Below are 455,612 nucleotides of genomic sequence, written 5' to 3' on the forward strand. Positions count from 1 at the left end.
CACAGCAGACCATGAGGTGGCTATAAATAGAAGAAAAATTGTTCCTTAGATTATTCCCTCCTCTTTCTGTTCTTAATTCAAACTCAGCCAAATCAATCTTTAGTGCAGAATGGATTTGCTTCTCCTTGGCCTGATCTTCTTCCAAAGATTTTCAAGGCTTCGGGGGCAGGTAGGCTCTTTCATTGGACTGTATACGTGGAAAGCACAGATATTTATGAAGCTATGAACTCTGAAATTGGAACCCCACCTCCCTTTTCCAGCTGTTTCATTCAAAGATACCCTCCCTCCAAGCCATGCTTCTTTCATGTCCTTAGCTCATCCTGGCTACAACTCAAAGATTTCAGTCTGTCTTTCTATGAAAAACAGCAATGCTACGGAAGTCCAAGCAAAAAGCATCTTTCAATCTACCAGCAGGGCAGGGTTGGATTTTTCCAAAGGAGCTCCCTCCCTTGGATGCAAAGAAAGAGGCCATGCCCTGTGGAAGTCACCAAGCATAAGAACAAATGTGGTCGTGGCCATTTATACTGAGCTCGACTCCAGACAGATGCCTGGGTTATACTATGCCTGGGGATCCTTGGGACACGGTGGCTTGTGCCAGTCGTGGTGGTGGGGAAGTAAGCCTCCAGTTCTGGGTGTGTCTGTGGTACAGAAATTAGGGGTCTTTGGGCAACCTCATCTGATGGGTGGCAAGGGGTGGAACTAGGTTGTCAAGGTCCCTTCTAACCCAAGTCATTCTATGATCCTCTGATTTTGTGATTCTATGGTTCTACGATTCTATGACTGCAAAGAGCTTTTGGGACCCAAGTAATTGAATTCATAGAGTCATTTGAGTTGGAAGAGGCCCTTGAAGGTTATCTAGTCCAACTCCCTGCAAAGCACAGAGACAACCACAGCTCCATCAAGTGCTCAGAGCCCCATCCCCTGGCCTTGGATGTGTCTGCAGAGATGGGGCACAACTGCCACTCTGAGCAATGTCTGCAAGTCCCATTTGTGAGCACTGAGGTATTCCTGTTGTATCCACCAACTGTACTGAGATGCTTCTATTTCCCTTAGGAACACCAGTCCAGCACCACTGTCCCGCTGGCATCTAGGAGCAGCGGGCACCCCAGTCCCTGCTGAGAACTGCTTTTGACACAAAAGTAAATTTGCTTTAGGAATCTGGGTTCGCAGGATTTTAACCTTTCAGAGAGAAACGTTTGATCTGCTGTTGCCAAAATATCTACAGCCACTGTGAGCAAAACCAGGGAGAGTTAAGGATCAGCCTCTCCCCACCCATCCCATTCATTTAGGGATCAGAAGGCTGAGAACAGCTGTGCAGCGGCTGCCACTGCCCACAGCTGGAAGCAGTTTGCTACAGAGCCCAAATGCAGCCCCCAAACCCTGGGCTTCCACCCCAGGATACTGCAGGGGATCCAGGCAAGGCAGGGGAAGGGAGGGAGGTACGTGGCTGTAATGAAGTGCACACATGTTTTTGTGTGAAGGAATGACCTGACACGCGAGATGTGTGCCGGCAACGATTTTAAAAGAGCATCCTGATGCTTTTCTGCTCATGTCACATGAGCAGGGCTGACCTCAAATGCCTTCTGTCTGGCATCACCACGCTCCCAGAGCTGGGGGATACATCGGTCTGTGGTCGTCTCTGCTCAAGTTCATCAGTGGAGCACCTTATCTGTAGAGTCCAAAAGGAGGGACACTAAGTTCAAATAGGCTCATCCCGAGAGCTCTCTGCTGGGCAGCAATGCCTGCACCTGGACCTGCCTAATTTACACCACAGGAACAAGGTATTCAGCTCATCCTCATCCCTCCAGACTAGGGAAGCACCTCTTGAAGAGGGTAGGAGGCTCCCATGGCATTTGTATTTGCCAAAGGGACAGTGTGGCCAATCTTTGTCCATCTCAGTAGAGCCTGGCACTGAGCATGCAGATAACATGGGTTGTCCTCTACACATAGCACCTAAGAACATTGTCAGTACCCAGTAGCTGCCTGCTAATAAAGGCCAAGTGCTTGGTGAAGGACTCTGCTTGAGCAAAGCCATGGTTTTCCCTTCATTTCTCAGTCCTGATGTGTTTTAAAGTTACATCTCTGCCCTGCACTCATATCTACCGATACACACAAACCCTTCTCAGCCCCATCCAGCATCACCCCATTTCCACAGCCTGCAGTAGGACACCCTCCCCCCAGAACACATCTGCATGTCATTAGAGGCAATGCCAGACACTGGCTGCCCTTGCTGTGTAAATACTGCAGAGGTACTCAAGATAGCATCATATGATTTCCCAAAGTTACATCTTTTCTTCTACACAGAGGCTAGAAAATGGCAAACAGGACACAGGATTTGGCTCCACTGTATTCGCTGTTGTCATGACTCATGACTTATTTTTGTCTTTTTCGTAAGAGAACAAATGGCCACGATAATTAATCTCTGTCTGTTTTGACAATGGTCTGGCCAAAATACATCATGTTCTTGCAGGCAGTCAAAGTAAGGAGAGAAGTGCAACAACATCATGTGTGCATGGTTATATTTTTAATCTTTGTTTAAAATGTTTCCTATTTTACATGTCTTTAAGATATGCTTATGTATTTATACACTGTCCTTAAAACATTAAATTAAGTTAAAAGGAGCAACAAATGCAATTTCGCAGGTTAGCTGCTCAGATATAAATCTCTGTGCTGAAGCTCAACCACATTTAGAATCATAGAATTATGGAATCCTTAGAATTGGAAGGGATATCTGAAGGCCATCCAGTCCAACTGCCTGCCATGCACAGGGACACCACAGCTAGATCAAAAGAGGGGAAGCCATCAGGGACAGGGAGGTGATTGTCCCCCTCTACTCTGCTCTTCTGAGGCCCCATCTGGAATACTGCATCCAAGTGTGGAGCCTCCAGTACAAAAAAGACAGGGAGCTGTTGGAGAGGGTCCAGAGGAGCCACAAAGATGATCAGGGGACTGGAGCACCTCCACTATGAAGACAGGCTGAGGGAGCTGGGCTTGTTCAGCCTGGAGAAGAGAAGCTGCAGGGTGACCTCAGTGCAGCCTTCAGTACCTAAAGGGAGCCTACAGACAGGAGGGGAGTCAGCTCTTGGAACGGGGAGATAACAGCAGGACAAGGGAAATGGTTGGAAGTTGAGGCAGGGCAGATTTCAGTTGGATGTCAGGGGAAGTTGTTTGCTGTGAGAGTGGTGAGGTGCTGGAACAGCTGCCCAGAGAGGCTGTGGATGCCCCGTCCATCCCTGGAGGTGTTCAAGGCCAGGTTGGATGGGGCCCTGGGCAGCCTGGGCTGCTGTGAAATGTGGAGGTTGGTGGCCCTGCATGCAGTGAAGAGGTTGGAGCTTCGTCATCCTTGAGGTCCCTTCCAACCCTGGCCATTCTGTGATTCTGTGATCAGGTTGCCCAGGGCCTGATCCAGTCTGGCCTTGAAAAGTCTCCAGGGATGGGGCATCAACCACACCTCCGGGCAACCTGTGCCAGTGCCTCATCACCTGCCTGTAACAGACTTTTTCCTCATATCCAAACTAAATCTACCCTCTTTGACCTTGAAGCCATTTCCCCTTGTTCTGTCACCACAGACCCTGATAAAGAATCTGTCCCTTCTTTCCTGTAGCTCCCCTTTAGATACTGACAGGCGGCCCTCAGCTCACCTCACAGCCTTCTTCATCTGCACAGCCCCAGCTCTCTCAGCCTGTCCTCACAGGAGATGTGCTCCATCTCTGGGATCATTTTTGTGGCCCTTCTGTGGACACAATCCAACAGCTCCATGTCTCTCCTGTGCTGAGGACTCCACATCTGGGCACAGTGCTCCAGGTGAGGTCTCACCATTGCAGAACAGAGGGACAGGATCACCTCTCTTATCCTGCTGGCCACTTTCTTTTGGTGCAGCACAGGACATGGTTGGCTTTCTGGACTGCAAGGGCACATTGCTGACTCACACTCAGCTTGCCATGCACCCCCAGGGCTTTTTCAGCAGGGCTTTGCTCAATCCTTTCATCCTCCAGCTTGTATTGGTAGTGGGGGTTGCCTTGACCCTGGGCTTGCATTTAGACTTGTTGAATCTCATGACGTTCACCTGGGCCCACCGCTCAAGCCTATCTAGGTTTTGAAACAAGAGCTAATCAAATAATGGCAAAAGCAAAAATAATTCAAATCTTTTCAAGAGGATCTAATGAGGGAGCACCCACTCCCAGTGTTTAACTCTGCCAACTTTATTGTCTAATAATCATTTTTCACAGAAAAAATGTTGCAATCAAACACTCCCCCGGCAGTCTCTACAGAGCTGGTTGAGCAATGAAAAGATTTATTAGTGCAGAATATGCTAATGACAAATTCGAGGAGGAACAACCAGGAAGTTGGTGAGCATGACATTCCCATGAAATCTCTCCAAGGTTATGAGCTTGCCCTGCACACAGCTTGCAGATGTCTGTTGCTCCCTATGGGGTAACAACCATCACCCACACTCTGGCAACTCATGTGTTTGTCACCGAACATGCGTAAAGGGAAATAACGATGGACAGCAGTGCAGACCTGCTGATAAAAACTCATCCACAAGCTCCAAGGAGCAAATACTTGAGAGTTTAAGCAACGCCTGATTGTTGGCTTAACAAAATGCTTCTGCACAGTACTGCTCATCCTATAAGTATAAATTATGGTTTCTTGTCCCTTCCTATGATACATCATGTTCTCATGGTCTAGAGGATATGAGCTAGACAAGCCTGTCTAGTAAACTTGCCATAAAATGACAGTCCCTCATAGGATTTGCACATCCTAAAATAAGAAACATCTATTTTGGTACCCACTTGTCAGTATTAGCACACCATCCAAACTATCCCATGTAATAGCTTTTCTTGCAATGACCTTAAGACACAATGGGACATCCTCCAGGTCTGCTGTAGCAATAAAAGCAATCCTTTTTCTTTCTCCAGAAAAGTGAGAGAAAAACTAGTTTGCTGCACTATCTGACTTTTTTTTTTTTTTTTAATCCAAACAAAGAATATATTTTGGAGTTGCCTTTTTCTCTCCACCTACAGGAGAAATTTGCAGGCTACGTACTCCTTCAGTGCTGGGATATCTGTATTTGTATTGAAGATAAACAGTGACAAGTTTCTCTTACTTCCAATTTACAGAGGGTTTTGACTGATGTATTTCCTAGAGTTTCATGGAACTGATGTGTTTGATAGGAAAAAAAAAAAAAAAAGATATTTTAAAAACCAGTAAGGTTAAAATACACAAATATTTCCTGAATTTGTTTCTTATCCAATAGTTTACAAGAACTGCTCAGCAAAGGGAAGCAAAAGCTGAGTTTCAACCAAACCCAGACCAATACAGAGCTTCTGGTGGAAACCATGTTGGGATTAAATGATTTCCTTTGGTTTTTATCCAAAACCGAACTGAACGTGGATTTCTGGGTTGAGTTTCAGTTTGAATTTTTGGTTTTATTCTGTTATGAAGAATTAAGTGAAACTTGGGAGGTTCAAACCGTCATTGAATGATCCTGAAAAACGATCTGCAAAACCCCTTGCTCTGGAGTCCTGTTTCGTGCCTTTGATCTTGGCAGATGCTGGGAGCAGCTCTCATGTCTCTTCCAACCTACAAAACAACAACAAAACAAACAAAGAAAAAACAGCAGGCCAGTAAAGCCACTACGAAGCCATACATTTTTATGCAAAGACTCTCATGTCCCAGAAACACCATCCAATCCCAGTCACTACCCTGGGGTCAGCTGGAAAGTAGGAAAACCCAGAGTCCAGCAAAGGGAGCAGGTACCACCCTGAGCAACAAGAGAGCCTACTGGGACAGGCAGAGAGCTGGGAATCCTACTGCCTCCCTCTGAAAAGAGGAAAACATTTACTTTCCTCAGCTGAGATAACAGGCAGTGCTCTTGAGTCTTCAGTATGGTCCATGAGACCCTGATTATGGGATACAGCTGTCCCTGAGCAGCCCAGCCCAGTCGATGGATGCGATGGGGTGAGCGTGGACCTGCCTAGCCATCCAACCAATGAGCATTTTACTTTTGCTTACCTACACATCTAACTCAGGCTGTAGTCCTGAGCTGTGTTAGCTTTGGTAGGAGAGGAGCTGCAAGACTTTCTTGCCCAACCATCCTTGTTCTTCACAGCTTCCCTCCACCTTTCCACGATCCAGCTTAAAGTCTGGCCCACAGAAGAAGGCGGGATGACGAAAGTGGGGAGGGGGCTGCATCATGGGTTGAAAAACTTTGGGGCAGGAGGAGCTTATGAAGCTATTACCTCTCCAAAAACATCCTTAAGTTCTCCCATTGAACCCTTTTCTGTGGGTTCAATGTGTGGATGTGGGATGTCTCCCAGTCTACCCATCTTTATGGAGCACGTATTCCCTGCACTACTATGCTTTTATTTCTTGTCCCCCTTCAAATGCTCCCTGCATCCAGTTGCCCATGGTTGAATTCCAAGGAGTTTAAATAGTCTGGCAGTCCTTCCACTTTTATAACTTGATTTTGCTTACATTCAGAAGAAAGTTTGATTCCAGTCCCCCCCAAAAAAGATGGGAAGAGGGAGAAGGAAAAACAGGAAAAATCTCATTCACCCACCAGCAAAGAAGTGAGATGCAAAAAGACAAGATAATTCCCATCTAGCTATTCATAGCACTGCAGTGCATTTCGTTTCAGTGTCTGCACAGCCCTTTGTAGCAGCCATCTGATTGAAGATTATTTATACTGCATGTTATGTGCACTAATGAGAAAATGATTCTAAATTGCCCCTGGGGATGGTTATGATTAAACTATTTGCCTTCACTTCCTCCAGAAAATTAAAGCAACCAAAAGAAGGAGAGAGAATAAAAAAATATATATTTGTAAGGGAAAAAAAAAAAAGGAGAATCTGTAAAGCGGTCAGAATAACAGTTTGGTAACGTTTGTGAATTCCTAGGAACATTTTTATTCATAAACCTGGTGACTGGCCCAATATTTCACGCTGCAATTTGAAGCTGAAGCAGTTACAAATCCGTGGAGTGGAGAAGCACTTTGGAGGGCTGTGCTGGGCATGATTTGCTGTGTTGTCAACCAGTCCGAAGCCCTGATCAGCTTTAATTGCACACGACTGAAGCCGCCAGAGCCTTCTGTGCCACTGACAAGCTGCTCCGAGGCGTCAGACGTCTGTCTCTTAAAAAGAGCATTTCAGAGGCTCCCATTCAAGGAGCCTCATTCAGACATTTTATTTAAACTCTTAAATCTTTTGAGCTTGGGATGAATAAACAAGTCCCTGAAATGCAATCCATTCTTGCCGGTCAGAGTTTGCAAGTGTTTTTTGCAGAGAAGAAACAAAATGTCATTTGTGCTTCCTTTGGCCCTTTTAAATAGAGCAGGATTTGGGGAGCCAGGAGCAACACTGCATGAAAAGCCCGTGTGCCCGCCGTTGTGCACATCAGTGCAAGCCCTGTGTGTGACCATCCATGGCTGCTGAATTACCTCATTAACCTCCATTAACCGTGTGCAAACAACGTGGGGGCAGTTTGCCAGCTCACACAGCCTCGGAATTAAAAAATGAAGTATTTAAAGTTATCTGAAGTCCATGGTTCCCAGAGGGGAGCCCACATTTCTCCAGTGGTCCCAAGTCTCCGTAAGTCCCACAGTGGTTTGGTGGTTAGATAACTAGCCACAGACTGGAGACCCAGTGGAGCAACCAAAAGCTGCACGATGGAGTCTTTCTATAGAGGTCTTAATGATGCTATGACAAAGTTTTCAGCATGTCCCTTACTGAGTTTTATTCTATATCTATCACAGGGACAATGGCTGTTCACAAGGGTGGATAGTGATAGGATAAGGGGGAATGGTTTTAAAGTGAGACGGGAGGTTTAGGTTGGATGTGAGGAGGAAGTTTTTCCCCCAGAGGGTGGTGAGGCAGTGGAACAGGTTGCCCAAGGATGCCCCATCCCTGCAGGCATTCAAGGCCAGGCTGGATGTGGCTCTGGGCAGCCTGGGCTGCTGGTTGGCGACCTGCACACAGCAGAGGGTTGGGACTGGGTGAGCGCTGTGGGCCTTTGCAACCCAGGCCATTCTATGATTCTATGATTCTGTGATAACTTAAAAAATAATTTATTGTGAGCCTATCTGTACAATTCCAAAGAGATGGACAGCCATTTTATGTGGAGCTTCATCTTTCCTTATTTGGGATGAGAGGAACAAGCCCTTCCTTTCTTCTGGCTCTTATAAATGAGTAGTTTGGATGCGGATGTCGGCACTGGAGATATCTGAAGCTGGGGAAGTTTTGTGGGAAATGCTGTTTTTCTGGGGTAACAGAGAAAACTGCAGTCTCAAAATGAGATGTTAGGGAAGATGTTGGCCCAATATTTGCATTAAAGTAGAGGTAAGGTGGCTTATAGACGTAGAATTGCCTGGGTTGGAAGGGACCTCACAGATCATTCATTTCCAATTCCCTGCCACAGGCAGGGATGCTGGCCATTAAATCAGGCACCAGATCATGCTGCCTATGGTCCCATCCAACCTGGCCTTAAACACCTCCTGGGGTAGGGCACCCACATTTTGACCTGAGGGACTACATAAAGGAGCTGAAGTCCACATCACTGGGACTCCAGTCTATGCCAAGGCTGTAGATGTTTAGTGTCTCAATGCCTCCCTATACTAGGAAAGGAATGCCTGGATCCCTGGGAATTTAGTCATGCATGTTTCAATGCATGGGTATACATACACATGTGCATAGGATATGGAGGAGGCATACTCTCCTGCACATGTGCGTTGCAACTGAGAAACTATCCCTTAAGTCTTCTCTAATCTCATGCAGAAGGATTTTGGCTTTGCTGGCAAGAATGAATATTAAATTAACCCTACACTTAAATCCAAAGGCAGTCTTCTTTGTTTCCCCCACCACTGCCCCCCGATAACTGGAAGGTTATGTGTGCTTTAGCTACTGGTCAGACTGATGGTGCCTGCCAAAAAGCTTTCAGGGAATTTCCTCACGATGTAACAAATTTATGAGTCATATGAAAATCTGGGAAATGATTCAACCAGCTGTCTTTCGTTGACTCAAAGATTTTTACAACACCTCCGTGCCTCATCTTTGATTTGAGCCAGCAGAATGGTTTATTGTAACATCAAATGATCTTATGTTCGCTCAAAGGATGCTTCCTACTACTACCAAAAAAAAAAAAAACCAACCAAAAAACCTGTAAAACTTTGGAAAAGAGTCTGGCCCTAGGTGAGCAATGCACAGAGCTGCTATATTTTTCCACCAGAAGCTGATGAAGCAGCTGGATTGCTGCTTCCCTCCAGGATGGCTGTAGAGTTGGCTCTCTGTGTGTGGTGGCTCAGCCACTGCAGGTATGGCCTTCACACATGGCATGAGTCAGCCTTGCAAATGCTTTCAGTCAGTTTCTGGACTTATTTGGGGTGAACAGAATACTTTGAAGAGTTTGAGCAGGATCCAGGTGAGCAGCAACTCAGTAAAAGCCATGGAATGTCATTAACAGTTGTATTTTTATCCTGCTGTCTCTGGCACTGCCTCCAGAATTTTGGTCAACAGATAGAGATCTCAACCCAATGACTGCTGAGCAGCCTTCGGGGTGAGCTTCACATAGCAATCATACTCACATCGGATTTTGGACACCTCTGCAATGATTGCAGGAGGCAATCCTACCCTTCAAACCACATCCTCAAAATAAATTTATTTTACAACCAAGAGGTGCCACTTGCAGTGCCTAATCTGCCCAGGCTGCAGAGACTTTGGGTGCCTCCGTCCCAGCTTAGGGGGCAAAAATAAAGGCATTCTTATGCCTGTTTTCCTCATTTGTGTGAATATCTTGTCATCCTCCTTGCATCTTGGGACCAGAAAGAGTCTTATTCTGTAGTTTGTCCAGATGGGAGAGAGGTTACCTCCCTTCGGACAGAAGGAACTAAACCATGTGCCTCCATCACCACTGGAAATATTCAGTGTAGGAGACAGTCATAAAGAACATTGCTTCTATCATCCTTTCTGAGTAAAACCATTCACAGAAGGTCTTTACAAGGCTGAAATCACTGACGTGCAGGAGAAGTACTTGCAGATGGTGTTGGCCAAGCAGCAGCAGGGAGCCCCATCCAGCTTCCTTGGTATGGTCCTGAGTATGGGAAGCACCTGGAGAACAGACCTTCAGCTAGAGGAGAGCTACTCCAAGGAGCAAGGACTTACATTTGAATGAGTTCCTTCTAGTAAGAGAGCCAGCTTTGCTCTCCCTTCATCTTCCCAGGAGAAATCTTAGTACCAAAATATCCATATGAATTGCCACAGGTGTGGGATGTTCCCTCAGAGCCTCTCTGGGCATGCCAACAGTGTACCAGCAGAGCCAAAGGCCAGCATGTGTCCCTACAGTGGGGTAGGTTTCAGTTCTCTCCTTCCTCTCCCATGGCACCATATGGGAAAGTATTCCCTCGAATGGTTTTAATCCCCTTCCTCCTCCAATTTCCATCGTTATTCTCCTAACAGAGCAAAAGTTGAATAAAGGTCACTGGATTCAGGCCTAGAGTAATATTCTTGTAGGCACAGAAAGTGCTTCCTCAGCATGGAAACGTGGCCTCATCGAGGCCATGTGAGCCTCACCAGCAGCCTCCTGCCCAGCAGGCAGGGGAGAGGAAAGCTCAGAAATCCCAACCAGGAGCCTATGGGCAAAAGCCATCCTCTGCAACAAGCATCACCAGCATGGCCAGTGCTCAAACCCAGCAAACATTCCCATTTAAAGACAGGACGGAGGTCCAGCCTGAATCACCAGCCTACCTGAAGTGCCAGAGCACAACAAGGGTGTCATTAAGCAACTTCAGGAATAGTTTAATCACTTAGGATTCACGGATTCATTGTTGCTCATTTAATGTATTTAAAAATATACAGGAACCACAGGGATCCTTTTCATTTTGTAGATGGCAATAGAGCTAACAAGAGAGTGGAAAGCAGAAGAGAAATGCTTCTTCCAGTAAGAGTTAACTTACTGCAAACAGATTAGAAGAAATACTGGAATTAATTTATTATTACAGAACTCCACCAACACTCCATATTAAATATCCAAATGAATTTAATTATTAGAATCATGTTTCCAGCGTGAATTCCCTTGGCTATGAAAGCAATCAGCTGCACAAATAATGGCCCACAGTAGCCCCAAATGGTTTGTTCTGGCCTCTGGATTTCACTGCCAAAATGCGCAAGCGGTGAGCAGCAGAGCTGAGATGAACCCACCTCTTGCAGGGTTCACCCAGCACACTGCAGGTGTAGTGTGGCTTGCAGATCTCAAAGTGCTTTATGTCAGCATCAGGGGAATCCTCTGCATGCCGTAGTAAAGGCAAATAAAATGCACTCTAAAAAGACAGGAGCAGCAAGGGTTCAGAGGACAGGGAGTTGCTTTGATTTATGGAGTCATAGCCTGTACTCGCTGAGTTGAGTCACCCCCTTCTGCCCAAGGATCCAGAGCAGCTGTACTGTTAACACAAGTGCTCAGGCAAGCAGTATAAATCCATGCCAAAGGTTTAGCCCAGACCCCAAGCACACATTGACCAGCCTGCACGTAGCTCCATTTCCAAAGGATACAAACCTGGGCACAGTGGAGAATGAGAAGCAGATAGTCAGGTCAAACAACAAAAGACCTAAATAGAGATCTTTTCTTGCGACTGTTTTCTAGCTGATAGTTGCCCTTTTGTCCTTCTGTCCCCCTCCTTTTGAGCAGTGACGTGGCTACAATTTGTGATGTGCACAGAGCACAGTGATGTCTGACTTTCAGAGACTGGGCAAAACCCCTGGGCTGGAACATCACAGCAGAAGCAGAGCACTTGTAACATCCAAAGAAGGCCCTCTCTTTCTTGACCTCTGTGATTTTTATTGCTTATCTGGGTATACATGATGTCTTGCCCTACTTACCATAAAATAACCATGAATTATTTTTAAAAAGGTAAATAATAAACTTCAGAATAACTCTTAAACGTACCCAAGCAGTCAGAGAAGGATATAAAGTTACTGTCATGAAGGATAGGTTTTGGCAACTGATCTGAGAGTGCTGCTAATGATTTTAATTAGCTCTTGGAAGCACGATCCACACATTCTGAAGATGGTGCCCTGCTGCCAGTGAGGAGGCTTTGGAAGATCGGCAGCGTAAAATACTTTCTGTATTTGGACTACGTACAATTCTATGCATCATGCAATAGGAAATCTGTAGCTGGAAGGTTTTCCATACCCTGAACATCCAGCAGGTAACTCACGTGGTCCCCAGGGCAAGCAAAGATTTGTGACTGGGCACCAAGATGCAGAGAGGTCAGGTGAAAACCAGGAGATGACAGTTTTCCTCCTGGCTTGGCAGGACTTCCCTTGGCTGCATGGCAAATCATTACATCTCTTTATTTCCTCTCTTCAGATTATGGGCTTTTCAGAGGGATGTTAGCCTGCTTGTACAGCTTAATACGTAGTGATGACTCAATCACAGCTGAGGCTATTGGTCCACAGCACTAGGAACAATGAAATAGCAGTAAAGTGTGCAGCACATTGGAGTGATTGCAGGGTGGTTGAGATGAGGTCCTCCACAGGAGGACCAAAGTTTGATTACAGTTCTGCAGGAAACAGGCAGATCTATTCTAAGGAAACTGCAATAGGAAAAGACATATGAACTATAAAAAGAAAGGAGATCTTATTGATGCTTGTCAGTATCTAAAGGGCAGGAGTCAAGTGGATGTGGCCAGGCTCTTTTCAGCAATGCCCAGCAACAGAACAATGGTCAAGGGCACAAACTGCAACACTAGAAGTTCAGTTTGAACATGAGGAAAACTCTTTTGGTTTGAAGGTAGCACAGCAATGGAACAGTCTGTGCAGTCTCCTTCTCTGGAGATATTCAAGACCCGCCTGGACGCTTTCCTTTGCGACCTGATGTAGGGAGCTGCTCTAGCAGGGGATTGGATCAGATGACCATCAGACATCTCTTCCAACCCCTATGATTCTTTGGTTCTGTGAAAAGAAAAAGAAAAAGGGAAAGGGAAAAAGAAAGGGAGAGAAAAGGGGAAAGAAAAAGGAAGAGAAAGAGAAAAGAGAAAGGGAAAGAGAAAAGGGAGAGAAAAAGAGAAAGGGAGAGAAAAAGAGAAAGGGAGAGAAAAAGAGAAAGGGAAAAGGAAAGAGAAAGGGAAAAGGAAAGGGAAAAGGAAAGAGAAAGGGAAAAGGAAAGGGAAAGGGAAAGGGAAAAGGGAAAGGGAAAGGGAAAGGGAAAGGGAAAGGGAAAAGGAGAGCGAGTGGGAGAGAGAGAGAGAGGAAGGGAGAGGAGGGAGAGGGAGAGGGAGAGGGAGAGGAGAGAGGAGAGGGAGAGGAGAGAGGAGAGGAGAGGAGAGGAGAGGGAGAGGGAGAGGAGGGAGAGGAGAGAGAGGAGAGAGGAGAGGAGAGAGGAGAGGAGAGGAGAGGAGAGGAGAGGAGAGGAGAGGAGAGGAGAGAGGAGAGGAGAGGAAGAAGGAGAGGAGGAGAAGAGGAGAGGAGAGGAGAGAAGGAGAGGAGAGGAGAGGAGAGGAGAGAGAGAGGGAGAGGAGAGGAAGGAAGGAGAGGAAGAAGAGAAAGAAGAGAGAAAGAAGAAGAAAAAGAAAAGAGAAAGAAAAAGGAAAAGAGAAAGAAGAGAAAAAGGCAAGATAAAAATGAAAAGAGAAAAAAGAAAAAAAGAACAAAGCTCCATGAAAAACCTTTATGGGTGTTCTTAGGAGTTTGGTGTACGTGCCAATAGATTGCATACTGCCATGCCTGTGCTGGCCAGAGCTGGGAGCGGTGCTGCTGTTATTCAGCGTCTGGATGGCCTCATGGGTAGGATGGACTGTATGTCCTGCATGTCCTGCAGTCTGCCCCACTGAGGAACCATCCCCCAGACCTGAGAGCTCAGAAGGGGTGAGATGTTCATATTTAGAAAAATGAACAGTGACTGGTTTGGTCACCTGATGTCATAACATACCGTATGACTTGGGGAAGTTCAGAAGGACCTAACTTAACACTCATTAGTGGGCAAGGCAACCCAGGATGAAGACAGAGATGTCCTTGTGCACAACATGCAGGAGCTGCTATCCTTCCAGCCTGCAATACTCAATTGAAATATTCCAGAGGAGACAAGTAGGAATCAGCAGGTGTAGATGTGGAATCACCAATGTTGCGAAGTGTGACATGACCTTATGCCAACTTCTGGAATAACAGACAGACAGACAAATGTTATTGCATAAAAGATGAAGTAAAAAAAAGGAGAGGCTTTGACAGAATTTTCACTAAAAATGCAATATTAAACGTTAAGTTTACTATTATCTAAAATGTAGAACAAGTTTGGGTGACTTTTATACTCCCTATATAAATCCTTGGGCCCAAAGCACATGTTTAAGTACTTTGCTGAATCAAAGCCATTATGAGCAAGAGCCTGGCAATGCTCCCCTCTTAATGAGCTTCCAGGAAATGTACAAATGTTTTTAGAAGAAGTCTAATGAAGACAGATTTGTATAAGATCTCTCATTTGATGCAGCCAGAAAACCCAAACTCATCAACCAAACAAAAGCATGGGAGTCGTCGGTTTTTTTTTCTTTTCAGAGCCTGATTATACTTCCAGGAGTGCTGGTGTGTAATGCTTTCAAACTTTCATTGAACTTTACTCTCTCACTCCAAGCGATTATTTTTCCTTGATGTCTGATGGTGAATGATATACATGCACCTGTGTGATAATGGCTGCTTAGATATATCTTTACTGAGCTGGGAAAACCCAGAACGTCACCTCTACACTTAACCATTTTATTTCTTTTATGGCTCTGCTATGAAGCCCTTCTCTAAAAGCTACCAGTGGAGCTTACATTTGTCAGGGGAAATGTGGCTGTTTTATCATGCCAGCTGTTTAAAGTCTCTTACAACCTTGCAAACTGCTGTAAGAGTCCTTGCTTTTATCACTGCTCAAACTTCCAAGCAGTCACCAGAACAAAGGAGAGAACAGCTGGGAAGTTTTAGAAGCGGCAACATTTGCCATTGCACTCAGGTTTAAGCACAATAATTAATAAAACTTCCCCTCCTCTTTCACTCCATCTTGGTGAGCACTCACTTTGGAAGAGGATTTCTTCCTTCCAAAAAAGCAGTTGTTATATTTTTACATAGCCATACTGTGCTAGCATCCCAGCATCAACCTGCAGCATGCTCAGTGCAGCTTTTTATTGAGTGTCAGCAAAACGTCCAGCATTTCATCCATCTGAAGATGAAATCCTGCAGGGAAGAACAACCAAGGGAGATGAGAGGCTCCCTGCTTCATGTTGGTTATATAAAAGTTAAACAGCTCACACAAGCAAATCATAGGGACTCCACCTACAGCCAATACAGAGATGTTGATTTATTTCAGCTGTGTGTGACACCTATCTTAGCATGGGGTGAGCATCTGCTCCTCCATTGGCTAGAGAAGGATATCTGACATCAGCCACATTTCAGACAGTTGCAGTAGGGTCAGGCAAATCCCACCTGGACAGTGCAGTGGTCTGTCCAGCCTGCCTTTCTGTCAGGCTTTCTATCAGCAGCTGGTGACAGATGCTCCTCAAGGAAGCCAACAAAGAGCAGCACCCAGATCTGCAGTATACGTGGCTCTGCTGTAATAAAGTGTGAAGAAAATTGCTTCCTTCCCCTCTGTGGTGATTAGCTTGTGCTCTGAAGTATCAGGGCGAGATTGATGGCCACTGTAATTTTATTCCAACTGAAGGTAGATTTGAGGGGCGGAAACAGCATGATGGATGCCTGGAAGATGAAGCTATGAAAGGACACAGAGGCTTAAAACACTGCATGTAAACGAAGAAAAATAATAATAATAATAATTGTGGGCTTTCAAAAGGGACATTGCAGTGATCATGGTCTTGTACATGAGAAATATCCTCAGCAGGCACAACTGTGAGAATTCCCGTGGGTGTCTGCGCTGACTGCTTCTCCTGGTGGTCTTTCCTCCTACAAAATGTATATTTAGAATTTGAGATAACCAATTTCAATCTGACAATTGTCTCTGACAATTTGGGCAACTTGTGGTTTTGGCCCTTGTGTTTTATGCAAGGAATCCCCATAGCCACTGTTCTCCATCCCATAAGGACTCTTTCTATGCCATGTATTGCGTCCTTCCTCTGAGAGATGTGCCTTCAGCACAGAATCGTGGAACACATTGAATTGGATGGGGTCTACAAGGATCACAGAACAATAGAACGGCTTGGATTGGAAGGGACCTCAAGGATCATCAAACTCCCACCCTCCTCCTGCAGGCAGAGCCACCAACCTCCGTAAGGATCACTGAATCCACCTCCTGGCTCCACACCAAATTTCAGACCATATTTCTGAGGATGTTGTCCAAACTTGCACCATCCCACCATTGTTCCAGCAAGGTCCACCAAAAAGGAGACACCTTCACTGAAGAATGACCCAGTGAGCTCCCCAGCTCCCAGGCTGGCACCATCTGCTCCCCTTGGTGGCCTCCTCCACGTCCCTGGAAGAAGGATGGCCAAACCTACCCTGAGCCCGTGGTCACCCAGCAGAGCATGGCTTTTCCCTGGCAGCTGTTGCCACAAAGGCTCCTAGCACTAACAGGCATTCCTGTAATGGAAAATTCTTGAAGCACGTGCATAACACAAGGTACCTGTGTTTCCCAGCTGAGACTTTTCCAAGAGAGTGGCAGCGACACTTCCGACAGACAGCGTTTACAAATCATTATTAACCCAACAAAGTGCTTTAAAGAGAGTCACCCTGGGGCACTCTGGCCTCTGTTGAAACAGACTTTTCAAACGCATTTATGGACTTAAATAAAACTCATTTTGGAACACTGCTGAAATTACCTCCAGGTTTCACTCTGGCTTTGCTGCTCGTCTAATCCTTAAAATTACTCACCGGGAAAGTTTTTTGTTTTTTTTCTTTTTTTCCCCAGCTAAAGGGTTCCTGTGTGTGCAGAGCTCAGCTATGCAAGCCCTGCCAGCACACAGCCGGCCAGATGCGGGTGGCTGAGATTTGATGCACTGTACATACCAGATTGTCGTTATTGTTATTATCATTGCTGTTATTACGTGTATTACAGCCTTCCCCAAAATCTTGCCCAGATGAACAAAGGATAGGAGTAAGGAATTCCTTAGCAGAGGAACCAAAGCACAGCGAGATCAAATGATTTGCCCCAGGACACACAGGAGGTCGGTGGCAGAGATGGGAAATGAGCTCAGCTCTCCAGAGACCCAAGCCAGACTCTTTAAAACAGGTCTAGCTACAGAGTTTTGAAGGTGTCCGTCACACTGTCATCCAAGCTTGACCAAGAGCCTGACCTGCATGTAAACCACTGTGCTCTGGAAGCAATTCTTTATCCTTCTGCCAACAAATGCAAAAACCTCATTAATAAGAGTGGGAGGAATGGTTGCAGAAATGCGTTTGCTGGTAACTTTCGCTCTCATATTGTTAACACACACAGCTCCAAATTCTGGGTGGCAGATGGAAGTACTCATTGCCCTGATGGATTTATGGATGTCTGAATCCTTGTAGTAGTACATATTGCCTTCAGAACAACATTTTCTTCACAGTGAGCCAAGTCCTGGTTCAGCTGAAGTTATTGGAAGTTTTGCCACTAATGGGATCAGGATTTGGATTTGTGTCTGCAGATGTAAAATAACTCACTATTGCAAATTTGGAAAGCAAGAGTTGAATTAAATGGGGTGAGACAGAAAAAAAGCAAGAGAAAAATCAAAGCTCTTGTAAGATTAAGGATCAAGTTTTCCTTATCACCATGCCTCCTTGTTCTGAAGGAAGCAGTCCCATGGCCATGCAGAAGCAGATCAGCATTAGTTTTTTCATCTCCAAGCAATTAGCTGTAGCCATAAACCCATATGATAGGTGAGCAAAAGCTTGGGTGGCTGTCACTTGCCAAGTGCCCTGCATGAAGCCAAGCATTGGTTTCTGCCTTGTTTCCAGTAGATAATTGTCTATACCACATAGAAAGTCTTAATTCCAAGCATAAGATGCACATGTTACAACTGGGGGCTTTGTCCAGTGAACAGTCCGCACGCTTTCTTTGAAACAAATCTATAAAAGAAAGATAGAAGAAGACCGATAGAAGAGATAGGTGCAAAGACAAAACTTCAAAGAGTTTCATGTAAGACAAGGTCGAACTTGAACATCCATGTGACACTCACACCAGGACATCTCATCACCTTTTTTCTTGGTGCCTCCTCTCTCCGAGAGTTGGACAGGGAAGCATTGCTTCCAGCAGGCACTTCTGGTAGGGAAAATAACAAGCAGCAAAAGACATTTCACAAAACTGACACTTCTGGAATGATATCTAACATATTTGATATAGAAGTGTGGTTAGGAAACTATTTATGATGTAAATTAATAACTTGGTGGCAGCTGGGAGGAGAGGATAATGCTCTTGTGTATGGTCACACTACATAAAATTGCACCTCTAGCACGACAAGCAGAGGCTGCAGATGTCCAACAGCTCTCAGGGTTCTGCATTCAGTTGGTGTGAGTGACATTATTTTCATGCTAAGAGTAGAAAGAATTTGTGTGATAAACTGGCCTTTTGTGAGATTTACTGCTCCTTTTAGTCCTTTGGCAGGTGATGGACAATGACTGGGAAGAAATTCTTTCCTGTGAAGGTGGTGAGACACTGGAACAGGTTGCCCAGTGAGGCTGTGGATGCTCCCAGGCTGGAAGCACTCAAGGCCAGGCTGGATGGGGCTGTGAGCAACCTGGTCTAGAGGGAAGTGTCCCTGCCTATAACAAGGTGTTGGAACTGGGTCATCTTAAAGGTCCCTTCCAACCCAAACCATTCTATGATTCTGATAGGTGATGAACGTTGATGTTAAGAGATAACAGCAGGTGGAAGTGGGATTCACACTCAGAACAAGCCATAACATTTGGCATTGCCTTGGTGGTTTTGAGGCTGCTCTGAAACCAACAGGAAAGCCATGGATGTGCTTGGTGAGGTAAGGGTGGTGTCCTGACCATGTGCCACCTCCTACAAGTCACTGCCAGCCCCTCAGAGGGAAGGAGAGAACATTTTGGAAGCTGGAGACCGTTTGCTAAGCTCTTTCAGTGCCTTCAGTCCAGACTGAGAGGGAAACCTGATGGGCTCAAGTCTCTTCATAGCCCTGCCTTGAATGTGGGAGATGAACTCCTTCCTCCTGAGCTGCTTGCTTGGCCAGCTCCAGCAGTTAGCTTACAGCATCTCTCCTCCCAGGGCAGGGGGAGATAGCAACATGGAAATCCCGCCCGTGGCTGATTACACAAGGCAGGTGTGATGCCAAGAGCATCGTCACCCTCTTCATGTGCCAAGTACCTGAATGCAGCACATCCTGCAGATAGCTCTGTCAGCCGATGAGCACATTCCCCTCAGAGACAAGATGACTGAACATGCAAACTAATGATCTTGTGAGCCTTTCATGTGCAGAGCTGTAACAGATGTTTAAAGATCATCCTTTGGCACTGGGAAAGTGCTTAGGAGGCCCTAGATAGGAGTTTTCTTGGCACACTTTTTTTCTCTCTTTTTTTTTCTGTTGTTTTTTTTTTTTCTTTTTCTTTTTTTTTCTTTCTTTCCATAGGAGTTGAAAGAGGCAGGTTCCTGTTATTCATTATTTTATGTCTGTGAACTAAAGGCTTATGGATTGTGCACTGGCTCATGCATCAGGAAATGCCAACCATATAAATGCAGCTCTCATCTTCTCTTTGGGTCCCTATCTCTCAGCAAGCCTTACAAAAATCCATCCGACCTCCTGTTTGTTTACAGCAGTAATTAAGAACCTGCAGCTTGAAGCACATTGCACTTGACAGTTCTCCATGCAAACATGAATTGCAGGTGATGCCCATAAGATGATCAGCCAACAATAATAGGGATTTCTGCAGAAATCATGCTGACTTAGACTAAAAACCACTGGCGTGAGTGTGTTTTTCAAGGAATACCCCAGACAGCCCTCACTTGAGGAAAACACCTCAGATAGTAGCATTGTGAGCCTCATTGCATTCGCTGTCCCTTCAGTAAGACTTCACTAGCTTTACTTCTTCCTTATCCCTGTAGTACTGAGGGACATGGTTTAGTGGGAAATACTGGTGAAAGGTGAACAGTTGGACTGGATGATCTTGGAGGTCTTTTCCAACCTTGGTGATTCTACAACTTTATGATTCTATGATTCTACCTGCCTGCAGACCTCCTGATGCAAATTAATAGGCCCTCCCAACACCACATGAAGAAAAAGCTTTGCAGTATGCCCTGCAATTCCCCTGCCAGCAGACTGAATTTATTTTGGGATGCAGCAACACCAGAGGGACAGAACGCCATCCAAAGGGACCTAGACAGGCTTGAGCAGTGGGTCAAAGTGAACAACATGAGGTTCAGCAAATCCAAATGCAAGGACTTTCAACTAGATCAATGCAACATCCACTACCAATTAAGCTGGGGGATGAAAAGATTGAGCCAAAAAAGCCTTGGGGGTGCATGGCAAGCTGAGTGTGAGTCAGCAATGTGCCCTTGCAGTCCAGAAAGCCAACAATGTCTTGTGCTGCACCAAAAGAAAGTGGCCAGCAGGATAAGAGAGGTGATCCTGTCCCTCTGTTCTGCAATGGTGAGACCTCACCTGGAGCACTGTGCCCAGATGTGGAGTCCTCAGCACAGGAGAGACATGGAGCTGTTGAAATGCACCCAGAAAAGGGCCACAAAAATGATCCCAGAGATGGAGCACATCTCCTATGAGGACAGGCTGAGAGAGCTGGGGCTGTGCAGATGAAGAAGGCTGTGAGGTGAGCTGAGGGCCGCCTGTCAGTATCTAAAGGGGAGCTACAGGAAAGAAGGGACAGACTCTTTATCGGGGTCTGTGGTGACAGAACAAGGGGAAATGGCTTCAAGGTCAAAGAGGGTAGATTTAGTTTGGATATGAGGAAAAAGTCTGTTACAGTGCAGGTGATGAGGCACTGGCACAGGTTGCCCGGAGGTGTGGTTGATGCCCTATCCCTGGAGACCTTCAAGGCCAGGCTGGATCAGGCCCTGGGCAACCTGATCTAGCTGTGGTGTCCCTGTACATTGCAGAGTGTTGGACTGGATGGCCTTCAGAGCTCCCTTCTAACTCTAAGGATTCTATGATTCTGTGATTCTAACAGTGGGCATGGGTACAGGTGGCTCAGCACAACAATGGCCTTTGGGGAATGACCAGAGGATTCAACTCCACTGTGCTCCAGTGCTGCATTTGACAGGACCCATTCCCAGAGCACACCAAGAGAGCACAACACCTGCCTGATGTATAAATGAGGGCAGAGAATATAAGAACCACTGTGATGTGATGCTGGTGGCCAGAGATGACAACTGCAGGTAACCCAAGCTCCAGAAACCATTGCCACTTACTTGGGCACCTAAAAGGTGAGTCACTGATGCTGGATTAGAAACTTCTAAGAGAAGCCTTATTCCTGCTAGGAAGACCCATAATTAAAGAGTTTTACCAAGAACTGCCCATCATGCCATGAAATAATCCTGCTGGGCACCAGCACACACTGCCAAACCTACTGGAGCAGATCTGTTTAAACAGTATTATTTTTTCCTGTAGGGCAGTTAAAACCTCTCTGACACACTGGGCTTGTGGGCCTGATTTGACTAATTTACCATGAGGCTCTCCAGCTTTGAATGAGGAAGAAGCATTTATCTGATCCAGAGTTACCACAAAACACCACGATCCTTTCAGAGCTGGGAACAGACTGCTACTCACTGCTGCTGAAATGTACGTCTTCTTCACACTGATGCTGAGTACAGACAGGGAAGATGCAGACACAGATAAATAGGGTGTACAAACATTTTTCTAGTCTAGACTGGAACATGGTGGGAAAATCTCACCTGCTCCTTCTTCCTAATTTATCAGTGGTGCATTCTTATCACTGGTTTTGGTAAAGGTATATTTCACTATGAAGTCATTATGGGAAACCTGTTGTTGAACGGCCAAAGTTAAAGGAAGTTCTGACCCAGGTGTCAAAAGAAGGACAGAGCCTCAAAATAGATTTACTGCAACTAGTAATAAAAAATGGAGGCTGTTGATCTCAGTTCAGAAACAGCGATTTCTCTCCCAAGTGTGTGGATTTTGTTCTTAGTAATGAGGCTGTAACACTGCAAATCTGTTTGTAGCCTCATTGAACACTGAATTTAATTCATCAGTGTTTAAAGAGTGCTTTAAGATTTGCAGCTGGATAAGTGCTAAGTAGTCTTATTGCTATAGTACAGATGAATTTGCTTATCTCTCATGTAAATCAGCTCAAAACATTAGTCTGAAATTAACAGCTCTGAGGTTAACAATGGGCTCAACCACACACTAAACTGCAGCACTTATCATATCACAACATTACCCTTATTAATTACATGCCCTGCTGTGGTTTTTGGACAGAAATCAGCTACACTTCAGATACGGGCAGCCGGACAGCGCTGGGAGGGAAGCGTTTGTAACTGCACGACACATATGTTAATCGTGAAATTAAACAGATGGCCCAGTCACTCATCAGTGAAAGTCCACCAGGGGCTGTAAGAAAGAAGGAGATTTCCTATGCAACATAACAATTTGGACATCAGAAGGTTTCGAGTTACAAGATTATTCTTTATCCCCCACCTGAAACTTTTAAGGGATAACGTCAGGGAATTTCATCTGGACTTCAGATACTAATCTCGTTTTCTGCTGGTTTGATCTGTCTGCTGAGAGCTGGCAGCCAGCTCCGCCAGCTCCACGTAAATGCACACCGCGGAGCAGATGGGCTGGCCCCGTGTGGCTGCAGCATGCAAATCTCCCGTCTCCAGAATGCACATTGCATGTGATGAGTTTGTCCCAGCGCTCAGCACGGTGCTCACTGCACCATGCATCAGCAGAATGGTAATAGGGGCTAGGATGTGGGGAGTGGGATCAAGTGGCCACCTGTGGCTCATCCATGCACAGACCTAATGCTGAGGATGGGCTACCATGAAGCTCATTTCTACAAGTTTTATTTTCTCTAGACAGCATGTGTGCTATCTCCTGCAATACTGCCGGGTGCCAGCCTTGTAAAAATAGGATAATGGGTCCAAGGAAGATCAAAGTTATTTTGTGTCTGAATTCTACATGCTTCTTCATTTATAAATATGAAAGGGACGGTCCATTAAGATGATTACTAAGATGATCAGAGGGCTGGAGCAGCTCTCCTGTGAGGAAAGGTTGAGGGAACTGGGCTTGTTCAGCTTGGAGGAGAGAAGGCTGCAGGGAGACCTCATTGTGGCCTTCCAGTACTTGAAGGGAGCGGATAAACAGGAGGGGGAACGGCTGTTTGTGAGGGTGGGTGGTGATAGGACAAGGGGAATGGTTTTAAAGTGAGCCAGGGGAGGTTTAGGTTAGATATGAGGAGGAAGTTTTTCCCCCAGAGGGTGGTGAGGCACTGGAACAGGTTGCCCAAGGAGGCTGTGGATGCCCCATCCCTGCAGGCATTCAAGGCCAGGCTGGATGTGGCTCTGGGCAGCCTGGGCTGCTGGTTGGCGACCTGCACACAGCAGGGGGTTGGGACTGGATGAGCACTGTGGGCCTTTGCAACCCAGGCCATTCTGGGATTCTATGATTATCAATATTTTTTACACCTATTTCTAGCAGTGGTTAGCAGTTCTAAGCAAAGGCAGGGCTCTGATGCACAGCAGAGACAGATTTACACAGAGAGATTTACAATCTAAGAAAATACCAAAGAAAGACCAGAGGAAGGGAAGAAATGCCTACTGGAGTTTCCAAAACTTGACATCTAATTCCCTTTGAAAACCTGGTTCAGATTTACAGGATTGGTCAGCTTTCCTAACTGGAGATACGTTTTCAAAAGGGCTCAGCACCCAATTAGGCAACGGGCAGGTTTTCAGACGTTCCCAGTGTGGGGCTTTGAGATGTTTTGGAAAAATGGGAAGAAGAAGCAAAATCCAGGTTTACACAGCCTCTATCAGTTGCAGCTTGAGCTGTTTGGACTGAATCAAAACCCATTTGTAAAGAAACTATTATTTTTTTGTGACTTCAGCAAGCGTCTGTAGTCTTCCATTTCTGCACCACAGAAAACCAGGGACAGTCTTTTCTTCTGATCACATCAAGTTTTCTACACAAAACAGTCTGGAGCAATTTTCTCGTATTCAACAGAGAAAGGAGGTTTCTATTATATTTTATTCCCATGTCATCTTGAAATCTTGAGTTTCTTTCTGAATCCTGAATCTTTTCATTTGCCTGTGTTCCTTCTGAAATTGACTTTGGGGTCTGATGGAAGCCTGAGAGTTTTTAATTCAAAAAATAGTTGTGAAATGCATACAGAAATGCTAATTTTCTATATACTTTCCACTTGTGATAAAGAATTTCACTGTTGCCCCAAATCAGAGAGCAGGTGAGGAAAAGGGAGCTAAGAAATTCAGGACAAGGAGACATCTGTACAATCTTTTTTTCCAAACACTGACCAAAGGTACAATATTGATTTGAATTTCTGCCAGTTTTCTTTCAAATATTAGCAGAACAAAAACATTCTGGGCCTGCTATATATATATATAGCCCAGAAAAGACCACAAAGCAGATTTGTCCAAGGATTATATCAGCTCACAGGAGTGCTGGGCTGTTCGGTCCTTTGTGGGTGCTCTCCTAAGTGGCCTAATGTTTCAAACTGCGGTCCCAGGGACCACGAAATCCCAAATAGAGAACATTTTAATTTTCTTAAAGATTGATCTGAGGAGCCTCAAGCTTTACCAGATGAAGAAGCATGCTATGCTAGGTTACAGCAAGGAATTCAGGTGCACTCCTTGCTAATTGTGTCCAGCAGAGTTCCTGACAAGTGCAATGCACTGGGCTCATTTATTTCTGTGCTTTGCATCCAGCACAGGGAGCACTCAGAGCAGTAAGCAACAAAAGACAGCCAAAACTTGGTGAGCTGGTCACACAGATCTATTGTACTTGGGCCAGGTACCCAGGGAATACTCCAAAAGAATCTCTTTACAACAGGGATAAAGCACTCTGAAATCCTACTGCCTCTTCTACTGCTTATCTGGATGCATGACAATGGACTGCAGTGACCTTTCACACTGGTTTTGGAGGGGAGGAGGTGAGGGACACACAGTGTCAAATCACATTTTGGGTCTGGCTTAAACTGTAAAGGGAAGTAAGGCATCTCCCTGCTCTGATCACCACCATACAAAAAGGCTGGCTGCAAGTGCATGAATGCAGTCATGTGTCCAACTGCAATCGAGAGGGTGTAACAACAGAGAAAGGCATTAAGTGAAGAACAGTACAGTTCCTGTTTAATGTTTGTCTTTCTTTTCATCTTCTCCATCCTTACTGCTCCATTTTTCAGCTTGCAAGGCCACAGACACTAGAACATGGGCTCTCTGATATGATATTGCAGGAGGTCAGACAAGATATCACAAGCCTGCCCCCATTCCTCTATTCTCCAGTTCCATTATGTTATATTATATGATTAAATTTCCTGTGAATTAATGACCAGGTGGAATTAATGGTGCTCAGCTGCTCCCTCATGGCCAGCGTTTATCCCTGCACATCATTCAAGTCTGCTACCTTCTGGGTTTCAGAGATCTAAAAAAGCCATCAAGTTTTTCCATAGTTTGTAAAGCACACCATCCTTTCCCAGAAAAGTGATAAGAACAAATCCCAGAAGGAAATGCTCATCTTTGGAGACAATTGCTTCTGTGTATGGGGCCTTGAAATTTTGCCCTGCTAAGCATGTTGTCATTCATAGCCAAAAAGCACATAGTGAATGACTTCTCATTTGTTAGAAGGGTCTTTTGCTTATGCCTGGGATGTGCTGTAGGAAGTAACCAAACTGTTCTTTATCTTCACGGGGAACTTTACCTAACTTCTCACAGTCTGCTGAAGGCAAGGTTTGGCTTTCTTTACCTGCCTGACCCCTGCCATGCCCTTGCCATCACCAGAGCCTGGTGCCAGGACAGGCAAGAGAGGAATGAAACACCTACATCTGCCACTTTGTTGCTGCATGGGGATGTAGGAGGTTGTTATGGCAGAACTGGGATCCTGGGATGGAGAATGCGAGCTGCTCTCCCACTCATCAGGATCCCAGAATGGAATGTTGGGCAGGGAGGAATGTGATAAGGTTTAACAAGAGCAAGTGTAGAGCCTTGCACCAGGGGAGGAATAACCACATGGATCACTACAGGCTAGGGGCTGACCTGCTGGAGAGGAGCTCAGTGGAGAAGGACGTAGGGGACCTGGTGGACAACAGGTTGTCCGTGAGCCAGCAGTGTGCTCTATGGCCAAGAAGGCAATGGTATCCTGGGGTGCAGTGAACAGAATGTGGCCAGCAGGTCGAGGGAGGTGATTTTCCCCCTCTGCTCTGCCCTGGAGAGGCCACATTACTGTGCCCAGTTCTGGGCTCTCTAGTTCCAAAAAGACAGGGATCTCCTAGAAGGAGTCCAGCGGAGGGCCACAAAGATGATGGAGGGCCCGGAGCATCTCCTGTATGAGGAAAGGCTGAGTAACATGGGGCTGTTCAGCCTGGGGAAAAGAAAATGGAGGAGGGATCTGATCAATGTTTATAAATATCTAAAGGGAGGTGGAAGGCAAATGGATGAGGCCAGGCTCTTCCCAGTGTTGCGTAGCAAAAGGACAAGGAGTAATGGCCTAAAAATTGAACATGGGAAGTTCTGTACTAACACGTGGATGAACTTTACGGTAAAGGTAATAGAGCACTGGCAAAGGCTGCCCAAAGAGGTGGGGGAGTCTCCTTCTGTGGAGGTATTAAAGACCCATCTGGTTGCCAATCTGTGGAACCCATTGTAGGGAACTGCTTTAGCAGACAGTTGAACTCAATGATCACTTGAGGTCCCTTCCAACCCTGCAATTCTGTGCTTCTGTGATCCTGCACAATGGAAGTTTAGGTCTGAAAGGTCTCCAAAATTTGCCTCAGCTCATCACATTCACCCAAGCACACCATTGGGAACATGAGGCATTGCAGCCTAAAGGATGCCCTGGCCCACTGTTATCTGCAAGGAGCTGCAGCCACCATGAGGCCTCCCCTCAGCCTGCTCTGCTCTGGGCCCACCAGCCAAAGGGCCTCAGCCACCCTTCACACCCCTTGTCCTCCAGGTCCTTTCCCATCTCTGCAGCCCTCCTTTGGATGTTCTCTAACACTTCTATGTCCTTCCCTCGCCCACTGGCAGTGCTGGGCCCAGGTCACCCTGGGGCACTTCTGTCCCTGTTAGCCAGCTGACCAGCACTGAAGGACTTTGTAGCATCCCACTCACCGCTGCCAAGTGAGTTGATCCAAGCAGGAGAGTGGAGCTGAATGGGGAAGGGCTGTTCTCACAGCAGCAGCAGAGCAGGGAAGCTAAAGCAAAGTTTGTCTCAGCCCTCAGATAGCCAAAGGCATCAGTTCAGATCTCCATGAAATCATCAACTCGCTGTTCTGGGATTATGGGCTCACATAAACCACCCAGAGGACCTGTTGTGCAAACAATTGGGAGAGGGAGGCTTCTTTCCCTTAGCTCACAAATTATATACTCAGGAAGAAAGTTTATTTACTTATAGGGCCTTAGCTGGTTCAAATCTTGAGATCTGGAGCATGGAGCCCTGTCTCCCTGCAGCCAGGCAGGGGGCATGGGCAGAGGCACTCCCTGCCAGCTACCATGGCTCCTGCGAGGCAGGACAGCTGTGAAGAAATGTGCAACTCATAAAGCTGAAGGGACTCTGCAAGCTATTAGGTAATTAAGCAAAGTGAGGGCTTGGAGCACCCGGCTGCTGCTTCCAGCCCATGGCTGTGCTCCCTTTAGAGTCTGATTGGATCAAGGATTTTTATTAACTTCATATTTTTGCTTCTAATTTTCCTCCCTTTGCCTTTCATATTGCAAGCCCTGTGCTCCTCTGGTCTTGTGGTGATGTTTATTGGCGCTGGCAGGTTGCAACACCCCTGCAGGCTTCCCACAGACAAACCCCAGTGTGCAGACCACGAACCAAAGCAACTTCATACGCTGTCTGTGCTGTGAAATCGCTCAGGCACTTCCCTCCTGGTTTTCCTTTTGCCCACTCCACGTTCCCAGTTGGAGCCTCCCTCCTCTGCTGCACCTCTTGTTTTCCAACAGAAGAGGCTGAAAGCCCAGAAAAGCAGCTGGTTTGCAGGGCATGGCCAAATTCATCCCTTCACTGTGCCTTGAGGCTGTGGTTCGAGGTAGGGAACAAGTCCCAGTGGGCTGCAGCCACTGCCATTACTGTGTGGTATAAGAGAGATACCAGACAGGGAGAGGGATGGTGAGATGGAGGGAGGATGGTCTTAAAGTGGTGGCAAAGACCCTGGGAGTTTGCTCTTTGCTTCACCACAGACCATTTTTTCCTTCAAGGTCATGTGAGCCAACCCCATCCAGCCTGGACACCTGGAAACCTGAACTTTGACACCTTGAGTACACTTTTCACTGTTAATATCTTCAAAGTGGGTGCCTCAAATTGTGGATACCTGATTTTGGGTACCTATCATTTGTTCGAGAGCTTCCAAAACTTTCTGTACAGCAAGAAGCACAAGGGAGCCCCATGCACCTTTCTGGAAGCTGTCCACAGCTTGCAGAAACTAATGGAATACACAGTGGGATTTATTTAGCCTCTGCAGATGCTTGTGCACATGCTGACAATGGACCTTGGTTTGCAAGCAGACTGGGTTGGTTAAATTGTCCTGTTCTTTGCCATGCTCACAAGCAAATGTGCTAACAGCTGGCTGTGAGCCTAGCCTCTCATTTTAATATCACTTCGGGGTTTTACTTGTGCTTCTGGGCAGTATGAGGCGAGGAAAGAAGTGGCAAACGCCCAGCATGCCAGCAGTGAACCAAAATAAAAGAGGAGCAGGAAAGCGCCTGCTTGACCAGCAGCGGTGCCTGGTTTTGGTGGCCTTTCAGCTGCCTATTATAATAGCAGGGGAGTGGCTGACTCACTCGAAGTTTTCTTTCAACTCCTTGTCCTGACTGGAAGGAAGTACAAAAGATGCTTTGTTTCCACAGGGGGGACACAGAAGGCTCCAAATCTCCTGCTTGCTGATGGAGCCTGATGCTCAACCCCATGTGGGATGCATTTGAGTCTGAAAACTTGACGAGAAATGTCAGAGCAACACCAGAATGTTCCCCATCCCAGCACAGCAGCAGCAGCTTATTTGTTCAGCTCTCAGCTGCTGCACACGATCAGTGCAACATGTAACGTGCAATGGGGTTTGAAGACATATGGGTAATCTCTGGCAGTGTTGAAAAGATGTTTTGTCCACAGAGTTCTTTTTGAGCTGCACTCATCATTGTTTTAGCTTCCAGGTGTCTTGCCTGGCTCTTACAATCCCTTGTCTCTCAAGCACTTGTAAAGTTTTTGAGTGGGGACATTTTTAACCTTTTGAGTACTGCTGCTTATTCAGTGTCAGTGTCCCAGACCAGATTCAGCAGAGTTCAGGTTTCTGCCTTCTCAATGAACTGAAAAGGGCCTGGGGAGTCCTGGTGGACACCAAGTTGAACACGAGTCAGCAGTGTGTCCTTGCTGCTAAGAAGGCCAATGTCATTCCTGCTTGCATTAGGAAAAGTATTAGCACCAATAGAGGTAATCCTTCCCATCTACTTTGCACTGGTGAGTCTGCATCTCATCAATTCTGGAGTTCTGGTTCCAGTTCTGGGCCCTATAGTGCAAAAGAGACATTGCTAGAGAACCCAGGGTAGCGCTGCCAAGATCATCAAGAAATTGGAGCAACTCCAGGAGGGGAGGCTAAGAGATCTGGGACTGATCAGCCCTCACAAGTCTCAGGAAGATTCCATGTATGTCCATATGTACCTGAGGATGCTCAGTGGTGCTCAGTGCCTGGCTCTGAAGCACTGGGAGCACGCTGGAATACAAAGGTTCCTTCTGACCATCAGGAAGCCCTTCTGTGCTGTGCAGGTGAAGGAACATCTATGATTACCAACAGTGGTATTGTTCTATCTGCTCTGCCAATTGCTTCCACAGGGACATCTTCTGCCATTGGTGAATCTACCTGACATTGCTACCCTTACTTTACACATTAGAAAGCCCAGGCAGGTTAAAGAACTGACTGATGAAGAATTAAAAGCTAAATTTCAACTCCTAGAGTGAAGTGAAAAAAAGGAATAAAGATACATCAAAAGACTCATTGGTGTAATTAGCAGCATTTTTTGGTTTTTTTTTTGGCCATTCATTCATTTGTCTCAGCCATACTGAGAATTCCTGCAGTGAGTTTCTCTTATCTGCTAGAAGTAACTGTTCTGGCAAAAGAGAAAATACCTTTTTGTGTCATATGGTAGCCCTTAAGGTAACAGACAAGAGAATCATTTGGCAAACAAAATGCTCTGCTCAGAAATGACTCCGACTCGGCTGGTTAAATCAACACAGCCTGAGTGACTGCTGTGTAATCTCATTTGTCTTGGGATGTCATTTATCAGCCCAATGAGAGCCCATAGACATCTAAATTCTTCCTTTGTCCTCTCTACCAGGTCAGAGCCAGACTCTGATGGGAAGGACCACCCAGAGGGATCTCAGGCTTCCAGGACTTTGCTTATTGATGAGAAAGCAGCAGCTGTGTTCCCATAGAATCAGTATCCATGGCTGCCACAGGTGGTCTCAGTAGTGCTGATATCTCAGAGGGACTCTTGTCGATGTGACTTCCTGAGTCAACATTTGTTTCTTCTCTGCTGGTCTCCTTGTCCACAGCCTCTGACACTGTCACTGAGCTTCATCACACAAGGAGTGATTTTTCTTGCCCAGGCTTTAGCCAAATCCTTGCTGCTTTTGCTATTCACTACACCTGGAGAGGGCAAAGCCCCATCTCCACCTGACTTCCCCATGCTCAGCTGTCTCAGCCTGCTGCTTGCTTCTTCATGAGTCTTTTCACCTCTGAGAAACTGCATACTACCATCTGACAATGGCTTCTGTGAGTTTAATGACAAGAAAAACAGAATAAAAAATGGAAAAAAAAACAAACAAACACCCCAACATCTTTTAAAATCCCTTTTTTATTTTTGCTCTTTTCTTTATTGTCTGTGTGTTCCATCTCTTACAGGCCGAGGATGCTGTGTGGCTGCCTGAGAAGTGCTTAGCTTTCTGGAAGCACTGCCATTAATAACTAATAAATCACAAAATCATTGAATCACTGAGGTTGGAAAAGACCTCCAAGATAACCCAGTCCAACCGTGCACCTACCATTGATATAATCACCAAATTACTGCATCCAGACCTGAAAGTTCCCTGGGTTATTTTATCTCTAAGCAAAACCAGCACCTCACTAGGCTGACCAGAAGGCACCATGAGATTTGTGACGGCCCTGAGGGACAGATTTCAGGCAAAGAGCATCTAATATCAACAGCTTGCTGGGAAGTGGAAAGCAGCTGAGTGCAGGGTTCAGATGTACATACAGCAGTCCCAATGTGTTCCTATGAGCTGCCCATGTTCAGCCATGAGCTGATAGTCTCCATAAGGTGACCTTGTCATCTTAGTCACCTGCTGGTCCAATTCAATTGTGGACATCTGCAAAATATAAGCCAAAAGACTCCCTGGGTCCTTGCGGTGCCTGAGTTGTATTTTATAATGATTCCAAAACAGCCCTAAGTGAAAATAAGCCATCGTGCACACGAGCTAACGCAGGCAGGGTGCAAAGCTGAAAAAGAACTGGAAAAAATTAACTTCTGGTATATATTTCCTATGGCTCCTTTCAGTTAACTCACTGCAAGGCTTAAAACACTTCCTTGCCATATGAATCTGCTGTGATGTATTTAACACATTACCGGTATAAAATGATTCATGCACAAACTTCTTTTATCAGCGAAGTCCAAACTACTTTTCCTCCCTCTAAATTGGTGGTGGAGCTGAACCAAAACCACAGATCTGATCACTCCCTGAGCTTGTGGGCAAATCTGGATCTTCAACCCAGCATCATGCACAGTCCTAATTTGTTAATAGGCCCACACCTAAAATACCAAATCCCAATGTTGTTGGGTTTGGAAAATGTTCTTTATAACAAAGGTCTCCAAAAACCAATTTCTAGGAGACTTAGGCTTTGAGGAAGTTTGTTTCTAACAAGAAGCAACCACTCGTGGCCTTTCTCTATGCAAAACAGAAAGGAGAAACTGGAATTTTACCCCTCTTAGGTTTGGAGAAAATTTCATTTTGTTCCAGATTTCTCCTGGCAAACACAATGGCTCAGGGCAAAGCAGGGACATTTTACAGGGTGAGGAAATTATATATGTCTTTGAGGATTTGTCCTAAAGGGATTTGGGATTTTTTTTAAAGAAAGAATACAATTTATTTTTTTTTTCTCCTGCCATATATAACAATTTCTCTGCTAGTTTTCATATCAGCTATCGAGAACCAATGGAGAGAGGTGAGCAACTGAAGAAGGGGTTCCTTTCTTCCTCATTAGGAGGCAGTAGTTCCAGGGGTTCCTTTCTTCCTCATTAGGAAGCAATAGTTTCTTGGGCAGACCTGGCTGATGCTACCTGCTGTCACATTGTCCTTGCTAGGCTGCTCCCAGGGATGGTGCAGGAACAGGAACAAGCCTGGAACTTATTCTGTTAGATGTCTGGGTATGGTCACACTGTTTGGAATCTAAGAGAGTTTAATAGCACGGATGCAACTATTAGTTCCCATGCCAAACAATGACTCCTGGCAACGTTTGACTTGTTAATTTGCAGATTTGAGGTCAATGAGACAAACTGGAAAGAGGCACACATTTAAGTGTTCTGAGAGATGAAGGCTGAAAAAAGATAAGAGTCTGGTCTATCAGTTCTCCTCTTTTTCACTAGATGGGAATAATGTATGCAGCAACACTCAGTGCTACATCACTAACCCAAAGCCACAATTCTCTGCTCTCCCTCTGAGAGCATCTCAAGCCTCCCAGACCCATCTAGACCTTAGCTCATTTTACCAGTATTGCCAAGGAGACTTCTATAATCCTCATGAAAATTGTCTCGGAAGTGGACCAAGTCAACTAAACACATGCCATAGACTCAGCCAAAAGAGACACAGATCATTACTGTCTCTACCATAATCTGTAATGGTGACCATCAGCAATACTTTTGAGATCCAGTTCTCTGACTTTTTGTGCCCTATTATGATTGCTTTCCCAGCAGAAAGATCAAAAAGGAAGCCCTCAGATGACTCTGCCCTATAAATACTCTTCAGAGGATGTCACAATCCAAATGACCCCATGCCCAGAATGTCCTTGCTCTTCCAGCACATGTTCCACAGGGCAGCACACAAAGCCAGCATCACTCCATGTGAAATCACATTTCTGAGCCTCTTCAAAGCTTTCCAATCTGATCTTCTGTACCGCAGACAAATGCCATGCCAGACTCTCACCACTGATGGGACCACAATCAAAGCCAGATTGCTTCACCATCAAAACAATGCCTTGAGAGCCCATGTATGCTACTCATGGGCTTGCTTCCCTTTCAGTGTCATACCAGCCTCCCTGTGTGCTCCTGATGCTCTGCCTGTTCCCACACAGCTAGATGGATGCATCCAGGGAAGCTTTCCTTGGATGTTTTCACACTCTATCACTCCTATTCTGCTGGCTTAGCTATACCATAGCAAGGGAGACAGAGAAAATATTTACCTACTCACTCTGGGATATTAGCTTTAATTAGTAAAGAAGGTCAGTTTGTACTAACTCCCACAAACTGAGCTTTCTGAGGAGGAGAACAGGCAGCTGACAGAACAAATTTCCCAAAATATCCTTGTAGGAGTCTAAAATGTTTGAGTTTTGCTGCTTCTTTAAAACCTTTTGGATATTTGTGCAAAACACATTGAGTTTAATTATGGATCACATAATGACACACAAGATAGAAAACAATAGTTGGGATTGAGAGACTAACTAAACTACACACAAGCTGTCCGAGATCTTCCTTCAGAGATAAATTTGTAAATTACTCTATAAAAGCAGCAAGAAAATATACAAAATACACACAGATTTGGTGTGTGGGTTCATAATCACCAGATACTCTGCTCACCATGCTCAGGCTGCCCTTGATTTAGACAGAGAGAGACGCCTCTTTTTTACTTGAATGGATTTGGCAGTAGGCAATGCAAGCAGTCATTGAGAACCACAGAGTAATTTATGTTGGAAGAGGTGCCAGGCAGTTGCCTGATAGATCTCTGGCTCAAAGCAGAGATAACTTCTTTAGGTGGTGCTGCTCAGGACCTGAAACTCATGGCAGCTTGAGGAAACCAACAGAGCTGGGAGTAAAGTTTCTCACCGAGTAACAGTTGTAACAGCAAGGCTAAAATGCCTCTGAGCTACAAAAATATTTGACTGAAAATGCCCACAAAGCATTATGAGATGCCTGTTTTATCAGCATCAACTTGCAGAAGCTGCTTCGTATCAGAGGATCTTCTCCATATGGTTGCTCTGCTCTGAACAACTATGATTTCCACAAACACTCCAGAGACGATCTAAAGAGCAGGTTTTTACAATGGCACGTTATTTATATGCATCTATTCAGCAGAAAGGACACCTTCCTACACGCTGCCCAACTAAGGATTGGAAATCATGATTTTGCAAATCTACCTTCAAGAACGTGGGAGGTATTATGTGCACCTGCAGCCCATGGGAGAGCCTGCTGAGCTGCTGCTGGGGGACCAGGCTCCCATGAGATGTGAAGCCAGAATGGGGAATGGTTTTAAAGTGAGACAGGGGAGGTTTGGGTTGGATCTGAGGAGGAAGTTTTTCATGCAGAGGGTGGTGAGGCACTGGAACAGGTTGCCCAAGGAGGCTGTGGATGCCCCATCCCTGCAGGCATTCAAGGCCAGGCTGGATGTGGCTCTGGGCAGCCTGGGCTGCTGGTTGGCGACCTGCACACAGCAGGGGGTTGGGACTGGATGAGCGCTGGGGGCCTTTGCAACCCAGAACAGTCTGTGATCCTATGATTCTATGATTCTATGACCTCAGATGGGTATCCTAACATGGCTTCAGGGATCCTTCCCACCCACTCCATCTTGGATGTGCCTGACTCAGGAAGCAGAGTTGCAAACAGAGGAGATGTTATAAATAATCCTGAGTACAACATGTTCATCTTTCAGGTTGTTCAGTCTGCTTCTCGATGGAAAATTCATTTATGCGGATAAAATGCCACCAGCTTGTCCAGGGCTGGTACAAGCAGAGGCATCTCAATACATGAAGATTACCAAGGGATAGGCTGCCAGTATTTTCAGTTGTTTTTGTTATTGTTTTTCCTTTTTTTTTTTTAAACTCCATTTCCTCCTTGTTTTAGACAATTCCAATTCATTCTGTCTCTTGAGCACTGTCTCATTTTGCATCTGTTTTCCCTTTGCATATTTTCCCTTCTCCTCGTGTTTACTTTTGTAAGCAGTCTGTTGTTTTTATTCAATTCCCTATGGTTTTCTTTGTTTTTTTTTCCAGTTTTTCTAATCTTCTCTACAGCTCTTCCATTTTCCCTTCTTACCTTCTATTCCAGAGTGCTGCTAAAGCACTGTTTCCAATTAGGTCTGTTTTGTCTTGTTTACTGTTCTTTTCCTCTCCCTTGTGTTTTACAGCAACCACCTTTTCTTTTCCTTTTCCTTTTTTTCCCCCTTGCTGATCAGAAGCCAGGAAGCTTCTACTTCTTCACTACTGTTGGTTTTAGTCATTTAGGTATTTTTCTTTCCCCAGGAAGTAGAGCGGATGGCTGTTTCAAAGAGTCTGCACTGCAATTGTAGCAATTGCTGTGGAAATTGCATCCATGCACATTAAACTGTAGCAAGAAAAAAAGACCATCATAATATCTTCTCTACTCTTTTTGCAATTAACTATTTTACTTGTTCATCCCAAAGCACTCCATCGGGTGTGGATGCAATTTAACTGCCATATTTCCTTACGGAAAGACTAACAGACACAGGATATTGTGCTCACAGGTGCTCATCAAGACTTCCTAAAGACTTCCATTGCAAAGAAGTTAGAAGCACTGCTCTGAGCCAACAGAGAATAACACAGATCTCAGACAGATTTCAGTGTCACATCTTGCTTATGTCCCCTAAAACATTTGCCAGAATCCAAGCAGTTCCAAGAAACATTCAAATAGTAGCAAACCTGGCAGGAAAGTGATCTGAGGAGAGAAATTCTCACTAGATCTGGTTCTAATTCAGTGTTACCTTGTCCTGTCATATCTGGGTAGTACAACAGGGAAAAGTTTAGAGGAGCAGGGAAGGCAAGTGTTATTAACAAGGAAAAGAGCTCAGGTGGGCTTCATCTGCTTGTCTCTATTTCTTTATTTATTTAGGAAAAGGAAACAAACTAAGAGTTAGTTTCTCCAGTTGGCAATTTTCTGTGTCCTCAAAACTTCAGGGCCCTGTTCAGTCTCTGGGGAAAATACAGGGCCAACCAAGATGGGTAAGAATGAGATTCCACAGTAACAAAATTTATGTGGAAAATCATCCAGCTTTGGGAATTTCAGCAATGCTCAAAGCCATAAGTGTTCGGCTCCATGAGACATCCAAGAAATCTGAACGGATGGTGTTGGTTTTGTGCCTTTGAAAGCTTTCCTTCTGACTCCCTTTTGTTACGCTTTCTTTTCTTCCTCTTTTTTTCCCAGCATTTGACTCACGAGCACAACTGATTAACTCAGGACTTCATGAAACAAGAAACTTGGCTTCCTTTCTTGGCTCTTGCATTCAATTTCTGCCTGCTCTCAGAGAAGTCTGAGGGAAATTGGCTTTTTACGTGGGTAGATGGTGATAAGACAGGGAGGAATGGTTTCAAACTAAGGGAGGGAAGATTTAAGAAATATATCAGGGGAAAGTTTTTCTCTGAGAGGATAATGAGGCTGCCCAGAGAGGCTGTGGTGCCCCGTCCATCCCTGGAGGTGTTCAAGGCCAGGTTGGATGGGGCCCTGGGCAGCCTGGGCTGGTATTAAACCCCTGCTTGTGGCGGGGGTTGGAACATGATGATCCTTAAGGTCTCTTCCAATCCAAGTCATTCTATGATTCTATGATTCTAGGATTCTAGGATTCTAGGATTCTAGGATTCTAGGGTTCTATGTCACTTAAAACTAGGTCTGTAAGATGAGTTGGGTTGTTTCACACATTGTGCACTCAGTATCCCTGTTTGTAGAGTAGGCGAATGAATGGGATCACTCAAAGCCAAAGGGCAGACTGTAAAGCTACCTAGGGCAACCCATAGAAAAAAGAAAGATGGGCTAGACTGAGGGTTTCTAAATGCTTGGTCCTTGATGAAGAAATATGCAGCTATCAGAGAATCTCTAGATGAGATTTTCAGATGTGAATTTTTTTCAAGATTAAATACCTAAATCACACTATCTCAATTTTATGCAAACTTGCAGAAAGATGCATCACTCCTTAACAATGAAACAGGGAAGTGTTTCAAATCCATTCTACACTTTCTTGAAGCAAGGTTTACAGACCTTGATATTTGGTGTCTTTTTTTGGGCTTCTCCTCAGCAATGTATGCAAGCTAGCGGGAGACCAGTTAAGTACAGTCACTGGGCTATGGGATATGATGGGATGCACATGGCAGCATTAGCAGGCTTCATTGCCACCACTAATTGGTACAAAGCCAGATGTAATAGCAGTGTTCACAGAACCAGACATCCTGAAACAAGTTGTCAGGGAAGGACCATGGAGCAAGCAGGCAGCCTGAGACCTCTGCCTTGCTTCTGATGTGACACAGAGCTCTGAGCAGGGTGACAGTTTCAAGACTTTACCAGAAATAATGTGAATGTGTATAGCCCTCAGCCACGGGGAATTTGAAGGATCCCTGTAATATCCTGTGTTGAAAGTATTGCTTAAGTCCATTTGTAGCTTTAGCTCAGAAGCGTGATTCTGTGACCTGTGTGCACCTAGGAGTGCTGGATTTCCTTGTGAAAGACACATGAATATTCCTGCAATCCAGTTGTGCTGAAGGGGTAAGCCAACTGAGTCAGCCAATTGCATAGCATGCATGTGTTTAAATGCTTTATTAGAAGTATGTTTTGGAAAGCCAAAAAAGAGCAGAACTGTTTTAATGAGTAAATCCTGTCAAATATTTATGATTCCAAAGCCATAATGTAAGTCAATATATTTAGATTTAGTGTAATAAATATATATAAAACAAATGATCAGAAAATAATTTCCTTACTCACCTACCTGCCATTTTTTCTGTGCAAACGCCTCTGCTTCTCCAGCTACTCCTGATAACATCACCGTCATTTGAAACAGTGCTCATAGAAAACCTCAAAAGCAATCCAGATCTCACAAATCATAGAGACACACAGACACAGTGAGAAAGAGACCTTCTAAAAAAGGCTGACTAATGACAATCATTATTATTTATAACAAATTAGGGAACAGGGACATATATGTAGCGCATAGTCTGGCTGATGAGCACAAGATCTCAGCCACAAGCAGTACAAAAGTGAATTTATTCCATTTGATACCTACAGTGTGAAAAGGAAAACATAGAAGAAGCAAATTAAAGGCTTCAATCAAAGTCAGAATTTGTATGGTGATAGGACAAGGGGGAATGGTCTTAAAGTGAGCCAGGGGAGGTTTAGGTTGGATCTGAGGAGGAAGATTTTCCCCCAGAGGGTGGTGAGGCAGTGGAACAGGTTGCCCAAGGAGGCTGTGGATGCCCCATCCCTGCAGGCATTCAAGGCCAGGCTGGATGTGGCTCTGGGCAGCCTGGGCTGCTGGTTGGCGACCTGCACACAGCAGGGGGTTGGGACTGGATGAGCGCTGGGGGCCTTTGCAACCCAGGCCAGTCTGCGATTCTATAATGTCAACAGTAAGGACAAGGCATGGGTCTTGGTGTTAGCCAGCCACTTTCTTAGATGCTCAGCTTTTGTTCCTGGGTACAGACTTATGGCTACTTGGCACCTACTGCCAAAACTGCTCCCAGGGCAAATCCTGGGTGCACTTGCATCTGACTTGGACCCTCTGAGCAGCTTTGGGGATCCATGAGAAGACAACCGCAGAACTCAATTTTGTGAGGAAATCTTCCCTAATTGTATTTTTCTGTGCCCCATACCTCAATCCTGTCACTAAGCATGATATTCATCATAAAGTTTCTTTCAATTGTTTTTGCACTGATCTCTGATTACTTTGACTGGAAAACTATGCCTTCTTTTCTGAAGGACTCTTACTTTTCAAGGACAAGAAGCAGATGAGGTCTTAATATCTTAAAATACCATGTTTGTTGTTTTTTTTTTATTTACCATTTGTAAAAAAAAAGTGCATCTAAAAGGCAGATATTTTGTCCATTGTATATTTGAGCTACTGGCAAATGTTTCCAGGCATGTTGGAGGGCCAGCCGTATCCCTCCCAAGCTTCCACTTTGGATGAAAAAAGTCACTAGCAAAAACATTCTGGAATGGATTTGTTGATAGAAGATGACTGCTGTGCTTTCAGAAGGAAAATTAAACTAAAGAACAAGTATATTTAAGCATAATTGCTTTAAAAACAGAACACATGCTGTAGTATAATCTATTGTTCCCTGGAAAATGGAATAATCCAGAAGGCTGAGTTCAGTGCAGTGTAGTAGAAAAAAACAAGTTAATTTGCAATGCAGAGTCCTGCTTGCAGCTTTCTGCCTGACTGCATGTAAGGTGCCTTGGTGCCACTGGAAATTAGCTCATTTTGGATTCTGGGAGGACAGTTCAACAAGTGTCAGATGAGGTTTTCAGGAAGACCATTATCAGATTGAGATAACCCTACTGAAAACTGACTTTTACACAGGACCCAGTTCCCTCTGGAGGGTGGCTCACCTCAATGCCATGGGGTCCACCTGTGCTCTAGACTCACTCCTGCCTCTGGTTTTATGCAGAGTCTCCCATTGGTTTCTGTGAACCATGACACAGTATTACAGCACTAGTAGTACCTGAGCCATATTCTGATTTTGAGTTTGGAAAACTGGAGTCTCCCCAAAGTCCACTTGTCCAGAGGGCCTGAAGCTCTGAATAATGGCTCAGAGACAGCCATGAGCCTAAATATTAGGTCAATCTCCAAAATGATGATTGATTTCCTAGCTCAGACTTTTTTTTTTTTTTAAATCCAAATTATAAACTATTTCACACCACCGGAGAGGTTTTTTTGTTTGCCTTTTCTACTAGCTTACTCTTTTCTCTTAATTTGTATTGTCTATCACATGCTTCTTTTTGGAGAATATTCCTCACAGCAACAGACATTATAGAAATGCTTCTAATTACTGTCAGTAAGTCAAAACAACCAATTTCTGAACAGCAGAATCAGGTACAAGGCATGATGGCAACAGCAAGTCCCACTGTAGATTGGAATATTGGAGATGCCAGCATGCAAACAGGTCTGTGTTGTCAGACTTTGCTACACTGAAGTCTTACTATGTTAAGAAAGAAAGCTTTTCCAATGATATGCCAAAAGATATTCAACCATGAGCAACACCAGCAATCTTGTAGCTCTGAAGGAAGGAAATAATCCATCTCAAGATGCCTTGAGCTTGTTTCTGTATAGTAATCTATGTCAAGTTTCTTCAGAGCTGGTAAACCAAGTAAGAATAATAAACACATGAAAGCTGCAAGGAGTTGGAGGGAGTCTGGTGAATGTTACAGGAATTCAGCTTTGCTGCCACCAGGATTTCAGCAGGCCTTCCCATGACAGCCTTACACCATTCCCTTTCCCGTTCAGCAACGTTCAGCAAAGTGAAACCAATTTCCCCAAATTCTTAAAAATTTGGTTTCCTGGTTTTTGAAGGGAAAATTTCAATACAACTTGTAGCACACTTCTACCCTTCAGGCTGTCTTCTGGAGATAAGCCATGCTCCTTTTGGACCACAGTGGCTTGGGGGTCGGCCCTGAGCCCTATGGCTCAGCCCTATGGATCTGCATGCTTCATAGCTTTCCCTTGCTTTAGATGTAGATGTGATCACATTCCATGGCATCACATTAATAAAATCCCTTTCAATGCAAACCTGTGAGGCTGTATTACATGTATGTGTTGTCATCACATTAGAGTGATGGGTAAACTGAGTCTCAGAACAGTGACTTGGCTTGCTGTGTCACCTAGGAGGATAGATCAGCACCAGAATCATCTTTGCAGTCTACCAGTGCTGCCTGGCCCTACAGGCTGCAGTAGGGAAAATACATATTGCCAGCAGTAAATATCCCCAGAGTGATGAGATTATTAATGTGAGACATCTCTTACACATCGCATGTATAGAACCACTGTCCAGTAAGACCAAGGATTATTTTGATAAGCAGTTGGCCTTGAGCAGCATTAGTTTGTGGGAAAGTTTCTTGGATGTAGCTAGTCTGCTCTACAAGGCTCATTAAATCGCATTTTGCTACATTTACTGCACGTGGCTCACTTCCCTCATATGGATTGTCTGTTTACGCTTATTCCTCAGCTGTGTTTATTGGTAAAGTTTCATGGCCTTAATCACAAATGCATAACAGCCCTAACCAATGCAGAGCATCCACCATTTCTAATAACATATGGTCTGACCGCCCAATAGTTTCGAGGCTACAGTTCATTAATTCTCCACGGGAATAATAAGCATGTAGTATTGTCTTATTTTTTAAGCCAATATTGTTCCATGGAGATAAAAAAAAAAAAATGGACCCAGTATAATCTGAGTTTAAACAGACCCTTGTTTAGTTTATGCAGAACTGTGCTGCTGCGTGACAACGAAATCAAAGCCACAGGATTTCTGTCTTGGTTAAATAAATGTCACACCCAATTGATTGGAAGCCTTCAGAGGCAAAACTTCAAGTTCATATCTAAAGTCATTTTGACATGCTTCTTTCCTTCGTCATATTTTGGAGAATACCCATCCTTAACATCAGGACATGAGAAAGAGAGCAGTAAATGTAATGACAAGTACAGTTAAGACGTGCATTTAGAACACATACAGTTAGGGTTCTGCAGCACATCTGAAATGGTTGTTTACCAGTGCACACAATATGAGGAACAAACAGGATGAACTCGAAGCTTTGATCCTTTCCCAGAGTTATGATGTCATTGATACTAGCTGGATGCGATGGAATGAATGCTGGGAAGGACAGATACTGGCTGTCAAAGAATCACAGAATCGCTGAATCACAGAAACACCAAGGTTGAAAAAGACCTATAAGATCATCCAGTCCAACCATCCACCCATCACCAATAGTTCTACTAAACCACGTCCCTCAACACAAAATCCAACCGTTCCTTGAACACCTCCATGGTCGGTGACTCCACACCTCCCTGGGCAGCCCATTCTGTGATTCTGTGATTCTGTGATTCTGTCCAGGAGGGATAGGCAGGGCAGGCAGAGTGGAGGTGTTGCTCGGTAGATAGTGTTCTCCTATCAACTTGTTGGATGAAGGGAAAGTGGTGGATGTAATTTTTCTGGATTTCAGTAAAACCTTTGCTATTTTTCCTCATGGCATCCTTCTGGACAAAAAAAAAAATCTTTTACAGTGAGTATGGTGAGGCACTGGTACTGGTTGCCTAGAGTTGTGGTGGATGCCCTGTCCCTGGACAGCGAGGCTGGATCAGGCCCCAGGCCACCTCTGTTCATTGCGGAGAGTTGGACTAGATGGCCTTCAGAGGTCCCTTCCAACTCTAAGGACTCTGATTCTATGATTCTATGAAATTCTCCACCTGTGAGTTGAACAGGTTCATGCTGTTTTTCGTGATGAACTGTCTCAATGGCAGAACTCACTGGGTCACAGTGAATTGGCTCCATCTGGCTGGCAGCCAGTCAGTAGGAGTGTTCCTCAGGGCTCAGTTCGAGGGCCAGTCCTCTTCAACATTTTTGCTAATGACCTGGATGCAGGAGTGGAATGCACTCAGTAAATGCCAAGTGCTGCACGTCTCCTATATTTAGTGTTCATTGTTTAGTTTCACCACTGATATTGCATGGGCTCCAGAATGTGTGAGTAAGATGTCAAGGTCCTTGAAAGCACCCAGATGAGGGCAACAAAGCTGATGAAAAAGCTGGAAATCACGTCCTATGAGCAGAGACTGATCACATTTGGGTTATCTAATTTGGAAAACGGATATGTGAAAAGTCATGGCAGTCTGGTGATGTTCCTGATGACTGGAAAAAAGGCAGCATTGCGCTCATTTCTAAGAAGGTTACAAAAGATGACTGAGGTAACTACCAAACCCTCAGACTCACTTTTGTGCTGGGAAAGATCATGGAGCAGATCCTCCTGGAAGCTATGCTAAGGCACATGGAAGACAGGGAGGTGGTAGAGAAGAAGCAGCATGACTGACCCCCCTTGTGGCCTTCTATGGTATGCTTCTATAATTGCATCAATGAACTAGGGAAGAGCCACTGATGTCATCTGTCTGGACTTCAGCAAAGCCTTTGACATGGTCACCCACAACATTCTTCTCTAAATTGGAAAGATACGGATTTGATGGATGGATATGGATCTGCAGCGTTGTGCAGATGACAGTTGTGCAGATGACACCAAGCTGTGTGGTGTGGCCACCACTTCTGAGGGACAGGATGCCATTCAGAGAGACCAAGACAGGAAAAGTAGTGGGCCCAGGTGAACCTTGTGAAGAAGTCCTCAGCACAGGAGAGACATGGAGCTGTTGGAGCGCATCCAGAGGAGGGCCACAAAAATGATCCAAGGGATGGAACACCTCTCCTACAAGGACAGGATGAGAGAGCGGAGGCTGTGCAGCATGGAGTACAAAGCTCCAGAGAAACCTGAGAAAGACCTTTCAATATCTAAAGGGGCTGTAAGAAAGAGAGGGACAGACTCTTTAGCAGGATCTGCTGCAATAGGACAAGGGTAAATGGTTTCAAACTAAAGGAGGGGAGATTTAGAATGAATATAAGGATTTTTTTTTTTATTAAGGTAGTGAAGCACTTGCATAGGTAGCCAATTATTTATTATTTTGTTACAGAACAACAAGGCAAGTGAGAAAAGTTAAGATTCAAACTTTAGGAAAATAATTCAGCACTGTGAATTCTGATATACTTTGAGGTAACTGTCTGGTAGCATCATTGTACCACTATAAAGCAGAGTTAAGCTTGTTTTTCCCCAAACTGTATGTTTCCAGCTATTATTATACTTTGATTTGGCTTGTGATTCTTTTCCAAACAGGTGCATCATGAAATATACTGTAGAGATGGTTACCTTTTTATAGAATCATAGAATCGTAGAATGGGTTGGGTTGGAAGGGACCTTTAAGATCGCTCATTTATGGCCATAGTTTTTACATGGTAGGCATGTATTTTAATCTCTGTGATACTTGACTCATCCTCTTGTCCAGGGAGACGAAGTAAACAGTATGTATTCCTTGTTCATATAAACATCCAAGCCTTCAAAAATATCTCTCTGACCTTCTTCAACTCTTTGCCTCAATGATTTCCTGTGGCAGGGAATTCCTCAGGATGATTATAGTTTTAAACAGAAGTATTTCCTTGCATCCATTTTAACTTTGTTGCCTGTGAAACTGATGCAGCAACCCCCTATGTTTTTTGCTCTGGATACAGAGGAGCTTCCAGATGGCTTTTCTGCAAACCAGTCATTATTTTGTATTCCAGCATTATGTAAGTATAAATACATATACAAAAAAGAAGCACACAACAACAACCCGCTTAAATAAACAGGAAAAATCTAAAAGTTTTTCCAGAATCTCTAAATTCTTGCATGCTAATAAAAAAAAAAAGAGAAATCATCATGAAAATGACCTTTTAAAGTCAGCTGCATCCAGTATACACAGTAAATGGAAAAAAAAAACAAAAAAACAAGATGGCCTTTTCCTCCTTTTTCCTTCCTATAGACTGAAAATAGATTTCTGTAGGCACCCACCTCTTCAAGTTAGAGAACTGGATCTTAATGCTTTCTTGTCCTCTGCAGATCTGTCCTGAACTTTGTCACCACCACCAGTAAGTTTCCATTGGCAATAACAAATCACTGCAGCCCAGTTCTTCATGGTGCACTCTCTGGCTGGGAACACTTGTCCCATCTCTGAGGGTTCACCAGAGTAATCCCAAGCATTGGGACAATAGCTCACACTCGAGAACACCAAGACCCACAGCTCCTGGCAGATTCTGGGTAGCCTTTCCAACCCAGCAGTACCCCTCTTTCCATTTTCTCCAACCACACTGACAGCTGGTTGAAAATCATAGACTTCAGTCTATGGTGTTTTCATGTAAAGATAGGCAAACAGGTTAATAAATTCACTCAAGGTTACTGAGATCTCAGCTGCACTGTCACAGACAGAGTCGAATACCTCCACCTCCAATGACTCACTTTGTAACCCTGGTTACTAATTGTGTGCATGATGAATTTTACTTCTCCAAGGGCCATATTATGTTCAGGAGGTGGGTGGGACAGGACCTGTGCAAAACAAGTCCACTTTAGCTTTCCTTCTTAACCATTCAGACTTCATAAAATAAATAGTGGAATCTACTGAGAAGTTAGAAATTATAAAGCAGGAACGTCTGATGTCCTCATCAAAGAACATAAAATACAGCCTTTCCATGGTGCCACTCTGGCATGTCCATGGAGTTATGCTGGAGATAACTTGCCTGTTGTGCTCAGCAGAAACCGGAAACACACACATACATACTTTGGATGGATTTAATGTTGTCTGTTTTTCAGTAAAGGAATTCTATCTCCCAAATCAGTTTTCTTGAAGAAAAACATCTATCATCCCAAATCAGGGATCTCAAGAGGCTTACCAACTGGGAAGTCTTTCTTTACAGTCTCTTCCAACCTAGCCCCAAAGGTTTTGTGCTTGAAAACCAGAGTCTTTACAGAAAAAGAACATTTTCAGCCTCATTCAGTAGCTCAGCTGAACAAGAATCCATTGGTTCTCTCAAGACCTTGGAGTTCAGGATCAGCTTGGTGTAACCCTTGGGGTACAGAAGCTTCCCAAAGGCCATCATACTCTGCTTGCCATCAGCATATATGTGTTTAATTAGGCTCTTGACAGGTAAAGACTGTGAAAAGAGGACAGTTTGTTCTCCCAAGCTGTTCACTCTCTAAGCCCCCTGTTTATTTTGGAAGTGAATGAATAACATTGTGCTGGGAAAGGAAATTAAAAAAGCAGGGTTGTAATTTACAGTAGAGAAGAGAACAGATTTAGGGGCCTTTTTTTTTTCCTTTCCTTCTCCCTCCTCTTTTCCCCCTCTTTTCACTGCTCTGGTTCCAAACATCCAAACGTGCTACAGCTAAAAAGAGGACTTCAAGCCTTCCTTACTGCTGGCAACAACAAGTGAGTTACAATTGCCAGTCTCTGTATTCTTGCCAAGAGAACAAAATGCTTCAAGGCAAAGGAAAAGGAAAAAAAAAAAAAAGAGGTTTATCAAAACCAAATGCCATTGGAAATCCTAACGCTGTGAAGCCCAGTTCAAGATGTACATTGAAACCTATCCCCATCCATTTAAGGATAGAGAAGAAAATGGATTCTTTAATAGAATATTTAAAATATAACAATTGCTTTGGAGTGAGGAATTTTACTCTCTCTGGTTCTTATAAAAGTTCTGATTTTTTTTTCCTTCATCTCTAAGTAAACTCCCAGCAGTTTTCTTTGAAAGAGGATCCTAGGCAGGCACCTCTTTTCCAAAGCGCTCAACATTGTTCTAATGAGATGTGATAGGTGGTTTGGAGTAGGAACTGGTCCAAGCAGTGGAGGTATCGCTTTATTGTGTGTTTGTTTTTCTTTTAAAATTCAGCAATCTGGACACTCTTCATTTTCACTTTAATGCTTCTTATTATTTTGTTTCTAACCTGTCTCCTAAATCCAAATCAGATCCAGCCTCCTTCCCCTTCCAAGTGCTCACTGCAGAATGGGAGAGGGGGAAGCTGAAAGTTTTTATTTTTAGAGTAGTCACAGTTCTGCAGGCCAGGAGGAATGAAATACTTGGACCATCTAGTCTCATTGTTGGACACCACGGGCCATAGAATTTCAGCCAGTGATTTCTGCATTTGTGCTGGAGCTGGATGACACTTTCTGGGCAGCTACCCAACACCAAGTCTTGCAGTAGACATCAAAACCTTGCGAATAGAAACTTAATGGGTAACTCTCACCCCTACAGGTTGTGTCCAGTTTTTGTCTTGAACACTTGTAGATACCAGCTCAAAACATACAAGCTTGCTGTAACTTTACAAGGCACACCATCTTCTGCAAACCCTGGTTAGGGCTGTGGTTCCTAAGATTCATCTGAGCAATTAGCTGGCCTGCATACTGAAGCCCAAATGGACAAGAATCATCTGAGAAGCCAGTGGCACTGGCTGATGGTGACATAGCAACCATCATTCTTTACTAAGAGAGTGGTGAGATGCTGGAACAGCTGTCCAGAGAGGTTGTGGATGCCTCATCCCTGGAGGTATTCAAACTCAGGTTGGATGGGGCCCTGGGCAGCCTGTTCTGGTATTAGAAGATATGGAGGTTGGTAGCCCTGCCTGTGGTAGGGGGTTGGAACCTGATGACCCTTGAGGTCCTTCCAACCCAAGCCATTCTATGATTCTATGATTCTATGATTCTATGATTCTATGATTCTATGATTCTATGATTCTATGATCAGCAAATGGTACCTTTAAGCTGCAACCAAAGCCTGCAACCAAACCAACTGACAGAAGTATTCTAAAATAATGGGTGGAAGGAGAAGCTCTGGTTTCAGCTGAGAGATGGACAAGTTCCTGGCACCTCTCTATTTGAAATATTTTTTCTCTTTACTTCTGCACTTAGGAGGCGTTTGTGATTGCATCCCACCCTCATCCAGCAGACAGTGCTATTAACCATCACTAACCATTAGCTTGATCTGGTGGGTGTCAGCCTTGCCCATGGCAGGGGGTTGGAACTGGTTGATCCCTTCCAACACAAGCCATTCTATGATTCTATGATTCTGCTATCATCCTAAGGCCTGACTTGATAGTGCTCAACATCAGGACCAAGAAGGGGGAAAAAAGGAGGCAAAGCCATCAGAGATAATGTCCCAGACTGGATGTGATCTCAGAAGCCATCATCCATGCTGTTCACCAGAGCTCAGGATAGCAGACTGAACCATTTCTGCTGCACAGATCTCAGAGGACTTTCCAGCTGTAGCTACAGCCTTGGCATAGAATTTTAATGGAGTACACTGCAGGCAGTGCATGCCAAAATATTAGGATGAGGCCAGACCAACTCCACCTTGCAGACCCAGATTAAACCACTTTCTAATTGCCCCTTGGAAAAACTCGACAGTTTCATTAGCAGATGTATTTTCCAGGTCAGGAATTGCTTTACTTTAAATCTTTCCTGAACTTTTCCCATTTGTCCTACGTCTTTGTTGAAGTTCACCAAATGTGCAACCCAATAACAGACTCACCAATGCAATACAGACACAGTGCCAAGTCCTACACTTCGTTTTCCTGCTTATTCTTGGCAAACAGCCTTGATGGATGCAATTACATTGTTTGGCTGGTTTGTTCTTTTTGATTACATCAGGGGAAGACTCTGTTTCACTATTACAAATTATATCCACCATCCATGCAACGTCTGCAATGTGTAGATGTGCTTGTTTTCCTGTTGTCCTCTTGGGGTTAATTGAATATCAGATTTCAAAGCTTCTTTGATGGATTTACCAAAGTATAATACAATAAAACTATCACAATGTTTTTCCACACAATGAAGTAAATGCAGTTCAGACCCAGAGAAGAGAAAGGTGAAGGAAATAGGCTCTGGTTGCAATCTTGGTGCCTTGTAGGTTGAGGTGAGTTCCAAGTTTTGTTTCCTTCAGTGAAGAGCCTCAGTAAATGTTACCCTGATAGTCATGTTTTTACTTATTAAACCTGTGTCACAAAATTAAATTTGCTATAAATGAAAGACTGAGTAGAGCATTCTCATCTGCTCTCTGCTCCTTGTCAGCCTCAGGATGTTGTGTTACAGAGCCATTCCTGGTTCACCAAGCCTCCTCCTCCATTATGTCAAAAGAGAAACCGGTGAAATATTCCCTTGTTACTAACTGTTAATATCTGTGTTTTTTATTATTATTTTTTTTAACACACAATGCTCTGAAATTGAAGCTGTAGCTGCAGCACATTAGCAGCTGTTAACACATCTCTGTTGGTTTGTCCTCCAGCCATGGAACACAGATCTTTCTGCTCAGCAGCTGAGCTCCCCAGCTCTGCTTCAAATGAAAGCGAAGAACAGCTTCAAAGACTGCATCCACAGCAAAGTTTCCCCAGCATCAAAGGTGTAGACAGGCCCTTACCAAGATGCACATCAGTCTTGACATCCAGATTGCAGTGAGGCTTTCCTGGGATCTAATCAGGATATGCATGAAAGAAAGAAATGAAGCAGAAGTCTTGCCAAAAGTCTTGCCAGGATTTAGATGCTGGATTGGGGGCTTTCAGTTCCTGCAGGAAATTCAAGATGGAAGTAAATATTATAGGATAGCCTTGGTGATATCTTTCAGTACCTAAAGGGGAGCTACAAGAAATAAAGGGATCTTTAGAAGGGTCTGTGTTGATAGGACAAGGAAGAATGGTTTCAAACTTAAAGAGGGGATATTTAGATTGGATAGAAGGAGTCTTTTGCAGTGAGGGTGATGAGGCACTGGCACAGGTTGACAAGAGATGTGGTTGATGCCCTGTCCCTGGACACTTTCAAGGCAAGGCTGGATCATAGAATCATAGAATCATAGAATCATAGAATCATAGAATCATAGAATCATAGAATCATAGAATCATAGAATGGCCTGGTTGAAAAGGACCATAATGACCATCTAGTTTCAACCCCCTGCTGTGTGCAGGGTCACCAACCACTAGAACCACTGGATCAGGCCCTGGGCAACCTGATCAAGCTGTGGTGTCCCTGTGCATTGCAGGGGAGTAGGACTAGGTGACTTTTAAAGGTCCTTTCCAACTTTAAGGAATCTATGATTCTGTGACTTTATGATATTTCACTGAATATATTTTTTATATGCTCAAACTATATGACAAGCCTGCTCCCAAATTCAGGTATGAGATCTAATGAGGTGTTTAAAGGTGGCCCATGCTGCAATAGCTCCTTATCCAGACTGTTAACTCCTTGCTTCTGGTTTAAAGAAGTGATGCAGCTGAGAGGAGCTTGGGAAGCTGCTATTAATAATTTCTTTGCTGCTGACTTTCTTGCTTTCTTAGCAAGTGATTATCTGAATGGATCCTCAGGATAAGTAAAGTTGACTGAAAGACAATGTATGTCTTCTCCTCTGCAGTTATAATTTGACAATTTTTATGATGGTCCCATGATCATCTTTTCCTTTCATATTTTCAGAGACCTAGTGAGGCAAGTGAGCCTGCAACGATGTGGAGAAGCATGAGTGAAATGGATCAGTGAATTTCACCCATGCACTCTATGTATGCCAGCTCTCCTCTTTATCTTGAGAAATGTAGCATATGAATATCTCCAAAAGTGACAGAGCACATCACCTAGGACATCTTGGTTACCATCACAAGTTGAGAATGGGAGAAATGAAGCACTGACCTAAGAGAGAATGGAAGTGAAAGCATCAATGTGATGAGGTGCACAGCATACATCCAGATAGCCCTTCGTGCTGCCCTGCTGTCCCATGGTGCAGAAATATGCATAGTGAAAACCAGTGTTCCAATGGCATCACTAGAGTATTTGCCACATGCCAACAAAAGGGCCACAGGGCCAAACATTAACTCTTGTAATCAATTGCTTGTGCAATAGGCAGGACATTATTTTCTTTCCCATTCCTGCAAGCAGAGCCACAGACCTGACATGCAGGGTGTCAATTCCTTTCCTGTAGTGTTCTTTTAATGTGGTCCTAGAGAATAGATGATAGCCACATACCTTACACACTCAATGTGATATTCAGGGATGTGTGTCCAGCCCATTAAACCCAATGGATTTAAGTAGAAACAATGGAAAGGGAAAATAAGCGTTTTCTTGACTGTGTGAGGAGCAAAAAGCAGCTGACAACTATACTTGCTCTGCAAGTCTGGTAAGAGCAAAAGCCAGTGGCTCTGAATGGGTACAGAAATAGGCATGGAGGTTAAGACAATCCCTTTTCCTATCAGCTTTTCTAGAAGTTACATAAAGGAACAAAAATAGCTGCCTCTGAATCAGCAGAAAGAATGCAATTGTAGCTCCTAATGCAAGCAAGGGGATACTGCATCCCCAGGATGTTAGATATGCAGGAAGAACAGGCTATACAGGAATTTATGCTTAACATGGAGGCAGTGAGGTGGACATTACCATGGTATCTCTGCATCTGGCCAGTGATCAGGAATATGGTTTTAATATGGATGAATATGGTTTTCAAGAATGTTCATCAGGTACATCTGTAATCAGTGTCTAATTGGAAGCACCGTCATATTTATGTACAGCAGAAGTGTGGTGTTTCCAGGTAAAGCTTAGTGAAATCAATAAGAACATGAAACAAAATTGGTTTAAGTGAGGCAAATAGAGACAACAGAAGCAAGGAGGTTAAAGGCTTTTTCTTTGTTTTCCAGTTCTTTTTGGTGCATTATTCTACAACCATAAAATATAAAAGGGAAATTCCTGCTCCTGATTTTTTATAGAGAAATGTAAATGTAGTCTTGAAAGAAAATCCAAGTTTCAAGCAAAAGAAAAAAAAAAAGAGGAAAAAGAAAAAGAATTATAGAGAAACCTGAGAAATTCAAGTGCAGTAGGAGCTGATGATCTTCACCCATGGGCATGGAAGGGAATGAAGTGTGAAACAGATCTGAGTTTATGCAATCAAGGACCATTCCAAGAGCCATTACAATCAATGGAAAGATTCTCTAAAAACTGGATCAGGCCTTCCCAAATTAATTCAGAAAAACAACGAGTACCCAGAGGAAGGTGTCCATCACCCTTTCAGGTCGGATGTGGGAAATGCAGTGGGGTGAGGAGAGCTGCACCAATAGGACCAGCCAGACTGGGAGCAACCCATGCTGTATGGAAAGCTCTCTCTAATTACAGTGCTCCATATAGGACGGTGAAGCACAGCTCTGCAGGAGTTGGCCCCATAGCATTGGAAATAGCATGCGACATGATTGACATCAAGCCAGGTCCTGCCACCCACGTGGCGAGGGGAATGCTCTCAGGATCTGGCCCATTGCAGTGGCACTGCTGTGTTTACATGGCTGCAGGCTCTTGCTGCTCAGCTCAGCTCGCTGGCTTGCAAGATGCTCTACATCTGAAAGCTGCTCTTTCTTCCCCGAAATCACTGCTGGCAATCATTTGTCACTGCTAAGGACAACATCTCCCGCTGCTTGGCGATAGGGCTTCTGCATAGACGATGCCTTATGGACAACTTCAAGTTTCCAAAACAGCATGAGCGCAGAGCACGAGCCAGGCTTCCCTTTTCAGTCACTGAGAAGCAAACACTCACAGCTGCCAAGGATTTTACTTTATTGTCATTTAAGTTGGCTCTTTCTGCACCAGTCGCTGGCGGTCTCACAGTAGCAGGAGTTGAGTAATAATAGTATTTCCAGTCCGTTCACCTCCAAGCAGTGCTTTACAGGAGAGACTGCTGGGAGAACAGGATGAAGATGGTTTGTATTGGCTGTTCCTTCTCTCTTTCTCATCAGACTGTGATTCAAGCTAACATCAGGCTACAAACTCCATCACACGTCCCCCCCCGTGAATTTTCCATATTCACTCCTCAGCAAGCGGGTCTGCACTGCCATCCATCAGTTCTCAGAGGTGCAGAGCAGGTCCTCTCTTCTTGGAAATTCTGAACCAAACTCATCCACCGTCTTTTCAGCAGTGCCATGGCTTGACTACACAGAGGCTTGGGGCTATATTTTAACCTGAGAAGGTTTCTTTGGGAAGTTTGCAAAACCTGGGCTCACCAGACTTGCCCAGCTAAATACGGGACACTCGCGTTTCCCAAAACTTTCCTCATATTCACAGAAACAGAAAACAAATCAAGGAAAGTGCCTGGAAGCAGGCTAATGTCACAAAGCTCCTAAATCAGCCCCAAAGTCATGGATACACCACCTCAAACAACCTCTAATTGCAATTTTAATACATCTTCAGACCACAGACAACTAGTACTCTTTGCTGTTGGCTTCTTTAAGAATGCAAAGAAATTATAACTTCCATTTTCTTCTTTAACGTTGGTCTCCAAATTTCTTAAATATTCTTTTTTTTTTGCTAAGTTAGAGACAAAGTCACACCGTAGTGGAGGAGGAGCACCTCTGCTTTGTCTGTTGTTCGAGACAACAAGCTGGAGACTGTCATATTTTGCAGAATCCTTTGGAAGTAGGTCTCCATTCATGGTAGTCTCTTGACTTTGTTTCCTTGGCTTCAGGAGAGCACTCTGGTTTCTTGCCAGCTGCGATCAGCCCTATTAAAAAGAAACCCAGCCTGGTCCATCTGCAATTCAACAGAGCAAGAAAGGGATTGACCAAGTAAATTAATTCTCTGTTGAATGTCTCATTGATTGGAGATGCTCAGGGTCAGGCTGGAGGGAGCTCTGAGCACCCAATGAAGCTGTGAGAGTCCCTGTTCATTGTAGAAGATTTGGGCCAGATGGCCTTTAGTGTTCCCTTCCAACTGCAACAGTTGTATGCTTCTGTGAATTTCATATAGAAACAAAGCCACAGGTGAAGAGGAGCGATGGTTGGAAGGGACCATGCTAACATATGGCTCACTAAAGGAAATAAAGGTTAACAATACCATACTACCTGGAAGTAAAGGATACTTTGAGGATTGTCAGGGGATGTCTGAATGAGACCATGACTTGGGAGCAGCTGATTGCAGCTCTTCAGAGCTGTAATATTGCATTCAGCAGTGCAATCTTACAGCAGATAGCAACTTATTGCATCTGTTTTCTTACTTTCCAGACGGCAGAGTGACTGTGTTTCAAATTAATGGCATGGTGTCTTCTGTTTGATTTCATAAACTGTTGCAAAAGTAAACATCTTACAGTAAACATCACTTCAATCAAAATCTGAGTAGTCCTGACTAGACTTGGAAGGTCACAACAAACTTAAAGAAGACACAGAAAGAAGAAAGGACTTACCACTTTTTTCTTTAGTGGTTGTAAATGATTTGTGAGAAAAAGGAATGAAAGATCGTCCATTGTATTATTAGTTTAATGGTGATTTTCTGCCTCATAATAAAAGTATCAACAAGATTTTACATCAGTAGACAGTTTTACAGCTTCCAGAACTTTTTTGAACTGAATTGCTGGGCTTGTGTGATTAAGGAGAAGTCTCTCGTGAAATCCATTGGGAATTAAGGTATCTTACCTATTTTCCACACAAAACCCCTGTGTGAGATCTGTAAGCTGAATCCCAGCAGTGCCAGAGCCAAACTTCCATCTCACCTCCCAGAGGAAAGCCCTGACCAACGGGTGATTGTGTCAACTCTGCAATGGAGAACATCGGGCAAGAGACAGAGAGGAAGATCTGTCCTCTGTGCTTCCTTGCAAGAGACAGCTCAGAATTTCTTTGACTAGCTCTTCTTGCACTAAAGAGTTATTCAAACACATATAAATAGCTTTCCAGGTGCAACAGCCCCTGTGTAGACTCTCCAAGATCAAATACACACAGAGAGCTTTCCAAGCAGGACAGCCCCTGGATAGACCCTCCAAGAAGCCAAGGTCTTTAGCATTGCGGGGTCTGTAGCTGTAGGGCAGGGAATGATGCCAGAAGTTCCAGACAGCCTCTCTTGGAGCCAAGAGCCTGGAAGAACAGATCTAATCTGGGCACAGCTCCCAGTTCTACAGCAGGGAGCCTGGAAGATTGGAGAAGCCAGGCCAGAGCCAGAGGTCTCAAAGCACGCCAGTTCCCTGCTGCAGAGCTGGGACTCGGAGATGGGCAATGTGGACATCTGCTGAGAGTGGGAAACCAAGTCCACATGCAGGACCTCCTCTTCTGGAGATAGCTGGAGTTAGGGAGCAGTGTGCCAGCACGAGTGCCACAGCAAGGCGCTCAGAGCTTGCTGGAACAAGGCAAGTCCCAGTGTTGAAAGAGCCCGTTTCTTTTCAGAGCTGTCGTGATTTGGGAATTCTGAAAGTGGAAGTTTATTGGCAATTCAAAACACTTTTTTTTTTTTTTTTTGGTTTATATCCAAGATAGACAGAAATCAAATGTGAAAGATAAATAAGTAAAAGGTGGATACTAAAAAAAAAAAAGAAGAAGAAAGAAAGAAAGAAAATCCCTAAAAAATTGAAATATTGCCTTTTGCCAGAGCAGTGTGTGTATGTTCAAAGAATGGGTGGAAGGAATCGACTAATTTGAACAAACTGTGTTTTTCCTAAATGCTTCTACCTGAACTGATAAAATGCTCCAAAGACAGAAAAGTGGGCTCTGTTCCTCACCGGTGTGTGTGCAGCTACACTGACTTCTGGCAGAATTTCCCCAGAGCAAATGATTCAAAAAACGAGTGCAAAACTCATCAGTTAAATTATTCACAGCTACAGTCCCTGCTTTATTAGGCTGCTTTAAAAAAAAAAAAAAAAAAATTATTTTAACTAATCACAAATTCAAATCACTTTGCTGGAAAACGATATGCAAACAGCTCCAGTCAGCCTTAATAGGGCTTGGGAGGAAAGCCAGGCATTGACTTGGCCTCTCGGAGCTCCGATATCACGCTGGCCGCTGGGCAATGGTTACACAAGTCAGAGATGCAGCATGCTGCTTCTGTCAGAAGTCTCTGCCAGCAGAGGAGACAGATGCCTTTGGAGCAGCACCCACTGACCTCCAACACGCACGCACGGAGCGGTGTTTATTCACTTGTCGCTAAGTGGACGTGTTCACACTCTCTCCGTTTGTTTTATTAAGTCTGACGCATTGTTGTGACGAGGCGGTGCTCAGCAAGCTGCAGAAAAAGGCCTTTCTGATAAGGTGATCCCGTCGTCCCACTGAGCTCTGCATGAATTCGGTAACTCTTCATTCACTCAGCAAGGAGGGACAAACGGTGGTGACTAACACAGAGGACAACCTGGCTGCTGTGCAGGCTGCCTTCACGCCTTATTGCATTTGCCTCCTTCCTTGCTTTCTCTTCATAAGTTTCCCATTCTTCAACAGATCTCAACTGCGATGAAAAATTGCATCTTTAACTGACACCTGGTGATCCTGCAGGTCACTTCCAACTCAAGTCATTCAATGATTCCATGATTCAGTGATTCAATGTACTGGGGGCTCTTCAGCATGGAGAAGAGAAGGTTCTGGAGGGACCTTATAGCGGCCTTCAAGTACCTGAAGAGGTCCTCCAAGAAAGCTAGGGAAGGACTTTTTATAAGGGCAGGTGGCAACAGGATGAGGGAAAATGGCTTTAAATTGAAAGAGTAGATTTAAACTAAAGGTTAGGAAGAAATTCTTTCCTGTGGACGTGGTGAGACACTGGAACAGGTTGCCCAGTGAGGCTGTGGATGCCCCCTACCTGGAAGCACTCAAGGCCAGGCTGGATGGGGCTGTGAGCAACCTGGTCTAGAGGGAAGTGTCCCTGCCTACAGTAGGGGTTGGAACTGGGTCATCTTAAAGGTCCCTTCCAACCCAACCATTCAAGGATCAAATGACTCAAGGATTCAACGATTCTATGACTCTATGATTCTATCACTCAATGATGGCAGGCTGCACCAGCAGAAAAGAAAGGAGATCCAGCGGGACAAATACAACTCTAGGACTTGCCCAGAGAAGTGGCCATGGATGGGCCTCGGGCAGCCTGAGCTGCTGGGGGGCACCCAGCCCACAGCCAGCAAGAGTTGGGGCTAGGTGGGCTTTAAGATCCCTTCCAGTCCATTCTGTGATTCTATGGTTCTATGACACAAGAGATGCTGGTTTGGGTTCTGGTTGTCCCACAGCATGCTGGTATGATGCCCAATGACTGATCTGATACCTCTGTGCTGGTGTTGTCCTTTTAAATGAGAAAAACAAATGGCTGATTTTCTTCCTCTCTCAAAGTCAAAGAGCGTGCAAGACCCTTAGTGTGTCCTATTACACACAGGTCCATGGCCATCTCTGACAGGTTGCAAACTGCCTCCTGAGTGCTGCTGTAATGATGAGTCAATTATCCTAAAACTCCCCTGTTAGGTTATTGTAGAGAATAAATAAGGGCAAGCCTTACCTTTACTGTAAGCTGAAAACTATTGAATATTTAAAGATCAGAGCACGATAAGGCCAAAATATCAGTTCTGCTCCCTGTAGAAAGAAATACAGTTATCATCAATTTAGAGACAGAAAAAAGATAGGAAGAATAATGTGTAGTTTCAGGGTTCCAAATTCCCTGTGGAGCTGCTGGGAATTAAATGCAAATCTCTATTATAGATCTATCAACTCCCTTTTTCGAAACAAAAAAAGCCCAACAAACATTTTTCCCAAGGCCTCAGAAAAGTCAGAATGAGAAAAGGAAGCATTTTTCTAGTGCTCCCATTATTTTGTATGTGTGAGAGAGAAATATTTATAAATTCCAAATTCAGTCAATATTTCAGGTTTGGGTTTTTTTGTTTGTTTGTTTAGAAAATGCGTATGTATGAATCACAGGGCTACTCTTCCCTTATTACTAAGTAAGATTTCAATTAAAAGACTGTGGATTTGCAGTCCCAAATATCTTATTTCATAACAGAATATGTATATATCTCAATGCATGTATGTACATGTCCATAAACATGTATATATATTCTCTAACTTTGTACTGCAAATATTTATCAAGCACACTAAATATTGTAAATGAGTACAGCTCCAGCACTCTTTCCAAAGACATGAATAATCCTTACAGAATAATATACACGAGTCTTGCCTGTGTGTTTAGACTTCTCCTGTATATTAATTTCCTGAATAGGGCATCATCTCTGTCAGAGTCACAAAGCATCTTTTACACTGCAAGGTTCCACCATGCTCGTTGCTATAATGTGGTCAGGGACTATGAATTTTTTAGGTTCCATTTGGGGGCATTTTATATGCATATTTCATGAGAGCAGGGGGTGGGTATAATATTTTTGGCAGACACTTGCCAGGATATGGATGGGAGTCAGGAGAAGATGGCTTTTCATATAAGTAGTCAACTCCACTCAATTTAAACCATGGCTCTTGGGAAGCATTTAAAACACAGAACTTAAATGAAGCTGCACTGTAAGCAGTACAGGCAAACCGTCTGGAGTGTATAAATATATATATATTTATATATAGCCAGATGCTCAAGGTCAAATGCACAGAGCTAGCCATTGGGGATGGAAGGCATGAAGCAGCTTGCTGGAGACAACTCCCTCTTCAGAGCTGCTCAGCCCTGAGAGTCTGCTTGATGCCAAAAGTCGTCCTTGGGGTGAACCACGGGGTCCGAGTCACTGCAATGTCTCCAGTGACAAGAGAATCATAGCAGTGCAAGCAGCAGACGCAGAGAAAACTACAGTGCCAGTTGCTTCAGGAGGCTGCAGGCCTGCAGGGATCCTCATAATCAGATCCACCCAGGCTCCATCAGGTTCCTATCCAGACATCTTCCTATCCTGCTGCAGGCACTTGACGGACTTCTGGATTGGCCCCAAATGCAGACGAATCCATTATTTTTAGACGACTTACTATACATTCAAAGGAGAGAAGCAGATGAAAAGTATGGTAGTCTGAATATGTTGCAAAGAGATTTCGGAAACAAGTAATCCTAATGTGATTCCAAAGCCCATATTCATCCTGCCTAACTTGAGGTACACAGCAGAGCTGCTATAATTAGTAACATAATCGCCATTGGCTCTTCTATAATCAGGGTAAAGTGATGTAGCTCCTAGCTGTGCTGGAAAGTTTCTTTCTCTTCATCAGCTGCAGCAAAACATGCCTATCTTTCTGTGATCATTCCTGATTTCAGCCTTTGTGAACATCCCTATTCCTGTCCAAAGGACTCTTGGATTCTCTGGGCTATTTCTCTTGAGATTTTCTATGAAGTCACTGGTGACTGGAAAAACATCACACCCATTTTTAAGAAGGGTAAAAAGGATGACCCCAGGAACTACCAACCTGTCAGCCTCACCACTGTGCCAGGACAGGTCACATCCTAGAAGCTGTTCTAAGGCACATGGAAGGGAGGGGGGTGATATGGGAGAACCAGCAAGGCTTCACCAAGGGGAAATCCTGTTTGACCAACCTGGTAGCCTTCCATGATGGTGTCACTGAATCAATGGACAAGGGAAGAGCCACTGATGCAATCTACCTGGACTTCAGTAAAGCCTTTGACATGGTACCTCACAACATCTTTCTCTCCAAATTGGAAAGATACAGATTTGATAGGTGGACTGTTCAAAGACTGAACAAAGAACTGGCTGCAGGATCAAGTCCAGAGTGTGGTGGTGAATGACTCGGTGTCTGGATGGAGATCGGTGATGAGTGGTGTCCCCCAGGGGTCAGTGCTGGGACCAATACTCTTTAATATCTTCATCAGTGACATCAACAGTGGGGTTGAGTGCACCCTCAGCAAGTTTGCTGATGACACCAAGTGTGGGGTGCAATCAACAGAGCAGAGGGATGGGATGCCATTCAAAGGGACGTAGATAGCCTGAGCAGGGGGCCCAGGTAAACCTCTCGAGGTTCAACAAATCCAAATGCAAGGTCTTGCACCTGGGTCAAGGCAACATCCACTAACAGTACAAGCTGGGGGATGAAAGGATTGAGAGCAGCCCTGCCGAAAATGACCTGGGGGTGCTGGTGGATGGCAGCTGGACATGAGCCAGCAATGTGCCCTTGCAGCCATAAAGACAACCATATCCTGGGCTGCATCCAAAGCAGTGTGACCGGCAAGATGAGGAAGGTAATTCTACCCCTCTGCTTTGTGCTGGAGCCTGCTTTGGCAGGGGGGGTTGGACTAGATGATTTCTAGAAGTCCATTCCTGCCCCTACAATTCTGTGATTCTGTGATGCACCTGGAATACTGTGTCCAGATGCGGAGTCCTCAGTACAAGAGAGACATCGACCTGTTGGATCATGTCCAGAGAAGGACCACCACAGTGATCCAAGGGATGGAACACCTCTGTAATGAGAGGCTGAGAGAGCTGGGATTCTGCAGATGGAGAAGGTTGCAAGGTGACCAGAGAGCAGCATTTCAGCATCTAAAGGGGAGCTACAGGAAAGAAGGGGGCAGACTCTTTATCAGGATCTGTGGTGATAGAACAAGGGGAAATGGCTTCCAGCTTAAAGAGGGGAGATTGAAGTTGGATATAAGGATTAAGTCATTTACAGTGAGGATGGTAAGGAATTGGCATAGGTTTCCTAGAGATGTGGTTGGTGCCCTGACCCCAGAGACTTAAAGGCAATCAGGACCTGGGCAACCTGATCAAGCTGTGGTGTCCCTGTGCACTGCAGGGAGTTGGACTGTATGGCCTTTAAAGGTCCCTTCCAACTTTAAGGCTCCTACGATTCTATGATTCTCTCTCAAATACTTGGATTTGTTTTTAGCTTCTCTCCAGTCATCAGATTCATTCATCAGTGGTCTTTACCTACCAGTCATCTTCTAACTCCACTTGGCCAAACTCCGTTTAACCCTTGCTATAAAATTCAATGACAGCTTTTGTGGGGAATTAGTAATGGTTTAGCAAATCTTCTTCATGGTTCATTTGCCAGAAGGAACTCAGAATTTAAGGCCAAGTAAACTGCAGTTCATCTACCTATTCTTATTTTGTGAGGCTGTTTTCCACAAATTCAGTTTTTAAAATGACGAAAGCAAGTCCATGATCAGGGAACAGTGAAACGCACTATTACAGTGAGCTGCTAATAGTCCTGCACCATCTCAGGTTGCTGGTGAGTCACTCCAACAGCCTCTTCCAGCAGCATTCAGAAACCAGCAAGCATCTGCCTTGGGACCAGTCAGTCATGTCTGCATCCAACCCTGGCGCCCGTCCTGCTGAGAGAGGAGGCTTGTCTTCACTAATTTCATGATGTCACCTCTAGAAGAGTGGGAAGCACTATTTCCATGAATAATAATGTACCTTGAAGGGCAATCAGTGCTCAAGAACAATGTCCTTGATCGTTGGCCAGCTTGGCAACCTAAGGAGCCCTCCTCCTCCTAGCATAGAGAAACACGTTATTGATTTGCACATTGTTACAGAGGGCAGTTCTTAATCACAATTAGGCCACTGTGAAAAGTCAAAGCATTCAAATCAGATGAGGGCTTTCACCATCGCAATCTGGCATCCATATGTTCAATGGCAACTCAAGCAGACGGCTTTAATTTTTCTGTAGTTTTTCTCTGAAGACTCAATATCATTTACCCCCTTAAATATGTCAGTTCTGTGTTTCTGGATACACAGCCTCATATTGTCTTTCAGAGGGCTAAGTTGAAACACAGTACTCTATTTTGATATAGTACACAATAAAAAGTCCTCTCTTCAAGAAAAATAAAACATGACAACCACCATTGTATCATGAGATATTCCCAGAAACTTCAATATTTTGATCTAAGTAAAGATAACATCAGAACTGAACCGAATTTCTTAAGTAAGTTCTGAATAAAAGAGTGGCCAGAAATAATTTTAGTTGATTGCTAATCTAGGGTAATGAATACATCTTTCATATATCTCCAGACTCAAATATTTCTACCTGAAAGGTTTAGTGTTCAGGTCATGTTCAGTGAAAGGTCATGTTCATCTTGAGTTTGATTAAGAAAATTTGAAAAAGATCTCTAACTAAATTTTTTTTTACAGAAAGCAGTCTAAAATCCATTGACTTTAGTCTACCACAGTGGAGATTTGTATTTATTCTCTCAAATTGAGGAGAAAGAGCTATATGAGTGAAAGAGTGATGGAAACTCAAGTGCAAGTGGACTCCTAATCGATCACTGGGAGTACACTGACAATGAAATTTATATGAAGTTTTCAAATTTTCAGAAGACCAAAGTCTGAAACCACTGTACAGAGGTAATAGTGGCAAACATCAACGTGGTTTTAAGAGAAGGCATAATCATTTTGTAAGAGGTTTGGATGAAAGGATAGGATTCCTCAAACCCTGCCACGCAGGTGGTGGTTGCCTCCTGATTTTTGGCATGGAAATGGACTGGTTCCTCCAAGGCATGGGTCATCTCGTCCTAAAGTAACACAAAACAGGCTTCAAAAATCACTTCCTAGACATACCACTTTCTTTCCACTGCCTATGAGATGAGCCTAGGATGACTAGGCTAGATAGACAGAGCTACACTACAGGAATGAGTACTTTGATTATATGAACCCTATTAATTGGATACTGTGGTTAATTTCTGTGAGTTGCACGTCAGCTTTCTATCTAAATCTAAAGATCTAAAGAAAAATTGTTTTATCTGAGATCTGGAGTAGAAAGTAGATCTGAGGATGATGACATCACGTATTGCAACAAAAGATGAATCTTAGCATCTCTGAAGATTCTTGGAAAACATCAGATTCATCAGTTCTGCTTCGAGTTTTTCTGTCTTGAGTTCCTTCAGCTTTCCACTACCTCCCCAGTTGTTCTGTAGTGCATGTATCAGAGGTCTGTTGCTTATAGAGTTGGCCAGCCTTTCTTCAGCAGCACATCACCCAGTAAACCCAGTAGGAAGAAAGAAAGCCAACATCTTTTTTCTTTTTTTCTTAGTGTTTTTTGTTTTTTTTTGAAAAACTTTTGAATAACATCCCAATGAGGATCTTCTATTTGCATCAAAGAAATATGAGCAGGGCTGAGATAAGGTCATTGGGAGCCCAGGAGTATATAGGTTATAAATTGATGCCAGTCTAAAAGCCCCGGTAATTTCATCATGTAAGAAGTTAAAATGGTATGAGATCAGAATATCTACTTGCAACATGAGAGATTTTTCTACGGATCCAAATCCTTATTTAATAATAAACTGTGGGGCCTAAAGCCATCTCAGACTTAATTTGAGTGGACAAAATACTGAAAACTTTCCACATCCCCTATCACTTCCTTAGAACTAGAGTGGGAAGTATGAGCAGCATGGGAGCTTAGTACTGCTGAAGGATAGAGGCATCCTGCCCAGGTCCCCAAACCTCAATTTCTACACTTGAACTCCAGGCAGAGTCTATTTAGAGAGTTGTGTCACATTGATTACCTTCAAGACATGATAGTTTCTCTTTGACACTGAGAAGGAGATAACTCTCAGTATAATCATATGAATATATTTATAGTGATGACATAGATTATGTCTTCACGGCTCTTGAGCAGGTGATGGATGATGTGTTTTACCACAAGAGGCTATTTACAGCAGTATATTGACAAGCTAGGGATTTTTTTAAACGCAAATTGGAAGTGCTGTCTTTTTCATAAGGCCTTGGCCTTGCAAATAGTGAAAAGACAAAGCTGAAAATACCTTATTCTCCTGAAATTTATAATCATATAACAATATGCTCTATTTCACTGTAATTACCATAATCAAATCCCATTCCTGACTGCTCATATGAAGCCTAAGCAACCCACAGAGATAGAAGAGCCTGATCTGGCATTATACTAATGACTTACATTTTTAAAGCTTGTTTTAGCAAATTAATTGTTTAGATATTATTTAGGAGGATTAAATTCTCCATTTTCTCTTGGCATTTTACCTCAGTGCTGCCACATCCAAAAGATCTTCAGAGAGATGTTAAAATGAGGGAAAATGGAATGTTATTCTCCTCTTGCTCCCCATTCCTCTGCAAAACCAAGAGCCATTCTGCATGGCAGCGTCCCCTCTCCAACCCCCAGTCCAGAATACTATGAATAAGGAGCACAGTTCTCTGTTCACTCAGGAATGCCAGATATGAAACCACAATCAAGCTTCGATCTCTTCAGCACAGCATGCTCCACATGCCAATCTACATGTTTGTTGAAAAAAAGTGATTCTGCTGGAATAAGTTTCTATTATAAGCTCTCACTGTATACATTTTTGAGAGTTCGTATATAATTCCTGCACCAGAACCCAATATCTTTTCTGTTTTACAACTCCACATAAATACAACTGCCTTACATCTAAAGAAAATAAATTCACAATGTCTGTTCAGTTCGCCTTCTAGCAGCATCTCTCTCCCTCTGCCCAAATATAATCTCACTTTCTAATCCCAATCACTCATGGCAGGGGGGGAGAGGCAAACAAATCTTACATTCATAAACTCAGATGACAGCCACTCTGAGCCATAGGAATAGCACTGAATTTATTGGAGCACAGCACAAAGCAACCGGAGTAAACAGCGACTTCCAAGAGAGGCAAAGTTATCTGGAGCATCTCCAGTATGCGAAAGGCAGACACACTGATAGTGGTAGCAATTATTATTTCCTTTCCCCACACCCTTTTTCTTTGTGCTGTTCAGCCAAAATAGTTTCACTATGGACACTGCAGCACTGGACCCTGCTGGAACTGGTGGCAATTTCTATGGCCACCCTCTGGTTTTCAGCGCAAGAGCTGGTAAAATGATTTCTAGGTTACCTGTCAGCGTGAACGCATGGAGGAAATATTGTTTGGCCCAATAACACACTCAGTGATTTTGTTTCTCCTTGGACCTCATCAAGCAGGTTGGCTGACTGAGAGATTTGTGAACTAATCACTGTCTACACAAAGCAAATTGGAAAAGGGCCAATTTGCCTGGAATTCTGTTGCTTTGTGTTTGTTTGTTTGTTTTAATATTATTATTATTAAAATAATTGAGCTTTCGCAAATACTAGCTGAGCCCTGAAACATGGCCTCAAGGTTAAAATACAAAATGGGAAAATGAGATAATTGCTACTATGAGGAGCAGCATTACTGCTTCTAGCAGCCTCACATCTAAAGCACAGAGCTGTCATGACAAGAGCTGGGCAGACACCGACCAGAAAAATACTCTTTGCCCCAAATTATATCAACTGAGGCAGAGAGACTGGCAAGGAAGGCACAGGGACACAGTGTGTGAGGAATAATTTGCACGAGAGGAAATGTGTGAGACTCCTGCTTTACCTTTTTCCCCTTTTGTCTGGTTTCTTGATGCTTAGCAGTCCTTTGTGTTACGATCCCTCTCTTCCAATGCACGTATGCAGTTCCAAGCATCTTCTCTGTTCTGGCAGAACATTTGGGGAAGCTTTCAGCAAGTTTCTAAGTGAAAGGTATGCAAGTGGATACGACAGTCAGTTTGGCTTTGTTCGTGATCTTTATTCTTGTGGTAAACGCATACGTACATAGGATTGTTGCATATGTTTCCAGTCTGCCCTTGAGCATGGGATTTCTTACAAGCAGTGAAGACAAGCTGAGAGGAGAAGGAGTTTTCAGCAGCAAAGGATGCTGCATCTGATGCTTTTTGGCTTAACTGCTGACATTGTTAGGGTTTTTACATGATGACAAGATGAGAATGTTGGCCTCGTGTGACAAGCTGAACGATTCTTTAGTTGGATGTTTTGGACACAAATTTAAGTGGGCTAAGCACTGAACCGAGACCTAGCTGATATCGATGCTATGTTGCTGGCTCTTCTTGTTGTCTTTGAGGAGATTTGGCAGTGCACACACACATTCCCATAGCGTTTTGCCCTGCTCAGTACCTCTGCATGACACTCCTGTTTATAGGCTCCCTTCAAGTACTGGAAGGCCACAATGAGGTCTTCCTGGAGTCTTCTCTTCTCCAAGCACACAGTGTTTCTCCATACCTAACAACTCTTGTACATACCTGCTTTTCATCTTTTCAGTCAGTCACAGTTTATGTTATCTTGTCAGTGTTCTGTGCTCACCTATTTGCTGAGCCTGAATTTCACACAGAGAAAGCATCAATTTCTGCCTTTCCTGCTGTCTCTCCTCCCTTCTCCCATCCCCAGTTTTGCCCTCAGAAATAATGGTATTATTTTTGTTAAAGTTTGAAAAAGAAATGCCAAGACTGTTATTCCAACAGGTGAAGTATGACAGTATTAGAAGCACCAAAATGCAAAGCCTTAAGGATCAGCCAACAAAGAAGGTGGTGCTAGGCATCCTAACTAATGCATCCATAAACATTGCTGGTACACACACACAGATATACAGAGAATGGTTTTGCCAAGAGACTGGGAAAGGCAGCTGAAAACACTGACTGGCTCTAGACCTTCAAGATTAAGGCAGTCTGACGAACATGGCAGGACACATGAGAAGAAATTTGGATCAGCAGAAGGCAGGTCTTCAAACTGAATGTAAGAAGAGATTTCCACCAACAGTTCTGCTCTCCATATTCATATTCCCCACGTGCTGTCGCTCCATTCACAAGTATATTATATTCTTCACTCCTAAAAAAAAATAAATGTAACTTTACCACCAGCAGTGTTTTAAATATTACTACACACTGGAGAGCACAACTTTTATTGCCTAATTCCTGTTGCTAAACTCCACATACCTCAGAAAAGTCTGTAAAATATATCAATTCATGCTCATTTCAAGGGAAAAATCTCGCAAACAGAAGGAGAAAGAATGAGTAGCAATTGTTTGAGGGTTCGTTTTTACACTGGACTGCTCTGAAGAAACTTTGGTTTGGTTGACCACAGACTCTGTCATTCCCTCTTCCCCATTTCAGGAGTTCAGTCACTCCCAGTGACTCCCAGTCACAAACATTTTGATTCATTGCAGGAATAACTACACAAGTCCTGAAAATCCCTTTATGTGAGCAGATCATTTATACTGAGCTGTTCTTCAAGATTTCTGCAGAGAAGAGACAGTGTGGAACAGAGGTGCTCCCCTCCCTTTGATTCAAAGTATATTTGAAGCCAAACTTTCAGGACAATATAAATTACTTCCCAAACCTTTCTGAAAGTTGATTCCATGAAAAAAGCTTTCCCCTATAATTTGTTATCCATTATCTTGCCGTGGTGCTCTCTGTCCCATCATCAGTCATTAAGTTCAATGCTATTAGTCCCAATAAAACTGCTAGCTGGTCACATGTTGTAGTTCCAGCTGATGACCATTGCTCCATGAACTCAGAGCTCCTGCCAATTTTCCTCCTACTCTGTATTCTATCCACCCAATCCAGATCTTTCTGAATCTGCCGTCATCTCATCAGTGTCACCGCTTTCTTTCGCTCCTGATCTCGCTCCATCTTCGCCTGCAAGTAAATGAGTTTTCTGCAGAATGCTCAGTCCTTGTGTTCCAGGTTTGAAATTTCTGAACTGCTGAGTATTTGCGTGCTCGGATATGGACAGCCCATGACAGGTAAGTGAGAGCTCTGGGTAGCACTGAAGGAAGAAGTCACCCCAGGATTCCTCTGGCTGGAGTAGTCGATGCTCATTGGATGCTCCAGGTCCAATATGCATTTTGAAGTAACACTTTGTGTAGCCAAAACGAAACATCAAACCTTTAATGTACCCCTATTGTTCTGCAACAGTAAAAGCCTGAACCCACATTGCCTCCTGACTAGTAGCACATCTATATCCATAACCTAAATACTGCTAAGGCACAGACATTAACTCAGATTAACTGGAACACCCTGGTCATACACATATAATGAAATTCTCAAGCTTTACAAATCAAGGTGGCTGCATCATCTTCCTTATAGGAAATGGACAACGAATACAAATGTCCTATGTCCAGATAAGTAAAATGCATAAATTTTGATTTTTGTTGTGATATATATATATCTGTACATATTGTATACTTTTAAAAACTCCAAAATCAAAAGTGAAGCCTTTGAGTGCACGCAGCATTGCTGATGATGCAGCTGATGCAGCAAGGCCATTAAGTTAATGCTGAGCACTCTTGCTTCAAATAGAACAGTTCAATACAACTATTTTGGGAAAAAAATGCAGGCATTGGTCTCAAGCACTTTGAGAGCCTATTCTGGGCTTCATCTCTTCCTGTGAGAAGGGACATGTCCGATTACGATTTGATAATGCTACATTTTCACCTAGCAAGCAATTTTAAGATAAAAACCTACTAAAATATGAAGTATGTGAGGAGCAGAAAGCTTTGGGAATTTTATCTGTTGCTGCCATTTTTGTTTTATTAATTTTGTATATGGTACCCAAGAGATGAAATTTAAGCACAGGTATAATAGGTGAGAAAATCTGCCCAGTTCAGTCCAGAATAGTCAAAATTAGCAAAGTGTATGATGACAACTATAGCAGTTATCTGCAATAACTCCTGAAACAATGCTGAAATTACAGACAAATAGACCAAACTCCGTGCCTATCTTGGAAAAAAAAAGGAGGAAAAAGAAGTCTTCAACACTTTTCTCAACTGCCCAAAATCAATTCTCAGGAAAATTCCTGGAATATGAATACTTTTTGTTAAAATGAAGACTAAAGACAATTGTGTCTCAATCTGTAAATATGATTATCTGGAAAAAAAAAGACTGAGATGGGATCTGATCAACGTTTATAAATATCTAAAGGGAGATGGGAGGCAAATGGATGAGGCCAGACTCTTCTCAGTGGTGTGCAGCAATAAGACAAGGAGCAATGGCCTAAAACTTGAACCTAAAAAGTCCTGTGCTAACATGTGGATGAACTTCTTTATGGTAAGGATGACAGGCTGCCCAGAGAAGTGCTGGAATCTCCTTCTGTGGAGATATTCAAGACTCATCTGGACACTCACCTGTGTGTCCTACTGTAGGGAACTGCTTTAGCAGAGGATTGGACACCATGATCTCTTGAGTTCCCTTCCAACTCCTGCAATTCTGTGGTTCTGTGATCTGTGTTTTACTTATCTGTATGCATGCAACAGCTTTGTCAGCTCTAGTAAATAAAGCAAAGCAAAGCAAAACAAAAGCCACTCTTCCCAGTACTGAAGACCTGAGCTGCCAAGTCGGGGCACTTTTGAAGATGTGAAGATGGAAGCTGAGAAAACTGCAGCCCTGCATGGCAGATTCAGGACATACTGAGATGCCATTCCTTTGCTTTGTGCCACATGAAGTTGTAAGACATGTATCACGTTACCTTCCTATCCCATGTGCTAAAAAGTGAGAGGTTCAACAATAGCAGCTCTCACTTCCATTTATATTCTCATCGTAAAAGCTGAGAAGATAACACAGAAGCAGTGGGAACTTTTTGTATTTAGAGTAGCCTTTATTATTAGGTTAGAGAGCAGAATTTTTGATGAGTCAAGGTGAAGAGCAGCCCACAGTAAAAGAAATCTCCATTACTTTTTGGCAGGGTCAGCCCAGGGGAGCTCAGGTGCAAGCAACGTACCAGAGTGACCAGAAGGGCTGGAGCCAGGATCCACCCCTTCCCAGATCCCATTTAAGGGTTGGCAGTGGAGGTAAGTGTATCTCTCTGGAGATCCTTGTGTATTTGAGGCTTTTTGAAGGTAAGTAGCTTCTTTCCTTTATTTCTGTGCCTACTGCTATTGTGTTTGAGTGAATCTTCCCTTATTGTAGCATGGGATCTTGCTTCTCTGCTGTCATTGTTGTACTTTCCAATGCGTTGCACCCTGGTATGAGGGACCTTTGTTTTCAAGAATAGATTAAAGATGCCTTGACCCTTCGCCAGCTTTTATTTTCATGTCTGTTGTTAATTGGTTTAGTTTCTTTCTTTCCTGAAAAGTTTGATATGCAAAGCCCATAGCCTCTATCCCAAAGGATAAGTGTGAACTCTGCCCCATTTGATTACTCTTGCTTCTTTGGAGTTTGCATGCTGCACCCTGGCATACAGTGCAATGCAAAACAGCAAACTTCCTGTAATAACACCAGAGCACTTTCTTGGAAGATATTGATTTCTTCCTCCTCTGTTTTCTTTCCAGACTCAAACAAGGATCTGCAAAAACATAGAAAATGTGGAAGTTAGACTATCTTGTTGTAGATATGTGCTCAGGACTGCTATGGCTTAAGGTAAAATGCTTGTTTGTGCCTTTCTGAAGCCATAAGATCTCTTCAGTTACTGTGAGATGTGCTTGGACTACAGAGCTTTAATTCAGAGTAGAATTCAGATGCAATCCAGTAACATGCTTCACATGCAGTTCTATCTTAAGATAGGATATGGTCTCTCCTCAAGAAAAAAACAAGGAGAAAAATACAACCAAATATCTTCAGTTTTCCAGAGTTTCAGGTTCAGCTCAAGGCTACAGCAAAGACTTTGGGTCATTTTATCCAAATCTATCTGCCCAGCCCTAATTGCAACAGCACATCTGGATATGCTAGGTGAAGTCCTTGCCAGCACTTTCATTATAAACCCTCCTGGTTTGAGTGTTTTGTAACTCTTTCTGAAAATAATAATAATAATAATAATAATGCAACAGAGAAAGGGATGAAACTTGATATAAAAGGTTTTCAGCTGGGGAGCATTTTTTTGTGTTGCAATATTTCAAGGAAATCTAATTAAAGCGTTTTGAAAATCAGAAAAGAAATTGGAGGAAAAAAAAATGAGGGGTGGGAACACAGAATATTTGTTTTATTTTTCTTATTTCATTGTTTGTTTGAAGCATGCAGGAAAAAATATTGCAGATCTAAACAACTTCTCGACTCTGAACTGTGGCTTGACATGGATTAAAGGTTTTGAATGATTCTGTCAAAGGATTGCAGTAGTACCAAAGGAAAAGCATATTTGTCCATGACGCCTGTTTGGAAACTGCTATGAAAGACAAGAAATATCTGCAAGGTAGTGAAAGAATACCAGGAAACTCTAGATACATTTGGTCCTGTACTGCTTAATGAGGTATATGGGTTTGCATGGAAGCAACACATGACAGAGCAATCCCTCCTCAGATTATTCTCTTTTTGGTTTTGAAGAGAATTGCACAGGTCTCATCCTTCTTGAGTTTCATTCCATAGCTTCTGGCAGAGTGTAGCTCCCAGTCATTCACATGAAAGCAAAGCAAAACTTGCTTAGGATTGGTGTGCATAGTTTGGGACTGATGTTGAAGTTAAGGTAAACACAGCCATCTACCAGTAGGTCTGTAAGGTTATGTGATAGATAATGGAGGCCTACCCCACAGGAAAGACTTGGCTAGCCAATTTGCATCTAGGGGCTGCTAAACAGGATGCAGGATTTCTGGACAAACAGCATGACTGAGATATTTTAGAATATACCTTAGGTGATGCTGAGAAGCTGAATCCTATAAAACATATAGACATAGGAGCTGAAGAACCTACCTGATTCCATTGGATGTGCTGTCCACATCAACTCAGTGTCCTATAACTACAGAGAGAATTCAGACATCTATGTCTAGACAGCTCAAAGTATCAACAGTCCCGATCCAGTGCGTTGCACCAGTAGCCATGTAGTCTAGGAACATTTTTCATCTTCTGATCTCAAAAGCGTTAGAAAGGAATGAGGTATCTTGCTTGTAGTCATGATCCAAGCACAGTACGCATTAAACGTACTTTAGAAAAGTTATTACTGCAGCTGGCCCTTAAAACAGTAATCAGTTGGAACTCTATTCAAAACACTTGGACATATATCTGAATTGCTGCCCTGTACCAAGTTATAGGGCGCAATCTAACTCAGTGTCTGAAGGTAAGTGACATCAGATCTTATCTGCAAGTGACCCTCTCAATCAATTTTGAAGAGTCTCAGGAGATGGACTCCACCAGGAATTCAACTTGATCATCCTTGTGGGCCCCTTCCAACTCAGGGTATTTTATGATGATTTGAAGACATCTGACAGTGGGCCCATTACAAACATTCCCTATTTCTTCTCTCTATGGTTGACTGGATGCACATGGACTGTAATAGAAGTTTGGATGAACGTAATCACTAAATCTGGGTGTCTTAGTCTGGAGCTTATTAAAGTCAGTCGTCCTGTGGAGATGACTTCCAATCCTCACCAACAGTATCCAACAGTTTATGCCGAATGTCTTCATCCTCTTTGACTGCGAGCTGAACTGTGTTGCATTATATCACATTTGCAACAAATACAGACAACTGTGACAGCTCAGCTGGCACACAGCAGCTTGCAAAAGCATGGTAACTTGTTTGTGTCCCTGAGCTATAACTCTGAAATAGTTCAGATGCAAACATGCAGTTTGCATTCTAGCTAAATCAAGGACAAAGGCACTTAAATCCTAATGTAGATTGATGCGAATTTGATGGAAGAGGATAGCTTTTATTACAGCTCCTTAAGCCTGTCTCTCATCTAGATGGAGTTAAACGCATTGTGGGAACATGCTGGGACTTGTTTTCATTACAAATAAAGCCTGGCTAAAATCAGAATCTTTTTCACACGTTTTTACTTGTTTGAACTGAAATGGAAACTGTAGATTTGATGAGTACAACTGCACAGGTGCAACATTATTCCCTTCTGGAATACTAGTCACCTTTGTCCAAGAAAATAAGCATGATGCAGAGAAGAGCAACTGAGACCATCTTAGGAATGTGGAAATTCATAGATGAGACAAGAGGCTTGTTTTAACTATCAGAACAGAAGCTGAAAGATGATATGGCTATTGAAACTACAGGACGTTTTTGGCATAAGGACAAATGTGTATTAACTGGTCATGAATAAATTTTGAAGAGACATTAGAAGATGGTTTCAAACTGTCAGAAGAGTGAGGTTTTGAAGTCAGCTTTCCCATAGGAGTAGTTATGGCAAGAAACCTAACCACTTTTATGAAGGAGCACACTAAATTTATGAACAGATTATGTTACGTGGGAGGCTGAGGTAGCATGTGGCTGGATTTGATGATCCACAAGATTCCTTTCAGGCTACTTAAGAGAAAATCTTAGAGTTTAATTTTCAACTGCCCTTCATGCTTTCTCTGTATAGCCGTAAAGGCAGAAATATTCTTACTTTGCACCTACAACTTTTGTGCTATTACCACCTTAAATAAACAATAAAGTGATTGGAAAACTATGGAAATAGTTGAAGTTGTGATATTACAGGCTCAGAAGTGAGCAGATACAGAAAAAGAAGTCTTATAAAGTAAGTGTCTTCACAAAGTGCTTAACATCCTTTGTAAGATTTCTGTATTAGAATTTGATGAATGTCTATTTTAATTTTTTCTTACTAGAAACCTATGTGCCACACTTACGTGAAATATGTGAAGAAAGAGTACAAGAATTAATGCACAACTCAAGGCATGTCTGTGATATGCAAAGCAGCACAGAGGAGTAACATCTGGGAAAGAATCAAACGAACTCGTTCCAGAAATGAAGCTGTTACAGCTGTATTAGCCCAGGGTTGAGCCCAGGACAGCTGGCTAGCTGAGAGGCAGAGCTAGTCATCCTGGGATGAAATCCAGTCCACTGAAATCCCACTTTTTTCACAGACAGCAAATCAGTCTACATATTTTTCTGAACTGCTCATTATAAATCTCTCTAAATTCATTAAAGATGCCTTTATTTCATGGGAGGTATTTTCCAGGTTTTTCCCTTAAATGTGTGAGTCAAAGTTCTAATCCAGATCCTGTACCATTTTGTCTCTGCTTAATTCTTCTAGAAAGGTCTTTAAAGTTAGAGTTAGTGAGAACAAGAATGTGGCTCTAGTCATTTCCTTCCTAGGAGCTCAAAAGCTATAGAAACTGGAAGATACTGTCTGCAAGGAAAGTGGCTCAGATTTTACACAGTGCTTGTATTGGAACACCACATTGATTTTGTCTGGTCAGTTCTGGATCCAAGCGTACAGGAGATAGAAAAGTCAAAAAAAGATAAGAATCTAGAGAGGAAGAACAGGACCATTGGATCCTGCTCCTTGTAACATCATGTGTCTGGCGTATTCCTGAAAGCGTGTAGTTTATCTTCACGGGGGAAAGAGAGCCCACCATATGCTTGATATTGACTTTATGTTCGGAGAACTCCTGTAGGCAAAAGAGAACGAAACTCCCTTTAGATTGTGTAGAACCCAGGACCAGGATTCTGGGGAGACCCTCAGATATGAGGTCATTATTACATAAAATCTGATTTCGTGACTCCTCCTCATTTCATATTTTGTGTTCACCATGATAGCAGGGGTCTGGATTCCACACTGGTGTCATCACCTACAGTTTGCTTCTACTTTGCACTCTCAGGGTAAGATACACAGTTAAGAAAAGTGGATCTTTAGAAGTATTTATCTCTCTCCAATAGCTGTGCATTGACCACTCTAACTAAGTGGTCTCCAGTTACAGGTTCCCCACTCTGAGTTACAACTTCGAGAGACCTCCGCTTAGAGAAACAGACTATACCAGGTCTGAGTAACAAGAATGTTTACATCTGTTAAAAATTTGTTACCTAGTGAATTTGAAAGTGTGAATATTAAAAATAGAACAGAAAAGACCTTTCTGTTATTTCTTATGGTTGCTTCTGAGTTTTTAGTTTGTTATCTTTGCTACCTGAGCTTCATTCAGGAACAAGATACAGGAAACAGTATAATCAAACTCACTGCTTTCATAAACACTTTTTTCTTCTATCACTTTTGTTGTTTTGATCTATGTGTGAGACACAGGCAGTGTTCAGTGCAGGTGCAACAACTGGCTGGTGAAATGCTAAGGACCTTCATGGAATGCAAAGCAGCTAAAACACCGTGTCACCTCTCATCTGCACTTCTTTTTTCTCAAGAAATTCCACCAGGTTTGTCAGACATTATTTTTCACCCCAGAAACTATCCTAATTCCTTTATATCAGCTCGTATTTTTCCAGATGTTTTGTGATCTCATCCTATACTGATGTCTGCAAGACCTTGCCTACAGTCAGAATCAAACTTTATGAGAATCTGTAAGTCTCTGACTTCACCTTAGTCCTCTTCTTATGGAATGGTTTAATATTCATTTTAGTTTAGTCCCTCAGTACTCCTTCCTGTTACAATAAGCTAGTATGTGTTCCGCAGTTGACTGGTATCCTTTTCCATCATCCCTTTCATGAGATTCAGGTGTGACCAGCTGAGCCCTACAGCTGTCTCCTCTTTCCAGTGAATTTTTTTGAAGACTGGTCCTCAAATTGCTTTGGCTTTCAGAATCTTCTGTTTTAATTTCTGGCACAGTATTTTGTTTCTTCCTTGAAACCTACTTATCACAGATAGTAGAGGACTAACACTGAAGTAATGATGATACATTAGCTAAGACAATCCAGAGGCTGACTGTTTATAGAGCTTTTTATGTCCAGATCGTACCTGGTAGTGATAAAAGATAATGAACATCAGGTGTCTTCATACTGCTATATATACCAGTGAACAACTGAAATCTTTACCTGGATCTTCAGATTTAGCAAACTGTTCAGAAGTTCTGTGGGTCATATCATGAAGAAGGAATATGTTCATACTGATGACATGGTTATAACTATAAGGGGTACAGTAACTGCAAAACAGCTTGTTTGAACTCTATGGATGTGTGCAGAGCCAAAAGGAAAGATTATAGAATAACAAATTTTAGTTGTGACGTTCCATCTTCCCATCCTACTGTTAAGAAACCTTGGGCCAGTCCATGGGCTAGATGGGTAACGTGAGTCCAAGCATCTTATAGTCCCACAGCCTCTCCACAAGATGTCCTTAATTTGCAGAGTTCTTATGGAAAACATTAGTAACTGAAATGAATGAATGACCTCAAGGATCACGAAGCTCCAACCCCCCGCCTGGATGCAGTGCCGCTCTGGTATGTAGGAAATTTCCAGAAGGATTTGTGCAAGTGGTTTTTTTTTGTTGCTGTTGTTGTTATATATATAAACAACACATAAATTATGTTCTTCATTTCACCCAACATGGATGAGATTCCTAATATAATTTTGAGTTTCTTAATACATCCAACTCTCCCAGCTTCAAATTCCACCTGTAAAAGGGGAATAAAAGCACTTTCTTTATAGGTGGGATGAAGAAAATAAATTGTGCTCAGGTGTGTATGCTGATGCCTAAGATATTGGGGGATGATGGCAGTTTGGTACCAACAGACATAGCTAGACAGGGTCTCACAGAACTTAAAGTAGTGGAAGTTATCTGGACGGTCTAGATTACCACTCAGATTAGTGACAAAATTTCCTCAGTTGGCAGTGGATAAGAACTGTGTTACAGATAAGTGTCTTTGAACAAAATCCCTATATAACTCCAAACATTGGGCACTTTTAGAAAGTGATCTATACAAAGTCTTGAAGCAACAGCATCTCTTCTTGCTGACTTTGTGCAAACACTTCCTGAAGGTTTCTATTTTACCACAGTAAAAGCCTTTCAAAGGTCATATAGGGATAACTTGAATTATTAACATCTATCAATCCCCTAGCCCAACCACAAGCATGTCTGAAGCAACTCTTGCTGATAACAATTACAACTATATTTTCCTCACTTGCGTCCACAAAATGAGCTGATACTCATGACTACTGCTGAGCAAGAAATCACTGGGTTGCTGGGAATATCGCACCCCAATAACCTTTCAGTTTCTTCCCTGACATTTTTTGCCTGACAGTTTAAATGTACAACTCAATTTCTCAGTCCCCAGGTCAGATGCTTCGGTAACAGGTATCAACAGCAGCGAACTGAAGTCAGTGGCTCCATGCAATGCAAAACAACAGGAGGTTTGGTCCTTTGAGTCTTGGCTTCAGGTGCAAGGATTTCCTCCTATTAACTCTTGGCTTGCAAGAATTACTTTGAAAGCTAACCCATTTGTTTCACCTCTACCTTCAGCACCATGCAGTCACAGGGACTGTAACACTACAGGAGCACAGATTATAAAATAAAGACCATATTTCCTTCCATACATAAGCAGAGCTATGCAGCATTCCAGCCTAGCACCATATTTATAACTCAGTGAACTTTATATTTCCTTACATGCTACTGGCAGCATTGACAAAATGCACCTTTAAATGCCAACATTCTTCTTGCTATAACTGATTGACAGTCCTTGGTCACACCAAGAGTAACTACAAGTGTTGCTCTTCCTTCTTCCTTCCTTCTCCACTGGAAAGTCTGCTGCTTTCCGTAGAGCTCATATTAGCAGGTGATCCTGTATTTCGTAATCCTAGCTGATTTTTTTTTATTCCAATCTACCTTCACACTGACTGATCCACAGTTTCTATCGGCGACCACTTGTGTCTTTCTCCTCACATCTGTATGCAGGTCATAAAGAAATATTTACTAACTTTTAAGGCACTCCAGTGTTAAACACCATCTCAGACCAACTGTTCCCTTTTTGCTGCTCTGTCCTGTCCCCTTCACTTTTTCTGTCCAAATTGCTATCTTCTCCGCCTCAGAAGGTGTTCATGAAGATGGGGCATATTTCTTAGTCTAAGCTTGAGTTAAGGATAGGCAGTCAAGGGTCCAGCCCTCGTTCCTTGTGGATTTGTATGCATCTGTACATCTACACAGCCAAGGACATCAGGACAATCTGATAGCCACATTTATCACCCATCTTTAATCCACCTTGTTCCACAGAGGTTTCCAAATATTGTAGATTTGCCACAACTTGGAAACCAAACTCCTGCATGCACAGCTCTAACTTTGTTAGTGATTGATTTTATTAGTCTTTTCCATTAACAATGTAGTCAACAATACAGCAACCCATCAGACCTCATTATAGATTTCATACTTGCAGCTAGCTACCTCCAGTGGCCTTATAACAAAGAGGCACTGGAATGTACTGCCCAGAGAGGTGGTGGGGTGACTGTCCCTAGAGGTGTTTAGGAAATGTTCAGATGTTGTAGTAAGGGACACGGTTTAGTGGGGAAATATTGGTGGTAGATGGATGGCTGGACTGGATCATCTTGGAAGTCTTTTTCAAACTTGGTGGGTCTGTGATTTTATGATTCTATGAGATAAATGTCGTTTATGGGTGATCTCTGTGAAAAATGATGAGGAATGAAGCACTGAGCACCCAAGGTGAAGAGTCTGTGCTTCAGCTATGCAAACTCAAAGCTAGGAAGATCCCAACCCTGCTCATAGATGGCACCTTCCAATAAACATTTATCCACCTCCTTTACTTTCACTATGACTCTGAAGCTTTGTATTTGAAGGGGGAAGACTTACAAACAATTCACGCTTACATTTTCAGGATATTTTAGTGACTTTTCTCGCCTGGGTTTGAACAGAGCTGGTAAGAGTGACTCTTTGACATGCTGTACCAAGTTCAGCTCTTACTGTAGCAATGAGGTCACCTTGCTAAACCTTTTGCGGTTGTGTGCAAAGAGTAACTAATAGAGACTGCAGGAAACTCACTCATTTCTACAAGATTAAGCCTCATTAAATGATTAATGGCTACTCTTGGGGATTCCTAATTAGCTACTTACATCTTTCTCTAGAGCTCTGCAAGGAGCTGGGATTTTGATAACCTACAGAACATTCTTTAAAAAAGCATGTGGAAGACTTCACTCTCATTTCCAAACTACATGAGCAATCCTAACAACCCAAATTCTTAGACCCTCAAGGAGAGCAAAGTGGCGCTGACTTTGTTGTCCAGTCTTGTTAAGTAAGTTTTCAAAGGCAAAGAAAACAAGCCCTTTGGAAAGTGTTTCTTTCTCTTTTTGTCCATTATGGAATGGGAAAGTTGTCTTTCATTTCATCTGAGAAGAGTAAAAAACAGTTTTCTAATTTTAATGTTTTGCCCTCTATTGATGTGCTCATCTTTTCTTGTACTACTTCAGAGAGAAAAAAAAAAAGCAAACAAAACAAACAAACAAAAAAAAAAGAGGTATTTTTCAGTCAGTTAATTCCTTCTAAAAAGGAGTTTTTCTCAAGAAGATCTTCTCAGTATCATCTCTAATGTTAGCATCTCCTTCCTACCCTAAAGAACAATGAAAAATATTGCACTATGAGCTGTTACCAAAACAAGGGTGTTGATTGGAAGAGCTGAATGGATTTACTTAAGTCTCAGCAGTACATAGCATCCGTAATGCAAACAAACAAACAAACAAACAAACAAACAAACAAAACCAAACATAAAACCAACCCACAAAACAACAGTGGAAGAGGTACCTAGCACTATCATATTTAACTTTTAGAACAGAAGTTTTTTTTAAAAAAAGAAATGTGAAGTCCAAGCAAAAGGGTCTGGATGACTGCAGTGGTCATGGATGCGTTTAATGAAGAGATACTCTGATGATACTGATGTTGATCAATGAAAAATTTTCCCAAAATTTCCTCCAGTTTTAATTCCTTAAAAAGCGAACAGAAGGTGTATGTAAAGAAAGGAAAAAAAGAACACCCTATGTTAAGTTAAATGTGGAACATTAAGAAAACAGGTTAAGAAATGGAAGACCCTATGTACAAACCATTAACAGTACCTCAGCAGAAACTTTTGAAATACTTTTCTTTGTAAAACATCTTACCAGAAAAATAACAGTTGATACAAAGGAGAAAAAAAAAGTTCTTAGGCAAGATAAAAACAAAGCAGAAATGCTAAATATATATATATTTTAGCAGTGGTGAGAGATCCTTGCAACACAACTTTCCTCTGTGGCATATTAAGCTCAAGAACTGTGTCAAAATGAAGTGTAATTAGCAGACGTTTTAGAGTAACCCAATAACATTCAACATTTAAGTAAGGGCCACGATCAGATGTCGTTCACTCAAGAGTTCTGAAGCAATTCACTCACAAAGCAGTGAACCCTCTAATTGTGGTGTGCCTTACCACTTAAATACGACCCTGTACTACTTGAGAGGAAGACTGCAGATATAAAATCTCTTTTTTTTCTATAAAGCTCCAAACAGCATCTTGGAAACATCAGATAATATCCAAAGTCCTCTTTAATACATGCTAGTGTACATTAATAAACTAGTAGAGTTAGTAGAGAAATACACTCGATATAAGGAAGGCGGCATGACAATTCTTAAAAATCAGGAGTAGTAAATTTATTAGAAGTTTATTAGGAGTAAAAGGGGATGTGGAATACTGAAATCCAATTGGAAGACTTGGACTTTCTAAAAGCTGTCAGCAAAATTCCCCAGTGAAGTATTTTTAAAAAATCAGTCTTTCATGGTGTAAGGAGTATCCTGACTTGGATTATTATCAAAATTCAAAGACTTTCAGGACTGAAAGAAATGGCTGGCTTTAATAATGATACCCAACAGGGAGAAGGGTTGAGACCTGCTCTATTCAATTTACTTGCAAATGATCTAGGTGACTGGGTTGAGGTGACCAAATAATGATAGATGTGATCATCAAAACTGGATTGTATCCATGAAACAGAGTGACCAGATAATAAAGCGAGGAAGGTATTTCAATATAAATTAAGAAAATAGAGCACACATAGAGAAACATGATCTGAACTATATCCAACAATGGAGTATACATTAATTCTTATTAGGAATGATACCTGAGTCACTGTGGCTTTGAAAATCAGGTCTACACTCTGTGAAGGAAATGAAAATGCCTATTAGTACCTATTAGGAAGAAAAGTGACAAAACAAGAAGAACAGCAAAAAGCCAACAACTCCACAAGAAACAAATAAAAAAACCCACACAAGCAGAAAGGTTACATGACTGCAAATACCTGAGTGTGGCAATATGCTGAATGGGCTGATATTGACTTACTTGTTTCATTGGTGAATCTCTTTAAGCAAGATGATTGGTGATGAATTTTTGTTACATTTGGGCACAGGGGATAGATGTCCAACAGGCACAAAACAGCAGTGCTGATCTTTTCTCTATGGACTTAAGCAAACTGGGAAATGCCAAGGGAAATGCCAGATAAGGAGGTGTTCCTTTTCCATCCTACCTGGATGAAGGCAGTTATTAATTCATGAGGAAGGAATTCTGTCACGTGGTTCAAGTAAGAAGCCATCTAAGTCTTGCTCCTTCTTTAGCCTCTCCTTTAACTTCAGATTTTGCTTAAATTTCTCTGTGCCTCAGATTCAGGGTTCAAAAGAGAGAGAACATTTTTTCCTTCTTCTACGGGGCTCCTGGGATGCTTATCTAATTGCTGTTTGCAAAGCTGCTGGAAACTTGAAGATTAAAAGTGCAAAAAATTAGTGGTCATGAATGTTAGCTAAAGCTGCCCTTGCTCCACATAACAATTTAACTGTGGAAAGTAAAGTCTCCCTAAAAGAGAAACCCTTCTTTGTACGTGGTGGGGATGGATTATGATCATTCTAGGTCTCTAGCTATGTTTGTTGGCATAAACTTAGAAAAGTTTCAAACAGCCAAATGAAAAATAAATCTTATTATTGTCCATTTATTCCAAGCAGGGTTCACAGTTTCCTCTTTATTTTTTTTAGATTGCTATTTTGATTTTTCTTCCCCTGAAAAACTAATACTGGAATATAATGTTATTTTAACTTTGAAATTTATGGTCTTCCTGACAACAGGTAGTCACAGTTGCATTCTTGCAAAAGAAAACAAAATTAAAAATATAGACACAGGAAATAAAATTAATTTTAAAATATATGAAAATATTTATTCTGTGCATCAGCCCAAGCGAACAGACAAGTCTCTGACTGATACCCACCACAGACTGCAGTTTCTTGAATTGATTGATTAATAGGACAGAAATGAGGAGGTGTGAATTTATTTTGGACTTCGACAGGGTTGAAAAAGGTTTGGCACAGTTCTGCTGGGCTTAATCTGCATTTTAAAGTCTATGAACAGTGACCACCTACTGGCACCCTTCAATGTGTTAGGTCCCATAGAAAGGAAACATTTTGCACTAGACTTCATTTCAGCTAATGTTCCTGGATTTATAAAGGCACTAAAAAGGCAACAGCAATCCGATTTCAAACTAACAAAACACCCCTTTTCCCCCAGTGGGATCGAAACTCTACAGAAGAGTCGGGAAGGAGGAGGGTCAGTGGGACAGGAGGAACAATTTCTCATTGTTCGGAAGGAGATCGTTCGTGAGGACGATGTTACCCTTCAAAATAAAATGAAATTCCTACGGGATGTTTCCACCAGTAAGCGTCGAGATTCATTTAGCTGTGTGAAAGGTAGTAAAGGCGTAGTAAATAACAGCACAAATGAGAAAAAGATGTGGAGGAGGAAAAAATTGCTGAAATGCCGAGAATTTTATCTGAGCTGGAAAAAAAATGGAAGCAGAAAGATCTCGCTGTATTCTGCAGCAAGGATAATTAAAAACAAAGCCGTCTTCCAAGGCAGAGCAAACATTCCCCACCATCTCCTTTTTCTGGCAAAGCCAAGGAACGCCCTCTGAAGTGAAGTAACTGTAACAAGAAAAGACGTCTTCTTGAAGAAATTTTGGCTTGGAGTTGGATGCTTTATAAGCAGTTCAATAGCAAGATGTTCCACGCCAAGGCAACAAATCAAGAATCCACATTTTTAATGCTAGTTTAGTCTTCTATGTGATTATTTTTACAACTTTGCCAATTAAAGACAGATATTTCAGCTCCCTGATTGTGACAGGAGAGAAAAGGGTTTGATGTGCACACACACACAGTGGGAATGAAAACACCACCTCTGCCTGTAATGGTCTTCATTAAAAACAGCTTTGCCCAGCTTCTGTTTTATTTCATTGTGATGATTGAATCGTCTGGTGGTAGGCGGTGTTTTTAATTCCTCACACTTCGCTGGTCCAAAAGAAAAACCTGGAAGTCCAGACTCCATGGGTTTCAGTCATTGGCTCAGAAAGGGACTGTCTTATTTCACAGGAAGGACTCACCTGCGATGGGAAAGGAGAGAAACAAAAAAATCTCTGCTGAAACCCCAGGTCATTGAACCTGCCCTCGTACAAAGAAAAATGTGGGGATTATTTTGTCAGTTCTCTGTAGCACTTTTATAAGCACTGACTCAGTCCCAGATAAAATATGATCCTGCAAGAAATTATCTTTATTATTAAACCGTTCTCCAGGTCAAACTTTCTGCAGATCAGAAAGCAGGCTCTGGAGATCAATTTGTTTCTCTAGGGTCTCTGGGCCCCGTAAAAAACGTGTAGCACTGAAGGCAAATGTTCTTTCTTCCATTTCCCTTCCTGGAAGAACTGGACTCCATTCAAGAGATGCACCAAGCAGGAATGCCCGCCCGCACGGCCCTTCATCTTCGGGATGGGTTTGGTTTTATAAGCTGCTGAAGCGTGTCCCATGCTTGTGTGTGCGTGCGTGTGAGCACGTAGGGCTCTCCAGGACTCTTCGGAGGGAAATACAGTCCTGGAAACAAAAAAGAAGGTAGCATTCATGGCCAAACGCACAGTGGCGTAAACATATTTTGTAAATGGAAGTTTGTTTTTCACATTGTACGAGGGGAGTTGGCTGTTTACCCACCGCGGGTTGGATTCCACGGTTGCCAGAGGCTGAGCCATTCAGCGGCGATCGCTTATAAATAGTGCTGACCAGAAACGCCAACACTGAAGAGTTTTCATTAAAAAAAAAAAAAAAAAAAAGTCTTGAATATTATTTTTTGTTTTATTTTAAGGGTAGGAAGGAGTTAAGGTGTTATAACCCTCTTCTATTTTATTTTTTAACTCTTATGTATACATATAATTGTATTTTTATTTATTTTTGGTTTTGCTTCGTTTTGTTTTCCAAACAAACAGGATACATTAGGAAGGAAAAGAGTAAAAAAAAAAAAAAAAAGCAAGAAAGAAATGCGGGAAAATCCTCGTATTTGGACATATGCTGAAACCCTAACCCCCATTTCTAATAAATATAGATTCTAAAAGAAAACTCCGATTTTGATAGTTCTTCTTATTAAATAAACTGCTTCTAAAATCCCTGGTAATCATCATTTAGCATCGTTTGGGGCCCATAGGTAGATAAATGCTCTTTGCCTCAGGGAGATGGACGAGCTCAGGAAAGCTAAAACTCTCCAGAAAAGGTAGGGTCATCTCTCTGTGCTGTGAACCGTTTCTGAGAGTCCCTTCACTTCCCCTTAGCCCTGGGCACTACTAAGAGAAGGAAAGAAACAGCAAAGATGTCAGGAGTTTGGGTTTTGCTCTTTGGCCAGCAGGAGAGTGCAGGACCGATGTACGTCCTCCTGCTGAACGCAGTCCCATATCTGCAGTGGGCAGTTCCAAGCTGAAGTGAAATATTGCAAATTCCAGGTCAGGCACTCAGTTTTTTGAAAGCTAAAGTGATCGTTTCCCGGTGCCCAGTTTTGATTTCCCGAGCATAAAAGTAATGTGTGTTCTCCCAAACATTGGCCCACACAAGTTGGGCATGTACCCACAGGTTTTGAAGGTTTCTTTTATGAATCTCGTGGAAAAGCATGGCTTAGGAAACCAGACAAAAATCTGCCCTAAGTCAACAAGAGCATTGCTTGTGCAAGGACTGCAGTCCACAAAATCTAGGTGATATTTCTGCTGTTCTTTTGAGGACAATAATCCATAGGAGGATTTTCTTGCACCAGGCTCTCAGAAGAAAATATGCAATGTGTAGAGAGGATGAGAAATAAAAAAAGGAACATTTGATTTTAAGACACACTTAATTTTGAGATTAAGCAGCAGAGGCATGAGCACAGCTCCTTCTGCCCACGAACCAGGCTTCTTCCCAGCACACGGACTTTTCTTTCAGATTTAACACAACATGAGGAATGAAAGGCAGTTTTTTCTTTCTTTCAATGAACATTGTTGATTTCTGTTCCACAAGGTGGCAACATCGCTTCAGAGCTCACTGGGTCCCGCAAGGCTCCAAGAGGATTCAAAACTTCCTATCACCTTTTAAGCAATTTCAAACATGCTTTTTTGGACGACTTCAAATGAAGAGGGTGGGAAAAGACCATTGTTCCCATTTTCAGCGTTGTTGAGTTTTCACAATATGTCATTTAGCACAACATTTGCCAGCTTCTGAACTTTTTGCTGTGCAAACTCATGTGATCCCATTTGCTCCAGCTCTTTCTGAGCAACTCAGCGCAGGGAGGATGGCTTAGCAGCCAGCAGGTTTGAACTGAGCTGGTGATCACATCCCAAGTCAGAGTGGCTGAAATTACGAGATGGAGCCAAAGGTAAGCTTGGGTCTTAAGGGATGATCAGAACCCAAATATTGATTTAGAGTTTCTAGCCAGAGCCTGACTTCACATCTACAAACTCTCTGCCTACCAAGACTGTCTTTTTATACCTCTGTTGTCTGCACTCCTAACTTCTGTTTATTTCTCTAAACAATTGTGCAGTCATTCCGATCTCCTAAACAACATCTCTGCTTTTCACCAATGGCTACACGGCTATTGCTTCCGTGCAAACTGAAAGGAAATGAAGGACTCAACCTTCCTAAAAACCCTAACTCAGCCACTCTGCTTGGCCTGCAAAGTACCGAGGAAGTAGAAGATAGGAAATATAACCACCTTCAGAAAATAATACATGTGTTTTGAAATTAGAGGCACATACACGTCCCTATATTTGTACTCTGGACAGTGCAGGCTCTGGTGTTGCAAAGGCTGTAAATAACACGGCATGCACACATACACCCCTCTAGATTGGAATGGATTCTCTTCATGGCCATGCTGGGCAACATCAGGGTCCAACGAGCAGGAGAATCAGCCCAAGAATCCCACCATCATGAAAGGCTTCACCGAGCTGTATTTGAACTGTGAATTCAAGCAACATCCCTGTAACACTACAGCAACACACACTCCACTGTATCAGCAGCCTTCTCTTCTGAGAGCTCTTTGATCTTATCATGTACACCAGCACTGAAGCAGCCCCAGGGATGGCCCAACATCTTGCTAACCTGCTGTGGATACTCCGTCCCCTCAAGGCATCATCATAGCCAGCTTTGGACTACTTATAGAGGCAGATGAACATGTTTTGCAATTTTCGTGCAAGCTGCTTTTCTCCCAGCTGCCCTTGCAGTGATGGTATCAGGAAGAGATATGCATATTCTTTTGTCAAAATGCCACGGTCCTCTGCTACAAAGGTACGAAGTGAAATCAAAACTCAGGCTTCCTTCAGGCTGCCCATGAGGGAAGTATGGTGCTTGGTACTGGCTCTTCAAATCAGTGGGGCAAATCAGCTGCATTATGCAAAACATACTCATAATGCGTACCGTGATGAGGTTTATTGTGGATGCAGGCAATGTGTCTAGGACCAACCCTTCCAGAGCACACAGGCATGTTTCAGATGTCTGTTGGCAATGTCACGTCCAGTGCTGTTGAAAAATTTCTAGCTCTGTGTGGATCAGTGCTCACTGGAGCAGATTCACTGCTGATATATCCTAAAGATAAGAGCTGAGCACAGGCAATGTCTTTCATCAATCCCTCTGCAATCACCAGTTCTCCTGCTGCTCTGAAATGAATGGGCATGTGGAGGCTTTCCATGGGCTCTTTCTCTTTCTGCCCAAGCCAAGATATTCCTTGTGGATAACAACCATATGTTTGCTTTTAAAGGGCCCACAGGTACCCACTGTCTAGAGAGGACAGCTCAGCTCCTTTTTTCTATAACCTGAACCTTCTTAGGCACTGCTCTTGGTACACAGCTCAGAGTGAGAGAGCATAGACTCCTAGAACAAGCTAGGAGTGAAGAAAAGGAAAGTACTCCCATGTTAGCAGCTGAGCAGGCTTTAACTTTTCCTTCTCTCTGTTTTATCCATTGTAACTCAGAGCAATTTTTTGCAAGATATCCCTGAAATTACTATTACTACATCACAATATTAGATCAGTGCGGTGGTAACACACTCCAGATTGTTATGGCATTCGCATCTTGATGCCTTCCATACTGTCTTGTGGAATCTAACCTAATACCATGATTAAAATGCCTTTTCCATTTCCCTTAAGAACAGTGCCTGCTGCCATTACATAAATGTCTGCCTATCCAGGGTTTTATACTGGCACCCATCACTGGGGTATTTGAGAGCCCAATGAAAAGGACCTCCGTTCATTAAAGGCAGATGAACATTCTTGCCAAAGCCTGGGATTAAATTAGAGTCCGTTAGGTTTCTCTCCTCACTGACATCATTATGAATCAGGAAAAACGCTCCATTCAACAGAGCTGCATTGCAGCAGTGTAAAGCCAGAGTGAGTTCAGAATCGAGCCCTTTCATTTTAACACCAGCCTAACTCCATCTTCTCTGGCAGCTCTTTCCTACTCTGCAACTGCTGAAAATAGCAGCCCTCAGCACAGCACACCTCCTTTCCATGGACAAGTTCTGAGATTCAGAAGGATGGGTGAAGGTTACCCTTGAAGACCACCCAATTGATTCTTAATTCATCTCCCATAAACGTGCAGCTGCTGGTTTTGGTGCAATCCATACCTGACCAGTGGTGATGAGGATAGAGGCCAGTGAAACAGAAGTGACATATTTACCCTATGACACAGCTGACGTTTAACTGTGATGTCTGTGTGGGGTTTATGAATTCAAAGTATCCTACATTAGTAGGAAAAAAAGAAAGATACTTTTAAGGGGCAGTTTGCATCCCAGGCAGGAAAGATGGGATGTTTCAGAGGGGTGGGATGAATTTGGGCCAAGGAGAACAAGCCACTTGAGGCCGAATTTAGAAGAGCTGTCCGTTAGCATACACATGTGTTTATCCACAGATGTGGACAAAGTCCTGCCAAAGAGTCAGGCTGTCACTCCACACAGCATCACAACAGAGACCCTGTTCCATTTTCAGTTCAAGGATGAAAAGCACACCTGATTTTCAGGATTCCCTCTAGGATCGTTCCTGTTCTTCTGGACATATTAAACCCAATCAGATCTTTTCTTGACAATGGGAGAGTTTTCATTTTGAGGAATGTTTGCTTGGTACATTTGTTACTTACAGCTTGTGAAAACCTGAAGTGCTGATTAAATCACAGACCGGTTTCCCAGGTGGTGGTTTGTGCTAAGGTAGCTAATACTGTTCTCCAAGTCTAGCTAAAAGGAATGAGCACCAGAGTTATTCGTGCAGACATTGCTCGCAGATGGGCACTAGTGATGAGCTCTGCAAGTCGTACTGCTCTGTGCCTTAACATCCCTGTCCACAGGGTGGGCATCAATACCAGCCTCTCTTGTAGAGCCACATGAAAAGACACGAGATCCCATATGAAAAGCTGGAGATAGGAGGGGAAGAAAAAGCAATGCTGCCATCTTTGTAATTATTACTATTAGTAGCTATGGATTGCAATTAATACAGCACTTTAAAATGAAATAATTTCATAAAATAGGTCGGGGAAGGCAATGTGCAAGCACTACGATGTCTCTTTTTTTGCAATAAGATGGTTTTATTAATTAGGAGACTTAACTGAGTGCTGTTATAGCCACGGTAATAATAATGTCAATGACAATAATAGTAATAATAACAATAATAACAATAATTTTAGTCTCTTTACCCTTGATATTAAGAAAGTCTGTAACAGGCAACTGGTCAAATTGTCATCAACTTCTCACTGAAAATCTGTGAGGAAATCTGCCAGCCAAAGTCCTAGTGGAATTAAATAGTGGTCACCTTGAGTCACTATGGGATGCCAACATATTGTCCTTTATAATTATGAATGTGAGCAGCTACTCCTGACAACACCCATAGGATGCATAAAAGAACTTGGACAAGCCACAGAGTCGAGGGCAGCACAAGCCTGAGATACAGGCCCCACACTACAAGAAAGACATGGAGGACCTGGAACATGTCCAGAGAAGGGCAATAAAGCTGTTAGAGGTCTGGAGCGCAAGTGTTGTGGGGAGTGGCTGAAGGAACTGGCATTGTCCATCCCAGAATAGGTATAGATGTGGCACAGCCTTTCAGATGTTCCATTTCATCCATAAAGGCAAGACAAAGAATATTGAAATTATTTTTTTTTGTCCTTTTGATTAACGTACTTTTATCTGTGTTTCAGTATTTTACCACATATTTAAATGAAATCCTTCTTCCTGCTCTTTTTCTTGGTCTCTCCCAGACTTCCACTCATGCCAGATAACCCCAAGAAACTTGTTCACAGTACCATCCTCATCCGTGCATCCCCAGAGCTATTCTTACTCAGGTTTCAGGACCTATTCTTACGCAGGTTTCTCTTGAGTGTTTCTTGGTCATCTCAAAGAGGAACAGAAGCTCCTCCTTTAAACAGCCCCGAGATGACCCCCAAGCTGCTCAGTGAGTCCAGGAGTGTTAGAAAACATGTACAAAAGGCAAGCCCAAACATAACCATGCCATGGCCATTTTTCCCTTTGGGAAAGTGGAATGAGTCGCAGTGACGATGCTCAGTTCTCTTGACTAGCACTCAGGATTGCGGTTTCCAGTGATAAATTCAGCCTCTGAGCAATTTACTGAGGAATTACATAGTGTGGTATAGGCATTCTTCCACCAGTATTCAAACCCCAGGATCTGATGAGGTTCAGTGCAGAGCATACAGATTTGGTTTCTTTTTAATAACACTTACTGAATGTGGACGACTTTAATAATACCCAGCAGCCATTAAAAACTTTTCATCTTCAAAGTGCTCTACATACGCTAATTAATGCTCACAACCATCCTGTAATGATATTATTATCACCACGTGGCAGCAAGGGAAATGGAAGCAATGAGGTTAAGTAAGTTGCCCGAGGTCAGAGGGAGCTGATGACGAAGCCACAAGCAGAATGTCTTATTCTCTGCTCCACCATGCATCTTCCTCCCTCAGCACTGTCATCTGCTGTCCAAAGCCCACTGCACAAACAAAAGATGGGTTTTGTCTTTTGTGAGCACAGGACGTGAACTGAAAAAGGGGTAAAAAATCATATTTTGCCTTGCATCCCACTGTGGCTGTGGCACTAATCCTGTATATGTGCCAACCTACATTACCCATGCACAAAAAGCAGAATTGTCCAATCTTCAGGATAAAGATTCTGCTGTAGCTCTGCACTACAGCGCAGGTCTAAGTCTTTACTCCACATCCTCTGGACCTAGCAGTTGTAACCCTGAGAAGCACACAGCTCACTGTACCAATAAACAATCTGCCTTCTTCTTTCTAACCAGTCTACAGACATTTTGGCTATGTTGGTTCAACAGCTGAGTATGGCTAAGGCCCATTCCCCACCACTGAGACCAGCTAGGATGGTGTTGCCTTGCTTTTGCTTCAGCTCTCAACAGAGTAAGTCTCAAACAAGGAGACCATATCCAAAATGCCTATGGTGAACAGCCCCTGGCCTGGGCTAAATCCTTGATTATGACTGAACAATGATAGCAGAACTTTTGTTCTGGGCCAAATATATGCCAGGGACACTTTTAGCAATTTATTGGCACAGACAACTGACTCCCAGTGCTCAGGCCAAGCCTTGACACCATTTGATGTTTTAGTCAAGATTTAGCCCCACTGACCCATCAACAACTAGAGCAAACAACGTGAATACTTTGATGTTCCCAAGAATTTTGCAAAGACAGATATCTCTCTTTCTCAGCCTGTATCATATAGACAAAAGCAAGATCGAAAGCTGCAACTCAGTTGGGATCAGTCACTACACCAGTGCTACAAACAAGTGCATCACTTTGGTCCTGTGGCTCCCAATACTTTGCCATACTTCTAGGTCAGCTTTACCTTCTCAAAATGCAGATACCTGAGCATTAACCCAACCACATTGGCTTTTCCACAGCTAGTCCCTTTATATCGGGTTCAGCTGTCAAGGATTCACTTTTATCCCACATAACTGGGAACTGATGAAATTATTTTTCTATTTTCTAGTGAACGCCGAGTTGTGTCTTATTTTTAAAATAAGCCAGGGCAGGATGGACTGAAAACATGATAGGAATGGCCCTAATTCTGTTTTTGGCTGATCTGCCACTCGTAGAAGGTTGTACTACACTTATAGGGAGAAATGATTTATTACTATTAGAGTAATAAACTCCTTCCTTTATACTTCAAATCAAACTGCAATCTGGTCTGCACAGAACACATTTCCCACTCCTCCTCCTCATTTTCCTCTTCCTCTACCATGGTCTTCAAACACAGAATCCAGATGCAAGCTATTTTTCCCCAGCTGAAGGATCTGACTTTCTGGCAAGCTGTGCAAGCTGTTGTGTGGGTGGTTTAAAACTTCCCTCTGGGCCTGTCATGTGGTTAGGGCTGTCTGGGTTACACTGAACTTCTGGACACCATTTTCCTTTGACTCCCCTTTTATTCCAGCAGAAGGCAGGACCAAGTGTGTCTAACAAATAGGACTATGCAGCACTGCACGTTGGAGCCAGGACTGTGATAACTTTTTTTACCCACTCATGTGAAGTCCTTTGGATAGGTTGAGTAGACAATACTGTCAGAAGGCAATAGCTGTCTTCTTGACTTTACCTTGAGCTGATTCTTACTAATGAGCAGCAATTCCATGAAAATTCAAGCTCTGCCATCTGTTGCCAGTTAAATCTATTCTGAGCCCGTTAGGAAGGTCTAATCCTAATCTGTCTGCAGCACTGCCTTTCCTCTGCTGCCAGGCCATCTTCCTTTGGATAACATGCTATCAGTGTTTTGATTCTGCATCCTGAAGTGCATGGAGATGTGTCCCCAGTGTTTCCAGAGTGCCATGAGTCAGGTAGCAGTACCAGTTTTCCATCTTCTATTTATTTATTTACTTTTGTTTAAATGAGAATGGTGTTTTGCATTTTCCTGGTGAAGAGAAGACAGAGACAGGTGATCAGGTTGGATGTCAGGAGAAGGTTCTTCACCAAGAGGATGCCTGGGCACTGAAACACGTTCCCCAGGGAAGTGGTCACGGCACCAAGCCTGATAGAGTTCAAGAGGTGTCTTGACAACACTCTCAGTCATATGGTCTGATTTTGGGTGGTCCTGTGTGGAGCCAGGAGTTGAACTTGGTGATTCTCATGGGTCCCTTCCTACTCAGGATATTCTGTGATTCTGTGATTCTTAGATTCTTTAGCTGCTGCCTTCTGTATCACAGCATTACAAAGACAAGATCTACAAAAAAAAAAAAAAAAAAAAACTCTCTATGCCTGAGAGTAAAAAGAGTGGTATTGTGAGAGTAAAAGCTTTGGTATTGTGATGACAGAAACCACAATGACTTAGAATTTGAAGAGATTATTTCCTTTGCTACTTCCACCCAGAAGAAAAGAAAAACCTCTGAGTTAACCAAGATTGAGCTGGGTGGATGAATGGCACTGCCCAAGGAGTGCCCTGTGTCAGGGAGGGAAATTTGGATCCAAAATAGGGCTGCAAGTGCTATGCATAATATATTGATGACTTCACAGTGAGGTGTTTTATAGACAGAAGAAAGTAAGCAGGGGTTTTATTTAACGTCATACCTCTTCCCAAGTAGTATCTTGCCACTAGACCCTAGCAGAGTTCTTCAGAAGTAAGACTAAACTCTTTTGAGGCATTTTAAGTTATCAATCATTTTGGCTCCAAAATGATCAGAGCTGGTCCTTGTGTTGCTTCTTATGGGGAAAAAGCTTGTTCTAAAATCTTGAAACCCAAACCACAAACGTCATATACCAATGAGGGAGAAACATCTACCTGAGCCTGCAAGCAGCATGGTTGGGTAGAGTGTCCAATCCACACATTCGAAATTCATTAAGTACAATTTTGCCTGGCAGCTTCACAAAAGAGCTAAGAGAGGCACCATAAATATGACAATAGTAAAACCTCTAATTCCTTGGAATGGATTAGTCCCTTCATATGGAGACAGCTGATTTTCTTAGAGAGGCTAACAACAAGCCCATAGAAATGAATCAGATTTACCAGATCACACTATCATTATAATATGCAGAAATGTAAACACTGGCAAACAGGCCATGACAAGTTATTCTTGCAACATGCAGGAGCAGGAAAAGTTGTTAAGCTTTGGAGTATCTCAGAAATCAAGGAGGTCAGCTCAGGACATGAAATAGAGAAATGAGGAGCTTCAACTCAAGTCATGTTTGAGTGAAGTAGATAATTAACTTCAAATCTTTGCCCAGGTGCCAAAACTGGTTTTTAGAGTTCTGAAAATGTTTTGTTTAGCACATTTTGGTCTTCTGAAAATACACCATACCCTGCCTGTCCACAAGCTTTGGAGTTCCAGGAAGATGGCTCTTCCCAGTATATCTTCAAACTGCTCAGAAGTAAGCTGTGCTTTCAGGGGAATTTTCATTACAATGAAGAGTTTCACATGGCTTGGAGGACATTCAAGCGCACACCTGGTTGTTAGCATTCAACTGTTTTGAGACTACTGCTCATCTCCACTGACTGCATAGCTTGTATCTAAGAGTCCAGATCAAAGTTTTCATAAATAGGTTGCTCAACAAGGAGCCTGGGTTTGGATAGCGTAAAGCACAGAGGTGTTCCTTTCCTATCAGCATGACCTGGTAGACTCTCAGTGCTTATTTCATTGCCTTGTTTTGGATTTAAAGCCTAACTGGAGGTATTCAGGTTTGAAACGTGGCCTCAGTTCCCTCAGTACTTCCATTTCATCACTTATAAAATGGCGGATGCCATTTACCTGCAGTTGTTTTATAAGGCTTAACTCATTCATGTGTGCAAAGTGTTGAGATACTTGAATGAGCAGCACCGTACTAGAACAATGTCTTGTTTTGTGAGCATAACCTCCAAAATTTTTCACACCCTCTTAGGCCTTCCAATACTTCCTGCTTCCAGCCAGGCTGGGGCAACTCCTTTCAGAACATTTCTCTGCCCTAGCATGGCTGTGGAAACAGCAGGTGGTGAAAGGAACAAAAATGAATAGAGGTGAGAGGAAAAGTTATCCAAATACAGTGGAACTTCAGGAAAAGTTTCAGCGAGCAGTGGAGCAAAATTGCAGAAGTTTTTCTTTCCCCTTCAGAGCAGCTTAGCAGTTCCCGCTGATAACTGTGGCATCTCATTTCCTATTGACTGTGCCATTTTACAGCATGCCTCCGCGTCATCAGAGAGTGCCACCATCATCTTGGAGCATCCTTGGAAGAGGTGCTGCAGAGCTGCCAAGGTGATGCTGTAGCTCTGCTCCCTCCTTGGTGCACTGGGGGAAGAGTGCTGCTGCTGGCTGAGGTGCTTCTGCAGCTCTTCCTAGCTATTTGCAATCTGTGTTAGCTGGGGAGGGCTTAAGCAGATGAAGGACAGATGGGGAATTTGTGAGGCAATAAACGTGGCTTCAGTCTGGTTCGTCTTTTTCACTCATCCTGTGCTGAATGATCCGGGCACTACAGAGGCATCCCCCAAACACCTCCTCTCTCTCAAACAACTTCTGTTCCTTCCTGCTCTCTTGAACAATGTAAGAGCAAGTCCAGAGCAGGAGACAGTGAGTGAATATAAGTACTTTCCCTCACCCCCCTTCCTAGCCCTGACATAATAACAAACAGCTCTCCAAAAAGCACTTAAATTTACGAACAGTTTATAAATTCACAGACGTTGATTTATAGATGTTGGCTTGACCCAATATTAGACACTTTGGTTTCTTTTCTGTTTTCAAAGTGCTGCTGTTATGGCTTGCGTTCTGAGTGCCGTCACACACCAAAAACAACCTCCGGCCCTCCCTGTGGGCTCACTTCACCCACAAGGACTGGCCAGGGCTGGGGCTGGGTTCCTGTTCTTCGAGGGGTGGCTCTTCCCCTTGCTTGGAGGGATGGCTTCCAGCTGTTGAGAGAGCTGCGATGACAGGCTTTCTAGGCAGCTTCATTTCGGCTTCCTTGTCTGCAGGAGTGGTGGCTGCAACATGGGGCTCAAGGAGGAGCCCGTGCCTGTGTGTGTGTGTGTGGCATTCCCTGCCTACCAGCCCGCAGTAGGAGTATGGAATTAACAAGGAGGAAGAAAAAAAAAAAAAAGAAAAAAAGAAAAAGAAAAACCCCAAATCCTGCCTGGAGCCAGCATTAATTGGCCAAAAGGAATACAAAAGAGCAAATTCAAACTCAAGAAATGCTGAAGAATTCCACTCTGCGAAAACTGTGTGGCTGATGTGCCCAGGCTTGTCATCCGGTGGCCACCCAGAGCGAACAGAAAACCCCACGTGCAGATTGTGCCAGCAGGTGAGGCGAGGGCTAGGAACAACCGCTTTCCACCCTGTGGAACTTCACAGCCACGTCTGGCTTGGAAACCCCAAATTTGTGGTAACACACGGAGCTGTGGGCTTTGATGGGAGCCATGAGAGCCGCGCTGGGGGATCGTAACATGTTAAAAGGCAACCACGAGCAATTCCTCCCCACGCTCTCTGCATACGCATGCACAAACAAACGAAAGATAATTTATCTACCAACTGCTTCCATTCGCTCTTTTTCTGCCTCTGGGCAAGTCACCCAAGTTTCTCCAGCTGTGAGAAAAGAAGTGATAGTTCAACTTGTATCTTGATTTTGCAGCTACTGAAACACCAGAAAGGACCGCTTGCTTTGGAGAGGGCAACAGGGCTGGTGGGAAACCCCAAGGTTTGAATAAACTGACTGCTCAGGTTAGACAAAGCAGTAGTTCATTGGTTTTGGTCCCTGAGATAAATAGATGAAGCAGTGTCTCAGTGAATACTGCTTGGGTTCCCCATTAAGATTTCATAAACATCAGCCCTTTGTGCTTCCATGTGCTGGTAAGTCCCTGTTCTAAGGCTGAACCATTCCACTGCAGAAGGTATTGCAGATACTTTCATCTTTGGGTACTGTGTTCTTATTTACATATTGTGATCTTTTTACTCTCCTACAGATCTTCCATAAAATGCTTCCACTAATAGTAATTACATATGTAAAAGCCAAGAATTTGCCATCAAAATAAAATACTGCCAATAAAATGAAATCAAAATTAAGAAAACGTAATTTTTATTTCTGTAATGCCCGTGTTTTCTATAAATGGAAAAAAAAAAAAGAAGAAGAAAGAAGAAAGAACACCTAAGAACCAGTGGCCTGGAGCTGGCAGTATAAAAGGACGATAGCCTAGTCCTGATGATTGGATTATTATTAGAGGAACATGAGGTCCAGCTGCTTTGTTTTCTTTGTTGAGTCCATGCATACAGATATACACATGGGAAGCAGTGCTCTGTCCCACAAACACCTCCCAATCTCTTATTAGAGCCACTGGAGCAGGGGTCTACGATCTCCTGGATGTTCTTGGAAAAACATTATTGAGTGGGAAATTGTGCTCTGGAGCCAGGAGCACTGAAGTTCCCTGCTCATCCTGTAGGCCATAATCTAGAACACTCAAGACAGTCATCGTCCTACCTTAGCATGGATGCTCCTTATCTCGTGTCCTCATAGGACACAGCTCAGTTTCTTTACCCACCAGACTGCACAGCCATAGCAAAGCTAGTAAAGATGGGGTCACATAGGGTCATCACCCTGACTGTGCCAACAGACAGGGCAGGTCCAGTCCGATGCACCTCCATTACCCTGGGCTGTCTGGTGGGCTGGGGAGCACCAATGTCGAGAAGCTTCTCCCAGAACTGGTGCTTGGGGATGTGTGGGATGAGTCCCGCAGCACAACCCAACCATACCCTTATTCAGGTCTCACAGCTTTGCCCAACTGTAGGCCAGGCACGAGTCCTTGCTGCACTCTGCCAGTGCCAAAATTTACGCAACGAGGGTCAGCGAAGTTGCAGCCATTTCTTGCTGATGTCACAACCCCATGGTTGGTGACCTCACAGCCCATGGCTGCATGTATGCAGGCAACAGTCTGGGCCTCCATCACCCCCTATCATTCAGTGATTATCCTTTGTAATGGCAATACATGTGGGAAAATGAAAAATGCACGCATTTACTAACCACAATAATTCATCTTCTATGAACTGTTTACACTTTCTGAAACTAAGAGAAGCACTTGTTTCCCTGTTCTGGTTTGGACACAATACAAATGGATGGCAATCTCGACGTCAGGCTTGCTTTTTACACCAAGTGCTCACAGCAGGTTTTTTGCTCACACTTTCCTGTGCAACCTACTGTATGGGACCCCTTTTAGCAGGGGGTTGGACTGGGTGATCTCCAGACATGCCTTCCAATCTTTCTGCAGTGCTGTGAACATTTCATAATAAAACAGAAGACCAGTGCTCATAACTTGTACTATTTCTTAGTGGCCTTTCTTTCCTCAAAAGAGGTTGTGGAAAGCAGCAATCTAAGAATGCCTGAGAAGTTGGCCCTGCACAGGCACGTGCTGTCTGTAGGCAATTTTACCTGTGTAAAGTCCATCTGCAAGTCCAGCCCAAAGAAGTCTGCCATCATGCTGTGGTTTCTGTCTGTTGAACTAGAGAGTGGGCACTGGCCAGTCAGTGCATTTCAATTTGTGCTTTAATACAGAATTTGAACTCCTAGCCACAGTTTCCTTGAGTGTTAACAGGCTTGAAACACTGACATTCATGGTCTTTGCCAACCAGCAAAAATGAAATACCACTTAACCCACTTCAGGAGGAAGAGGATGGATCTGTAGCCAAGACAATGACTTGGGGTCCAAAAGACCAGGTACGATAGACTTAAATTTAGACCTAGTTGTGCTCTTAGGAAGCACCCACTGGGAAGCTCTGTTCTGCTCTAATGTTTATTCAGTGTGAGGAAAAGTCTGGATTCGCTACCAAGAGCAAGCAGACCCCAACAAAGGGACTAAGGCACCAGCAGGCAGGGGCAGAATATTCAGGTGGGGTGCACCCATGAACCTTCCAGAAGGAAAAAGAAAACAACGAGAATCCTCGTGAAAAAGTACGCGTAAAACAAATTACAGCAGCCCCTGCTCCTAATTGAAATAACTCAGCTCTTCTTTTCGTGTGTGCCTGGGTTTAAAGAGAAACCTGAAAGGCACAATTTCACATTATGGACTAATAGCCTGGAAAATTTCAGTTTAAAAAACAAAGCTGGCTTTGAGTTACACAGGAGAGGCCTGAAAAAAAGCATCTGAAACCACTAACTTCTATTTTTTCCTGCACTTTTTACAACATAATATGGCTGAACAGATTTTATTTTATTTTATTTTATTTTAAAAACTCGCTTTAAAAAAATAATCAACACAAAAATCCTCTCTCTGGCCTTCATGTGCCAAGTTTCAGCCCAGGGCAAATTTTTTACAGCTGAATTATACACCCTGAAAAATAAGGGGCTTATAATGACAACATTGAGAGTCCCCTAACTATAGTGGTATGAATGAGGAGGGAGGTATAATAAGAATGGTCCATAGTGTGTAGCAGCAGCAATAAGTGAAGGAGCCCTTACTCAGCATGAGGAATTCTATATATCTTGGAAGGCTTTCATGAACCTAAACATTATTGCTAAGAAAGGAATAAACAGTTTGAACTGCTGTTGCCATTCATCCAGCGCTCACACACTGAGGAATACACAGAGTTGTTCTCTCAAAGCTGGAGTGAAATATTCCAGACATAACTCTTTCTTACTCGGGGCTGGAGAGGGGTTTGAGCTGCTATTTGAAGGCAAGCTGGAGAAACACTCCTGCTCTGGGAGAATTTTATATATATATATATATATATATATATACACCAATGATGATAATTGACTGTGTGCCTACAGCTCCTGGAGCCGAGCTCATGCTTGTCAGCATCGCCCAAGGACACAAAGGAACATTATTGGCTGGGGGTATCTGTAGGCAAAGTGAAACCAAAATGAGGAGGTTAGCAAAATGACTGTGTTTTTGGAGTGATTCGGTTCCGAAGGTGTACCAGACCCTGCATCCCAGACAAGGCATGAAAAACAGTGTGGTTTTTAAGCATGCTGCTTCTAAATACAGATTTTCCAGAAAGATGGTGGCAGAAGTGGGATTTGGGCCCATGTGGGAAGTTGGTTGGGTGCCTGTCCCGTCAGAGCCTGGGCATCTCCTTACAAACCAAGATAGAAAGTCACAGTTTTCACAGGAAACAAATCTCTCTCTGCACTGCTGTCTTTCCTTCTCCGTTCTACATGCATAGGGCCAACAAAAGCACTGGGTTCCATTTTCATTTCAGCACATTGTGCACTTCAAGCAGCTGTATCTACATGTATCTATATATATGAATCTCCCTACTGTACTTTTATCTCACATTAACTCTACTAACGCATATTTGATATGCAGAGAATCACATCAACATAATTTACAGAAATTTCCAACTTTTTAAACATTCAGATGAAACAATCAGAAGTTGTTGGGTTTTTTTTTGTTCGTTTGTTTTTTGTCAAGTGAAGAAATCATTCTATTTTAACCAAGCAGAATGTTCTGACAGGAAAGGGTGGCAGAAGGATGTACAACCATCTCAGGGCCTATGAGCCACAAAGACATGACTTCAGTTCATGATTCTCATCCTAAAGTGTACATCTAAAACATATTGGAGGAATCACGTCCTGAAAAAGCACTTCCAGCTCTTCCAGCTTCCCAAGAGCCCATGTGTTGCTCACTCAGCTCTACAAGTCTACCTGATATTAAATAAGGAAATCTCCACTCTAGAAAACCTTGCTATAGTGCCAGTACCTCCACTCTGCCCCACGCATTCCCCTCTCCCTCATTCACAGCCACAATTATCAGTAATTGCTGGATCAAAGGATGGATCTGGATTTCACAACATTTTAAGGCCAGTACAATGCAACTTCAGAGTTGTCAAAAGTGTAGTTTAGATTAATCTTGTGTCTGTTAGCACGGAAATTAAGATTACATAAATGCTAATCCACCTCTAACATACTTCTTTCCACCTTAGCTAATGAACTGTTTCTTTTTAAATTACTTCTGCCGTATATCATGCCCATGAGCATAAATTGGACTTGCAAATAAGAATTATAAAAGAGAAAGTAGTTCTTAGTCTTGAATTCACACTACTCAAGCAAACTCAGTCTTTAATCTCTGGAACCCATCTTGGACAAACGTTTCTAGAGTAAGTGTCAAGTTTCTGGCAGTAAATTTGGAATAACAAACAAAAACCTCAGGTGAAGAAACTTTCTAAGTCCCAAAACTGCAGGAGTTACAAAGTTAATGTTATTAGGAAGAATTCCTGAGCATGATATTTTTTCCGTACCTGTGAAAGGGCTGAAGTGTAATGAGTTTGCAAAAAGTTTGGACATGGAAATTAGTAAGAATTACACGTGTGTAATCCTAAAAGTTTGCACATGGAAATTACTAAAAATGACATATGTGAATAATCCTAAAAGTAATTTCCTTGAAAGAGTAATGAAAGTGTAGCCAAGTATTTCATTCTTAATTTTGAGATTTAATGAGACCCTGGAAACCTAAAAAGCAACGCACCTCCCTCAAAAGTCTACATTTTCCCTTTGTGTCTTTTGTCTCCCCACAGGACTTTTAAAAGGGAACAAGAATGAGAGGAAGAGGAGAAGAACTTTATGCACCAGCAAAGTCTTTAATACAGACAAGTAACTCCTTTTTCACACAGCAAATTGGAAGTGTTCACTACTTCATTACTTTAGTACTTGAGTATCAATGGCACTTGTGCTCTTCCCTCGTCCATATATGCAGATACACCACCACAGAAGGCCACCAGGTTGGTTAGGCAGGATCCGCTCTTGGTGAAGCCATGCTGGTTGTCCAGTATCACCTCCCTCTCTTCCACGTGCCTTAGCACAGCTTCCAGGTGCATCTACTGAAGGCTCCATGATCTTTCCTCACACAGAGGTGAGGCACAGAAGTCAGAGGTTCCTTGGATCATTCTTTCTGCCCTTTTTAGAAATGAGTGCAACCTTGCCTTTTTACCAAGTCTTGGGACATACTTATGATGGGGAGGAAAAATGGTAGGTGAAACCCTGAAAAATGCTTAGAATAAATTTAATGTGCCATGTCCATTTGAAGACAAATTTATTTGTGGAAGCCGGAGTGGGCCCCTCCACTGGGTGCAGGAACAGCAAAGATGAAAGATCATTTTGTTAAAGGCATCAATCAGGTCTTTGCGTTGCTAATATTTATTCTGATTGCCCACCTTGACCAGCTTTTCACACAGTGCTGAATATCCAACTCCTCAAAATCACGTCTTCTTCAATTTGTGGCAAGCCAACCATGCAAAACCACTGATCATTTGTCAATGTCTTGTCCTCATTTTGTAGCAGTGTGTGTCAACAAGAGCTCACAGGAGTAACTCGATTTTGTTTGACTTCTTTACATAGGAACTTTGACTAATTTCCTTCCTCTGCTTCACAAGAAAAGTGATTTTCCTAATGACACAATCTAGATGGATGACAGATTGTCAGGATGCACAGTAGATATTTTCTTTCAGTAAGCTTTTTATTTGTTATTTTAAGGTTATTTCCAGATCTCTGACACTTATTCCAGAAACTCAGGTAACCAAGGCACAACTCAGAAGCTGAAGTTATTCTTAGCCCAATCAGCCAGTAATCTAAATCCCCAGCACTAATCTCATAATTTAGCATCACAAAGCTTAACCAGTCACATCTGGCTAAGGTACTCCATTTATCCTGTTGTTTTCAATCTGTTTCTTCTGGGAAGTAAAGTACTCCAGCTGATTTAGTTTGAGCTCATAGTAGTGAGACCTACTTGGGTAGAGAGAAAGATCCTCAATGAAATAGGGCTTAAGCCACAGCTGCCCTAAAAGCCCACAGCTCCATATTATTTTGTGGCTCTACACTAATTTTTAGGATTTTGTAGACTATATTTGTCTCTTAGAACCTGAGATATATAATAAATAAATACAAGGTGTTAAAAGGTATGACTAATATCCCACAGCCTCTCTTGGGTTCTCAACTTCAGGAGCGCTGAGCATGATAGTGACACCGATGGACAGAAGACAGGAAACTCCTGCCCTAGCTATCACACTGAAGTCCCTAAAAGAAACCCCTTCATCTCACCAATTTCATTCTTTCAATGAATGCATCATCTTGAGGGAAAATGTTATTCCTGTTACAGTTACCATTACAGTAGAGCAAGAGGGCAGTGCCGAGACCAGGTCCCAGTTGTGCTATGTGCTTTACAAATAAACACGTGGTGCATTCATGCTCTAGGCAGCATGAGAGACAAAGGCAACATTATTAGCATGCCCGTGAGCTGAGGCATGCCGAGATTATCCGACTTGCCCAAGGTCACACAGGAAGTAAGTGGCAGAACTGGAAATTGAACCCAGATTTCTTGAATTGCAGGCCAAGGTTTTAACCACAAGGCCATCTCTCGTCTCTCTTTCTTTTTCCCCTCCAATCTTTCTATTTTAGCACACTTTTGAAAAAAAAAATAAAAAATTGCACTTAAAAATCCATTCGGCAATACTTTAGGTATGCCGTGGCCTCCACAACCATATTTAACACAATTATAGGCTAAAAGGAACTCCTGCAAATTATGTGCAAATAGATACGTCTTTATGTAAATGCAAGTTCTTGGAATGTAAACCTACAGCCAAAAAAATACAAAGATTAAAGCCAGGGAGGAACTGAGTTCCAAATATTTCCTACTTCGAAGGCTGGCAACTGAGGTACCACACTCCAGCTACAGAAAGGAGAATACAGACTGGATGCTTGGGGACCAGCTATGCCAGCTTTAATTAACCTATGATTTCACCTGTACGAACATAAAGCCAAGAGATGCTTGATCACTGTTTTAGAGGATGCTGTCCTATTTGATTGGTTTTGTATGGCACACACACAGACACACACACACATATTTTGCAAAGCACTTATAGTACCATACCTGCAAGAATACTGACAGACAGAAGACGTTCTGAAGCGCACAGATCCATAGCAATACAGGATCCTGAGCAGGGGAGGCTTACTTGTTGAGTTAGATGTTGTGCAAGTATAATAGTATGGGGAGCTACCAAGAAAGTCCATCTACTGAAACGAATGAGTAGGCAGATTGAGGCTCATGTCTCCTGCTCATGCTGAATGCTTGGCCCTTCTCCAGACTAAAATGTTGCAGTTTCTTTGCTGTTGTAATCCCATGCACCAGATACAGCCAACCTAAAACCTACCGACTGTTCAAATCTGGCTTGTGGAAGGCACAGACCATGAGACAAGCTAGTGTGTTGCTTGGCACACATGCAAGAATCAGAGCTGGATTTAGCTTATTCACCCATTTACACAAACATGATCTCTGATCCCTGACAAGGAAATGATAGCTCACTGAACAAAAGCCCTGAGAGACTTGGATTTAGTTCTCTTGCTGCCAAGGGGGAGAGAGCTCGGTCTGAGAGCCATGATCGGCCACGAACGGCTGTGCCTTGGCTGCCATCCTGTCTTGGATCTGCAGCTCTGGATACCATGCCAGTTTTACCTAGGCAGTTATTTACAAGGTTAAATTTAGGCATAGCACACTGCTGTTTTTCTTTAATTAAGGAATGTCCTACTGAATTTGTCAGGAACTTGGATCGAATAGGTTTCGTTAAAATGTTATAGTGCCTTTTCTCCTTCTTTCCTCGAGAATTCAGAAGGGAGTGAACTCCTTTCTTTGAGTACTTTGTGCTATTCTAGTATGATAAGAAGAATATGAATACATACATTTTTTTTCTGTAAGAACAAAAGATAAGTAAATTGTACAAACATTCATTTACTATAGAGATCCAAACATTAAATGAATCTGTTTACTGGTTTGGAGTCTAATGGGCACTTCCTAGAAACATCCATACTGTTCATTTTTCTTAGCTTATAAAACAGTACAGCCCCATCCAGTGTATGTATCGAGATCATTGGATGTTGCAGGGAAGTGTTAGGCATCACCTACCATTGCCAGAGACTGCACCTCAGCCTGAACCTTTATCTTGGGACTGGTGGATTTACTAGCTAGTAAGGAAATAAGAAAGACCCTTAATACAAATGCTGTCCACCTGCAGTCTCCAAGAATGGTTTCACTCATTTGTCGAAAAAAGGTGGGTTTGCTGAAGGTGGCACCAAGGGCAAAGAGGAAAAGGGAAACTGTAGGTTGAGTGGGTTGTCTGGTAGGCAGACGATGAGGATGGAGGAGCCAATAGCTCATCCCCTTCCCAAGGAACTTTTAATGCTAGATCTACACTTGAACGTACACAGTTTTCTCGAGAACACTGGCAAGTAAATGTACAGATGTAGAGGGAGTCTGAATGGGAACTGGAGAGTAGTTTTATTTTGGGGTCACTTGTTGGGGACAACATCAATAGCTGTCCATGAATCATCAGAGCCAACACATGCTATTGATTGGCTACAAAACTGCCAGCTTTCCTGTTATATAACCAGGTGAACTGAGTCTCAGAAGCCGTGTTTCTGAAGGGAGTATCACATGCCATTCTTTGCATGCTGCACGTGGCACCTCAGAATGGATGAAATAAGCAACATCCAATTCCCATAATAACAAGCATAAGTAAGGAATACCATCAGTGGCTCCGGCAGTGCAATTCAGCCCTGCAGTACAGTAACTGCTGGCAGTGTTTGGCCACTGTCACACTGATTTTAAGCATGAGCACAGGCAAATACCATGGAGTTTCATTTCAACATCAGCTGGCAGCAGGCAGGAGCACCGGTCGTGCTGTCTCAGCACTTCCACCAGGACTGCTGCCATTCACTGTAACTCGTTCCTTCTGGGTTCTTTTTAAAAGTTCCATCTGGGACTGTGCTGCTAAGCTGTGTCCTCGAAACAATACCACTGTTAATAATAATAACAATATTCAGGTATTATATCGCATTTTTCACCTTTGGATTTCAAAGAGATTCACTGTGGAAGGTTTTGGAGGGCTTTAGGAGCAGATTATACAGACATCTGTCAGGAATAAATGGGATTTCCCGATCCCACCACAGAACATGGGAAATAGTTTGATGTTCTCTTTCATGCACAACTTCTCCGTGGCTGCCCACATTTTGTGCAGTGAGGACACTGACTCCTAGAGAAGTAAGATGACCTCTGTGGATCTCGGTGCTACAGATTTGGAGACTCTGTGGCAACCAAGACCATTACAGCTAACAGAAATAGAGAACTGAATTTTTCCCCATCCTCACACTGTAGCCTGCAGTTGTGGGTGGTCTCTATGGAAATGCACCACTCTATAACAGATTAGAAATTATCAGAAGTGCAACTTTTCCAGTGTTGGGAAGCTATATATTGTGCAGAAGTCTTGAAAAAGGCTATAAATCAATGGCAAAAGGTAGGATTTGTCCCTGAGGATGGGGATAAGCAGCCCTCTATGTCCCTCTGCTGATGAAGCAAGTTGAGGCAAGTAACTTTATTATTCTGTCGACTTCATAGTGTCTGATGACACTTTTGTTGGATGAGAGACACTGCAGCCAGGATGTTATCAGAGGGAGGGATATTCAATCCCTTTCTTTGCAGAAAGAGAGCATGTGTTAATCCAAGTGTTCACTTCAAGGGGCAGACCTCCTTGAAAGTATCAGCTCATAAACGTCAGCGCAGGTAAAAACTTCTGAAATTAGCTGATTTCAGAAGTTAATTAGCAAAAGAGTTTTTAAAAAATCTTGTCAATGACAGAATGGAGAACATGACAGCAGCCTATGTTATGTCACAGTGACAACCTGACAGTCTTCAGCTGCAATTGGAATAGGAAAACCAGCCCTTGGTTCACTCCAGCAAAACGCATTTTCCAGGTGAAGGGCAGCTGGGCTGACAATTAGCAGCAGAAAAAGGGCCCCAGGGATTCCCTAGATGCAAAAGAGCAAAGTGATTGGAATGAGATTGTAAGGTTTTCAATATTTTGTTGCCATTTTGCTTCTTTTTTTTTTTTTTTTTTTCAAGCAAGAACTTAAGCCGAAGTGTTATTACATTTAAGAAAAAGAGTTATCTGGTGTTTAAAATGAACTCAAGTGCATGTGACAGCCACAGAGCCTCCTCAGGAGCAGGTGCACTGGAGGTGCACACCTGCCCTATGGAGACCCTGCAACGCAACACACATTCAGTGGCCCTCAAGGACAGGAATGTCTTTGCAAACATCAGTCTAAGAAGTGATACCATCAAGTGCCAAGAAAAAGAGGAGCCATTCTCAAGCCAGGCACGACCTGATGTTATTTTGCAAGGGACATAAAAAAAATGCAGAAAAAATGTGAACTGCAGGAATAAACTGCTTGTTGCCACAGCTCGCATTTGGAATTTAGTCATTATAAATGTACTTTCATACCTGTTTTCATAAAGCAGCAACTTAGAAGCCACAGGGACATGCAAACATGAGCATAAACCAGAGCTGAAGAGCTGCACCATTTTATGATTTTATAATTTTTTGAAACAGGGATTAATATTTAAATGATTTTTTCATTGGTATTTTTACTATATTCTTAATTTTCATTTAAGTTTGTGTGCATTTTCTTTGTTGTTTGACCAGTAAAGAAAATATCAAAGAATGTGGACCCTATTCAGTTCTGCACTCCCTTCTTGTAGTTTTGGAGAACTTTTTCATTAAAACGTTCCATACCTGGCCAACACTTAGCTTAGTGCAGGTTTGCTGCTTGGTTCTGCTTGGCAGTGCCCACTGCCAGGAATGTAGGCACAGGGCATAGACTGGAGCCCAGGAGCTCCCCTGCCCATCAGAAGCACTGCAGTGCTGGGAAGGTCCATGGCAGAGAGGCTGTTGGTTCTTCTCCTTGGAGATCTCCAATACCTCCTGGACATGGTGCTGGGCACTACCCTGAGTGACCTTGCTGGGGCAGGGGAAGCTCCAAACTCAGTTATTCCATGACTCTGTGTTTCTGTGATTTTTCATAGAATCATAGAATCACAGACTGGCCTGGGTTGCAAAGGCCCACAGCGCTCACCCAGTCCCAACCCCCTGCTGTGTGCAGGTCGCCAACCAGCAGCCCAGGCTGCCCAGAGCCACATCCAGCCTGGCCTTGAATGCCTGCAGGGATGGGGCATCCACAGCCTCCTTGGGCAACCTGTTCCAGTGCCTCACCACCCTCTGGGGGAAAAACTTCCTCCTAAATTTTTATTTTATTTTATTTTATTTTGCAGGTAAAATCTTCATCTGTGACAAAAGGTCAACTTTTGTGGAAATCCCATTCTGGTGGAAAAAAAAGTTGATTACCTGTCACCATGCAAACTGTGAACAGCATGTAATTTAGGAGTTGGAGGAAGACAAATTCAATGGGCTGATTTGTAATTTCTCATGTTTCAGAGAGAGGCAAGGATCCAGATTCCACCATGCCAGCACGGCCACAGCTCTGGATGCTTATCAAAGTGGTTGCCTTCCGTGCTCTCAGGAGATCAGGCTTCTCTCCAGGTTTTCAGATGGAGCACCAAGGCCATGAGAACATCCATGCTTTAGCATCAACCTAAGAGGAAACCAGGAATATGGAGGGACCTGTGAATTTTAACCAGCAAATAAGAAACCAGGTCGAACGTTCCCCACACACAGAGATCAGGAAAAAGAAAAAAAAATAAAAAGAATCGGGCATAGTTTAAAGTTTTATATCATTAAAAAAAAAATAAAAATCCACGTGAACTTGTTCAGTCACCACCCTGAATAAAAAAGGGCAAACTCTCCCCATTCCATGAAGCTATTCTTGGCCACTGCACACTAGAAAGCAGGGAGGGCAGTTTAAAGGGGGCAAATACAATTAATGTTCCCGTTTTTGCCATATTTCTGAACCCAGGGGACAAATCAGGAAACTTTATGTCAGCAGGAATGCGAACAATAAAGGCAAAGTGGGTTGCATGTTAGAAAACCGTTTCACTCCCTTTCTATATTTTTATTTTATTTTATTTTTTTGCCCAGCAGTATGATGTGTTAACAATTTTGTTGGTTTAACAGTTCACACTTCCAGCACATTTATCCATTGGCACATGGGGGTTTTATGCATTTAACAGTTTTCTTCATTAAAGTGGGTTCCACTGTGTCTTAAAAATTGTTTTCCTTAGACTGCGTGTTTGTTATTTTATATGGTGTGACTGAAAAGCAGGCCAAAATTTTGGCCTTGGAAAACGCACACTGCAGAGAGGAGCCCAGTGCAGCACAGGATTAGCCTCCCTCAAAGCCCAGTGCATATTCTTTTAAGAACTGCTGATTGCACATTAGAGCTTTCTCCCCTTAATTGCTGGGAGATTCTTAATTTGTCCTGAGCTTGGGAAAACGAATTACAGATGTACACACTGCAATCAAAACCTCTCTGCACAGGATTTTTACGTGCTGCCATTGAGATGGCCTTTATCCCTTTGCACAGTGCCGTCCGCTGCCAGCGTTTTACTTTATTTTTTAATTCTGAAGGGATAGCAGGGACTGGGGGAAGGGGAAAGGTGGCTGTTATTTCTGTGGAAGCACGACTGGGTCTGAGAGGCACAAGAGACACCCAGGTGTTTTCACAGCGAACCCTGCGCAGGGCCCTTTTGGAGCCGAGCTCCAGGTTCCTGTTTGCCAAGCTACACTTTCAAGAGGTGTCAGATATCGAGAACCTGTTTCAGATGCCAAGGCAAGCAACGAAGGGAAAAAAAAACAACGGGAGGGAGGAGGGGAGATGGGGGACGTGGGGAAAAAGGGAAAGGGGAAAACGTTCCTCCTCAAAGAAAAAGGTAGTTGTTCCAACTTGGCTGTTTCTTTTAAAAATAATTAGTTAAGCAGTGCATAAAAACAGGTAAGTCTGTTCTGCATTGCTCATAGCCTTGGCAGGCCCTGTCCTTCCCTGCTTTAGTGGAATTTCTGTGAACCACCGCTGCACAGGAGAGGGGAGGGGAATTGTATCACCATGACCTAAGGCAACCCAGCTTGTAAGGTTAACCATAATTTTTAAACTAACATGACCTCTGTTAACCCCTCCATTCCAATCTTTTAAAAAAAGAAGGGAAGAGAAAAGAGCATGTTTACAAAACCACTAGTAGGAAAAGAGGGGGCAAGAGTCTGAGACCTTGTTCCTTTTCTCTTCCCTCCATCCCTCATCTGGCCATTTGTCCTTTTGCTGCCACCAGCCAACTGGTGTTTAATGGGTTTTGGTGCAACACATCTAAGAACTTTGCTTTTTCTAATGAGATACAGAATCATAAAATTAAGCCATACTGTGAAGCCAAAAATTTCAGCTCCAATGTGTGCATTTGGGGCTTTGCAGGAATGTTCGTGTCTGGATGTCTGAGTCACATGCTCTCACGGTAAACGCAATACATCCTCTCTTTAATGACACCATTGGCTTACTTTATTTATTTTATTTCCCTCCACTCATCCCTCTCTCCTCATTTTAGAGAAGAATGCAGGCCATTTCCTCCAGCAGGGATGCCAGGCAAACCTGCCTCAGGCACCCTTTGCCCTTCCCTCTTCTATAGCTGTGTCTTAAAACAAGTAACCAAAGCCAATGCCAGCATGGCCCTGAGCCAGCTGGAGGTGGCATGGAGCCACGGTATATGGTGTAGTCAGCTTTCATGTCAACATTTGGATGATGAGTTCATCTTAACCAGAACATGCCAAGCTCAAAGGAATCCAGGACTGCCTCAGAATATGTGTTTGCAATACGCAACCCGCACAACGGCGCTGGTTCAAGGAGGGAACTCACTTATATATCTGTGTCTCAAAATTCTCCTTATAACTTAACTCCCAGTTATATTCCTTTCTGGTCAGCCAGAGGCAGATGCAATAAGGGGAGTATAGCATATAGGTACAATTCCTGGAGATCTGGACTCGTCTCTCCATGATGCCCAGGCTACAAGTACAGCATAACTGCTCTTGAATATCCCCTCCACTGTTCACATGGTAGACAAAGACCAATAATTTTATATGGGGCTGAAGTCAGGCCATTCTTAAAATGTCTTTTCTTTGAAACAGTTCCTTCTCTACATAAATGAGCACAAACAAACAGGCCTGCTTATACATCTATAATTAATAAGCATGGAAAATCTACCAATTAAGTGACGTTAGTTGCAAAATAAAAGTAAGAGGCCACATTCTCAAGCAATATGAGCTGGCAGAAGTTCAAGATTTCATTGGAAAAATAGGCCTGAACTACTATTCATCTTATATGCAGTCCAGTCCTCCACTCTAGAATGAGCTCATATCCAATTAATTGTTTATATACTTCATATATCTGCAGACCTCTTTGGATGTAGTGAGCATGGGAAATACCAGATCTACCATGGATTGTTCACCCACAGATATGCTGAGCTTGGCTTTCTCCAAACCCACTGTTTGGGCAGTATTTGCACCACTGAGTGTAAAATAGCTACTGTAGGTGTCTATTCTGGGTGGTTGTTCCTTTGTCAATAAAAAGCCAAATGCCTTACTTCTAAAGATGAGCATTCAGTTTCAGTAATTTCACTAACAATGTTTTCTGGAAGAAATTCTGTCTACACTGAATAAAAGGGAAATCTTCATCCTTATGAAAGCACATAATTAAACAAGCAGAGAAGTACCCAGTAATAACCCAGTAAGCCCTGCTGGACCACCTTGTAGGACAGCTTCAGCAGTGGAGGTTCAGCCTACTCATCTGTACGTGCATGTCAGCATCTCCTTTCATTGTCCACGTGCTTAGGATTTAGTTGTGTGTTGTTTGGAAGAAAATAAAACAAGACACTGGAGACTCATTTCCTAAACTAAGCAAGGAAGAAGAAAAACTGCTGATGGAGAAGAGCAAGCTCATCTCATGCTGGGAATCCCAGTTCCTCTAGAAGAACATTACTGACACGTGTATTCTTCCAAGCTTTCCTATTCCCACAGTTCCCCCCGCCTGCTTTTGCTATACTAAAACTGATTGGAAAATGCAATTCTGACTGTTCACAAATACTTGATGTCTAAGAATCTGAGTAAACCTCTGCTGGTTTTACAATTCTGTTTTTGTTGGGGAGAATAAGCAAGTAACATTTTTCTCTATCTCATCAGAACTGCCAAGGCCAGACTCTGGTTTCAGAGCATCTCACTCTATCCTCTGTTTCAAAAGTTGAATATTTGCTCCACAGGCTGTCTACTAGACCTTTTTGATAACATAGCTGTTTAGATCTGTTTATTTATTTATTCATTAGTTTGCTTATTGAGATAGCATAATAATATACTTCAAATAATCATAGAATCATAAAATCACAGAACCATAGAATGGCCTGGGTTGCAAAGGCCCACAGTGCTCACCCAGTCCCAACCCCCTGCTGTGTGCAGGTCGCCAACCAGCAGCCCAGGCTGCCCAGAGCCACATCCAGCCTGGCCTTGAATGCCTGCAGGGATGGGGCATCCACAGCCTCCTTGGGCAACCTGTTCCAGTGCCTCACCACCCTCTGGGGGAAAAACTTCCTCCTCAGATCCAACCTAAACCTCCCCTGACTCAGTTTAACACCATTCCCCCTTGTATTTTTCCTGATATTAAGTATATTAAATATAATTTTGGCTTTGCTTTTGTAAAACAGTTCTGCTCATGGAGAGAAACTTTGTGTTCAGTTGTGAGTAGGGTACCGTGTTCGAGCACATCAATAAAGCAGAGCTTCATTAGCAGACATTTCTTTTTCAGTTTGGTTCATTTCTGTCTTCTTATTGCTGGATCATGATTCGTGATTTTAGATCTGAAAGATACTGAAAAGACTGAACAGAGGTGGAAGTCAGGAGATTATGGCTTGAGAGATGTCTAGCATGAAATTGTCAATAGACTTTTTGAGTGACGTTGAGTAAATTAGTCAGTCCATCAATCTCTGTGCCCACATGTATTCTGAAGGAACTACTACTTTTCTCTGATTCCATATTTACCTTGTCTTTTGAAATTTGGATTTGTGAAGCAGGAACTGACTTTCCATGCATTGCCCTGTGAATGCAGAGAATCTCCAGTCCCATCTGAGGTCCCATGATGCTCCTTTTCAGGAAGTGGGAACACTAAAAATTCCTGCTGAACTACCTGGTGGCAGGAAAAAGCAATCCCTATGAAAAATTAATAACAATCAAGCTCTGATTTGTCAGAATGGAACTCTGATTTATGAAAAATGCTATGGAAGGACAGTGATCCCCGGGGACAGGACAGAGACTGGGCAAAACCCAACAATTCCAGCTGAAATCCAGCAGGAGCAAAGAAATAAAGCTGCACACCCACTAATGTGATTCCTGTGAATGAACTTGAGCCCAACAGTAGCATATAGGCAGAAGTGTATGTACAAAAATAGAAAGCTCTTGGAATCCACAGCTCATCTGGACAGGATTAGAGAAGTGCTCCCTGAACATTAAGTGAGTGACATGCTAGAAAAGAATTGAATCAATTTATAGCAGCCCTGGAACGTCCCAAACACAGCGGCTCTGAAAACAACAGAGTAAAAAGGAATTCATTGTCCACTGCAGCATAAAGCAACTATTATAGGCAACAATATCAATGATATTAGTGACTGCAACTCTATCTTTGTGTAGCTCTGAAAGCTGTTAAAAACTATGTTTGGCCAATGGGTACAATGTTGACATTGTACCCATGTGATTTTTATTCACTGATTTCACAGTTTCAGTGAAGATTAGTCAGCTTTGTCTCTGACTTGTTTTTTGGTCACCATAAAGTAGAACAATGTGTAATATGTTGACAGAGAGGATTGCTGTGGGCAAAATTAGGGTTTTCTTTCAGTAGAGTAACTGGGGAAAAGACAAGAGAATTATCAGTACAGCTGAGTAGTGAAAAAGTCTTTCAGATATGTTGGGGCCAGCATTTAAACAATGGGATACAGCAAAAGAGATGATGTCTGTGAAGCATCATAGAATTTGCCTTTTTCTTTAGGCAAACCCAGAGCCCAGATCCCATTAGGGAGAGCGCTCAGAGGAACAGGACTATATAACCTGATAGTGAAATATTGCTATACCAATGTTATTCTTTCATAAACTACTTTTGGTTTAGGTAGTGAGGATGTGAGAAAGGGGACTTCTCTGGTGAACTTCTCTGGTGACACCAGTGTATTATTTCAACAAAGTTTTATTGGCCACTTCTGTGTCAGAATGAAATAATGAACTTCAACCCCTCAGTCCTCCAAACTCTGCATCCAGGAGAATGGCAAGCATCACAGTTTTGCTTCTGAAGGAAAAAAAAAATAGCCACATAAACAGCACCTTAACAGTCATGTGGGAATGAACGTGGTATAGATACTTAGAAAGGACAGTTGACAATATCTGGTTTATATTTCACCTAGAGTAATAAAATAAAGTTCCAGATCACAGAAAGTGGCAGATCTAAGGTTTTAAGTCTCCATCTCCACACTTCTAGAAAATTACAACTGCTCTGAAGTTAAAATCTGTCTGGATTTATCTCAGTCCCTGTTATTTTTGGTTTGCATCTTGCTACTAATAACATTTTGAAACAGACATCAAACAGTTAACCACAGCTTATGTTAAAACAGGCAAGATTCGTCCCCTAAGAATTACTCTAAGAGATTTATAAATACCTAAATGGAGGTGGGAGGCAAATGGATGAGGCCAGGCTCTTCTTGGTGGTGTATATTGATAAGTCAAGGAGCAATGGTCTAAAACTTGAACAGGAAGTCCTGTACTAACATGCAAAAGAACTTCTTTATGTAAGTGTGATCGAGCACTGGAAGAGGCTGTCCAGAGAGGTGGTGGAGTCTCCTTCTATGGAGATATTCAAGACCCCTCTGGATGCCCACCTGTGCAATCCATTGCAGGGTACTGCTTTAGCAGGGATCTACCAGGATCTACTTGGATCTACCAGGCTACAAAATACCTTAATGAATTAGATGAGCGCTTTCTTTGGAGGAAAACAACTATTTCTTAAGGAAAGAATCTTGTTCAATCCTCTCGAGTCATTGTTTGTGTTTCTCTACCCAACAATCTGCACACTGAGTTTTTTCAACCATTTCAACAACATTTTACGGCAAGTTAGAGGCCTCTACTATATTACATTCTCATAATTTTCAAAATTAAAACCAGGTGGCTAGGTGGAGAAGGAAAACCTCTTAATTTTTCAAGAGAAGGAAAGACTGCATTGTGAGCCCATCTTTTATTAGGTACCTGAGAGTCCTTGTAAAGAGTAGCAGATATAGATGTGCAACCTGTCCAAAGGCCAGCATTCTCGACATATAAGAAAACCTACATTTCCCACTTCCCTCTTTTGCTGTGGCATGGATCATCTGATGTCTAATGGAAGATTATTTCACATAGTCTCAGTGCAATTGAGCTAATAAGTATATTAACGTGAAATGCAGTACAGACCCTTTAGAAACAACTAGTTGAACCAGGTTCAACTAGTGCAGGTGCTTGTGGAGTGACTCCTCTTAAGGAAAATCATTAGGTTTTGTAACCCTCTCTCCACCCCCACCCTCCCCCATGTTGTTGTTTGGAGCTGAAGGAACATCAGGAACATCTATTTGTCTGCACAGAGGTTGTTGTTCCTAGGAGGTTATCAGAAGTTTCAAAAAAGACCATTATTTTTAATGGAGATAGGTAGGAACAGCATGCTCAGATTAACTAAGGTGCTTTACAGGTATGTCAGTTACTAATCATTGGTTATGTGCACATCTCTGGTGAACCAGATAGAGCAGCCAGAGCAAACACAAACAATCAGTATGTACACCTTATGGCTTTGAGTAATCACTTCCCCTTTAGCAAGAATAAACGGTCACTAGATATCCAAACAAAAGGTGCAGTGTATTATTTCTCTCACGGAAGAAAGGCAGCAACCTTGAGGTTTAATTACGCATAACATTATTTGACAAATGGTTGGAATATTTTGAAGCACAGTGTTTCTACAAAAAGTTTTAGGAAAACTTGTCTCTTCTTATTTGCTGTAGTCAGCTTAGAACTCAGAGTGGGAGAAACTGTCAGCAGAGACTGGGTGTTTGTTCAAATGAATTGAGCAGTGCATTATTTGTTACAGCTTTGTTTCTTGCCCCCAGATATTCACCACAAGTGGACAAATCCTCAGATAAGTGCTGTATGGAGAAGGTATCCATCTTACAAAAAAAGCCCTCCAAAATTACTCTGATTTTGTTTTTGAGGGGGATTTTAATCTCGTAATTATTCATAAATCCTTTAGTATCCCAGTCCTAACAGGTCTACAATACTTACCTCACTAAACGTGAGTTCTCCCTGAAATAATAGCAATCCAGAGATGGCTCCATCTTGGGACTTTCCATGTATCCTCCACTCTAATATTCACATGAGCAATTATTTGTTTTAAGATGAATCATGTCATGTTTTCATGGTTTCTGACACTTAAAAATATTTTGTTTCCGCTGAGTGGTGAAGTCAGCCACTTACTATTATTAAACATCATGCTGTGTTATTCTCCCATCTGGGTGATGATCTCAGTGGAGCCTGTACGGAATCCAGCTTTACGCTCTCAGTTCTCACACGGATGCTACTGCTAGTCTCCCATTTGTAATATGCTTGGTAACCAGCTGCAGTTGGAAGTCTAATATGTTGGATTTGCTTGTCCTCTCTTGCTGATTCCAGCCTTGTGGTTTCTGGGTTGCCTTTGTGGTTTGCTAAAGGTCAGGCCCTGGACGACTCTAAATTTTCTTAAGTGAAATTCAAACACCACAGATGAGCATGTTTTCAAAGTAGTTGTCTTGAGTGGTATGGATTCAGATTTGGTTCCTGGTGCTCTGGACTGAAGTCTCCCCTCTGCTTTGGGTCAATGACCTGACACTGGGCCTACCTCCCAGTTCACCAGACCCTGCCACCTTTTGTTCAGATCCCAACTTTCTCTGAAATTTTGGTCTTGTGCTAGGCCCCAAGGTGCATTTCCAGTTGTACACCCCCAAGCCCTCCCACTTCCCCACGCTGATGCCAAAATGTTTATCCCCGCTTTTGGCTTGACTCAATAACTGTAATTCTCACTCTTTTTGCTGGCTTGCAGGCAGAGACTGCATCAACCATAATTCAAAATTGTGAACAGATGACTAGATTACTTACTTGAACTGCTCTCAATCATTACATCACCCTTGTACTGAAAATCACAGCACTGGCTCCCCATGTGATTTCACATCCACTTTAGGGTTTGGCTCCAGAGCTACTGGACTTACTCACTCCAGCTGACCTAAAAGAGCTGCTTGTACCTCATAGATGTCCTCAGGCTCAGAGATCAGTCAGTGCCAATTTATTGATCATTCCAATGGTCTGACTGAAAACTGCTGGTGCCGAAGCCTTGGCTCCTCCATCTGTACTTTGTGAAAATCCTGATGACCTTCATCCAGCGGGGGTGGAGAGGGGGAAATAAATCTGCTAATCTGTATAAATACGAAGAGAAAACACTTTCTCTAAGATGACAACAGCTTGGCCTCAGTGAGGGGAAAGCTGGGGTTTGTGTTTTATCTCTAACATGAAATTGTGTAGGTGTAATCTATATTCAGAAATTTTCTTGACTCAGGAACTGCTGTGGCTCCCAGCCAGTAGCAGGTGCAAGCAGCAAGGAGCCCAGACGACAGGAGAAGTCCCAGGGATGCTCAGAGCCTTTTGGCAACATGGGTGCAGCCAGAACTCGGTGATGAGTAGATTTTGAAAAACTTTCTTGGAAGAGCTGACCTCTCCCTGTAGCAGAGCTGAGCTGATTTGTCCTTCTGTCGATCAGCAGCATTGGCCATGATCCCCACCTGCCCTCCTCTCCTTCTTGGATATATTGATTGGACAAGGGGAAATGGTTTTAAAATAAAAGAGATTTAGTTTAGATGTCAAGGGAAAGTTTTTCACACCGAGAGAGTGGTGAGGTGCTGGAACAGCTGCCCAGAGAGGCTGTGGATGCCCCGTCCATCCCTGGAGGTGTTCAAGGCCAGGTTCCATGGGGCCTTGAGCAATCTGGTCTGGGAACCCTGCCTGTGGCAGAGAGGTTGGAACACGGCGATCGTTGAGGTCCTTTCCAATCCAACCCATTCTATGGTTCATTCTGTGATTCTATGATTCTTTGATTCTATGATATGATTCTATGATTTGGACATGATACCTGAGCTGTGATGAGCAACATGTTTCCTGTCCCACTGCACAAAGCAGTGCATGAGCTTACTGAACCAGAGGGGGCTTCACAGCACCATCACCACTGCTTAGCCATCTCTGCTTTGCACTGCGCGGATTTACAGCATGAAACACTGAGCTGGTAGCCTGGGTCTTGTTTCAAAAGTAGAAATATCCACAGAATGAAAGCTAGCATTTATGACTAATTGTCCCCTTGTTCAGCAGCTCACTAGCATGGTCAAGGCCTGCATTGTAGTGATAGAGATGATTTCTCTGTCTGCAAGTCAGGTCAGGTCAGGTCAAGCCAGTGGGTCAGTGTCTCATACGGTCATCTTTTACTGTCAGTCACACACCATAAATTCTGCAGCTGAAGGACTGAAAAGATCATAGAATCACATGATTCTATGTTTCTATGATCAATAAATAATGTAAATAAAATAAAATAAAACAAAGAAAAGTGAAATGAAATGAAATGAACTACAGTACAACACAATGATTAACAAATTTGGAGCAGATTGCTTCGATGGACAAATCTTAAAATACACCCCAAACTTTTCTTTCTAGATTCTCATCCCAAGAGAGGTGTTTTTCAGCTTTGTAGTTACAGTGCACATTTTCACTTTAGAAAAGACTGTGAAGAGTACTTCCATACAGCACGGAACTCAGGAATTCATACATCACTGAATGCAGGAATTCGTACACCACTGACACACTGCAGAGGAAAGGACTCATGGGCTGCATACAGTGATACAAGCCAAAACCAGAGATTTCCTTTTGCAGTGAAATGGTGCTGTCCTTTTCCATAATATTGTAAATGTAAAAGGAGGAATCAACTGCATCTCCTGAGATAGAAACAGTTTCAAAGGGAGAACTATTTCCCTTTGTGTAAGTACCTTCTCCCACACAAATCCCCACCTATCATCGTTCCAGATCCCTGTGAGGAACACATATGGCCAGCATCCACAAGGCACACATCCACACAACAGCGAGATGAGAGGGAGAGCCCTCTGGAAGCAGCTCACAGGTGGGCAATGGTGGTGGGTTCCATCACCCCACTGCCTCACTGGGAACAGGGCTCTCGGTGGAGTCAGTGGTGGCAGCTTCAGCAGCTATCCCCTCTTGTTGCTTCTTCCCATGTGGAGTTTTAAGTCTCCCAGAGCCCTGCACAGCCATAGTACACATTTGGCATGAGATTTGCCTCTGGACTTTCAGGTAGTCCTCCCTCTTATTAACACTTCCCTCTTCTAAACACCACCATGAGTATTTTTGCTGTCTCTCTTGAAGCTTTCATAATCACAGTAGGGCTACAGTGAAGCCTCAGGAACAGCTCCATCAGCTCAAGATGTCACACAATAAATGCCAAATGCTATTATCAAAAAGAGCCCATAGACACGTCAGCTTGACAGAGGTGCCTGACTTTAGGGAGGGCCCCCAGACCCACTCTAGACGTGTTTAGCTACAAGGCTCCAAGGTACTTCACACAATCCCAGCAAAGGCTGCAGTAATGTCTCAGCTCAACCAGGGAAAGGCAAGTTTTGAGTTAACTGCTGAGAGCTTTCTGGGGTGTTCATGCAATTCCCAGCCCATCCAGATGTAGCCCTGTGCATTCCTACTCTACAGATGGCCAGAGCAATCCACTCCTTGTCATGTGTAATGAAGGGCAGGAAGGAGAGAGGATTTTTGACATGTTTAAATATTACCCAAAACAAAGAAATCACTCAAAAGTCAGGGATGCACTTAAATAAATTAAAGCTGCCAGCAAAATCCCGTATTTGTTACACTTCATTCCATTTCATCCTGAGAGTCATCCCTCTGCAAAACATGGCAGCTCCGGTAGTTTGGTGTCCAGATGTTCCCTGTCATATACTCTGTACTGCATCACACTTTGTTCCTGATGTGTCTCCTTAAAAACAGTGAACCCTGATTCCAGGTCAACCTGAGTAGACTTTTCCATAATGAGGGGCAAGTGCAAAAACGCAGTTGTTGACTTGGCTGGTGGAACACGGGCCTTTTTGTTCTCTTCTTCATCACTCTCTTTCTCTTTTTCAGTCCTCCAGCTGGCTGGTAATCCAGCATCATCAACATCTTTTTGCATTTTATTCCTTAAGCCATTTGTATTATACACATTCCAGTTTTAAAATACAGATTTTAGGAGTGATTTGATGTGGCTTGGAAGAGTGACATGCTTACACATTTATAAAAAATTCATTAACTTAGCGGGAGGAAAAGAAAGGATTGCATCTTTTATTTTCTTTCCTTCCCTTTCCTTTTCTCCATTTCCAGCATATGAAATTATTTGCTGGTCATTTAGGAACCACAATGTCAAAATGTGGTTGCCCCATAGGGAGGAAAAAAGGCAGTTCATCCTTGCAGTTTTCAAGTCAGTTGTTAAAAAGTAGCTTTGGCGAAGGCCAAAGCCAAAATCATCTTTGAACTGTGATGTTTAAAAGATGAAGTTCACGGTTGTGCTTGCTGTTTTTGAGAACACCTCTTCCCACAGGCCTTACATCTGCCAAATGGTAACCAAAGGATGATCCTGTTGAGCACCTTTATTCCAGCCTTGTGAAATCCCGATCTCCTGGTTACATCTTGGAGACGCCATTCTTGGACATATATCTGATTATAGTTAAACAGATGCTTAATTATAGAGAAAAAAGCAATTCTGTTTAGAAGTCAAACGTTATTAGCTCTGTTCAATTATAATGTATGTATGCTATGTACTCCAAGCAAAGATACCCCTCAACTGTGGGCCAGATTTCAGTACTGGTGGTGAAAACCCCATTCCAAGTTTCTGGTCTCTATTTAAAAGCTTTTAGCAGCTTATCTTATTACCGCTATGTTAAGCTCTATTCTCTCATCACTACATAAAAGGTAAATATGAATTCCTCCTCTCACACAGCAGAGGAAATTGCTCTGATCCTGGAAGCAATGAATGATGGAATCTTCGGCCGCCACTCTCTTGATATCAGAATCATTTTTCATTTTCCAGGCTAAATCCTTTTTCAGATAGAAAGCTCCAATTTCTAGATATTGTCCTCCAGATGTAGACACCTCTGACAAGTATTTTTAATTAAGTGTATTTTATTACTACATAATTGCAAATCCCATAAGAAATTCACCTTCCTATCCAGAGATATAATGAAGTGACAATCCACAGGACAAAAAACAGATGCCAACTAACTACTGATGCTATGTAGTCTCTTCCATTTGATTCCCTCTCTCCTCTACTTGTTTTCACACTGTATTCAAAGAGCAGCGAAGTAAAAACTCAACGTGGCTTCACTTCGATGCCATGCTACCTACAGATCTGAGGTATAAAATAGAGGGTAGGGTGAATCATATTGCTTTGCCCCTGTCACATGCATTTCATACTCAGAAGTCCAGGCACACCATCAGATTTAATGTGATCTGTGGTTATCTCACGCCTGTCCTTGGCTGCTCACAAGATGACAATCTAACACCATAAGATTTCAGTCTTCCAGCTATGAAAAGTGTTGAGCTGTTGATTTCTATTTCAGACCAAAAATTGCCTTTGATATTTTTTGTTTTTCAGGCCATCCAAAGATGACTTTGAACATCACATGAAAGAGAAACAGAAAGGACTGATTCGATCAGAATAATATAATGATGCTTTTAAGGACTGTGGACTGAGCAAATGACTCACGTGCCCTGCAGTAGCAGTAACTAATAAAAACAATAATAATAAAGTCAGAGAGTTATATAGCCAGTCAGTGGCTCTATGACCTCACATGTGAGCAATCATCAACTGGACGTGATATTTTGGGATGGCTGGATAATAAAGGCCAAAGAGGATTATCACTAGATACTGTTTTATGAACCCCCTGGTGAAGGAAAACAGGGACTAAATAAGGGCCTATCTTACATAAGTTGACAATTAAAGCCTTGGCCACCCAAAAAGCAGTTTCTAGTCATTCAGCAATGAAGTTTAATGCTCAAGCAGATCTTTTTTTGCACTGTTTTGTCATGTTTTCTCCAGCTAGTAAACATGAGTCAGGAACAAATTCTGGGGGGAGAGAAGAACTGAGTGCTGAAAAACCAGCTTGCCATAAAGCAAGACCTCTCCCAAAACAGAAATGCCAAGGAAAGCTCAACTCATGTTGGTTGATGTTACTTCTGACTTCACAGTGCAGCACCTTCTGGAGTGGGAAGCAAACACTATCCAACCTACCCTTGTAGCAAACAAGTAACACCCCCAAAAGTGACTTTATCCTAATTATATCAAGTGTTTGCAGCCACTGGAGTTTGGACTCCACTGTGAATCACACACCTACAGGAACACATCCCCACTCTGCTTCTCCGTTTCCATTAAACAGAAGCTAGGACTTGCATTGGGTACTATGTATGTTGCCTTCTTTACTTTCCTCCAAGAAGAGACACCTAGAACACCAAGCCTGGAGCCACTTTGTCTGTGGTCTCTTCCAAATGGAACCATTCTATGATGCTATTATGTTAAGCTAGTTTGGCATGGATAGCCCTGTATTATTGCTGTGCCAGGCTGGAAAACATAGAACTCACTATGAACTCTTTAATTATTCTTTTTTTTTTTACCTATATTTATTATACACCTTTTGTATGACATCAAGAAATGAATGGCTTAGCAGGCTCTGAAATAAGAGAAGGTGGCATCTTTGTGATATAGCAATATCAATTCAAGGGTCCTCTTTTTGCCAGATAATTTATCAAATGTCCCCAGGCTCCCTAAGAATAGAGTCAAGCTTCTGAAGGTTTCAGAAAAGGAGCTTGATGTGGGATGGCCCCTTATCCCATGGAGGGGTTTCTCTCTCTTCATTAACCACCTGAGCAGCACAGAAAGACTCATTGGCTGACTTGGGAGACTGGAGTTGGATGAGGTGAACACCCTGGTTGATGAAGTGCACTGGGATCCCTTCCCAAACATTACCTGTGGGAAGGAAGAAATGCTCGGGGTCAGGAGATGAAGGAGCAAGTGCAATATGGCCTCAATAGGATAGCTGCTGGAAGGGGGCTGTGGGAAGCTGGGACAGGAAAACATACGGGAGATGTATAGGTAAGGACAAGAGCTGTGAGAGAGCAGATTGTGAGGTTGATCATTTTCTTTAGGCCAAGGGAAAGTTCAAGAAGACATCAGATTTTTAATCACTTCTCCAGATTTCTGAGTGGTGAATGGCACAATTTGGAGGACATTTGAGGCAAGAGCAGAAACACAAACAGAGCCTTCAGGTGTCCTGGATGGAGAGAGATAGGACGCTGTGCATCTTCTGGCCTGGTAGCAGTCAGACATCACATGGTTGGCAAGAGTATCAGTGCAGAGCATGGCTAAGGGTTCAGCCCAGGAAGAAGAGCTTTAAATTCTGATTTCTCAGACAGCTCTGTCTCCAAGGGACAGGTGGTTTTGTTGCTGTTAATTGGGCAGTTACTCTGCTCTTTTATTGGGTTGAAAACGATCTGAATTAAGAGGTTTTTACCCTTGTGTGCCTGTGGCATTCTTTGTCCTTCTCAGCAGGGGAGTGACTGGCTTACCAGGAATTGGCACAGAGTAAGCACCTTTCTTGGCACTATTTTTCTAAGCACAACTGCAGCTCATGCAAAATCCCCACAGGTGACGCAACTTGGGAGGAATATCAAGATCTGCAAGTGCACTGCAAAAGAGCAAGGTTTTGTGGTGCTCATTAATTCGGGAGCTGAAGAAACTGGGTTTACTGTTTCACTGAACGTATTACTGAATGCTGAACTACCAAAGCAAACTGAACAAGCAATGCAAGGACTTCTTAGCCTGAAGCAAGCGCTGGGGCAGGAGTAGAGGAAATAAACCTAGTAAAGAACTAACAGAGATTTAGTACATTTCATCATGTAATGTTCAAGTTCTAACCATGTACCAAAGCACTGATAACTTACAGCCTTTCTTCAACTACAGTCACTTCAAGAAGCATTCAGTTAGGCTGAGCTGAACAAAAACCTTCATTCATTACATCTCGGTAGGATGCAAACAAGTTCACAACATGATAATCCCTTTCAGCCCTTATTAAATCAGCTACGCACCACAGGTGGGAAATCAGCCTGGAAAGCAGAGACAGCCCCATGCACACTTTGCAATAAAGCATGGCTTTAGTCACTACAAAGATTTCCAGGGCTTTCCCGGCCTCTCTCCCAGGAGGCAGACTCCCTGTGTCCCACACCCAATCGCACAGCATCATGCTTGCATTATTTGGCAGTGATGATGTGCTTGTTCTTGGCACTGAGGGGCTCTGACTACGGAGCTCTGCAGTGACAGTGGAAGTCTTTCTTGAGCTGGATTTGCAGCTTCCTCTTTTGAAATGCAAGCAGAGTACAAGACTCTTTTGTGAGAAAAAAAAAAAAAAAAGAAAGAAAGAAAAAGAAAAAAGCTGGAAGAAAGAAAAAGGAAGAAAGGAAGAAAGAAGGAAAGAAGGAAAAAAAGAAGGAAGGAGGAAGGAAGGAATCCGCTGAGATTTGTTTTCCATCTAAAAAGAATGAATTTACAGCCCTCAGGACACAGCCCTGCTTTTCAAACACCGGCCCCAACAGTGATCAGATGCTCCTTTCAGAGGCCAGGCATGTCTTCCTGTGTTCATAGAATCATAGAATCATAGAATCACAGAATTAAAGAATCATAGAATCATAGAATGGCCTGGGTTGCAAAAGCCCACAGCGCTCATCCAGTCCCAACCCCCTGCTGTGTGCAGGTCGCCAACCAGCAGCCCAGGCTGCCCAGAGCCACATCCAGCCTGGCCTTGAATGCCTGCAGGGATGGGGCATCCACAGCCTCCTTGGGCAACCTGTTCCACTGCCTCACCACCCTCTGGGGAAAAACTTCCTCCTCAGATCCAACCTAAACCTCCCCTGGCTCAGTTTGAAACCATTCCCCCTTGTCCTATCACTATCCACCCTTGTAAACAGTGGTTCCCTGTTTTTATCTCCACATTTGAAGATCTGATGCTCCATTAATGAGTCCGAAGTGTGAGAAGGAGGTAGGAAATGAATGGCTCAGAGTGGGTTTTTATTGACAGCACGACTTTTTCCCACACATCTCCTGTTCGGTGCAGCCCCAGATGCCACCTACACAGCCCTGCCAGCAAGAGGCCAGCTGTGGGCAGATGTTCTGCTGGTTGGGCACAATGTGGCAATTACCGAACTTTGAACATACCATCATTATAACATCAGCTTATTTTTCGGTTTTCCCCACCAGGTTTTCTAGCTTGGGTCTACTTACTGGCTGTTGTTCTTTTCTTCTCTTCCCAGTTAAAAACTGTAAGAGAAATGAGAACAGTTTTAGGCTCTCTTAAAAACCAAGGTGTTAAAGGGAACTATTTCATTTGAAAAAATCTCAAAAGAGCTCTTGATCTAAAGCCAGCATTTCTAGTGAAAATGTTTCCACAGTTGGTTTTTACTCCTTTTTTTTTTCTTTTTTTTTCTTTTTTTTCTTTTTTCCTAAAATAAACAAAATTTCAGATCAAATTAAAAATTTCCATTCTGGCTGAAAAGTCAGTCCCTTTCAGTTGGAAAAATACTTTGATGCAATAAAAAAGAGAAAAAGACTTTTGAAAAAAACACCTGACTTCTATTTAGGTGGAAGCTGTCCCCTGAAAATCCCAACCCCCAAAAGCATAAGATACCAAGCATATATTCACTCTGCATTCATGCTGGTAGGCAGAAATATCCTTTTCTCCCAAAATGCCTTCAGCTTTTCTTTCTTTTTCTGCACAAGGACTTGGCTGCATACAGATTTAAGTTTCAGGGTTCCTAATTTATATATATATACATACATATGTGTGTCTGTGTGTATATAAACTCACTGTGGCTTCGTACCCTCAGACTGTACGTCACTGTCTCCTCCCTTGTTGCTGGCCTTGATACTTAGGCCTTATTTGTATGAGGACATTGAGAAAAGGAGCTGGAACAAATTTGCCACGAAGTGTCTTGGGGCCTACAAACAACTACGTATGTTTAAACTTGAATTATTTGTCATCTTGGGTCCAAAGAGGTAGCTCTGTCTGGAACAGAAAGAACTCTGTTTCCAAATTGAAAAGGCACATTTGCACACCTTGTTGTTAATGTACCATGTTGGGTAAAGTTTATGTTTCACGAGGTAAATCAAGAAACAATGACATTTCAAAATCTACAGAGATTTGAAGAAGGGCTCACGTGCCCCAAAGTTCTTTTTTTTCCATTCCCACAACTTTATCAGTTGAAATCAGCCAAGAGGAGGTACTACCTCCTCCTGCAAGCTGTGCAGTCATTGAGATTTTAAGGTCATTATGAAAGCACTTGGTTTTGAAGTAATTGCTTCAACTTTCTATTACTCTTTTCTCTCAACCTTCAGATGTCATAAAAGAGAACGTAAAGCAAAAAACATTTCCTCTTTTCTAACAGCGACAAAGCAAGGTGAAACACCTCTCCAGGGGCTTCCACATCAGCTACCTTCTTCTTTCCTTTTTTCATACCAACACAGATGAGACACAACTGTCTGTATTCCCAGTTTGCCTCTGGCCTTCCAAACAGAGCATTTAACATAACATGCAGAAGAAGTTCTTTATGGTAGGGGTGATGGAGCACTGGCACAGGCTGCCCAGAGAGGTGGTGGAATCTCCTTCTATGGAGGTATTCAAGACCCATCTGGACACCCACCTGTGTGACCTACCGTAGGGAACTGCTTTAGCTGGGGGGTTGGACTCGATGATCTCTTGAGGTACCTTCCAACCCCTGTGGTTCTGTGATTCTGTGTTTCATGAGCCAATGAGCACCTTGTACAAATACTGAGTATAGTTTCTGTTATCTTTTTATTAAATATATATATACATATATAAATGTCTCTTTATTGGAAATTGCACCTCCTCAGCCTGCATCCAGCACCAGGTTTGTACATCTCATACCTCTGAAAGATGGAACTATTTGGATGGATGCTGAAACCAAGCTTTAGTCCTTTTTTGTTGTTGTTTTTCCCAGCTGGAAGAGAATCTACATTAATATTGACAAGATTTTGTAAAAAAAAAAAACAACCCACAGTGCTCGGAGATTCGTGGTGGGATTTTTCTGAGCTGTTTTCTACCTGTACTGCCAGTCTGAGGCTTGCCCTGGGAACCCAAGGGCATTTTGCCCAGTGAGGTTTGAACTTGTTTTGCTGCTGTTGGGAGCCTCTCAGCTGCCATTGCCTCGAGGCTCTTTGCATAGAGCACTGAGCCATACTACCAAGAAAAGGGAAGGCAGGATCAACACTTCTGCTGAATTTTAGATGATGGTGAGCCAGTTCTGTTTCTGCATGAGAAATCTTCTCTCGTCTCCAGAAATAACAATGTTGAATTTTGTCACATTGGAGAAGTATCTCTATAAGTGCATGCTGCACAAAAGAAGAAACAATGATATTCAGCCATTTCTCTAATAATTTGGGGGAGTAAGCTGGTGTGCAACCAGCTTAGCTGTGGTAGGATACATTCAGTGTTCACATCACTGCTGCATGGATCCTGACCTGAGCAGAAAACAGCAGGCTCACAATTTGAAATGCTTTGAGCAAGGCAGATGTACAGTTGAGGGCCTGTCCTGTCATTTCCTCCCCTCATCTGAATTTCATTGATATAGGGATAAAATACAGTAATTGGAAAAGGCATTTACAATGGGAAACAGAATGGAAAAATTCAAATTGAGGCCAACCAAAAGGGGGGAAAAAATCACCTGAAAATAGAATTGACACAATGGGAATAACTGCAAGATCAAAGTAAAAGCTACACGTTCTCACTGTTTTTTCCACAGCATGGTATCTTCTCTCCAAGCTGAACAAGAGAATTTATGGAGGTCATTCATCCCCTGGTAATTTGGCTACTGTAATATATTTCTCAAGTGAGAGGGAAACAGCCAGAGGAGACAGTATGTGAGAATACAGAGCACTGGGGGAGGAGGCTTATCCAAATTTATAGCTGCCAGCAAGGATGTGGCTTCGTAATTCACAGTCACTCTTTTTCCTGTCAGTACCAAGAAATCTGTCCTGTTAATGGTCTGTGATAAATGCCCCAGCACAAATTCAAATCTCAGTGATTTTGGTGTAAAATCTTCTGAGACTGGAGGACTCAGTTCTCATTAAAAACACGACTAATCTATATTCAAAAGGTATTCTGGGTGAACATAAACTTTCACCTTGAACTTTATGTTCAAGATTAGATTACTTGGAACAAGTGAGTGTATGGAGTAATCTAACTGGACATGGACAAGTCCAGGGATGAGTCTAGATGAGTTGCTCCATGTAGGGTACAAGGAGATGTTGCAGGTTGGATGATCTGCTCTGCTCCCATGCTCAACCCACTGCAAGTTCTCTTTTGGTGGTGTCTGTTTCTGCTGCTCTATCTTGAGATGGGATCTTTGTTCTATACTTAAAACCTGGAATACATGAGTTGTTACTTCCATATTTCCAGTTCTTGATGCAAGCTGCCCTGCCATTCATTTTCCATGTGCGACAGAGAGATTGCTACCAAAGTTCTGTTTTCCCTTGACGACTGAGAGGAGATCCTGCCTTGCTGCCACAACTGTTATTCAATAGATTAAGAGATATCACCATTTCCAACACCCTGGCCAAAGCTAGCACAAAGGAAATGAGCTGGGATATCTCTAAAAACATTAGAGATGATTAAAAAAAGCCTTGATAGTAGAGTCACTTTTTGCTCTGGCAGTGATCTATCCAGGATTATTCTTCCAAGCTACATGGGAGTAGTGATGTCTCACTTTCCCTGTAGACTGTAGGAAGTCTCTGTTTGACAACAGAGGGGTGAGTGGCTTTTCCCTTAAGGGTGCAATGCCTTGAAAAGTAAGGCTTATTTAAAGCTGTGCTTAATAAAGGTGTTTGGTGAAAGGTTTGGGTGAGAGACCTAAAGCACAGGACAATTTTAATAAGCTTTTATATGTTCAGAAAAGGATTTTTCCAAAATGGTCTTTAGAGACTGATAAAAGATTTGTGAAATGCATCAGGGTTACATGTGTAAGTTCATGGAGAAATAACAGTGTCAGAGGTGAGCAAGGCAAAGGACATCAGGCTGTCAATCTTTTGATGTAATTTATTGCATAGAGATGCATGACTGATGCAGGCTGCAGGGTTTTCACAGTGTCAAAAATGAGACCTTCTCTTTGCTCCACATTCAGAATATACATATACATTTAAGGATTCAGTGGTAGGAAAATAGAAGGAAGAATAGGGAAGTCTAAGCCCCAGAGAACATGCAGTCTTTGGGGTTTAGAAGATACGTTAGAGTAGGAAATGGAAGTAGAAGCCAGGCAAGTGCTGGCCAAAGCTGGATTTTATGAAACAAACCAGTCAACATTTTCTTTTAAAACTTATTACCAAAAAACGTCACATGGATAACACCTTCCACTAAATGCCCCTCTTTTTAGTGGAAAAGTTCTACCTCTGGAATCAATTATACAGGAAGTCAAATTGCTCAGCGGTGCTTTTTGGTCTTAAAATATCTATGTATTAAAGATTTGATTCCCAGCCTGCACATCCCTCCTGCACAGCGGCCTCTGCTTGATAAGATTATAACTATTAATTAAGTCATATTAATGAGGACAGCAAGAAAGGGTTTTCCCATCTCTCCCACTATATTTCAAGTGCTGCCAACGTCAGCTCACCCTGTGTCTGCCTCCAGCCTCGCTGTCTGCCGCAGTTCTCTGATAGGGGGAGGAGGACTTCAAGCAGCAAGTCATAAATTGCCAGACATCCTGATATTAACAGGATAATCCCCCTGTTAGAAGAGGATTTCCCCTCGTCTTGTGAGTGGGAGTAATTGTTCAGTGCGTCCTAGTTTCTCTTTGAAGCACGTGGGAGAGGAGCATCCCCTTCGCAGCCCAGCTGTGATCCAGGACCAGCAGTGGAGGATGGAAAATGATCCAGTCCTGAAACACATGCCTCAGCTTCCTCAAATCTTACAGCATGGCCACTCACTGAAACAAAAATTACGTTGTCCCACCTTCATTTCATTCCTTTCTCTTCTTTGAGACAGCACAGTGACCATTACAGTTAAGTGCATTTCTGCACTGTGTTGCTACACCAGGCCTCTCTCTTCCATTTGGGCTTGGGGGTCCCCGGGCCGTCACTCACCTCACTTTAGAAATGCATGACATAGCTGCAAACTCCACCAGGGCCTCTAGGTGCTTTCACACTACAAATATTATCTATACAAAATCTTTTTAAAGTTTGCCCAGTGGTCTGAGGTTTGGTTCATTCATAAAAGAAACCTGGATGGCAGCAATGGCAGGGCAGCAGGGCCCACCGCCGTGGCAGGAAGCAACAGGCCTTTCAAAAACAAACAAGTAAAACAGAGGAGAAAATTCTCCTCAGCAGCATCCCTGGGAAGCAATGGAACATTTGAGTAAGGTCTGTGGGGATCATCATCTCCCAGTCTGAGGGGTGGAAACGCTCTGAAGATTTTTTGCTTTATTTTTCCCTGTGCTGGCCAACTTCCTATGCATAGGATAAAAATAAGCCCGAAGTCCTCCTCCTTCCGTCCATTTCATTAAAGACACCCCTCTGTGTAATAACAAAACACAGAGGAAGTGACACAGACCGAAATACAAGAACGATAATTTTCCTAACACAAATAAGCAGGCAGAGGATCTCATCTAAGGAAACAAGTGAGCAAAGGCAAAGCCGCAGATGAGCCAGTGATGAAGCCAAATGTTGTGCTTAGTGATGCACGTCGGCCTCCAGTACACCCCCATATGGGAAAATCTGAGAGGTCACCTCACGTGGGCCCCCAAGGGAGGGGTGGGCCTCCGTGGTGGGAAATCTCCTTGTTCTCACAGGGACTGGACCTGCTCCCAACCAACCTTGGTTGGATCTGTCACGGTGGCTCAGAAATGCCAGGCAAAGCCACGAAGCAGAAAAGCACAGGTTAACAGGGCAGCAGAAGCCTTCCAACTCCAGAAAAAAAATGGCTGGGCTCGTTTCACTCTATTATTTGCCATTTGGAGTCACTGAGGCTGCCATTCTTCCAAAATAACCTCGGCCCAGTTGTTTATTTATCTGGAAATTCATAGTGGATATTTGCAGTGCGCTGTAGTTCTGTTTGAAAAGCTTCAATCATCAAATGAAGGAGAGGGAAAACAAAAGCAGATCTCTCAGCTGGCCGGTCCCCACTGCAAGAAGGGAGCAAAGAAAACAAACCATTTGCGAACAGACCGGAGGCCAAACGTTTCTTGCTGTAAATGATCAGTGAATATCTCCGAACACTAAATCAATCCAAGGAAGCCAAAATCATTTTATAAATGGCTTGTTAAGTTAAAATGAACTATATTCATAATAAATAGTCTTTGAAACCATTCTTTCATGCACGATCCATTTTCACGAAGTCGTTTTCATAGGTAAACAGCCAGGCCCTCACTGCCCAGGAAGTCAATGGCAGAGATAAGGAGGAGACCCGAGGCTATGTCTGTTTTAGAAAATTAAACACAGCCGAGACCACTCTTTATCCTGGAGGCCAACTGGCACAGAAATATCTGCATCCATTCATTAAGCAATCCTGCTTTCCAAAACAGAGCGACTCCATCCACGCTGCCAACTGGGAACAGTCCCTGGCTGTGCGGATCGCCGAACTGTTCCTGAGAGCTCTTTGGAGGGGTGCTAGTGAGGTAAGGCCAAAAGCAAGCAAGGGAACCAGTCTGAGGATCCAAATTATTACATGTGGAGGAAAGCACCTGGGAACAATCCTTTGCGTGGTGTGATTTTATAGAGTACACATTGCCTATGAGTTTGATGGCAGTGCCTCGAAGAGGTGCTGTTGCGTTTGTGTCATTTTGCCAGAAAACTCTGCGTCTTCACTGGTATCTTGGCTCCATGCACCCACCTCAGGGAGGAAAGGAGCAAGTGGTTAGAGTTCAGCATGCCTAAGGGCCTCACATCTGTGTTTTCCTTTACCACTGTCCCTACTGCTGAAATGGACACTGGGGACATGGTGTTTGCAGACAGAGGCTCAAACTCCATGGGTTGCTAGAAAGCAAAATTCATAATCCTTGAAAACCACAGAAATTTAGGCACCCCTGCTAGGAAGCTGAGCGTGGTGCCTTATCTCTGTTAGCCAGTGCATTAACAGGCAACAAAGCTCATACTTCACATTAACAGTCCTCTTAGGGGATGTCTCAATGGCACAACCACCTATTAACTGGGGAAAGAATGGGCAGGGAATCCAAGTTCTTGACATCCATACATTTCCCACAGTGATCATTAAATTAAACCACTGAACTCCCACTGTGGGACCGGCCGGGTCTACGTGTTCACCTCAGCAGGCTTTGTGAGATCCCTCGTTTCCTCTGGCTTTAATGAATTATGCAAGTCAAGAGGGGTTGGACAGAAAGGTGTGAATAAGAAGCCTACTAATTCCCCACAGTAATCACCTGCAAAAGTATTTAGGAACAGCATCTATCAGGCACTAAAAAGAGAAAGGGAGCCTGCCAGGGTAAAATATCTACAGCTCTTCAGTGTGAGACAAGGGGAATTCTGAGCCAGGGAAGTGTCACCTTGACATGAATCTACTCTGGGCACTGAACACACAGCAGTCATCAAATTGCTTGCTCACAGTCCCAGGGTTTCTCCTGCTCATATGGCATGCACCTGCGCTTTGCTGGAAATCCATTTCAGTGCATGTGAGAGAGCTCCAGCTTCAAAGCAAGCCTTGTGATTTTTGGTTCCTGTGTGTGAGAAGGGTATTAATACATGTTGTATTAATAGATCATCTGCTTACATGCTTCCCGTCTTAAGTAAAGAAGATATTGGATAAAACTCCTTTTCCCTACCTACAGACTTCTTGAATGTTTATAGTAAGAGGCAAAGGCAAGACGGCAATGGCAGAAATTGACTTTGTTATCCAAATAAATAGAAACTCAGCCCTTAACATGAGGAGAGTTTGGAGACCAGTTCATAACTGAATTACAGAACATGGCTGGATAATTGCTCTGTAAATTGGCTGAATCCAAGCCCAAAATTGAACATTCATGCTTTTTATGGAAGCTGGGAATCAGAGCCAAGGTTTGTTACTCCATCTTGGGCCTCATAAGCCATTTTGTCAGGCTGGCAAATCTTCCTCATTTTCCATTTACACAAGCAGGGCTCTCTTCTCATCACCCTACAGGTGGCACCTCCAGAGGACAAGAGACAAGTAGCGTCCCAGAAACTGGATCCACTCACATCTCCATGTTGTCTTCTTTCTGCCATGTGCTGGAAGTCTAGTGATCATCTTTTCCACCATCTCTTTTTTTTTACTGAAGTTTCATGTGAATAGATTGAATATTCATGGTACTGCACATTCAATAGAGCACAGCTCTATTTCCCCTCATTATCCAGCTTTTCTCTGAAATATTGAACTCCTGTTGATGCCTTTGCTGTAAGACTCCACAGGACATTGTTGTGAATCATTTTGGGATAAATGTAAATGTTGGTTGGAAATTTCTGATCTATTTTTCATCAGAAAAACACAATGCCTAGTAACCAAAACATGGAAAAACACTGTTTTCACTTAATCTCCTGACTCAAAGTATGTTGAAAAAAGAAATGACTGAAGTGCTATGTTCTGACACAAAAGAAAAATTAATGCCTTTGCTATGAGAAAAGCAGGCTTGGTACATTAAGCATAAATTAATAAATAAAATTGAAAGTTACCAAAGCAAAAACTTTCCTAGTTACGACATCATAGATTTCACTTGGTTGGCACAAGTAAAACTTAAAAACAAAACAAAACACGAATTTTTAAATTTTCAGGGTTTTTTTGTTTGTTTTGTTTTGTTTTGTTATTGTTGCTTGTTAGGTTTACCTTTATATATATATTTATATAAGCAGGACAAGGGGAAATGGTTTTAAGTTGAGGGAGGGGAGATTGAGGTTGGCTGTCAGGGGGAAGTTGTTTGCTATGAGAGTGGTGAGGTGCTGGAACAGCTGCCCAGAGAGGCTGTGGATCCCCGTCCATCCCTGGAGGTGTTCAAGGCCAGCTTGGATGGGGCCCTGGGCAGCCTGGGCTGCTGTGAAATGTGGAGGTTGGTGGCCCTGCATTGGTGGGGGGTTGGAGCTTCATCATCCTTGAGGTCCCTTCCAACCCAAGCCAAGTGATTCTGTGATTTGCTTTTAAGCTTCTTGGTTTTTTTTTTTTTGTACCTATGTGGCAGGTAGCTAGACTGAAGTGTGTGAAATATTGTAAGAGAATAGCACAGATATTTTCTGCCCAGCTGTAATACAGACATACTCTAGGGCAATGCTAACAATTCTGCTTATAACTACACCTCAAGGGAAAGCACAGTGAAGGATTCAATGGAAAGGTAAACGGGTCTCAGAGAGAATAAAACTTCGCTTGGCATTTGGCAGCACAGTCAGTGCTGTCTCCCATTGAGGGAAACTGCAATTGTCATAACATGCTGACCTTGGGGGCTTCAGCCTTGCCAGGAGGTCTGGCATCTTTTGAAGTTAGTCCACTTTCTCTAACACAGTAAAATTAATCACTAATCACAAATACGCATGTCCTGCTGGCCTCTTTGATCTTCACATTTTCTATCCTTTTTGCTTTACTTGTTTATTGGTCAAAATGAGTTATGGCAGCTGTATGCTCTATATATATTGTCCAAAACTCCTTAGCAGTCCAACAGATCATGGAAAGTTCCCAGAAAAGCTCCCTAGTTGAAAAGTAACAACTCTGCAACATAACTCTCAGAGCCATGTGCAGTAATTCATCAATAGCACTTCTTCTGTAGAAACCTATGGACGGATCAGTTACAACAGCAGGGCTGTAATGTGACCTGCCAGATAGACGGAGATCCCCACGGAGAAGTTGCCGGCTGCACAAAAGAGAATAGAAACTCCTCTAGTGTTTCTGCAAGGAGGAAGAGAGCAGCGTTTGAGTTAGTCTGGGCTGAGTGCAACAGAGTCCCTCTCCACTCCACGCCAGTCTGCAGCATGACTGAAGTTCCTAGAAATAAATGAGAAGTAAAATGAAGTACAATTATATATGTATAAAAGCCAAAAGCTTTCCCTTTAGTATTTCCAGTGACATATTAAAGAAAATAATATACATGTGACTGCTCCATGTGTTAGGTTTTCCTTACTGCTGTGCTAACAAGAGGCCCCTTTATAACGGGGGAGTCTAGCCAGGATGCGGCCCAACATCTGCTTGAGGATCTTTCTGAAATAACTTGCAAGCCTCAATGTTTTGTTTGTCTGTGTGCAGTGTGCCTGAATGTTTATCTGAAAAAACAAGACGGTGTGTTGAGGTACTGGCTGTCCTCATTTATGGGCATTTTCATCTTAGAGGATGCTTTTACTCTAAAAGAAACGAGTACTTCAGCATGGTGTGGCAGTGGTGGCCAAGTCAACTTGATAAAGGGGCAGTGATGGCCAAGTCTGAGCAAGGGAGGTACGATGAGAAACGTAGGACTTCTTTCCAGTGCTTTTATCCTTCCCGTGATTTCTCAGTCAAGAGCCCAGATAAGCAGAAGAAAGTCATAACTCACATTTTGTAGAAAACAAGGTTATATTAGTATGGGTTAAAGCAACGCACTCAGATGACAAAAGGCTCCAAAAAATAAAAAACCCTGAGACGTTGTCTCTCCCACTTAATAGCTGGCTAAAAATATAGAGGATTAGGAGTCAATTTGCATAATAGAGATAGGTCACATGAAGTTTCATATATGTGACTGTTGCTCAACGTAGTCACAAAATCTGGGAAACAGAATGACTCATGAAACAACAAAGTTTTCAATTAGGATCTCATTAGAATCTCATGACACTGAGTGATACTCATTGTTGATGAGGTCTCATGGCACCAAAAGAAATTCAGCACTGATAAATGCAAAATAACGAGTATGTGATAAAAATAACCTTAGCTATATGAATGTTACAATAGGCTTAATTAGCTATGACTATTTACAGGCATTCTGTGATTTGTGGATAGTTCTCTGAAAACATTAACACAGTGCTCAGCAGTCATCGGAAAGGTTGATAAAGTGCCAGGGAGAAAGAATGAAGAACAAAACAGTAGAAATCTGGGTTTGTTGCTGTGTGTCTCAACTAAGGTGTGCCTTGTAGACATACCTCCCTTGAAAGAATACAACAGAACTGGAAGATCTGCTGAGAAAGTCGAGTGAAGTGAATTCACCCTCTCACTGCCCAGTTCTTCCATTCTTTTGCACTGGATTAACTGGACAGCAGAACTCCCTCAACATAGTTCTGTAGCAAAACTGAGCAGAGGCACTGGGAAAAGCAGGAAGCCTTAGTACTTTGACTGATGCCCTCTTACAATATCTCTGTTACCATTAGCCTTTGCAGGACTCATTTCCATGCCATGCAGCACAGCCATGGCCACCACAAGCATAAGTCCTACACTCACTAATAGCAGTGGGATTCTCAAAGTTTGAGATTTCAGCTGATAAGTGACATCATTTCTCTACTTGGTGTTAGTATTTGGGCCAGGTTGGATGGAGCCCTAAGTGTGGAGGTGGCCCTGCCTATGGTGGGGGGTGAGATTCATGATCCTTGAGGTCCCTTCCAACCTGGGCCGTTCTGTGATTCTGTGTGAATTTTCCTGTGCTAGGATGACAACATACACCAACCACTCCAAAGAAGACAGTAGTAAAAGTGATAGAAGATTATTATTCACCACACTGCCTGACCCATGTAACACTGCACTCTCTTCCCTAAATCTGAATAATTTCTTGAGAAAGCAGACCATTTTATAAAATGAAGAGCAGGTAAAGAATAGAATAGGATTTCAGAGCCAGAGGGTAATGTTGTATGAAGGGGAAATGTGAGAATTAAGAAGAAAAATTGACTGGGGAAAGTTGCTGAAAAACATTTGCCAGATGATGGAACTGGTGAAAAGCAGATAAAGACTTTTGTATAAACAAAAATGTTCACAAAAAATATTCACTATTTGCCCAATAGCCTTCCTAGAAATCTTTTTCTCCCTATAGGTAAAAATCTCCAGATTTTTCATATTAGAACATTTCTTCCACTCTGCTCCATGCCATCATTCTTTCTTCCTTACTCAGAACACGGTAGACACTGAGGAATTGTTGGTGTAAAAATGTCTTCAGTCTGTAATTTTGCTGACACTACTTATTGAGAAATTTCCTCTTCGTCCAGTTAATCATGTAGGTCTTGCACCTTCACAAAGAACATTGTACATGTGTGAAAGTTGCTTCCAATGAGTGCTTGGGTCCAACAAATTTTGTGCTAAATTTGCCATATTTCCAGGGTTTTATGGTAAATTCATCAGGGCTGCACTAGAATCCAGAAGGAAAAGATGCAGAAAAGGCACATTCCTAAAAAAAATTTAAATATGGTGAGAGAGAAATAATAGTTGAGGGGAAATACATCAGAGCACTCTGCGTAATAAGGAATTAGAAAACAAAATGAAAGGGATGCTCTCACAAGGATGCTTTAAACCTCTCTGGGTTAAGTGCCAGGACTAGTATCAACACTTTAAAAATCATCTCTGGCATTGGGCTCTTGAAAAAGAAATAGCCCAGTAGGTCTGGCACTAGGTTGGCTCATCAATGAAACATCCTGAAGTTGGGTGTCCCACCTCTGGAGGTGTCCAAGGCCATGGATGGGGCCCTGGACAGCCTGAGCTGGTGGGGGTACCCAGCCCCAGCAGGGGTTGGGACTGTTTGGGCCTTAAGGACCTTTCCAACTCAACCATTCCGTGATTCTAAGTTCACAAGCAGGCTGGTAGGCTAGGTTCTCCTCTAGGGCCCTGATCAGTGTGACCTTACTGTCAGATCCCAGCTGACCACATAGCCTTGGTCTTCATTTTCTATTCACTGCCCCCACATTCCCTTGACCTTCAGCTCTCTATGTCTAAATTGTACAAACAGACTTGTCTCATCCATGTAATCGAAGAGTAGTAAGTGCAGTGTGCTGGGACATCCATCGTCTCCTGCAGGGTTGTGCTTGCAGATTGCACAGATCAGAACAGATGGGGGAGGTTTCTGCTTGCATCCCGAGCTGAGAGCAAGAGAGGAATATTCAGATTAACAGAAAATATAACAGTCAACATATTTCAACAATGATCTTCCTCCAGGGAGGCATGCGGTCCAGCTCAGGGAAATGAGAGAGAGTGATTTTTTGTTTAATTTTAAATTTCAAGTAATAGCAGTTCTCTGGCTTCTTGTGCAGGTCACTAGCAACACTCCCTCGTGACACAAGTTTGCAGTTCCCACGTGTCTGACTCACTTGACTGTAATATAACCTGAAGTAAAATGCAGTAAGGCCTGACATGCATTTGCACGAAGGGCTCTTTTCCTTTTCCAATGTTATGAGCTAGCCTTAAAATGGGCATACGTGGCAAAATCTATGCCTTATAAAGGTGTATGAGTGCAAATAGCATCCAGCCTCATCAGCGTGTATGTCATTGCAGTGGGGAAGGACTTGAGAATATTGATCTTGGTTAAAGACAGGAAGATCTCAGAGTGAAAAGAGCTGGAGAGGAGAATTGGGAGTAAGCAGAAATAAATCAATGCCAAAGCAGAGCTGGAACATATGCATTCCTGAAGGCACAGGACTGAAATAGCAATTTAAGATTAACACAGTGTAAAATCAGTAGAGCATAAACAAAGTGTCTGAATAGATGGCAGCACCAGAAATGTTAGGCACAATTGCTTTGTTCTGCTGTGGTCATTAATGAGAAGTCCTCAGTCTATGAAGGGATGCTGCTGAGGCTCCATAGGGATGGCTCCAAGTTGTGAAACATTTCAGCATTTCTGTCAGTGATCTCTGGAAAAAAAATGGAGCATTGGTACTCATACTGTGTTGAAGGATCTGTGGAGGGTTAACTGGGGAGGAGCACAGGACTGTGACCCACGACTCGTGCGACAAGCCGGGTCAGTTCAGGCAAAATGCTCAAAAATGAGCTGAATGTGAAAGCACAGCACCAGGAACAAAGAATACAAGCCATATTTGCAACAGAGATTTTCTCCTGCCTCAGGTAAACCCTTCACTAAAACACTGCCTACAGAAAATGCAGGTGTTTTGCTCCTGGGCAGGGCATGATGGTGGATGCTTTCATGGCTTCGATTTTAAATGTGGTTGGGATGGAAAGAGATATACGTGTCACTGAGCACCTGCAAAGAGTTTTCCAGCCTGATTGCCTTTTATGGCTCTGTCACATCAGGCATTTATGCACTTTGCTCTGCTTAAGCTAAGTGTCAAACTTTTCCACTTTCAGCATGGACACCTAGAAGATTTTAGGCTCAAGAGCATAGTTCTCTTCTGGAAAAGCAACAGTAGAGCATGAAAAACTCTCAGTGAGAACTGGAGGCCCATCTCAGCTCAAGGTTCTCAGTAAAATAGTTGGTCAAAGATCCTTGTATGGATAATGATAACAGAAATTGTACTATGAGGAAACTAGAAGTTATAACTGAGGAGGAGGATCACCAGTAAGAGCTGTACAGACCTGTGATGGCAAAAGATTTATACGTGATTTCTGAAAGGAAATGAGTAGTGAAGTGGTGACATTCACAGATGACACAGTGATTCCAAAAGGACAAGCTTACCTGTAAAGAACCACAGAAGATTAATGCACTCAGAGATTGATGATACAATTGCAGATGAAACTGAATGCAGATAAAGGCATAGTGAGGAAAAAAAAACCACTTTATGTATAAAATGATGGACTTGAAGCTGACCACTACAGTTCAGAAATGGAAGCAGAAATTAATGCAAATAGATTGCTTAAATGGCTGCTGAATTCTTATTACCATGCAAAATAGTAAATTGACTGTTAGGAATTGCAAGGAGTAGAGAATCTTTATTACCCAACCGAATCTTTATTACCCAACCCTGGTCTAACAGAGGCATGCCTGCATCTTGAATAGTACGTGAAGTTCTCAAAGAGAGAGATGAGAGGATGATTGCAAGAAGGACCAAAGAATGAGGAACCTTCAACTTTCAGCAACTGACAGATGAGATGGAGTTGTATAAAATGAGCCGTGTGGTGAACAAGTGAATGGTCTTCATTGTTCCCTGTATCTTCCAATGTAAAAACAATGCAGTATCAAAGCTAGCAGTTGGTAAACCCAAAAGAAAGAAGAGGTGGTGGTCGATGTCCAAGAATCAATCCACTTGGCGTGAGTTTCACTCTGAGAGCCCTACTTATTGAGCTCACTGGAAAGAAGACTGAAAGAGATTATTTGATAGTGACGCATGAATACCTTTGAGTGAAGAAACACCAAATACTTGAAAACTCAGTAGTCAGAAAGGAAAGGCACAATAAAAACTGAAAACCAGGGAAATTCCAATTAAATACAGAGTACAAATTTCTAACAGTGATTGTGGTTAACCACTGGAAGAAACTACTAAAGGGAAGTGGTGGACTCTCCATCACTTACTGCCTTCGCACCAACAAAGTCTGTCTTCCTGGAAGACCTGATTTGGTGAAATGCAATATATTGGGCTCAGCACAGGAGATCTGGATGTATTCCAAGGGCTTCAGATATTCCAAAACTCAGGTTAAGTGATCTTACTGTCTTTTCAGGCCTTTACCTTTAGCAGTTTAACTCTTGCAGGAGTCTGTTTTATGCAGGGGAACTGTGGAGTGAACTGAAATGGTGAATGTATGAATGGAGCTGGATTGAATAGCCCTTCTCCTCTAGGAAACTCCCCATAAAAATAGCTCAGAGAGAGTTAAGCTTTCAAAGACCAACCTATCAAAAAGCAATCATAATAAAACACTTTAGAAAATTACACTGGTAAATCAGTTTATAGACACAGAAACACAGTTAATATTCCTCTAATGCCCATAGCTCTGAGCCATTTGTCCCCAACACTTTCACAGTGAACCAGAAAACTGCAATTTCATGCACCGTATTAATTTCCAACGCAAATGGAAAAAGTACAGATGGCCCATACATGGCTAGGAAACCACTTCCCACCTCTTGCTTTCAGTCCACTAACCAACACAAGTGCCTTCCCTCAAGAGCGTGGTGCAACAACTCGCTGCTTCTCCGTCTCCTTATATATTTCACAGCAGTGCTCTGTTGGTTTTTTTCCATTGCAAATGTCACCACAAAACACATAGCTACTGCTTTTCAAACCACACCAGAGCAGCACCACCTAGGAGCACCTCTTGTGCTCACCTTAAAGAAGGCTTCATGCTGTTCAAGCTAAAGGATTTACTGTAATTATATCTACGGCAAGAATCTGTGATGAATTATGCAATACTTGTAGCTACAGATGAATTGCACCAATGGATTGGGAGGGCGTGGGGTTAGAGTCAAGCTTAGAAATGGAAAATGCATACTCCAGTGTTTTAAAGTGTTTAGGTTTAAAGTGGCCAAGATTTCAGAATTTCAAGCATATTTTTTTAATCTTTGTTTAAGCCGGGATTTGGGGAGGGGATTGGTTTTGGTATTTAGATTATTATTTTTTTCTGTAACAAGATTATTCTTTTCAGTAACTGTTAAGTCACCACAAGCTTGTTGCCTTTTTTTTTTTTTTTGTGCAGGAATCAGTTAAGCATCACAGATGGAGAAATATTATTACAACCACTTCACAGCCTACTTTGGCCAAGACTAGGACAGGAGTGCTGACTCTCAGTCACCTGCTTTCACAGCTAAGCTAATAAAGTGGGTAGAAAGCTAATAAACGAGGGCACCATGTACATTAACCTTCAGATAACAGTACTTATCCTGTGCTTGTGCTACGTGCTGGAGGTCAGAGGACAAGATCACAGCAGTCTCTTTTGGCCACAAGGCCAAGGAGCATGAGGCAACATTCAATAACCTGCATCAGCTTTGATTAACTGTTCTGCAAGATTGAAAGCAACGCAGCCAGAACTAATGTGCACTGTGGGCAAAAAAGACGTCAGAGCACAGCTCGTGATGGCGAGGTTTCTAATGCTTAAATACTGAACGGGAGCCTTGGCTGTTCGTGAGACCCTTTTAGAACAGTTCATCATGTCCCCAGACCATTCTGGTTAGGGCTTTTACAGAAAGTCAGAGACCACTGGGCACTGTAGCTTCCTTCAAGCCTCTTGGTGACCCCAACCTCTACCCCTTAAACATACAAATACACACATATATATAATCAGATTCTATATATCAGCTGCTATTGAGCAACAAAGTTTTTAAAACACGCAAACAAACTTTGTACAAGCTCCATAAAATAGCTCTGCTTTTTCTGGTATTGATTTTGCTTATTTTGAAGTTAAGCATATCCATAAATATGCTCTATGCTCCCTTGAGGTAAGTCTCATAAGGTATATTTTTAAAAAAAGAGAGAGGAGGAGAAATTTTTTGGCAGCAATTACCATCTCAGATAACCTGCCTGGGGTTGGGAAAGTGTGCCAGCAATCTGCTCAGAAATAGCTTTCATTCGGGCTGTTTATTTTCATATGCTTTGTCTGACACTTTACTGCTGTGGCTGGGTACTTAACTGTCAGCTTCCATTAAATGCTTTGTCAGCTGTTCCCACTCCAGGCAGAAACCAAAATTATCATTCATCTCCCATTATTCATTAAAGTCAACCCGCTGGCAGGAAGCAAGCAGGATGACAAAGGAAATCGTCCTTGTGCCAAATGGTGAGATTTCTTCAGGCTCCTTTGCTCCAGTGCTCCTCCATCCCTCATTCCTTTCCTCTCTGGACTCCCCAGTCATCTCGCTTGTGTCTGTTAAGTGGAGACTCAAGCTAATGCTCTTTAAAGTGAAACTGGGGGTCTGAACTATGCTGCAGCAACCCCCAGAAGTATGGATATTCTGCAGGAGAATATTGTGTTTGCTTCATATTAGTTTGAAATATCACAGCATCTCTTGCTATGGCAAGATAATGGGTACGATATATATACATGGGGTGCTAAAAGAATGGGCATAATTTCTTGCTTTGTTGTTCTGGAGTGCACTGATGGGTAAATTTTTAAAAAGTGCTTAAACCAAGTTTTCCAAGTTCTGATACATAAAAAGAAATAAAAAAAGGCTTGAGCAATCTCGGAAAAGGCAAAATAAAACGTCATTTCGGGTCAAGTGGAACATTTTATGATGTCCCAGACTAAGCCTTCCTCTTCCAAATTGAAAAACTTGGTTCAATCCAAACCAATGTGCCTGTTTCCCCACTGTTTTAGCTCACCCTTTGAACCAAGGAATCCATTACATGTATTGCTCTTATTATGCTATGGTTTCTTTTAATAAGTAGATGAGGAACAGTGCAATCGTAGCCCCAGGCTACTGAAACGGTGGACTCCAGTCTGGATCTGGACATCACATAAATTTGCCCTGTGCCTTGCCAAGGTCCCAGACATCAGACATTTCACACGTTCCTGAAGGAGATCCCATGTTTTTTACCACCTATGTGGAGTCCCAGCAAGCAGCTGCAGGGCCCTGTCATAGAGGAGGTGCACATCACCAAACTGGACCAGCACAGGTAAAGCCAGGGTACAGCTTCCTGCTGAGTACTCTGTGCCAAGAATTAGCCCAGTACAAATACCTTCATTAAAATCTGAGCCCTTTATCCTTCAGATTACAAAGAGTTCACTTTTACTGTAATAAAATCTCTCTAAAACAAAAACAAGTGTTTGCAAGCAGATCTCTATTCCTGCTCTTCTTCCTGAAGAAAAACATTAAATCCTAACATATTTGTTCCCACTCATGCTCCTGAGGTTTTCAACCAAAGTCTTGAAGCTGTCCAAGTAGCTCATAAACTGGAGCCCCTTCCTGATTCAAGTGTGCCCTCCTGTAAAAATTTTGGGAAATGGGATGATTAATTGATTTCCATCATCGGTCTCCCCATAAGTCACAAGCCAAGCTGCTATTTCAAGTTTCCATCGACAAAGATTTCATTATAAGAAGCCATAATTTTTAACCGGCGCTGTGCAAACTTTTTAGTCTTCAACCTGAATTAGGCCCATATGTTTCAGAAAAACGCACTGAGAGCAACTTTAGTGGGGAGGGAAGTGGTGAGGGGAGGGGAAGGGAGCAACTGGTCTATCTCAGTGGCTGAACAAACTTCCACCCACATCAGAGCATAAAGGGGCTCTGAATTGCTCGTCTTAACCCTTATCAAAACAAAATAAATCAAAAATACAATTTTCCGATTGACGCTGAAGGATTTGCCTTCTTAGCCAAAAAGCAATTTTAAACTCCCTTACTGAGTAAGCTCTGCCCAGATACTGAACTCCGCTGAGAGCTCCTGGAGTCCAAGGTGGTATCGCTTAATTTGTCTTCTCGTGTTCTACTTTTGGGACAGCAATGTCCTCAAATAGCACCTGTCACAGTTGAAACCACAGCTAAGTGCAGCATGTATACCTGATGACTGGTAGATCCTTCCTCCAGCGGGTTCCACAAGTATGTCAAAAAGACAGGAAAAATGGGAGAAAAGCAGCATTGCTGTTCTTATTTCATGGGCTAGGTGTATTCCAGTACATAAACCATTGTCAAGCTATGAGCTTGGGAATCTGCCCAAATAATCTATGCTGCTTTAGGGTTTAGGCCAGGCCACGAGCTAGGGACTGCTCCTGATAACAATTCTGAGATGGCCACCCAGTTCAATCAGCTCAAAGCAAGGAGAGGGATGTGAAGATACAAAGCATATGGAGCTGACCTATTTTATTTAACTGGACAGAATTCTCAGCAGAATAGAGGCTTCATCTTCACTGTGGTTCCCAATGAGAGATCTGGAGGTTGGGAAACTAAGAAGCACTCTTGTCGTGATAAACAAGGTCTACTTTCACCTTGTTGTTGTTGGACCTGAAAATACCCTCTTTGCAGCTCTTCTGCTATCAGCATATATCTTTGAGACCTTTGGTAACATCTGATCTGTTGTTGTCAAATGGGAATCCATTGGGTGACAAAATTGGAGAACAGCAAGATCAGTGGGAGGAAGAACAAGAAGTACTAAGGCAATAACTTAAATAGTTACCATTAAGCTGTGTGGTCAAGTGTTGTGGCCAAACTGAAAATTGCTGGATGGAGGAATGGAAACTAAGAAGTTTGTTTCAATCTATCTCTTTGATTTGTGATATGGCGAATAATTTCACTTGCATTTTTCATCTGCATAAGAAAGATAATTAACATCAGCCTCTCTAAAATGTTCTCTGAGAGCTGTAGGAAGAACAAAATGTACAAGTGCTAGGTAGTAAAGATCACACTCCTTCTTGTCTAGAGTGCCTTTTACTCTCCAGCTGTCATAAATGCAGGTTACATCACTCAACAGCATAGGAAACCTGAAGGTAAAATGCAAATTTAGAATGAATAAAAGGACCAAAGTGATGTGAAGTCCACCACTTGCACTGCTAGTTGTTCCCAATGATTAACTGAACTGTTACAAATGTTGGCCTTGTTCTTCATTAGAATTTGAGTCCAGGTTCAATTTTATTTGCTACATTTTTTAATGTCTGTCTGTGCTTGAGCAGAACCTCTTCTGTTTTATCCCTTCCTTCTTCATAAACAAACCATCTCAAAACTTTGACTTTCACAAGCATGACGGATCAAATCTTCCACTGCAACACATTTTCTCTTGCCCTTAAATTATTTTCCTGCCATTTTCCGCATTTTCCCTATGCGCCTAAGAGGCATGCCTAGAAGCCAATGCCCATCTTGAAGCAAGGTGTAATCAGACACACAGATCCACACCAGGGACATTCTCTCAGGGTGCCAGTTCTCATCCCATCTCATGGTTCAGAGGTGGAGCTGCTCTTCCCTCAGCCTCCTGACATAGGAACTGTGCTCAGACCAGCCTCTAGGCTTCTCTCCAAATTTCCTCCAGGTTTCTCTTGCATTTTTATTCTCGGGTAGTTTTGTCCAAAGGCACGCTCCGATCCCAGGGTTAGCAACCCTACCTCAGCACACTCTTCGGTGATGTCTGAGTCTTGGGAATTGCAGTCAGTCAGTAGCAAGAGGGGAATTCAGCCAACCCTGTTAGTTCTGGAGGCTGACCTTGCAGGACAAATCCCCGTGGAGCTGTTTTTGCATCTCCGGTGCTGGCACACAGACATGTAATGTAGTATATGCCCTTCCCTCCGGGACACTCCTCCATGAGTTCATTCCTGGCTTAGCTGGAGGAGCTGGATTTTACATTATTAGGTATTGAGTTGCAACATGAAATTACCAAAATGTAAAACATGGGAAAACATACTGTAAATCACTTATTGGCAGGTCTCTCACCTCTTTACAAGTGCACAACTGGATACGTTTGAGTCTTTTGGAATTTCCAAATTAGAGCCCAGAAGACCTTCCCGAAGAAAGGTATTTTCTACTGGCACCAAAATAATTTTATCTGAGCTAAACAACAGAGTTAATGTTTCAGCATTCACACAGCCGTTTACAGGCTACAAATCCAAATTTAATTTCACCTCCTTGTTGTACTGTGGTTCTGTTATTACTACTTTTTTACGAATGTTATTTTTCTTGTAACTCTCCTGCTTTGGCTTTTCATAGACCCAAGGGATTGACAGTGAAAATGACGAACCTTTCACCTTCAGGTGAAAACACTGATATCCTTAATGGACTTATCAGGAAGTGAATGTACCTGAACAGAGCAAACATATGTTCTCACTGTTGTGATCTCCAGCCCTTTTGTCCCCACTACTTGTTACTCCCAGCTCGTGGTGACAAAGGATGTTCTGATGTGAGAAAGGAGTGATTTTGTGGCTAAGGCACTAAACTGGGAATCAGACTCCTATGATTTATCTCTGGCTCTGCCACAGCCTTTCTGCATGACTTCAGGCAAGACACTTAATCCCTCCATGTCTCAGTTCCCCACATATAATAAAGTGAATTTTCTGTTTTTCTCAGTCCCTTATCATTCTTCTCTCTGGAGAAAGAGAGATCTAACAGGAGATCATTTGATCATAAAACATGGTAGCATTTGAGTGTGGGGGGGGTTGGCTCACGCTTTCATATGGGCAGGGAAGTAACATGCTTCTGGTTTCAGAATTTGTCTGTTTCCATGCTTGGCTGTGAAGACAAGGTCACAGACTGAAGGATATTTCCTCCTTGCCCAGAGAGGTTGTGGATATCCCATCCCTGCAGGCATCCAAGGCCAGGCTGGATGTGGCTCTGGGCAGCCTGGGCTGCTGGTTGGCGACCTGCACACAGCAGGGGGTTGGGACTGGATGAACACTGTGAGCCTTTGCAACTCAGGCCATTCTTTGATTCTATGATTCATTGAAAACAATTTAGGTTTTGGATCACAAATCACAGGACAAATCACAGAATGTTTCCAAAATGCATCTGACTTGGACTTCAAATATGATATTTCTTGTATGGAAGTTGTTCAGAGAACTCCATTGAAATTCAGCAGTCCACATGTGCAAATTGAACAGTCTTGGGCCCCAAACCAAAATATGCCCTTTGCATGAAGTTTACTCACCAAGATGCATGGTAGGTCACAGAAAGACACAGTGCAGCATTTGCCTGAGATAGGGAGTGATGGTGACATCATGAAAGACCTCCCAAAATTCACAGCATGGTTTTCCCTTCTGCTTGCCAAAGCTACAGCTCAGAACAGATAAGTAGGCTTGTTAAATGCAACTTCTTCCAGTTAGAATCATCCAAGCCTAGAATGGTTTGGGAGGGACTCAAAGGCATCTAGTTGCAATGCTATGCCATGAGAAGGGACATCTTGCCTTGCATCATGTTGCTCCAAGCCTCATCCAACCTGACTTTGAACACCACCAATGACAGGCAATACAGAACTTCTCTGGACAACTCGTTCTGCTGCCTTAGTATCCTCACTGAAAAATCTGTGTAGATAAGGACAGAAAGTGACACAGCACACAGCATGGAAAATGATTGTGTTGGTAATCAATGGAAATCGCAGGGAATTATAGGTTCCCAAATTTTTGTTTCTTTGGACAACAGTTTAATTTCTGCCCGCATCTTCAGCTCTTAGAATTTGTAGAGTTGGTTGTACACAACCCAACTGTGAGTTCTTATATTCCTGGTTTCTACTTTCCACATATCAAAGATCCCTTATGAGCACCTTGTTCCTGCAGGGAGGAATCAGCAACTTGAGATGTTGAGATGTGCTGCAAAAGATGCATACAGCCTGCTGGAGGAAGGGTGGTGGCCAACATCCACTATTGCAGCCTGCCTCCTTCAATCCTGATCACCCCCAGTACCTATCAGTATCAAATGAACAGTGTTTTTTAAATGAAAGATTATCTGAAAATAAAAGGGTAAGCAGATGTATGCATCGAGCTGGCTTCTTTCTTGATGTTGCTATGATCGGTTATAGAAGAGGGCAGATTTCGGTCGATGTGAGGAAGGAGCTGCTTGCGGTGAGGCGGTGAGGTGCTGCACAGGGTGCCCAGAGGTGGTGCTGCCCCGTCCTGCACACAGCCAAGGCCAGGGGATGGGGCTCTGAGCACTGAGGAGCTGCGGTGTCCCTGTGCACTGCAGGCCGGCGCCGATGGCCTTCGCGGGTCCCTTCCTGCTCAAACCATTTTATGATTCTCACTCTGAGCAAGAGATACAAATCTGCTGGCCTTGCAGAGAGCACTCCAGATCCCCAGGATTAGCAGGTCTTTGTGTGGAGAACTCAACGTGAGGCCGATGTCCCACAGGAACTCCTAGATCACAGCACTGGTTATGGAGAACACTATATCTTAGTGCTCAGATTTTGATGATGCTCCAGGAGATAAAATACAAAGTTATCCACATGCCATTAAATGTTTCAGGCATTTCAAAATACTATTCACTGATTCCCTCAGAAATTTATTAGCTCTACCAATATTTTCTTTCTTAGCTCTGTAAAGCAAGCTCCAACTCAGTTAGTATGGACTATGCAGAGCCTTGAAACCACATGTTTATTTTCCTAAGTTATAAAAAGTTTATAAGGGTAGCTGGTATCCTTATGGGCCACTGTACTGTGATTTGCTACTGCATTCCACACTGATACAGAAGAGCTCTGTGTTTTATACCAGAGGGAAATCCTAGTGATACAGCTTTCCAGCAGCCAACAAGAGTACAGACACCTTCAAAAATATATCCCTGATAAAAAGTAAATAACTGAAATGGCTGAAAACATCACTTCTGACCTTGGGTATCACAACATCTACCCCATGATACACCAGTGAAGGCTAACAACAGTCTGTTCATCCCAGTCATTGTTCTTTTTATTAACTGCATCACCATTCCTACCTGAAAATGCTGTGTGTTTTATGCAAGTACTGTGCAATGACTACCTTGTACTTTGTAGCTAACATCTTGCCTCAGGCTTCTAGTTTGCCCAGCTTCATGTTGCTTCACTAACCTGAGGAGGTTTTTTGGTCAGTTTACACCAGGGAATCAAGAGACTGTTGTTCCCTTATCTCTTAAAACAGTGAGTACACAGCTGCACAACACAAAGAATTAGGTCAGTAAGTTGCCACGGTTGTCTGGAGGCAGACATTGAGAGCAAACAAGGTAGATTTCAGGAGAGAGACTGGAATGTGTGAAGAGCTAGCAAAATTGACATAGATGCAATAGTGAAAATAAGGAATTTTACAAATCCCTAAACCACAATGGTTGGATTAGGGCCCTTGTCATACAATTCTTGGGCATGCGAACAATCCCTTTTTCAGTTGAGTTCATTTCATTAGCTTCTCTCAGCTACATAAATACTCATACTCTCGATGGGACTACTCACATCAATAAAGCAAGCAGGGATTGCAAACCAGTTTTAGTGGAACAAACCCAACTCTTGACTTTGATTGCATCCCTCACTCCTCTAAAAAACTCAGTTTCCAGCTAGAATGAGACCACAGTCCCTGTGGAACTTTCTTTCACCACTTGCAAGCACAATCCCAGTTATTTGTCTTGTCAAATCCAGAGGCAAACAGGACTCTTCAAAACTCCCCAGCTTCACCTCCCTTAGTAAAAACAGCGCCGGGCCTCAAGCAAGCCAACTCTGCTGTACTTTGGAACTCCTGGGCATTGCTCTGCTCTGACTGATAGATCCCCAATGGGGTTATCATGCTCGCATCCACTCCTGGCACGCCTCAGCCAACAGGCAATCCCTCTGAAGTCAACATACCACCCATTGTAAGTGAGTAATGACAATAGTATCAAAGCAGTAATAACTCCACTTATTACTCAGCTGTAAATTGTTTTCTGATTAGGCTCTTGGCCAGTGGTCTATGACACAATTACACTGTGTTGACCACGATTAATTCGTTTAATACAAATGCCATGGAAAATTGTCCCTCTATATTTCAGATTCTCTTATAATTTTGATGGAGTATTTCTACTGCTTCCAACTCCCCCTGTTCATACCCATTAACAGCAGAACACAGCCACAAGCAGAACTGAAAGCAACAAAAACTTGCTTAACAACAATATAGTGCTGGGGATCCAAATAGGATTTTGCCAACAATGTATTTCTTATAAAGTGATGTAATTCTAAACTAGGTAAGGCAGTTTAAGTTGTGGATGAGACAGAGGAGTACAACCTGAAAGCAACTGAGCAACCAACTGAGACTTAACAGATATTTTTATTAAAAAGCACACAATATTTCTTCTCACAACACATTTAGATGTTCAATTTTTCACTGTAAATTTAACCACTTTTGTCCTGAGACACAGAAACATCTGGATTTTTGAGACTTCTTGCTCTCTGTTTTTTTTCTTTTAATTTACAAAAATGCACACATCTAGAAACAGGCATAAACCCTTCATAAGAGCTGAAAGAGTTTGCCTGATTTTCAGTACATGGCTACTGCACACGTTCAGGTTTCATGTGGTTCACCCTCTCCCTGCCCAGGTGTACAGGGAGAAGAAAAGGGAGAGCAAGGCTTCTCCCCAAGGTGAAGGACACGAAAAGGTGAATCGAATCCAACCATCAGCCCCAGCCTGCTGAACTTCATCATTTGCACTGAACACCTTCTGCTTCTCTACAGCATAACTGAGAACAGTTCTTGACCCAAAGAGCGGTTAATGTTTGGTAGGCTTCTAAAATCTCATCTGAAAGGCTCACAGAAGGAAAACTGCAGGGAGAAAAGGTAAGGTAGACTGGTTTGGGAAGGATTAGATCAGCAGATACAACTATTTTAGCCTGATACTTCAGTTCCTGGCTTCTTGTGTTAGTGCTTCTCATCTTACCCACAATATGCAACACAATCAGGACAAACTGAGCCTGTGGTATCAAAACCTCTGCTGATGTGCTTTGCTTCTACAAATATCCAACTGACTCAGCACATATCAGGTCAAGGCTTCACAGTACTCTGAAATGGATGTGGCACGAACCTTAATTTCATGTCCTAAAGTGGGAAACAAAGTAGGAAGACAAGGATGAAGCTAGAGAAAATTCAGCTTCCCTGTTCCCTGCTATTGCTTCTAAATGCTACAAAATATCTCTGAAGAGCTCTACAAAACAGAGAAAATAAATACACCAGGCAATTTGTGTTCCAGTTAATAAACTCTTCCCTCTGCAAGAAGAGACCAATGGAGACACTTGGTCTGTAAGTGTAGCCCTGCTACAGCAAGGTTGCTGGAAGGAACAGCAGGATTTGCATCTGCAGGGGGAAAAAATCCTTTTAAAGTAGAATAAGAAATATGTTTTGCTTTGTTTCGTATTGGTTTGTGCTTTTAAGTACAGAGCCAGGAGCATTTAAAAAAAAAAAAAAAAAAGGTTTTATGGAACAAAAGACCAAGGAGACCTGGAGTGCCTCAACACGCTGGTCGATGTGAACCAAGTCCAGCACTGAAGCACCAAAGTCAATGAAGAAGGCATATTTCACCCAGAGATAGGAATCACAGAAACCATCTGCAGGATAAGGAAATTCTTGTGACATCCCAAACAACTTGCTCTCCAAGATCCCTTGTAAGCACATGCTTGTTCAACACGAGCCCGTGAATGTTAAGACTGCCTTTTCTGGGGAAAGGGAGAAACCTTTTAGATTGTAATATAAATGTAATGAAATGTAATACAATATATAAAAATGTGAAACTGGTTTCCGCTGCAACTTTCTTGTACAGCATCTTGCCATTCATACAGTCATATACATATGTGAGATATGCACATATATATTCTCATGCATAAGAGCCCTGTATTAACTTAAAGCATAAACATGTGCTTAAGAAAGTCAAGTCTGACAGCCTGGAGACCTAATCTTTCCATTAGCAGCCTTCCATGTCTATTACCTTGTCTCACTGGATTTCCTTCTATGTCACAGCGAAAAAGGTTTTTGCAGCAGAACAAGCAGAAGAACACTGAGATTTACATAAAGACCATGTTTGATGTTTCAGGACATAGCTGTGCTGTCGGCCAAGGGATGGTTTTCTCATAGAGGAGGAATCTCAGCTGCAATCATCATTCTTTTTCACAGCAGATTGCTAGGAGACTTTTACTTCCTTCACTTGTAATTTGTCCAGTTCAGAGATTTACAGAGGGCTGAATTTAATATTGAACTTCATATATACTTTGAGTGTATTGCAAGGTCTGGAAAGGCAAAGGGCACATCAGGAGCACAACGGTTTTTCACATAGCAAAGGGAAGTCCTAGAAGGGTGACATCCTTTTTCCCACTCAAATTGCCATCTCTAAGAAAGCCACTCAAGTGGCTCGCCACTGTGGTGTTAATACCACATCTAATTCAAATGCCTACAGGACAATGAATTGTACCTTAAGGATTTTATTAAGGGCTATGCTAACTAGTACAGAGTTACTTTTAGGGGACTCTGCTTCATTGAGTTTTGTTATGAGGACTGAAAACTGAATTGTGCTGTAAGGACTGAAACTGCATCATTAGCTTATCATAGAATCCTAGAATCCCAGAATGGCCTGGGTTGCAAAGGCCCCCAGCGCTCACCCAGTCCCAACCCCCTGCTGTGTGCAGGTCGCCAACCAGCAGCCCAGGCTGCCCAGAGCCACATCCAGCCTGGCCTTGAATGCCTGCAGGGATGGGGCATCCACAGCCTCCTTGGGCAACCTGTTCCACTGCCTCACCACCCTCTGCATGAAAAACTTCCTCCTCACATCCAACCTAAACCTCCCCTGGCTCAGTTTAATACCATTCCCCTTGTCCTATCATGATCCAGCCTTGTCTATTAGGAGTTAGGGAATGGAAGGCCAATAGCCACAGCTCACTAACCAAGTAACGTGGGAATAAAATGAGAACTGGAAGTGAGACATGGAACATCTCAAATGATTAATAATGCAAATAATTAAAAATATTTCTCTTTAGCTGGGTAGATGAAAAAAGAAAGCTCACAGTTTGAGTAGATCTGAAGACTGAAGAGGTTAGGGCTGTCTTTCTCCTGTCAGTGATGATGACAAATGTTCCTGGACCCTGCAACAGCAGCATCAGCACATCCAGTGTGGATATAAAGTCTCAGCTGGGCCCTGCAACTTGGCATAAAGCTGAAGACCTGCGTAAGTTTGGGATTCTGCAAGTTTTAATAAAGATTTTCAGTGTATTTTCATCTTTGTCTCAGAGGTCAGTCTGTTTGCCAGATGTCAAGCCATCCTGCATAGCACAGGGGGCAAAAGAGCTGCTCAAATAAAGGTTGTCAGAATTTTTATGCATTTTTCTTATTTTGGCTGACATTTTTTAAAATTATTCAGCCCGAGGCAGACGCTCAGCATGAAGAATTTAAATCCAAATGGTTCAAGCCTGGCAGAGCTCTGAGAAACTGAAAACAGAGTCTTGTAATGGGAAGTGTCAGACAACCTTAATAATAGCCAACCAGCCCCGTCTGTAGTATGCATTGTAATACGCTGATGATTGATGATATCAGACTTGAAATTTCACAGTTATATAGCTACAGTGCTGTTAATCCTCCCTTGTGAAGAAGAACAGCATTAAAGTCCATCTGGAATGTACGTACAGCCTAAGATTGTGCCCTGCAAGAAATGTAAGATTGTGCCCATCACAACAAAATGAACTGAGAAAAGAATTCACCTTACTTCTTAAAATAAAGAGTAAAACTTGGACATTGGTGATTGAGCTGACGTTGCATACCTCAGTTCAATGACCAGTATGGCAGCTTCCACATATTTATAAATCTGGGGGTTGCATTTTTTTCCCCATTAAGTGAATATTTGCTACAACTTACTCCCTAATTGATTGGGTTCGGTTTCCATCTGGACATTCCTATGATTGAACTTTACAGACCTAAATGGGCCAGTGCAGTGCATTTCAGGGTTGAATGGAAGAGAGTGAAGAGGAACAGAGCGTTAAATACATGCACCTGGGTGTTTGTACTGGAAGCATATGCAGCAATCTTTCACTGAAGTGAACAGAAACAGAACCACGTGATGGCTTGACCAACACAGCTCAAATTTTGTTATTCATGAATAAGCCAGAGGGCAAAAAAGTTCATAATGATATTTGTCCAAGCAAGAACTGCGTAGGAAACTGCTCTTAGCTTAGAGCTATTCCCTGAGCAGGAAAAAAGGGCTGCATTTGAATACATTATTTGAATACATTTCTGCTGAATTATTCCATTAGCTGTAGTCATCATAATTCTATCCTGATTCTTATGTAGCATACATAAGAAATGTCTTCATTCCATACTGCATCTCCACTGAATTTGTTGCGGCAGGAGACAGCAAAATTAATGAATCTGATTGTCTGACCAAAATCTGTCAGCTAACATTTGCTACAGAGATGCTGCAAACACAAGCAAAGCCCACTGTGAACATGAATTGTGAGAAACGTTTTCAAACTGATGCACGAACAGACAAAACCAACACCATTTGACTTCATGAAACTACACTGAGAAGGCTTCATCGTAGTAATGGAAAACTCGAAAGAACTGAGAACTTTCCTATGAGAGTGGTGAGGTGCTGGAACAGCTGCCCAGAGAGGCTGTGGATCCCCGTCCATCCCTGGAGATGTTCAAGGCCAGGTTGGATGGGGCCCTGGGCAGCCTGGGCTGCTGTGAAACGTGGAGGTTGGTGGCCCTGCATGGCACAGGGGGGTTGGAGCTTCGTGATCCTTGAGGTCCCTTCCAACCTCGACCATTCTGTGATTCTGTGAACTGCTGCAAGCACTGCCAGACCTGGAGCTGCAGCTGAGGCATGAAGCAATGCACACCACTGTGCAACTCAATTTGGGAGAACTCATGCAAATCTCTCCTTCTGCTTTGGTTTGTGTGGAGATATCCCCTTCTGAGTTTTGGTTTGGAATGAACTCTGTAAGTCAAAGGAAAAGCCAGCTCAAGTCAATGTGTTTTGCCTTGTTTCAGGTTGAAATCACTCAGTTTCACACACTGTTCATCTGTAACCATAAACTGCCTTAGGTGCGCTCAGATCTTTTTAAAAAAATACTGTTTAAAAAAATTTAATTTTTTTTCATCACAGTAGATCCAGAAGTCTAAGACTCCTACAGTTTCCCAAACCAGATTGTAATGGATTAATCACGAGAGGAATAACCAGAAATAACACTTGAATTACATTGATGCTAAGAATCATAGAATCACAGAATCGTAGAATCGTAGAATCATAGAATGGCCTGGGTTGCAAAGGCCCACAGCGCTCACCCAGTCCCAACCCCCTGCTGTGTGCAGGTCGCCAACCAGCAGCCCAGGCTGCCCAGAGCCACATCCAGCCTGGCCTTGAATGCCTGCAGGGATGGGGCATCCACAGCCTCCTTGGGCAAGAAGAGCTGGTATAACCTACTAGATAGAAAAGGACAGATTTTCCTTACATGCACAGTCAGATACAAGCTCATCTGGTGACAACTCTGTGCTGAAGGTTTACTCTTCACCCCACTATTGTGCATTATTTCCCTTTTTATTTTCCCCTCTACTTATGATTACACTGATAGTGTTCCTGAATGAAAAAAACCCTGCAAATTAGAAAATCCTACAACTGTAGTATATTACTACTCTGTTACATGTTGGCTTCAAACTTACTTCACAAGTTTCTTTCATGAGGACTGGCTCTATGAAACAAATCTTAAGCGTAATCATGGAATCATAATTACGGCTTAGTTTGGAAGGGATCTTAAAGATCATCCAGTTGCCAACCACTAGATCAGGTTGTCCAGGATCCCATCCAACTTGGCCGTGAACACCTCCAGAGATGAGGCACCCACAACCTCTCTGAGCAATCTGCATTGGGATGGGACTTCTTGTTTTCTCAGATGTGTATATATATAAACATTTAAATTTCAGCATTGATACAAAAACATATGAGGCAACGAAATAAGAAAAAAAAAGAAAAAAAAAGAAGAGAAAAGAAAAAAAAAAGATCAGAAACCAAGATTTTCCAATGTCAGTGCTCAGTGAGACTCTTGAGTCAATGCAAATGAGCAACATGTTTATCCGGCATGCTCAGTGCCCACTGAGCAAACTGTGGGTCACTGCACCATAAAAAGGTCAGGTCTGTCTCTTTGAGATGAATTTAGTCTCATATCACTTAAGAGTTGATTCAACCAAAGAATTAGACTGTAGTAATTCTAGGTTCACTCCTGTAGTCAACAGCAATTTATTTAAACATTTCTGGTATTTACCATTATGTGGGGTGGGTCCCACTCTAAAAGACTCTACTTACTTGCAGAGATTCTAGATATTGAGGTGATACATGGGCATTCATCTGTCAGGTGCATCCCATCATAAATAAGTTCAAACACAGCTTGAAGAGCAGCATTCATCAGTATACAACTGTTAGCTAAAGCTAAGAAAACAAATTTCTCTGGTACTTTGGCAGGTAGGTAAGAATGTGCAGCCATCATAGCTACAACAAGGAATAAGCCAACTATAGATGCTGCTAGATGATGTGAATTTGAGGAAATTTATTGAGTTAGAAGTAATTAAAAACAGAAAGGCTCAAAATCCTCATGGGAACATAGTATTAGACAATTCCTTAGCAGAGTGGAGATCACCAAAGCTAATGAAAATAATTTTGGAAAGAGCTAGAGGGAGAATTATGTCAGTGAAGGTAGATTAGCACACAGCACTACGACAGGAGACATGTCTCAAAGTGCTGCCAGCGTCCTGCCTGGCTGAAGACAGCCAATGGGTCCCATTCCTCTTCCACTCTTCACTTGGCTGGTGTGGGGCTGCTAGCTTTCAACAGTGAAGTCTTCCCTCACATGTTTATCTACACCTGAGAGGATCAACATTTCATATGGTCTGATAGTGCTAGGACAAGGGGGAATAGCTTTCAACTACAAGAGAAGAGATTTAGGTTAGATGTTAGGAAGAGATCCTTCATTCAGAGGGTGGTGAGGTGCTGGCACTGCCCAGAGCTGTGGTGCCCCATCCCTGGAATTGCCTGAGGCCACGGATGGGCCCTGGGCAGCCTGAGCTGGGGGGCACCCAGCCTATGGAGGAGTGGGGCTGGGGGATGTGAGGTCCCTTCCAACCCAACCGCTCTATCATTCTTCAGGCCTGATTCCATGTCCCCATGACATGGGGACCTACCATAAAAAATGTGAGATACTGATCATCACATGACCAGGGAAGTCATGTATCAGAAAAAAAGCGATGATATCCCACCCATCTCCTCTTCCAAATTACTCAGTTTCTCCCTTAAGTGCTTGATCTCCCTGAGTCCTCAGGTCCCCAGATGGAGTGCAGATTTTGCCGTGACAAAGATGTCAGACAAACTCCTGATTCAGACAAGCATGAGCACAGTGAGAACCCAGATACAACATTCACCATGAAAAAAAAACCCATAATGAAAATGAAGTGATACTAGATTTTAAAGTGTCAGAGCCTCATAACAATGGCTTTGGCTTAATCACAAAAGAAGTACATTTCAGGGTGCCAATGAGAAAATTCCCCCATCACTTTGCCAGGCAAAGCGTGTAGGTGGAAATAAAAAGTTAGAGAGGTTTAAATCCCATCTGTTTATAGCTCCAGCTTAGGAGCAAAGGAGCAGGGCTGGAGCCAAGGCAGGAACATATGGCTGGTGAGAAACCAGATCTTCTGAGTTGTCCTTGTTTAAAATGCTTCTGTGAAGATGTGGATGTGCTTCAGTGGCTCATCCAGAAAACAAGGAAGAGCTAGCTTAAATAGTACAGGGTCCTGCAAGCAGCACGAGGGGATAGATCAGGCACAGATTTGCACTCATGAGGTCACTTACTCTCCTTAGATTTATAGCTGCAGTGTGGGTGTTGTATATCCCCCAATGTATATTCACAGTCTGTTGCATTTACCATACTCTTTTTCATCACTATTTTTAACTCCAATTTTGGATTTCGTATGAAGTTTCAATAGTTTTTAATTGATTTTTTTTTTTTTTTTTTTTAATACCAATCAATGGTTAAGACAATGCTATGCTCTGCCTACTAGCGAGGATTTGGCAGAGGAATGAAAACTCAGCCTTGGACTCTTTTGCAGACTTATCCATGGAGACACAGGGTTTATTGAAGACCAGTGGATGATTTGATAAATCTGCCACTGGCATTTTGAAGGATATATATGAGTTCAATGCAAAAAGCACAGAGGAAAGACAGAGGTTAACACTGAAAGTGAACCAAAGGTGTGGTGTTTAAGACAACACACCAACCTCGTTTGAGTTTCACTGCAGGCAGTGTGCCCTGCCGTGTTGTTACTGATGGCTGCTTCAAGCAATCAGATGTGCTTCAGCCTCAACCTGTGTTAAAAAGAAAACAAGTCCTTTTCAGATGCACATTCATGTTACTCAGCTACAGAAAGGAAAACAGGTAACTTATTTTTTTCCACTCTGATATTTAATATCTTGTGACCACCGGATCCAATCTTGATCTTTTTAAAAAAATAAATAACATGCAATTTTAATCCAGAAGTTCTATTAAATTTTACTTACAACTCAAAGAAGTAATGAGAGACTGAGCGATGCTGCACAAAGATTATCTTTCCTCGGGCTGCTATGACTGCATTTTTATTCCTCACACCAGTAGAAACAGCAATCTGTGAGTAGTAAGAAGTGTGGCATTGTAGGGGCAGAGATAAAATACGGTGGGTATCAGTAATATGTTTTTCCTAAGTGTGAAATGAACAACAGAAAGTTCTTTTTCTTTTTCTGGTCTTTGTGTGTCTCCCACTGCTGATCCACTCCAGAGCAAAGAATCTGGATTAATTATGGCAGGGGAATCTGGACAGCACCTTTCTTGCAACCATTATCCAGGCCTTGACAGATTTCAGCCCTACTGTTAAATACAGAGTAGGGTTAACATCCTCAGTAATGCAGATAATGGTAATCACCCCCTGCAGAAGGCAGGCTCTGGACCTTAGTACTACTTAAATCTCAGCTACAAAAGATAAGGAGATCTATTGCTGTGTAGTCTCTTTGATGGCCTTCTACACCAAAACAGCTTTGGTCATTGTGACGTCTATGAATGGTTCACCACATGAAGTCTTGGGATGTCAGTACTGTGTTATAGGGTTTTTTTAAAAGGGAGTAATTAGGACACTATGGGGACCTGAATGCTTGATATAGTATATTTCCCACTGGTCAAGCCAGTTATGAGTCAAAATTCATTGTATTTTTTAGAAAATAGTTACTTTGACTTGTTTGAGCATTGACAGTAGTTAATTTTATGAATATTTCCAAAATTAAGCAAACGAAACCAGATGAGCATTCTGGGGTGTGTACTTGTGCACTGCATTTATGTATTCACACCTACACGAGTGCACGTGTGCATACTCACCTCTTTCCAGGGCATACAGATGCATTACCTTTAGAAATGTAAGTATATACAGCTAAGGATAAATGACACACTCAGGAACACGTGCGGTATACATCTACGTGATAATAACAATCCAGGAGCAGGTCCAGTCTACTGCCCACTCCTTACAGGCAGTTTAGATGTGACACAGCTGCATGGCAGAATGGGATGTTCGTGGCATTGATGGGACTGTGTGCCATCTGAGGTCCTCCAAGGATGAGACTCACCATCACTCAGAATCATAGAATCACTACGGTTGGAAAAGACCTCCAAGATCCCCAAGCCCAACCCGAGCCCACCTCCACCATGCCCACTGACCCTCAGTGCCACATCTCCACGGTTCTGGAACACCTCTGGGACACGGTGACTCCACCACCTCCCTAGGCAGCCCATTCCAGTGCCTGAGCACTCTTTCAGAGAAAAAGTTTTTCCTAACATCCAACCTGAATCTCCCCCGGGGTGACTTGAGGCCATTCTCTCTCACTCCTTTCTCCCACTTGCAATATTTCCTTTGCACCATTTTAGTTTCCTTTCAATCCAAGTTTGACACGCAGTGCTCTAACATTAGTGTTGCTTTTGGCTCTCTCTCCTTCCCTTGTGTCTAGCCTTGTTATAGGACAAGCTGAAATCCTTGTTACTGAATGCAGCAGTAAGACTGACGGAGAGATTATGTGTGTCTTCCTCTTCCCAGCAGAGGCTACGACCATGAATTAATGAGAAAAGTGATGCTTTGGGCCCTGAGTTGCCGTGACTCACAAAGAAGTAACACTAAGGACTCAATTCAGCAAGTAGCTGAATTCCATGCTATTTGTGTGCCTTATTAGAAGGTAGTTCGTCTAGTAAAGAAAGATGTTGGAAGAAGCTTCTGGAGAGGTAAGACCAGCACACTGCTTGTATGGGCTATGAACATGTCTCTGAAATGTGCTTTTATCTCCAGACTGTCTGCAGAGCCACACTCAAGGCAAAAACCAAGCCTGAGCCCTGCACATTGTTCCTGTTGCTTATTTAGCATGATTGCTACCAAAAGACTCCCGTGCTTCCCATCTTTCAGATGGCAACAGCTTCAGGCAAGACTAACCATATTTAAAGAATCACTGGTCTTTCTCATTAGGATCCTGTAAGATTTGGTTTTCCAGAGCTGCAGCCTCTCCAAAGCTGTGTTAAAAATAGGCTTGGTAATACTTTTCACATTTGTAGGCTGTCACAAGCAGTTAGCAGGGAAGAAGTCATTCAAATGCACATGACTTTATAATTAAGGCACCTAACTCTTATAAAACCCATTTTTCACAGAAGCAGTGACTTTTAATAAAGTGCAGTGGAACTGCGGGGGATTCTGTGGTTTCTGTATGCAGGTCTTGTATGAACATTTCGACCCTCAGCCCTGACCACAGAGACCACAGCCATCAGGAGAATATTTATTTCCACCCCAGCACTTGTCTGGTCCCATGGAGCAGCCCTGGACAGGGGGCTGTGAGGCCAAAGCACCATCCCTTGGAGGAAGCCTCAGTTTCTCCAACTATAAAGTTGAGATGACTTCTGCCTTAGAAATCTGCCTTGAGATGTTGGGATCCCATCGGATGAGACCACTGGGGCATGCAGAGGTGATACTGAAGATGGAAAGATACCTGGAAATGGAGTCCAGGAGCACTGATGTCTAAGCCCCGTGCTCTCTGTGGGGCAAAGCTCCCTTCGTTTCATGGCCTCATGAGGAGTAGGATGTGGGATATTATAAACCTGGAAATTAAACTGATGGATCTCTTTTATCCAGGTCAGCGGGAGGATCACATGGAAACATTCCATGCATGCATTAACAACAAACTCCAAGTCAGAAAATTCAGGTAAAATTAAAACGCCATTAGTTAATCACTACAAATTAAATAAACTTTAAAGGCTATTAATTTCAGTTCACCTGCTCAGCTGACTCAAGGAAAAACATCTGACTATTAAGGTGGTGGTGGCACTCAATCCACACTGCAAATTAAAACAGCAAAGGGTGAAATCATTCATTATTGGCATTCACCAACCGGTCACAGGGTGAATGGCATGGATGTGAATACACCACATGGCAAACATGGGATTTTTGAGATGTTTTTTATTCACCCAGTTCAGCAACGGGTCAAAAAATCCCCCTTTTTAATTACTCCTTTCTCTGCTCTGGCACTGGCATGGAGCAGACTTTTGGTAGCCATTTGAACTCTCACCGTGGGATCTCTGTGACAGGTAACAGGGTTTACGGTGAAGGAAAAAGCAATAGATTCATCACTGGCGCTTGCAGGCTTTGACACTGTCTCATATTCACTTTCCTAATCAGGTGAGGGAAACACGGGTCTAGATAAAGCTGTTGGAGGCGGGGGACAAGGCTTTAGATATACGTACCTGGAGAACAGTTATCAATGGTTCATTGTCAAAATAGAAAGCGGTGTTGGAAATCCAGAAAACGCGACTTGGGAGGACGGATTGATCAGGTTACATTTATTAGCCAGAAGAGAGTCTTGGTGTTACGAGGTGCACTGGTAGATCTGTCCTCTGCGGTATGACAAGAAGCGTGTTTACATTGCTATAAAGAAAAAATCAAACCAGGTAAGAAAAAAATTTATGAGGGTCAAGAACATCGCTAGATTCAGGGCTGAGAAATGTGCATCCGTGGGGGTCTTTAAACACAGGTTGGATATAATCCTGCTTGGAAAAACAGGTATAAGGCAGCTTGCTAGAAGCTTTTGGTGCGCATTTGAATAATGTTCTGTAGCTTGATGTGCTGTGCCGGGCTTTGGGCATCCACATCTCCTGCTTACAGGCTGCTGGCAGCTCAGCGCACCAGACACAGCGTGCAGAGAAACCCCACTCTCGAGATGCTAAAAAAAACCCTGAACTGCTGTTAGAGTAGGTAAGCTTGTGGCTTTTCTAGGAGTGACTGTGGCTGCGTGATGGAGAAACATGGGCAACTGGGAAAAGGTGTAGCAGTTAAGGCAAGTGTACAGGGTTGGGTCGTGTGAAGCTCTGTGCTTTCCTCAAGGCCATCTCCAACCTGCTGTGGAGCAATGAATTATGTCTAAATAGTGTGGATACGAAGTGTGAAGTACTGGGACAGCTTATAGAAACAGAACGACTTTGGTGGGAATAGAACTTAAAAACCATCCAAGTCCAACCCCTGCCATGGACAGCCCTGTTGCAGCAGGAAGGCTGCAATGAAGTCTCTCTAGAGCCTTCTCTTCTCCAGGCTGAACAACCCCAACTCTTTGTAAGAGAGGTGCTTCAGCCCTTTGATCATCTCACAGCATGGGGTCAGATACTGCATCTCACCTGGTGATGACACAGTGTTCCTGACCCTCCACTTCCAGCACCTGAAAGACAAGCTGATGAGGATTTCCCCCAAAAAATACATTTGACATTTATTGAGCTGCATCAGAAAAGGAAGCTGGGTCCTCTACCAGTCTATGGATTAGAGAGTAAGGTCTCACCCAGTGAGTCATTTACCATTGAGCTCAACAGCCTGAAGTCCAGATCCTAGCTCTTTTGGAGTTATGTAGTTCAATAAATAGTGATTTCAATAGAAAATGGCACTATCGGTTACTGGAGTCATACATCACATAATATGTGAAATCATTAAAAAAAAATGCAGTCTAAAGTATAAAATATGCCCTGAAATGTAATTTATTTTGTTTCTACTTCTCTGACTATATGGCAGTAGCAGGCATTCTTGGGGAAGGTGCTTTGCAGGGATTAACGGCCACATGGAGGTTAATAGGCCACAGCTGTACTATGATCCTCAACTCCACCCCAAATTAATGATCTTCTGAGGACATATCCTTAAATTAGAGGAAATGACAAGTTTAAACTGGCATGTGCCACACACAGAGCAGTGGCAAGCCCAACAGTTAGTATAATTTTTTAATATGGCCATAGAAAACACCTTTTTAATACTAATAGAATAAATCATGTTCTCAACACCTGGAGCTTACACTAGCCAATCTGTAATAACCTATTAATGCAGAGCAGTTGCACATCCTGTTATGGAGCAGCCATAAAATGGTGAGACCCAAGGGTTGGGGCATTAGCTCCAGCAAGCAAGATTCACTGGGGGCTGCAGATCATCACCCTCCAGCAGCGCAGCTGGCTGCCTTGGTTATCACACAGCAGAATGGTCACTTGTTTTCCTCCCTTACTTCAATTCAAGAAAACATTCCTATTTATAGTCTTCTTTTAAGGTAATTAAAGCAAATATCAGGCCAACTTTGTGCTGGATGGATGATGGATGCTGCCCCATCCAGAGTCTTGCAAAGTCTTTCTGGTCCTTGCAGAAGCACTGCTGGTGGCATGACCTTGCCTATTGAAACAGATTCCTTCCTTCCTCTCAAAGGCACTGTGTCAAGCTGCCAGTGGCCTTGGTGAATTGGTTACATGCAGGTCCCATTTCCAAGCTATGCCATGAAAGCAGGAGTGCTGCTTTCTCCCTTGCTTACAAGAAAAAGCAAAGTTTTGATTTCAGCCCTGCATCATTTGGTGATTTTAACGGGGAAGTTTCCGTAGATTTGCTAACAGCATCAGTGGAAAAAACTCAAATATTAGTTTACGTGCAGTACCTTTATTGCTGAGCAGCAAGCAAGTCAGAGACATGGAGACACAAACTCAGAGCCTGTTTTGGCAATCATGGGGGGTTTACATGAGACCACACTTGAGTTTTCTTGCTTTCAATTGTGTATAATATAAGAACTGTGGCCAAACTACAGAGGGAACTCTGAGCCAGTAACTGCTTTTATTGGGACTCGGTGTCTTCCTGAGCTACTAAAATATTTGGGCTTTCCAGATCAGAAGAAATAAACATGGCACTTGATGAAGCAGCTGCTCTATGGTGTTCATCCCCATTTGTGCAAGGAGAAGATTTTGCAAAGCTGTGTGACTTGGGCACATCAGCTTTTCAGTCCCAGAGCTATTGCAGCTTCTACACTGACATCTTTTCCTTTGACTTTTGGGGTCAATGGGCTTGTCATTATTATCATTATTATTTTATAAAGACTGGGTTCACAGATTCAGTCCAGTAACACAGCTGCGGAATGGAGGCTCTGGGAGGTCTGGTTGGGTGCCCAGGTGACCAAAAGCCAATTTCAGTGCCTGTACCTTCAGTACGAGCTGTTAAGTGGAAAAAAAAAAAAAAAATGTAGTTCTCTTTTCTTAAAAAATCAGTAAATATACAAAATCTGATATTGTGTAAAACTGATCTAATACCAAATGGAGCAGGCAGCTAGGAAAGGCAGCACAAACCTCTTTTCTAGGCTTGGAGTGATATCACCAGTGATGCCTTTTACATGCAAGTAAACAGGAAAAGCTGAGCTGGCTGAAAGTCTGCAAGAAACAGGGAGGGAAAAGTCCATGTTTACGAAATGGAAAAGGACAGACAAAGGCAGTACAGAACTGAATGTTATTTTCAACATTCCCAAAAGGGGATGAGACAGGAGAGAGCGTAAAGGCACAACAACACTTAAAAAACAAAACAAAACAAAACAAAACTCTCAAAAAATACTTATTACTGTTTCCTTCTGAATGGATTTAGACTCCAATGCCCTCTGTCTGCAAAAGGCAAGGAGAGAAAGCACAAGTGGGTCATGGCCATTAGTACAGCTGAGCTTTGACAGCTTTTGCCTTTTTTCTCATCCTTATACCAAACCTTCATGCATCCTGAGAGTGGTCTGACAATCTCTGCAGGTAAACTTCTGAAGACCTATACTTACATTTACTGTCCCACAACCTGACAGCTTGACTCCTCCTAGAATCTATTAGGATTACACTCTTAATAGCTGTATACATTGCCGAAGAGTCTGGATGAATCACCAAACCCAGAACTATGCAGAGACAGATTGACTGGTTATCTTGGGACCCAGTTCTGCTCCCAAGATGAATACAAAGAGATGGTTGTGGAGCACGGGCAGCAAGGTCTTCCTAGTATCCAAGAAAAAAACTATTAATATACAAAAATTAGACAATCTAGTGCTTCTGAGCAGAACCTGTGCCTCTTATATTCCTTTTATCAGCTTAGGAAAAATTTATTCTCCAAAAGAGTGGTCAGGTGCTGAAGGGGGCTGCCCAGAGAGATGGGGGAGTCCCCATTCCTGGAGGTGTTCCAGAAATATTTCATGCAGTACTGAGGGACATGGGTTAGTGGGAAAATATTGGTGGTAGGTGAACAGTTGGACTGGTTGATCTTGGAGGTCTTTACCAGCCTTGGCGATTATGAATCTATGGTTAGCTGTTTGGTGGAGATCTCCTGTATTGATTCTCTATTGGGTGTCAAATCAACACAGGGATGGTGAGACAGACTTGGTCACCGTGGCTTGCAATGCAGCAAGGAGCCAGAGGCCTCTTCCCAAAGAGAAAATATAACAAAATGTGCTCAGATTGCATTTCACAGGTCCCACTTGACGAGAAAATCTTTGTACCATGAGAGCAATGAGACACTGACCTGGATCTACAGGAAACCTACAATCCCATCAACTTCAAGTAGACTCACATCCTGCACCTGCAGCTATCAGTTGCTGGTAGTTCCCACCTGTGCCCCAAGAGCAATCATTTAGTGAAAATGTGGCTCAAGAAAATAAAAAAGGGCTGCTTCTTCTCTTAAGGACCCAAAACACATCAGACAATTTTGACTGTTTTCCCTATATATCACATGCAAATTGAAGGACTATCTTTGACCTTCTCAGGAAAGTTTAATAGTAATGTTTTTAATATCCATAAATTTTTGGGTGTCACTTGTTAGTAAAAACAATTTTTGGATAGGAAAAATCGGGGAAATAGCCCATCCATATGAAAACAATAATCATGTAATATTTATTGTCTGGGATTGAAATGTTTCAAATATTCAAAGCAATAAAACGTCAGGAAAAGCTAGATTTCCTGATGTAAAAAGGCCATAAATTTCTTCCTTCATAAGACACAAGGAGGAGGGGGGAAAAAAGAAATCAATGCGAGATTTAACACCAAAGAAAGAAAGAAAAAGAGAAAAAAAAAAAATAATAATAACCCAAAAACCTTTAAGCTAAAGCAGTAGAGAGCCCCCAGAGGGCACAATGCACTCACCTTTGGGAGTCTGGAGGGAGGAACCGGCAGCCAAGAGCAGAACTCATGTGCAATAAAGTGCAAAGAAAACTTCAGACGCGACTTCAGGCAGCGGTGAGGTGGTTCCGCAGTGCCCAATGCTGACACCTCCCTTCAGCATCACAGCACCATCAAAATAGCCACTGCTGCCCTCAGTGTTACAGCAGGGCTTACTCCCAGCATTACGAGACCTCTCCCTCTTGAGCAACATTTTTTTATTGCACTTTGAAAGAGAAATAAATAAAAGGCACTTGCGGATTCAGGAATGCCTTCGGCGTGCATAGATCAGGTGTGATTTTTCCTAAAATTCGTGTGGGTTCATGATCTCCCACAGATCCAACAGGGTGCCACTAAACTCTGTGAAAGAGAATAGTGTGTGGTAAAGAGAGAAAGGAAATAAAAAATCACAACCAAATTACATTCACAAAGTAAAAATCTTTGTGGGGTAAACCTCCTCTCATTTCGGAGAGTGACACAACAAAAGCAAGTTTGTGTTTGGACTGGTAAAACCAGAGCTGTTTTTAGAATTCCATCTTCTTGAAAAAACATGAATATATATGCATATATATTCATATGTATTTAATATATATGCATTTTCTATGCCTTTGCTGCTCACCTCTGAATAAAGTTTTAATAACGTTCTCTTTAAGTGCTGCATTAATTTTGCACTGCCTTTAGGACCACCAAAGAAACCGAGATGCAAAATCCCTCCAGAGCATGCACCAGAAATCCATACCAAAGTGCAAAGGAAACAAGCCCCAACAAAACCAAAATGAATCAAGCATCATCCATCTGCGAGCTCAGCTCCCATACCTCTAGAAACAAAACAAACCTCCACCAAATAAAAACTACCAAAGTCAAAAACTGGGTGCATTTGGACTTAGGCCCCAAATTGAAAAGTTGGGCTGCTTATTTCAACTTTTATCTTCATTACCACAGTGCTGGGAAAGACTGTAACTCGTGTGGAGTCCAGCACCTCCTGTCACAGCCAACAGCCAAGCCTTTACTTCTTGTTTGGTTTCACAATGGTGTGTATTTGCTTCCAAAGCAACACCAGTGCCTCCACCAGCCCCAGCCAAGCACTGTGATACACTACCCAGCACCTATTTGGGTACCATGAATAAAAGCAACCAACTCAGCCTGCTTCAAAATACATCTGCCCTTAAATGTGGTAACTGCTTAACCTATTCGCCCGCCTAATCTGCACAATGAGGAAACCAACGGGCTGCATAGGAGTTTGAGGAAGACCTCAAAGCTGACCTCAACTGCTAGTGGTACAAGCTCAAGATGTAGAGGAGCCATAAATCAATTTTGCCACCATCCCAAAGAAGCTGAACAAGGGGAGCACCTTCCATGGAGGAGCTGACTTTTGAAGGCAACCTTTCCCAGGTGCCCTACACAATAATTCATGTTCCATCTACACCAAATTCTGCTGAACGGTGAAAATTTAGGATTAGCAAAGTGTTGCTAACATTTCCAAAACAGAAATATAAATCCTTGTAATAATAAACTAAGGAGAAGGTAGCATGGGGAACACTGGACAGATCCCATCTGGTCTTCCCATCCATTGGGAACAGGTTGCCCAAGGAGGCTGTGGATGCCCCATCCCTGCAGGCATTCAAGGCCAGGCTGGATGTGGCTCTGGGCAGCCTGGGCTGCTGGTTGGCGACCTGCACACAGCAGGGGGTTGGGACTGGATGAGCACTGGGGGCCTTTGCAACCCAGGCTGTTCTGGGATTCTATGATTCTATGATCTCTTTATTGGAATGAGTTACTTGAAGCTCCTGCAGAATTTGCACACGCACAGCAGATACACGAAGTCCTGAGCACAAGGAGGTCACCTTGCTCCTACGAAAGTCATTTTTTTTTTGCAGAGCCAGTGCAGATTTGCTTTCACCTAAGCCTGACATACAGTTGCTGCCATTTCATTTGCAGATCTGAAGAACTCATGTCAGTACAAGAAACACAGCAGTTTCTTCTTCTTTTTTTTTTCTTGCAGATTAATTAAATACTTATGGAAATGAGAGTTAAACAGAATGGGTTGGAGCCAACTTGCTTTACTGGCTCTGCCTATCTGAATCCCGCTATGGCTCCAGGTGCTGCGCACCATCCCTCCTTCCAGGTGGAGAGCAGCCACCACGCTTCAGCTGCACTTTATTCAATTCAGATCCAGGTCATTTATTAAAATGTATCATTTTACTTTATCTGTGTAAACAGGCAACACTAATTGCATTTCTCCCATTATTTCGTGCAGCTCTCATGCGCTAAGCAAAGGGAGGTTGGTGAGGAATCAAGAGCATCCGGAGCAGGAATCTGGAGCTCTGGAGCTGGAATGAGCACCTTCCCCGTGGTGATGCAGAAATCCAGCACTGCGTGAAGTGTCCACAGCCCACGGAAATGTGATGTTTACGTGTCTGCTCTAGGCCATTAAGTGGCACATTTCAGCAGGAAGGATTTTAAGCATTACTTTGGATCAGGTCCAAATGGAGATCATAGAATCATAGAATCAAAGAACGGCCTGGGTTGCAAAGGCCCACAGTGCTCATCCAGTCCCAACCCCCTGCTGTGTGCAGGTCGCCAACCAGCAGCCCAGGCTGCCCAGAGCCACATCCAGCCTGGCCTTGAATGCCTGCAGGGATGGGGCATCCACAGCCTCCTTGGGCAACCTGTTCCAGTGCCTCACCACCCTCTGGGGGAAAAACTTCCTCCACATATCCAACCTAAACCTCCCCTCTCTCAGTTTAAAACCAGAGATCCAGGTAGATACAACGTTGGCCACTTTCTGTCCTAACCTACATGACTGGGCTGTGTGCTTTCTGCCACGTGTATCATTCTCACTGGAAGGGGAAGAGCTGAGAGCAGCAGTATGGACTGCAAATCCAGGTTTTCCAAACCATCCCAGGATCCCAAGCAGAAGGCAGTCCTTTAGTCCTGCCATGTCTCAGAAGAAACGGAGATAACACCACTGTCATTTCAAAAAGTGGCAATGCAGGGATGAATATATGGAAGACAGGGGGGCACTGAGACATCACAGCAATCAAAGCTATATTAGCACCAAAGACTGACAGCCCACATCTTCACAAAGTCTGCAAAGCATCTGGAGGAGGACTAGAAATACTGGGATGTTTGTAGGACCCTCGTGCCAACATTTCTGTCTGACTGGAATTAAGAGGAATTATCAATCACAAATACAATTATAATGCAGAAAATGAAACTGTATCATTATAATTTTAGTTCTTGATTTCCCCTATTTTTCATTCAAATTCTCTTCCGCTATTAATCTATCTTGTTTAGGAAAAATAGTATGTAAGTATAGCAGAGCTTGATTACTGAGAATAGCTATTAATGTTGTGTCTCGGAGTGCTCTCTAGACAGCTAAAAGACTTTTAACAATAAAATATGAAGGTTTCCTTCAAATTTGCAGTCATCTGCCTTTTAAAAGTTTGTTTCAGTTGCCAACATTTCAGTGATTTATGAAAGTTAAAGTATCTGATTATTGTCTCCCCACAATAGATGAGAGCTGTTTTCTCTTACTGTTTTTTAAAAGCAACATCATTATCTTAAGGAGGGGGGAAAAAAAAAAGCTATATGAGAAGATACAGCTATTAAAATAGCTTTGTAAGGCATCTGGCCTTATTTAAACCATCACATTTACATTCAATTCCTTCAGGGATGGCTCTGTTGCTTTGTGCTGGCTCCGTGCCCTCCAAACAAAGCCCTGGACTTAATGTGTGCCACCATCGTCCCCCACTTGTACTGCCTCTCCCCATGGATACATTGGAAAGGTCTGAAAAAATCCAGCGTTGGGCAAGGTGATTCACTTCTAGGCAAAAAACAAACGAACAAATAAACAAACAAACCCTAACAGTGTAAGTTTCAACTGGTGGTTGGACTTGTGACAAATATCACTATTTATTCTTTAGTTACAAGAAGTGTTTATGAAGGGACCTTTAAGATCATCAAGTTTCAACCCTGGATGTGGCTCTGGGCAGCCTGGTCTGGTGGCTGGCGACCCTGCACACAGCAGGGGGTTGGAACCAGATGAGCACTGTGGGCCTTTGCAAGCCAGGCCGTTCTATGATTCTATGATGATGAGCAAAAGCTATTTCTTACTGCTGTAAGAATAACCTGGCAAGTATAGGGTAGGGAGACATAACATACCTTGTTCTACTCTCAGTTCAGAGCATGGCTTATGTAGAGAAGTGAAAGGTTATTAAATGGGCTTATTGGGCAAACCCAGATTTTATAAATAATTGCCTGTCAGGCTGTTCAAGATAGACAAACACACGGCAGACCAACAAAAACACGACCTGTCATATTTCCGAGAGAAATGTATGTTGAGTCTTCATTCTCTGGGACTTTGGGCAGATCGGTAAAAAATAAGTGCCAGGATTTTCCCTGCTTGTGCATATTTTAAAATGTAAAATCTGAGAGAGATACAGTTACGGAAGGAATTTTGATTCCATTACCCAGTGCCTGAAACAGTCCCTTCTGTCTGTATGCCTGCAGATCGAAACTAAATACAATAAATGCTGGTGTCCTCTTGAAAAGCCGGGATGTTTACAGCAAGCATGTAATTTTCAGTGATGAAGGATGCCAACAAAAATAAGAATGATGGTAAAAAGAAAAGTTTAATCATATATTTCAACAAGCACAGATGGAACATCAGAAAGCTTCTCAACTCCGTTTAATACCCGGTGGTGTATGCTTGTACTCCTTTGCACATAGATTAATTCCAGAATACAGAAGGGTAAGCAGGTACAAAAAGAAACCAAACAAAACAACTGACGAGCGGCAGTAATATTTGACGTACAAAGTTCACGTTGGCAGCATTTCGGTTGCAAAGAGAAGAGGCATTTTTCTGTTTGTTTAAAATACAGATACTTCCAAAGCTTTCGCAAGCAGGTCCAGGAAAGCCGGGCAAGAAAACCACTTACAAATGACCACAATACCATGCGGTGGGAGTAAAAGTTAAGACCTCACATACTCAGCACAAAGGAGGAGGACGGCTGCACTATATAAAAGTAATATTTTGCTGATCTCCCCTTGATCCCTTGAGTGCTCCGTCTTAATTTGAGGTTTAAGTCAGATTTGAAGCCTGTGCTCCAGGCGGCTGACGCAGACCCCTGGGCTGCCCTAGGGACACAGGCAGCAGATCGCAGGGATGGGCTGAGGCATAAGCCCTTCTCTCTGGTTCAGCTCCTTGTGGTTAGCTCTATATTTGTACGGATTTGATGTGAAGAAACGAATCCGTCGGTGAGGACAGCCCGGGCTGGAGGAGAGGGGGACGGGAAGAATTGTAGAGTGAGGGACTGAGATTGAAAAAGTAAATCTGAAAACAAAGTGAGCTGAAATACAGAAAGACAATGAAGGGCGTATTTCTTCTTCGAATCCAACAGCAGCATTGCTTTTGTTGGTGATGGGGAAAACATCTCCTCGGGCAGCACGCTGCATGCAGCTGCATCTAGAATCACTGAGGTGGCCACGGTTGTTTGGATACTTTGGGAAATGCTGAGGGAGCGGGGCAGATTTGTGCCAAATGGCTGCAGAGCCTTCCCCTGGTGGGTTGGGCTCCTATGGGAGTGCAGCAGGCAGAGATGGCAGCACTGGGAATTCGGGGCTGGCTGCTTTGCTTCTGGGTCTGTGACAAGCCTTTGTGATAAAGTGTAGGTTGCCCAAGCTCCTCTCTACTGCTGCTCTTATCTAAAAGCCCCTTCCTGCATTGAGCTGGAAGGAATGACTTGGAGGAAACGCAGTGGAAAGCAGTGCAGGTTTTTGACTTTTTGTAAAAATCTTGGAAAACTCAGAATATCTTTGGCCTCTTTCTGCCCCGTCCTGCCTCCCAAAACAACACTGCTACCAAAACACACAGACTTCCAAACAACTGAGCAAAGATGACATGGCGTTTTACAAAGGGGCTGACAGCAGCAAGTCGCCTGCAAACATCAAACTGGTGCGATCTGCATTCTTATCCACCTACACGCTATCCCAAACATCCTGCCATTAATTAGCTAAATGTTCCAGCTAGTAAACAAGAGTAACGATTGAGGGGGCTGGAAAGAGAGACGGAGTCAGCCAGCAGATAGTCACAACAAACCAGCCCACTCACTGCCATGCGGAGACATTGGAGCTTGTGTTTTTTTGTTCCTTCCGTGGAGGGGAAGAGAAAATCACCTTAATATAACACTGTCTTTTCTGTTGCTGCAGCCACATCCATATCAGCAGGCGAGAAAAGTCATCCCGTTTCTGCGGTAGGCACTCTGTCAAAGAAAGAGAAAATCTGTAATGAATTATCATGTCAACTTAAACAAGAGAAGAAGGCAGGGAGGGAGGCGAGGCTTTCTTCCTGTTTTGTAGACTATTCTGGCTGCAATCTAATAGTGTGCTTAATCTGAACATTTCTGGTGGGGAAGCTGCGAGCAACCACTTCGACGATTAAAAAATCAGTGTGGTTAACAAGTGGTTAGTGACTCTATTTCAGGAGAGGGAAAGAGATGCAAAAATGTAACATCCTATTTTGTTAACTGCCTGCAAAATAGATGAGTCCAAAAATACGCTATTATACCGAAGCCGTTTGTCCTTTAGCAGCATGTGTTCTCTATTCACTGTGCTGGAGAATTGCTTCTAACCTAACTGCCCTAATAGCCCAGAGATTACGGGATCATTACAGGTTTCCAAGCCTGCTTGGTAGCATGAGCCTAAAGCTATGTAAGCAGACACTGGTGTAATCCCTAGCCAACCAAACCAAATGGATCTTGAAGACGCTCTGGTCAGTACAAAATCATATGAACTTCGGGTGGAGCATTCCACTGATAAAGGAGCACAAGAGTTAAACAGCATTTGAGAAAAAAAGGGAAAAATGTACAAGATATGGCAACTGAAATACCTCTCATGCATTTTTAACATCTCCTTCTGAATCAATATAGGAAGCTCTGCCTTTTTAACTCAGGCACACTGGAAACTCTATATTTTAAGGGGATATTCTTGCTTTAGAAATGCATTTTGTCTTTAGATATTAATGGCATTTTCAAAAAGGAAAGGAGCTTAAATACTTTTGCTTTATTTGGTTCACCTTCAGCAGTCATCCAGTTCTGAAAATGAAATTACAGACATCAGAAACGTAGTTTGCAGCTCCTGCATTCATGTAGTGAGGCAGTGCCACACAGAGCTGCTGGTTTCAGTTACTCACTAGCAATTTCCTAATGAATTTCAGCATCATCAAAGACTCCCCACTTAAACTAGAAGAGAATCATTAAGACAAAGGATAACAGCTTACTATTTCGCCTTAATTGTAAGGAAATAGGTTCAAAAACAGCAAGTGTGCATTTGCAGACATTGAGTATGGAAAAGGATACACGTACAAGATGTTCACTGCAGCATCTCTCACATTCACACCGAACTTATATGGTTCAAAGCCACAGAGTGCAACATGAGTGCTGGGAGATACACAGCAACTCATCAGCCATGACAGTATCACAGCAAACAAAGAAAATAAATCCAAAGACTCTATACCCAAACATGAAATGCACAAAAACAGAGCAGCCAACATATTCCCACAACCACAAGCAGCAAGTCCAAGGGAGTTTGGATGTGCAGCCTGCCCAGACCATTAGGGCTGGCATTCTGAAGCTGATGCAAAAGCAAAAGCAATGTTTTTAGCTCTTTGACCCCGGTATTTTTGCAGAGGTTTGTGACCCAAGTGAGAACCTTTAACACATAAACAAAATATCCAGGGCTATCGTGCAGTTTGCTTGGAGATCAATGAACCCAAAGCTGGATTCACATGAAAGATAAAAGGTTGAATTTTACGAAAGGAATTTTGGTCGCGGAGCAAAGCCGGGCTTGGCTGGGCTCACCTGGGAAATAACACAGCTTAACATTTTCCAACACGGGCAATATGACACGGTTCATTATATCCCTGGAAAGGTCATTTTAGAAGCAAGTCTTAGAGGAGGAAGGATAACACCTTCAGAAAGCTGGACACACCCACTGGTCTATATTTAGCCATATATTATAGCTAGCGTGGCTATAGTTAGGATTGAGAACTATTTCCTCCTGAACTCCCTGTTTCACATACTTTAAACTTGGTGAAACATTTGCCCTTGGGCTGAAATTTCCTTTGCTTTAATCTCTGCCCGAAGTTGAGTTTTTTTGGAAAGGGCCGACAAAATTCCTGAAGCCATTTTGAAACTCAGCAATAATGAAAACAACACACTTCACCACCCCAAGCCAGAGAAAGTCATTCTGATATATGCATAGTTTATTACGGAATTTAGCCACAAATTGAAGCATTTTACCCAGAAACAATCTTTATCTTCAACCTCAGCTTAAAGGTAACTGGTTTGGAAATCAGTATTTCACAGGAGGAAGTTTGTTTCATCCCATTCCATAATAAGATAACGCTTCTTTCTCATGTTGATACACTGCTAGGTAATAAAGCCTAACTTCCAAAATACATTTATGCATTGCGGAGCTATTTTACAGGCATTCCCCAGTTCTGAGCTATACCATTTATCACAAAGATGTATACAGCTGAATTCATGAAAGTAAAAGACATATCTTTGCATGCCAAGAATTGTGAGGAGGAACAGCATGATGTTTTCTATAAGCCTTGTGTGCGCGTGCCTCTGCAAGAGAGAGTGTGCATGGATGTGACAGTCATCCGCTGTGGCTGTGGTTTGGATGAGGCTTTTGGGTGCTTTATGCCACTTTGGGAGTAGCCAGCTTTAGAAAAAAGAAAGACTCTTTGTCTTAGAATCAGCGAGAGGATGATGCAGACCCCTGATGTAGAATCAAGACGGCAGGCCATAGCTGTACCCATTCTGCTGGCATATATTTGCTATGGCCCAATGTTAGGAGATAATGTAAGCCCACTGTACTTTCTGGAGCCCAGTTTGGAAAGGCATCTATTGCATCCAAATTCTGTGTGTGCTCTCTCTCCAAATGTACTGTCTCCCAGCCTGTGCTTTGATATTTCCTGCTGTGGGCTGACTCTCTGCCATGGCTGAAGGTCCTACAGCCTCTTTCCACACCCTCTACGTGTGTCGGTGGGCAAGAGACCACCTTTTAGATGTGGGAAACCACCTTGCTGGCACAAATCACGCAGTCCACCTTCCCAGAACAAATCTCGTGCTACGGAAAGTTGATGTTACCTTACCTAGTCAATCTAACTCATACAAACTCATTGGGTTCCTTGCTATCTTATTTTGCACCCTTTTTCCTGCCATTATTAAAAGGACAGATTGCTGCTATCCACAACCAGAACCCAGCAGGGTGAACCAAAAAGAAAGCAGCAACTGCCCTTCATTTCCCATTTCCACTCTTGCCACGTGTTCCCATGTTGGGAAAAGGCATGACGATTTTGCTGCTGCATGCTCCACCTCCTGGCCCTGAGCCCAGCCCATCTCTGCACCACATGGGTGCATTTTCTTCATTTCAGGCTACTGAAGAACCTTCTCGTAGTTTTTTTTTTTTTTTTTTTTTTTTTTTTGATTTGCAAATAACACAGAAATCCCAAACTCATCTCAGTTAAATCTCTGCACTGCATTGGATCAGTCATCATCTACTTGCCTACTGTAGCAGGAAATCCACCTAGAAAATGTTGTGCCTTCTAACTTATCAAAGCATATCGGATTCTGATATTTTTGAAACCTTCTCAAGGAATGCAATCATTATTTATTTATTTATTTATTAACAACCTGAAAGAAGGGGTGATGAAGTAGAAAAGATGAGCGGTGCTCATCTCTGTCAGTCAGCTAGTAGCAGGATCATGCTTTGTCCTTGGTTTGGTGGAAGAAGGCAAAACTAATAGCATAAAAAGGCAATCTGGAACAAAATGTTAATAGTGAAGTAAATCCTTAAAAATCATGAAAAGCAATCTAATTTCTACTCTGTTTTTCAGCCCCATGTCTCTCCTGTAGTGGGAGCACAGGGTAAGATTTTATGATGGACCACAAAGGGCTGCTCCATGCAACAAAACTCCTGTTCCCAAAGTAGGTCACATGAAATGAGACAGTTTAGTGAAAAGCTTGTAGGGCCAAATTACGGGGCAGAAATCATATCATTTTTTAACACAGGTACACTGAAGGTGTGATTTACAGAAACAAACATGAGCTAAGCCCCAAGGTTTGAGTTCACCCAGGTTTGGGAATATGTCAGATTAGAAAACAAAGACTTCTGAACACATATCTTAACTAGCACTGGATTCCACTTACCAATTTATAGTACTTCTCAGCTGCAGCATGACGAGAAAGAATAATTTTGGCAAGAGAAAGAAACAGCTGTGAATCTGAGTGGGCTGTTATGTGTTAAATTCTTATTTGGGATAAATTTTGGAAAATCCAGGGTAAATCTCCAGTGGACACCCCAGACACTAAGGTTTATTGTGCCAAATCTTCCACTAGTTTAATTCTGCAGTTATACCTGCATTAAGGGTGAGACAGTATTTCAAATTACTGGAGAATTTGATCTCCTGTATCATTTGAAGATGATAAAACTTGCATCAGAGCTCATAGAATCACTGAATGGCTTGAGCTGGAAGAGACCTCAAGTATCATCAGGTTCCAATCCCTTGCCACAAGCAGAGTTGCTAACCACTAGACCAGGTACTAGGTCAGATTGCCCAGGGCCCCATCCAACCTGGCCCTGAACACCTCCAGGGATGGGGCATCCACAGCCTCTCTTGGCAACCTGTTCCAGCACCTCACCACCCTCTCAGAGAAAAAATTCCCCAGCATCTAATCTGAATCTTCTCTCCTTTAGTTTAAAACCATTCCCCGTGTCCTATACATCTACCCATGGAAAAAGCTGATTTCCCTCCTATTTATAATCTCCCTCCAAATACTGGAAAGCTGTACTGAGGTCTCCTTGCAACCTTCTCTTCTCCAAGCTGTAACTGGCAATCCTCTCCATTCTAGAGGTATAGTGGGGGACCATGTCAAAGGTCCTTCATAAGCACGTTACAAACAGCATTTTTGAAACTTGAAGTCTCCCTCTCTTGCTATCCTTTTGTATGTGTGTGGGCAAGTGGCTTAATTACGCTGCATGAAGTGGAATGGCAGACAGACATAAAAATAAAAGAGCAAGTCATGGCTGAACTTCATTAGCAAACATAAATACAAATAGGCACATCTTGTTTGTGACATGCCCCAGTCCTTTCCCCTTTTGGTAATTTTACTCTATTCTCTGATATTTGCATAAATGTAAATCGAACCATATGACTTGAACAGACTTACGATAGGGGAATCATATGCAAAACTTTTTTTCATTAAATAATTCTCCTCGTGCAGTCGTACAGTGTTACTGTGAAAATCAGGGAGGATTAGATCTCAGACAGTGAAAGCCTTTATTTAAGAACAGTGGAGGGAGCCCTGCCCTTTAAACAAGAGACATTCTTGGATCAGACACTGGCTGGCAGAATGGAAAAAAGGATGTAGCATTAGCTTTCATTCCATTCCAAATAACCTGGAACCCATAAAACACAAAGATTCTCCAATTTTAAATCTGCTCCCTTTCTCCCTATGCCTTCTTTCCCTTTTATTTGTGGAATGTTAACTCTGAAATTTCATTAGCCCATCATAATATCAAACAAGTTACTGTGGACACATTCATAGCTCCTAAAACATAAGAACATCTCCATTAAAAACACTGATTAGAAGATTACTTTTCTAATTTTCCCAGCCTGCACAAACCACACGCAAAGAAGTGTCAGCTTGTTTAGAAATTAAAATAATAATTAGTTTAGGAGGCAAAGTATAAGCAACATTGTTTAAAAAAGAGAATCCACATGTTGTTTAGAATTAGCTGCTTCTGTTTAGGTCTAAATAAATTTGTGTGGATATAAACTCTCCTTATTAAAAGGATATACATGTTACAAAAGAAATAGAACGGCTCACTCTCTCTCCAATTCAAAACAATAGCACTGAAGGCTCCAGCTCTACAAATCCATCTTTAATCAGTAGCCAAAGCACAGATGTCTGATATTACTCAGAGAGCAAGGGAACTTTTAATGTACATCATGTCTAGTAAGTGGTCAATAATGAATAACAAATCCCAAATATATATGTGTAAACACCCAGGTTTAGCCCCAAGTGATCTCCCCTGCTGTAATCATTAAATCGCCTGGGTTTCATTTCTGATGGGGCCAGACGGCTGTGCTGAAAGCTACAGCATCCATTTATCCATACAGCAGTGGCTGTTCTAGAATCACAGCACCATTCAGTTTGTCCCTGAGGAATCGCAGTTAGGTGTGAAAAACACAAAGAGAACAAGTGAATCGAGCAGGTGTGCTCCCACCCCGTGAGCTCCGCTCCTCCAGCGGTGGGACTGAGAGCACCAGCACACCGTACACAAGGCCAGGTTGGATGGGGCCCTGGGCAGCCTGGGCTGCTGTGAAATGTGGAGGTTGGTGGCCCTGACTGTGGTGTTGGGTTGGAGCTTCATGATCCTTGGGGTCCCTTCCAACCCAAACCATTCTGTGATTCTGTGAATGGCCTGGTTTGAAACGGACCATAATGATCATCTAGTTTCAACCTCCCTACTACGTACCATGAGCTGTGATGAAAGCACTGCCTCACTAAACCATCCTTCCACAGTCTGTAGCAAAATGCTTTCCAGCAAAGTCAGTCCTGGGCTCTGGTTTACTTTTAACTTCCAAGGGTGTGAATTTTTTTCAATGGTCACGTAAAAGAGTGTTGCTGTGCCCAGCACCAGGATACCTCCAGGCTATATCATCCAAGTCTGTTAAAGAACATCGTGTAGATCTGAAATACCCAACTTTTTTTTATTTCTGCTCTCTTGTACTGGGAATAATGACATTCTCAAGGCTGGTGGAAACGCAGGATCTCTGACAAACCAGGCCCAAATGCATTTCTCAGACACCTCTGTGTGACACTGCCAGTGGAAGGAGGACAAAATGTAGGGCTTTTATTGCTGACCTTCAGCTCATTTTGCCAAAATTTGTGATGCTGCACTTAACTAGCAAAGGCTGCTCACGGGGCTGGGCTGATAATTGTAAGAAAGAAAAACAAGGCCAAAGGATTATGGCTTCTGTTGCAGCAAGAACTGGGGTGTGGGAGTGGGGAGCCAGAGCCTGCCAAAAGGAAAAAAGAACAAAATTGGTAGGGAGAGAAGGATCATTTTAAGTTTCTCAGAGGGTATTGTAAACAGTGGAGAAAGAAGGGAAAAATGGAACTATAAAACAACACTTGGCAGCCAGCTTTGCAAAACAAACAATTTTTGCAAAGCTCTTCCCATCTCTGCCACCAACTTTAATAGGCTTTATTTGTCTGAGAGCAAGAAACCCTTTTTAATTGTTTGAGAACAGAAGACATTCCCTCTCACATTGGAAGAAAACCCTCTCCTGAGTCTTTACCCAGACCCAACTGCCGTCCCTGGGTCAACCCAGGAGAAGAATTCCTTCCCCCAGGCTGCAAAACCTGAAGTGGGGCTCCTGCCCCACCTCTTATGCTGAGAAGGAGGTTAGAGGCGAGTCTGATGGGCAAAGTACAGCCCAGACCTCAATGGCAGCCTTTTGGACACTGGTGTCTTAGGGGATGCTTAATTCCTCACCTTAATGGAAGCACAATGGTGAAATATGGATGGAAAAGACTTTAGGTATGGACAAGTGCTGAAACCTCTGAAGGGCACTGCAGAGCCTTGCTCACTGCCCTCCCAGATGAAATTTTACCACTACTAATGAAATTTTTTTCAACTTGCAATATGGCACAACTCAGCTTGAAATAACATGGATAGCTTACTCTCTCCAAGGATGTCTCTTCTCAACGTTTGCTGCTGGAGAGACTTTTTTTAATGTAGAGTGTGACATCAGAGGGTTAAATGGTCCCTACAAAGTCTCTGCTGCTCAAGAGCTTAGCATATGATTTTTAGTGAATTTATTTGGAAACAGCATGGTGTGGTACAGTCGTCTGAGCACAAGGGCAGGAGCCAGGACTGGGCTCAGCTCCCAGCTCCGACACTTACTTGCTGTGTGGCCTCAGACAAAACACTTAATGTTGCTGTGCTTCAATTTCCCCTGCCTTTGAAACAGAAATACCATCATTCACTTAAAACTGTTTTGAGGATTGATTGATTATGGAGCTAATACACGGCACTTTGGAAATACTACATGCTATTCAATAATTATTATTTTCATCGTGTTGTATCTCCCATTGTAATGGCTAAAATACCAGAGGTACAGAAATGAAGGCTGAACTTGGAAGGTATGGGAGAGGAGGAGAGAGTATTACTCTGAAATAAATCGTCAGGGAAAAAAAAGGATATATTCCACTTATATTGTTTTCTTGAAACTGTTGAAATTGTTTTGTACCAAAAAAAGAGCATCTAATGGCATTTTGCAACATACTTCTCCTCCCTCCCACCCTCCACAGACATTGTGTGAATGCACTTGGCAGAGGGCGCAGCATCTCTACTCTCCCTTTGGATTCAATGAAATGCGTTCATGGGGAAATGAGTATATCACAGAGGACATGGGACAGTACCTCTGGAAAAAGAGGAATTTTCTCAGGTTCTGAGGTCCTTAGTGGGTGGTGGTGTTTGGGTGGAGGCCCTCCAGCCACGCACACTGACTGACGGATGCAGTCTGTCCGCAGCCGGCTCCCGCGCACCGGAGCGGTGGGAGGTAGGAGGAATTAAGGTAATGCATCAGTGGCTGCCAGTAGAGGAGATGTGGGGGGGGGGGGGGGGGGGGTAAGAAAAAAAAGAAAGCAAAAAGCATTTAAAAAAAAAAAAAGCAAAAAGAAATACACTATTTCAATCAAAGTCTGAAATTTGTAGAAGTGGTTTTGGTCTCAATATAGAAAAAATATTTATCCAAGAAACTCCTACTCGGGTGCGAACATCCTACTTCTAGTGGGATTTTGTTTGGCAAAGTGCTGTGAAAGAGTGGAAGCTAATACAGAGCATGTCTATAAACAAATATATTTATTTAGTACAGATTGACACATTCACTAGAGTATTTCAGTGATTACACGTGTAAAACTATTTCCTATAGTGGTTTCCTTTTGTGATTCTGCTAATTTATTCAATCCTCCCCATTTTCATGCATTGAACGTTATGAGCCATTTCAGCCACCCAGACTGAAATGTGCGTTCGGAGACTACAGGCCTGTTTTTTCATTTCATCATCTACACATAATTATTTGGTGATATTAGGAATTTGAGCTCAAATGGAAGCCAACCAACATTTTAATAGCTTAAAAATCATACAAAATGAAATCTGCCCTGAGGTTAATGAATAAGAGCCAAATCTTGAGGCTCTCGCTCAGTTTTTACTCATTCCTTATTCAGGCAAAAGTTGAATCAATTGTAGTTGGACTGATTAAAAACAGAAGAACACATATTTGGAGCTTTCTCTCAGGTAAAACGGAATAAATTACCTAGGATTAGGCTTTAGACTGACATCCAATCGATCTTTCACATGTATTTCTGCTGCTCGCTGGAAAAAATCATCCAAGTGCGGAGGCAGTTTACTCAGCTAAAACAATACTTCAGCAGCAGAATAAATTATTGTACACTACCAGGTTTTATGGTATTCATATTAGAAATAGCCCCAAATCAAACTACGCTTCCTAGTCCCCACTGAACTTCTAAAGACCACGATCCAATTGAAACTGAAAAAAATGGTGTGTGAAAGCTAAGCATGCTTATCCTTCAAAACAAAAACCCATCTCTTATTTGAGCCTTAATCTAGGCATCTATTGATACAGTTATTTGATTTTTGATGACAGGAAGCATTTACAATTTAGGAAATTAAAAGTTGTTCTTTAATTACATGCAAGCTGCCCCACTCCTTGTGCAGGGAATGCAATGTGCACATAAAAAAAACACAAGGCAGAGCAGCTAATTCCTTTGAGCAGTTAACACTTGACTTGTAATTGGTGATAATCACAGGAAGATCCTCCCCCCTTAAACGGCAATTCAATTCAACGTTAGACTTCGCCGGCCATGTCAAAGCAATGCCACATTTATCCCATTCCAGCCAGATCTAAGCAAGAGGATGTGGAAAAGAAAGCAGCATGAAGAACAGATTTACTTGGTATCTGCACAGTGGATAAGAGAAGGAAGCAATTGGTAACAGGAATGATCTGGTCATCTGTGAACAATAACAGATCCGTGGAAGTTGGGTGTGTGATCGTGGCCCTGCTCACTATCTGCCGACAGCGTGCAATTAGGGCCTCAGTGCTGAAACATGCCGAGCACATTAAGAGCTCAGCTGTGGGTGGCTTCTTTGGTAAATGAGCAAGTGGGGACACAACGACAGGACTCTCCTCCAACCTCTGCCTGTGCTGCAGGCCTGGAGTTCTGCAGGCTGTGGGGCTTCCTCCTACTGCCCCAAAGCCTCCCTGCCAACGTGAGCGCTCCTAGGCCTCACTCTCCCTTCCTGCAGGACAGACCGCTCACACATTTGCACTGGGGTCCCAAGCCCACAAATAGCACTAATGGCACACTGGCCAGCACACCAAGACTGCTGAAAGCCTCTCAGGTTCTCCAGGCTGTGCTGTACCTTCAAGGAACTTCTGTCAAACTACAAGAGGCAAGGATGGATTGAGAAACTTGGGGTCCTGAAGAAGGCCAGCTCTTTTTCTAAATTACACTAAAACCAATCTTCACTTGATGGGAAAGCTCCCTGATAGGAAAAGATGGACTAGTCTTCCTAGTGAGTGGCTCAAGTTACATATGAACTTACAGATGCCTTTCTGTCTGTTCTGTACTTGCCCAATATCTTGGCAAAATGGCCCATCCTGGAGACACTGAGCAGTTGTTCAGAACAGCAGAATTCCAAAATGTCCTTCCTAGAATTCATTAAAATTTCCTCTCATTCATTCCTGATTGATTGGTCCACAGAGACAGAGGTAACATTTATGTTGCAAGGAAAAAATAACTGGGCTGAATCTGAATTTTCATACTATCTTCCCCTCCATAGACCAACTTTCACATGTTACTTTGGCCAATTTTACTTAAATGAAACTTTCTTGGAACTGCTAGTCCAAACCAATGTCATTAGCAATATCTCATCGTTCTGACCCATCACATCAACATTTCTCTTCTTGAGCACCACTGTCTCCCTTGTCTTTTTCTTTTTTCCTATTTTACAGAAGATATGTATTTATATGTGCATGTACAAAACTGACACTCACCTAGAAACAAACTGGCCAGGCCTTAAGATTCTCCTGGCTGATTGCCACTGTTCGGTCATTAAATACAGGCTTACAAAAAGGGAGATGGATTATCCGCTTGTATCTCCATCAAGGGCTTTTCATGATATCACAGCCCATATTTTTTTAATAACATCGAGGAATATTTAAATGCTGCATGAAAGATTTTTTTTTTTTTCATAAGCACTCTTTGATGTAAGAACATTTTGATTTGTGTGCATGCTGACACCAGAACAGCTCGATTACCGCATGTTCATTTATCAAAGAGCGCAGGGTCGATCCTGTTCGGATGCAGAAGTATCGCATCAAACACATAACATGCACTGAACATGCCAACAGCAACATCCCCGCTTCCGATTGCTGGAAATACAGAAACAATAAACAATCACTGACAATGAAGAGTCAGTTAGATTTCATTAGGAGGTATTGCTAACTAAAGTGTTTACATTAAAAAAAAAAAAAAAAAGAAAGCACAAGGGTAGTAGGGGAATTATTAAGCCCCAAACCTAGAACACATTGCAGTTGCTGGTCCTAAAAGTAATGGCACCCAGTGGATCCAGACTTTGGCAAAGAGAGAGTGTGTTGTCTCGGTCACATTATTTATTATAATGGCGTAACTTCTTTTTTCTTTGTTTCTTCTTTCAACCCAATCAGAATGACTGTTGGTAAGACAGGAATGTCAAATCCAGGTTTTCAGCCCTCCAGTAGCTCTGAATTTCCTGCCTTTTGTGGACTGAAATCAGACCCTTAACATCACTTATGTGCGTTTTGTTTTGGGTAATTGACATTAATTTTTAGGTTGCACCACTGACATCAATCAGCACTGCCCTCAGAGGACTGTAGCTAAGGGGCCACAATAAAAGGGCACAATATTGTTTCTTTTGTTTTATTTTTGGAGCACTTTGACTACTCTATAGTTTTGCAGTTGATGTTACATTCTTTTTGTATGAGACAGTGTAAAACATTATTGTCTGTCTCGTTTAAAAGACTACTTTGGTATTACAGTAAACGGCTCTAGAGACTGGGGCATCACTTAAAATTCAAGTTGATATAGGCGATACTGGTAAAAAATTCAAGTTGATACCTTTTGTCTCTGTAACACTTTGAAGAAACTATGAAACAGCAGCACATTTCTTTAGAGGGAGATGTATTGCCAGTTACAGATGTTTTCCATATGGGAAGTGGAAGGTTGACCCCCTCCCCCCTCCACTCATCAGTGTTCTCACGTCGTAGAAGGCATCTACAAAGACAACACGGCTGTAAATGATATTCCACAGAAGCCTCCATCAGCACGTACTGTGAAGGAACAAGCTGATTTTCACTGTACAGGGCAGGGATATGCACCATTGTAGCACAACGCATGGTGAGGACTTTTTGACTCCTCAGCTTCCCATGTTACTGGCATACTGCACAGAATTCCAGTAAGGGACGGAGAGAAGCCAGACTGGGCTTCAGATGCTAAGGTGATGAAGTAAAAAGGACAGATGAAACTGGCAGAGGTTACTGCAGATCATCACATTCCATCATTACCGGTTGATTCAACGTCTTCCTCAAATACTCTGGGGTGGAACTACTAACTATAGCATTAAACGAGATGAGATGTGCAACTGGGCAATTATAGATCTTCATGTCAGTATTTGTAACACACATAAATATTAGTTTATATATAGTTGTGCAATTATCATATATTATTGTAAAATAACAACATAGTCTTGAGTATTTCTACAAAATAAATGCTAACCTTGAGATTCTGAAAGCCAACTATTGACCTTTCCTTCAATTTATCATTGCAGCACAGTCCAGCTTATCTATTCCTTCCTTCCCAGCCCAATCTCCCACCTTTCCATAATTTGTCTTACTCACTTTTGCACCTCTCATTACAGTTTTGCTTTCCAACTTTCCTTCTGCAGGTCCTTGTCTCTTACTGACACTGACATCGTCTATGTGAAGAAGTGAAGGGCTCTTTGTCTTCACAAAATTCCATTCAAAACTTACCTCATTCTTTTCCAACCAACTTTTGGCTCTACAGCTGTACCAGTGGTCAATTGAGAAACTATAGGAAATTGGATTTATTGCTTCTAATAACTGTAGGACAGAAGAGTTTTGGCAGTACTAAATGGGGTACTGGGCACTGGGCATGTAAGAAAAATGCAGTGCGTGTGTATAGGAACAGGAGGGTCATAAACACCAACTTGGAGAAGCCAGCTATTTGCATCCAGACACAGAGCCCTCAAAAGCTTGAGGGAGTTTCTTACTTCCCACAAGCTTAAGTTCAATCTTGGATATTATCTATAAATGAAGTATGCTGTTTTATTTTTTCTTTTTTTTTTTTTCTTCTGTCTGTAATTATTAAGTTTGCTCATGAAAAAGCATTTCTGTGCCTAATCCACTGAAGAAATTGCTCAAAAATACTTCACCTTTATGGAAATGTTCCACTTGGCAAGGGCTTTCACTCCAGAAATGCAGACTCCTAGCTTATCTCTGCGACCAGATGATCTTGCAAACCATCATTTCTAGCAAGCTCCAATTTTTCTTGATAAAGTGGTACCACTTAAGGCTATTTCCATTTCCTTTGTCTTTAGCTGGGCATAGGTCAACTGAAACTGTCTGACCAAATCTCATCTACAGCAGATGTAGATGTATTGTGAAGCTGAGTGATTTTGTTGGTGTTTCCTCCTGAAGAGGAGCTGTCAATGAACCACTGATCCTGAGTGTCTGAAGAGGGTGGGATTCTTCCATCCTCAACGAAACAATTTTGTTCTGCTATGCTTCATAAAGTGCTTATGATAGGTGTTGCATTCACAGAGAACAAAACCCAGGGCAACAAAATATAAGCCTATCCATGCTGCACAATGCAACATCTTGGCCCTCAAGGGGAAGGGAACAGAGCAAAGATGTCTGATGACTCAGTTTTGGCTTCTGAAACAACTGGCAAGGGTGCCAACTGGAGTGGTGGTTGTCCTAGTGGGAAAATTTTAATCTGACAGCAGGCAGAGTCAACCAATTAATTACTTACAGGCCACTTGCCCAGTATTGAAAGAGAACAATTTTCAATCTTTGACAAATTGGATTTGAACAGACAACAGAAGTGAAAGCACCTATTGTCCATTATCCACCCCTGAGACTTCCAAGTCTTCGTTTACCATATAGTCTGTTCAGAGAAGGCTTGTAGAGCAACAAAAGCATCTTTAGACAAATTATATCACAATACCTCGCACTATGCCATATATTCAACTGTGTTTCCAAAAAAAGAGCCACATAATAAGTTATTAACAAGGACACTGGTTATTAAAGCACTAATTTTCTAGGTCAAAGAGATGAAAGCAAAGTCAAAACAATTAAAATGTTCTATTAATCACGTTTTTTGTTACAAGTAACAGAAAGCAAAATATGAAAAGATATGCTGCTACAGTAACCAAAAGTAAGTTAACTACGGGAGGGCAGGATGGGTGAGAATAGTTTTAAACTGGAAGAGAATAGATTTAGACTAGACACTAGGAAGAAATTCTTTGCTGTGAGGGTGGTGAGACACTGGAACAGGTTGCCCAGTGAGGCTGTGGATGCCCCATCCCTGGAAGCACTCAAAGCCAGGCTGGATGAGGCAGTGAGCAACCTGTGCTATGGGAGGTGCCCCTGCCTATAGCAGGGGGTTGGAACTGGTGATCTTAAAAGTCCCTTCCAACCAAAACCTTCCATGATTCTATGATTTTCAATTACCAGCCACTTGGTGAAAGCAAGTTTCAGGCACTGGAGTTGACTTTTGGATATACCCAAGCAGTTCAAACCACATAGCTTAATGAAAATTGGATTTTTCTTTCTTTTCCCTCTCCTTTCTCAAATATGCAAAAGATAGATATGGCAAAAAAAAAAAAAACAAAAAAAAACCAACAACAGTAATGCATGTTGTTCCTTCTTGTACAATTAGAAGCCAAAAGCAGATACCTTTATTCACACATTTACTGGTTTGGTTAACCCAATGATCTAAACTGAGATGTACAAAATTTCTTAATTAATTTACAACAAAGAAATACAGGGAAAAATAGCTGTCTCTATCTCATACTTTCTTGAAAAATTAAGATCTGACATTTTTGAAAGAAGATGGTAACATTTCAATATATTTTTCAACTTGCTTTTTCAGAGTGCTGCATATTTAAGAGTAAAAGCTATTTTTGATGTAGTTTTCTTCCTTAGAAGGTGCACATTAATTTTCTACTTCTAAGTGTGTGCAAACCCATCCTTACTGTAAATACTACAATGGTTCAACAATTTTTCAAGGAGTATGATTTGTTACGAAGTTAATTTAAAACATCTCTCATTTCCTGATTTTCCAGGTTTTCATCTGTAATGATGATTTCACAGTGGTTGAGTGAAAAACAAAGAATGAATGTGTACTTGGTTAGGAAAACTTTGATTTAAAAGAAAAAAGAGACAGACTGAGGGTTTAAGGTGGGTGTGAAGGAGCTGCAACCTACCCTCCAACTGGGGAATGGATCAGCTCAGTACAAGCGACCCACTGAAATGAGAACACAATGGCTAAGAAAGGCAGTAAATGTTCTTTCTCAGTCAATACTCAGAGCAGTCTCTGTTGGTGGGCTCCATGGACCCCCATATGTAATCCTGCTCCCACCCCACACTTCCTGGCAAAAAAAAAAAACAAAAGAAAACCATTGGGGTGGGCTGTGGTACCACTTGCCTTCCTTCTGGGTGAATCCAGAGGAGGAAGAGATCAGGATAAATTATAGGGCCCTGAAAAAGCTCTCTGTGTTTATGATCATACCATCTGGAAACAGTGATAACTGCACTATTAATGGAGCCATTACTACAGAAGATCTGCCGTGTCTATTAAAACCAGCCATGCTGTGTGTTGGCTCATGATATGTTTGCTCCAATTTCCTCCCTGACATTTCATTCCTAAAGCTGTCAATAAGCCGTTAACCTTCCTGGCACTGAAATTCTAAAACAAAGTCCGATTTCAGCTCTGATTTTGAATTTGACTTGTGATAAGCAATACCAAAGTCTAAGTATCCAATACGCAGCTGGCCTAATCTAAATTGTTCAGCAAGTGCTTTTTTGCTTCCTTGCTGACAAAAAGCTTGTCTTTGCATCATAAATCAGAATAGAACAATGCTGTTATGTGATATCCTACAATTAAGAAATTAATTTGATGGCAGAACAGCACTGTTCTTTCCTGGTAACTGCAGCTTGATCCTGCAGTTTTCAATGCCAAAAGCATCCTGTAATCAGGAGGATTGCTCACATTCATACAGTTTAAAGGAAGAAGGAAAAATTAGATCATCCAGCTTGACCTCCTGTGTACCACAGACCACAGAATTCCAGCCAGTTGCCCCTAGTTTTGGCCAGTAACCAGTTTAACAAAGGCGTATTTTCCAGAAATTCATTTGACCTCCATTTGGAGTCATGAACTAGACAATGCAGAACTTCGCTGTAGATTGTTCCACTGTTACTTCCTTGAGACTTATTTCTAACTTGAATTTTTCTGCTATAACTTTTCAACATAAACGCAAGTTACCCAATCAGCAATTATGATTGTCCCTACAATAATGGCAATGTTAATATGAAAAGAAGACATCCAATGAGATCGTTAAGGAGCATTTTGACCACAAGCACTGCAATATTTAAGCACCAGCTGATCCAGGTGCTGTTTTGAAACAAATCTTCCATTCATCCCCACTTAGTGCACATTGGTTTGCACTACAGCGTGATTTCTGTGCACACTATTTGGGCTCCTTTTGGATAAAACCAAATCAGAAGTTGCATTCCAACCGTCACCCAGCAGCTAGTCAGTGGGGCCAGGCTGGCCCTTGTGCTTGAGTGAAAGCAAAATCCATGGAAATGCTCTCAGAGTGGGCGTTGGGTCATCACTAAGCTTTTGTTTTCTGCTACTGTTCCAGTACACATCTACTCATCTACTCCCTACACATCCACACATCTACTCCCTTCCAGTACCTAAAGAGAGCCTATAAACAGGACGGGAGTCAACTCTTTGGAAAGGTAGATAACAGCAGGACAAGGGGAAATGGTTCTAAGTTGTAACAGGGAAGATTTAGGTTGGATGTGAGGGGGAAGTTGTTTGCTGTGAGAGCGGTGAGGTGCTGGAACAGCTGCCCAGAGAGGCTGTGGATGCCCCGTCCATCCCTGGAGGTGTTCAAGGCCAGGTTGGATGGGGCCCTGAGCAGCCTGGGCTGCTGTGAAATGTGGAGGTTGGTGGCCCTGCATGGCACAGGGGGGTTGGAGCTTCATGATCCCTGAGGTCTCTTCCAACCCCAACCATTCTATGATTCTATGATTCTGTTTGTACATCTTGCAAAAACAATCACAGTCCAATTCCAGCTGACTTGAACAAACCTTGTGCCAGCAGCACCAGGGAAGAGGAAGAAAAGAGATGTAATAAATAATTTCAGGATAACAGTAATGGAGGAAGGAATTTAGTTGATGGTTATCAATTCATAACCTGAAGAACAATAGCAGTGATGAAAAGTCAACACAGACAAAAAATGAGAGTTCATTTTTTCAGTGATACACTCATGTCTAGGAAATAGTAGATACTGTGTACTAATTCAGCTGGTCCATCCTAAGAAGATCAACTTGGAGACAAGAGTGGCTAGGAGGAATGCTGCGAAGAAATATGGGGAGACACTAAGGTGGAGAAAGGACAACAAATCCAAACTAAGAAATAGCAGAATATTCAAGACCAATGAATGGCTATTTCACAATATTTTAGGGACCATGAGGATAATGAAGTCAATTCGATATTTCCTATCAATAAGTAGCCAAGGGAGGAAGAACAGGGAGACAACTTCAGAACTCACACCCATTTACCCAGTCCAGAGATAAGCTAAGCATGGAGAAGGCTTAAAATGAGACATGTCATTCCAAACAAGATCACTTAAGAAAGTTGTTTTTACTGTGGCTTTGAAATCTGCCAGACCAGCAGTGCCATTCTCAGAAATAAATGTTTCCGTGTGGGACCAAAACTACCAAGAAGGGAGCGAAGAGTAGCAAGAAGATGGCTAGATCAATGGTCACTTCAAAACACATATATTTATTGTTTTTGCTGAGGAGACTTCCTGGAGAGTATAAAGGTCAGTGCATGGGAGTTTCAAGGCAAACCAAGATTTATTACAGAGACGAAGCTCTGCAGGGAAGGCACTGACACAGCAAAAGTTAAAACTATTTCCGTCTCAGCTCATGATGGTTTTCTCCCTCTCTCTCAAATGAGACTTCCTGTATGCAGTCATTGCCAGGAGCTGAAAGACAGAAGAGCTACCAGACTGCCGAGGACAACCTCTTCTACAACATAGATCTAAATTATCCCATCTTGCAGAACAGAGTAGCAGCATGCAACTTTTATAAAGTGAAAAACTAGACATTTTCACATGTAAATTCAGAAAAGCACAAACTTCTCCTTAATGCTTTCAACAAATTTCCCTTTCTCCATCCGCTATTTCCAACTTTTAAATGGATCGTTTATTTATTTATTTATTTATGCTATGTCTTCTCTCTGGGATGAGCGCTAAAGTACTGAAATATTCCTAAAAGGAACAGCAGGGAGCAATCCTTCCAATTGGGGCCAAGAAACAACACAGAACTCACAGAAGCTTTGCTCTGAGCCTCCCAGCAAAGGTCTGTGAATGCAGAATTTTGAAATACGCTTCAGAAAAGAGCTGAAGAGCCCATCATCATCTGATTAATGGCTTTTTGAGATGTCCAAGGCTGCAAATAGGGGCTAATTTTAAATGAGATTTTGGGTTTTGGACTGTTGAGGAGAGTCACCAATAAGAACATTTAAAAAGATAACCTTGATTTTTGAGTTCCAGGTACAAATGAAAGAAAAAGAAATTCCCATCAAATGGGGGGATCTGAAAAGAATAACAAGGTAATTTTTAAAGCCTTTGTAGGTTCCCAGAAGTCGCTTTGGTCTTTGACTCTTTGGCTGGTGATGCTGGATAAATGCAAACAGTAATCAGTTCCAGGCCTGCAGTAGCAGCGCTCACTCATAATAGAACAAAATTACAGCTTACATAGGAACTGAGAATTGAGAAAATCTCTGACTATTTGGCAAAGGAAAGTATCAAGAAAGCAGAGGGGTGGAGAGAGAAAGGTTGTAAGGAAAAGAAAATTATACCGTTCAGACAAACTGTGCAACACAGAAGAGGGACAGAAGGACAGCACCAAGCAGAAGGATCACAAAGCAAGAGCAAGAATAAATGGACGTGGCACAGGTCAAAGATTTTGAAGATTGGTATCTTAAAAGAACCTGGTCCATATATTGTTATCCACGGAGAAACATCCTTGCCACTGCAGTTAGTTTTCAGCAACATATCAACACATTCTCTGATGGACTGGCACACGTACATGGCAGTCCTCGGAAGGAAATCTGATATACTCCAGTCCCCACTGGAAACCTCACCTTCTCACACAGTCCCTGCTAATGTAACCAGCTGGGTCTGGAAAGATGCCATGTGTGATCACCTCCCGTATTACAGCTCTCACTGTCCATGCTGGAAACGAAACCTCAGGCATGATAATACCAAGAGTTAACACACACCAGCGCTGCGATGCCAGCTCAAACCAGTTACATTTTTCTGACTCTGTGGTGGTTTTAAGTTTTCCTTCTCTCCTTCCCCCTGCTCTGATCAAGGGCACATATGGCTACCCAAAAGCAGCAGTCTTTCTACCGAAATTACTCTCCTTTAGTAACAAGACCGCAAAAGGCTGAAACACACAACACTGTCTGCCACCACCCTAGCCTAGTTGATTGTCTTTTAATAGCTTCAATAAAGTTGTGCAAAGAAATAATATTCCACATCCTCGACTCTCTTGGGCAGTATATAGACAATCCCAAAGGAAAACGTGCCTTAGCTGAATCTGCTACTTTATGAGTAAAACAGGAAGTTCAGTCCCCTTTTATTGTACCTTTTGAGTTTTGAAAGGCTGCCCAAACAGCTCCAAGTTGAGTTGAAGCAAAGTTTTTGATGTCAAGAAGCCAAGATCTTTCGCCATGGTTTGCTGAACGAGGAAGGAAGAAAACTGTTTGTACTCAGCTGTCCTTGCTTCTCCAGGCCAGCTTTGAGCCAAAGAAGCAGGAAGAGGAGAAAGATGAATAAGTGAAAAGGGATCATGTTTATCTTCTAACAAAATCACAGCGTTCTGCTGCTAGCTCTAGCAGCCAAGACTTGCTGTTGCATCTTTAAGACAGATAGTCTCTTCTTGAAGAGACGACAGGCTAATTACAGTGCTCCTGCCAGAGGGAACTCACACATGCAAACCATTATGTAAAATATAATTTTTTTTTTCTTTAAGAATGCTCAAGATCATTAGACATGGTTTTTTCAATGCTAGAAAATCAAGCCAAAAATGAAAATAAACAGTTTCAAGTATTTGCAACATAATTCCCTCATGCATTTATGGAAATATAGTAAAAAGCGCCTTAAAAAATGTGGTTTGACATTTCATGCCGCTCTGTTTTTCTGTTTTTCCAGTTCTCAGCATTTGCCCTCTTGTCCTGTATCATTTCAGCTCCACTGAAGTTTGGAATAGACAACGGTTGTAGCCTTTGTCATTTCTACAGAGCTTTCCAGCCTCGTTTCTACTCGTAAGTGATAGCCCTTCACAGGGAACTGCTGTAAATCATATAAATATGTATTTATGCTCCATACATTGAATTCTGTATAAAACAAATGTACACTTATTGCAGGCAAACGTGATAGAATCCTTCACCAAGATAAATTACGTGTGTAGCACTGCTTCCCTAACATTGTGCTATGGTAATTTAAGGCTAAAGTAATGATTATTTAACAGCTAAGCATGTCAACAGAGTCCACAGAAAAGCAATAGGAGACGGCTATTTATACAGATGCTTAAATGAAATTTGGTTTTAAATGGGAGAGATTTTTGGCATACATTGTCCTAAAGCTGAAGTTTACATATAAGTATACACACACATATCTCTGTACACGCAGCACAGACCATAACAGCATTAGTCAGGAACAACATGGATCACTCTTTTCTTCCACCTCAAATAAATTTCACCACAATGTACACTGGCAAAATACTATTTCTTCTCATTTTGCCAATCAAATTTAATGTTTCTCTACATCATACTGTTACTGCTAGTTTTTCAGTACTGCTGTGGCCGTACTGAATATCACCAGCTCTAGCAAGCAAGCCTACCAGTGGAGCTGCCAAAATTAGATTCAGATACAGAAATGGCATGCCGGCCACTTGGACATTTTCAGTATGGAAAGCTGTATCAAATGGAATCATAGAATCACAGAATGGCTGGGTTGGAAGGGACCTCAAGGATCACGAAGCTCCAACCTCTTCACTGCATGCAGGGCCACCAACCTCCACATTTCACAGCAGCCCAGGCTGCCCAGGGCCCCATCCAACCTGGCCTTGAACACCTCCAGGGATGGACGGGGATCCACAGCCTCTCTGGGCAGCTGTTCCAGCACCTCCCCACTCTCACAGCAAACAACTTCCCCCTGACATCCAATCTCAATCTTCCCTCCTTCAACTTCAAACCATAAATAAATAAATAAAGGGATGGAAATACCATCCCTTTTTTTCTGAGCTCCAGAAGAAGGGCTTTGATACACTGCTATCTTCAAGAGCAATCCTCATTGAAGATAGAGGTGGAAAAAATTCTCCAAGTTTGGCTATCGTGACGTGCAATGGCTGTTTTTAGCAAGGAGAACTGAACTCCTGCCTATTTAAACTAATTGGTATTTTAAAGGTTTTGTCCAGTTTATAGAGCACAGGATTATTGGCAGCCCAAACACCATGGATTAAGCAAGCAACTGCATGCCACAGATTCCTGACTTTTAATCCAGACCCTCTTAGTGCTCCCCTTCTTGTTCCATAACATTGAGATAATATTTATTCTCTACTTCATGAGGGTGTTGTGAGAGAGAGTAAATGTTTGGACAGTTCTTGCAAAGGTCAGGTCCTAACCAGGCACCTACTTTTTACTGCAATAAACTCGTTTCCTCAGATGCTCATTATACAATCACAGCCCATGTTCTCCAAAGCCTCTCAGGCCGCTTCATGATAGGCGTCCTCATATGTAAAGTTGTATATCCATTAGGTATTTTTTGATTTGAGGCTTAAGAGTCATTTCACCCATGAACTCACTGTATATGAATCATTTCCCCAACATAGGAGTTATCCACAAAAAATAAAAGGGAGGAAAATTGTTATCTACTATGGATCCTAATACAGAATCATAGCACTTCCTAACGTATTGGTAATGCCAGTCAACTTTAAAATTATCATTTAACACCTGAATTGCTTGAAAATGATGCAGAAAAATAATTTATTTACTTGAAAATGCTTTAAGAATCAGTTTTTTGTTTTTTTTTTTAAAGATAATTCAACAACCAATGCTGTTTCGAAATCCTGTGCTTCACGAGATGAGCAGTTCTGCAGACTCAACACATTGGATAATCCCATCAGTGGTTAGTTCTCAGTAAAGAAGTCACATGTACAGAAGAAAGACCCCTATACCAAGGCAGGAGGCAAAAAGAGGTTAAATTGGTTCCAAACAGGTTTTTCCTCAGTTTTAACTCATAAGTGATGACATAAAGCCCAGAAAAAACAACTCCAACTTGAAAATGATTTAAATTTGCCAGCTCCGGGCATTTCTGGAGGAGTGCCAGGCTTAATTTGGATTTGGGCTTCTCGAAGTATGCACAGCTCTAACTTTAACCTGCTGCTGCCTAAGAAGTGGACCTGGTAAGAGATGCAAAAATACTCCCCATAATGGAACACAAGTGAAAGTCTGTTTTCTAGATGAACCCAAGGATAGGACTGAAATGTTTTAGTTGCTTCGTTCCAGAAGAGGGTGGTGCCAGGTCTTTATGAGCAAAGCCATCCGTGTTAGAAATGCCTTCTGTACCAATCGAATGTGCACAAGGATAATGCTCGCAGGAGGGAATGGGACTTGTTTTCCAGGAGGGAATATTTTCAGAGTCAAGCTTGTAATTTGTATTTGCAAATCTCCAAATTCAACAATTTCTCAGCCTCTATAAACTCGCAGATGGAAAGATCCTGTATTTGGAATAAATAATGTCTAAGCTTCACCTTCATTACAGGGCATTTTCTGTCAGAAGAGTGCTATATCCTGACTCCCGAAATACACAGGAGCCCTTTGTAGTACAGCTATCGCACCATAAGCATTGGTTGGGCATGGCAATAGCTCTCTCAGGATCCCACCTGAAATCCAAGGGCATTTTTTATTTTAATATGCAGAAATGAACTTTTGTACTTGTCAAAAAATCACAACATTGAAACATAAGTACATTTATCTTTTAACTATTTTTCCAGCCCTTTTCGAAAAATCTGCTGGTTATTAAAACATTGCTGTATAAATAAAAAAGGTTCTGTTTTATAACTTGCCTTCTCTTTCCCTGCTTACACATACAATGTGGTCATTGTTTGCTAAATTATGCTCATTCTCCCAGCAACTGCCTTTGATGTCACACACCAAGCACTGTGACTTCATTATAGAGACACAGAACACAGAAGGACTGTGCAAAAACCTTACAGGTATGTGCAATTGATGTCCAGTGCTCCAGTCCAAACCCAATAGAAGCTCTAGAACAGATTTCTGACTATCGATGACATATAACAAAAACATTGAGTAAAAATACAGATATATTGATAACGTAAAGCAAACATACGGAGCACACTGAGCTATACCAGGGACTGTATTTTCCTTATTGCCACTTCTTACTATCACAGAATCACAGAATGGCCAGGGTTGGAAAGGACCTCAAAGATCACGAACACCCAACCCCCCCGCCACAGGCAGGGCTACCAACCTCCACATTTAATATTAGACTTATTTCAATTTTTAATATTATTAATGATCATCCTATGAAACAATGCATCAGATACTGAATTCTGTTGAAGGGGATCCAACATGATCCTGTCCAGATTCCTCTGTTAGGACCTATCTACCCTCAGGCAGGTTGACCCTTCCTGCCAACTTGGTATCATCTGCAAATTTACCGAGGGTGCATTTAATCCCCTCATTCAGGTCATCAATAAAGATACTAAACAGGACAGGACCCAGTACCAACCCTTGGGGAACACCACTTGTGACCAGCCTCCAGCTGCATGGAACTCCATTTACCACCACATTCTGGGCCCGGCCCTCCAGTTCTTTACCAGCAAGGAGTGTACCTGTCCAAGCCACGGGCTGTGGAGGGACCTATTTTTCCAGGTCAGACAGCACATATGAGCATTTGGCTGTTCTGAAGGCCAAGGTGTAAGATCTCAGCATTCAGAGCAGCCTAAGACACTGAGACTCGACGTCAAGTTAAAAGAGCGTCCCTGGGCCCTGGAAATTCCCTTCACACCTGCACTGCCCAGGCTAAACACTGCTTCTCACAGCAGGGACAGAAGCTCAGAGGTATACAGAGGCCACAGCCACTGTATAGGAGGTAGTTGAGAGACAGCCACCCTATTCTGGAGAATAAGAAAATGGGTTAATACAGACATGGACCACTCAGTGCACATTAATCTCAGTGACAGAGAGCACAGACACAGTTAATCTGCTGCTACAGACAGAGCTGCATGCAGGCAGATCCCCAGAATCCTCTGGAAACCTCAGCCCAGATAGCAAGCAAAGCGTCCTAATTGAGACTTTAATAACTGCAGCACAAACAAGCATACTTTCTAACTTGAAAGCTATTATTTTAATAGCCACATGAGAAATAAGCTTTGTTGAAGAAGCAGAACATGAGGCAAAACAGGTATCTATGTTGCCATTCAGGCGGTGTTTACGTGCTGATAAGGTCTCGTTCCACTCGAGGAGGAGAAAAAAAACACCTCCACTTTCAGAAAATCCAACTGCTTTATCTGACACAGCCTCCCAGAAAAGCAGTGTCCTTGTGCATTACGATGGGCAGCCTGCCATTTGGAGTTGAACTGCCCACAAGGAAGAAGACATAATATTACAGTTAATATCTGAAAACACTGTAATTTGCTTTCTGCTTGTCGTTCTATCTGACAAAAACAAGTAGGCTGGGAAAAAGAAACAACACAAGGTGTGTGTGGCTGCCCTCATCTTAACCCCTTCTCGTTGGAAATCCCTTTCTTCGTTCAGCAAATAATCCCAGGGCTGATAACAACAGAATCAATGAGAGCATCAGGCTGAGATGCCTGCTCACTGGGGCGAGAGAGCACATGTAGGTTACAGAGCAAGTGAAAAGCAGAAAAACGCAGAAGGTAAACAGGAGACCCTACAGGGATATCCCATGCAAAACGAGACAAGGAAATGGCGACACTTAATCACAGAATCATAGAACGGCCTGGGTTGAAAAACTGATATTTATACGAATATTTAGATCAAGTATAGATCCACCATGGGAAAAACTCTGCCTGTGGAGTGTAATTTAGAGGGATAAAGTAGTGACTGTGCTAGAATTTTAGTGATGGTCCTCCTTCAGTTTTCTCTGTTCAGTCTTGAATACTACTTGTGACATCCAGTACACCCAATTGCTATAATTCTATCCCATGTTTGAATACTTGAAAGCATATGTGATTCTTCAGGGACACCCCAAAAATAGCCCAAATAACCCATTCAGATATGGCAGAATCACAAAATAAAGAGCCAAAAAAATGGGAAAAGAGAGAAAAGTCAAGGATTACAAAAATGAGATAAAGCAGAGAAAAAAACGACAAACTGCAAACTTAGAAGGACTTTCCTGAGTTGTTCTGGATGGGTAGGAAAATTCTCACTTCTCACCAGCTTGTGGAAAAACATATTGAACACCTCCATACTTAGAATTTTTTTAAAGCATGTACATCACACTACCTGGTTAAATTGTATACTTTGGGTATATGTGTAATAGATTGAACATTTCGGCTTAAGCCATAATTTGCAACAGGCAGTGCATTTCTGGACGATTATAACATGTCTCTGGTAGTGCTTTAAGGCATGAAGCCAAAAGGCTGGATGACTTCAACTACCCGAGATGTGCAATAATCCCCCGGAAATGCTCTGGATTGTCTTACAGCTATTATACAATGTGAAATTTATATTATGCATATAAATAAGAACGGTTATGTCTGTATATTTAGTGAGCTTCGTTCACATCAGCAGAGTCCATTAGCAACAAAACCTAAACGATCCATTCTATCAGAAATTTCTTTCATTGAAACAGCTGCCACCTCTACAACCTTCACCAAGACACATAGGGGTGGCTTTATTACCAAAACTCATGGGTGCAGGCAAAGCCTATTTGTTGTGGTTTATTTAGATAATTTTCACTTGGTCAGTCGTGTATCCTTAGAATCACAGAATCGCTCAGGTTGGAAAAGACCTTAAAACCACAAAGTCCAAAACCATGTCCTTAAAACAATGGCTTCCTATAGCAGTCACAGCTTTATCTTCTCCTCACCTTCCACTTTTCACACCTTTAGGACCTCCAATTAGGAGACCTACTTCCTACTTATCCACTCTTTTTCTCCAAGGCAAGCAGTAATTTAGCCTTCACACACTTACTTTCTATGTTTTCTTTAGGTAATTTTTGCACCAGCTTGAGGCAGTGATGTGTACCAACAGCACTGACGTGTCCCTCTTGATCGCTCTTTCACCATTTCTGTCTAATCTACTTCTCTGGCATGGTTCTTGACTAAAACTCAGGCATTGTAATCCGCCTCACACATCTAAAATGAGACTTGCATTCAAACAGCACGAATATTAGCTCAAGGAGGTTTCAAATTCCCATGAAGAGCCTTTGGGCAAGATGTTAACAGACATGGAGAAAAATGATAGAAATCTCCAACAGTATCATGAATTTCCAAATCCACCAGTTACTTGAAACTTCTGAGTGCTATCTTCTTATGTATTTATATACATTTCATAGAATAATAAATCATGGAATTATAGAATCACAGATTGTCTTGAGTTGGAAGGGACCTCAGGGATCATCAAGTTCCAACCCACTGCCACAGGCAGGTTTGCCAGCTGCTAGATCAAGTGCTAGATGAGATTTGGGTTTTTGCTTTGCAAGTAAACGTCTGTTTTCATTACACTGAATCTGAATGCTATTAAGCATACATCTAAAATGCATTTTTTTCGTTTTCTATGGAGCTCTTGACACATGAGGATGGGATGGAATAACACAGCACGGTGCTTTTCGCAACTAAAAATTTTGAAAATTATCTTTAAAATATTTCATCTATTTGGAGTTTTCAAATAGCTACTATTAATTCAAAATGGGATAAAAAAGAACAAAAACAGAACGACCAACTTTTACCTTCAAATAGTTTTACTAAGAATGGTTATAAGTGAGATCTCTTATAGCTGTAATTGAGAAAGAAAAAAAATCTTAGTATTTCTTTTACTTCTTTTAGTAAATTTAATAATATTTTTGATATAGTAAGTTTCAGCTCCTCTTTTACCCTCCTTTCTAAAATCTGCTTTTGTATTTGTCATTCATTGACAATGGAAAGAAAATATCTTTACATGAATAAAATGTGACTATAGAACTGGTAAGGAAATTTGAAAGTAAAAGAGATACCAAAAAACTCTTTTATGATGTCTAATGAGTATTGAGATAAGCAAAAATAGCCTGAAAACAGTATTCTCAATATAAAATAGCATGAATTCTTCATATACTGGCCTTAATCAAATGAATATTCAGTTTGCACTCCAACAATTCTACTATAATTCACTACAGCGCTCTTTGATTCATCACACCTTCTAACTAAATTAACAGTAAGATATCACAGTCTTTTCTGATTATTGAAAACGTGTTCATCTCAATTAGCTTTTGTCATTCTAGATGACAGACATGCCTCTGTTTTAGGAGGAAATTTTTCCCCCAGAGGGTGGTGAGGCAGTGGAACAGGTTGCCCAAGGAGGCTGTGGATGCCCCATCCCTGCAGGCATTCAAGGCCAGGCTGGATGTGGCTCTGGGCAGCCTGGGCTGCTGGTTGGCGACCTGCACACAGCAGGGGGTTGGGACTGGATGAGCGCTGGGGCCTTTGCAACCCAGGCCATTCTATTTTTCTATGGTTCTATGATTCAATCTGAGTTATTCAGCTCCGTCTCCATTTGCAGCCAGTAATGCCCTGTTACAAGGAGATGCATTTCTGCACGTGCCTTCTACAGATCTGCATTTCCTAGGGTGAATTCCAAACCTGCTGTTTGGAAGATCAGAGCTTTATTTTAACCATATAAAATGGCAGAATTTATTTGATTATGTAACAACAATGTGATTATGAGATATGTAATTTTATTCATGCAAGCCACGTGAACTTTCTGAAATCAAAAAGTGGTTCATCATGAAGATTTTCAAGAACTGGGCTTTAATTATCAACCCAGTTGTCATGCAAATCAGACTGTCAGTTAAAAGTTCTTACAGCAAAATTGAATAACAACTATTCTGAACAGAATGTGTCCTGCAAGCCACCCCTCCAAGCTCTGACAGTTCTCTCTTAGAACAGGGGTGCAAAGGTCTCTGGTTGCAAAGAGGAGGCACTCAGTTCACAACATGTGGCTGTTCTGAACAAGAACAGATAAATGGACAGGAAAAGAAACAGTTCAGAAAAGTATACTCCTTTCTTTCAGAGGATGGATGACAAGAACATGACACCTCCAAAGGCTGACGGTATAATGGCAATGCAGAGAACTGCTGCAGCTTTCTGAGACCACACAGCAGCTGAAGCAGCAGATTGCATCCTGTGTTGTGTGAGCGCATCCTACAATGCTTTGTTACCCTCAAATACTGCTGTTTTTCAAACCTATTTAATGTTTAAATGAACATCAGCAGTACCCTCCTACAACACAAGCCAAGTGGCACAGCTGCAGCCATCTGGGTCTCTGCTGTGAGTAGCATGTGGGTGGCCCTGCAGCCTGGTCCAGCTTTAGGATGTGGTTCTGGAGGAGAAATCTGCCCTCTCAGAATGAGCAGCACACCTGAGAGTTCAGACAATGCTATTCTGAGCAACTGTCCTCTGACGGTTCTAGGATTGGTATTCCTGGTATTTAGACAACTACAATTAATGAGGCTGCACGACAAAAAAAGTGAATTTCAGATTGATAGAATCTTGAGGTCCAACTATTCTGCTCAATTTTCTGGGGATGGCAAACAGACACATTTAGCTCACATTCTAGCTCAGGCCTAGAAACTTCACAAACAAGTGTTAATGCCTTTTAGTTTTCTTTAGAAGAAAATGACAAGCAGATAACCAAATCTGTTCTGAAATATTTCATCCATAAAAGATATCTCAAAAATAACCTTGAAGCTATAAAATAACTGTTTACCAAGCCCTGCTTTACTTTGTTATGAACATTTTCACTTGGTGCTAAAATAAGAAATACGCCTCAGCTCAGCAAGGAGCAGGCCGTGAGATACGTTATCGGGTTGTATTGAAGCAACTGACATACCCAGCCACTGGGACAACAGCCTCTTGTGGAACTCACTCAGAAAAACAAGTTTCAAGTTTCCAGTGTTGCAAATGCTCACCTCTGATCTTTTCAGAAGCACAAAGTCGTCTGGGCAAAGGACTAAACTGTTTTGTTGGCCATGAATCCCCAGTAGTGATGCTATGTTATATTCTCTGCTGTCTTGATAGAAACTATTCATTTAATGTAAATTAGGTTCAGGACATCCCAGTGAGCCACTTAGTAGCAAAACTTGAGAAACAGAAAATGACAAGAAATTGAGCCTTTTGCATATTGGCTTGAATTTAAGATTTCATAAAAGTTCTGAAAGAGGAGGCTCATCTTAACTACATTTTGAGACCAGATGATGACAGAATAGCTGAGCTTCCAGTGAAGTCCTATCAACACTTTGGTGGTTGGCAGCACAGCCACTGTGATCAATTAGGTTAATTGAAACTATATGGCCTGCAGGCTTTGTGTGCAGTTCTTAACATGGTTAGAAGAGAGGCAAATGTGTAACAGCATGATTTTAACTATAATGGGTGCATCTGAACCCAGGCCTAAGCCAGAGTTCAAATAATTGAGCTTTCACGCTCTTTGGATACAAGTAGGCTGATGTAGACATTGAATGAATACAGATAATGATGAGAAGGCAGAAAACCTCAAAATATGCAATTTCTAAGCACAATCCTAACAATACTACACTTCTCAGAATCACTGAGGTTGGAAGGTGCCTCTGGAGAATATCGGCTCCAACCCTCTGCTCACAGCAGGGTCACCTCGAGCACGTTGCTCAGAGTGGAATCCAGCTGGGTTTACAATATCTCCACAGATGGAGACTCCACAACTGCACTGGGCAACCTCTGCCAGTGCTCAACTGTCCTCAGAGTGTGAAAGTTATTTTCTTGTTTAAGTTGAACCTCTTGCATTTGCTTTGTGCCTATTGCCTCTTGTGCTTTCACTGAGAAGAGTCTGGATCTGTCTCCTTCATTCTGCCTTTTAGATATTTATTGGCCTTGATAAAGTCCCCCCAGGCCTTCCTCTCTCCAGGCTGTACAGTCCTGGCTGTCTCAGCCTCTTCTCACGTGACAGAACCTCCAAGCCCTTTCAGGCCGTTCACTGCTCTTGATCCAGTAATTCCCTGACTTTCTTGTATGGTGGAGCCCTGAACTCGACGCAGCATTGCAGATAGGCCTCACCAGGGCTGAGTAGAGGAGGAGGATCACCTTCCTCACCTCAGTGGTAAAGCTGTGCCCAATGCAACCCAGGATACCATTGGCCTTCTTTGCCATCAGGTCATTTGCCAGCACATCACCAACTTGATGTCCACCAAGACCACAGGGCCTTTTCTGGAAAACTCCTTTTTCAGCTGCCTCCCTGTGGAATGATCCCACAAGATATGCAACAGTGGAGTTCAACATAGGTCAAAAATCTAATATAATCCACCCTGAGTACAATATCCCACCACATTATTCAGGTGTCTCCGGCCCAACCAAATAAGTCACAGCACACAAGAGCATCAGGATTTCTAGTTCAGTTAGAAAAGGCAGCAAGCCTTTCAATTCTCCAGAAAAATATATATTAAAAAAAAAAAAAAAAGATAGAATTATGTGCAGGGTTGGCAGCCATGCACATAGCAGGGGAATTGAAACTGGTCCTTTTCAACCCAGGCCATTCTATGATTCTATGACTACCAGAAACTCAAATGGAAGAAAAAAATTTATAGAATGTGGAAAAAGGGCATGGCCACTTGGGAGGAATACAGGAATGTTGTCATGCCATGTAAAGATGCAACAATGAAGGCTAAGGCCAACCTGGAATTAAATCTGTCAGAGGAGATCTAGGACAACAAAAGAGAGTTTGAAGAAAGGAATCTGGTTGAGAAAGATCTGGTCAGAGAACATCTAATCAAACTCGATAAACACAGACCCATGGGGCCTGATGGGATGCCTCCATGAGTGCTGAGAGATCTGGCAGAAGTGATTTTCAAACTACTCTTTATCATCTATGAAAGGTCATGGAGAGTGGGAGAGGTGCCTGAAGACAGGAGGAAAGCCAATATTACTGCAGTCTTCAAAAAGGGTCAAGAAGGAAGAGTTGGAAAACTACAGGCAGCCAGTCTCACCTCCATTCCTGGGAAGGGAATGGAACAGCTTATTCTGAAAGTCATCTCCTAGCAAGTGGAAGAAAAGATGTTTGGGAGTAATCAGCATGGATTCACTTATGGGAAATGGCGCTTGACCAACCTGGCAGCCTTCTATGATGACATGAATGGCTTGGTGTTGCAGGGGGAGCAGTGGATGTTGTGTATCTTGATTACAGCACAGCTTCTGCCACTCTCACAACATCCTTGTTAGGAAACTTAGAAAGTGCAGCATTGATGAGCAGACAGTGAGGTGCCTTGAGAACTGGCTGGCTGGCATTGCTCTGGGGACTGTGATCAGCAGCACAATCTGGTTGGAGGCCATAACTAGTGATCCCCAGGCGGTCTGGGTCCAGTCTTCTTCAACAACTTCATGAATGACCTGGATGAAGGGATAAAGTCCACCTTTGGAAAGTTTGCTGATAATGCAAAGCTGAGAAGAGTGGCTGATGCACTAAAGATGCTGTGCTGCCATGCAGAGAGACTTGGGCAGGCAGAGAGTTGGGGAGAGAAGAACCTGATAAGGTTCAACAAGAGCAAGTGCAGGGTCTTACACCTGGGGAGGAATAACCGCGTGCATCAGTACAGGTTAGGAGCTGAGCTGCTGGAGAGGAGCTCTGCAGAGAAAATCCTGGGTGCCTCGGTGGCCAACAGGTTGGCTGTGAGCCAGCAGGGTGCTCTGTGGCCAAGAAGACCAATTGGGATCCTAGGGTGCATTGCACAGAGAGTGGCCAGAAGGGTGAGTAGGTGATCATGTCCCTTTGTTATGCCCTAGGGAGGCCACACCTGGAGTACTGTGGCCAGTTCTAGGCTCCTCGGGAAAAGAGAGATGGGGAACTGCTGGAAATAAAGAGGTAGTTCAATGACAGTAAGGTAGTTTTGTAGATGTGTGCACTCCTGCCATTACCACAAAATTTGATGTATCCTACAAACACATTGTTCTTGTGACCACTAAAGGCTTCTATTGGGTGACATGTGAAGTATGAAGTTCAGGAACTTCACCTTTGACTTCTGGACTACTCCAAATTATGGAGAAATTTGAAAATCCTTCCAATTATAAGATCTCTTCCAGCGGCCAAGGGTCACCGTGCTACCTGCAACAATCCCTCATCTGCCACAAATTACATTCTAGCTGCCTGGCTTGGAAGACAGAGTGAGATTTAAACCAGGTGATAATCTCCCAGTAAAGGAACATCTACCATTTTTCAGAAACGTAGTGTATAAATGCTGATGTTGTTACTTAGCATTATTTACATACACATTTTACATCTACCTACTCAATTTGTGTATGTGGCTGCAGGAAAAATTTGGGAAATATAGAGAAAAAAAACATGTACATGGTTTGCATATCCCACATTTATGTGCATACATAAAAAATAATCCATGATATTAGAAAATAATACTGAACCACAATGTTAATGCAGTCTCTTCTACAAGCCAAAAACTTGTGTGGGTATGTGCATAAAGAATGTACATACTCAGAGAGAGACACTAACATCTTGTAATGCAATATGTTTCTGTTACACACACTCCAGACTTCCTAACAGCTGCATATTTTAATATACATAAACCCATACTTGAAAAATAATAAAATGTATTAGTTTTCCACATTAGGCATTTATGGCCTAATTTAGGAGAGTATTACATCTTTATAACTTTTAAAAGACCCATTTTGATAAAACATCCTCATAAACAGACTGAGAAAATCAGGGTAACAAGCATCTGTTGCTGCGTTGTTTTCTTAATGGGGTAATAAAATAATAACACATTTTTATAACTTTTCACAACAATATAAAGTATTAAAATCGAAACTGATATTGAAAAATATTCTCATGGTCTTTTTTATTTTATTTTTCCACTATGTAAAGTTGCAGCACTTACCAGATTAATATTAATATATCTTAATTATGTTGACACAATGGAAATTTGCCAAAGACATTCAAAGAATGGAAATAACTTGTTATTTCCACTACTCTAATTAAGGTGGTGGATTTAGCCCATTTTATTCAGAATACAGAAGTAATATGAGTGTTCTTTGCTCTGAGAGTGGTGAGGTGCTGGAACAGCTGCCCAGAGAGGCTGTGGATCCCCGTCCATCCCTGGAGGTGTTCAAGGCCAGGTTGGATGGGGCCCTGGGCAGCCTGGGCTGCTGTGAAATGTGGAGGTTGGTGGCCCTGCATGTGGTGGGGATCTTGGAGCTTCGTGATCCTGGAGGTCCCTTCCAACCCAAGCTATTCTGTGATTCTGTGATTCTATTTATAAGAATGTATAGAGATACTGTATATATAAACAATTATTTTTAAAATTGATTCCTGTAAGTATGTAAAAAACAAGAAGTGACATAGTTGGAATGTATTTTAGAAAAAGATCAGACTATGTGGCATAACACAAAAATAATGAAAAGGTTTTGACAACAGTATCTCTGAAGCAGAACTGCTGTATATAGAAAGGGAATTTACTACGTGTTTTCAAATGACGTCCTCTGAAACTATGCACCCAAGCATTCAGAATTCCAACTGGGTGAGCTACTGACCTGCACGAGAAGTGGATTTGCATTTCTACGGTGCTTGTGAAGTACTGGAGAGTTCAGCTTCACGTGAAGCACAGTTCCCAGCTCTTAGGGCCAGGAAGCACCATCCAATCTAACTTTGCTGAATATCAGCCCCTGCAAATTTCCTTGAACTGTTTCTCCAAATTCCATAATTGTGGTTGAACCAGAGCACAGCTTTTACAGAAACACCTCATCTTGATTTTAAAATTTCCAGTCATGGACAATCTGTCACAAGCATCGGTTGAATTATTTCAGCACTTAATTACATCATTAAAAACCTATGCCTTATTTCTTGATGGAATTTGTCCAGCCCAAATGTCAAGTTGGATACTAGGAGAAAGGTTCCTCTCACCAAACCTACCTACACACATTATTCTGTCAAGGCACAGACAAAGGTACTTCTGCAGCATGGTTCATTTGACCCCACTCACACATCTGCCCTAAGACAAGATAAATTACAGTCCCAAAGCACTTATTTCTCTCAATAGGAAATCTAGTTAATGTGCTCAAATACAGTGTTCGTGTCTAGCCAGAAGGAAACCCACAGTGACTACTGTTTCAATTTGAATGTTAAGACTGAAAAACCCTGAAAGTTGAGATTTTTCTTCTTTCCTGTGCCCTTAAAGACCAATTACACAACACTTCACTCAGCTCGATAAGAGATTAAGCTCCATGTACATCTCTACGTCGGGAGGTTTTGGTCTGTCCCAATTTCTCCTGGATCTTTGAGCCCTCTCCAATTTATGGTTTTTATTAAAACACGAAACTGAGCAGTGTTTTAGCCATTCCTACACAGAAGAAAACCCTTCCCTTTTCCATTCCCGCCTGTCCAAGGACTGCATCCAGCCCTCCAGCTCTGCACTGCCTCCATCACATTCCATGGATTTCTCAAGACTGCAGGATACTCTTTCAAAATCCCTTCTTTGCAAGATACAGCCCCAGAGTCTGCAAACGTAGCCCATTTTCTTAATTCGCAGATGAAATACTGAACATCTGGCTCTTCTGGAATGAAAATAGCTTGTTTGCACTTCATTTATCAAATGGTAACTCAGTAAATCTCCATCACTAACCTGTCCTCTTCATTACTTCACAGTCTCCAATTAACTTTTTCTTAAAAATACTTGACAAGAAACTAGACCCTAAATAAACTATACCTGGAGAACTGGAAAGCTTTAGAGTTTGCAATGTAAATGTTCCAGAAAGCCAATACACTCTACTAATGCAGAGCTCCAGCCATTCCACCTATGTCTGTATTGTGCCCTGCAGCAAAGCCATAGTGCCATATGTTACACTGCACTTGGCTCCAGATCTCTTCTGCACTCCAACAAGGAGCCCAAAGAGAACTAAGACATAATATCATTCTGTGTGCCTGCTTCAGTAGAACTACTTGCAATGATGTGCTGCACCTGACCCCAACAGAATCATCTCTTCATAGCACGGAACAGAGGGTATGACATTGAATTCTACTGACATGTCTTGAAAATACTTTATGGCATTCCTATGTGCAAAGCTTCTTTGCATGGTCTTAAGGGACAACACAGGTGAGGATGTCCAATCCTGGATGTCCTGGGTTTGTCGTTCTAGAAAAAGTTTTGAGACTTGATATTGCAATGTCAGAGTCTCAATTGTGATGGTGAAGTCAGAGCTGCCCAACCTCTCGTGCTGTTGTTGAAGTATACGCCAAAAAAGCACTAAAGCCAGAAGGTTCCTGTTGATGATGGGCGACTGAATACTGAATCAGTTTAAAATACAGAATATATATCAGTTCAAAATCTTTTTTTTTTTTTTCTTTAAAGAAATTATTAGAAATGTTGAATTTCAGTTTCTTAAAAGTAAAGTTTATGGACTTGGGTATTAATTTTTTCCCCCAATGAAAAATAAGAAATACAATGGGTTGCTTCAGCAACCTAAAGGAAATTGTGCTTTGATGAACTGGGAAGTGTGTAATAAATTACGGGAAGCAAATAATACTGCACATTGTAACCTTTGCTCTCAGACATGGCAGAAAGTGTTTCTTACCCCATAATACAACCGATAAAGATTCTTGGCTGATTAACTCAGGTCTAGTTACCTTTTCATGCCCCTCTGAGATTCTTAATGTGAAGCTGCCAGATCAGGCTGAATTTGGATAAACTGGAGTTCTTCATCGTCTGCCATTACCAAATTCTTCATCTCTGCTCATTAAGGATCTTGTGACCACCACAACCACCAACTAGGCATATAACATGGGTGCCATCTCCAGTGCTGCATGCTCTCTATGTCTTTATGCTCACATTAGTGTCCAGGCCTGGGGCCCCCAGCACAGGAAGGACGTGGAGCTCTTGGAGGTTGAGGTTGAGGGAACTGGGCTTGTTTAGCTTGGAAAAGAGAAGGCTCTGGGGAGACCTCGTTGTGGCCTTCCAGTACTTGAAGGGAGTGTATAAGCAGGAGGGGGAACGGCTGTTTGTGAGGGTGGGTGGTGATAGGACAAGGGGAATGGTTTTAAAGTGAGACAGGGGAGGTTTAGGTTGGATGTGAGGAGGAAGTTTTTCATGCAGAGGGTGGTGAGGCAGTGGAACAGGTTGCCCAAGGAGGCTGTGGATGCCCCATCCCTGCAGGCATTCAAGGCCAGGCTGGATGTGGCTCTGGGCAGCCTGGGCTGCTGGTTGGTGATCTGCACACAGCAGGGGGTTGGGACTGGTGAGCGCTGTGGGCCTTTGCAACTCAGGCCATTCTATGATTCTATGATTACAGTCATACCTCATATTTTTCTTTCCAGACTAAACTCAGTGGCACATAACAGCCTTTCTCACTCTTTGTCCCATTTCTAATCTTGATGAGGAAGTTATAGAAATAATTTTGAGTCTTTGATGTGCACAAATTCAATGCAACACAGCACATCTTCTGCCTCATCCTTTCACAGGAACAAGCAAAAGGCAGAGGGACTTCATCACCCATCATCAGTAATTCTTAAAACTTTTCTGTGCTATGACTCCCATAGAAAAATTCTTACACTAATTGGATAATTTATGTAATTTATGACTTTTTTCTCATAAGTCAAGCAACACCATCTACCCTTATTTCTCCTTTCTAATCTTATCAGAACTTGGCATTTGTCTTCTCTATTTGTGTATTTGTATCATTTGTAATAAACATGGAATCATAGAATCATAAAATTATAGAATGGCCTGGGTTGAAAAGGAGCACAGTCCTCATCTAGTTTCAACCCCCTGCTATGTGCAGGGTCGCCAACCACCAGACCAGGCTGCCCAGAGCCACATCCAGCCTGCACAGGCTGATACAGTTCTGTATCTTAACTGATATTCTTACATTGAAAAACATTGGTAATTATTTTGATCCCTTTTTAAAGTTAAATGACAATTTGCTTCTGGTACGTAAACTGGAAAACGAACACAGAAATCAGAACTACCAGCTGCTTTTGGTAACTTGAATCACAGAATGGCTTGGGCTGGAAGGGACCTCAAGGACCATCAAGTTCCAAAACCCTGCTGCAGGCAGGGTTGACAACCGCTTATAAAAACGTGCATCAAAATCAGTACTTCTTTATTACGTGAACTGCTTTCAACATGTTCTGAAGAGCTGAGATTGTTTTGTATCAGTTCCTTGAGCCATCCAGTCTTCCTCTCTCATACCTACTTATCTCTTTTTATCACCTAAGTATTCAGTTAGGAAATTATGGATAAAGATGGACCTTTTCTAGGAAACGATTAAATCCCAAGCTGTTTGAAGTGGCAGCAAGCATTTATCTTTCCCTTTTTTATTCTTTTAAAACTCCAGGCACAATGGTGAGGCTGTTAAAACTTTGTTGTTAACAGATGCAGAATAAAGGTTATGCTTTTCCTCCGACGCACCTAATCTACACTTTAAATGCACATTATATCTTTTGATGGTCCTACAAGACTTACGTCTGGTATCTAAACACCAATTAGAACTACAGGCTTCTTGATGGCAAAGAGCAACAATTTGTCCCCGCAGTGAAAAAACAAACAAATCCAAACCCTTCACCACCGACAAAATTAAGTTGGTGAAATTAATATGTCTCACTTTCAAGTTGTTTGTATTGCAACAATTCTGCACGGAGACAACTTGCTTCCAGCAGTTTTATCACCTTCTGCAGTAAAACTAGCCCATGCGGATCTCCAGAGAGCTTTATTTTCTTCTGCTGTCTCAATTCCTTACCATCAAAAGTGGCAATCCTGTCAGCACATCGCCACGTTCAAAGTCTGTGCCAGCCTGAAATGCTGTGTTTGTACATCAGATCACCTCCAGGCTGGGTGCCAGCCTCTCCCCTACCTACTTCTTGTACAGGCAGCATAATTCATTGCAAACATTTATTGTGGGATCATTTCCTTCGTGCCTGCACCATGCCACATATAAAAGTCTATGCTCTGAGTGATTCAGCCACTAATAGCAATGCTGGCATTTATATGATGCAAGGTTAAAAGCATGACGTTCTTACCAGAGCTCTGCGCTATGGATTTCAGAGCACAGCTTTTTAACCACTCTGGGTTCAGCAGTCACCCAGCAAACAGTCTGAAGGAATCCTGGCTGAGGGATGCTCTCGGGGCTTTGAATAGTTCCTAATCTTCAGGTGACAAGACAAGGGGAAATGGCCTCAGGGGAAGTTTAGGTTGGATATCAGGAAAAATTTCTTTACAGAAAGGGTTGTTAAGCACTGCAATGGGCTGCTCAGGGAAGTGGTTGAGTCACCATCTCTGGATGTGCTTAAAACCCATTTGGATGTGGTGCTCAAGGACATGATTTAGGGTAGAGTTAGAGTAGTTTGGTTAGGTCATGGTTGGACTTAATGATCTTTAAGGTCTTTTCCCTTAGCAACTCTATGATTCTATGATTCTAAACTTTATGAAAGAACAATTTTTACCCATGTGCATATTAAGTAATGCAAAAACAGAGACACTGAGAAGTAAAACATGAACGAAAAAAATCCCTCCTTATGTTCTCTCTCCTATAAAAGAAAGTGATGTGGAAAAAAGGGTGGCATTTGTAACATTACATATCTAAAGAACTTACTGAGAAAGGTCTGAATTATTGTGGATTATATAAGTAGAATTAAGGAGCTGTTGGTTTAGAAGCAAGAGAACCATCCTACAAAACGTTCTCCTTGTGGCCCAGAAGATACAAGGGATGGATTAAAAAGACAGTGGCTGAGAGTTCACCTTAAAGAGGCCATTAGTCACATCTATAAGTGTAGTACTACACAGTACTAAAAACCTGACAGCTGCCTGGTTAGCTTTATTCTATTTCTAGATCCACACATTCCTTTCATTCTTTTTCCTGATTCTTCTACTCCTTTCAAGAGTTCCCCTTAACTTAATGGCTTGAGTTCTGTGACAATGCAACTACTGATCCAACACTGCATCTTCCCTCAATCCTTGAAGATCTAGATATAACTGCATGCATAAACCATGCATATCTATTTCTTTGCCTCTCTGTACCTCTGAAAGTTCTTTCCTCCCACTTGCATTTTCCTCCATCTTTTTCTCATACTTTTTATCATAGTTAAAAATTATGCAGATGGCTTATTTGCTGAATTGAGGTTTATATGATGATGGATGCCCCATCCCTGGAGGTGTTCAAGGCCAGGTTGGATGGGCCTCTGGGCAGCCTTGGCTGGTATTAAATGTGGAGGTTGGTGGCCCTGCCTGCGGCGGGGGGGTTTGGAACCCTATGATCCTTGGGGACCCTTACAACACAAACCATTCTATGATTCTATGACTCTATAAAGGAGAGAACAGGCAACTGGAAAAGAAAACAGCACGTAACGGGAAGTGCAAAGAAATATTTCCACCTAGTCCTGATACTCACAGATTATTTTTTATGATTCTTTTTTATGTCCCCTTCCAGAATAACCACTTCATCCCACGTATTTTCCCTCATTGCAATGGGACAGACCACTGATGCTGGAGCTGACTGGGGGCAGAGCTTCTCTGCAAGCTCAGAGCAACAGCACAGGTCTGTCTAATGTCAGTGATAAAAACAATGTCGAAAATGGAGATCCTGTTCACAAGAAATTAAAAGTTCTGTGTCACTTTCCTAAGCCATACATTAATCCATGCAATAATCCCAACTCAAACAGTTGTATTACATGATTCTCAAGTTCTCATAATGTTTCATCTAGACAGTTCACATCCTGTCCTACAAAGCTGTGCAGCACTGCTGCAGACTTTTCCACAGCTGCTGCATTTCACATTGAGCTGCTTCAGTCCCTGTTGTAGGTGAACTGACAACTGTAAGTAATTTTAGCTCATAAAGCACTTCTAAATCACTCAGGAAGAAAAACATGCATGAGCGAATGCTTACTGTCCAGGGGAAATAGAACTGTGCAGAACACAACTGCACCATCTTCTCTTGCAGTGTAGGATGGTGTCAGTGCAGAATATTGCTCAAAATCTAGCAGACCCATACAAATATGGAACAGCAGGGAGCACAGCGACTATTCCAAGTATTGACAAGTTTAAAAAAAAAAAAAAAATTAAGATTTTTTTAATTATCAAACTGCTGCTCATTTCGGTTTGCACCAGAACCTACATGCTGTATGGATACGTCACTGCCATTACCAAAATTAATGTGAATTTTTTAAGGGGTGTGTGTGTGTGTTTATATATCTTCTCTTTCAGTAATGCTTCAGAAAGGTTCATTCAGTTATCTTCTTTTTCTCTTAATATCTGCTATAGAATGAAATTTCCTCACCTTTCCCTTCCAGCACATACCTCTGTAGCTCTATAACTTTTCAGATTGCCGTGAGCAAAGAATCAGAAGTCAGATTCTCATTTGTATTCTTATATCTCTGAAGAGGTATAAAAGAATATATACTTCATTGAAAAAAATAGCATATTCTGACCCCGGGACCCTGTCACATCAGTACAACTTCATGCAAAAAGCCTCCACACAGCTGTGAATCTGGATCATGGAATCACAGAATCACTTGGGTTGGAATGGACCTCAAGGATCATGAAGCTCCAAGATCCCAACCACAGGCAGGGCCACCAACCTCCACATTTCACAGCAGCCCAGGCTGCCCAGGGCCCCATCCAACCTGGCCTTGAACACCTCCAGGGATGGACGGGGCATCCACAGCCTCTCTGGGCAGCTGTTCCAGCACCTCACCACTCTCACACCAAACAACTTCCCCCTGACATCCAACCTCAGTCTGCCCTCCCTCAACTTCCAACCATTCCCCTTGTCCTGCTGTTATCTCCCCGTTCCAAGAGCTGACTCCCCTCCTGTCTGTAGGCTCCCTTTAGGTCCTGCAGGCTGCACTGAGGTCACCCTGCAGCTTCTCTTCTCCAGGCTGAACAAGCCCAGCTTCCTCAGCCTATCAGCCTGGATAAACAGCTAAGAAAAGATAATTATATAAGGCTTATCAAATTAGGGACTGCTTTGCATTATAAGAGAGATGAAGTGTACTGAAACCCCAGAGCTTACTTATTGTCTTCTCCCTAGCAGAGCCAATAAACATTTTGTCAAATCTGTGTATTTTTTACGATCACCCACTCACACCACGAGCTGCTCTGTGCTGTGCTAACAGCATCCCAGGCCGGGTGGGATGACGGAACAGCACAATGGTTCCATGCCATTGCCTTCTGCCTCCTCCAACCCTCATCTGTACCACTCGAAGGCCTTGCACACGCTGCTCCCAACAATTCACGCACTGTGCTGTGCACTGAGACACTGATGGATGTGCGACCCAAGAATTTTAAACGTCCCCACAGGATATCAAATGCTATCCAGACCGTTTGTAAACGCTTTCCCAGCGCTGTGCAGAAAAGGAGCCAGTTCTCTTCGAATCTACTTAAGTGACATTTTTCTCTTATCTAAGAATCGATGTTTCTGTTTAATAAAATCATCTGGGCAAGTTACTGTTTCATCAGCTTATGCCTTCATTAATAAATTCTGCTTGAGCGTTAAGATTACCCCCAGTAGAGACAGCTGGGAAACTGCAATATAAAGTCAAGCAGCGCATTTAATGACCAATGAACTTCTGGAAACTTAGTCCAAAATTATACATCATTGTGTCAGACGCTCTTAAGCAATATGCAGTTTGCTCTCCCTCTTCAGAAACACGAAACCCCCTGAAACCGCTACCACAAATTGTGAACCTTTTAAATTACTGCCAAGCCACCTGCTTTTCTCCAGGAAACTTCATAAAACTCTCCAAATTAGTAATGTCATTAAGTAAAGCTTACAGAACTGTTGTTATTCTGAAGGAGCATTAGCTGTTTAGCTTAAGGAAACCAGTAGGGATTTCTATCACGGACAGACCTGTCAAGTATATTGAGTAACCCTTTCCAAGTGAAATTCTTCCAAATATCCTCAGAAATGCGATTCTTTTACATTTTAATCTTTCTGGGAGAGAACTGTGTTCTCGGGATTAAACTCGTATCACAAAGAAGTTCAATTCAGGAGAGCACGTGGAAAAGTCCTCGGACTGTTTGAGCGTCTTCAATCGGCACAAAGAGCTCCATAAATCAAATGCCCAGTCCTGCATTTTTGAATGGCACTGGTAGAAATAGTGCTCGGGATGGAGGGGAAGAAGGAGCCCGATTTCCCCTGGCCCTTCTCTTTTTTGAATGGCCCTACACAGAGTGGGTGAGGGTGGATTATAGGAATGCCTTCTGTCTAGGAGTCGGCCCGAAGCGTACCATCTCATCTTGGAGTAATTTATCCCGTCAGATGATTTAGAGGACAGTCCAGTGGCACCATTTTTGGAAGGCAGAAGCAGAGGGGAAGGGATATAAATCAAAGGTGACTGGCAGGTAAAGGATATATGCAGCAATCAGCCAAACCATGTGCACGCTGGCACAAATTCAACAAGATCATTTATAAAAATTTTAAGTCAGGAGTACACAAAAGGGGGTCTGGTGCTAACTAAATCCACAGATAGATTACACGCCACTGATATAAACACTTCCAGATGCTGGCACACAAAACCCTTTTACAGAAAGAAATGTTTTCTTTCATAAATCTGAAAGGAGGAACCTTGGGCTGGGGGCTGGGAGGGAAGGGGGCAAGATTTCCACACTGAGATTGGACTTCCTGCTGCTTTATAGAATCATAACTCAGATTTTTCAAACACACGGGGTTAACACTACAGAACAACAAATAACTGCAGACAATCGCTTGAAGCACAGACAAACACTTCACAAGATTCTAATTGCTTAATGAAATAAAATATTGGGTTTGGGGTTTGGTTTTTTTTTTTTTTTTTTGCTTTCCAAATGAGAAGAAATGAAAAATGTGTCAAGTTGACTTTTTATATATCAGAAAACAAACACAGAAGAGAAGTAAAAGTTTTCAAATGCTTTTTGACATCAATACATACATTTCATTCTAGAAAGCTGATGAAGAATGAAATTCTGACTTCTTCAAAATCAATATCAATTGATTTTGATTATCAGCTGGGGCAGCACATTATTTACAGTACCCTAAATATCAAAGATGTTTGGTTTGATATGATTCCAGTGTACCTAATTTCTTTCAGGAACTGTATTCAAAAATGTGTATCACTCAAGTGCTTTAGAAAAACTTTGATGCAACATATCCACTTTGTGTATACTGAAACAATTACCAAAGATTGTATTCCAAAGCCTTTTTGACTACTGTTCTGGTTGGAAGTAGGCAGGAAGGAATTCCTTTCAGTCAAGAAGAGTAATTCTTTGACCAAAAGTGAAGCTGATGTCTTTCTGAAGTTTGGGGCACCTAAAAGTAATGTGTTTTCCCAAATTTTCAGCTCTGTTTAATTCGCTTATCTCTACAAATATCATACTGACACTTCATCATAGATTCATAGAATGGCCTGGGTTGAAAAAGACCCCAATGCTCATCTGGTTTCAACCCCCCCCTGCTATGTGCAGGGTTGCCAACCACCAGGCCAGGCTGCCAAGAGCCACATCCAGCCTGGCTTTGAATTAGGACACTATAGGTGTAGAAGTAGGGTTGTTTGATGGGCAAATCATGCAGATCTTCAGCACAGAGCATTCCCTGGCATTACATGCTCTTCTAGCTGGGAATGCCAAAAGCAGCGTCATAAACATAGCTTGGTAAGTATTCATTGTTTCATGATGCTTATGCAATTTTACGGGGCTGAAATTTTTAACAAGAGAGGGTTTAGACTAGCAAGTCATTTCATGCTGAAATTACCTAGGGCCTGAAGGAGTATTTTCCCCAAAAAAGTAAATATCCAAACAAAAGTTGGTTATACCCTCTATTCATTCAACACGCTCCATTTACGGCGCTGAATAATGGCCACTGTCTTCTGCAGGTCTGTGCAGTATCACAGTTTACATTTATAATCTCAGTTTCTCTTTAGCCAAACATCAAAAACACTTCATTTCAGAACTGGCATAAACCAGAGGGGACAAAGGATCCGTTTGGGGAACACTTTCCCATCCAATTAGCACTGCTGAGCTGACCGCTTTCCTTCTCCCTTCAGAGCACAGGATGCAATCCTTCTGAGTAGAATGCATCTCAAGGCCATAAGCACCACTGCAAATGTGCATTATTCACCAGTTGAATCATTTCAGAAATTAACGACTCTTCATATCAAGGTTTCAGATATCTTGATCGCGGATTATTTTTGATTAATGAGGTATTGTTTGTTAGTCCAAGTATTAGAAATAAAATCTATTCAAGTAAGCTGGATGTGGCTCTGGGCAGCCTGGTCTGGTGATTGGTGACCCAGCACATAGCAGGGGGTTGAAACTAGATGACTATTGTGGTCCTTTTCAACCCAGGCCATTGTACGATTCTATGATTAATTTTACAGACAAATATAAATCCATCTCTCAATGTAAAAAGTCTGCTAATCTTATGTAGGCAGATTTCCCAAAGAGTTTTGACTGAATAAGGAAGTAAGACTGAGCCTGCAATGAGTTAGTGGCCCCAAAAGCAAGAGGATTTGGAAACTGAGGTGTAATTAGAAAACTACAGTATCACAGAAACGAATAGCACAACTGGAATAGTATGGTTGAGGGCTACAAGCTTTTTAGAAGGGATAGGAAAGGAAGGAGGGGTGGAGGATTTGCCCTCTGTGTTAAGAAGTAGATAAACTGCAAAGAGCTGCCTCTGAGAAACAGCCCTAATCTGGTTGAGAGCTTGTGGGTTAAAATTAGAGACTGGACTAAGACATCTGGTGGTTGGGTCTACTATGGCTGACTGATCAAAGGAGCCTGTGAATGAGGCCTTCTTGTTCAGGTACAAGTGGCACTGTGCTCGTAAGATCTCATTCTGATGGGGGTTTTCAACCACTCAGACATCTGCTGGGAAATCAATGCAGCATCTGCAAACCTGCCTGGGCTGCAGCAGGTGACCCCACTCACCAGCATAGCTTCACCAAGGGCAGATTGTGCCTCACCAGTCTGGTGACTTTCTATAACTGACTGAGAGCAACAGTGGACAAAGAAAGGGCAACTGATACCATCTACCTGCACTTGTGCAAGGTCTTTGACATGATCCTGCACCACATCCTCATCTCTAAATTGGAGAGAGATGGATTTGAAGGCTGGATTATTAGGTTGATAAAGAGGTGGTTGGATGGTCATACTCTACAAAAGTCCGGACCGTGCTTTACATTAGGCTGCAGTAAGCACCACTCAATACTGTCAAAAGACAATATACGGATAAAATATATGTCTAGACTACCTTAGACGTGATACAACACAGAATAACAGAGAGTACACTTGCTGCTTTCCATTGTGGCTTGTGCTTGGAGACAAAACCTAACTGCTCTAATTATGTTAGTCATTTTGACATAGCTATTAAGGTCAAAATATATGCAAACAGATCATTTTCACTACTTTAATGTTAGTTCTCATTTACCATATGATTATAAAACATTCAAAGTGCTCTTTATGTCCAAACCAACATCCATCAAATGCTGCTAAAGGATAAACCACACAGCTCAACTGTTCTTCCAAAACTGCATCATTAGGAACACCTATCACCAGCTCAGATGGAAGAGCACGGACAATCATGACTAAACAGTAAAGAAAAGAAAAGTTGTCAGAAAATACTCCTGTTGGTGTCTGACAAATACATAATAACCATCTTGAGAAAAATATAGAATATTGAGAAAATATTCTATATTTGTTTGGAAAAAAATGGAAATACAATACCACGTATGGGGATGAGTTGTGTAGAAGTAGTAAGTGATAAAACTCATAGTAACAGTCATGTTCTCCACTTGGGAAACAACATTAGTATTTTGTAGTGTTCTACAAAAAACGAAAGTTCTTCACCTGATTTTCTTTTCATTTCTGAAAGAAAGTTAGCAACTAAATAGTTGATAACTAAAACTAATGTGACCTTCCCAATTCCATCAAGCTTCAACCCCTCAAAATGAAGAAGATGCAGTGAAACCAAATACAGGACATGAATCACAACCCAGCTGTAGGAGGATTTTAGCTTGTATGTCTCAAACTGCAACAGAATGAAAAATCAGAGGCTGGGAACATTTTTAGTCTAGGTCAGTTAGGGTCAACTCATTCTCAAAGAGGAACGAATGAAGCTGGCAGCACTCCTATCAGAATCAAGACCCTAAACTTCCAGGTGGAGAACCTAGAATCCTTGGAATCCCCACACTGGACGTAAGCTCCCAAATTCCTTCTCACATACACAGAAGCATAGAGTTAGAGAACATCCATTATTCTATAAATTACTTTGGTTTTCTAACAACCAGAATCAGTCAGGGACAAGGGAGTTGGCATGGAAGTACATGCCTCATGTACTTTGAGGAATTGCATATGGCACGGATTTTCAAAGCATCCCGGAATCAATATTCAAATAAAATTTGCTTTGTTTCTGTCCTTGCCAGTCATTCTGGTGTCTTTCAAAGAAGATCTCCAAACACAGCATGTCAAATATAACTCAAAGTCAAGAAACAATTTTGACAGTTTGAGGTGTTTATAACAATAATGTTATAAAAACTTAAGTACCACAGCAACTATTATTTCTACTAGTACTGTTCACCTCTATAATTGGTATAATACTTAGAAATACTCAATTCCTCTGTTTCTGTGAAAAAAAAACAAAACAAAACAAACAAACAAACAAAAAACCATCCATCTAACAAAACCAATTGTTACCTAACAGTCTTGAAATATTGGATGTGGCTCTGGGCAGCCTGATCTGCTGGTTGGCAGCCCTACACATAGCAGGGGGTTAGAACTAGATGAGCATTGTGGTCCTTTTCAATCCAGGCCATTCTATGATTCTATGATTTATTTTTTTCACTCTGGACAATTTACAGCAATTTTCAGATGCTAACATCACTGGTTCTGGGTCAGGCAGTCACTAGTCCTGGAGGACTTCATTTAGGAAACATATCTGGGTGGTTTTGGGAAACCAAAAAGAAGAGCACACTGGGACTCCAACCTCACAGAGTAAGTGTAATCTTAAATTCATATCAAGTAAACCACTGGATGCTGAGTATAAAATGACACTGTATACAGGGTATATACAGGAATACCTCCTTTCTGATGTACTGTGAAGCTGTTATGATTCCCAGTCAAATGAATTCTTAGACACAACGCATTGTTTTTTTGCATTGGCCAAAGAGTCACAAAAGCCCTTCTACTAGAAAATCTGAAAAAATGGAGAAGAGTTAGGAAGATGGGAAAATACACCACAAAACCATTCACATAAATTAGAGAAAATTAACCTCTCCTTCAAGGACTTCTTCACATGGTGCATTACTTCAACAACACTGTTCTTTATCCAGACATACCAGGAGATCTTCCAGTTTTCATGCAATTCTAAAGACCACTGTGTCCTAATTTCTGTAGCATCTGGTAAAAATACAGCCCCTTGTAATCTACATTAAAAATACTTCTACAAGAAATGCTTTCATCACATTGAGCTCTGATGATCTGTGTCTAATCAAACATGGATGAGATATATCAGCACTCTTACAGCAGGTCCAGATCTTTCTACAATCAAATATGGTCATTTCTTCTGATTCAAAGAATCGTATGACATAAGTTAGGTTCATTTTCTAGCTAATGCAAAAGCTTCAAAATAACTTTAGACAGAATTTGAGGTATTTTATGCAGTATCAGAGGAAAAAACGTTCTCCCAACGTTTTTCCAAAGGAATGGAGTTGCACTCATTTTTGTTCTTCGACACAAAGCTTCCATGAGATTCCATGACTGATGGTGTTCAGAGAGGAATGCAGCCTGCCCATAAGTGAACCCAACTCTGAACGCCTCCATCCTAAAGTCCATCCCCAATACATGGAGCTTTCTTGATGAAAGATCGCTTTGCTTCCAGATGAAATTAGAACTAACATCTACGTGTGTAAGGTTCTTGCTCCAGCAGAACAGCTGTCAACTGGATGGCTGAAAAAAGGAGATGTTGTCTAAGGAAAAGCCAAATAACCCACACCACAAGGCAGATGTAAAGAAGTAGGATAAACACAAGAGTAGAACAGTCTTTTAGGAGTTCTCTTCTGAACTTTGTCACGTAAAGTATATCCAGAGTAGCAGAGTCAAGGTCCATACAACACAGCCTACATGGTGAGTGGTTTAAACACTTTTTAGAGAGTTAATTTTAGGTGTGCATCCACAAGTTCTCAGGTCAAAGATCAATAATGCATCACTGAAGGCCATGTTACTCATGTCTTAAAGATCCCCATCTTGTAACTAATGGAGGAGAAGGAAGGCAGGAGCTTTTCTCAATATTAGAGCCTGATGTTGAACCTGAAGAATGTCTTTGCAATTATGCATGGCTCTTGCTACTTGTGAGTTACCAGACAGTACATGAAATTAGCTTTAGTCTAAGAACTATGAAGTCCTAGCAGAGATTATTCTCTTTCAGCACCTGGGACCTAACCTGGGAATGTGGCACAGCTTCATGCATCCCTGACATTAGGCATGGTCACATTATAGGAAGTGGAAAAAGAAAAGGTATAGACTGGCTAAAAACAGTGGAAAGGTGATTTAAATATACCAGGAGAGTACAGTAAAGCAGCTTGCTGCTCCATTTTCAGAAACAATAAAAAGGTGACAGAAGAAAAAGAAGATTCAAAACTATACAGCAGAGAGACAAACAAAAGGCTGTTAGCAACCACATCTGCAGGCTTATAGAAAGGCTGTTAGAATTTTCTTCTCTGCTTTAGGATGCAAATGGGATTTTTCATACAGAGAACATTGATTTTTATAGCCTCTCACAATTTTGAATGAAGAGGTATGTATACTATACGAAGAGGTATTATAATGAAGAGATACTTTGCAGACCCAGGTTCTTAGCCATTTCTCCAGATGTACTGCTGATTCAAACTCTACTGGTACAAAGAACTGTGTCTCTTACAAAAAATTCAGTCTTGTGCATACATTTTAGGGTCTTAATGGAATATATACCTCACAATAATTGTTGTTTCTTTAGTGAGACAGATTCATTTATTTTCTTGCTTCTCTAATGGCAATGCTAAAGCAAATGATAAGAAGACGTCAGAAAATTTAGGGGATACACAGAAAAATTGTTTTTCTTTGCTTAAAACAGATCCTGTAGGGGCACCTGTGGATTATAAATTCTGGTCTGATACGGAAGGTCAGTAGTCTTAAGAGAAACAAAAAAGATGACGTACATATATGGTGCATTTCCTATTCCTAAGTTCTCTACAAAACATACATATGCCCCATCCCTGAGGTGTTCATGGCCAGGTTGGATGGGGCCCTGGGCAGCCTGGGCTGCTCTGAAATGTGGAGGTTGGTGGGGAGTTGAAGCTTTATGATCCACGACAACTGCAGAGATAAATTCTAGCTTTCCTGGCTCCTACGGTGGAATCTTTCCATATTAGTTTCTGTTTCTCTTCTTGTCCTTGTTGTTTACTTCCTGCCCTCCCAAAACAATAACAGACCGATGGATCCAGCTGTCTAAGCTTAGGTACCTCGTGCCATTTAAGATGTTATGGGATGTCTCAAATAAGGCATTCACAGCTGCCTAGTGGGTATGACAAGGAACACAAAGGAGATCCTTCTGGGCTAAAGATGCAAATCCGAAATGTTACTGCAATACATCTGTCTTTAAGCAACCAAATCAAGTCTGAAACATCCAAAACAAGTACCCGAAATAGTGCATAGATGTCACACTCTGAAGAGCTTATAGAAAAAGTCAGAATCTGAGAAGAAAAGCCAAAAACCAGCTCAAGCTCTATCGCTGTTGAGTGGAAAGATGATAGCAGTGGGAAAAAAGACTTCAGACAGAACAACAAAGGTAAACTGAGTCTACACGTTACAGTTGTGACAACCCATCTTCAGGCACTTGTTTCTGTGTACTTCAATGCAGCCACCTTTGGGAATCTAAGTTGAAATGCTCTCACGACTCAGTGCTCAGCTACTTCTACAAGCAGGCTTTTATCTGCATGAGTATATTATGAGCTTCAGTCCACTGTCAGCAAGCACACTGCCAAGCTTCAGATATTCAGTATTGGCTCTGACTGGTTCCTACTGAATATTCCCAATTATGGGAAAATTAGGGATCCTATGCTGCTTCTACTAGTCAGAATGCTACTTTTGAAATGAATCCCTCAAGCCGTGCCCATTAAAATCACCTTTTACAACAAATTAGAGATTAGAAGTCTCTAATCACTCTGACTTAACGACTGGACTCTGATAAAACACAATGGATAAAAGGAAGAGCATTAGCCCCAGTGAATTCTCACTTGCATGCCAAAGAAGAGAAAGTGGGACAGGACAGACAACAGTTTTTCAGCTCTTAGAAGCACTGAACCTGCAGTTGCTCGGCATCACAAGAAGCCACAAGAAGCATCACTGAATGAAGCCACTTGTCCTCCTTGTTCAGTCATCCCACCTCGGAGGTCTTGCAGGCATACAAAGAAACTGTTGTGAAGGTGGTGGCAACTGGGGAAAGCAGAAGATCGTTCAAAAGAAATACTGCCACACCACTGCCCACAGTGGCAAATTAAATTATTTTTTAAATCAATAGTGTGAGAGCCTGGCAATACAAAAAGGTAGGGCTGAAGGAAGCATCAGTCTACATTCAGTCTATGTTTGTGCTTTCTGCTTCTGTAAGGAACTTATGGGAAGTTTGGAGTAGTTTCTTTTAGGATAACTATGATTGATAGCAGTGAAAAATGGACAGACTGGCAGATTCAAATGTATACATTATAATACCTTTCACAATGCTCCTTCTGATTGTTTTTTACTTAAAAAAGGAACTGCATTACACTTTTACAATTTCTGTATATACCTACAAGATTATCCAAGATTATTTCTCTCTTCCTTGGCTTGTTTAGTGAGAATTTACAAATCTCATTAACCATGCTGATAGCAGGTAGTGTCGACAAACTAAATTGTTTGGGTAATTGGAAACTTTGGGAAATTCATAAGACTAAACTCTTCTCTGTTTTGGACTAGAAATGCTACTGTAAATGATACTCATTTGGCATTTGTGAGGAGCAAAGGGGAGAGGTAACATTATGTAAAGGGAATTCATTACAAATATGCATCCGCTGACATTAATAACCCAACATCCAATTCTGTACACAATCATCATTTTGGCACTAGGAAAATGTAACTTCACATACTCTTTTCAGTCTTGTTTTCTTCCTGTTCCTAGCTTCTGAGGTCAAGTACCACTGTTTCCTTGATATTTCTGATATTCCATATAGATTTCACGTAAATAAATTTCCTTTGGACTCAGAATCATTTTCCTCTAATAAAACCTCTCCAAAAATAGTCAATTTCTTCCTGATTTTAGGAGCTGAGATCTAGTGTTCTGGGTGGTTGTTTTTTTCCCATGACCACTTCTCTGACTTTCATTCTTTCCTAAATTGAGATGTTTTGAGGTAAGTCAGAATATATGTCAATAGAACAGCAGATCATAGAAAATGATCCTAGTCTATGATACTAGAGACTGACTACTTACACATTTTTATCAGCTGCGAAATTTAAATAAAAGATTTTTTTTGGCTGCTCTGGATAATGGGATTGCCGTTTGCACAGAAAAAAAAAAAGATGGCAAAACCTCATAACCCATCAGCGTTCCACTACAAACTCAGTTCTAATGCACTTTAGTTGAGGTTCAGAGTCGTCTATAGAAACCGATCTCTTCTTTCTGCAACCCTAAATGTGTCACTTGAGAGTTCAGCTTCCAATAAGAGCAGTAATGGACACACAACTAATTTTAGAATATAAAGTGCTCCTCACCATTTTGGAATACATATAATTTAAAATAACTGTAAACCTAAACTTTGCAAAAACAGAAAATTCAAGCGCTAACAACAACAAAAAAAGCATAATTTGTAATTGAAAGAAAATAATATTTAAAAGAAAAAAAAAAAAAAACCAAAAAAAAAAACCTTTTTGTCCTTCCAAAAAGAGACAGAAATTACAAAGTTTTATTTCCCGGGAGAATGATGCCACTTTTATAAAGAAAATTACAGTCACCACAAATTGCTCTCAACAATTCCAAAGCTTCTTCATTTGACCACTTGAAAATCAAAGTTCTTTAAGATTATAAATATAACTTTTTATAGCTCTGTTATTACGTACTGTGAACGGGGATAGGGGGCCAATCTTGTGGCCGTAGCGCCGAATGGCCTCTCTGATGTGGCTGGGCTGGATGGCATCGCTTTGAGCCTCCATACCACAGGCTGCAGCGCTCTGCAACAGAAAAACACATAAATTGTTACTAAATCAAAAACACACAACAGACCTACAGTGCGTAAAGTATGAAAATAAACCTTTATAAGATCGACCAATTTTTTTATTTTTTTTTTTCCTAAGGATACACATCACTGCTGCCACACAGTACTTTAGAGAAAAAAAGCTATTAACAAATCAAAGAGGACTTTTACATGAACTTTGCTTAAGAGACCCAAAGAACACCGTATTTGTCCTCTTAAATCTTTCACCTAGTGCTGCTGTATGTTGCAATTGAAAAGAGCAGCAAATGTTCTAAGTGAAATGAAAGGGTCATATAAGTCACACTGCAATAACCACAGAAACTATTTTTAAAACATTTCAGGCTTTCATTATGATGTCAAGGGGTGGGGAAAATATTGAAAAAGTAGCCCAAGTGGAAAGCAATTTGACATCAAAATCACCAATAAGTGATATTAGATTGAAATTTTGGAGATGAAACACGTGGCATTATGGTGTGAGGGAGACGTAAAAAAATTAAGTATCTAAAGATTGAACATTTTCAAATTTCAAATAATTTTTTGGAGAACAAACTAAAGAGGACTAAAGAGGAAAAAAAAAAGACTTTGCTGCTACCTGTCCGTTGATTTTACAGAACGTCCCCTGAAGTCTAAAGGAAAAAGTTACTATTTTCTCCTTACTGGTCAAAGGAATGGATTGGGATTGTTCAGTGCGGAGAAGAGGAGGCTCAGGGGAGACCCCATTGCACTCTACAACTCCCTGAAGGGAGGCTGTGATGAGGAGGGGTTTGGCCTCTTCTCCCAGGCAACAAGCGGGACCCAAGGAAATGGCCGCAAGTTGTACCAGAGGAGGTTTAGGTTAGACATGAGGAAGAACTTTTTCTCTCAGAGAGTGGTCAGGCACTGGAATGGCCGCACAGGGAGGTGGTGGAGTCGCCGTCCCTGGCAGTGCTCAAGAGGCGTCTGGATGAGGAGCTGCGAGATCTGGTTTAGTGCTTGTGGTAGCGGTGGTGATGGGAGGGCGGTTGGACTAGGTGATCTTGTAGGTCGTTTCCAACCTTGTGATTCTATGATTCTGTGACTGCTTGCCAGACTTATCAGAACGATGGCTGCTCAGTCATAAATTCATGAGTATTAGTGAATGACAAAAGCTTACATTAAACACTGAACGTTTACTCATACGTGCTTCCCCTGTATGTTCACGCTACTATTAATGCTTTCAAACACGGAGGACGTTTTTTACAGAACATTTTATTTCAAGAGTGCCAAGTCTAGTGAAGCCTGTGCACATATAAACAGAGTAACTGATGATATGGTGGTGGATTCTTCCCTTGTTGACTGATGTTCATAACGGGAATGTGAAACTCAAATATTTTCTGCTGGCCTCGGCCTTCATGGACTGAGAATAACATTCTTCACCAAGTTAACTCGTTTGTTGCAATGCCTCACTTGTATCCAGCACACACCTAATCAAGTTGGGTGACTCGTGGGAACATTTCATTAAAACTGTGCACCTTTTAGGACATAATTATTTTAAAAGGCTTAAGTCAAACACTAGGAATTAACTGAACATAAACTCACGAAACTGGTGAAATACGAGGTATCAAAAATTCAATCTCCAGCTAAATTCCTGTTCCTGGGAGCAATAATGGTAATTGGCCACAGGCACAAAATATGGGTATTCAATTGCAGTATTAAAAAGGAAGAGGAAAAAGCAATCTAAAAGTCTTCAGAAAGGTTTTACAACTCACTGAAAGTTGGATCTATTGGGAGTATCCACAGCCCCGATGAAACTAGAGGGAGAAAATAAACCTTTTTCTAACTGTCATTATAGAATCACAGAAAGGCCTGGGTTGAAAAGAACCATAATGCTCATCTAGTTTCAACCCCCTGCTATGTGCAGGGTCACCAATCACCAGACCAGGCTGCCCAGAGCCACATCCAGACTGGAAGTTACTGGTAAAATCCTGTGAAAATGAGTACTGATTGCACAGAAGAATAACACACATGAAAAAATCATGTCGTTGTATTGTTTTGCAGCAAAATGAGTACTGCCATCACTTTCCCCACCCCTTCCTTCCCTCCCCCCCCCCAAAAAAAAAAGCCTTAAGGGAATAACAGCGTTCTTCCGAACCAGTTTATTTAATCAAATCTATTTCCCTTGTGGTTTTAAGGTACATAGACCTCTCTAACACCGAATATCCAGGATCTACAACAGAAGACAGGAATTGTAATATTTACATTTCATGGACTGAACATGAGACGTCCGTATTTTATGCAAAGTAAACAAATATTTAGCTTGAATGCAACCAATTGGCACAGAAATAAAGGAGGTCAGGCAAAGTTGTTATAGGCAAAGAAGGCAGATGCCTAAGGCTGCTGAGAGCAAGGCAATCACAACAACCTCTTTGCCTACTTTGCTTACACTTTGACCCTCCAAACCAACTCTTGCAGTTTATGTCGGTGAAGGGGGTGTTATTTTGGGTGGTGCTGCAGCTGTAGAGAAGGAGCTCCTCTTAGAAGCAGCATCTGTTGGCATTACTAAGAAGCCTTACCCTAGTTCTGACAGAAATAATATTAGACTGTATTTTTGCCCCTACTCTGATGCCGACAGTAACACAATTTAAAATTAATGTGAATTAATATTATAATAATAATTATAAATGACACAATGATATCCTCAAGATATATATATATACATATATATATATATAGTCTTTATTTCATATTTCTGTACCTTTTTCCTTTTCCTCTGCTTAGATTTGGAAGAGTCCTGCCCAATCCCTCCATTCCCCAGCGCTCCAGACGGTGTTTTTCCGAGATGCTGCTGCCCTGCAGGTGCTGGTGGGGTGGGCGTTGGGGGTGGTGTGTTTTCAGGAGACTCAAGGCCAGTCTTCACACCTGCAGCCTGCCCTAAGAGATGTGGCTACGAAGACAAGACGTCCACAGCAGTTATGGAATCAAATCACAAACTGGTTATGTCCTTCTCAGATCTACTATTAGAAGAGACGAAGTACAGCATTGTTGGCTAATTCTAGTGTTTACCATCATACCTGCTTCACAGCAATGCATGCCTTGCAGAACCTATTGTTCTTCTTTCTGCTGACAAGTATGGACATGAACATTAATCTCTCAGTATGCAGTAGAGAGAGCCTTCAATAGAGAGAGAGGAAATTTCCACCAAAGAAAAGAGAAGTGACATTTAAATAAAAAGATGCAGCTAAGAATTTAGCATTTGGAGCTAAGAATTTAATGCCTTTCTTCTTACATCCCTAACTCTGTTAATGAACTCCACAGCAGAAGCCCATGTTAATACCAGGTTTCAATAAAACTTATGTAGAATGCAGCTATCAAATAACAGTACCTGTATAGAACACAACTACCAAATACACACAATACTATATGGAATACGATAACAAAACAGATTTATTCACATTCCCTTGCATTATCATCATATAAATATGTGAGAAAGCAACATGTACCTCAGTAGAGTTGTGATACTGTATGAAGGTGGCAGATATGGCGTGACTGAATGGGTCACCAGCCTTAGGAGTCATGTCTTGTTTAACCAAAAGGGCCAAGTCCACCAACTGCAGAGGCAAAAACAGCCAATAAATACACTGGTTTATGCATCATGAACACAATTGTAACAAAGAAGAGATAGGAGGAGTGGGCTGAAGCAAATTATTCTTAGTGTTTCTCAGTAGAAAACAAAATTACTGAGATTTTTTAGCCTAAGGAACCTCTCTTTTCCACTTCTGTAAATATACGGAGTGATTTATCTACCCAAGAGGGCTTGGCTTGGCACTAAGGTGACGTTTTGTTTTCCAGGAAATCCTGCTTTTTAATCCAATTGTGCAATCGGCTTGAATGAGCCTCAGCGTGTTGCCAAAGGTCACATAGCAAAGTGTGTGGTTTCAGTTTGGATTTGAATAAAGCTCGTGCTGGACTCCACTCCCCTCTATTAGAAAACATTTCTGATTGTGTATTATCAGATGGGTGACTATGGTACAGCATGCATTTGCTGTAGAGCAAACTGAAGGACAGGTAGGGACTCAATCAACCCGCTTGGCCCAGTTAGCGTATCCCAAAGTCACCAATTCGTGCCTGTTAGTTATTGCTCAGCCAGGCTGCTCCCTTACCTGTGCCACAGTCTCATAGGCTAAATATGCCAAAATCTCCATTGCAACCGCATTTGGCTTTATCTCCATGCTGCTACAATCCAACCAGTCACGAAACTTGGATGCTTTCTTTGCTGTCAGTTCAAATCATGGGGGGAAAAGGAAACGTTAGTGGCAGGTAGGCCAAAACAATGCGGAATACTGTGAAGGTAACACAGAGTGTCAGTGTAATTCGATTGGCCACAGAGGGAATTAAAAATGGAACTAGTGAGGAAAGGCAACTGCTCCATACACAACATTTTGTAAACCCATAAGCAGGAGAAAGGAGAAGAATGTTCCAAAGATTTCAGAAGAACGATCTACCTCAGAGGACAGTAGACAGAATAAATCTGATTTGGAATGTATGACAGTGAAAGAAGTAACAGGATTGCATTGCAGCTTTGACAAATGGCAGAAAAAGGCGTTAGAAGAAACCTGAGGTTTGCAGCCCAGATAAAAAGGATATAATTGAGTTAACAAAGTGAAGACAAATGATGGACAGAAGAAGGAGTCGGAAGTCCTGTGCTGTACTGAGCGGGGATTAGGTGCTGACAAGCCAGCCAACATGATTTGTGGATGAGTATTTTTTAAATTGTGCATTGGAGGTAAGGACATAATGCAGATCTGCAAATGATCAACACTGAGACAAGAGCTTCACACTGCTAATGGATGAGTTTGCTCAGGAAAAAGTACAGAGAAAAATATGGAGGAAGGCAACATGAGAGACTTGCTGAGAGGGTAAAAGAGATACCCAAATGGAACCTAAAAAGCATCATGGAAATGCACATAAAAAAAACAAAAAAAGGATGAGTTTACTTCAGCCAAAGGCAGGCAAGCTGATGACAGACAGAAAGTAGTCATACAGAGGTCTCAATATGAGCTGTTCGTGAGGACAGCACAATCACATGCAGTGAATACCCTGTATTCACCTAAAACAGCTCCTTCAAAGAGGGTCTTCACTGAGGAGGAAAAAGCTAAAGAGAAGGCAGGTATCGAACAGAAAGAAATGTCAATACAGATTATTTTTTAGGAGGGAATGAGATCCCACAGTGCCTGAGCCTTTGGTGGACCTCTTCTTCTGCCTGCCTTTAAAGCAGCACAGAACGATGTGGTGCTGTAATCAGGAACATACACTGCCAGAACAGACTTCTTCAAGTCCAAGATGTGATCTCCTGGGACATAATATTCATGCATTTATATTACAGTAAAAAGGGTTTACTACTCGAAACAATAAATTTTCATTAATAAATTCAATTTTTAATAAAATAAAAAGAAAATTAGCAAAAATAACCTTTCTGTTACTTTGGAACAAATGTTCTGCTTGGCCATTACCACGTGCTATCCAGTTGAGTTCATACTATGCAACTGAATTTGTTATGAGTCTGTTATTAAGGACTGTAATTCTCTTAGTCTTTAATGACACTGAACTTCAGCGAGAAAGAAGTGTAGAGATACGGTCATTTAAAAACACTATTAAAATACCACTGGGGTTTTTTTTTTATAAATCACAGTTCCCTGGTCAGCAACATTTGATTTGTTTTGCAAATTAAGATTTGCATTTGCTCTCTCTCCAGATGACGATTTGGGGGTTTTAAAAACGTCTCTATCACAAACCTCTCGTTTGCTGAAGTCACCCTGATCTGAGGTATCACTCATCTAATGGCTCACAGATGTGTGATGCCAAATCACAACTGAGCGCACAAAACATTCTGAGGTAGCAAAATAAATGCTTACAAAAAGTGTCTTCTGGCATTTGCTGACACAGAACAGTATTTCCAATGTGTCATTTGTTTTGTCATAAATGACTCACTCGTTCTTTGAATTTAAGTGTCCTGCTAGGAAGAACAAGATAAGGTCTCTCATTTAAAGACACCATTGTGTTCAGTGCGTGGTGTCGGATCATGTGCTGTTTTGTCACGATTTTTAAGGGCTCTCTAACCTCGCTTTGTCTGACATTTGACCTTAAACCTTAGTCATCACTTAAGTGCCTCTGTAATGATGTTTTGCTACATGATCAAGCCCATTAATTTGCAGCTCGTTATAGTTGCGGCCCACAAGTACTTCTAGTAAGTTGGTTTTCAGTGCTAGTAAAGCCCTAATTCTGTCATCATGTTATTAGTGTTGGAATGGCGTATGCTGATGAATTTGGCCAACGTTGAATAAATTCCACAGCAGGAGCTTACAGCTTAAAATAGAAAAAGGCTCTTTAGTAAGTTCTTTGTGTCTCTGCGGATACAGAAATAAAAGCAAAACTTGCTGCTCTTCTCTAATTTTAAATGCATTCCTTGGGACCTGCAACTGTGACGTGTTATTAATGTGCTGCCCGTACCAGCACCATGACAGACCTCAGGCAAGCTTGGCTGTTGCAGCCCATTAACTCTTTACAAGTTCTATCTTTGCAGCAGTTCCCAGCAGCCCAGTATCCGAATCTGGTAAATCTTCACAGAAAATACTCTGCAAGATAGCCTGAAACTATGCAAAATTAACCGTTCCCAGGAATTATGAGGACAAAGTATTTTTTTAAATTATTTTTTCTGGTTTTGGTTTTATACTTGTATAATTGTGGGTAAAACAAAAGTGCTTTCAAGGAGCACGAGGTTCTGCTGTTTTCTCTACGACATGAAATAACAGTTGAACATCTGATTACAATACAGCCGTTATAATACTTACAAAAACTCAACTGCCGACTTTCACAAAATTCTGCGTACTGGACTGAGTCCATCATCCGTGTTTGTCTTTCTGCTCTCTGACAAAAGAGTAGAAGCACATGATGAACCTTATTCCAGTAAGAACTGCATTCCACAACAGAGATTATAGCAGCGCAGTGCCCCTGCCACAGCCTTCCAGTAACCCCTCCCCAAATTAAACGTGCATTGACCAATTTCAGATGCAGGAATACAGTCACTGACTTCTCATTGGCCCCAGGAGTTAAGATTCTCAGAGGAGTGTGTCCACTGTCAGTTTAAGATTCTGCTATAGGAGAAGAAAGTAAATCAGAGTTTAAGAAAAGTGGCTTAAAATGTTCACTACTGGATTTAAGAATGAGCACACGCCTGAGATCGGCTTACTTCAAGAGGTGCAGAGTGGATTTTCACAGGGTAAGGATCTGGTCTCTAGAAGAGATCAAACTGTTCAGATATTGGGGGCAGGAAGCAGTAGTTAGATTAAAGAGAACAATTATCCTTCTCAGATGAAGACAGTTGAATCAAGTCTCTTCAACAAGGAAAGTATACCATTTGTTTTACACATCAAGGAAAAAAAATTTTAACTATCTTCCAAACATAAAAGAAACCATTAAACCTGGTAAGAGCAGAACTATAGATCAGAATACAGAGCAGTGTCAGGAGAGGCTGACAGCACTGCAGTTAGTCCATACAGCTCAAGACCCCGTGAATGCAGGAGGTGAAGCACAGCTGTGGTGGCATTACAAGCAAACAAACAAACAAAAAGCACACACACAGTTTTTTCCCTGAGTTCCTGATCTCCTCTGCGTTTGATGAGCTGAAATTTGCAGAGCCCATTAGTCTGGTTTAGCAGAAAATTAAAGGGCTGTTGAGAGTATTTGAAGACAGGCAACGCAACCAACATTTGGCCTTAAAACTTTCTAATATCAGAAAAAAAATCAGTACTTCAAATACTGTTTCTTCCTCTGTTCTCTGCCTGTTAGATCACTCTTCTATGACAGTCCAATCCATCAATTAGAAGACCTCATTGACAGACATCACCTTCAATCTAGCTGTGAATGGAACCACCTGCCATTCAGAAACACACCCTCTTTCCTTCTTTCTTTTCATCTCTACCCAGTCAATCATTTTTGCTGTATTCTGTCTCTTCATCAACCGGATAGAAAACATTCCCTTTAAGTACCTTCCAATACTTCTATGCATTCTTCTGGCATCTTGACTACATTTTGTGGAGCTGCTCTTTCAGATAAGTAAAACTTCTCAGCCAATCTATTCCAGCAAGAGATCTGCTTTGCCTCTGAATTATTTCAGTCATATTTTTCAAGACAGAAAGAACCACCAGGATCACCTAATCTGATCTTCTGCATAGTACAGGACACTTCTCACATAATATACTAAAATTCAGTTATAAAATTCTTGCATAACTTTACTACATAGAATCATAGAAACATAGACATTATTCTACATCTTTGAAGAGCATCTAATTTTAACAAATATTTCAGTATTAAATAGAGATCACATTCAAATAATTTAAAGTGTAACTTTTTTATGCAATAGGATTACATTCTGCAATCATTTGTGTCTTGCCAGTCACAAATTACTAGTTGGACACTTTCAGATAATGATGAAATAAATAATATAACCATTGGTAGGTAATCAAATGGACTCAATTTCTCTACATGTGACATAATTTTCTTAGATTTTTACACATCAGCATGCTGGCTCATAGAACTGATGTCTGAGATCCAGCAGACCTCCTTCTGCTCTACAGTCCAGTCTAACAGAGGACTCTTGCCTACACTAGATCAAGTCAGCCATGGCTCACTCTAGCAAAGTCTTAGAATCACAGAATCACCAAGGTTGGAAAAGGCCTCCATCTCATCCAGTCCAACTGCCCACCTAACACCAATATTTCCCCATTAACTCATGTTCTTCAGTACAACATTTAGATGTTTCCCAAATGGGAATTGTAACTCAACCACCTCCCTGGGCAGCCCATTCCAGCGCCTGATCACTCTTTTGGAGAAGTTGTTTTTCCTTACTTCCAATCTGAACCTCCCATGGCACCATTTCCTCTAGTCCAACCCCTCTCACATGGGAGAAGAGGCCAACCCCCACATTTAATACTAGACTTTTGTTTAATACTAGTTTTCTGCTCCATTTTCTCAAGATTTCTTTGAAATGGAAGGATCCAAAAAACTGGCTGTTGCATTCCAGATTTGGCCTCAGTAACATCAGGTAGAAAGGAATGACAACTTCCTCCAGCCTGCCAGGCACATTTCCCCTACTGCTGCTCACTGAGAGCTTTGTTTCAGCTACGATGAGAATATATTGCTGACTGATATGCAACCTGCTGCTGATCACTGCTCCCCAGGGCTGCTGCACAGCCAGCTGGGACCCAGGGGTACTGATGTGCAGGGTTACTCTGTACCAGATTTGGAAATTCACTGAAGTTTCTGTTGGTCCAGGTATCAAGTTGTCAAGATGTGATTGGACTGAAGCTCTGTCAATCAGTGTAGCAGTAATTTACAATCGTTGACAGATTGGCAGAATGAGCATTTTGTAGTTTTGCCAATACAGGGGGGAAGACATGGGAAACTTGAGAAAATGCTATAAACTGTATGCCATGCTTCCGTTTAAATCTACAAAAAAACCCATTTGCTCTTTTCCCACAGACTTTATTCTTTCAACTATCATTTTAGACACATTAAATACAAAAAGCTTAAATTTTATAAATATGAAATTCTCCAGATTCTCTTCTGGAAAGGAGCAGCACTCCAACAGAACTGAAGTCCTATTTTATCAGTATAAAAGCAAGTCTGCTGAGAGTCATTCCTACACGAAGAAACAGTGAAATCCTATTGCCATGCTGCCTTAAAGCAATCTCAACTTGAAACTTGATTAAAGAAATGGCATGAATTATACCATCCCACCAGTTTATCAAAATGTATTAAATATATATGGATGTATGTAGTTTTCACTCCCTTTACAGTAGTACTAGTCACTCTAAGTAGTTAAGAAGCTGAGTTATGTGGTGCACAGCAGACTGAAAATACTTCACATGCTTTCCTTGGAACATGCTGAAGGATGCAGCAGATAGGACCTGGCACAGTACATCTATGCTTAGTCTTCCAAAAATGTGTTGCATTATCTCTCTTTCAGCATGAAGAATTAAAAAGGAAGACTACAGAGAGACAGGAAAGAAAAAGTAAAGAGTTCAATGTTGTCAGCTGCCATCCAGGATGAAAAATAATCTTATTCTGATTCCATTTCAGAGCTGTCACACTTGAGATATCAAGGTCTTTGTGGTGGGGGAGAGGCTAGAAGCCAAATGTTAACTTGCTTACCAACTATTGAGTGTTTGGAGGAAATGTGCTGAGTTGCTGCTAAGCTGGAACATTTGAAAATGGTGTGTGGCATGGTTGGACACCCCTGTGTTTGGCATCAACGTTAATGACAAGGATGTTGGCTCCCAAACTGCCTGCGTATTCATATTGTGGCATGATTTCCTGATTTCCATACTAAATACCTCCTGATGGTGCACCTATTGCGAAAAGGAGTTAAGTAACTAACTTCTGGAGAGAGAAGAAAAAGCCCTCTGGCTGCAACTATAATTGAAGAAATAAAGCAAATTTTGAAGGGTTCAATATTGGAAGGCTTGCAAGAAGTCAGATAGTTTTGCTACTGGCTTCAATTCTACCAGCATTTCATCTGGAGTCCAGCATCTTTTAAAGATTAGACTGAACAATTTATGATGTTGTTGAACAATTTATGAACAATTCTCTGAAAACAGGCATTGGTTCATACTATTGGTGGTAAGTGGATGGTTGGACTACATGATCTTAGAGGTCTTTTCCAACCTTAAGGATTCTATGATATGCTGAAAACACATTCTTATTCTCCTGAAATCTTATAATCTTGAAATTCTCTGAGAATTACCACTATCTGAAGATTTCTGCTACGTAAAGGAAAAAAGTACTTTTCCAACAATGGCCTGAATTGGTTAACAAAAGAAAAAGGTGTTCATGAGTGAGCATTTTCAAAGATTAATCTCACTCAGAGTTTTATACAGAAAATAAAAACGCCCCTTGGGAAAGATCAATAGCTTTTGTAACACTAAACTTGATTTGGCTATAAAGCACAGACACACGGGAGGTTTTTATCATCTTTACCCACCTCTTATAGAACATACCATACATTCTGCAGTAACCATTAATCTGAACAAACCTGCATTACAAAGAAGGCCTTTGATGTAACACTGTTTATGCAAGCTCACTTGAGTGCAAACTTCCTCGAATCTTCGTTATTAAAAGAAAACACGAGGTCTTTTTCAGACCCACAAAGATGATTTCTATTTTAATAGAGATGTTCTGCTGTGGATGGTAACAAATAAAGATCAAAGTAGCTTTAAAAAAAATCAAGATATTTTCTGTTTAAGGACAAAAGAAAGAATTCATTTGATGAAGGACATCTACAGCATATTAATTAGTCATCTGAAGTTCTTTTAGTCAAAAAGATAATGAGGTACTTTCAAAGACCAACTTCTTCCTGAAACAGACGTTAGCAATAGGTCAGATGAATCACATCTGTGAATTTCCCAGTAGTTCATTAGCTGTGGACATCAGTGATGGAACCCTTACGTTACAGACATGTATGAAACGCCGGATGAACCCCGTGACTGAAGGATAGCTTTGCCAGCAGAGCAACACAAAAGCCAAGTCCAAAGAATGACTCAGTAAATTTGGTTCCTGCTCTGCCCTCGAAACCATATAACAAAGGCAGCTTTGTACTCTGGGCGTGTGTCAACTCTCTCCATCTTTCTCTAAGTATTTAAAAATGAAAGCTAACAGAGCAGATAAGTAGCAGGAAGGGAGCTGGCAAGACAGTTTAAGATTATGTAAAAATTTCAAGGGAATCCTAAAGAACGAAAGCAAATGGAACCTCGTAGACAATAACAAAATTAATGGAATAATTCCCAGTAGTCACAATCTCACTGCTTGAGGAATAAATAACAGTGACCTCCTTATAGGAACTCACCACTGCTCTAATATTTCCCTTTGAACATATGCAAAATCTCCACATACTCTATTTATTTGAATCAGCTCCATATCACATCCAAATTCCTTGTCTAAATTTATTACTGTGAGTCTGAAATGTGGAGTTGGAACCAGTAAACGAAACATTTCCAGTTCATGGGATACCTTTGATTTCTGCAGGAAAATATTTTTTTCTGTTACTGTAAGCATCATCATGAATTTTCTAAAAGCATGCATTACATTTACAGCTATCTTCTACCAGAGCTTTCCAAAAACGCTAAAATATTTTGGGATAAACGATGTTACCACACTTAAAAAGTGATGTGGGATTTATGAATATATGAAAAAGACTGAACTTCCCTCACTTTTCTGATTGGGGACACTGTAACACCTTTCTGTGGTTTCCATCTGGCTGTACATCAAAACCTTTACATACCAGGTTAATATTAGGATACTTTTATGTCTTCTGGAAAGCATTCTTCCAAACACTTCTCCTGACTCTTTACTCATTCATGGATGAGGTTAAGCTCAGCATCTTACAAGAAAGGCATTCAGTCATCAAACTGAGTATCACCACATTGCCCACAAGACACAAACAGCAAGGCACTCCCTTCTTTATGAGATTTACATTTTGTCCCAAATTTACAGTCAAAATCAGTGACAGAATCTGTTTAAAAATAAAACACCCCATGTGTGGGGGTTCACATGTAAGTAAAAGGAAAAGACTGAGCCAGGAAAAAAAAAAATAGAGTATTTCTTTTAATTTTATGAACAGAGATATGGATAGATGGATTAAAAGAACAGATAGATAAAAATATTCTTTGAAATGTGTATTTATTTAATATTTAAATTGGATTCTCACAGTTATGCATCACCTGAAGAAAATCCTTAAGTACCTCTCATCCTGATAATGTTTCCTCACCATTATCAGCAGATTTCGTTTTGGACCTAGTTTAGGCACAGGCACTTGCATCCAGAATAGGTAACCACAGAATCCCAGACTGGCCTGGGTTGCAAAGGCCCACAGCGCTCACCCAGTCCCAACCCCCTGCTGTGTGCAGGTCGCCAACCAGCAGCCCAGGCTGCCCAGAGCCACATCCAGCCTGGCCTTGAATGCCTGCAGGGATGGGGCATCCACAGCCTCCTTGGGCAACCTGTTCCAAGCCACTAATTTAGTAATGAATCTATTTCATTAATTACAAAAATAAGTAGAATTTAGATTTAGCTCATCCATTTTCCATGAAAAATCCAAATGTGGAAACCATTACGATGAATTTATTTAAGAAGCGCATTCACGACTTTCCATGAGTACATGAAGGTGGGAGTAAGCAGACCCTAAAAAATCAGGGTATTTTATTATTGTTTTTATTTATTGGGATATCATTCATGAGAGTGAATCTGGCCCAGTATGAATGCTTCATTAGTCAAATGTTAATGACCGCGTGACGCTTGTTATTTAATTAACTACACACAGTACTCTAGCTGCTATTCATTATTGTTTCTCAATTTTTTTAAATAATAGTTCATAGTCTTTTTGTGAGCATTGTCTCTGCTATATAAATGAGAATCAGGATCATAAAATGACTGTTTTCCCAAAAGCAGTGTTTGATTCCGCACAAGCTTCTCTTTTTTCCTTGGCTTCCTATTTACACTTTCTAATGTAAGAAATAAAAGGGAAGATGCTGAAGTTCTAGGATTTGATAAGACGATTTAGCTTTTGGAAGCAAGTTAATTTGAACCATCAGCTAATTTAGAACAATCTATTTAGTTAGGACCTTACACCAGACCTAACGATAAATGAACCACAAAATTATTAAGCGTTTACATAAAACCAAAGAAACATATGCTGCCATTAATTGAAAACAATCACCATCATCCAAAGTCACTCCAGGAGTTCTCTTAAAATGAACATCCCTATTGCCTCCTCCTCCTCCTCCAAAGAAAAACCCATCTCAAAACATATGCTTTTAAATTGAATAAAACTTTCAATAACACTTAAATCAATGCCTTACAGTTTAGTTTGCACGAGAAGTTGAACTGAAATGTACTGACCAAGCTTCTACTGGCCATGAATTCTGAAAATTTCAATTTGTTAACAACATTTGCCAGCTTTCCTTGGGATGGTGAAGAGTGAAGGAATATTTTGAGACTCCTTCAAGGCTGAAATTCAAAATGTAACTTACTGACTTGTGAAAAGATTCGTAAATATATACCAACAGCTTTTAGTGTCTGACCTGCAGAAGATCCGCACCAGCAAACACACAATGTTTTAAAAACAACCTTCCAATGAATCGTATTTGAAATAATCTCGGCCATTTTGGTGCAAAACAAGCCAGCTAACATCTTGTTTTGTGGAGCCTTCGTTAGTCAGTTCTCTTTAACAGAATAAAAAGGTCCTACACGTCCTGGTCTCCTGTCAGTAACACTGCTTGTTCAATCCACTACCATGGACTCTTCATGTGTGTATAGGAATGACAATAGTCACGACGGGATTTTTGTCTTTAATCTTGAGATTAGGGAATGGGAGCAAAGAGCATCTACTGTGTGTGGACTCATTACCATAAGCTTTACTGACCGTTTATCCCGTTTCCTAAGGAAAACAAAAAACTCCCACCACGTTCCTATTAAAAAGCAATCAGATTTGGTATGCTGGTGACACTTTAAAGAGTACATTATGTGGGAAAACAAAATAAACATTTAACCTGGCAAATGAAAGTGAATTTGGGTTTTGACATACTTGGCAGGAAGGAAGAATTATATTCATGTCAAGCATGCAGAAAAGCTAATATAATATTTAAATATTTGCTTAACTAATATAGAATTTAAGACAACACGTTAGAAGAAACATTTTTTGTAAAACATTTTATACCTTTTCAGTATAGGATACTCTCCAGAAGTAATATGTTCAGCTCAAATTTCAGACATCTGCAGCCTTTGTTGCACATTCCATTCACTTGTCAAGTGGAAAAGTCTTCGTATTCTCCTGACAAGTCGCTATTTATATTTCTGAGATAAAGGCAGTTCTTATACCAATGATTTAAGCCGATAATGAATCTATGCAGCCTTTCAGAGAAGCAGCCCTTGAGAATCAGAATCTTACAAATATTGATATAATGAGCTAATGTTAACACTATTTCAGCTAAATCCTACAGTACTCTGCTCCCGTTCAATATTTTACACGTGCAATTGTTTAATGCTCTTTTGGTTTACAACGGGACGTAATTCATCGACAAAGACACTTAGATCACCCAGAAGGTATCTGAATGCTGCATGTCAGTGATTGCTGAAATTCTCAATGACACATAATAATTTAGCTCAAACTCATACACTGTGCTGCACGAATAGAGCACCCAGATCTGTGTTTTACCAAACACAGAATCACAGAACCATAGAATGGCTGGGGTTGGAAGGGACCTCAAGGATCACGAAGCTCCAACCCCCCTGTGCCATGCAGGGCCACCAACCTCCACATTCACAGCAGCCCAGGCTGCCCAGGGCCCCATCCAACCTGGCCTTGAACACCTCCAGGGATGGACGGGGATCCACAGCCTCTCTGGGCAGCTGTTCCAGCACCTCACCACTCTCACAGCAAACAACTTCCCCCTTGACATCCAACTTAAATCAGATAGAGGGATGCTGGGCACTAGCTGCAGCTCCAGGAGTATTTAGATGCCTATATGTGTCTAAATATGTGCTAATGGATGTTCCTTTAGAGCTGTAACTCTAAATTTCTACTAGCTTCAGATATCCAAAAAAATCAAAGTTACCCACACACGGGAATTAGAACTGATGATGAAGTTGGGTGTACAACTGTCAGAACAAATAAGAGCAACAAATAAGTTTTAGAACATTTCTTTCAAGAAAACACAGTTTATTTTTTTCTCATTTGGAAAGAGATGAACGATGAGAAAATTCTAATTCTAAATTGCTTACATAACGATACCATAATGATTAGACCCAACATTAATCTTTATTGTAACCGTATGTTTCAGATATGTGTTATTTTAAAGCCACCTGAAAGGAATTCATTCAAACTTAATCTGATTTGTAATTTAATTACAAATCATTAACCCAATTGCTAAGATCTTCAGTTCTTGCAAATTAGCACAGCTCCTCTGAGTCCCATGTTAAGACAGAAACCACTGTTTATTTCACATCAGTAATTAAAAGTGATATAGAGTGCTCAGGCCATAAAACATAAACAAAAAGGGCTACTTTGGGGAATTTGACCTTCAATCTTCCTAATTTGCAGAGCCTGCTATGCAAATGGTTGTGCTGCAATAACACCTCTGCGCACAGTATTCATTCATTCAACCATTCATTTATGTTAGAGTCATAAATATAACAAGAGATTGCTCCCTGCACATTGTTAAAATGGGTTGCAATCAAACCTGTACTTCCCAAAAGCATCAGCACAGGCTGGTTCTATGCCGACTCCTTAGCTATTAACAAAGGAGAAAAAATAGAGGGCATTTTTAAATACGGAAATCTACCTTTTTCATTCTACTTTTACTCTGCAGTTGGCCAAAGGATTTTGAAGCGTACAAAGGCTTGAAATCTAGAGCTTAGCAAGAGACACCCAGGATCCTACTATTGAGATATCCTCCTCTTCAAAATCAGCTATAAAAGTTAGAATAGATGGCACTGTTCACATTGATATTCTTATTAGTAGTCACTTACAGGTGTGTCAGTTTAACCTCAAAATGGAAAGAACTGAATTTTGAAAATGTCAAAATGCATTCACGTATAAAAGGTTTTCTCTTATGTAGATTTTGTTATAGGTTCAGATTGAGTGAAATAAAAGCATTAGGGTTCTTCCTTTGTAAGGAGTGGCACAGCAAACCAAATATCTACAAGAAAAAAATGAATAAATGAATGAATGAATGAATAAATTGCAAAGACCTTAATTACAAAATAATAGAAAAAAAGTCTTCTTTTCAAAGTCACAGAATCATAGAACCATAGAATCACAAGGTTGGAAAGGACCTACAAGATCATCTAGTATTGTACTTAACATCATAATGCTGGGATGCAAAGAACAACTTCAATAGTGAGATTTGGAAGTAGAACTTGGAAGGTTGAAGTCTATTCATTATTAGGTGCTTGTAGTAGAGTAATGCTACCCCAGTTTGGCATTGATTACTTGGCCATGCTTTTAGAAGCTGCTGTGGATTCTCATGCCATCATATATTATATATCATATATTATATATCATATATCATATATTGTGGGAAAATTTAATCCCGACTGGTGGTTGCTTGGCTTCTTTAGGGTTCCTGAGTTTTCCTGACACTTTTAGAATCACATCCAATATTCATCAGAGATGCTGACATCACATCATCGTTTTAGTCTCCTTCTTTAAAATACAATATATGGTAACAAGGTTAGCAGTCACCTCGCTAATATGTTTCTTCAAATACCTGAACCAGCATTTAGACCTCCAACCCTGGGGTACAGCAAGACTTAACTCCCAATTTAAGAAGGGTGTGAAGTAGCTGAAGATTTGTTTGAGTTCAGATTTTCAGATATGAAATCATTAGCTGATGATATGAGCTGACAGTTAATACATCTACAGCAAACAGAAGAAGACAGTATTTCCAAGCGGATGTAGAGTACATGTTCCACTTCTAAGCTGTTTGAGATGGTCTTTGCAAGGAGTGAGGACTCGATACCAGATGCTCTACGTTCTACAAGGTTTTTTTGCAGATGCCTGCAGCCTGAGAAAATCAACAGTGCTTTGAATAACGCTCCTAGTAAAAGCATCCTCTTGTCAGAGTCACTGTATGATATAGGATCTGAATCCCACACAAGTGGAGGAACTGATGTTAAATAATACCATCTGACCATGGTAGGAGAAGTTCCTAGTAGGTCTGATAAAGCTGTGGAAATGGCTGTCAGCCCTGGGAAATAAAATCCAGCTCCCTGACGAAGACTCTCCATCCTTCCTTCATTTGATCAAGTGGAAAACCAAATGTAACGATTGCTTCCTAAGTTCCATTTGCAAAGTTTCAACAGCACTTAACAGCACTACCTTCAGCCCTTACGCATGCTGCCCCAAGAACAGTCTGGAAACAAATGCTCAAGCTAGGAACTCCTTGAGAATAAAACACAAACACCTAAGGTGGTTTTGATATTATTAATTTATATCATTTTTTGTAGCTTTTAATGCAGTTTCTTGTAGAATACCTAAAGTAAATCAGTGTAAGCCTCTAGTGCAGTAGATGTGATACAGATGACAAAGGACTTCTAGCAGCCTGTTGCTATCTGCACATAGAGGTAAGAAGAGCTATGACTGAGCCATAAATCCAACAGGTCAAGTGAGAACATTTTTTCTGTCAAAAATAAACTTGTGGCTCCCCACTTGATACAGATCTGCTGAAGTTACACAAATCAATTTCTAGAATTTACTCTCTATGCAAAATAGGTATATTTTCTAGTGATAATATTGTGGTCTTGTCTCCCCTGAAAATATAAATCTGGTTTTGGATGTACTTTGCCAACCCACAGTGACAGCAAGGTCTGATTTTTGCTATTTTGAAGTCAGCTAGATGTAAACCCCCAGACTATTCAAAGGGTCAAATGCTGATCTGAATGATATTAGCAAGGATTAAGCTCTGCACGTTAAGCTCCACGAGGACTTTATGTTGAGCAGCTATCTGAAGAACAGAACTGTTACAGTTTTTGTGAGCACCCAAATTAAAACAATCTCTTCTGATTCACTCTGTGAAGTGTCTGACTGTGCAGGTATCTCCACGTCCAACCAAAGACAGCAGATCGAAACAAAAAGAAAGGAGACAAGATTTGAAGTCTGAGGGGCAAAAGATACAAGCGACTCACACAAATGGCATTTTGCTCTCTTCCATGGAGTTAACTGCACTGGATTATGTGATGGTTGCACTGGCCGTCTTAGAGGTCTTTCTCAACCGAATGATTCTATGTCTCTGTGATTTCCCACGCTGCACTGTTAGGAATGCTGTGGGTCTGTTTTTAGTGGATTGGGTGAGTATGCATCTCACTTTACAACATGTAGGGCTTAATTACATTACCATTCCAACAGACACTTATGCTTTAGTCTCACTGCTTCTGATTCGATCGCCGCTACACGTGTGAAGCTATCACTGACTGCAATTTTGCACAGCAGCCAGATCGTATTCTTGTGGAAGAATACAGCAAGCAACATTCTAGATAAAATAAACCGCAAGACTGAGACAAAATGAAAGACAGAAAACCCTGTTTCTTGTATACATTAAAAGTCTATTCCAGGAAATACCAAGCAGTTACAGATTGCATGTAGTGCAGAAGCTGGAACGTCCTATTCCATGCTACCTAGATTTTTAAATGTTTTTTATAAATTTGATATGGCTTATTATTTATGTCTTTTATAAAAGCTCTCTTGCATTTCTACTCCACCTGCCACTTTAATTTCCTAAATGGGAAAATTCAGAATAAAACCACAGAATTGTAGAAAAATTTACACTGGAAAAAAAGCTTGGGATCTTTCCAATGAAACCTGCTTCAACTCTCTGCTCCAAACAGGTCCAGTCAGTTCAGGTGACTCAGGACCAGTCGAGTTTGGAAAATCTTCTAGTTGCATATATTCTCCAAGTCTTCAAGTTCCTCAATTTCTCTGATCAGCCAGATTCCATTTTTGACCAGAATTTTTTTTTTTTCCCAATTACGTATCTGTCCAAATTCTAGAAATCAAGATGTATGAAGAGCAGCTGAGGGACTGATGTTATTCAATCCGGAGAAGAGAAGGCTGAGGAAAGACTTCATGTCTCTCTACAACTACCTGACTAGAGGTTGAAGGAAGGAAGGGATGATGATAGGCCACAAAGAAAAGGCCTCAAGCTGCACCAAGAGTTGGATATTGAGAATAATTTCTTCCTGGAATGGGCAGCCCAGGGAAGTGGTGGAGTCCCCATCCCTGAAGGTGCTTAAGATAAGTGCAGACATGGCACTTAGGAACAGGGTCTAGTGGTGAACTCGGTAGCGCTCGGTTGATGGTTGGATTCGATGGTTTTAAGGGTTTTTTCCAACCAAAATGATTCTGGGATTCTGCACTTCATCTCTTGTCTTGTCATCAGCAATACAATTCCCTGTTAGTTTTTTTTGTCTTCAGGCTGAACAAGCCCTTTTCTGTCAGCTTGCTGTTACACGCCAGGTCCTCCAGCCCCCCAAACCTGCTGCTGACCCTCTGCCAGACTGGCTTCAGTTCGTCAAAGTCCTTCTGTTCTTGGGAGCACAAAACTGGACGCAGACTCCAGATGCAGTCTCACCAGTGCCAAAGAATAGGGAAGCATTATTTCCCTTGACCTTCTGGCTCACCTCTAGCTAGCACAGCCCAGTATGGGGCTAGCCCACAAGCTGTATGTGTGCATGGGGTTACTGCATCCCGTATTTGTCTTTGTTGAACTCCACGAGGTTCCTGTCAGCTCATTTCTTTAGTCTGTCAACAAAGTCCTTCTGAATGGCAGGCCTGCTTTCCAGAGATTTGATTCATTATTTACTCAACACACTGTGAATTACTGCTTTTATTTGGCTTACAAGATCCAACAGCTAATCATTTTTGAGTTTAATGCATAACGAGGAAGAAATTATTCAAGACAATGCAATACAATGGGAGGTCGCTACACTGGTTAAGAAATTTCCTATGCTTTTTTTAATTCCTTGCCTGTGAAATTTACATGGAAATCTCTTAAGACTAAAATCACATTCATAGGCATACTTTGTAGTCATCATTTGTTCTTTCAGTACTAAAATGATGCCTGCTCTAAAAATCTTCCACAGGGTCATATCTTAGCAGTAGTCTAAATACCAGGTTGCAAGTATGGTCCTATCAGAACGAACTTGGAAACCACAAATGCTAGTATTTCCAATATACCTCTTCATTAAGTAGGCATAAATGCTGTCTTACTGACCCTAATCTTAGGCAACAGATTATGAATCTGTAATGATACCTAAGCTTTACCGTGAATGTAGGTGGGAAGGAGCCAAGTTTCTTGTTGGTCTAACCAGCGTGGACCCTGGTGGCTTGGCAAATGAGAATTGAGAATGACAGAATTTTCCACTTCACAGCTAGGTAATATGCAGTGAAATCCTGTGATTTGTGAGGTTTCAGACTGGAACTTATTCAAGTTGATGATGATACAAAGATAGTGTATTAATTCTTGATTTTTTTGCTCAAGTGCTTCTCTTTGACGAACGTTCACAAAATCCTATCTGAATTCAATCAAATGTCATAGGCAGTAGAGACCAGAAGCTTGCAAAATGACTCTTCTGAGGAGAAAAATTGTACTAGTCCTGAATAATCCTGTGATCAGAAGATAATAGGAACACCACCACCACAACTACAAAAGGACAAAAGCGAAGATCAAATGTACCTAAAGAGGGACAGACCAAATCTCCATGTGTCCCAGGCACCAATAGTAGCTTGCAAGGAGGCTTAGGAAATAATACAGTGCAGGACAACGAGACAAGCTTATTGTGATTCTTTCCCTGAACAGTTGAACCAGAAGATGGTGATCTGTGGTTCAAGCACTGCCTTAACCAAATGCTGCATTTTTATATTCAATAGCCTCTAGCAGATATTTTTTTCCCCATTAAGTTGTGCAATTCAATACATTTGAGCTCGTTTTTGCTATATTCAGCAGGAATGCAGCCTGAAAATGACTTCCAGTGTTTCTATCCTGTCTGTATGCTACAAGTTGTGGATGGAGAGGCTATTATGACACATTGCTTGCCCACCCTGCTAGCAGAGGATAAATGCCAAATTAAAAGAAAGGGATTCTTAGTAATTCTGTAGGAGGTATTAGCAGGGCTGACCCATGTCCATGATTAAAAGTAGGTTTCAGATCCTGGCTGCGAGTTGATACTGGGATAAGCATTGTCATTCTCCAAGAAAATACACAAAATGAAAACAAGGGAAAAAAGGAGATTCTCTCTGCTGTACCTGCCATGTCCAGAAATAGCAGATAAATGAACCTTTGGATATATTACAGATGGCACTATCACAGGTTGAGAGGCATATCTCAAGACTCCTATGGATGAAGCAGGACAACATCCTTTCTCTGACACTGTCTTGTGGATGTTCTCACCTATCTGCTAGACACAGGATGACTCTCAGAGCCTTCCCTCTTCTGCAGAAGTTGAAATAGAACATCATTAAAATCCCATAAGCATCCTTCCTCCGTCGCCTTCATTTGTGCAAAGGGTTTGTTCCCCCCCAGTGAAGGCTTTTTGTGATATGAACCCTTGAAGGGAAAGAGACAGATATCTGGGAGCCCTGACAGCAGCCAGTTGCCCAAGACCCAGGGTGCTCCTTCACCAAGCAGCTTTGCAGGCAGCAGCCAGAGGACAGCCTGTTTGGGAAGCTCTCTGCCCCAAATATTGGGTCTTGGTATGTAGGTTTCAGTCTCTGACTTCACAACTGTATCAGCAAAACTTCTCCCTGCAACACGCGAGAATTGGGAATGCCCAAGAGGGTGAGTTGTAAAAGTTGGTTTGAAAAGCTCATGTGATTTGCATTCCTGTTTTACTTCCACGAAGTTTTTTTCTGAGTTTTGTGAACCTCGTGCAAAGCAGTCTCAAAAACAGACTTAAGTGATTCTTTCTAATGAACTTATAAGGATTTTCTCCATCCCTGGAGGTGTTCAAGGCCAGGTTGGATGGGGTCCCGGGCAGCCTGGGCTGCTCTGAAATGTGGAGGTTGGTGGCCCTGCCTGTGGAGGGGGACTGGAGCTTCATGATCCTTGAGGTCCCTTCCAACCCATTCTATAAGGAACATGTATGTATATATAAAAGACTTGCCACAAAAAGGCTCAGAGACCTGAAAAAAATATCTATTTTCCCCCCAAAATCATCAGGAGGCACTTCTGTGCTGCATGGATGATGCAGTCCTGGGCACTGGTCTGGAGCAGAGCGTGGCCAGATGGACCCAGAGATCCCTTCCACCTCCACCTTGCTGTGATTCTGTGAACCTCAGAAGTACAAACCATTATCAACACTGATTTGCTTAATTGCTTTAAAGCCTTACAGCAATTTCAGTTGCCTACCACTAATGGGACCTTTGTCAGACTTCAGCGTCACTCCTTGCTCCCAGTTCTCCCAAGTTTACGTAAACAATAACTGTGTTGTAAGCACAACTATATGTGCGGTGATGAGAATATATGAGTAACAAACCTGTTAAATGCAAGATCACAAACAATCATGGTATTAAAATACACTTAGAGAATGTTTCTTTAGTCTTACATTTGGCTCCTAATCAAATGCTCTGTGGAAACACTGTTTGTATGTATGCGTGTCTACTTTTAATTACAGATATAAATAACATATATATATATATAAACTTTATTTCCAAAACTTAAAACACAGTCATTTGGGTGTCAAAAATACAAAACACAACAGCCCAGAACCTTCCTGTTCCTAGGAGAAAGCAAACAGTGGCAAAAAAAATACCCAAATCACTAAGAGACAGAAGAGCAAATAACACCTTGCCCTCCCAGCACAACTGCCTAAGTTTGCAGTGTGAGCAACGCTCACTAAAATGCTCTAAAACCAACAAAATTTTACCAGGACTAAGACCCAAACAAATGCTACACTTCACGTAACCATAGCAATAAACCCCAAGGTGAGAAAATCCTAATAATCTAATGTTTGTAGCACTGCAAAAAGTCTGTTGATATCATTGACTATAAGACGAATTCTTTTCCATTTGGAAGCTTTTTCCAACTCCAGCAAGAATGATGTAGTATTTGCAGACATAGATAATTTGGAGAAACAAGTCCTGTTTACATTCTGTTTACTTTTAACCAATCCAACCGTTCCCAAAGACAAATTGCATTTTCCCAGTATTCCAAACATTCCTGAGCAATGTGTAATCACAGAAACCATTAAAACCAGCAGGCTTATTTTTACACTGGATATTGGTCACCAACACTTTGATGCCCAGACAGCTAATTTACATTTGAGACGCTGCTAGTTTAACTACCTTTGCACTCACCTGGAAACACTGGATTGATACAGATAAATTAATCCCCACACTATCTGGATTTCTAACTTTGGTGAAGTCTCTTCTGCCATACTGAAAAACATTGCTCAGAGAATTAACATGCTTTTTTTCTTGACTGATGTTCCACATACACTCCTTTAAATCTTAGCATCTATCCACACCAAAAAAAGCAGGAGGTCTATAGGGAGCTTCCTATCTAGTAGATCTCTACATTACAGCACTCTTTTCCTTCTATCATCAAGATCAGGCTGTGTGCTCAGAACTTCTCTCTCCAGAAAGAACTACCCTGAAAGCAACAGAAGAACTCTTCCTGACACCCAGTGAGACTCCTGCAAATGTGACTTCAATGGTTTTGAACAACAGCAGACAAACCAAAAGCATTTCTCTAATTTAACTAAGAAAGGAACCTCCCCTGGATTGCTTCTCTCTCACTTCTGAGCACAACAGCAAGCCTGAACACCTCAGACAGTTAAACTTTGAGACAAACACAGTGCAGTGAAATTCAGTTCAACTTGTAGCACAGCAGCTTAAGGGAGAAGGAAATCCTGGCCTCTTCCAACACCGCCTCGGAATCTATTGTCCCACAGCATGAACTCTCCTCCTCCTGAGTACCTACCTTCTCAAATCCAAAGCAACTCCTCTTATTTGGCTTGGACACACAGGTGTACAACTGGCTTGCAATTAAGGCTGCAACTGTCCCGTCCATACAAGAACACTTCTTACAACATAAGGCTTTTAAAGGTATGGTTTGTACATGTGTGTTGTACCAATGGAATCCATTAGTCCGTTTTTGACATTGTTGGGTAAAGAACAAGGACACTTATTTTCTACCCCTTTTTTTCAAAAACTTTTAGTCTTAAGATGTAAGGCTGTGACATAGGTTGATGGTATAAATTATGCAACAAGCGCAAGCTGCGATTCTGTATGCAAACCAGGAGGAAATAAACTGATGACAGATCTGTAAGAGTATTTTCAAAGACAGAATTGGGGCACATGGTCAGTATGGTGGTGATGGGTTGGTGGTTGGACTAGATGATCTCAGAGGTCTTTTCCAGCCTTAATGATTCTATGATTCTACTTTGTAAGCATATATACTTCATAGAATCGTAGAATGGCCTGGGTTGAAAAGGACCTCAAAGATTATCTAGTTTATACCCCCTGCCATGGGCAGGGTTGCCAACCACCAGATCAGGCTGCTCAGAGCCTTGCCTTTTCCCATCCCCAAAATGCAAGCCTTCTCTTCTAATACTTCTTTTTCATCTTCCACAGCCAAAACCTGGCCAGGACAAAAGCAGAACAGTCACTGACAACTCAGAAAATCCCTGCAAGATGAACATATCCAGAAGAGTCATAAGAGCTATGGAGCCCACTGTGACGAAGACACAAGTATCTGTTCAGCAGAACACCTCTCTAGACTGCACTATGGCTCCTTCAGTGACTGCAGTGGAAGATGAGACAATTAGCTGATATGCAAACAACCAAAACAAATTGGAACATTTTTGTCTGCAGCTAAATCTTACCCCAAGGAATATTCTTTCATAGACTGTAGCTGTTAAAATCTAAGGAGGTTGAGTGCTTATAAACTGTGATTCTAAAAATTAATAAGGTAGATTTAGGCACAATACTGCAAGATAAAAGTCGTTCCCTTAACCAAACGTCAGATTCTGTCTTAAAATACATATTTTCTGTCAAAAATAATGTGAAATCAGTGAAAATAATCCCTTCTGAAGAAGCAGAAGAACAAGTTTATCATCAGAAAATTATATATCAAGAAAGACGTGCTATGAGAAACAGTGACCTCATGCTTAGCAACATAAAACTTATTAGTTTGTCTTCCGACATGCAGTTTCTATTAAATATGTGTTGTCTGTACAACAGCACTAATCTTTCCATATGGGCTTTAAATCAAATTCCAGTTTGTTATTGATACACTCTGCATGAACAGATACTCCCTAAAGAGTAATGACCGCACACAGCACTTACACTGGCAGAATTTTTGTCAGTGAAATGAGTGCTGTACTGTTAGAAGGCCTCAAAGCTCTTTCTAAATCACTTCCTGCTTATTTTCTTTGTACATCTTTCCCAAATTAGTACGACGAATTTGAGTTCATTCAACACCATCTTTTGGAGCCTTGCTGAGCATAAGAGCTCATCATTGTGTTTTGTTTTGTTTTTTTTTCCCTTGAATTATGCCACCAAGTTTAAGTTGTCCCAACTGAAAAATGCCAGGTCCTCACCCTGGTAGCTCCAAGGTAGCAGTGGAGCATCCTGCATCCTGCACCTGGACCTTCCAGGATGGCACATCACAACCATACAATGGCAGGATCTCCTGTCCCAGGCTAACTTCCGTACTGTACTCAAAATTCCCTTGGGACAGTGCCCGGGTCAAAGTGTGACCACACAGAACATTTCTCATATATTCCATATAATTACAGAGTCAGTTTTTCATATTCCAATGTGATCAGATCTTCTTGGTCACTGTCTAATTTACTGCTGTAGATTTAAAGAGAATCACAGAATTACAGAATCCTTACGGTACAGAAAGTCCAACTGTCCACCTACCACCAGTATTGCCCACTGTGTCAGAAGAGAAAGGATGCAGTACAGGCCTTTGTAACTTCTGGTTGGCTAACTTGATGCCCACAGCTTAGTGCTGCATGGAAGTTTTGCCATTATTTGCCTTCCCCATTTCAGCTAATTCTCTGCTGCATGAGCTAACTGGATGTGCAGTCAATTTCCACAGCTTTCAGGGTTTTACACAGCTTTTCATGCTGCAGAGCTACAAACTGTTCTTTAATTGAATTAAATACTTAATTGTGCTCACAAATGTGGAGAGAATACACCTTCCCTGCTAAGAAACAGGAATAGATACTGATTTGTAAACTTGGAACCTCCTTGTTGTCAGCTTTGTAGTAACACTTTTGAAACTTATCCGATTGTCAGTTTTGTTGTTACTGCTGTTGTGGAGATTTTGAATCGTAGCTAATGTTTGGGGCTCTGAAAGATACAAAAAATTAATTGGTTTTCCTTAATTCAATATATAAATTAAGGAGAGAATCACAGAATCATTAAGGCTGGAATAGACCTCCCCAAGCCCAACCTAACCCCTCCCCACCAAACCCGCTGACCACGTCCCTCAGTGCCACATCTCCACAGTTCTGGAACACCTCCAGGGACCAAAACTCCATCACTTCCCTGGGCAGCCTGTGCCAATAAATATATAAATGCCAAGTCTACAAAGTCTGCATCATGGGAATAACTATGATTGAAACAGAGTGGACCTTCAGAGTATTATTTCTTACATCTCAAAGTGCACTTAGGTGTATTTAAGTGCCTTCTATAGGCACAAATTAATCATATCTAACACAGATGAAATTCACATGGAGCAATTTAACTTCACAAAGGACACATTTCAAACACACCTAATCTTTATTGCCATGTATTGTACAATGCACATAGCATGCTCCATTTCTGTGTGCTTGGCACAGATTTCTCCTTAACAGATACATGATTACAGAGCAGGATTGGAAAAATCACATCTACAATGAACTTACAATAGTGGCATGTAGATGTAATTGTTAAATACCTAAAGTGTTTCTGGTGTTTCTCCACTGTTTATTCAAATTTGCAATGTACTGTGAAAACATTACTGTAGCTACTGCAACTAAACTATTGCCATATAACAACTGAGTGTTGGAAATATATCCCAATACTAGCACTGAGAGGGACAGATGAATGGTGTTTCTTTCAATCTCAGGGGAACAAAACTGAAATAGAGTACTCACAGTGTGATGCTCCAAGCAGTCCTTTGGACGCCAGTTCAGATTTCTGAAGGGAATTTGTTTTTTCCTGGTAGGGGAGGTACTGGCACCATAAAACAAATGATAAAAAATGGACTTCTAGAGACTGAGAAAGAAGTCCACTTTGCCATTCAGTTGACTGAAATTTTAAAAGACCTCTGCTTGATTTTAAAACACTGTAAATTTGATAAAGGCTCTCATACAAACATTTAGCAGTGCTGGTGTTCCCGGTCACAAAATGCTGCCAAACAAGTTTTATAGGGACAGGTCCTCTGAGAGGTTCAGAGCAGCAACACAAGGCACAAACAGCCAAACCTGCACCTCAACCCAAACTGCGAAGTAAGGAAAAGTCATAGAATCATAGAATAGCCCAGGTAGGAAAAGACCTTAAAGATCATGGAGTCCAACCACAGCCCAGCCATCCTACCCCAACTCTAACAGCCCTCCGCTACATCACGGCCCTGAGCACCACATCCAAAGGGTTTTAAACACAGCCAGGGATGGTGTCTCAACCACCTCCTGGGCAGCCTATTCCAAAATGCAGAGATCTTACTGAACGTACATCTTTCCACTGCTCTGTTCCAGAGTGAAGCAGTTTGAGACTAACCAGTACAATAAAAAATTGCCATTCTGTGCACTGACACTTGTCAAAAAGAAAGCTTCTATGATCTCCACGTGCATAGCTCAACTACGTCTATGAACCAGAGTATTTTATTTCACCTACACCTGTTTTTACTGGGAGGAGCAGCACATCACTACTGTTTTACTGCTATTTTGAGAGGGCAAACTAGTTACGGTTTTGGAGTGAGACAGCGGTGCTTACTACTTTTGTTTTGGTTTGCTTTTGTCAGTACAGTTGGCTGATTTGCTGCTATTCATTACTATTACTGCTCTTATCATCTGATCAAAATGCATTGACAACTTAATCGTGCATTGTGGAAAAGTAATGTGGATTTTGTTTTTAATTCCCGCCCTTCACTTTTAAGACAAGTTGACTGTCTTTTGCATATTGCTTTTATTGCTCTCAGACATGGTCTCTGCTTCAAACTGAAGCTGCAAGATGCATCAGTGAGATCTACAGCCAGTCCTAAAGGAATGTCATTTCCTTGTAATGTGACAGCACAGGGGGATGTTTTTCAGGCAAAACTATAGGCCTATTTCCACCTTTTTTGCTGTTTGAAAGTAGCTTGCGGCTTTGCTTACTCCTCTGTGGTACAAACAGAACAGACCTCACAGAACAGGAAGTGCTCTCATGAAGTTTTAGATCAAATTCCATAAAATGTGTTTTAAAAAATAAGTATAAATAATATTTGCTTTTTGTCTCATAACTGAAACCATACTGCTAAACAATAATATCCTCTTTAGCCCACAATGACATCAGAAATGCATGTTTATCATATGCTTAGGACAACTTGGCACGATTTTGGCCCAAGGCAACATGAAACTGAAATCAGTTGCAGTTGTCCAAACCAAGACAACCACTCATGTCTGAGGTAATCGATACCTAAAAGGACCACTGCCTTTAGAGTCAAGTATACTTATATATACTAAAAGTATCCTTAAAAAACTCTGTTAGAATTTTTTAAGTGTCTACTGGATTTCCCCCCAAACTTAGCATGGAATATAAACTTAACATTGAATATAATTGACTGCGCAAAGAAAATGTGATGCACTACATTAACCCATCCACTGACAACACAGGAGACTAAATAAGTTCCATAGAATGGTTTAGGTTGGAAGAGACCTCAAAGATCATCAAGTTCCAACCCCTTCTGCAGGCAGGGTTGCCAAACTCTAGATGAAGAACTAGATCAGGTTGCCCAGGGCCCCATCCAGCCTGGTCTTGAACACCTCCATGACAGGGAATGCACCACCTCTTTGGGCAGTCTGTTCCAGCAACTACCCACCCTCTGAGTGAAGAACTCTTCCTTTAGGACTGGATCACATTTCCCACTGTGATTGATTTATTTCTACCCACCTGAAAGTGACAACAAAGCCCAAAAGAAAAGCAAAGCTTAACTTTTGGAGTAGCGTGTCTCAACCAATGTTTTGTGTTTTGTCATTGAAAAATGAATAAGAAAGAAAATCCATAGTACTGACTTCAGACCTGTATATAATTTATGTTTCTATTCCAAAATAAGTAGATCTTGATTTTTTTATTTTTTTTTAATGTGGAAACACATTACTCATGAAATGTAATACAGTGAAGCAGTAGAGCAAATTACTTTCAATATATGTATCCTACAATTCATGAATAGTCCAGTGATGAAAACCAAGATGTGCGATCAGCTGAAAGAGAAGTATTTGACTGCAGACAAATAGAAAGTTAGATATGACTCTGTCTGGCACAAGGAATTTCATACTACTTCACTTGTCTAGTTTTCTAGGCTTTAATAAAATAAAGGTTGTACTAGAATAACAGAAGAGAACCTAAAGAAGAGCAGAAAGTCAATCCCATAACACTAATTCCAAGCAGGTTACCTATTTATGTGCATGTGAGCTCAAAGGATATGCTTGCATTTATGCAAAATATCATTTTACATAAATACATTTGTACAAAAGTAAAGAAAAGAAAAGAAACATCAGTTTCTAAAACACAAATAGTGGTTGGGAACAACTGCTCTACAACACTGTTTCTCAGCTGCAGACAAATGGGACTTGTTCCCAACTCAGTTCTTAGGGAGAATGGATTCTTGATTAGATTTTTAGTAACTGTAGTGGAGAGAAGGAAGGGGAAACATGACTGGGCAAGTCCCAGAAAGAGCAGGATGAAAATCAGGTTATTTCTTCCATAGAATTTTCCACGAAACCTTAAGGTGAAATAGGCAAATATTAAACAGACAAATATTACTGAATGCATCAGCCACCTCATCATAGGAAACAAAATCAAACCGAAGTACCCAGCTCTAGTAATGAAAGGGCATAAAAAGCACTCTAAAAATAGCAGCTTTCCAACAGCCACAAATCCTACACCTCTGACTAAAAAAATATGGAAATTGTGTGCAATTGTGAGCAGAAACCATGTAGAATTTTGCCCTTGACAACGAGTTGCCAACACAAGGCATGAGCAGGAAATGAGCAAGTAAAGGAGTTGCAGAGCATTCTCCATATCCTCTATCGACAGAATCACAAAATGGTTTGGGTTGGAAGGGACCTCCAGGATCACAAAGCTCCAACCTCTTCACCGCATGCAGGGCCACCAACCTCCACATTTCACAGCAGCCCAGGCTGCCCAGGGCCCCATCCAACCTGGCCTTGAACACCTCCAGGGATGGACGGGGATCCACAGCCTCTCTGGGCAGCTGTTCCAGCACCTCACCACTCTCACACCAAACAACTTCCCCCTCACATCCAACTGAAATCTGCCCTCTCTCAACTTCAAACCATTCCCCTCGTCCTGCTGTTATCTCCCCTTTCCAAGAGCTGACTCCCCTCCTGTCTGTAGGCTCCCTTTAGGTACTGCAGGCTGCACTGAGGTCACCCTGCAGCTTCTCTTCTCCAGGCTGAACAAGCCCAGCTCCCTCAGCCTGTCTTTGTAGTGGAGGTGCTGCAGCCCCCTGATCATCTTTGCGGCCTCCTCTGGACCCTCTCCAGCAGCTCCCTGTCTTTCCTATACTGGGGGCTCCAGAGCTGGATGCAGGACTGCAGATGAAGCCTCACAAGGGCAGAGCAGAGAGGGACAATCACCTCCCATTCCCTGCTGGCCACCCCTCTGCTGATGGAAGAACTAGCCTGTTTTGGGTGGAAAGAAAATTTAGCTATGGGGATGCAAACCAGTCAATGCCATTTACCTTCAGAGCTAGAAAATTGGCTCTGGCCCTGATACAGCCTGTGGATCTTTAAAATAGTTCAGAGTAAGTGACATTCAAGAAAATGCTCAATTAATAGAGAAAACATTGGGATCAAGAAGGGGAAAGGCTCTTTAGCAGGGTCTGTTGTGACAGAACAAGGACAAACGCTTCCGAGCTTAAAGAGGGTAGATTTAGGTTGGATATAAAGACAAAATCTTTTACAGCGAGGGTGGTGAGGCACTGGCACAGGTTGCCCAGAGATGTGGTTGATGTCCCACCCATGAGTCTTTCAAGGCGAAGTTGGCAACCTGGGCAACCTGATCTAGCTGTGGTGTCCGTGTGCACTGTTGGGCAGTTGGACTGGATGGTCTTTAAAGGTCCCTTCCAACAATATGGATTCTGTGATTCTATCATAAGGCCCACGTGGCAACTTGCTCCGACACAGGTCTTGTGATCATATTGCTAGGACTCACTGAGACCAAGCAAAACTAGCATCAAAACCATTGTTTCAGAGACTCCCATCTAATGCTGCTAGAATTCCTGATCCCAGGTTATCTTGCTAAGAGTGATATACTTCTGCATTCTGTAATGTAGGCATAATTTTTCAGGTGTATGTAGATAAGAAAGTGAGAAGAGCATATATTGAAGTGGGTACGCACAGAATATTTCTCATTTTTTATGAAAGCTATGTTATATGAAAAGAATCCTCAATTGCTATCTAAGCATAATTTTCCAACGAGAGAAAGAACGAAAAATAGAAAAAAATTGGAAGAAAAAAATCTGTGAAATGTTTTTAAATAGAATCTGCTTCCTACAGGAAGGAAATACAAATATATGGCAGACAGAAAGATCCATAACTACACTTTCATAATCTTCCCTCTCAGCACGTGTGCTTAGATATCAGCAAACATTTGAAGGAACTGGAAAAATATGGAAACAGGATTCCTCTAGACCATCTGGGCAAAAGGAAAAAGCGTGTGACAACGATACAAAATGCAACACGAAAAAGGCAGCAGAACAGCATGATGTACGAAATATTTCAGAGTTTTCTCTGCAGGAGATGGATATCAGTAAAACATAAGAATTACCTCCATCCGCTCTTGCTTGACATCATCAATCTCATCATCTTCAAACATGGCCAAGAGCTCTCCTGTCTGGTCAATGGAGTTGAGAAAGTCCTGAGCAAGCTTCTGCCGTTTGTTGGTGTTGTTGCTGCTGAACTTGTCTACACAAACATAAGAAATGAACAGCAAATATAAATTATTTGGCTACTCTAAACATCAAATGATATCCCTAGAAGGGCCATTTTTTAGACTCGGAGGTTGTTCTTCCTGCTCTCATACACATCGAGCAACCCGACCAAGGTGATGCACTGCTGTGTTGCAGGAGCATTATAGCAGAAAGTCCCCTTTAATGTTTCCTAGTAAAACCTTATCTTTTTAGCAATCTTGAAAAATCTAGTCTACTAGGTATTGTTATTTCTCACTCAAGAAGCCACAGGGAACAGAGCTGTATGAAAGCTCACTCCTATGACATACCATGTGGGAGTTCCACTTTTCCTCGTAAGTATACAGAACATCAGAACACTCAAATTACCTAAAATCTAAAGCGAATCCTAACACAAGCATTACGATGCAGCTCCACAGATGATGGGCCTCTGCTCAACATAAAGCCTAGTGAACCCTGGGCAAGGTGGTCGTTGTACTAGGCAGAATAACAGCTACAAATAAGCAAGATTCACAAAACAAAATTAATGGCTTCAGTCACCAAAGCTTGCCAGAAAATGGAATTGCCAACACCAAAATGAAGTGTGTTCAGGAAGTATTTCTTGAGCATCTAAATGATTTAAGAAAATTGATTTAAGTAGTGGTACAAACATAAGCATTACAAAAATACTAAGCTGTCAGGCAGGAAGCTATACTCCCGATTGTTTGCAATATACTTTTATGTTTTGTGAAAATACAATGCCACAGCAAATTAAAAGTCAAATGAGTTGACCAAACCTTATCTACACATTGACCAAGTTAAAGCACAGAATCATAGAATCACTCAGGTAGGAAAAGACCTTGAAGATCACCAAGTCCAACCACAGCCCAGCCATCCTACCCCAACTCTAACAGCCATCCGCTACATCACGGCCCTGAGCACCACATCCAAATGTTTTAAACACAGCCAGGGATGGTGACTCAACCACCTCCCTGGCAGCCCATTGCAGTGCTTAACATGCACCATGAACATTTACCTAACATCAGTGTGGATTCTCAGAGGAACTAAACACAAAGAATTCATGGTGAGGGGAAAAAAATTTCAAAGTGTTTCCCATTCTTGAAATGACAGACTCAAAGTACAAAATGCTAAATGGCACCGAAAGAATGCCAGGTCATACATCAGTATTAAATGACTTCAGATTATGGTATTTTTGGTAAAACATGTCAAAACCTTTTGGTAATTAGCTAACAAATGTCTATTCAGCAGACAATCTCCCTTGTACATGGTAGCTGACATATTTAAATTACACATGCTGAAATCAATTAGCCCTTTAATCAGCACCAGTTTCTTAGCTTCAACAGAGTTACAACATTAAGCACTGTTACTTATCATTTGCATGGTAGATGGAAAATCTTAACATTGAAGTAATGCAAATGGAAAAGCAGCAATTTAAAACCGAGTTACTACATCTGAATCTGTAATTTTTGGTTGTATAAATATTAGAGAAGACATTAATACTTTGCAGTGAGCTGTTCTGGGCATTTATAAAATATCAAACACCTCCCAAATTAAGGAAAGCTTTTCTACCTTCAATGAGGTCATCTTCTTCTATGCCTTTCACAATTTTAGATTTGTAGTCTCGAAAGAACATGTACTTAAGCAGCCTTCTAAGCTTCTTCTAAGAGAAAAACATAGAGTGGTGTTAGTATTGCATAGAATTATTTTTTATTTAGACTAAAATTATAACACACAAATACACAAACTGTACAGCATCACAGAATCCTTAGAGTTGGAAGGGACTTTTAAAGGTCATCTAGTCCATCTCCCCCGCAATGAACAGGACATTCTGATAATAAATGTAATTTTTACAATGTTCATAGTTCCTAATTCTGAAGAAAATCCACATATAGCAAGCATGTCAAGGTATTTAGGTGAGCAGCTTGGTATTTTGTTTGCCCACTGTGAGACAGCGATGGGCTTCACTTTCAGAAAGGAAAAATTCAGGCTTTATTAGGGCACTCCAAAATCTATGCTTTGGAAATTCACATCTAGGCATGCGTACTTCCATGAACTTTGATGTTCATATTAACCACTGTTTTCATTATACCATCACTGGGCATATCAGATAAAATAACTGCATTTGGTTACCAAGCTTTAAGGTTTTATTTCTTTCAATATGATTTTTAGTCATTTGGTTTCATCCATCAAACAAGAAAAGAAAAACAGAGAAAGGGAGGCAAAAGAATAAGAAATTAGATAGATAAAAATAAATAATAAAAATTTTTGAATAATTTTGAAATTTGAAGAGATAAAATGACTTTAATATTCTTATGGAAAACTAATTTTGTTAAATTATTGACATGGTCTAATAAGTTCACACAAAAAACACATCATATCTCTATCAGGAAGTTTTAGTGAGATCAAAATACAGGAATATTAAAAAGAAGAAGGAACATTAAAAAAATGATAACACTTAAATATCACACATGCCTCTCCGTTCTCCATAAATAGAAGGAAATAAGAATAATTTTTTTAAATAGAAATCAAAGGAATATAAAGGATAAGAATCACAGAATGGTTTAGGTTGGAAGGGACCTTTAAGATCATGTAGTTCCAACCCCCTGCTATAGGCAGGGACACTTTTCACAAGATCAGGTAAGGTTCCTTTATATTACAGACAATTAAGAAATTGCTTTGAGCTGTAATGTTTAGTACTCAAATACTAGTGAAAATACTAGTGAAAAAAAAAATCTATTCATAATCGAAGTCACTGGAGAAAATGATAATTTATTAAAATGTTACATAATTATTGTATTGCATGTAATACAGCTGTAGTACAGCTACACCTTCTAACAAAGCTATTCACGTGTATGGAGGAGCAAACACTTTTAAACATGATAAGGAGCTTGCTGTGCAAAACGAGACCATTCTGTCTCACTACCATACCTTGTCTTTGCGCATTAGGAACAGGAGGTCTTCAGCAGAGATGACTCGAGCTCCTCTCAGCTGAGAAACTTCAGCTGCTTGCTGCAACTAAAATAAACAAATTCATTAGGATGGCTGCATCTGTGTTAAAAAAAAATATACCAGATTTTTCATATATATTTGGATAATATTTTGCATGGCAATATTTAGCTAAATAGCAGCTATGCACCTAAGCACAAGCTGAGACTCTCAGAACTGTCACTCACTCCACTCATTAGGCAAAAGGGAATAACAGTTTTATGAAAAGACTGAAAAACTTGTGATGAATCTCGAGCAAAAACTTTTTTGTTTCTATTTAAAATCATTGCTTTTGAAAAGCGCTGCATTGCTTTTTCTTTTTCTCCCTCAAACCACATTTGCCCAGAGAATGAACACAGAATTCTCTCAGGCAATGTAAAAATGCCAAATTCTTTTATCTGGGACTGTGGAAGAATAGTGTATTCCTCTCACAATTTTTTAGAATAACATATACAAATTTCAAACAGCTTATGGAAGTATTTTTTGAAAGAAACTCAGTCTCACTCAACTTAGCATTAGTGGAAACCATATCCATCTGAAGACGTTTTAGGTATACTCCTATTTTATTTGAGATAGAGAAAATGATTTGATAGTAAAAGTTGATGTATTGCAGATCCTGCCACTCAGATAGGAAAGAGTTAAAGATGAGATTGAGTCCTAAATGCCACAAAAACAGATGAGATGCAGCCAAAGGAGCAAACCTCTATCACGAAGGCCCCAATGGCCACGCGTGTGAAGGCCCCAAGCCCTTGAAATAGTGCTAGAAAGGATAAAAAATCTCTTTGGAGAGGACTAAGGGCATCAGCCTTGGACTTGCCTTCAGTCAGCACAGGGCTGGTGACCTAGAGGCCATTGGGCCCACATCACAGCAGCACAAGAGCACACCAGCTGATGCTCATCAAACTACTGGGCTAAGAAGGCCCAAAGCCATAAGAGCAGCCCATGGGATTCTCTTCTTCTTTGCTCGTCTTTGAGGCTGCCTGGAGACGATGCTGAAGAGGAAGTGGGAGAGTAAAGATGCCTCACACCATGGAATATATTCCCTCCAGATCTAAAAGCAGTGTCCAAAAGGTTAGATGCAGTTGTTTAGTGACTCTAGTTCTTGTTTGCTAATTGATAGATGGACTGACTGTGAGCCCAGAATAAAAGCTATCAAAACAAGACATCTTACATTCCTGATATTAAAACACATATGCACCTGTAACATGATCAGTAAACAAAAATTTCATTTATTTTACAATATCCTTATATTCTTCTTTCAGAAATGCATGAATGCACCTGAAAATAATTTAAAGAAATCCTATCCTTCTTACTCACGCTAGCAATGGTTTCAGTCAGTATCACTGCCTGAATAAGTATATTATTAATCTGAGCTCCCATGCTGCTATGACTTGAAATAGGTCTATTCAGAAGTTAAAAAGATCAACAAAAACAGTAGCTGTTTCTAATATCCAAAGGAGGAGAGGGGGGAAAAGTTTTTTGGTTTTTGGTTGTTTTTTTTTTTGGAAAGGGCTCAGTGGGCAAAAAATTCAGTCCATAAATCGTAATACTGTACTGCATTAATTTTTTTCCACACTAATGGCACGCAGGCAAAATGTGAAGTCTATCTAGTCCGCACAACACAAAACATACTGCATGAAGAGTTTCAGATTTTCCTCTTGAAACACTGCTGGCCTTTGCAGTTACAAAGACCAGAGAGATTTCAGGAATTCAGAAGTCACAGTAATATAATCTTACTTGAAACTCACTTGAAAAATGTAAGAATGTGAAAAATGATAGTTCTATTTTTTTGGCATAAGCAAAACTGTTTCTTATTCTGATTAGTTTGAGGGCACACAGGCTGCTTATATTTCTAAGATGAAATAGAAAGAGTTGGATAAAAAATAAAGTTACCAAGAATGAGCCAATATTCATCTCTGGTGTAAATCTACTGCAGCTCATGGATTTATGCCAAGGCTAACTTTGGTCCCACCAAGCTTAAAAGTGCTACAAACCCTGACCTTAGCATGGCCACAACGCAACGCAGCTCCTTCCCATGTCGTATAAAACAATGGCTGAAATAGGTGGCTCAGTTTCTCTAATGCATGTAGGACCATAGCTGTTAAACATACATTTTCTTATTACAAAATTCAGATTGGTTAATGTCCCCCACGTAGCTGAAATAACTTACTTTTCCAAATGATAAATACTTGACAATGTCATTTACAGCAAAGATCGTGTGCGAGCTACTTGCGGGAATTCCCAGTGAAGTAAGGGGGATTAAGGACAGGAGGCCAAATTCACGTCCCATTTGCATCTAAGTAAATCCTGAATAACGCTGTTTATTTTAATGGAGTTATTCTGGGCTAAACACGAGATCAAAATCTGGAATAACATTCTCAGTTTCTACCAAAACAATGAAAACTTTATTCTCATATTACCTCGATTTTCGCATCTATTTTATTTTAAGTAATGAACCCACAGCATTTAATTTCTTTGGCTTAAAGAAAGCAAAATAGGAAAATAATTACTTCCTGTACCGTTATAAAATATGGATTATTTGTCCAAACAGACCATAATGAGTTCTGCATTGGTACACATATTTACCTGGGAAACCAGGATATGCTCAGGTAAATATGTATCCAGGCCATTAAAAAAAAATTACGTACCACACAGTCCAGATCGGGGAGAAGATGTATTTATAGTTGTAGCACACACAGACCTGAGTCATTCAAACCACAACACGAGTGCTTTGCTATAATTAGTGCTGTAACGAACTGTCTGATTTCACTGTCCCTGAGTTGCCGTTAATACGCAGTAAGCCCTCAATTTCCGGAGCTGCGGGCCTTGTTCAGCCATCACAGCGGCCGTGCTACACAAGGAGGGGGATTTCAGGAAGCCGTACCAGAAAAGTGATCCATCTTTGAGCACCTGAGCATCCATCATGGCAGAAAAGTAGCTTTCAGCGGCACAACCTCTAAATCCATTGGTCTTCTGCCTTCCACTGCAGCGAGTCCGCTGCCAAGGACCCCACAGTGCTTGTGCTACAAGGCCAGCCATAGCGCTCCCCATCTGCTCCTACAGTCACCCCTCTGGATCTGTGATGTAAGAGACACTGCAAGAAGTTCCAACAGCGTCCCTTCTTCAAGCCTCAGCCCTGCTCAGCACCAGACACGGACATCAGAGCAGCATCACCTCCACCACGCTCCGTGGCTTTCCCTAAATTTGTTAATGATTACAGTTGTTTAGTCAGCACTGGAAAGCATTTTATTCCGGATTATCTTGAAGAACAGTCAGCTATCCAAATCACTCAGCTTCTTGAAGAAAATCAGGCCCTAATGCCAGTAAAGATTATTTGAGCCCTCGGAGCCTGAATTTATTTTTTATTACAGCCAAATTATGAACCCCTAAAAGTGAAGTTTAAATAACGGAAGTGTTGAAATGACTTTCACTATAGGAGCGCAAATAGCTCTGTTAATAATTAGGAGTTTATGAAAAATAAGTGTATTTTACAATTTTTCACATTACAAAGAAAGTAGTATATACAGTAACTGTATTTTAAAGTCTAAGAAGAAATGGCTGGGGAATAATATTTTAAAATGTAATCACCGGTTTAATGACTTTATGAAGTTAACTTTCTTGGCAGGATGAACTGAAGTACGTTAACAGTCACCTTAAGGCTATTTTCTTTTTGCAACTTCTGCAAATTACAGATTTGTTGAAAGGAGCATTCATTCTCCTATGACAGAAGCACAGTTCCTTCAATGGCACTGTCTGCTTTTACTCCTAATTATTTTTTCTTCCCCTCCCTCCAAAGTCAACAATCATTGATACCTCTACAAAAACGTCTGATGGACAAAAAGATGGAAAACAAGCACGCTATGTTGTGATATAATCCTTCCAGTTAAACTGCACATTGGAGTCAAAACTGGAATGCTTGCATGCCTTCAAACTGCTGAGCATCAAGAATAGTGTTTCAAAATTTTGGTTTTATTCTAGAGGAAAATTCGATTATACTTCACCAGGCTGATTTTATTTTATTTCTGTTTTTATTTTTGAGTCAGGAAAGCTGTTTTGTTACTAAATATGCACTTAAATGCCTTATTTTTTTCTCATCTTTTCTATATCAAGAGCATGCAACTATGAAAATACTAATAGAAATTTAGGTCCAGTGCTGTAAATGTATTCTAAGCAGAATGTCCCAATACTTCTCTGAAGGCAATTAAGCATAAGATTAAAACTGCACATCTTCATCTAAATATTTCCATAAAAGTTTCTCAAATACAACTGAGTTTGGCAGCTGAGCATTACAGAGTCCATTGGCTCACTGTCCTGGGTAATGATTTAGGATCACCAGGGCTCCACAGCATGACTAAATCACCCCAAGCTGTCTAAAACATGAAAATTTCACCTGCAGATGAAAAGACAATCAATTTTGTTGTTATTAGGTATCCATTTTCAAATCTAAGGGTATTTTAAGAAAAGCATTTAGTGCATCAGCAGGTGATTGTGTGTGAGCTCGAGCAGATGAACCTTTGCGACCCATTTTGAGGCTTCACTGGAGCGTTTCATTGACACACAGTGAATTTTGGTACCTGTGAATCACTCAATGGCCATGAGATGTAAATAGAGATTTTCTTACTCTCATGATCCGTATGTACCAGAATACATGGAGAACTTGTTTTCAAGTACATATGTCATTTGTTTTGTTCACTTCTTCAAAATAAATTTACTTTTTGACATCTGGATCCAGCTCAGCTGCCTCGCCTTGCATTCTGAGGCAATGTCATGGTTTTGGCTTGCACTGCTCCAGGAGCCCTACAGCTGGGGGCTGCAGTTGGAGACCCTGTAACCCATTACAAACATCCACAGATGAATCCCCAAAGGATCTCCATTAACAAGCAGGTTGTACAAGGGCTCCTGCCCTCTGAAAGCACAAAGAGCATGCCTACGGGTCAGGCACACCATGGTTGCATGGCATTCAGGGTGACAAGCTGTTGATATAAAATTAGTCTAATGATCACAGTAGAAAACAGCCCTTTCCTCAGCTACCTTCAGACTAAAATTGTGAATTCCTGTAAAGAGTTGGATATTTTAACTGTACTGTTGATATCAGAAATTGTGAAAGATTAGAAGGATGGTGAAAAGATATTTTGTTGTTATTCCCATTTGTTTGAACTAAACATGTATTATAATTTTGATCATGATTCCTCTTCACTCTACCAATAACCCACATACTTCTTTTTATTATATAAAAATTGGAGGGTTTGTGTGGAGGAGAGCCTTTTGGTTTTGTCTTTTACAATGCACACACTTAAATGGAGTGCAAATTGCAAGAGTAGAGCACCCTTCATTTCGTTCTTTGGGCTGATGCTCTCCATGTTTCAAACAAGAACCTTCTAAGCATTCAAAAAAATAAAATAAAATAAAATAAAATAAAACAAAAACAGAGACAAGAAAAATACAAAGCCTTTATGAAACTAAACAAACTCTGCCCATGTAATGGAATAGTCAGAAAATGCACCACAGGAGCTCAGCAATGGGTTCACCTTCCTACAAATCCCTGGAGGTAGAAGAGAAAGGCTAGAGCCTTTAGAGACTGATGCGATAAAACTGAATCTTACCAGATATTTTTAAGTTACAGGATGTAACATTTCTATTTACAGCGAGGTATACAAACATCAGGAGAAGAAGCTAGATTGGATTGGTCATCTTACAGAATCTGAGAATCACAGAATGACCAGGGTTGGAAGGGACCTCAAGGATGATGAAGCTCCAACCCCCCTGTGCCATGCAGGGCCACCAACCTCCACATCTCACAGCAGCCCAGGCTGCCCAGGGCCCCATCCAACCTGGCCTTGAACACCTCCAGGGATGGACGGGGATCCACAGCCTCTCTGGGCAGCTGTTCCAGCACCTCACCACTCTCACAGCAAACAACTTCCCCTGACATCCAACTGAAATCTGCCCTCCCTCAACTTCAAACCATTTCCCTTGTCCTGCTGTTATCAACCTTTTCAAAGAGTTGATTCCCCTCCTCTTTGGCTGTATCCTGCAACCACCTCAGAGCAGACAGCAATGACACATGAGGTCATTCTGCCACAGATGTGCATATACCATTATGTCTGTTCATCTGACTCTCAAGTTCATCAAGGTCTCACTGGGCTGAACCTCTGTATTTTGCATTTCAGATACTCCCCAGTTCAAAGCTCCCATCAAATGCTGAGCACACCCTGCTCATCTTCAATCACAGAATCAAAGAGTCACCAAGGTTGGAATACACCTCCAAGATCAACCAGTCCAATCGTCCACCTACCACCAATATTTCCCACTAAACCATGTCCCTTAGTACAACATCTACAGGTTTCTGGAATACCTCAGGGTCAGTGACTCCACCAGCTCCCTGGGCACCCATTTCTGGGACCGCTTCCTCGGAGACTTTCCTAATGCCCAACCTGAATCTCCCCTGGTGCAACTTGAGGCCACCAAGCCAGGTCACTGATCCTCACCAATCTCTAAGAGACCAAAGAGTTTCTCCATAGAAGAATGGAGGAGAATTCTTTTATGTGTGGAATGATTCAATTTTCACAATGGATTCTGCTTGTTTATTGAGCTCCCTGGCTATAAGGTAACTCGTGCAGTTCGTTGCCAGCCACAAACTGGGATGGAGGAAAGCTGAATCCCTGTGCTCTCCATATATTCACAGCATGTTCCTAGCTGAGCTCCACATCTGTTAACACTGAACCAGTTTTGTTTAAAATATAAACAGGCACAATTGTTAGAAGAATGATAACTTATTAGTAAAGCCCAACAGCTTAGGCTCTTCTACTGAAAGTGAAGATTTGAATCTATTAGAGACCATATTAAGTAGATTAAATAAAGAAAATATGTTTCCAAGTAAATGGTGAAATGAATACTGCTATCTTGACAACGATGAGCTTTAAAGCAAGGCCAAATTATTTTTTTAATCTCTGCTTCATAAATAGTTTAAACTCAATGTCTCAAATATCTTGCATTTTCTGTCAGACAGGGAAAGAACTTATGAACAATAACTGCATATCAAGTTATCTTTCAGGTATGCTTTTTTCTTATTTCAATTCTAATTTCAAAATGAACATTTGAACCAACGTTTTGTACCTATAATTCTTCTCCTCTTCATGAAACAACAGAAACTCTATCCCTAATAGCAGGCAATGCTGACCAAACCAGGTGAAATTATATGAACAGCATTAAAACTAGAAAGTCTCTAAATGCAAAAAAGCGCTCATACTCACTGAGTTCTATTTTAATATGGATAAATCTGCCAGCAGCTACATAGGCTTCACTGCTTCGAGACTTGGTGATGTGCTGGAGATGGCCAATGCTGATGCTCTCCCTTACTGCTGGTGATAACAGTAGGCAAGAAAACTAACTCTGAAACCTCTGTTCTAGGTTTTTATTGTGATAGGGGTGAAAAAAAATGAGCTTGGGTAATAACATCCAAGGGGGAACAGTGGCATAGTCTTCTGCATAACTAGCAGGAGTGCAAGGAAACAGGTTTTGTGAAAGGTGACCACTTTACATGTGAAAGATCCATTAATCAACTTGAAATAAAAAAATTCCCATGGCCAAATGTGTTCCAAAATCTGAAAAAAACCTACTTTTGTATTTCCGAAGATGAACATAGAGGTCTTCCACTTGTTTCTGATGCCCTAGAACTGCTGGGATATCCCAGATACCGAGGTAGATGGTGTGATCCCACTGTAAATCAGTGGCAGCAAACTTCCCCACATCCAAGTAAATAAATACTGGGATAATAGAGTGCAATAGAACTTACTATATTTGGATTCAAATTTTCACAACTATTTTTTTTTTACAGCAGTATCAGTACAGTTATTCCAAGCTGTGAATCTCAACTATAAATATTATTTCCATCAAAGTTACATCTTTCAGTGTCTTTTTGCTAAAAAATATTTTAAAATAATAAGAATGTGCACGCTTCTTTAGCAATAAATGCATTCACCATTCCTTTAGGGAAAACAAACAGAATTTACCTTTCTTTAGGACTGAAAAAAAAATTAATTCTCTGATATTTAGTGTATAAACTCAGATTTATTACCAGTTATTTCTATTCCTTTTCTTTCTCCAGTATGCTGCACTATGCAGACCAGTAGAGGTTACATTATACCCACAGCTTCCTGGCCTTCGGTTTCAAATCCCTGACAAACCACCATTCAGGATTATTGTTACGGAGCTTCCAACACTGCAAGCAGGAAAGAACTGTTCTCTGTTGATGGAGAGAACATCTAATATAAACAGGCTCCTTTCTCCCCTTGCTGTAAAGGAATGTTTGCTTCAATCATGCGTCCTTACGCTGTCACACAGAAAAATAATCATTGACTTGTATTAGTTTCACCAGGGCACTAAAGAAACACTTTCCCTTTCCACATGACTGCAAATTGGAATCAGGCTTCACAGTTTGTCAGGCCAGGCTGGATGTGGCTCTGGGCAGCCTGGGCTGCTGGTTGGCGACCTGCACACAGCAGGGGGTTGGGACTGGATGAGCGCTGTGGGCCTTTGCAACCCAGGCCAGTCTGGGATTCCATGATTCTATGAAAATAAGACATCTATTGACCGATTCCAGGAGATAAACTGCACTGTGAGCAAGACTTGGGCAAAGCAAGGATTTCCATGAAGAGGCAGGCAGCCATCAGAGCACTGAATATAACAAGGTTTGGTCCAATGCCTGAACTGATAACCAAGTCAGAAAGAAATCTCTTCAAACGCCATAAAATGAAAGACAAAAACATACTCTATAAAAATAAATCCCATGAAGGATGTAAGAAAGACTGGATGGGGCTGTGAGCAACCTGGGCTACAGAGAGGTGTCCCTGACTAAAGCAAGGGGTTGGAACTAGATGATCTTAAAGGTCCCTTCCAACCCAAACCATTCTATGATATGCTAATACATTTTTAGTAAAATCTAGACTAACAGGCAGATGGGGAAAAAAGGATTCAGGTTCAAGAAAGAAATGAAGAATGGCAATATTTGCCAACAGGAATATCTCCATTTATTCACAATCCTGAAGAGACACGCGGCTACATTTTTTTCTTGTAAAGACTGCCCTATTGATGCAAAAGTCCTTAGGTTAGAAGACTGTACTTGAAATAACTCACATTGGTCTTTCTCCTCAATTTAATTCTCATCGGCTCAAACGCAGACAGTGTCCATCAAGTGGAAGCTCGCCATCTTGGGTGGTGACAGCAGCTCAGTGTTCTGGGATTGCTCAGAGTAACAGAGGCACGTAACACGCAGAAATGATGACTGGTGTAAGTGGTGTTGGATGACAGACATGCCTTACAGGCCCTTAGGGAAGTCATTCTGCGTGCAGAACTCTCATGGACAGATGTATACCTGGCATGACATACCAACAGTATCAAAATAAAAGGAAAACAATACTAAAAAAAATGTGAAGAACATTTCATTTTCATGCTTTTTCAACTTAATATATATATGTATGGAATGTATATTGTGGTACTGAAAAAAGTCTCACTCTCTCCTTCAATTTTACAGCAAATAATTTGTCAGTGGGGACAACATATAAACAAAAAGTGTGAAAAAATGAGAAACAGAAAATTATATATTTTTCTTTTTTCAAGAAGTCTCTCCCCACTTTATTTCAAAATACCTTCAAAATCCTAAATCTAGAGCATCTTCCTCCCAAAGCTCCTGTAATAGCAGATGAAGATAAATAATACGGAAATTTATAAAAGCAACAGGTTGAGTCCAAGGTGGATTCATTTTCATGTACAAAGAAGGGAGAAGGAAGTTCCTATTTTTGTATGTATGTCTGCAATTTTTGGTTTCCTGTTGTCTTTTTTTTTGTTGTTTGTTTGTTTGTTTTAAATTAGTTTTACAAACTATAATTTTCAGAGCTTTGAAAACACAAATCAAATTGTGCAGCTGATAACACGAACGTGACACGCGTCCTCTTGGGAAGATGAAAGAAAGAAAACAAGGAGAGAGCTGTTGGCTCAGAGAAAGGAAAGAAATGAACCCAAAGCAGATCAAATGTAAAATCTGAACAACAGATATTTTGGTCTGAAAAAAATGGCACTGATTTCCTAACTCTTAATTAATGTTCATTCTTTAATTAGCATTCATTTCCCAAGGACTTGAGTCTGAAAAGGCTGCTTCACATTCCTTTAGCACCAAGAGAAAGAATCACTTTTCAGCCATGAAAAGGTTGGGGGAAAAAAAAATAAACATGTTTTGTGAACATAATTTCCTCTTTACTGCTACTGCAAAGCTATGAAATGAAATATATTATTTAATTACATTGGATCAAGCAACAGGAAGAGAAGGGAGTGCTTGAGTCACAGCATCCCTGTAAGAATAAATAACTCTATTTCCTCCTGCTAAAGGACAGTTTTAATGGACTGAAACAGTCCAAATGGTTAAAATCAAACTACTGGGAGGAGGTGGGATCTTCTTACTAACAAAAAACAACTCCCAAACCCCAAAGCAGCAAAGAAAAACAACCAACACTACAAAAGATGGTGTGAAATTCCTAACAGAAATACTGCTAATGATAGGAAAAAGAAGCAGCAACACTTCTCCTAGAACATCAGTACTGGTAGCTTGAAAATTATTACGTTTATTCAAAATCTGCCCTGAACCCAAGGATGCTTTAAAAGCTGTTTAGTAGCTTCTGTGACTGTTTTGTTATACATTTTGCACTGAAGATTTTTAGCTAATCTATTGCGAAAACTCCAAAATTTATCTGCTATTATTACTAAAATGTTATTAGCCACATGGGATTTCCCTTAGCTGTGCTTCAGTAATGTTTACTAGATCCTTTAAATTGAACGCAACTGTTGGAAAAGTTAAAGCATTTTTTTCTTAAGTATGTTCTTGGCATAAAAAAATGGGAGGGCTTTAAACTATAATAAAAAGATAAGCTGAGTTCTAAAATGTTGGAACAGATAACTTGGCACCGGTACAGAGTCCACACTGAGATATGAATGAGAAAACGCCTTGATCCTTTACATAATTCAAGTTCATACTGACTTGTGTGGAGCTGCTCTGAAATAACCTCGCGTGGAAATCCTCATTTTTTGAAAAACTGGAAGATGCTGAAATATGATTGCGTTTCACAGATAAGATGTTTGAAGAACAATGGAAAATGCCTTTGAAGCTGTTGAGGGAAGCTCCTCCTTGGCCTCACGGAAGGATGGGAGAAAGCACTGTTTCGAAAAAGAAATGCTGGAGGCAAAGAAGATTCAGCTCATACCCCAGAAGAGACAGGACTGACCTCCAAGGCTGCAGGATAGTTGATATGAGGGGATGAACATAAGCCACTGTGCTTCTTGAGGAAAGATGAAGAGAGGTTTTGACAGGGATAAAGTAAACACAATTGGTTGTAAAAGCTGCTTGCTGAAATCGATTGCAGATCTTGATGGTGCCCTCCGAGTATCGCATTTGTTCCAGTCTGCTTCTCACAGAAACAAAGATCACGAAGCTCCAACCTCTTCACTGCATGCAGGGCCACCAACCTCCACATTTCACAGCAGCCCAGGCTGCCCAGGGCCCCATCCAACCTGGCCTTGAACACCTCCAGGGATGGACGGGGATCCACAGCCTCTCTGGGCAGCTCTTCCAGCACCTCACCACTCTCACAGCAAACAACTTCCCCCTGACATCCAACCTAAACCTTCCTTGCTTGAGCTTAAAACCATCCCCCCTTATCCTGCCATAATCTACCTGAGTAAAAAGTTGATTGCCTTCCTGTTTATAATCCCCTTTTAAATACTGGAAGGCTGCAATGAGGTCTCCTCACAGCCTTCTCTTCTCCAGGCTGAACAAACCCAGCTCCCTCAGCCTGTCTTTGTCTTCTATTGCACTGCTAACTGCAATAGGAAGTGTCTGCAAAATGATTCTGAGCTTTAACTTAAGCATTTTTCGTATCTAACCAGGTGTAAACTTCTAAGCAAAAACTATAAATACTTCTCAGTGCCTAAAGCTGTGATATCCAGAGGTGATTTAGCAGACTTCCAACCATAAAAACTGTGCCCAGTGTATTTCTCCTCTAATTTAGAGTAAGTGGGCCAGCCTTATATCATATATAATCATAATTCTCAGTGACATTTCAACCAAAAGGCAACTAAACATTTAAACTAAAAACCTGCAAACCTCCATAAAGAGTTACAAATAGCATCAGTCATTTTAATATAAAGCTCATAGACAGTAGCATAAACAATGTCAACACAGTCAGTAGTTTGCAGTGTAGAACCAGTACCCAGAATATTATGAAAGTAAATCCTTAAATTCACAAGAAATCACTTCCCAATCAGCGTCTTTTTGCAGACAAATAGGATCTGCAGCATGCAGTAAAACCACACCAGTAGAGGTCAAGAGGAACAGGAATAAAGAGCCATCAAAAGTAAAGCTTAATTAACTTTGCAAGTTAAATTAAAAAGGAAAGCAAAGGAGCCTTTACACATTAAACACAGTGAAGAAAAATAAAGTAGGTACTCAGTGCAGAATGAAACAGAGAAGGAAAGTCTAAACATGGCTCCATAATGGGAAAATGTCTTCACTAAACACATGGAAGAACTGAAACGCTGAGCATGGAGCAGAAGTAAGATAACTCACGGGATGAGGTATATGGAAATAAATTATTTGTACTGAAAGGAAGTAAAATTCAACTTATTGCACTCCAGTCATCAGCACTGGCATAGAATCATAGAATCACAGAATGGCTTGGATTGGAAGGGACCCCAAAGATTATCAAGTTCCAACTCCCTGCCACAGGCAGGGCCGCCAACCTCCACATTTAATACTAGACCAGGCTGCCAGCATCTCAGACCTCACTGAATTATAAAAGTCTACTGGCATTAATATTCAAAGAAATAAGCTAAAGTTTGGGGAGCAAAAGGGGCTTGAGGAGCAATGAGAGAGGTGATGGAGCCAAATTCTTGTTGGCAGTTTAATATGATACAGTGAAGTGCAGCAGCCAGAAATTGCAGCTTGGAATGACTGAGTAGGATTTTATGAAAGCCTTGTTCATAGGGATGGCTGTGCAGTACTGCAGCAAACCCATGGTGCTTCCAAACAGGAACAGGATAACGCTATGGCTGAGCAGATCTGGTGCTCATGTCCATGCCTCTTTGAGTAGGTTGGATGAGATGTATCCAGAGGTCAGACTGTTTCTTTCTCATCTGAATTTTGTATATTCAGGGAGACCTCATTGTGGCCTACCAGAACTTGAAGGAAGCGTACGAACAGGAGGGGGAACGGCTTGTGAGGGTGGATGGTGATAGGACAAGGGGAATGGTTTTAAAGTGAGCCAGGGGAGGTTTAGGTTGGATGTGAGGAGGAAGTTTTTCATGCAGAGGGTGGTGAGGCAGTGGAACAGGTTGCCCAAGGAGGCTGTGGATGCCCCATCCCTGCAGGCATTCAAGGCCAGGCTGGATGTGGCTCTGGGCAGCCTGGGCTGCTGGTTGGCGACCTGCACACAGCAGGGGGTTGGGACTGGATGAGCGCTGTGGGCCTTTGCAGCCCAGGCCATTCTGGGATTCATTCTATCATTCTATGATTTTTACTGAGCTTTTGAGCAAAACACTTTGCTTTCTTCCATTTGCACAAACTCCTGCACAACAGTCACTTCCTTCTGTTTGGATTAGGCTCCCCTATCTACTGCTAAACCAAAATTAACATTTGTATCAAAAACATTGTGTCAGCAAAGCAGAAGTGCAGGAACTCCTTGCAGACTGCATAGAAAGAGGACATGGGTGGAACCAACAAAAGTTGACCACAGCACTGAGCTGCCACAACCATGGCTCACAAAGCTGCCGCCATCAGCTCCCCAGTGTCTCCCAGTCACAAGGAGAAGCAAGCAACACTTAACATGGAGTAAAAGAAATGGAAGTTCTCTCCTTTACGCCAACAACTCCACTGTGCACTGAACAAGGCATACGACAAGGCAAAACTTGCAAACTGCTTCAGTAAGGATGAACAAACACATGAAAATAATGGGACCCTTTGCAGCAACTAATCTAGGCTGATGAATGGCAGTTGTGTGTAAAACGAGTGGAGCAAGGTTGCTGGGGTTTCTTTTGATACAACTTGAATGAAAATCAGCTTCTATGATGGTGTAAGTATTCCCAGAGTAGATTCCTTAATTATTTGCAGCCTCGGTTCATTCAGATAAATAGGCTGTGCTAATGTATGTTTGAGCTTCATCTAGAAAAAACAGTTATTCATTACAGATGTATCTCTGCTCTGTGTATTCAGCCACATACTGCAACTAATAATAAAATATAGAGTGGTTGAGTTCATACCCCACAGTTAACTTTATAATTTCATCTAGTTAAGATTGGCCTTCTTAGAATGATACAAGCTAAATCCTACACAGCAAACATGAAATTTTACAGAATAATGCCAGAATCGAGGCCTTTTTAATGGCCTCGTGTAAACAGTGATTTATAGTCCAGTTACTATTGTTAATAAACTTGAGATTGTTGGCTTTCTCAGCATTTCTTCAGATACATTTCCCTTTGTTTTTTACAGATGTAATAAACTGTAACATATCAGCTAATGAATGATGGGGACATCAATCTCACGAGGAGGCAACAACAAAGACTGCCTCTTACAGACACTTGCAGTGAAACTGATGGCAAGGATGGTGAGGGTGAGGCACCCCTCCTGCAGGAAGAATTCAGATTAAATAAATAGACAACACCACACGATGCATACAATATGCAAACACTACTTTTGTAGTTGTCTTAAAAGGAGATGACTTTTTTTGCAAGGAATCTCAGCAACGCTATCCTTACTTTCCCAATTTAAATCCTGAGATGCAGAAATAAAAAGTGATTTGCCTTTGGTCACTTCCCTGATGCTGGTCATCGTTTCACTACCTGACACCTTCCAGAACAGGTCCCAGCAGAGGATAATTTTACCTTTTATCCACTACTATCCACGTACAACCAGCTGATCAGACCTGGATGTTTTGTGAAATGACATTTAATGTCAGAAAACTAGATATAAAAAGATAATTTGGTACAGAGATACTCGTTTGTGTGCCTCCCATTTCTCTCACCTTCTGCCGGTTGCAGAAGTTCAGGTCTTCCCAGTCATTGGGAACAAAGAGACAATCACAAACAGAATTCAGATTTCCTCTGTCTCAGGGAAACACATCATCCATTAAGCTATGCTACACGATCCTTGTTTCAGATGTACATCAGGGTGTTTAGTGAATCCGTATTTATTCTGTGGAATGCTGTATTCAACAGAAGTAGCAGATCTATCTTCAAGACAAGACTAAAGGGTTTTGTGACGGATGACATCTGGCCAAACAAAAAGATCAAGCATTGGAGTCATAACGTGAAATTCTTTGGCATAAATTACAGGGAAGAGCAGACACAGGATGAAGTATTTCCTAGCAGCCAGAACAGCTATAGCTCTATTTCAGTGGAGATGTATCCTTGAAGGATCAAGGCATTTCTGCTAATAACTTCTCATATTGAATTCCATTAAATAGAAATAATTTTGCATTCTCTCAACTACAGAATAAGTACAGTGCATCTGATCATATTAGCAACATTATCTTAGAAGCAAAGAGGCAAATTCCTCATCTTGCTTATTAACAGCAGCTTTGCCTAAGAATGCTCATTAACCATTCAATGCACACAATGGCATTTATGATTTTAGAATCACAGAACCATAGAACAGCTCAGGTAGGAAAAGACCTTAAAGATCCTGGAGTCCAACCACAGCCCAGCCATCCTACCCCAACTCTTAACAGCCCTCTGCTACATCACGGCCCTGAGCACCACATCCAAACGCTTCTAAACACAGCCAGGGATGGTGACTCAACCACCTCCCTGGGCAGCCCATTGCAGTGCTCAACAACTCTTTCTGTAAAGGTTCTTCCTGATATCCAACCTAAACTTACCAAGGCACAACTTGAGGCCATTTCCCCTCGTCCAGTCACTCGGCACCACTGAGAAGAACAAAATTAAATACATATTCATTCTCAAAATTTTCCTTTCTTCCTATCCCAGTGCATAAATGCCAAGGAATAAAGTAAGTCTATAAACATTACTTTCATTTTCAGGCTCTCCAATGATTCCAGAATGAGTTTTCCACAATCCTGCAATACACTTGAACTCAATGTACCTGGTAGGATGTGAATCCCTTGGTCTCAGCTGAAAGAAGCACTGAAATGATTTCCCGTCCTGGCTTTCCATCTTGTACATAATTTCTGCACAATTGTTTTATGCAGATGTCATTTTTGCTAGGTTGTGCTCCAGTGAAAGTTCACTTCCCTTGTAATGCTGGTGTAGGTTGTGGCGTGTTAGAACAGCCATTTTGTAATTACATGGCATAATCTCAAGTCCGCCATTCTCTCCACCCATCCAAACCCAAAAAGCAGTCTGTCAAGAAAAGTAATCTAAAGTGTTCACTTCAGTGGGAGAATGTAAACAGAGATCTTTTCTTTCTAACTCTTTTGTTTTCCCATCCATGTTCCAACCTCCCATGTCAGTAGCTGCTTACATAGTAAGATTAAGGGCAGAAATAAGGGCTGCTTGTATCCCATCTTTGCATAAGCACAGCTCCTCTCATTTCTAGTACAGTTTCCATAAACACAAGACATTAATTTTTGAAAGGTCACCTGTGTTCTATAATCATCCTAAGATTTTCTGCCTGCATTTCCTCCATGTGTTTCTTCCCACTGCAGAAATGCAGGACAGTAAAATATGGAACATTGGTTTTTGAAAAATATGAAGCATTTGGTTTGAATACATGAGAAGAACACACGTTGTCATTTCCAGGTGATCCAGGATGAAAATTAGTTTCTTAATAAAAAATCCACGTCATTTTAAGTATGTTCTCAAAATGACACAATTTTGAAAAGCTAAATTTCAGCAAGAAACCACCATAAGAAAACTATTCCATGTTAAATGAAGTTAGAAACAAGCAAATTAAATTAACTCCATATAAAATATAAATTAAATATAAAAATAAATTAAATATAAATGTAATATATAAAATATATTAAAAGCTTTTCTTTCTAAAATCTCGTTTGTTCCTGTTTTAACAACTTCTTTAAGAGGTTAAAAAATACCAAGTCTGATTTCAAGCACCATACTAATATTTTTCTTGAACTACGAAATGCACTGCTAGTCAAATGCCTTCAAAAATATAAACAGGAATTACCCCTATGAAATTAAACATGAAAGCAAATCAGATTTTTGGAAAGACGGATGTGAATAATAGCTACCTGAAATACTGTACTGAAGAAGTGGCAAGATTTAGGGAAGCCAAGAATTAAGATAGAAAAGCAGAAGACCCTTGCTCACAGGTAACATCGTGGCATGAATCAGCTTTCATAGAGTGAGAGAAGAGACGAGAAGCTTGATTTTGTCCCTCCTGAATTTCAATGGATGAAAAAGTACTTCTAGGGAAGCATGCCAAGATGCAGTAATGGGTAAATAAAGACCAGTCAAGAGTGGAGAGAGAAAAATTCAAAACACCAGTGTTGGGATGATATTGAATCCTTGAAAGCAGATGAGGCTCAAAAGCCTGCTGATGAAAAGGAATTGGGACAAAAACAGAAATCTGTGGGACGCCAAAGAAAGTAAGAAAATTCTGTTGAAAGATATCTTGAAATACATGCTGGAGGGAGAGGAAGATTAGAAGAATATGGTGTTTTTCCCTTGAGTTGAAAATCCCTCTCTACTTTAAAATAAGATTTAGAAATGATGTAATTTCTGAGAGAAGCATCACGCTGTTGTTAAGGGGCCAGGGATCAAAGGAATTTCAAAATGCAAGAAGAGCCTTACTGTCCAGTTCCAATGCGTATGAGTTATCCCATGCCAGGTACATGCCACAACCTATTGCCCTTTCTAACAGATCTGGATGGGCTGTAAGAGTGTGCCCATTCATCAGAATGTGAGTGTCTGATGGAAACTACCAACCTGGTCCCCTTCTTGCAGGTTGTACTGCTCAAAGAGTTATGGTGCATATAAAGTTCAGCATTACCTTCATCTTCTGTTTGAGCTAGTACAGAGGCAAACTGTTTTGCACCTGCAGCTTTTATAAGGTGGGGTGGGGGAGATTTTAAAGGAACTGCTGAGTGACTGAACACTTTATGTGTGAGAGCCAGCACGTGCTCTACATACTTACATTTGCTTAATAAATCATTATCAGCCAAATTAAACTGAAGTGTGAAATAGAGCACTCTGAAAAATAACATGTACTACTTTTGCCCAGTGGTGGAAAGAATAAGGAAGGAAAATAGGAAAATCTCTCATCATTCACTGGACTTTAAGCTTTAAGTGACCAAGCATAGAGATGCATATGTGAAAATGGATCCCATTAGAGAAGCAACAGTGTCTCCTGGCAAAGCAGCTCTCTCTTTTAATCACCCAGCAAGTGGGTTTGGATGTCTTCATTTCTTAATTCATTCAGACTCTTCTTGGTGGTCTAGATGTTTTCTTAATCCTTTAGTACTACCAGGAGAGAGCAAAACTGCCAAACTGGAGAAGATTTGCAAGAAACCCGCAAGAGCCACATGAAGCACAGGCTGAACTTGCCACCAACTGAGAGCAACCATCACTGCAGAATGCAAAAACCTGATGATGAGGCCATGGACAGTAATTTTCACTCTCTTTTTGAAGGATTTCTAAGGAAACATTTTTTTTTTGTTTGTTTAAGTACATCATTGCCCAGGGAGGTGGTGGAGTCACCATCCCTGGAGGAGTTCCAGAAATATTTAGATGTTGTACTAAGAGACATAGTTTAATGGGGAAGTATTGGTGGTAGGTGGATGATTGGACTGGATGATCTCGGAGGTCTTTTCCAACCTTGGTGATTCTATGATTGCATGATATGTGAACAATCAAACTCTTGTGGGCTAAGGACATGGTCCCTGCAGTCTGCTTGGCCAATAGACACTTACAGAATCAAAGAATCTCTTAAATAGCTCAAAACGGGAGAAAATGAACAAAAAATAATCAAGTTGTTATGGATCTCACCTGGGAGAGAGAACGCTCTCCTTTAAATTCTCTTGCAGAAATCAAGCAGAAATTTGAACATCAACCTTCTGCACCACTAGGCAGTTATGCATACCGGAGGACCCTGGAGAAGGTGAAGTTCTCTTCTGTGTTTCGATGAAAACTTAAAGATATTTCAATTTCAAGATTTCTATTCAAGATTTAAAATAATTACTGTTCTGAAACCCATCTATCTCAAGCTTTAAGCCTGTTAATTGCTAAATTCCAAAGGAAACAAGGATTAACTCACTTAGGTCATTTCCAAAAAAAAAAAGAATTTGCCTATTTTGCTTAGTCCAAATACAGAGGTAAACATAATACAATTTTTTTTTTTTTTAATGAGATTCAAAAGCCAGGCCTAGAAGAAATGTAAAACCATTTCTTTCTGTTAATGCAATGACATACGTATGCACTCAGTCAGTGATGTACATACCTTCAGTTACATCTGATGTTCTCCTGCATCATCTCTTCCCTCCAGGAGTCATCAAATGCTCATTGTGCAAATTTTGTACTCAAAATAAATGATATGCATTTCCTGGATCTCTCCATTCGTCAACACGGGCTGGAAAGTTCTCAAAATCTTCCTTGGGTTCTTAGAAATTAGCGCCTTCTCCCGTTTAATCACCGCAAGGCCTTTGGCACCTCTAGTCACAGAGATGTGAATGATGAATCACGGGAGTCACAGCCCAGAAGGGATTATCTGTTATCTGTGACAATTACAGGCCGTGGAGGTAGGGATGAACGCAGGCCTGGTGCTCTCTATAATTTTGATTGCTTTAAAACACTTGAGATGAAATGCAGCAGAAACGGCTTGCTAGCGTATTGGCATTAAGGAAAAAAAAATGGTGCTGGTAAATGCTAGAAACTTACATATCCACTTCTTAAGAATGGCAGATGCCATATTCTGCGGAATAGAATGCTGTCCTCAGAAAAAGGGTTTTGCAATACCTGAGAAAAATCAGCCACCAGATGTGGCTGGTTGACCTCATGAAAATCTCCATTTGCTCATGCCAGCGGGTAATTGTTTGGAATTCAGAAGCAAAATCTACAAAGTTTCCCTCCAGGCTGGAACTGAATTTCCTCCAGAGCTTCTTTTAAAAGCAGCTGAAAAGGGAAAGCGTTTTTTTTCTCGTGTTCTCAGTGCTGCCCTTTCTGCCCCCCAGAACAGCCATCGGAGTGGAATATATGAAAAGTTTGGTGGGAGAGACATATTACATCCTGCCTGGATGTTTAATCATAGAACATACGTAATTTTTATTTATAGCTGAAGACACAGACATATTCCTCTCTTACAGACATAGAAACGCAGCTCAGAGGCACTGGGTAATTTGCGTGCACCGGCGCAATCGATAAATAACAAAGCCCAGCAGAAAACTCAGGAAATGGGTTCCATCTCCATACGTACGAGACACAGTGCTGTCTCATCAGCAGCGGAATAAAAATCAGAACATCCTTGTGATTTGTCCTCCTTCCCCATGTATGTATCCTGAGGGATCATCAGGGCAGCGGAATGCCAAGGACAGAACTGTTCAAGATTTCAATTAATTAATGGAGAGAAAAAAGATGGTCAGTTGACAAGGGAAAAGAACCAGCCATTGTTCTCATGATGAAAGATTGACTTCAATAGGTTGCCTCCACCCTCCCATTACAGCTCAAATAGTTCTGCTGGTGGCTCTTCTATGAGAATGCAGTCGTTACAAAGATATATTTCTTCTAAGGACGAATAAAGCATTAAGCCTCTACCTTAAGAATTTTAAACCTGAGAATTTTATCCCTTTAACAGAGCATTCTGAGATAAGAGCAGTGTCTTCCCATCTGCTGACACTCAGTTAAGCATTTTGAGGGATCGGGCTCTCAATGAAACCAGAAATAATGAATGGGCATAGTGGGAAGGAGGGAGATCGTAACAGGAAAGTTCACGAAGGAGAAAAAAAAAAGTACAGAAAATTAAGTTATAGAAGAATGGTGCATGTGTAAAATCTTTACCCTCTTGGGACATTCAGGGATTTGACTTTTAATTAAAAGAATTAGTCACTTTAATTAGCAACTATCATTTATATGTGATTTTTGTTGTTTTTTTTTTTAATACACTGAGCAATAATTCCAGATTACTCTGTCCAATCTACCTGGGATAAAAGCTAGCTCGCATTTCAGAAAGAAACATATAGAAATGTCTTGTGGATTACAAAACAAGACAGCTCCTTCACAGGTCGAGAATTACTTGAAAGTCATGTACATAAACAAGACATTATTATTTAAATATACTTATTGGGATGACAGTGAGTGCAGTCATGGTAGAATCATCATGGACGTATCCCAACCCAGTTCTAAAAGGACTGGTACACAAAGTTTTTGCTTTATCTAAATGTAATTCAGTTTTAACAAGTTGGTAACCATGGCATCCCTAAAAAAAAAAAAAAAGGCATCCACTGACCCAAGCTGTTAAATTCAGGGTTATAATCCAAAATCAGTTGTGCCCTAGCCAGCTTTCTATCAGCTGAGTCTTTTGTTTGGCAAAGACTCAGCTTAAAATGAAGGGAATTCATTGGGGTGATAATTTGCTGCCTGAGCACCCATAGGGTTGTTAAAATCAAGGTGCTGTGCCATATGCAGGTGTTCCAACATTCTTCATTAGTTCTTCCAGTATCCCCAATACACTTACAATTACAAAGTAAGCAAACTCAGTAAGGGCAATTCTCCATTTAGCACCAGGCTGCAGCCCCGTCTGGCAAACGCCACAGATTCCTGCTTTAAAGCACATCGCTCCTGCTCAGATGATGATGATGTACTATAAGTAGTTGCATTAAGGTCTCAGTCAAGTCAAGTAAACTTCAAACTGTCAAGTAAACTTTGCAGCTTCGCACTTCATACAGTACAGTTGGTGATAAAGACACAGGAGCCTCAGGCTGCTGCGTTTGGCCATAAAATCTCCCACTGAAGCAATCTTCTGGCTCAGTATGTGACAGGGGAATATCATTTACACAGCTGAGACACACAGTTGGTGAACTGATACTGTTCCAAACCTACTGAAGAACTCTTTTCCCCATCTACTCTCCGAATCCTTCCCTTCAAAACCCTCGCAGGACAGGAATCTGGGAAAACTTCAGCTTAAGGATGCAATAACTATCTGATTACAGCTTTGCTCTTTGTAGAATTATCTGCTCGCATTCCTGTTAGGGCTTCAATAATACTGTGAAAATACAAAACCAGAGTGTGCACGTGCTATGTCAGTGTGCGTGCTGGCGTGCAGTCACCCACAGACATCAAGCTGGACGTGACCTGGAGCCGCATAAGAGCCTCAGGGACCACAAATCAACACAGCCATAAGTCTAGGCTGCATGCTGGAGTCTGCAAGTTGGCTCCCGTGGGCACCAGGGGATCCAGGACTGCTGCTGGAAAACTGGGAGGTGCCCAATGGTCTCACTGGGGCTACTGGGAGGGTTGTAAGTCTGGAGCAGCTTCAAGGCAACTGGGAGGCCAGTAGACTCTGGCAGTAACTAATGGGAGCATGAGGGCGTGTATGCCAAGCTGCTGGAGGGATCCATAGAGTTTTTGGAGAACACACACTCATAAATGTATATGCGTGCGCATATTTATACGTCACAGAATCACAGAATGGCCTGGGTTGAAATGGACCACAATGCTCATCTAGCTTCAACCCCCTGTTGTGTGTAGGGTCACCAACCACCAGACCATGTTCCCTACAAACACCTTCATCCGCACCAGCCAAAGAGGGGAACAGGATAAAGCTGACAGTGTTGTCTTAAAATATTATTAAAATGTCTTATTTTTCTCAGCTGTTTAATGAGCTATATTATCAGTGGTGAAACAGACATTCCCAAGCAGTACAGTAGATAAACTGTAAATTTCTCTGCCATGGAACAAGGTGTCTTTTAATTTTCAATTGATAAAACCGCTCGCTGCCTTTTCAGCACACGGATAAGATACCAGACCCTTCTGTGTATGGGTAAGGCACTAACTGATTAAATGGAAAGCGTTAACGTTCTAAAAAATGTTTTCAGGCTGATCCAGTGTTGTTGAATAAAAATGTCTGCACATCCATATCACACTGTTCATCCCACTTGCAGTTTTTATGAACTTGGCTGAAAACATCATAAAACCGAGTAGTCAAACTGGACCAAACTGCCTTGGGTAGGAGCCTGCACACTAGAGATGAGAAGTGCCCTCAGCCATTCAGCCTGCGTGGTATTTATGAGCAACACTTCATTTCCACAATCGCAGAACACTTAAAATAAACACTCATCACCATCCTTTTCAAAGCACTTGCTGGATTTCAAAATATCTTCCCAGAGAACAATGTCTGCTGCTCCCTGGTTTGATGTGAGCGTTGGAGCCTGCATATGGCATAACACTTTGGAAAGGTAAGAAGGTTCTGCTTGTGACATTGAGCAGTAAATCGGGAGCTCCTTAGATCTTGAGATAGTATTTACTGTTGCAGAACACAAAGGTTTAGAAGATATTTTAGAAAGTTATTGAGAATACAAAGGAAAGTGTCTGACCTTTCTTCAGCTCAGCTGCAAGATTACTATTGCATTCTCACTCTAACTACATAAATAACACCTTTCCTCTGTCAGTTCTGGGATGCACAAATCCTTCCTCTCCATAAAATTTACCAACCTAATAAATACTGACCTAGAATCAGCAATTTTGGTATTTACTAGGGACTCTGAATTCATAAATCTACATAATACCTAAGTGGGCAGTACTACAATCGTTTTATATATTCTATATAACTATTTCACATAATATATTTAATGGTCAGAAACATTACACATTGAGTTGGCAAGTCTCTCCATCAGCATTTAATAAATGCCACACTTTTACGTAAGAAATTGTATTTCAATCTAATGTTTATATTTTGACTGCACCTAAAATGTGCTTATTGTAGCATACTGCATCAATAAACCAACAATTACGTCTCAGTGGCATGTAAAATACATAGTGATGTCAGCAGCATTAACTTCCAGTGCCAAGTCGGGAAACAGCTTAATGTAGTTTCACTATAAAATTAATATTATACTAATTTTAATAAAAGGAAAAGATTTACCTTATTATTTTTAGTTCAGACATGCAGTCATGTGCAAGGTAATTCAATACCCACTGTATAAAATATGAACTATGAAAACGCTCGACAGATGTTTCCAATCAGCTTCCTTTGTTTAACGCTGGATGCTAACCTCCAGGAGATACGTACAAGCTGCACATCCTACAGGTAATGCCATCCAGATGGGGATGCTGTTCCCCAAACATCGTGCCTCGTAACGTAAGGAAGAAGGAAGAACGTAAGGAATACGCTGCGAAGGAAGAGAACCTTGGCAAAAAATGGCTCGTGTCATTTCATATTCAGTGGCATGACACATCTTTTCCAGCTTGCCTACAGCATGTCTGTGGAAAACTCCCAAAACACACACCATAAAAATGTCTTGAAATCAGACAGCTTTATGTAGACTGCTCAGCTCTAGCAAATACTGAATGCAGGACTGATATAATCTTAATGATTAACTCCTTCCTTTGGTTAGATTTTACTGTTTTCCATCTGTCAGATCTTCGTTCCTGCAGACCTGTCCCATGCTGAATTTTCTCAGTCAACACCAATTTCATCAGGAAGATGATGTTGCGATGTGTGAAGCTGGGAGAAGAGAAGGCTGCAGAGAGACCTTATTGTGGCCTTCCAGTTCTTGAATGGAGTGGATAAACAGGAGGGGAAATGGCTGTTTGTGAGGGTGGGTGGTGATAGGACAAGGGGAATGGTTATAAGTGAGCCAGGGGAGGTTTGGGTTGGATATGAGGAGGAAGTTTTTCCCCCAGAGGGTGGTGAGGCAGTGGAACAGGTTGCCCAAGGAGGCTGTGGATGCCCCATCCCTGCAGGCATTCAAGGCCAGGCTGGATGTGGCTCTGGGCAGCCTGGGCTGCTGGTTGGCGACCTGCACACAGCAGGGGGTTGGGACTGGATGAGCGCTGGGGGCCTTTGCAACCCAAGCCGTTCTGGGATTCTATGATTCTATACATCTTTCTTGGCAACAAAAAATGAGCTTTCCTTGCCTGGTTGCTAGCTGACAGCAAGGAATAGAACTCCAAGCATCTAAAAATTATTATTCAAGCATGAGTAAATAGCTACACTGTTCAGAGCAAAAATAACAGATAGAGGCAACAGCGAAGGCATCATGGTGAAGTGCTGAAGGTGTTCCTTCTGTATTACACCAGAAGATTTGTTTAATGAAGATTACTACCTCTGTATCTCATTCAAGGATCTACTTAGGAGGGGAAAAGCCACAAAGTGCCCAGAGAGCTCTGCAGGTGCTCGCAGAAGGACAGCCTGCAGTCCTGTGCTCTGATGGCTTGAGCAAAGGGAGGACATAATTGGTCTTCAAGTAGAACACAGGATGAAGTAAGCACCTATATTTTGCCAGGGATGTCCACCGTATTTTATAGGCAAGGTGTCACGGTGATATCAGTTTAGCAGGACCAAAATGCTCAAGGGCAGCACTTGGACCTCCATGTGTACACTGAAAAAACTGAATCTTGTACAGAATTCAACAATCACCTCAATAAAAAAAAAAAGACACATGGAGGCAAAGACATTCCCTTTTGTGTCAGCAGCTGGGGATCAGAGGGAGATCAACTCCTGCCTCCAGCCCCTTAAGCCAGGGTAGCAAATGGTTAATACTCTTAGAGATAGAATTGCTTATGCATATCATTTTATAGCTAGTTACCTGAAAACATCGGAACAAGATTGTAACTAAAGCACCAATTACAGAAAAACAGGCAGGTTTAACTTAACAGTTATGACTCATCATCACCCATGATTTTTTCAAAAATATCTTAATACATATGGTCAACAAAAATATGCTCATTTGTGGAGTAAATTTGTTAGATATTTACTTTTGGATGAGAGGAGACTTTGCATCCCACTATGAACACGGTGATGTAAATAGCTCTCTCAGGAACTGTCTCAAAAGCACCACAGTGCTATAAAAGAAACCTTGCTTCCACACGGTAGAAATGCTGCTTTCCCTTCTACCAATGCAAAGTAACACCGGGTTCTGTGACCTATTTGTAAACATAAGGGAATGTCAATTGCTTGGTTCATAGGGCTGAAGGGTGCTATTGTTGAATAACGAAGTGCATGTAAAGAAGGATGAAGCTTAAGAATGAAGAAGCCATAGAAATGAAGAAGTGGCTCTGGGCAGCCTGGTCTGCTGGTTGCACATAGCAGGGGTTGAAACTAGATGAGCATTCTGGTCCTTTTCAACCCAGATCATTCTGTGATTCTACGATAATACAATATAAACTTCTTCACATCTTCACCTCCGTGGTTTGCAAGAGGAATACTGGGGCAGAATTCAGCAGAGATTGACACCTCAGCCTGTGTGTGTTTACATGGGCTAAGCTCCCAAAAGAGCCAGTGGAAATCCAGTCAAGGCTGTAAAAGGAAACCAGGGGCTACTGAGGTGACTTACCTTAGATGTTTACAGAGTCAAGCAGTTGACATGATGCATACATACAGTCTGAATTCAGACTTGGATTCTACCTTTCCGTCTGCATTAGGAAATCATGAACACTTCTCTTGCCAAGCAGGGCACAAAGTATTTTGCTCCAAATACACTTCCAACAGCCCATCCAACAAACTCAGGTTGCAATCATCAGCCTAAGCTTGGAAAGGAAAAACAAATCTGGGTCACAGGAAAAGCCTCTGACACAGATATATGAATTCAGAGAAGAAGAAACGGCTGAGAGAAACTACATTTTCCATTAGGCAGCTAGAACTTTCCAGAAAGGGTCCTGAACACAGTAAGAGCAGATGTGTTCAGGATTTCTATAAAAAGACACGGATGCCTACAATAAATACAGGAGAGACCATCTTTTGAATGTATGTGGTTGCCAGTCTACTGTCAGAAAAATGGATAGCAAAGACAGAAAATGGACATTCAGTGCACTTGATGTAACTCAAGCCTGCCTTACAGGGCTCACATCTCTTTGCAGTACCTGCTCATGCACACCTAACCACTAAGTACTAATTAATACTCATTAAACATTTTCCTGCATCTGAGAACAGCAGCAGCTCTTGCATAAGAATAGCTGTGTCTCCCACACGTACATTACTTAAGCATTTGGAAGGTTAATAAAAATTTAGATTTGAAAGGAGTTGTGACAGGTAAAGATGAACAGCCACAGCAACTGCTTAGAAGCAGGGAACTGGCAAGATGTGGGCTATTTTTCAACCGGGCGGGCATGTTTCTGCTGACAGTGACAGAAACATTTCCACAAAGTAGCCTCCTGCTGTCTCCAACAGTAATGAAATGCACTGCCACACAACTGCATAACAGCATTCCATCTCCCTCCGAACACGAGATGGAAGGTTTGTGTTACAACTGCTCCACAGCTACAACTGCTGTCTAATATTGCCTTTGCAAGTGTTGATGGGCCTAACATCTTTAGAAACAAAACCAATCCAACCAGTGATTCTTTGCTGTGAGAGTGGTGAGGTGCTGGAACAGCTGCCCAGAGAGGCTGTGGATGCCCCGTCCATCCCTGGAGGTGTTCAAGGCCAGGTTGGATGGGGCCCTGGGCATCCTGGGCTGCTGTGAGATGTGGAGGTTGGTGGCCCTGCATGGCACAGGGGGGTTGGAGCTTCGTGATCCTTGAGGTCCCTTCCAACCTGGGCCATTCTGTGATTCTATGACGGGTTAATCTGATAATGAAGGATATGATATGGAAATCCCACTTAACATACAATATCTCTTACCTGTATTTTGTGTATGAGATCTACAGGAGTTGAAGTTACCAGCTAAGAACAAGGAATATCCCATACCCATTTGCCACCAAAACAGGTGTTGTTTTTTTTTTCCCCTTGTATTTAACTCTCTTAGCCTTAGTCTTAATCTAAAATGGCTTTTTCAGAGACTGTCAAGAACTATTTTTATTACATGCAAGTGTGAAATATATGATTTTTTCAATCATTAGCACTGGTTGATACCTTTAAAGGAAATATTTTTCCATTGGAAAAACCCTATTTATTGAAACAAATAATTTTGGATACGGCACTAGGCAATGCTTCAGAGGTCCATGGTTAAGATCTAAGAGAGAAATAATCGTACAACCAAAGGAGGGTTTGTGTTGAAGGGGGCCTTTAAAGATCATGTTCTCAGTCCTGGAAACTAAACAAGCGCAGCTCCTTCAGTCTGTCTTCATAGGAGACAAGACATCCAAAGATTTATTCAGCAGTTTTATCTTATGGCACTCAGCATTTAGGGGATGCTGTTTTGGGGTTAATTTCTTCTAATGAGCAGACGTTTGAATCTTGGTCTTTCCAACACAACTGCCCTACACACAAGGCTTATTGCTAGATCAGGTTTGTTCTCGTTTCAATAGATTTTCACACAAGAAAAGAAAAGCTTATAGTTCTGTTCAGATTAAAAAGTAAAGTAAATGTCCTAACCTCTAAATTTTTCAGGAGATTGACTTCTTTTTTTCTACCCAGACGGTAAAACACTGGGGACCTCGGAGGAGGACATAAACCCTGTGCTGTTTGTGCAGGGCTCTGAATTTTAAGCTTGCAGAGTTTGACTGAGTTCAATATCAGGCATCACTGGAAACAAGTCTGAAGTCAGTTAGATAGAAATGACACCACCTCCTATTGTAACTGCTCCCATTCACAGAGTTTTCAGGGAGTTTCAGATACATGCTTAAATTTGGAAGGGGACCAAAATGAACACAAAGGAAATTTAAGTACTAAAATCTATACTGAAGCAATCTGAAAGGCTTGCTTTCAACCTGTTAAAGGAAGGAAACACAGTTAAGACTCAAACTCCTGGCTGAAACTCCAGCCTTCAAATACATATACTGCCTTGCAGAAATAAAAATGGTAGGCAAACTGCACAAATCGAGACCACAGTGTCAGACTGGATTTCCAGTCTTAACTATGATTTATGACATATTAGAGAACACTTACTTCATTCTGTTTCCAGAATGAAATAGCTCTGAGATGGACAGGCCAAAAAAAAAGCAAACTATCTGAGCATTTATTACAGAAGCAAGAGCACTGCCTCACTTGAGAGGTTGGGCAGATTTCTTGCTACAGGCCCATAAGAAAAGGTAAAGAAAAAAACGGAAGTAATACTTCCAGAATTCACAGCACTAGATTTAACAGCATCATCTTTCCCATATAAATTTCATAGTAGGAGTATTTCCTGAGTTTGTTCAGCTTGGAGAAGGGAAGGCTGCGGCCTTCCAGTAATGAGGAGCTCGTCAGGAGGAGGGGGAACAACTTTTCACATGCCCTGATAGCGACAGGACAAGGGGGAATGGTTTTAAATTAAAAAGAGGGGAAATATAGGTTTTAGGCAGAAATCCTTCATTCAGAGGATGGTGAGGCACTGGCACTGCCCAGAACTGTGGTGCCCCATCCCTAGAGGCATTCAGAGCCACGGACGGGCTCTGGGCAGCCTGAGCTGGAGGCCCATGGCAGGGGGTGGGACTGCATGGTTTTTAAGGCCCCTTCCAACCCAAGCCATTATATGATTCTGTGATTTCAACAAGAATATCAATCCAAGATCCTATCCACGAGCATTTCACAGCGCTTGTTGGCAGCTTACATCAAGGCTTTAGTAAGCACTTATCTGTAACTCCTCCAATCAGGGGACTTGATTCAACAAATAGTTGTACCTATGTCTGTGTATATGCATCTGTGTACACAAGTGCACAGCTACAAATATTTCAGAGCTTTCATGTAAAAAGACCAACAATAGATCAGGACCAAAGGCAGACGTCTCTTGGCATCCTTCCAGCATGCTTCTTCAGCAAAGTTCAGGACTGAGATTCTAATCGGGATGTCTCATTAACCAAAAGGAAATAGAAGGCTGCAGGGAGACCTCATCGTGGCCTTCCAGTACTTGAAGGGAGCGGATAAACAGGAGGGGGAACGGCTGTTTGTGAGGGTGGGTGGTGATAGGACAAGGGGAATGGTTTTAAAGTGAGCCAGGGGAGGTTTGGGTTGGATGTGAGGAGGAAGTTTTTCCCCAGAGGGTGGTGAGGCAGTGGAACAGGTTGCCCAAGGAGGCTGTGGATGCCCCATCCCTGCAGGCATTCAAGGCCAGGCTGGATGTGGCTCTGGGCAGCCTGGGCTGCTGGTTGGCGACCTGCACACAGCAGGGGGTTGGGACTGGGTGAGCGCTGTGGGCCTTTGCAACCCAGGCCAGTTTGGGATTCTATGAAATGTTCCACTTAAAACTGCGGTGCTACAAACTCAGTGCGTAGAGAGGCAAGAGACAGGGTAGCGCAGACACAGACTAGGCAGATTAAGTCCTAAGACAGGTGTCAAACCTGTTGGACAATTCCAGGCAAGTCATTTAGCTCACTTTTCACATGTGAAGAGAGAATGAAATTCTTTCAGGACTAGCAGGAGAACTAATCAGTTATTACTTCTAAAGTGCTTTGAAGACAACAGGTGCTGAGTAAAAAAGCTGAGCACTAGCAGGATGACTAATAAAAATCATTAGTTACAAGGAGCGAGAATCAAAGGCGAAGGGAAGGGGCACAGAAATCTAAGACATCTGGGGAGGAGAATTGGCGTAATAAAATGAAAACAAACCAAAACCGTGTTATTTGGCAATCCCACATGCAAACCACTTGAACTCTACACTTCTGGAGTTTATGTCATCGTTGAGCCACCACTTTACCACTCCGAGAAAACTGCAGCATAGAGTACTGCTGTTGTAAAGTATGACGCAGAGCTGTACAGCAGCTATTCTACAAAACATCTCCCCAAGTATGGCACACCCATAATCAGGACACAGTTGGGTTTTCTTCTTTTCCTCAGAAACAACCACAATTCTCCATCACTCATACGAGGGAATGCAGAAAATCAGATACATCTCAAGACTATAAGAACCTCTGCTAGATATGGAGAATGCGAATTTACTGCATATTAAAACAAAAAATGAGACACACCTTTAACAAACTTTATATTGCCCTCCATAAATCCCACATACTCTCTCATTAATGGTTTTGGTATGATTAATGTTTTTACTGGGCCATTTTAATTAGTTAAACAATTCAGAGTTCTACCTTAAAAAGTAGCTTTGTGAAACTGCAGTAGTTGCAGAATATTTTACTCCTGGGCTTGATAAAACACTAAACCAGAAACTGCTTTAAAATAACTGCCTGCCACAGCACTTTTAGCCAACTTTTGCACCTGGTGCTGAGAGAAAAAGCCAAGTGAACTTTCACTCACTTGTTGCACGTCAGCTTCAATGTGATGTCTTTCTTCTGTTGTGTTTGGGTTTCTAACTGGAAGAGACAAGTAAGCTAAACCAGCAGCCAATCAATTCGGAAATTCTAAGAATGCAATAAAATTTGATACCAATAAATCTTTTTCTTTTAACAGCCAGAAGAGATTAACAAAGTTATTCGAAATTGTATCCCCTTCTGTTATTTCAGAAGGATGATTACCTGACAATCCCACTGAATCAAACAGCAAAATTAAAAGAGACATAATTAAGCTTGTATATACATAGGAACAGGATACGCATTTATGCATATCCCTAGTAGGTCCTCCATTATTTATTAGCCTTGGTGTATTTTTCTTCCTCTTACAATAAAAGTTATTACACCTTTGGATTGTCAAATAAAAACCCAATTGGCTGAGACGTAGACCATCAATACAAATAACTGCACAGCTTCCCTCTCAGCTACAACTAGTCAACTTTTTTCAGCTCTGCCATTTATTTATTTCGTGACACTGGTTCTCTTTGTACTTTAGATTCGCATCAGAAAAGCAATCTGGCTTCTTTTTACTGATCTGGAATTATGATAGAATGTAAGGTGAAAATGACAAGCAATGTGAAAACATATATAAAAATTAGAGATTGTGAAAAATGTAGTTACTGAGCATTGTAAGAATGGTTGCTAGAAGTAGTAACTTGTGAATATATTTTATTTTATATATTCACATTAGTCCGTGTACCACTGTATAAGTACTCACTATTAATTCCATTCAGTAATTAATAAATAATATATACACGTATATATATATTAATTCCTGACTGGGATGTAGATACTGTCTCTCCTTTTCTTCTTACTCGTTCGCTCTCCTTCATGGTCACACCAATGGCACTGTTCCACCTGATTCATCATTGTGCACCTCCTTTATCTGACCTTACTGGAGACTCAATTTGGGAATAACTTGTCTGCTAATTATCACTCCACTTCTTGACCGCCTTCCTGTCATCAGTACCTAACACTATGCAAACCTGCTTCCCAAACTGATTCTCCAAACCACTCAGAAAGCTCCAGTGCACCAATGCTGGTTTCTCTTTCAAACCTATCTTTCATGACACATTCCCATCCTCTCGCCATTGAGAGGAGGTGATGGGATCTTCTTCCAGACTCCATCCACGACAAATTTGTTTCCATCTTTATCCCACTTCCTATTGGGATTCTCTCTGATGAACCTCAGCCTTCCTATTGCTCATTTGCAATCGTACTTGCTCTTTTAGCTCCTTCCTTTTTTTCTGCTACAACAGATAATATATGCATTCCCACACAGTTGCACTTACTTTTCCTTCCTGAACACCTTTTCTTGTCATAAATCCTGGACTTTTTCCCAACTCTGACCCACCACAGTACATACATCATACCCTGCCTACTTAGTTTTCCATTTTTCATTGCTCTCTGGCATTTCTGCTCACAGTGTACAGATGTCCTCAGTCTATGCTTTCTTTAAAAGAACCCATATCTCACTGGAACCTGTCTCTCCAAATCTTTTCCCATTTGTTTCTCTTTCTTCATCTGCAAAAAAACGTAGAACATACAGTTTTCAGTTAACACACAGACTTCCCTTCTTTTAACTCTGTCTTGGATCAGCTCCAACCTGACTTTTCATAAATCCCCTCTCCTGAAACTATTCATAATGGGACACTATGTGCCTCTTCCTGGACAGAGATCTGGGCTTTCACTATGTCTTTATTTTCTCTGAGTTTTCCACTGCTTTTGACACTGTTATCCTCTCTTTTATACAACAGAGATTTTTCAGTTATCTTCCTGTGTTTTGGAATGCATCATGAGTTGTGTCACAGAGGGGCATCTGTAAAAGGGGACTCCTGTCTCGCACACTGAGCTGAGAGCTACCTGGCTGATCATGGATGCCTACGTCTGAGATGGCATCGCCAAAAGCATCTTTTATAATCTCTAGAGAGAAATCACCATTCCAAACTCACCTCATCCTGAAATCAAATGCATGAAAAAAGCCAAATAAATGCTGTTCTATAAGTACTCTTCTTCTCTCTCGACTCTGATTTATTTCTCTGATATCACTCTGAACTCTGAGTGGTTCACATGAATGTGAATTACTGATAGCCAACTTTGCAGCATAGAATCATAGACTCAGAGAATGGCTTGGATTGGAAGGGACCCCAAAGATCACGAAGCTCCAACCCCCTGCTGCCACCAACCTCCATATCTAATACCAGACCAGGCTGCCCAGGGCCCCATCCAACCTGGCCTTGAACACCTCCAGGGATGCATACTTTCTAATACACCATTTGCACACAGGGAAGTACAAAACCTGTACCAAACATGGCAGAAAATGAGCAGTCTGACTCATGAGATTGCACACTGAAATTTAAAGGAAGAGCGCATGAGAACAGCAATTTGAGCTTGAAAACACTTACGTATACCATAGAGACTACTGCATGCTGTACACTGTATTTAAAATCAGCGTTGAAAGTAATTGAGAGGGACAAGAATGACTGCAAAGCATCAAGAGAAGATTGTGTTGAGAAGATCATTCCTGTACGAACTGATGCAAAGCTTCCAAAATTTTTTCTCACATCTGCTTCCTTCAAGCTTTCCTGTGATCAAGCCACTTACTCCTTCACCTCATGCAAAACACCAGTTATTTTTTCTTAACTTTCAGTGTTAATAGGACAAGAATCTAAAGAATACGTAGTTGATGGGTCTGGAAGGAAGATGTCATCTCTGGAGGGAAAACTGAAACAGTAGAATTGAAGAGTGGAGTCTGGTTAATGAAGCTCACCAAAGTTTATATAAAGAGAATGTTCTAATGGTCACTTTCAGATCCACTTGGAAACTGGGTGAGAACTGAATTTCCTCAAAAGGAGACCATTGGCTGGGGGGGTGTTCAGTGCACTGCCACTGCTGCCTGCTTCCTGAACAAGGCAAGGTAGAGCATGTAAGGAAGGACACTTAAAACACACAAGTCTCGATGCAGAAAGATGGCTTTTGGGTTCACTTGCAAGAAAAGTCATGGGGAAAAAAAACCCAAACAGTTAAAATCAAGGATTGAGGGTAATTTTACAGTATGTTTTCTCCACCTGAGCTTTTTTCATTTTTATGTAGAAGCCAACAATAAAACGTTAACATTCATTCATGTTTTCAGATGCAGCTACACACCATCCTCAACCAACTATCTTACATGATGAAAGATCTTCAATAACATCATTGGGACGAGAGCTAAAGCATCACTTTGACTCTGTCTGATGTTGTCTTCATCAGGATTGGTCTCAACCCATACTTTGATTACTGCAGTTATTTGCAAGTCTGAGATAAGACAAGATTGTTTGTGTGGGTTTTGTTTATAATTCAATTTCTGTCCACTCAAGGACTGTGCTGCCATCAACACTCCTATCGTGGCTTGAAGATAGAAGAAGACAGAAATAAAAAGCATTTGCCATTCCCCACAATTCAATAAATACTGATCGAAGGGTTTCTGCTGTTATCACTGTTTTTGTTGGTCAGTGACACAGAGACAGAGGAGTTCTATTTGCCAAAAATAAAGTCCTTTAACACTACAAAAATAAATTCTGCAGCACTTCAAGAAGTAAAATAGCTTCTGCCAAGTTTTTCCAATATTGGGCAACTATTTGTATTTTCCAAAGTAATTTTTTCTTTTTTTCATGGTAACACCTTTGACATCAGTTTTCTCTTTAAGAACAACAGAAATGTCCATTTTGCACAGTGGTGTCGAACTTCAGTATTGGCAGTTATCTATTAATAACAAAGTGCACTATTAGAAAATACAAGAGCTCTGAACACTAGGTGTCAGTGTAAGAAATGGAAAAATATCAAAAACCTGTTGTTTCCAATCAGGTGGATTAGCTAAGAAACCAGAACCAGCTGTGACCACATTTTCTTGTAACTGCATAACACTGTTAACAAGCCAATCTCCCCCAAAAAAGTTATTCTGAAACTATCAGGTTTGCTTGAAATTAGACAGGGTGATCTAAAAACTACAATGAATTTGCTCTGTTCAACACTCTGAGATGACCTTTAAGTTTTATGAGACACTCAGAGACCATGCCGAATTTAATGGTACTCTTTTTTCTTTCCCACAGATATCCATAAATCAGTTTGTGCCATTCACAACTTTAAGTTCTGTTGGACAGAGTCAATGAAGAACAAAGAATACAGCCAGAGTTTAAAGTCATAAAGATGTAAGAGTCATAAAAGGCACTTACTGCGTCCAGATTTTACGTGGATGGCACAATAGTAGAGCTACACTGGGGGAGGAAGAGTCACAATGTAGATGCACTCACCTCCTCCTAGAATCCTACAATGGCCTGGGTTGCAAAGGCCCACAGCGCTCATCCAGTGCCAACCCCCTGCTGTGTGCAGGTCGCCAACCAGCAGCCCAGGCTGCCCAGAGCCACATCCAGCCTGGCCTTGAATGCCTGCAGGGATGGGGCATCCACAGCCTCCTTGGGCAACCTGTTCCACTGCCTCACCACCCTCTCCTCTAACACAGAAGTTAATTTCTAATGATCATGTTATGTGCAGATAAACCATTTTTGTCTCTATTCAGATGAATCCACTCAGCATCTCCAAGAAAAAGCAGAAGGAATGTCAGCATGCACCAATCACCAAGAGCTTATGTATTTGGATAAATATGTGAAATAAAGAAAGATGGTAAAAACAGCAATAAAACCCCACTGCTCATTTGACTCTGGAGCTGATTTCAAAGATACACAGATGCTTTTTAAAGTTCATGCCCATCTTCCTCATCAAACACACGTGTACTCACACCACTGACAACTTTCACTTTCCACTTAGTTTTCACCATGTCTAACAAATCGGACTACAAGATGAGGTGGGTCTTTGTACGGATTTTACATGTGCTCATTTAATATTCTTTTTTTCCATTTGACCACTGAAATTTGGAATGGACAGAAAAATTGTTCCTTCGTTCCAATCTCAAAACAGTCAAATGATTTGAGGTATTTTTTAGGCATTGCAACCAGGGACATCAGAATAAATAATTGATCCAGCCCAGACACAGAGCATCTCACATGGAATATCTCAGCTCATCCAAGATTATGACAGCAATCAATCTAGACTATATTCATAATACTATATATAAAGATAAATTGGAGGATGTATTTTGGAAACAGCCTAGGATCGGCTTATCAGATTATTCCTAAAAGCTCTAGCATCAAAGTCATTGAGTGCCTGTACATTTAGGAATGCAATTGATTCTGAAAACCTGTGAGTGATTCTTCCTAGAGATTTAGTTCTTCTTGCCCAACAGCCTGAATAGGAATCTACACTGGAGCAGAAATGCAGACCTGCATCTATGTGTTCTTTAATGACAAGCCAAAATGCGATAGAGAAAATTGGGAAACACCAGGATTGGGACTGCCTGCACTACCTTCAATCTTTTTATTTTAGATGTGCACCAAAACAATCTTTATCCATTGATCACGTTGCTTTTTCCATTCAATCCATTCAACAGTTTGCTTTTTTTTTCTTATTACTGAACATGGGGCTACAGTTATGTGGATATCATCATTCATTTCCCTCTGTGCTTTGTGTTTCCTTTTTTGTTTTCTTCTGTAGGATTCATGGTATTATTATCTTAGCCTTTCCATAATGATCTTCTCAGCTCTCAAATGAAAAACAGAGGTATTCTCCATATCTTAATAAAATACCAATGCTCAAAAGAAACGATCATTTTCCTCCCAGAAATTCACTTTTTCATTTACCATTCATATGCCATCCTCTGAAACAAATTAGGCAAGATGACTACAACACAGGACCAGAACAGGTGCATCATGTGCTTTAAACAGGCAGCTGTGTAGAAAATATACCTCGTAGTCATAAAAAGAGCTATTTAAAGATGGTTCTTAAGAACACCTCGTACAACAATATGAACTTAAAGCCAGAACACAAATATTATTTATTTAAATCAATTATCAGCTTAGTGTTCCTGAAAGTGAATGTAGGGAAATAATTTAAATAATTCTGAGAACAATGCTGGATCAATGACCTCAGTCCAGCTTTGCTCTACAGATCATTAAGATCTGCCCTAATGCTATGAGCTCCATCCCACAGCACGTGTTGACTCTGCAAAAGACCCGTGGGAAAGAAAACAACTGACCAAGGAAGTGCTTCCACATCCTAAGAGAACGCATAGAGAGGGCATAAACTCAGACTGGGAGTCCTGAACTACTTCTTGCTGTACATTTGTTCTTCATGCACAAAGAAGACCTCTGCCCAAAAGCATGCTTACCGTGCATCTGGTACTGAGCACTTCTTGCTGCACTGATAAACTGGATCATCTTGGGTTGGTTGGTTAGTTGGTTGGTTTCAGATAGCCTGCTGAACTTGTAGTGACTGTCCTGGTGGCTTAGCTCCAAGCTTGGCCTCTACCAATTGGCCTGGAAATTTCCACATGTAGCACCTCTGCCTTTTTGAAGGGTAAAGGTAGGGTAAAGTAGGTTCTGTGCTTTAGAAGAAATATGTTTAAATAATGTGAACAAGTAACATTTACTGATGGAGCAGAAAACTCAGGACACATTCTTTCATATACATTATTGTGGAAGAAAAGGCAAATATTTATGGAAAGTCATTGTCAACGGTTTACGGGCTGGTTCGGCCCGGTTCCGTGACTAGAAGGGCGGAGGGATCCGCGGATCCGCGCCCCCGGGAAAAAAAAAAGAAAATAAGGGACCCCGAAATAATTGAAAACAGTGGCAACAATCTGAGGTAAAACAAAGTAATTTACTAAATACGGTATCAACAGAATTTTATAAGGAGAGAGAATGTGAAATTGATGGTGGATCGGCCTTACCACAACGCTGAGATGAGAAGCGCAGGCAGAGAAGCGCAGGCGAGAAGCGCAGGCAGAGAAGCGCAGGCAGAGAAGCGCAAGCGAAGCAGCGCAGGCAAAGAAGAGAGCATCAGGTGACCTTGCCGGGAGTTATATCTCCTCGCTGACCGCAAAGCCCCCTGGGGAAACGTAGCTGCTCTTCTCCGCTGGACAGGCACCCGGAACTTGAGCATCAGCAGTCAAACCCCCAGTGCATTGCATGATGTTATGATGTGGAATACTGATAATGAAAAATCATGAAACCATGACATTCCACCCCTTATTCCACATCACTACATCATGCTTAATATATACAAACAAAATATAAACACACGCACTAGGAATTACTGACTGCACTCCCTCAACATCAAGTTCCCTTGCGGTACACATTGAACATCCCCGTTTTCCTGCATCACCCACCAAGTGGACCCAGGTCCCTGGGCAAAAACAGTTCCACGAAGAGGTTTGTCCTTCTCAGAGGCTGGAATAACCCAAACTGCCTTTCCCAACATATTCTTTACATGTACAACAGGGACTTTATCTCCCTCTACGGTATGTAGGGAGCTGGACTGGGTTGGACCACCACGATTGATAGATCCTCTGGTATTGACTAACCAGGTGGCTTCTGCCAAATGCTTCTCCCAGTGCTTAAATGTACCGCCTCCCATTGCTTTCAGCATAGTTTTTAACAACCCATTGTATCGTTCAATCTTACCTGAGGCCGGTGCATGGTAGGGAATATGGTAAATCCACTCAATACCATGACCTTTAGCCCAGGTACCTACAAGAGAATTTTTAAAATGAGTCCCATTATCTGACTCAATTCTTTCTGGGGTACCATGTCGCCACAGGACTTGTGTCTCAAGACCTAGTATGGTATTTCGGGCGGTAGTGTGGGGTACTGCATAGGTTTCAAGCCACCCAGTTGTTGCCTCCACCATGGTGAGCACATAACGCTTACCATTACGAGATCGTGGCAAGGTGATATAATCAACCTGCCATGCCTCCCCATATTTGTACTTTTGCCATCGCCCTTCCTCCCAGAGAGGTTTCATTCTCTTGGCTTGTTTAATTGTGGCACACGTGTCACAGTCGTGAATGATTTGCGCAATAGCATCCATAGTTAAATCCACCCCTCGGTCTCTAGCCCACTTATATGTCGCATCTCTCCCTTGATGGCCTGAGGTCTCATGGGCCCATCGGGCTAGAAATAATTCACCCTTGTTCTGCCAGTCCAGATCTATTTGGGCCACCTCAATTCTGGCAGCTCTGTCTACCTGATGGTTATTTTGCTGCTCTTCAGTAGCCCTATTCTTGGGCACATGGGCATCTACGTGACGCACCTTTATAACCATATTCTTTATTCGGGCAGCAATATCTTTCCACAGGTCAGCAGCCCAAATAGGTTTACCCTTTCTTTGCCAGTTGTTTTGCTCCCACTGCTGTAACCACCCCCATAGAGCATTTGCCACCATCCACGAGTCAGTGTAAACATAAAGCATTGGCCACCTCTCCCGTTCAGCAACATCCAAGGCCAGTTGGACAGCCTTTACCTCTGCAAATTGGCTCGATTCTCCTTTTCCTTCAGTGGCCTCTGCAACTTGTCGTGTGGGGCTCCACACAGCGGCTTTCCATCTGCGGTGTTTCCCCACAATACAACACGATCCATCTGTGAATAGGGCATATGTCTTCTCATTTTCGGGTAGTTCATTATATGGTGGGGCCTCTTTAGCACGTGATATCTCTTCTGCTGGCGGTGTTCCAAACTTTTTGCCTTCAGGCCAGTCCATGATCACCTCTAGGATTCCTGGACGGTTGAGATTTCCCATCCGCGCTCGCTGCGTAATCAGCGCAATCCACTTACTCCAAGTGGCATCAGTAGCATGATGGGTGGAGGGACCCTTTCCCTTGAACATCCAGTTCAGCACTGGCAGTCGAGGTGCCAGAAGGAGCTGTGTTTCTGTACCGATTACTTCGGAAGCAGCCCGAACCCCCTCATATGCGGCTAAGATCTCCTTCTCAGTTGGAGTGTAGCACTCTTCAGACCCTCTGTACGCCCGACTCCAGAATCCCAGGGGTCGGCCTCGGGTCTCTCCTGAGGCTCTTTGCCACAAACTCCAAGTGGGACCTTTCTCTCCAGCAGCAGTGTAGAGGATGTTCTTCGCATCCTGTTCCATCCGTACTGGCCCCAGGGCCACGGCACGGGCTATCTCTTGTTTAATCTGCTCAAAAGCCTGCTGCTGCTCAGGACCCCACATAAAATCATTCTTCTTCCGTGTCACCTGATAAAGGGGGCTTACAATGAGGCTGTAGTTTGGAACATGCATTCTCCAAAAACCCACTACACCCAGGAACGATTGTGTCTCTTTCTTATTAGTGGGTGGAGACATGGCACTGATTTTGTTGATCACATCTGTTGGGATGTGACGACGGCCATCTTGCCACTTTATACCTAGGAACTGAATTTCCTGGGCAGGCCCTTTCACTTTGCTTCGCTTAATAGCGAAACCAGCACGCAGAAGGATCTGGATTATTTGCTCTCCTTTCTCAAAAACTTCCTTTGCTGTGTTGCCCCACACGATGATGTCATCAATATACTGTAAGTGCTCAGGAGCACCTCCCTGTTCCAGTGCAGCTTGGATCAACCCATGGCAAATGGTTGGGCTATGTTTCCACCCCTGGGGCAAACGATTCCAGGTATACTGAATGCCCCTCCAGGTGAAAGCAAACTGTGGCCTAGATTCTTTGGTCAAAGGAATGGAGAAAAAGGCGTTAGCAATATCAATGGTGGCGTACCATTTGGCTGCCTTTGACTCCAATTCATATTGGAGTTCTAACATATCTGGCACAGCAGCACTCAATGGGGGTGTGACTTCATTCAGGCCACGGTAGTCCACCGTCAGCCTCCATTCTCCACTGGCTTTACGCACTGGCCATATGGGGCTGTTAAAAGGTGAGTGAGTCTTGCTAATCACTCCCTGATTCTCTAGTTGGTGAATCAGCTTCTGAATGGGGAGCAAGGAATCCCTGTTGGTGCGGTACTGCCGTCTGTGCACCGTTTTTGTAGCAATCGGTACTTGTTGCTCTTTCACTCGTAGCAACCCCACGGCAGATGGATCTTCTGACAGGCCAGGCAAAATAGACAACTGCTTAACACCTTCTGTGTCTACAGCAGCTATTCCAAAGGCCCATCGATACCCTTTGGGATCCTTAAAATATCCCCTTCTGAGGTAATCAATACCAAGTATGCATGGAGCCCCTGGGCCAGTCACAATAGGGTGCTTTTGCCAGTCTTTACCAGTGAGGCTGATTTCGGCCTCCAACATAGTCAGCTCTTGGGAACCTCCAGTCACCCCATGAATATAAATTGATTTTGTCCCTTGGTGACTCGAGGGCATTAGAGTGCACTGTGCACCAGTATCCACCAGGGCCTTATATTTTCGTGATTCTGATGTGCCAGGCCATCTAATCCACACAGTCCAATAAACTCTATTATCCCTTTCCCCCCCCTGGCTGGGGGCAGGGCCCCTCTATTTGTTACCTTCATTGTCTGCAGCAACTGGAGCAATCACCTTTTTGGAGAAGTTCACCTTGGTGGTTGATTTGTCTTGTAACTCTCTTACCCGTGCTTGAAGTACAGGAGTAGGTTGTTTATGCCACTCCTTCATATCTTCTCCATGGTCACGTAGGTAATGCCACAAGGCAAAACGTGATGTGGTCTTACTGTTGTCACTTGCTCGAGCAGGAGAACGTCTTCTTTTGATGGCTGAGACATTAGATGCCACCGGCTGGGAGGAAATCAAGTTGATGAGCCCCTCCAATAGGCTGTTTTGGGAATTCTGGTCCCCATTTGATGTATCCGTTACCTCCACGGATTTATCAGCTTCAGGCACGGTTGATAGTTTGTCTATTATATCTTCTTGTTTGTTCTCCATTCTGTCCAGCTTTTCAGCTACTTTTGTAATGGCTGAAACACAAGCTCGCAGAGGGCTTAAATGTAACTCAAAGTCTTGAAGTTTATTAACCAATTCACTTATAAGGGGTCTTCTTTCCCCTCTGCCATACATTGCTGCAAATGTGCTGGCGTACCTTTCTGGTGCGGTCTTTGTGAATGTACGCCACATGTTTGGTGTACACCTGACTCTCTCGGGATCATGCTCTTGGTCTGGCTCGTCAGGAATGAAATCGGGGCTATGTAGCATTTCCACCACAGCATATTCTCTTAAATAACAGATGCCTTCTTCCATATCAGCCCATTTCTTTTTCTCAGGCATCAGATCATCTTTGAAGGGGTATCTTTCTTTTACAGCTAACAACATCCGCTTCCAGAGGGTAAAGGCCTGGTTCTGGCATGTACTAATACCTCTGTCAATGGCTGAGTCCCTAGCAATGCCACCCAGTTGGCGAGCTTCTCTACTATCCAGCCACACACTGTTGGCCCCATTGTCCCAACATCGAAGTAACCAAGTGGCAATAGGCTCGTTTGGGTGACGTGAAAAGTCTTTTCTCAGACTTCGAATTTCATTCATTTTCAGAGATCGATCAACAATAGTAACGATATCTTGCTCACCTCTTACTCTTTCGGGACTTCTTGTTGCCCTCATTGGCGCCGGTGACCGTGGTCTTACTGAGGGCCCCTCCCCTGGACTTAGGGGTGCTTCTTGTGGATCTTGGAGCCACTCCTCTGGACCTCTCTCCTCTTCTTTCTTCTCTTCTAACTGAGTCGAGATTCGTTTCATTTTCCGTCCTCTTACAGGGGCAAGTGACATCAATTGTGGTGCTTCTTGTAGTTGATCAGGTTGGTCAGTTCCAATGCTCTCATCCTCCAGTTCAGCTCGGAGCCTGTCTCGTTCGATTATGAGAGTATCTAGCTCAGATTGGAGGGTGTCTTGTTGAGATTGAAGACTGTTGAGTTTGGATTGCAGGGAGTCTCTCTCAATTCGGAGGGCATCTCTCTCAGATTGGAGGCTGTTTCTCTCGACCAGGAGACTCTCTCGCTCATTTTGCACTGTTTCCCTGAGACTCTCCTTTTCAATTTCACAAACTCTCTCCCTCTCCAGGATAGTATTGAATAAGGCCCGGTAAGCATTAGCCAGGCCCCAAATAATTTGGGCCTCCTCAGATCTTCCTGAGCCGCGACATTCCTGTCTCAAATATCTGTTTAAATTTTCAGGGTCTTTCAGGTGTTCTGGAGTAAAGTTCCATGACACCGAAGATTTCCATTTCTCTAAAGTCTCACCCAGGCCTCTCCACATTCCCTGCCACTCAGCATTTACTGGTTTTGGGGCAGACTTCCTCAAAATATAATAAATACTAATAATAAGTGAAATGGTGAGCAGTACATTCACGGAGATTAATAACGTGATCAGGCGAGCATTGAAAATCCGCATAAAGAATTCAAAGGAGAGGCTGGAAACCTGCTTAAAAATTCCCAACCCTGTAAAATTAGCAGCTCCCTCTGGAATGGTATGCCACATAATATGCAGATGCCACATAGTTATTTCCATCCATGTTTTCAATTGGCTATATATACCTATTGCTCCATAGAGCAAAGTGGTGAACTTAATTAAGGCCCAGTATGTTTTTAGCATTAAGAAAGAAGAGACAGTGGCATGCAGCCCCTTAAAAGGCAGTTTCAGTAGAGAAAGCATTTTTTTCTCTTTTTTTTTTTTTTTCTTTTACAGAAACAAGATAGCAAGGCTCAAAGTTTACAAATATCCTAGAGTATTGGCCGTCCGCCTGGACTTTTCAAGGTCACGCTTTCAGACAGTACTGGTGAAACAGATAAACTTTCCCAATGAAGCTGTCTGAGAGCGGAGAGAGAGATTTGTTCAAAAAGCTAAAAAGCAACTGTTGCCCGCATTCTCCACCAAAAATGTCAACGGTTTACGGGCTGGTTCGGCCCGGTTCCGTGACTAGAAGGGCGGAGGGATCCGCGGATCCGCGCCCCCGGGAAAAAAAAAAGAAAATAAGGGACCCCGAAATAATTGAAAACAGTGGCAACAATCTGAGGTAAAACAAAGTAATTTACTAAATACGGTATCAACAGAATTTTATAAGGAGAGAGAATGTGAAATTGATGGTGGATCGGCCTTACCACAACGCTGAGATGAGAAGCGCAGGCAGAGAAGCGCAGGCGAGAAGCGCAGGCAGAGAAGCGCAGGCAGAGAAGCGCAAGCGAAGCAGCGCAGGCAAAGAAGAGAGCATCAGGTGACCTTGCCGGGAGTTATATCTCCTCGCTGACCGCAAAGCCCCCTGGGGAAACGTAGCTGCTCTTCTCCGCTGGACAGGCACCCGGAACTTGAGCATCAGCAGTCAAACCCCCAGTGCATTGCATGATGTTATGATGTGGAATACTGATAATGAAAAATCATGAAACCATGACAGTCATGATGAACAGGAGCTCATCATTTCCAATTTAAATTTTCTGCAGAATATCTCCTTAATACTAATATATTAAAAATGAAATACTGACAATCTAAAACAAGTGCTTACCAGTCAAGAAGCACTGAAAGAGAACTTTTTCTTTTTTAACGAGAAATAGAGAAAATTGTGCCTTGTGCCCGATGTGGGCACCTGTAAAGCAAGGGTTTCCTTCACCAATGAAAAACACATTGCTGCAGAACGTGTCTGATACAAGAGCTCCAGCACGTGACCTCTAGGATGGCAGTGGACAGATTGAGCCTATTCAGCTTTCTCACCTCAAGGCACAAAAGCAGACTCAGGACTACAGAAGCTACTCTATTAGAGCTGAGTGAAAATCTTTGATGAAATTTAAACGCAAATCTTCTGCCTTGAAAACAACGACCACGGCCAACAACATCAAAGATGTAACTTACAACAGGAGGGGGGAAAAAAACCACCTCTACTCCTAGAAAGGCAAGAGCACGATGTAAACGATGACCACGTTCTTGCACGTGTTACAATCAGCTGCTACTTACTAGAGGCAAAGACCCTTCTCTTTTCCATCGCCCATGAGAAGTGCTACCAGAGGATCCAATTGTATTACAGACTTGTTTTCCACTTTGATTCCTTCCAGGGCAGGTGTGCCACGTGTCTGCTGCGAACATGTATGTATGTCGTTTAATTGACTCTACAGTAGGAGCAGAACGAACGGCGGAAGGATTTTTCCCAGATGGTTTTGGTGAACTCCTTTATCCCATTCGTGTAAACACGGCGCGTGTTCCGGTTTGCTGAGCTGTATTTACACCCTACGCTCAGTACAAAGTCTGAATGTTTAGTTAGCCAGAAGATTGTTTCCATCCTGTGATTCATTAGGTCCCTGTGGTGCCCTCAACTTCCTTTATTTTGTACAATCACAAACTATATTAGTTTGTCTTATTTTGATAACCCCTCTAATTAATGTCCTGCACAGGAAACTTTATTACTGTTTTAAAACAGACTCATAAAACAAGGGCTTTTTTCCCTACTGGGGTGGCATAAGTGACAGTTGCATATAACTTTGTGATCAAGAGTGAGCAGTGTTTCACACTGCTTATTTATACGAGTGGGCAATTTCTGTTAATGAACGCGCTGGTTGGAATTCTTTCTTTTGTAAAAGGAATGTCAGAAATCCTACAACTGTGCGGATAAGGTTACAAGTGGAACAGTTCAAAAATGCAGTAAACAAACCTGAAACTGCACGGCGTGAGAACAGCGGAGAGGCTGCATGCATTAAAACCCAGTTTGCGAATGAATGACGAGTGGGATGGATTTGGTTTTTAGTAAAGGTTGTAGCAGTAGGATGGAAAGAACCAAAAACTATCTGTCTGCGTTTCTCCTTCAATATGCCATGTTTCCTAGCTCTTTCCCCCACTGCTAGTGTCTTTTTCTCTGGACACGCAAGCGAAAGTGAGCTGTCCCTCCTCCTCCTCCTCCTCCTTTCTTTTCTAACTGCAATAAAAGGATTAAGTGAAGCTGGGAAGCAAAACCAGCTCATCACACTTGTGCAGAAAATGTTTGGCCCTTTGAAAACAGAACGTTCACAGCACTCACACTGAAGTACTTGGCGTTTCATACCAATAAACCTGTCCTTACAGTTGTCTCTGCATTTTCATCATTCCTTTTTACAGCTCTGCCAAATGACTACCCAATAATTAAAGTCCTTACAATAAAAAACAACGTAATCCATATTTCTTACTTCTAGGGATGTGAGGTACTGCTGAATCTCTGCATCTCACTGCAGGCATCCTATCCATGAATTACTGACGTAGGCTTAAAACATCTCAGTCTTCCAGCACGGTTTATTCACCCATGAACCTGTGTTCTGTGAGATCAAAGGACTGATTCTCAGTCAAGTGTATGGTCTGTGTAAAAGCTAATTATTTTCCAACAGTAATGAATCAAAAGAAAATAGAAATGTCAGTATGCAGTGTCTGTAGATGAAGATATGCGGTGTGAAAGTTAAATCATACTAAGAAGAAAGCAAGTGTGGAATGTTAGCATCTATTACATAGCAGCACAAGTTACATGAAATCAAGTTCTTTCATAGGAAGACAAAGGCAAATGATAGAGGGAAAAAAAAGCAGCCAACAAAACCAGATACTGTGTTCAACATGATTTGTGCTATTGAAGTTCCTTTAAGTTGCTACTATCGCATTCTAAAAAGCCGAGTGGGTTTCACTTAAATCATTTGACATCAATTGAAGAGATCAGAATCCATCTTCTAGCAGACACACTTCAGCTGACAGGGAGTAAACCACAGCTCCATTAACATGAATTCTGTCATTCATGACAGCCTCAGCGATGACTTATCACAGTTTACAAAGAATTCCAGTGGAGAAAACGTTTAAAGGAAGTAGTCCAGGGCTGCTGCAATGTGCTGTGGCAGTCTTTCACAGCTAGATAAGGTTACTTACCAGTACTTGGGGACTTCTGATCTCGGCTGTTTATGAGCACATTTATATTTTTAGTATACATATGTGCAATTTTTCGTGTCCCCTTGCTGAACTCTTTGCTACCGTTAAAATGTCTTTCAGTGGGGAAAACCAAACCTATGCCCTTCTCAGACATTATCCAGTATTTCAGAAACAAAATAGAATAGAAATTCAGATGTAGTGCTAACCTGAATTCTGTGAAAGCAGGTATCTGGACTACCACTACCACATTGTGTCCACCCTGACACAGAACCATTGATCACAATCCTTTGGCTGCATCCAAACCAATTCCTAACCCATCGAACAGTCCATCCTTTATATCCACATCTCTCCAATTTAGAGAGAAGGATGTGGTGAGGGACCATGTCAAAAGCTTTGCAGAAGTCCAGGGTTTCATCCAGGGACCATCCACTGCCCTTCCCCCAGCCACCCAAGCTGTCACTCCATCATAGAAGGCCACCAGATTGGCCTTCCTAAGGGTCTAATAGATCATTACAAGAGATGATGCTTTGAAACCTGTATCTCATGGAACTTAAAACCACGAAACCTATCTGCTTGTCCTACACACCTCCCATTTCTGATGGGCTGCTCCAGCACTGCTGTATCTTCTTGACCACCTATATGCATCTGACAGTTTGCACAGCCTCTTCCCTACAGCCCCGATGACTTGGCTTCAAGTTGTGCCAGGGGAAATTCAGGCTGGATGTTAGGAAAAATTTATTTTCTAAAAGAGTGTTCAGGTGCTGGAATGGGCTGCCAGGGAGATGGTGGGGTAACCGTCCCTGGAGGTAATCCAGAAACATTTAGATGTGGTACTAAAGGACGTGCTTTGGTGGGAAATATTGGTGGGAGGAGGACGGTTGGACTGGATGATCTTGGAGGTCTTTTCCAACCTTGGTGATTCTATGATTCCATGAGTGTTTCTCCATGGCCCCAAGGCAGGAGTTGTCCTCCAAGGAGGGGAATGTGCAGACCCCAGCAGGTTGTGCAGGTGACCCTACTACACCTTTTCATGGAGTGCAGCCTTTGGCATGAAAATAATCACAGGTGTGAAAGAAGCCTAAGGAGAGTCAATTAACTTTGAAAGTAGAAAATGCAGCGAAGGATAAAAGCCAGTGGAAGGCATCTGCTGGTCTCCAACGTAATGACAGACAAAGGCAGAGAACTGAGGCAATCACAGAATCACAGAATCACCAAGGTTGGAAAAGACCTTCCAGATCATCCAGTCCAACCACCCACCTATCACCAATAGTACTCACTAAACCAAAGAATAACCCATGGGAACTGGAAGGGACATGGGAACATGAGGATCAGCAAGTCCAACCACTGATTCCACAAACTCCACCACCACTGACACCCCAACTCCAGACTCCATAAGTTAAAAAACAAATCAAAAGAAACAAACAAAAAAAAAAATGCTGCCCTCACCACTGTTTCACCCAACAGTTCTGTCCACAGTTTTCTGGTTTCACTGGCACTTGTTCCATATAGTCCATACTAATACATCCTTAATGAGGAATTCTTATGATTTTTTTTTTTTTTAGAGCAACTCTACCAAAAACAGAAAGATAATACAATGTGCAATCTTAGTGCAAAGAAAATACAAATTACACTTTTCTAACTTTAATCTAGAAGAGAAATTTGCACCAAAATACCTGCTTCTGTTGCAGAGCTAAAGCAGGTGCCTGAAAATAAAATACTGAAGGACTCCATACTGAATTTTGTTACTGAACATTCAATGTGTGCTGGCTGTAATGGAAGAAGCAGCTCAAAGAAGCCTTGCTCCATTTTGAATGGTACCTTAATAGTTTGTCCCCTGCTGATTAACATCATTTTGAATTCTCTGCTGGAACATTTTTCATGCAGGTACAATTTTCTTTGCAACCATTTTCCTCTACCTCTTTCCTCTACTGACCCATAAGGGGCATTCCAACTTTGATTGGAACTCCAGTCTTAGTTCACATAATTGAATACAGTTTAAGAGTTAATATTAAGGCATCTATAAATTCATACAGATCAGTTATTGAACAAATACTATTGGTCAACAATCAACTTGATTTCAAACAAACTTACATTCGTTGTGCTCTTTTAATAAACCATGCTTGAAAAAAATATCCACAGAGTTTTTCTATTCAGTTGGTTCTTTTTTATATCGCTTGATATGCAACTAGCAAAACACTTTCATAATTAAAATATATGCAAAAAAAATCAAGTTCCTTTTAGTATTCTAACTGACACAAATCAGATGCAACTCGACACCCAAAGTTTATAACTATCTCCTTGATACTCAAAGCCCAGACAGCCATCACAGAGTCCCTTTATTAGACAGTTAGGGAAATAAATTTCTCAGGAGGCGATTCATCTCATCGAATGCAGAAACTAATTTTAGGATGATGTGCATCATTCTCTGGAGATGCTCATTTCCTTCTACACGTTGCTATATAGTTCTAGCACAATTTAACTTAATAAAAAGTAGTATTTCTTATTACTTATTACTTATTACACATAGTTTGAAACATAAAAAGATTGCTCATAAAATGTGACACAGACTAAAATAAGACTGGTTTTTAAGGATTTGACTTGTTAGTGCAATCATTTGCTATAGCAGCCAGACCTCATAAAGTATACATTGGATTGATATGGTGACCATATAAGTCTGTCCAAATCAGACTCTGATTTAATAGAGTTCAGATCAAATTTGAAAATAGGAAGCTGGAACTATAAACCTCAGAGATATCAGAAGTCAACCAATCAAAGGTAATCAAGCTGGCTTATTTTTGAATTCAGAAGCTCAAATCTGGACTTAATCAACAAGTATGTGCTCTTCTCACAACTGTTTACTAAGAAATATGTGCATGATGTGCCAGTCCTACTTCAGGCATAAAAGGAGTTTCTACAGTTTAGCCTTACACATGACAAAAAAGACATGAATTTTGAGAGGAAATCATTAAATTACATAATGAGAACTGTGTAGTCCATTAACATGAATGGTATGATTAAATCTATGTAGTAAGCAGTACATTTCCAGGCAGTTCCAATTACAAGACTAGTTTTCCTCTCGTGCTGCATATACCCACATGAACATCTATCTCTAAAGTGAAACACTGCAAATACTTACTAACATCCCAGCAAGGACGTGCAGTTGTAAAGGATGCCGAATGTGCAAAGATCCCTATCAGAAACCCAGAGCATGTAAAAAGCCCATGATTGAAGAGTTCCGGCGTGCCAATGTCAGAGGTCAAAACAATGAGCTATTAAAGATACTTTCACTTCCTCAGAAATAAAGTGCTGTCTTGGGCTCGGAGGTGAAAGGTTAGAAAAGCTGTTTATCTGACGCTCTGTTCCCATTCTTCCTTCTGTCAGGAAATCCTGCATGCTCCTACACCCTGCTCAGGGTTCTCCAGGGGTCACAGACTCCTGACACAAATGCCCAGCATTGATTTAAGTGCAAAGACCACTTGGCCACAGGTTGTACTTTCTCAAAAAGCACATTTTGCCATAAGGATCTGCTAAGCTTAGGTGGAAAGCAAAAGCACATTATTGCTGAAGGAAGAGTGAAGCCACAGCCATCAGTTTTCATAATCCAAGTTATTATACAGTTATTATAGCTAGAACAAAAAAAAATCTAAATATATGGCCTGGAGCATATATTTCCCACTGTTTAACCAGTGGGAAACATGTGGAGAAGGAGAAGAGGTTGTTCCCTCTCCCAGAGCCTAATAAGAAGCGTGGTAAGCAAAGGAGCCACAGCACAAGGTGCTGGGTGATGCAGGGAAGGGGATACATGCTGAAGGGCTTGAGGTATGAACACAGAACAGCCACCCAGGACTGGGAGGGCTGTGGACGTGGTCATTGCCATGCAGGAATGTCTGCAGGGTTAAGTGCAAAGCTGAAGGAAAGCACTCACCTGAAGGCAACAGGGGAGACTCAATTATCAACACTTCTCTGTGGTCTGCCCCATTCTGAATTGTCTCCGTTTATAAAAGTCTATACATCTTGTTACTGTTGTTACCAAACCTACCTCGAAATTCAGAAACACCTTTGGATTGCTGAAGGGCTCATTAAAAAGCAGAAGATCTGTAAAGAAGATCTAGGAGCTCACAGCTCAATGCTTTTGCTAATCAAAGGAATGGCCATAAATAAATATTAGTTACAATAACCTAGTATTATTTGTATTTATTAGTTCCATTCACACGCACGTACTGGTGACTGCAGCTGAAGAACCACTCTATGAGGAGAAGCACAACACTTTATGTGTGCTAAGGCACAGGTGACTGAAAGGACTATACCTTCCAGTACCCAATGCCAGATGGCAAACTCATGCTGTTGTCTGAAACACGAGCACTAACCTATCCATAAAATGTTTTTAAAATAAAAGCTATGGTGAGGTTCAGATTTCAGAACCACCTCTGCAATATTCAAAACCACCTCTTTTTTTCCACAATTTCTTTTTTCAGTAATTTCTGTTTATTTATACAACACTTTCATTGGCTTTCAATGAAGGAAAATATTTACTACTTCCAAATAATTTTTGACAGAAATCAAAACACTGAACAGTAAAAATATTTAAACAGAAATATTAAGCAAATAATAACGCATTCACAACAAGGAATAAAAGAGAAAAATTCCCAATGAGCTCTTCAGATACTAGAAATGTTTTTAAGAGTTTAAGATTTTTAACAGAAAAGAAACGCATCAGCGTCATTCCCAGTGGTAGGAGGATTTTCAGCTATCACACAAATACAACATGTAACCATAAGTGAGGTGAGCACTACCAATATGCAAGTGTAGCAGTAGCTTCTTCACATTACTGTGGGCAGAACATCACTCACCATTTCTGCATGTTATTTGGTCCTAAAACCAGAACGATCTGTTCTTAGTCATTTGATCATGAAAGCTGCATGATCAGAGCAGAGCCTGTTGTACTGGTTATGTTCTTACCAGATTTATCAGCTGAGTGTGGACGATGTCTTCCACCAAGATGGCAGACTCGTGGAGCGGCCGACGAGCATCTCCCAAGGAAAACCTAAAAGAGAGAAGTTTATTGCAAGGTTATGAAAAGGACTTAAAAAGGAACCAGGTAGGTGGTCTCGAGTGAAATAAAAAACATCTGAGTAAGAACAAGAACGAGCTTAATGCACCTGTACACCATATGGAAATGGGTCACTGAGTGTGTTGCAAGAAATATAAATCTAAGTAATGTGATTGAAGGGACAAAAAGGCTTTAAGAATGTATTCTGAAGTAAATGGTGACTGGGGAAAGTCAGTTTGTAGGAACATCTTAAAAAAAAAAAAAAAAAAACAGTAGGCAAAGCTGTAACATGGGTCCACTCAGAGTATACCTGTATTTGCAGCCCCTTTCACCTACACAATTACCAAATAAATGTGTTCAAAGGTAAAAAGAATTTTATTCCAAGTAGAAATGTTAGTGATTAAATATGGAAAGACTCACTATGAATTGAGAGGCTGTTAAAGTTTGCCTCGCAAGACTGAATGACAGGAGGCCAGATGGAGATAGCAGTATTAACATCACAAGAGAAAATTTGAAATATCCGAGACATCTAAATGAGACTGACAGATTTATTTCTTGTAACTGAATTCATTCAGACCGACAGCTGAAGACCCAGTGAAGGTCTCACAGTGTCCCAAACATCTGCAGTTGCTCAATTTGTGCACCCAACGCTCACTCCTACCCACTCCAGGTCAGTGAGAACAGAGCTGCTCATGCCTCCACTGGGTGGTTGAGCCACACAACCTATTACAGGAGGACACTATAAAAAAGTACCACTGATGTTGCCTATTTAGTCAGCCCCTTCTATAAATGATAAAGGATTAATGAACATCAAAAATCCTTCAATTTCCTTATCTCAGTTTTTTGACTTATATAAAAATGAAGGACACGTTTTTCCACGTTATAATGAACAGAATCAAGAGCCAACTCAGCGTTCCTGTAGTAAATGTTAAATGTTGCCCTGCTACTTCTGAAGGAAGGAGCAGAGAAACATGACAGCGATGGAAGAAAGAAGTGGTAAGAGACTCATTCAATACTGACTGATGACTTGGATGGGGGCACTGGGTGCACCCTCAGTGAGTTTGCAGATGGCACTGAGCTGGGGGGAAGCATCGATCCGCCTGGGGGCAGGAAGGCCCTACAGAGGGATCTGGACAGGCTGGATAGCTGGGCTGAGGCCAATGGAGTGAGGTTCAACAAGGCCAAGTGCTGAGTCCTGCACTTTGGCCACACGGCCTCATGTAACAGATACAGGCTTGGGGCAGAGTGGCTGGAGAACTACGTGGAAGAAAAGGATCTGAGCAATTTGCTCAGCTAACTTCCCACCTCCCATGTGTGCAGCAGAGGGCTGGTGTGGAGCTCTGCACATCACAGCTTTCCTCACAGCTCAACCTGGCAATGGGAACAGCCCAGTGCAGGTCTTGTGTCTGTTCTGTGCCCTCCAACAGTCTGCAACCAGCACACTATTCTTGAAATGTGTTTGTTCCAGCAATGGAAGACTCAAGAAATGAAGGGAACTCATGAAATCCAAGCCATCAGTCATTCCATAGACTTGTTTCACTTCCCACCCATTTCAGCTAAATTATTTTTAAAACTTAAAACTGTTAATTCCCAACTAGTGGCAATTAGGCCTAACAAGAGCTCACTGAAAACACCTTACCATTCCACTAGTCTCAAAACAAAAAAAGCAATTCCAGCCTTACATCATTACAGCAATGAAAGGCCGCTCGCTGTTCTCAGATATTTCCTCCAGGCATTTAAAAAGAAAAAAGAAAAAAAAAGAAAAAAAAGAAAAAAGAAAAAAAAACCCTCTCTTTCTCCACCCAAAAAAGAGCTTTTAAATTTAGAAAACTTGTGCAGGAAAACATACTCACTATAACTGAAATGTTAAAGGACAACCCAAAGAATTTTCCTTTCTATTATGCAGGAGTGCACATGTACATGAAATATAATGTCAGAGCCTTCCTAGGACTGCAAACACAGAACTGCAAGCACACCAGGTCCTATTAAATATTTTATAAACTGCAAATACCTGTGTATTCTATAGGAAATAAATATAAAAATACAATTATTTATTGTCACGTTACACTGGAATTTTCAATGATATAAAAAACCTCCCTGATTTAAAGCAATTGCTCATACGTTACAAACTCCAAACATTTCATTTTTAAGTATGATGCACATGCAATTTAACAGAAAAAAATACTTTTTTTTCTAATCAGGCAATGCATACAAAAAAACAAACCAACCACAGCAATCATAACGTACTGCTCATTCGTATATGGAATCACAGAATCATAGAATCTCCAAAGTTGGAAAAGACCTTCAAGATCATCCAATCCAACCATGTGCCCACCACCAATATTTCCCACCTAACCATGTCCCTCAGTACCACATCCAAACTTCTTCGGAACACCCCAGGGATGGTGACCCTCCACCTCTCTGGGCAGGATAAGGCTATTTCTGAGCCACAGTGCTGACTCTACTGAGAGATTTTGCCTGTCTACATTCAGAAGCCTCTCAGAAAGGTAGCTTCCAGCTCCAAAAATGGCATGAATTGTGGAAGAAATGCCATAAAAATAGATCTAAGAGGAAACAGATGGCCAATCTTTTGCTCCATTCTGATACAGAGGGTAAGTGATAGGTTTTGGTGAAATTCTATACTGGAACACAAGGTAGAAAGATATAAGACCAAATTAACTATTTTATTACGTAGAACACCAAGTTGAAATTCATGTTCCAGGCACACCTATCCAAAATCTGGTGCCCTTGCTTCTGAGAACTGAAATCAAACTTGATATTTTAATACAATTAATGATTTTTATTTCACGTTTGCTTTGCTTTTATTGGTTCAGCAGGTAGTCCTTAAAAGAACTTTCCATTTGTTGGGTATATCTATTAATTCTTCCTATGAACCGCATAAAAATTCCGTTGAAAACAGAAGAGAGAGGTTTCCCTGTAGGTAAACAGTGAAGAGGAAATATAGCAGAATACATTAGCAGATCATCAAAACAGTCAAACGATGGGGAAGAGTGCTCTGAGAACAGAAGCACCTGCCTGCTATACGTGCCATGGAATAACAAAGTCTTCTCAGATGATCCAAGTTTTTGGATCATCTGAGGTTTTCTGTTCTGATGAAATGTTTTTACAAGGGGGTGGAAACATCGTCCCCACATTTCACAGGATTAGAACAGTAGTGTGAAGAGAGAAAAGAGCATAGAATCTTCATAAAATGGCCAGGGTTGGAAGGGACCTCAAGGATGATGAAGCTCCAACCCCGCTGTGCCATGCAAGGCCACCAACCTCCACATTTCAGAGCAGCTCAGGCTGCCCTGGGCCACATCCAACCTGGCCTTGAACACATCCAGGGATGGACGGGGCATCCACAGCCTCTCTGGGCAGCTGTTCCAACACTTCATAGTAAAGAACTTCCCTCTGATGTCCAATCTAAATCTTTCCTCTTTGGGCATAGGCCTACTACTCCTCAGGTTCTCAATTTCCTTTGAATGAAAATTAACAAAAGTAAGAAGCATAAGGTTGGTTGAGGGAAGAGCTATCTCATGTAAAGACTGACACAACTCTTTTATTCTTTATTTTACCTTCTATTTCTAATTCATTTCAGTTCCCATAATGATGGTTCCAAGCTCGTCAGAGGGCCCAATGTCCAATGCACTCAGAGTTCAAATGAAGAGTCACAGCACCCTGTGCATCCGTACACATACTCATATAGTGGATATACACTTGGCACGTGCTAAGGTACAACATCTGCTCGTGGCACAGAGACCTCTATGCAACAACCTCAAAATCCTGGGCAGTTACAGAAATAGATAAAGCATTTGCTTTGCTACATTTCTGGAGGCTTTAAAAGGCTGCAAAGCATGGAGCCCTGCTCCAGAAGGTCGATGCAGAGCTCTCCAGGTGGCCGGACCACCAGGAAAGTGGCTGTGGAGACAGAGCTGCGGCAACCTCCCATCCTCCACGGCCCTGCAATGCGGTGCTGGCCAGAAAGGAAGTGCAGCCAGGGTGGCTGGGAGTGCAGGGAGCTAGAATAAATACTTTCCTTTACTGGGGCTTCTATTGAGTTCATACCATAACAAAGCTGCCCCAACTGATGTGGAATTTATCACCTTGAATAAATTTGACGGATCGAGCTTAGGAAAAGCATAGAGGCAGTGAAGGAGACTGGTGGGAAATACACATTTTCTTCTTTTCTAGAAATCTACTTTTCCTCTTCTGTTTCTACTTGACAGGAATTGCAGCAGCAGAGATGGTCCCTCAAGGCTTGATCTTTACTGAGTGGCTAAGAATCTCACCCAGGGAAAGGAGATATCTGCTTTCTCTGCAGCACAGAGGTATTTATTTGCCACTGCCCGCTGTCCTGACTCATCACCACTACTCCGCAGGAGTTACCCCAACTGTGTTCCTTTCCACTGAGAAATTGATATTCCATGATACTTATTTTCCATCTACCGCCCTGGGTCTGTTGGGCCCAGCGACAGGAGGCTGAGGGGCAGCTCCTCAGGGGAGTGGAAGGCCTTCAGCTCAGGGTGAAGCAGAATGGGAACCTCCAGATGTAACTTCCACATAGACAAGGTTCAGCAGGCAGCCCAACGCAGCAAGGGAGTCTCCATCACTAGGCCAGCACTCATCAACCAACCCAGCAGAATGCCATCATGATGTAAGTGCTCACAACATACAGAACTATATAGGAATAGGTTTCCCAGGGAGGTGTTTAAGAACCGTTTGGATGAGGTGCTCAGGGCCATGATGTAGCGGAGGGCTGTTAGAGTTGGGGTAGGATGGTTGGGTTGTGGTTGGACTCCATGATCTTGAAGGTCATTTCCAACCTGAGCAGTTCTATGATTCTATGATTGTAACTAGCTAATTCACTGTTACAAATCTAAAAATAGGCAAGGATTCCACAGAATCACAGAGGGAAAACACACTACTAGATATATTTGGACTGGATAATATCTAGGCTTATGTCTCCTCAGTACTGCAAGACTACACAGTAATACTGTCAATTGTTCGTCAGGAATGCATCTGGAATACACAATTACATGCCTAGTTTTCACAGATGCTTCATAGTATAAACAAGACTCTTCCTTAATATATCAGTTATTAGAGAGTTGATGGGCAGGTGGTGACAATGAGAATTAGTTTTGCAGCACAAAAATATCCAGAAAACTTCTAGCAATTTAAATACCAGGAGAGGGACCACAAATCACCATAGATAAGTACCAACAAAATTTGGGAAATCAACAGTGCAATATGTTAAAGTATTTTGGCTTGGTCCCATAGGAGACTAATTGTAAGACAAAGACAGAATCGTGGAATCAAAGAATCCTTAGAGTTGGAAGGGACCTTTTAGGGCCATGCAGTCCAATTGCCCTGCAATGCACAGGGACACCACAGCTTGATCAGGTTGCCCAGGGCCTGACCCAGCCTTGCCTTAATAAAAGTATTGAGATCTGGTTCCGAAGATGACAGAAGCTTGGGAAACTACAGGTTCCTTTCTCAGAAGCCCAAGAGTGTCGGTGCAAAAGCAGAAAACTGATTAGACTCACACAGGAGAATGCATTGTATGGAGAGTGGAAATGGAATGAAAGAACCAAATCAAAGAGAAAGAAAGTGTGACAGAACAAAGATGAATAATGCTGGAGAGAGGTCTGAACACCGAGGCAGGAAGGGGAGGAAGAACATGAAGCAGTCATCTCAATACTTCTGTGTGACATTAAAATACATTACATAATAGAGATGGTATGACAAATCATTGTTTTATAGGCATCATTTCTTTATAATACCATCAGTGAACCGAGGGAAGGGATATCATTTTAAAATGAACTTACTTGCTTATTGCTTTACCTTAAGGAGAAAAAAGAACACATCAAAGCCTTGAATTTTTGTAACCAATGAGCACAAATTACCAGCACTACATGAAAATGCATTAGAATAACTATGTCAGCAGTGTGTTGTCTATTTATGTGTTTTTCTGCTCTTCAAAGGCCACGTGAAAATAAAAGGTAAATCCGATTAGAGTTCACAGTGAATGTATTTACATGCTCAAATTAAGGAAATCTGGTTTATGTGGGCTTCGTATGTCACATGGGACACAGTTCTTTGCCAGGATTTGCTGGAAGTATCAGAGATATAAAGTCACACTGCAAGTTGCATTCTCTTTGAAGTTTAGAAAAATCACGCATAAGTTGCCATGAAAAAGAGGATTCAAAACTACTACAATTTTACTATATAGAATACAAAAATAAAGGTTAGTTTTCCTTTCTTTTTTTTTTTTTTTTTTTTTCCCTTGTTAATCACAGAATCACAGAATGGTTTGGGTTGGAAGGGACCTCAAGGATGACGAAGCTCCAACCCCCTGTGCCATGCAGGGCCACCAACCTCCACATCTCACAGCAGCCCAGGCTGCCCAGGGCCCCATCCAACCTGGCCTTGAACACCTCCAGGGATGGACGGGGATCCACAGCCTCTCTGGGCAGCTGTTCCAGCACCTCACCACTCTCACAGCAAACAACTTCCCCCTGACAGCCAACCTCAATCTTCCCTCCTTCCCTAAAATCATTTCCCCTTGTCCTGCAGTTATCAACCCTTTCAAAGAGTCGATTCCCCTCCTGTTTGTACATCGTCACAGAAGAATATCATTTCAGTGATGTATGATGTCACCTTTGTAAATATGACAACTCTGAATCACCTTCTTATATTCAGAGGCTCAGAAATGTTTTCCAGGATGACTTGCTCCATCACATCCCCTGAGGAGGCTGGCTGGTCTGTCGCTCCCTGCACACTCTCTCTTGTCTTTTTTGAAGACAGAAGTGACATTTCAAAGGGGTTGGAAGGGACCTCGAGATCATTGAGTCCAACTCCCTACTGGAGCAGTTCTCTACAGCAGGAAGCACAAGTGGGCATCCAGATAGGTCCTGACTATCTCCACAGAAGGACACTCCACCACCTCTCTGGGCAACTTGTTCCAGTGCTGTCGCCCTTAGCATGAAGAATTTAGTTTCTCTGCTCCTCAGGAAATTCCCCCTGTTACCACGACTCCTCTTCATAAGCAATAACAGCAGGGGTCATATAGGTGCATTAAAAGTCCTGCTTATTGAAGGAAGCAATTGGCTTCACCCCGGTTTGGAAGCTCGTTTCCCTTATAGGACTGCAAGCACTTCCTAAGTGCTGAAAATCAGCAGCTTTATCCCAACACAAAGCTGTGGCAAGAACCCTTTTCAGTACCATTGTGTACTAATCAGAACACACCAAACCCTAACAGCGAAGCGTTTTAAGCATAAATTAACGGTACAAATCCCTACAACTGGCAAAGGAGAAAGATATAATTTATTCCAGTTGTATAACATAATACGTTCCATTTGCTCATTCAAAAGGGTTTCAGTTTTTCAGGAAATAAATGAGACAACTGTCTTTCTAGACTGTGCTGACTGGACTGCGATCAGTCGTCTCTGTGCTAGGAAAAAGTTCATCGCAACAATGTACCCAAACACAAATGGAATTTAACGAAGCCAAGGGAGATGAATTTTCTGTCTGCTCTCATGAGGATGGAGCGAAAAAATGATGAGGAGAGCAGGAAGTCCAAACATAATTTCACTGTATATATATACGTTATAAGTGTTAACCAAATGTGGAAATCCCTAGCTATTTTAAATCTAGATTAAAACCACAGGCCATTTAAAGTAATCCACAAGATACAAAAATATAAATGAGGATGAATGCTTTATGCTAATTTGTAAAGAAATAATATTATTCTTTTTATATTTTCTGAAACGTCAAGACTGCTCAGGCTTGCTCTTTGTTTCAGAAATTCATTTCACAACTTATGAATGAGTAAGATGATGATAATTACATCCAATTCTCAATGAACACACAACTGTATGTGACACCAACGTATTGTGTAATGCCACTTTTCCTCCTTTGCTCTGGAGAAGGGAGCAACCCACGCCATGCTCCTGCTACTGGCCGGCTCCAAGGCTTGGCCAAAGAAGTGTTTTTTAAGGTCCTTGTTTAGAGAGAAAAATAAAATGGGTTCACAGAATCATACAATGGTTGGGTTGGAAGGAACCTCAAGGATCATCAAGCTCCAACCCCACTGCCACATGCAGGGCCACCAACCTCCACATTTAAGCGAAGCCCACCTAAGCACAGGGAGGTCCTGTACTGTCATTAGTCATGGTGGAAGTGCTCATGTCAGAGCTATTCAGAGGTACTGAGAAGCAGGATCTCCTCACAAAGACATGCTTCCTTGAGATGAACAGTGCCTTACCAACCACACAGTATTTCTCATGAGCACCCTCAGCCCCAACTGTAACACCAATAATCTGCGGTACTTCTAGACTGTGATTCTGTAATTTCTTTTAGCCATTCTGTGTACTGAAAAAAAGCACTGTAAAATACTTAATGTGACTTTCAGCCTGGAGAAGAGGAGGCTCAGGGGAGACCTCACTGCTCTCTATAACTACCTGAAGGGAGGTTGTGGTGAGCTGGGGTCGGCCTCTTCTCTCGTGTAACAGTGATAGGACCAGAGGGAATGGCTCCAAGCTGCACCAGGGCAGATTCAGGCTGGACGTTAGGAAATACTGCTTCTCTGAAAGAGTGGTCAGGCACTGGAATGGGCTGACAAGGAGGTGTGGAGTCACCGACCCTGGAGGTGTTCAAGGAATGGTTGGACGTTGTGTTGAGGGATGTGGTTTAGTGAAAACTACTGGTGGTAGGAGGACATTTGGGCTGGATGATCTTGTGGGTCTTTTCCAACCCTGGCAATTCTATGATTCTATGACTTCTGCATTATCAGTGGTCTGAAAGCTACAGTTTGGAAAGCTGTGCTCTCAGTTACAGCCAATGAGTTAAACTCATGGCATCGCACGCTTTCAACAGCTAGCGAGGTAACACAACCCCCAATTACCAAAAATCAAAACTGAATCATTACAGTAATTGCTACGTCTTACCACTGAACCTGTGAGTGAAAAACACAAATAAAAAACATTTCCCTACTAGCACTGATCAGATATATCCACTTCCATTCCAAGAGCACATGCATCTATTAAAACGCAGCTTAATTACTTTGGATAGCTGGTTTTAGCTTAGGTTTAACTTCAGAATGCACTGAACACAGTTAAAACGCTCATTATTTTCTCTTTCTGGAGGTAAAACTCTCACAAAAGATGTAAGGGAAAATAACCAAGACAGTGCTTTGAAAACATGTTTTATTTCAGAAACCAAACTATGCAGCATTCTCCCTAGAGTAAGAAACTGGAAGTTCTGTGATAAAATCTTTTCTGGAGAGCCACTGCAATTTCATATCAATGGTGCGCTCCTTTTCCTGCTTTCAAATGGATTACTTAAATGTTTTAAAATGTTATAACCCACAATAATCTGTTCCAGGCACCAACGAAAAGGAAGAAAAAAATTACAGAAGTCAAGATGTCGCCTGGAAGCACTTTATGGCAAACATTATAAAGATAACACAGAGCAGAGAAGCTCTGGTTCAATCCATTATAAATACCCCGTTCTTCTTAAAATCACAAAAATGTATTTATAGTAAAGAACTCTTACGGGCTTCTTCCTCAGAAGACTTCACTTAAGTACAATTTGGCAGAATTTTTGGAAGAAGAAAAGAAGACTTTTATAAAATATTGATGTTTTACAATCACTCTAGGCTTGATCTACTTGCTACAAAAACAAAAGCAAGGACCACATCCATCTCTACTAATTGTACCATAGATTTTTGCTTTGGTGCTCTCCAACAGCAACACTGAACACAAATGCTAGATCATCACTTACACAATTAATGCCTCATTAAATAATCAGGGTATGTTCCTCGGTATGTAATTGCTTACAGAAACTTATGGGATGTAAAAAAAAAATAAATGGTGAAAACAACAGAAAAGTTATACCTGTATGCACAACATGTAGAACGAACAGGGCAAACCTGCAGCCTCCCATACCTCCACAGGAAAGCCCAGATGGACACCCTGCCTTCTTCACCCCATTCCATCTCACAACTTGGGGATGGGGCTGAATACAACAGCAACGGTCTGCATCATAGAATCACAGAACCACCAAGGTTGGAAAAAACCTCTGAGATCATCCAACCGTCCACCCATCACCAATACCTACCACTAAACCGTGTCCCTCCGTACAACATCAAAATCCTCAGCATTAAAATTAATGAAGCAGCACTCCCAGTGCAGAGAGGAAGCAACATGAAGCAGATTGCTTAGACTTTCTTTCAATGGGAAGTGTGCTTGGAAACTAGTGCTTGGAAAGTTTTGCTCCAACATGGAATTCTGAAAAATCCATTTGGATGTGGTGCTCAGGGCCATGATTTAGTAGAGGGTTGTTAGAATTAGGGTGGAATGGTTAGGTTGTGGTGGGACTTAATGATCTCTTTTCCAACCTGAGCAATTCTATGGTTATATGATATCAGGGAAGACCTTTCAGCTTCCCCTGTTTATCCCAACAGATAAGCTAGACAAAATAAAAAATTATTCCAGAGAGTCAGTTCCAACAAACACTTCCAGTTACTCTCACCAGCAGATCAGCTGTGAGGTCTATAGCACAATTTTATCACAATTCTGTGATTGCAGAAGGAAAAATCCTGGTGTAAATTAAATACGTGTGCTGCATCCTAAGCAATACCAAGCGATGCTCTCTGGCAGGTAGTGCTTAAAATGAACTGCACTCGATAACAAGAATTAATCACTATAGACAGAAGTCAGGAAGTGCCATGCTTAAAGGAAAGGCACTCAGCATCTTGTTTTCCCCATTCCCTTCCTCCTCATGAGCCAAGGAAACAACGGTTGGCAGCAGGGAAAGACCAATCTCTTCCCAGGAAAAGCTGCCATTTCCACACACTGAATCAAACAGTAGAGAGGCAAAATTGATGGTAATTTTTGGTATCAGAATGAGGTGTTACAGGAATATAATTAGTGCTTCTATTCTTGCTGCAGTTAGCAGAACAATTCTCATTTTCTTTCTCTTTTGGAGCCGGAGAACAGCAAGAGGCTCCAGTTGCGGGTACCACAGAGGAGAGTGCTGCAAAGGGCCGAGCTCTTTTTTCAAAGCATCTTGACTGTGCTTCTATATCCAGGCACAGTCACTGCTTCTTCAAGCCCCAGCTTGGCATCACTCGACACGCGAGCAATGGTGCTGGTGGCTGAGATTTGTGTGGTCTCGGGTAAGCTCTGCTTCCTCGAAAATGTGTGGCATCATACAGGGCTTATTTAGAACCGAAGTCTCTTGGGCACACTATGTAAGTTCATTGTTTATCATTTGCTGGGGAAGTCTTCTGAGGTCAAGGTAAAAAGCAGGAGGTGATATTTGATGTAAATGTTCCAAAGCACGTTATGTGGTTGCACGGTTGCAGTGGGCCCCGCAGCACTTTGCTGGTGGTCCGTGGAGATCTGGCTGGTGGAAGGTGCTGGCTCTCCCTGGTTCCAGCTGCTATATCATGTTTAATGTATTTTTAGCTTCTCTTAATATTTTCCTAATATTACTTTTCCATGTAAGCAATTAGTGTGGTTACTGGGGATGGCAACAGGAGCGATATTCAGCAGCCAGTGGGAGAAGAGGTGGTCTCTGTAGTCCGAAACAGAGGAGGACCTACGAGACAATCTCATGGTGACCAGGTGGGTGGAGGAACCCACCCAGGAGTCGGGGCCTTAACACCTCTATTCTTTTCCATTCCCTGGAATAAACTTCTTAATTTTTTTTTTTTTCCCCTCTGAAATTTCTGCTGACATTCCTTATTAACACTGGAGATGAAGGAAGAAGCAAGGAAGGCATGGCTTTCCCTAGGAAGTGGAAGCAGGAAGAAATACAACTTGAGGTCATATTTACTTCCCTGATTAATTTTATGAATGATTTAGAGTGAAGCTGTATATGAACAGTAAGAGGGATGAAGAGAACTGGCCTTGATTTTTCCAAGTTGATACATTTTTTGCATCTTAGCTTTATGAAAAGACTCCAGCAGAAATGTCTGCAGAGTTGTCTCACTTATCTGAGAAGCAGAAAGAAACCTGAAAAACGTCTGGTCGTGACCCTCCAGATGTGTGTTACTTTAACATTTACTTTTGACAGAAATTGAAACGTTTCTACAATTCAAATGTTAGTCTTCGCTGCCCAACTCTGGACCCATTTACTCTCCCCTAGAATCTGACTACTCAAAGGAGAATCCTACAATGGCCTGGGTTGCAAATCACAGCGCTCATCCAGTCCCAACCCCCTGCTGTGTGCAGGTCGCCAACCAGCAGCCCAGGCTGCCCAGAGCCACATCCAGCCTGGCCTTGGATGCCTGCAGGGATGGGGCATCCACAGCCTCCTTGGGCAACCTGTTCCACTGCCTCACCACCCTCTGGCGAAAAAACTTCCTCCTAAGACTAGGATAGCTAAATCTTCTCTCCTCATTTCTCACAGCCTTGCAGCTGAATGCCTTCCTACAGCTCTGCCTGCAGCCCTGGACAGAAAGAAATGCAAAGTGCAGGAGTGTTGTTTCCAGTGACACACTGTAAGCCTGCTTTGCACCTTCAGGAAATTCCCATCCATCTTCCAAATGAAAAACAGTCACTAAAAAAAGATGTGCTGTAAATATCTCGAGCCGTGACAAAGCGCCTTATAAAATACAACTGTTCATAAACGGCCTGTGGAATTGAAATGCTGACACTTTCTATTAAAAGGTACTTAGTCACAGTTCACTAAATATTTACAACGAATCATTTATTCCCTAATTTCATTGACTTTACTGTAGTTAGCAAAAGTCAAGAAAACTTCCTGCACGTGCGTGAACAGCTTGTGCATGGAAACCACAGCTCGCAAAGTGCACTTTATGGAGGTCGAAAGATTTGCACGTTACATGAGTGGGTGCTCCTCTTCTGTAAAAAGCCATTTGCTTCAGCTGCACTTGGACGTGAGTATTCCAATGAACTGGAATCAGAAGGCATTAAGGATGAACTGTCATCATGCCAAAAATGCAGACTTTAATACTATCAGAAAGCAGAGAGCCTCCGATGCACAGGACCATACATCTCCTAGGCACTGCCAAAGACAGAGAGCTGTTAAGTTCCATGGTTTTATGATACAGAAATATCTTTCTAACATTGAAACTTCCTAACGGATTCACATGGCTGCTTTTATTCAGCTGCACTCTGCAGATGGATCATTCTGCCGTAACTCACAAACATCTCCACAGCTTACTATCAATTTGCACAGTCAAAGCAAGGTTATCGCTATGCCTTGTCAATGCACTCCTGCCTGTTTGCCCTGTTCTGCCTCCTGGTTCCCACTCTTAGAATCATAGAATCACAAGGTTGGAAACAACCTCCAAGATCACCTAGTCCAACCACCCTCCCATCACCACCGCTACCACAAGCACTAAACCAGATCTCGCAGCTCCTCATCCAGACGCCTCTTGAGCACTGCCAGGGACGGCGACTCCACCACCTCCCTGTGCAGCCATTCCAGTGCCTGACCACTCTCTGAGAGAAAAAGTTCTTCCTCATGTCTAACCTAAACCTCCTCTGGTAACAACTTGCGGACATTTCCTCGGGTCCCACTTGTTGCCAAACCCCTCCTCATCACAGCCTCCCCTCAGGAAGTTGTGCAGTGCAATGAGGTCTCCCCTGAGCCTCCTCTTCTCCACACTGAACAATCCCAGCTTCCTCAGCTGCTTCTCATAAGACTTGTGCTCCAGACCCCTCACCAGTTTCGTTGCCCTTCTCTGGACACATTCCGGGGCCTCAATGTCTTTCCTGTAGTGAGGGGCCCAAAACTGAACACAGTACTTGAGGTGCGGCCTCACCAGAGCTGAGTACAAGGGGATGATCACCTCCCTGCTCCTGCTGACCACACCATTTCTAATGCAGGCCAGGATGCTGTTGATCCTCTTGGCCACCCGGGCACACTGTCGGCTCGTGTTCAGCTGAGCATCAACCAGCACCCCCAGGTCCCTTTCCTCTTTACAGTCATCCAGCCACTCATCCCCAAGCCTATAACACTGCATGGGGTTGTTGTGGCCAAAGTGCAGGACCTGGCACTTGGTCTTGTTGAACCTCTCCCATTCACTTCAGCCCAGCGATCCAGCTTGTCTAGATCCTTCTGAAGGGCCTCCCTACACTCAGACAGATCAACACCACCTCCCAACTTGGTGTCATCTGCAAACTTAATGAGGATACACTCAATCCCCTCATCTAGGTCATCAATAAAGATATTAAACAAGATGAACCCCAGTACTCTGGCCCCTGGGGGACATCACTTGTAAGGGGTCACCAGGTGGACTTAACTCCATTAACCACTACCCGTTGGGCATGGCCCTCTAGCCAGTTCCTTACCCAAAGAAGAGTATACCTGTCCAGGTCAGGGCAGCCAGTTTCCCCAGAATACTGTGAGAGACCGTGTCAAAGGCTTTGCTGAAGTCTAGGTAGACTACATCAACAGCCTTTCCCTCATCTATCAGTCTGGTCACACAGTCATAGAAGGAGATGAGGTTGGTCAAGCACGACCTGCCTTTCATGAACCCGTGCTGGCTGGGCCTGATCCCCTGGATGCCATGCACGTGCTCTGTGATCTCACCCAAGATGATTTGCTCTGTAACTTTCCCTGGTACCGAGGTCAGGCTGACAGGCCTGTAGCTCCCTGGATCCTCCTTACGGCCCTTTTTGTAGATGAGAATCATATTGGAAAGCCTCCAATCCTCTGGGACCTCTCCAGACAACCAGGAGCACTGGTAGATGGCTGAGAGCGGCTCGGCAATCACCTCCACCAGCTCCCTCAGCACCCTACGATGGAGCCCATCCGGTCCCATGGAGTTGTGATAACCCAGATGGAGGAGAAGCTCTCTATCTCCACCTGAATCACCGGGGGTGTATTCTGCGTAGCATCCCAGACTTCCAGATCAGGGCACAAAGCGTCCTATCACTATTCACTTCATAAAGAGTCATTCTCAATACTGGACTGCAGAGAACTCAAATCCAGAGGCAGAGGGGGCTTCCCTTGGACACAACAGAGCTATCTATCCTAAGCTCCCCACCCAGGACCAATGGCAATGCTGCCAAAGAATCAGCAGTGAAGATCATCTGCAATAACAACAGAAGAACTGCTAATCTATATGTACTGAAACTGGAAAATAGCTCGAAGTCAGAGGCACTTAATACATTTTTCAGTGAAATTTTTCGCCATTGTGGCGGCCATAGTGGTGAGGCCAGTCTCTTTTCAGTGGTACGTGGAGACAGGACGAGGGGAAACGGACATAAGCTGCAGCATAGGAAGTTTCGCACGAATGTGCGTAAGAACTTCTTCACGGTGAGGTGACGGAGCACTGGAACAGGCTGCCCAGGGAGGTTGTGGAGTCTCCTTCTCTGGAGATATTCAAGTCTCGCCTGGACGCCTACCTGTGCGACCTGGTGTAGGGAACCTGCTTTGGCAGGGGGTTGGTCTCGATGATCTCTAGAGGTCCCTTCCAACCCCTACAATTCTGTGATTCTGTGATTCTGTGATTCTCCTAGAGGAACCAAGTCAGAAGAAAGGCTTATCCCCCCCCCATCTTGAGATAACACTAATAAAAAGGACTGAGAAGCTCTCCTGAAACATGGTAGGGCTCCAGCTGGTAAAGACCAAAGGCTGACAGGTCAGAGGAAGGACGTCAGTTTATAACTGCAGCTGCTTCAGTTTATAACTTCAGCTCTGCCTTCTGAAGTCTCACCCCTACCAGACCACAAAGATTAGACAGATGAAGAACCCACCACTGATTCCTTCTGTTGAGCTATTTCATTGACAAGCTACCTCACTGTTAAAAAAAATGCTTCATTTTCCATTTGTGGGATCAAACACTCCTAAATCAATCAAGAGATTTAGTTAATAGGTCGCTGGAATCCAGGCAGCAAATCTGCTAATCAAACATAGGGTGTACACCAAAAGTGATATGAAGTGATCCCTAAGTTCCACAAGCTACGAGAGAATTTTAGACTTCTGTGCAAGAGGAAATGGCTTCAAGTTGCACCAGGGGAGGTTCAGGTTGGGTATCAGGAACAGTTTTGTCTCTGAAAGGTGGTCAGGAGCTGGGAGGGACTGCCCAGGGAGGTGGTAGTGTCACCATCCCTGGAGGTGTTCAAGAAATGTGTACATATGATAGTGAGGGATGTGGTTTGGTGGGAAATATTGGTGGTAGGAGGAAAGCTGGATTGACCTTGGAGGTCTTCTCCAACCTTGGTGACTTTAAATACTTCTTCCAGGAGATGACAGACAGTAACAGTTCACAGTGACCAAGCATCTTTCCACATTTCATTTCATAATGCCCATCACAGTGAGAGATTAAAAGAAATTACATACTATTTGGAATCGTGTCTGCCACTGTTTCCACAACATCCTTCTGTTCCCAAAAACTGGACAGAAACTGAGATCAGAACACAGAGTGTTCATGAGTCTCCCCACCAAATACACAAAGCTTATTACTGTCCCTGTCTTTACTTTTAATCCAAAATAAGTCTTGCGTAATTAGTCTGATAGCCATACTTTGAGCTAGTACACTTGACAAAAACTATGTAACGTGCCAACAACAAATAGCATGTTACTACACAAAACACCTCAAGGTTGTTTAAAACAACGTGGCCTATGTGCAGATTTTGAAGCATTTGCATTCTGACAGCCCTGCTAAGCAGAACAAATGACAAACACTGCACAGTGCATGGTGAATGACTAAGTATTCATACCTCAGACGTCACTGATAGTCATTTTTTATGTATGCTAATGAAAAAGAATATATTTTAAATTTCATATTTATCTCTAACTAGCAAAATCCTGACGGTACCTTTCACATCTCCCACATGTTTTACATTTCAAATTGTATCTGGACGTCTTTTAGTTACCAAAGTATGAACATGAGCAGCATATGCAATTAGCATATGCAGTGCATTGTGCAATGCTTCTGAAAATGCAAAGCCCTTTGTATCAAAGCACTGATAAGTCACCTTGAAAAAGAACCACATAAAAATGAGCGATGTAAAATATACTCTGTCATTCTATTCCTAACAGGAGTTACTCAAGCTTGAATCTGACTTGTTCTCAGTTTTCTGGATATAAATTTTTATCATTTATTGTAAAATCATAAGCAGGAAAAGTCTTTACTGTTCTTACACATGCATTTAATGGTGTATTTTGTTGTACAACAGAAGAAACAGAGGTACCTCGCTTGGGAAAGTACTCTGTAGGACATGTAGCTAAATGTCTTCAGATGCTTTCCACTAAGTAAAAATTGATAAGGTGTTGATGAGAGTAATTAATTTGCAAGCTTGATCATGGTAAAATCAAATCTCTTTATTCCCATAGCATTCCTATGTTCCAAATAAGAGAACAGCAACTTAAGAAAGGACCAAAAGTCCAAACAAAAGATTGCCGTGGATTGTTGTGTTGAATGTGGAGAAGCCATGAAATCTCAGTGTAATCTTGGATGCAAAAAAAAAACAACCAAGAAAGACTGTAACTTCAATAAAAAAAAAATCATCACAGATTGCATTTCCTTTAAGTAACCAAGTTGACTGTACGCTTAACAAATTCTTTCTGTACTTTCCAACTCTTCCAGATATAATCTTCCTGTATTTTTAAATTCCCCTTCCTAAATTGAATCAGCTAAATATGGACAGTACCCTAGACAGATGTCACTTAAGGGACAGCCACCCTTGGTGCTTGTAACCTAATTTGGAGGATTTCTAGAATGAGAACAACTCATCATCTTCGAAAATATGCAAACACTTTAAACAATATGACTACTATCGCAAATTTAATGCATCCATATATAAGACAAATGATATTTAAAAACATTGTAACTTGCTGCAGTCAGTCTTAGATATTAGATGAGACAACAGAAGAATGGCACTCATCTATATTTGCCAGGATGCCTTGAGAGCAGAGTGAACGAAGAATCACAGATGCTGTCATTAGACAGACTGTTAAAAAGCAAACTGTAGTAAACTGAATACAAGGGAAGAGGGGGAAAAAATGTCTCATTAACGAAATGTTGTAATTACTGTTGTGGTTTCTGAGGCTTAGTGGGAGGGAAGCATGCACAAACTCCGAATCTCTCAAAGACTTTCACAACTAGGAAAATGAAATCAGGTTAGATGAGGATACAAGGGGACCATTTAGCTCCTGTCTTGACTTGGTTTTTATCCAGGCTGTAGACTCCAAAGGCCTTTAATCTCTTAACTACTGTTTCATTAGCATCTCTACAGAGGTTCATGGCGTTTAGAATATCTGGGAGGCTTTCATGTGCTAGAGTTGAAAAGCTGAATAGGAGAAACCAACAAGCCCCAGCAAAGTAAGCTCTGGCACAAAATACCGTATCATTTCAAGTTTGTAATATATGAGCACCTTGTTCCCATGCCTGGAACTGCAAAAATATGGCAAAAAAAACTATCCTAAGATGCAGACCAAAGCCAGAAAGAACAGATATTCAATATGAAATGTAAATGCCTATAATCACTTCACCAGAGGAAACACACTGACAACCCACAGGCCTGAGTGCTGCTGGATTACCAGAGAGGCTTGAGCTGCATTACAAAAGCTTTGCAGCACATAATAGTCAGGTTAGATATTAAAGTCCTCGTAGAATCCCTCGTAAAGCCCCTGATAAAGAACACGCTAAGCAAATATGCCCTGAAGACCACTTAAATTCGCTTGCTCCTCACTCGGTATAGGAAGTTCTCTCTGTCCCCATCAGCTTATTCATGACAGATCATCCAACGCATTTGTTTCATTTAACAGCATAACTTACATAATGGAAAACCCACACGGGTTCATGTCCTCTTACAGAATTCTTCCCGTTCAGTTAAAATGCAGTTTGGTGTAAGGCAGCCTGTGCTGTGCTGTCAGGAAATGATAGAATCCTAGAATGGTCTGGGTTGCAAAGGACCACAGTGCTCATCCAGTTCCAACTCCCTGCAGGGTCACCAACCAGCAGCCCAGGCTGCCCAGAGCTACATCCAGCCTGGCCTTGAATGCCTGCAGGGATGGGGCATCAGTGTGGCAGAAAACACATCAGGAAACTCACACTTGGCAAAACGAGAGCTGCCATGAAGCCTTCTGTGAAAGAGCCAAGCAACAGGGCTGTAACTCCACCAGCAGATCCCCTCTGCGGTGCTGGGACGCAGCACTCGGCCTCAGAGGGCAATCCTGCAACCATCCTCACGTGGGAGCTGGCAATGAAACGTTTCAAATAGCAACCTTCAGGTTCAGCAAAATCTTTTTTCTCCCCTCTTCCTTTCATATTTCAACCCTCTTCTTTACCACTGTAACCATAACGTACTGAACTGAAACACTTTTCATCGGCATCTAGTCTGCAGAACTCAATTACACAGCATACAGAGATCAGGAAAAAGCCCCCAAGTGTGTTTGAAAACCCTTTATGATCAGAACGGGCTTTACATTCAGAGAGGACAAAGAGAAGCCTTCCCTTTACCACATTTAAATTCCTTCATTTCAGCACACTTAGCTACAGAGCAACCACAATTAAACAGCCATCAAATATTAAAGTGCTGAAATGGCAAGAGACTAGATACCTCCAGCACCTTTTGCCCTACAGTGTCCCAAGTTCTGGCAAATACTTGATCGCCCCAAACTTCTAGGCAAAGTCGTTTGAACACATTTCAGACGTTGATTTTATTTGCAATATAACATTTACCACAGAATAAACACTTAATATGAGACTACCAAATATGGGAAATGACACGTCAAGCCATTCAGGCATTCCTTCACTCCTAACAAAGGTACCTGAAAAACTGGGAAGGTCACATCTCTCTTTGAATGAATTGCTCTCAAGGTCCTAAAGGGAAGAAATGTGCTACAATGGATCTGCAGGAGCTGGCGTCTTCAGCTTCTGAAACTTTTCTACTTGTCGAGGCACTGTGGGTGTGTGTTGGGGAAAATGGAAGGGGTCCTTCGCAGGCACAGTGGGCGCAGTAGTGATGGGCTGATGGCTGGACCAGATGGTCCTTTCCAACCTTAATGATTCTATGATGATTTAGAAATAAAGAAAAATTATTTTATAGAGAGGATGATGAGGCACTGGAACAGGCTGCCTAGTGATGCGGTCCCTGGAGACCTTCAAGGCAAGGCTGGATCAGGCCCTGGGGAACCTGATCAAGCTGTGGTGTCCCTGTGCACTGCAGGGAGTTGGACTGGATGGCCCCCAGAGCTCCCTTCCATATCTCTATGGATTCTACGGTTCTATGATTCTGTAAGACATATCTCCCACATCCCCATTCCATTACAATGCCTTTTACAGCTCACCCAATGGAATTTCCTTTTGGCCCCAATTATCGCTTTCTCAAAGCTGCCATATCACTAAAGGAGAGGCCACAGAGGATGTATGTCCCAAGTTTATGGCAGCACATCACGAGGGAGCTCAGAGCAGTGCCCATTTTGCATACTGAGCTCCCGCCCCACCTCTGCAAGTCACTGGCCCAAGAAAGCCACATCCGAAGCCACAGCCTGGCAGCACCTGGCCCACCACCTCACACAGGATGCCAAAGTGCTTTCAGCTTACCAATGTCAGGTGGACATCCTCACAATTTGTATAGTGCTTTTAAATAACAAAATTACAGCATCCGCCTGGACCTTGGCTGCAATGAGTGTGATGCAAAAAAAAAAAAAACAGCGTCTCTTTTCCTGTCCTGTAGAATCGTATTTTAAAAAGGAGCCTATGGGGGTGGGCAAAGCAGCAGCACCTCCTCTTCTGCAGTGCTGAGTTAATGAAGACTAATGCTGAATGTGGTCCAACTTCTCAACACAGTCATTCCATCAGGGGAGTATGCAACTAGAAGGGTTATAAAGAGGGGTTATAAATTGGTCTTCAGAGCTTGAAAAGTGACATGAAATTTCCTTTACTTACAGCAGTATTGGAAAGCTAAAGGACTGCAAACAAAGCAACTTATTTTTACCTGGTTTTTAACTTCTGAAACTGCTGGCATAGTGCGGGGCAAAATACAAAACTTGGGGCTGAACACAGAGCATTATGCACTCCTACAGTCAATAATGCACATGCAAATGGATTAAAAAAAATAGGTTTTAACCAGCTTGATTGAGGCAATTTTGCAAATAAAGCACGTTCCTGGTTCTTACTTCAAAGACTATAAACAGAAGTTGTCAAAAAATGTTTTCATGGTGACAGATCCGGTCAGCCCTCACACGTTTTACAGGAAAAATACATAGCATTTTGGTAACTTCCTTGCAAAAACAAAACACGGCCAAGTGACCTTTGTGCTTTGTTTTACAAAGAATCAGATTCAAAAACACTCAGAAAAGAAAAGAGGGGTTGAGCTTTATTTTACGGCAGCTCCTTTGGGTCGGAAAGCAAGTGAGAACCTAACGACAACAATCCAACACACCAACTTTGTTGGTGTTTTCTTTAATAGAAACCTGTAAAATCCTACTTTGGGGAAATGTATAAACCTGGTTTGAGGTTTTTTGCTTTTTTTTTTTCTTTTCATTTTTTATCTAATTCAGTCTTTTAAACTTCCTTTCAACAAAGTCGTTTGCTTAGGTTCTCAATGTGTGCATACTGCAATTGTACAGACGGTTGCACGCAGCACCACACAAAGCAGATTGCACATCTGAAAGAATGCAAACAGCATTCATTCCGCGTCTATGAATCCTTCCTTAAATGTATCATTCACAGTGAACCACTTAATGCAGACTCTTGAAATCCACAAAAAATTCATAGATCACAGAATCGCAGACTGGCCTGGGTTGCAAAGGCCCCCAGCGCTCATCCAGTCCCAACCCCCTGCTGTGTGCAGGTCGCCAACCAGCAGCCCAGGCTGCCCAGAGCCACATCCAGCCTGGCCTTGAATGCCTGCAGGGATGGGGCATCCACAGCCTCCTTGGGCAACCTGTTCCACTGCCTCACCACCCTCTGCATGAAAAACTTCCTCCTCACATCCAACCTAAACCTCCCCTGGCTCACTTTAAAACCATTCCCCTTGTCCTATCACCACCCACCCTCACAAACAGCCGTTCCCCCTCCTGTTTATCCGCTCCCTCCAAGTACTGAAGGCCACAATGAGGTCTCCCTGCAGCCTTCTCTTCTCCATTGGTCCAAATTCAGAAAGAAATCTCTCCAGAATGATACTTATTCCATAGTTTGGGGAATTTTGTTTGAAACAGAACAAGTGGAGATGATTTTTGTTGTACATTCATAGCCATGCCCTGCCTGCCCCCCCAGGTAAGCTGTGCTTTGAGATGTACAGAATAGTGCCATCCATGTTCTACTTCTGTTTTTATATACATAACTTCAAACACACTTATTTTAAATCTAATTTGTCTTATGTTTATAAGCACTAGAAATGTAGAGTATGATATAGAAACAGCTGAAGCTATTATTCTTTGAAGTTCCAAGCAAGGATTTTTTTTCCCTTTGCTTTGGGACACTCAGATAATGTGAGTCCTCCTCTTCACAGCCTGTACACGAGGATGGCAACCCACTGCTGATTTTCCACTTAGCAGTTCTGTAGCTGGTACACCAATCTAACATCAATCAAACCAAGTATCTCATTTTTCTGTAAGCAGGACATGCAATTCTGCTGGAGGATCTGAAAATTGCCCTCGCTTGTGGGAAACGAGGGAGTTCCACAAAGGAAGCATGCGAGGTGGTGGCTGAGAAAGTGCAGGGCAGCCAATGCTCTCACATTCCCCTGTGCTCCAGCAGGATTTCCCCAGCATGAAGCAATGCTTCAGGTAAGTATGAAGCCATGGACGTGCAAGATTGCAGGATAATTCAGGCAGAGAGCAAAAGGAAAGGATTCACTTGTGGGAATAGTAATGGAAGCATACACAGTCATGGTGCTCAGAACGGTGCTGTGCCATTAGAACATCCTCAGCCTGGAGATTACACCACACAGGTTAAAGAACTATCCACTCCTCTTTCAGACACTGTCAACTTTCATGTCCTGTAGTTTCCCCTTTATCTGAGAACATCACATCTGCACTTGGCATGGAAGAAACCCATCCACAATGTTAACAGGGCCATCTAAGCCTATAGAATGATGCATGCATCTCTCGTGTCTAGCTCCAGTCATTGATGCTCCATGCGGCACCTCCTACATGTGATTGCAGCTTCTGCTGAGTAAACAAGGTTTCCTTCTTTCCTGTATCTGATATTTTCACCTACTTCAAAAAGAAATGTGAATGTAGTTCTGTCATGAGAAGTAATGAGACAAAATACTACTCCCTTCACAATCCTAACTTGGAAACACCATAGTGCTTCCATGATCAACTTGCTTTCACGTAAAACCTCCCAGATAAGAATAGCGGAGCATTCTATTTCTTTACAACTTTTTGTTCACTTCACAAGAAGGGCAAACAAAAACCCCAGGCTAAAGATAATACTCCAAATTGCTTGAATGACAATTATATTTGCTTCAGTTTTGGTACCTAAACAGTACTTAAAAACTCCCATTCAAAGATTCAGTATCCTCAAAGAAATTTCTGATGAGTAATCTGACGTGAACAGAGTAATGATGATACCCCACTAACCTATTACCATAATGAAACCATGAGGATCAGTAAGACTGATGTTCCTCACTGTTCTGAAACACAACCTGCCCTTGGCACATCCTGAACTTCGATCATACAATATCACCACAGAACTGTGTTATTTTTAAATGCTCCTTTTTAACACGCCTATTCCATTGTAATATAACCCCCCATAGCTTCACTTGTCATTCTGAAAAATCGCAGAGGAAGAAACTGCAGGGAACTTCAGAGCACATTAGCACTCAACACTAATTGCTGTATTATATTCAAATTGCCACACCTTAACAGTGCTCAAGGGAAATGTCCTCAAAGACCATGGAAGACAACTCATGCAGTGTGAATTTAGTTATTAATACACTTCCTTTTTAACCTCTTGCACATAAAACATAAGGAGTATCAAACCTCCCCCCACGTCCCAAACAATTCTCTGAGAAGGGCCAGAATTTATATATTCTACTTTTGCAATCCAAAAGGGCAGGTCCTGTTTGACCAACCTGATCTCCTTCTATGATCTAGTGACCCATCTGGTGGATGAGGGAAAGGCTGTTGATGTGGTCTACCTAGACTTCAGCAAAACCTTTGACACTGTCTCCCACAGTATTCTCCTGCAGAAGCTAGAAGCCCGAGGCTTGGATGGGTGCACTCTTGGCTGGGTAAGGAGCTGGCTGGAGGGCTGGGCTCAGAGAGTGGTGGTGAATGGAGTTAAGTCCAGCTGGTGACTGGTCGTGAGTGGTGTTCCCCAGGGGTCAGTGCTGGGGCCTGTCCTCTTCAATATCTTTATCGATGACCTGGATGAGGGCATCGAGTGCACCCTCAGTAAATTCACAGATGACACCAAATTGGCTGGAAGTGTGGATCTGCCTGGGGGAAGCAAGGCCATACATAGGGATCTGGACAGGCCGGAGAGCTGGGCTGAAGCCAATGGGATGAGGTTCAACAAGACCAAATGCCGGGTCCTGCACTTTGGCCACAACAACCCCAGGCGAAGCTACAGGCTTGGGGTGGTGTGGCTGGAGGACTGCGTAGAGGAAATGGACCTGGGGGTAGTGACTGATGCTCGGCTGAACGTGAGCCGACAGTGAGCCCAGGTGGCCAAGAAGGCCAATGGCATCCTGGCTTGCATCAGGAACAGTGTTGCCAGCAGGAGCAGAGAGGTGATTGTTCCCCTGTACTCAGCTCTGGTGAGGCCGCACCTCGAGTGCTGTGTCCAGTTTTGGGCCCCTCACTGCAAGAAAGACATTGAGGCCCCGGAACGTGTTCAAAGGAGGGCAACAAAGTGTGAGGGGTCTGGAACACAGGCCATATGAGGAGAGGCTGAAGGAGCTGGGAATGTTCAGCCTGGAGAAGAGGAGGCTCAGGGGAGACCTCATTGCTCTCTATAACTTCCTGAAGGGAGGTTGTGGTGAGCTGGGGGTCGGCCTCTTCTCTCATGTAACAGTGACAGGACCAGAGGGAATGGTTTCAAGTTATGGCAGGGGAGATTCAAGCTGGACATTAGGAAGTATTACTTTTCAGAAAGGGTGGTCAGGCACTGGAATGGACTGCCCAGGGAGGTGGTGGAGTCGCCGACCCTGGGGGTGTTCAAGGAAAGACTGGATGTTGTGTTGAGGGACATGGTTTAGTGGGAGCTATTGGTAATAGGTGAACGGTTGGACTGGATGATCTTTTAGGTCTTTTCCAACCTTGGTGATTCTATGATTCTATGAAAATTTCCCTAAGACCTTTCTTATACATAACTGAATGCAATTGAAGCACAAAAGGAATCTTAATGGCAACCTTCTTTGGTTTTCAGAATGGCAGTTATCAGGAACCTGAGATTCATCTTCTATCTGCCGTGTATACATGTATTATCTTTCACATGGTGTGACAGCAGCACAACAATCACAATTCCACCTGATGTTTAGGATTGCAAAAGAAAGCCAAAGAAATGTTTAAGAAATCACCAAGCACAAGACTCCCTTTTGGAGTCTGGGTAATTGCATGGGAATGCATTATCAGCACAGAAACAGGAGCACAGTCCTGAGGAACCAAACCCTGGGCTTGAAAAGAGACAAACATAAAGAAATACATATATATAAAATAAGAACAACAAATCCAAGTGAGGTCTCTTGTTTTCTGTGCTAAGCATAGAACCATTGCTTCTACCTCTGATACCCAGGCTGAATTGCCTCCTGACTCTTCTGGCATCATCTATAAAATCCAAAATCCTACATCCATCAGATTAAAACAAAAGAAACATTCAGTTAAAGAACTTTCGTAACAGCTGCAATGTTTACATTTAATTGACCAACTCATTATCAATATTTTCCCAAAATCTATTTTATTCCTTGAAGTCTGTGGGTTTCTCAATACAGAAAAAATGGGTAACTCCCAACGCAATGACTACAGTGCAATGCTTTGTTTCTCTTCTGAAGAGAGCCCTGGTTTCCATGAAGCTCATTCTTAGTATGCTCAGTATTCATTTCTTTTATATTTATAGCATAGAGTAAGTGCTCTGAAGCAAGGAATAAAAGCAGGGAATTAACAGGCGGCAAACTCATGTATCCAAATGCACAGTTTCAATTCACTCCAAAATCAGATTTCTATAAACAAAAGCCTCGATGCATTTCTACAAAAGTGGTTGAGAACAACATGAGTGGTTTTTGCAGAGCATAGCAGAACTGGAAACTAAAAATATTATTTTAGGTGGTGAAAACAAAAGTTTTTGCATATGTAAGTGAATTATGGTGGGTTTTCCTGTTGCCTGTAATTTAGCTTCAGTAATGAACAGCTTTTTTTGGTCTTTTTGTGTTTTTTCCTTTCTTTTCCTAGAGAAGGGGGATTTCAGCCCTTCTCAGAAGTCAAGTGAGAGGAACAGCATTTGAAAAAGATAAAAATGACTATTGATAAATAGTTTGGTTTCAATCAAAGGCTATGAAGACACTGCCATAGAAACTCAAGTGCAGGCACGTTTCAATGATAAGTTCCAACCCTCTGCTTCATTATTTAGCTTCCACAGACTTCCCAACTTTGAAGTACACTGTAACTGTCAGAACTAATTTAACTAAAACAGCTTCTGCTTGCTTCCTATGATGTCTGAATAATGCTGTAATTCCTATTCACAGAATCATTAATTTTGGAAAAGACCTCCAACATCATCCGGCCCAACCATCCGCCCACCACCCACATTGCCTCCTGAGCCACATCCCTTAGGACCATCTGCCCTGCACTTCAACACCTCCAGTGTTCTTATATCCTGTGTCTGGCACTGGTTTTAAACTGAAACAGAGGAGGTTTAGGTTGGACATGAGGAGGAAGTTTTTCATGCAGAGGGTGGTGAGGCAGTGGAACAGGTTGCCCAAGGAGGCTGTGGATGCCCCATCCCTGCAGGCATTCAAGGCCAGGCTGGATGTGGCTCTGGGCAGCCTGGGCTGCTGGTTGGCGACCTGCACACAGCAGGGGGTTGGGACTGGATGAGCGCTGCGGGCCTTTGCAACCCAGGCCGTTCTGGGATTCCATAAAGAAAATCTAATTTCAAAAAGATACGAGTCTTGGTAACTCACATTTTACTAGGAAGGCTGCGTGATTACATAATTTCCCTCACCTTTTTTTTCCTGCTTCTAGCAGGAAAAATGACAATGACTCCCTAATATTTCAGCCATGTTTTGTAAATCGTGAAGGTGAGAAATCACCATCTTAAGCGACGCACGAGAAAAGTACTTTGAAAGTAAGTGATGTAACTTTTCCAAGACCATTCAATAATAAGGAAAAGATGTTAATTGCAAGTAATACTAATTTTCCAAAACATTTTTTGGAAATATACACCATGCATTAGACAGATCAGATTTTTAATGGCCTTGTTATACACTCAACTTCAGTAAAACATCCAACGGAAGTTTTCCTGTAAGCAAAGAATGGGGACTAGCTCTGTGGAAAGCTCTCCAATGGAGAGAGCATTTTGCAGGGACCTTTCCAGAAATCTGGGTCCATAACAAATACAAGACTATGGCTGACTCATTTCCTGATGGAAAACTTATGACAGGAACAGAACAACCCGTATCTGTGTCTCAGCAGATGCCTTAGTTAGATAGAGAGCTCACAGTAAAATCACACCCATTTTGCTACTCACTCACAGGACACACATGGCAGGGTGATACAGGGGATTTCACTCTTGTCAGTAGAGTTTCATCTTGTGAATTCCTAACTTGCAAAGCTCCTATTGGTGCTTAGTGAAGAATTAAGCATCACAAACTCATAGAATAAAACTTAGGTTATACTCGACTTGCAAGATATGAGCACCCTTCGCTGAAAACTTTACATGTCAAGTGCAATAAAAAGGTTGTCTGAAAGTCAGAATTCAATTTCCCTTCCTGAGGAAACACTATTTTACCGTACACAAAAAGCCATTAAGGTCGCATCAAACAATCAATAATCGATGCGCGTTTTTGTAAGCAGCGGAAATATGAAGTCGTGATGGTCAGCAAGAACATTCAGGAGGTGTATCCAAGGTCTTATTTCCTACAAAAATTTCATTTTCATGTACCTCAAAAATACTTTGCCTTCTCCTCAAACAAAGACTTGTGTTTGCTCTGAATTTCCAGGCAGCAATCTTCTTGCATTGAAGTTTACCTGAGCAGCAAAATCTTTATAAAGGTTCAGCTGTTAAATATTTAAATCTATTTTTTAGAGCTCATCTCCCTTCCCCTGTGCTGATGTACATTGAAGTGGCAGACATTAGGCTGGATGGGGCCCTGGGCAGCCTGGGCTGCTATGAAATGGGGAGGTTGGTGGCCCTGCATGCAGCAGGGGGGTTGGAGCTTCGTGATCCTTGAGGTCCCTCCCAACCCAACCATTCTGTGATTCCACGATATTAAGCCTGTTGATTTCAGTGCTATGAAGAAAGCGTTTCCTTGGATTACTTCAGAAGCACTGCAAGACTTCTGAAGACTACATTTAGAAAGGCATCTTCCCAAATTCTCCCAGCTACCAAGAAGTATTAGTTAGAGGGTTCCAGAATTTCCACCAAGTAGTTTTCATTGAATATCTCACGCTTCTCAAAATAAAACACTGCCTAATTTGTTTTGCCATAATCATCCTTATTGATTGTGATTATCACAATGGTGGCAACAATGACTTAGTTACAGGTCCAAGGCATTGCCATTTGTTGCTTAAATTTGCTGCGGCTATTCCAGATCCTTTTCTGTTTCTGAAGCAAATAATTCACCTAAAAGCAAAACTCACGCAGAGCGGTGAAAGTAGCCCAAATTGAAACAGTGGCAGGGTAGGAAGTAAAGCCACGCTCTTGGGGGAGGGTCATAAAGAAAGTGCTAGTGAGCTGTTACAGGCATGCAACCACAGCAAGAGCGGCTCTGGGACTCCCTGCTATAAATTGCTGACTACTCCGCAGAGCCGGCGAGACCGAGGAGTTCAGAGACTGAGATTGGAGAACTTTTTATAACTGCAGAAGTTCATATTATAGATGCACATCAGTGAAGCTTGCAATAGAAAGAAGGAAAAATATCAGAATCCCAAAACATTCAGGTAAGAAAGCGAGGAGGGAGGGAGGAAAATCTCACCTTCCCATGCCAGATCCCTGCCTGATCTTCAATGAGATCTTTATTCTCAGCCCATAATCTGTGTCTCTTGTCAAGAATCGTGCCGCAGAGAATGATGTGAAGAACTCCTGAAAAAAAGCCTGAGCACTCCAAAGCTTCTTACTCGTACCCAGCAGTCTCAAGTTGGTCATAAGTCATCCCTCCCTACAAATCCGGCTTTGCTTACATCAATCTCCATAAGCACTCAAACATCACCTCCATCACCTAATTTATTTCAATCACAGCTTTGGATATAAGCAATGATTGTGACCAGTTTTTAAGGCTATCAGGAGATGGCAAAAAGAACAAATACACTAGGAAATTATAAACAAGGTATCTTTTCCATTACTGTTAATGTAATCACTCAGGATTGGAAAGAAAGTAGAGGGGAGGGCCTTCCATCCAGTGCCCGAAATTGCAGGTCCTGCATTATTTTGAATACTGAATTAATTTGATAGAGAAGAGGATTAACAATAGAAAGTAAAAGACCACACATCTTTCTTTAGTTCTATAGAAATATTTTAAGATCTGCTGCACGTGAATGATACTTCAATGATTTTGTTTGGAAACTCACTGATTAAGCCCACACTGATAGGATAATGATTTAGGAAATATCGAAATCTCCTGAACTTTGTAATTATCCCTCAAGAAATTATGGAACACCCAGAACTGCTGGCCTCATTGTGATCACAGAATAGCCAGGGTTGGGAGGGACCTCAAGGATCACGAAGCTCCAACCCCCCTGTGCCATGCAGGGCCACCAACCTCCACATCTCACAGCAGCCCAGGCTGCCCAGGGCCCCATCCAACCTGGCCTTGAACACCTCCAGGGATGGACGGGGCATCCACAGCCTCTCTGGGCAGCTCCTCACCACTCTCATAGGAAAGAAGTGATAAAATACTTAGTCTTTTCCATAACATCAAGTTACAGCTGGAAGTTTTACCTTTGTACTTTCAAACTGCTAAAAGTTCATGTTTCTTCAAAATCAAAGCTTAATTCTTTATTTCTCAGGCTTTTAAAAAAATAAATTTTGAGATAAATATGATACATTTGTTCATGTAGTGAAATGATTACATTGATAATCTTAAATTCTCATGCATATGCTCTTTCTCACTTCAGAATTTTTAAATTTTGTATGTTAATCATGGCTCAACCTCCTGGAAAGGAGCCTCAAAGCCATACGATGTGCTGGGACATCATCATCCCTGTTCTATTCAAGCTGATAACCTAGAGAAGAGAAGCTGAAATATTCATTCCAAATTCTACACAAGCAGACATCAAACCAGTAATACCCATCCTTCTATGCCTTGGTCTCTCTTTTTTTTTTTTTTTTCCAGGAGCACCTCAATGAGAAACACTTTATGTTACAAATAACAAATAACCCGACAGCAGAGGCAGAAGAACCAGCTGTCAGTTCTCTTCAAGCCACGGTCACTGCTCCAGCCATACATCACCTTGCCTCCTACGGTCTCCATTGCTGTGTTTCCAAGAAGCTTTTCATGGGAAGTTTCCCATGCTGGTGTTACTTCCACAGGCTGTGTGGGCAGCCCCTAAGTACTTGCTTTAAAAATACACACATATATATATATATATATATATGTATTTTTATATATATAAATATACATATATATGTATATACACACGTTTGTTTTTTTTTTAACTACATTTGCCATATTTTTTCCTTCTATTTATTCTTGCCCCTAGCCGCTCTGTAATTATCTCAACACATGAATGATCTCTATGGGTTAATTATCAATTCCTTTGCATCTGAAGCTTAATGAAAATGGGAAGCAAGATGGGAAACACAAGGAAAGAATTCCTGTACACCAGTACCAAGCTCTGTTTTACCTATGGGAAGCCTGGAGGACAGGGGAGCTGGCGGTGGAGGTTGCTTCACTTGCTCTTTGAACTGGAGATGACATGATCATATCTAATCTTATAAAACCAAAAATCATACACAATTTAGTTTTAAATGTTAAAACAAGGTTCAGATGTAACTATAGAAAAATAACTGGGTTTTGAGCTGACACTTTTCCCATTATTATATCAGGCTATTGATTGAAGTAAATTCAAAAGCATACTTTGCTACTATAAATGATCAGCAACTCAGGTCCATGATTAAATACCTGGATAGAATGTACAAGTAACTAAAAGATGGGAATGGGAAAGTGAAGTCTGCTGTTGCTATTTCTATTAAAAAAGAAAAAAAAAAAAAAGAAGCACTGAGGGCGAGGTCTTTTTTTTTTTTTTTTTTTTTTTTTTTTTTCAAACCTCAAGCAAAGACCACACAAAGACATTTTAACTGGTCAAAGCTCAGAAATTTGAAGAGGAAGTCCTCGGGACCAAAGAAAATAGCACTCCTTCCAGAAGAAACTATGGTGAGTCTAGCTAAGGTCCTTAAAGATGAGACCCTTTCTAAGAGGTGACGCTGAACAGATTCATCAATACCTTTCTGAATTTAGAGATAAGGAATTTGTTGATGCTTTATAACTTATCAGTAGGGACAAAAGGAATGCCCCTAAAAAGAAAAAGAAAACCCCTAAAATATATAACCATATTTATATAATAATTAGCCCACAAATTAGCATCCAATGGATTCTGCTGAGGTTAAACACATTTCTGAACATTACCTGTCTGAATATGCCAAAAGTAACACCATAAATCATAGAACACACATACAAACAAGAACAACTTTGAGATCACAGTGATTTATAAGACTTGCTAGGTCCAGATTTCAGATCCCCTCACAAAGATAATCAATTAACTAGGCAGCCTAGAATAGAGAACAGGATTTGGAAAATCGTTTCAACATTTAAAGTCAATTTAAAGAACACCATCAGGTTTCAATCCCTGCAATAATTCTTATCTTTATAAAGGGAAGAGTGAAGCAGTGGTCCACTTGGTGCTTAAACCCAAAGCAGACTTGCTGAAGTGTAGGATGATCTATTGCAGCAATCATGAGTTCAAAGCTTTCACACCAAACTCTGGCAGAGGCTTACTGTCAGGATCAGGTGCCTGGCAAACTATGACATTTCTGCCTTATCTGTAACAGTAAAATAAAATCCATCTATTATTACATTGCACGATATCTGATGTCCACAGAAATCCTTTTAGGATACCAATTCTCTGTATCAGAAATCACAGAACCATAGAATGGCCTGGGTTACAAAGGCCCACAGCGCTCATCCAGTCCCAACCCCCTGCTGTGTGCAGGTCGCCAACCAGCAGCCCAGGCTGCCCAGAGCCACATCCAGCCTGGCCTTGAATGCCTGCAGGGATGGGGCATCCACAGCCTCCTTGGGCAACCTGTTCCACTGCCTCACCGCCCTCTGCATGAAAAACTTCCTCCTCACATCCAACCTAAACCTCCCCTGGCTCACTTTAAAACCATTCCCCTTGTCCTATCACCACCCACCCTTGTAAAGTCTAAATATCAACTACTAAACTCAAAGACAATTAAAATGAGGGGCAGAGAAAATATTAGGTAAACTGTACTTGAGTTTCTACAGACTTCTGAACTGTAAAAATTTCTTTTGAATCAACAAAACAATACATAACACCATCATCAAACCATTTTAACAGAACACGAATGCCTTACCAATGTAATGTTATCTAGAGTATCTGGTGTGTATCTTGAATTTCGTAAAACTTAAAATCATATACCATTTAACTGAAAAACTATTTAAGAATGATTTTTAATATCTATTTTAATTGATAGCTGTTCTTTTCACACTGGAGGAGCATTGCCATGTATAAATGGTGTGCCTTCAACTCAAAATGCAGTATGGGTTGTTGGTCTACAGAAGTGCTTCACCTGTTTGGATTTTGAAATTAATCCTCAAATTTATCTGAACTAGAAGAGAGACAGTTTTCTGGAGTCTTTTTCTCTTTTATCTTTCAGCCATGAATAATTCACTTTATTGTTGAATAAAAAACATTCCTTATGACTTATTTCTGATATACTAGGTTACAATACCCCTCCATTTTAAAAGTGAACATCTCAGTGTTCAAAAAGACATCACTATACATCTATATTTACAACTATATCCTATGTATATGTGTATATACATGTACATATAGACATAACTAGACTACCAGTTTCCAGATGTGTTGACAGATACAACATTCTTTATCTACAGGGAGCTTTCTAACATTTTGGAGATGACAGTAACTTCGAAAACTGGAATTAGGAGGTTCACTGACCATGAATTTGCAACAAAGCCTTTCATCTCACACTGAGAGCAAATGCACTGAACATCCACTGGATTTCTTGGCATTGAAAATAAATGGTTGTTTAAAATGAGCATTAAATTGACTTCAGCTTGTAGGACACTACAAGGAAAGATAAATTTTTAAAATTATTTTGTATTTTGTTACAGTTCTGTCATTCACAACTTCTGAACATAACTGTTGGTGGAATGCTTTATCTTTATCCTTTACATACAATGATTTCAATGCCATTGCTCCTCAACATGTGTATAATTCAACATTAATATCATTTTAGTACGGCTACCCTTAACATCAGTGAAACCCAAAAATGCACCAACAGATTATGTTTTCACATCAGTTATTTACGTGGAGAGGCAAACGTGGGAACTTACATCCAAATACAAGAAGGTCCAAGAAGGTCCACCTAATATTAAAGTGAGAAGTCTGGACTCTGAAGTCATCACAGAATCATTGAATCACCAAGGTTGGAAAAGACCTGCAAGATCATCCAGTCCAAGCGGCCACCAACAGACAGAGCAGGAGGGCACTGTTGGGTCGTAGATGTGACAACCTTACTTTGTGTGTTAGGAAGAGATTTTGCAAGGGAATTTTCCAGAGAATAGCGAGATATATTTTGACTTCTAGAAAGAGCTGGTATTTTAATGCTTGACAAAAACTCAGACAACATGATTTAAAATGTAACATTAAGTAATTACAGTTAGTGTCCGAGAAGCAACAAGATACTCATTAGCTCCAAATCAGAAGAGCAGTTACAACCAAAACCAGATATAGTAAGTCAATTAAACCATTGAGTCAAGGCACAGATATGATGACTCAGTTACTAAACCCATCAACCTCCACAAAGGAGCCACCACATTATAACCTACCTCATCATTTTTGACCCGTCCTAGGCTTACCATCTAAACTAGTTCTGGAAATAATTAATTACTTGAGTAAAAGAAAAACTTGAGCCTGCTGTTTCTGAAATGTCATGAGACACAAACAATCTTTACAAGGCTGTTTGTTGTACTTTTTGTAAATAAAGGAAAACTTTGAATCATTTGCTTTCTTCACAGCAACCTATCCAAAAAACTCTGCGCTATTATGCACGGCAGGACTATACTCACCATCTCGGTGATAAAGAAATTAAGAATATCAAATTCCTTCCTAATGAAGTAATTTGAAATGAATGCTTCCGTGCTCAGAGAAGTAATTCACGATACAGTTCATTTAGATGTGGTACTGAGGGACACCGTTTAGTGGGGAAATTCTGGCGGTGGTGGACAATTGGACAGGATGATCTTGGAGGTCTTCCCCAACCTTGTGAGTCATGATTCTATGAATTTGCTCTATAGGGAACTTTTAGGAAACAAGCAGAATTGGCATCCTTGCATGATACCGTTGGATTTCTGGCCAACTAAAAGTTTTTACCCTTCTCTCAATCTGTGATTATAGTTAATTATTTCTCTCCTACGCGACTTACAGCGAAAAATTAAGCTAGAGAGAATTGAATGTAAAGAAACTGATGTAAGAAGAGTTTGAACAGCCACAAGGAGAGCACAAAAACAGAGGGGGGGACGGTACTGCTCCCAGCAGCCTCCCGTTCGTCCCAACATCCAGTTATCCCAAACAATGGCGAAGGCGGCGCTGGGACGGCCCAGCTCTGCTTCAGAACACCGATCTGTGGCACTCCTGTGCAGAAAGACACAGTTACACGTCTGTCTTCAGAAGGACTCCTACCATTCTAAAAATACTGTCCCACAGCTGTTTAAAATTTATTTTTTTAGACCATAGCACCACTGTTTGGTTGTTTCCAATTTCTGAAACCACAAATAGTAAAAGTGTACTCAGTCTACTGCAAACATAAATAGCAAATGCACGCTTCAGCACTTTTAAAAGGATATGGAAATTGGCAACAAAAATGCAGTTCATGTTGAAAATTTACGAGGGCCCTGCCATATTTCTTCAGAAATACAATCAGGTAAAAATTAGGAAGATCTCTACCAGCTGGGTGGCATTTTTGTGTTTTCTTTACTTATATATATATTTTTTTTTAAACTGAAAGACCTTCATTATGCAACTGCTGGCACTTGATAAAATGGAGCATGGTACCTTTGCTAAAACCACAGTTTCTTTGGTTATGTTTAGCATTACACAAACATCTTTCACCTTAGATATCCTCTTGCATTAGTGTGCTTAATTTCAAATACTCCCGGGCGCATTACTTTTTTTAACGAAATTATTTTAATGACGATCAGCAAACGAAACGTACAAATTATTCTCTTTCGCCACAGTTTCACATGCCATTCAAAAATAATCCAAGCTTTCCAAATTATCCTTGCATATATTTGGAACTTTACATACATATTTCTATTAAAAGCTAATGTGGTCCAATAACATCATATTTTACATGGATTTATTTCAAGAAACACAGCACATAATGGCAAAGAATCTTCTAGGTAAAGGTAACAGCAGAAATATTAACAAATGTGATGGCATTCTTTTTATGAACATCAAAAAGAGAAAACCTGAAGGAAATGTCAATATTTTTTTGTCTGAAGAACGCTTCTTGAAAGCAGCCTGGATCCCAAGGAAGGCAATGAGAGTTTAAAGCCAACAAGGCTGAGATTTCAGCCCCACAGTGTGTGAAGTCCTGTGAGATCACTAGGAAAAGCATCTGTTTAGAGTGCTATTTATGAACGATTTTATCCTGACATAAATGCATCTAAAAGTAGAAACAGGTAATATTCCTTTTTTTTTTTTTTTTTTTCCTTCCTCTCATCAGAAGCAGCATTTTGGTAGTTTCTATAGCAATAGGTCAATGGAAAACCATTTGAAACATTGATCCACGAGGTGTAACAGTCTCAATTAAAAACAATAATTAATACTGCATGAAGTTCACTTTTTAAAAGTCTTTTTTTTTTTTGTAATTACACGTTTTAGAAAAGATTGAGAGAATAATGTTGAATATTTATTTTTTGTCATGATAATTTGCAGCTAAAATACAAGTGAAAAAGAAGCTCAATTTCTTAAAATCTGGGGGGAATTTCTTTCTGCAGGGTTACTTCCTGCAGTCCCTCCCAACCATGCTGCTCAGAGGCAGCACGGGCATATATTTCTGTTCTTTAAAACAATTCCATACACTCCTGAATTTTTGCCCAAGTAGCAATTTGTGTATTTGCAGCAACCTATTTCCTAGTAACCTTGAGTGAGTTGCAGACATACATCCACGAATTTCCCTGTATGGTACACAAAAAACATACTGTGTGTAAGTCAGTTGCAGAATACGAAAGAAAAGCTTCTCCATTGGGCCACAGCACATTGGATAAAACTCCCATATATTAGAACCTGTTCAATACGTTTTTGCTGTTGACTTGATCATTTTTTTTCTGCCCAATTTGCCAAGTCTGAAATGCTATATTTCTGGCAGAATGTAGGTTAATTTGATTAAAGCACTGCAATTTGGGAACCGGATAAAGTACTCGTGCATTTCTTTTCATACTGACACCCCCCAAAAAATTCCCCAACTCAAATTTAGACCCCAAAAGGAGACAGAAGTCTCAAAATAAAGCTGAAACGGGCACCATCAGCGTGCAAACGATCCTGTTTATAGAAATGGGAACAGGGTCAGGCCGTTGGGTTGGCAGTCGCTGCCTGGTGGAAGCACGAGCCGAGCATGACTGAATTTCCTCAACATTTTTATATGCGTGTTAAGATTTATTTTAAGAATTCACCATAGCAATTTCGTGCTCTCGTATTAGTTTGTAATATATGGCAGGAAAAAAAAACACCTCAATTTAAAATGGAATCACAAACTAGGACTTATCTGTGCTATACAGCCTTACTTGAAGATCCTTTACAGAGACCCTGACATTTTAAGCTAACTTTAATATTTTAGAATAGAAACGACACCCTGAAGATATAAACATTAAGACGGAACAGAAGCCTTTCTGTTAATTAGCTATGAAGAAATTAGCATGCACCTTAATCACTCTGCACTGCACCATTCCAGAGTTATCTGTAAGGTCAGGAATTTTCTTTCTGGTTTAGGGGCAGAAGGGAAAACACGTGGTGACGGCTCTGCTTCCGAAACCTCGTCTTATTTTCACCCGTAATACGCTTTGTGATGGAAAAGCTTTCCCAACAACTCATTAGAAGAAAAATATTAGTCTAAAATTTAAACTGTTTGCAAAGTGTAATTTTAACTAGGAAAATTCCAGTTGTAAATATAGAACTGAAACCCTGTGATGTGGTTAACTGCACCTGCCACCCAAAAGGGTTTTGCAATATTACACACAGACTTTAAAGGAAAAATGAATTGAGAGAAGCAAATGATGGCAAGAGGACTAATATATGTTTGATTAATTTAAAAGGAATCATTTAATTTTTTTTAAAGATAAAAATACTTCATCCAGTTTACTAATATCTACACATTCCGAATTTAAGTACCTACTTTTGCAATTACATCAACAATAATATTTAAATATATGATTGAAGGCCGTCTTCAGTGGAAAGGCACACACACACAAAAAAATTAACATTTGCTCACGTATTAGCATAAACTTAAGGAGTAAATTATCTAATAATGTATGAAAAAATAATAATCTCAAGATTATTAGTAATAATCTTAAAATACTTAGGATTATTAATAATATTATTAAATATTATTAATAATAATAATCTTAAGATACTCAAAGATACAACCAGAGCCCGAAGAAAAATGTGATGTTTCCAACCAAAATGGACTGCACTCTTACACATGAAGATGTTATTTTCTACAAGCCAGAGTTCAATCTACATGCCGAATGCAAGTGGGGCATCAACACACACTCCTCTCAGCCAGTAACACTGGGAGAAGCATCACATCGTTTTTTTATTACAAAAAATAACTCAGAAGAAATAGCAGAAGAGTTAAGATGTAGAATGCCACTGGGAATATCATATAAGGCAGAAAACTTAAAAAAAGATTTTCAAGTTTCCTCTCTGTCTTATTTCTTAGTGGCAAACAGGAAGAAGTTACACTACAGAAGCCATGCAGTAGGTGAATGAATGCTGATGCAATTAAAGGAGATGGAAGAGTACAGACAGACAGCCGGGAGACAGGACGACCAGGCAACACATTGGCTTTGGCAGTCCATTTTCCCGTTGGCTTTCTTAACTGAAAATGTAAATTTGTTGAGCTTACTAAGACTTGTTTTTCTTTCTTTAAAGCAGAAAATTATTTAATCCAATCACTCCCTTCAAATAACCCTAAACAAATTTAAAAAAGAAAACTCCAGAAAAATCTTCATTCTTGTAAGTACAGTCAAATGTTTGGCTTCTAGAAATATGCCTGCTTAAACTAAATAGGCAGCGAGAGAAATCGGTCCTTTCTCTGGATACAGTAAGTATCTGTCAGCAATATTTACAATTTAAGAAAATGAGTTATATAGTTTTCCTTGAATACTTTTCAAAATTTCCTGAGCAGATTCTTGAGATGCAATAGGACGTACAGAAGCTAAATCTGTAAAAGCTGAATAAATGAAATTTATCCGTCGCATTGAACAGCTTTTTGGTGCTGAACACCAGCATAGCTTCCACGTAATAAATTATTTCCTTAATTTGGTGCACTTGAATGTGCATTACCAACATTAGTAACCTCCGAAGTGAAGTAGCATTGCCGTTCTAGTACTAGGCAGCAGCATGCACATACTTCCTAATTTTAACAACACCCTAAGCTGAAAATGAAAACTCTCCTCTTCGCTGGAAAACCCAATGGCAGATTTGGGCTCCAGGCCCTCCAGGGCTTTGCACAGTGCATCACGAGGCAACCATTTGAAGTTGGCAAGGCTCCATGTCTTTCAGTTCAGCTTGCTCTTCAGAATGAAACCCTGCTAACATACACAAATTTGCTTAACTCGGGCCATGCAAGCATTCCCACTGTCTTAAAAAGGAACTACTCTTGCTTATAATGCTCGGCATATGCCTGGCTTTATGGTACCAACCCTTTGGAGCAGTCTGTCTTCCTATCTGCATAAAGAAGCCATAATCATGACTGGCTCCTTTGAGCGCTGCCACAAAACAAACAAAACTGCGCACAAAAAATGCATTAAACGGCATGTAGAATTGCAAAAGCCTGCATTCATAAATTGGGAAATGGCAGTCTTGATTCTTGAGATGATGTTTTTCCTTTTGAGCTTGGAGGATGCTTGCCTCCATCCCACCCCCAGCCAGGGCCAGGTCAGGGCTCTTGTGGGCCCAAACCCTGCGCCGCACCTCACCCATGCAAATACTGCAGCAATTTCACATCCTCTCCACTCAAGGGTGGTTTGTAGCTCCTAGAGCACTCTCTTAGAATCACAGAATGGTTTGGGTTGGAAGGGACCTCAAGGATCACAAAGCTCCAACCCCCCTGTGCCATGCAGGGCCACCAACCTCCACATTTCACAGCAGCCCAGGCTGCCCAGGGCCCCATCCAACCTGGCCTTGAACACCTCCAGGGATGGACGGGGATCCACAGCCTCTCTGGGCAGCTGTTCCAGCACTCTGCCTTGCTTCCTTTAGTACTTCTCCAATTCACTCAAGGTAACCACGTCCCTCTCCCTGCCTGGCACCCAGAGCAGCCAACTCCAAAACTGAGCTAACGTTGCTGCCTATCTGAAACCCTCCTGCTAAGCAGGCACAAACTTTGATCAGAACATCTTTCTTTATGGGAGACACAAACTCAAACAGCAGAGGTGTGGCAAAACTACTGCTCTAGGGGAACCCTAGCAGGACATGTTAGGGAATCCTCATACCACCCCGTCTGCATTAATCTGACCTGAGCCCCAGTGACACCGCTGCCATCTGCAGAATCTGTGCTCCTGCTCTCAGAATCACTGCTTTTTTACAGTATTTAATGACAGACTCAACGCATTTCAGACGTAAAGTTAAGTTATGCACCTCATAGTTTGGTGAAAATCTCCCAGACAATCCAATGTGAAATACAAAAGTTATTCCACATGATGAAGAAAAGCTAACATTTGGCAATTTTATGATGTTTTCATCACGTGCACTCTTCATACCAGACAGAGAATACTCCTGAAGACAGTGCCACAGAGACAGAATCAAACGCAGTAGCAAAAATACTCCCAAATAAGTATCTGGTTAAAAGTCTGCTATAGTCAGAAAATTATATTTTTTAACTTCCTTGAACACAGCAGGAATGATGGAGCATGTTAAATGCCTAATTCAGTGTAAAAGTATGGAACCGTGCCAGCAAAGCAGAAGCTAACACCAAAAAAAAAAAAACACGAAAAAGTGCTAATGATGTAACCACTAAACTTAGTTCTATTTCTGATCATTTGCTCTAGTTACCTGCCTAAATAGGTAAGTAATGAACAATGCTATGTGTCTTCAATAAGTTATGTGTTTAATGAATTATACGTCACGTAAAATCTACTTTGGCTAAATATCAGGATCGATGTCTCCTATTCTTCAACTAATACTACTAGACATTTACTCATTTATCCTCTTACACTACGGTTGTTCATTTAATAATTATGTAACACATCTTCCTCTTCCTTTTGCCTATTTATTTCTTTTTATTCCATAAATACAATACCTTCATCTGTTACACATAAAGAACTTATATAAAGCAGAAATTCTGCAGAACAGAGCTTTTGAACTCCTACTTTCAAAGCTCAGCTAAGAAATATGTTGCTCTAAGGCCAAAGTCTTATTTATATGAGTTTGTGGCTTAACTGACAAGTATTTTTCTGTGACAAGTAAAGGCAGACAGTTTGTATCTTAAATACCATAATCCAGTTTTCAACCCATATAGACGTCTGGAAGGGAACCAGTCAGTAAAGTAAATTACATTACATCCCACTGACAGTCCAAATAGAATCCAGGAGACTCATTACTTCTACCAAAGACAAAAGCAAAACATGGAGAGGTGTGGGAAGGTCATAAAGACGTGCAACTTGCAAGATTGCTTAATCAAAGTTAACAGAGAATTATTTATAAAAATACAAATGGAAGTTATTTCTTGCTTTAAATGCAAAGGTGGAATAGAAGCAATGTTAAATTGCTTGCCACATCTTTATGTGAGACCACGGGCTGACTGCTCCTGCTTCACAAGCTGCCAGGAGTTTGACCTCTTTAATTTGCTGGGATGTGTGGAAACAGCACCTCAAAAACAGTATTTCATAGCTAGGATGAATATTCTCTGTCTGCATGCTTTATATTATTTTTGTACTATTTATTCACAAGGGATTTTCCAGTTGTTAGACTCTGCCACCTCACGACAGATTTTGTTGATCTAGAAAGCCAAGATAACTGCAATCAAAGCTGAAATTCCACCTTTTCCATTCAGAAGTAACATCCGAGAAGGAACACTGCTGCACAAATTAGAATCTGGAGTTCAACAGCACTTCCTATTCTTGCAGGTACGGCTGCAGCTCACAGCCCAAGCTGGGCACTCACAAACTGAGCTTCACCTTTACCTGAAGTGCTTCTACAGGAATGAAGACAAAATTACAATCTGGGTGTTTATTTCTGGTATTATAAAGTGCTCACTGCTTTATTCACAACCTGTATTTCAGAATCAATGCAATCCCAGCACAGCACGTTACTTACACTACACAAGATGCAGACAATCCCTTCTCTCATTTCCAAATCAGAAACCGAGCGAATGCATTTTTAATTCCGACAGTGGTTTGAATTTCCACGCAGAGGTCACATATTGTACAGAACAAGAAGCTGGAAGGGAGGCAGCCAGAGAAATGCAGCACACATTTCTCGGTGTGGCAGCTGGATTCACCGATCCCAATGCAACCTACTGGGTTGTATTCAGAGTTATTAATGTGGCATTTTACAAAACGACCCAGTGCTAACTCCCCGACTTTTAGAAATAGAGATTTTCTCCTCCTCCCTGCAAAAAGCCCCTGTGGTTGTTATTTCAGTTCGGTGCTACCCACATATCTGCAGGAGAGGGGAAAAACCCCTTTGTTTTGATAGGAACAGGGAAGGGAGGAACGGGACACAGCTCCCGAGCCAGTGGCTGCCTCTAAATGCTGCCTGTATCTCCATTCTTCCAGCAGTCCCAGGGAGATCTGCCTCCAGAATACACACAGCAAAGTTCCGTTTCTCCTGAAAAAAAGGAGAAATCTCTTTCTGTAGGCAACAGCTCCAGCTGTAAGGAACACATTAAGTTAGAGCAGGCTTTCGTTCCGTAAGTTTGTGTTACGGGAAGCTTAAATACAGATTATCTCATTCGGGAACCCCCACCTTACAGCAGTAGCCGTTCATTCTGATTGCTCGGATAGCTGAGGAAAAAGGGTCTTTTTCCTTGTCACTGAGTAACATTTCATGATGGGTTCAACGCAGGAAGTTACACCACCGCCGGAATGCGATTGTCTGCAACTGCAGAGCCACTCCTGATGCATGGATCTGTGTTCTGCTACACAGAAAAGCGTCAGCCCTTCAGCATTGCAGCTCTGAACACTTTCAGCTCCTAACGAGGTAAACTAAAAAGGAATCCATCCACTGCAATCAAAATAATTCTAAACCGCATAATCATTTTTTCACAGCATTTTTTCCCTCCTGTATGGAGTGGATTAGAGCAAATGCGATTCACACATGCTGTTTCTTATTCAGAGGAAAACACCGAGTAAGGATGTGGAGAATTTCTAGCCAAATCTTCGTTCAGATCCAAGATCCGCGGACGCCACTGTAATTGAGAGACATTCACAACCAGATAGCTGGAGACTTCATTTTCGTTTAAAATAATACCTCTCCTGCAGCAGCTCCAACTAAAACATCAATGTTATTTAACTTCTAGCAAACCGCCTCGAGTTGAACTTGCAGCAGATGAGAGGTTCTTGCTTTAATTTCGTTCAGCAAAGGACGCGGCTCAGAACCGAATATCCGTAGGTGACAGAAACGTGCCGCCTCTTTTCGCTGCACTGTGCACGAGGTGTCCCTAAGAGCACTGTGCTTTTACACCTTGACTTGGCATCGGACAATGGAAAGTGAGCTGTTCCTCCCATACATCCACACGTTACAGTGCAAGTCCTGTGAGCTCATCGTGCGCAGCCCAAATCTGCCTACTCATAACGTCCTGCCGCTCAGCGATCCGAAATGCTCAATTAACTGCCCCAGAAACACTTCTATTGCTTTCGCATTTCCAATCAGTTGCGATTGAGTTCCACCCTTCTGTCACTCTGCTTTGCATTAGGAAGAATGATTTCAAGTGGCACATTTGAGGTTTTATTACACGAGGCAAAACTGCGTTTGAATTGTATCACACTGAAATGCAGAAAGTAGGAAAACAACTGGGAAATATAAAAAGATGCAAGGCTACACAGCTCCCCATCTCTGTGTGAGATGCTTACTTTCTCATTAAAAGCATTATCAATTTTCCCTATTGCTTACTTTGGTAGTCTACAAAGGAGAAAAAATGAATAAAACAGAAAAAAATACTTCCAAATCATATTTTAAAATTAACTTTCAGCTGCTTCCTGAGGTATTCCACAAGCACTGGTGCTCAGGCTCTCAGCCTCATCACAGGGCAGTGCCCATTCAGCAGCAGCTCCCACCTCCAGCCCTGCTCCAATGTGTCGGTTCAGCAACCACAGAACATGAACAGACTTTTTTGTCCCCCGCAGTGATTGGAAAATACTCTCAATAAAGACGATCACATTTCAAAATCATTTCATCTGGTTGCTCATTTCTGATTTTCCATGCACAGAATCTTTAGTAAAATTGGAGCTGCTAACTTTAACTTAGAACTGAAGCTGACTATGTCAACTTTTCTATAAATATAAAGCAACGCGTTTGAAACTCATGTTCACATGTCCAAATAGAGGCATCCTTTCTGCAGTGTTTTCAGTCCAGTTTCATTTGGAGTGACAGAAGAGATCCACCAACGCCTCTCAGAATAGAGTGAGTGTGAGCTCCACACAGTATTTAATAAAAACAGCCAACTACCCGACCACAGGGCTTCCATGCATTCAGCTCCAGGTATTCCCAAGCAAACAACATGCAGAATAGATACTCATTTTAGAAACAGAATCAACAACCAGCCTTTGACACATGCTACAAACACAACTGCAGTTAGCATTTGGATGTTTGTAAGAGTATCATAGAATGGCCAGGGTTGGAAGGGACCTCAAGGATCACAAAGCTCCAACCCCCCTGTGCCATGCAGGGCCACCAACCTCCACATCTCACAGCAGCCCAGGCTGCCCAGGGCCCCATCCAACCTGGCCTTGAACACCTCCAGGGATGGACGGGGATCCACAGCCTCTCTGGGCAGCTGTTCCAGCACCTCACCACTCTCACAGCAAACAACTTCCCCCTGACACCCAACCTCAATCTTCGCTCCTTCAACTTCAAACCATTTCCCATTGCCAAGAGGAAGCCAAGGAGGCACCTACTTGCATGAGCAGAATGGGGGAGGACTTGTGAATGATGGAAGAATCAGCGAGGCCAAACCTCTGCCTTATGACAACCTTCACAGAAAAAAAAAAGAGATTTTTTAAGTGCTGTTTTCCCCAAACTGCTTTCCTGCTTTAGTAAATGTCATTATGTCATTTCTTCTCAGAATTTCAGCATTGTATCTAACGTAGCAGTAGCCGTTACTATGCTATACCATCTTGGCAATGGGTACGTTTGGATTTGATTTATTAAAAATATGTCTACTTCACGGGAATTTGCTGAGATAAGTGAAATGAAGTCAAGTTATCCGTGCAAATGTATCAGAATATTCTGAAAAGAACTGAAAGGACAGAAACAGTTTCAGCCGTGTTCCAATTATCTAATTATTGATTAGGCGTATTTTTTTCCATAATTTTAAGCTTCAATCACTTCCCACAAATTTTCCAAGTTTCCATTTTATAAATATTTACATTCACAGTAAAATGGCATCTCAGAAAGCCAAGCCAAATCTTAGCGTTGCTTTTCCTCCTCGTGATAATCACTAGATAATATTTTCCCCCTTAAACCGCAAAGAAAAAAATGCAACGAATGTATTTGAATATTGATCAATGCAGACTCTATTCCCAATCTTTCTCAGAAGTATATTTCTATGACACAAAATGAAAATAAAAAAATTAAAAACAGCCTGTTATGAATGCTAATTTAAATGGGCTTAAAATAAGAAATGTATGAAACTCAGATATGGCATTTCTAAGCAAAATGCATTACCGTTTAAATGAATAAAAGGAAAGAATAAAATAGTACTTGAAAAAATAAGTTTCTTTTGCACCCTTCTAAGGGATTTAAGCTGTAAAAATACCTGTAGATACAGTAAAATAGCTAAAAATGTATTTAAAGTTATTTTCCACTGCGATCAGCAATTTTAAAAGGGGAAATAAATGACACCATCACGTGACAGGGCAGCAGGAGACACGTAGCTTCAATATTGATTTGAAATAGCCATTTTCAAGGAACAGTTGAAATAACAGGGGCTGAACCTTCAATGTTTGAAGTAAGTACTGCTAGAAATGGCAAAAAAAGTGTCAATGGAAATTCAGTCACCACACAGACTCTTCATCTTCCAACGTCAATACACTGAAGAGAAGGTCGCCACTTCAGTGCTCACATTCAGAACTTACATTAACGGCACAGAAACCCATGCATTTCAACCTCCTGCATTTGTTAACTTTGTTTTCCTTTCTCTGCAGTATATTTCACAGGCAGGGAAATAAAACTGGTAACCTCTCAGTACTTTAATTTATGATGCCACAATTCAGTTCCTACCAAGCAAGGTTTCGCGTGGTCAGCACTGAAGTAAGATTCGTCGGCTCTAAACGAAACGTATTTCAGGAGAAAAGGGAAAAAAGCCACCGTGCATGAGCTCAACTTCCACATGAAATGGAGAACATGGACCACTGCACTGTGTGTGTGACTATGAAACACACAGCCCAATGATTTTTAAGTTTGTAGCATCTCAAAAGAAAGGTGAGTTTACAAAATAGAGTAACCTTAGCAAGGAGCAAGCACCCCATAGAAAACAGCAACAAAAAAATCCCTTATTCTCCACGGCAGCCTCTTACATTCCAGTGACCTGTCTGCTCATTCTGCTTACTCCACAGAATCACAGAAATCCATCTTTTCCCCTAATTGTTTTCTGTGCTCTGATAATCCTGCATCACCACGTAATGCTGTTCCCAAACAATACCAACACGGATGGATGGGATTATTTGCTGGGAAAGAGTACAAGCCGGTTCTAGTGGGTGGCTAGAGAACACAGTCAAGAAATAGATATGAAAAAAGACAACTAGGAAATATATTCACTTGAAATTACAGTTGGATAAAAACAGCTATGTAAATAGGTATCACAGCTCCAGGTTTCCACAGCCTTTCCTGAACTGTGCCACTGGGGGAAGGTCAGTTTCTACATTTGCTCCTTAAGGCTTCTGCCCCAGCCACACTTCGGTCCAGCTCAGCAGGGCCAGGGCCCAGAGCGACCATTAAGACCTTCTGGGGACAGATGCTTGTTTTGGAGATGCTTGTTTTGTCACAAGAATCTGAAAAAATAATGCCCATTATTAATAATATAGTCCATGCTACATGTAACTTTTATCACAAAATACTTTAGGTTGGAAGGAACTTCTGGAAGTCAGTGGGTCCAACTCTCTTGCTCAAGCACAGCTATCAAATCTGGAATCCAGGGGCAGAATTTGAGCATCTCTTTTCCCAAACCACTTTGTAGGTGGGAGACAAATGTCTGCTTCCCCAGAACAGGTTTTTTTTTTATCAGAACTTGAGCAAGTAAAGCTAAGTATGCTGTAAAGCGTCATACTGAATAAGTTATAATTTGTAATTTTGGAGAGAAGGGACCTCTGATCAATTTCTGGTCCGAATCCCCATTTAAAATATTGGTGGTGTTGAACTGCATTGGTTATACAAAAGACTAAGCAGTTTCCAGAAGCTGATAGGAATTTATCACAGGCTCAGTTCAGTCTCGTTAACTTCTGCATAATTGTGTTAATTTTCCATTAATGCAATTCGTAAGTACACATATATTAAAAATTCCATTTTTCTGCCTCAAGTACTCCTTATGAATGCCATTAATGGAAATGTACTTATTTGTACAGTCCAATTTCTTGTCACTGCAAATAAACACTGTCTACAAATCTAGCTGCAATTTTAAATGTTCTACCTTCGTTCCCAACAGAGCATAGTAACAATACATATATTCCAGAAACCTGTCTTTACTCCTACCAGCAAACCTTACAGCTTAACTCCTTAAACTTCTCTTCTGCTTGTTCTCCTACTGAAATTCTTCCAAGTGCAGATTTTGTAAGAAGACTGTACATTGCAATCATTTCAGGATATCAAAGGTTTTCCAATCTTCCAGCAGAAAATTTTCCCATGGCTTACCCTTACCTTCACATTTTCTTTATTTTGCTCTCACGCTGTAACTCTGCTCTTACTAAAACTCACAACTCATTTCCTCCTGCCCAACACCTTTCTGTCCTACTCCTTCTCCAGTACCAAACTTTTTATCACTTCCTTCCCCATCGGCCAGCCTGAACTCACCAGTTCCATGAAGTTTCCACCAAGGAGAAAAACAACACTCTTGTCTCCAAAAACTTTTTCATCAAATGATATTGTTTTTATAGAAGGTCATGTACAGATGACCCTGTAAAGACTACAGTATGGCAATCTCCTATCATGAAGCACTGCATTTTCCGTGCACTGTAGACTTATCCTCCCTTTGATAGGTGCTGGACTTGTTTTGGGTAGGTCGGCTTGGACAGTAAGACTTCCAAAGCAAGATACGCCCTTTTTCTATGCAGATAGTCACAATATTTGTGAGAAAAGCCCAGCTTCAATTGCTGTCATGATGGCTGAGAGAAGACAGGGAGAGAACACCTCTGATAGTCTTGCTTACACAGAATTATAGAAATAAATGCCACTGTCCTTTGAGATGTACATTTATCATGCTGAAAATTCAAATATCACTAGATAACTAGTATATAGGCTTAATTAAAAACAATAATAAATAATTCAAGAGCTATAAGACAGGATTCTTCACCAAAATGAGGATGGAATACAGATCCAGCTTCCTTTTCATACCTTATTATGTGGGCTTGCTCAAAACTAGTAGGCCAGGATGATTTGCCCCACCAAAAAGGTCTGCATGAAAACATCTCAACCAATGTTAAACCAGACATTTTATATCTCATAAAAAACATCCTTACAAAAAAGAGAGAATAGCCGTCATCCTTCAAAAAGTGAATAAAATTACATCACACCGAGGAAACAAATTCCTGAGATCATCAGAGCGCAGCACACATAGACAAGCCCACATCTTCTCAGCTTGGTTTTCAGACTCCAGACAAATACGATGGCTTGGTGGATGAGTAGGAATCTAAAACACCAAGTTGAGCTAGTGCTGTATTAAGTACCAGTGCAAGACTTCAATGAATCCTCGTAATCACTGGAGAAGCAATGCTGGTGAAAAGATGCTGCTGAAAGACACGGAAAAATGTGCTACCATCCATCTTACCTTACATAATTTGTGAAATTAAATTGTGCTGTAAGACAGTAAATTTAAGCAAGCCAACAGCACACCATCAAAAAGTTTATAAACCTGAAAATTAAACATTTATAAACCAGAGAAATGTCAATATAATGAGAGTAATTAAGGGCAGGAAGAGATTTTAAACAATAAAGCTATGTATAAATGAGCAGCGTGGCTCATAGCGACAGTATCTAGCCATTCAATGACCACCCAAGCACAGAGAATTTTAGGAACGAGTAATGTACTTCCTACAACACCTCAAAACTTTCTGACCACACACAGGCTGTGTGGCAAAAAAAAAAAAAGAAAAAGAAAAAAAAAAAACACTAAGGAAAATAGTCTAACGATTTAAACAAACAGAAGTTTATAAATGTGCTTTATTAAAAAAGATACTAATTGATAACATCCAAGAGCCAGAAGCAGCACCAGAAAAAGCCAACCATGACAAACTGGCTGTTACGTGAGGGGAAATGAACCATTCCTCATTTCCTATAGAGATCTTCACTAAAAGGACTGCAATGTTCTTAAGAAATTTCATTACAAGTGAAATTCAAATCTATATTCATTATGTGCATTCTGTTTGTGTATCAAAAAGATATGCCCCAAAATACTCTGAAACAGCTGTAATTCAACAATAATAAAAATATCATCAAACAATAAAAATATAATCAAATTCAATTCCTGGATAAGGAGTTGGCTGGATGGCCACAGTCAGAGAGCTGCGGTCAACAGCTCAATGTCCAAAGGGGGACTGGTGACAAGTGGCATTCTTTCGGGATCAGAGTTGGGATGGGTGTTATTTAACATCTTTGCAGGCAGCTCAGACAGGGGGATCGAGTGCACTCAGCAAGTCTGCAAACAATACCAAGCTGAGTGATGCAGCTGACGTGCTGGAGGGAAGGGATGCCATCCAGATGGACCTGAACAGGCTAGAGAAGTGGGCCCATGCCAACCTCATGAAGTTCATCAAAGCCAAGTGCAAGGTCCCACATCTAGGTCAGGGCAATCCCAAGCACAGATACAGGTTGGGTGGACAACGGGTTGAGAGCAGTCCTGAGAAGGATTTGGTGGCGTCAGCCGATGAAAGACTGAACATAAACTATTAATGTATTCTTGCAGCCCAGACTGCAACACCAACTGTGTCCTGGGTTGCAACACGTGGTTGTAGATGCTCCCTGCCTGGAAGCACTCAAGGCCAGGCTGTGAGCAATCTAGAGGCTGGAGAGAAGTGTCCCTGCCTACAGCAGGGGGTTGGAACTGGGTGATCTTAAAGGTCCCTTCCAACCCAAACCATCCTATGATCATATGTAAAATATAGAAACAAACAAACAAACAAACAAAAATATTAATCAGGTTAGCAAAATCATCATGTCTAAATATTATTCTTGTGATTTATTTATTTATTTTTTTTACAGCAACAACCTACAGACTTAAAGGGATGAGGTGCTTATCATTGCATGCACAAACAAGTAGAGATGAGCCATGCATCAACAGCTCCAACATCCCATAATATACATTAGGATGTATTCCTAGTACACAGAAATGCCTTGCCTTGCTTTAAACTACACATTCAAATGCATAATTAATACAATTCTCCAAGAATAGATTATGTATCCTTTTCTCTATTGCCAAGTCCTTCTAAGTACATAAAATGTTCTTCTCTCAACATTGTCTTTAGAAGTGTTAAAAGTATGAATCAAATGCTAATGAAATAACCTACGAATTTCTTTAACAAAAAAACTGCCCTCAATAAAAATACCAGAAATACCACCAAATTTTGAAAAATAGTATTAATACTTAATGTGCAGCCATGAAACTGTCAGAATGTACTGAAAACTGAATTTCTTTTATGTTTTACAGAAAATGAACTTCCAATAATTCATCATTTACTCATCTTCCAGTGCTGACCCACCAACATTCACTGGCTACTAAAAGCAACATTTCAGGGCCATAATAATGATTTTCACTTAAGACAGATATTTATACTCGTCCACTCTTCCTGGTGAAATCTACAGAAAAACAAAAGCTAGTTTTTCAGATCACCAGACCAAAATGCTTGCTTATTAAATACTAAATCAAAGTCCAGTCCTCCCAAGTTGGCATGGACCTCTCAACTCCCGTGTAATACTCTGAACCAAACTGGTTCTATCTCAGAGGGCAGCACGTTCAGATAGAAATATTAACACATACATCATAGCAGGAAGATGCACACAGTGTCTCAAGAAGTTCCTCTTCTGAAGGGAGAACAACTTTCACTTTGGAATATCTTTTCTGCCTTAAAATTCACCACACACACAATTTGATCAGAGATTTCCATCAGCAATTGACCAACACGCTCAACTGTTCAGCATCACAAGGGGAAAAACTAACAACCTGTGGTGGACTATTATCCACTTAAAGTAAATACCAGCCTCGAAACAGCGTCATAAAAATAAAAGTAGCACTCTTTATTATCTCAGACTACAAAAATGAACAGAAAACTTGAAAGTTCTTACAGGGTGGTTTCCAAATATCCTGATGGAGCCTATTTACAGGTTAGTTAAGGCTTTATTGAATGCTGAAATTTAAGGAATAAGGAAAATGTAAATAAGTAAAATTTAGCAATGGTTTTCCAGATAACAATCCAAGAATGGAAATTCTGAATAAGCCTTTAAATACCTACATGCTGATACGTGTAAAATATAATGGTCTCTACTAGCCAGTACAAAAAGAATGGAAAAACATCATCAAGCTTTGCTAAATAAAGCTTCCTGAGTTAGCAAAACAGATTTCATGTAGCCTTCAAGGGGAAACATTGCCAGAAAGGATCTTTTATTTAGATTTTTTCAAACGAAATGTTAGAAAAAAAAAATTCAGTAAAGCTAAAATGAAGTCTTGCAATAAATCATTTCAAAACCTAACGCAGCTCTCACCTCCATCACTCAGCACCACAGCACTGCCAAGTGTTGGCAGAGGACACGTGGGATCTGATAGGATGGTCCATGTATCTACCATCACATACCTGAATTATCACTGCTGCTGCCCAGAGACTAACCCCCTCAAAAACTGCAGCAGTACAAAGTTCAGAAGTTCACTGCTCATCACAGCACAATGGAAGGAAGCTCATGCAATGTCCTTCTTCTGTTGTACCTTTAACATACTGAAAGAGAATCCAATTTGTAGAAGTCATAAATTCATTTCTACACATTTAGCATCTTGTTTCTCTTCTAGCACATTACTTCCTTACAAAGTCTGCTTTCTGGTATGCTTTTCTGCCTTCCATCCTAACTACAATATCAACGCTCAATCCAACAGGCAAAGGAAAACAGAAGACTGGTGATAAAGGAAAATTACTTTAGGGAATCTTTAAAATAAACTGTAGTTGATATGATGACAATCATATAACCACTTAGGTTGGAAAACACCTTCAAGGAGAAATTTCCGTTAAAAAAAAAAAAAAAAAGAAAGAAAGAAAGAAAAGAAAAAGAGGAAGAATCACAGAATGGTTTGGGTTCAAGATGATCCACCGCCAACCCTCTGCCATGGGCAGAGCACCTCCCACCACAGGCTGCCCAAAGCCCAACCAACCCAGCCTTCAACACCTCAAGGGATGGGGCAGCCAAGGTTCCTCTGAGCAAATCAAAATTTTATCCAAATATTTCTGCTCTTTGCACAGACTAAATCTTTCATCAAGTCAATTAGAAAATTAATTAATTGCACTGCCTTCTAAACTAAAAGGAAAAAATTAAAAAAAAAATAAAAAAAGTGCCAGACAAGTGATTAATGTTAACTTATTCAAAATTCAAACAAATTCTATAAATTCAACTGGTGATAAGATAGCATCTTGAGTTACAGAACAACTGTACAAGGGATTGGTCAAAGGCTTTACTTTGTGATTACAGCTGTACGTTTTTTGTATGCACTTAAGGTTTAAAGAAAAGGTTACAAAAGACAAATTTTCTTATGTTAATTGCATTTTGAAGGTAAACACTGATCTGCAGAGCAATACAGATATTTCTAAGGAATTTATAAAATAAGAAGGTATCACAGAACCGTAAGGGTTGGAAGGGACCACTGGAAATGATTGAGTCTCTCTGCTAAAGCAGACCCTACAGCAGGTTGCACAGGAAAGCACCCAGGTGGGTTTTGGCTCTCTCCAGAGAAGGCTCCACCACCTCTCCGGGAAGCCTGTGCCAGGGCTCTGTCACCCTCAAAGTAAATGTTCTTTTTTCCTCATGTTCACATGGAACTCCCTGTGTTCCAGTTTGTGCTCGTTGTTCCTGTGCACCACTGAAGAGTGTAGCCCCATCCACCTGACTACTGACCCTTAGGTCCCCTCTTCTCCAGATTAATCAGTCTCAGGTCTCTCAGCCTGTCCCTGTATGGGAGATGCTCCAATCTCCTCATTTTAGCACTCCTCCACTAGACACTCTCCAGCAGCTCTCTGACATTCTTGAACTAAGGAGCCCAGAAATGCACACAGTACTCCAGATGTGGCCTCCCCAGGACAGAACAGGGGGGGAGGATCACCTCCCTCGACCTGCAGGCCACACTGTTCAGTGCACCCCAGGATGCCATTGGCCTTCTTGGCCCCAGGGCACACTGCTGGCTCATGGACAGCCTGTTGTCCACCAGGACTCCAGGTCCATCTTGCAGAGCTCCTCCCCAGCAGGTCAGCCCCCAGCTGTACTGATGCATACAGGACAGGACTCTACACTCGCTTTTTTTGAACCTCATCAGGTTCCTCTCCACCCAACTCTCAGTCTACCCTGGGGAACATAGCTAGTTACAGCCTCCAATCAGATTGTGATCACAGCCCCCTGAGCTCTGCCAGTCAGCCAGTTCTCAACACACCTTGCTGTCCACTCATCCATCCCACACTTCTTACAGTTACCTATTAGGATGCTGTGGAACACAGCGTCAAACACCGTGCTGAAGTCAGGGTACACAACACCCACTGCTCTACCCTTACCTGTCCAGCCGGTTGTGACATCTTAGAAGGCTACCAGGTTGATCAAGCATGATTTCCTTTCAATGAATCCACGCTGACTATTCCTGATAACCTTCTTCTGTTCTGCTTGCTTGGAGTGACATCAAGGCCCATGGATTTGCATGGGTCAAGCATTCTTAGACAACCTCTGATCAGATCCCCCTCAACCAAAGGGGAGCCGCCCATTCCCCAGGCTCTCTCTCTTACCTCCAGGATCTGGAATTCCTGAGGGCCAGTCTTAGCAGTAAAGCAAAACATATTTCAGAGTACAGCTGTTAGATTTTATTGGTGTACTTTTTTTAATTCTTTCTTCACCTGAAGTGTCCTCCACTTTTCAAAGAATCTCAGCTGAAGTACTGATGTGACTTGTACAACTTAGAACACCTACAAGACCCACCAACCGAGTGGAACAGTCATGGTACACTTTCTTCACCTGGTCTAAACAGACTAAAGAGCTCTCTGAGCCCTTTCCATCAATACTTGTGTATTATCATAGATTTAGAATGCTACATACAAAGTTTGTGATCGTCTCATTTAATGAAAGGAGAAATAAAGTCATGCCCCCGTTAGGAAGCGTAGGCAGTTTTGCACTTACGCTGCTCAAAGGCAATCCCCATTCAGAAAACACTCCTTTGCAGCACTATGACTCTGTGCAGTCACACAGGAAGGTGAAGAGATAAAATTAAATTTTCCAACTACTCCTACACCAAGACCTTGGAATTGGTTCTTATTTATTAATTTATTTAAATAATGACTAATCAAGATTCGTGCTGCATAAAAGGAGACAAAAAAGAGCTTGCTGCAAGCTACTGCTAAAGTCTAGATTGCTTCCAACAGCAGCTGGACAAACTCATGAAAGGAAGAGTAACCGAGAATTACCAAAACAAAGGCAGCCTGCCTCAGGGAGCCTCACCTACAAGTAGGTAGAGGTTAGGAAAGCATCCTGCAGAAGCCTATCCACGTTTGCCCTTTCCTTATGCTCTTTCCTCAAAATCCACGGTTGGCCAACAGAATAGGTGGGATGAACCTTCAGTCTGACTCAGTAACATTTTTAATAGGAAGCCCTAATAAAAAAACTTCTGATTTCTAACCCTACCTCTGAGCACAAGGCTAATTTTTCTCATAAGGTGTCTGTAATACAAGCCAGTTGACAGGCTATGGCCAAATGGTCAGTACTATTTTATACTATTTGATGACATTTCTAAACAGGATTGATTTAGTTTTTAATTTAGTGTACTTAAGCACATGCATGCTTGTCTAGTCTTTTTGTTTTGTGCTTGCCTTGTATTTATCATGATTTTTTTTAATAAAACAAATGAGGGAAAAACCAAAGCCAAGTTTCAATGTCAAGTTTCAAATGTACTGTCATTAATACAAGTAAATATGGAGTCAGACTTGGGTTTCATGTTGTCAGAAATATAAACAAACTGAGGCAACCAAACTGCAGCTCTGGTTAAAGTCCTCCTCCCAAATGCCATAAAACATTACGAATTTTCATATACTTTATTACATATTCTGACAAAATAAAGCTTAAACCAAAGCACAGAAACAGAGGTTTCCCTTCTCCAATTTGTTCATTATTTTACTGAGTCCTTGAATGAAGACTCTACTGTGACATACTAGGCAAAAGAAATTGTAAAGCAAGTCAAACCTCATATGCTAGCAAAGGCACTTCTGTACTACTATCCTATTTGTTAAAATGGTTTAAAACCATCTGCTACAGAATATTTCATTTATTAAATATGTGAAATTTTCTGAGCATCAATCATCCAAATACATTATTATCTTGGATTGACAAAGTAATTTGATAGGAATACCACCTATCGGGTCACTTACTGTCAGTCAACTGAGAAACTTTTACTGCAGGATTAAGTCCAAAAAATTGCTTAATTCCTTAGCACACTGTAGCGTTCCAAATAAAAAGACTGCAGACCTAAGAAAATTACCTCTGAGGAGTGTAGGTGCATCAGACAGCTCAAAAATTCAACTCTAAGATGCTTACAGAGATGAATTCCCTTCCCATATCCACAGACAAAACAAAATACTATTTGAGGGAAGACTGAGGTTGGATGTCAGGGGGAAGTTGTTTGCTGTGAGAGTGGTGAGGTGCTGGAATAGCTGCCCAGAGAGGCTGTGGATCCCCGTCCATCCCTGGAGGTGTTCAAGGCCAGGTTGGATGGGGCCCTGGGCAGCCTGGGCTGCTGTGAAATGTGGAGGTTGGTGGCCCTGCATGGCACAGGGGGGTTGGAGCTTCGTCATCCTTGAGGTCCCTTCCAACCCAGGCCATTCTGTGATTCTGTGAAAATAAATATGAAAATAAAAGGACTGCTTGAGATCTACAAAATGTGCGTGTCAGCAAACCACACGACAGAGTTACAGATAGGATAACCACTCAAAAAAGTCACGTGTATCTCATCACATCACAAGGAAAAGACTGTATTGTGACACCAATGACTTGGAAGGCACAAAACTACGTCCCTTCCTTCAGCCCAGGATGTACACATCAGTCTGGGGCAGGGGAGAAGTTACAGCACTACATGTCCAATGCCCAAGATGTTGATACCAATCTGGAAGGAATAAGAGAGTTAAAGGGAGGCTGAATAAGCATCACAGTGAGAGCACAACACATTGTAGATGTGAAAAGCATCAGAGAAGTAAGGACAGAAAATGAATTCCAATGCCAGCAGCTCACGGTCCTTGCTGTCCAGTTTTTTGGGGGAAAAAAAAAGCTCGAACAGATGTCCTCAAATTAAATACATAGGAATCCTTCAGGAAAAACTGCTAATGAAGGATAGGTGAGCTGATGAGGTTTGAAAGTGAGAAACTGAAAAATGAGACCTAATTCACATTTAATCTACATTAAATTACTTCTCCTTGTTCTCCATACTTGTGGAGCGGGTTGCACCAACTTCTGTAGGAGCCTGAGTCACTGTGACTGACCTCACTTAGCCTTCCACTTGTGCTCACACGAACCTGCAAAACAGCACCCTCTCCTCTCCCATGTATGCAAGGCATCTTAGCATGTCTACCATCTTAAAAGTACTTTCAAATAAGAAACAAAACTGAGCCATGAAACTTTGTTATTTCTGAGAGCACTGTTCTCTCCAGAAGTTAAATTGAATAAACCCCTAGCAAAAATATCTAATGATATATATAAAACTGATGAGAAAACACCACTAAGGGCAAAGGAAAACATTTTAAGCTTCAACACATACTTGTGAACTGCCACTCTAGAATACTTTCTTTTCAACTACCATTTTTGGAGACAAATCACAAACCAAAGCTTTAGAGCTCACATATCAGTTAAATATTCATGTGTAACTGAGATTTTCACATTACTCTTAAAACACTGAATGCTCTAACACCACAAAAATGAAGATTAAAAGGATGGTTGCTTGCTACTACATTTGTTTTCGTATGAACGTCCCCCTGAGTTTATTAGCTGTCATCTTCCCTTTCTGCATATCTGCAAATCACAGTTGTCCAGTTCCCCTCCTCAAATGCTCATCAGAAAATGAGGAAACACCTCCGGAGGATGAATTACGTAACAATAAGGGGGAAAACATGTAATGCTGTACAGAAATTCATAAACACATGTCCTGCTGCTGCTCTTGGTAGGACTACAGCTACAGGTGTCTTTAGAAGAAGCAAATGATTGGAAAAGAATAAAGGACTGTCCCATGGGACCCAAACTACTCCAAGGAAGGCTGTCCCAAAGCTAGTGAAACTGATTTCACTAATTCACCTGGGTTTTTCCCAGTCTCAACCACATTTCTTTTCATATCACCTTAAATATTGGAGAAGGCTCTGGGAGATCTCCACTACTTGAAGGTAGATCAGGACCAAAGGCAGACGTCTCTTGGCATCCTTCCAGCATGCTTCTTCAGCAAAGTTCAGGACTGAGATTCTAATCGGGATGTCTCATTAACCAAAAGGAAATAGAAGGCTGCAGGGAGACCTCATCGTGGCCTTCCAGTACTTGAAGGGAGCAGATAAACAGGAGGGGGAACGGCTGTTTGTGAGGGTGGGTGGTGATAGGACAAGGGGAATGGTTTTAAAGTGAGCCAGGGGAGGTTTGGGTTGGATGTGAGGAGGAAGTTTTTCATGCAGAGGGTGGTGAGGCAGTGGAACAGGTTGCCCAAGGAGGCTGTGGATGCCCCATCCCTGCAGGCATTCAAGGCCAGGCTGGATGTGGCTCTGGGCAGCCTGGGCTGCTGGTTGGCGACCTGCACACAGCAGGGGGTTGGGACTGGGTGAGCGCAGTCTGGCCTTGAACGCCTCCACGGATGGGGCATCCACAGCCTCCTTGGGCAACCTGTTCCAGTGCCTCACCGCTCTCTGGGGGAAAAACATCCTCCTCAAGTTTGCCATTGACTCTAAAGAGCAGTAATATGGACCCAGCTGAAGGGACGGCTGCTTTGCAGACAAACCTGAGCAGGCTGGAAGAGTGAGCAAACAAGAGCTGTTCAACATTTCACAATGGCCCTGAGCCTGGGGTGACACAACCCAAGACCCAGTAGTGGTTAGGACACGTGTGGTTGAGAAGCAGCCCTGCTGGTGGCCTGGTGGCACACAGCTGAGCAGCATCCTGCTGCAGTGAAGGTAGATGTGCTTCTGAGCTGCGCCTTCATGGACTGAGATGGGATCACAGCCCTCCTTGCTCTTCAGGCTGTCAGTCTTGAGACAGTCAGACTTGAGAGGCTCCAAAGGAGGACCACAAAGCTGACCAAAGGGCTGAAGAACCAGTATTTAAAGGGCAGCTACAAAGGGAACGGAGGCTCTGTCTTTGCAGGGAGATCAGAAGAGACACGGGTTGCACTGGTAGAGAGATCATGTTGATTAAAAAAATAATAATTGTTAGAGTGACTACAATGAATCAGTGTAACAAGCTCCCCAGGAACGTGGTGCAGTGCTCATCACTGGGGGTTTTCAAGAAGAGACTGAACAGGGTGCTGGAATAATGTAATCTCCATGTAAGGTTGGACCTGATGGTCTTATTCAGGCCCATTCTGGCCTGTCTGATGGCTCTATCTTTCAATGTTTGCCTTTGGGATAATTACACCATTTGCTCTGAAGGGTGTCTACTATTAGAATTACTGCTTAATGATATTTGGTTCTGACTTTACATGTAACATCATAGCCATAGCCAAGGGATGGGGCTCTGAGCACTGATGGAGCTGTGGTGTCCCTCTGCATTGCAGGGAGTGGGACCAGACCACCTCTTGGAGTCCCTTCCAACTCAAACCCTTGTATGATTCTACAGCAATCTTCTGGATTCAGGCACTTTCCCTGCTACCCTGAACCTGTAACAGAGCTTCTATGCATAATACTAGACATCAGGCATCTTTTCCATACACAATTCTGCACTGCCATTCACACAGCAAGCTCTGCAGCAGAGTGGAAGAACCAATTTTCTTTGAACATCCTACAGCAACGTAACCAGATTTGGGGTACTACCCAAGTGCACTGTACACATCATACAGAATCACAGAATCACAGAATTGTAGGGGTTGGAAGGGACCTCTAGAGATCATCGAGACCAACCCCAAATACAATGCACTGATGTTTGCCATTTAACCTTGAGAAATTAAGCACAGGCAAGACTGCTGAAAATTAAATAAACAGGGGAACCAGCACGAAATGATGGCTGTGCATACAAATGCTACTTAGATTTGCTCCAAAGATTTCTCTCACTTTATGTGGTCCAAGTGATAGTTTATTAACACACCAATATTCTGCACTTGTATTCTACTTACTTGTATTTATTTTTCTTTTCTCTGTGATATCCTCTTCTTCTAACCACATATTTAATCATCTTTACACTTCAGTCTAAAAGGTGTTTTAATCCTACTTTCATCATCACTCCCATACTGAAGGTGCTGTTTCCCTCTTAGCCACCACCAGTTGTGATTACGGGCTCAGGCAGTCAACACCATACTGTGCTTTAAGGATACAATTTGTATGGAAGTAAACATCGTCTTCCAAAAGACTCCATCACAGCGTCACTTAAGAAGTACATGTGGATGAGAGCCAGAAGTTTCTCTGAAAACTGGGCATTATATGTTGCAGCACATACTAGATATTACATATTACATGCATTGCATATTACATATACAACACTCTCCTAACCAGTACGAATCCTCCTTCCAATTACTGTCAATTTTCTGTGTTCACCGACTTCCTAATAGAGGAAAAAGCAAACCTCTGGATTTGAAGCTTTCCAGATATCTGTTCCTAATACGTTACAGCCAAAAACAGAATACATTTAAAAGAAAAAACAGGGATAAGAACATATTTAAGTTCCTGAAGTCCCATCTGAGGGATGAGTAAAAGACTGCATCACTTCTTAAACACAAAAAGAAGCACCAGACCACGTAAGGCAATAAATTAGTGTTAATGTTCATATAATCATCGATTCTATTCCTGAAGGAGCTGCTCAATCAGAACTAACTGCCAATCCAACAGCCACTGCCCTTTATTTACATTTGTTTATATGAATTAATAATTCTGAACAAGAGGATAAAGACTGCTTCCAAATTAAAAACAAAGGACCCTCCCTCCACATGATCTTCTTCCTAAAAACGAGGACAAAACCCAGGAGTTGGAGCTGTGCAGGATTTACTGTCAGCTCAATCTCATCGTACCTGCACAACCACAAAAAGCAAAACTGCCCATCAGGAGCAGTACTGAAAAACATTTAAGCAACTTTCTGTTCTATTTTATTGTCTTTTATTATTTTAACTGTTCCACATCTAGGTACTAGACAGTGCCTGACCACAAGCCAGCCAAGTGCTGCAATTATTCATACTACTGGTAATAATCGTGTCTGCATAGTTGCAGCATAGACCTGTAATTACACGGGCAGGATATCCCCAAGGCCTGGGAAACAGCATTAGTTTTACAATATGAATTTAACAAGCTGAAACTTACTTACGATTGAAAGGAAAAAAAAAAATTCAAGGAAAGCTTAAACCTTGCCAGTTATAACTGAAAATCTAAAAATATAGTGAGGACAAAAACCAGAGTGTGAGAATAACGCTCACCACCTTTTTGTCAGGGACAAAGGCTGCAAGGCATCTCATGGGATTATCCTGGAGGGAGGAGGGATTCAGAAAGCTGGCTGATATTAAAGGATTTCCTCCTCCAAGTTGTAGAACGGTCAGTTGTAATGACAACCAAAGGCAAAGAAGGCAGGAAGCCTGCCTGGATGACCAAGCAGCTCCTAAATTCATCCAGACATTGAAAATGTGGAAGCAGGGTGCAGGACCCAGATACATGACAGAATCATAGAATGGCCCGGGTTGGAAGGGACCCCAAGGATCACGAAGCTCCAACCCCCCGCCGCATGCAGGGCATCCAACCTGGCCTTGAACACCTCCAGGGATGGACGGGGCATCTACAGCCTCTCTGGGCGAAGATGACCCAGAGGAGAACAGACACTATTCAAATGTACAAAGATAGGATGAGGAAAGCCAATGGCATCTGGTGCTGAATATGGTGAGAGAGGGAAAAAAACAATTGCTAAGGGAGTCAAACAATAGAACAAGCTGCTAAGGGAGGGTTATGCAGTCTCATTCTCAGAGGTACTCCAGATGCAGCTGGACGCAGTCCTGGGCAGCCTCCTCTCACTGACTGTGCTTTGAAAAGACTGCTTGGTTGGACAAGATGATTTCCAGAGGTTCTGCCCAACTTCAGCTCCTCTGTAATCCCACTTAGATGTGCTATTAAAAGTTCTGGAGATCTTTCCCCCCAAAAAAAACCATCACGTAGTGATACATATCTTACAACAGAAACTTAATAATTAATTCTCCAAAGTTCTCACAAAGTTGGCTAGTGCTAGACAGAGTGATTAAACTGAATTCAGTTGTTTCAACAAGGTCAAAGATATTTACTAAGTATGGTAAAGCATGGAAATGTTATAGGAAAAAACATGAAGACAAGAACTCAGTCCACTCAGGCTTACAGGTATAGATTTTTGACTTTATGAACATTTAAGAATGGAGACCAAACAAAAGGAATATTCTCCCCCAATACACATGGGTTTTTCTGCACGTGCACATCTACGGAACATGGGTTTTGCTTTATGGATATTTTAAAGAGAGAACAGAAGGCTTCATTCATCTACTAATGGAAGAAGTTTTAAGAAATAAGAATATTGGGGAAAAGGGCTAAAATACACAGGAAACAATAAAAGGGGAACAGGAGAAGGTGACTAACAATTAGGAGTGAAGGAGCATAGATGCACATTCTCCAGTTTTGTTAATACTTGATGGAATGCCAAATGCATTATTGTCATGAAAAGTGGAGCAGGGGATGAAGGAGAGGAGCCAGAGGAAGCAGCGCTCACAGACCACAGCTGACCAAAGGGAACAGCAGCCTTCTGACATCTGCATACACACAGGGAAGATGAACTGTATGAGCTATGGGCTGATGAGCAGACCGAGAGGTGGGGTGCAAAGCTCTGGGTGGTGAGCGGCATAAGAAAGCCTGGCTGGAGGCCAGTAAGCAGGAGAGGATTCCAGGGATCTGTCCCCATTCAGCATCTTTGTTAGTGCCCACCTGGCTGCCACTAAGGGAGAGACCTTGTTCCTCTGCCCCACGGGTTATCCAACAACACAGCAGCTGAGCTAGCAGGCATCACGTTCCTATGGCCATTTATTTCATGGCTGAGTATTCCCTGACTGACAAAGACTTTCATTTTCTTTAACTGGTTCAGCTCAAATGCAGTTTTGTGCTTGACCACTGCTCTGACTCCAAAGAAAAGCTGTCTGTCCAGGTCAAACGTAAAATTTGAGCAAGACTTGCAGTAACACCCATGTCCCCCAAAAAGGCCTACTAAGCCAAATATATTATATACTTACATATTATATATTAATACACATATTATATACATCTGTACTAAAAGTCATATATGACACAAAATACACTTTTCTCATATTTGAAAGCTACTCAGATTTGCCCTGATTCTTTTTTCAACAGCTGTAATTCCATCTGCTAGCACTGATATTTATCAGCTGCCTACGACATAAAGGGAAAAGGAGATGAAAGGAAACAAATAAAGCCTATTTGCTGTTAGCTCACCTTAGATCAAAAAGAACCAAAGTAACTTTCAGTAGCCTGGATCTGTTTCAACAGCAGTACCTTCAGCAGGTACAAAGTGTAAACAAAGGCAAAAATGTAGGAATGTACCATTAGCACTAAAGCACTCTGGTTGACACGAGGCTGTCTGATGGTACCTAAAAGCTCTTTTATCTTCACTTAACTCTCCTTCTGAAGTTGTAATAATTAAGTTATATTTATGTTGATAAAAATACACAGTAAATTTACATTGATACCTGAAGCTTTACATGCCCTCCAATTTTCTGAGCCCAGCAGGATTCCTCCAGATGGCTGCCATGGATGCATTGTGCTGCATGCAGAAAAATACTTTGACCATCTATTTAAAAATTAACACAATAAAACAAAGTACTGTTTTTTTCTAAGTTGAGAACAATAGTAGTGATCACAGGATTTTACATTTACGAAAACACAAAACTACGGAGTATTTCAGGAAAAACACAATGTCTCATAGAATCCCAGATTGGCCTGGGTTGCAAAGGCCCCCAGCGCTCATCCAGTCCCAACCCCCTGCTGTGTGCAGGTCGCCAACCAGCAGCCCAGGCTGCCCAGAGCCACATCCAGCCTGGCCTTGAATGCCTGCAGGGATGGGGCATCCACAGCCTCCTTGGGCAACCTGTTCCACTGCCTCACCACCCTCTGCATGAAAAACTTCCTCCTCACATCCAACCTAAACTTCCCCTGGCTCACTTTAAAACCATTCCCCTTGTCCTATCATCACCCACCCTCACAAACAGCCGTTCCCCCTCCTGTTTATCCGCTCCCTCCAAGTACTGGAAGGCCACACTGAGGTCTCCCTGCAGCTTTCTCTTCTCCAAACTAAACAAGCCCAGTTCCCTCAACCTTTCTTCAGAGGAGAGCTGCTCCAGCCCTCTGATCATCTTAGAGGCCCAAAGACCTGGCCTCAAGGCTAACTGCTACAGTTAATGAGTCTAATAGCTTGTGGGATGATGCCGCTTCTACTCTAGTGATCCGTTGTGTTAAAAAATAGCGAGAGACAGGAATCGGTATTTGATATCACCTTTTCTTTCTTTTCTTTTCGTAAGAAAGCCATACTGAAAGAGACGAAAAACAAGTTCAGTTTCACCATTTCAAAATAAATCCTTCCAGCAAATGTCATTTATACGATCCTCAAACATAAAACATTACAAAAAAAATCATAGTCATGGACTTCCATGGAAAATACAAGGAAGTCAAGTTTATTTTCTTTAGCAATATATATTTGGTTCTTGATGAATACAAACTCTGCCAAAATTTGCAACTTCTGCTTAGAGCTCAAGTACTGAGCGTACGATAAGAGATGGCAAATAAATCAACACTACAACACATAGAAGCTTGCAGCATACAGAATGGTTTGAGCAGGAAGGAACCCGCGAAGGCCATCGGCGCCGGCCTGCAGTGCACAGGGACACCGCAGCTCCTCAGTGCTCAGAGCCCCGTCCCCTGGCCTTGGCTGTGTGCAGGACGGGGCAGCACCACCTCTGGGCACCCTGTGCAGCGCCTCACCGCCTCACTGCAAGCAGCTCCTTCCTCACATCGACCGAAATCTGCCCTCCTTCAGTCTGAACCCATCGCCCTCGTCCCGTCACGCGGACCCTGATAAGAGTCTGTCCCTTCTCTCGTGCAGCCCTGGAGGCACTGCAGGCCGCTCTCAGCTCTCCTCGCTCCTTCTCCTCTCCAGCAGCACAGCCCAGCTCTCAGCCTGCCCTCACAGGGAGCTGCTCCATCAGGGATCAATTTTGTGACCCTACTCCAGATGGGTCCAAACAGCTCCATGTCTCTCCTGGGCTGAGGATTATTGAGACTTACACCCACAAAACAACTCTACAGCAGAGCTCCGGCCCAATCCTTACAAGTGATGTTTTCCTTAGTACTGAACAAGGCTGAGATCAGTTAATACAAACTAAATGCTGACAATTCTACACGCAGCCATTCTGACGTTACAAGAAGATAATGCCACGTTTCAGAACAGACCCACAGATAGAGTCTCACGGAGGATTCCTAACAATACTCCAACACTGCTTCAGAATATCAAAATCCCTCTGAAACTTTCATGAGTGTTTCACAGTACCACACATGTTGCATTTATACTTAACACCATTTATAAAACCAGATCAAAAACATTTCTAAAGGAAACCAACTTCTATAAAATGGATTTTACAAGAAATTCATTCTTGCAAAATTACACATGTAACGTACAAAAAAATCCTGCTTAAGAACAAATTGGGCTTAACAGACTCATTTTTATTATATTTTTAAAGCAGCTATTTGGATATATGAGTAGTTGCTGTTCATAGGCTGATGTTCGTCTATGCACTATAAAATAAACACACAACTGCTGCAAGAAGAAACTTCATGTTGAAACCAACGTTTTTGTCATAATAACCCTTTTGTATTGAACACTGTTAACAACCTCAGTTCTGACAGTGCTGACTGAAGTGCTGTCACATATGAGCTACAGATACCTTCTGTACTGCAGGCAGATGAGCACACAGCAGTCCTGATAATATCAGCAATATTGCTACGTATCTAATGTCTAATGCTAAGTGCTAATCAGTTCATCTCTTTATTAAATTTTTGAAAACATATTTTTTTCCAAAATTGTCACACTAAGACATCGATTTGCTTTGTATACCTGCTGCCCTCATGTTAATCAAGCAGGAATGAGCCAAGGACAGCTTTAAGAACAGTTATGTGCTACAGAGAACACGACCGACCTGTTGCATCACATCCTCACCCCGGATTAACACGGAGCTTGGCACTAAGCAGACTTGAGATGTGACAGGCACCAAAGGGACTGCCAAGTTACCTGAGTTACACACCTCCCAGCACTGAAACACCATCGCAAGAACCTTCTTTTGTTATCCATTTAAAGTCCAAAGTTCCTGAAGCTATTCAGGATAAAAAGAGGATAAGCATAAGAAATTATTCAAAGACAAGTATAATGGGGAAAATAAAAAAAGAAGAAAAAAAAAGGGGTTCAGCTATATATACCAGCTTCAAAATGCTACCCTGCAACTGATGATGCTACTTTTCAAAACATCTCAGTAGAGATTCAGAAAATTCCTTCACAGATGCAGATTGACTGTCCTCCTTATCTTCTTGCTCTGTGAGATGCATGAGTGCTGGAGAACATCATAAATATTTCAGGTAAACAACACAAACAAATCCAACCTATTAAAGCCTACTCTACTTCTACTACCGAAAAAAAAAAAAAAAAAAAAATCTTAACTTTAAAATATATATATTTCAGTAAGTTTCTGCAATCAATTTTTAAGTTCCTTTACCAGTCATTACAGACTACTTCACACAGTTGATCTGCAGAAATGCTGCTGCTACAGCTATGGTACAATGGCTTTTTATGGAACTGGGCACTACCCAATTCCATAAAATGTAGAAATAGTGGTTTTGTAGACATAAAGCCCTTCTTATTAAGATGGAAATAGCCAAACACAGTAGGCGTCTTGCAAAACTCTGTTCTAAACTCCAGAATGTGAAAATTCCTCTCCTGGGAATTTTCAAGATTTAGACATAGGAACAAAGAAATACTTTTCGATTAAAAAAGAAAAAAATCCCACTAAAATTAACCCAATGAAAAAAAAACCAAAAACCTCAGAGCAGATTTGAGAACACCGAAAACTTTAAATTACACTGCAAATAAGGTGCTGATCCACACCTTTTAAATACTTGTGAATATGAACTTTAACCATTAAAAACTTGAAGAAAATAAAACTGAGATTTCAAAGTGGATTTTCAGAGCGCCTTAGGGTCAATATTGAGTTTTTATGGGGCCACCAAGCTCTGCCTCTGCGTGCACGTGTGTGGCATGGAGGAGGGGAATAGAGAGCAATCTGTGGAACTAAATAGATTTAAGATATCTTTAAATACTTATTTATGATCTCCAACTTCTAAGAAGTTGAGACTGTTGATCCAGACGGGAGAAAAATGCTGGCTTCTGAGATGGAGTGGGATGGAGCTACGATCAAAAGCTCTTCAGGATAAATATAAATATTTAATACCACCTTCCTTAAATTAGCAATGACTACCGCCATAAACTCTCTGAAAGTCTTAGGGCAACAGTTAATCCAAAAAGTTTCACCTATGAATTCAGAAAACCAAACGGAGAAATATTAACATCAACTAGAAGTATCTTTTTTGGGACAACGTGCACAGATCCACTTGCTTTAAAGAGAAAAGCATACTCCTTCTTTGTCTGGAGGCCTTAGAACTTCAAAGGTGAAAAAGTACGTACTGGTGTGTACCTAACTGTCAAGTATCAACCTCAGTAATTCATACTGCTCTTTTTATAAATTATGCTGGCTTTTTTTTCCTCATTAGATTGTGCATTCAAAAGCCAGTATGGAGGTCAATACATGCACCTCTTCTAAAATTACTGATCTACATCTTGCTATTGGTACAAGGATACATCTACAATGTGTACAGTCTTTGCAGTCAAATTATGGAAAGTGAATCCAATACTCTTTACTTCTTGAGAAACCTCTACGAATTTCCTGGTCTTCCTCTTCCCCCCCCAAGGAAGTTCCATTATCATGAAAATGCTGCCAGTGGTCAACAACGACCAGCCAGGGGCTCCTTATCCACATCTGGGCTTGTTCAGCCTGGAGAAAAGAAGGCTGTGGGGTGACCTCATTGCAGCCTTCCAGGACCTAAAGGGAGCCTACAAACAGGAGGGGGTCAGCTCTTGGAAAGGGGAGATAACAGCAGGACGAGGGAAATGGTTGGAAGTTGAGGGAGGGCAGGTTGAGGTTGGCTGTCAGGGGGAAGTTGTTTGCTGTGAGAGTGGTGAGGTGCTGGAACAGCTGCCCAGAGAGCTGTGGATCCCCGTCCATCCCTGGAGGTGTTCAAGGCCAGGTTGGATGGGGCCCTGGGCAGCCTGGGCTGCTGTGAAATGGGGAGGTTGGTGGCCCTGCATGTGGCGGGGGGGTTGGAGCTTCATTATCCTTGAGGTCCCTTCCAACCTCGGCTATTCTGTGATTCTGTGTTCCTTCACAGAAGGTTGAGAAGGAGCCCAGGAGATCACTGAATTCAAGCCCCCTGCTGGAGCAGCTCCCTGCAGCAGGTCGCACAGATGGGCATCCAGACAGGCCTTGACTACCTCCATAGGAAAAGGCTCCAACACCTCAGTGGGCAACTTGTGCCTGTGCTCTGGCACCCTGACTGCACACCCTCGCACAAGATTGCAGAAAACAAATTGGGTATTGAAGCTTATATCTGCTTCACTGAAGTCAAAGGCCTTCAAAAGATTAGAAAATTTCAAAAAGTATTTCAAAAGAGAATACCTCCCGCACAGCCTGCTTCTATTTCAGAAGACAAAAGATGGTTTAGAGACTTTGCTGCAGCCCCACATGGGAAATAAAGACTGGCCAGTCCTTGGAAAACACCAAAGCCGTGACTCAGGCACTACTCAGCTGCTGCCTTGGTACATTTCTTTGGTGCAGCAAGAGCACAGGATTACAGTCCCAAGTATACACCACAAAGCTGGAGCCGGAAGGGTTTCTATGCTCAAAGAGAAGCTATCAACATAAAGTACAAGTGAACTAATACGTGGGGAATATGGAAGAAAAACACTTCAAAAAGTAGCTGTCCTTCAGGTGGACTAAATAGAGGATTCCTAAGAAACGATGATAAAAATGGATTGCTAAAAAGAATTGAGTACAGAAGGGAATCAGATCATTCCTTATGTGAAAGAATTTTCAAATACCTTCATCAGGCGTACAGAAGTATGCAAAAGTTTACAAATTAGAAGGAATAAATTGACAGTAAAGATACTTGGATGCCTCTTACTTCTAAAAAAATACCTTAACAGCTTTGGTCAGGCACTGGGACAGCCTGGTCTGGAGGGAGGAGTCCCCGCCTATAGCAGGAGGTTGGAACTAGATGATCTTAAAGGTCCCTTCCAACCCAAACCATTCTATGATTCTTTGACTAGAAGATACCATCACTGATATGCACTTGGTAGTATTTACTGATCAGTTCACTAGCAAGCATACGATCAGTCACAGGCCAAAAGACTAAAGGACAGGTGTGCATCTCTCTAGCAAATCCCTACCATATATCATCATATCATATATCATGACATATATCATTTCAACTCTCTTGCAATCTCTTAATATTTGATTTTTGGCTTGTGATGGATGACCACAGCAACTAAGAGTCCTTACCTCAAAAATGATCTAAGCCACAAAGTGCTACAACAGAACCAAGCAGCCAAAATCCACAAGGTAAGCGATGGAAGCATTTGGTGCAATGCACCAAACAGCAATTCAAAATAAAAACATTAATAGTATCACATTAAAATACTGAAGACAAACAAATGATCTTGTTCTGGTGAGGGATCGGCAGGATTACCAAACATTATGGAATCAATTTAATTTTTCTCCCACACTCCTCAAGAAACAATATTTAGGAATTAGTGGATGAATTGACCAAAGTTTGCCAGCTCGCACTACCGAAGATTACAATAAATGTACTAGGAAAAATATTGGGAATAGAAACAGTAGGACATATAAGAACAGCATAATGCTGAAAACAGAAAGAATGACTTCTGGTTTGGAACAATGTAATACACTGTGCAGTAGCCAAGGAGGTTTTCAAACTGCATTAAGTAAGTACAACTCTGGGTGCAATGAATGAACTGGCTGAGAAGGCTGAGTTACCTCCTTAAAAGTGTCAACAATAACGTTCTCCAAGGGATGTTGGATCTGTATGGAATTAATAACATCGCTTTTCTGGCAACTAACTTGAACAGTTTCTTCAAGAACCTAAAAAAGCATGCCTTCTGCATGAGGCAAACAACAGAATGCACAAACTGAAATAAAAAGCCCTTCTGTTTGTAACATTTCTTAGTGCAGCATTTCTAGCCCCTAACCACCAGTCATGTTTTGAGGAAAGACAACTACAGTTGTCAGTTATTTGTTAGCAAGGAAAAGTCAACTAACTTTGTCAGTTAATGCTTATCCGATGTAGAAAGTTAAGTAAGTGCATATTTATTTTCCTACTTTTTTCCTTGAATAAGTGAAGAACTCATACAAGACTAATCAAAAGACCACTCTCAGTATAGCACCTGTGGATGAAATTTTTGTCTGACAGCATTAATCACATGCACTCCTCTTCAAGGAAGTGAACTTCAACTCCATTCTGAAATGGATATCAATATATTTTTTAGAGTTTATCTTCAGTGAAAAATGAAGTGATAATTCATGTATTACTCCAAATCGATTCTACTCCATAAGCAATCAGCTCTCCTTCCAGCTTGATGGTATTTAACTATCAAGTATGTTTCGGGAATCATGCTGCTAATCGTTCAGATGAAGATGATCATCTCCATCACAAGACTCTTTGGAGAATTTCATCTATCTGTTCAGCTGCTGTTTCAAATAATGAAGGTATTTCCAGTGTGTCTACAACCTGCTCGTACACTCAGACTCCAAATTAGCATTGGGCTACACCTTGAACATCTTTAGCCTAGTTTTCATCATCAGATTGCTTATGTTTGCCTCTTATTAATGAATGTGGTTTGTAAGTCATTAGGGCTTTACTGAAGAGGCAATTTAAAAGAAAACATCAGCAGTTAGAAAAGAGAGATCAAGTAATAGAACTTGCAGTGCCAAGGGAGGCACAGGTATTGCTTTCTTTATTTTATAACTTCATGAGGCCTGATGTGTATTTTAACTATCATTTGTCCTAAACTGTCCCAGAATCACAGAACTGTGGGGGTTGGAAGAGATCTCAAGAGATCATTGATTCCAACCCTGTGGCTAAAGCAGGGGCCCTACAATGGGTTGCATGGGGGGATATCCAGACGGGTCTTGAATATCTCCACAGACGGAGATTCCAGCACCTCTCCGGGCAGCCTGTGCCAGTGCTCTGTTACCCTTACCATAAAGAAGTTCTTCCGCATGTTAGTACAGCACTTCCTCTGGTCAAGTTTTAAGCCATTGCTCCTCATCCTATCAATACACACCACCAAGAAGAGCCTGGCCTCGTCCATTTGCCTCCCACCTCCCTTTAGATATAAACATTGATCAGATCCCTCCTCAGCCCTCTTTTCCCCAGGCTGAACAGCCCCAGGTTGCTCAGCCTTTCCTCATACAGGAGATGTTCCGGGCCCTTCATCATCTTTGTAGCCCTCTGTCGGACTTCTTCTAGGAGATCCCTGTCTTTTCTGAACTGGGGATTCCAGAACTGGGCACAGTAGTATAAACATGGCCTATCAGGGCAGAACAGAGAGGGAGGATCACCTCCCTTGACCTGCAGGCCACACTCTGTTCAATGCACCCAGGGATACCACTGGCCTTCTTGGCCTCAGGGCACACTGCTGGCTCATGGACAACCTGCTGTCCACCAGGACCTTCTCTGCAGAGCTCCTCTCCAGCAGGTCAGCCCCCAAACCTGCAAGGATGCATGTGGTTATTCTACTCCAGTGCAAGATTCTACACTTAAACACCTATTTGAATCTTGGACAAAGGTTCTCAGTTGATAGAAAACCCTAAAAGCTGTGGTGGGCTGACCCATGCCCACAACCAGGCACCTGCACAGCTGCTCAAATTGCCTATCCTAGTCAGCTTCCATCCTGCCCAGATCTAGTATAAAAGAACAAACATTTAACATTATCTGGATTATCAAGAAAATAGGAGTCCCTTCAAACAAAACACAAATCCCCAAGTAACACTTCATATTTCAGGGAAAAATTCATCCGTAACTGCAGAAATGGACAATGTGCTAAAAGACGATGCTGAGAAGAACTTAAGATGTAGAACTGACAGTCAGTTTAATAAGAATGCCCAGCACAACTGTACGTCAGAAATGTTTAATGAGATCACCAGAGGTAAAATAACTTTCCAGTCTTACATCTCTATGTCTCATTCATGATGCTGGTCTTAAAATGGTGTGCCCAGTCACAGGATCCAATTTTCAAACATAAGAAGGTAAACAAGTTATTGACTGAAAAAATAGAGCAAAAGACTGAGGGAATCCCAAATGTCTAGCTTAGCCAAAAAAAATAAATAAATAAATCAGGAAGCAACTTATATCAACTTCTTATCCCAGTGAAAGTGTATTTCTTTGAGAAAGATGCACAAAAGTAGAGAAAGCCAAGGTGGCTAGAAATCTACACAAGGCACACTTGAGTTTGAGCTACTATAACTGCCAGTTAATTAAGGGATTCATTCATTAAACAAAATACAAGAGAACCAGTAGTTTGACCATCTTTTCTTATTTTAAATCAAGCTTGGATTCCACTTTGGAAGACAAGTTTTAATCAAACACTTGGTAACATTTCGGAAGCATTTTATAACCGATGTAGGTCAGACCAGATAATCTAAAATACCTTTTTGGTGCTAAAATGCATAAAGTGAAGAAATGTCCAACGTTAGAGCATAAGGAAGCCTGAAAGACCTATGCACTAGTTAGAAGACATTTAGAATTAGTGCAATACTGATGCTCAAGGAAGTGAAACATGGTACCGCTTGGGGAAATCAAGTTGTAGAGGGAAAATAAGCAAAAGGAAATATGTATTGGGTTACCCAGGACATGTAAAGGAGACGGAGAGGAAGCACCTCATAAATACGGCAACTAAATGAAACAGTGGTGGCAAAGTCTGCTTTCTTGGAGAAATAAAAAGGATGATGCAGAGTGACAATGGAGAGAAGTAGGAGAACGGTACACGAGCTGAGAGAAGGGCTGCCATGTAATGGTACCCCTTGGCAGTGGTCATGGTACTGGAAAGACAAAGCATTTCCAAACTGGAAATAGACTGCCAATTGAAATTAGTCATTTACTCAGCAGTGCCTATTTATTCTTACACGTTTGACAATTTTGCTGTACATATTAACTTATCTCAAGGAACAGTCATTTTTATGAATTTCTTTTCTTTAAGACTTAGGAGTAAAGCAAAATAAGTGTTTTGATACAAGCCTAAATAAACTGTTTGCTAAGCATCAGTGTCAAATTAATCAAGAAGCAAATTCAGGCAGAGACCATGCTAGTGACAAATAAATAAATGAAGGATTTGAAGGTTCCCACCACATTTAATAGCAACTGGATCAGGCCCAAAGCTACATCTAGCAAGTATTAAATCTAGCCATTTAAATTAAACAGCACAAACAAAAACATAGCAGTATTTATTCTGCAAAAAGCCACTATATAAATGAGAATAACTGATAGGATCTTTATTTTTTTTTCATCTTTCATATATTTGTGTCCATATTTGTAAACCTAGACAGATTTGGAGCAATATGCATAAGTACAGAGCGTGTTCAAATGGCAAGGAAGACAACAAAGTGCCTGGGCTCCACACCTATGGCAGCAGTCTTACCACATTTCTGCAGATGTCCAAATATAAATTTATCTATTCAGTTCCAGGTGCCCACAACTGAAAAACATTGCTTGCATTTAATATTTCTATTAATTTTTATTGCTTTGATACTATGACATTAATTACTACTTCAAGATCTCTCCTACGTTATGCTATCCTAGCATAATCACTGGTTTAAATGCCAATGGAAGGGGACCAAACTGTTTTCATTCATTCCAATATTTCTTTCACATGTAAATACTTTCAAAATTAAATCATTCCCCTTAAACTGACATTGCAGATTTAACAGTTACTTCCTGATTAGAGAGGAGAGGAAGATGAATAGCCCAGCCTTTTTAGATATGTATGAGAAAAAAATTCAAAGTATACCTCTTGAACCCCCAAATCCCAACAGTTAAATAATTATAAACCAGATAGATCTTTACACAGAATTTTTATCATATAATTACGATGCTGATCATTTAGAACTATCCAAAATGCCTCCAGCATTTTTAAACAGCTAAGCAAAGTTATTTTTAAAATCAAACATATGTGCTTTTTTTCTGTTTATGTCTTCGGAAAGAACATTCTGTATAATGAAAAACACGACCAAATTTTTCACAGTACATCACTATAAAACCCTATAATTGACTTTTTGGGTTGGTTTACTCTATATCTATTTTTGTCCATGTAGAGAACAGCAATGATGTGGTGAAAAGACCAAAATGTAGGTCCCATTGCAGGATAAGGCTCCATCCTGATTAGTGAAGAAGTATCATGTTTTCCCTGGGAAACATGCCCATTTCGTAAAAGGGAATTCAGTCCACATGAACCTCCTCCAGAGGAAAAAAAATTTAAAAAATAAAGTGAAAGGAAAAAAAATCTGTCCTTTTAAGCAACAGAGACTACAGCTTGCTCTGAGAATCATAGAATGGTTGGGGTTGGAAGGGACCTCAAGGATGATGAAGCTCCAACCCCCCCTGTGCCACCAACCTCCACATTTCACAGCAGCCCAGGCTGCCCAGGGCCCCATCCAACCTGGCCTTGAACACCTCCAGGGATGGACGGGGATCCACAGCCTCTCTGGGCAGCTGTTCCAGCACCTCACCACTCTCTCTGTAGAGAACTATGATTCTATGATCTTAAGTGTTATCCGCCCATAAAAATTTAGATTTAAATGATGTATTTTATTTTACATCGAATTTTTTCTCCTCCTGGAATGGACAGTAAGCTGTATCAGGCACAGCTTATCTAATCACAGGGTAGCAAGAAACTGCGTAGACATTTTCAGAAAGTTCACATTTCAAAGAAAAACCAAAACCTACTTCCTTCAGTGTTAATGAAAATAAATCACGTGGCATCAAAATTAGATTTAGCAGTTTGAAGAATATACTGTTATCTTGCAAATTGTTTAACAGCAAGACATGCCATAATTGCCATGAAGAAAACAGCAGCAGCAGAGAAATTGAAGATGACATCTAAATCACAAGCATGGGTAACAGGGAATAGATTGCCATCAGACAAAAGAGGGGAGAGGGTTCAGAGGAAAGGTAAACTATTTCTTTTAGGTAAGAGGTAAGGCTGAGCTAACACTTCTTATCTCAAGAAGAACATGTCCTGATTGAAATATCTGTTGTCTCTGATATTAAAATTCTTCCCAAATTTCAGCAAATGACACCAAAATCACAAATTCCAGTAAGACTGATGTACTGAAATCAGTCCCAGTTTCTTCAATGTTGTAATAATACCTTTAAAAGATCACCATACCAAAGGCAAGGAATTATTTCCATAAGAAATGATGTTATTTAAAAAAAATGATTGCAGGATCTATTTCAAATGCGCCGAATGCCAAAAAGACCTTAAACTCCATTCAATCAACATGAGACTTAAATGCCAGGTCAACAGGTGAGACAAGGCAAAATACTCCAAAGATGTCATCAAAACCATGCGACAGTATCATTACACGTCATTTGCATGCCTTGATGAAAAGAAATCCGCTGTGGAACCCATCATGCTTTCAGTAGAGCTTCAAAGAACAGACACACTTATTTCCATCTACGGAAATTGGCCATAATCTCTTGGATTATCCACCACTTTAAATAAATTGTCTTTGCACAGAATATACTCGTATTACTCATCTACTCATTTGCAGTTTAAAATGTTGAGGACAAGCTAGGAAGAGCAAAAGATATGCAAAAGGCAGCTTCAGAACAAACTAAATGGGAGAATAGTGTCCACTAACCAGCCCTACCAGCCTAACATCCATCAATAAGTAAACTGCTATGTAAAAAGGGAAGACGAAACCATCAAACTATGAGTATCCATTTTCAGCATTAATTCTGGAGTGAAGAAACAAGGTTTATAAATTTGCAATGCGTAGCCATCTACCAGTTGCATCACTCATAATTTTATTCAAATTATACTGCAGTGGGCCAGTGGGCAAAGGGCATAGAGGAATTGAAAAAATAAGATGTTGCGTACAGGACGGAGCTTCCTAACAGCTGTTATCCAATTCCTTTGCCAAATTAAAGCAGAAAAGAACAGAGTTCGAACTTCTGGACAGGACAGAAACCAATTTGGGCTATGTTCAAATATCTAGAAAATTAAATTCATTGAAGAATTTGTTCAATAGTCTTCTAATTGAATGCTTACATTCAGGACAACAATTATTGTATTGTATTCAAACACATCTAGGATCCTCCAGAGCTGGCATTCAAACATGTTTTACAAGAAATACCCCATTATCAGAGGTTTAAAATTTTTATCGAAACCTTAAAACTTACAATGAGACCTTCTTTGCAAAGCTGACTGTCCTGTGTATCTCCTGCTAAGGATTCTTCACCTTTCTCTAAAATGTGCCAATGGTCATGATACCTCAAGTTAAAGGCCAAACTAAAGAATGCCTCAATTCTTTTTGTTTCTTATCAGTCTCCCCCATTGTCAGTAACAACAGAAGCTTGTCAGGTCCATACACATTGAAAGAAAGTTTATTTCCCTACTGCAAAGCTGGACCTGATCAGCCACATCATGTCACTGGTACTCTTTCACTGGATGAACACCTACTGATAAGCCTTGACACTAGATTGTGTCAAGAGTTCTCAGACCATCCCCAAAAGGTGGCCAAAAAGCTTTTGTCCTAGAGTCCAGCCCAGTGAATCCCAGAATGGCCTGGGTTGCAAAGGCCCACAGCGCTCATCCAGTCCCAACCCCCTGCTGTGTGCAGGTCGCCAACCAGCAGCCCAGGCTGCCCAGAGCCACATCCAGCCTGGCCTTGAATGCCTGCAGGGATGGGGCATCCACAGCCTCCTTGGGCAACCTGTTCCACTGCCTCACCACCCTCTGCATGAAAAACTTCCTCCTCACATCCAACCCAAACCTCCCCTGGCTCACTTTAAAACCATTCCCCTTGTCCTATCACCACCCACCCTCACAAACAGCCGTTCCCCCTCCTGTTTATCCGCTCCCTTCAAGCACTGGAAGGGAAGTCATTTCTCAACATGTAAAAGCCATTTGAGAACTGCTGACCTGAACTTTCATCATCAAAACACCTTAAAAACTGTTCTGAGGTGGGGAGTAGCAGGAGGAAGAGAAGTCCACAATGAAGCAGTTAAGTATGCCCTGATGGAAATACTCCACTTTAAGAAATGGGAAAAGCACGTCCGTCACCTTGCTATCATACAGATAGAGGCTTTCTCTGATCACTGGCAAGGCAGTCAGCAGTCAGGCTAAAAAGCTGCTACCTCCCGGAAGTCTTTAATAGAGGAAAAAGGGGAAGGCAAAGTTACAAAACGTTACCTACCACCTCTGGAAATGATCAGTATTCAGGGAAAACAGGACGGAGCTTTATGCAGCCATTAAAGAACCACAACATGTGTGGTCCTTCTGTAAGTCAAAGAAAAAAAAAAGCCAGCATCAGTGCTTTTGAATGGAGTTCTGACTCCAGTTCGGATGTGATTAGATACATTTGCACCAATCAATCTTTCAAAAGGAAGTCCTGATTTACTAGGCTACTGTGTTGAAATGTTTGAAAAAGAAAACACCAAGTGCATGAATATAATCATCATAAATCTGTGACGAAATAAGGGTAAATCAGTCCAGATGGCGGTGCGATAACATTTTGTGTTTCTAATCTATAAAGAGATGTATAAAGTTCACCCTCGGGCAGATATAAAAGCGTGGCTGAAATTTAAGATGATAAATGCTGGACTCAAAACCAGAATAAAAAATAAAATCTCAAATAAGAGCTTAATAGCAGATACAGATGTTATGGGTTCGGTGTATTTTGCCTATCGTGTTAATAAATATTATTATAATTTATTTTTGTTATAAATTATCACTTACAATTTTACATTCTTAAACATCGCTGGAGCTTTTTGGTTTTTTAATTAGGAAGCACACTTTAAGGTTGAATTTTCGTATTAGCAAAGGATGGAATGGAACCACATCTATGCCAGGAGGGTTTCATCAAATCATACTTGTAGGAAAGTAAGGTAACAGTAAATGCACAAGTGAATCTCTCCCCACAACCAGTCATTTTAATATTTAATAGCCTTAATTCACGAGTAACCACGTAGCTTTCAAGTTATTTCAAAAAGGGGAAAAAAAATACTCTGAATTGACAAGGTAGATAATACAAAACTGGTAAATAACTTATTTTTACAAAGATTCCCCAGTGAAATATTGATGTTTGGATGACCAATAAATTACAGCTTAAATTGATATTGCAGTGATTGTAAGCTTTTGAAAATAATTCCACAGAATTACAGCCTCCTTACCTTCATAAGCATTTAGAAACATTTTAAATTTTATTTAAATGTATTTTATTAAATATATTTAAATTTTAAAATAAATTTTTGAGCTTTTACATTTCTCCATCCCAATCTTACACCAGATACTCCCTTATCTGCAAATCCTTCAAGATTCTGGGCCCTATATTCCTGTAGTGATACACCACTTCACAGTATGCTGTGCTGTAATTGAGATACGTTTATCAGCTGGTCTATATGCAAAATTTAACAATACAGATTGGTTGAGATCAAGCACTCTCTAAAAAGACCAGCACAGAATTCTTAAGGAAAGCCCCTACTTTGGGTTCTCTTCAATAGACCTGATGTTCAGCCTAAGGCTACACCCAGGCAACTGTGTTTTATAGCTGTAGATAGAACTCATCTCCCTGATCTTTGCTATGCTTTTTTTAAGCCACTGGATCCTACAATGCCACGTGGCAATGAATTTAGGAATTCAATAATTACTACATGCTGCTGCAAAACTCCTTCCCCGCGTTCACTGTAAGCCTGCCATCTTCCATGGCCATTTCACTAGGTAGGTGCCCTAGTTTTTTGTTGTGAACAAGTGAGAGAATTGTTGCCATTCACTTTCACCATACTGCTCATATTTTTATATTCCCACTTTATATACTCATATTTTTATCACCTTCCCCTCCCAGCTGTTTCTTGCCGACCTTTAAAATCCCATCCGTTTTGTTTTGTCATGTATGGAAGTCATTCCTTTTTATTTTATCTTTTAAACAATTCTAGACTACTGTTTTTAAAATAGGGTAAGCGTAACTGCAGAGCTCAGAGCACAGCTTTGCACATATCCTCTCAATTTCTTCAAAATTGAGTCATTTTTGAGAACTCCTAAACCTCAAGTTGATGCATTTTAAGAGCCACCCATTGTGACTCTCAGATCCTTTTCTGCAAAAAGCAGCAGCACGGCACTCGTGTACCTGACTTCACGTTTACCAGCAATTAATTTCAACCTAAATTACCATCCACTCGCTTGTGCAAAAACCTTACATGGCTGTACACAATCAGAGTATGATTTCAGTACTCTAAATTGGCCATCAGCAAGCTTTCTCAGTTCTCAATTTCTACCAGTTCCTCGGTATATCTCACAAGTTTGCTCTAGCATGAGAACACATTCCTACCTCTAATTTCTCATCATTTATTTGGCTAATATATTCGAAAAGGATCTCTTCTTTATATCCCACGTCTTGTAAAACTGAAGCTACTAAAAATTTACTATGGAATTGATTCAAAAGATTAAAACCAATCGGGTTCCCTCAAATTCTAAGCCAGCACTGCAATTGCTTTGTAGCAATAAGACAGACAACTACTTGAAAATAAGCAGTTTTGCAGTTCATTTAGACAAGCTGTTCAACAGCAATTAGAAATAATTTATGTTGAAGCGACACGCATCAGTGGCAATTGACAGTCACTGAGTTTTAGGCATTCATTCTTCCAAGAAATTTTATGATCGATAGTCATGAAATAATTCCTTATTCTGTGCTGAACGCAGAACAAGAAATAATAAAGGACATTGAATAGTGGTTGAATAAATTAGCTATACTTGGAAATATTTTTTTCTCCTCGTACTGTATATTCAAAGCACACAAAAAGGAGCTCCATATCACAAATACGGGATACAAAGAAGGATGATCAACGCTCATATGACAACTTAATTTTGTGTTAAGTCATGAATGATCTAAATTGAAGTTACATAAACAGAAAACTAACGCCACTGGCAAACAGCCCCATTCTGTAACGTTCTATTTGAGAACCACTGGTTAAAGGAAAAGAGACGCTGAGCTTTGACAAAGAAAGAGATGGGAGATGACATCAACTTCTATTGGCAAATGAGCTAAGCCTGCCAGCTAGCTGACAAATTAGCCTCTAAAAACCACTAACAGTAGCTTACAAAGTCGCAGCTGTTATCCTGTTTTGAACAACAAAACGTTGATCTCAGTTGAAACGTCTAGTTTTACAAAAGATTTGTAAGTGCTCTGATTTATTTATTTTTAAACAAAACAATAAGTTGCACTGAGAAAAGCACAGGGGGAAGGCAATGACTGTACTCTGATGACTTTATGATGCTTAATAGACAAGATTTAGTATAACACTTGCCTCTGTTCTGCACCTTCTTTAAATTTAAAAAGTCCCTAGAGTTACCCACTCAGTAGTGACATAAATCTCTGAATATCAAAGTACCACATCACTAGTGATTTCTTTAGCTAACTTGAGAAGCTCCCAAGAGCTTAACTTTGATAGTGGGAAGAAATGCACCAGAAAATACAGTGTTTATTCGTAGGAGATTCCATTAAGGGAGTTAAATCAACTGCAAGATGCTAGTGCTCTTCTAAACAAATATTTCACAGTGTTGAGTAGTGGAGTGAGTTAATAACACGAAGATAGAAATCATACTCTTACTTAGCACTTCAGCTCAGTGTACTTTCACATAAAACATCAGGCAGTCTTCTCTCTAACTCTGGGAAATTGTTGAGGACTAAAAACTCTACTACACACAACAGGGACAAACTCAGTCTTCACGTTGGCACTCCCATGACCTTCATCACTAGTATACGAACATCCCTGAAATGAAATGAATTCAATTTATTAACATAAAACAACAGAAACAACAAACATATCCTCATTTCACAGCAGGAACTGAAGAACAGAACAAATTACTTAACTTTGAAAACTTTCAAACAGAAGTCTGAGTTTCAACCCCAAAGCTAAAGCCACATTTCAAGCATCAGACTACAGCCAGTTTCCACTGAAGCATTTTACAGCTATCTTGCCCCTAAAAAACTGCAGTAACTTCAACAGAATTAGTCCTGATTTATGGGTAAATGAAAGGAAGAATCAAGCCAAGAAAAATGCATGCCAAGTTCAACTCACTAGCCCAAAGCCAACAAAAAACACTGGTGAAAGCTTCGGTTGAAAATTGTAAGATGCCGTGTTTAAGCATCTAAAGATGACTTTTATTTACTAATGCTACAGAAGGACAGATTCTATTGAAACATTTTTGATTTTTTCATCTTTAAATATAGGTATACGTTGATGATAATAAATAAATATAGGTAGTACATTGATGAACTAAGCAAGACTTCAGGCACCACTGGGAGATGGGAAATTAACACAATAATGTATTTTCAACAGTAAATCTGAGGCTTGTTTTAGAGCAGGCACCAACAGCTCCCAAATTCAGACCCAGAATCTGTCCATGCCTCTGTTACATCATTTCTAAAACAAATTAAGTTGTTTAGCTCCTAAACAAACACGAAGGAGGATATAAGAGCTAATAATACCTGAAAACATAGACCACAGTATGCTCCTTTTAATGAAGAGTATTCAGTTATCAAAGTGAAAAGCAGCAAGACAGAAAAGGGAAGAAACCTTTTCTCAGTGCTGTTTTAATAGTTTCTTCTCTTTCCATAGAGGTATGCTGGAAAGGAGAACTAAGCTAATGGCCTTCTGTACAGCCATCAAAAGAAATGCCAAAAAAAAAAAAAAAGTTTACTTCATTGCAATGTTCTTCTCACAGTCTAACAGGAACAGTGGTTTTGCTGTTCATAGAGTCCTTCATCCTCTATACTTAGTTATGTACATTACTAGGATATCACAGCTAACTCACAGCACGTACCTGCAGCATCCAGAAGTCACTTCAGTCCCTCACCTGGTTAAAAACAGTCATTTTAACAAAACAGAGCACCCTAAGCGTGTGCTATAGAGTAGTCCAGAAGTTTAGGCTTTGTTTTTTACTTCTAAATTTCATTCTCTCTATAACCCCCCTAAGTAGCTGTCATAGGCAATAACATACTCCTCCCAAGAGTAAAACAAAATCAAAGTTGCTTTTAAAGTATTCTCATGATGTGACAAACGCCACAGAAGAGCTCGTGAAAGTTGGTAATTCTTCTAATCAGGAAGATTTGAAGATGGCAGGCAGCCACACAATGAGCAATGAGGGACTGCAACAAATTACTAACTGACTCTGAAGTGTGCAGTATTCATTCCACGCAATTGAATCAGGAGTTCTGGGGGAGAAAAAAATAATTCAATCAGTTAACACTCTATTATAATGTATCAAGTACAGCAGGACTAAATATCACTCAGAACCTCTGGCATTTTCGATTTGGTTTCATCGACTTACTCATCCAGAATGGAGTGTAGGTGAATTTGCATCTTTAGCAAAAGAACACAGATAGGAATGGGAATAGGCTGGGACTAGTTCTATGTGCAAGCTGTTCATGTTCTAGCTTTCAATTAATAGCTGAACTTATGGGTAATCTTCATTATTTTAGTTGTGTATCCAATCCAGTAATAGTTAATTAAGAAAGCTGAAGGAAAAAGCATTTAAAGAATTAAAGCAGTCTGTAAAATGTGTGGATTCTTAAAACGTGTGGGCATAATCATGGCATGTAATGAATGTTGTACTCAGTTTATTTCAGTTATTCAAAAGGGAAAATGAACTTGAATTACTGTAGCTCCTATACAGAGATAGAACTGATATTTTTTACCCACATCAGAAAATAAGAGGACTGAATTCCGTTCCGTTATGAATTGGAATCATTCGTCAATTAAAAGAGAAGAAAGATAAATCATGCTGAAACTAAATGACAAACCAAATGCTGTTCCATTGTAATTTTGTCCAAAAGACAAGTGAATTTGTTATTTCTTCAACTCTTTGATCATTATGTTTAGCTTGTCAGGATGCCACTTACTACTGCAAATAGTCCTTTTCTGAACAGACTGGTATCATTTTTCCCGAAACTGAAATACAAACATTCTGCTGCAGAGTTGCTTCAAACCCACACGGCAAAACTGCACTTACAGAGCAAGGAAGCGATTTGATTTCCATAAAAAAGAAAACTTTTCACCTCAAGTTTGAAGAAGGGAGAACAATCACAAATCCTACAGAATAAACAGAGTGGAGACGACAAAAGAACGCTGCATTTCAATCCCCACACCAAATCACTGAAGTGGGTTGGGGTTCTATAAGCTCTGAAAGATAAACTCTAACAATAGAGACAAAATGCAAAGATAACGGTTGTCTCATTCTGCAGTGCCCAGAGCAGGCAGTCGGATCAGAGGGCCCACCTTAAAGCCCAGGCCATCCGAACGAACGCAGCTCCGCAGAAGCCACACTTCCTTCAGCACTGGGTTTTGGCACAGCAAAAAAGCTGCCCGGAGCGCTGCTTGGTCTGACAGAAACATCTGGTAGTGCAGATCTCTGCCACAGACCGTCCGAAATGAAAGCAAGACGTCTGGCTGTGCTGGCAGCACGATTACAGAGCACGGAATCCAAAGGAGACAAATGTCACAGAGAACACAACCATCAGAACCGACCCCATCTAATGCACTGTGTTACAAAGTAGGTGGTAGATGAATTAATCTATAATGTAGAACACACCTTCCTAAAATGCAGCTTCTGATAAAGTAACAACCTCTTAGAATCACGCAGAACGGTGAAAAGGCCCACAGCGCTCATCCAGTCCCAACCCCCTGCTGTGTGCAGGTCGCCAACCAGCAGCCCAGGCTGCCCAGAGCCACATCCAGCCTGGCCTTGAATGCCTGCAGGGATGGGGCATCCACAGCCTCCTTGGGCAACCTGTGCCAGTGCCTCACCACCCTCTGGGGAAAAACTTCCTCCTCACATCCAATCTAAACCTCCCCTGTCTCACTTCAAAACCATTCCCCTTGTCCTATCGCCATCCACCCTCATAAACAGAATGTTCCTTCTTTGCAGACATTTTGAATTTTCTTTTTTTTTTAGTGTTCTTGTTCCAACATACTGTTATTCCTATCACTCTAAGAAAGGTGTCCAAAATTGATTTGAGTAGTTTAATGTCCACTCATTCCTACAGTCTGTCACTACACACAATGCTATCAATTGGCAATACTCAGTATACTCTATTCTGACAGTGGGCAACTTTTCACAGAATCACAGAATGGTTGGGTTGAAAGGGACCTCAAGGATCATGAAGCTCCAACCCCCCTGTGCCATGCAGGGCCACCAACCTCCACATTTCACAGCAGCCCAGGCTGCCCAGGGCCCCATCCAACCTGGCCTTGAACACCTCCAGGGATGGACGGGGATCCACAGCCTCTCTGGGCAGCTGTTCCAGCACCTCACCACTCTCACAGCAAACAACTTCCCCCTGACATCCAACTGAAATCTGCCCTCCCTCAACTTCAAACCATTTCCCTCTGTCCTGCAACCCTTTCAAAATTTGATATTTTGTATGCCATCACCACCTCCAGCACAAAAATACAGTTCCATCCTGTTTCACAAGTCCTGGTAAGTCCACACTTCTCACTCAAGTCCCAGTCAACCAAAGACTGAGGAGTCCCATCAGTTTTATTTTACACTTTAGCATGAGCCCTACATGCAGATCCCAATCCCTTCAAGTTCCCAATGCAAGAAAACTGCAAGCAATTCCTCTCAGAAAGCCCAAGTTCTCAGTACCTGACCCCAAACTCCTCTGCAGTGTCAAGTGGTAGATCCAGAACGTGTGTTTTGTCTTGAAGAGGAACTACATGGTTGTTTTAGTTAGAGGCTGGCTGATGAGTTAAAATCATCCACGCGCTCAACAGCCTACACTCAGCAGAGCCGACGGGTTTGGGTGCCTACTACAGATATTGCTTAGGGAGATAACAGGCATGGTTAAGCAATAAGTAATTATTTAGCCATACAAAAAGAATAGAAATAATTGGCTGAAGCAAAAAATAATAGTCTTAAAAATTAAGTAATATGCATAACATTTTATCCACATAGAATATTTCCTCAAAGCTTGCTTTACTTATCTTAGAAGTCACAGGTCTGGATTCTGGCAACTCAATCGCAGGGTCTCTCTGAAAACCACTCTGCCCTCACTTGTGGGAAGGGAAGGTCAGGGAAGAAAGAAGTGGAAGGAATGGCTGTAATTCATTTTTGTGTATTTTCTTTATTACCACCACTCAGTTCCTCAGCAGTCTGCCACTCGGAGCGTGACAAAAACAACTTTTAACTGAATTGACACCTGCTAATTTGATCATCAATTAATTCGCCTCTCATCCGCTTTTCAACCCTCTCATGAATGATCTTCAGAGCCCTTCACTAAAATCTCAAAGCAGATTTTTAATTACAAGGGCAAATTTGACTTTTCAGAAGCATGGAAAAGTAGCTGCAGGTATTAAACACTGCCTGCTTTCTCTTGAGGATGTGAAAAATCAACGAACCAACTCTGCAGTAAGGAACGCACCGCGTGTCAGAAATGTCATACAAACATCTCCCACACTCTTCAGCATCACTGAAGCTGATTTGGCTCCCGTGCTCCTCAGGCTCCCCAGTGCAGCACTCAGCTCTTCTGGAATGGACTGAACGCAGCTAGGCAGCTCCTCCTGTCTGAAATGCCTTTCAGAGTACACTGGTTCTCACTCTGCACTCCAGACTGCCTGCCAACATGGGAAGGGATACGTGCTTTTTGTTCTTCATCCTTCTCCACTTTCTTCATTTCCCTTCACCTTCAATATCCCTCTATGCAAAAAAGAAGCCACACTGTTGGAAGAAGAACTTCATTCAATAACAACAAAAATAGGTTTTCCAGCTCCCCTCTTTTAAATCTCATTCCTTCCATTTTCTTCTCATCCTCTTTTCAACTTTCTTATGAATGATTTTCAGCTCTCTTCCCACGATGCATTTTTAATTACAAGGGAAAGCTCAGACTGTTGTGAGGAAACAAATTCAGGTATTAGATAAGAAAAAATGGATGTGGGGAAATAAATGAGAGAAAGGATCAAACTGGTGTTGCTAAAAAATATTGCTTATGGGACTGAGGATCTCAGACTTGTGTAAATATAATAAATTAGCACGGAAGCATTTCAGCTTGCACGCATTACATAAGGAAACTGGGCATTTTGTTTTTCCCCCCACCAATGATGGAGATGAAGCTGGGCTGAGCAGGCATCATGTTCAACTCAAGTAACCAAAAGCACCAGGCAGACACGCAACTGGCAGGCAGGAATCCTTCGTACTACAGAGAGCAGAGAAAGCTCATCATGGAATTGAAACCAACCACTCTCCCCTCTGCATGAAATTCTTCCAATCACTTGCTTTTATTACTGTACATTCTATGAGTTATATATATATATATATTTCTTAAATGGCTGCATTTATTTAATTGTATACTGCTCAAGGCAGTGACTATTTCCTTAATTGTCTGTAAAGTCCACTGCTATAAACAATGGTAATATGCAATACTAAGTAATAAAAATGTGAGTAATGTTTCATCAAGGAACAGTCACGCATTAATTATGCAAGATTATCTGGAAAATACAGAAATAGGGAAAAAAAAACATGTTGTTATTAACCCATAACTGTAAAGCATCACTGCCCAATGACCGGTTTATGATACTCCATTTCAGTGTTCTATTTAATTTCTCTCGGGGTATTTAAAAGCCATCTGTTCTGGAAGTTACCAAAAGGGTTCACTCAGAAATTCGGCAGGGCGCAACCTATTTCCCTACTGTCAGTTAAGCACACAGCATTCCAAATCCACATTATGAAGCCAACTGTTGAAGCAGGCACTCAGAATGCAAAGATTATTCTACACATTAAAATATACATGAAAAATACCATCCAGGAGTTACGACATAAATCAAAGGCAGATTCTAAATTCACTACTTAAGAACTACACAACTTTTAAAAAATCGTTTTTATTACTTACTGAGCTCATTTCACGTCTTTAATCTACACTCTGCTGCAGACTTCTACACAGAAGCCACTGAAATTGGGATGATTTTAAAACCAGAAGCAAATTCTTATTGCTGAACTATGCCCCCGAAAATGGGCTCAAATACGGAAACACTGACACCAAATCTGAACAGTGAATAATCTGCCTTAATATTTCTTTAAATCTGTTCTCTAATCTTGACCGAGGTCCGAACGTAGCGTTAGTTTTCCAGTGTAAACGCAGTGCAAAAGCTTCACAAACGTAGATCTAAATCTGCAACTGCCATTACTAAAATAAATGAAAAATCTATAAGCAGCAGTGAAACTGGCATGCAAAGAAAAGAACTGTCAAGACATATTGCCTAAAAATAAGCTTACAATAACTATTTTAAAGACTGTGTGTGGTCTTACCCATACATTTTGGCAAGATGCACTTTCTCCAACCACAGCTAGATTCATCCAAAAGCAGTGGCACTGGAGAGTCTCTGTCTCACCTGTCAAACTTGAAGAACGTTGTTCAGCAGACCACCATGAGTCCATGGATAGGATCCACAGCGCTGCAGCAGCTGTTCTTGATAAGTGCTCTTTAACTACAGAGGCGAACACTTCAAAAATGTTCTGCAAGAGGATCACCCTTCATACACATCCATTTAGAAACCAAAGCAAACCAAAATACATCTAGAACAAGGCTTTGGGGACATCCATAGCAAAACGGCATCAGTGACCCCAAAGAGATCCGTTTGATATTTTAAAATACTCATTAAGGGTTCAAGATTATTCAATTTTCCTTAGAAATTAACTGAATCTAGCTTCCTCTCAAAAATTATTAGGTTGCAGGCAATAAAATAAAGCGACAAGATCCCAACACTTTTTCTGTCGTGTAGGAAGGTGAAATGTCAGCTCCTTTCCCACACCACCCCAGGAATATTTGCAGCCCACCCTGCAGGCAGATGGATGAGAGGGGCAAGAGAAGCCACCACTTGTAGAGCTACGCACCAAGAGATTCTGATGAGCAGAAAATCCCAGGGAGAAAGCATATCTCACACCTCCCTGCATAAAGTAACTCTGGCTGTTATTAAAAAGCACATAATCATTAATTTCTATTGTGATGTGATAATTTTCTAAGAATAGGTCACTGCTTTTAACTGCTGAGATCCGCTCCAGTTTAACTACTGGAGGCATTGTATCCTAACAGCAAGAAAGGCTCTGGAGAGATTACTTTCGCTTTTCCCTAGATATATTTAGTGTACTAACTAGCGTAGTTAGGATATTATTTTTCTTTGGTTTTGTCAGTAGCATGTTTGAAATAAATTTTATTAAGTGGTAGTGTATGTAACATTGCATTGTGGGTAGCAGTTTCCTGCCTTAACCTAGCCACATCCTCAGCTGTTATATGAGACAAGTTTCCCATATTTTCTGCAAGTTGGCTTAAAAAAAAAAAAAAAGAGAGAAAAAAAAAGAGAAAAACAGGAGAAAACAGCTAGGAGGTTAGGATGATCTGAAGTGCCATTTGTTTAGAGTATGTAATATCTAATCAAATGTGCCTCCTCAATTACTGTGCATTCCGCAAGATACGTAGTTGAGGAACACAAGAAAAATACCAGTTATCAGATAAAAACATCTGAGCAGCAAGAGATTAGATATACTGGACCACAAAGATGTAAACTCTAATTCAGAGCTGATCAGGGACAGAATGTTTCAGTGGAGAATACCTTCTTTTATTATATATAGAAGGGAGAAATCTGGCAACTCAGGATGAATGCAAACTGTGCCACTTGCTATTGAGTGCTGTACTCGGTCACTAACAGAAGATGAGCATCCTATCAATTTGAGTAAAAGCTCAGTTTCATTTGTCCATCGGTAGCCTGACTCTACGGTACAGAAAAGCTGCTACTTTTGCTTATGCTGGATTTGTTGCAGTATATTTTCCCCCCTCTTTCTGGTTCATGGTTCCAGGTCCGCATACTTCAAACCACATCTTATTTTGAGAAAAGCTTAAGGTAGAAAAACATCCCAGAGAGAAGGGAGAAGAATGCCAGCTGTCCCACGCTACTCCTTGCATCCCAGTAAGCAGCATCTGACAGAGAATGAGAGCTGGAACAACCCTGATGGTACGATGACTTCAATTAAAGGGCAGTTTTAGCTTTTGCTTTAATTTGTTAGCACGTGTGTCCAGCAGCATGTGAAGCTGCTGTGGAGCTGCTGGAAACTTAAGGCCTGCAAGACTCCCAAGTTCAGCAACAGAAATCCCATAAAATGCACTAATATTTTAACGCTAAGAGCCATCCTAAAATACAGTGCAATCACTCCAAAAACTGTACCTTCTTGCTGAGTTAGGAACACAGCCAATGAGAGGTTTCTCTCCTTAAAAGCATTAATATTGAAAAGCTGCTGTAGCAGAAGCAGATGCTTTAATACCACCTGCAATTAACACTTGCATCTTGCACTATAACAACCAGTGAGTTATCATATATGCTGTGCAACATGTAAACAAGGGCAGTTTAACAAATTTGTCATCCTGTCAGTGTAAGCAGAGGATTTCTACCTCTCTAGCTGTGGAAAGAAACATTTATGTACAAATAAACTTCATTTTCTGTTCCCATACCACGTGAGCTCAGAGGGACAGAAGGCAAAAGGCTTGGAGATAAAGCATGGCTAACAAGAATCTATTTCAAGGAAGTGAGAGATGCAATGATCACTTAGCATTGCATTGCAGTCGACTATTTCATTTGTCACCAAGATGAAGCTCAGAGTTTACACCAAGGAAATTCCTTCGCATAATACTTCCTTTGTCAGCATCGTTGTGACTCAAAGCATCCCCAGTGAGACTCACAGGGCAACTCTGATTTTTACAGACGCACCTTTTAAACAAAAGGCTGCAATCAAAGCACTGCTGTACACGGCGAATTTTGGGATTCGTGCATCTGCTACACTGGAATTGCACGCTGTGCTGCAAGGCAGTTCTGCAGGAACGAGGTGCACAGTGCTGATGTATTATGTCTCTACACTGCCTAGTAAAAAGAAGGGTTTTTTTTTTAATTATCAGTTTCTGCAAACTACATCTGATTTAGCCCATGATACCACTTGTTCTTCTCGTGTATTTTGCTTCACTAGATGAAGAGCTCACAGCCGTGGTCCTGTTCTTGGGATCACAGGTGAAAAACTGTGTACGGTAAACAGGAAAAAGATCTCAAAGTTATCACAGCAGAACAAAATGTAGTAACCAAATCAGAGAATCACTTTGCGCACAATTGAAAACATCAAAAAATACAGTCTGTGAAAAGACAGAGCACATTGCAGTGCAAAGAACTGAAAAATTCAGAGCTCTGTACAAAGTTCGAAATTCCAATAGGAAAGATGTAACTAGGAATAAATTCTGAGGTCTCAACACTCGATCAACTGCATGTAAGGGAACGAAAGTATCTAAGATCCAGACTCAGAGGTCTATGGGATGACAGCACTGCGTTTACGTAGCACCCAAAGGGAGCAGGCAGGGCTCAGTGCACAGCTATGGCCACACAGTGCTGTGCTCACAGCCAGGAGCTCTGCAGGTACCGCAGGCTGAAGCCTCCAACGCCCCTCACTGCATCAGGAGCTGCTCAGAGCTGTAAAGCCATTCCAACACGCTCTGCTTACATGAAAACATCACCCATCTTTGAATCATTTTAATGCATTTTGCTTCTTTCCACTCGTGTTCTTATCCGTGCTGTGAAAATATAGGGAAATGCAGAGGAAGGCACTGCCAGAAGAATTAAATAGTGCTCCTATCAAAGCAGGGGATGGGTGATCAGCAGAATGCTCCTGTTCCCACTAACTCTCCGGGTACTGCACTAGGACAATGCAATTAACCCTATTATAAATGGCAGGAAAGTACTTTTTAACGTATAGGGCTTTAAGCTGCTTTGCTAACTTTCTGATCATGAAAGTTCAGGATGCCCCAGCTGTCATTTCACCACATGTCCTTTTCCAGCCTGCCTGCTTCTGGCCAGGACAGTCGAGTGCCAAGAGGAAAATGCAAAAGGAAGGATGGCAGCTTCAAAGAGACAGGCTTTATTTTACAAATGAAAGCTGAACGATACCTAGAAAGGGTTTGACAGCATTCTTCTGCTCCCAACAACGTATGAAGCAACAACCAAAGTAAAAACCGTTTGGCCAAAAGCAGAAAGCACAGCGCCGTGTGATCCGAGCAGGCTCAGAAGGAAAGCCCCAGCATCGTGTCCAGAGAGGCAGAAACTAAGATACTTTCTCCAAGATGTTTCCAATTTCGTTCTGAATCTGAGTGAGCAAATCAAGACTACTAATACACGCTGTCTGTGCACATTATTCCTTACTACGCACAGCATTTTGCAATTTATTTCAAAGCCTCCATTATAAACAAAAAAATACTGCTTTTGTTAACCCGCTCCGTTCTGCTACAGTAAAGACTTATATTACACAATCAAAGTCAAAGTTACAATATGTTAAGTATATAAAAGATATTATTCACACATGCACACATATGATACGAAGCATTTAAATCTGACATATGCATCAAATTTATGTTTCATTTTAAAACTAAGTGTTAACATTAACTGGCGAATAAAGTTATTTATAGTCTCCCCAAAAGCCCAAATCTGCTCTGTCCCTCCTCAACACAAGCTATAAGACGCAATTAACAGAAGGGCAATCAAAACCTCCAGCTTACGCAATGCCTCTACTCAACGCCAGCGATATTTGCATTCGAAAGCATCACCGAGAGCGCGGGGCAACCGCTTGTGATGTTCCAAGGACAACATATTGCCCCGGATAGGAAAGCCCTCGATGCGTGATCCCTAAGAGCGCGCACTGTTTGCAGGCAGGTAAGCAGGGCAGGCGGCAGCGCGGATGTGCAGAGGGATGGGTGCAGCCCCAGCCCAGCACAGCCTGCCAGCCGACCTAGGCAAGGTACCGCTTCTCACAATGAGTTACAGACCTGCAAGGAGAGGAAGACAAGGAGAAAAAGGAAAACAGAAGGAATCCAGCCACCCGGCAAATGTGAAGCAGACCCAAGAGCGTGATGCAATCCAAAGATGTAAATTACTGTAAATCATCACTGTTGTTCAGAATTTCACACGGCCGCTTGGGCCAATTTTGCTCACTTTTCCATAGGCACAAGAATAGAAGAGAAAAAGAAAAAAAAGGAGGAAAAAAAATAAAAAGAAAAAGGAGGGGGAAGAAGAGCAGGGGGAACCTGAATTGAGAGCACACATAGCGCTCTGCGGTCCATATGCTTTAACTGTACAGAAGTTTGGGCTCTTACAGCATTTTGTACTCCCTCCAAACCCTCGTGAGTCACAAAAATTAAAAAGCTATATCGCTCTGGATGCCAGGAAGGGCCTGACCACGGGCCTTTTGTCAAAATAAAAAAAGGGGGGGGGGAGAAAAAGGGGAAAAAAAAAAAAGGGAGAGAGCAAGAACAAGCCCCAGTGGTAGGCAGTCCTCTGCGAGTCCTCTGATGTCACGAGCCACATGATTCTCTCTCTCCAGTAACAGTGCTTGCAAAAAAAAGGAGTTTTAAAGCTTTTGCTTTTTTGGATTGTGTGAATGCTTCATTCGCCTCACAAACAACCACAGAACCACAAGTGCGGTGCAAACTTTCTCCAGGAGGACAGCAAAGAAGCCTCTGGTTTTTAAATGGTTAAGCTCCGCAGGTCACTACCAGCCACTGAGACCAACAGAGTCAGTAAGTGCTCTCTAACCACAGTCTATGCAGTAATAGTAGGTCCTTCAAATATTTGCTCATTCTCCTTTTTTTTTTTTTTTTTTTTTCTGTTTTGTTTCCTCGCTTTTCACATGTTACCAGTGCTACCCAATTTTTTGACAGCCAAAAAACCATCTCTTGAGTCTGTGCGATCCAGGGACGCTGCAAAACTAAAACGAGGTCTGGCTATGGTTTGTGTTTGCAGTTTGAGGATCCAAGAGGCATTTGCACCAGGAGGCGAAAGCTCTGCCTGAAACGAGAGGGACTATGGCATCAAACAGCCTCTTCAGCTCCGTGACACCATGTCAGCAAAACTTCTTTTGGGGTAAGTGCTGCGCTACCTCCGCTTCTGATTGCCGCCGGTGGAGCTTTGTGAACAGCACGGGGTTTGGTGATGGGAACAGAACGGTGCTGGATGGGATGCTAGGGTGGGGAAACAGCATGCTGGCTCTGCAGGGGGAAGAGAGCAGGCACCAAAAAACAAAACGGTGCTGATGTGGGAATGGAGAGGAATCGGAGCTGCGTGCAGGCTGGCAGCAGGTGTGCTGTCCTGCGCCGCTGGGAAGGTCACAGCGTGCTGTCTGTGCTGGCACTGCTACAGCGCTCGGGGAGACAGGCAGCAGCATCAGGGACAGCTTGTGAAGGGCTCTGGTGCAAAGCGTGTCCTACAGGTTAACGACTGATATATTCTAGAAGGCACACGCTTCGTGATGTAGCACTGCTTGATGGAAGGGAGCAGCACGTAGCATTTCGCAGCCTCCTCTCGCCACAGCTGCCCCAGGCATCCCATCTCATAGCAGAGTGTGTAGCAGATGAAGTTATCAGTGTAGCTCTGCACTTCTTTGCCCTGGTTTCGCAGCAAAACGCGGTTGTTTCTTTTTTAATAGATTCGTTCTAAAGCAAATCCTTCCCACTGCACTTGCTATGAGCGGGGCAAAACATTCATGCATACAAATATTAGCTTACGAAATTCAAGTTATCTAATTTAACATGCTGATAAGTTTAAGCTTTAACTGAAAGTGGGGTTTAAAAATCTCTGTGGAAGAGCACTGCCAAATATCTACTTCAATAGTCAGAACCGTAAAAACAGATTCCTTTAAGAAATCAGACTTGTATACTGAGGCACATTTGTGTGCACCATCCATTCATGCCCACAACATAATCATAAACACACTATAAAAAGGCTCCTTCCTTGCGGCTCACTTTGCAAAGCTTCTTCCTTTCAGATATAGTTTTAAATTCAGTACAAAGCATCTCAATTTCAAACTATTAAATAACAGCAACACAATTTTGAGTGATTTCTCTGCGTGTAAAATGAAATTACATTTTAAAAGGCGTTGGGAAATACGGTATTTAGTTGTCTTTGAGCAGTGGTGAGAAGTGCATGCAAGATCGTTTTCAAAGCATCTCTTACTGACACAGATCAGGAAAACTAACAGAAAACTCTGAGAGACGGAGGAAAAAGAAATCTGAAAACTTACAAGATTTTCTTAATGGTGTCCATCATGTTGAAACTAGGTTGGGGCTGCAGTTAAACCTACTGGTTTTCCTCCCCTGCCCCCCTTGTAAGGAAAACAATGCTAGGACCACTGGCACTGCCCGCATCCCAGTGAGGCTCGTATTGTAACAAAGCAGTGAGCAAAGTTCCTCTTACCCCTCCTACCTCCCCCACTTTGACTGGTTCCCAGTAAGGCACTCAGAGCTCTACGACTGCATGCTCAGTAGCTCCGTGTAGAATTGAGGACAGTCTATTTCTGCCCACAGATAGCAGAGGCAATAACAGAACTTGCAGCAGCTCAACGCACAGAACGTAGGGCTGAAATGCTCGCACAGAAATGGTAAGCAGCTTTCCTGCTAAAACTGCTGTCTTAATGAAGCAGAGCAGAAGTGTAGCCAGACCACATTATCCCAGTGTTTACAACAGGAAATACAGTTTACATGTATAGGGACTTTCTTTTGCTTTTACTTCCAAAAGAGATTAGAAGAAATTTAGTTGGCTAAAATTATCAAAACACGGAGTGCTGACTGCTTAATTCATCTGCTTCTGATCGTTCCTCGAGCAAGTGAAAGGGATTGCAGCACGAAGAATCATTCTTATCCTTAAACCTCACTAAATCAGGTTGGGTACAAAAATGTACAGAAACTGCACACAAATGCACCGAACAGCAAATCCCATCAATTCTATCATACGTAACCAGTAGCTCTTACACTTCAAAGAAAAGAAACAAAAAGCTTATGAAAGTGAGAGAGAGCGTATTAAAAACTGAGACCAAAAGCCCGAAGTTACTCGTCAGTCCCCACTTCCCAGCCCGGCGCAGCGTGCTGTTACTCTGCTATCTCTCAGCTTCTTCTATTCCCATCTCTGACTTCAGCCTGTTTGGGACTGCTGCATTTGATTGTGCTTTTCTTCAAGAAAGAGTGATGAAGAAGCAGAGTGATGAGAAATAATAGGGAATGAAGACAGCGCTGAGATTAGCTCACATGGGCACTAAGCTACGGCTGCATTTATTGTGCTTCACGTTGCTGCGTGCTTTTAGAAAGGGAGACAGCAGTAGGGAAGAGGAAGGAGCCCTTCCTGCTGAACAGGGACGCGGATCCCTCCATGTCTGGGTGCATCTCAGCTAAGCAGGCACTGTTTCAGATCCAAAGCAGCTCTGTATTAAAGCAGTTCTGCACAGGTTCGGAGCGCGTTGTGTCCAGAGGTGGAAATGATCTCCTGACATTTTAAATACGGGTGCATCATTTCAACCAGAGTAATCTATTTGTGTCATTATCATCTTAAAAAAAAAAAAAAGTCTCAGAGTATGCACTATGCAAAATATGAGCAGCATATTAGAAAATCTAGTAAACACTGCGTATATGAGATACTTCAGAACATACAATACTTCTGAAAGGCCTCCCATAAAAGTTACACGTGATAAAAAAGCATTTCCAATCGTGCTGAGTGCATGCAAGAATTTCACTGAGGAATGTAAAATGAGATCAAGGTTTAGCTGATAATTTAATCAATTATTTCAGATGCAACTTCTGGTAACAGATCCCCCTAGAGTGACACGATAAATCTAAAGGATAGAGGTCTTCAAGTTAACAACAAAAAGCGTCCTCTACTTACATTAAAATACTTGCCAGAATATTCTCATTTATTCTTAAAAAGCAAAAACAAAAAAAAAGACAATTCATAGGTTTCTGCTCTGAACTATTTTATCATTGGGAAGGGACCTTATTTCTCCTTTCACTAAGATGCTGAGAAGAGACACAGGCTGTGTGTAGTTTTCTGGATGTTCCCATTGTGTTCAACGTATTCAAATGATTGTGGATGCTAAGCAGAATCTCGGTGATCACGAGTGTGTAGAGACGTAAAGGACACAAACAAATACATGGAAGGAATGCAGGAATCACTCTTCTCTTTTGCGTTCAGAAAGCTGCAAGGTCCTCAGTCAGCTTTGGGAGATCAAACCCCTCAAACACGCAGAACTACGCAGCATCTCAGGCACTGATTTAATTATCTGTCTCCAATGAACTATTAATACTGGTACTGTTTAAATCCAATGCGCTGATGTAAAAAGCACTGGGATGGAAATGCTCCCGGTTTGTTAGGAGAACACTGGAATATCTGATGGTTAAATAAACCGAGGAGAGAAAAAAAAAAAACCCTAACTCATTAGTGGCACTAAGATTTTATCAAACGTTCAGGATTAATCTCTATTGAATAGAAGCATTCACAAATCAAAACTCACTCTCCTTCAATACTTTCATGCAGTGTTAATCAATTACAACCTTTTCTAGTTATTCAAAATCCATGTGCTTTTAATTTTATTCACTGGTGGTCTCAAATATAATATTCAGGCCAAGCTAAGTCATTCTGTATTGCAACTTTGCTTTTTTTCAATAAATATTCATCTAGAGGTTTTCTTAGAGAGAACTGCTCATATGAAGACTGTGGTAATATTTTTATACTGTACCTCCTTGTTGAAGCAAAAGGTTAGGGGTTACCTAAATACCTCAACTGTATATACAAAAAAAGGAAAAGGTAAGTATTCACATGAAAAATCCAAAGGGACTATATTATTTATTTTTGCATTTCCTATGATTAATGATGCACCGGTGCATACTTGAAAACTGAAGTCAAAATAGAGTAACACCTCAAATTCCTTTACAAACTGTACAAATATCAAACTTCCATGCCGTATTAACTACTCTACCAGAAATATTTAAAGGCTCTGCCACCCCACATTAAGAGCAGAACAATAATAGTGGAATTCCTCTCGAGCAGTGCGACTCCTCGGTCCCGCTCAGGAGAACACTCATCTCAAACTGGACCTCGTAGGTTTCTTTTTCCAGCCAGGCTATCAGCACACAGCTTTCCTACAAGCAGCTCAGCGCAGTCTTAAGTAAACAGCAAAGATGTAATACTGCATTGAGTGCAAGCAGGGAAACAAAACGCTATCGGATTCTGGCAGGAGATGCTCTCACTCCGTAGCGCACAAGGAGCTGTGCTTCGGACGCACGGCCTCGCACCCATCGCTGCACATCAACAGCACGACAGGCTGAACAGATGAGCAGAGCCGTGCGTTATTCCGTGCCCAAATGCAGCGTTCACTTACTGAACTGGCAGTGCGGAGGGGTGGCAGGAGGACCTGCTGCAGGCCGGGCTGCTGGGCTGCTGCCCGCAGGGCTGTGCGCCTTCCTGCCACCCTCGCAGGAACCAACTCCGTGCGGCGCAGGAGATGGACTTGGTTCTGAAACCTCATTAAATACACTCCATTAATAAGAAGTACAATAAATTGCCACGTTTAACGTGCCCTAGGGTACATCATATTTTAATTAAGGCGGCCTCAAGATAAATAGTGAGTTTTAGATGGTAAAACCTGAAGCAGGGGAAGGATTTAGCTCAGGCTCCGAGAGCATCGGAGGCTCTCATGACCAGACAAGAAATTGCAACAGAAAAACATCCAGCTGCTGGCTTAAATAGAAAATGCTCATTTGTCTGAAAGGAATAAATGCAACATTTGTTTTGATAAACATACTCAAAAATAAATTAGTAAACTGCCCGCTATTTCAAAGAGATTTTCCTTGTGAATTTTGCCAGACTTAGGAATTAACCACAGGTTTTCATCCGGAGACAGCAGACACCCACAGAGCACAGCTAACGCCTACCTCCTCCACCACACAGCCCCAGCACGGAGCTCCTGTCCCCAGCACAGCACCTCTCTGCTGACATTACACACAATAATCCTCATTCCTATTCTATACGCTTATTTCAAAGCGGCTTCCAAAGGCTGACGGGGAGCAGATTGAGGAGGTGCACCTTCTGCTCTCAGGTGTTTTTAAGTTAATAAAGCTTAAATCCAACAGCAGGTTTCCTTACATAAACACTCTCCTCTACAAATAAATATAAGACCTGCCACTTCACACAGGGAAAAGCACACCCCAAAGAGAGCATTTTCAAGATGAGCACAAAGACAAAATAAACCCAGCTTCCCGTCTCGTAAAATAGTTTAATATTTCCAATTAAAAAAAAAAAAAATCCATTATTCATGCATCTGTTTCCTGTACAGATATTTTACTCTGCCTGTCAGAATGCTTCCCCACATATGTCAGCTCCCTGTGCCATGGACCACTTTGCCCCGGGAGGAAAGGAGGCACAGGTTTACTAGCCACTCGCTTTAAATGCTTAAAGTCATTTTAATCAGAGCCATTCAATTATCCCACGCAACCTTTTCTTTATTCAGTGTGATTTGCTACGCTAGAATTAATATTTATAAAAAAATTAGAGCTAAAAAAGAAGGCTAGATTTTCATTTAAAGCAACGTGCTGCTGCAGAATAGAAGTGTTTCCGTACCGCACTTTGAGCGTTAATAGCTTCCTTTTAGAATACGTCCTCATCTCTGATAAAACCACCTTTATTTTTATAGCAAAGGCTGAAAGCAGTTTCTTCTGCTGTCCCTCTTTTAGAGCACCGTTCAGGCAGTTGTGGCATTACCAATAGCTTTAACCCCGTTTGCTGTACCTACAATCCCCGCGGCAGAAACGTGTCGGCAGGAATGCACCCACCGCGCTGCCGCGTCTCTTGTGGGCGCTCACTTCACACATTGCATCCCATCAGCACCACTGACTCCTTCAAGAAAGACTCAGAATTTATTACTATTTTCTTGACAAAAGAAAGTTCAATTCTGATGACCTCACATACGTTTATTCTCCCACAAACGTATCTGAACCTGACACGTGCCATCCCACTGCTTGCTTAGCCCTCGTGGTCTGATATCTAACATCAAAACCCACTCCGTGGTTTACTGAATCAGAGCACCGAATTACATCGGCCTGTTGTTCACGGAAAAGGCCCCAACCTCACTCACAACCCAAATTAACTGCGGGACTAATTAGATGTGTGCACCTACACGCATGCACAGCCACGGGCTGAGCGTGTGCAGCTCTGACAGCAGCTCAGCACTGTGATACTGCATGGCCTTATTAATTGATTAATTAAATCTCAGGAGCAGGCATGCCTATAATATAAACACCACCACACTGGTGAGCAAAAGATAGAGATGGTGGTTGGTTTTATTTTTATTTTATTATTTTTATTTTTTAAGGAAACACCCAATGCAATTATGTGCAAATATCTTCCCTCCCACGTAGCATTAATCTCTAAGGAGATCTGTAATTCCTCTGAATACTAATCAGAATACACAGAGTTAAAAAAGCACAGGATTTTAATACAGCCATGTGTGGTATTCGAACAGGGTATTCCTTCTTGTAGGAAATGGTAATGAGTTGTGTATGTGCAAACATGCACACGAGTACAGTTCAAACTTCTAATTCCTTCTGATTCATACTTGTAAAATTCTGCATTTCTTCACGTAGAACACAGGAATAGTGTCAGGTTAGGATGTGCCAGTGTTGGTGAAACATCTGCAGCGTAACACTGAGGTTGTACAAAGCCTGGAGCCGCGATCACATCTGAGTCTGACAGCAATTCAAACATCCAAGGGACATTTACAATGCTTCACATCTCTGCTTCGCTAATATGCTGTGCAGGAAGCTGAAGCAAGGATCCTACTTTCATACCTGCAAAGAATGCCTACTAGCTCTACTGTATTGCTCTAAGTGAATTGCTAATGTTGAATAGCAGGCAGTAGAAACTGTCTTTGTAGAATGCTTGGCAGTATTTCTGAAGAGGCAGGCAATTAGGAGCAAGCCCGGTGCTACCTTCTTATTCCTGCAGTCCCAGGAAGGGAAAAACCTGTTACTACAGACGTTACAGAGACCCTTCTTAACTCATCTCTGCCTGCAGAGTTTCACAGCGTGTGCTTTAGCCACGGCACTCTTATCTGTAGGTCAGCTGCTGGGACTGACAAAACAAATAAGGTGCCCCTTTTACAGAATTCTGACCTGAAACATCAAGTCGCTCGGCCAAGAACTGATATTACTTCCCTGTACTATTTTTTATTCTTGTATAACAATATTAGTCTGACTCTAAATGCCAGCCTTCACGAAGAACCAGCATGAGTCATTTCACACAGATTAAGCACTTATGATTCAATGGAAAAGAAAAGGCACGATCAACAAAAAGCATAATTCTGAAGACTGTGCCAGAACTTCTTACTTTGCTGTATCGTGCCTCAAAAAGCCATCAGTGAGGTGAGCCACGACCTGACCTGGTAGGGGACCTGTGTTTGCCTCGCTGTGCAAATGCCACTTGGAACTGCTTTCATTCACACGCAGCGCTGGGTTCAGCTGAGAGCCCTGCACCTTTAAATAGAAAACTTTGGGAAAAGAAAAACGTATCCAGTTTGCTTTTTAATATTGAAGGGACAGGTACGGTCAAGCTCGGTGACGCTTTTATTAAGAGGTTTGGTGAATTCCTGCTATTAGCTATTGTACAGCACACACACAGAAGCAGCTTTGTTACAAACACGCTGCAGACTCAAACGCTGCATTTCCGAACGCAATCTGCAAACCTTGTTTCCTCTAAGAAAAGAGCAGCGGTATAAATTCCCATTAAGAGACTTCATCAGCTGCAGCTTTCCAGTCGGTGCTATCAGAGTTTGACTCGGCTGCTTGTGGAATAACCACGCCGTAACAATGGCTGGTTTCTTTAAAACTGACAGGAGCAGAAAGCAGTAACTATTTACTTAGGCGGTGCACATTAGTGTACACCAGTAAAAATGTTCCCTTTTCCCAAAAGGATTTTTGGCATAAAGGGCATTCACTTCGCTTCCTTCCCACCCTTCTTACACGCGACTTTGTATGTTCAGAACTAAGTGCTGTATTTCTTCTTGCTATTCAGTATATTTTTATTTCCCCCTTCCTGATTAAAAGGCATAAACAGAAACACTGCAACGAATTCAGAGGTCGAGCTCTGTATACTGACTTTTAATTAAAGAAACCAACCTTCAGGAAAAATTCAGTCATTTGTGGATAATAAAAGAACACAATCTAGGTAGCAAGAAAAAAATTAATTTAGCATCGCATGGGCAGAAATACATCTTCCAGAGCATAAATCCTCTCCGTGCCGCAGCAAGAACAATTTCAGAAAGGCAACACAAACTGTTTGCACAGGCACACGCTAGGAAAACTTCTGATTTCACAGCATTTAAGGAAGAGAACCTGAAACTGCTCCTTTACCCTGCTCAGAAATTACTCCAGTCGTGACCTCAGGGTGATTTAGGATTCTAAGCTCATTGCTATAACATTTTAATATTAGCTTTAAAATCAAAAGCAAAGCATTGACGACGGGTGAGCCACCTAACTGTGTGTTAATACATCTGAAAATAAAAGACAGCCTAAGCTCATCCAGATCTAAAGATCAATTCTTACAACGGCCGTTAGGTACAAAACCAAGGCTTGGAAGAGCATCATTTTGTTACCTCCAATTAGAAATACTAATTTGCTAACCAATGTCAAGGCACATGTGTAGTGCACATGTGTCAAACCGACCCTCTGCAGCCTGCTTACATCCACACACATGAGTCGGAATGTTCCCATTCTGATCAAAGATGTCCGGAGCCGGATGTGCGGTTAATTCGCTGATCAGATTTTCACAACTGAAAACCATCTTGAAGCACACAGCCCGAGCTGCCAGCAGCGCCGGCTCTTCGCTTCGCCACGACCCCTCGTCAGCAGTTTGCATTTTAGGATGCATCTTAAAAATAAGATGCTTTCACACACACACAAAAAAAAATAAATGCAAAGGGAAAAACAAGCATAGAAACAGAGGAAAAGGCGCCGCTTGTCATCCCAGTATTCTTAAAGGGCACACGCTGAAGCGGAATACATTAAAACGCCCATAGAACCCAAACTCTGATCTTACAGACATGTTCCTACAGTAAGCTCGTGCTCCATAAAACCTGCAGAAAGCGTCGGAAGCAGAGATGCACAGCACATGCACACCATGCCCCACAAACCCACCCTGCTGCAATAACACACAGCTCCTCGCAGTCCCTGAAAGGTTTTAAAACGCACTGAAGCTATAAAAACCCTGCCGTCAAACTTTAAGATGAGAAGCAACCAAATGTGCTACAGAAATAAACGCTATTTAGCGGGTGCTACATTGTATCAGCTATGCAAAAATTAGGAGAATTTAAACGAACAGCTGCTTGAAGCTTTTTGCCATCGGATTTCAAGTTTTCCTTCCTCGCTTGCAGAACTGACTAGATACAGTAAATACATACAGCATTACAGTTACCCTGTTGGATCAGATATGCATAAAATAATTCTCTAAGCAAGCTTATAAAGATACCGAGCTGGGCATTAATTTTACAATTCTTATCACTGATTTTAAAGACTTCTTTTTCCCTCCTTTACGTACCTGGTTGTTATCAATTACTGATGTGTCTTCACCCTTCTTGTTGCAAAAAATCCTTAAAAACTCAGAGCACACACAGCACAACATTTGAAACCTAGACACATAAAAAACACTTTTTTTTTTTTTTTTTTCCAGTAGCTCAGAAAATCTGAAGGTTTTTTTTTAGGCTGATGATATCTTCAGATAGAAACACAGAACGTCTGCAGACAGTAAGAAGCCTTTAGTAAAGCTTTTTGCTGCACCATAATAATCTGATCCAGAAATTCAAGGGTACCTTAAACAACGGGCTACCTGTTCTAGCCATGCTTAGGAATGTGGCCAAATCATTTTTATTGATTTAACCTTTATAGGAATGCTACATATCCTCAGAGCAAAACATTTCGAATGCATTTATAATATGATATACCTCTGAGAAGTTATGAAAAAAACTCTTATGACAGACAGCATAGCCCCCCTCCACTTGGGTGCTTTTTCTGATTCGGTGATCGATAGGCGGTCAGTATGAGGCTGCTCTGTGAGTTTGTGTGTGTTTGTGTTCCGAGGATAAAGTCAAACTGCAACGCTTAAAGACAAGCCTCAGATCTGACCTGTCTTTGTTTAAGAAATAAGAACTGCTGAACTGATAGCCAAGATTCTAAATACTCCTTTCATTCTAGAATTACACATCAATCATGTTACCTGCAAACATATCAAGTTAAAACTTCCAGGATTTACAGTCCTTTTTTGAATAAACTGAGCAGCATGCAGTTATGTTCGCAGAGCTTACAGAAGGTGGTTTGTGCATCTCTCCAGAATTCTTAAAGAAGAACTTCTTAAATTCACCTCTGCATCAGAAATCTATTTTGTGTGCATTTCAAGTCTGTGTTTCTTGACGCCACGATTCACACTCCATTATTTTGAAGCTCAGGTTTTAAAAAACAGCGTATTTGGGTGTTTGTTGTTCTTTTCAGTGTTACAAATCGTTACCGGGGGTCACTTGGTTTTCACAAAGTGAACTGTGCCGAGTCGCTCGTCCTGGGTAAGCTGCTGAGCAGTGGAAGCAGCCTTTAAAACAATGCCTGAAGAGTTAGTTAAACAAAAGCTCATCTGTGTTACCAATTATATCAGTCGTGCACCTCCTCAAGACAAGCAGGGTGTTTTTATGTTTGGTGTTCCGGGGGTTTTCTTCGCTTTGATTTTAAGTAAATGGAGAATCTGGTAAGGAAAGTAATTCTTGTTCCTGATTCTAGCATAAAATTCTAGTACAAAAGTCTTGTATGTTCTCCTTCACAACTGACAGAATCGTAGCAAGAATGCTTTAGGTTGGCAATACCCTGCAGTACTGATCACCTATCTTAATACAACTCTGATTTTTGGTTTTTCTGAGGACAGCATGCCTAGGATCTGCTTATACTGTGTAGATGAGAGGAACCTCAGAAATATGTAGTAACCTTACAAAGGAAGGAAAACATTAAAACAATTCATTAGTGAAATAAGGAGCTATCAGTCCACATAACATAGTAAAGTTACATCAGAGCAATGAATTGTAATCAGAATACGTACGACATATCAAAAACCATACATCTGTAAACTTTTACTGAAAAAAAAAATCCAAGTTCTCATAAAAAAAAAAAAGCATCAATTTTGTTTTTTCCTTCCATTTTTCCTAAGAAATTTACTGAAGAGACATCTTTACCCAAACATCTGCACATCGAGTATCCCTTTGACGTGAGCTTCACACTTTGCTAAAGCAGATCAACGTGAGAGCTTGCAGTGATACACACGAAGGGTTTTTCTAGGGACACCTCAGTGCCACCCCCATTCGTGCCACCCAGCTGAGCGCCTGCATTTATCTACACTCAGTTTGCTGTGCACTGCAGAGATGCCTTGCAGATCAGGGACAATATCAATTAATAATTTCAAATGAGATCACCGAACTCAAAACATACACACTCGATTTCAAATTTAACGCTCGTAGAGTAAAAGGGAATGGAGAAGAGGGAAATGCAAACAATCGATAGGTCGTGCGTGAACCAAAGGGTTTTTCCCTGCGCTCGGAAGCCTTGGCAATGAACACGGGCTGCATCTCCCCCGGTTTTACAGTTACAGAACAGAACTTCTGTTGTCACTTTCTATTACAGTGCACCTTAAGAAAGGACCTACTGCTGGAAAATGCTGGAATATGTTAGAAATGCAAGTTTGTCTTACAGACAGCGATGATGGAAAAAGGCCTCATTTAAGTGCCGTTATACCAATAAAACTGCTTGGAGTAGCAGACGCTTCTGGTAACATAATAGATGCGTTTGTACAAGAGGATTTATTAGCATAGTTATCCTGGCAAACAATAACATCTTTTGATGCTACAGAAAAGCTGCTCTGTGCTAAGAGCGCAAGGAACGTCAGATGATGGAAAACTTCATGCTTCTAACCTGTAAACGCGTTCCTGTCCTGACTGCTAACAAGTGTCCAAGCAGGGGAGATCACAGCCCTTCCAAGGGCTCACGTAGGGAACCTTCTGCTCTGTTCTGATGGAACAGAACGTGTGCACTTCCAGCTTCCAGAGCGCCAGCCTCCTTGGCAGCTCTGAGTGAGCTTTTCTGTGGCAAACCTGCATAGACAGGTTGCCTCCAGATTTCCAGTTTCTAAAGGAGTTTTATATTCACTTACATGCACACATATATGCACATGCATATATGCACAGAGAAATACAACTTAGTTGACCGCTCAAGTCTGTCTCCCATTAGAGGAGCAATTGTGATACTTCTGCAGCCCTAGCATTTAATTTCAGTGTTTTGAATAAGGGAATACAAAGTGAGGAGACAATGGGCTCTGGGAACATGTTTTGTGAGGCTGTTTTATAGGGATTCAAAAAGGGGAATCGTACAGAAAAGGAAGAGCTATCTGTCATGGGGCTGCTCTTACACAACGTAGAGAGGAATGCCAGAAATACCATTTCTTGGTGGCATGCAGTGAGAGCAATGGGAGCATTACGGGTCAGGCACAGTACACATCTTGGCAATGGGGAATTTGAATAATGCAGCTTGTTTTCATGGCAACTCTAATAACTTTTCCACATTTCCCTATGGATTAGGTTTTTTGGTTTAACAAGTCTCTCTGCTTTCAAAAGGTGGAAATACCATAAGATTGCCATTGCACAGTTTGACTCTGGCAAACTTGCCTCTTAAGAATGTACCACCCACCCCTCCTACTTCCAACTGTCTCTTCCTTAGGTCTTGCAATTAAGGAGTACTAGTTCTGCTTTCATTTTCAAATGCCAGTCCCCAGCCATCGATATCTTCTTACAGAAGTGTTTCTAAGTACAATTCCATAGTATCCTGTTATTTCTTCTTTTATTTCCTTTTTCTTGATATCACAGAGCACAAGATTGACAAGGAGCAGATTGCAAACGTACTTGAATGTACTTAACCTTCATAAAGCATATTCTTCTTTTTAAATCATCAGAAAAGATGGTCATCATCTGCCTCAAGGCTTTTCAACTGTCTTATTTTCACCAGTGATTACCCAATTTCCCTTCTAGAGGTTCTGGTCCCACTTCAGAATCAAAGCCAACTGGCAGCCCTAATCGCACAACAAGCAATTGGTATTTAGTAGGAATGTATAAATTATAGATACGTATGCATTTGTGCAGTGCCTGCCATAACAAAAATGCCTGCCCATAGGTATGGCTCCTGTTGGAGAACATCATAAAAACAGCAGAACTCTTTTACACAGCATCACAGAATGGCTTGGGTTGGAAGGGACCTCGAAGATCACGAAGCTCCAACCCCCACCACAGGCAGGGCCACCAACCTCCACATCTCACAGCAGCCCAGGCTGCCCAGGGCCCCATCCAACCTGGCCTTGAACACCTCCTGGCTGTGCAAGCCTCATCAGCTCAGGTTCACTGAGCATCCCTGTGTTTCATCCCAAAGCAAAGCTGCTTCGAGGCTAAGTTCTTTTGATGTATATTTAAGAAGTTTCTCCTTACAAAACAACAAATTTTAAAGGCATACTGATGACTCATCTTGGTAATTTTGGTTCTTGCTGGAAAAATGCTTAGCAAATATTGTCAGCAAAATACTTCCATTTTCTTTGTGTAAGCATATTTGAAACTTGAAAATAGCCATGTTAACAATTGTGCCCTCACCAAACATAGCTGTTCCCTATTTTGGATAGCATCCTGAAGGTACTTTCAACCAGAAAACTGGTTTTGGCTGCAACTAAATATTTTTTGAAAAATTCAAAGCATTTAGGATTTTCAAAACCTCACTGACTGGTTTGGTTGTGTCAGTAGCACCGCTCAGGACCCTGATAACAAAACATGGTTATTCTTCTCCCTCAGGCAGGTTCCTAAAAGCACAGTTCACACCAAATACAAAGTACAGTCCTGCATCTGGCCCTCCTAATCTATACTATTCACTGAGGGGGGGGGAAAAAAAAAAAAAAAAAAAAAGTGTTGCTGCTGCCTACCTATTACGCAAGGGACTTTTCTAACTCAATACAGGATAAGTGTTGCATGCTGTAGCTGATATTGATGACAAAATAGAAGATATTTTAAGAGTCCCACAGGGAGATGCTGTGCCCGGTTTTGTCTCGCTTAATATAGCCAGCATAGATGTGAGAACAAGGACAATATTTACTGCAATTTATTTGAGATCAAGCTGGAAGGTTCTCAAGTATGTGAGGAGAACAAGGTCAGTTAAAGCCTGAAACAAACAGTATACAATTAAACAGGCAAGTGTAAAAAATGTAGACCTAACAAAACAATTGTTTAAACAAACAAACTTCTCCAGAATGGAAACAGAAAAACAACCTGTAAATTAAAAAAGCTCACAAACGAAACACGTGGGCACTCTGCTCATTCTTACAGCCACTACCAGGCCTGACATCCACAGAGGATGTAGGAGATGCCATCCATGAGATACACAGAAGCTAAGCACACAGTAGAAAACTTTTTGCTGTTGGAAAATAAGGAGTGAAAAGGTTACAGAACCAGTGTTAGTCATGACAAAGCAAGCGGTGATCAACTCTTCCTTGGTCTTGTGGGGAAAGACAAATAAATCAGAAGCAAAGAAAGTTTACACTGACATTTCAAACCTCTATTAATTTAGTATTCCATGGCTGCCTTAACTAAGTGGCAACATTTAGACCACAACAGGACTTGTCAGATTGGATTTCTGAGTCTTTTAGGTATGGAAACTTGTCTATACAGCTCCTAAAGCCTGCCTTTGTCCCAAGTTACTTATTTTTTAAACCACAGGAAAGTAGATCAAAAGTGTCCTTCATATCCAATCTGTTCTTACCTGATATCATCCTGGGTTACTAGCAGTTAGAAAGCACTAAGAGTTCTACTCTTTCTACCATCCTGCACAACAAAAGTCAGATAGCACAGCCATTACTTCATTAGATAAACAGAGGAGGAACTGAAAGAATGGAAAAAGTTCTGTGGAACTTGTCCCACAGTCTCCTTCTCTACAGTTTGTAACAGGTGAGACAGTTCAGTGCCCTACAGCAAGGACCCAAACAAAGTTGGTACCTTCAACTCCCTCCCAGTTCTGAGCATCTTATATTCAATGATTAATAGAACATATTCACTGATAAAGGGAAAGGCTTTGCTACACAGTGGATTTTCCAAGGGAAAAGGTAGGATGGAAACTTTGCAGTGACTCAGCTACTCTGAAGGACGTGCTCAGATGCACACTTTCATTCTGCAGTTAGCTTTTACACCTGACTGAGAGGGGAACGAACAGCTTTCTGCTCATTCCAAGCACACACAAAAGCATGATAGGGTGTACAAGTACATATCCACAACCTCACTGATCTATGGGAAACGTGTTTGCATGCCCAAAATCAAATAAATGATACAAAAGAAAAATATCACTAGTCCTGAGACCTCCACACTGCAATGAAAGATAGCATTTATAAATAGGCCTTACCCAGTGGAACACTTCAGCACGCACACACACAACTATTTGTGCCAGCCAGCAAAGTCAATACAAACATCCTGCTCAAACTTCCAAATCGTCCAGATAATCTGCTCAATAACTCTGCTCAAGACAAGTAAAAAATGTACTCACATCCTATGATGGATTTGGAGAAGCGATGCATGACTCATTTTTAATTTGTAGTTACAAGTTGCTTTGTAGTGCTTCAGTAACAAACACCAGTGAAAGTGTCAGCTCTACTACCTACTTAAATCATGTTGGCAGTTGCCTTGTTTACAGTCTGCTGGCACAAGTGGCTGCAGGACCTGCTCAGCTAACAGGCTTTACCATAGCGGGGTTGTGTTTTGGTTCAGGTAAATTTGAAAACTTTCCTGGAAAAACAAACCAAAATAAAACTTGCCTTTTTGGTAATGGGTTCTCTCTTGTTACTTTTTCACAAAGTAGGGACAGATTGCTGAAAGCTTTCTAGCCCTACAGCTTGACTTGGACAACTCAAATTGTCCACCAGGCTTTGACTTCCAATTAAGCTCAATACTTAAAGGTAGATGTCCTGACCAAGACTTGGAAGAAGCAACTAATTCTTAACTCGACACTGATCACACAAAGCCCCAAGGTTAAGATGCTAAGATGATTGTTATACAGAACTCTACCAGTGGTTTCAATAGATGAGAAAGGAAACATTGACAAGAATCATAAAACGGCCTGGGTTGAAAAGGCCCTCCAAGATCATCTAGTTTCACCCCCCACCATGGGCAGGGTTGCCAGCAAGGTGAAAGGGAAGGCTGCATTAAGTCATTCATCATCACTTCTTTGAAAAAAAGAAAACTACTTGGCTTCTCCATTTGGCAAAAAACTAAAGACTACTTAACAAATGCCACTGCACGAACCATAAGCAATTAGTATCAAAAAAGGCCTCAGTAATCAATTTTAAATTGTAATCACTCTATTATGTAGAAAAACTCAACTGCAGCATGTCAACTGAGTCTTTGTCTCCAGCTTTGACTGCAGAAGGCAGATTGCTTTGGCATAAGGGACAGTTATGCATTTATGATCAACACCAAAATATTCCCAGTATCTTTTGTCTACAAGAAAGATGAGCCCTTCACCCACCACAAAACAAACACAGGGACACTACTGCTCTTTTAACACAGCAATCATTCTTCATGCTTTCACCATCCCACATCTCAACTGAAAACCTACCAAAATAGCCCCAGCACTGATAGCTATCATCAGCTGGAGGAGATGCTAGCTTTTCAGATGAGAACATGTGAATTGCTGGTGCCATTACCTACCAGCTCTCGTCAGCAACAGTGGATGGAAACTGGAGGCAGGCATGGAAAAATGCATGGCAAACTAACACGTAGCAGAGAATAATGCAAAAACAAATCCAACTGAATCCCTATTTTATTTATATTCAGTCAAATATCTTCACGTGAATGGAGGAAGTAGCATTGACAATACATAAATAATAATCAGACATCCCTGGAGGCATCAAATACATTTCACTGCATTTGCTATATCAAATCAGAGCAGGGAAAGCTTTATTTGAATTGCTAGGGAGAACTCAAGAGTATTGGTTAAAACAGTAAATGGTTTCCAAGTTTCTGCCTAAGGTCCCAATTTTCAGTTGATAAAACAGTGCTGTGAATTCCCTGTTTCAAAAAGATTATAGTGATAAATCAAATAATATCCTTCCTTTGAACGCTATGTTGACATATAGAGAAATCTTTTAAGAAATTAAAAGCTCAGTATAAAGTTCTTAAATACTCGTTTGAATAAGCAATTTTAGAACTTCCAGTCAATTTTTCTGGATTAATTTAAACAAAAAAAAAAAACAGCTGGTGGTTTGGGCTTTTGGTTTTTATCTGTCTTAAGAACTCAAAGATAAATAACCCCAGTTGAATCTCAGTTCTAGAAATATACTTGACTTCAATTATTCCAACACTCGTTTTCAAAAACTATTCTGTAATTTATTAGAAAAAAATACTACAGCATTTCATCTCTTTCCATGAATTGATCACCTGAACCATCAAAGGGCCCAAGCTGGGCACATAACTCCCGTGGTGCATGAAGGGCCCTTGCTGGGCACATACAGTGCAAGGTCCTGCCAGTGCAAACTCACAGGCAGACCCTGTTTTAAGACACATCTTTCCAAAGAAAGTCTCATTCTTGAAGGTATAAGACTAGCATTTAATAGAGAAACAGAGAGTAAGGAAGCTTGCCAACAAGCTAGAGACTTTTGCTTGCAAGGCACCAGATAAGTATCTAGCCCAGTTATACAATATGCATTACAGCTGATTGAGTTTACTCATTTTTTCAGTATCCCCTACGCAGGGCTACTTACTCTCCATTTCAGTTCAGCAAGCACAAACAGACCTAGAAGCACCTAGCACATTCAGCATCTGTAAAGCTGCAGCTTTTTCAGTTAATTTACATACAGCTAGATTTAATTACACAATTTGCATTACATGTTTCAGATTTGCATAAATTTTGATTTCCACAACTGATCTATCTGCTATAAAAAGCAAAACTGGGACTGCTAAGACATGAGCTGAAGTTGGGAAGTCTAACATACCTAACATTTTACTGCATTAAACACAAAGCAAAACTCTCTTCAAAGAGTCCGTATTTCCTCTTAGTAGGTAAGAGAGTGAAAAAGGTTTCCATTTATCTCAGCTTGCATGACAAAGTCACAGCCAGCTCTCAGTCACACAACCTTCACAGAGGTGACAATTTAAAGCCTTATTCAGCCTCTAGTAACAGCAACACACTACTCACAGATGGGTTTTTCTTCTCTAGTCAATATGCGAACGTACAAAAAATGGGTACATTTAAATACATAGAATCACACAACGGCCTGGGCTGCAAAGGCCCACAGCGCTCACCCAGTCCCAACCCCCTGCTGTGTGCAGGTCGCCAACCAGCAGCCCAGGCTGCCCAGAGCCACATCCAGCCTGGCCTTGAATGCCTGCAGGGATGGGGCATCCACAGCCTCCTTGGGCAACCTGTTCCACTGCCTCACCACCCTCTGGGGGAAAAACTTCCTCCTCACATCCAACCTAAACCTCCCCTATCTCAGCTTAAAACCATTCCCATATACATATTATCCCCATTTATTTAGTTTTTAATATACTACCAAGCGTACACAGTGAAATCCTCAATACTGAGGCTGCAAATGAAGAAGTAGCAATGAAAGCTGCCAAGTAACTCTTAGTACAGCCCACAGCATCTTGTGAAATTATTGGATGTAAGGAAATTGTGGCAACGAGACCTGCTTGCCGTGGATCTGCCAACAACACAGTTAAGCCTAGGTTAGCAGGAGAGGAACAAAACACTAAGCTGCAGGTAGATCTTTCAGGAGAATGTTAAGAAAAAGAATTCTCACAGACTAGTGTCCTTCTGTATACTGACATTTCAATACCCATGCTTATTCCTAGACAAATAAATTAATATTAAACTGGAAGTCAAAAAAACTGTTAGGCTTGTATACATGCATACAAAGCAGCAGATTATTTTATTAAAACAATGCCTCTCTTTCTAAGAAGAGAAACAAAGTTATTTTCCCATCTTTTATGGATATTTTATTGATCTCCATGTTTGCTCAGACATATTTAAAAAATAATTTCTTAAATTTCAGCACTACAGTGGCACTACAAAGTACCTTTTGGATTTAAGAGTAACATATTCTAGGGCCCCATCCAACCTGGCCTTGAACACCTCCAGGGATGGACGGGGATCCACAGCCTCTCTGGGCAGCTGTTCCAGCACCTCACCACTCTCACAGCAAACAACTTCCCCCTGACATCCAACCTAAACCTTCCCTCCTTGCGCACAGGCCCACTCCTCAGGTTCTCAATTTCTTCTGAATGAAAAGGAATAAAATGAAGTATAAGGTTGGTTGAGGGGAGAGCTTCCTCATGTCATTTGTGGAATGACAAACCTGTTCTAAAGCAAGCGTCCCAACTTGTTTAATAAGAAACAAAAACAGTTTACCATGAAATTCTTTATTTGTATTCTCTCACTGTTGTAAAAAGGCAGATTAAGTTACACTTTGTCAAATTCAAGTTGATTCCTGGGAGAGCTTGCTATCAGTATGTACATACCAGATGTCTGTGCTATCCTGCTGGACTGCACCAAAAGCACAAACAGAAGTATCCAGGCTTGCACTGAAGGCCTGACACACAAACAAGGAGACAAATACAGACAGATTCATTGTGAAGTATTACTACAGCTTCAACATGGATAGTCATGCTGTATTTCAGGACCAAAATACACTCCTTCAAGATATGTTATCCAAGTGACTCTGAATCATAGAAAGGAGAACAACAAGGCATCTGCCAGCAATGTAACACTGGTTCAAAATGAAATGATCATTAAACACACTGCCCTTTCAGGGTCACAATACATCCTACTAAGATTCTATAGTTCCATCTTTTTTCAGGGCTAAGACTGTGTCATGGCTGTTGCCTTTTTAAGCAAGAAAGACCCACACATAAGCAAGCCAGTGCTTCTTCAGAAATACTCACTGAGTCTAGAAATGGAGGATGATTCAAAACCACAACTACTCAATTTTCTAAAGGTTGTACAAATCATGTTAGGGGAAAGGGGAGAAAAACAATCTGAGCTAAAAATAAGTAACAAAGAAACATTATCATTCAGAGCAGGGTACATTAGGTCAGAAGCTGCTGCTTTTTAGCAGCGTAAAGTGCTTACAGCTTTCTGCTCAAAAAACTCCAGCAAAACAAAAAGTCACCACCACTAAAGCAGGAGAGTAAATAAGTTGTTTGCTCAGCACTTTCTGTTAGAAAAAACTGGCTTAAGAACCAAGTACCCATTTTAGGCAGTAGATAATGTTAAAGCTAAGGAAGCACATTGTTACTAACATATGAAGAAATTGCCAATACAGTTTCATAGAATTAACCTAGCACATACTGCTGGACTATTTTTGTTCATGTCCTTCCCCCACCCTCCTCCCACTTAGCCATCAGTCTTACTGACATTTCTGCTATCCAATTATATCACAACTGCTAAATTATTATTTACCATCTCTAAAGCCGAGCTAAAAGAAACAGCATTACTATTTCTCAAATCAGGCTAAATAAAAAAAAAAAATACTCAAAAGATTTAATATGCAGTATATTTTCAATGGAACAGGTTACCTAGTGCTGTGGCTGATGCCTCACCCCTGCAGACAGTCGAGGCAAAGCTGGATCAGGCCCTGGGCAACCTGATGTAGCTGTGGTGTCCCTGTGCAGTGCAGGGCAGTTGGACTGGATGGCCTTTAAAGGTCCCTTCCAACTCTAAGGGCTCTACAATTCCATGATTTTGTATTATATACATTAATTATATAAGTAACTGGGTCAAATGGAAGAGCAAGCAGAGGGAGTGGTGAGATGGAAATTAAGAGTATAATAAAGACTTTTATAAATACGGTTATTTTTTTAAAAATTGCGATGCTAGTTACTTATCAAATGCTACGAACTCTTCAAGAGTGGAAGTTCCTCCAGCTATCACTATTTAGTTGGGTTATCACAGGTCCCAGCCACAAGAAAAGGTGATGCTCTGTGTGGGTGAATGATGTCAGTGTGCAGCACTGGTGTAGGACATGTACAAATCTGTGCTAACATCTCAGATATGCCTAGGACAAATTCATTGAGAATACAAGTCAAGGAGCTTTAATTCAGATCTTCAGAAGTTACAGATACACAACAGTTATGGTCACAACTGCACTTAAACTGTGTTTTAAGATTCAGACTGCTAGAAGTAAGGTACCACAATTAAAACACCTGAGGAGAAAAACTAGAAAATGCTGAACATGATTAGCATACTAGCTTATGTTTTAATTAATGTTCTGTTAAAACAGACGCAGGTTTTTACTTAAGCAGGACAGCTGACTTCCATCATTAATCTTTTACTTAGCTATCAGGTGACACATTAAAGCAACTTGTCAACATGTGAGAGCACGGCGCTTCAGGAACCTAATTTGGAATGATGTACCTCAAAACACATCAGTACAAAAAAAATCCAAACATAGGATGCAGCCAAGAAGTCGTACCCAACTCAGAACAGGAATGCACGTATTGTAACCTTCCTTATAAATGCATGAAGAATTCCTCTAAGAACAAATTTTATAAACTAAGTACAAAATCCACATTAAATTTGAACTTTCAAGAGAACAGTATAGCACCAGTAGAGCAGAAACGTGAGACACACATACCGTGGATAAATGCTATACCTCAGTTAATTCTGTTTATGGTAAAAACTGCTGTACAGATTAATCGCTCCAGTGTTTCCCCATAAAAACATCCTTCGTGTATTTATTTTGCCATCTGAGCATAAATATTATTTTGTAATTAGTTATGGGAAAGTTCCTTCATCGGTTTGTGAAGAGACTCAGCAATGTATTTCCTCTACGTAGAGATGTGCTCAGGGGTTCCATGTGTTAACTGAAGTCTTCCATCTCCTTCTGCCCCTTCTTAAGCAGCAATAGGACATTCAACAGAAAAAGAGAATCCCAGACTGGCCTGGGTTGCAAAGGCCCACAGAATAACCTGAAACCATGCAAAAATGCAAAGAATGATATTTTCATCTATAGAAACAAACAAACAAAAAAAAAATAGGAACTAAATGCCGAGATGACTATTAGTTAACACAAAATTAAAAAGTAATGGCTTTGTTTTCACATTCCCTACTTCAAAGTAATTAGGTTAATCACAGAATCATAGAACCCCAGACTGGCCTGGGTTGCAAAGGCCCACAGCGCTCACCCAGTCCCAACCCCCTGCTGTGTGCAGGTCGCCAACCAGCAGCCCAGGCTGCCCAGAGCCACATCCAGCCTGGCCTTGAATGCCTGCAGGGATGGGGCATCCACAGCCTCCTTGGGCAACCTGTTCCACTGCCTCACCACCCTCTGCATGAAAAACTTCCTCCTCACATCCAACCTAAACCTCCCCTGGCTCACTTTAAAACCATTCCCCTTGTCCTATCACCACCCACCCTCACAAACAGCCGTTCCCCCTCCTGTTTATCCGCTCCCTTCAAGTACTGAAGGCCACACTGAGGTCTCCCTGCAGCCTTCTCTCCTCCAGGCTAAACAAGCCCAGTCCCCTCAACCTTTCCTCACAGAAGAGCTGCTCCAGCCCTCTCATCATCAAGAGACCCTACTTAGGAAAAGTAAGAGAGGAAGTGAGTGCATTTCAGACATGATGTCTGAGACTTATCTTTCATGTGAATTCTAGTAGTCAATGATGAAATGAAGCTCCAGTACTACCAAAGGGAGATCTAGAATAACTACACTTAAAAATGAGCTACAGAAATGGAGCTCATAAGCCTACAAGAATGAATTTTCTCTAACACTTGCTCCATTTTCAGCTCTCACATCTTAGTGCCAGTTGTTCAAACTACCAGGCCTCCTCAACACAACCCAGTTTCAACTAAGCACTGCATCCAAGAGACTGTGACTTAAAAGCTTTAAAATATCCCATCACCTCAGCAGCAGAAAGATCTGCAGTAGTTTCACTCTAAGGACTGTCTTCTCTCCCCTGTCCTACCAACAGAAGGAAAACCTAGCTCTGCTCTAGTTTTCTATCTCATACCACACTGGCTTGATGTATTTGATGAGGCAGATGGAGTCAGAACACTATTGGATAAACAACTTCCAACCACATCTGTTGCCATTGCTTCTTTAGTAAAGGGTCAAAGAGTCTTCTGCTCATGTTTGCAGAAAAGGGTTTCAGCTCAGTAGGCTAAACTGGTTATTTTTGAACAATGCAATCTCAGCAAAATTCAGAGTTCAAATATGGTAAACAAGTATGGGACAGAATAGAGAAATTCTTTACAATCCCAAATTATAGTCTGGTTAACCAGAATGCTCCCTAAGCCAGGTCATTACTGCTTTCTTCCACCACCATTCCAAATGAACCACCCAAAGTCAGATGATTGTACTGATCAGCTTCAAAGCAAAGAGGGACATGACTAAAGTCATAAGTTTATCACAGAATCACAGAATGGTTTGGGTTGGAAGGGATCTCAAGGATCATGAAGCTCCAACACCCCTGTGCCATGCAGGGCCACCAACCTCCACATCTCACAGCAGCCCAGGCTGCCCAGGGCCCCATCCAACCTGGCCTTGAACACCTCCAGGGATGGACGGGGATCCACAGCCTCTCTGGGCAGCTGTTCCAGCACCTCACCACTCTCACAGCAAACAACTTCCCCCTGACATCCAACTGAAATCTGCCCTCTTTCAACTTAAAACCATTGTAAGTGTCTGAAAAATAAACAGACAAAATAGATTTTGGAAGGAGAAGAAAATATCTGAGGAAAAAAACAAACAAACATGCAATAGAATTAAGAAAAAAAAAACAAAAGTTTTTTCAACCAGCTTGTGTTAGTAGAGTAACAGAGCCCACCATCATCAATGACACTGCCTGTTGTGGTACAGAAAACACAGCTGACAAAAAACACTCTCTGGTAGGGAAGTACAACAAACTAGTGTCTTATATTTAGGTTAGATTTAGCATTAACCTTTACGTTAATCCTACAAACGCTTAACTGATGTAAAACTTCTGAACTATGCAAAGCCAAGCACTGATCCGCTCTCAGGATGAAGCTGTAAGCTGTAGGAAATTGAAATGTGCTCTGAAATGTGCAATGCAATGGAAAGCACGGCAATGAAAGCAGAGCAGCAATGTCCCAGGCTGCAGCAAGGGAGGATTTGCTCAAATGCAACAGCCATGAACACAGAAATGAAGGAAAAAAGCTGCTTACCTTCAGAAGGCCTCAGGTACACAGGGATTCCCAGAGAGAACCCCTTGCTTCCACTGCCAGCCCTTAAATGAGGTCTGGGAAGGGGTAGATCCTGGCTCCAGCCCTTTTGGTAACTCAGTGCATTGCATTGCACACATCTGTGCTCCCCTGAGTTGGCCCTGCCTTCCCCCCAGGTGCTCAATCACTGATGCAAGCTGTGACTTAGTATTTCCACCACAAAAGATTAGTTTTAAATATGGTTTTGCCAAAGTAAAATTTTTACGCTAATCCCTAAAAATATTTCATTGATAAGAAGCCAATCTTGAGCACAGCCTCTATTTCCTCTGTGTAAGAAATTTCAAGATAAAGAAACACACTGAATCAAGAAAAACAACTTCGGAAATAATTTCAGCTCACAATAATTAGTGCACTAGACATGCTGAAAACTTGTTTTAAAAATTATTAACACCTCCCTACTATAAGTTCTGTGGTAGCACAGTAGTGTACCTAAACACAAAGCGTAAGGCAGAACTCTAGACAGCATTACATACTTTGAAATCATTATTAGATCAAATAGCATATAACTGCAAGGTCTTAACAATGAAAAGCCAGATATATTCATGTGAAAGGGTAAGGCTTTGTAAACTGATGTGTATTTGTGCAGCCTGTGACAGTCTGACACCAACAGGAGAAGCAGTCAGCATACTGAGTGCTATCCCCAGCTGTACTTCACATGAGACATTACAGAGAACAGATTTTTTTCTTGACAATCACAAAAATTTCTTCGTATCATAGAATCCCAGACTGGCCTGGGTTGCAAAGGCCCACAGCGCTCATCCAGTCCCAACCCCCTGCTGTGTGCAGGTCGCCAACCAGCAGCCCAGGCTGCCCAGAGCCACATCCAGCCTGGCCTTGAATGCCTGCAGGGATGGGGCATCCACAGCCTCCTTGGGCAACCTGTTCCACTGCCTCACCACCCTCTGCATGAAAAACTTCCTCCTCACATCCAACCTAAACCTCCCATCTCAATCCCATCTCATATGTGAGCAAATATTTAAAATATTCTTAATGGAAAACCAAAATTGTTTTTATTAGTGCAGATATATATATATATATATATATATATATATATATATATATATATATATGTATGTATGCTTATAATGAAAAACTGCTTTATGCATCCTGAGACAACTTCTGTCAGTATTTTACAACTTCATTTCAAGGCTCCTATACATTTCCTGCTTTGTGAGCTTATCATAAAAACATAATTCCTCCAAAAGATTCACTTAATTCCATAACATTCTGGTTCAAGAAGCAGGTGTAGCATTTGTGACATACACTGCATGTGAATAACCCCCCCACCTTAAATGGAATTACTCACAAACTTATATATCACATACAAATTCTGGGGAATCAAATCCGGACTCAACATTTCAGGGTAGTCAGCAACTACCAAACACCACCCATAATTAGAACTAGATGATCTTAAAGGTCTCTTCCAACCTAAACCCTCCTATGATTCTATGGTTAGAGCCCTATTAAGACTTTACTTTGCACAAATTCATCTTCTCAGCACGTATACTTTTAGTTGAGAAAGGCAGGACAAGTTGAAGGTACTCTTTGTAATACTCCATGTATATTGCCTGAATTAAGAGTTCTCACTCAATTTCCAAAGACAAACTGTGCAGCTACAATCCCTCTTTTCTTTAAGAAAGATGTCACCTTTCCTGCACTGTAATCCTCCAGCCTTTCTATTTCCCAGGATCTTAGGATGTCAGCATGGATCAGTTATAAATTGCCTACATGGGACAATCTGTAACTTCCTAAATTATGTAGTTTATAAAAAATGTCAGCTTCTGTCAGTGCCTGGAAAGTTCTTTTCGAGTAGTAACTTCATTTTGTGGTGCAGGCCAAAAGAAACAATGTCATTTTTCCTCCGCATGGTTCATCCCTGACACTTTATCACTTCAAGCTTCTCTTTTTGATCTCCCCCAGCAAAACAATAAGAAAGTATTTTTTCAATGTGTTCATTACATTCAAAGAATCTCTTCAGTTGCTACTGTTTTAATGAAACTGTGAAAGCTGTTACTCTAAAGCACAGAAGGACTGTTTGTATAGCTCTCACAGTATAACTTCACCAGCTCTAAAGTAAAAGGAAAACGTCTACTTCTTCCATTTATATGGCCAACAATAACTTCTGCGTTCTGACAGAATCGTGTGTATGCTGGCAGGAGGGCAGCTGGTAGTTTCAAAATACTTTATCAGGAAGCACACAATGAAATAAGAGGCAGCTTTTTCCCAGATACTGAACTAAAGAGATGCTCAGGCTTCTTTGGCCCCACACTTCAGAGCTGTTCTTTTGCTTTTAAACATGTTTACAGCTGTTTTACACACACACATAAAATTAAAAATTCAGTGCAAATGACTATTATAGATGTGAACAATAACAGAGTTCTATTAGTGGAGAGAACTTACATTTTCCATCTGAGAAGGAACTCAATGCAGACAGAAAGCCACTAGGTTTGTAATACAGTTTTCACCTACTTCAGAAGACTCAACGCATGGGCAATTGTTTGTTATCTACATTATACTAAGAAATACTGCAATGGAACATATCCCATGCTCCACCTACAGCAGTCTGACATTCTCTTAAGGACATTTAACTGAAAACAAACCTGCTTTTGGACATGGAACTCTGTAGAATCTAGAGGCAAGCAATTCCTTTCATATATACTGCCCATACAGCCATTCAAACTAGGAGATGCTACATGACAGTGAAGGTAACTCTACAACATATGACAGAATATCCTCTCTGCTAAAGGCAGCAACAAGGAGCTACAGGAGACTGCTAGGGACAGGTTGTGTGAGAGCAGGGAAGGAAAGGGGACCTGGGCCTGGGGCAGATTTACCACTTTGCTCACATGGTTGTGTCCATAAGTGATCAAAACAAACATAAAAGGAGGTTCCAAACGTAGCCTGAAGTGACCTGAAACACCTTTTAATTCCTACAAAAGAAGTAAACACAAGGAGAGCACGTAGTTTGATGCTGCAATACTAAGATGTTAAGTGCTTCCCTTACAACAAAAAGACAAATGTAGTTTTTATGGAGGCAAATCTATGGAGTCTTGAGATACTTCTGTAGAGCTGAGGAAGACAACCGATAGAAAAATACATATAAATCTACAAATAAAAAAAATCTACAAATATACAAATAAATCTACATACAATAAATAATGCTTTAACATTCCCCCTTTGCTGATATTCAGCTCTAACACCATGGAAAGGAGGAGGATGAGAATGAGGCATTTAAGATAAAACTATCTAAAACTTTGAACTTGTGCATTATAGGATATTAAAGATCACATGCACACAAATGAACGTATGTTCAACTACTACTGACCTAAAGTAAAAAGATCAAAAGGATGGCATCATAAAGACCATCAGCACGAGTCCACAGTTCGAATAAAGATTTCCCTATTTTTAAAATGCAGTTACCCATCTGTAGGTCAGAAGATGGATGCTTTAACCAGTTTAATTTAATACAGCTTATTAAAAGGAATTGAAAAATATGAAGCAGAGTAGTAAAAGGAAGCTTGCAAATATTGAGTGTTTTCAATGATCTTGCCAAAGATCAGTAGCCCCAAATTAATTCCTTTTTAAGTCCTTCCTACTTTATCTCATCATCTCTTAAACAACATGCTGAACAGTCTTCCAGACCTAAAACCTCACCGGGATCTTTTGAAAACATGGATTTACGTTTTGGTATTCTGGGACTAGCTTTCTTCATTTCATTTTCAACTTCAAAATACTTTTGCAAGATTTCATAAAGCAGCACTCCCTTTTATGTGCAGCTGATCTCAGCAATTGGCAAGTGTGCATCCTTTCCCCCTCAATAAATAACATTCATAATCATATATATTAAAGAAAAAATGTACAAGTTAGACACAAGCCATCGCAGTCTCATTTTCTATCTGCATCCTCAGAGGTTAACGTGTCTTTTAGCTCTAAGCTGAATAACTCTTCCAAGTGGCTGGGTAAATCAAGAATACAAATTCACGTGGGACAAACTCATTAATTTTCCAAGCCCCCCATCCCAACAGCACAGTGTCTTGGACATACATGAGAAGGGGAAAAAAAGGGAGGTCGCATTCTTGACAAATACGTTGCTCTCCACCAAATGAAGTTTTGCAGGCAGCCCAGCATAACAGGTTACCAGCCAGGATAAAGGCTTCCACAGCATGAATCCTTCTGATTATGAAAGTACCTCTGAGACCGACACAGCCCACCTGTCCAGAGATCATCCACCAGCACAGTTTTAGAAGTGAACTATAAAATCAGGCACTATCACAGCTTGGAAGTCTGATTACGTTGGTTCCCAAGAGTCTACTCAATATACAACAACAGATAACTTAAATTTGTAATGTTTGTCACAACTTTACTTTGTAAATAACTGGGTTTTGGCTGATACAATTGCTTTGTATCTTAATTCCATGCAAAATACATTGATGTCAGTCTAGTCTTCTGTATTAGCACTGAAGGATGTTAATACAAAACATCTATTTAAATAAGCATATATGACAGTAGGAACCAGCTTCTTTGATGAAGGTCTGAGCAAGAGAGGTCTCTAATAACTTCTAAGAGTAACACTAATAATACATTAATTTAGTCAGCAGAGTTTTTCTCTCCGTTCAACAGAAGATGTGATTTTTATATATCTTTGAATGCTCTCCAAATCAAAAGTAACATCCATTCAAAAATAATCCAGAACCATCACCAAGTTCCAGCACCAATACTTGCTCTTCTTTCCCCATCATCCACATCAACTTACACACACATTCTAGGCAGCTAGATCAAGAATCTAGAAGCTAGAAGAAATACCCAAGCAGCAGATATTACCAGTAGTATCGCTGGTTACTTACATCATACTTTGCAACTCAGGTGTAAAGCTTGTTGATTTTCCCATCCCTCTTCCACTGCTTGAAGAAGCAGCCGTTGACATCGGGCTAGCCACAGTGCTGCTCATCTGAGTAAACAAAGAAATAACAGTAATTACAAATACATTTTATTTTAGAGAACATATGAAAGAATGGTAACAACTGCATCCCTCACACAATTAATTCTACGTGCTGTAGAAATTTCAAGTCTGCCTCTGCATACAGAACTTCATAACGCCTTTCAGTCAACACTCAAAGAAAACTGTTCAGAAAGCCAAGTGAAAAAGCCCATTTTGCTAATTGAACGTGTAAGAGAAATTTGTAGCAACTGTAAAATAATTTCACCCTAAAGGCTGCTATTGCACACTAGATATTCAAGAGGGAAGAAAAGCTATGCAGATGGACACGAGCATAAGGCTCTGTATGCAAAAAGAATCCTATCTGAGCCCACAGGAGAGAGATATTTACTGTAATTACTGTAAGCATTGGAAACGTGTGCTATTTTTCAACTTATCTTCTCAGGAACTCATTCAGAAGTGCCCTCAAAGCACCAAAGAAAAAGCATTACATAAATTATTGTTGTTCTGGAATATATTATATTTATACACACTGATGTCTTGCTACTTAAAACATACTCTTCTATTGCCATGTATTGCAAGCACTGATAAATCAGTCCCTGCTTGCCTCCACTGAGACCAATGCAACAGTGAAACAGTATTAGAAACAAACAGATAAAACTTAATGAGCACTGGGATCATAAATTCCTTTTTGAAACACATACAAGAATCAGAAAAACACTTAGGTGGGAGAAGAACTTCAAGAGCCCACCACTGAAGCACATCCCTAAGCCCCATAGCCACAGATCTTAAGTACCACCAAGGATGGAGAATGCACCACCTCCCTGGGCAGTCTGCTCTGCTGCTTAGTGCCATCAGACACCCAATCTAAACTTCCCTGGTGCAACTTGAGGCCATTTGGATGCCCCATCCCTGCAGGCATTCAAGGCCAGGCTGGATGTGGCTCTGGGCAGCCTGGGCTGCTGGTTGGTGACCTGCACACAGCAGGGGGTTGGGACTGGATGAGCGCTGTGGGCCTTGCAACCCAGGTCGTTCTGGGATTCTGTGACTTCTCATACCCTACCACTTGTGATGAGAGGAAAGAGGGTAGCAGGAGGGTAGCTGTAGAGCTGTAGAGTTACGTGGTCTCTCCTTCAAACTGAACCTCACTTCTGTCAGTCATTCCACCTCTGTCCTGTTTTCCAGTCCTACTCCAGTTTCAAAGAGAAATGACATCATGATAAAGCCTAGATGACTGAAGGCACCGTCTTTATACAAAATGTTTTATAGCTTTTCTATACAAATTTCTTATTAAAAAAAAAAAGTCCTAATCAAACCCAGTTCTACTCCTATTCTATAAAGTAAATCTAACAAATGTACATTCTCCTTCTTAATAAAATGCAAGTCAAATGCCTGTAAGTAATTTTATTTCATAAAAATATCTTAAATTACTCGAAGTCTAAGAAATCCAAGTTTATTTATGGAAAATTCTACAAAGATAGAATAGGGAGTTTCATTTTTCCCCTTCGATATTATTTTTAAACATAGAACTGCAGCCATCATGCAAGCCTTCAGATAAACAGCACATTTCCATGGCATTTTCCCTCTTCTTTCCAGCCTGCTGCCCACTAACATCAGCTCACTCATATGCTCAGTCCTTGCATTGTTAGTAGCAGCAGTAGTATTGATGATGAAAAGCAGATGTTAACTTGCTTTGCTGTAAGATTTCTATAGAGATTTTAACTTTGAAGTGTAAAAAGATAAATTTATTTTCTAAAAATGTAACCTGGAAGTAAGTTACCATATTAAATGCTATTGCATTGTAAAACTCTGAAACCCATCACAAATCAGAGGCTTGGAGTGAAGAATGATGTAACGCTGAATATGCATAAGATACTTTCAGAAAGTAATGACAGAATTAGCATTTTGGAACACTAACGATACAATAGCTTGTGGAGGGACAACATCATGCAGTTAGAGATAGGCTCACATTTTTTAGACTGCTTTCAAGTAGATTTGAACAGACTTCCATCTTCAAGCAGATTCCAATTTAGGTCCCCATCCTGCAAGCACTTATGCACATGTGTAACTTTAATCACATGTTTACTCCCACTGAAGACTGATTTTAATCACGAGTACTTACACACCAGGCTTAAGTGTTGGCAGGATCCGGCCATAATCAGCAGTTACAAAAGAGTCACAGAAACTAAACAATCAAATTACTGACATCAAAAAATAAAAGGTTTTAAGTGCATCTATCATGTGAAGGAAGCTGACAGAGGGTTTCTAGGAAAGCTGTGTACTCACACATAAGGGACTAAAGAGGAAGCTGCAGTGATACCCATGTAGCAGAAGCAGAAGTTTATCTGTATTTTACATTTTGTTATTTGGCTGAGACAAACTGTTCGTTTTAGTACCTATATATTTATATTCCACACCACACTATCAGTACTGCTCAATAAAAGTTAATACAAACAACCACAGAATCACCAAGCTTGGAGAAGACCTCCAAGATCACCCAGTTCAGCCACCCACCACCAAGAATTCCCAAATCCTACAGGGCTACACATTACCTTCAAGCATTACTGAAAACCATGCAAACCCTTACTCAGAAATATTAGACAGCAAAACCATTCTGCCTGACAGCCTTCCATAAAGCAGCCACTTTACAGAGGATTTCATCTGCATTCCCATTCATTGCAATCCCCAGTGCACCCACTAATTTCTTTGGATCACAGAATCCCAGACTGGCCTGGGTTGCAAAGGCCCCCAGCGCTCATCCAGTCCCAACCCCCTGCTGTGTGCAGGTCGCCAACCAGCAGCCCAGGCTGCCCAGAGCCACATCCAGCCTGGCCTTGAATGCCTGCAGGGATGGGGCATCCACAGCCTCCTTGAGCTGATCTACACCTGATCTACACAAATGGTCCAGGCTTCAGGCCTGTAAACACCTGCAGAATGCTGGCCATATTATTTCTTGGGGTTTTTGTTTTGTTCCTTTGGCAAACAGTATCCCATTACACAAACAGTAAGATCAAAAATATAATCATGCTCGTGCAATTAGTCCTTCTGGTCTTTACCAATGAGCTGTCTTGTTGGGGGAAGGTAAGTCTTATGATATTCAATATGCAAGCACTGGAACAGGTTGCCCAAGGAGGCTGTGGATGCCCCATCCCTGCAGGCATTCAAGGCCAGGCTGGATGTGGCTCTGGGCAGCCTGGGCTGCTGGTTGGCAACCTGCACACAGCAGGGGGTTGGGACTGGATGAGCGCTGTGGTTCTTTTTAACCAAGGCCATTCTGGGATTCTGTGATTCTATGAACTAGGTGAAAAACTCAATTAACATTTTCAAAAAGTAGAAAAAAAAAAAAAAAAAGCACCTTGAAATATACCATTTGTATGTGGCTTAAACTTTAAAAAAAAAAAACTGAGCAAGAGATAAACTCAAGATTTTTATTTAAGCTTGAACTATTATTTTTTAAACTAACAGGGTCATTTAAAGCACATGGCTGTTTTCTTCAAACATAAGCTAGACGTTTTGCTTTATCCATGGTGTATAGTCTGGTCATTTAGGAGGCATTCTTACCTCCCCCACATCGTGGGACAGTTCTGCCATTGCTGGGTCAGTAGAAAAGCTGTGATTTGCTACTGTCCTATTTTAGATTAAATACTTTTTAAGGTTCCTGTCCTCCAAATGGATGAGAACAGCCTCATTCAAAAACCTCAGGGCTGTACATCTGTGCAAGTATCGGTTAAGGAGCTGAAAGCTTACCAGCTACTGCTTCACCAAAAACTCTGCTCTTCCCACTGCAACCAAACGATTTAACTTTCAAATCAAGCAGGTGTACAGCATTTTCTTGACATAAAAAACCAACAGCTTGTCAGGCTTTGTCAGACCCTTCACAATAATTACTTCCACAGCCCACGTTTTGTTTGATGGTTTAGATAATTAACTTCTTTACACATCAAAGTCCCATCATCTGTATGTTCTATTTCCTTTCTTCCGGATATAAAAAAAAAAAAAAAACACAAAAAAAGAAAAGAAAGAAAATAATTCAAAAGCAGAAGCACTCTCAAATCAATTTTCTTCAATAAGTATAGCTAACATGGAACTGAAAAGCCTACTGTAATCTTCAGTGGGTCAATATACTGTATTTGTTTTAGCTCCAAACTGAAATGCAGCTGTTTGCCATATTCTGTAAAACGAATTCAGATGTTCAGATTAGGTCACAGATTATTTCAACATGCCATATTTTAATCATGAACTGTAGCAAAGAGAAGATAGCTTCTGATGAGCGCTGGCTGCAAGTAGCAATTAGGAGGTCCTATCCAGATACACCCTTTCAGCTTTCACAAATTCTTTTCTCATAGGGAGAAAATCTTGCAATCATGTGTGCAATAATAACAACATATATAGTTCTTAACAGGAATAGAGATTTAAAAACATTGACTGTGACTTAATATCTTTTACCTATAATCACAGAATGGCCTGGGTTGGAAGGGACCTCAAGGATCACAAAGCTCCAACCCCCTGCCACATGCAGGGCCACCAACCTCCACATCTCACAGCAGCCCAGGCTGCCCAGGGCCCCATCCAACCTGGCCTTGAACACCTCCAGGGATGGACGGGGATCCACAGCCTCTCTGGGCAGCTGTTCCTGCATCTCACCACTCTCACACCAAACAACTTCCCCCTGACATCCAACTGAAATCTGCCCTCCCTCAATTTCAAACCATTTCCCCTTGTCCTGCTGTTATCTCCCCTTTCCAAGAGCTGACTCCCCTCCTGTCTGTAGGCTCCCTTTAGGTCCTGCAGGCTGCACTGAGGTCACCCCGCAGCTTCTCTTCTCCAGGCTGAACAAGCCCAGCTCCCTCAGCCTGTCTTTGTAGTGGAGGTGCTGCAGCCCCCTGATCATCTCTGTGGCTCCTCTGGACCCTCTCCAACAGCTCCCTGTCTTTCTTGTACTGGGGCCCCCAGACCTGGACACAGCGCTGCAGATGGGGCCTCACAAGGGCAGAGCAGAGAGGGACAATCACCTCCCTGTCCCCAAAATAAAACATAGAACAGTCACAATAAAAAACAGTATTTGTTCTATATAAAACAGCAGAAGACAAGAGTTCTTGGCTGAGGGAAGCTAATTCTAAGTTTTTTTTGACAAACATAGGCCCAGTTCTCTCACTGAGGGAAAATACAAGAGCAGACTTTTGCTTTATAGCCATCTCTTTTATCCATGTCCATTCTGAAGCTCCCAAGCAATACAAGCTCACCATTACAGTTCAGTCAGTAAGGCAGATGTACAACCCATACAGATGTATTTATTCAAGATCCAGTTGAGAGGTGCGTATGAACTGAAGTTCAAGAACTTGAAGGGAAGAACTGAAATTTGAATTTAATGTACAGGCTGCACATACAGCCCATAGCTGTCAATTATCACATTTCCAAGCTACTGGAGCAAACAGAAGCAGTCTTAAAAATAATAGTAATAGTAATATATTTTCTTAATAAAAACCAACACTGTAAATACTTCCATCTTCTATTTTCAAAGACTGCTCAGATATTTGCATCAACCACCACAGCCAAATTGTCGCATAAGGATCTAAGGGCACATCCACTCTCAACAGCCCAATACAGCTCAATAACTCACCCAAGTGCAACCAGGGAGAGCAAACATTTCTAGTCCTGCAGTTTTCACTCTGCAAAGACAACTGAGCTGGGTCAGTTTAAAACAAAAGTGTTTCTCAGAGGAGGGAACTTTGAATCCGAATGGCCTAGCAGAGCTCTGAGTACAACTGATCTCAGTCAGTGGCCACATTTCTTCTCAGCATCTCTAAAGTGTTTGCAAAATCAACTCCCATAAGTAACTAATCTATCCTTGTAAATGTTCTTATGTCTCTACTGTAGTGTGAAGCACAGAATTAGTGAAAAACACAGACATCCGAGACAAATTCTTCCATTAAATGCATTACTGTAGAATTTACAATGACTTAATTCATCAAGTAGGCAAGCAGTATGGGTGTTGTACCAGTTCTCTTTGCTTGTTCTTTATATATTTTGCATATAACCTGAAACCATGCAAAAATGCAAAGAATGGTATTTTCATCTATAGAAACAAACAAAAAAAAAAAATAGGAACTAAATGCCGAGATGACTATTAGTTAACACAAAATTAAAAAGTAATGGCTTTGTTTTCACATTCCCTACTTCAAAGTAATTAGGTTAATCACAGAATCATAGAACCCCAGAACGGCCTGGGTTGCAAAGGCCCACAGCGTTCATCCAGTCCCAACCCCCTGCTGTGTGCAGGTCGCCAACCAGCAGCCCAGGCTGCCCAGAGCCACATCCAGCCTGGCCTTGAATGCCTGCAGGGATGGGGCATCCACAGCCTCCTTGAGCAACTAGTTAACCATTCTGTTACCACGACGTATCTTACTGCAGGCTCACGAGCACACAAAAGTATAAGATAAAGTCTTCTAGGACTGGAGATGTACGATCTGAATTAACTACAGGAAATCAGATTTTTGTTGGTGCACTTCCTTAGAAAGAAAGAAAGCAACTGTAAACTCTGTTGAACACGTGCAAGGTTGGCTTTCTGTAGGAGCAAAATTTAAAAGTAAGACAACCACGTGCACTGTACATACACTGTTGCACTGATCACCATTAGCACGGAATAACTAAACAAAGAAAAACTTGGAAGTTCTTCAGTTCTCCTGAGCTGCTCGAGCAGGCTGGAACCAGGAGCGTTCTAGAGTGAAAGGTCTCCAATGAGCACAACACACAAATGACCTAGACTTACCTTAAGCATCACTAAGCAGAATGCTTGCACCATTCACCTTAAGGAGAACACATTTCACCTGCAATTGCTGCTTCCTTTCATTACAGAAATCACAGAAACACCAAGGCTGGAAAAGACCTACAAGATCATCCAGTCCAACCATCCACCCATCACCAACAGTTCTCACTAAACCATATCCCTCATTACTTGATTTACCAGATGCTTATGGTAGTTTTACTTGAAAGTGAATAACAGAAATATGTGGATTAGATACCAGGATGAAATTCTTTAATGAGAGTGGTGAAACACTGGAACAGGTTACTAGTGAGCCTGTGGATGCCCCCTACCTGGAAGCACTCAAAGCCAGGCTGGATGGGGCTGTGAGCAACCTGGACTAGAGGGAGGTGTCCCTGCCTACAGCAGGGGGTTGGAACTGGGTGATCTTAAAGGTCTCTTCCAACCCAAACCATTCTATAATTCTATGATTCACCTCATAGCTGTTAATGGAGAGCCCAACTTCCACCACCCAGAAAAAACAAGTCCTTTTTGACCATGACATTCCTCATCAGAATTAAACAAGCTTGGAAAACCCACCAGCAAAAAAAGAACACATCCAAACCCCATTTTTATCCCTTTACTTTTAGAAGGCCACACAGTCATTCGCTCTTATTTAGAAATTAAACAAGAAGCATGTATACCTGCATAATAATAATTCAGACATACATCCCTGGCTGTGTTTAAAAACCGTTTGGATGCGGTGCTCAGGGCCGTGATTTAGCGGAGGGCTGTTAGAGTTGGGGTAGGATGGTTGGACTCCATGATCTTTAAGGTCTTTTCCCACCTGAGCTATTCTACGATTCTGTGATAGCATGTATAACATATATAGTATAATATAGCATACATACAGGATGCAGAGTAAAACAGATTTTCAAGCACGTGGAGGTACAAGTTTTGCTCAGTGATTAAAACGCATCTTACTGATGTTGTCTTTACAACTGTGGTGCTCCATACAAATGGACAGAAAGTAATTCTAGATGTCCATTCCCACAGCTGGTAAGAAATTATCTTTGTACACAGTCACTGAAGACCTTAAAGGAAAGCCGTGAAGAAGTACAACTCTGACTGACTTAGCAGGGAAAGAACAGTCACTAACCAGCTACAGATTAAAGCACAACCTCCTGATCCAGTTATGCATAATGACAACCGTACTTTACATGAAATGGCTCAGAATGTTCTCATATTTTAAGCTATTATTTGTCCACCCATGAGTCAAACATGACAGTTATTTAAGCCTCTTCAGAAATAGAGCACAGAGTGGTCTGGACTCCTGAAAGAATATTAATACACAGATGTAACTATTTTATTTGTGACTGAGAAATACACAGCATAATCTCACATCACAGTTATGTCTCCACATCTGGAGATGTTTACAGATACTTCTAAATTTCTAACTGAAGTCTAATCAGAGCTCTGTCCTTCCTCACAAGTGATTCTTTACCACGAAAACATGCAAAACTATCCCAGCAGATACGCTCACCTCCCTCTGAACACAACGTGCAGCACTTTCTGCCGAACTCCATGCCACTTCTGGCAGTAAATGGCACTGCACATTAACACCAATGACTTTTTCTTTCTCTCTAAAGACACTTAAGCAAAACAGCATAAGGGCTGAGCGTCCTGGAACCAACAGAAAAGTTTCCATAGCTTCCAGAATTCAGCTCTTGTAACTTTGATTGCACTAGCAATAAGTTTGTGTTTTTTGTCTCCCCCCCATAATGCATTATTTCAGCTGCATCCTGAATATTCTGTAACCATTTTTTAATAATTGTATAGATGCTAAGTGTGGTGACCGTAACTTTCCCAAGGTGAGCACTGATAGATTGCAGGGAAGCAAATACAGTGTGCTTGTATGTCTTCTGATAGAAACTGGCTTTGAATCCTTGGAAGCTGCAGACAGGATTCTAGCAGACCCAACCTGTAACTCTGATTTTCTTGAAGGGCAAGAAGTTCATGTATGAATACACAGAGCTCAAGCTAATTCTACCAGCATGCTTTGCTACTCATCTGCCAACAAGAAAATCCATCAACATCAAAGCTCACATCTACCTTCAGTTCCATCTAGAGTACTTCAATTCTAAGGTTTCGCAAATGCTGTTCTATCCTCTACAAAGCAAAACCAATTGTACTGTCTTCTTACCAACAGTTTTTAGTTATGCTTTCCTCTGTATAATTTCTCTTGTTTTCTTTCATCTGCCTCCATCTGCTCCACTCCTTTCAAGACGGCATAGCCTTCCTAACCCATGACATTGATCCTCCCCCTTCCATATCACCCTGAGCTGTCTTTTGTCCACTGGCTGGAGTACAATCATGAACATTTATAAACAATCCATAAACAACTATTAACATTCCTAGTACAGCTCCAAACCTGACCTTAATTGAACACTTTGGCATATCAGCTTTTCATACTTTGCCACCACCACTGTCCTCAAGTATACCAGAAATCCCCAATGAAGCATCAAATATACAGCTCAGATTTTTTCCCTGTTTCTTTTTTACTGTTGAACTGTTCCTCTCTTTTCTGAGATCACTGCTTGCCATCAGAAACTTCAGTGCTCTTAAGCAGGAAATGTTATCTTCCACTGTTACTTATCGGCACCTAGTATGAAGACAACTGCAATGAGAACAGCATGGCTTTAATGTCAGCCACAACCATTCATACAAACTAAAACTGTTTAACTGATTGTTAAACACAGCTCCTAAGTGCCAGACCTAACAGTTCTAGTAACTAGATGTAATAGATAGAACATTCAGGATGCCAGTGCCTTGCAGAGGTATCACAATCACAGATGAGTTCTGAGAGATTTCCATTGAAATGTATTCTTTCTTCTTTTTATTACTTTAATTTTTTTTTTTCCTGATTATTAAGCAAATCATTTTACAACGTTCTTAACATTGGCTATCTCTACTGATAGTTCTTGTGATTCACCTGAGAGATGTTTCTCAGAGTTCGGCCAAGACAGAGGTGCCTCAGCTCACCCCTTCCATACAAGCCCTTGGCCTCTTTTTACCATCACTGTTATTTATGTATGATAGAACGGCAGCTGTGGGAACTAGAAACTTTACAGCTGATTCTGTGAAACTGATTGTAATCAAACATAACACTTTAAACATATGTAAAATACAGGAGTAGTGAAAAGCCAAAGACTATTTATAAATAGAAATGTATACTGCATTAGCTTGCAGATGAACACTTAACATTATTACTTCAAATTAATAATGATTACGTGCAGCACTATGAATGACAGAGCTAATCAATATCATTCCTAATCAATACCTTTGACCTGCAGCTTTCTGACCAGCTCTTGGTAAGCTCTAATTGAGTCACTGCTGCCCAGCTCCATGAGAACACGGGCCTAACTAGTTTCCTTCTCTTTACACACACTGCTTATCTACACATTTGGATATTACACAATTGCAACAAGAGCATCAACTCAGTTAGTTTCTACAGGATAATCACTTGCTTTGATTTGGCCTCATGCCTTAAAACACTCGTAATAATGACCCAGAAATATACAGCCTGCCTGGGCTCACCGCTCAAGGAAACCACAGCACAATGGCAACATCAACACAATGCTCTGTACCACTTCACATTACTGCATGTAAGCAATTCTTAAAGCACTTGTAGCTTGCTAAATAATAGCTTGCCTATTGTGATAAGTTACAAACTGACTAATCCCATTTCAAACAGCTCCATTCTGTGCTATCCAAAATTAAGTCCTAGACAGGCTGGTAACAGTTGGTTATGACACTCAGAACTTTGCAAAACAGTCTAAGGGCTACTGAATTCTGTTAAACCTCAGGCAATGTTTCCAAACTCGTATACTCAAAACTTGTGAGTAAAGAGCCAGTAAAGCATAGAGGGATTCCTCATTTACTTCTCAGAAGCATGGCCTTGGAGTTGTTCCTTCTGCCTTTGCACATGTCCCAGTTAGATGTCAAGCTGCTCTCCAGAATCAACACAGCTACAGATTTCTTTACCTCAGGAAAGCTTTGTATATCCACAAGACTCAGATGTAGGACTTTCAGAAAACCACGAACACTGTTGCACTTGAAAACGCTGCTTGCAGCATCAGCTTTCACATCTACACTGTGACAATACAAAGTACAAAAATGCACCAAAGAAAACGAAATCTGATTTGTACATTAGTAATGTGCAAGTACAAGCCAGTGCAAAGTCCATCAAGGTTAATAGGGAAAAGGACATCACCTTCCAGGCCATGTGGATCTGGTCAACAATTAAAAAAATATCTAAGGGGGATGAAACAGGATGCACTGCACCCTGCCAAGTGAGTTAGCACAGCACTGGGTACAGTGCCTTAAGTCAAAAGGAAAGAGAGGCCTGTACCAAGGAAGAGAATGGCGTGGGAGTGAGATCAAAGACTTGAAAAGAAAGCTAAAGTACATCATCAACAAAACTGCAGCCCCTGAAACAGGTTCACTCTCAGGAAATCTGCTGTCTCACAACAGGCCACTAATGCAGCACAGCACATCTGGCAGCCCACAACACCAGGTTCTTACCTCCCCTCCACACACCCAGTAATAAATATTTTGCATAGGTATTGTTTTGCATTCATCGACTGCAAAGAATTCATTTGTATAACTTCTAGGAAGCAGCAGTTGATCGCAGCAGTAGATCAGATACGGAGATACAGTTAGTAAATAATCCCAGAATGGCCTGGGTTGCAAAGGCCCACAGCGCTCACCCAGTCCCAACCCCCTGCTGTGTGCAGGTCGCCCACCAGCAGCCCAGGCTGCCCAGAGCCACATCCAGCCTGGCCTTGAATAAAACCACTCAAAGCCTACACAGAGAATATTGTCCCAGACAGCAGCTATCGCTAGGCTGTAGCATTTAACACTCTGCAGGGATAGGCTCTATTTATAGCAAAAAAACACCTCTTCTGTTTGTGCACACAGAAGTAAAGCCCACCTCCTGCAGAGCCGCACAAGCAGGCAGCATCAGACAGGAGCTAGCAGCACCTCCAGCACAGCGCAGGCCACGGGCTGACCTGGGTTACATAACTCCAAGTCCCAGCAAGAACCCTCTCCCAAACACACAGAGACAACACAAGCAGCAGGGCAGGCTCCGGCGCCCGACAGCACCGCAGGCCACGAGAAAAGCCCGTGCGGAGCTCTGCCAGCAGCCCCGGCTGCGCGCCGTGTGAGCATCGCGGGGCTCCCGATAGGAGCAGCCCAACGGGAGCAGCGCTTCCTCCTCGCGCCGCCCGGCACCGCCTGAAGCACGGAAAGCCGTGCGGAGGGCCGGCTCGGCAGCGAACTCCCGCAGGCAGCTCCCGCCCGCCCGCCCGCCCGCAGCCCGGTCCGCGCCGTCCCGCCAGGCCCCCGGGATCCACCCTGCTCTGTAGAGCGGGCCGGGCTGCGATCGCGCCGGCGGCTCGCTGAGAGGCTCACCCCGGGGATGGATGGATGGATGGATGTTGGATGGAGGAGGCTGAGGTGTGCGGGGAGGAAGGAAGGAAGGTAGGAGCTTGGTAGTGCCCGGTCCCCCCCCAACGTGTGCGGCTGTCCGAAACGGGAAAGCGAGAGGCGGGAACTGAACCTCGTCCCTTCCACTCTACGCGCTGACTGAACCGAAGCGAGAAACCGGGGGGGCGAACGGCCGCGGCCTCCCCCCTTGGCCGCGGCGGCGGCTCCGGCGCGGAAACGCTCAGGCAGCGATTGGGGGGGGTGGAAAATGGCGCCGCCCGCGGGGGAGGGGCCGGCTTCGCCACACGGCGGCCGCGGAGCGCCGCCGTCTCCGTCCGCCGCGCGGCGGCCGCGGCCTCCCAGGGCGAGGGGTGGAGCCGAGGCGGGGCCGCCGCTGCGCCGCTTCCCTCCGCCGCCGCTTCCTGCCCGCCTCCGCTGCTCCTCTCGGCCGCTTTCCCGCCCACCGCGGGCAGGTGCGGGCTGCGGGCGCTGCCTTGGGGCGGGCTGAGCTCTTAACAGCCGGCAAGGGCTTGAGGAGAATGGGCTGCTCTCATCAGTGTTTGTCGTTGTACGGCTCCTGAGGGCTGCTCACCTCCCGTCCCCAACCTGTGTGCAAATACGAACGTGCTGCTGCTTTGTAAATCCCAATAGGTCCTTACTGCAACCTAATGCATCCTACAGCCATGCTGGTAGCTTAATGCGTTGAGGTAGTTAAATATCTTCCACACACACAATCATAGAATGGCCAGAGGCACCTCAAGGATGATGAAGCTCCAACCCCCTGCCACATGCAGGGCCACCAACCTCCACATTTCACAGCAGCCCAGGCTGCCCAGGGCCCCATCCAACCTGGCCTTGAACACCTCCAGGGATGGACGGGGCATCCACAGCCTCTCTGGGCAGCTGTTCCACACCTCACCACTCTCACAGCAAACAACTTCCCCCTGACATCCAACTGAAATCTGCCCTCCCTCAACTTCCAACCATTTCCCTTGTCCTGCTGTTATCTCCCCTTTCCAAGAGCTGACTCCCCTCCTGTCTGTAGGCTCCCTTTAGGTACCACCCTCTTCTGATGGAACCCAGGATCCCATTTGTTTTCTGAGCTGCAAGAGCACACTGCTGGCTGATGTTCAGTCTTTTATCCACCAGGACCCCCAGGTCCTTCTCCACAGGGCTGCTCTCAAGGAGTTCTTCCATTCTGTACACATATCTGGGGTTACTCCAACCCATGTGCAAAACCTTGCACTTTGCTATGCTAAACCTCAGAAGGGTCACACAGGCTCACCTTTCGAGCTTGTTGAGGTCCCTCTGGGTGGCTTCACATCCTTCTAACATGTCACTTAGGCAGGGCCTATGTCTCCATTTTGTAGCAGTGCTTCTTTCTTCCTGCAGTGTCAGCTCAGCAGGCTGAGAGGACACAGAAGGCAGACACCTGCCCCTTTGGCCTGCGCTTTTCTCATTCTACCACCCTCAGTACCTCCTAGCTCTAGGGTTTGGTGCATCCAGTTTACTCATTTCAGTGGCCAGATTTGTAGGGAGACGTGCTCACTTGTGTCATTCCGTTAACTAGAATGATTAATTGTGACCAACAGAGGTGTGCTGAATGGCTGTTAGTGCTACCTGTCTTCATGATGAGCAGAAACCTTGCTTTTCTTGAGGGCTCGCAGGGAGCTAGCAGCCAAAGGAACACTTGGCCCTGGCCATGTTTAACCCACCTTCCTGCTGCACACTGCTCAACAGCTGTATGCTTTCTGAGAAGATTCATTCTAAGAAATCCACAATGTAGAGACTGCATAATTTTACACGCAATGTAGTCTTTTAAGCTCTTTTTGGAGGAATAAGAGTAGGAGGAAGCTTTTACAACCACTGAAATTATCTTAATGCTCTTGGAGCCATCTGAATCCAAATTTATTTGGAGTTCAACCTATTTTCTGCCTTTTCACCTTTAATTCATTCTACTGCATTCTACGTTCCCTCTATTTTTTTCCTTTTAACTCTGCTACCCTTCACTCCCATTCCTCCCTGCCTCTTCATGCAGACACCTGACAGTCCCTCTGTTCCTCTCCTCCTCCCACACCAGCGTTAGCAAGACAAGGCAATTCTGCTGCTCGCTGCTCTCCCTTCTGTTGCTTATGTCTATGGCAGGAAAGCTGCTATCAGCCTGAGCACTGACAGCAGCAAGCAAAACGTGGAGCAACTAAGATAGCTGATTCTTGCATTTATAGCAAATTCTAATTCTTACTGCAGCGAGGATGACCTGAACTTTTTCTTCCTATTATGCATTTTAAAAAACATCTGGACAACCCCAGCTAAAGGAGGATTACTGATAAGCATTTTCCTGGCCAAAAGGAAAATCAAAGTATTCTGTCAAGTTGTGAGAGATACTGCAGTCTTTCACGAGACAGCTCCAGTTTTTAGTCAAATTCTGTGATTTGCCAAAGCCTTACGTTACAGGCAGTGTGCAGCATGTTGCTGGTCTTTCTATGCTATGTGCCATGCATATCTTTATGTATATTGGTAAGACAGACTAATGTGAAAATACAGAAGATAGAGAAGTTACTGTGCCAATTCTGCAGGCTAATTTTAATAAGGGAATTACTGTGATAATATGGTTTAACGTGTCCAGTGTGAACTACATAATTTTCAGGAGCGTGAACAGAGCCAATGTGACTTGGTGAGGTGCCTGAAAAAGTACTAAAAGAACTTTTACTGATGAATTTTGTTTCTGTGTAAAATGCTTTTGCCTGCAGTGAGAGGTTACTGGTTCAGAAGCGGTTTGAGCTAATGCTAATGATGGGTTGGGCTGATGAAAGAACATTCCCTCCACTGCTGTGTGTATAGATGATAACTTCTGGCAGAGCAGCTGAGCAAGGCGTGTATTATTGTGGTTGTGAAATCTCTAATCAATACAAAATACAATGAGCAGAATCATAGAATTGCTCAGGTTGGAAAAGACCTTAAAGGTCATCGAGTCCAACCTAACCAAAGAAGCAGCAGAAGACAGAGGCAAATAGGACAGAGGAGCACAATTCTCTTACAGTACTGTGTGCTTGTGTAGTTGGCAGAAGTGCCAGGGCTGCCCCCTCAGCAAGTCTGAATTCTTACAGAGCTTCACGGACGAGAGAAAAACCTGATCAAGCTTTGTTATGTATTACACAGAACCAAAAAAGGGCACAAACAAAATCATATTCCTTTTCTGGTCACCCTTCAGATCCTAAGGTCACTGTAAACTGTCTCAGCACTTTTACAGACTGGACTCTGCTCAAACCATAATGCTTACAAAGTTCTGCTTTGAATAGGCCTGATTTTCTCTGTCATTTGTTTTCACTTTTATTTCTCTGCACAACGTAAGAAGTCCGAAAAAGATTTTATTTTCCCCTACATAGCGTATAATTTACATCCATCATCCCAGGAGGTCAGTGCCACTGGGGTGCCATTTAAATACAATGAATATAAAGTAATGAAGCTCTCGCTGGAGTGGATGGCCGCAGATCTTGGGGAAAGAGAAAAAGTTTCCAAAGCATGTGGAGAAAACACGACGGGAGACCGAGTGAATTCATCACACCACAAAAATGTCTCCATCCTGTCGACAAAGTCATTAAAGGAAAATGAACCATTGTTACTTTAGACGCTTGCATTCCTTTGCCATAATAACTTCAGTGTAGAAGCATTGGTGCAAAGAGAATTTGCACACACGAGAAAAAAAAAAAAATCTGTTTAAAAAAAGAACATATCCAGATTATGTAATGAAAGAAATCCTCCGAGCTCCAAAGAAGAGATGGAGCCTCTGCAGAAGCCACAACTAATAAGGAACCGTATGCAGCGGTCCAGGGTGGTTCTTTTCCTCCTGCCAACAAGTCGGAGGGAATGCCAGCACAGGCAATTCTTTTCCGATAACCCACAAATGGTATTCTCTTTAATTACACGAATGTTTCTATCCCCAGTTGATCCATAGCCATGCTGGTTTTTAAGATCCTTTCCTGAGATTTCCTCCGTACCGTTTCCCTTTTCAAATTCATTTACTTTCAATAATTTTTCAGTCTCCGTAAAAGCAATCTGTGAGGAATGCGGGGATTAGAAAAGTTTGCTGTGTTCAATTTTATGTAATTCCCTGGCAAAGGGTGTCCAAATGAGAGACAGTGTCACGTGCATACAGTAAATCATAGCATATACCCATTTCAAATATGTTCCTCCTCTGTAGGCCTGCCACCAGGAAACACCACTTTAAAGCAAACTGTCATGCAACCCCTAGAAGAAGAGATGAAGTTAAAGAGCTGCAGCAAAAATCCTTTATTTTAACTTATTCGGTGGTATGGCAAAGTTGTATTTGGTATGCAAGTTAAAACCAAAACAGGCTAATAGATTTAGCAACTTTATTGTCAAAACTGTTCAGTAATACAATACATAAAAAGTCCCTTCGGTTGCTTTAATTTTTTGCTTAATAGAAAGGCACTACATTGATTTAAGGGAATACTGAAAAGGAAATCTGTCCTTTATTTATTTTTTGTGATTGGACTGGAACAGGGAACTGAGCAGAGAACTGCTGAGGAAACGTATGCCAGCAAACACCAAATCGTACCTGTTAATTACAACAAATATGCCTGCAGACAGCAGCAAGCATGCTATTTATCCATCATTTATAAGCACTGATGTGTGGGGAAATGAATTGGTTTGCTGGCAATTGTCCCAATTAATTGGGCGTGCTATTTATTAGGGCACTGATTAAAGCGTACTCTGCAATGTAATGGTTCAGTATGAAGCTGCCAACCCTTATTCACTCCTGGCTCACATGGGTAAAAGCAGGAGAGTAGACAAGCACTATATGAAAATAATGATGTGCTCTGTGCCAAAATGGATTTGAGGCAACTCCAGTGCCTGGAAATTAAAGACCTGGAGAAACAGAATTAGGTAGCATCGTGATTTTGAAGATACAGGTTTGTGTTGTGTAATCCGGCTTTGACCAAGAGCTTCCATCTGTAATAGTCATTTTGCACACGTGTTAACACCAGCACCACACTCCTGTAAGCAGCAGGCTAAGGAAATGGGAAACAGGATAAAAGCAGACTTTTGGTGCCGAGTGATCTGAGTGCATTGGCTTGAAGAAAAGCTGCTGGGGGGTCCTGATCCCTGCCACCGACTCCTTGAGCCTATCTGATCAACCGCCCTGATTGAGAGTATAGATTAAGTAAAACCATGGCTTCCACAAATGAGGTTAGGAGTTTCCACACACAGTCAAGGAAACTTATGCTAATAATTGTATATGTTATCCGAAGTAATGCTTAGAGTTTGATCCCAGCCATGATAACCACCAGAGCAAACCAAAATAGTGATTTGTACCAGTGAAGAATTCCTTGGTCTTGGATCGTTCATAACTTACCTTCTTAGCGCTGATGCAAGACCTGGGTGCAGGGCCCAGCATTCCATGATTTACTAACAAGCTTTTGTTCCTACCTACTTCCTACAGTGCCCTCAGCCTTTTGGCAATGCTTAAACGACCTGCACTCTGCCTCTTCAGAAGGAAGTACTCAAAGGTGACTCTATGAGCAGAGAGCTGCAGCCTGAGGGCTCCAGCAGCAGGAATGAAGTCGTAGTGCAGTGTCTTTCTTAGGAAACTGGTTGTGCCCCAGAAAATCATGGCAGTGTGAGAGCCACTTAAAAATGGGAGCAGTAAAGGCAGAGCTCCAGTTCTCTCATGCAAGGGAAGGAGCTGACACAAGTCTCCAGAGACTCCACTAGTTAGAAAGCAGCTTTCCTGATGGATCACAAGGAACTCAGTGTAGCAAAACGTTAGGAGGGCTTCTTCACCCATGTAATCACACCTGCTTATTACTCCTGCCTGCCACCATTTAACTGAAATCACCTTACTGCACAAAGCCACAACCAAACAAGCTTAACCCTGACTGACCCCAAAGCACAGCCATTACCCTAATAGCAGTATATATTCTGTGTTTTCAGGAGTAGGTTTCAGTTTCAAGTGTAGTCACCAAAACTTTGATGTCTACACTTGGGCTGCATTTAGGTTCCCATTACAGTCCATGGAAACTCAGTCAAAGTGGCCAGTGCAAGCGAGAGACCAGTTCAGTCCATCCTGAAGTAGACACCTCTGTTTTGTCACGAGATTTGCTCTCTACAAGCCCCTGACTGCATTTACTAGGACTGACTTTAGGTAGCAGTGTGAAGTGCTCTGGGCTGTGCTGTCTGGTGTCCACCAGCCTTTCCAAAGAGCAAAGGACCTCCCATCGGTCCTGACTCATGCGCCAACCCGTAGCCATCTCTTAGGAAACTCAAAACATCTCTAGTGGCACTGGATAATTAATTTTAAGAGAGTGAATTGAGCCTTAGATTACTGTTGAGGATAATGGGAGCTTAAACAGCTAAATTAAATGTAAACATTTACATTGTAAACAACTAAATTCAGGTGCTTGAACATGGAATGCAGCTCTCTTCCAGCTGCCATTTGTCTAAGGGAAATGTCATTTTGTATAGATAATGTTCACTTATATTAGGTATACAAATTGGAACATTATGTTGCTTTCAGAAAACTTGCAGGTTTTTGAGTCCTTTGTATCCTTAACAAAACTAAATTTGGTGTAATTTTGGCACGCAGAGCAAGTGGGATCCTCAGGTTAACTATTTCCAAATGATGTGTTGGGTTTATTACAGACTCCTGTCACAAGGCTTTGAATGATAAGTGGGAATTAACCAGAACACATGAGATTTAATGCGCAGAGAAATTGTGAGTAGAGGGGGACGTTAGTTCTTCCTGGATTGCATATTAATATAAGGAAAGCTCCCAGAACTGGGTCCATTCAAAACAATAATTTTCTGAGATACAGGAATAGCGCCAGGAATATGCATCAAATTACTCCTGGATTGCAGAATAAATAACATCAGCCACAGGTTGCTAAGGATTTAATTTCCTCAATGTCCTGAAACAAATTAATGTTATTTGACCACGCAGAGCAGGTAGAATGCTGAGTTTATGGTTCCCCAAAACATTATATCCTTTAATGTGGGCGCCCAGCGGTGGTAATCTGTGTACATAAGATATCAGATAGAAATGTATCAGAGAAGCTTTTTTGCTCTGAATAAATGTTTAAATATTTAGGGCCAAATTCCATCGCTAAACATATGAACACAGCTCTCTTTGAGTCCATCAGAATCGTGCGTGTGTATCTTAGAGCAGAACCTGGCCCTTACGTTTTAGAGTTTATAACTGAACTTCCAGTGTAAAATAATGTGTGATCACACAGCAAAGTGGTAGGGCTTCCTTTTAGTGTAAGGGTACCATTGGGTGCTTCTGCCTTTCTTTTGGACAAGAAGAACTGCTGAGAATGTTCTTACCTTTTCTCTAGGCGGTGTTCCTTTTCTTTGAAAGGTGCTCTTTGACAGCTTTGGTCAGTTACATAGCTGGGATATCAAATAGGATACACTTCTGTTCCTCTCCTACTTCTCTCCAGTTTCCACTCTGCCAACCTCAATAACAGGAAATGCAGAATCATGACAGAAAATAGAGAAGCATTTTAAAATACCCTTAGACTAAGAATTAGATATACTTCTAAAATTAAGAGCAAGCTCAGGTGTTGGTTTTAAGCTGCAAGCAGTGTGCTCAGATCAGCCAAAGGACGTGTGTGGTCATCCATTCCAAGGAACTAATATTACACTGAGATCAGCTGAAGCATTTTTACTTGGAATTGTGAATGAGTGCCAGTACTTCTGAATCCAGAGCAATTCTTTCCCTGTTTTTGATGCATCCTTTAACCCCATGTTACAAAGTATTTATGAATCACAGAATCGCCTGGGTTGCCAAGGACCACAAAGCTGGTTCCAACCCCCTGCTATGTGCAGGGTCGCCAACCAGCAGACCAGGCTGCCCAGAGCCACGTATCTAAATTGTTCAGAGTTGGTTCTGTTTCCAAGTTCATTCCTACGTGTAGGCTCACCTAGCATCCAGGATCAGCAAAGACAAAGAATGACTTGTGCAACCTTTTTTATGAAAGCCATGAGACGCTGTGTGATGGAAACATGTCCCAGTGCCACTACAAAGACACAATGCAAAATGCATAAAGAAATAGAAAGATCCCCAAGTATAAGCTCGGTGACTGAGCAGTCATTTCAAAAATTACTTTTTCCCATCTCAAATATAGGTCTGGAGTTTCTCATTATAAAAAAAGAACTCTGACTGTTATCAACTCCGTGAGCATACTGAACAGCTCATATATTTTAGAGAGCTTTCTGAAAGTCAGGTCCTAGTTGGGGATTAAAGTTTTTGAGGGATGGAAGGCTTTTGGATGATTTCTTACAAAGTTCACAGTCTATTTTAGATTCTTTTCCTGTGGTAATATGCTAATGCTAATGGCATCCAGCACGGTCGAGAAAGATTTTGCATACTTTTAAAGTTTTACAGATGCGATTGCAAGTGAGAGTGAGTGAGGAAGCTAGCCTTCCTTTCGTCTTTGTAAGATCTTGCATAGATAGAGAGACAGACAGAGAGATAAAACAATAATCCTTCTGAAAAATGTTTCATTTCTGGTCAAAATACTGGTTTGTGGCATTCATTGCAAAGCTCAGCTAAATGTTGTTCCATGCAAAATAGCATCTTCTTTGATCAGTTGGAAAAATACTTCTGCTTCAGCTTCCTTCCTCATCTGCTACTGATTCCTTTTGCCAATTGCAAAAACATACTAAAGGAAAAGAAAACTTCTAATATTTGAAGGGAACGTATAGACAGGAGGGCGAACAGCTGTTTGTGAGGGTGGGTGATGATAGGACAAGGGGAATGGTTTTAAAGTGAGCCAGGGGAGGTTTAGGTTGGATGTGAGGAGGAAGTTTTTCATGCAGAGGGTGGTGAGGCAGTGGAACAGGTTGCCCAAGGAGGCTGTGGATGCCCCATCCCTGCAGGCATTCAAGGCCAGGCTGGATGTGGCTCTGGGCAGCCTGGGCTGCTGGTTGGCGACCTGCACACAGCAGGGGGTTGGGACTGGATGAGCGCTGTGGGCCTTTGCAACCCAGGCCAGTCTGGGATTCTCTGGCAATCCATTTTTTTCACGATGCAGCCATGAAGTTGGTCAGTTAATAAAAGCATACGAGAAGCAGAGAAACTTGGACTGATCTGGATTGCCAAATTAGCTTCTTAAACTTTTTCACAGAAGAATACACGGCACACAACAGGTCTGCTTCAGCATCACAAGTTGTGTCATCAGCTTCATGTCATGAGAATGTCAATCTCTTCCTTACAGCATTGGTGCTTTCCTCCACTAACTGTTCTATCCACGTCAATGTGTCTCTAAATTCCACTGCATAATCCTAAAACAACATCCAGTTGGGACAAGTGGCTTGTGGCTTTGCATGCCATGTTTACGTAGACAATAAATAGCAAAGTATGTTAAAAAAATTGCCTCTCATCCAACATTCTGCACGTAAAGGCCGACATAGAAAGTCTGAGTCCGTGCTGACACTGCACACACTGCACTATCATAGCTTTATGTCACTGTGCCTTCGTACTGCCAATGCTTCAGAGCAGTAGGCATGCACCTACCCAGATGATGTGCTTTTGGCAGCTGCTGTGGAAATGCCTGCCTGCTCTCCGCATATCTTGGGCAGCATTGAAAACAGCAGCTCCCCCCGTGTGGACAGAGGCACCAAGCTCAGCACCTACTGCAACAAATGCTGGGATTCCGACTCTGAGGCAAAGCCTGTTTGCATTCTGCAGGCGAGCCCTCCCTCCAGCCCCCGACAGGCATGATTTGCTACAGAAAGCAAAAAGCTCACCCGACCTTGTCCACACCAGCGAGGCAACCACTTCTACTGCTACTTGAGTGAATCTGAGGGTGGAAAACTATTTTTGACACTTCTTGTCAAAAACAGGTCATTTCTCTGGTGAGGGCAAAGCCCCAGTGACACTGCGTAGTGTATGTGCTGAAATACAGTGGGGTGAGTTAAGGACATGGGATCATCACTCAGAAAGGCACTTAACTTGTAAATTCAGAACACTTTTGTGGATAGAACAGTGGTTACTAAAGATTGTGTTGATAATTTCATATATGATAGGCTAAAGAAAGCAAGCATATATATGGCGTGCATATATTACATTAGGCAGGCTTCGTAGATAAGAGCAGCTCAGTTCTCCTCTCACAGCGCTGTAGATCAAGAGGGGTACCACTAAAAGCCATTTCATAGAATCATAGAATCCCAGAACGGCCTGGGTTGCAAAGGCCCACAGCGCTCATCCAGTCCCAACCCCCTGCTGTGTGCAGGTCGCCAACCAGCAGCCCAGGCTGCCCAGAGCCAC

General features: G+C 41.8%; 2 protein-coding genes across 10 annotated transcripts; both read right to left on the reverse strand.

Moving 5' to 3' along the window:
- Window positions 1-169,122: 169,122 nt before the first annotated feature.
- On the reverse strand, window positions 169,123-445,448 carry SUPT3H (SPT3 homolog, SAGA and STAGA complex component). Of its 8 annotated transcripts, XM_085218376.1 has the most exons (13): window positions 444,825-444,844; window positions 432,998-433,101; window positions 311,095-311,179; window positions 259,078-259,164; window positions 257,719-257,809; window positions 256,011-256,147; window positions 230,272-230,347; window positions 227,584-227,696; window positions 226,924-227,031; window positions 226,179-226,367; window positions 223,332-223,442; window positions 170,685-170,770; window positions 169,123-169,782 (listed from the first exon to the last, which is right to left on the reverse strand). In XM_085218376.1, the coding sequence occupies exons 2-12, from the start codon at window positions 433,099-433,101 to the stop codon at window positions 170,729-170,731; spliced, it is 1,143 nt and encodes a 380-aa protein (XP_085074502.1). In that variant the 5' UTR covers window positions 444,825-444,844; the 3' UTR covers window positions 169,123-169,782; window positions 170,685-170,728. The 8 variants fall into 8 exon arrangements, with proteins under 8 accessions (XP_085074502.1, XP_085074504.1, XP_085074503.1 ...); XM_085218378.1 differs by lacking the exon at window positions 444,825-444,844 and adding an exon at window positions 445,307-445,448 and having other exon boundaries at window positions 169,123-170,770; XM_085218377.1 differs by having other exon boundaries at window positions 169,123-170,770; window positions 257,719-257,806; window positions 444,825-444,869.
- Window positions 297,171-303,747, reverse strand: LOC146545134 (uncharacterized). Of its 2 annotated transcripts, none has more exons than XM_085218369.1 (2): window positions 301,968-303,747; window positions 297,171-299,405 (listed from the first exon to the last, which is right to left on the reverse strand). In XM_085218369.1, exons 1-2 carry the CDS (start codon window positions 302,926-302,928, stop codon window positions 297,622-297,624), a joined length of 2,745 nt encoding a protein of 914 aa, XP_085074495.1. In that variant the 5' UTR covers window positions 302,929-303,747; the 3' UTR covers window positions 297,171-297,621. The 2 variants fall into 2 exon arrangements, with proteins under 2 accessions (XP_085074495.1, XP_085074494.1); XM_085218368.1 differs by lacking the exon at window positions 301,968-303,747 and adding an exon at window positions 301,144-301,280 and having other exon boundaries at window positions 297,171-300,818.
- Window positions 445,449-455,612: the final 10,164 nt, after the last annotated feature.

Source organism: Meleagris gallopavo, chromosome 2 (assembly GCF_905368555.1).
Source record: "Meleagris gallopavo chromosome 2, MGAL_WU_HG_1.1, whole genome shotgun sequence".
In the NCBI taxonomy this organism is placed as follows: Eukaryota; Metazoa; Chordata; class Aves; order Galliformes; family Phasianidae; genus Meleagris; species Meleagris gallopavo.

What these genes read in the sequence shown, in the direction of transcription:
- LOC146545134 (XM_085218368.1), bottom strand. Translation starts at nt 300,675, where the DNA reads ATGCCCTCGAGTCACCAAGGGACAAAATCAATTTATATTCATGGGGTG.
- SUPT3H (XM_085218377.1), bottom strand. Translation starts at nt 444,854, where the DNA reads ATGCTGCCTGCTTGTGCGGCTCTGCAGGAG. An exon ending in ACACTCAGCTGATAAATCTG is followed by an intron (nt 259,165 to 311,094) that starts GTAAGAACATAA and finishes TGTTTATTTTAG; the next exon opens with TTGCAGCAAGCAGCTGAAGT. An exon ending in AGTATCACAACTCTACTGAG is followed by an intron (nt 226,368 to 226,923) that starts GTACATGTTGCT and finishes TTGTCTTCGTAG; the next exon opens with CCACATCTCTTAGGGCAGGC.